This window comes from Dermochelys coriacea, chromosome 4 (genome assembly GCF_009764565.3).
Source record: "Dermochelys coriacea isolate rDerCor1 chromosome 4, rDerCor1.pri.v4, whole genome shotgun sequence".
Lineage (NCBI taxonomy): Eukaryota > Metazoa > Chordata > Testudines > Dermochelyidae > Dermochelys > Dermochelys coriacea.
Window position 1 is genome coordinate 13,186,995 of NC_050071.1, and position 525,575 is coordinate 13,712,569.

The following is a 525,575-nucleotide window of genomic DNA, read 5'->3' on the forward strand; positions in this document are numbered from 1 at the left end:
TAAACAAAGAACAGGGAAAGAGCCCACTTGGATACGTCTTCCCCCAAAAAATATCCCCCCAAGCCCTACACTCCCTTTCCTGGGGAAGGCTTGATAAGAATCTTCACCAATTTATACAAGTGTACATAGTACAGGTCATCGTGAAAATAAATGTGGCAGTGCAAGAGGCACAGAAGCATTATAGTTAGTGAATCAGACTGAGAATGGGGAGCTAGAAACTCCTGAGTTTTAAATCCATCTCTGCCACACCTTGTGAATGCACTCTTTGGAAAATCTCTTATGCTCTCTGCTTCACTTTCCTCATCTGTAAAATGGGGATAATGTTATTTATCTACCTCACCACCGCAAAGGACTTCTCTGCCTGTCTCCTCGTAAGAGGAATAGAAGAAAGAGACACCCTGGGGGGTAACTTGAATTGTCTCATAGCCAATGTTAGGTCTAGAATCCACCAGTGGTGCAATGCAAAGTAGCTGCACCCTACCCCCCTACATCTGGGCTAAATGGATTTCTTTACCGCAGTGCTAGCAGCTTTGCCCCTTTATGTATGGCCTAAGTATTATTATCACCATTGCTATTTACATAGGCCATAGAGACCTTAGCAATCACTAGAACTGAGCAAATATTTCATAGTGATTTATTGGAGACTGTTACTGAAAGGTGCTGTGATATAAGGCCCTTTTATTGTTATAACCATCCTTTGTTCATGAAAGTGCATACTGTAAAACTTCAGAGTTACGAACAACAGTGTTACGAACTGACCAGTCAACCACACACTTCATTTGGAACTGGAAGTACACAATCAGGCAGCAGCAGAGACCAAAAACAAAAAGCAAATACAGTACAGTACAGAGTTAAATATAAACTGCTAAAAAAAAATAAAAGGAAAGCAGCATTTTTCTTCTGCATAGTAAAGTTCATAAGCTGTAGTAAGTCAATGTTCCGCTGTAAACTTTTGAAAGAACAACCATCATGTTTTCTTCAGAGTTACGAACAACCTCCATTCCTGATGAGTTCATAACTCTGAGGTTCTACTGTAGTTCTTTATGCTTCTTGCTTTCTGTCATTAGTTATAGAGCCATTAAAGATATCGCTATCTATGAAATCTGAAGGAAAGTGGACTACATCAAAATCAGGGATTTCCCGTTTGTAGCAAGAATAATGGCTTTGGATTTTATTCTCAAACTAACTTTAAATTCACCCGAATTAAAACAAAACATCTTACTGAAACATTACTGGAAAATCTTAAATAGTTCAGACAACTAGAAAATAATAAAATCTGTAAGAGGTGACATGCCACACCACAGAAGAGATGCGTTCTATGGGTTTATTGACAGATCTGGCATTGTCCTGTACTAGGAGGGCTCCTGGAACTTGCCAAGGCTTCCATCTGCTTATCTGGTTCTTGGTGTCTTGTGTGATGGAACTGCTTGTTTTCACAATGAAGATGGTGATGATGATCAATGGGAATGAAAAAAGGAATTGCAGGAGGTTATCTACTTCTTTTCCAGTAGTAGTACGTGGCACAAACACGTATGTACCCTGTTAAGAAAATACGAGGAGGAAATTTAACTAATTATGATTCATTGGTAAATAGTGTGTGGGAACTTAAAACACAAGAATATGAAACTATTCAGTCTTCCCTCAGAAAGGTAAATTGACCCTTCCGAATCACATATTTGCTGGTGGCTTCTTCTGAAATTATTTGACACACCAAAATAATTCATATTAAGTGGCTAAAAGACAATATTATGGAGGTGCTAGTTTCAACTCTGTATTTAAGGCTGAGTTCTATTTTGCACTTAAAGCAGGGATTCAACATCTCTTTTGCATGAAAAAATATAACTTTTTAGTCTGTACAAGTAAATCTCTCAAGTAGTTTAAGTTTACAATGAATGTATTTAAAAAAATGTGGCATCTGTGTCAGTCTTAATGGAATAATATATATATATATATATATATATATATATATATATATATATAGGTCAAACTTTCCCTATAGTCAAAATTCACTGAAATCTAATGCATAGACTTTATTTGAAGAAATTAGACTGTAATGAAGCTTACTTATTGGGCCTTCTATCCAATTTTCATCATTATAAAAAGCTACTGACAGCCTCAGGTTACTCTTAGGTGGAGCCATTGTGACATCAGATGTAACTCAGTCAATCATCCTTCCTGTACTGCTAACTTGCCATGAGAAGAAAAATATGGGAGAAGCAGAGAATCAAATATGTCTTTAAAAATCAGTTTAATCTAATCTGGGACCCCAAACTCTAAAATGCTCTAATCATAATCACATGTTTATTCACAACGGTATAGAGATATAGTCAGTACTGGGCAGAGTTAAGGTGGTGTAGTGCCTTCACTGTGGATTCCTTATAGCAACTTGCTGAAACTTGTTTTTCAGTGTAACTTTAACTCTAAATTTCCTGGGTTTATAAGGCTTGGTTTAAGGATAATTACACCATCACTCAATTTTTATTTTATTTTTTTTACCCTAAAAACCAAAAGTTAATGGTGAAAGGCCATAGGGTCAATGGATGGTTCATCAGAACTGAGGTTGAGGTCTCCAAAGTGCAGTGGCAATGCCACAGGATGACTCCATATGCAGTGCACCAAATGGAAACTATATCTTTTCATAAAGTTACTTTAGTTCTGTATATTGATGCTCCATATGTAGGGCTTGTTTATATCCAACAAACAATTACTCCAGTGATTTATAGGAGGGAGAGAGATCTTTTATTTGCAACTCTCGACCGCAACTCCATTTTAACATAGTTTTGTTTGAGAATATTAATATGGGTTGGCCTTTACCTTTCTTCTTTCTGAGTGGTTCATTATAGAACTTCCTGTTCTTCCTGTTCCTTCTACTTGGAGGAACTTTCCTCTCTTTTCTGCTACGGGTGCAGCGCTGTCTTCTGTATCTTGCCATCCTCCAGTGAATTTAGTTGTTTAAAGATTCCAGAAGAAGAGAGAGACCATCTCTTGGCTGAGCCAAGCCAACCTGCCTGCTCTGATGGTACTTTTGAGTTAGTGAAGTGAAGCCCGTATGTAATTTTAAAGGGTCTGGTAATATGAACACACAAAAGAGGTCCCTTTTGTTGCTGAAAAATGACCATATATGGTAATGAAACTGACATTTTATTAGTAATCTCTAATAACCCTAATTTGCTAGGTAGTAGGCAGAACCAGGTTGGATGTGATCAGTGTTGCTTTCACCCTTATACCCTTGTTTCTCTAAACTCCTTTTCTTCTGTAGTTCTGCCTTCTCCTCATTATCCTGTTTCTGAACCATAATAATAAAAATAAAAAGCTTTTAAACTGAAGATCCCAGACTGCTGTCACTTCACAACCAATGTGGTGTATCAACACTTTACAACAGTTGAGGACGGGATGTATGAAATCCCCCATTTGCTGGAGAAAATAGTCTAAAATTACATGCAAATGACAGAAGATTCTTTATTATCCAAAATGGACATCTAAGGAATTGCACAGTATGAAAACCTTAACATGTTATGTCTTTCTCAAGTGCTCACATATATAATGAATGAAGGTGCTCAGCATTTCACAACGTCAGCCTTATCACAACACTTACAGAATTAAGAGGTATCCTGTCCCTGATACAATTATTCCACCAATATAATCCAAAATACTTAGATAAGTGCTAAATAAATAAAACAATCAAATATGAAAAATCAAACATCTTAAAAATGTGATGAATCATATACTTATCTGAGTGGACTTTACACCTGATTGAGCTGAAGAGAGCAGAAGGATAGGCTAAGCTACCTTTTCACTTTCTCCTGATCCTGGGCCAACCAGGAGCTGTTTTGGCCCCTGGCAAAATCAATATCACAGGGAACGCTGCAACATCCAAATATGATTACTTTGCCTCATCTCTGCCTCTCACCCCCTCCCTTCACCTGCCCTACAGCTGAACATTCCTTTCTGCGAGAGAGAATCCTCGGCTGCCTACTCTGAGTCGTCGGAGCCAGGACCAAGAATCAGGCCAGGCATGCATTTGTTTTGTTGTACACTGTCATCGCTGATATTTTAGGCTCCCTCTTGCCCTCGGTATCAAGTTCAAAATTCTTGCTGTAGCTTCTGCTCAACCTGTATCTCTGACCTTGTCTCTCACCTCATTCCTACTCTGTGATCCATGCAGGATGACCACCGAACACGTGCAGAACAAAATGCAGGTCTAACAGTTTACCATGGGCCCCTTGGCCAAATTCGGTCACTGCTCTTTTTAAAATTTAGTCACTGTTGATGTTGTTCACTATAGAGCTTATGAGTTGAACCTTCTCTTGAATAAACTAAAGAGATGGAACCTGTTAAGTCTCTTGCTATAAGGGAGGGTTTTCTAACCCCAAATCATTCCTGTTGCTCTTTTGTGAACCCTTTCCAATGTGTGGACTTCCATTTGGAAGTGTAATTAAATTGGATTTGGATTTGCATTTTTGCAACCGGATCATCTGGTAATAATGGGTGATAGGATGCAAGCTTGGGATCAGAGTATGTAGTCATGAAATTGTGTTACTCACAGCACTTTGCTTTGCCATGTCAGTTAATAATTGAATTTCCAGATTAAAAAATGTAAAATATAGGAAGCATTTGTAGTATGTTTTTGAAAACCTGTGTAAAGTTGAAATCTTCATTCCTTGCCCCATCTTAAGATGCTTCTTAAAGTATGATCTAACTCTTAATCATGTATCTCATGACTACCACCTAGTAGATTAACTAAAATTGTCTTTCCTGTATGTGGTCACTTTAAAATGACATAGTATGATACAAGTGTAAGGGGGCCCCTTACTGAAATTTAGTGGCGGGGGTTGGTTGGCCCTCTTCCAATACCAAAAGACAGGGGAAAAGCTGAAGACAAATCACGATCCTGAGACTGACAGTACACAGGGCCAATGGGGAGAGGACAATGCTCTAGATCAGGTTGATTGACAGGGCAGGCAGGTCAATGAGGGAGTCAGGAATGCAGTGCTGAGCTACAGTAGGGAGCTGCGGGGCCGGGGCCAGGGCCAGGGCCAGGATAGTGGACACCGGCTGTGACACAAGTAACACTACAGCCGAGCGCAGTGAATGGCTGGGGAGAATGAGGTGAGGACCCTGGGCAGAGAGGACTCAGTGCAGGGAGATGTCGCCAGACAAGAGGGCCTTGGAGGCTTATTTTTAAGTCATATAGAACTACTGTTTGTGGTCTTCCCAGTGCCCAGGGTGGGGTCCCTTGTTTCCTTCAACCTTTTCCATTTTTTGTTCTTATTTTTCTTACAGTCACTGTTTAATACATTGTATTTGGTTTGAACTTAACATAGTGATTGGGGGTCAGGGAAGTGGCCGGTGTGCAGAGAGTACCCCAGAGTGGGTACGCCCTAGTTCCTACACCACGATGAGACTGGGGGTGAGGTTTCCCAAGACTTGTCAGGGTTACGAGGAGAGTGGAAGGGGAGTCCTCAAGGTGAGGCAGGCATCCAACTAATGGGAGTTGGAGCGAGTCCGCTCATTCGCTATCCAATTCCACCGGGGTAGTGCAGAAGCCAGGAAAGTTCCCAACAGTGGGATCATTCCCGCACTTACACAAGCTCTGTATGTATTCATAGGTGCCAGCCCTTTGAAATGAGAACCAGCTGAAGTTCTTTAGCAGCAGGGGTCCTTCTGCTCCAGGTCTTTGGGGCACTTCACCAAAGACATGGAGTGGAAGGACCCCCGCTGCCGAATTACTGCCGAAGACCTGGAGCAGAAGAAGCGGCGGCGGGTCCTTCACTCCATGTGTATTCGGGGGCATTGAAGGACCACCCACCGCAAAAGTGCCACTGAAAACTCTTGTGGGGGCCCCCTGGGGCAAATTGCCCCACTTGCCCCCCCCCGGGCGGCCCTGCCTAAAATGCATTCTCCATTTTACTACAACAGCTGCCTTGAAATGGTAGGATGCCCCTGTAGGCCTCCTCTTGCCAGTAGGTGGAAGAGGAGGAGATGGCGGCAGTGTGGGAGAAGAAGGAAGAGACCTAGGTTAGCAAGGAAGAGAAAGAAATAAAGAGAATCTAACTGAAAGTATTTAATTTGTAAAAAGAAAAGGAGTACTTGTGGCACCTTAGAGACTAACAAATTTATTAGAGCATAAGCTTTCGTGAGCTACAGCTCACTTCATCGGATGCATTTGGTGGAAAAAACAGAGGAGAGATTTATATACACACACACAGAGAACATGAAACAATGGGTTTATCATACACACTGTAAGGAGAGTGATCACTTAAGATAAACCATCACCAACAGCAGGGGGGGGAAAGGAGGAAAACCTTTCATGGTGACAAGCAGGTAGGCTAATTCCAGCAGTTAACAAGAATATCAGAGGAACAGTGGGGGGTGGGGTGGGAGGGAGAAATACCATGGGGAAATAGTTTCAATAAAATAGTCTCAAGGAAACTGCGGAACCACCTGATCAATATCCTCTACAGCAAACAGGGAAAGATTAAGAATGAGCTCTCAAAACTGGATACTCTCATAAAGAACCAACCTTCCACACAAACTTCCTCGTGGCTGGACTTTACAAAAACTAGACAAGCCATTTACAAAACACACTTTGATTCCCTACAAAAGAAAAAGGACACTAAGCTATCTAAACTACTATATGCCACAAGGGGCCACAACAATGGTTCCCGTAACCCACCCAGCAATATTGTTAATCTATCCAACTATACTCTTAACCCAGCGGAAGAATCTGTCCTATCTCGGGGCCTCTCCTTTTGCCCCTCCACCCCCACGAACATGATACAGTTCTGTGGTGACCTAGAATCCTATTTTCGACGTCTCAGACTCAAGGAATATTTCCAACACACCTCTGACCAACATATTAACCCACAGAGACCTTCCTGCCAACACTACAAAAAGAAGGATTCTGGGTGGACTCCTCCTGAAGGTCGAAACAGCAGCCTGGATTTCTACATAGACTGCTTCCGCCGACGTGCACGAGCTGAAATTGTGGAAAAGCAGCATCGCTTACCCCATAACCTCAGCCATGCAGAACACAGTGCCATCCACAGCCTCAGAAACAACTCTGACATCATAATCAAAAAGGCTGACAAAGGAGGTGCTGTCGTCATCATGAATAGGTCAGAGTATGAACAAGAGGCTACTAGGCAGCTCTCCAACACCACTTTCTACAAGCCATTACCCTCTGATCCCACTGAGAGTTACCAAAAGAAACTACAGCATTTGCTCAAGAAACTCCCTGAAAAAGCACAAGAACAAATCCGCACAGACACACCCCTGGAGCCAGGACCTGGGGTATTCTATCTGCTACCCAAGATCCATAAACCTGGAAATCCTGGACGCCCCATCATCTCAGGCATTGGCACCCTGACAGCAGGATTGTCTGGCTATGTAGACTCCCTCCTCAGGCCCTTCGTTACCAGCACTCCCAGCTATCTTCGAGACACCACCGATTTCCTGAGGAAACTACAGTCCATTGGTGATCTTCCTAAAAACACCATCCTAGCCACTATGGATGTAGAAGCCCTCTACACCAACATTCCACACAAAGATGGGCTACAAGCCGTCAGGAACAGTATCCCCGATACTGTCACGGCTAACCTGGTGGCAGAACTTTGTGACTTTGTCCTGACCCATAACTATTTCACATTTGGGGACAATGTATACCTTCAAATCAGCGGCACTGCGATGGGTACCCGCATGGCCCCACAGTATGCCAACATTTTTATGGCTGACTTAGAACAACGCTTCCTCAGCTCTCGTCCCCTAATGCCCCTACTCTACTTGCGCTACATTGATGACATCTTCATCATCTGGACCCATGGAAAAGAAGCTCTTGAGGAATTCCACCATGATTTCAACAATTTCCATCCCACCATCAACCTCAGCCTGGACCAGTCCACACAAGAGATCCACTTCCTGGACACTACGGTGCTAATAAGCGATGGTCACATAAACACCACCCTATATCGGAAACCTACTGACCGCTATTCCTACCTACATGCCTCTAGCTTTCATCCAGATCATACCACTCGATCCATTGTCTACAGCCAAGCGCTACGATATAACCGCATTTGCTCCAACCCCTCAGACAGAGACAAACACCTACAAGATCTCTATCATGCATTCCTACAACTACAGTACCCACCTGCTGAAGTGAAGAAACAGATTGACAGAGCCAGAAGAGTACCCAGAAGTCACCTACTACAGGACAGGCCCAACAAAGAAAACAACAGAACGCCACTAGCCATCACCTTCAGCCCCCAACTAAAACCCCTCCAACGCATCATCAAGGATCTACAACCTATCCTGAAGGACGAGCCATCGCTCTCTCAGATCTTGGGAGACAGACCAGTCCTTGCTTACAGACAGCCCCCCAATCTGAAGCAAATACTCACCAGCAACCACACACCACACAACAGAACCACTAACCCAGGAACCTATCCTTGCAACAAAGCCCGTTGCCAACTCTGTCCACATATCTATTCAGGGGATACCATCATAGGGCCTAATCACATCAGCCACACTATCAGAGGCTCGTTCACCTGCGCATCTACCAATGTGATATATGCCATCATGTGCCAGCAATGCCCCTCTGCCATGTACATTGGCCAAACTGGACAGTCTCTACGTAAAAGAATGAATGGACACAAATCAGACGTCAAGAATTATAACATTCAAAAACCAGTTGGAGAACACTTCAATCTCTCTGGTCACTCGATCACAGACCTAAGAGTGGCTATACTTCAACAAAAAAGCTTCAAAAACAGACTCCAACGAGAGACTGCTGAATTGGAATTAATTTGCAAACTGGATACAATTAACTTAGGCTTGAATAGAGACTGGGAATGGATGAGTCATTACACAAAGTAAAACTATTTCCCCATGGTATTTCTCCCTCCCACCCCACCCCCCACTGTTCCTCTGATATTCTTGTTAACTGCTGGAATTAGCCTACCTGCTTGTCACCATGAAAGGTTTTCCTCCTTTCCCCCCCCTGCTGTTGGTGATGGTTTATCTTAAGTGATCACTCTCCTTACAGTGTGTATGATAAACCCATTGTTTCATGTTCTCTGTGTGTGTGTATATAAATCTCTCCTCTGTTTTTTCCACCAAATGCATCCGATGAAGTGAGCTGTAGCTCACGAAAGCTTATGCTCTAATAAATTTGTTAGTCTCTAAGGTGCCACAAGTACTCCTTTTCTTTTTGCGAATACAGACTAACACGGCTGCTACTCTGAAACCTATATTTAATTTGTTTGTTCTAGCTATGGACACAACGGGAGAGAGGTATTAGATAATTTTGCAGAAAGATCTCACTAAACCCAGGAAATTAGCTTGGCAATTTCTTGGTTAAAAAAATAGCTTCTATCTAATTTGTTTAATTTCCCACGTGTTCTACTGATTTTTAATTAGAATTTTAAACTTTTGAATTGCAAGCAGGTAAACTTCCCAAACCCTTTTTTACTTATTCATTCTTTCTTCCCTCTGCCTAGCAATCATTACTCACAGTTTTCAGAGTAGCAGCCGTGTTAGTCTGTATTCGCAAAAAAGAAAAGGAGTACTTGTGGCACCTTAGAGACTAACAAATTTATCTGAGCATAACTCACAGTGTATATTCCTCCAGCAAAAACAGATAACCTCCCATTCTCATACCGAGAAACTTCTGAAAAGTCACTGAATCAACACCATCAAGGCAATCTTTCCAAGATTCAGGAACCCTTCTACCAAAGGAGCAATGGTCAAACCCGTCATTAAACCTGAAACTGCATTGCTTTTTTCTGACCGGCCTAGTTATTTTCATCACACTCAGAACCTACTAAAATGTCAAAATGACTAAACCTATTGTTTTTAAAAAAAAAAAAAGATGAGAATAAATAGGAAAGCTTGGGATAAGTTTGGGCTAAAGGCAGGTGGCAACGAGATGACTCGCCGCTCTGGCTACCCCTGGGAAGCATCACAGTGGACTTGTAGAATTCCATTGTTGTTTATTGATGGTTTCCCAGCACATTCAGTAGCATCTATTTATTCTCAAGCCATGTTTTAGTAACAATTTTGTAGCTGCACCAATTATGACAAATGCATAATCATATCGTCCTTAGACTAATCTTAACTGTGGAAAACTAGATCATCTTAATAAGGAAACTGAGGGAGACAGTTTGCAGACAAAAGCAAAAGTCACAGCAAGAATTGCAGTGAGCTGATTTATTGGTCATCAGCTTCTGTTGAAGGGGAAGGGCAGTTTCTCTTGGATTTTGGCAAGTTGTCCAGGTCTTACATCTGTTTTGTTCTGTGATGAGGTGGCAGCTCATTCATAAGCTGCAGGAAATGGAAGAGTGGATGTTACTGACCACTTCAGAACATCACACTAGTGTAATGGTAATGGGGACTGCCTGGGAAGAAAAGTGAGAAAGGGACAAATACTGTGCAACCGGAAGAAATGTGGCAGAATTCCTGCTCAGGTTCATTGGGACACGTTGCTCTTGTTCACAAATGAAACACACACACCTTTCTCTCCCCCCTGCAATTTTAAATAACTTCAGACAATAATTTGAAATACCAAATTACCTTCTCCTAAGTCTCCTTCTCATGGCTCTCCTCCTGCAAGGCCTTGCTCTCCTTCAAGGTCTCGCTCTCCTTCAAGGTCTCCCTCACCTGCGTGTGCTGAGGTAGCATATGTATCTGACCATTGTCTCTCTTCTGGTTCTCAGCCTCAAGTAAAGCCTTTTAGCCTTTTACAGTGGTTGATGTTTTACTGCCTGAGCTAGTGAAAATAAGCACAATTGGTCTTTAAACAGGGCTTAATTATTGCTATGCATTATTCTGTATAGATATAAAGCCAGAAAGGAAAGAAGTGTAAAGTAGATGAAAGTGGCGAGTAGCCGAGAAACTTCTGGGAAAACAGATAGTTGGGGAAATGAGATGTGTAAGGCTAGGTGATGCTTACCTGACTTCAGTCTGATATCACAATCCTGTTGTGTTAGTCTATCTCCTTTGGCTTTCCATGCCAATTATTAACAGGAAATTGCTTGCCTTTAAAAGAGTTTCCATTTATTAAATGCTTCTTGAGGAAGCATCCAGCTGTGCAACAATTGAGACTTCATTCTGTACATTATCTTTGGGTAGAAGGCTTAATTTTGAAAATGCTTGGATGATTTTATTTAAACCATGGGTCTATTCTGGGTATTCAACTTTAACAGAACTTATTCACAAAAAGAAAAGGAGTACCCGTGGCACCTTAGAGACTAACAAATTTATTAGAGCATAAGCTTTCGTGAGCTACAGCTCACTTCATCGGATGCATTGGTACTCCTTTTCTTTTTGCGAATACAGACTAACACGGCTGCTACTCTGAAACAGAACTTATTCAGTGCCTGTAAGTTTTTTGCATATAGAAAGTGACCAAGTGATTCATCATAGTTTGTAAGGATCTGATTATTATTTATGTATTATTTATTTTATTTTTAGCTTTTGAAACTTTATTTTGGACATTCAAAACAGCCTGGGTGTGGGCCAGAAAAATAAGGAAGGGCATCTTCTTTCTTCTATGCTGTCATCTTCCCCCTCCTTTATACCTTCCAGCACTACTTATCTCCTGCACTGCTTCCTGCTCCAGCTGCATCTCCATCTTGACTTTCATCAAGCTGCATCTCCAGCTTGGCTTCCAAGCTCTCACCAGTTGGAGCACTACCACCATTTACCTCTTGGTAGAGATAGGCAACATGTCTTTGGTGGGATTTCCTGGGCTTGTGAGATGAACTAGCAGCTCTGGCATTTATCTAAAAAGGCTGATAAGTGTGACAGGCAATGCAATGTCACACACTAGTGATAAACAGTAATGGGTTTTTAGTGCTATTCATATGGAATTAAAACCTCCGTTTTTTTCCTTGTATGCCCGTCAAATACCACTTTTAATAGGTGTGTACATTGGTTTATTACGTTGTGAAGTGCTTTTGGACATAGAAGTCTAAATGGTGCCATAAAACAGCACTGAAATTATTAATGGAACTTGAAACAATATGATGCCTCTTTGGGGGATTGCAGAGAAAAGAGAATTACCCCACTCTGTAGTTCTCTAAGATTAAATGATCATGCTCTGAGCTTCTTTCATGTAGTGGAGTCACTTGCATTCCCTCTCTACTTTGGTATCAACCCTGTGTTATCTTTTCCCCCGTGCTCCTATTAATCTTGGGAATGCACTTTTCTATAGTGGTGTTGTGAGGTGGCCTGGCAGAGGGATAAGTGCTATCCACAGAATGTCCAGCGCCACTCCTCGCATCATCTAAATGATCCTATATGTCACCCCCCACTGTAGTATATGAGCATCTGAACTTTCTGAACATGGTCCATGGACAACAATTGTCATCTTAAGAAAACAATCAGATTCCAGGCAGAGCCAAAGATTAAATGTATACATTGCATCACAATGTGTTGATTTACTGTGACATCATATAATGAATGTTCCTTGGATGCTCACAGGAATGGTTTGGGTTGTCCATCTCAATATTTGCTATTGGTAAGTCTCAGAAGGCTGATTTCCCTTCATAGAACTAGCCCCAAAGAAGAGCCCCTTTCATTTTCAGCCCATCCTGAGAACTGAACCTGAGCTGTACCGGAAATTTAGGTTAGGGTGTGTTTCAAAATGCCAAATGCAATGAAACCACAGGGGGATTTTATGGCAGAACAGATTGGAACAGCAGGAGTAATATTTCTAACTCTTCTGAAGTGCCCTAGGATTCTCGATGATCAGAAGTGTTCAGGATCTCTGTTCATGTACTACATCACTTACATAAAAGCACTTTGAATATTGTACATTTTCCCCAAATGCCATATAAGGATAATCGTGTCAGCATTTACTCTGTGTCACCAACACATTTCCGACAGCATATTGTTATTTATTGCAGGTAAACAGTCATCTGCAATAGGAACATAAGTATTGTCATGCCTGATAAGTCGAGGATCCTGTCCTTGACAGTGGCCATTATCAGTTGCTTTAGAGAAGGAGGCAAGAAACGCTTTAAAATAGGCAATTGATACTTGAAATCAATGGGAGCTTTCCTGTTTTCAGTGGAAGCAGGACCAGGACCTTGTGGTGTGACCTGCCCAAAGTTAAACTTTTTTCCAACCTTCCCAGTCACAGGTTAGCCTTTGTCTTGAAGCATGAAGGCTTATATCCTTTCTAATTGTGATGATGTTGGAAATCCTCTTCATTAACTTCTGAATTCCAGTTCGATTTTATGAACTCTGAATGTTTTATGACCACATGGTTGTCTTGTACTGCAATATTGCATCCTACCTCTTAGATAGAGGAGAATGGGAACGTCATCTGGATGTCTGTCCTGAATGAGTCTGTTGTTAAGGATCATCAACAATGGAATAGCCTGCCCTATCAGAACAATGGGGTAACTGTAATCTAGGCAATACCAATTTTCTCCAGCTTGTTTGCAGGAAGTGGGAGTTGGAGCAATGGAATTTCCCCAGCTGGACAAGAGAACATACAGAGGTGTTAGAACTGGCCTTTAAAAACTGAGAGGTTCAGGGGACAACAAAATAGGAGCTTTTGGCAGGACTGAGAGGAAACTCCATGGCCCAGAAAAGAAACCTGAGAGGGAGAAGGTGGTCCAGAAGAGGGGCCTTGTGCACAGGAAATATACTGACCAAATCCCAAGAAATGCTCAAGCCTGGAGGAAACTTAGCCTTGGTCTACACTTAAAAGTTAAGCCAACATAGCAACGTCAGTCAGGGACGTGAAGAAACCCACACCTATTCTGACCTAATCCCCAGTGTAGAGGCAGCTATGTTGGCAGAAGAATGCTTCCATTGATATAGCTAACTTTGTTCTAGGCGGTGGTGTTCCTACACCAATGGAAAAACCCCTTCTGTCTGTGTAGGTGGCCTCTACACTGTAACATTATGCTGGCATAGCTGCATAAACATAGCTATGCTGGTCCAGTCTCCATACCATAGAAACAGCCTATGGCAGGACTGAGAGGAAACTCCATGGCCTGGAAAAGAAACCTGAGAGAGAGAAGGGCAGTCCAGAAGAGGGGACCTTGGGCGCATAGGTGCATTTATTTTTTATGGATCTGTATATCTCATGTGCTGTCTAAAAGTAAAGAGTGACTGGTTTAGAGCTCCTTTTGCAAAGTCTGTGTGTTCTTCCTTCAACTATCATGTGTCTCTGGAGCGTTAAACTATAATCCAGAGTACCCAGTTGAAGCTGCACTTAAACTACTGGGGAGTCTTGGGGGGGTTCAGAACTGCTCTCGGGGGGCTAGAGCAGCTGGACTGCAGGACCACATCTCCAAAGATGGGTGCCAATCTGAGAGTATATGTTCAGGGACTGAGCCTAGAGGCCAAAGAAAAACAGTGCCTGGAGACTACCCAGACCAAGAAGAGCTTAGAAGTGCCTGGGTCTAGTGCTTGGCTCTAATACGCCTGCCTGGTGACTGTCTGACAAGGGGATTTTGACCAGGTCTGTGACATCAATCTTTTAGTACAAATGACCAGTCTTTTTCTGAATCTTGGAAAGCTCTTGATGTCAATGATATCTCAGAGCAGTGAGTGCCACAAGCTTATTGTGGGGGGGGGGAGTTCGTATGATAGTTTTAAATGTGGTCCCTTTCACTTTTATTGAATGTCCTCTTGTTCTTGTGTTATGAGAGGGTAAATGAAAGGACCTGATATATTTTCTGAATTCAACCTATTGTTATATATATATTTTATCACAGTCCATTCTTGTCATTTGATTGCTACAGACAGTCCCAAATGTTCAGTCTTTCAGAAGTCTCTCCACACACCTCTATTCATTTTCTTCCCCGTCTCTGAACCCCTTCAATTTCTGATAAATATTTTCTGAGGCATAGTAGGTGACCAGAACTAAACACAGTATTCCAGGTGAGTGAATGCCCTTTACTTAAATAATGACTTAATATTTTTGGCATTTTTTGTCTTTCCCTATGAAGCCTAACATTTTGTTTACTTTTTTGACTGCAGAGGCATGTTGAGCAGAATTTTTCATTGAACTGGTCGCAATGACACAAAGGTCTTTTTCTTGAATGATTGTAGGTCAACCACTTTTCCAGATCATTAATACATATTAAAGAACACCAGCCAAGACACAGAACCTGGTAGTAGCCCACTGTAAACCTTTCCCCATGACAAAAAATGACGACTTATCCCTAAACTATTTTCTGTCTCTTCGCCAGTTTCTGATTCATTGAACCATATATAACATGATGAATCAAAGAGAAGGCTGAAGTTTTAATGCCTTTTTTTTACTTTAGTCTTCACTAAAACGTGCCTGATGGTTAACACACTATTCACAGCAAGGGAGAAGGCTCTTGGGCCTGAAGAGGGACAGAACAGATTAAAGACTACTTGGCCATGTCTACATGTACAGCACTGCAGTGGCGCAGCTGTACCAATACAGCTGCACTGCTACATGCACTGCTACAGCATGTCTGGTGAAGACGCTCTATGCTGATGGGAGAGAGCTCTCCCGTGGGCATAAAAAAAACACCTCCTCAAGTGGCAGAAGCTATGTTGGCCAGAGAAATTCTCCTGCTGACATAGCGCTGTGCACACAAGCACTTTTGTTGATGTAACTTATGTTGTTCAGGGGGATGGAATAGTCACACCCCTGAGTGACATAAGTTTTGCTAACATAGGCTGTAGTGTAGACATAGCCTTAGATAACTTAGATGTATTCAAGTCCGCATGGCCTGATGAAATTCACTCTAGAGTACTTAAGGACCTTGTTGAAGCAATTTCTGAACAATTAGCAATTCTCTTCAAGAACTCCTGGAGGATGGGTGAGATCCCCAAGGACTGGAAAAAGGTATTATGTTTGCCCATCTTCAAAAAGTCGGGGGGGGGGGGCGCTAACTGGTCTGTAATTCCCTGGATCTTCCTACTTTGATCCCAGAAAGATACTTAAGCAAATTATTTAACAATTAATTTGTTCAGACCTGGAGATTAATACTAATATAAGTAAAAACCAACCAAGAACAGATTGATTTGGCATGATTTAATTTCCTTCCTTTGGCCCAGTTGATGGGGGGAGCAACAGATATGCTATCTCTACTTTAGTAAGGCTTTTGATGCTGTCCAACATGGCATTCTGATAAGCAAACTTGGGAAATATGGCTCTAAATTAAATTTACTATAAGGTAGGTGCACAACTAGTTGAAAGACCAGTCTAAAGAAGAGAAAGCTGAGGGGGGTCATCATTAAATATGTTAAAGGCTGTTATAAAGAGGGTGGTGATTAACTGTTCATTGTGTCCACTCAAGGTAGGACAAGAAGTAATCATCTTATCTTGCAGCAAGGGAGATTTAGGTTAGAATATTAGGAAAAACTTTTTCATTATAAGTATAGTTAAACTACTGGAATAAGTTACCTAAGGAGGTTATGAGAAAGGTTTTTAAGAACAGGTTAGACAAACACCCCTCAGGGACGGTGTAGATTTACTCATTCTTGCTTCTATGGTAGTGGTGGGGCCTCTTGAAATCCCTTCCAGCCCTGTATGTCTCGGATTCTATAACGGTATTTTGCCTCTCATACCTCAGGACCACACTTTTCAGCCTCTGTTCCAATACTAGCTTCATCATTCAGTGTTACAATTTCAAAGCGTATTTCAAACTACGCTATCCGATAACTTAAATATTTACATGACACAATATGATAGTTACAGAGATGATATTTCAAAGTTATTGACAGGTGCAATTGCTGCAAGCTCTGGGAAACTTAGAAAAGCCATTACATTGCTTTTGTTGGGGGGAGGCAGTTGTTTGGTTTCTTACTGGCTGTTCAATCTTCATGGAGCACAAATTATAGATTTGAATGCTGACTATAAATTTAAGACCATATGAGAACAGGAAGATATCTCAATTTTAAACTCTTCTTCTCTGAGATCAAGCTTTATTATTTATAGATAAAAGAAAAGCATAACCTTCTATGAATTTGTGTTGAGGAACTGCAGACTCATCTATTTTGTCCAATTCGTGTTAGAAATAAGATGGATTAGCTAAAAGTTCTATGCTGTTCTATTTGAGCTCTTATCCCTTACCCATCATGCCATCTAAGAAACAAATAGAGCGTCAAAGGTGGTAGTGACCTTGCAGATCAGTTCACAGAAGGTGTTCCCACTGGAAGAATAGTGGGGAAGGAAAGCAAAAATTGTTGTGGGAGAAGCAGATACAGTGGTGGTTGAGGCTGGTATTACTGGCAGATCGGAGGGCTTTGGGACTGTGTACTATAAGACAGCCAAGAATAGATAATTAGGGAGGAAGGGCAGAGCTGTGAATGGCCTTGAAGGTGGGGACAAGAAGCTTAAATTTTTAGTAGAAAAAAAGCAGGAGCCAAAAGGAGAGCATTCTCTATATTTGTGTCTCCATGAGTAAGTAGTGTTAAGGGGCTTACTCTGAGCAATTTACATTCATTCCCATTTTAATTAAGGAACTTCACTGTACATAGTCAGCCCGTCATCTCTGTGTGCTGAGATTCTTTCCTGCAATAAACCTGTCATAGTTTCAACTGATAAAGTGTCATTTGATTCCTGTCCTAAACGGTTCAGTGGTGTTGCTGTACAATTATATACTTCACCCTGCAGTGTGAATGCTCCTTACTGATCGTTATTTTATTAGCTGGCTGCAACAGAAGAATAAAGCATGGGCAACTGAGACAAGAAGGCAGTATGGAAGAAGGGGAGCAGAAAGGAATGAGAAGCTACGTGTGAGAGCAACCCTGATTAGGTCCATCCTAGGTGTGGCTGCTACCTAGTGAGTTAGTATACAAATAAATGTATGAGTTATTAGGGATCCCTAATAAAATTTCAGTTTCATGACCACCTACAGTAATTTTTCAGCAACAAAAGGGACCCTTGTAAGCCATTCGGTGTGTACATTGTATTATGTTCCTAGTGCCTGACCCTTTAAATCAATAGACCATCTGCAGCATATTTCACAAGTTCAGCAGTACCATCAGAGAAGACAAGTTGGCTTAGTTCAGCCAAGAGATCACGTCTCCTGTGGATTTTTGAAACTGAAACCCATGGAAACATGACAAGATGCAGAAGCTGCCACGGCTGTGGAGGCAGGCAGAGAACTCATCTTTGTAGTTGGAATAGGAGGATGCACAATGGGGTGATTCTGACTGTCTCATGGTCAACTTTGCATTACACAGTTGGTGGATTCTAGATGTAAATGGGCCAGACAGCTTTATTCACAGCAGCACTAACAGGTGGGTCCCTTATATAAGGGCTAAGTGATTAATTGCTGATATTTTTACAGGAGGAGTATATATTACACACCAAAATAATTCATATTTAATGGGTAAAAAAATACACATGGCTTGATTTTTACCTTTCTTCATTTTCAGTGTTTTCATTGCAGTACTTGCTATTTCTCCTATTACTTCTGGTAGGAGGAACGCTCTGCCTGCCCCTGCCACGACAGCATCTGAATCTTGTGGGATTAGTTGTTTCAAGATACCAGAAGAAGAGAACATTACCTCACGGCTGGTGTATTTTTTATCAGGTTCATACTGATTTGTCTTCTCTGTAAATTAAACTGTCCCAAACTTTTCTGAATGAAAAGAGATAAGATTGGGATGAGGCTGTTTAATTAACAGAGAAGACAAATAAGTGAGAGAAAATTATGAATTGGAAGACAGACTGGGAACTTCAATTTAGTTTTTATCCTAATACAAAGTGAAATTGACGTTCAATGAATTTAACAGGCAATGTACTTAAAATTCTAAAAAGCAAATGCTTTACACATACAAGAACATTTGTAAAATTTTCCAAAGCACCCAAATGACTTAGGAGCCTACATCCCATTTTCAAATGTGACTTAGGTATTTGGGAACCTAAGTTTCACTGAAAGAAATGGGACATAGGAGCCTAAGGGTCAGATTTTTAGAGGGATTTAGGTGCCTAAAGATATGCTAAAGTCAAGACACTTTTGAAGTGGGGACTTCCTAACATTTAGGTGCACTTGAAAATTTTACCCCCTATCTTTTCCAATCCTCACCCCACTCTAATTTTGTTTCCAGTCATTATTCACACAGGTCTCTGTACCCGCCTTCTATTTCTAGTTCATAGTTGTTGAGATAGGTTGACTATAGCTGAACACAGTATTTCAGGTGAGAGAATTTCATTGATTTACAAAGGCATTATGTTTTCCAGCTCATCCCTTAGGCCGCCTTAAAAAAATTTGCACATGCCACTGGAGCTCTTCAATCTCTTCCATTCTTGACTAACCCCAAAAAATGTTATGTGCAAATTTTCCCACTCTACTGTTCACTCATCTTTTCCAGATCAACATATTAAACACTACTCCTGCCATGATGAAAATTGGCCATTAATTTCTAGTCTGTTTTTTGTCTCTTAGCCCATGTCTTCATCAATGATAGTAGGCCGTTTTCCCCATGACTATTCCCTTTGACCCCTATATTTCAAAACCTGTCCATAAAACAATAATCCAATAACTGGTTTCAGAGTAGCTCAAATAAATTTGTTAGTCTCTAAGGTGCCACAAGTACTCCTTTTCTTTTTGCCAATAACTGGATAACACAGAAATGAAGTTTCACAAATTTATTGACAGGTGGCGTTTTTCAAACTGTAGCAGGCTGCTTGCATCTTGGGAGGTCATTGCTAGGGTTTTGAAGGAAGGATTTTTTTGATTTTTTATGCCATTTTGATGAGCAGAAGTTGAAGACAATGGTCGATGACTTTCAAATTTATGAGTACAGAAGTACAAGAAGCCATCTGGAGTTTAATAGCTCATCCTCCTGCTCCTTCTCCTTCTCCTCCACCTACTGCTTCTCCTCCTCGATCGACCTCTGCGACCTAGAGATAAGTATAATTGGCAGTTACTTCATGTGTTGAGTTCTTGTTAAAGAAATGCAATGTCATTTTTTCTGATTTGTCTTAGAAATAAATTATATATTACAAGAATGTAGTGAATTTATGAATATATACATGAAATATATTTATACATGAGACATTTTTTCTTATTACAGCCTTTACCTCTCCTCCTTCTACCATATCTCTTCCTTCTACTCCTTCTATATCCTCCTCCACGACCTCCCCTTCGTCGCCTCCAGCGACAATTCCTGCTTTTGCTCCTGCTGCGTTTGTATCTTGCCATTGCTTGTTAAGGTTTTGGCTTGCAAGCTCTTGGCAGCTGGAGCAGCACTTCTGATCTGAGGCAACCAACCTGTCTTTAGTGGTATGTTTCTGAGCTTGTGAGCTGAACTGGCAGCACTGGGTGCAAATTAAGATACTGCTAATTGTGACATAGGATAATAACATGTGTTTCACCTGTGATGAGCTACACTGGGGTTTGCCTTATATGGCTATTAATTTTACTGTATGTCAAAATGTCTATAAAAGGTAAAAACTAAAAGTTTTGATAACGGTGCCAATACTGAGAGCAGAGAGTAGTCTTGGCCAGTTATAATGGACAGACAGAGACTTAGATTCCCCTTTGAATTTGATGATAAGGGAATATAAACTGCTGTAACTTACACTTTCCTCCATCCCTCTCTATATGCAATTGTATCAATTTAGATTTATAGTCATGTAATGACATGTAAATAAAAGACACCTAAACAAAACCAAGGAGGATACTGGCTCTCTTTCATGATGGTATCTGGAATGCTGCTGATAGAAGTAACCCCCATCCACTCAGTAATTTACAATTAAAGTCACCGGGAGCAGCAAACATCGGCCGTGGTGAGCAGATCCACCTCAAGGAACTGTTTTGAGAACAAGAAGAGGAGGTGTGCTCAGGAAGTTGTGAAATTAGTAGATAGTGGTGATTAAGAGACAAAATAATCCTCTCCTCTGTCATGGGATCAGGCAGCTTCTCCATCTTAGACATCTCTGTCGTGTTCTTCATTAAGTGGCTATATTTGTGTGTAGTGGTGGTGATTTATTTATCATTCCTCCTTCAGGTTTCAGAGTAGCAGCTGTGTTAGTCTGTATTCGCAAAAAGAAAAGGAGTACTTGTGGCACCTTAGAGACTAACAAATTTATTTGAGCATAAGCTTTCGTGAGCTACAGCTCACTTCCTCGGATGCATTTGGTGGAAAATACAGTGGGGAGATTTATATACATAGAGAACATGAAACAATGGGTGTTACCATACACACAGTAACCAGAGATCACTTAAGGTGAGCTATTACCAGTGGGGGTGGGGGGTTTGGGGACTTTTTGTAGTGATAATCAAGGTGAGCCATTTCCAGCAGTTGACAAGAACCTCTGAGGAACAGTGGGGGGTGGGGTGGGGGGAAAATAAACATGGGGAAATAGTTTTACTTTGTGTAATGACCCATCCACTCCCAGTCTCTAGTCAAGCCTAAGTTAATTGTATCCAGTTTGAAATTAATTCCAATTCAGCAGTCTCTCGTTGGAGTCTGTTTTTGAAGGTTTTTTGTTGAAGTATTGCCACTTTTAGGTCCACTTTTACAGTTAGGAACAGAATGGAGACAGGTGCATGCTGGGGCAAGGATTTCGGCAGATTTGGAGAGGAGCAAGGGCACTGGCTGGGGAAATGAAAGAGGAAAAGAGAGGGCATGGCAGAAGGGCACAGGCTGGGGAATGGTGCAGAGGGAAGTCATGGCAGGATGTGGGAAGTCTCCCTTAACCTCAGAAATTCTGCAAAAACTCCAGGGTCTCTCACTCCCAACAACTACACATTCTGCCAACTTTTCACTCCTGCCTGAACAAGTCCCCATGTGCTCCCTCTCTTCCCCTGCAGGCCAACTATTAATAGGAAATTGCTTGCCTTTAAAAGAGATTTCCTTTATTAAATGTGTGCCTTCTTGAGGACACATCCAGCTGTGAAACAATGGACATCTTATTCTGCACACCATCCCTGGACTGTTGGCTTCATTTTGAAAGTGTTTGGTTGATTATATGTAAACCATGGGTCTATTCAGAATATGCAACTGTAACAGAGCTCATTCAATGCTTATTGGAAGGTCTCCTATGAAAAACTCACCTAGCAATATTCATCATAGTTTGTTACAATCTCTTTATTTGACGTCTCAGTATGTTGTGAAACTTCAAACAGCCTAAGGTGTAGGGCAAAAAATCCCCAGGAAGGCCATCTTTTTTCCATGTTGTTTGCTTCTCCACCGCTCCACCCACCCCTTCCTCACAAGGCAATTGCATCCAATGCACTGTCTGCTGTTATTAAATATAGCTTTAATAATATAACTTTGTGCAACTGCACCTGTCAAGTTTGTAATCCTAAATGAAGTAGAATGAATAGCTTGAAATAACGTCTCAGTGCTTTTCTCAACTCTCAATGGTTGCAGAATCAAAAAAGGAGGCCTATAGATTTAAACTATCTTCCATTCCCCCCACTTTGGAAAAAAAAAAAAACCCAGACCATCTTCACACCAAAATAAGACAATCCCATAAGTTTGTTTATAGCAAGTCTGTTTTGTAAGAGAGAAAAAGAAACTGTTAGCCTATTATTGAGGTACAGATAACTCACTAGCAGCAATACGAACATAAGAACATAACATAAGAATATGAAAATTCCCATACTGGGTCAGACCAAAGGTCCATCTAGCCCAGTATCCTGTCTGCTGACAGTGGCCAGTGCCAGGTGCTTCAGAGAGAATGAACAGAACAGGTAATCATCAAGTGCAAAGGTGCTGAGTTTCTAATGTGCTGCGGCATGCTCCACCCCCCCCCCACACACAGTGCCTCCTGCCTGCTCTTCCTCTGCCCTGCCTCTTCCCACCCTGTTTCCCAAATGTGCCCTGCCCTCGCTCCTCTTCCTCCCCCACAGCGCCTCCTGCATGCTGCAGAACAGCTGATCACAGCAGGTGGGAGGCGCTGGGAGGGAAGGGGAGGTGCTGATTGGCGGGGCTGCTGGGGGAAGGAGGAGACACTGATGGGGGGGGTGCTGGTGGGTATTCAACACCCACCATTTTTTTTTCCGGGAGTGCTCAGGCCCTGTAGCACCCAGGGATTCGGTGCCTATGATCAAGTGATCCATCCCTTGTTGCCCATTCCAGGTTCTGGCAAAACTGAGGCTAGGGACACCATCCCTGCCCATCCTGGCCAATAGCCATTGATGGACCTATCCTCCATGAATTTATTTTGTTCTTTTTTGAACCCTGTTATAATCTTGGCCTTCACAACATCCTCTGGCAAGGAGTTCCACAGGTTGACTGTGCACTGTGTGAAGAAATACTTCATTTTGTTTGTTTTAAACCTACTGCCTATTAATTTCATATGGTGACCCATAGTTCTTGTGTTATGAGAAGGAGTAAATAACACTTCTTTATTTACTTTCTCCACACCAGTCATGATTTTACAGACCTCTATCATATCCCCCTTAGTCGTCTCTTTTCCAAGCTGAAAAGGCCCAGTCTTTTAAATCTGTCCTCATATGGAAGCTGTTCCATACCCCTAATCATTTTTGTTGTCCTTTTCTGAACCTTTTCCAATTCCAAGATATATATATATTTTTTTTTTTTTGAGATGGAGTGACTACATCTGCACTCAGTATTCAAGATGTGGGCGTACCATGGATTTATGTAGAGGCAATATGATATTCTCTGTCTTATTATCTATCCGTTTCTTTATGATTCCCAACATTCTCTTAGCTTTTTTGACTTCCACTGCACATTGAGTGGCTGTTTTCAGAGAACTATTCACAATGACTCCAAGATCTTTTTCTGGAGTGGTAACAGCTAATTTAGACCCCATCATTTTATCTGTATAGTTGGGATTATGTTTTTCAATAAGCATATCAACATTGAATTTCATCTGCCATTTTGTTGCCCAGTCACCAGTTTTGTGAGATCCCTTTGTAACTCTTCACAGTCTGCTTTGGACTTAACTATCCTGAGTAGTTTTGTATCATCTGCAAATTTCGCCTCCTCACTGTTTACCCCGTTTTCCAGATCGTTTATGAACATGTTGAATAGTACTGGTCCCAGTACAGATCCTTGGGGGACACAACTATTTACCTCTCTCCATTCTGAAAACTGACCATTTATTCCTACCCTTTGTTTCCTATCTTTTAATTGATCCACAGTGTATGTAAGAGTTCAGTGGATATGTATTCTCTCTAGCTGCTCTTGGTTTCATTTCTCTAGCAAGCTGATCTCTCCCTGCAAAATCAAGCCAAAGAAAACACATATCAGATTTCTATTCCCACAGAGTAGATGCAGGCTACTGAACACATTTAACCTGGTGAAGGGGTGAAGAATACTGATTCTGTGATAAACAATTTAAGTCATAGGGGGAAATGGCTACTTAGACTATGCATCCTCAAAAGGGAGTAAGAAATAGAAACCCTGAACAGGCTATGCAGGAATACTGCATATCCCCTCACTTAGCCCCAGAACATACCCAAGAGGTTTAATTAATTCAGATACTCATTCAAACTGATTGTCTCATCTCTTCACCCCCTGCACTCTCCTCCCTTCCCTCATCCTAGCTACCAGAGAGGATCTCCCCTCTGAGTTCTCACTATCATTGGGCTGCGGAGGGTCCAAGTGATCCGCAGACATCCAGGTTGGCGGCACGTGGTGTGGTGATGCACTACAGTCATTTATTTAATGGCTCTTAACCCCCTCCACACTGATCATTTAGCAGGACCGTCCTGTTAGTGGCCAGACAGGAGTGGGTGAAGGAAATGCGCTGTGCATTCAGCGCATTGGCAGTTTGCTACATACTGACCAGAATGGCTGGGGCTAAACTGAAGGGGAAGGAAATGCTGGCTGAGCCTAGATGTGTTCTGCCTTACCAGAGAACCTGCACAGATTGGGGGCAGACAGATGGGGAGGCATTGAACGTTTTAAGCAGTACTCTCCTGCTTGTTTGTTCCCGTGGCAAAAATTCTAACATTCATGCATGAGTTTGGAAAGCACTTTGTGCTGGCTACCTTAAGAGCAAAGTATTAGATGATTGTAATGTATTTGACAGGCTGTGATGGGGTGTCCACCCCACACAGGACAGGAAGGGGTTAAGGTGGCCAGGTAGGCCTATTAACTCCACAGCCTGCACCGGGAGGAAGCAGGGTTTAAGTGCAAGCTGCTCAGCTGGGAATGAAGAGGCGGGGCCTATAAAGCCAGAAAGCTGGCAACAGACACTGAAGCAGCAGTTGCTCCCTGGGAAGAGGGGAGGGTTTGGAGCTGGTACACTGCGGGGGGAGACCAGAAAAGCAGGGAATAGTGAGGGCTGGGAGAGTAAAGCCCAGAACTGTTGGGTTGAGGGTCTGAGCACAGGAACCTGGAGTAGGGGACAGGCCTGGGTTCACCTACCTGCTATTGAAGGAGAGGCACGTGTGGCAGTCAATGGGAAGACTGCCCAGGACTGGTGACAGAAAGACTTTGCTATACCCTGGAAGCGAGCGGGGCGAGGCTGAGTGACCTGACTGGAGGGCTGAGTCATGAAAAGGGCGCTGCAGTTTCTGGAGTGAGGGGCACTGCAGAGCAGAGAGAGCAACAGAGGCTCAGCGAGCAACTGTGGGAAGGGCCGTCCACCTGATGAGTTAATCTCCGGAGCGGCCAGGAGGAGGTGCCAGACTAGTGGTGAGTAGATCACCCCGTCACACAGGCCTACATACACAGATTAAATTAATGCAGGTCTTACTTCCGTATGTGCACTGTTTTATTACCTCGCTCTTCATAAGTCAGGGCAAATATTTATTCTGAAAAATGAAGATGAGCAGTAGCAATGAAGGTGCCTCGTGCAAATACAATTATGACAAGACTGATTGTGATGTCATAGGCAGGTTTAACCAGAAATCCTCCAGTGACTGAAGCATTACACCAGTTTTATCTACTGTGTTAAAACTATTGTGAGATCATGATCAGGCTCCACGTATTCCCAGGAAAGAGAGGTGGTATTGTCAAGAGACTATAGCAGGAAATGGGAGCAATAGCAACAGTTATTCTTCATATTGTGAATTAACAAACTTCTTTCCGTCCAAGAGATGAGCTGTGACTCAGCACAATTTGAGATCCATCACGGTAGCTAAAAGCTGAGACTGAGCAAAGACTTGGAGCATGACAACTCCAGTGCGAAATAATAAGGACCTTTAGTTTTGGCCTTGCAAATGGTGTGAAATACGTAGTGAACTTACTGCTTTTGCTTGTGTTTCAAGGAAGTTTATTTTCAAGATTAAATTAGTAAAGCTAAACAAGTCTGAGCAAAGCTAGAAGGAGTGTGCTTTGGTGTAATTTATACCACCTTCCATTACCATTTCCTCCACATGGATAATACACAATCATGATCCCCTCTAATCTCCTTTAGATTTACTTAAACACTTCTAGACTTTGACTCATACACACTTCTCAATGTATATCTTGGAGTCCCTCTCACATGTCAACCCTGACTTTATCTCTGTGAGTGTTTATAAAGCTTAAGAGAGTGTAAACTGGTGTAAACTCATGCACTGAGGCGCCAGATGAGAGGAGCATATAAAAAAAGAAATGAACGGGAGAATGTATAAGTTAACGTAGGCCACCCTTTAAGAACTGCAGTCAGGAAGCTGATTCTAGTGTACTTTATTGAACCTGTAGACTTATAAAGAGTACTGCAGACCTTATTCTTATATGCCAGTAAATGGTGGTCTTTCTATGTATTATCTGTCTCTCTATACATGCACATATAAATACTGGTCTATGGAGAGAACTCTCGTAATACCACCTTCTAACAGCAACTCGGGCATCGTATCAGTGCATTTCTTCATGTCATGTTTCCAAACCATTCCTGGCAGAGCCACTAGTCTACATTAACCAGAGAAGCAAAAAGAGGGCCCATTCTCTCACCAGTAACTCCCTCTGAACTCAATAAATGATCCTCATTTTGGTCCACCTCCTGGCCTTGAGAGAGATCCAGTGGGATTACCTGTATCCAGAGGAGAACTGGGCCCAAAGTATTGGAATCACAACCTCAGCACTTCAGGGGTCCCCTTATTTCAAATTCAAATAAGCCAGCTAATGTTACACTAGTGTGTAACTCTCTGTCCCATATAAATGTTTCAGGCGGCAACAGAAGGGAGAGCTTTGAACAGACTTGGAGAGGAGGTGTCCAAAAAGTTGCTGTTCTTGTTATGTGTAGTTACAAATGTTGTTCAAGGCCTTTTGAAATCCAGCTTCCCCTGTCAATCAAGACAATTAATTTTATATTAGTCTTAGCAATTGCATTGCATGTTGATTGTCTTTTTTTTTTTAAAATCCTGCTCTAGCTTTGGAAATAGCAAAAATCAGTGCAAATTAATTTTTAAATAAAAATTAATCATGGTTATCATGATGCATATTTTTCCAGGCCAATATCCCTAGCACAGGCTGTCTTACAAACTCCTGAGTTGCTAATAGAAATGTTGACAGATTTCTAATTACAACTTGGCCATTAGGCACTCTGAAAATACTATTATTAATAGATGAGTGAATCAGCACCTATTTGGACACTTAAGGGAGTACAAACCTGTTTACTCCTTCTACCCTTCAGCTTAGTCACCAGCATGAGATGTATCCTGTTGCTTCGAAACATACTTCTAAGAGCTGAAATTATTGGAAACACTAGCTTCCACCTATTTTACAGCCTTTCAGCATAGAAAATGGACAAGCTTGGACTAGAATGTATAGGGAGTGAGGAAAATAATCATTGTGAGCCATCTTTAACCCCACTTTGTTTTTGTTTTGCTTTTTTTTAAACTAGTGAGAACCTTAGCATCAGCACAGAGCCCAGTTAAATGATTCTTCGTTGCTTATTTCCAAAAGAACAAAAGCCACGGAGAGCCTGTAAGGAGAGGGCAAAAAGCGAGCAGTGCGCTGGAAATGTTTCCTTTTTCCTTTCAGTTTCAGGTAGAGGAAACTTCTGTTTTCTCTTGTTGGGAAAACCCAACAGGCGTTCAGCAGGTGGTGTCACAAAGCAGTGCTCAAGCAACATGATTCGAGGTCGGAGGGGCCATGCTGCCACAACCGTGCTACTAGCAGGCGTTATAAAGAGAAGACCTCCTGGATGACACATGAGCAAGGATAACAATTTCATATCGTGCCAATGATGATAGTTGTTAGTGAATAGCGGCTACCCTGAGCCGGGTAGAGACTGCCAAACCTGCTGAGACAACTCAATGGACTTTGTCGAATGTATCAACAAAGGTGGTGGGGAGAGGAGTAGGGGAGGGACAGACTAGATACTAAATTGGGTTGGGAGCAGTGAAAATGACGAGGGAGGAGGCAGAGTAGCGCTGGAGACCGAATACAACATGAGACTGACTGGTTGGGAGGAAGAGAAGTGAGAAGACAAAAACAGTGGCTATGTTTGGATGAGCATGTCAACATTCTGGGGCTTATGCCAACCAAACTTTTCCACCCGCAGAGAGAACAATAGAAAAAATACATGCACACAATGTACATGGAGGGAAATCATTTAAAGCATGGCTAGACCAGCCTAAATCTGAGCTAATCTCATGAGGGGAAGCATCAAATATCTTTGAGGACAGGATGGGAAACTATTCAAAGCAGCTAGAGACTCTTGCAATGAAAAAAGAAATAGGACCATGATATTAAAATGCAATTTTGAAAGGTAGAAGTGAGAATGTAAATGGTTCTGTTTGTGTAAGATGGTCTATCAGTTTTGAGTTGCTTTCAGCAGTCAGAAATTATTTGTATTATGGATATCATTTTAATATCTTTGGAGTAACTGCATGCAACAGTGAGGTTAAAAAAAAAAAAACTAAACCAAATGACCACTAAAATTTCTCATTGGTTTGTCATTGCAAGAGGACATTTTTATTGTATCATTTTTTACTTGACTGCAAAGCAATACTAATCTCCCAGATCTGTCTCCCTTGATAGCATGCTGGGAAAGAGAGGACAAAACATGATTTAATTCAGTCGCTTCTACCAGAGGACACCAAGCAATAGGCTACATTCAGAGTTGGTTTAGTTGGGAAGGAGTAGGTTTGGGAGGAGGCAAGCTGCTATGGCTGGATATGGTGATATCAATGATCCTGAGGTGTAAAATGTACTTGTATAGGATTCAGAGATTAATAAGAAGGGGGAGGGGTATAAAGTCTAGGAGAAAAGTACAGATGGGGTCTCGCTTAAGCAAAGAGGGCATAGTAACAGTGGGACCGAGATACAGCAATTCTGTGCTGGTCCAAGTTGTATTTAATGGCTGATGTAAAATAAAGATTCCTCAGTTTCAAATAATTGAGGGAGAGATCACCCTCAGGCAATCATCCATGTTCCATATGGGCTAGACTGTATCATGATCTAATGCGGCCACCCAGGAGACTAGAGAGAGGAATAAGATACCCCCACCCATCCCCCACGTGACTGTGTTGGACTTGCCTGGATTATGGACAGGTGAGCAGGGTTTGCATGAGCAACAATCTCCCACTGAGCAAGCAAACAGATGGCTAGATGTGAGGGGAAAGTATGTATAGATTATAAAGCCTGAAGGACCATTGTCAGGCAAGAAAATTTCCATGAATTAATTCCTGTTTGAACTGCAGCATATCTTGGAGAAAAACATCCCATCTTGAGCCCACTTAAGATGAACAATTGTGGGGGATCAGCATTTAGGTCTTGAGAACCCTATGTTGTCAGTCTGGGAACCCATGGTTGTGTTTTCCTATTCCTTCCTCTCTAGCTTTCTTAATATTGCATTAACCTTTCAGTTCACATTCTTCCAGTATCTCCTGGGGATTCTCACCAAGTCCCCTTGCCCAGCCAGTCCCAGATCACCACCGACACAGAGGTCCCCCTGCCCCAGCTAGAGGGAGGCCTTTGATAATGAACTTTTCCATTAGAGTTGGTCAAAAAACATAAGAATTTTGAGCAAAAAAATTTCTCATCTACTTTTTTAACCAGCTACAGATCTGTAGAGCTAGACTCAATTTCTCAAATGCTTCTTGACAATTTTGAAAAGCATTAAAATAACGGGGGTGGGGAGTGAGAAGGATGTAGGCATATACCTAACCTTTGAGATAGAGTGTGAAGGATTTATGCTGGGTGGCTTATTTGTTTTGTTTGTTTTTCCAACTAGCTCTACATACAGTGTATTGAGTTGTGGCTCTGTTTTACAGCTCTTGTGTGTTAAGGTTCTGAATTCTAAGACACAATGTAGTATTACGTTGCAACCTTCCAGCAAGAGTATTTTATGTTTTATCTAACTTCTGTGTTTATGGTGTGAACATAATACTAATTCAGTTGGATCAGCTTTGCTTCAGAATTGATTTGCACATCCCTCCAGCAGTAAATTCATCAATATATAATGCACTGTGATGTTCAAGATATTCTTTGTAATTGTTCTAATTTAAAGATTATACATGGCTTTCTCCACTTGCCTTCTACATTCTGTTAGTTTTTGTTTAGCTGATTTTAATTCATTATACCATAAAAACTGTTGCTAGCATTTTCAATTAATCTAAGGGAGTTAGGAACCTGATTTCCATTGAATTTCAATAGGATTTAGGCATCCAATTCCCTTCAAGGTCCTTTGACTATCCCTATAATAACTAATAAGCTATCCTTACTTTTTATAGGAACTACATACAAAATATCTTGGGGTACTAAACAGGCATAGACTAAGACACATCCTTGCCCAAAAGAGTTTAGAACTAGATATTTGAAAGTATTCTGATCCCAAACTTGGGTCTAAATTTTCAAAGTAGTCCACTCTCATTTAGGTCTAAAATGACAAATGTTTGTTAATAAAATGTGATTATTACATGTCAGGCAGATTATTGCCTTTAAATCTGAGCTCTACATTTTATAAAGACAGGCAAATTACCTAGTATTGAAAGCCAAGCAACAAAACTAACGAGTCTAGAAAATAAGACAAATCAGGAAAGATTACAGTGAAAATTACATATTAAAAATCCTAAACTTTGAAAAATAAGAACCAGATTGCAATAGCCTCACTTATTTTCATTACAAACTTACTTCTCAAGCACTTCCATTGACTTCATTGGAACTTTTCATGTTGTAAGGTACCATTAACATAAATAAGTAGGTCACAGCCTAGCCCTGTCCAAGTTATTCTTTCTAATCAAAGAAGAGAGAACAAGATTGAGCTGCAAGAGGGGAAAGGTTGGTTTAAAAATTAGGAAACTACTGCCACAGAAAATAAAACCCTTAGGTTTTTACACAGAATATCTCCCTGCCACAATTAAATGACCCCATACACCATATGCATTGTCATATCTGTAAAACCACACCAGGCACCTATTTCCACCTAATATGAGAATGTCCTTGGATCCTGGTAATCTCTAACACTTCATTGTATTCTATAGATTTATTTAGAATCAATTGAAGGGCTTTGTATTTTATTCCAATTGTTTTCCTGTTGGCAAATGAAATCACAATGAACAAAACAAGAAATACTGCAAGTGGGGGGCGGGGCTGTGGTGTGAGGGTTGAGGTATTGTGTTGCTGAAAGGGGGAAGTATTTAATACTGTTTTGGAGAAATCTTTTGAGTTAAATGTGCTCAGTACGCATAGGAAATAAGCAGAATGTGTACAGTAGGTTTACAGTCTCTCATTAATTAGAATAAACCAAAACAATGAGAATAATTCTAAAAGATATACAAGACAGATTAAGCTAAGTGGATTCCTGATCCATCAAAATCTCGCCTCCTTGACCTAATGCACCATAGCCCTTAAATATATCTTCCTTGCTAGCCCTCTAGCCCAAATACATATCTGCTGCCTGAACCCCACACCCTTCCTCCTTTAGTTCACAGCAGGCTGAATAATCTCCATCTGTGGCATAGTGAGTGTTCTCCAGGGTTCTAGAGGAGATGAAAGTGCCAAATACACTCATCCATCTGACTCCCTCACACATTCACTCCTGACCCACCAACTCCATTTTCACCCTGTGCCCGGGAATGTTTTCTTCTTCCACTCAGGACAGGAGAGGTGGCCAGTGGAAAAACGTTCTTTCCTTCACAGAACAGGGCAGGGGACAACAAAGGGATCGCTCACCTCCTCACACACTGGTTTTTATATTCACTTATAGATTTTAAGGCCAGAATTAACCATCTGGTCATCTAGTCAGACCTCCTGTCTAACACAGGCCACTGCATTTCACTAGGTTCCCCTTTTATCAAGCCCAATCACTTGTGTTTGACTAATCCAAATCTCCCAGAAAGGCAGGCAGGCAGGCTTGATCAGAAGACGGCAAGGAACTGGGAATTCACCACTTCCCTTGGTGGATTGTTCCAATGGTGAATCACAATTGTTAAAAATGCATGCCTTGTTTCTAATTTGAATTTGTCTGGCTTTAATTTCAAGCCATTAATTTTTTTTGTTATGCCTTTGTCTGCTAGACTAAAGAGTCTATTTGCCTAGTTCTAGCTGTAACATTGCAAGTAATAATAATACCCACCTCTTGTATAGCACTTTACCTCCATAGATCTCAAAGCACTTTAAAAGGAAAGTCAGTATCCTTGTCTCCATTTTATAGATGGGATCTGAGGCACAGGGAAATGAAGTGACTTGCCCAAGGCCACCAGCAAGCCAGTGGCAGAGCCAGCAATAAAACTGAGCTTTCCTGTATGTCAGGCCATGAATATCTAACTCTCCATCTTAGCATTTTACACAGCTGCCCATGGCCATAGTATCTGAGTGCTTCCCACATAAAGTGGATAGCAATGGTGAAATCTCTGATGCTATTTATGAAGTCTCTGCTCTTTTGGGGGTAAAAGCTCTCCTTAGGGTGGGGTATTTTTGTTAGATTTGGGGGTGGCAAGTAAAAGACGGGTAGGAGGGGGCATCTATATACACAACCAATTTCTAATAGTGAATAATGTTCACAATGCAACTCATTCAAAACTGGCTAGGAAGAGCCTATGGAGCAGCTGCTGATGTCTTCTACAATAGATGTCGGGTCAGATCCCCTGGCAGATGTAAGATTGAGACATTATCATTAAGATTTTACAACATGGCACCAAAGAGAGGATCCTGCATAAGGCTCGGGAACTGAAAAATCTGACATAGGGAAACAACAAGGAAATGGTGTTCCCTGGGTATGCTTAGGAAGTGACAGGGAGAAGGGCCTGGTTTAACAAGGCCAGGAAAATGGCCAGATATAAGGGGCATAGTGTACTACATTTCACTTCCGGCCACATTTAAGGTTAAAAATGAAGGCCAATTCCCCAGTTTTGTCATGGCAATAGAAGCTGAGAAATGTACTGAGTCTCTCTGAGGGAGCTTCACTGTACAGTCTCAAGGTTGGCACCCTCTCTATTGTGGAGATTGATCTTTTATTTAACCTTTAGAGCTACTGACTAGTCCTTACGCTCCCTTCCCTTCTCACTGATGTCCATATTCAAGATAGCAAAGTTCCCTCTTCCTTGTCTAGATTGTTGGGGAAACAATTTCTGAGGTTGTCTTTTTTCTTTAAAACCCCTTTCTCCTGCACTGAACATGTAAAATGCCTACAGGCTCAGGGAATGCATGTGAAATTAGCAGAAGTGTGATTGCTATCCAGAGCCACAATGATACCCACATGCACATCTGCTAGGAGCAACTATGAAGGTGCAACACTTACTACATTTTTTGTATTGTTTTTAACTATTTTTACCAAAAAGTTCCCAGGTTTTACAAAAGTTATTTGGTTTTTACCGATTTTTTTTTTCACCCAAATTTTAGACTCCTCAATTACATGGAAAACACTGATTGCATTAAGAAAATCCAATCCATCAAATTAGGTAGATGAGTTATGTTGATGATTAAGTTTAAGTGTAAATGCAAGGCTGTCAAATTATCCAAGATACACGTGAGTGTGTATTTGTATTGTTCATGAAATAAACTACTGCATGAAACTGCTTTTACTTTCAGTACTCTTACTTTTCTCTCTGTTGCTTTTTGCCTGTCTTCCAATATTTACCCAGAAAACTATAAAGTTAATTTTTTGCACTGAGATTTTTCATCCATTTTTTTAAAATTAATAAATGCTAATTAATCCCTGGAAAATTTTAAACAAAATAAAAGCTGAAAAAGAAGGACTTTGATAAATTTATATTTCCCTCTGACTGAAACTGCATCTTATGAAAGTGAGCACCTGTGTACAACTGATTTAGACAATCTATGCTTGTTCACGCAGCATGCTTTTGCTAAGAACAAACTACCATGTGAGATGTGAGCTGGGAACTGCATCTCTCCACACCACGACTTCTTCAGTCCTTCTTTCTCAGTGAATGCCCCAATCTGGACCTGTATAAATCACCTCCCCACCCTGTGGAATTCTTTATTTCCTCTCCCCATCTCTCCTCCCCCCCCTTTTTTTTTTTTTAATTTATTACTATATGACAGCCTCCCCCTTGACTTTTTTCCCTCTCCCTTTTCAGATAGAGTCCAAATTTGGGATATGGTTGTTAATTGTTAATGATTCCAGTTACTTGTATTGTGTTTTTTTTTTTACTCTGACTGAGGAGAATCATGAGATAACCACGGTCTTACTACATATTAACATCAGTTGTAGGATGGTTCCTTCCCCTTCTCTCCGCTACGATGTGCAGATAATTAGAGGACTGCCAATCTTTGTTATGTATATAAGGTGCAACACCTCACCGAATAGGGTATTCCTGTTAAAGTGAAATAATATATGTATTATCTGTTTTTGAATTTATTGGATATGATGTTTATGTTAACGAGCACCTAAATAGATTATATTGGATGTGGGCACTAGGGGAAACTGGGGAGGGGGGCTTTCTTTCATCCTACAATGATCCCCCTGGTAGGGTACAATAGTGTAGACCAAGAATTTCAGCTGTATTTGATGTATATTGGTTATATTTAGGGCTTCACGTTTGTCACAGTGGTAAAAATGTCAGATACTGTGACTTTTCTGTTTTTGTGCTTGGCTTTTCAAATTTGAGTGAGGGAGTACTGGCCCCACACAGCAGCACTTCCCCCTGGCACCACTGCCCTAGCTCAATCCCAGTGACGTGGGAATACCCAGGAGGGAGGGGAGGGCAAGCAAGCCCGCTCCACCCTTGCCCTGCAGCTGTGCTTCTTGTCACTCAGGGCTGGGCCCTGCTCTGATCATTGCGACCTAGTGCATGGGGTCACAGTGCTGTTCTGGTTTGGCCCAACTGCGCCTCTGTCATGACCCATTACTTTAGACACCATTTCCCCCATAACCCATGATTTTACTAAATTTACCATGGCTGCTCCATGATCTTTTTGATTGGAGAAGAAAAAAGTTGTGACAAATCTGTAGTCCTAGTTATCATTTGAAACCTACTTGTGATTAATTGGGTGTGGGACTTTTATAGACCCATAGCCTTTTGAGTATATATTATAGGTGAATCCCTCTTTGGGAAGGGCTTACATGTTAGGTCGTGGGGTGTGTTGGGATTGCCCCCTCTGACCTCCTGGGTATTGTCTTCTTTGTGAAAAGAACATTTGTATTGCCCCTTTCGATAAGGGATTTTCCCCATTAGTTTTCTTTTCTTGTTTATTACCATTTGTAGTTTTCTTCTCCTTCCCCCGCCCTTCTCCTACTTCCTACTATCCTATATCTTGATAACCCTCCATGGGCTCTGTGTGTGTGTGTGTGTGATCTGACTCATCAGTACAATTTTCTAATTACGTATTTGATGTCTCATTCAAATGAGTTCTTACAAGGGTCAAATGCTTTATGGCACTTCAGGAATTCATGTCCCAACACAACCATTTGTGGCATGCTTTGTTGTTGCGTACCGGCAGAAATGAGTGAGTTTATTAACAGTGTCATGGACTATCAAGGGCTTAAGTTACTCATCAAAAGGAAATATTATGAATCATTTTTTTTAAACTGAAAGCTGTTGTAGTATTTTTGCAGGACACTCATTTCATTCTCCACTCCCATTCTTCATATTCCAGAGTTGAGTATTTTTAGTATCCAAGAATTTAACTCTGTTATCAATAACATTATCAATATAATCATGACCTCAGATTGGGCACCCATTTCTTTTCAACTTGCCTAACATGGAGGTGACAAAACCTGTAAACAATGGAAACTAAACCCTTTGCTGTTAAGTATTTTCAGAGGTATATTATAAAGGAAATTAACTTCTTTCATGGCATAAACAATATACCTGAAACCTCTCCTGCTACTCTCTGAGGTTCAATGAAGGCATACTTAAGTGGTAGGAGTATAGCATTTGCCTCTAATTACAATTTTTTTAAAAAGTGAGTCAAGCTTGTCTGATCAAGCTGATGAATACTGAATATGCAGAATCCCCATCCCCAGAAAAATTGTTGAAGCTAATTATCATGTGCTGTGAGGTTAATAAAATTAGCTCAGCCCAGGTTGATTTGCACTATTCAGGTTGAAACAACAATTTTGGGGAGTTGGGAGATAATGTGGGTAAACTGTTAGCTTACCACCTAAAAATGAGAGCAAAAACATGCAAAATATGTACAATTCAAGATGGTCAGGGCCCCTGATCACATCCCAAAAAGACAATAGTGATCAGTGACCTCAAGTTCCATGAGGCTCTATACCAGGATGAATCGACCTCCACACAATAAGATATAGACAGGTTCTGAAATTGTCTTCAATTTCAGTAGACCAGCTGTCCTGACTGGGCTCCCCTGTTCAGCTAAATTAAATACAAAATGCTTTAAAAGATATGAAGAAGGGAAAAGCACCAGGAATGGTTGGGCTACTGCTAGCATTTTATCGACAGTTTCAGGAAAGTGACCCCTAAACTCCTTGTAGTAATGTATACAGCTGCCTACAGTGTAAAGCCCTTACCTTAGTCCATGAGAGAGGCTCTCGTTTCTATTATGCTCAAGCCATGGAAAGAGTCGCAATAATCAGACAATTTTGATGAATGTCAATATAAAAATCCTATCAAAGGAGTTGGTTACCATACTAAACAAAAGAGGGTGGATGCTGTCAGCTATTATCAGATGGGATTCATAAAGAAAAATCAAGGCACTGATGATACAAGATTACTGATAGATTTAATGCTTTTCATCAATATTCAAATAACTCATTGGCAGGGGCATCTTTAGATGCTAAAAAGCATTTGACAGGATTGGCTGGCAGTACCTGTTTCGAGTTCTAGGAAGACTGGGCTTTCCTAAGAGTTTCCTCTCCTGGATTCACTTGCTTTACAATGATTGCCAATCATGTATACTCACAAACAGGCTAGTTTTTCAGGTGAACAGAGGAACAAGATAGGGTGGTCCTCTTTCACCACTGTTGTTTAACATTGCCCTTGAAATGTTGGCAACACAAAATAAGGGTTATGATAAAATATAAAGTATTAAAAACAGGAACACATGAGACTAAAAAATTACTTTCTATTGACCATATAAATAAAATTATATCAGACCCACAAACATCTACCCCTAATATATTGAACACGGTAGGTACTTTTGGGAAATACTCAAGCTCTAAATCAATTGGACTAAATCTGAGACAATGGAAGTCTCCCAAGGAGTGTGAGAGATCAGTTTGGTCAATAGCCCTTTTTAGTGGTAACAGACTAGTTTGAAAGATTTGGGTATTCAGTCGCTTAAGAAAATTAACTAAATTGTTAGAACAAATCTTAACCATTTAATTAGAAAGTGTCTAATGACTTAAACAGATGGCAGACCTTACCTCTCTCCTTATGAAGAAAGATTAACACTATTACAATGAATGTCACCCAGACTACTTTTTGAACTGAGTGTATTGCTGCTGTGTATATCCACTTTTTTTTAAACTAATAACATGCTTAAAACTTTTCTTTGGGGAGTAGAAAAGCCAGAATTTCATTTGAGCTGTTATAGCTGTTGTGAAATCAAATGATCCAATATTAAGTTATCATAGGAATGGCCGCTTGATGGTTTAAATCATTATCTCAAGGGCCCTCCCGTGGCAGTGGATAGACGAGAAACTGATATCTCCCCTGGCTTTGTAGGGAGTTTTGAATTCAGATTACTCTCATTTTCCTAAGGAATGTTCACCAGAGTTAGAGGCAGCCCAAAAAGCAGGACACTTTTTCACTAAATTTAAGACACATCCTCTTCTGCATATGGAATCTTCAGTTTGGGGAAACGCCAATATTTGTGTTGCTCGACATGTCGTACTGTGGAAGGACTGGATTACTAGGATGTATTGACCCTAACAATCCTAATAGAAAATGATGATGTTATGCCTTTTGTGACTCTGGAGGAAGAGTACAGTTTAAAATAGACTTGGCAAGTCAGCCAATAGACAGGTCAATTCATGTTAATTGACTAGTCAATTAACCACCTATTTGATCACGGTCAAATATTCCAGCAAGAATGTCTTGACACAGCTGACCTCTTTGATTGCCCCATTGTGCCATCTGTTAGCAAGCCTATTTAAATGTCTCTTGATCACTCACTTTACTACAAGCTAATGCCACCTGTTGCGGGTGTGGGGGAAGGTGAACTAACCAAAATTTGAGCATCTTGATTGGCTTGAACCTTTTAGAACAAACATTGCATGTAAGTATCTATCTCTTTATTTGTACACCAGACCATCAATGTACATGGCAGTTTTTACAAAGCCCATTAAACAAGTTAAAGCACATGGTCCCTGCCTGAAGAGCTTGCAGTCCAAACTGACCACACAAACTGTGACTATGCTGTGATGGCTTTCAGAGTGTCCAGGACTGAGTTACCTTGTTACCTCCCTCACCCACCCATCTCCAGCAAGCTCAAGATGTGCTGGTGCTTAACTGGGTGCCAGCTCCCTGATATCACCAGCCTGTTGGCTATCCAAAAACTCTCCTCTGGGCAATGCCAGCCCTTATTTTGCCTTGCTGGTTAACAATAGGTTCACTGCAGCCCATAAGCCCTGCCCTCACAGTAATATCATATATGCTGTCCCCAAAGGGAACAGTACCCACACCAGCTTCAATTATTCAATTCAGGATCAGCTCCGTGTACAATACCACAGCACTAAGGTATGTTTAGAGTGAAAAACAATTGTAAGTTTATTATTGGAGATTTAAGAGAGAGTGGTAAAAATAATGGATACAGAAGGGTTATATATGGAACACAATCAATACACATTTTCTAGAGACTAAATTCAACTCTGGTTAAACTCGCATCTAAAGCAGTCTTATCCCATCCAAAGCCGTTTTCAGTATTTTCAACCAAGGCTGGTTGAGATCCCTTTTCTATGAATGTAAGTGTTCTGTTTACTTCCTTGGGGCAGGATAAGAAGATGTATTTTTTCCTTTCCCGTGTATTCCCCAAAGTGCATTGTCTGCCTCCAGACATGGGATAATCCCATGTGGTTGAGTCTCTCTGTTGTCTTGTCTCCCTGTTGACTTCCTATCTCCCTGTAGATTTTGTATGTAAATAGGCTTCTGTAATGTAGGGGAGGAAGGTTCAGTCATTCATAGAATCATAGAATATCAGGGTTGGAAGGGACCCCAGAAGGTCATCTAGTCCAACCCCCTGCTCAAAGCAGGACCAAGTCCCAGTTAAATCATCCTAGCCAGGGCTTTGTCAAGCCTGACCTTAAAAACCTCTAAGGAAGGAGATTCTACCACCTCCCTAGGTAACGCATTCCAGTGTTTCACCACCCTCTTAGTGAAAAAGTTTTTCCTAATATCCAATCTAAACCTCCCCCATTGCAACTTGAGACCATTACTCCTCGTTCTGTCATCTGCTACCATTGAGAACAGTCTAGAGCCATCCTCTTTGAAACCCCCTTTCAGGTAGTTGAAAGCAGCTATCAAATCCCCCCTCATTCTTCTCTTCTGCAGACTAAACAATCCCAGCTCCCTCAGCCTCTCCTCGTAAGTCATGTGCTCTAGACCCCTAATCATTTTTGTTGCCCTTCGCTGTACTCTTTCCAATTTATCCACATCCTTCTTGTAGTGTGGGGCCCAAAACTGGACACAGTACTCCAGATGAGGCCTCACCAGTGTCGAATAGAGGGGAACGATCACGTCCCTCGATCTGCTCGCTATGCCCCTACTTATACATCCCAAAATGCCATTGGCCTTCTTGGCAACAAGGGCACACTGCTGACTCATATCCAGCTTCTCGTCCACTGTCACCCCTAGGTCCTTTTCCGCAGAACTGCTGCCGAGCCATTCGGTCCCTAGTCTGTAGCGGTGCATTGGATTCTTCCATCCTAAGTGCAGGACCCTGCACTTATCCTTATTGAACCTCATTGAAGCTGCTTACCAAACACAGAGAAAATGAAGTGAGCTGTAGCTCACAAAAGCTTATGCTCTAATAAATTTGTTAGTCTCTAAGGTGCCACAAGTACTCCTTTTCTTTTTGCGAATAAGACTAACACGGCTGCTGCTCTGAAACCAGAGAAAAGATGAGCAGCCATTAATCTGCTTGAAGAGTTGGCATGCTGCCTACCTTCCATAAGTGCATTTCAAATTACTTTTCTTTTATGGGTAGTAAATGTGTTTTTATTTCTTTTTTCACTGTTCAGTCTTGAATAATATTCACATTTAAATGCTAGCTTAACATTGCTAGAAAGGTAATTCTTCGTTCATGTTTTAGAACTTCATTTTCATATTTTTCTGAGTTAAAATAACTCTGTTAACTAACTTGTGTTTAGTAGTTAGGCATAAGTATCTAAGGCTAAGCCTATTGGAGACCAGCAAATCTTACTTTTTTGTTGTTGTTCTAATAACTTTGTGCTTGAAATTATTTGACCATTTTTGGTGGTGTTTAACGAATATTTGACTGGTTAATTGACCAATTATTTTTGAACCAGCCCAACAAAAGAAGACTGGTAATATATACAACTTAAACATGCTATTATGAATCCAGCACTATTGCTGCTTCAAATCCAGCAGCAGCAGGTGCCCAAGAGCAGCCCCCAGCCTGTGTCCCCCTCTGCCGGGATACACTGTCCAGGGCAGGTAAAGGGTCCAGGACTCCCCACAACAGCCTGGACTGACCTGCTATGGCCTGGGCTCCTGGTCCCTGCTACCCCACTCCCCGAGGGCAGTGCCACACACTGCCTGGTTCCGTCTTCCAGACTCCAGTCAGGCCAGGGTGGGACCTCAGGGGGAGAAGAGAAGCAGGGGGTGGGGCCTTGTGGCAAGGGGTGGGGGAGCTAAGGCCCCCCCACACCCTGGGAAGAGGCTGGCATCGCCCCTGCTGATATGGTTATGCCAGTAGCAATGGAAAGAATCTTTCTGTAATACAAATTATAGAGATAAGTTCACTGATATATAGGCAGATTTTATAGGAATGATGGAATGAATTGGTGGGTTGGCTTCTGATTTCTTCCAGTGCCCTCTCCCCTCCTTTTCTTTTCTCTGTCTCTTTATTTTTGTTGCCTTTTCAAAGAACCATAGGGTTAGAAGGGACCACAAGGGCCATCTAGTCTAATCCTCTACTAAGATGCAGGATTTGTTGTGTTTAAACCATCCAAGAGACAGATGGCTATCCAGCCTTCTTTTGAAAACCTCCAGTGAAGGATCTTCCACAACCTCCCTAGGCAGTCTGTTCCATTTTCCTACTGTCCTTACAGTTAGAAAGTTTTTACTGAGATTTACTCTAAATCTCCTACACTGTAGTTTGAGCCCATTGCCTCTTGTACTGGCCTCCTTGGCAAGAGAGAACTTTTCTCCATCTTTTTTATGGCAGCCTTTCAAGTAGTTGAAGACAGCTATCACGTTCTCCCATAACCTCCTCTTTTCCAAACTAAATATATCCAGTTCCTTCAGACTTTGCTTATATGGCTTGCATTCCATCCCTTTGATCATCTTTGTCATTTGCCCCTGGGTCCTTTCCAGTTTCTCTACATCCTTTCTATACAGTAGTCACAAAATTGGACACAGTACTCCAACTGAGGCCTAACCAGCGCTGAGTACAGCAGTACTATCACCTCCCGTGACTTGCATACCATGCCTCTGTTAATGCAGTCTAAAATAGCATTTGCACTTTTTTTTGCAACAGTATCGCATTGCTGATTGAGTTTGAGGTTGTCCACAACTCCTAGATCCTTCTCAATAGTGCTACTGCTAATCCAGTTATTCCCCACTTTGTATTGGTGAATTTGTTTTTTCTTCCTTAAGTGTAGCACCTGACATTTTTGTCTGCTGAATTTCATTGTGTTGTTGATAGCCCAGTTCTCCGATTTTTTTTTTTATCAAGATCCCTCTGAATTTTAGCTCTGTCCTCCAAAGTGCTGACAACTTTCCTCTCCCATCCCACCTCCAGCTTTGTGTCATCTGCAAATTTGATGAGTGTGCTCTCTATTCCTACACTCAGGTCAGGGCCGGCTCTAGGCACCAGCAAAACAAGCAGCTGCTTGGGGTGGCACATTTCTAGGGGCAGTATTCCAGTGCCGACTATGCCACTCCTAGAAATGTGCTCCCCACCCCAACTCACCTCCGCTCCGCCTCCACCTGCTCCCCCGAGCACACCGCCGCTCTGCTTCTCTCCCTTCCTCCCAGGCTTGCCATGTGCAAAACAGCTGTTTCGCACGGGAAGCCTGGGAGGGAGGGAGACGAAGCCGAGCAGCGGTGCGCTTTGGGGAGGCGGCAGTGGTGGAGCGCAGGTGAGCTGGGGCGGGGAGCGGTTCCTCTAGCCCCCTCTATTGCTCACCTCTGCTCCGCCTGCTCCCCTGAATGCGCTGCCTCTCCCTCACCTGAGGGGGGGGCGGAAAAGCAGAGCGAGCAGGCAGAGCGGAGGTGAGCTAGGGCAGCGGGTTGCCGGGGGGGGAGCCGCAGGAAGCAATGGAGGGGGGAAATGCAGCACACCCAGGGGAGGAGGTGGGGCCGCGGATTTGGGGAAGAGGTTGGGAAGGGGCGGAGTTGGGGCAAAGCCAGGGACAGGGGGGCACAAAAAGAAGCGGGGGCTTTTTTGCGGCCAAAAAATTTTTTGCTTGGGGCGGCAAAAATCCTAGAGTCGGCCCTGACTCAGGTCATTAATAAAGATATTAAACAACACCAGATCCAGAACAGATACCATCTGGAACCCCACTTGAGACCTCCTTCCAATCTGTCATTAATAGTTTCTCTTTGTGGTTTAACCAATTATTTATCCACTTAATGGTAGTTCCACCAAGTCCACATTTCTCCAGCTTACTTATCACAATGTTCTTTTCTGTCATTCATTAACTTTTACCCAAAAAATGAAATACAATTTATTCTCTGTATGATAACTTCTGCTGTAGTTTGGTTTTTATTAATTTAAAATTATAAAACATTTAAAAATGACTATTATAATAAATATTCAATCAAGTATATTAATTTAACCATATGTTTGGGGACTACTTTTTAATACAACTAATATGTAATTTGATATATTTGCATGACTCTATGGTAACTTTTGGTATTAATGGACCTAGTGTTAGTCGATCAATTTGGAACAGCTTTAAAGCACAGAGACACAATGGACTCTAACAGATTCTGTAGTCTTTATGGTTTGGTTTATCAGCCTGGGGCAGTACTGCTTCCTCAAATGTATAACGGATCACTGGCTTTTATAGATCAGTTTGGATCACAGATTTTAGCATTGTCCACCTGATCTCTGGATTCCAGTTATAGAGCTGGGTTAATAAATTATAGTCACAAACTTATCGGACATTTATTCTTTTTCTGTTTGAATTGCCCACAAGTAACTTAAGGTTTTTCTTGAATTTACTTACTCAGATTTGTACACTGAATACTCGTTGGCATATTGACCTCAAAATTTGGGCTACCAGTTGGTTTTGATTGAACACATAGGTCACATGGAATAGTTTTTATTTCCCCAGATTTCAAATGTGAATACTTATTTTTAAATTCACTTTTAATGAATATTCTTTATGCACTTCAGTTTCACTGTTTCATCAATATTCCTGCTAAAGAACTTGTTAGCTAATATTTGCAGAAAGCAAACACACACATTGTGCAAACACAGTCAATGTGTATTTGGTTTTTGAGCAAGGGAATAGTAAGGTATTTGACTAGCTCTAATACTTTATCTTATTGCGACACCCCACAAAACCAAGAGGACAACCTGGATCTACAGTGTAACCTAGCTCTGGGCTTCAAATCTTATCAGCTTCCCCCAGCCCAATGTTTAATGTTTGAACTATTCCCAGGCTGTTTCCCACCTTTGCCCTTTCCCTTACATTTAACTGACTGTGAGTGGCAGGTGGAGCCCCCCTTTTGGGGAGGCTAGCTGCTGGCTCTGCCCCCTTATGCCCACAGCCTACCCCCCCGCCCTCCCCTGCAGCTGGAGCAACAAGTTCCCCCACCCACCCAGAGGAGGCCCAAGTGTGCCCCCCTTCAACCAGGGGAGCCCTTGCCAGCCGAAGCCCTGAGACCCCCCACACAGACACCTGTGTGGAGGAGCCCCAAGATCCCATCACCTACTTGGAGGAACCCTGAGTCCCCCTGCTTCCCCAGAGGAGCCCCGGGCCAGCTGCCGCTGTGCTGCATCCTCTCCTCTCCCCTCCCCAGACCCCAAGCCTGCCAGAAAAAGATACAGCATCTCTTCCCAAAGAAGAACCTAAGCTTTTGCTATGCCCCGCAGTTCCAAGATGGCTGAGGAGGCAGTATGCATTACTCACCTTCCCGGGTTCATCAGTCATCTCTCTCTGGAGTCCAGGGAGATGACTGATGAACCCGGGAAGCTGAATAGCACATACCGCCTCTTCAAATGCCCCGGAACCTGCGTGGGGCATAATAAAGCAAAAACTTCCTTCCACCAAACCTGACCTCCAGTAGCAACAGTAAGTGCCAGGGGAGGCAGAGCCTCCCGTGGCCTATTATACTCACCCCCACCATGTCTTTGACTATAAATTGACCTTTTGGAGGAACCCAGCCCCTACCTTTCACTTTTAAGTTAACTCTATGGGAACAATGTTAACATCTCCCTTGTTTTTTGTTAGGATATAGATATTCAGGCCTGTCTGCAAAGGCCTATACTTTAAGAATTTAGGTATATGTTTATCATTTAGCTAGTTATAGAGGTATAAAAGAATCAAAACCACTGTCTGACTGTATAAGGCCTTTTCTCACTGTGACAGTCTGAGGCCCTGTTCTTAGCCTAAGGCCTCTGGCTAAACAGCCATAAGCTGGGAAGCGACCGGTCACCTCCTCACATTCCAAACTAGTCCCATTGAAATAAAGTGCTATTGGGCTGTTAGGATACAATCCTGTCCTGATAATGCCTATCGCCTCCAGAGAAAGGGAAGTGCCTAGAAGATGTAAAAAGAAACTTAGTTTGATAGCATCCTGTCTGGCAAAAATTCATTTATCAATAGCTGGGATGTGAAATCCTCATTTCTTTGTTCTATCACTGTAGTCACCATTTCCCTATTGTTTGTCTGTATAATCTGTCTGGTTCTGTGATTGTTTCTGTCTGCTGTATAATTAATTTTTGCTGGGTGTAAACTAATTAAGGTGGTGGGATATAATTGGTTAAATAATCATGTTACAATATGTTAGGATTGGTTAGTTAAATGTCAGTAAAATGATTGGTTAAGGTATAGCAAAGCAGAACTCAAATTTTTCTATATAGTCTGCAGTCCATCAGGAAGTAAGGGGGGGAATGGGAATAGGGGTGGGGAAATTGGAATCATATTTTGCTAAGGTGAGGAATGGGAACACGGACACAGGCAAGGCTCTGTCGTGTCAGAGCTGGGAAGGAGGACACTGAGGAAGGAAACTGGAATCATGCTTGCTGGAAGTTCACCCCAATAAACATCGAATTGTTTGCACCTTCGGGTATTGTTGCTCTCTGTTCATGAGAGAAGGACCAAGGAAGTAAGCGGGTGAAGGAATAAGCCCCTAACTTATATAGCCGCAAATCAACTTAAAAAGACTCTTGGAGATATGGTCTCCATTTGTTGCAGTGAAAGATGGGTGATTAATCAGTTACCAGCAATGTGAAACTCATTAGACAATGTCAATATCCTTCATTTGTTGTTATACTAGTTCAGTTGTTTATGGTCAATTTGCTTCTCTATTTCTTTTTTTTCCCCCTAATTCACCGGGCTCTTCCTTTGGTTGCTTTGCTTTTGTTTTTGTAAGCTCTGCAACGCAGGGACTGTCTGGTTCTGTACAGCACCTACAACCGTGGGCCCTGTCCCTGACTGGGCCCTCAACTCACTCTGCAATAAAAATAATAAATGTCTCTGGTGAATCTGTATTGCCAAGGAACCAGAATGGGTGTGGAGCTGCTTGGCCCTGGCTTCCTGGGGATCTGCCAGGTTTGTGAGCATGCCCCGTGGCTCTTACCTTGGTGGGACAAGCCCCACCTCTTGAGGGGTCTGTGTGGGCGAGCACAAGGGGAAACCTCTTTGAGGGGAGTCTTGCAGAAGTTTCCGGTACTTGATCGCTGTGGCAGTCATGAGATGGAAACTCTGTGCAGCATCTTGGCTCTCATTTTTTTCCTAAATTATGAGAAATACAACTAGACAGGAACTATAAATCTGCCTAAGCTGCTCCTGCCACATTCTGTATGTCATGCAGTGCCCTGGGACTTATCATGCTTCACTATCCTTTTTCATTTGTACTCCCTAAGGAAAGGCCTCAGATTAAAAATTCTGACTTTAAACTGCAAAGCACAGTAAAAGTATCAATGTCCTTAATACTCTTAACTAAAGGGTATTACCCTTAACTAATAAACTACACAAAGATATAACTTTGTAGATTGTAAAAATGTGAGAGCATTATGGTATCCAGAGACTGCAATACTTAATATGCACAGCCTAGCATTTTTCTAAAATATTACATTATAATTGTATTCTTATTGGAACTGCAATATTTCTTTCTAGTGCCTCATGAGCGCCATCTCACAGATCCAACTGTCCAAAGTTTGACCTTGGAAATCCTATTTTGAGGGGTTGCTGCTATTAAGGGTGGTGTTTAAAAATATCTCCCCAGGGGTCTCCCTAGCCCATAGAGTTATCCTCAGATTGCAAGATGCTGAGCACCCTCAACTCCCATGGACTTCCTTGTAGGATCTGGCCCTTTGTTCTCACAAAGGTGATCATAAGAGTAAGTAGAATGGGGGTGGGTGGGAGGAATAAGCAACAGACTTATACCATCCATCGTAGCATTGTATATGAGGAAGTTTATTGTGCTACTCAGAAGAGAAACTAGTTTCTGGGGAATAATTTCTGAGGAATCGAGGATTGCAACAGTAAAAGGGCATGGGATTTTTTTATTTTATTTTTAATAAAGGATCAGCAGGGATCAAGGCTACAGGATATGGTCTGAGTTAAGAGACTCAGAAAAGGGTTACCATAGGCTAATAGGAAAGCTTTTGGAAAATACTTCATAAAAACAGAAGAAAACAAAAAGTTCAGCAATACCCGACCCCTCACTCAGCAATGGGATGGATTGCACCCTCAGCAATTTCACTGATGACACTAAGCTGGGGGGAGAGGTAGATATTCTGGAGGGTAGGCATAGGGTCCAGAGTGACCTAAACAAATTTGGAGGATTGGGCCAAAAGAAATCTGATGAGCTTCAACAAGGACAAGTGCAGAGACCTGCAGTTAGGAAGGAAGAATCTCATGTACCGCTACAGGCTGGGGACCAACTGGCTAGGCAGCAGTTCTGCAGAAAAGGACCTGGGGATTACAGTGGATGAGAAGCTGGATATGAGTCAGCAGTGTGCCCTTGTTGCCAAGAAGGCTAATGGCATATTAGGCTGCATTAGTAGGAGCATTGAGGGAAGTGATTGTTCCCCTCTCTTCGGCACTGGTGAGGCCACATCTGGAGTATTGTGTCCAGTTTTGGGCCCCACTACAGAAAGGATGTGGACAAATTGGAGAGAGTCCAGTGGAGGGCGACAAAAATGATTAGGGGGCTAGGGCACATGACTTATGAGGAAAGGCTGAGGGAATGGGCTTCTTTAGTCTGCAGAAGAGAAGGGGGTGGGGGGCGATTTGATAGCCACCTTCAATTACCTGAAGGGAGGTTCCAAAGAGGATGGAGCTCAGCTGTTCTCAGTGGTGGCAGATGACTGAACAAGGAGCAATGGTCTCAAGTTGCAGTTGGGGAGGTCTAGGTTGGATATTAGGAAACACTATTTCACTAAAAGGGTGGTGAAGCACTGGAATGGGTTACCTTGGGAGGTGATGGAATCTCCATCCTTAAAGGTTTTTAAGGCCCGGCTTGACAAAGCCTTGGCTGGGATAATTTAGTTGGTGTTGGTCCTGCTTTGAGCAGAGGGTTGGACTACACGCCCTCTTCCAACCCTAATCTTCTGATTCTAACTGCTAGAAGTTGATTGCAAGGGATAAGGTTGAAACATACAATCCCTGCTCAAGGAGAACTCCCAAGATCTCTTAAGATGCCATTGCAGGAAAATTCTTTCCCTACAGCATGGGGTTGGCAAAACTGAAACAGAATTTTCTAAACTACGTTCTTATCCTGAAATTGTAGCTGCTGCGATCCTTCAACCTCAGAGCCAAATAGACCCTCCTTAGATACAGGGTGGAAAACCTGGCTTTAGTAAAGTTCTCTTTAGAAGCAGGCTGGTACAGGGAGCATTTCACAGTGAATGAAATAGAAAGAACAAGCAAGGATTTTTTTTAATTGTCAACGGCATCTGTTTCCACTGCTTAATTCTACTAAATATTATGTTCACAGCTTGCTCCTTGGCTTCCCCTCATATCCTATGAGGAATTTCACAGAGATGTCCATCTCAAGAGCCTAGAGATAAGGCACAAATGATTCATATAATGTTCAGTGCACTCAATGCCCAAAGAGCACTGACCACTCGTGAAAAGAATGGTCAAGTTAATTTATTCCATCACTCTCTCCTCCACTTCAGTAACTTATGGATGTGATTTTTCCCCCCTCCTGTGCTTAAGAGGCTTATCGAACCATTTAAACTCTGACAAAGATTATATTAAAAAATAGTAGTCTTTTTATTTTAAAAAAGATGGTGTATTTTTTTTCCATGAAAATAGTTCCTCTCAGCAGTCTCAGACCTGGACAATGCTACAGCAGTAATTACCTTAAAGGCAGACTGAACTCACTGGGGAAATATCTGGACTTACAGATACAATGTGGGGGTGGGGGCGCATTACAGCTCCTCAGGACAAACACAGGAAAATCAATTGTGCCTTCCAGTTGCTTCAGGGAATACTACTCTGTTGGCTTTCATAGCAGCCTGAGCAGCACTGGCAGGCATTCCATGGAGGTTCATAATTAGCGTGACCAGATGTCCCATTTTTAAAGGGACAGTCCTGTATTAAGGCCCTCCTGTAAGTGTCCCAACTTTTTCTTAAAAATGGGCAAATTGTCCCATATTCTCTGTCTCCCCCCATCAGTACTGGCAGGTCCTGCTGCTGGTCGGATCCCCAATCGTCAGCCGCCTGCCCATCAGCAGTGAGTGGGGTGGGGGTGCAGTGACTGACGATGATGGGGGTGCAAGGCTGGGGGTGGGGGTGCAAGGCTGCAGCGTACAAGGCCAGCCACTCCACCTGCTGGTCTGTCAACACAGTCCCTTCTGTGTGCCAGCTCTTGACCAGCAGCTCCTCCTCCCCTCCCCGGTCCCTTTTCTGGCCAGCACTCTGAGCTGTGGTGGCTGGTGAGTGTGGGCAGGCGCCAGTGGCGACCAGTTACATGTCGCCTCTACTGTCCACCCATCAGCCCTTTACATGCTCCTCCTCTTGATGTCCTCTCCCTGCTTTGCCCCTTTACCCTCCACAACCCTGCTGCTCCTCCATATTCTCTTCCCCTCCCTTACCCCCCACAGGTGTGTCCTGCTCCCAGCACTGTGCGGGGAACCAACCCTTGGTCAGAGCGCTCAGCTCACCAATAGCCTGGCTGGCAGGCTCCTTCCTTCCCCCACTGGCTCTGGCTGGTCCTGGAAACCCCCAGACCTTCTGGCCCAGGGTGCTGGCCAGGAGGAGCCAAGCCCTGCGTGTGCCAATGCCCTTCACACAGCGCTGGCATGGGGAAGCCTCTCTGTCCCTCAGCTAAGCTCTGGAGTGGTGGGGGGGGGAAGCGATTTCCAGCCTGTTTGTACCCCAGCCCTGCAGGCTCCACAGCACCCTCTTCACCCACCCCACCTACCACATTCTGGTGTGAACCCTGGCAGAAATCTGGAGGGGAGGCCTGTGACCCTATGTGCCCCCGACCCACATATTGCCTCAGAAAGATGTGGTACCAGGAGAGGCGGGTCCGTCCCAGGGGCCCAGCCAGGCATGGAGGGCAGAGAGCCCTGGGCAGGGAGGGTCGAGTCGGTTGATCACCCACCCTCTGTGAGAGAAGTGTATGGGAGTGTGTGTGTCATCTCTCCATATGAACCCTAAAGCCTTAAAGATAAGAAGGTAAATAAAAAGAATCCAACTATGCAGTATTTCTTAACAGGGACTCGGTCAACTTGATGTTAATTTGAATGTTTGTACTGCATAGTTCTAATGGATTGCCATTGAACTCGCTTGAATATGAGTAATTTTACCAGTGTCCCATATGGAGCATAGGGAAATATGGTCTCTCTATTCATAATGCCAGTCAAGAATTGACTTCTGATTGTAACAGATGAGAAGTGCTGATTAGTGGAGCTGGACGGCGCCTGAGGAAGTCGAACAGAAGCATGATACATGACTGATATTAGGGAAGATTACATTAGCTAGCCATTTCCCCTTGGGAAAGTTACCCAACTAAATTTCACATTTGACCAATGTGAGCTAATACAATTTTCTGCTGACATGGGTAACACAGTCTCATGGCATGAGAAAGGGAAATGTACGAGACAAGTGTAACCGATGTGAGACCTTGGAAGCATGGAAACTTCACAAGGCAATTAACTGAGATGTGCCAGATGCTGTGGGCCCAGAGATTATTCACAAATTTGGGTATCTATAAATGTCACACGTATCTTGGTGAGCTAGTGATTATATTCTAGCTCCATGAGGAAGGATTACCAAACTTCTTCCCAAGACTAAAATCAGTGGTGGGTGATTACTGCAAATCCCAGGACAGGTAAACGACTCTGGAAAAGTACCATGCCCTGGAGGGAATTGGTTCAGACCAAGTACAAGAGGCCCAGGAGACAAAAGGGCTTTTGGTATAAACAGTCAGTGTGAACTGACTCAGAGTCCATCTTTTGGATCCAAGAACTGACATGAAACTATAATTAAGATGGCAGAACCCTACTGGAGGGTTTGGAAGGATTGAAATCTGCCATGGTCTCCATGTGGAAGATGGGTGGCTCCTGGTAAGCTTAGCATGCATGTGGACCATTTTTTTTGTAATGCTTTTGTCCTAAAATGCATATACTGTGCTCTGTGAAACCTGGCTGGTCACTAGTAACTCTAACTCTGTCATTCACCCTTGAGAGAGAGCAAACTGCATGTGCTGGACTAAGGTCAGACCTGCTAGGATAGTCACAGTGAATTGCAGGGGGACTTCAAGCCTCAATCCCTGGCCTATAGGGAGAGGGATGCAGAGAGGTGATGCCTGGAGGCCTTAGACTCAAGGGGTGCCCTTGAGCAGACCATGGAGAGGGCAGATTTGCAATTAATCCTGTAATTGTGACACTAATTAACCTACATCACCTCTGCCATGCTACATTTTATCAGCACTGCATCAAAAATGGCCTCTTGCACCCCACCCCCCAATGTGTCGTCTCCTTAAGGAGTACATTTCGTGTACCTCAGGAGCTGTGCAATATTGTGCTTGCAAGATGTGCCCTGTTCTGAGGCAAGAGTTTGCAGCAGAGGCCTGCTCATTCACTGCTCATTTTTCACTAGGCATCTAAATTACACTCACCCATATGATGCTACTTACTGAAGCTCCACACTCAAAGTGCCCTGTGCATGTTCAGTGTGACTTTTTTTTTTTCAATGGGTCTTTATGCCACCAAGTGTTGCCTGATCTATGGATTGTATATTGATTATTTAAGAATCCCCAATAGACAAACTAATACTCTGAGGTTTGACTGGTTCCTGTTTCAAGACCAGGCCAAGAGTTATTAGAATTGCAGTTAACTTGGAAACCCCGATGCGCATGGCAGCAGTCATACTTGGGGGGGAACGTTTTGAGCTTTTCCTAGTTGTGTTAACAAAGTGAGTAAACACGTGAGTGTTCCAATGCAAACAAGAGTGTAACAGTAATGCAGTATTAACGTTCTGTCCAGTGTCATGTCATACGCAAGAGTTGTGGAGCCCTAGGAGATGGTGGTGGTCCACGAGGGTTCTGGCCTATCTCTGGCATGTCAAGTGATCCCAATGGTCAAGGTCTCAAAGGGCTAACCATGGCCTAGACCAATTATAGGGTCTGATAGCTGCCATAAATATTCATAGGTGTTCAGCCCCCATTACCCATAACTCACTTCCTCCCACACTAAAAATGTTAGTGTGTCCTTATTCTATAGGTTAGTATGTTAATTATCTCAAATTTATTAGCATATATGTCAGTTGGTAACTAGCAATTCTGCCGTTAAGCATCTGATGATGTTCCTATCCTAAAATACCCAAACTGGCATCAACTGACTTTTTTGTGTTTACATGTCAGTATTTTATGCAGATCATCAGCAGAATTTCTTTTTCAGTGCTTTTCAATATGCAGATGTGGAATCGGAGCCTTTGGAAGGGAGAATGCCTTAATACCCTTTTCCCTCTGCCCCACACCTCCATTCTCACCCCTACAAGCTCTCTCATAGTCCCTCATCACCATCTAGACAAACCAGACTTCTGTGATAAATGATTATTAAAACCAGAAATCACATATATTAGGCTCTTCCAGCTCCTGAGAGCCAACCACGTACCCCAGGTCAAAATATACTTCAGGATCTCACCCAAAAACCATGCTGGTAGTCAATATTTTAGTAAACTAAAACTAAAGGTTTATTGCTATAAAAAAGAGAAGAGTTATTAAAAGGTTACAGTGAATCATATACATTACAGTTGATTTCAGAGCTTGTAGATCAGGATAATAGCAGTGATGTTGAATCTGCTAGCTTGAAATAAGTCTCTGATTCACCCAAAAGATTGGGGTCCTCAGTCCATTGTTCAAAGCTCCCTTTGTCAGAAATCACAGTCCAGAGATATGGAGCAGGAAAGAGGCAAGGAGGTGATGTCACCATCTCCAATTAATACCCCTAGTCCATCTGCATGGAAAAGTACTGGCTCAGACATGGAGTCATGGATCACTTGTTCTACCTGTCCTGCTGAGTCATGGGCATCCATTGTCCATGCGCTCTCTGAGGTGTCCTCTAGATGGGCCTCATGGAAGAGTTGATTCTCCTTTAATGGCCCATCAACACATGGCTGGCTAATCTTGATGTAAATCTGTCTTGTGGATGTTACCCAGGAACACGTTTAGTAAAGCGCACACTAAAATTTCATAATTTCCTACACAATGGTAATACCCACATTTCAACAGGATAATAATACTTAGCAATTTATAACCTTTCCAATGATCCCTTACAAGGCATGCTTTGTACAAGATTTATCACAATTGTGTAACATTGGTGACATTCGTGCAGTCACCTCCCTTCTTCTACTGAAAACAACCAAGAGTCCTTGTAGCACCTTAGAGACTAACAAATTTATTTGGGCATAAGCTTTCATGGGCTAGAACCCACTTCATCAGATGCATGGAGTGAAAATACAGGAGCAGGTATTCACTCCATGCATCCGATGAAGTGGGTTCTAGCCCATGAAAGCTTATGCCCAAATAAATTTTTTAGTCTCTAAGGTGCCACAAGGACTCCTCATTGTTTGTTTTTGCTGATACAGACTAACATGGCTACCACTCTGAAACCTTTTTCTGCTGTGTCACACTCGCATTCTTGGGTCCCAATCCAGTTCCCATTAAAATCAGTGCACGTCATTACATCAGGGCTTGTCAGCTACACAGGGCCATTCCACAACCAACCACATACACACTTTGCATTCGGGTCTCACCAACTCTCTACTACCTCCTCACATCCTGCATGTTCATGTTTGTCCAACAATTTCTTTCCACCTTTTAAATATTTGTAAAGACTGGTTCTGTCTGGGCAATTGGCTCTGGAGTGTGACTGTCATACCTAGCTGATTAATGCCAGAAGAGTTCAACGGCTTGAATCAGCCCAAGCACTTAACATATTTAAAAGTGGAGTTTATCTCATTATTAGATATGAGGAGCATGCTGCTGACTAAACAGTCCAAAAGGACAAGAGAGCAAACAGTGGAAGCACGTTGACCTGCCTGGTGTTTGCAGAGAGCTAGGCTTACTGAAGTCAAACTAGACATCTGGAAAGAGGCAAAATATTTAACCAGCTCAGCAAAACCTAAGTGAAAGTAAATGGTAACTGAGAAATGGGATTCCCGAAAGCAACCAATATTCTGTTGAAGTGGAACAAGAGAAAAAGCTGGAACTGGCTGAATACTTTGGAAAAACTTGCCAATAGTGTGTGGATATTAAGCCTTTGGCTTGACTCGGTTTTATTCAAGTCCCGTATGTCTAGATTCACAAAGGGATTCAGGTGCCTAACAGTTATGCACCTAACTCCAAATTTAGACTTGTAAAAATTCTGCAGAGCTGCTGCCTAACCTCATAGGTGCCTAAGTTTCCACTGGCAAAATTCCCAAGGCATCTAAATTTCTGCTATTGGGCATGTGCAAGGCTTCCAAGATCTTGATGCCCAGAGACTAGCTGATGCCTAAGCCCCAGCACGATCCTCAAACTAGACATCCCTCTGCCTAGCTGACCTGGGGGGCCTATTGGGAAAGTGTGTTCTGAAGCTGCCTTACAGCACACCTACCAGATCAGGCTCTGAGGAAGAAGTGTTGCCCTCTCCTCCCCACTCCATACCTAATTGCCCAGTGGCTAGAGCACTCACACAGATATTGGAAGACCCAGGTTCAAATCTTCTCTCTGCCTAATAAGGAGCAGGGACTTAAACCCAGGTTTCCCACCTCCCCAGGGAGTGCCTTAGCCACTAGATCATAGGGCATGCTGGAGTGGGTCTCTCAATCTCTCTTGTTGAAGCTGTTCCACTTTTTGTATTGAATACTTACATATTCATTGAGCCAGGGAGAGAATGAGAGACTCTGCAGTAACCACTAGGTTATACTTCTCGTATCCAACTTGATTTGCAAGTACCGGGACTGTTTCAGAAATGGCTCAGGAAGAGGAAAAAGTTACAATTACTCCCCTGGCAAGGGACTGGCTCTAGTTTCAATTTCTCCCTGCTACACTACGATTTAGCCAGGCCCCCAGAAGGCAGTGTATTTTCCTTGTGCCCTCATCTGCTCCCAATGTGCATCTATGTAAGGGAGAATCTGATCTATGGTAAAAATCATCACTATTTTAAGAGAGGAGAAAAGAATTATGTCTACTTAAACAATACATTTCTGCTCCTTTGTAGAATGTGCCTTCCCATTCTCATAGCAGACAGGACCTTAAGCACATGAAGTCTATAGATCTCATTTGATGAATCCTTACCCCTATCGTCAACACTTACCCATGTCAATAGCCCTATTGATTCTGCAGTTACAGCCATTTAATGTAAATCAGAGACACAGCTCTGGGCACAGTTCTCATCTCATGGTCTCATTTACAACTGTGCCTACAGTAGAACCTCAGAGTTACAAACCCCTCAGGAATGGAGGTTGTTCCTAACTCTGAACAAAACATTATGGTTGTTCTGTCAAAAGTTTACAACTGAACACTGACTTAATACAGCTTTCAAACTTTATTATGCAGAAGAAAAAATGCTACTTTTAACCATCTTAATTTAATTGAAACCAGCACAGTAACGGTTTCCTTACCTTGTTACATCTTTTTTTAAAACTTTCCCTTTATTTTTTATTAATTTACTTTTAACACTGTACTGTACTATATTTGGGTTTGTTTTTTGTCTCTGCTGCTGTCTTATTGCGTACTTCTGGTTTTAAATTAGGTGTGTGGTTGACCAGTCAGTTCATAACTCTGAGGTTCTACTGGAACTCCATTGTGATGAAACTGATGTAAGAAAGAGGAGAGTCAGGCCAGTTATGCAACACCTATGTTTGTGAAGATTTACTCCAGCAAGTAAGTCAATAAGGCTACTAGTGTGAGGAAGTGCTCCCCAACTTTTATAAGGGTTTTATAACTTGGACCTTACTATCTGTAAAATTCTGGCGCCACGGTACATAAACAATGGCAGAAGAGGGATACACTTTTCAGTAAATGTGGAAATGTGATGATTTAAAGAAAAACACCAGCCAATTAAAGGGTCTGTAAAAATGTCAGTTATGTTTTTAAAAACAGGATCCCTATTGTCTCTAGCACAATGAATCCACTTAAAGAATGCCTTCTGATGTGCCAGAAATTAGATTAAGGCCATCCAAATGTGTAATACATAATTATTCAATTAGCAGGAATCCATAAGAGCAAAAATGGGTTGGACTTGGCCTGCAGGGCAGACGGGCTTAAAATGAAGTAGATCTGGTTAACACAATAAATCCTAAAAGGGTTAGTTTCTGAAAAAAACAGCCTTTTCAAAAAGAAAGCAATGGTTGCAAGGGGCTAGGAATGGTTTATTAACTTCATTTTCTGCATAAGAAATTACTTACACTATTATAAACAGCCACCAATGTAGTTAATCAAATTACACTGCAAAAACAAATTAGAAATATATTTATCAGATTACTTATGGATAAGAAAGGACATATTCTCTCAGTGCCGCACCGTATGTTAATTTCCTGGTTGTGATTTATGATCATTTAAAGGGATCATAAATAGAATATTTATTTAGGTCTTTGAGTGCCTTGTCATCTGAAAAGATTAACCAGAGACACTAGAGCAGGCTGAAATGCTGACAGCGACATGACTGCAACTACTGTACCCTAACCACATGGGTCTGCTTTTCAAAGATGGGTGCAAGCAAATTCCATTTAATCATGTATTTGCATACACTCATGGCATGTTGATGCACAAGTAGGCTGTTTTCCAAGTTCCAATGCGCCCATCTTTGAAAATCATGCTGTACATATTTAATATGCCATGCTTTGTGAATGAGGGATGATTCCTTGTGAAGGTAGCACTGCTAAATGAAACCCCTCATTAGGTTGAGCCAAAGTGAATATGATAGGACTGTGAGCTGTCTGGAAGTGGGTGAAGATTGGGAGCCAAGATGAGGAAGAACAGGAGTACTTGTGGCACCTTAGAGACTAACCAATTTATTTGAGCATAAGTTTTTGTGGACTACAGCCCACTTCATTGGATGCATAGAATGGAACATATAGTAAGAAGACACAGAGAGAGAGAGAGAGAGAGAGAGAGAGAGAGAGAGAGAGAGAGAGAGATAAGTTGGAAGCTACCATGCAAACTGTGAGAGGCTAATTAGTTAAGATGAGCTATTATCAGCGGGAGAAAAAAAAGTTGCCAACACAAAAGCTTCAAAAATAGACTCCAACAAGAAACTGCTGAGCTTGAATTAATATGCAAACTAGATACCATTAATTTGGGTTTGAATACAGACTGAGAGCAGCTGGGTCATTACACATATTGAATCTATCTCCCCATGTTAAGTATCCTCGCACCTTCTTGTCAACTGTCTAAATGGGCCATCTTGGTTATCGCTACAAAAGTTTTTTTTTCTCCTGCTGATAATAGCTCATCTTAACTAATTAGCCTCTCACAATTGGTATGGTAACTTCCAACTTTATATATATATCATCTTCTTACTATATGTTCCATTCTATGCATCCGATGAAGTGGGCTGTAGCCCACGAAAGCTTATGCTCAAATAAATTGGTTAGTCTCTAAGGTGCCACAAGTACTCCTTTTCTTTTTGCAGATACAGACTAACATGGCTACTACTCTGAAAGATGAGGGAGGTTAATTAATGCCATGCGAGAGGGGCGCTAGATTCATCCTGGGCAATATAGGGGATAGCACCCAGCAGCTAAAGGAAATCAGACTACTGCCTTTCAGCCTCTCAACACCTATGAGAAAGAGATCTCAGAACAAAACTTGGAGGTTGGGGGAAGCTCTGGATCCAGATGCAAATTAAGGATAATTTGGTGAGCAGTTACATATGTGGACAGTGAAATCAGTAGGACTATTCATGTCCATTAGTACTCAGCGATATGATATGAGTGCTGCAAAGATTGCACATCACTGGATAATCCCTTCATTGCATCCATGGGGTGCATAAAATTTAAGCCACGTTCATCCAAAATGTTCACAAATAGCAGCAGCCCTAGGCAGAATTTCAGGTTTGTAACGAAACCTGAAACTTTTCTATCTAGCTGGATCTGCCCACCTTCCTACAGCAGTAATACCTACTCCCAGTGTGGAGTGCCTGAAAAACCATGAGATTTTAAAAACACTAAACATGGGGGGGCTTGTTTTTATATTTACCTCCTGTACACAGTAGGTCACAGTATTTCTTCTGCGTTAGAGCCTTTGGGGTGAAAGCTGAAATGCCTATCTAATTATAGGCATCCAGGAGCTGGCGCTTTAAGAAAAGCACCAGCTACTGTGAAAGGCCTGATAAAATCAAGAGAGCTGGCAACATGCTATGGTATTGACAAGTTATCTATTGCCTTAGCATGTAGGCGCTTTGTGTGCAGAACCGGGCTCTTTGATACCAAATCTGCACCTGAGAACTCTTACTGCTGCTTGGAATCCTGTTGATTTCAGAGACTCCTCTGAAGACTGAAGGATCATGGATATGGATCAGTCACTCCTACAGGTGTTCTGCTATTCTAGCCATGAGCACAGTATAAAAATGCAGGAAATTTTCAAAGATGGGTGCCACAAGGGAGCTTCTAAAGCTATATTTAGGCACCAAAATAGAAACTTCAACATGGACTCTAGCTGCACTTGAACCAGAAGCCTGAACATGAATTTGGGAGTCCAACTCTAGTTACCAAAGTCAGAATATTTTGGACACCAGTAGAATCTGGTTTCAGAATTGGGCCCTGGAGATATCAGTGTGATTGCATTTTAAATTTGCTTTGAATTGCTCCCCTTTGCTTTGCAGCCTTTTGATTTGCTCAAAATGCTCAGTTAGCAACATTCTTATAGCAGTGAGTGAGTTTATGGTGCGACATTAACAGCTTGTAATGATATATGAGATGTTTTTGGTTGCACATAACTACTGGCTAAAGCTCAAACAATTAGTGGTCTTCTGAGCCCAGTAAAGAGTAGCAGTGGCAGCTTTTAAAGTATAATCAGTGCTCGCTGGAAGGATGACCAGCTACCAAAGGCTTTATTCCCTTATTGCTACTTTAAGTACCTTTTTATGTTGTTTGGTTTTCGTTTGACCTTTGAGACTGTGTGTGTGATAGCTGCACTACGTCCCCACTTGATGGTACAAATCTTCTGGAACCACAGGAAGAAAATTGGGGACAGAGAGCTCCTGAGGGTGCGGGACTTGGTTTATCTATTTTATTGCAACAAAAACACCAATGTCCAGGAAACCGTAGATCTACTAGAGGGCTAGGGTTATAAACCCCTTGGTTCCACCGGCCATAAGAAGTAACCAGCAGCATCTTGTTGTCACTTGTTCTGTTAGAAACCTGGCAAATATACTTGTCACGTAGAAAGATGGAATCTAGCTGGGCAAGGTCCTCCACTGGTGTACATCAACATAGCTCCATTGAGGTCAACACAAGCTGAGAATCTAGCTGCTAACTGGCAAGGCTTTATTCACAAAAAATAGGCCCTTTATGGGTCTGGAGCACATGATTCAAATCTGAACCTCTTCTACACCTTTTACTGTCCTAAAATCAAGGTGGGGGGAGGCATAGTTCCGCTTCTGCCTCTCTTTATTGCTAGATATTGGAAGCACTACTCTCTTCTTGCTCCTGTTAAATATTGCATGTGTGTCTACTTTTATGTTGATTGAAATAAACACCATGATCTTCCTTTTAATATCCCTCTTACAATTCTCCTCACCCTTTTATACATATAATACTAATATTAAAGTTATGGAGAAGCTGTGAGGCAGACTCATTAAGGTTTCCTCCTGAGAAATCTCTACATCACTCTGTAAAAATGGAGTTTGGTTTGGGTTAGGTGTTTGACCTGTTTGTTTGGTTTTTTTGTGGAGAGCTTTTTGTGTTATGGGAATGGGAGGGAGGTTGTTGATGGGTGTCTGGGTGTTTTTAACGAAACAGAATTGGTTGCTGTTGGCTCTCAGTGGACATGTATTTTTTTCCCCTAGTTGCCATTATTAAACTCCTCAGGTCTTCTTTAGTCCTTCAGAAACTGATTATTTGCAACAGTCCTATCTGGGAAGGGGAAAAGCATGTAAACCATGTCTGATAACTGGTGTGAATGTAATGCAGTGTTACAGTCACTAGCAATAGCAATGTGATTGCACGTGGCTGAGCATAGAGAAGAAATCTTCTTGGCATGGTCTTCTGTAATGCTTTAGCAATCAGCACTGGGAATGCAGCAATTATTCCTCATGGAATCCATCACTAAGCCGAATTCTGCTCTGACGGCGGTCATGTCAAAATGTGGCTTCCTTGCTCTCCCCTCTCCACATGTTTACAGGGAGAAGTCTGGATCCCTGCTGGGGGGGTGTCCAAGAAGGAACTGCCATTTCCCTGGCATGCTTCCCTCTTCTCCCAACCCTGAAGAACTTACAATTAGGGAAGGGCTGGGGAGGAGGCAGAGTGGGAGTGGGCCATAAGGTCTGACAGATTCTCTCTGCACCTATGCTGTGGAGTCCCTATGCTGAGCTAGTAGTGGTTCAGGGCTGGCTGGGCAGCAACGTGGAGACAATCAGTTTGTCTATACTGGAATAAAAGACCTGCGGCTGGCCCAACTCAGCTGACTCGGGCTCATGGGGCCGCAGAGCTGTAAAATTGCTGTGTGGACATTCTAGCTTGGACTGGAGCCCATGTTCTGGGGCCACCTTCTCCCCTTGCAGGGTCCCAGAACTCCAGCTCCCACCTGCACCCAAATGTCCACACAGCAATTGTACAGCCATGCAACCTGAGCCCCATGTCAGCTGACCCAGACCAGACATACTCAAAGGGACCTTCAATGTGGAGCTCCCTGTATATCCCGCAGCAGCCCAAAAGTTGGGAATTAGTGCATGTGACACATGGAATAGGATACCAGAGTGTTTCACTGCATTGCCTGAGAGCAGCACTGCACTGGAAAAGTGCCGTCCATTCTTGCCAATAATAGCAAGTGAAAGAGAGCAGGTCTACTTATTTTCAGAATTTTGGGCCATAATCTTGAATATAACTCAAGTCTCATTTCACAGCCTAATGAGTTGCTAAGCATTCTCCTCGGCTCACAGTAATTTTGTGAGCCATCATTTTAATTTTCTTTAACACACCTTCAGTACTAACTTTTCTCTGCTGAATTAGTTAAATATGTAGGGATCTGCTGCAAGGAGACACAACTTCCACATTTTATACGAAAATAATAACCCATTACCTACCAGAAATGCACGGTAAACAAGTCCATAGCAGTAGCTCTCCGCAGCAACTGCTGGCTCCAATGAGCATCAGAGCTTGTCTAGCATTTTGTAATACAGCTATTCTTTAAGGGTCAGAGGCTGCCGTGATTACTCATATTGAGTAGCACTTTACATTGTGAGCAATCTCACTTATTTCAATGGGATTACTTGCAGAATGTGGTACCCTTCCGTGGCAGAATTTGGCCACATTTATATCTGCATATATGGCGTCCTGTTTATCACTATTGGAATTAGAACCCACCCTTTTAATCTGACCCTCTTTCCAACCCAATTTCTAGACCAAAGACCTTCTGAGGTCTGCCCAGAAATAATGTGTTGTAATGGCAGCTCTCTGAAAAGTGCTAAAAAATCTCTATTCACAGTGCAAAGGAAATGAATGTGCAAGGATTTCCTGCTAGGACATATGGCTCCAGTCTCATCGGATCTCTTATTAAATAGCCAAACTGGAGTTACAGGAAGGATGAATGCAACCTTGAGCGTTGAGTAGCCAAACTTCTGTAATCTATGGCAGCTGCTTTCTAGTGCTGGATGCCTCTGCACCTCCCTCAACCCCTCCACTTTTCTCTCACTACTCCCCATGAGGGAGTGGAGGAGCCTACAGAAGTCTGCCTTCTTTCCCCCAGGGAAAAATCCAGGTGCTACAGCGAGTAATGCTCATGGTGCAGCAGCTAGCAGTGTTTCCTCTGGATTAGGGCTAAACACATGTCCCAGTATATTGTTAAGGAGATATGTGCTGCTGGATATGTGAGTCCATTCCTGTGCACAAGGACAGAAAGGCAGCAACTGACCTTTGCATTTGAGATACAAAAAGGAAAAGGGGGTTTTGGCTCAGATCTTCAAAGGTCTTGAGACCTCTATCTTCCATTGAATCCATGGGAGCTAGGTGCCTAAATACCTTTAAGAATCTAGGCCTTTGTGCCTTCCATATGCACCAGTGCCAGGTACAATCTGTCTTTTGAAAAACGTATAGTTTAAGGGCCCACTCTGGACCTATTTGTGATGGTCTAGTGGAAGGTGGCTCCTCTTATAGCCTAAGAGGTGTCAGGTTCAAATCCTACATGATTTAGGGGAAGAAATTTATGGTTAGGGTGCTGGCCTAGGCCTTGTGAGATCTGGGGTCAGTTCCCTCCTTGTGTGACTCTGGACAAATCAGTTAATTTCTTTGTGCCACAGTTCTGCATCTGTAAAATAGGGATAGTAGGACTTCCCTACCTAATGGGGGGACATGGGGATCAATATACTGAAGATTGTGAGATGCTATGTTAAGGAGGACCATATAAATACAAAAAATGTACAGATGGATGGAAGTTGTTCCACAGACTCGAGTTTTAGTTGAGGTCTTAAATTCCTCCTATAACTTAAACTGAATATACTCCTGACGTCCAGTCCTAACTCATCCTGGGAGCAGTTCAGTTGGAATGGGGTTACTGGAGGGATGAATGCAACCTTGGGCATTGGCACCCAAACTTCTGTTACCTGCAGCAGGATGCCATTGCACCTCTCCCACCCTTCACTTCTCTCTCACTACTCCCCATGGGCGAGAGGAGGAGCCTACAGAAGTCTGCCGCCTTTCCCAATCCTGGAGACCAAGGGAGGAGCCTTGTGTCTTTCCCCTTCCCCATCCCATAGGCCCTGGAAATGACAGCAGCCATGTTCTTTTACTCTCCTCCCCACAGAGACCAGAGAGAGAGAGAATGCTGGGAAGGAAGGCTCTTTCTTCTCTTCTTGAAAGAGATGGTAACTAGGATCCTCAGCTCAACAGGGTGAATAGGGTCTTCATGGGCAGATTGAGGAATGTACTGATGAACACATCCCTAGTTCTCCATTAGCTGAGCACAAATCAGCAACCTCAACATGGACTCTGCTTCTTGTAGCACGCTCCAAAAATGTTTTGTGAATACCCAAATATTGCTGATCTTTAGGTAATTTAGCAAAACCACTTAATTTGACTCCCATCACTTGCTATTTTGGTAAAATTGATGTATTATTCCTTATTTACTATATTTGCAAGTCACCTTTAATTCTCCAGCTGATAAAAATGGTGAGTAAAGACCTTGTTTGTAATGGTCTGCGCAGGACTGCTAGATATCAGAAAGTGCTGACCAAATCCCAGTTTGGAGGGCAATGGGCAACCATCTTAATTTCTTCCTCACAAGGTGATGTCAGGATCAATGTCCATAAAGCACTTTGAAGGTTAAAACTGCTATGCAATAAGATGACACATAAAATGTATGTTTTCCACCTCTCTCTCTCTCACACGCGCGCACACACACACTTTTTTAAAATTCCTGTTGCGTTGTTTGTGCGTTAAAACATTGGTAGGATAAAAAGTTTGATTGGAATTGTATAGCTTGCACCCCAGTTTTGCAGAGTTAATAATAAAACCACAGAGATTTTTGGACACACTGACATCGGTAAATGTCTATTTGTCTTTACTAGTCATTCCATTTTATCTCCACTAGACCAAGGATGCATGCCCTCTGCTCCTCGACCTAGATTAATCATTTATTGGGTAATTTGCAATCATGTGATTGATATAAATGGCAGAACAACCTCTAGAGTGCTACCTTTGGGGAAACAATCTGCAGAAGACAAAGTGATTAAACCATCCCTTTAAATCCAGTGTAATTACAAAATGAAGGTAGTAATAGTCCTGCTGCTTGCTGCAGTATCGTTGGGTCATGCTGAACATAGAGGTAAGATGGCTTGCACTCTGCATTTCTCCTGTGAAACTTTCCATTTGAAAGGCTCCATCCAACTTCCATTGAAATCAAAGGAAAGATTTCTGTCAGTTTCAATGAAAGCTAGATCAAGTCCTCAAGCAGAAGAACTGTTTAGATAAAGACAATGGAATCGTTCAGCATGGAAGAAAAGTTCTAGGGGTGGCAAAGTTGTGTTAGCATATGGAACACGGTGTGCTTATATGATATCTTGCAAAGACTGGGTGGGAGGCAAAAGGTATGGTCCACTATGTCTTTTATAGACTTTGAGGCAGGGGGCAAACCAAGGTTAGGGGGGCACCTTTTGCATATGTGGCCAAAGCTGGTAGTGAAGTAAACTGACTGGGGCAGCTCCTCACTGGTGTAAATTGCCACAGCCCCATTGAAGTCAGTGGAACTACAATCATTATACCAGCTGGGGATCAGGCTCATTATGACCTGATAGCTGTTATATGGCCTGTCCAAAATGGATTGCTGCGCTCTCTCCAATTCTGGGGGTTTGTCTGCACACCCCATGGCAGTGAGCCTCCCAGCCTGGGTCAACTGACTCAGGGTTGCAGGGCTTGCACTAGCACTCTCAAAACAGCTTTGTAAACAGTGCTTTGAAGTTGTGGCTTGGGCTAGAGCTTGGGGTTTGAAAACTGGGGGTGGGGGAAGTGGGCTTCAGAGTGTCATCAAAAAAATGACACAACACAATTGCCACCTTTGCAGGGAGTCTCAAGCTGGGAAGCAAAGTTCCGATCAGACACGAATATTGAAGTATCCTCTTTGTCAGAAGTGGAGCACAGTGTTCAAAATGTGAAGGGAGAGATTGATTGCATGGCTTTTGTTGGCCAAGCTCAGCCTGTTTGCGGAGAGTGGTGGGGAAGGAACTTTAGTTCAAGGCCTTGATTCTGCCAGGATTCATGTGGAGAACATAGAATCATAGAATATCAGGGTTGGAAGGGACCTCAGGAGGTCATCTAGTCCAACCTTCTGCTCAAAGCAGGACCAATCCCCAATTTTTGCCCCAGATCCCTAAATGGCCCCCTCAAGGATTGAATTTACAACCCTGGATTTAGCAGGCCAATGCTCAAACCACTGAGCTATCCCTCCCCCCTTGAGACTTTCTCTAGGGCTTTCAGTCTGGTACCTTTCGCAAACACTTTTATTTGCTTTACAAAATGAAAGACACTGAGTAGAAAGAGCAGGGCAAAACCACAAATTCTCACTTTGGTTACTTGATCTGTATTTGCAGACTCACAAATGAAGCTCTGCCAAAAATAATGTAAATTATAAATAAATAAACAAACAAACCTATATGTATTTTATAATTATTATACACCAATTTATGAAAGTGAATGAATTCCAGCAACCTTGCCCTTCAAAGCTACCGAGTGGTAATATTAAAACTAATACTTGATCGTGTTAGGAATATCTCCCGGGGCTAATTTCCATACAAAACAACAAAAGAAAACTGGACATTAATAGATTCTACTTACTGCCATTTGCTTGTATTGATTCACAGGGACTTCTTGCTTAAATTTTTAACGCTGCAAGGTAAAAAGGAATATGTGCTTATTTCACATTGCTGAATCAGAGTTCTTTTGCTTCTATGATTGAAAACCTTTCCTTTGATGCCAATGTACAACTTGAGGGCTGATTTAATTAAACAATATCCCAGAAGCTGAAGTGTTACAAAACCTCTATTGGAATGAAAAATGCAGGAAACTAGAGATTTTTCCCTCTCTTTGACAGGACAATCAGTCCTATAATAACAACTCTGTACAGCCTTGGCCATTGTAATCACATGAGGCCTGATCCTCAGCTGATTGTAAATTGGTGTAACTCTACTGATTTCAACAGAACTGCAATTAATTTACATTATCTGAGGTTCTGGCCCATGATGGATTTTTTTTTCCCTTTCAAAAATCTAAAGTATTATCATGAGATCTGAATGCTACAGGATATCCAGCAACTAATATTGTAATTACTTTGGTTAACTGGGAAATAGCAGAGGCAATATTCTCTAGTATAAGGCACTCATTGGATTCTTGATGTGAGAAATACTGAGGATAATCTGACCCTGGAAATATCAAGAGCCTCCAAGATTTTAAAGTGTTAGCATGCTACATAAGGGGCTTGAAGAAAGAAGCACCAGGGAAGGAGTAAAAGGGGAAAACAGGAATTGTCCAGAGGGTTTATAATTCTGTGAAAGATGGAGACAGGAAAATAGGATTGCGGATTGGGTCCAGGGGAGAGGGAAAAGGAAGACTGGCTTGGAAAAAGGATGGGAAGGGAAAATACCTCAGTAGGTTCAAATGAGAAAATTTTCAGAAGCTATGAACTCTTAGAGTCAGATCTTCAGCCAGTGTACATCAACATCACTGAAGCGATGATTTACATCAGCTGACGATCTGACCTTGAAGTGTTTTGCCAAAATCTGACTCGTATCTTTCTCTTCATACAACTTTAAACTTGTAGGTAGGGACTGGATGGATCCAGGAGCCTGAAAGGCTCATTAGTTCTCTGTCCTCTCTCAGATACCAGCTTTACTATGTCTCCAGGTCAGTAATGAGAAGAGCTGTATGAAATGCTCACAATGAAACTTCCGGAGGTGTCTTATACACTCAACCATTAGTCAATGGTTTGCGTGAACTTTGGCAGAGTTTTGGCTTTGTGTCGAAAATCATCCTTTCATAGTGTTTTGACATGATCCTGAGGGCTTTGACGGAGTTTCATTTGTGCTCCAGGGTTTGTTTGACCTTAGAATTCAAAAGGTAAAAACTACAAAAATCAAAAACGAAGAAAGTTTTTATGACCCTAGCAGAGTAAAACTGGTGTGTTTCATGCAGCTTGAGTCATGACTAAAAGTTTATCATCTCATCCTTGTTTGGGGACCTGCATAAAATGAGTTGGTGGTCTCAGCCCAGTCACAGTGGACAAGTGCCTGTTTGACAAAATTACCACTACCGCTAGCATTCATTGCGGCTTTGAGTGGCAGTCTCAGCAGAAAATCCAAGATCTGAATGGGCCCAAAAGACTGAATTATCTCACTCTCCATTTTTCCATATCTCCCTCTTTCAAACAGCCACAGCTGGACAGCTTGCGTCACTCATGTAAGCTATCAGGCTCACAATCGATGCATTCACTTGAAAGCATTTCACATCCTTCTTACAAAGAAATAAAAAGGTAATCTCCAGGCCCACCCTGTGACTTGTGCCATAAGAGACCTGAGCCCAATTCCCATGGTTGGGGAGGGTGAAAGCAGGCCTATTCCCAGTTAAGCAAATGCCTAACAATGCTCTGCAGTGATCCTGCAAGGTAATCCAAAGCAGCAATAATAGGGTTTGAAGGAAGGGCGTTCAATGCTGCTTCAGTATTGCAAGAGTTGGAAGGCAGTGTCAGGCCATTCTCCTGTACATAAACGCTTTCTACAAGCAAGGCTTAATTCCCCCCCCCCGCAACCCACCCATCCACTTTTTCCCATCTCATACCCTTGTTAACCCAGTCAGATTTTTAAAATTGATGAAAAGATGCCATAAATAAAGCTGAGTGCTTCACCCCCTTGTGGGCAGTAAAGATACTGTAGCATTTTTCACAAGAACTAAGGCTGTAACCATGTGTCCTGATGTCAGATCATTCCCATTCCACTATCTGGAGGTCCTCACAGTCGTTAAGCTGGAAAAGAGATGTGTCACTTCTGTCATCATCTTCCTGGTGGTGTTTCTGTGCCCTTTTAAACAGCTGATGTATTTCAGGTTGCAGGGAGCCAGCTATCTTTCAATGAGAGCTGAAGTGATGTGTTAGCATGTCTGTTTAAATAAGTAACACGCTCTGAGATCCTATGGGATGAAAACTACTTTCCCCTAAAACACAGCCTGCTCTGTAGTCCTGCGACAATTGAGCCCTGATCACTGGCATCACGTCACCGTTACCCTCTCAAAGCACCAACTACACCAGCAAAAAGGTGTGTATTTAAAACATGAGAGCTAACATGTGACAGCTAACATGTTTAATAACCCCAGTGGAGACAGGACAAGTTATAGTGTGGACCTATTAGCTAGTCAAGGTGACCTCTAGGGGAGAGTCTAAGTTGCAGACACACCCTGAGTGGAGTACGTACCGTCAGTGCTGTTCTGGGAAGCATTAATTTCCATAGTGTTTTCTGACAGCAACTATATGGATTTCTGAGGGGATCATGCTGCCTATAGCAGCTGCTCCCCTGCTCTGTTCTAACTAGTGGACCATACCCCTGAAATCATGCATACCCCTAGTCAGGCATAGCTCCCTCCAAGAGGTTGGCACTGGCTCAGGGCTGGAGGAAGTCATCTAGACTCAGACTTTAAGGTCAGAAGGGACCATTGTGATCATCTAGTCTGACCTCCTGCACAATGCAGGCCAGAGAATCGCACCCACCCACTCCTGCAACAAAGCCCTAACCTATGTCGTTGCCAATCTCTTCCACCCATGCTTCCCGACCCCAATTGGCAGGTAAACATGCTCATTCCCTCCCATTATGTCACAGAAGAGAGGAGGAGGCCCAGGGTGCTGGTCAGAGGTAGCTCTCTATCTGCAAGGAGGAGCTGACTCTTGAGGGCAGGAGAAGAGGCTGTGGTGTTGACATCTTCCTAGTCTTCCAGGGCCTAATCTAAAGACCTGATCGCAAGTCAATAACAAGATTTCCCCCCCTGATTTCAATGGGCTTTGGATCAGGTTCTTAATTAGCAGGGGTTATTTGACTGAGTTGAGCAGCCATTTCATATATAGAAATAACCTAACATGGCTGTATGTTTTGTTCGAGTCCAAGTCTTCACTCTAAGTATAACTTTCTGTGTCCTTTTCACAGCTGGTGGACTATCATTAACACCTTATTTATAAGCACATACCAAATTGTTTTGTATATGTTGAGCAGGTGAATCCCGTAATTATTTTGTGTCTGTTTAGCTGATTTTAGCAACAATATCACAGGGTATCAGTGAGCAGCTATTCCAGATCAACAAGACATGTATTTTGTTTACTTTGGTTGTGAGGAGAAAGTGTTCTAACAAAGAGCTGTTCACCCTCAGAAAATTGTTCTAACTGGGGAATGGGGTCAAACTTCTTTGACTCTAATAGGTTAACAGGACACTGCCTGAATAATATCTTATAACTGGACACCTCACCACACCAGCAGAATCATCACTTGTCTGTTGGGGAAGATTCACATGAGCATAATCAGATAGCATCAGACTTTTTAATACAATCAAAAATGTCAAACACAAAGCAAACGATAGCACTTCGAAGCATTTCAGGAAACAGGGGAGTTTTCCCATCCATCTCTCTAATTTTGTGTCCTGCAAAGTCTATGCAGCTGACGCATTAAAATGCACTTTTGCTCTAAAAATGCCACCTTCTTACTAAGCAGCTATGCTACTTATGTGCATTCAGATGAAAATAAGTTTTTACTGCTTTTTATTCTGCTTTCAGGGGCAGCGAGTTACATAGGCCTGTGGTGCCCATGCTCCAGGAATCTTCAGGGCCCGGAGGCCCGGCTCCACCAATGTCTCTCTCCCCCAGCCCCACTTGTCACCCCTACGCACCTCCCCCGGAGCATCCCCCCGGCCCCGCCTGCTGCTCCTGGAGCGTCTCCCGGCCACCGCCACCACCACTGGCAGCGCAGTGGGGCTAAGGCAGCTTTGTTAGTGGCCTCGCTGCGCGCTACTCCCAGAAACAGCTGGAACGGTTCTACGGCCCCAGGGGGGAGGGTGTCTCCGCACTCTGCCCCCGCCCCGAGCACCAACTCCACAGCTCCCATTGGCCAGGAACTGTGGCCAATTACAGCTGTGGGGGTGGTGCCTCTGGGCAGCAGCGCGCGGAGACACCCCCCCCCGGCTCCCCTGGCAAGGAGCCGCTGCCAGAGTGGAGTGCAGGTTGCTTTTGGTAGCTGCCCAAGGTAAGCGCCTCACCCTCTCCTGCACTCCACACCCAAACTCCGTCCCAGATCCTGACTCCCCTCACGCACCCAAACTTCCTCCCAGAGCCTTAGGCAGGTGGGGGGGGGAAGGCGGGACTTGGACCCATTCTATGCACCACCAAAAATTATACAAACCTGCCGCCCCATCTGCTTTGTTCTGCAAAGTCAACACAGTTAAGAGAGAGTGAGCTAAATTCAATTGATCACCATCAGAATTGTTTAAGTTCCAAATCAGTTACTTCTGTGCAACTGCACTGAAGGAAAAGGTGTTGTACATTTCCCCCTGAGGGCATCATTTGAAGACAGTGGGTTAGCAGAAACTTGATCATGGTAATGGTCCTTCTGGCCTTCAAATGTATGAATTTTAGCCTACCACTCAACTCTAGTTCATTTAAAAGGATATCACTCATTTTAATCCCAACGATCCTTACACTCCATGCACATTTGATGTCCTCTCACTTTTATTGTTGAAACTGTTTACATCAGAAATAAAGTATCATGACAGGGAGGTTTGAGAGAGCATTAATTTCACTACATGAATGGTTCTTACAACATGGTAAATGTCCAGCATTACTAATTTTAGTGTGTTCCCATTTGGGGTCTGTGTATATCTTGGACTTTTATATCTTCAACCAGACCTTGACTTCCTTAGGTCTAGATGTTGTGGGCCAGATCCCCAGATAGTGTAAATCAGATTAGTTCTGTTGACGTTCCAATGGAACTGCAGTGGTTTCCACCAAGTGGTGATCTGGATTATACACTTCTCACTGCCCACTGGTGCCCTGTGTTTTTGCATGATTCAGATTTTCTAAAGGGTCTCCTAGAGCAAGTATTTCCAGAAATGGCAGTTTAAGGGTAAAAGAGAACATGGGAATTTTTTTTTCAATAGTGCCTAAATCCTATTTTCAAAAGTGACTTAAAAGTCCTTGTCTCATTGAAAGTCAATCAGACTTAGGCTCATAAAGGCCAAGTCCATTTTTAAAAATGGGATGTAGGGCCCAACAGTAAAGAGAGTCCGGTTCCTAGAGATGCAAATAGATGCCTTGTGGGATTTTCTAAAGTACATAGGTTGGGAGTTAGGCACTTGGACCCAGATCCTCAAAAGTATTTAGGTGCCTAAGTAAATTCAATGGGAGTTAATCAAAGGTAGTTAGGTACCTATCTGGGCCTTTGGCATACACACCGACATTCCATTTTCCTCGGGGGGTGTGAGACCCCCCCACTCCGCCCCAGGCCCTGCCCCCACTCCACCCCTTCCCCCAAGGCTCCACCCCGCCCTGCATCTTCCAGCCCCCATTCTACCCCCTCCCCGAGTGCACCCCACCCTCACTCCCCCCGCTCCCCCCAGCACCTCCTGCACACAGCTAAACAGCTGCTCCACAGCGAGCGGGCGGGCTGGGGGGAGCATGAGGAGCTGAGCAATGGGGCTGCTGGTGGGTGCTGAGTGCCTACTATCTTTTTTTTTCCCTGTGGGTGCTCCAGCCCCACAGCACCCACGGACTTGGCGCTTATGGCCGTAGGTGCTTTTGAAATCCTCCTAGACACCTATTTACATCTGTAGATACCTAAAAATCTTTGCAAATCTGGCCCTAACTACCTAAATCACTTTTGAAAATGGAACTTGGGGCTCCTAAGTCACTTTGGTGCTTTTTGAAATGTTACCCCTTCAGCTTTTTGCAGTAATAGGATTCATCCTGTCTTCACTACAAACACCTTTCCGGGTGTGAAAGTCACTGTGAAAATAATGTAAATGTTACAGCAGAGTGTCTAAAATTATACTAGAGACTAACACATTTATTTGAGCATAAGCTTTTGTGAGCTACAGCTCACTTCATCGGATGCATCCGATGAAGTGAGCTGTAGCTCACGAAAGCTTATGCTCAAATAAATTGGTTAGTCTCTAAGGTGCCACAAGTCCTCCTTTTCTTTTTGCGGATACAGACTAACACAGCTGCTACTCTGAAATCTAAAATTATACTGATATTTAACCTGCTGGTACCAAATCCCAACCCAGACAGTTTGTAGCAAAACCAATAGCACTTTACAGGGATTAGTGGCTTATTAACCATTCCTTTGGCACTTGCTGTAATTACATGAATCATAGTGCTCTCTGCTGAGGGTTAGTAATATGAGCACACTGTATCATTTTATAGCAATTCCATTGCAATTTAGCATTAATGTTCACCTATTGCAAAAATTTATGGTAATTCCTTTTCATTCTGTCCTGATTCCTGATATTTCTTTTGATAAATCCATTCAATACTGTGCATTTTCCAGATTGAGCATAAAATTGAGTGTTCTCTGTTCCAAACATATATGGTTCATAGCACCCTCTATTGGTTCTTATTACAACAGGAATTGATTTCCATGTATCTGGTACAATCTACAACTTTGTGAAGCTAGTGTTCAGCTGAAAAAATGAAAGAAGACGATACAGAAAAAGACGAACATCAATAAAATAAGGGTAAATTTCTTCTAAAAGTGCCTAAATAACTTAAAAGACTGAGTCCTATTTTCAGAGGTGTCTTAGGCACTTAGCAGCCTCGGTCTCATTAAAAGACAATGGGACCTAGGTCCTAAGTTAGTTAGGCACTTTTGAAAATTGTGTCTCTAGACAATTAGAGAGAGATATTCAGAAGCACCTTTTAATTTTTTTTTTTCAATGTGAGTTGGAGCCTTAATTCCTTTTGAAAATCCTACTCTTCAGTGATGGCCACTATACAAAACACAAAGACAGATGGATAGATAGAGTTGATGAAGTAAAAATGAACGTCTACCTAATTTCTTTAACTAAAACTCTAATTGGGCCTGCTTCTTCTTTCACATTGGCTTTACACTGGTGTAACTTCATTGATTTGAACAGAACTACTAATGGGGTATCAGCTGTCAGATAACTCCTGAAGAAGAGTTCTGTGGAGCTCAAAAACTTCTCTCTCACCAACAGAAGTTGGTCCAATAAAAAATATTACCTTGCCCACCTTTTCTCTCAGATAACCCTTTACAATTTTTATTAGATTGTCCTGAAAACCCTGTTGCTTATAAAAGCCAGAAAGAAAATAGTCATCACCTACCACCCAACCTGATCATTTAAGAACTTTTTTAATACTAATGAAAGGAGAAACCCCTTCAACAATAGTCACTATTAAACTCAAAATTAAAATAGATAAGAGGAAAAAGGAGAAGAGCTTGATATCACAGAGTTTTGATAGAACCACGAATGAACAGGTTACCTACCTTAATGTAAAGAAAAACAGAAGTTTGGACCTAAACATGAAACAATGAAAGACTTTAATTGACACTATCAAATGACAGGATAGAAGAAGAAGAAGACTAAGAGTAGAAAAGCATCAACCACAATATGTGATTCATATTATAAAGCTGCAGAAACTGACTGGTAGCAGGTCTCATTGATACAGTTGTAGGGACTTCCATAGGCCAATTTATAATTGTGTATTTTGTGAATATATTTTGTGTTTTCACGTGTGCTGGCTGCGTCTCATCTGTAACATCAAGTGATTAGACAGGATACAAAACATCAAAGTCCTGGACAGGAGCTGTACAACTAGCATTGAATCCCTAATTATACAGGGGCAACTTTACTGGGCTTGTACATATGGGTGATATGTGCCTCCCAAAGCCATATTTTATGGCCAGTTGAAAATGGGAGCATGTATGTTGGAAGGCCAATTAAAATGATATAAGGACACGCTGAAAGCGCATTTAAAAGCTGGCCAAGTTGACCCCCGCACATGGAAAGCTGCTGCTGATAGATCAAGATGGTGGCAGACGTATTGATCTGCAGTTAAAGCCATTGAGAACAGCAGAACAGAAAAAGCCAAAGAGAAGTGCAAGCCAAGAAAGCGGGCTGTGGCAAAAACAAGTGATCATGTCTGCCCGATGTGCAGATACATCTGCAGATCCTTCATTGACTTACTTTTGCAATGAAAGACGCACTGAAAAATACCTGACTCTTGTACATTGACTACAGTGGGAGTCTCCAATATATACTAATTTCTCTCTGACTGAGTTGTAAAGCAAGTTTTATAAGGTTTTTGTGATAAAAGAACGGATCTGTTAGGCTTTGTTTTTCTTTCAAATTACTGCTCTTTATTTGTACCACAGTAAGTAAGAGAAGAGGGCTATTATATCCATTTTCTTATCTGACATAACACCACATTTTTCAGGATTAGCCAGACTAGGATAAAAGAATGTCACACATTAAATTGTAATGTGCACATATTTTGTATGCAGTTTTCTTTAGGGGTGAATGGGAGCTGCTGGTTCTCAGCTCTTTGAAACTAGGGCTGTAATTTTATCGAGATGTGTAAATGCAGACTTTAGAGCTACAAGTGCATACCATATAAAAAACATGAATGGGTCTTCCAGAAACCTGATCAAATATAGCCAATGAGTTCTGTAACAAACTGAAAATGCAGCAGTGCTTTCTTCTCTCTTTATTTCTTTTTGCTCTTCTTCCCTAAAGAAATATTCTAACACTCTAGTATATGTTCTGTTTTGACTTTTAATGGGCCCAAAAAACCAACCACCTTCCACTCTTTCTCAGTCTGGCCACCTCCTACTACTTCTCCGGCCCCAAAGCGAACAGGGATTCCCTGACAGTGAAGAATCCCTGAGCTCCTGTCCTTTGTGTGGGCTCAGGGAGGAGGATGGAATTGGAGAGAAGGGAGAGGTCATGTGATCCTCTTTTCCTTCCCCCCTCCCCCAACTCCTATAAGCCTTGGGGCTCAGTGATTTGATCACTTGGTGACTCACCATACCTTGAAATGGTTTTCTGACTCTAACATTCATGGAACGTTCTATACACTCAGATCACTGATACGTGCCTGCAGCTTTAACCGCACACTGACAAAGTCTTTTTGTGGGTGGTCAGGCTAATGGGACTGTCCCTCAGATTGCTAATAACCTGTGTCCTGCACTGGGCATTGTATATTGATGACTAAATGAAAAGGAAGAGAGGGAGACATCATTTATTTGTAGGAAATATTGAGCATGTATTTTAAAATTCAGCCAGGGATGAAGAAAAATTCACTAAAAAAAATTAAATCTATCATATTGGAAACGGAGTTCTAAATTATACTCTTGAATGGGTCTCCCACTGATTTTAAAAGAAGTCTTTCACCAAAATAATACATTTATTTCCAGACTGGTTTCCCCACCCACACTAGGATCCTTGCCCTTCCCTAGTACACCAAGTGCCCAACTCTGCCACCATTACTTGCACTGTGTAGTACATAACTGCACGAGTAGCCATTGGAAACACCAAGAGGGTAGGTGGGGATGGGAGGGAAATGGACGAAGCCAATGCACAAGCCAGCACCTCTGAATCGATGCAGCGGGAGGTTATAATTTGCTATTGATTAGAGGCCAGCAACAAATGACTCTCTGCCTTAAGCAAGTGGGGGCAGTCAAAAGGAACTAGGCTTTTCTTACTTCCCTGGGTGCTTTTACACCCCATCCCACAGGCTTGTGGTAAAGCAGATAAATGTGAGTGTAACGCAGCAAAGAGGCAGATGAGATGACTGGATCATTCCAGCCCTACTAGTAGCTTGAATTATTCAAATGAAGACGGCTCAGGCACTGAGCAAACTGGAATCTCATCAGACAAACAAGGTGAGGGTTAAAAATGCTGTCAATTTTTCTCTGATTTTTTTCAAGCTTCATTTAAATTCTGAAAATGCCCAATAGTACCTGCTAAGTGACTTACAAAGAAGAATTTAGTCACCTCATGTGCACTCACCCTGAGGTGAAGTGTTTACTAAGAGAGTGTCACAGAACATCAGTGAGGCATTAGGTTGTACTACATGAAGCTTTTCTCAGTTGTGCAGTCTTATGGGAACCTCCAGACAGTCTTTAATGGAGCTCTATCCATTAATAGAGCTCATTATAGTTCATGCTTCCTACGTATGGGGGCAGGGAAGGAATTCTCCACTGCACAACAGCATCTTTACACTGTCCTATCTAGTGCCAAGGAACAACAAAGGAGTCTAAGCCACAAACTTTCCCATGCCGTCAATCAGTGGAGAGACATTGGTTTTTGCACAGGTTAAGTGAGAGCCAAGAAGAAAGCAATACTGATTCAGCTATGCTAGGTACTGCAGAATAAATAGCAGCAGCAGCAATACTATTCTTAATCCAGGAATTCTAGAAAAAAGCATTTTCAGAGGTTCATAATCCATGTTCTTTTGTTTTAGTGTAGCTCTGCACTTGGTCACCTTGCCTTCGTCTTCACCCTTTTTGAGCAGTACAGCTGGCTTTCCTAAGTGTGCTTGCATCACTTCTCAGGGTTCCTGCTCTCTGAAGCAGCAAGCTTTTCATACATTTTTTGGTCCGCCTTTTGCTTCCTAGGGAAATACAGTATGGCCACAGAACCCACTCCTGCTGTTCAAATGGGCCTGCTTTTCCATTACAAACATTCATATGGGAAAATCTGCTTATTAAAAAGGATGTCAGCAAGCATACCAGGAAAACAATTTTACAGGATCCATTGCTATTGTGTTTATGGCAGGCAGATGGTAGTGATTCCACCTGATTTCTGTGTTAAGCAGAAGATGATTCAAAAGCTCATTTGAAACTGGTAACAAAACTTTTTTTTTAAAGAAATAGCAGGAAGTCAGATGCTTGAAGGAGATGGAAACCACCTTCTGAATAGTACTTTATAATAATATATTTTTTGTACCTGACCTATTATGGAGCTGTTCAAATCATCCTGATTTTCAAAGTTCAGTGTGTACCTTTTTTATATGGACAAATACACTTTACAGAACTGTCCTACTGAATTAACTAGGGGTGGAACCAATAGGGTTTTATGAAAATTAATTGGAATGCTGTGAAAATTACTCTGAGCCTACAGTGTCAAATTTAACAGAGAAATATGTTCTTTGTAGAGTTGTGGGGTTTTTCAGGGAATGATTTGAGGAGTTGGTTTGTTTTACACAATTCTATGGAATTCTGCAGCGGGGATATAATTCTGTATTGAACTCTATAGGCTGTTTTGAACCATCCTATGTTATTTTGTATTAATTGCTATAGAGATGAAATTCATCCCCATGCAGCGGGCCAGCACAAGCTTTCTGCACCACTAGAATCCTATTTTGAGGGCTTAAGAGGGAATTAATTGATACTTAGAAAATTGATGCTGGCCCTCGGCACAGGGGTGAATTTCACCCCACTGCTTTTCTACAAAGATACCCAAACAACATGTGCACATAAACAGTTATTTTCTAATTATAATAGTGGCAAAATGTGTTTTTGTTTTTCCAGAAGAGATGGCTGGAATATGGGAATAGACATGTCATCCCCTTTCCATTTAAAAAATAAACCAACATTAATTCTCTCATCTTCTCATTTTGGAAAGAAGGGCCTGATCTAAAGCCCACTGACGTAACAAAGATTCCTATGCACTTCAGTGACCTTTGGACCAGACCCTCAAGAACATACAGATTCCATTTTAAATAGGTTTTTATACTATGCTCATCACCATGTATCTGAGCACCTTCCAGAACCTCAGTAAGGGACGTGACTAACATTTGTCATGTTTGGTCTCTCATCCTTTCCCAAAAGGAGAGAGGTGTGCAGTAGAACATGTTGTTTGGGTAGGGTTTTTATGGTGTGTTTTTTGTTTTGGTGTCACTCAAGTCCATCTTTGTCTTCAAGAGGACAGGGTGAGATATGCTTTGTTTTCTTCTGTGTGTGTTTTATCAAAACGAGTAACTGATCATAAATCCTCCTGTGACCGATTTTGCAGGTCGAGACTATGTACGGGACAAAATCTGTCAAGAATTCAACAGCATGGGAAAAGACAACTTCCGAACTCTGTATGTACCCCCCAGAACGCTGAAGCTTTGACTTTGAACCCATACTGCTAAGACACAGCACACAAATCAAGTTAAAGAAAAATATTATAAAAAGAAAAAATAATGTTATAAGTTTTAACTATAATTAAATTCTATAAATGGAGAGTCCTATTGATTTCAGTGGGACCACTCACATAAATAAAGTTAAATACCTGCATGTTTGCAGGATCAAGGCCTTAAACTGTAAGTTGTTTGTCTGCCTTGAATTTTCAAAAGAAGTTAATTACCTAAATCCTATTGCATTTTAATAGCATTCGGTGCCTAGCTCCCTTAGGATTTGAAAATCCCAGCCTTCTACTTGAATGGCAGATCTGTCTCTCTGACCCCAGCTACACATCCGATGAAGTGAGCTGTAGCTCACGAAAGCTTATGCTCTAATAAATTTGTTAGTCTCTAAGGTGCCACAAGTACTCCTTTTCTTTTTGCGAATACAGACTAACACGGCTGCTACTCTGAAAACTGCTATTTCTAGCAAGCTAGCTGGCGCAGAATTAGCACATGTCTATCTGAGCTGGGAAGCACGCTCCCAGCTGCAGTTTGGATGTACCCTTAGAAATTTAACTGCCTGATCTGCAGCTACTATCAGTACTTAGGCATGTATGTGACACCAGATGTATCCATAGATAACTGTAGAAGGAAATCTGTGTCCACAATTACTTCTGACTGCAAAGCTGTGGGAACAAACTGGAAGCCTGGATACAGGCATGCTGAAAATAAGGCTCTACAGCTATAGCACAGATTCCGATGACATTTAAAGAAGTCAAAATGTTGCTTTAAAAGAAAACGCTTGTTCGTATTTCAGACCCAGAGCTGCTATTATTCATGTAAAACTTGTAACTGCAATTGGACAGATTTCTTTCAATAGGGTTTCAGTGAAAAATAAATACTTCCCCAAACCGGCCATGAGAGCTTTGCCTCCTGTTTGTTGTCAGAGCAATCATCCTGAACAGCAAGAAATTCTCCAATGCCACCTTTGAAGAGATCAGTCACCTTGTGAAAGAGGTGGTCTCCCTGGCAGAAACGTGTTGTGCCAAAGGGGCTGACCCCAACTGCTATGAAACTGGGGTAAGTCATGCTCTGTAGAATCATAGTATCTTAAACATGATGCGTTTATTAAAGAAAACAGCTTCTAACTATAGACAAACAAACAGGCTTCCATACAGCTTTGGCCTCAGCTTTTTCTCCCTTGTTTACCAGGCTCCATCCTATATGATGGCAAAGGAGATCCATTCCAATTTAGGCTTAAATAGTTTCTTGTATCATTTATTTTGCACATTTTAAGACATCACTATTACCAGCTATAAATTACTTCTTCTGGAGAGAGGGAGACTTTTTCCAAGTCTGTGGTCTCTGCTGTGTTCTTCCCCTTTTTTTCTCCACTCTCTTGTTGTCAGTCACTATCTTTTATACCCTATTCTGTAGCTTTGCACAGACTAAGTTACCTCATCTGTGAACCTATCCATTCTAAACCCCTGACTAAACATTTTTATGCACAAATCACAATAACTAACCCAAACTAATACATTTTTGCTTACTTACTAAAACTTCTTTTTACTTGTCTTTCTTGTATCGTCTGTTCTCTGCTATTAATCCCACTGGCTCCTTCCAGTTTTTTAATCTTACTAGTCTGTTTTTGTGGCCTTGGGTTTTTGCTTGTTTTGGGAGCACCTAAAATTAACAATTCCCTCATGAGGCTCTGTTTCACTTTGCTATTACACAGACCAAGATTTTACAAAGCAAGGTGTACAAACCAGATTTCAGAGTTTATACAACCCTGAAGCTTTTCCAGCTACATTCAGGAATGCTGCATCAGCAGAGTGACACACAAATGCCTTTCTATTGTCTTATAATACTATATATAATATTCATTATCTCTCACATTATTTAGTGTATATATATTTGACTGACACAATTCATTATGCAGTTTTCCAACAGCACTATCTGGAATTCTGAATGGTATACAGAGGCATCTACTGGCTGAATAATATATTGCACATAACCATATCATTACATGCTTAACAGAGAAACAATGTGATGGTTCCAATTTATGTATAGTTATGTACCTGCAATGTTGTTTACATTCCAATGAAAGTTTCAAGTGAAAATGGTGGAGAAGTCTGGGGGGAGGTGACTACGTATGGAAGCATCTTGAAATTAATTTAAAAGGTAACGCTGACTATGGCTGAAAGGTGGTGGGGTTTATGGTCTGTTCAGTGCATACATTAATTCCCTCATTAATAACTCTCATTAATATTAATTAATTTAATAGAGCTGGGATCCAGCTGCAAAAATCAGGTCTGGATCCAGACTTCAAGCAGCTTGTCATGTGATGGTGGTTAAGAGTCACAGAAAGGGTTAAATTTTCCTTGAATAAAGGAAATGGTATTATCCCTAAAGTTACTGTGACCCCTCTTTTCTCCAACCCTACGCTTCGCTTCAGAGCTTCTGCCTAGAACCTGCTGCTGTGTCTTGCTACGTATTTAAAGGAACAATACACTACCCTCATGTTGCCAAAAGATTGGGGTATGCTGATCCAAGCTTTTGGGTTGAGGCCATCCCTATTTTTTTATTTTGGGCAAGTCACTATCCCACCTTGTGCCTCAGTTTCCCCATCGGTACTATGAGGATAATCATTGTGACCTCCTCTATAAAGTGCTTTGAGATCTAAAACTGAAAAGTGCTATATAAGAACTAAATGTTGTTATGTAGTGCCAATGGCTAAACGGTTTTGCAAATCATATTCAGAGTATGGATGAGGAGCCCCAAAAAGTATTGGGCCACATTTCCTGAGCACAGATCACTGCTCTGGTTTAATCACGTCTGGAGAAATACAAACGTTGGGATGACTTATATCTAACAGACCGACTCCTCGTCGAAAATGGGATGGCCCATTTCTGCCAACTTAAATATCCATTTCTGGAGTTACACCTGCCTCTTTCCTCTTCAGACCAACTCCATCATGCCAGCACCAAGCCTGAGTGTGTGGATTGGGCATGGGCCGGTCCATAGATGTGGGTGAGGAATCTTCAGACTCTCACCCCAGCCACAGAAGAGCTGCAGACCCATTATGCGGAGGCTGCTTCCGCTATGTGGCTAAGTAGCTCTCCATGCCAGTTACATGCTCCTAACATGGGACAGAGAATTGGAGGACCATGAATGGCCGATCATCTGCTTCCACCTCTCCCAGAGGCCTGCTCTCACCTGTCTGTGCCCTGCAGCCTCCTTGGCTCCATGCACTACAGCCTCCCAAATCCTATCTTTCCCTTCTACAGCAGAAATGCATCAGATTCACTGCCAGAAGACCCTGTGCAACAATAGAGCAGAATTTTGACACTAAGCAACACAACCACATCCACTTTGAGCTACATCCTGCAGTCTTCTCACTTAAAACAAGTCAATGGGAGTTTTGCCTTCATTAGGGCTCCAGAATCCACCCCTTTCTACAGTGATTACCATTAAAAATTGAATGTTTTCCCACAATTACCACACCGTAGTGTCTGAAATACTGCAGGTATCTCCTATGCTAAGATAGCCTTCACTGACCATATTGCTAATGCTGACTTTGTAATGCAGCCACTGTAGTTCTCCTTCTCCTCTTTTCTTGCTTTGCATTGGAGCCCCCACTATTTTTGGTGCTTGCTTTATGCATTAAGCCATTGGATTTTTTTATTGCTGATAGTGTAAGATGTTTGGGTCAGATACCTTTTTTAATGCATGTTTTGTGTTATCTCCTTCTTAGAAGCACCCTGAACATAAATTGGCTTAACAAAAGTCAGAATTTGGCCAGAGCTACAGTGCTTAACAAGTGGTTAAGCAAGATGGTTAACAAAATTCTCACACAACTCATTCATCTCTCCTCCCCCACAAAAAAAGTTATCTTGTCCCTCTTTTGTCACCAGAGAATGAATAGCAGAAGGGGAAATCTCATGTTACTAAAACTGTATTACATTGACAAAGTATTCTGTGGTATATTCATGGGTATACAATTAATTACTAACTAACATGGCCCCAATAAACTCCATAAGTGACTGGGAGGGGTTGCAGCCAGCACAGAGGAATAAGGTAGTGACACTATGGTTCTGTACAACATACCGGTGCTTATGTCCCCAAGATGAGGTATCACCAGCCCAACCCACTGCAGGGCTGCTCCACAGAGCCCGCTTCTTTGAGCTGTGTGCAGAAGTGGATTTCACCTATAGAAGGAGGCAATGTTTTACTTAAAGAATGTGAAAACTGTAATTACTGCTAGACTGAGAACTTGGACATTAATGTTCTCTCATTTCTTTTTCTTCCATTCCACCCTACCCCAGTCTTCAGCTCTGTCTGCCAAGTCCTGCGATGAAAATGCTCCTTATCCTGATCACCCAGGGATTGCGGCTTGTTGTACCCAGCAAGGGTTAGAGCGAAAGCTCTGTCTGGCCGCCCTGCACCAACCACCCAAAGAGTTCCCTACATACGTGGAGCCATCGAATGAAGAACTCTGTGAGGCCTTCAAGAAGGACCCCCAGGATTTTGCAGATAGGTAAGTGTAATCCACACACCTCCTGGATGTGGTGTTCTGGCCCATCTAGTGTCACCAAGGCTACTTAAAGAGAGAGAGAGAGATTAATGAGTTTACTCTACAGCCTGCTGGCTTTTTTTCATAGATTCATAGCTATTAAGGTCAGAAGGGACCATTATGATCATCTAGTCTGACCTCCTGCACAACACAGGCCACAGAATCTCACCCACTCACTCCTGCAAAAAACCTCTTACCTAGGACTGAGCTATTGAAGCCCTCAAATCATGGTTTAAAGACTTCAAGGAGCAGAGAATCCTCCAGCAAGTGACCCATGCCCCATGCTACAGAGGAAGGTGAAAAACCTCCAGGGTCTCTTCCAATCTGCCCTGGAGGAAAATTCGTTCCCAACCCCAAATATGACGATCAGCTAAACCCTGAGCATATGGGCAAGATTCACCAGCCAGATACCCAGGAAAGAATTCTCTGTAGTAAATCAGATCCCACCCCATCTAACATCCCATCACAGGCCATTAGGTCTATTTACCATGAATATTTAAAGATTAATTAATTGCCAAAATCATGTTATCCCATCATACCATCTCCTCCATAAACTTATTGAGTTTAATCTTAAAGCCAAATAGGTCTTTTGCCTCCACTTTTAGGTCAGGCTTTTAGAAACTCATGCTTTAAGCTGCAGAGACCCCAGGTCTGATCCCGCCCGCCGATTACCGGGATCTGTCAGCATTACATAAGCACTAAGAGTTTAGCTTATGAACTTTACACATCTTGAATGTATCCTGAGAACAACATTAAATCTCTTAATTAATTTCAAACAAACTCATTCACTAGTCAACAGGTTGTCTCCATCAGATTCTGTTTTTTCTCTCTGACGAATGGTTGGGATGCAGACAAGTGTAAATACTATTAAATGGGGGTTAAGCACTTGATAGAAGTTTATCTTGTGTGCTTTATTGTCTCTGGCTCCTGCATGGATGCACAAAGCTGCCAGGGTACAAAGAACCTTTCTCCCTCTACCCACTATGTGTGCCAAAGCACAAGGGTTAGAACCACAGTCCCTGGAGATGTGCTCCACTCATAATGGGGCAAAGAGGACCACGGCTTAGCTTAATAAAATATTATATGGTGTAGCAGTAATGTTCTTAAAGACAATGGGGTTGGAGTGTCTTTCTGGGTGCTGTGTGATCTGAAGAAGGGTCTCTGTAGTGCCTCTCAGCAATGCAGTTTTTAAGAGTATCTTCTGCTTGGATTGTAGTAGTTGGGGGTCAGAAGGCACCATGAAAGGCTGCATTTCTCTTGGTTCAAGAAGTTAGGACTGTTGTTTGTTCTGACTCATATGGTGGAGACGATGGAAAAGGTAAGGAGGGGAAAAGCAGACAGCCCTTTGTAGATCCTGAATCTCTGACTTATTGTCTCATTCCTGGGTTCTCCTGAGGGACTAACATAGGAACTGAGGTTCAGATTTTCAAAGGCGTTTAGGTACTTAAACCTGCAGATAGGCACCTAATACAAATGAATTATAATGCCTAGCTTACTCTAGTACCTATCTCCCATTGAAATGAATGTGAGATAGGCCCCTAAACCACGTATGACATTTTTGTAAATTCTGCTAGACGCCTGTCTGCATCTTTAAACCCTAAAATCTGGCCTTGAATCTCTCTGTAGAGATTGATAGTAAAATTTCTTTTTAGATGCTTTAGAGAGAGATTTTCAAAGGTACAACATGATTTAGTCGCACAACTCCCACTGACTATCAAAAGTATTTGATTGTCTTTGCAAATCTCTCTGCAAATCTCTTCCTATACACATCAATGTGTGAAAGAGTTGTCTGATGTTAAGTACCCAAGTTTGCTAACTTTGGACTTACGCCACTGTTTATTGTTAGATTTATGAACACATTTATTTATATTATTTCTTTCCTTTTCCTGGCGCTAGCTGTTTAATAATCTTAGAAAATGTAACCAAACTACAAGATAAAGTGTCCAATGTGATTGCCTGTAAAGCAACTGTCTCATGTGCCAGGGATAAAAGAGAGATCCATTAACTCTGACATTTCACCCAAGCAAAACCAGGGAGAATTTGGAGCTCATGTACTATGTTTAGGGCCACCTCTGTGTGGGTGCACAGCTAGGCTGGGGAGAGGATGCATCCCTGTAACACAATAATATGGCAGTCAGTTGTGTGGGAGATGCAGTTAGAACTACTGCCCGCACTCACAGGCCTATGGTGGCTAGGAAGGGGCGTGATCATAGCTCCCTGTCGGCATTATGCTTTATACAAGCATATCATCTCCCTCCCTATGACTTAGGCACTACAGAGTCTCTCCTCTTTCCCCCACTCTGCACTCCATGGATGCACAGGGCATACCCTAGCTCTATGTATTTATCTTTTATTGCTAACCTACCTAATTCACTCATCAGGGTTGGCAGGATGCCAGTCATGACAAAAATGCAATTTTTAAACCATTTATTAATTTATCTGAAACTCATCAGGATGCTACTAAATAGCCAACTTAATATTTTTTATACCATGAGAGTTATGAAGACTCCATAAGGTCAGGCTGACCTTATGAACTGTAATGATCGTCAAAAAATGTATACGAATAAACAAACTTGCTGGAGAATTTCTGTTCTGATCTCAGTTGGTGGAGCAATGACTCATTCACATGGGTTTAAGCCCATTTTTGTGAACTGGTTTATGTTGGCAGTCTGCTATATGTTCCTGGTATTTTAAAAAAAAATTGAAAATAGCATACATTACATTTGCAAAAACACTGGGATGGGATTTTCAGAAGCCCATAAGGGAGTCAGGTGCCCAACCCTCTTTGAAAGTCATTGACTTTCTTCAGGTGCCAAATTCCTTTTGATGTCTTTGAAAATCCCTCTGAGTAAACAAATCCTCCAGCCAAGTACTGTCTCTTTTCTAGGTTTACTCATGAGTATTCCAGTAACTATGGACAAGCCCCACTGCCAGTATTAGTGGGTTCTATAAAGAGTTACTTACCCATGGTTGGGACTTGCTGCATTTCACCAAGCCCTACTGTGTGCTTCTTGAAAGAGGTAAGTGTGTCCCTCCTTCACTTGCTTCTGTCCAACTTCTACAGCAGTACAACTCTAAAACCTTTTAAAAAATGTTGTCTCTTCTATTTGTTCTTTAATCTTGAAACAGTCCCTATCACAGTGGCATGGCGGTGTGTGTGCAAAATGCAGCATCACACATCATAAATTATATGTACTGTATAGAACAGTGATGGAGTATTACCTTGTTACCTTAGAACATTCAGGGTGTCATTTGGAAGGCTACCAAAGGATGTAGCGATTCAGTCCTGGCATCCACTGACTTTTAATCATGATTAAGCTGTGTGACTCTTGCCAGTTTTGCTCCATGAGGAAGCAAGGGAATATTTGCTCTGCATTTGATCCCCCTGGGTTTGCACTCCTTTAATATGTAATTGTTGAAGTCAAACCCCAACATTCCAAATGAAACTCAGCTAACACTATTAAGTTTCACATCAGGACCTTGCTAAATCATGAATTTTGATAGAAAATCTAAATTTGTCCAAAGTCTACTCCATATGTTTTACACAACTCTCGTCATCTTACCAACTGTCTATAAGATGCTACCACACACTATGAAAATCAGCGCAATAAGAGGTTTGGTTGCACCATAATCAAACAATATCCCTCCTATGTAAATGTCAGTTTTGTTACCCTCAAAGTTGTCTAAGAGGAGATGGTTACTGCCATTCAGTCATTCGTTTTCATTTGTTTAAAAAAAGGCCACCCATCAAACAAGATATAGCCAAATAGTATAGAGTCTTTCTGTGAGAGATCTATTGCTATGGAGATTCAGTGTAATAGGCTGCACAATCCCTTAAGGGAAACTATGAGAGAATGCAAAATAATTTCCTTGGTGGAGAAAGGGAGCTAGGATATTAGTGAGGAGGGAAAGAAGTTTACTATACCACTGGTACCAAAAAGGGGGTTTGCTCTGAATCAGCCTCCATACACTGTCTTACTGTGCACTTCAGGAAGATCGCATTTAGGGTCTTTTGTTTTTATTTGGTTTCCTAGCATCACCATGCACCCAGACTGGAATAGGATTTGCTGCTAATGCAGTGGAGGCAGGTGCACCAATTCCCTTTGCTTTCAGTCTGTAGGGAAATTAAGTAAACATCACAAACATGATGTTCATTTCCTACTAAGTGACAGCTGCTAAACATCACTCCAGTCATTTCCAGCAACCTGGAAAACTATTTCATATGTTGAGAGCCAATTAGTTCCATTTAGCTGTTTGAAAAGAGGAAAGGAAGCAAAGACAGAGACACCCAAACTGTTGAATTAAAGGGATTCATAAGAAGGGATTTAGTGGCAATCCTGAAGTTCACGATTTGGCTTGCTCAGTATTAGACATTTGGAGACAAACATTCCGCTGGTGTAAATTAGCATTGTCATATGGACCTCAGTGGCACTGAGGATCTAGCCTGTGATGGTTAGCAAGCCAGAAAGAGATTATTAACAATTACAGCTGAAACAGGAATATTTCCAAAGCTGAAGTACCAAACAGAAAAGTATCTATTGTTCATGAGAACAGATAATATCTCGTTCTGACATGCCATGCAATGTATTTATTGCATCCATGTGCAGGCAGATCTGCCAAAGAACAAGGAGTTCTAGACTTTAGCTAGCAGATGGAGCTGTGGCACATGAAGGCATAAGATCCAAGAACATGGAGAGCAGGTTTGAAGTGTTTACTGCATAGTTCCCAAACTTTAGCAAATGGAGAACAATTTCCCTATTCAAAGGAGTTGCACAAATCTATGTCTTCATGGTGTTCTGATGGTGCTTCATGATGTGTGTGATGCAACACTGCTTCAGTCTGTCCCACTTCTGGCTGTTGGGAAGGAAAAGTTGTATCTTTACTCTCTCTCTCTCTCTCTCTCTCTGCCTGTTGGGTGTTGTTTCCATTCTTACCTGAGAGAGAAGAAAGGTTGGAAAACAGATTTGAGTGAGATCTGACGCTACCAGATTCTCTTGTTTAGAGTTCCCTGCTCTGGGTGAAACATGCATGTAAGTAATATCAGGCAGCATTCCTATAACTAGCACATTGCAAGCTCCAGTCCAGAGCCACAGATGGAGGATCACTGCTGTGAACTTCTCAACATGGAGATCAGGATTTCCCAGGGGCGGGGAATCACAAATTGGTGAGAGGGGATCATATATTGCTAAATAGTAAAGCAGGCCTGGCTAGATGAGAGAAGGTCCTGGTAGGGAAGCAGAGGTCCCAGTCTGTAAAAGATAGAGAATCACCCCCTCTGGATGATACTGATCTTAAGAGAAAGGAAGTAAGTTTGCAACTCTAAATAAAAATAAAGAGATTCAGAAGTTAAAAGCCACTTTTGAAAAGGAGTGAATTACTAGGAAGGGAAATGCAAATGACTGAGAACTGCCAAGTTAACATATTCAGACCTGAATTTCTGACTCTCCTCAGGACAGAGAAGAGGGCAGCAGTTCGTCAGCATTGCAACCAGTAAAAAGGGTATTTATGACAGGAAAAAAGGGGCTGCAGTTGGAGTACCCCAGGTGACAAGACATCTTACATGAGCCTAAGGACTATATAAATATCTCCTTGAACCATCGCAAAACTGAAGGACCACAAGTGATAGTGGACATCTAGGAAAGCTGTGTGTAATTTCAGCATTGCACTGAGGGTTAATGAGGATATTTAGATTCATTTAGGATAATAAACTGAATGACACACTGACTGATAGGAATGCTCCAGTAGACTACAAATAAAGGAGTCAATCTGTGCCTAATGCAGTTCTTCTCCTTTCTGTTCCAGAGGTTAGAAAGAAAGACTCTGTCCATACTCACCACCATGTCAAACAGAATTTGTTCCCGCTATGCAGTATATGGGAAGGAAAAATCAAAGTTCAGGTACAAAGGCAATACTATATATTCAGAAATGAAGGTGTTTCATATTTGAATTTCCTGTTTCCTGTAAATTTGTAATAAGATTCAGCAGGATTTGAAAAATAAGTGCACTATTGTATTCTGTGGAAAAGTACTGTATTTGGTATGGGTGCAAAGCAACCAGTCTAACCTATTACCATTCTTTTGTAGCATGTCAGAGCTGTGAAATCCTTGTTTAGATGGGCTCTCATTCAATCCAAGATTATTTCAACTGACATGGCTAGAGATCTCTCTTGTATATGGTTGGTGGAGTCTCACATCCAATTAGAAGGGTGATCGAGAGGCATATACTTACTGTTTCTAGTCTGCAGAGATGAGAGAGTAGATTGGGCTTTTGGCTTTGTAGTGGCATTGTGAACAGCGGGAGTGTTGTTTGTGTACTGAACACAGAGAGCAAGATATTAATGTTCCGGGCTCCTGATTAGTGCCGGAAGGTGGGATAACATAAGAGTGTATCAAGGATAAAGGTGGCAAGTGCTCATGGATACTCTTGGTTTCAGAGTTAAATTTGGGTATGGAGCCATGCCTCTGGATTTCCCAACTCCAGCTATTTAGGCCAACATATTCAAATAAGATGTCTCAGGTTTGGCACTTTGATTAATGTGCTGCTTTTCAGAGCTGCTCAGCACCCATATGGAATCACAAGTGCTCAGCGCCTCTGAAAATCAAGACCACTTATTTAAGTACTTACACAGGGAAGGATGTACCTAAATTTAGCCACCCATGCTTGAAAAAGTTGGTCTTTTTCTTTCCCAACTACACTGTTTTAATGAGATTCTTTTTGTTTAAGGTATGCATTGTTCAAACCATTAATCCATCTTTAGAGAGGGCTAAAGTATGACATCTCTACTCACTTGTAACTCAGTCATTGCTCAGGCATCATTCCCAGTAACTTCACAGGGAGCTTGCCAGAGTAGAACAATATACCACGTGAGGAGGAACTGGCCCAATGATCCTGGTTTATTCAAGCATGTTAAAGCATTTCAGTCTTCCAGTTCATTATGGTGCACTCACCATTAGAACACCCACTTGCAACAAGGCATAATATTGCAGGTACCCCCAGTTCCAACCCCTTCTGCTGGCCATCTCCATCTGCATGGGTCTTCCATGACCTTCAGGCAAGTCACCTAAGAGTTCAAAGTTCAATCCCCTTTCAGGGCACTCAAAGTCTCAACACACACACAAGCTCCTGAGCTCAACTCACCGTTCTTACTGGATTTCTCTTCAGTTCCCTGCCCCTTATAGCTTCCCTGATACAGAAGCTTGCTCTGCGGGTCTCTTCTATTCTTTAGTCCCCTTCCAGAAGATCTCCCTGGACACCTGGCCCCTTGTTCCAAGGGTCCGCCACAGTACTTAGCTCTATTCCTGGTGGCTCAGTTCTTCAGCCATAGACAACACCAAATTCGTAGGCCTTCCCACACAGACAAATACTACTGCCACTACAATCTCTTCCACACCAAGCTCTCTCAGCCTGTGTAAGGCCCAGCAGGTCTATACACAGGCCTGCAGGGTTGCCAGGCAGTGAACACCAGCTCCACACTGACTCCTGTTACCAGCTTGTGCACCCCAACCCAAGACCCACTGCAGACACTAACCCCAGGAACCTCTAGGGGTTTGACAGACAACAGCCTCATGGCACCTGATTGTCTCCCCACACTAAACCCAAGGGGCATTCCAGGAAGTGTCTAGGCAATAATGCAGAGTACTAGGTGGCTGCCATGACCACCCTACATTCTCTGTTCCTGAATTCCCAGTATTGATCTTGAATCTTGACCCCCGTTCGAACCAGGAATACCCACATGGCCCCCGATACCTGGTATTGGCCCTCGGCCTGATCTCCAACTTGTCTCTAGCTCTGTCTTTTGGCTTGACTCACTGCCTGACCATTGACCCTGGTACTTATTCTGAAGCCCAGCAGTTGTTCCTGCCTACTGAGTTCCTGACACTAGCCCAGCCTATCTTCACCCAGGATCCTGACAGCCTGCTTTTAAGGCCCAAGTGCCTGCTGGATCACCACCTAACTCAGGCCAGGAGGCAATCAGTTATTCACCCCACTGGTGTTGGTTGTGTCTCTAATTGAGGTTCTTCCCTTTCTCTGGCAGGTGATAGGAAAACACCATCACATTGCTTTTCTATATTTAGTCCATATTTTAAAAAGCCATAAGGTATATGCGGGTCGTCATAGTAGGTTGAGAGCTAAAGTATTGGCAGTAAAAGACTTTGTTGCCCTTCCCTGCTCCTGGTTCAACAGTCGATTAAAAAATGTACCATATTTGTTTTTTCAGACCTTCTGCAACGATAATGTGAAAAAAGCAAATCCCTTTTTAGTTACTCGTGTTCTAAATTCGTGGCACTTATCCTACAAATGTCAATAGACAGGACTTAAGAATGGTAGGCAGACTTTGGAATGGCTAAAATACCTAATTCCATTTTGCATTTTGTGACTGTCTAGCACCTTAACAATGTTTGCTCAGAAGATACCCTCTGCCTCGTTTGAGGACATTTCCCCACTAGCTGAAGACTCTGCTGAGGTGTTTTCCAAGTGCTGTAATTCCATGGCTGAAGACTGCATGCAGAAGGAGGTAGGAATCCCAGAATTCTAGACAGAGCAGACCTCTTAGGTCATCTAGCACAGTGGCTCTTCACTTTGTTGAGCCCACAAGCCAAAAAATGGCCCCAAAAGTCATGCCACAAAAGCTTGTGGGATTTGGATCAAAGGGAGAAACAATGGGAGGCATTGGAATGCTTTGAGCAATAGGTTGGGCATACTGTCAGGTCCTGAGGACTTGGGTGTAGGGGTGGTGGGGATGCTCAGTGGGGCTGGCAGGGGTCTGATACTGGGTGGGGGTTTGGGAGCCTAGGGGATGGTGGGCTGTTTCCCTTCTCTTCTCCCACCTCTGCCTGCTTAGTATTCACTTTAGTGAGTACTGCTTTGGGACACTGGCTCTGAAGCCTCTAGAAACAGCACATCTGCTACCCCAGAATTAGATTCTCTAGGCAAGTGGGAGGAGGGGAAGGCAGAGAGCTGTGTGATGACTGGGTTGGGAGGTGTAAAAGGGGTAAAGTGGCAGGAGCAGCAGAAGAGAGAAGGGAGAGAGCAAGATGTGCTCCCTGGATCCTACAAACTGCAGGATTTGGCTTTTTTCCCCTCAGTCCATAAAATAAGGGTCACACACTGTAGACTGAGAAACACTGACTTAGTCCAGCCTTCTTGCTGGTGCAGTAGTATACCACATTGTACACTTGATTGTGCTTTGGTGCAGTTTTGTTTAACATGTCTCAAGTAATTGAAATTCCACAATCACTTCCCTTAGAAAATTCTTAGGAGAAGGCCAGAGTTTGAAAGTATTTGGCTGCCAATGGGAGTTAGGAACCTAAACACCTTTAACAATCTCGCCTGAAGTGCATAAGCTTCGTAAGTGCTATCATTTCATTCTTCAAAGGGGCTTGTTTTGTTTCTGCTGCTTATTCCCTCTGGGTTTCTTTTCCTTTAGGGCATGTCTACACTTACTGGTAGATTGGCACTGCTACAATCGATGCAGCGAGTATCGATTTAGCGGATCTGGTGAAGACACGCTAAATCGATGGGAGAGCCCTCTCCCATCGATTTGTGTACTCCACCTCCCCGAGAAGCATAAGGAAAGTCAACAGGAGATGCTCTACTGTCTACCCAGCACAGTGTAGCCAATGCAGTAAGTGGATCTAACTACATCGACTTCAGTTACGTTATTCACGTAACTGAAGTTGTGTAAGTTAGATGGATTTACTGTGGTAGTGTAATCCAGCCCTAGTTTCAGATGACTGTATTAATTAAAAAAACCTCTTTGAAATGGGATCTCTAGACAGTAGCATGAGAGATTCCATTCATTTCCCATTTCATGTATTTATTTCTGTATTTGTAACTGAGTTTTCAAATCACCAGCTAACTTATTAGTATAATAATCGCTTGTGCTGCTAATTGTTTCCCCTATTGCTTTATTTACTCTTCCTCTGGAAGAAGTTGTTAACAGATGGATTTCTCTATTTGATAGTTGCCCATCACACTGCTGTGGGGTTTGAGTAAATACATCCATTGAAAATTCTTTTATTCAGTTTCTATATTGACTCACCCATTAGTTTCCCTCCGAGACAATAATGTATTTGTGGGGGAAATGTCTTCCTAACCTCAGTCTTTAGGCTTTATGTCCTAAAGTTTGGGGATTAATATCAGTTCTACAGTTTTATCTTAGATAGTTAAATAGTGGATGATATTCTAATTCAGATTGGGCCAAGATTTTCAACAGTGACTAGTGATCTGGGGTATCTCAATTTTGGGGTGCCCAGCATCAGACACTTACAGATTTCAGAGATTGAATGCTCAAAGCTTTCTAAAAAAATCACCTTGATGGTATCCCATGTTGGGCACCTAAACATGGAGGTACCAGAACTCACTAGTTACTTTTGAGTGTCTTAACTTCAATGTCTAATCCTCTTCTAAAATCGACTCAGCTTTTACAATGATGCCTTGTGACAGTAAGATCCACGTGTGCAAACAAAGTTGGCTTTGACTGATTACTGTTAAGATGATATTGACTCTAAGTATTTGAAAACTGTCACGTAACCCTGAGCATTGCACCCAACCCTGCATCTGAAGTCCAATACCAAAGTTCACTAGTTGGACTTTGTGATGTTTGTGGCCGGTAGGAAAAGTTAAGCCAGTTTTCAGAGGCTGCAAAAGCCAGACTCATGCCTTTTGGGTATCTCAACCATCAGGAATTGGTTCTGATATTGTAATCCTTCTACCATGTGTGTTTATTGTTTGACACATTGTCAGTTTGAGACTGTTTAGGATCTGGAGTTGTTTGACAGCACAGAGGTAAATTTCTTTCCAGCTTGTGCAGTTCACTTAAGGTTTTATGAACTCACTTGTTTTTCTCACTCTGAACTCCAGGAACCGGATCCAAAGCCCAGGCAGTAACTGGAAACGCTGCTCGTCCAAACACAACAGACTTATTATTAATAATAGATAAGGCACTGGAGGAATGACCGCAGGGCTGGGAGTCAGGAGGTCCTGAGTAGTAATCATAGCTCTGCCCTGACTCACCATTTGACCTTGAGCAAATCATTTTACCTTCCTGCTTGTTTCCCCATCTATAAATGGGGTTGATAATATTTAACCACATGCCTCCTAAGGGCACAGTGGGAATTTAGTAGTCAGTGTCTGCACACTGCTTAAGACAGGTAAACCATTGTAAAAATGTCAGGTATCACTATACTTCAGCCCTTAAACTCATTGTTGTCTTCTTTATAGTTATCAGAACTCACCACAAAAATCTGCACTAAACTATCATCCAAGGATGAAAAATTTTCTGATTGTTGCAAAGGAAAAAATCTCCTGGAAAACTATTTGTGCATGTATTCACTGCAACCTGTTAAATCCCCTCAACTGCCAGAACTCCAAAGGCCCACAGACGAACAGCTGTGCACTGGTGATGGGAGCCATCAGATGGATCAGTACGTAGTCTCATTGCCCTACTTCTCCTAACCCAGACAGAACAATGGCTACCGCTGTCCAAGCAGAGCCTTAGTTTCATTCTAATCCTTCTCAAAGGAACTAGGTTAACTGCCTTTGATTTATGACTATTCATATCACTTGTACATCAGCAGCATCAAGAGGTCCTTTTTGAGACAGGGGCCCACCATGCTTTGGTGCTGCATAACCCTAATAAGAGAGAGTTCCTGCCCCCAAAGTGCTAACCATCTAAATAGATAAGACAGACAGAGTGGGGGGAGAAGGGGAGGAAATATTATGGTGTGAAAAGAGGCACAGAGAGATTAAGTGACTAACCCAAGGTCACACAGGGAGTCAGTGTCAGAGCCAGGAATATAACCCAGATCTCCTGAGTCCCAATCCTGAGCCTTAACTGCAAGACCATCCTTCCGCTCTTCAGGAATATCACCCAGCAGCTCCCAACAGGATCAAGGTCCCATTGTGCATGTTGCTGTACTGACACACAAAGACATAGGCCCAGAGCTTCAAAAGTATTCAGGCACCTAACTCAATGAGAGTTAGGCACCTGGGTATCTTTGAGGATTTGGACCACAGTCCCTTCCCCCAAAGAGCTTACAATCATAAGCAGAAAAGTAATGATGATGGGAAGTGTCAGGAAATGTTAAGAATAGGTGGCACTACCAGTCCTGCCTGTAATCCACACTGGAGAAATTGCTGGTTTTGTCGTTGTAAGAGAACATCATCTAAAGCTTGTCAGCAATGCTGGAAGGAGGGATCTGGTTTCATCCCATGATGAACACGCAAACTAGAGGGTACCATGTTTTTCTTGTCCTATTGCAGATTCATATTTGAGAAAGCACGAAGGCAAACCAACATCCCAGAGGTGTTCCTAAGTAAGGTGTATGATGCTACCCATAATCTTGTCAATGGATGCTGTACCGCTGCGGATTCCATTGCTTGTGTCTCTAGCAAGGTAACCAGTGTAATCGTTTTCTCTCACACATTCGGATGCCCTCTGCTTTGCTCTTAAATTTCTCCTTCCCCTAAAATCTTTCCCAAACTCACACAGAGCTTGTATGCGCCAGCCACAGCTAGTGGATCAGGACAATGCATTGTGACAGACAAGGGGATTTCTTGATTATAGATATATTCCTTTCTTTCTGCACTGCAGAGGCCACAGCTGAGGGGGGAGATATTCAAATTCCTAGCAAAGGCCAATGAGCTATGTGGAGAATACAATGACCTGACGTTCCTTGAATTCAAACGGAGGTAAGAATTAAATTCTACACATTCCTGATCCTGTAAGCTCTTCTACTTTCGCCATTTGCTCCTAAAGCTTCTCCTCCATTCTTGACTAATAGGGCACTGCCTGCAATATGTCCTGAATATTCCTACGCCTTTTTAAACAACTTCATTTCAGCTGTGTCTTTGCCTCTTTTAAGTTCACTTTCTACACATGTTCTAGTGACCAAGTTCACAGGCATGAGTGTTTTGGGAAACAGAGAAATTTGAAGTGAATCATGGAAAATATTCACAGAAAGCAGATCTATTTGGACCAGAAATCTCTCAGAGAATTATGCTCCTCCAATCGCAGCATAGAAATAGCCCATGTGACCTGTGTCCATTCAAAAGTGCTCAGAATTAAAGGATGTGCAAATTATCTGTGGCCCAGAGGTGATTTCTCTTGAAAGGGGACTAGGCAATGACTTCTTCTGCCCGCTTTAGTTTTGAGGCAGGGCCACGGGTGGAAGATCTGTATAATTTTTGGTGGTGTCCATAATGGATCCAAGTCCCGCCTGACCCCCACCCCCACACACACACCTACATCTGCCTAAGTCTCTGGGAGGGAGTTTGGATGCGGGAGGGGTGCGGGCTCTGGGAAGGAGTTTGGATGCTGAGAGCAGGCTCTGGGCTGGGGCAGGGGGTTGGGGTGCAGAAGGGGGTGACAGGTGTGGGCTCTGGGAGGGACTTTAGGTGCAGGAGGAGGTTTGGGTTCTGGGAGAGAGTTTGGATGCTGGGTGTGGGCTCTGGGATGGGGCAGGGGGTTGGGGTGCAGGAGAGGGTGAAGGGTGCGGTGCTTATCTTGGGTGGCTCCTGAAAGTAACCTGCACACCCCTCTGGCAGTGGTTCCTAGGCGAGGGGTCCGGGGGGGTCTCCGCGTGTTGCTGCTTGCAGGCTCCGCCCCTGCAGCTCCCATTGGCCACAGTTCCCAGCCAATGGGAGCTGCAGAGACAGTGCTCAGGGCAGGGGCAGTGCGAGAAGACCACCCCCATGGGGCCACAGGGACGTGCTGGCCGCTTCCGGGAGTGGCGTGGAGCGAGGGTGAGCAGGAAGCCGGCTTAGCCTCACTGTGCTGCCGGTGGCGGCGGTCGGGGGCCCCCGGGCCCTTTTAAATCACTCAGGAGTGGCAGGCGGGGCCGGGAGACGGTCCAGGGGAGGCATGCGGGGGCTATATGAGGGGCCAGGAGAGAGACCGGGCCCCGAACATAGGTGGAGCCAGGCCCGGGGCCCAGAAAATTCCTGGAGCGTGGACACCACAGGCCCATATAACTCACCACCCCTGGGCAGGGCTGCTAGTAGCTGAGGTTGCTGGTGGGTGCAGTGAATCAGGCCCACTGAGTGCTGTCCTGTGCTCTTTAGAATCGGTGAGCATTTTACCACTGATGTATTTGTACACGAATTAAACAGACCAGTGTAATTTTCAGTGCTTATTCTGTCACTAAAGTGTCCTTTAAAATCTGACATTGCAGACTAAAAGAAAGCTTCAGCAAGACAATGCCTGATGCAACCCCAGCCTCCCTTGCCGAGCTGGTGGAGCAGAGAGCCAATTTCGCCTCCACGTGCTGTATTATGAATGCACCTCCAGTGTACTGTGGCTTGAAGGTAAAGTGCCCTCTCTTTCTTTGCTCTCTTCAGTGATGTTCAGTGGTTATTTATTTGGTTTTCCTCTGTCATGTGACTCCTCCTATAGGTGCTGTGACTCTGCATTTAGGGCCAAATCCTGCAAATCGCCACACAGCCCAAAAAGCCAGCTTTTGTATTTGCTAGGGATCCCTGACGAGGCCACAGAGGAGGGAATCTTTCCTGCCCCTAAGGTCATGGAGTCCCTAAGCTTCCCGTGGCTTCCTTACTGATTCCATATCTGCTGTGGAAGGGCAATGACCATTGGATACAGGTACCAGGGGGTTCTCTGGCCCTGCATCCTCTCCTTCCCAGACCTCCTTCCCCAGACCTCCTACCCCCTTCCCAGACGTACCCCATCTCTCTCCTTCCCCGACCTCCTTCCCCAGGAGGTCCTTCCCAGACCTACCCCATCTCTTCCTGAGAGTGCAACAAGAGCTCCTGCAGAACTAGCACCCCTGAATGGCACCTCCAAAGTCCTTCCCAGGGTACTACCTCCACCCTTAGGGCAAAAGCCACACTCCTCCTGGAGCACCCGGGAGGAGAAGCTCCCTTATCCTTTGATTGGGTGCACCACATACTCCCACTGTGCTGCCCACACTCCCCCTCACCCCATGGCCCACTGGAGAGCAGTACTACAGCATTAGCATGGCCCAGTGGACATGATGGGGGCTGTGCTTAGCCTCTGTACAGGGGCCCAAGCAAAAGAACACTCCTAGTGTCCTCTCCCCGCACTGTGGACTTACTTAGCCTGGGCACAATCTAGCCTGCTTTTCAGGATACCCACTGAATGTCTTATTTCAGGACAAGAGCAAGGCTTGGGCAGGTTTGGGTGGAGGAACTGCTCCAGCAATATCTGAGAATTACAAGGGGTGATGTTATCCTCTAAGTGGCAGCTATGTCTGGTGTCCGGACAGGACCCAGCAGTGATCACCTGGTGATTAAGACCTCTTGACTCAACAGCTACACTTAATGCTTCTTACTTTCCTGGCAAATAGCGGTAGCTCTACAAATAAGCCATCTTTATCAATGACCTGGAAGAAAACATAAAATCATCACTGATAAAGTTTGCACATGACCAGAAAATTTGGGGGAGTGGTAAATAATGAAAAGGACAGATCACTGATTCCGAGCTATCTGGATCACTTGATAAATTGGTCACAAGCAAACAATATGCATTTTAATATAGCTAAATGTAAATGTATATATCTGGGTTTAGGTCATGCTTACAGGATGGATGTGTCTATCCTGGGAAGCAGTGACTCTGAGAAAGATGTGAGGGTCATCGTGGACAATCAGCTGAACATGAGCTCTCAGTGTGATGCTGTGGCCAAAAGAGCTAACGTGATACTGGGATGTGTAAACAGGGGAATCTCAAGGTAGGAGCAGAGAGGTTATTTTAGCTCTGTATTTGGCACTGGTGTGATCACTGCTGGAATACTGAGTTATTCAAAAAGATGTTAATAAATTGAAGAGGGTTCAAAGAAAAGTCACAAGAATGATTAAATGATTAGAAAACATCCCTTATAGTGATAGACTCAATGAACTCAATCTATTTAACTTAACAAATCAAAGGTTAAGGTTTCAGAGTAGCAGCCGTGTTAGTCTGTATCTGCAAAAAGAACAATAGTACTTGTGGCACCTTAAAGACTACAAATTTATTTGAGCATAAGCTTTCGTGGGCTACAGCTCACTTCATCGGGTGCATAGAATGGAACATATAGTAAGAAGATAGATAGATAGAACATGAAAAAGTGGAGTAAGAGGCTAATTAATTAAGATGAGCTATTATCAGCAGGAGAAAAAAAAAATTTGTAGTGATGATCAAGATGGCCCATTTAGACAGTTGACAAAAAGGTGTGAGGATACTTACCATGGGGAAATAGATTCAATATGGGTAATGACCCAGCCACTCCCAGTCTCTATTCAAATCCAAGTTAATGGTATCTAGTTTGTATATTAATTCAAGCTCAGCAGTTTCTCATTGGAGTCTGTTTTTGAAGCTTTTCTGTTGCAAAATTGCCACCTTTAAATCTGTTACTGAGTGGCTAGAGAGGTTGAAGTGTTCTCCTATCGGTTTTTGAATGTTATGATTCCTGATGTCAGATTTGTGTCCATTTATTCTTTTGTGTAGAGATTGTCTGGTTTGGCCAATATACATGGTAGAGGGGCATTACTGGCACATGATGGCATATATCACATTGGTAGATGTGCAGGTGAATGAGCCCCTGATGGCGTAGCTAATGTGATTAGGTCCTATGATGGTGTCACTTGAATAAATATGTGGACAGAGTTGGCATTGGGCTTTGTTGCAAGGATAGGTTCCTGGGTTAGTATTTTTGTTGTGTGGTGTGTGGTTGCTGGAGAGTATTTGCTTCAGGTTGGGGGGGCTGTTTGTAAGTGAGGACTGGTCTGTCTCCCAAGATCTGTGAGAGTGAGGGATCATTTTTCAGGATAGGTTGTAGATGTTTGATGATGCACTGGAGAGGTTTAGTTGGGGGCTGAAGGTGACAGCTAGTGGCGTTCTGTTATTTTCTTGGTTGGGCCTGTCCTGTAGTAGGTGACTTCTGGGTACTCTTCTGGTTCTGTCAGTCTGTTTTTTCACTTTAGCAGGTGGATGTTGTAGTTTTAAGAATGCTTGATAGAGATCTTGTAGGTGTTTGCCTCTGTCAGAGGGATTGGAGCAAATGCAGTTGTATCTTAGAGCTTGGCTATAGACAATGGATCGTGTGGTGTGTCCTGGATGGAAGCTGGAGGTATGTAGGTAAGAATATACCTTCAAGTCAGCAGCACTACTATGGGTATCCGCATGGCCCCACAGTATGCCAACATTTTTATGGCTGACTTAGAACAACGCTTCCTTAGCTCTCATCTCCTAAAGCTCCTACTCTACTTGCACTACATTGATGAGATCTTCATCGTCTGGACCCATGGAAAAGAAGCCCTTGAGGAATTCCACCATGATTTCAACAATTTCCATCACACCATCAATCTCAGCCTAGACCAATCCACACAGGCGGACCATTTCCTGGACACTACTGTGCTAATAAGCGATGGTCACATAACACCACCCTATACCGGAAACTTACTGACCATTATACTTACCCACATGCCTCACAAATATGGGGGGAAATCTCAAGCCCAACATTCTGGTTTTGTTGCCTTTTAATGAGAGATTGCCTGAGTAAAAACACATGGATTTGGCCCATATCAATTCAAACATAAGCAGACAGAAATTATTTAAGATTTTGTTCATCATGCATACTCTGTAAGGCCCTGATTCTGAAACTGGCTCCATGCAGGGAGATCCCTGAGCCCAAATTGCACCTCACTGAAGTCACTGGGGCTCCACACAGATGAAGGGGGTATATTCACCCATAACAAGTTGCAGGATCAGGGCCAGAGGTTGGGCGCGGTGAGTGGTCAGAGTCTTGCCTTTGCATGGTTGGGAGACAGGTCCTCAGAGAATGTCTTTCATCTGCCCAAATACACTCCCAGCAAAACTTGGTTAATTTCTTGACCTCTTGCATCCAGAAGCACCAGAGCAGCCAGCTAATTTGGGAATCCCATCGATCGATTGCCACCTGATAGAATTCTAACTGGTGGTAATCTGTCCACCTGCATCACAACTTTAAGCGACAGCATAATAGCCAAATATTATATATTCCTTCAGTTCAGCCCATTCTTCCTGTTGAGCTCATTCTGAGGGCTTGGAGGATAAACCATGACAGCCCAGTCAGTTGAGCTGATTATAAAGTCCTTTTGGTTGGTCATTTTTCCGTATGTGTATCCTCATGTCCCTTTCCTGAAGTTATCCTTCCTGGGATCACTTTCTCATGTCTTTGATTAGTAGGAAGTTGCCAACCAATTTGCCTTCTATTCCCTAATTCATACTGCTAAAAATTTACTTTTTCCACCTCTTTTTGTTTTATGTCTTTTTTTGTCTTCTTGGCAACCATTTAAAATTGGCTGGGTATTGATGAGTATCCAGTCCGACAGGGGGACTTGCACAGTCCTTTCCCATAGGATCTGAAATCTAGGACTGGATTGCCACCTCTTCCCCATACACATGAAACATAGGTTTAAGTTACTCTCCATTGGTTGGGGGAGTGTTTTTTTAATAGGATGCCTTTCCCTGGTACGTCTAACTTTTAAAATCATATAGACCCAAAGGCTATAGCTAGCTAAGAGGGCAATTTTCAGGAGCTTTAAAATACACAATTGTTTTATGAGCATGAGAATGGGCTTTATTTTAGGGTCTAGTGTGCGGTTGGGTCTGTTTCTGTTATATAGTAGTGTTCCTAAATCTCCCTGCATTCTCAGAGAGTACTTTGCTTTTCCTGCCAGCTTTTTCCCTTACTACTTTTCTGGCCAAACTATGGCCTCGTAAGTAATGACTATGTTTCTGCCCTGAGCACAGGGCACCCAATAGGTGTGCCGTCCTGTGAGTACACCAGGCAGTGAATTGTGATGGAGAGTCACGATTCATTTTCTGGTTCCCTCCCCTGGCTTGGGTGGAAAGGGGCAGGGGGGGACAGAGAGGTAATCTGTGAGTGATCAATACCAATAGTAAATTTATTTCCCTTCTGCATCTGCTGAGCTGCTCAGGTTGGGCAGATTCAAGGTTCTGCCTACTTCTGCTCACCTGCTTTGGAAGGGAGGTAGCAAAGCTGTTCTCCCCACAGTACTGTGACCCAGACAGCCTGTGCAATGATGTAAGGGGCTGCCTTACCACCCAGCGCTGGCAGGTGAGACAAGCAATGGTGCTACTCTAAATTCCTCATGGGGCCAAGGCCAGCAACAAAACTCCCACTGATTGTGCCTTTCCTCTGTATTTTTCCATTACCCTTATCTGCCATCTCTCATTGAGTCTGCAGAGAGATTTCCAATCAGACTTCATTTCTGGTGGCACCTCTGGCTGATGGTTCCCCTCCTGAGATAATCCCATCACTGGTGAGGTCTCCAGGCCCCCTTGTGTTTGAACACAGTGTTCTCCAGAGCATAGTTAGCTGAGTTAGATTGTAAACACTTGGGTGCTTGGATCTCCTCTCTTCTGTGTTTTGTGTAGCTCTGTTGCACTTTTCTGATGCTCTGTAACAACAATAGAAGCATGCTCAGAATAAACCATTCTCCTCATTGTCAGTCAGTCTGTTTTGTGTAGGATTTCCTATTAAGAATATGCAGTATTAAAATCACTTTTATTAAATATAAGCATGTTCTTCTAATAGCTGTAAGCATCTGTCCTCTTTATTTCATGCTTTATAGGTGGATAATTGCCTCAGATGCATTTATGCTTCCGCAGTGAGCATGGGATGCAAACTAACACTGTGGTTCATTTTCTGCCTCACAGTGAGGGACAGAGATGGGTTATATGTTTCTCTTTTTCAAAACAGTCTGTCAAAAACCACAAGTGGAGCTGATCGATATTTGCTCCTTTTGCACATCTATTGCAGTCACACCAGGATGCTGAGACTTTGGGTTATTAAAGGCTTGCAAATTTTAGTTTGTATGTAACATCTTATTTATTATTTGTATTACTGTAATAATGCCTAGAAACTCCAAGATCTTGTTGTACTGGGAGAACACTCATAGTAAGAGACAATGCCTGTGCCACACAGTTTACAATCCAAATAGAGAGACAAGGTGGAGGAGGTAATATCTTTTATTGGACCAACTTCTGTTGGGGAAAGAGACAAGCTTTTGAGCATACATAGAGCTCTTCTTCAGGAGACCTGAAATTACCTCACTCACCTTGTCTCTCTAATATCCTGGGACCAACGCAGCTACAACTACACTGCATACTATAATCTAACTAGACAAGACACGGCGGGGGTTGAGGGGAGAAGAAAAGTATTATTATTTCCCCTTTACAGATGGGGAACTGCAATACAGAAAGATTAAACTAACTTACCCAAGGGCACCCAAGAAGTTGACCCTAGATTTCTTGAGCACCAAGCCCGTTCCTTAACCACAAGGTCAACCTTCTTCCAATACTAGAATAGAAGGTTAGAAGTCAGGCAGATCATCCATTCTCTTCATAGAGCATGAAATTGCCCAATCAAGAGGGCCAGTACCTCACATAGGCACTGCTTACTTCCCTCAAAATAGAGTTTAAATGGGAGTTAAGTGACACATAGGCCTGGCGCTGGGCTCTACACAGTAGTGAATTTCATCCAGAGTCTAATATGAAATTCCATCACAGCCAGGACTTCTCCTTCCAACACTCCTTTATTGCTTTTTAAATAGGCTACAGAATAATAATGGAATCTTTTGCCTTATTTGCAGATTAACACTGAAGTTGGACACACATGTGACCACGATTCCTGCATGTTGATCTAGCTGTGGAAATGCAAACAAAAAAAACCTCCCTAGGTAAGTGTCAAATCCGACATGGACTTTGTATGCAGACAGTTTATAGTGTGTGATTTAATTGGTAAATGATCTGTGGGACAAGGACAGGACTACTGAAGACAGATACTGCGTGCTGCTATTTGTCAGCTCTTTACACAGACTGGGAGAGTTAGAGAGCTCAGTAAATGAATTGCTTGCCTTAGAATGGTGTTTAGTGCAATTAGTGTGATTTTTTTTAAAACAGTTTTTAGGCTTAGTCTTTACAGTTTAAGAGATTTAAAAACTGTATGAACTCTGAATACACGTTATGTGATCACTAAGGAATAAGCCCTGTCCCATCCCCCACCAACACCGAAGGCTCCTGGCAGCTAAACTCAAGCACTTGGGTTGAGCAAGGGGAGTGTGATTTGGGGTGGGAGCTTGATCCTGCCTCTCCTTCAGTGCTGGTGAGCTTCAGCGCTGGTGAACAGCAATACATTGGCCCAGTGCACCTGGGAATCAGGGAAGGACAGTCACAAGAGAGCACTACAAAAGTTAACTAGAATTATAACTTGTGTATTGCACATAACTCAAGTCCTGTCCATCCACAAAGTTCTTCCACAATTCATTGGGAGAGAATTCATAGAGTGGCTCAGCTTACTGCAGTGCTAAGAACCATGGGATGTGCCCCCAGAAGTCTTCATATCTCACGTCAGTGAATACGGTGCCACCCAGGATGCAGCAACTGAAGTATTATTTCACAGTGTGGCCATTCTCACTCAAGGTAGGCTAACTCAAGACCAGTAACTCAAGTGTACGTAACTTAAGTGAAGTCTGCCATGAAGACATACCGAGAGTAATGCTAAAGAGTAAACTGACATATGGGACCAGATCCTCAGCTCATGTAAATCACTGTAGCTTCATATAATTCAATAGGGCTCTACCAATTTACATCAGCTTACAAATAACCATTGTTGTTGTTTTGTCACAATCCTAACTTGAATCAAGATCTTTCCTGTCTTCACCAAATGTATTTCTTCACAGGTCTGTATTATTTTTAAGACTTAACATTTATGTTCTGAAAGGGACATAACATAAACAATGTGCTTGGGTCATATTGTTCCTTGTACAAATGCAAAAAACCAATTCTGATTTCTTTTTCTTTTGATCATTTTGCTGACAGAATGCAGAGTTTGCAAGGAAGCATTTTGAGTCAAGAGTCATCTGATGAATTGACTGGTTGAGTTACTTTGTTAGAACATAATAATCATTCTTTATGTGAATGCATGTTGGAGAAAAACAACCATTATTCTTTGTTCCTGTCACTATTTTACTTGAGATGGGCCCAAACTTAACCCCGGATCCTAACACACCCAAACTTTGGGAAAGTTTGTATCCTAATCCAAACATCATGGCTCAACACAATGTTCGCCTTATAATTATTTTGACCATTTGTTTAGTTTGATTGATAAGATAACACTGAAAAAAACCAACAGCAGAAAGAATTTCTAGCCTGCTTTGATCCTGGTTTAGAAGCTAGACTTAAACCAGATTTCAAAGCAATGGTTCCATTTTTAGCACCTTTATCGATCTTTACTAGTGTTTCTTCAATCTTTCATCCAAAGCTTTCAAAGCCTTTGTAGCCAAAGAGGAGGAGAAGGAGGTGTATAATTATTACCAATGGGGATAGAGAGGGTAAGTGACTGGCCCAAGGTTGCAGAGCAAAACATCCTGGAATAGAACCTAACTTTCTCTATGAGAGTGACAGTTTTTGAAATGAGAGGTAAATGTGCCACACTCTCCATTGTTAATCAATCAACTCTCAAAATTGGCAGCTGACATTTCAGGCTGGGATTCTCAAAGCTGCCAATGGGAGTTAGGCACCCAAATCCCAGTAAATTTCAGGAGGGGTTGGGTCACTAACTTCCACTGATCCCTTTGACTATTTCCCCCCTTCATGTAATGTTTCATGGGCCTTTTACAGAACTAAGCAATGTATATTTGATGCATGGAAATCCTTTTTATGCTTTACCCAGCAAACTGTACCAGCAAGTTCCCTTCAGCCCTACAACTCTGCAGTCCTGGTTACACGCTAAAGAGAAACAGAACGCTGAATCAATTCCTTTGGATTACTCATTTCTGTAAGAAACATAACCTTTGGTAATTGTTTCATCTTTGTAGGCACAAAGCGAAAACAGCAATTAAAAGGAAACATGATCCTTCATTTATGGTGATGCATGAGGACCTCTGCTTTTCCTGAGTCACAAGAACTAAGAGCTTGAATCAGTCTCATGGCTTCTTATCTATAACTACAGCAATGTGACTAGTGTTTATTGCAACCTCAATAAAAGCTTCAATAGTACCTTCTTGCAGGTGATCATGTTAACACAATGGCATGTTTAAATGGAAAATACATACTTGCAAACACTGAGGTGAAGTCTCTTTTCAGTTAGATTGGACCAGATCCCCACTGCTATAAATCAGATCCCTGACTTCAGTGGAGCTACCCCCATTTACATCAGCTGATGATCTGTCCCAACTGAGGACAGAAGTTCTCTTTCCAGTTTCCATTCCAGCTTCTACCAGAACTTTTGTCATGGAAAACCCATTCTCTATTTTAACAACTCAAGAGAAAACGGAGCATATCATGGGGCAGCTGCCACTCACTGGCTGGCAAAGAGTTAATAGCAGCCCTTGGAGCAGTGGCACAGAAGCCAGACAATCAGAGGAAGGCTTAGAAGCTGCCAATCAGGGCCAGGCTGGGCCCTGTAAGAAGGGCTGCAGGGCAGAGAGGAGCCCAGTCTCTTTCTGGAGCTTGAGGGAGAAGGACTGGCTGCCTGTAGAGAGAAGGACCTGGGACAGAGCAGTGCTGGGCAGGGTCAGGGGAGCAAGCAGAACTCCAGCCTGGCTGGCTCCCAGACGGAGGCCTTGATACAGGGGCCGAGTAGGTGCTGGGGCTACGGGGAAGTGGCCCAGGGAAAGCAGGTTGCGGCAGAGGGAAAAAAGAGGCAGTGAGCGGCTGCCAGCTATAAGGTCCCTGGGTCGGGGTCCAGAGTCGCGGGTGGACCTGGGCCCCGCCCCCTTTTCCCCACTGGCTGCCGAAGGAAGTGGCCAGCCAAAGGACTGCAGTTTGCCCATGAGCGAGGGGCTGGACTAGGGGCTGCAGTTCGCCACTGCGGTGAAAGGCTGGGCGAAGGACTGCCGCTTCCCCTGGAAGTGGGGAAACAACGGAGTTGGGCACAGCTGGAGGTCCGTGCCCTGAAGAGGACGCCGTGATCCAGGAGCAATGTGGGTCCCCACAGACAGCGGAGACGGTGGAGAAGCAGTGACGGAGACTGAGACACCACAAGTAGAGGGCGCCCTGCTGATGAACAGAGCTAATTCCCAGAGCAACCAGCAGGAGGCGCCACGGTGGTGAGCACAACCCATAACAGAGCACAATTACAGTTCATTTCTCCACATCAGGGTGTTTGACTGGAAGATTATCAGCAGGGTGGCAGGTTGACAGTAAAGCTTGAAAGACATTTTTTCATTTGCCTCAAACAAGGGCAATCAGCTCAGTGCAAAGGTGCTGAAATACGTGTTGACTCGTACCATACAAATCAATATCAGGAAAGAAGCTCAGCCTGTCTTATGGAACATGTACTTATTAATTGATACAGCAAACATTGCCAGTCAAGGAGCCGTACAGTACTGAGCTCCCATTAGACTTTCTGAAACTGATCCCTAGCTGGATGTGACCTGTCTTGTGCTGTCCCACCATTGCAAAGCAATCATAAAGCAATGGATGGACCATGGCAGATGTGAATGTAACAGGGCAGCCTGCCCTTTTCAAGGCCCCGGAGGCCTGTGGCTGGCCAGCCCCACCCCACCACAGCTGAATAGGGTGTCAGACTGCAGAGAAAGAAAGCCCAGCAGTAAGGGGGTGAGTGAAGTAGTGTGGGTTGACAACTCCTTCCTGAGAGCCAGAGCCCTTTGTACTGGGCTGCCTGAGGAAATGACCCAGGGGATAGCAGAGACTCTTCTGCTGGAAGAACTAAGGGAAAGCATATGTAGTTGTCAGGTCTCTTTTGGCAAGGGTGTGGGGAAGGACTCTAGCCCAGGTCCAGTGGCCAATTGAGAAGGTCAGGATTTGCGTGGGACTATTGTGGACTTCTGTAGCTAAGGTGGGAACAAAGAGGACTATGCACAGACCCTAATGAGAGGCTATAGAGGACCCCTCGAGCCAAGGGGAAGAAGGAATGTTGTGTGTCCTGATTGGGGTGGGGGAGAAGTATTGATAGGGAGGAAGAAATACTGACAGGCCTGACATAAGGCCTGTGGACACTGGTACCCTGGAAGGCATGGGACTAAGTCATTGAAGCAGTCTGGAAGGCATTTGTTGCTGAACTTCTTTTGCACAAGCTATTTGTCAGATAATGGCAAATAAACAAAAAACCCTTTAAAACAAATCACAAACTGTTCATGCACAACGGACTAATTCATTGGATATTTTACTCACCACACATCATGCAACCACATTTAGCAACAAGACTGTCACTGGGGATGTTCTGAAATTACCTCTGAGCCCATTTTCCCTGCCAGCTTGGGACTTCCAGAACCCTGACTGCAGACCCAGAGTCTGTTCCATACCCCCAAAGCTACAGACTTAACTGAAAACAGCTCAGCAGGTTACCTATTTCCAGCACCCAGACACCCAGTTCCCAATGGGATCCAAACCCCAAATAAATCTGTTTTACTCTGTATAAAGCTTATACAGAGTAAATTCATAAATTGTCTGCCCTCTATAACACTGATAGAGAGATATGCACAGCTGTTTGCTCGCCCAGGTATTAATCACTTACTCTCGGTATATTAATAAACAAAAGTGATTTTATTAAGTATAAAAAGTAGGATTTAAGTGGTTTCAATTTATAACAGACAGAAGAAAGTAAGACACCAAGCAAAATAAAACAAAAACATGCAAGTCTAAGCCTGATACATTAAGAAACTGATTGCAGATAATATCTCCCCCTCAGAGATGTTCCAATAAGCTTCTTTCACAGACTAGAGTCCTTCCTAGTCTGGGCCCAATCCTTTCCCCTGGTACAGTCCTTGTTAGTTCCAGCAAACATCTCCGGGGGTAAGTCAAGGTTTTCTCATGACTGGCACCCCATTTTATAGGTTTGGCACAAGGCAGGAATCTTTTGTCTCTCTGGATCCCCATCCCCCTTCTAAATAGAAAAGTACCAGATTAAGATGGATTCCAGTGTCATGTGACATGGTCACATGTCACTGTAAGACCCCTAGTCTCCATTCTTCCTGGGTTGGCCTACATGTACACAAGAAGGCTTGCAGGTAAACAAACTATTTACAACCAATTGTCCTAGTCAATGGGAGCCATCAAGATTCTAAACCACCATTAATGGCCCACACTTTGCATAATTACAATAGAACTTCAGAGTTATACGTCATATTTCTAGCTTCAGATATAAGAATGATACATGCATACAAATAGGAGGAATATATTCAGTAGGTTATAACCTTTCTTATGATACCTTACAAGAGATCTTTTGCATAAAGCATATTCCAGTTACATCGTATTCACACTCATAAGTATATTTCTATAAAAAATATGGAGTGCAACATCACACCTATCTGCAGAGAATGGACATAAATGTAGGTGTGGGGCTGCCAAATTTTATGGACTACGGCAGAGCTCCAGCCCAGACTTCTCGAGTTTGCCTACCTGTGTCCACGGGTAATCGCTTAAGCATTTCCTCACCCATTAAAGCAAACTTAGGGCCAAAGTCTCAAAAGCCCAATCAAAATGTTCAAGGTGAAGGAGTGTGTGTTTACAATTTCCAGGAAAAAAATTACAAATGAAATCTGGCCCTTAAAACTATCCAGAATAATTCACCAGATCTCCAACAGATGGCGCTTACGCTTTAAGAAAGAGGAAAATCCACACTGGAAAAGTAAGGAGCTATTAATGCAAACTTATGCTTCTCATACAGTTATCAAACTGGGTGGGTTGCAATTATTTTATCTACTTTGCAGTTAAGTCAGTTAGTAGATACGGTCTGCTCAGAGCATGTACATTACATGGACATCCCAGAAGTACTATGTTATCCTTAGCAGTCCTCTCTTGGGATCTTCTATATGAAAGCAGGTACACGGACACTTTATATTGAATATGAGCCATGTAATGGTACCCACCCAATTTAAGAAGATGCCACAGACTGAAGAATTGACCATGGCATTCTCCAAACCAAGGCTCAAGTCCCCAAGAAATGTTGAGTGTCACCGGATGACAAACAGAAGACACTGGCAGTGTTTTGAAACATAAAACGTTATCAACAGTCAGTAGTTTAAAATTGAGCTTCTTCCAAAATCTGCCGAAACACTATTCACATATTAAGAGATGGGGTCTATTTAAAGTCCCCACACAGAATTGGTTAACTATCAAATGACCCCTTGAAAGGAAAGGTCAGCCCTCAAGTTAGCCCAGGACAGAATTAGTGGTGAGTGTAGCAAGGAGGCGTGGCCTTCCTCAGAAATTGACAGGTAGAGATGGCCATGCACACCCTGGTGGGCGGAACCAGCAAGTCCCCGCCCACCCCACCAGAGGCAGAGGGGCGGGACAGGAACAGAAAGTATAAAAGGCGGGCCCCCCAGCTTAGTTGGGCTGGAGCTGTTAAAAGAGATAGACACTTCTCCCCTGCTGCTGGAGTGGGACGCTGAGGAAGACCTTGGCTGCCCCAAGGATTTGCCTGAGCCCCCAGAACATCCCACCACTCCAGATGCCGAGGAGCAGCTGGGACAGCCATTGGAGGTTTATCCTGGGGAGACAGAGGAGGACTCCTGGATCCAGATATACCTCGAGGGGAGGGTCGGTAGTAGCCCAGAAACAGCTGACTGTAGCCTGGCTGCATTGCTGCCTGAATTCAGGTCAAGGTGCCATGGTTGGATCCCCACTGACCTAGTAGCATAGCACTTTGCCGCTGTTACGGCCCTGGGCTCAGACCTGGTGGAGTAGGGTGGGCCTGGGTTCCTTTGCCACCTCTTCCCCTGGGGTGGCAGCCTTATCACCTTAAGCCAGGAGGCCTGTGTTAGTCTACCATCCACTAAAGATAGGACACTAGGCCCTGTACTGCTCTGCCCTGCCTGCAGGCTGGAGTCTTAGACTGTGTGGTGCCCCACCCTGCCTAAAGGTCTGGGCCCCCATACACTATTTAGTGCTTAGCCTTGCCTGAGGCCTGAGCCCCCGCAGACTGTTTGGTGCCCCACCCTGACTCAGAGCTTGGCTCCCACTCTATTGAATGCTCTGTCCTGCCTGAGGGCCAGAGCCCTAGAGCCTGACTGGAGCTCCCCCTGGCCTGAGAACTTGAGCCCCAGAGCCTGATTGGAGCCCAGCCCCGCTCAGAGGGCCTGGGCACTAGAGAGAGCTAATTTCCCATTTTTCCAGACTGCCTTCTTAGGAATGAGACAGCAATGAGTTGTGGCCTCCCTCCACAGGGAGAGCCGGCCACGTACTCCTACAGTGAGCCATAAGGGTCTGCGCTGGATTTTAACCTTTGACTTGTTCCTCTCCAACTGCTTGGCTGATGCTGTGCATTTCTCTCTGCTGGCATGAAGAATCACAGTTCTTCAATGGTTCTGAGCAGGACTCCCTGGGAGAGGCTTTTGCTAGCACTAAAATGGCTAACACTGGGAGGTGCGGCTGACTACATAGTTATCAGATTGCTCCCATCATATAGCCCTGAGAAGGGCTTTTATTAATGGAAAGGGAGATGATGTGCTCATGGTGCCCCTTCCCAGGACACTATCACAAGATAATAAGATAAGGTGGCATAAATAAAAAGGCTGGATCATCAGCGGGTGTAAATCAGGGAAGCTCCGCTGACCGCTCTGGCCATAGCGGGTGGGCAGCACCCCTGAAAATTAAGCCACGTATTTAGGTGCCCACCAAAGCTTGGAACAGTTGGCCATAATATGTTATCACTTTATCCAAGAGCACTGAAGTTACAGAAAGAAAAGGAGTACTTGTGGCACCTTAGAGACTAACAAATTTATTAGAGCATAAGCTTTCGTGAGCTACAGCTCACTTCAAGTGAGCTGTAGCTCACGAAAGCTTATGCTCTAATAAATTTGTTAGTCTCTAAGGTGCCACAAGTACTCCTTTTCTTTTTGTGAACACAGACTAACACGGCTTCTACTCTGAAACCTGAAGTTACAGAGGTGCCCCACAGTCTCTGCATGGCCCTATGCAGTGTCTCTATCACTGGGAATAGTACAGCAAAAGCCAAGAAATTGTCAGGTAAAGATAATGAAAAGTCCCATGATGCAGCCGTGTCCTGCTTACATTTAAAATTTAAAAAAAAAAAAATTTTTAAGTTTGAGACTGCAGGGCTATTGTGGGAGCCACTGCACATTAGCCCAGCAGAAGAAAGCAGTGGTCCAGGAGACTGTGAAGGCAGCAATCTGGTAAATGATCTGATCAGCAGCCTCTCCCATTATATAATCAGTTTTTAGGACTAACAGAAGCCTTTCCAATGGGTTCCTGTTCAGCTTCTGCCCACCCCTTGAAGGCTTTGTAAAATGAGCTGTCCCTTTCCAAACCTGCCAGTTAATTTGAAAAGCACCGGCATTACCAACCAGTGTCTGTTCTGCTAGCTCATTTCCATTTGGGGGGAATGAAAAGGCACTTTGCATTCCACAGTGGATTCCATGCCCACAATTGAGCTTTGTACAAAGGACAGGCAGGTTACTAGCGGCTAAGGGAGAGATCTAGCTATCTTTCTAAAAACGATTTATTTCACATGCAAGGAATCTAGTTGGCCTTTATGACAACCTGAAGAGCTCAGGTTTGCCTTTCCCATGCTCTCCCCTGCTAGACAACTACTCCACTATCAGTTTGATTACTAGGTAAGGAAACTCCATCTGAGATAACTAGGGCTGTCAAGCAATTAAAAAAATGAATCGTGTGATTAAAAAAATCAATCTCGATTAATCGTGTGATTAATCACACTGCTAAACAATAATAGAATACCATTTATTTAAATATTTTTGGATGTTTTCTACATTTTCAAATAGATTGATTTCAATTACAACACAGAATACAAAGTGTACAGTGCTCACTTTATATTTATTTTTGATTACAAATATTTGCACTGTAAAAAACAAAAGAAATAGTATTTTTCAATTCACCTCATACAAGTACTGTAGTGCAATCTCTTTTATCATGAAATAAATAAAATAAATACAAAAATAAAACAATGTAAAACTTTAGAGCCTGCATATCCACTCAGTCCTACTTCTTGTTCAGCCAATCCTCAGACAAACAAGTTTGTTTACATTTGCAGGAGCTAATGCTACCCGCTTCTTGTTTACAATGTCACCTGAAAGTGACAATAGGCATTTGCATGACACTGTTGTAGCTGGTGATGCAAGATATTTATGTGCTAGATGCGCTAAAGATTCATATGCCCCTTCATGCTTCAACCACCATTCCAGAGGACATGCGTCCATGCTTCTGACAGGTTCTGCTCAATAACAATCCAAAACAGCGTGGACTAATGCATGTTCATGTTCATCATTTGAGTCAGATGCCACCAGCAGAAGGTTAATTTTTCTTTTTTTGGTGGTTCAGATTTTGTAGTTTCTGCATCAGAGTGTTGCTCTTTTAAGACTTCTGAAAGTGTGTTCCACACCTCGTCTCTCTCAGATTTTGGACAGCACTTCAGATTTTTACACCTTGGGTTGAGTGTTGTGGCTATTTTTAGAAATCTCACATTGGTACCTTCTTTGCATTTTGTCAAATCTGCTGTGAAAGTGTTCTTAAAATGAGGATGTGCTGGGTCATCATCCAAGATTGCTATAACACGAAATATATGGCAGAATGTGAGTAAAACAGAACAGGAGACCTGCAATTCTCCCCCAAGCAGTTCAGTTACAAATTTAATTAACACATGTCATCAGCATGGAAGCATGTCCTCTGGAATGGTGGCCGAAGCATGAAGGGGTATACGAAAGTTTAGCGTATCTGGCATGTAAATACCTTGCAACACTGGCTACAAAAGTGCCATGTGAACCCCTGTTCTCACTTTCAGGTGACATTGTAAATAAGAGGCAGGCAGCAGTATCTCCCATAAATGAAAACAAACTTGTTTGTCTTAGCAATTGGCTGAACAAGAAGCAGGACTGAGTGGACTTCAGGCTCTAAAGTTTTACATTGTTTTGTTTTTAAGTGCTGTTATGTAACACACAAGTCTACATTTGTAAGTTACACCTTCACGATAAAGAGATTGCACTACAGTACTTGTATGAGGTAATTGAATACATAAGAACGGCCATACTGGGTCAGACCAAAGGTCCATCAAGCCCAGTATCCTGTCCTCTGACAGTGGCCAATGGCAGGTTCCCCAAAGGGAATGAACCGACAGGTTATCATCAAGTGATCCATGCCCTGTCACCCAATCCCAGCTTCTGGCAAACAGAGGCTAGGGCCACCATTCCTGCTAATAGCCATTGACGGACCTATCTTCCATGAATCTATCTAGCTCCCTTTTAAACCCCATTATAGTATTGGCCTTTATAACACCCTCTGGCAAGGAGTTCTAGAGGTTGATAGTGCGTTGCATGAAAAAATACTTTCTTGTGTTTTGTTTTAAACTTGCTACCTATTAATTTCATTTGGTGGCCCTTTGTTCTTGTATTATGAGAAGGATTAAATAACACTTCCTTATTTACTTTCACTGTACCACTCATGATTTTATAGACCTCTATCATATCCCCCTTTAGTCGCCTCTTTTCCAAGCTGAAAAGTCCCAGTCTTATTAATCTCTCCTCATATAGAAGCCATTCTATACCCCTTATCATTTTAGTTGCCCTTTTCTGAACCTTTTCCAATTCCAATATATCTTTTTGAGATGGGGTGACCACATCTGCACACAGTATTCAAGGTGTGGGCATACCATGGATTTATATAAAGGCAACATGATATTTTCTGTCTTATTATCTATCCCTTTCTTGATGATTCCCAACATTCTGTTTGCTTTTTTGACTGCTGCTGCACATTGAGTGGATGATTTCAGAGAACTATCCACAATGACTCCAAGATTTCTCTCTCGAGTGGTAACAGCTAACTTAGACCCCATCATTGTATGTGTATAGTTTGGGATTATGCTTTCCAACGTGCATTACTTTGCATTTATCAACATTAAATTTCATCTGCCATTTTGTTGCCCAGTCACCCAGTTTTGTGAGATCTTTTTGTAGCTCTTCACAGTCTGCCTGGGACTTAACTATCTTGAGTAGTTTTGTATCATCTGCAAATTTTGCCACCTCACTGTTTACCCCTTTTTCTAGATCGTTATGAATATGTTAAATAGGACTGGCCCAGTACAGATCTCTGGAGGACACCACTATTTACCTCTCTCCATTCTGAAAACTGACCATTTATTTCTACCCTTTGTTTCCTATCTTTTAACCAGCAGAATACTACTTCTTTTGTTTATTTTTTTTACAGTGCAAATATTTGTAATAAAAATAATAATGTAAAGTGAGCACTGTACACTTTGTATTCTGTGTTGTAATAGAAATCAATATATTTGAAAATGTAGAAAAACATCCATAAATATTTAATAAATTTCAGTTGGTATTCTACTGTTTAATGGTGCGATTGAGAGAAATTTTTTTAATTGCAGTTCCTTTTTTTGAATTAATCGAGTGAGTTAACTGCCATTAATCGACAGCCCTAGATAAGAGCCGTCACTTAAGGAAACTCATTAGTTCCGACAACAATGCCCCTACTATCCGAGAGGCATCCTGTTAGCTTTGTTTCAGAGTAGCAGCCGTGTTAGTCTGTATTCACAAAAAGAAAAGGAGTACTTGTGGCACCTTAGAGACTAACAAATTTATTTGAGCATAAGCTTTCGTGAGCTACAGCATCTGATGAAGTGAGCTGCAGCTCACGAAAGCTTATGCTCAAATAAATGTTAGTCTCTAAGGTGCCACAAGTCCTCCTTTTCTTGTTAGCTTTGTAATATCATTGATTTGTCCACTAGCTGGCAGTAGATTTCCTCTGTTAGAGCTGTCTCTTTACTGCTGATCCATGTGCATGTTCTTTTCACTTGGCAATGGGATAAGCACTTTACTTTGAGAAAGTTAAATACTAATCCAACCTCATTTGTCACTCAACAGCATTTGGACAAATGTATTACGTAAGGGCATATTTTCCCAAGCAGGGCCCAAAACACAAGCAGATTCTGAACAACCCAGATTTTGGGGCAATCAAAGTCCAGACCCAGGAGAGAGAGCTTGAGTCTCTCTCTAACATTTTCTCAAAGAAAAAGTCTTTGTGTACAAGACAAACACAGTCAAATGTCCCTTAGCTTCATGGGCCAGTGTGGTGCATAGGTTGAAATGCGTGATGGGAGATTAGCTATGATGGACTTACCACCCTCATTAAATGCTAGACACAATCCAAAATACTTTCCTTTATCAAAACCTGTAACACAACAATATGTCTGCACCTTGCATTTGTAAAATGCAGTAAAGAAGTAAAGAAACAAACAGGCCACATGTAGCCCCCTGCGCTCAGAAACACCCTTATACGTCACAATAGACATGTAGCCCATAGCAGTAGCCCAAACATTAATAAGCATTAGTCCTTGAGCCCTTGCTGTAGAGAAGCTTTTAGAAGGGGCATTGGCTTCTTGCCTGTAGTGACTGCAGTAGGATGGGTGGCACCAGAGCTCCTCAAGGGTTTGTGGTGTCTTGCTTGCTACAGTATGACTTGCTGGAGGATGTACACTAGAGATAGATGAACCCAGAGAAGGTTGGAGTCAGGTATATTAACAATCAAGTTCAGGTAAGCCAGACCTCAAAATGTTTCCCCTCTTCATGCTCTGGAGGTAAGCTCCCAACATAGAGGCCAGCAGCAAAATGTGATAACATGCACTGTAGCCTGCGGCACTGCCAGTAGTCCCCTTCCTGGCGTTTTCCTGTACTGTGCACATCTGGCAGCTTGGGTGTTTTATCAATTCCTGCCCCATCCATCATCTATACATATGCTTGAGTTATTACAATGTCCAACAGCCATACGGGTACTTCATGACCAATGAGAATGTTTTATAGATCTTCTTCTTTCGTTTGCATCACGTGTCAATATCTAGATTGTTCAGCCATCTAACTGCTGCATCATCAAGGGTAGCAAGGTATTGCCATCCACCTGCCAATCTTCCAATTGTGCACTCTTCCATCATGTTTGACTGGCTGCATGGCTTCCCTGCAATCACACTGTGAAGACTGGGCTAAGCCAAATTTCTAGATGGTGGTAGCTACTCTGGCAGTTCCAGTCAATAGCCCGTTAAGCCATGTCTGGCATCTGCATCCCAGGTTGCAAACAAGTGGGTGTAAATTAGGGCTTCTAAAGTTCATCAGCAAGTTTGCCTCTCTGTCCCTGGGTTTCTGACACTCTGCTAAGAGGTAGCTATTAGCCCTGATATGCCATTGTTCATCTGAGAATGGCAGCACTGGAAATGAATGGCCACTGCAAAAGGATATGGGGAAGTCAGCATGGCAGGTCAATAGGCACTGCAGGTGTAGGTGTTTTCTTCTGGCATTGGGCTCATCTTCTTGTAGGAAGTGTGCATTGCTTATTTGACCCTGTTGGAACCATTGTCAGCTTTGTGGACAACAGGTTGGTTGAATCCATTGTAGCCCTCCAGACAGTTTTTAGGATAATGGAAGTTCATCAAACTTTTAGAGAAGCTATATGAGCCAACACACACAAACAGATGTTAATGTGTGGCTAAGGCAACCACTAATGATATGGGTGGCTGTGTTCAGTTCTAAATCAACACGATAAATATGCTGACATCTGCCCCAAGCTGCTGCACAATATTCCACTGGAGCGAATACCAGCGCCAGGATTGAGATTCATAGAACATTTGCCTCTGCTCCCCAGGAGGTTCCTGCTAGCTTCTGGATCCAAGGTAGTGCAGGAGATGATCTTTTATTTACATGCACTAGATGGAAGCAGTATATTAGATTACTATCCAGTTTGACTCCAAAATAAGTGGTCACTGGCTGGAAAGGGAGTGGACAGCACAGACCGTAAGGGGATTGAGTGGCCAGGAGATGGTAGCCAGAACCTTCCACCTGAACTATCTAAGACTCACTTAATGTGTCTCCACTGAAAAGGTAATTGGCCAGAACATTCATGTCCTAGCTGAGTGACCCTTCAATATATGTAGATAATTACCCACATCAGCAAGACAGATGTCATCCGCATATATGTACTTATTGGCCTTGGTTGTTGAAAGGGAAAAGGAGCTAGAATGGGCCTTGTGGGAGTCCATTACAGAGATGCCGAAGGTGGCTGGTTTTGTTTCCAGCTTGCAAGATGAAGCTCTGATTCAGACCACACCATGGACTGACAACAAATACTTGCAACAACTTAGCAGTCAGCCCCAAACTGCATCATATGCAGCTGATAGGTCCACCAGGACAGCACCAACTTTCTTGGAGGCCATGTCTGCTGCCTTCTCATCCCCTGTGGGTAGGGTAAAACAAAATGTGGAATACAGGCTTACTTTCTAAGAGACAGTCAGCCCAAAGCTGTTCTCCAGGGGGGCCCCTTTTGGGGCCAGCACCGCAAACTCTAGTGCTGGGGTGTTCTGAAGATTCTTACGGGTATGTGCTTAGAACAGAGTTTGAGCTCTCTCATAGGTATCCACAGGCATGAGGCTGGTTCCTTTGCCATGCTGCTCTCCATTTTCTATAGAAACCTGGTCTGCGATTGATTTGCCGCATTTACACAGCTCTTAGACCCTATCAAGTGATCAACATACAAAGCATGACTGTAGGCGTTCATCGTGTAGGGATGATTAAAGGCTTCTCATGCTGGAGAGCTTTTAGACTAGAGATCAAACCCATCCCCTCTCCTCTTCACCAGTGTTCTCACTCAGATCACAAGGGCTATCTGCCTCACTGGTGCCACCTGAATGAAGGAGTGTGAGGCTTGAGCCAGAATTGCATTGGTTCTTTAAGCAGGAGCAGCAGCAGAAGTTCTATTCCCCACATGACTGCCTGTCCCTGAGACAAGGAAGCAGGGGATGAAAGGGAGCCCATGGATCAGACTGCTGGGAAGATCCAGGCCCTCTCATTCCCTGCTGTTAAGTGAATGCGGTCTGTGACCCTGATTCTCCTCCCAGTTGCCTCTTGTGGTATCATTTACACCAGAGCAAAAATGAATGTACAACACTATCCAAATGCTAATAACACACACCCAGTGCAGAGCTGTAAATGACTTCACAAGGGGGAATCAGATGCTATATTTTAGAGGTGCTGGATGCATAAAGAATTCTTTGTGTTGTCTTAAGAGCTGGGTATATATATATATTTTTTCCTATCTGGCTTACCTGGCTTCTTCTGCAGGAGAGACTTTAGCCCCTTCTAAAGTTAGTCAAGTGGCACTCAATGGCCACAAATGGCATGCAAACTGGATTTTTACTTCAACACATTACAATTGGAGGGTCCTGTCTCTGCTAGTCCCATTGAGGGGTTAGGGGAGGTCAGGGCATCATTGGGTTATGCACAAGACTGTAGTCTTGACATTTGCAGTTTCCCATCTAATCTTCTACTTTCTGTTCTTTCTAATCCCCATACTTTACAGCGACTGAGCAATTAAACTACTTACGGGAGATTTGCTGATGACACAAGTATGTGTGGATTTCAACAAGTTCTGTGCAATCAGCTTTCACTGTGACCAGGGGGATCCTTCCTGGGACTTACTGCTGACAAATGTAATGGATTTTTCACCATTCTGGGGGGACTGGGGAGAATTAGAATATTCCTGGCTAAAAGGCCATATGAAGAGCTCTACATTCACTTGAATTCACCACACCTGATAAGTCTCAAGTAAATGAAGTTCCATATACTGTATCCAATCATCATCTGCCTTATGAGAGGAGACTTGAGGAACTTGGCTTGTTTAGCCTAACAAAACAAAAGCTGAGGGGAGATATGATTGCTCTCTATTAATACATCAGAGGGATAAATACCAGCAAAAAGAGGAGTGATTTAAGTTAAGCACCAATGTGGACACAAGAACAAATGGATATAAACTGGCCATCAACAAGTTTAGGCTTGAAATTACACAAAGGTTTCTGACCAGCAGAGGACTGAAGTTCTGGAACAGCCTTCCAAGGAAGCAAAAAACCTAAGTTGTTTCAAGACTGAGCTTGATAAATTTATGGAGGGGATGATATGAGGAGGTTGCCTACAATGGCATACGGTCCATCCATGTCTGTTAACAGCAAATATCTGCAACAGCTGGAGATGGGACACTAGATAGGAAGAAATCTGAGTTACTACACGGAATTATATACAGTTGTCTGGCTGGTGGGTTTTACCCACCTGCTCAGGGTCTAACTGATCGCCATATTTGGGGTCAGGAAGTAATTTTGCCCCAGGTCAGATCAGCAGCTACCCTGGCGGGGAGGGGGCATTACCTTCCTCTGCAGCATGAGGCACGGGTCACTTGCGGGTTTGAATGAGAGTAAATGGTGGATTCTCTGTAACTTTAAGTCTTTAAATCAAGATTTGAGCACTTCAGTAATTCAGACAGAGTTTATGGGCCTATTACAGGGGTGGGTGGATGAGGTTCTGTAGCCTGCACTGTGCAGGAGGTCAGACTATGTGATCATGATGGTCCCTTCTGACCTTAAAGTCTATGAATCTGAGTCAATTACATAGATTAATTTACTCGTGGAAATGCATGGTTTCCTTGACAAGAGTGGACACTTAAAGGCTACCAGATGACTGGGAAAACAGAATGAATAAATAACCTACAGAAATTGATACCTAGATCTTGTATAGCAGTTTTCATCCATGGATCTCAAAGCACTTCCCAACGGATGATCAGTAGCATTATTCTGATTTGATAGGTGGGGACATGGAGGCACATGACTTGCTCAGTCACACAGCAGGCCCTTGGCAGATCCAGGCATAGAACTCCAGTGACCTGAGTCCCAGACCTGTGCCCTGTTTGCCTCCCATAGCAGAGGTGTGCGAGCAAGGCATCGTGTGAAAAACAACTGTCCTGGAGCCAGCTCCTCAACTGATGCAAATTGGGGCTGCTTTACTGAAGTCAACTGAGCTAAGCTGACTGTCACTCTCTAAGGATCTGGGCCAGTGTTTTCTGTGTAAATGCCAAGGAGTACTTGTGGCACCTTAAAGACTAACAAATTTATTTGAGCATAAGCTTTCGTGAGCTACAGCAAATGCGCTGTAGCTCACAAAAGCTTATGCTCAAATAAATTTGTTAGTCTGTATTCGCAAAAAGAAAAGGAGTACTTGTGGCACCTTAGAGACTAACATGGCTGCTACTCTGAAACCTGTGTAAATGCCGTAACTTGAAAAGTGACAGGGGAAAAAACACTAGCCTCCAACCTCAGAAGGGTGGTTTATTATTACAGCCCAGGAATCTGACCAAATAAAAACGCTAGCATCACCATCGGCAGGAGGAAGAGAGGACCAGAGAAACTAATCCTCTTGATTATAAGGAGGTTAGAAAGGGTTGATACTGCTGTTGTGGCAGATCATATTGTGCATATGATCCAGTGTAAGGAGCAAGCCTTTGATAAAGTTCCAAGTGACTGTCCTCTTCTCAAATTCTAAGCTAGAGGGATCAGATAAGTGTTGGAACTAGGACTGAACACAGAATTTGTGATCAGCCAGGGAAAAGAAAGCTTGTGAATATCCCAAGGGGGATATTAAGTTCCACAGTTGCAGAGAGGTGACTTGTTGGCTTAAATTATTAAAAGCGACTAGCGTTTTTGGATGCGTCTGTTTTTGATGCCAGACTGAGCCCTTAAAGGGGTTTGATTTTCTGACGATTGAGGTTGATGACTTTCTGAAAACCAGGCCCCTTTGAGGTGTGTCAACTCTGAACACCCCAAATCACTAGTTGCTTTTGAAAACGGAGGCTACTTCTCTTTGCCATTTGACTCCCATTAAATTGCACCACTGTGAAAATGCAGTGTATACACAGGTAGTGCCAGTTGGTCCTCTACAGGTCTGCAGGGTTCAGGACACCACAGGCCAATAGTTTCATAAAATATACCCAAACCTTTTAAAGTCGTCTCCTATCCAATCTCTTTCCTCCTCCCAACCATGCTCACCCATTCCACAACTACTGAGTCCTAATTCTTTCCCTGTTCCTTCCTTCCTCTTCAGCTCTCTGGATAGATTTCCCCCGTCCCTCCCTGGACCCAATAACTTCTGCCTCCTACCATTCCCAGCAATAACAGTGCTTCTCCTTCCTTTCTAGCCCTCTGCCCCTTCTTTCACTGCTCCCAAACTCCACTTCTGTGGCTGACATTCACATCCAGTCAGTCCATCATGTGATCTCAGCAGGTCTGGCTGTTCCTGGCAAGCCTCACACATGTTATGTTTTCCCCAGGTGTTCCCGAATGCATAGCTGTCTGCTGAGCCTCGGAACCCCTGACAGGAGCACACCAGTTTTGAAGATGCCAGCTGGACCCTCAGAGGGTGTTTCATTATGGGTCAAATCTGTACCCATTGCAATCAATAGGAAAAGTTATTTTTACTTCAACAGGACCAGGATTTGGTCTTTATTGAGACTCCATGATGAGTTTTATGGGATATCAGAAAGATCCAGGGACTCTTGGAGGGTTGGGAGGAGCACTTACCTAAACCAATCATGTCCTTATTCACATTCATTTCTGTGCTTGGGCTGAGGTTCAGATTAGCTCCTAGGCTTAATTTACCCAGCCTTAGTTCAAAGGGTATCTCCCCAGGGCTTGCCCTGGACCAGCACTGTTTCAGCCTATAATTATACAGCTATAATTGTAAATTTATACTCTGTGCCCTAATGATTAAACCCAGATCAGTCAGCCTGACAGATGGGAAAATTGCATTAAACAAAATGTAACTGAATTTGGATCTGCTTTATAATGTGACAAATAAAATAAACAGACACACAGGTGGTAATATGCATTGCCTGTTCACAAGGGGAACAAAGAACGAAGAGGACAGAATTTGATCCAAAGAGACAAACTCTGAAAGGAGCATAGGAATAATGGCTAGAATTAGAGAATTGATTTAAAACTAATGAAAAAGCCATGTAAATACTTTGTAGAAGATAGCATCAGCTGGAACAGAAGTCCTGCTCAGCAGATCTAAACCTCAGTGAGCATCTTGGAATGGTTCAGGGAACAATACCAACATCCATGCCAGGAGCAAAACAAATAGCAAGGGGGTATTAAGGGTGCAGTCACATGTCATTAATCATAGACACGGAAGGTAGCATAGCTATGCTGGGAAACTTTTAGTGTAAATCAGATCTCAGGCAATGGCTGTGCCTGCACAAATCTGCTATAGAATGAAGAGGGCACAGGGAGCTACTTCCACCCCAGCGTGCAAGTGCATGAAACCGTCCTAATTTCTCTGCCAGATGCTGGGGAATGCACTGGGGAGAGGGGTGACGATTGAAGTTGACACCGCTTATAGGCCTCAGAGGGAGTAACTGTGTGGAATGGAACCCCCCTACTAGTGACCTTGCTCCAGTGTCTGTAAAACAGATTGTAATTCCCTTGTTCATGTTGCTGAGCAGCATGTACATCCACAGACAACTCTAATCTGGTGGGTGAGGATTGAGTCCTGCCCCCAGGACAAACCTCACTTGCCTGGACAATCCAGGGAGGTGGGAAGCCCCAGCCTTCCTCAAGAGGAGCTGTGGTTGGCTCCCCTCTTGCTCAGCAGACAGCATGTGTGGGTGATCCCTGCAAACACTACCCCTTGTGGAGGTGTTCTAGGGCTCTGGAGCGCTATAAACTGGCCCTATTCCCAAGTGGATATTTGTTTTCTAGAATGATATTTCTCCCAAAAATGTTTATGGAAAGAAAAGTTTGACGTTCAAGTCATTTTGGGCCTAATCTTTCCAAGTGGCTTGTGTTTTGGCCCGTGCAATTAATTGTACCTGAAATTAATGCTGGTTGCAAGTGCTAGCAGTTAGACATACAGGGAGAGAACTTAAACAGCCCATTGGGGAGTTATGTGTTGATTCTCAGTGACTTTCAGTGGGACTTGTACTCTTAAAGCCCTTAGGCTCCTTCCTAATTACCTGGTAGTTAGATAGTTAGATTTCAAACGGCTAAGACTACAGGAGATTGTACTTGCAAAATGAAGTCTGTTTGTAGAGCAAGTCCTTTGTGTGAAGGCCACTGGTTATAAATTTCACAACTCCACTGTTCAGGCATCAATACGTTTCCTGACAATAATGCATCACCTGAGATGCAAGATGAAGTAAGTTCTCATTGAGTCATGTTTGTTTACAGTCTCAACCGTGCTCCCAAAGAAAATTCCATTTGTCATTTGTAAGTAGTCACCATCGTTTATTAAAATAATGATATTCCCGCAATCTCATTTCACATAAAAGTAGTTCAAAGTCTGAGACGAATGACGCTGCTTATCCGGGCAGTAAACGATAACTTTTCAGAGTTGTAAATACCACAATCTTTGAACTCTGACATGGTATAATGATTTGCAGAGCTTGAATGGAGCATGAAATTAAGATGCACGTGCCATTCTTGTATGTTACCCAGCGTTAGGCAAAGTGTTGCAGCGTCACTCTGCCATAGCAAAGATCCCTGTTCTAACCTAAGTGTTTACATGCCTTTTCTTCCCCATGACATCAAAGCCTTTCTGCAAAAAGATGTAATCTCTATATATGCCCAATCATTCTATTGATTAGATGCGTGTTCTTACTGACAGCCATGGAGATCCTCAGCTGGTGTAAACTGGCAAGATTCACTGAGTGAGGAACTGACCCACAGGTGCACATTATTTTGGACAAAGTGTAAAACTGGTTGCTTATAGTGGTTAAGTATCCTTAGTGGCTTTTTGTGAGGGTAAGGATGTGAGGCCCAGGGTTCTGTCCAGATTCCCATTGGGTCACTGCTATAAATGTACTATAAAGCCTGAAGTGTTGCACTCTAGCTAAAAGCTGCCATCTTCTGCCTCAGAAATCTCAGGCATGGGTGAAATAATCATACTTGATCAGATCAATGGTCCTTCTCGTCCAACGTTGTGTCCAACACTGGCCAGTCCCACATGCATTAGAGGAAGGTACAGGAAGAACCCATACAGCTTGATGCTGTCATAACTCTGCTCACAGCTTTCATAGAATATCAGAGTTGGAATGGAACCTCAGGAGATCATCTAGTCCAACCCCCTGCTCAAAGCAGGACCAATCCCTAATTTTTGCCCCAGATCCCTAAATGGCCCCCTCAATGATTGAACTCACAACCCTGGGTTTAGCAGGCCAATGCTCAAATCACTGAGCTATCCCTCCCCTTTCCCTTCCAATCTGTCAGAACTCCCTTCTCACAAAGTGGAGTTCTGGGGACAGCTGCATCAGGAAACTGCTGGGAGCAGGACCTTTGCAGGCCAGGGGCAGGCAGGCGCTTGTAGGGCTGGGCAGCAGAACAGAGGCAAGAGGTGTCTACATCAATAGTGCTTACTTCTTATGGATCCTCTCCAGCCTGTGCAACTCTCTAATGCTCTGTGGCCATGAGGATGAAACCCCGAGCTTCTTCCAATGGGGGAAGGACAAACTCCACTCCCTTGGAAGGATTTGAAGGAAATACTGTGGAAACTCATGACAATTCCTCTTTCCACACAGGGGAGAATGGTGCTCTGAGTAAGGATCTCAGGATTTGACTCTATAGAAGTGTTTCGTAAGTAAGACTGGAGTAAAAACTGAGTGAATGCCTCAGGATTGGGCCCTTTGTCTATAGCTTGTAGGCATGGCTATGCATCTCAATGTGAATAAAAAGTGCTGTATAAAAATGCTATTAGAAAGCATTGGGGCATAACGTTGACAGCCCGACACTCACCCACCCACATGTTATTGCATACTTAATATACTTGTCTTGATATTTTGTGTAATTTTTTCCCCAAGTTTTCCCATGTCCCCACTCAGTGCTTTTACCACCTACGTCCTTCTGATTCAATTTTGAAGCATACTTAGTATCAAAGTGTTCTTTTTCTGCATGCACAAGATGGGATTAATTTTTTTAAAAACCCAGTAAGAAACATTGCTATATTATCTGTTGAAATTCATTAAAAAACTTAAATTCTTATAAGCCTGCTCATATGGCAGATTCTACTAAGTGAGCAGCTATTAGCTAATTCCTTGCTTTCCTGATAGCTAGCTTGTAGTTCTAAGCCACTCCTTAGAGATATTTGGCTGAATTCACTGGCTCTATTCTACAAACTGATTAGAGACTTGACAAACTCAAAGAACTGTGTGTCCTGCGAGAAAGCACAAATTCCAGAATCTGGCCAATGAAAGAGCAGAGACACTCCCCCCGAAGGGTCAAATTGTTCTGAAGCATCTATCAAGACTCCTTGTTATTCAAGGTCACAGAAATCTGATGGATCCAAGTCCAAGAAAAAGGAAACCAAAATGAAAACTTCTGGCAGAGACCACAAGGTGTTAGGATTTCTAGCTATCAGCCTACTCCTCAAAGTGTAGGAGAGTGACTCATCAACTTTTCTGAGCTGCTGTATATGGAGCATAACCATGCTGACCAGTTTACATTCTGTCCACTCAATCCAAAAGCTAAAACTAAAGGTCCAATCCTGCAATTATTCCATGCCCTGAAATCCCAGTGAGGCCAGCGGGAGCTCTGAACATGGAGCGGCTACAAGGCTGACTCCTAGGATCCCGATCCAGCAACACACTTTAGCACATGCTTAACTTCAGATACTTCTGTTGAATTGTATTGATTTCAGTGGGGCTTCTCACATGCTCAAATTTCAGCACCTGCTTAAGCATGTTGCTGATCTGGGGCCTTCATGTAGGTTGAGTGGTATGTACATCCTTGCCTCTATAACCAAATAAATAAAACCAATTGCCACTGTGGAGCTAACCCTTCTTACCACATACCTACCAACACACACTGGATAAAGCATGTGCACAGCTGTAGCTCACGAAAGCTTATGCTCTAATAAATTTGTTAGTCTCTCAGGTGCCACAAGTACTCCTTTTCTTTTAGTTCAACCCATTGTTTCTGTTCTACATACAATAGGCCCAGCTCTGTCCACACCAATATTTCAAATCTTATTGTTTTATGTGCAAAAGTCCTTTTTATAACAATACAAGAAACTACTTCTTCAAGGTGCCTATTACCCCCTACCATGTCCCAATTTTTCACACTTTCTATCTTATCACCTTACTTGGCCTCCACGCTGGGTAGGAAGCTGGGAAAATGTACCCCAGCACAGATGCCTTGAAGGTGGGACTGTTGTTATGAAGGTTCTGGTCTTGAGTTCTGTTTCTTGTGGCCAGCTCAGGTGAAACCAATGAAGGGCAATTTAAAGGGACCAGGGAGAAGCACACATAAGCCTTGGAAAGAGAACTGTGGAATTCCTTAGCCAAGAGGGAAACATTTGAGCACGGGGTGGTGTCACCCCCATGGCATGAAGGGACGCTCTGGAAGAGGTGTCCCTGATACACAGAGGTGAAGTGTGTAGCCCATGGCTCTGGAGGGAGCCAGTCTCAAAACCATAATAAGACTGTGCTGAAACATTAGAACCTTGCTCTTCTCAATTATTTTATATAATATCTCACGCATGTTTAATTTTATATCCCTGTTTCCTTAGCCTTGCTGTGATTCACAGCAATTTGTTTGAGCTTGATCTAAAATAAAGAAAAAAATTCATTTCAAGGAGTTATTTACTTATTTAAAAAAATGGATCACATCTGTAAGGTCTGGGTCTATGAATGCTCTGTTACCTCAATAGCAGCACTCAGTCAGCTTTCCATAGCATTAAACGCCTACCAAAGAACTATGCTGTGTTGCAATGAGCATGGGTCTCTAGCAATAACTCCCATTGCACATATTTCCATCTTCTCAGGAATATATTCATTTGCCTAAAGGCAGTCTTCTCGTCTCATAATTCATAGTTGACATACCTAACATTTTATTCCAGCCTCCATTAGTAGAAGCAATAAAAGTGTTAAAGGCCACTGATTACAAATCTGAAAAAAGGGTTTTCAGCTGCACCCTTATATTGGGCAAAAGAATTTAAATTATTTGGCAAACTCTGCTCCTGGTTAAGATGGGAGCTCTTGGACAGGAACAGAGGGGGAGTTGCTTGAAAAGCAGCGTTGCAAGCGATAGGCATTCAGCAAGAACTTATTTCACTTGCCATCAAAGGTGAAAACATCCCGTGAAGGTCAAATCTGTGGGAGCGTGATGCCGCAGCCCGGACCTGATACATCTTGTATTCAGAGGGTTCTCTCAGTGAGAACGCTCAGGATGCTTTCTGAGGAGATATGCAGGAGGACAGCGCGTGCCTGCTTCACCCTGGCATCATCATTGATGGCACAATACTGACAATTAGCCAAAGCAGACCGAACTCTAACAAGAGAGGACTGTTAAGGGTGGCACAATGGGATGTGATCAGAAGTAATGTGATGTAAGTGTAACCAACTCACCCTGGTGCTCTGTCCTCCTCTCCTGGTGGCTGGGCTGCAGAAGGAGGTTGAGGCACCTGCTACAGCAATAGCTAGCACAGCTGGATCATTTAGCTCAAATAGTAGAACCCTAGGATGGTAGGGTCCCAGGGTTGATCCTTGCTGCTGCTGACTTTCCCAGGGTTGTTGTATAAGGCCATGACCCTATCCAATTTACTTCAGGGGAGCTTACTTTGTACCCCTTCTCCATCTGTTTAGCTGGGAGTGCTAGGCTATTCAGCTGGGGAGGCAGGGCCTCAGACTTTGACCTGTGCTAGAAGGGTGCAGGCTCTCTCTTGGGATGAATGCTGGGAAGGCCTGTTATGCACCATCCTCCTTAGTGCATCCACTCTGTGCAGACTCTGTCTTGCCCTCAGTATTTAGAAAAACAGCAAAGAGAATATGAGAGGAGCAGTGGCCGGGTCTATCATGTTCAGTTCACAGCAGCCAAGAGCTCAGCGGTCAAACGAGACATCGAGCAGGTGGGTCAGCTTGCCATTGTCACAATCTCATCCTTGCAACAAAGGCTGTACACGTTGGAATACTGCTTGGTTTATTGTTCTAGGGAAGAATTGAAACCATGCTCCTACCTGGGGACAGTCTGGATTACTGAAGGAATGTTCTAATAAACAAAGTGCCCTGGGCTACTGTATGTAGGTTTCTCTCCTCCTCCACTACATGCAAGCCAAGGAAACCTTCTGAAACAACAAAAATAAGCATTTCTTATGTTGTGTCTGTTACTTCTCAGAATGAGGTGTGAAAGTTTTCCAAAGGCTGTTAAGGAAACTAAACACACAAGGAATGAGAGGCAAAGTGCTGATTTAGAAACTGAGGTTAGAAACTGGCTAAGAAATGAAGTGGGTTTTAGCTCATGAAAGTTTATGCCCAAATAATATTATTAGTCTCTAAGGTGCCACAAGGACTCCTCATTGCTTTTTTAAAGAAAACAAAGAGTAAGACCATTTACATCACAGCAGCGGGTTAACAAGACGGTGCCATAAAGTTCTGTTGCAGGACTGGCAGTAATCTGGAAAAGAGGGAGAACAGTAAAGTGGGTAAATCTGCAGAAGACACAATGTTATTCAGGTTGGTCAAGACCAGTAAAAACTAGGAGCAGTTTCAAAGGGACCTAACCAAGCTAGGTGAATGGACAATCCTAGGGCACTGTACTGGGGTCAGGAAAATTAAATCACTTAAGATAGTTTTCTAGGTACTTATATGGCCCCCCATTACCACAGTCCTAACAATCATTAATGGATTTTATCCTCACAATGCTCCTGTGAGATAGAGAAGTATTATCCCCATTTTATAGATTGGGAATCAACCCACAGGGTGGATGAAGTGAAAGTCTCACAGGAAGTCTATGGTGAAGTTAGGTCTCCCAAGTCCTGGTCTGGTGCTCTAACCACTAGACCATCTTTGCTGCTAAAGTCAAACCTCTACTCTATGTGCAACAGCCAAGAAAGCAAATAAAATGGTAGGCTGTCTACAGAATGGGGCAGAAAATAATAGTCTTTCTATTAGAGTACCATAATGAAAATCAATGGTGGGCCGTCATTTAGAACCCTGCATTCATTGAGGGGCATCCTTTCTCCAGAAATATACAGCAGGAAGAGAACAGATTCAGAGATGGGAGACCAGAATGATTAGAGCCATGTGAAGATTTCTGTTGGAGGAGCGACTGGGGCTGCTTCGTTTAGAGAAGTGAGAAATAAGAAAGGACATGATAGAGGCAGAGAAAATAATGAGTGGTGCACTGAAGGTAAGTGGACTGCTTCTGTTTACTCTCTCATAACACAAGAGGCTGCAGGTTTAAAACAAACATAAGGAAGTATTTCTTCACACAATGCACAGTCAACCAGTAGAACTCATTGCCGGGGATGTTGTGAAGGCCAGAAGTATAACTGGGTTCAAAAAAGCATTAGATAAATTCCTGGAGGATAGGTCTATCAATAGCTATAAGACTATAGGGTCATGGATGCAACCCCACTGTCAAACAACAAGATACTGGCTAGCTGGACCACTGGTCTGACCCAGCATGGCCATTCCTATGCCCTTAAGAAGCAGGGGACCCAAATAAAATTAAAAGGGGGCAAATTTTAAACGGATAAAACATAGTGTTTTTAATTCAATGAATTAAGGTAATTGCCACAAGATATCTTTGGCACCTGTCTCTTAGCAGGATTCAGAACAAGGATTTGACATAATGGGAACACGCACAGTTACACTAGCTGGGTGTTGGCCCTTTATGGGGCTCTAGGTCAAACATGGCCCAGATCCTGGCTCAGCCAGGAACAATGGAATTCTGGGAGGTGTAGTTTCCTGGGCGTTGTAGGAGGGACAGCAATGTATGCTGAAAAGTGGGGGCAGGGAACTAAAAGAGTCACCTGTTTCTCGTTCGGAGAGAGGAGATTCTCCTTTTATGTGAGTATTGGAAAAGGGCCTAGGTTGTGCTGAAGAGCCTTGGAAACAACAGGTTTTGGCTTCCTAAAGGGCAGGAATTGCAAGAACTCCCTCCACCTAAATAAGAGCCTCATGACTGGGAGCGCACATGATAATGGTGAGACCCGCAGAAATCAGCCAGGAGCAGCTGTTTTAAGAAGCCTGAGACAGTGCGGGGAAGAGGCCTAAAGACAAGCTGCACAAGCCAGTAAAGGAAGTGAACCTGGGCCTTGATACAAAGCATGCAGACTGCCTGGGGTGTGGTTTTGCAGAGAGAGCCCCCTTTCAGCCAGTCCCCTCTGCAGCTGGGTGGGAGCTGATTATATCCCTAGCAAAGCAGTTGGGACTAGACTCTGTAGCTGCTCAGCTGTGTGTGGCCTGATTTGGACCCTGCAGCAGAGGGAATAAGAACCTTGAGGAGCCCTGCTACAATGAGGTGAAGGCCTTACAGATCATAGGAGAAGAATTGTGACCCCATAAGGGGTGAGTAACAGCTGGTTGGTACCATATTCCTTCTGGCCTTTTTGTTGGACTTCTGTTTATCCTGAAGGGGTGGAGTTTTCCTAATGTAGTAGGAGGTATGAATTAAATCACCCATGCACCCTACCAGCAGAAGGAGACTGTAGACTAGATAGGAAACAGGTAGCAACCTCAAGTGACACTGCAGAGATAGGCACTCTATGGCAGTAAGATTTTAAAAAAAGGGGGGGGAGGGATAAAACTCTTCATATTTTGGGGTATGAAGCAACTACTAACAGACCGAGCTAGGATGAGACTTCTCCTTTGACTTGACTGTTGTGGGGTTTTTTTGTTGTATCTCTTACTGAGGCAGCTAGTACTGGCCCATTACAGTAAGGCAGTTCCTGCATTCCTGGAACACACCAGAGTTCAGGGGACACTGAGGAACTGATAAATGCAGCGGCCACACATAGCATGCTTGGGAGGTTTCGGTGAATCTTCACATGTGGGTCTCTGACTCTCTCTGAGTGAAATTCATCCCTGGTGCAAGCCTTGTGAGTTCACTGGAAGCCGGTCTCTTGTCTCTGGTGCAGAATTGAAGAGTACTCTCCAGGCTTGCAAGAGAGTCAGGTTGACAGTATTGGAAGTTGAACTCTTCTATAAATCCACAGAATGGGTCCAGAACATGCAGCAACAGTACAGGCAGCTTGCCCACAGTAACCTACCAGTGTTTGGCCTGGAAAATAGTCTATTAGTGTGGGGGGGGGTATCATGGTCTTCAAGTACAGTCAATTCTTGGCCTCAGTGCTGAGAGGGTCAAAGATGAACACCTGCCTGCTAGGGACTGAAGAGCTTCTAGAAGCTGTTAACTGAACAGGTGGCAGTGAACTAATTTGGCTGCCACTAACTTTTGAATTTGAGCCAGTGTCCTTGAGATAAAATGATCCGTACTCTAGGCCGTTGGCATTCTCCTGAGCTATTCAGTAAAGGAAGAGCCTTAAATATAATGGAAACTATGAAGATGTCTGTGGGTAAAATGGCTTTTCTCCTCCTGAATTTCCAAACTCCCTGTATCTAATGGGTGATCAAGGTGTATTTTTCTTCCTGTGGTTTAATAACATGGATTTAAAAAACTTACTCAATGACTACAGACTGCACAGTTGTGATTACAGATGGTGTTGGGAGGGGGACAACCTTTCTTTTTGTGTCACGTGTGTTATATGGCCTCAGAACTGGCTGCCTGGTTTTGTTTTGTGGGTTGTGGTTTTTTTTTGTTTTTTTTGTTTTTTAAACCTCAGAGGAGCATTCAGAGAATTGGCTTAGTCCAGCTCCTGTTGCAGTCAAGATAGTGCATGAAAATTGAGACATGGGTCTAATAATCTCAAATGGTGCCCCTACGTCTGAAAGTAAGAATGCACCATGCATTCTATAACCATTAGTAGTAGAAATATTGCAATAATAAGGGGATTCATTTGAGATCAAGGCCCTATAGAGTTAGGCACAGGTATAGGCTTAGTAAGAGAGAGTCTCTGTCTGGATAATTGTATACTCTAAATAGACAAGGATGAGAGAAAAGGAGGATTATTTTACAGTTGGAGGGGAATTCCATGATTTTTCCCTTGGGTCGTTGTTTCTCGGGGCCTGATCCAAAACCCATTGAAATCCTAACTTCCCTAGGCTTTAGTTCAGACAGTAAAATAACGGACTATCCTAGCCAATATTACATCTAATAGGTCTGTGCTGCAGTGTTCACTGCCTATAAATATCAAATAAAAAGAATCCTTACAATTAAAAATGCTAAATTTGATCAAGGCTCTGTATCTTATTTAAAATCCCCATTCAAACCTTGATTTCTCGTCTTGTGACAGGTTTAGCTTAGTTCTTAACTGAACCAGGCCAAGAGAGTAGTGCAAAGTGATGGAATGGTAGTAATCCCAGCAGATGCTGGTTGGCTAGGTGTAAATTACCTAACCACAGCCTTTCCCACCACATGTGGTTTCCCTCCTGGGAATGAATATTAGCAAAATATGTTATTGTGGTAGAAGATACCTTATGCACTCAAAATGTTACAAGAACACAAATAAATTAAGGGGGAAAATTTGTGCATTCCTTTCCTCCTCCATATTGCCTGTGATGCTGGCAAAAACACCCTCCAGAACTGCATAAGATGTTCATTTCCTGCTCCAACAGTCTGTGTTTCTTCTTGGTATCTGTTGCAGAAGGAAGATAGACCAAATTCTCTGTTTGAAGTTACTGTTAGCATTGTGACATCCAAAAGCAGTACTGACTGGGATCACAACTGCGGGAGTAACTTCAAGAAGAGAATTTGGTCCATATTTCGTCTCCAACTGATACCAAAAAGCAATATGTACCCCAGTTCCATTGGACTCTCGCTCTAAAGCGAAAGCTTAACAGTGAGTTCAGCAATGTGAAGTTAGGGTAACCACTGCAATGCACAGATTGTAGATGGGCTGGTCTGTTGATATAAAAGCAGATGAGGTCACTGTTTTGAAGTTGTGCGCTGGCGTATGGGTTTGAAGCTGGGGCATATATTGCTTTTTGAGATTGGCCAAAGTCTCTGCTTGAAATTACTCTCTGCATTGACACCCCCGTCTGTCCTTTGAATCCCATTTATTGGTGAGAGAAGGATGCCTGTATTGATACACAGTTAGTTGAGTGAGGAGGGAACCTCAGGCCTCTTTCTGAGTGTTTGATATGATCTAGTTACAGTACTGAATTTGCTTGCTGTCAGTGCTGTAAATGTATTTCCAATAACCCCATTTCTCCTGGGCCTTGAAGGATTGGTTCAGCTGTCTTCAGAACTGATTGTAGAAGTCGTACTTGTGTAGAGTTTATTGTTATATAGGGCCTTCAGTGTGCATGCATAACCCTCCGTGACAGTGGTGGGAATTGCATACGCAGTATATAGCTTGCATTGTTTCCTTGAAGAGCATTTTCTTTCTTTTTAAAGTGTGTGTGAGAAATGTCTGAGGAATCTATTCCTCGTGACTTTTATTCCAGTTTTTGTAACACCCTTTTATACAAGGGCCTTGGAATGTATTATCTGGTGGCCTTCATCTTGAAGAAATCCAAATTATAAGACATTACATTTTATAGTATCTTCCCAACGTGATTTTATTTGACTTAAGTTCCTCAATAATAAAATCAGTCAGTTATGCAAGGTGATGTTACTGTACAGGAAATCTGAACAGTTTCACTACTCAGAGGCAGATAAGTCAACGTTCTCTTTCCATAAACAATGCAAAATAAAAGTGCACTTATCTTCCAATGTTTGTTTGCATTGCCCTCCAGTAGATAGTGTGTTCTTCTGGCCTCTGTTCAACACAGCCTATGGTGTGGTTCCTGCTGTCCATTTACACTGGACACCATAAAAATGGATATGTATCACACCACACCATGGTAACTATCTCTACTCTGGTATTTGCATTATTTCCCTAGCCAAAGAATAGCAAACTCTAAATTTAAATAGCGTTAATAAATGTCCAGTTTCTAATAGCACTGATTGTACCTGACAGAGATCCATTTTTGCTAAAAATGGAAAAAATAATATACTTCTACAAGTTTATAAAACTATTTTTCTAATGTTGCTTACCAGGATTGAGATCTCAGAGTTGAATGGCAAGAGAACTATAAATTTCTCATTGAATGAGTGAATACCTTCTAAGTGCCTGAAACTATTCCTGAGTCAAAATGGGGATCAAATATTTTTCTAACCACTTAGGAGCCTGGTGCTTATCTGGGACTTAGGTTCTACCTTAAAGGCTTTGTAGCCAGATGAGAGGTCTCTTTGATGTCCCACTCAAAGAGGGTAAGGGTTGCACCACTGGCGCTTGCACAGAATTATAGCTATTTGCATGGGGAAATTAAACTGCAGAATGTCACTGTCTGCTTTTCTCTGCTTGCACCCAGCTTCGTGCATTAGTGACCTGCAGAGTGTCTGAAACATTTAATTAGCTTAGTCACACTTCTTTTGTTGATGCAATTATGTTGAGAAAGGCGAGAGAGGGGATGCATATTTAAAAAACACAAATGAGTCCCTAACAATCCTTTAAAACTGCAGGCGTATGCTGGCTGCCCTTTCAGAGAAAACAAACTTTTTTCTAATAAAAGCCAGCTAACATTTTTCAAGGTACCTCTGGCCTCTTGATGTGACCCCCGCCTCCAAATACCATGAATACAGCTAATTGCCAGAAATACAGATACATGGAACGTTCATGGCACCTCATTAATCCCTAATAGAAAATTCTCATAAAGACAGAGCTGCCATCACGCTACCCATTCCCCTGCAATGACCTTGAAGTGATTTCATGATCTCCATCATGTTTTCTCATGAAGGAGGGATTTGCTAATTTGCCTTTAAATATTCCGCTTAAAAGACAGATTCCAAATAGCAGGTGACACACTTCAGCCACATTGAGCCAGGATCTCTGCTTTCTCTGAATTCAGGGCAGGACCTGGCGGGAGGGGAGACGGAGCTGATTTTAACTACCTTTACATTCTCCAGGGCTGCCAGTGTGGTCTACAATGTAGCAGAGCCTCCTAAAATCTAACCCTCATCCTATATATATATCACATTCTAACTTCCTGCTGGCACAAAAGTTGTTCTGGTTCTTCAGTGCCTTAGACATTGAGAAAACACATTATTAATTTGGATTATGGTAGTTCTTAGAGGCCCCAGTTGAGATAAGGAGTCCCATTGTGCAAGAGCTGTATGTACACCTAATGAGAGACAGTCCCTGCCCTGAAGAGATCACAGCATAAGCAGACAGGGCAAACAGAGTAATTCTTTTATTGTCTCGGACCTGAGGCACAGAGATTGAATGACTTGCCCTACGTCCCACAGGGAGTCTGTGGCAGAACCAGCAACAGACCCCAAATCAAAGTCCCTGTCCAAGTGTCTTCACCATAAGACCAACCTGCTTTGTGAGTTGTTTTGGACACTTCTTACTCTTGCTGTGGAAAGCTGTGCAAAATTCACAACTTGCATCTAACTTCCCAAATTTAGCTTTAGTCACAGTTTTGACCATATCACTGTTTTGACAAAAATCGCTAAATTCTCAAAACATGAATGTTGGCATATTTTTAGTGGGAAAGTGATCTTTGCTCAGTTAATGGACCCTCTTTGCCCATTTTCCCTTGGGTAGAAGCCTGTCTTGTGCTCAGAATTGACTCCAAGGATTTGACATCATATTTTTCCTCCCTCCCCACAAAAATAAGAAATATGCAATGATTGATTTATAGTATAAATCAGTATAGCAGTATAGCCTCACTCTAGCTAGTGTGCCAACACAAAAGGTGGATGCATGAGAAAAGATGTACTCTGCCTGCCTGTAACATGCCTGAAGGAGCATATGGATATATTTGAGAACCAGCTGATGATAAAAATCACATTGAACAATTTGAGTCCCTTATTTGGGAAAGTGTCTGGTGGGATTTTCAAAAAGATTTCCATGGCACTTCTCAAAATCCCATAAGGTGTTTCTCTGTACCTTAGGTTACCTAAATACCTTTGAAAATGAAGCCCTAAATGATACTTTTTTTTTTTTTTGAACCCACAGGAAAAAGCACCATCCTTTCACCATCTCATTTTAGCTGTCAAAACAAAAGTAAGATGAGGAGAAAACCCTTTGGAACAACTGGTCTGTTTCAGTGGGCATATCCAGCAATAAAGGTGCTTTATTCTGAAAGGCTCATTTGATCACATACCTATTCGTTGTAGCCATACATCTGACTCTGTCTTCATGGCAAAAGAGAGAGGCCAAAAAGATTGGTTGCCTCTGTGAACAACTCATTTCTAACAAAGATATTTTTCAATCATGATTATGTCCACAAGAGCTTGAAAATGGCTCAGGGCAGTACCAAGTAAAAGCTGTTACCATCTGTTAGCTATTCAGTAAACTACTTTAACTGCCTCTGGGGTTCTCTGTATACAGGAGTCGCTATCACAGAAAGTATAGAGCCGTTGGTACAAATATGTTGTTGGCAGAACAGAGAGCAAAGTGAAGTGGTTTGACACATTGATATGAGTACATAATTCCTGCTGAGCCTGGTTGAAGTCAGAGATGTGTATTGAGGGAAGAATTATGGCTATTTCAGACTCTGCCGTTTTTCAGGGATGGTCAGCTGATCCAATTCTAGTTAGTGTTCATGAAAAATAAACAAATCGATGGACCATGAGAGAGCTCTTTAAAAGAAAAAAAGGCAGCCGATTGTTGGTTACGTTTTTTGCAAACATCATTAACGAACTTTCTACTGAAAATGCCAATGGAGTACAGCGTGGGAATGCAGTGGGTGCAATGCTAGATCAAAGTGTGTGCTAATGTGTCATAATTACAAAGTACTGAAACAAGCAGAGACTTATCTCCTATGTCCAAGGTCAGTGTGACATTATCAATGGGTAAAGGTATGTAAGAACATTACCAATGGGAAAAGAAAAGCCAAGTAACTTACTGTGGTGAAAGTGACGCTCTCACACAGGACGCTGCTAAGCTGCTGTCATTTGCCCAGACTCAATGCAGGACAGGTTATGTCTATCCATGGAAAGCAATAGAAGAAACTTATTTGGAGGGGACCTTCTCAGGCCTTCAGATGTACAGCATTTTAAATTAAATCTTGGAGGAATTAACAATTCTACTGTCTAAGATGTCACCGTCGATGGTTGCTGCATCTGATGCTGAAGGAGTGTTGTGACTGAGGGGCTATGCAATGTCCTTTTAATATCTGAGATATGCTCTCAAACTTTATCCTGCCTGTGCAGGAGAGAAGACATGATCTATAACAGGTTTCTCTATTTATAGCCTCTATTTTCTATGAATGCTATAGGTTAATAAAGTTCTCTCTGAGATATGTCACCGGTTTTATCCCATACTGTTTAGTGGGACTATGGGTTTATAGGTATCTGGCCACATGACTAGAAAACTGTACTTGCTCCTCAATAGAATCTCAAGTCACTTGGTCAATATCACTAGAAACGTATGAAATTTCTAAACTTTTTAGGTGGCAGAAACACAAATTTTATAGTATGATGAAATCAGTGTCAAGATGTCTTCCAAAAGTGACAAACATCATCATTAGTGTTTGAATCTTCATACAAAGTAGTCCACAAGAATATAGTACAGGGGTAGTCAATGGGTAGACCACAGGCCAAATCCCAACCACTAGGTGCTTTTGAACAGACATCGAAATCTTGTTTTTTTTTTTTTTTTGTTTTCTCTGGAGTCTGGACCTTGACTGTGCTTTGACTGAGAAATTTAGACCTTGACTAAAAGTAATTGACTACTGCTGATATAGTATATGAAAGAATACAAACAGGGTTGACTGAATTAATAATTTCATCAGTGTGCCTCTTTTGGTCCACAGAAATTGTCAAATTCATTAATTAATTAATTAGGAATTATTTCTCAAGATAATTAGCCTATAGGTTGTTTGCAAACAGCTTGTAACAAGTATTTGATATTCAAAGCTGGAGCAGTTTGATTAGACATGTCGGGCCTGATTCATAACTATTACTCTGGTCTTACATTAATGTGACTCCTTTGAAATACAAACTCTGAATTCTGTTCCTATAGGCTGTATAAGAACACAAGTGTAAGGAAGCAAAACAATGCATACTACAAGATACAGTTCAAAACACAATACACAAGTACATAGGTGCTGGAACTAGAAGTGCGGGGTGTGCTCCCGCATTCCCTGGCTTGAAGTGGTTTTGATTATGTACAGGGTTTTCAGTTTGATTCAATGGGTCTCAGCACCCCCACAATGCAGATTGTTCCAGTCCCCTGCACAAGTAACAAGAACAAAGTGAGTCAAATGTACATTTCACCAATATCTAATGGCAGCGTTGGTTCTGCGTATTAAATGTACATTTTATTTTAGCTAAGGTTAGAAAATCTATACAGTTGCCACTGAACCTTACTATTCTTTGGATTTTATCATGTACTGTGTGTCTAGCAAAGAAATGAGATCCGTCACCAGAGGCGGATTAGAGTTTTGTGGGGCTCTGGGCCAGAGCGAATGGAGGGCCCATCCTGACCATTTTTGTCTTCAGTCCCCCGCACTCCCCTCCGGCACTCCAGCTGGGGAAATAGGGTCAGGGCAAGGGGACTTGCCCCTCTCCACCTGCCCAGCACTCCTGCTGGGGAGTGGAGTGGGGGGTACCCATTTTTCTGGAGGGGCCCTGAGCATAGGCCCTGTTGGCCCAGTGGCTAATCTGCCACTGCCAACGACTCATCTGTCAGCATGAAGAAACTCACTTCCTTTGATCCCACATATATTATCCATTACAAATGCTGACTCTGTTAAAAAGCCAGCTGGGGACAAGCTGTTTAAACACATGCAGATAGCTTGTGTAGTGTAATAGAAAACCATGTGATTCTAGATTTTTATCCAGACCCCCTTTTTCCTGCTGTAAGTTTGGCAAATGTTGTATATGCTGTTCATGTCAGTGACACGCTGATTTGTTACAGCCCTATGTACACTATCTGTGCTGTGGTTAACTTTGTGGCCTTTTACACCCTGTAGATACAATCAGATGTGTCATTCCTTTCCCTTAATAGATAAGCATACAACAGGCTAATAAATGTTGCAGTCCCTGCTACTTTCCTTTATGCTGTCACTGTTCGTTAACTGATCCAGCAGAAGAGTTGCATGATGTACAGGCTATATGTGATTATAATTTGGCATGGCAGAAGTTGAATTTTATTTTTGTATAATGTTGATGGATAATTTATTTTTAAGGATTTTTTTTAACTTTTGTCAATTTACACTTTCACAGCTGTGGGAAATTAAGGGGAGTGTCAGGCAATAATTAGCTAATGACAATAGAGGTTGAGATTCAAAAGGTTATAGCTTTATAACCATTAAAACACAGACTGTCGATGTGTCAAGATTTAGTCTTAAATCAAAATCTAAGAAGTTCCCAAGCAGCATCTTTCTTTCTTTGCCTGTCTGTACATTTGGATTATTAATGATGGAGATTTTTTTTCATTCGTTTGTGAGAGTAGGGTGAAATCCAATGTTGAGCAACATTACCAATAAAAATCTAACTCTTCCAAGCCTAACTGTATTATATTGTCTAGGAATCTGAATTAAAGTAAGAATCCATGTATACTCGGAAGAGGGAGAACTGAGGAACAAGATTTATATTCGCTCTTCAGCGTGAAGAGGGGATTTACTATTGGCTGAACATTGACCATGTACAGGGAGAGAGCAAATCGGGAAACCCCTCTTTCATCCAGGAATGTCTAAATCCATGTGATGGCTGGAGGGTGGCTAGTACATGGAGACTCGTGTGCATGTACATAAAAGGTGTGCCCCCCCCCATGAAGCTTTCAGGATTGAATAACTCAGCCCCTCACCACTTGGAGTACTTACTCGTAGTGCTTCCTGAATCTGTCTAATGTAGAACAACTAGAAAATAACCCGGTTTCAACCACTCTGTTTTTCCATATCGCTGACAAAGCAATAGGCAACGCAGATGTGAATTCCAGCAAGCATCCTAATTACTGTGATCCACACCACTCTCTTATTATAGTTGGGGGCACAACGGTTTGAAAGACTGTTCTCCGAGAGTAGCTATCAATGATTCACCGTCAGACTGGGAGGGTGCATCTAGCAGGGTCTCACAAGGGTCCGTCCTGGGTGCCTTACTATCCAATATTTTTATGAATGACTTGGAGAGTGTGCTTATAAAATTTGCAAATGACCCCACGCTGGGAAGGGTTACAAGCACTTTGGAGGGCAGGATTAGAGTTCAAAATGACCTTGACAAATTGGAGAATTGGTCTGAAATCAGCTAAATGAAATTCAATAAAGACAAGTGCAAAGTACTTCACCTAGGAAGGGAAAATCAAATGCACAACTACAGAATGGGGAATCAGGTTTCAGAGTAGCAGCCGTGTTAGTCTGTATTCGCAAAAAGAAAAGGAGTACTTGTGGCACCTTAGAGACTAACAAATTTATTAGAGCATAAGCTTTCGTGAGCTACAGCTCACTTCATCGGAAGAATGGGGAATAACTGCCTAGGCAGTGGTAATCCTGGAAAGGATCTGGGGGTTACAGTGACTCACAAATTTGAATACGAGTCAGCAATGGGATGCAGTTGCAAAAGAGGCTAATGTCATTGGAGTCGGACAGTAGAACCCCTGAGTTACAGACACCTCGGGGAATGGAGGTTGTTCATAACTCTGAACGGGGGTGAGGGGCAGTGTGTCGGGGCTTCTGCCCCATGGGGGCACCAGGGCTCAGGGCTTTAGACCTGGGAGGAGTGCTGGAGCACGGGGCTTCAACCCTGTGCCTCTGCTCCTGGTTTCAGCCTTGTGAGGGGGGCTGTTCCTAGCTTCTGCCCCTCAGGGGTGCTGGGGCTTGAGCCTCCCCATATCTCTGTTCCTGGTTTCAGTGGGGGGGCATGCTGGGGCTTTAGCTACGGGGGGACTGCTGGGGCTGAAACTGACTCTTTTCCTTGTAGCTAAACCCCACGCCCCAGCACCCCCCGTGTGGGGCTGAAGTCAGGAACAGAGCTGCAGGGCTGGAGCCCCAGCACCCCTTGTGAGTCTAGAGCCCTGGTACTCCTGAGGGTCCGACACCCTGACTCCAGCCCCGTCCAGAGCCCTGATGCACCCCCCCCTCCCGTCCCACACACACACACACGCTGCAGCCCCAAACCACCCCTCGCAGCTGAGGCCCTCAGGACAATGCAGAACTTGCTGCTTTTTGTTTGGGGGATTTTTGATTGCATTGGGTTCGTCAGGGTGTCCAGCTGACTGGTAACGCTGGTGTTTTGTATCTTTGAGGCTCTCCTGTATGTGACAGAGTGTGCTGAGCCGGGAGCGGGCTCAGAATCCTGTCACTTAAATCCCCACCGGTACTGGCTAATTGAGACCGAACTGGAATGTCAATCAACAGAGCAGAGCTACAGCTGAGGGGCTCATTAGAGGGGGAAGCACCTGGGGGCGCGCACTGAGTGGAAGGAGGGGGAGCAGAGAGTCAGAAGGAAGGTAGGCTGTGAGCTCTATTACCTTTCCCAGAAGCAACTGGGGGAGCTGGCTGGAGCCAGTGGTGTCAGAACAGGGGTGGGAGGTGCACGGCCCTCCCACTTTTTCTAGGAAGGGGGTGGAGAGGAGTGAGCGGGGGGGGGTCAGGACTTCAGGGGAAGAGATGGTGTGAAATGGGGGCTTGAGGGGGAAGGGTGGGGCCATGGTTTGGATGCCTGTGCTGGCCCCCTACTCCCTCTTCTCCCCCCCCCCCACTCACTCCTAGGGCACTTCCGCTGCTCCTGGCTGGGGCTTGTAAATATATGTACGTAGCACTACAGGTGGTGGGCTGGTGGAACAACAAAACAAACGTGGTCATGGTGAAGGAGACCACTCTCTGTATTTAGGGCCATAAAAGACGCTCGGGGGACCTGCCCATGACCATGTATTAACAGGAGTGTCCTGTGTCCAACACGGGGTGGGGATGGGAATTGGTAACTGTCCTGCTCCACCTGGCACTGGTGAAGTAGCTGGAATGTGGCATCCAGTTCTGGGTGCCACACTTTAGGAAAGATGTGGACAAGTTGGAGAGAATCTAGAGGAGAGCAACAAAAGTGATAAAAGGTTTAGAAAACCTGACCTAGGAGAAAAGGTTAAAAAAACTGAGCACAATTTAGTCTTGAGAAAAGAAGACTGAGGAGGGATCTGATAACCGTCTTCCAATATGTTAAAGGCTGTTATAAAGGGGACTGTTATCAATTGTTCTCTGAAGCTACGACAAGAAATAATGCAATTAATCTGTAGCAAGGGAGATTTAGGTTAGATGTTAGAAAAACTTTCTAACTCTAAAGAGTAGTTTAAGCTCTGGAATAGGCTTCCACGGGAGGTTGTGGAATCGCCATCATGGGAGGTTTTTATTAATGGGTTGGACAAACACCCATCAGAGTCTAGGACCAGTTTACTTGGTCCTGCCTCAGTGCAGGAAGCTGGACTAGATGACATCTTGAGGTCCCTTCCAGCCCTGTATGTCTGTAATTCCAATTTAGTAGCCCTTGGACTCAATGGTCCTACTTGCTGAGTAGGTTGTTTCTCAGCATGAGCAAGGATGGGAGAATCTGGCCTGGAATAATTATTTATCTTGTGCTAGTAACCTCAATTGTGGATCGGGGTGACCCCATTGTGCCAGAGGTACACAAACAGAGCAAACAGACTGTCACTGTTTACAATCCAAGTGTCAGACGTGTCAGCAAGTTAAGGCTGGTAGGGGAGACAAGGAAACCAGTAGTCTGCTGAGTTTGCATTTTACAATATATATTTAATTGGCTGTTAGGGTTTTTTTGCAACATATCATTTGAATATTTAGGGAACTAATATCAATGCTGACTGCAAATTGTGTTCAGTTCAAATCTGGCCGAGAGCTGACGGCTTTTACAATAGACTGTGTGATGAATCCTTTTACATATTGTATCTATTAAAATACTACTTCATCAGCTAACATCAAGTAGCAGGATTGGTTGAAATCTAGTAATGGTGCAGCTGAAGACTAAGGTTGTCATCTTAATAATAGTTGCTAAGGAAGTGATACATTCCAGCCCAAATACTGCCACATATGTTAAACACTGTAAGGCAAGTGTGTCAGAGTGATGTCCAGTGGCAAAAATTACTGCTGGTGACTTCATAATGGCAGCAGCTGGGACCATCTTCTCAAGTTTACAGCAATATCACAATGAGTTTGTAGCAATCTGGCAACAAATGTTAAACTGAAGTGAGCTGTAGCTCACGAAAGCTTATGCTCAAATAAATTTGTTAGTCTCCAAGGTGCCACAAGTACTCCTTTTCTTTTTGCGAATACAGACTAACACGGCTGCTACTCTGAAACCTTCCCTGTGGGCTGCCACATACAAATCTGTTCAGTCTGCGGGAACAGCATCTGACTTACGCTTGGAAAAAGGTTGTGAGTAGCTACATGCTGCCTACAAGAGGAGGTATAAGGACTTGTAATGGGCACTAGCAACCCAGTCAGGCTGCCATACATCCTCTGGAAAACTAGATCCGGGGCATAGCTCCACCCCTTACACAGTTTTATCAGTTTAAAAAAAAAAAGTAAGATTTGTCTAATGTGCCATACATTTTCCAGCTAAAATCCTGCTGTATGCGTCAACTAATGTATATCTCAAACACAAATTCCTCTTTAATGTGAATTAGTGCATTTTCTCAAATGCTCTTTTGTTGTTGTTGGGACCTAAATTAACACTAAATAGGCCAGATTTCCAGCCTCGTTATGGCAGTGCAAAGGGGCCATAAAACTTGCTTAACTGGCCTAATGCGGAGAGGATGATGTAGATGCCTGGGCTTTCAGTGGGGCTAATTGCAGAGTAAGACACTAATCGCCCTGAACAGTAGTGATGAAATGGGCCCTTAATGCACAACAGACACTTCCTATAGACCAGGCAGTAGTATAGGCAGTCACTGGTGACAGATTTAAGCAACTGAAAGAGTAGTAGCTTTTCATAAAATTTATGAGTGGGAGAGTTCCCTCTGTTCTCCACAGCATAGTGTCACTTTTTTATGCAGAAATGTATTTACATAATTTCACTAACGGGTTAGCTGCTTGTAGTGAGAGACTCCTCATAAAGTACCTCAGGTTTGAAAACTCAAGATGTCTCCAAGTGAATTTACCATTTATATAAGCTACGACTGCCTGATCCTGTCTAAGTTCTTGTATGTAGTGCAGGTTGGAACATTTTTGACAAAATGAAGGTGGTTTGCGCATTTTGAGGAGACTTCTGTTTCAGCAAAAACTTTGGAGGGTGGGGTGGAAAGAGGGATAGAAACCTTTACACTGACTCTCTAGCCTTGTCGCTGGGTCATTGGCCTGGGCTGTGGGAGACAAAGATTCATATCCCTGATTCGGCGTGATCTGGGTTGAAAAACACTGCTCTGAATCAGCCAGAGCAGAGGCTCGAATCTGAGTTTTCTGCCCCCATGTGTAACTTCCTGAACTGAAAAGCTCAGGTTTTGATCCAAAACCTGTATATTTTGACATTTCCATTTTTTTGCAAAAACGTTTGAAAAGTTTTGTTTTCATTTCATGACAGCGTGAAATGAATTGGCATCCTCTGGCCATCTCTTCTTAATGGTCCTTATCACCAAAGTATCTGCATGCCTGGGGAGTAAGGGCCTCTATTTAGAGACTGAACACATACAGCACAGGCCAAAGGTAGGGCAAGCTTCTGGCATCTGCTTGTGTTCTAACCTTGACAGACCATCTCCAGGTGTGCAAGAGAACAGTGTAGTTTCTATGTTATCATCTATGGTCCATCAGCGAAGACAACAAGAATGCTAACTGCACTACCCATTTTAAAACCAGGATGCCTCCACTAAGAATTGGATTTGGGGCACCAGTTCATTTAACACAGGCCATGGAACAGCAGTTAGTTGGCAACAAACTTCCAGTCACCACCAGCCTTTGGACTCATTTTAACCAGTGACCCAGAATTTATTTTTATCTTATTTAAATATTAAAAGATGTCTATTCGCAGTACTCTAATGTACCATAAACAGTACCGTTAGCAGCATCTAAATGACTCATTCTGTCCACCCCCTGGGTCTGTGTTGAGCATGCCTAGAAATTCACCAAATATGGGTTATTTTGGACCAAGATGGTGAGTAAATTCAGAGTCTGGGGAGCCTTCACAGAGAGTGCCCTGCCAGAGGCGCCCTCTCTTATCATGTGAGGGGGAAGCCAGTTGAAATGAAAAGGTCACTGTTCCACTACTTATCCTGTAAGCCATCCAGTATCCAGCTTGACATTTTTTTGCAAAAAAATATTGCAAATCATTAGCTATCCTGTAGTTGATAGCTATATTACTCACCAGCCTACTGCTGACTTGATCACCCACAAGGATCCCTGTAGCAGAAAGTCTAAGGCTTTGCCTTACAAAGTCTCAAGTTTTCTGTTCTTCCTCTTTCTTTCCTTAATTCTCTCCATATCTCTTTTGGTTTTTCCATTTTCCCTGTGCTTAATTTAGGGTGACCAGATGTCCCAATTTTATAGGGACAATCCCGATATTTGGGGCTTTCTTAGCGAAGTGCTTATTTCCTCCCCCTCTTCCCCCCCCCACACCTGCCCCAGTTTCACAGTTGTTGTCTGGTTACCCTAGCTTAATTTATTCCACATCTTCCCCCCGCACACTCTATAGATAAGTGGACGCTTCTTTTCCCAGTGTGTAGAGCTGCTGTTACTCCACCTGCTGGCAGGAAGATTGGGGGCCCAAGCAATGTGATAGCTGCTCCTTATGCTCCCACTTCAGATCCCCCCCCCCCCAACTGGTAAGTCCTATCTTCACCAGTCAGACATGTGAGGATGTGGAAGGAAGGGGACACAGTAGGCCAGGTCAATGTTGCTGAAACTGAACATCCCTGGAAACCTCTCCTCCAAGATCCCAGTCTTCACAAGCTCCTTGCTCAAGCAAAATTCCCACTGAGTTGGGTCTAGGTCACGGGGGCATGTAGAACTCTAGGTCAACAGTTGAGATGTATAGTAGGCATACTTCAGGGCATCTAATCCAGGAGACCAAGTCAACAAATGGTCAAGTCAACTTGTATGCAGAGTACATCATATTTAGGACCCTCAGCTGTAAGCTGGTAAATTGTTGTATCGGGTCTTGTCGTTCTAACTCCTGAAAATCTACATCTTCTGTAAGGTCTACAAATAGCAGGCCATTCTGCTGTCTTGGGGATTTATTTCTGTGGGTTTGCCCCAGAGTTGTAAATGCTAAAGTGTACGTCAGCACAATAAAAATGGTTGTGATGATGTGTACCATGCTGTGAATACCCCTTGCAAGCCAGTTGTGAACAAATGTTGCAATGAGCCTTTAATCCTTTTTATTTAAAGCTGCAACTCCACTCCTGCTTTTGGAGAGTGCCGGGCTGATGCACAAGACTCAATTAGAAAAGCACAAAGATCTGTATTTACTCATTTCTTTTAGGGTCATGTTTCTTAATGTCAGGATCAGGGATCTGTCTAATAGAATTCTTACTTTATTGGCTTGTGCAGAGATCCTGAAATCACATGAGGACAATTTTGTGTTCTGTAATCCATCTTGCACCTCTGTTTGACATTTAAAACGCTAATAAAGTTAGTGTGTATCGTGTGGCTAATGCTACTGTCTCATTCTCACTGGGAGCCTAGGTACACTTTATTTGCACAAACAGTTCTGTGTCCACCATCATAACAATTCCTAGGTGCTACTGCAGTACAAATAATAAAAGTGGGTCTACGGAACTGGTTTAAATGGAGATCTGAAACTCTTTTTGCTCTCCTGAAATAAAGGGAAGAAGACTGCATTAATGATGTGAGAAGATGACCAGCTCCAAAGTTTGTGATGAACTAATCATTGTGGGTATTTCTACATTGAAAACCTTAGGAAAGTTAAGCCAAATTAATTAAAGGTATGGATTTAAAGGGCATTGGTTTAAAGTGGATTAAGCCCTTGTGTGGACGCTCTAGGTAAAGTGACCTTAGCTCTTTGAGAACTAAGTTCACTTTATTTCAGAATGAGAGCATTCACATGGGGTTTAAAGCTCTTTAACTAAAGCACGTTAGCTTCACCCCTTTAGTTAATTTAGCTTAATTTTTCTGAGTTGTATTTTCCCCCCCCCCCCCCCATGTAGACAAATCCTGTGCTCTCTCAAAACATTCTGTAAGTGGTATGGTAACTGCAGTTTCATGAGCAAAGTCAGTGTGGGGGCAGTACAAAAACAATGTCTAATGCACGTAACTATATAAGTCAAATTTGCTAGCAGTCTCCAATAATGTGTTTAGTAAAGGTTGCTGACACATCTGTTTGTATGATCACAACTTCATGAGGAGAGAAGTGTGCACAAGCAATTGTGCATGCAGTAGTAAGCGTGCAACTAACTATTTAATTTGTGTGGACAATTTTTTTTACACTACAGTACCACTTAAAGGCCCCAACAGTATCCATAGTGCAAGATACTGTACAGAGCTGTAACAAAGGTGATGTCTTCTCCAAATATCTTACAATCTAAGTAATAGTTTTCCACCTCTGTCACACCTTTCCTTCAAGTATCAAAAAGCACTTTATAGATACTGGGCCAGATCCACAGTTGATGTAAACTGGCATAGTCTCACTGGCTTCAGCAGAGCTATTCTGGGTTACGCTATCTGAGCAGCATATCTATTCTTTATGCTCCTTTGTGAAGGAGGTGACTAGGATTGTCACACACAGGCTAAGCATTTTGCCCTGTGTTACATAGCAAGTTACTAGAAAGCTGGGCATAGTAATGTTCTCTAACTACTTTACATTGCCACCTCCCAAATATGGCTAATAGCAAATGCTTGTTAAATCAATGTACCTGCAAATTTTACAGCCTCCGTACAGATGCCAGTTGAAAATGTGGCCCTGTACATTTTAACCTGAGACAACAAATGTCTGCCAGGTAGCGAAAGGGAATCTGTACAATGGACCAGAATCTCAGCTGCTGTAAATCTGTTATAGCTCCACTGATTCAATCACGTTTTATGCTAGTTTATACCAGCTATGAATCTGGCCCAATATTCCACATGACATTGCAACCAGTTTTTGGAGACCCCCCTGCTTCCTCCCATTCACACTCAACTTCTAGCATTTTATTTAACAAGGGCAACAAAAATGATTAAGGGGGTGAAACAGCTTCCATATGAGGAGAGCTTAAAAAGATGGATTGTTCAGCCTGGGAAAAGAGATGACTGAGGGGGATATGATAGCAATCTATAAAATGATGAATGGTGGAGAAAGTGAATAAGGAAGTGTCCTTTACCCCTTCACATAACACAAGAGCCAGGAGATCACCCAATGAAATTAAGAGGCAGCATGTTCAAAACAAACAAAAGGAAGTATTTCTTCACACAACACACAGTCAATCTGTGGAACTCCTTGCCAGGGAATGTTGTGGAGGCCAAAAGTATAACTGGGTTCAAAAAAACTAGATAAGTTTCTGGAGGATAGATCCATCAGTGACTATTAGCCAAGATGGTCAGGGATGCAACCCCATGCTCTGGGTGTTCCAGAGCCTCCAGCTGTCAGATCCTGGGACTGGACAATGGGGGACAGATCACTTGATTGCTCTATTCTGTTCATTTCCTTTGAAGCATCTGACACACTGGCAACTGTTGGAAGACAGGATACTGGGCTAGATGGACCATTGATCTGAGCCATATGGCTGTTAAATGTTTTTTCTTTTTCTTTTTTGAATATCCATGTAGCAAATGAACTACCTGTAGTAGCAGTGCACATGTCCCTTTGATAATTGTGTCATTTAAGTGACCCTGGAGAGCATTCTCAATATGGATATTGCAATCCTAAAGGGGGTAGAAGGTACCAGGCTTGGTAAATAGGATGCTGGTATCTTGCTGGCTGTTTAGTCCTCCATGTCTGTGTTTGTACAGGAAACAAGTATTTAAAAATGCTCAAATTTATTACTCTAAGATGCCACAAATACTCCTTTTCTTTTTGTGAATACAGACTAACACAGCTGCTACTCTGAAACCTATCTAAAAAATGTAACCTTCCCCAACCTCCTCTGGTGCTAGTACCATTTTTATCATCTGTCAATAACAAGCAAATTTTTGATGTAAGGCAGGGACTGAATTTCAATTTTTTTTTCCTGACTCTTTTTTTGCGTGGATTTCCACTCCCTCTATGTGGAGGAGTAGCTACCTTGTCTTCTGAAGGTCTTTTGAACCCTGACTTCCATTGGTGGACATCAGAAGGGGCTTTCAAGAGCTTGAAAGGTTGGTTTGTTTGGGGTTTTTTTTTTCAGCCTGGTTATTTAAGCAGAATGAACAACTGTGTCCTCTCCATTGTATTTGATTCTGAGAATACTGAGTTATGTGGTAGGTACAATTCCATCTGGTTTGTGTTCCCTGAATGAACTCTTTCACGGCAAGATTTATTATTTCATTTTGCTAGACTCGGGCAGGAGTCTCACAAGCTGTCAGCAGGTGATTAAAATGTGTGCAAGTCTTGTGTACTCTACCATGCCTCACAGGGTTACCAAATGCCTTTCATTGGTGAGAAAATCCTGCATGATCAATTTAAGACAATGGGGGAAGCAGCAGGTGTGAATTAGCCCCAAATCCCTGAGAGGTCATGTTATGTATTGTATTGCAAGTGCTACATTGTTTGTTTGCCTTGAAGGAAGATGTGAGAGTCTGTGGGGTGAACCAAGCATTGGTCGGGCATTCCAGATGCTTTTGAATGTTCTCATCCGTGTGTTTTCTTAAGGATGTGTGCAATTTTGCAAAGACAATGGCAACCTTACATTGTATAGTACTGGTTTCAGAGTAGCAGCTGTGTCAGTCTGTATTCGCAAAAAGAAAAGGAAATACTTGTGGCACCTTAGAGACTAACAAATTTATTTGAGCATAAACTTTCGTGAGCTACAGCTCACTTCATCAGATGCATGCCCTCCCTCACAGGTTCAAAGCTAATACATGTGAAGTGCTCTATCCCGTGAAGTGTCAAGTACCCTCATCTCCTATTGGCATCTCTCAGAAGGTGTCCGACACCTAGCAGGATTGGGCCCCGAATCTGTAGTAAGGAAAAGAAGTTGTTGGGGTGTTTTTTGGTTTTTTTTTTAAAATCTTATCTGCATATTGGTGGCAAAATCTCATTTCACCCAGCCTGTCTCAGAACATACCTCTCAAATGATGAGGAAACACCATGGGAAGATACAAGCCATGCTGCCTGAAATAGTTTAAAATCATTCTGAACACTTCACCAGTTTTAGACCATTCAATAAAAATCTCCAATGTTATGAATAAATAAAGTAAAAGCAAAAAGAAAAGGAGTACTTTAGAGACTAACAAATTTATTTGAGCAAAAGCATTCGATGAAGTGAGCTGTAGCTCACAAAAGCTTATGCTCAAATTTGTTTAAAGCACTATGTGTGCTTTAAAGGAGAGACAAATCACAAATGTTTTTTTTACCCATCAAATTTTCTAAAATTTAATTTATATTACAACATGACCTTTGCTATACTAGTGCATACGTAACGTGTACAATAGTTTGCACGCACCCTTTCTAGTTTTTCACACTGAAATGGATATTTTTGATTGCGAAACGGATGTTAAAGACCCAGCTAATTGACTTGTGTGCACAAATGTAGCAGTTGCATGAGCAAAAATGGTTGTCCATGCAAAATGGATGGGCTAGATTTCCAGCTGGCCTTAATCATAACTCTGCTGAAGTGAATGGAGCCATGCTCAGTTTATGCCAGCGTAAAATCTGACCCTGTGTGTCCAAAATCAGAGGCTGTTTTCTGGCTCGCTAGGAATGTTCAGCCCAAACTGTGTGCGCACAAAGTAATAAAAAAAAAAAAATTGTTCATGAAATTCAAGTGTTAGTGGTAATGAATCCTCACTTGATGTAAACTGGTTTAGCTTCATTGAAGTCAATGGGGTTATGTAGCTTTACACCCACTTTGGGTGGGTGGGGTCTTTGGTTTAGAAATTAGAGACTGAATAGCCCTTGCTCTTGATCATTCCATACTGCTCTAGCAATGCAGGGCTGTATTGCAGGGCCTTACTGTATATTACCCAGGACTTTGTCAGTCTAGTATGAAATTTGTCTAAAATCATCAAATATTTTTTCTAATATAAACAGGCATGTAGCTTGAGACTTGCCCTACTGTAGGGTTCAAATTACTCCATCAGATCTGGCTGGGTATGGATAATACTGTAGTTTCTTCATCACCTATAGTGCAGGATAGAGACTAAAGCAGAGAACTTTGAAGACAAATTATAAAACTCAGCTGGGAGTGGGGGGGAGATCAATCTTCCAACTGGGGAGAAATTCTACTTTAACAATTCAGCAATGTTAAGCCAGAGTCTGTGTGTGTGTGTGTGTGTGTGTGATCTCCCAATGTAGCTTGTCTGAGGCTTAAAAGCCAGAATCCAGCCCTTTCTGTGCACATGGATAGTCCTGTCACTCCTATTCTTCTGTTGCAGTTGGGTTGGGGGGCGGCAGGGTTGATTGTTGTGGGGTGGGGTGGAAACTGACTCATCTGAAGTCAACAGACGGACAAGATACTTGCTCCCAGCTTTGGCAGAGAACACTAAGTAAGACTCTCTCAAAACGTGCCTTTTCCCTCTGTCTTTGTGAAGAACCTCTCACTGGTGTCCATGGGAGTCCTACACCCAGAATTATTGTTGCTAATTTGTTTAGCACGAGTGCACACAGATCCCAGGCGGGATCGGGTTCCCCACTCTGCTAGGTACTGTCCAAATAGGTAGAAAGACACGATTCCTCCCCTTCCAGTCTAATTTGACAAAACGGGGCGATAATAGACAACCAGTGTAGCACAAAAATGTCAAAGGTGTTCATTTTAAATTTCTCCCTCTCACTCACACGCCCACCAGCACCACTGCTTCCCTTGACCAGGTGCCATTGCTGACCTCATGGGTCTCTCTTTTTTCTTTTTTTTTTTTCTTTTTTTTTTTTCCTATCCTACTTATCCCATTGAAATAGATTCAAGCACAGCGTGGAGAGTTACGATAAGCTGTGCTGTGCATGACGTACAAACTGCAAGTTTAAATCTGGGGCATTGCATCGTTTTCCTGGTGTTTCCATCTTTGTCATCTGTATAAATTATTACCCTTCAGTTGATCCTGTGACTTTCAGCTGAGGAAACACAGCTGTACATCTCAGTGCAATATACTAGATTACTGAATGGCTGGCATCCGTCACCCACATCGCATTAATAGTAACAATATTCATTGCCTTCCCCCAGGCTGCTTTTGTTCTGCTGGAGTTTGTTTGTGCTGTTCAGCTCAGGCAGACATCAGTGTGATAGATTGCTCCATATCTTCTGATCCGTCACCTCTGCAACGTGTTGTATTTTGGAAAGTCGATTCCAAGAGATGTTTCTGCTATTGCATTTCATACTTCTGCAACCTGAATGTGCTTGGCTGGCTGATACACAGGAGAGCATCAGTTGTGATGCGCCGGACTGCAGCTGGCACGCTAGCTTCCTGTGGGTAACAGCTGGCTAGCACCACCCTCTCCCCTTCAGAGCCCTTCACAGGTCCCCTGGCCTAATCATGCAAGTTCTACCTCCAGGTCAACTGTTCTCTTTTGTGCCTCATGACCCTGAAGATTCCAGCAACCTACCTAGGGTCTCTGGCTCTACCCGCATCCTTGCTCTCCTACCATGGTATTGGGAAGGAGGGTATGTGTTGCTGAATCTCACAGTAGTGTCTGTTCTTTTAAGGAATCAAAGCAAACCTGAGTCATCCGGCTTGGGTCACATCTGAGCTGGTCTAGTCAGGTGCTCCCAGTGGAGATTTGACACCCCTTTAAGTGAAGCTTTGTCTTTAAAGTTTAAATTGCTGTAATTAGTTACAGCAGCTTAGACCTGGTTCTCAGACATGTTCACAGGAAAGCTAGCAAGTCACGTGGGGGGGGGTTGCTGACTTCTCCTTTTTCCAGCTATTGCTACAGATGTCATGGCAGAGAAGATGCCTTGTGAGGCAGCTGGAAAGGAGGAGGAGCCTGCCTTGTTACCTCCATTACAAGCTGCTGCTTCATAAGGGCCCTCAGTGAGATTGTCACTGACAGTCGCCACCTGGAGCCACCAGCAGGGAAGAGACTGGGTGCCACCATTTGATACATTCGTTCCCAAAAGGACTCCATGAGCTCTGGGGAGCTTTGAGAAAGCCAAAGCACAGTGATGGGCTGCCAAAACTTAAGCCAAATGTTCAGCTCAGTCTGCAATGTGTGGGGTGTTAACACCCCTCCTGGACAGACCCAATACAATCCACACATTGCTTCCTCTTCCCCACAAAAATTTCATCCAGCAATCTGTCCCCGCCACTCGCAATCCATCGTGATTTTCCTCCTCCAGCTACTCATGGAAAGGCATCTGCCTAAACAGCTGTTCCTCAGAGCAGTGGTGCTAGTCTGATATCCTGCAATTTACGTTTCTGGTAGGGGCAGGTCATGCTGGGGATTCTGGCCTGGGGATTCAGTCCCTCGGGGTGGGCAGGTTAGATTGGACACTTTCTTGATTTTTTTTTTTTCACAATGGGGGGGGGGGTTTCTATCCTGATTGCTAAGGGTCTCCCATAGCCAGTATGGGACTGGATGTTTGAAATCCAGAGCTGAATCTGGCCTTTGAACTGAGTGGCTAGGGCCCATCACTGTCATCATTCACTGGGTTGCCTATCTCCATGCTATGGGAAATCTTTTTTGAGAAGCGTGCAAAACCCTCAAGTCCCAGCATGTGAAATAATTCCACCTTCTGCTCCCCAACTCGGAACGCTAAAGCCCCAATTCTGTAACGAGCTCTGTGTGGACGCAGGAAGTCTGCCTGCACGGAGCTCTGCACAGGATTGGGTCTGAGATCTGGGTATTCAGATGTCATGCTGCAGAGTTTAAGTGCCTCATCGCAGATGTCAAGAAGGAAGTTTCCCTCCATATGTACAGCTTTGATAACTAGTTAGGAGGGGTTCCTTCATTACTCTGAAGCGCTAAACATTGGCCACTGCCCAAGGCAGAGTATTGGATTGGAGAGACCAGTATGGCACATTGACAAGCTACTGGACTTGATATAGGAATGACTGGGTGAATGACTTGTATTATACAGGAGGTCAGACTAAGTGTTCACAATGGTTCTACTAATCTGACTGTCACTGCATTCCTCTAAGTATATAAACCTCCCAGTTTGCTACTTTGTACATTTCTATTGTACTCAGCAGTTTTTACATTGATTTGTCTGTTTTATATACATTTTAATTACCCATCATTTTCTTCTGCAGGATTAAAGTATTACTAAGAGCTCCTTCATTACAGCAAACCAACTTCCTTTTAATCGGTGTCACTTGTTTTAGAATGTCCTGTTCCTATGCCCTCCTTAGAGCATATCGAGGACATTAAAGAACGCCAGAGCTAATATTACTCACTCTGTAGATGACTTCCAAGCAAAAAATAATCTCAGACCCACCTTTGACCATGATTATATTTACTGGCAGATTTATCTAAGGACTTTGTAATGTAAGCATTCCAGCTTTCTGGGTGCTGAATGCCATGCACTCCCATTGACTTCTTGTGATGTGCCGAGTGCCCTTGGCTTTCACTGATCAGGCCGAGTGTTTAGAGACAGTGCTGCTCTGATCTTACTCTTGTTGAAGTCAATGGGCATTGTTAGCATACTAATTTAGGATGCTTGGGTCCAAAATCTATCCTTGGGTGCAAGCATGTTCAGGTATTTTACTTAGTTTTTATTCATCCCTCAAACAAAACTCCACTGATGCCAATGAGAGTTTAGCTCAGATAAAGGCTAAGTAGAATCTGTTTCCCTTCCCTCCCTTTTGGCTGTCTATTTGGCTTGTAAACTCTTCAGAGCAGGGATTGCCTCTTATGAGTTTGTACAGCACCTAGCACAATGGGGCCCCTGATCTTGATTAGGGCCTTCAGGTGCTACCACAATACACATAATGACATCAGGATTTGACCTATTAATTTTCAGACAAGTCACACATTCATGCAACTGAGTGCAGAATTTGGTCCCCACTGGAATTATAAATCCTAATTCCTCTAATAGCCAACTTTACTTGGTGGTTTGCAAACACTTATTCAGATTTCAACTCTGGGTACACATAATTCAAAAGGTTGATCAGGCTCTTTAAAACAGAGCAAGAAAATGCGACTGAAGCAGCGGAAACATTTGACATACGCTTAGTAAGTAAGGCTATGATTTAGTCACAGGTATTTTTAGTATAAGTCATGGGCAATAAACAAAAATTCACGGCCAGTGACCTGTCCATGACTTGTACTAAAAATACCTGTGACTAAATCTTGGGGGAGGGAGACCTTGCGGAGGGGTGGTGTCTATTGGGCGGGGGACCAGGGAGCTGCTGCTGGGGGACCACACCCGGGGCCAGCCACACCGGATCGCGGTGGCTGTCCCCTGGGCTGCTCCAGCAGCAGCTGGTGTGGCTGTCCCGGGGGCCACCTGAGCAGCTGCAGAAATCACAGAGGTCGCGGAAAGTAATAGTATCCATGACTTCTGTAACGGACACGGAGCCCTATTAATAAGGGTTTATCTCCTTACTCGGACATGAAACAAGCTCACTCCTTGATAACACACTGGTGGTGACCACATTGTGTAATGTAGGATTTTCCTCATTGCATCGTAATCAGAGATGAACTAGTGTCTTGTATCCCTCATTTCTAGCTCGTCCCCCCCCCCCCCCCCCCCCCCCCCCTGCCGCCAATACAGGATTGTTGCCGGCAGCATACTCTCTAGTGCTTTGTTCGGTAAAATGTTAGGGTACTGAAAATAGGGTGTCACGCCTGCAGGGGGAGGAGCTAGCCACCCCTAATACATGCCTAGTTTCTGTCCCTCCCCCTGCAGTCGTGACGACACCCTATTTTCAGTACACTCACTCAATCAGATCTAGAACAGGCACGTCTCCTTGATCTGCAGTTTACACCTTCAGCTCAAAGCATTGATGTACCCTAACATTTTACCAAACAAAACACTTGGACAGATTTGTACTCCAGTGGCTAGTCCCTTGTACCATCATCGCTACTACATGCTATTTTTAGCATGGTAGGTCAATCCGCGCTATCGCATGTGTCGCTTCACATAGGTGCCGACTTCCTCTCTGCCTAGGGGGTGCGCGACACCCCCATTCCACCCCTTCCCCCTGCTACACCTCTTTCTGCCCCGTCCCTGCTCCTCCCAGCACCTCCTGGAACAGCTGATCTGCGGCCAGCAGGAGGCACTGGGAAGAGGGGGAGGAGCTTGGCTGCCAGTGGGTGCTAAGTACCCGCTAACTTTTTTCCATGGGTACCAGCCCTGGAGCACCCTCAGAGTCAGTGCCTACATCTCCTCTGGTTGCTATTTACAGCTCCACCTGGAAGATGTACCCTTAAAGGAATCAAACTACATTGCTTCCGCTCCTTCACTTGGGAGAGCAAATCCACAGTGTAATGGCTCTAACTGCTAGCAGATTTTCCTTCCCTTTCCGTATGCATTTTTCTTTCATTTATTTCAACCTAGTATCCTAGTAATCTCTGTGACACAGTGCTTCGTCATCCTTGGAGGTTTGACATAAAGTAGGATAACTACCACTCATACCTTGTTCCTGAGTAGACAAGGCCTCTGAAGAGGCCTTCATAAGATCCAGAAGGAGTGTAATTTACCCATGTTTACGTAAGCATTTTACCCTTAACTGGGGCTCCCATACAGCAGACTGTGGTGTAAATTGACTCCTCTGCCACCAATTTGGCCCTATGTTTGAGCACAGAGCGCCACCAGTAACAGAGAGAATAAAAGTAGGCCTTGTACTGTGACCAAGATGTCCTCTTTTTGCAGCCTTTAATATTTTCACACCCGCTGTTCCCAAAGCAGATACTATTATATATCAGAGCGGGCGTTTGGGTTTCCAAAGAATTGAAAGGAATCTGTTTTAAAATAGGCAGAGAGACATCTCCTCCATAAACTGTTGTATCCTGGGAAATTTTATCCTCTGGCAATTGATTAAAAAAAAAAAAAAAAGTAACTTGTCTACAGTGGATTTGCCACATTTTAAATCTCCTGATCACCTGCCAGGGCAAGAACAATACAAGAAAGTGTCTCCAAGAACACATTTCTGATTCAGAGAAAGAAACTGTCATTTGAAATAACCCAACTAAGCCTCTTTAAATCTGTGGAGAAAATAAAATAAGGCCTTCTCCCTTCACGATCCAGATCAAAAGTCAAATCATTAATCCACTTGGTGCCAATGTCACACAAGCTGGACACACTGAAGCGGATTTGCTACATACCTTTGGGGACAGAATGCATTTCTCGTAATATTGTGCTTCTGCCCTTAGGGAAGCATGTGCTGTAGGGTTGAAGGGAATTTAGACCCTATAGAAGACTGTCATTCTTGCCAGTAAGAAAAGTATTTAAAGTAAGTGGTCAGAACTAAATTTAGATAACTTCTACCTATCTGAAATTTTAGCCTGTCTATATTTCTTGTTCAGAAACAGTAGATTTTTTTTTTAATTATTATTTTTTTTTTCCCCAGAGGCAGCATTTGTGTGGAGCAGTACCTTGAAGGGCTGGATTGGTATAGATCATGGTGACGTCCTAAAAGCTCATAGAACGACAAGAATAGAGATTAAATCTGAGTATGTGGCCATGTTACGGAGGATATCTGAAGCCTTTTATAGAACTGGTAAATACGAATAATTTTGGTTTCTATACGCATTTCAGCTGTGGTACCAGATGGAACTTTTGGATAATACATGGGACTTGACGTTCAGAAAATGGGCTCAACTGTAACTACGTGGCACAGACATAAGGAGAAGCCCATCAATAAGAACATTTGATGTGTTGCTATCAGAAATGGGCCTAAAATTAAACCCCAGTCGCCACAACCCAAAATCTAGGAAAATCCAGACCCAGGTTTGTAACTTTGTCTTGGGCTTATGATTCTACTGTTATTTAGAGTTGGTTTGATAAGACTTTGCACTATATTTAGTGCTTGAAATAGAGGGTGTGATTGGGGTATCAAAATATCCTATTTGCCATTCCAAAATGCCAAGTCTTAGGAAGGCAACTGGGATTGTCAAGATGCCAACAGGCAGTACTAGAGGACATGATATCATTGCCTATGCAGCTCTGAAAAGTGCTGACTGAGACATGACAAAAAGAAAAGGAGGACTTGTGGCACCTTAGAGACTAACACGGCTGCTACTCTGAAATCTGAGATATGACAGTACATTCAAGATTAGGATGTTGGAACCTTACTCATGAACTGATGTCATGCAAAACACACCGACCATCTCCTCTCTGACATCACGGGGAGAAGTCAACCATGGAAATTAATCCACGTGCTGCATTTACATGCTAGCAATTCACAACAAAATGAATATCCGGATGCAGGGAATTGCTGGATGATGATCTGTGTCCTATGTTATGCAGGAGGTCAGACTAGATGATCACAATGAGCCCTTCTGGTCTTAAAATGGTTGGAAATGTTAGAGTTTTAAGCATCTGCTGGACAAGATTTAGGCATATAGGTCACCACAAACCACGTTTTCTGAGGCTGCTGACAGATTCAAATACTTTGCTCAGCAGCCCCAGAAATTATGATGCTCCCATTGACTTTTGTTAGCACTGTGGTTGCTCAGCACCTTCTGAAAACCAGGTTTGAATAGTCTGAAGTTGGGCATCTGGGACTTGAGGCCACTCTGAAAATTTAGGACCTGGCAGCTCTGTGGCTCAGTTTATCCACCAATAATATTTACTTATACAGTGGTGTTGTGAGGTTTAATTAACATTTGCAAAGCTCTTTGAGACGCTCAGAAGTAAGCTTCTAGGCAAGTGCCCAGTGGGAAGGGGCACACTTTTTTATCAGCAGGAGCAGAGCACTCTGAGAAGTAAAGCACAGGGATGGGCTTGAGCCCTAAAGATTGGATCAGGATTCAGAGCCAAACCTGAATTTCTGCACCTTTCTCCTATATAGAAACATAAATGGACTCTCATGGTGACTCCCCACTAATTCTGAGCCCACAAGATTTTTAGGTGACTCGATGGAAAACTGATTTGGGGGCCTTACTCTTTCTTCCCACAACTGTTTCCGAGCTGCTTATGCAGAGAGAATGACGTGGCTTGGTGCTGTGTGGGTATGTCTGCTGTTCAGTCATTCACGGGTGGTGGTCGTTGCTGAAGATCCCGTGTAATGCAACTCTTCATGTAGCACAATGGAGAACATCCCTAACATCCTAATCTTGTCAGGCAGCTGGTGCCAACAGAGATTGACAGAAGAGAGTTTTCATCAGCGTGTAATAGCCTACCAGCAATTGGGGGTCCTGATACCCAGAGGAAGGAAACCAGTTTTCTTCTCTGTAATAAATTCCTCCTGGCTGAGATTTCAGTAGCTCACAACAGTCTAAAATGCTAGGGTTTAAAGTAAACGGAGAACTTAATGCTAGGCCTGAAACCTTATAACAAGATGGTTTTTCTGGTTGCCACTGCAATTTCCTAAATATTCCACCAGAGGGAGCCCTGCCAGCACACATTGTAGAGTTCATGTTGTGGCTAAAGCCTGATGAGAAAGATTGTCTTAGGAGGTCAGGTACAATACAAGACTTGGGAACTCTTCAAAGCCCCTGATGCCTCCGTTGAGAAGGAGCCAACAGATGCAGCGACGGTTGCTATTGCACTCACTCAAGTCTTGGTCAGCAGCAGTTCCTTCTCTAGCCCCTCCCTAGGGCTGAAGGCTCCTGGGGGCACCCGGTAAGGGGTGCAGTTATTAGCAGAAAGCAGGAGGCTAGACAGGGCTACAAGTGGTGATCCATCCATGCTCGTGGTACAGCACCACCCAGGTGGCCCTTGGGGTGATCCGGGTCTAATCCCAGTGTGTCCATTTGTGTGATTCCCCCTCAGGAGCGGACACAAACAGCTCCTTGCAGCTGGGGGTACAAGGAAACCTCAGAGGCTATTATAACATTACTGTTTTAAGGTAAAATAATTCAGAAAATGAAAAGGCAAATATTGGACTAATCTGAACCTGACTGGCAAACCTACTGCACGGTGAGCCTGCTGGGCAGGGCCACACATTCTAGGCCAGGTGAGGTGGGTGTTTACTAAAAGTAATGGTAGGTGTCAACTTTATAAGACCCACCTCTGCGACTGGCACTAGTTGGCCACCTTGGTACCAGTCTGAGCATAGGACTACGTGTCTGAGCCAAAGGCCAATGACATCAATGGGAGTCTTTCCAGTCATTTGACCTTAGATCAGCCATGGGGATCCAACAAGCCCCTTGTCCCCTAAGGCCTGCTCGCTACAGGTGACTCAGACTTTAAGGTCAGAAGGGACCATTATGATCCTCTAGTCTGACCTCCTGCACAACACAGGTCACAGAATCTCACCTACCCAGTCCTGTAACAAACCTCTAACCTATGTCTGAGCTATTGGAGTCCTCAAATCGTGGTTTAAATACTTCAAGGTGGGGAAGCTTGCACTTGAATTCATGTCCTATACCTGCTCCAGAGCAGAGTACTTCACCCAGCAGGCTATCGATGCATCATCTTTCACAGGTATTAATGCCTCGGAAAAACAAATGGAAATAATGCTGCAGAATTACAGTCTAGCATCCCACTGCTCGCCCTTTGCAGCTATGCATAACAATGGCAGACGTACTCCTACCTTATTTATTTATTTATTTATCTGAGGTATGAGGGCTTCCATTAGCTTTCATTATCAGACACCAAAAGGAATGATTTGATAAGTGATCATGTAAATCTGTTAGAGATTGCATCCATTATTGAGAATTTCATTTAGAAATGGACCCATTATCCAAAATACCCTTTTCTTTAGTACCTTCCTTGAGAGTTCGTCAGCACCAAGCTATGCAATCTTTAGCCAGCACTGTTAACAAGGGAAAAGAGAAGGGTTCATTAAAGTATACAAAATAGTAGACAAGCAGAGGAAAGCCTATTACTTTGCATTAGTATCTGAGATGAATACACAGGAGCCTTGCTCCACATTCAAGACTATGATCCAAAAACCATAGTGGGGAAGTGATGTAAGGCTATTCAGGGCCTTAGTATTAAAAAGATAGACTTGAGGCTCAGTGTTTCCATGCCTGTGTGTAGCTCCTGTGACTTACATGGTCACTGTATGTGCACATGGAGTCACATGGTGCTTTTTTAATATCAGTCATGCCTTTTACACTAACCTGGGGAATACACTGAAATAGACTGTAAGTAACAGGTCTGTGCTGGGAGGAGGATGGGTCTCTTAGGCCTGCACGGATACTTTCTGTAATAATACCTAGCACTCATCACGTGCTTGACAAGGTCAAAGCACTTGACAAACATAATGGGCCAGATTCTGAGACCCTCACTGAGGCTGACTAACCTCTTACTCCACTTTAGTCAATGGGGTCACTCAGGGAGTGAAGGTGGTGGGATCTTGGCTTATGTCCCATTAACTTCAATGCTAAACACATTTAAGTGACTTGCTGAATTGGCGCCTAAAGGGGGGGGGTGGATGGGTGTGTGTAATATATAAAACAAGTGCGAGAGACCGACACATGGACTCTTTTTGCAACTCAAAATTCTGTGGCCATTGCAGAGTTTCACCATTGCACTTTTTTCCCCATGGGGTCAAATCCTCCTCCTCTTCAGTGCTTTAGAAATTTTATCCTAAGTGACTTAGGCTCTTTTCAAAATGGAACTTGGGCTCCTATGTCTCACTGACAGCCAGTGGGATTTAGGCTCGTAAGGCTGCACTCCTATTTTGAAAATGGGACTGAGGGTCCTATGTCATGTAGGCACTTTTGAAAATGTTTCCTTTTCGTCTTTATTCGGGTAAAATTCCACTTGCCTGAGTGAGGACGTCAGGGTTTGGCCTGACCCTGGTGGAAATTCTAGTAGCCTGTTTCCTCTGGTACTTAGGAAACAAAGTGCTAGGTGAGCCTTAGAAATTCCCTCAGTTAGCTTGGTTTGGTAACTGGACACCTCTTTTAAAATGAAGAGGCATAGTGTAGTCCACTCACCTTAAGCAAAGAAGCTGACCATGGCATGTGTGTGAGGCTAGATGGGACAGGAAGGATACCTAGAGATTCTGTACACGTGACTCAGGTGAGCAAGGAGAATGCTGTTCATGCTTCCTGCTATTCATCCCCCATGTATAGAATTCACTTAGGTACAAAGTAAGGAACAACCAGGCTGTGAACACTTTTTCTGAGATTCAGAACAAAGAGTTCCCTGCTGCTCTGCCCAGGGGTTTTCCCCCATCCTGCCTCCACCACTCACCGCCTGTGCTGGTTGCTGTTTATCCACAATAACCCCCTGAGCTCCCTCCTGAGCAGGTGCAAGGTGAAAAGAGCAAGGAGTATTCCCCTCTGATTCCTGTGCAAGGGGTTAGTCACAGTCCCATTGGGGTGCACAGGCCCTTTATGAGCACAGCCAGGGAGCAAGGGCCATCGCCTTAGCATGCTGCACAGTGGCACGGTTTGGAGCACACTCTGCATGCCTTGCAAGGGGAGCAGAACTGCCACCTTGGCATTGCTTCACGGGAGCCCTCCGCAAAACCAGCGGAGTCAGATGGGAAGCACTTGCCCCCAGCACGCAGCCACTCCCTACATGCTGCGGCATGGTCCATGGCCTCGGAATTAGTCTGGCCCTGAACCTTTCCCAGCATGGTTCCCTGCTGATTCACACGTTGGACTGCCGAGACGTTCAGGGGCTTCTAGTCACTACTTTAAGCTTTGGTTGCCCCCAGGGGAGAAGCCTGGTCACTAGAAGACTTGCGAGTCTGTCAGCATCTTGACCGTTTAGTCTGTCAGTGAAAACAGCCAAAGCCCCAGCTAGCAGCCTTTGTGGACTATCTGATTGTCCGTATTAGGGTAGCTTTGTAGTGACTGCTTTGGAAAACACACATTTACTTGCTGTTTGTTTGTGTAACGCGGACAGGTGTCTCTTGAGAATGGACTGAATTTGCCAGCTCCTTTGACAAAGGCCACGAAACAGCTGGCCAGTCAGGGTGATTTTCTTTCAATGCTAACCTGTGTCAAACGCTAACCAGTGACCTCCGATCCAGACCCCGTTCCTTGTGCTGTTCAGATTCAGGGTGAAATTCATCCCTGTGTGGGAGACCCTCACAAGACTATGCACCAATTAAGGCAAGCCTTATTGGAGAGCTTGAGTAGGATGCAAGTGATGCATAGACCTTGTGTGGGGTGAATTTCCCTATTGTCTTTATGCAATGGTAATCAACAACCTTACAGGTGGAAATACTGGGTCATCAAATCAATTTCTTCCCTTCCAGTACAGGATTGTTCCCAGTGGTAATTACTCAAGTGTTTTGATCAGGTTAGTTGCAAATGACTCAAGGGACTAGGGCTCACATCATTTAATTTTTTCAGTTTTATTTATTTATTTTATTTATTTATTTTTAATTAAGCCCTGTTGGCTTCTGAGCTCCTTTGGAATGGACAGACCATCTAGTTGCTGAACAGAGACTGCTAGCGGTGACCTTCTCCCCAAAATATTCTTTAACCTTTGTGCAAACCAGCAATATTTTTTTTTTCCTGACATGCGAAATACCCCAGCAATGATATTTCTCTCTTTGCCAAAGAGGGCAGAAAACACTTTCATTTTCTCATCTGAAACATGTTTTCTTTTATGGCTGCTACAAATGTTAGGACACTTTATTGTACCATCTTTACAATGTCATCTTTTGTGAACCAGACATGCAGGTGATGTCAATAGCTGGACCATCTGCCAAAGTACCTCTGTCCTGACCACCTATTCTGAGGGGATGGGGTGGACATTCCCCGCTATCCCAATATATTGGGGGTAGAGATGATTTTGTAATGTGGTCAAATATCTTGCTAGTTACTTTGCTTGCTAGAACGGGCTGAACCAGTATTGCAGATTAGTGGCCCTTTGGTGATCAGAGCACACCCGCTGGGATTACAGACATTCCAATTTCTTCCAACGTTAGTACATGCCACAAGAGTAGGCTGAACCCATCAAACTCGTTTTATAGTTGACTTCATCCATATCTGGCCTCAAGTCTCTAGAGTTGAAGGACATTAACTCCCTGATCCAGCAAAGCACTTAAGCATATGCCTAACTTTAAGCATATGGGAGTAATTCAGTTGGAGTCAATATTAAAGTTAAGCATGTACTTAAGTGCTTTGCTGGATCAGGGCCTAACACTCTATTCCTCTGGTCCTGCTCCATAGTCTGTATTGTTCATAATGAAAACAAAAATAGGATTTAATGTAGTTAACAGAATGCATCCGATGAAGTGATCTGTAGCTCACAAAAGTTTATGCTCAAATAAATTTTAGTCTCTAAGGTGCCACAAGTCCTCTTTTTCTTTTTTGTGAATACAGACTAACACAGCTGCTACTCTGAAACCAGTTGTGGTACAGGAGACCTTTTCCAACATACATGGCCCTGCCCTTTGCTGGCAGGATAATATCTTCCTGCTCTTCTGCTGACAAGGCTACCAGCCCTCATTGGGGTAGTTTTATTTTATCGGCAGGAGAGTGGTTGTACTGTGTACCTTCCAGTGGCACTACTGTAGCAGACCTAAAATGCTTCAGGCAGCAGAGATAGGAAGGTGCATAAAGACTATGCTTCCAGTTGTGGTTTCTGGGGCTGTCAAAGCTGGGCAAGTTTTCTAGTAGATTTCTGTAAAAATACAAAAAATAGAGGGAAGGGCGTGGAACCAGTTATTACACTGCACATTAATTAATAAATGGAAGCCCACAGAGACCCACAAGAAAAATGCCTTTGCAATGTAAACATTTCTCACAAACACTGCAGTTAATATTAACATCCTACTTAGAAAAAAAAATCCATCTTATCATTGGTGCATATGGCAGGCAAGGGTGGTACTTTCAAACAAAGGCCGTAAAAGCACAAATAGATACCACTGCAAAACCCAGATAAGCTGATTGTTGTAATGAATGATAAATAAGAATTCTAGAGCAAGGGTTCTTTCGCTCACCACTAACCATCAGGCCTAGAAGTATTTATATTGTCATGATTATAATTATGGCACTTTCATGACAAAAGTAACAATAGACATAATTCACTGTAAGGTTTAGAAACCTCTTGTACAGTGTTTCAATTTTTTCCTTACCTGAAAGGCAAAATAATCTAATGTAATAAAACCATAATTTACCGCCATAGAAATAATCATCTTGTAACAGGAAAAATGAACCAGAAATAGAAGAATGCTACCACTGTGGGATTCTAGTGACGCATTGTTACCCGAGAGATTTATATGCAGTAGGTGGGATTTTCACGCTGTTCAGCCTTAGCCTAAATCTGCCCTCCTTGATGTCGGTGGTAAACAAGCATTAGGCCAATGCAGAGTGCTATGAAATTCCATCTCCTCATTCAATTTTCAGTACAGGCTCATGTAGCAGTAAGTCCACTTGGGGAGCGCGTTGCGGTTGAGTGAATTGTGAGGGGAGTTCTATGCAATGTGACATTCTGCTCCGAAAATTTAATTCCTCATTAAAAGAGAACAGAATATGGTAGGAAAAGCTTTTCTACTGTGTTGAGTCCTTACATTGTTAATGTTTTGGGACCCTTTCACCCACCTCCAGTTCCCCCGGTACCCTGTGGCATGTCAGTAGCCGTCTGCATGAAATGATTACTTTCTATTTATGAAAACAAAATTGACATGTATGGAAGTGCTCCCGCCCGAAACAACTCCCATTAAAGTCAAAGGCCAGTCTACGGAATGAACTGGAGTTGTGTAGTGAATATGCTATCCTACAGACAGTAGCCTGCCTTCTTTGTTGCAGAAGTTGGATGGTGTGGCATGAATGAGGTTGGGGGCGGGGGGAGTTGCAGCAAAAGAAAAGAGGGTCTCCTGGGTAAGGCGGTCAGTATTGCCCTGGAGAACTGGAATCTATCCCTGCCTGTGCCACCAAGATCCCATGTGATGCTGGGCAAGTCACTTAAAGCAGACACTTCAAAGATGGCTACTAATTGGTGGTCTCATTTTTTGGGGTGTCCAGTTTCAGATGCCTGAGGCCAGATTTGCAGAAGTGCTGGGCACTCACAGTTGCAGGTGAAGTTGATGGAAACTGTGCTTCGAACTTCTATTGTAAAAAGTTGCGTATTCTGACAAATGAGGCCCTAGGTGTCTTAAATTAGACACCTGAATTCAGTGGATATTTTTGACCATTTTGCCCTTAGTCTATCTGGGCATCTGTTCCCCACATTATAAAATGGAGGAAAATAATATCTGCTAATCTCACAGCGGTATTGTGAAGATAAATGCATCAATGTCTGTGATACCCTGGTAAGATCACCATAGAAATGCCCAGGAGGAAATGAATAATTTTGTATTCAGTACAGTGTTTGAGTGGTGTATGTTAAATAATGCCTGAGGCCACATACTGAATGATGAGGATGAAAGGTGATAATGAATTATCATTACTGACCCATTCATTGAACACTGTCCATCCTGTGCACAAATTGAGGCAGAAGTGGTGTGGAAAAAGTAGTAATTTTAATTAGACTATTTACTTTAAGTAATTTAAAAACAGTATCACAATGCCAAATTTCAAGTCAATGCTCCAAGGCATGGAGACTGTAAAGCTTCTCAGTGAAACCGTAAGGATTTTTTTTAACATACACAAAATATTTTCCTTTAATGACAACTGTTTTAATTGCCTTAAGCTGAAATTTTTTGAAAGTTTCAGACTCCTTGGCATGACAGATTGGCAAAATTTTATAAGGAACTGAAATAGGGTCTTATAAATAGAAGTGTCGGGCAATCTTCACTAGGTATCACTACAAGCTCCGACTATAGTGAAAAGTTGGATGAATTAAATATAATTTGTGTAATTGATTCAACAATACAACTTCATATATATAAAAAATACACACACGATTTGTTTAAAGACCCATTGTGTGGTTGGACCTATTGGTTAGACCCATTAGTGTTCTGGCAAAGGAAGTTTTAGCTACTTCCTGGAGGTCTTCGTGCCTTTAACATTGTGGATAAGAACACTGGATTGCATACACCAAATAAATTAGGCCTATTCCATTGGGCATAAAGTGCTTCCGGTGCATTGACCAGGTGTTATACTCAAATGAAATTTCTTGTCCCTGTGGAAAAACACACATTGTGCTTTGGGCAAACAATACTCATTTGTTTCTATCTCTAGAATGAAAAACAGAACCTGCAATGTTTGTATATTTTGCTAATGCATATTAGTCATCAGCACCATTCCCACTAGGATCATGTCCATTTTCATTACGTATGATTTTGTTTTAGTGGATTAAAACTAGTCCTCAACATGTGCTTTTTGGCGAGGAGTTTAGTAGGTCAGGGCTAAAATGATGAATACTTTTTTTTTTAAATCAGTTGCAAAGATTGGTTTGAGGAATTTTTTTTTAACGTTTATGGGTGTTTAAAAAGAAAAACATTTGTTGTTCTTAGCCAATTCTCGTGCCACAGGTGCTATAAAAGTTCTCTCTTGTGTGTGTGTGTGTGTGTGTGTGTGTGATTTTTTTTTTTCCTAATGACTAATTTCCCCAGTGATTAGAGCCAGAGTTTGCTGTTTAGCAACAAATGCATCCCTGGTGTAATGCCACTGACTTCAATTTAATTTATACCAGGAATTAATTTGGCTCATGGGGGTTATTTGTACACTAAATATGATGCCATTAAGATAGAAGTAAGTAATTCTTTGTTCTGCATTGCACCTTTGCTTTGTTTATCAAGTCAACCAATTAATACATAGCCCTGCTGTAATGTCCCTGAATTGTTGGCACCTAAGAAAGGGAATACAGAGTGGTGCAGATCAGAGGCCAGGTAATACATCCTATATCCCTGTTTTTGGTGGCTGTGATAAAGGCACTCTTTCACCATGTGATCTCCGCTGTCCTATAGTGTTACTGCCTGCTGTTAACCAGCTGCCATATTCTACTCCAGAGGGGGCTGCACTTAAGTGAGGCCAATTTTTAAGGCCATTTTCATGCTGTATGGAAGCACTTTAGGTAATCAGTTTTGTTTGTTACCATTTTACTTTATATAAAGTAGAGAACTCTGTGACACTTAACCCCAAATTCCTAGATAGTTTCAACCATTGTCATAGAGTCTAAGTAAGTGTAAGGAGACTTGAAGTGCTGCAGTTTGTCCAGGCTTTCCACTAACAGATGTGCCCTCTTTTGGCCTCATGCGTAAAATGGGGTCGAATCCCAGAGGCAACACCTTGGCACTGAGCACTCTGACTTGTGAGTTTCTCTTTTGGGATAGAGAGCAGTGCACTGACTGTGGCCAGATATTTCAGAGATAACAGGGGTCTAACTCTGAGGTTGTGTTCTGCCATGTTTTGTCATGCTATTACCTTGCTTGTGAGTGGATTTCAGTTTGGTGCTTTTGAAAATCCCATTGGGTGCCTATCTACATCTTTTGGTGCCTAAATACCTTTGAAAATCTGGTCCACAGGTGCTGATTTTGCAGCAAGGTGTCTCTTGACAACTAAAGCTATAGCACACATTGTGTGTGCTACTGGAGATGCAGTGTCTTGCTGCTTAATGTGATAGGAAAACTTCTTAGCATAGCTCAGTTCTTCAGTAAATATGAGAATGTCTGTAATCCCAGTGGGTGTGCTCTGGTCACCAAAGGGCCATTAATCTGCAATACTGGTTCAGCCCGTTCTCGCAAGCAAAGTAACTTTTTTTGTTGTATTCAGGTGCATATGCAGCTCAAAGCAGGAAGTGAGTTGGCTTTTGCTTAGATAGTAATTCAGGTGTATCATTAAGCCCATTCTCAGCAGCACTTTATTGGCCTGGCCAATTACACTGTGGACCAGGGAGTACTTGCTAGTCATATGACACTGGCTCTCTTTCTTCCCAGCAGTTAAGTTGCATTGAAAGGCAGCACGCAACACACTAAATACTTCCCTAATATTCTATTCCCTGTGTCACAGGGATATTGTATGAAAGCAGGCCAGAGGAGAGATGCCATTCGCAGTTATGAATGTGAGGAGAGGGATTCTTGAGACAATTGCTCTTCCAAGTCTCTACCACAAGGGCATTTGAGAACTATTGCTGCATAAACAATGCAATGCAGCGCTGCTTCTAAAGCTCATATGAAGACAGAATGATTCCGAGCATCAAATTCACCCAAGTTTTTGCAGTTAGTAAGTGCCAAACACCATGCACAATGGTCATTGTAGTTTTGCAGTTTCTACTTTGCTGGCTAAGCCAGGTACTTAACAGAGGTGGTATTGTACTTCTGAGGCCCACAGTGAAAACCAGAAATGAATAAACTATTGACAGTAAAGAATTTATTAGCTGAATTTGGCCCTTTTCCCTGGAGAATGAATGATCTACAGTGGATTGTGATTTTTACAATGTTGTTCACTAGGTGGAGTTGGTCAAAGGATATTTTGTCGGAGTGAAACTTCTGGGTGTAATTGCAAAATAGTAGTCGTGTAGCTCTACTTGCTCCTTGAAATTAGCCACTCAAGCCAGTCAAATTCTTAATTGGATGTCCTTTATCACAAGGTCATTCTTCTGCTCCCAATTTATCAGTGAACGCGCACTGTTGTTCAACAAATGTATTGTATTGTGTGAACAATAGCAAGTGTTTCTCAAAATGGCAGCTGCTACCCTCCTGATGTCCATATGCTTACAAGTGTACTGATTGTATTCGCCCTGCATTTGCTTCCCATTAATGTTTTTTGTGAATGAAGCCTCACTTGTTCAATAAATGGGAATGCAATACTCATGAAGTGAATCAACATGGGATGGGTCTGGGTCCATTCAGCATTACCATATTGCATTCGGATACATCCAGCTGCCACCGAGGGAGTCTGTGGCAGCTCAGCAGTCTTTAGCTTGGATTTTGAGCTCATGCCCCTATGCAAGGGAATTGCCTACCAAATAATGGAAAAATCTACTTTAAAAGATTAAGGGATTCAGACAGTGTAATACTTCTGCAAATTATAATCTGGGGACCAGAAGCCATCCATTTTGTAACCCCCCCCCCCCCCCACACACACACACACACTCTTAAAGGACTCTCTGATGGGACTCTTAATTTTTTTTTAAAGGAGTTCCTATCTTCCCTATTTAGCGAGAGTCCTTGAAACCAAAATCTGGTGCCTTAGGGAAATCGTTTCATTATCTCAGCTGCACACAGGTTTGTTGTTGTAGGGTCTCCTGAGCATGCTGAGCCTTTCCCCAGTAAAGGGCTTTCCATAAATTGGCAGGGGATCCTTTGCATGTTTGTTTCGGTGGTTAGAGTGTGGGCGGATCTTGAAAACTCACCAAAAATGTGTTATGTAACTTATGGATAGCCCCTAATGAGGTACAGGAGCAGGCTGACTGGCGCTTCCTGGTCTGATTCCCCTCTCCCCCAGCCCAGCAAAGAAGGTTGCTGATCTCAGAATTTGCAATTCCACTCAACAAGTGAGTGCATAAAGTGACACCTTCTTACCAAGGGGTGGGGGGGGGGGTTGTAGGTAAGGGAGTTTGAGTTGAATTCTGTTCCTCCCAGTGCACCATTAGGAAATGGTATAAAAATACCATACAAGGGTGTTTTGGCAATGTCTTTGCACCTCTCCCGGCCTTTCACCTGTCCATTGGCCCCACTCTCTGCAATAGCCATACACCACACAGGAGATTTGTCTGATTTTTCTGGCTCACTTCCATTGTTCATCCCCTAACCCTCTCCTCGTTTGATTGCCTCTTTAACTCCTAGAGAAGAGTATAAAAGGAGCCTGCAGTTTGGAAACCAGACAAAACTCCTCTGTGCTGCAGCCTAATCTACATCGCAACCCGCCATTCACACACGGTGACTGAGGAAGTAACCAACAGCCTGCACACCTGATCCAGTGTCCTTTGAAAGAAAACGAAGGACAAGTCCCTACCGTGATCTGGGTTTCCACTGAAGGGATTCTTGGCAAGGCTGAAACTATTTCTAGTAAGTAGACTGGTTATAGTTTGATGGCCTTGATATGAAAACAAGGGTTGTAGCAGAAATCTTTTATGCCTTTAACAGCCGGAATAATTTAACGCCATAGTAAATGAAAATTCTTCTTGGGATTCTGCTAGTGATTTTCATTGGCCTTTGTCCCCAACTGCTCTTTAAATTGGAGCTGGGTGTTTCAGCTAACATAACCAGAGCTTCTCTTGTTATCTTTGACCCTCCCTTCCTGTTGTTGTCATTGGAGAATTCCTCTCAGAAATTGAATAGTGTCTGGGAACACTGAAGGAGAGAGGCTACCTTGTCCCTCCTTTTATTAGAGCTGGCATGAATTTCAAAGTGAAAGTTTATAAACAGGAGAAAGATTTGAGTGTGCTGTACAGCAGTTCCATCAGAATGGGCTAATCCTACCAGTAATGAGGACAAACACATCCCTGGGGCAAAGGCCAATGGAGGGCAGCTTTCATTTAAGAAATGGAGGTCTAGTTGCTGTTGTCTGATGCCAAGGATCAGAACTTGGATTTCACTTGGAAGATTTCACACAGTGCCGGATTTGAAATAGTTTCACTGGAATATTTGAGGACTGGGAATGTGGATTGAGTTTTGCGTGAACCTGCAACAAGTTTCAGGTACCACTGGGACTTAAAGTTGCAGCTTAAAACAGTCAAACTTAGTGGTTTTGACCCAAACTAGGTGGCAAGAATCATATTAAGAATTTGAGTTAATTCACCTGAAACTTGCAATGCAACCTGAGGTGTGAACCCACAAAAACAGACCAAAAGAAAGCACTCATGCAACCTTCACCATATCCCCTTGAACTGAAATTGTCAAAGTTTGCACTTCCGTAATCAACAGGTCATTGTCAGTATTGTGCTTAAAGTGCATTTTTTTCCTTAAAGACACTAGACCCAGGGTTGTTGCCAAGTAAATGATTGCTTTCAATCTCAACTTGGGCAGAAGGGGATAGAACTTGATTTTTATATAGCACTTCTCATGCTTTAAGGTATTGTAATAGGACTTCCAAAGGCAAAAATTATTTTGAAACATTGGGATGTTATCATAATGTGCAGAATAATTTAATGCAGTCAGTAATGCCTAGCTACTGAGTCAAAGCAAGGGGATAACAGAGTCTTCTGCTCTGAAAAAAGCAGGTCAGATGTCTCTGGGCAGGGAGCTCCAGAAAGAAGGGCTATACTGGGACTCGGGGGGAGTGGTGCTTGACAATGGAGGGGGTAGGAGTGACCAAATCAGAGCAAGATTCTGCAGAGCTTTGTAGGTCAAGGGGAGTGAGTGTCCAGGAGCTTATTTAGAGTCTGACTGGTGTGGCTATTGTAATTGCCAGAAGTGGATTTGTGCATCGGCTCAGTCTGGTGCCAGTTAGGAAAAACCTAGCAATAAAATGCTTCTTTAACAAGGGGTTCCTGTGAGCCCTCCTGACTTTCCCCAGCAGCTATTAGACTCTTGAATGTACCACTGTTAATCACAAGCTCTCCTGGCAGACAAGGCACAACTCAGCAGACCTAACTGTGTGCCAGCTCTCCAGGATAAGCAGCTTGCAGGCTTTAGGCTCCTGTTGTGGTGCTGTTATGTAAAATAGAAAGCAGCAAATGGCAACAGGAGGAGGCAGCGAGGTGCCTGACATTCTGCCTATTCCCTTCGGCAGCAGTCCATATTTGCCTGCTGACCGTCTTTACAAGCAGGTGCTCTGACCACTGATGGCTAAGAATATTAGAGGAGTCCAGCCTGTCTTTGAGGATAGGTGGAGACTTTAAAGTCCAGCGGGCTGCTAGGAATCCAGCTCCCCTTGACTTACAAACTATTCTCTGTGACTGAAAACTTGCCCCTTAAACCGTGTACAGACTGCTCTATTGCATACTTATTGCCACAGGTCTTACTGCTACTGGCTCATTGCATCAAGGCCCTTCTGCTCATCAAATTAAAGAAATTGCATTGCTAGGATGTACTTGTGGGCCCAGTTCTACAATCCAGTTGGTAACGCTGAGCATGACTTAAATCATGCACATTACTCCTTAGCCATCCGTGGGGACACCTGGGTAAGCAAGTAGCGCTTAGCATGAAGAGCTGTAGAATTTGACCCTATACAACTTTTGTTTGCTGAGTTATACACTGTAGGTACAGTGGGCAAGAACTCTAGGTGGTGTAAATGAGCACAACACTTGATTTTTGATAGCACCGCACTGATTTACACCAGCAGAGTATCTGGCTCAATATATTTACACTATCTATAGCAAGAATTCTATTATTCCTAAGGAGCTTTATATCCCACATGGTGACTTAGTAAATAAAAAAAAAATCCACATTAAGCTGTATTTAAAACAAACCAACAAACCACAACCTAATACTAAAAATATTTTAAGATGATAGTATCCATTCTAGGGAAAAATTAAAACTACCTTTAACATCTGATAAGCTTCCAGCAACTTCCTAAGATGGTGGTTTTCAACCAGTGGTCTGCAGACCATGTCTAAGATTTCCAAAGGGGTCCACAACTCCATTTGAAATTTTTTAGGGGTCTGCAAATAAATTGAAAACCACTGTCCTAAGAAATTGATTACAGCATTCTTTGTGCATGTGCTAAACAATTCAGCCTTAGGCAGTGGCAAAGCACAACTACAGACACCGTAATGCAGTACTTCAGAGGTGCGGCTTGGGGGAAAACTGCAGAAAAACTGAAATAAAGTGAAGGTTTTTCTTAACTATTGACAGCGCAATCAAATGGAGATTGCATTTAAAGTCACCCCTTCTATTCTGAGCCTGTCAGGACAGGCTTTCTCTGTCCTTTATTTCTACTGGTCATGCATTGGCTTTTCCCACTTGTCCTGTGAGACCTTTCAAACAGTTTTGAACATTTATGTACTTAGAGTGCAAGTACTCTGGGGCAGGAACCATCCCTGACTCTGTCTTTGCAGGAGCCTAACCAAACTAAATGGTCCTGTCTCATTTTTATAGTCATTTAAATAATCCTGGAACTAACTGAAATGTAAGTGTGAGCAAACAGTTTTTTTTTCCCTGTTCCCCACAAACACAGGGTTGTATTTCCTTAGGGAGTGGGGATCCCTCTGTCTCAAACACTGAAGACAATGGGTTTGATGCTCTACTTTGTTATGCTTGAGGGCACTTACACTAGTGTTATAGTAGTGTAATGGAATAAAGAAATGGGACCACAGGGCCTGATTTGTGATTATACTTACATTGGTGTAAGATCAAAGCCTCAAGTTCCCTGCAGTTGCTACTGATTTGCATCACCTGAGAGGAGAGAAATGGACCCAAATAACACCCCTCCCCCAATTAAAATTGTTAATACTTTGACTTTTTTACATTTCCCAGAATGAATTTTGTTAAATGAATATGGGGTCATGATGGAACTCTGATATCTGGTTTATGGCAAAAGGAACACACGTTTTACTTGTATAACTTGGGGATAGGTTTGAGCAAACCAGACTAACTTATGCAATGGCAGGTGGGGAGTGCTATCATAAAAATGATTCTCATTAATCTATCATCAAACAGTTTTCCCATACCATGAATATTTCCTTATTCTGAAGGGGGCAAGGGAAGAGTCAATCTCAAAGTCATTTTGATAATTTCAAAACATTCCAGTTAATTGTGACTTTACAGTTATTTTTTCAGTGGAATTAGCTTTTCAAGTTGAAATTTTGTTGAACCCTAATGCTGTTTTCACAAAGAATTTTGACTAAGCAGGGACTTGGGTGTGGGGTTTTTTTTTTTTTTTCGATGAAACACAAATCATTGAAAAATTCCTGACCAACACTACTGCTGGGAGACTTTAAAAACTCATTGCTATGTCAACAGTAACATCTTGAGGCTATTTGGTGGCCTGTAGGAGAGCAGCTGGTGTTCAGTCTGATTCTTGGGGGTTTTTGTGTCTTTCACATGGCTATCTTGCTCCTGGACACAGCCTCTCCAGCCATAGGGGCAGAGTGCTATGCAGAAGCTCACACTGTGCTGAACCTGTTCTGCAGATACCCTGTGGTTTGTTGCAGTGTAGAATATTTTATATCTAGTCTATACTGAAATATTTTTGTTTTAATGTGTCCTAAAGGTGGGGGGAGGAATGATTCCATCATATTAAAGCACATTATTAAAAGTCTAAGGGCCATATCTTCCTCTATCAATGCTGATTTACAGCAGCTGAAGATCTTGGCCTAAGTTTCACAGTAACTGTTTCTCCATGAGCCTAAAAATGGGGTAATTGCTAAGGGATCTGTCAAACATTTTGCCCAGAAAGGATAAACACATTTCCCTGTGCATACTAATGATCTTTCTTTAATGAAGTAACTGAGAGAATCACAACAGAAACCAACTCACCAATAAATGCATAAAGTTACTTTATTTTCAGTACACTTAATTTTGAAAAATATAAATGCTAAAATTTCTCATCTTGTTCATGTTTTGATTCCATAAAAGTCACAATAGAAAGCTTCATAAAACTGTAAAATACTACTGTTATAAGGAATTTCATGTTTATATTACTGGAAAAAATCATTAATATATTGAAATGTTTTCTGCTTTTTTCCTTTTTATTCCACCATCTTGATCTACTTCATTTTAAAATAAGCTTTTATTCTCTCCTCCAAAGCAAATACAGACATAAGAGGATTAAAAATAATAGAAGTATCTGAAAGTGCACATTGATTCCAAAAACGTAATGAATCAGCCATAGGAATGGCTACAACTGTGAGACAATCACCAGTTTCACATTGTAGGTCTGGGACAAAGTTATCTGTAAAGTTTCACTGGGTAATATTAGCCCTGAGTAGCAGGTTTGTAAATGTTGTTAATCTAATTAAAGGTGTTCATTGATTTCAGAGGCCTTTGATTCAGCCCCTAAAAGCACTCTCAAACCTTCCTGCCCAACCCAGTTTTTTTTTTTGACATATTTATTGTCACAAAGCTGAAAAGTGCAATGAAATGCTATTTCACCTTTTGGAGAAAGCAGGTCTTGTTTGTTTCAAACAAACAAAAACCCTTGAAAAGTCCCAGGTTTCTGCTACAAAAGAATTAAGTGTATAGATGAGAAAAATACCTTTTTTTTTTTGTCCCATCCCCAAACAATGTCACCCTCTTTACAAGAGCTCAATCAGAAATCAGCAGTCAATACATTTCAAGTACATTTAACGTGGTTCAAAACTGGAAGACCTCATTTGCTGGCGATTGATCGCCAGGTAATAACAAACGTAAAGATTTGCTCTGTTGGGGGTGTGGGGCAGGAGGGTGCATTGTAAGCCATTCTTCGCTCTTCCTTCGGTGCTTTTTTAAAAAAAATCTGCTGTTGTCCAACACTAATTTCAATCCTTCCTCAGCAAGCACATTTGGGTTTCTCTACACCAAAATCCTACACATGCATACTTGGCTCTGTTGTTTCACATTATAGTGGGTTGTGATTTTTATAGAGGAATGAAAAGTGTTTTATGTTTTAAATTAACACAGCACAACCCTGATTATCCAAATCTGTTAGCTGAAGGCAATATACACTCCCTCTTAAGTGACATCTAAACCAGGAAGGATCAGGGTTGGACTGATTACGGTATGCTGATCTGCCAAGGAAGAAAGCTGCATTTCCTTCCCTTTGTCAAACTTTCCAAGTGACAGCAAATTAGTCCCTCTAAAGCTGGACTGACCATGGGCTGAAATGCCCTCTCCTGATATTGGATGGAGAGGGTGTACATTTCTTTTTTAAATGCTGGTGTAAGGTGGACTGCTGTATTTGGCATCCCTCCCCCAACGTCTATGTGTAATATTGTTGCTAAACATGATGCACTGCTGGGTTATAGGTGTAGCACTCAAATAATACCAGTGACAGTGGGAGAATAAGGGGCTGGTTTGTGGATGGGTGCAAACTGCTGTAGCTTCAATAGGGCAATGCCAGTTATACGTGCCCAACAGCCTGAATAAGGTCAGGCTGCAATTATTAGGGTCCCTATTTCTGATGTCTTTCAATACAGCATTTTATTTAAAAATAGCATTTCTAGAGACTTCTGTAGCATATCTGGACAAGAGAAAAACCCCTCTGCCCTATTCTACATCTGCAGTGTGGCTTGGGAGGCTAAAATTTGGCATTTCAGGTCTCAGTACTATCAGGACATTTATGTTTATGATGGGCTGTGTTCTTTTCATTACAGCTTTGCAGGCCAGTAGTCCTCTTGCAGCAGTTTCAGTTCCCCTGAGGTACAAAGTAGCTTGTGGGGGGTATACAATTTTTTTAAAAAATGCATATGGTATCAAAGATTGGACCAGCCCCTTAAAGCCAATCAGAAAACTCAGCCCATGGCAAGACTCCCATAGATTTCAACAGGAGCAGGAGCAAGCAGCTGCATAGTACCATCAAGGGCTAAGGGCCAGATTGTTCTCTTCATTTTTATTTGCCCCTCTGGCAGATCTACTGTGTCTGTGAATAAAAGTGGAGTGCCAATCCCCAGATTTCTTAACCTTATAAAAGTCTCTGGCTGCAAGAGTGCTATCTGATGCCAAGTTTCCCTAACAAGATGCTGTCAACTGGGTCAGCATTTCCTTACTGTTCCCCTGCACTGAGTGAAATTCCCCAAGAGAAGAGAGGTTTGGAGGTGAAAGATATGCATAGGAACATGGGCTCCAAGCATCTGACAGTGGAGCCCTGACCCTTGAAGGAACAATGGAGTGGAAATTCAGGGCCTGATCAACTGCCCAATTAAGTCAAAGGAAAGTGGAGCAGACCCCTAGATGAGTAGCAACTAAGAGTCCTATCCCTGCCAGGCGAAGATAAATGATGCCTTGACTGTGCTACATTTAATGCACATCCAAAGCAATGGAACCTTGTCAGACAGTCACCTGGATAAATTTCAGTGTAATGTCCACTTTCCAAAATTGTTTGAGATTTTTTTTAATCCTCTATTTTTTTTTAGACAAAAGTGACATTTGCCTACTTTGCTTGTGAACAATACAGGCAAATGTGTGGATATTTTATCCATTTAAAAAGATGCATTCTAAGCTGTAAGGAAGTAGGGTAAGTTCTATATACAATGGTGAATGGATCTGGGGGAGTACAGTTATCTGCATTCAGAGTGTAGACCGATTGGTGGCTTTTCTAAGTAGGAAATGTTATGGATATATATCCTGATAAGTAAGAGTTTTTAATCTTCCCCTTAACCATACAATTATGGTGTCCATGGTGTGTGTACAGCCACACACACATCTGTACATGAAATAATTCTAACCATACTGCATTGAGAAGGAACAAAATTAATACAATCAGCACATCAGTTATTGCCATTAAATGCAAGTCTCTTCCTAAGACTTAACTTGCATCCTGTCACCTTCATGTACAGCTAGAGTCTTTAAAAACAGAGGCTTCAGATGCAAGGTATTATTAAAACTGATCCAGCCCTATGCCATGACTGGGAGATTGTGTAATTTTTGTAAAAATCACATTGTACAATACATTTTTACAGAAAGCCTGGCATCTAGAAATAAGAGGTAGAACTACTCCAAACTATGTTTCCTGCTGCAGGAAAAATTCATTTTTCTTTACAGTAATTAAAAAAAAGTTTAAAAAATTGATAAAAGTTGCAGGTTAGGCCCCATAATTTAAACAAAATAATCTAGGAAAATAACACTCTTCAGTGTACCTGACAGATAAGTCCATTAAAGTGTTTTAAAACAAAAAGTTGCATAGGAAAGGGACATTTCAGAACACAAGCTACAACGCTGGCAATATTTTGTCTGTGCTGGGAGTGAAGTACCTTTAAGAGCAAGTTAGTGTAGCAGCACTTTCCAGTAGTGTAGTAAAGACATTGTTTTTAGCCTGGAGGTCAGTTTTGTTCTGCCAGACAGAAAAAACAAACACTGATTCACAACTAAAATAATGTCAGTTCCTCTGACATTTCACAAAGGTATTTATAATATATCCTTAATACTTCTGCCCTCTGCTTAAAAAAATGAGAGATGCATATGTCTGAGTGATAGAAGGCAAAAACGAATGTTGGTGAGTGGAAAAACTGGATGAGAAAGGTAGAGGGAAGGTATAGTGTGTTTCAGATTTACCTATGCAGCAGGGAAGCAGAGAGCATTTTCATATTTAGCTGGTGACAAAAAAAAAATTCAACAAAAAAAAAAAGTTACAATGTAGTTTCTGTTCCCCTGCTCCTCCAGAAATAACCATTGTCTTCAGGCTCAAGTTCTATTCTAATTTGAGGCACAACTTTCACTGGAGTTCGTGGAGGGCTGAATGCAAAAAGAAAACAAGGTAAAAACATATGGACTGAATTTGTTTCTAGTGCATTCTGAAAGGGTCAAGTGATTTCTCCCCAACTCCATCATACAGAATACCACTTCCAAATTATTAGTGCATGCAACTATTGACAAGTCACATGAGAAAAACTTAACTTTCATTAGGGAAGCTTAAACATGATTTGGCCAGTAGGAAGTAAAATGTTGTTAGTCTATGGGATGAATATTCAAGTCTCACTGAATTCATACATAAATAATACAATATTCAGGAATTTAGTCCTATGTCTATTCAACAGCTCAAATATTCAGTGGTGGCTGCAGTCTGTATTCCTAGCACAATCCTACTTTATAAATCCAATTTCGGGGCTTGATCCTGCAAGAAGCTAACAGTTCTGCACTGAATAATTAGAGATAGGTGTAATGAAATAAAATATACATGAGATCCATCATGTCATGCATTAAAATAAAAGGCTGCTGCTTTTTGTTTGAACAACATAAAGAGATCACTTGCTAATCTCTGGGTGATGGTTAAGAGTTTTTAATCACAGTTCCCACTCCAGTGTGGACAGGATTTTTTTTCATATTGGAAACCTGTTTGAGGCCCTAGTTTGGTCAGGTACATATGCACTTACTCAAACTGCAGCATGCGTATAAGTACCTGGCTGAATTGGGGCATATGAAACTCATGTTACAGACTATTTCCTAATGGGCTATCCCACAATCTGCTGCTGCTACTTGAGGGGCCAAAGTCTGGGTGCTGCGTGCTTGTGACCACCTCACCCCCCCTGAAACCCAATCCTGGAGCAACCTCACTACAGGAGGTGGCTCCATTGCTAGTGCTGGTGTGTGGGAGGGAGGAATGTTAGGCAGTACTGCTTGGCCACCCTCCTCCTGTTCTGGAGGATGCTCTCAAACATATGAAGGAGGGGCATCACCATGTCCCGGATGTCTGCGTCTACTAGGCATGAGCACCCATGGAGATACTTGCTGTTGTTTAACTGCATCTATCTCAACTTTCTTACAGTGGCCTGGCATAATTCCTTACTGGGGTACGCACAGTCTGTCTTGAGACACAATTCTAAAATTTAAAGAAAATCCTATCTGTCACTGAGACTACTTTTGCAGCAGCAATTGTTTCAGGATAATGACAAGGTCCCTCTGCTAAGCTATAGCAACTCAGCTGTTTGTGTCCTGATACAATTAAGTCAATGGGAACTGGACTGAACCCCATACAGATTTTTTTTTTTTTTTTTTTTGCCCTACTACGAAGTGAGCCTCCCTTTCAGCCTGGATCTATCATATACCGCAAGAGAGCCACACCACAATTGTATTTACTGAGCATACAGTACATCTCATGAGACCAAGCTGTAGAAGCACCTACCTTGGCAGTGTATGTGACTGAAGGAAAGGAATTTTATCAGCACGATGTATGGCGTTCAAGGAATGTTGGTGATTTTTCTCCTGTTTAAGAAAAAACGAAGTCTTTTGTCACAGCATTCAGCAATTATAAATATGAAGTTCCCCTCTAGCAAGTCCCCAGATATTTAACCATGAAAGATATCAGCAGAATCAAGCTAACACATAGTCAATTCGAGGGGAAAAACCTCTGCCATCAGTGGGACACAAAATGCTAATTTTCACTTAAACTGCAACCAAAAAACTTGCCTCTGTGCATGTAAAGAGGTAGATATCCATGCACCCAGCACTATTTGAAACTTCACCTCTAACGTTCTGACCAACCAAATAGAGCATGAAAACTCACTCCATACTTAACCAGAGGGTAGTGTAGTTAGGGCTGTAGAATTACATTTTTCATAATAATGCGGATTTTAAAGTTTTCCCCCCAACTTTTATTGATTTAAATTTGTGGAAAATTATGGGAGGGTTAGAATAATTTAATGACAGCAAACATGAAGATGGAAAAAAATTAAAGTTTTATAAACTGTTAAGACACAAGTTGTCAACACCCCGTCAAAGTACACAGAATAAATATCCTTAAATCAAACTAAGTTCTCAAGCATCATTTTCCTTACATCGCCTAGCTGCAAATTTCAGTTATCAATGGAAATAATTTTTTGTTGGTTTGTGTGTGTGGTGAAAACTGATGAACCTCTCATCCTTCTGGATGACTTAAATATTTGTAAACTGCTGTGAACATGCTGCAGAAGTTCTAAGTATTATTTGTATTATACTTTGGAACAAAGCCTTTCAGAGGATGATAACACAGTGTAGACAGATTCCAGCAACTCCCTCAAGAGCAAGAAAACCCTCCATTATTATTTTTGCCTTGCCTCTAAATAAAAAAAGATTCAATCAATATTTTTCAAAATGTAAAAATACATCTAAAGATTTATTCAAGCCACTTTAAGTTTTAGCAATTCACCACTGAATGGGAAGTGCTCTGATAAATTGATTTGTTATGAAGATATCAACAGACCCTGAACTATAGTAATACAGCATTATGCTAGTGAGAGATTACATTAATTTTACATGCACAGACATTGCAAAGGGGGTCAAAGTGGGATCATTAAGCTGAGAGCCATGATAAGCCACCCTCCTGTAATTCTGTGCAGTTCACCATATTAGGTGATTTATTTTTCTCATGTATCTGATCAGCAGGGAGGCTGAATCAGATTTTACATCTACAGTACTGGGGCAATATCAAAATAAAAATCATATTTGAAAAATGCTTTTGCCTGTCACATTAACAATACTTTAAATTATTCAAATGGAGTAAGTTGTGAAACTCTTAAATTTAGCATTTCAGGCCATTTGGTCAGGGAAACAAGAACTGTCTGCATCACTTTTTGGTTCTCATGATCACAATAATGCTGTTGTATTTGGATTTCTATACATATCAGGTTTCTCTGTCTCTAACACACACACACACACACACACACACAAAATTATAGGTATAATTTTCAAAATTGAATGTAAGATTATAGTTTAGCCTAAGTCACTTGTGCACTTTTTAAAATGATACCCTCCGGGCCTAAACATTGACAGGATTCCTTTTAAACAAAAAGGAAATTGGATAGCTATGAAATTTCAAATTGCAGTACAATGCAGCCATAAGCTTTCATCAACAGAGAACATAAATAAAGCCAAAGATAATTCACTATTTGACCCTTAAATGGTCATTGCCAGCATCTCAATAAAATTGTTTTAATACAATAATTTGTGTTTCCCCTCCAATTCCATTATTCCCAAACAGCGTTTTCATCTGCTGCTTGTCATTTTAAAAAGCTGATAGACACCCCCTAAAATAACTCATGGCAATTAATCTGAAATTTCAGGCTTATCAAACACATTATAACACTAGAAAATGCGACTGGCTATAAACAAAGGTAAAAAATGGGGAAAAAATACAATCAATCGTGGATATTAGAATAAAAAAACAAAAGAAGGAACAGATGTAACACAAACGCAAGTCACCTAAGAAGGCAAATATGTTAATGCTGCATGGTTTAAATGATCACCGCCTTGTCTATTAAATGATTTAAGAAGATCAATGACAGGCCTAATTTGTTAAGTGCTGATTTTTGTGATTGTTTGGGACCTAAGGAAACAAAACAGTAATGGACAGTGGTGCTGTTTCTACCCACTGCAATCCAGAACATTAACAGCAAGGGAGAGAAACCAAGTAGATACCACACCAAGACACACACAACAACAGGCAGAAATGGACTGGATGATTTAGAGGGTGAGAGAGAGAGAGAGAGAGAGCTAGCAAGAGACCTGTTAGTAGCTGAGTAGAGGCAGTTAAGGTGGAGGCACCAAGAAGGATAACACAAAACTTGTAAAAAGAAAGAAAAAAAACAAACCTCCCCCAAAAAACTAGAGGCTTGGAAATTGTTTTTAAAAAGGAGAAGAGAAAACTTCTAAGGGATAGGACAGATTTTTTTTTTAATTCAATCTCTGTGTGCATATTTATGTGTGTGTGTATCTTTTTGGCAGTGCAAGTCACACTCAAGCAGGCATGCAAGAGGTTAGTTCTACTCACTGTCGGAAGGTTTGCTATCACTTAGGAAAGGTTCCTGTTCCATGATGTCCATTGGAATTTTAATACTTGGGACATTTTCTGAGTAGGGGCAGTCAGACTGTGAAAGAAACGTGCAAAAGGTCTTAGAATATTGCCACTACTCTCTCTCTCTTAGTGTCCCCCACATATTAAATCCATCCTTCACACAGCCACTGGCGGAGAGGAGTGAGAAAGGGAAAAAGGATCGTCCACCTCAGTTGTTTCCAGGCGCTCAGTGGCCCCGTCACATCATACTTCCCCTTTCCTTACTACAAAAGCAAGACAGATTAAAGACACAGAGTGGAACTTTTCACCTTCTGCCACTCCCCTTGTCCCCAATTTAAACTCTGTCCTGTGTCCAGCTCAAAGATGCCAGAGGGGCAACTGCCCCAAGCTGAATGGAACATACAGATGCATGCTGCATTCTCAGTGAGAAATCGCACAGGATTGAGATGTGTGAAAACCCATCTGAAGTATCCCTTGGCTGCCATTTCTTTCTGAAATGGTTCAGGGATGTTTCTTTTCCTCTGAAGTTTCTAATACTGAGATGGGCAGAGTCCCATTGCATCCTGTCAGGTGGGCTTTTTTATCCCCCCATTCAAAAAAATGACCAGTCCCAATTAAAATTCAAGTTACATTTAACTTAGTTCTCTACTTCCACTCTACATTTAAGACAGGTTTCAGAGTAGCAGCTGTGTTAGTCTGTATCTGCAAAAAGAAAAGGAGGACTTGTGGCACCTTAGAGACTAACAAATTTATTTGAGCATAAGCTTTCGTGAGCTACAGCTCATATCTGATGAAGTGAGCTGTAGCTCACGAAAGCTTATGCTCAGATAAATTTGTTAGTCTCTAAGGTGCCACAAGTCCTCCTTTTCTCCATTTAAAGGCTTTTATAATGCAACAGAACCATGACTAAGCAACTAGCACCATCAGGCAGCATTTTGAGATATTTTCAGTTCAGAGAGGGGTTGCCAGTACTTTAGCAAGTAAATCCCACGTTTTCTCCCTGAGGGCCCTTAATGGGCTTTGGCCCAGACCCTTAGCAACTGATAAACACCATGTTCCAGGAATTGTGTACCGACAGGAAGGGCTAGACTCTATTAATTTGGATTGCCTTTCAGGCAAATGCTTAAGCACATGCTTAAGTCCCATTGACTTCAGTGGAACTTAAAGAACATGCTTATAAGTTAAAAGCTTTGGATACCCATTTAAATAAACACTTTCTCATAACCGAGGAAAGGCATACCAGCACCTGGGAAAGCAATTAATATTAAATTGCACTTTGCTAGAAATGTTTAGACATTGTTCCTAAAAAGATATAGGTCCTGCACTGACGGACCCGGCACGGTATGTCATTTGAAAGGTTGGGCTGGAATACCTTGTACAGAGGTCTTGTGGTATCTGCACTGATTGTATTTTACAAATGTTTCCAGTGGGAATCTGATGCATTTCAAAGGCAAAACATTTGCTCTTCAGAAATATTTTTGTAAGCTTCAGGGATGACAGTTCTAACAGGGATGGTTTAACAGCAAACATCCAGAGAGGTAATGAAGCCATCCCAAATTACCCAATAGCCCCCTCCAACAAAACATAGCTTCCAGGCAAACGAATATAATAAATGTGATGAAAATGCTGACACTAGAGGTTCTTCTTTATACATTACCATCTGCAAGAAAAGAGATCTCAAATCTCAATATGCAAAAAAAGAAAAGCATTAAAGGTTTTGCATCTTCAGCATTTGGCAGCTCTGACAAGGTTACTAAATGTGAATCCTGATCTAAACATAGTGGCCCAAAATTTTTTAAGAGTTACTAGTAATTTTTGGGAGCCCAACTTGAAACACTTTCATGAGGTCTGATGTTCAGAACATGCTCCGCTTCTGGCACTCCTTGAAGATGGGCACCGAAAAATCACTAGACACTTCTGAAGGTGTAGGCTAGGGAACCAGGGATGGGATACCTGCATGTGCTTTGAGCTGTTCCCGCTTCTGCACCTAATTGCTAACAAATCCTGACTTAGAACTCAACAGGTCTTGCCTCGTTCATTCTCTCTAAGGCCATATATATTATATATGCCCTAAAATGTCACCTCTGGACACCAGTTCACTGATACATTATACATAACCTGCTTTGTGCCATCTCCCAAGGGCAAGTGTATAGAATAAAAGAAAAAATACGCCACCACATACTATCTGCAGGAATCCGGTTCCAATGAGTGCTGAAAAAATGTCCTAAGAAATGTTAACTAAAAGGAATGTTATGTAAGCCAGCCTCCCATACAACCAAGTACTGTAAAGGTCAATAACTGGATAGCCTGAGTAGATACACAACAGTCACAACCACCCTGCACGCAGGTGTATTGCTATAATCATTGAAAGTGTTAGAAATCAATCCAGTAATTTCCTTTTAATCAGGCACAATGTGTCCAGCTCCCGTGCTGTACAGGGAAGGTTGTTGGGCCTGGGGGCAATGTAGGACGTTCTGGGAATATTATAAGCAGCTGTATGACATGAGCTGGTCCAATGGATCAACTGATTATGGAACCGAGAAGAAGCTTTGAAACTTGTGTACTACGGGCTGACTGGTAGGATAATGGGGTGTACCGTACAAGTACCTGCATGGAATTTCTAGATTAAACGTGCAACTTGTGCCATTTTTTCACCTCTTTCTTCTCCTAGGAGGAATGGCAGCATTCCTCTTCAAGGGAACATCCTTCTGCTCCCAGCCACAGAAGTCAGGCTCTTCACAGAGCAGAGGAAGAAGTAACCCCACTAACACCAGCTGAAACTCTTTGCATCATTGTGCTGAAGTAGTTAAAGCCCCATTGTCATTCAGCTGGGGGTAAAGAGAGCCAACTCCCCCAGAGAGAGAGAGAGTGATTTAATAGACATGTGCCCTCAAATTAAGCCTTGGTAGAGAAATGCTTTAAAGGCACAAGGGTAATGTTTTTGTTTAAGTGCATATGGAACAAAAAAAACAATTGAAGTATTCTAAGGCACATGGATCATGTCACAGCACTTAAGAGCAACATTAGCAGCTATGCTTCATTATTTTAATGCACACGACAATCAGAGATTAGAGCTCCGAGTAAATCACACTCTAGACAGCCACTTATCCTCTCTCAATTTTCAAGCCAGGATTACCAACCACAAACAAAAGACCTTGCAGAATGTGACTAAGCAAGTCACATCTTTGTGCGCTTTTAAAAATTGAATTAATTAATTAAAGAGCTACGGAATACTCCAAACAAGTGTATTATTTTCACTGGTGGTGGAGCTGGTTGCCCAAAGCACGTACATCCTAAAGAGCAAAACAAAAGTGAAAGAGTCAGGGCGTAAACAGACTGGGGGAAGAGAGAGCACTCAGAACACATAACATTTCAATAGACATGGAGTAGAATATGCATGTGGAAATGTGACTCTTCGTTCTCGGAAATGAAAGCGCCACCAGCGAAGGTTAGGGACATCTGAAAGATGACATGCTCAGGGCCAGGTGCCTGCAGCAGGTAAAGATCATGCTGAGTCTGAGTCAAACTAGGCAGGGAGGAGTCGCCATTGCACCCAGCCATGAGGAGGGAGTGCACCTAGGGACACCCAGTATTAGCTAGCTAGAGTTTATTACTTTACAATTGCAGGAAGCTCCTTACATCGTCATTGTCACTATCCAGACTGCCCTTCTTCTTTTTCTTCTTCTTCTCATCCTCTTTCTTCTTTTTGTCCTTTTCTGGAATGACGTCATCAAGGAAACTGAGGTCATGCTGGGAGAAAAGGTAGTCCATGGCTTTTCTGACCGCCACAAGAGCCAGGATCTGGTGGGACAGAAATTCAGCATTCCTGTATTTAAATACCATTCCCCTTACTCATGCAGCACATTACCTTTAGTCAGGGATATTGGCTTTACCCTGTGTATTCAATCTGACACTGTTCTTCTCCCCAGATGCCTCAGCCCTGTCTGCAAATTAACACGTCGGAAATCTGATAGGCTACTGGAATAGCTCACATCAGGTTGGACATCTAAACACTGTAGCTGATTTAGATTCCAGGTTTCAATGTCTTAGGTGACCACAAGTTGGTGGAAACAGGAACAATATACAGGTTTACACTATAACCTGTCACAGGTAAGTTATAATTCTACCCTGAAAAATGACTTTGGAAAACATGGCATTGAGGTGGTTCTGTGGTTATTGTGTCACAGTTATTTCTGTATTAAAAGGTGCTTGGGTTACAAGTAAACAGGATGGATTACTCTAACTGCCAGTTCTTCAAACTCAACTTGGGAACTAAAAGTCTAGCTGGGTTCTTGCCTTCTTGTGAATCATCACCAGCAACTGAAGTTCTGCAGGCCAAGCCAGGCTCTCAGTTACCCCTCTGCAGCCACACTGCCTTTCGGGGGTTTGCACAGGTGTAACAAACTGGGGATCTGTAACTGGAGTCCATTCAGATCTCTGCTTATTGTGCACTCGAGGAAGAGAATCCAGCTCAGTCTCTCACAGATGCCTTTGCTAAATGTTTTTACTGTTTTGTAAAGATATGGCTCTTAATATGCCAGCAGACCAGATATATTGATTTTAAAGGTATCTTTCTACATAGGAATGTTTCCACAGTGGAACCACAGTGAATGTTCTTAGAAGGATCAACACTGATGCAGTTAACAGCATCAACACAAGAGTAAACACGTCCCTTTATTTTTTTTCTCTGTTTCTCCCTTTTTTAGATAAACCATACATTGTACAAATACAGTTGGCTTTGACTCACCTATTAATTAAGCCTGAAATAAGGTAAGTTTAGCCCCGGTTTCATGACGAGCCATCCAGCATGAGCCTAGCTGAAATCTGAACTGTCTTTAAGCTGGAGGCTAGACTCTACGGAGTATAGATTAATGGAGGTATTGTTTTGGTCACAGTCCAAGGGTTCTAGTTATACCAAAGAGAAAAGGCATAATAGAGAAGGGCCTGAGCTGTGCTGTTTGGTTTTGCAGCTAAGCTCTTCCAAGGATCATGTGTTTGTGTAGGTGTGTCCTGTCTTCAGGTTTGGGGATTTGCTCTGACCCATTATAAAAAGAAGGAAACTGCTGCAAAGCGTGCATTTGAATTCCCCCAAAGTGTGGGAGTGTTGGGGTTTCTGGTCTGTGGTGTTACCAGGTGCACTAGGTTCTTTTCTATGAGTAAATACCATATAATAGCCGTATACGTTTACGCAATGATATACTGGGTGAATAATTTGTCCTTCAACATTTACTCAACATTTTAGAGTGAATCTGATGTAATACTGAAAAACAAAAAACACTTCCCCAAAGATGAACCACTGTTAATTTTTATGACACACAGTTCCAAGAAAAGCCAACTTCTCATTCCTGATTTAGCTTATTAACTTTCTCAATTTCCCCATCTGAGTTACAGCAGCACACAAGCAAAGGACATGGAGGACAGCTCTGCCCTTAAATTCCTTTGCTTTTGTCAGTTTGTGTTATTGAGAAGCACGGAAGAAGGCTTCTGTGCAGTATTTAATGTGAACTATCAAGGGGAAAACAATACATGTCTTACATGTGGACATAGCTCAAAGGGAGGGTGTGGGAAATCTGACTGTGGCAGCAAAAATGGGTCAAAATTAATTGTGGTTTCCTGGAAAAAAAAAACAAAACTAACTTTATGGACTCATTTTCCCCAAAAGAATTTGCAAAAAAGCAGCCACGAACACAAAGAGTAGAGGGCGTGGAGAGCGTTCTCCTTGTAATCTTGTATCAGTGTGATGGATGGAATGACAAAAGTTCTTTGCTAAGTGTCTACCAGCTTACCGCTGTAATGCGTTTTGTGGGTGGTTTAAGTAAAGGGAACGGTACTACTAGTAAAGGAGCCTGAAATGAAGAAGAAACTGGACAGCACCACCTACCATGACTGGGAATATTATAGCAGCCACAGTTGACTTGAGGATCCAGAGGAGGGCCAGACACACCACCTGCAGGAAAGTGAACAGGTGGACCCGGCGCAGCGGGACGTGACGCAGATAAATGAAGTCAGGCTGATGTTTCAGAGGCATCAGAAGCAGCTTCAGACGATCCATGAACTGAGCAGGAGAGGGAAGAAAAAATTAAATGATACAATATTCAGAGTAGCTGATACACAAAAAGGAGTGATAAAGCATTGTTGGCCCTTAATTTGTGAACCAATGATGACCTACTCTTCTTGCAAAAACAACACACAACCAAACACCCTTGCCCCCTGTGGCTGAGTTCATTCCCTCTTAAGTAACCTTTATGTTCTACACAATGGGCAAAAATTTTAAACCTAGGTGCCTAAAGTTAGGCTTTTAACTTCCATTTAGCTGTCTAAATATAGATTTACTTGATTTTCAAAGGTGCTAAAAACCGGTAACTCCCATGGATTTCAATGGGATTTGTGGTTGCCCAGCACTTCTCAAAGTCAAGCCAGTTACATTAAGATGCCGAAATATGGATTTAGGTGCCTAACATTAGGTTTGGAAATGTTGGACAGTGTATAAAATGAGAGCCCAAGTGCAAGATCCTTAGCTGGTGCAATGGGTATAGTTCTATAGGAATGGCATTGATTGCCAGCAGCTAAGGACCTGACTCTGTCAAAAACAAACCAGACTGAGGAGTTGGTAAGAGAGGAAGTGCCTCTAGCCCTACTGGAAGAGACAGGTTGGAGCGAATCCCCAGCCAGGATTTCCTATCACTCAGAAGTTATCCTTGGACAGCTGAAAAACAAACATTTTGTAACACATTGGTCACCCGGGCCAGAGCACTGAGAAATTCTGCTTGGAAGAACCAGGGTTAGTGAATATTACAATCGACTGCTTGTCCCTTGCCAGAGCACTGGCCTCTTGCCCGTTTCTGGCTGATTCTGAAACCAGATTCATCTTAATCTAGGGGGTGAAAGACAGAGCCATTTTTAAAAGGACTAAATAAATTCTGATGGCATCCACAGAACATGTAGTCTTTTCCCATTAAAATACTGCTAAGTGGAAAAGAAGTTTCCAATTAGCAGGTGATAGAAAGTAACAAAACCACTTCCAGCTTCCTAATGCCAATTAAAGTGGCTGCCCTGGGAGAAAGGCTCCCTTACGTAACATTTCCTCAATGACAAAGGAAGAGGGTTCAGCTTTGCTCAGTTATTCCCACCAGTTCATGCTGGAGAATAATACCACCTCAATAAATCCTGTTAACTTGATTCTCTAATGCAAAGCAACAGGCCCAGTTACAGGCCCGAGCCATCTAAGAAGCAGGACTACGGCAAGTGAACAAGCTCTGTTCTCAGTATTTGTCAGCAAGTGGCCAGAGAGATGGTTTTAAATCACGCTCTGAGAACACACTGAAGAGGTTACGATTGCTTCTGGCGGCATTGCCACTGCTCAGAAGGCCGGAACTTGGTGCTCTCCTGTGGAAAGGTTGCTTTTATTTGGTATCATCAACAACATAATATTTGTGACGCCTTGGTAAGAGCCTTTGGAATGAAAATGAGGTGGAGGAGGAGGAGGAGCGAAAAGGCGAGTAGTTAAAACAAGAGCAATGGTTAATGATTGCCATCCTCTTGACAAGGTCCTTTAAAAAGAATCTACCCCTTAAATATCAAAGTGGTTTGGTTGCTATGGGAACTTACCTGCACTCCATTAAGGGAAGCGACACCCATGTATAGGAACACTCCATAGAGCACAGGCATTGGAATAAACTAGGGAAAAGAAAAGAGTGGTGAAAAAACTAGTGAATAACCTCAAACAATCATCTAGTTGGTACAGAGAGAGTAACAGAATTCATATCCTGTGCTAACTCTGAATTTCATACGCATATGAGTAATGCCAAGTGATAGAAATTAGCAAGTTTTATACTGTATTTTAGGGAACGGAAGAGCACTGGTTGTGTTAGTAATAAATAGCTAAAGGGTAGATGTAATTACACTGGGAGAGAACAGGGCTCATACAACACAAAAATCTGCCCAACAGAGAAGGGAAGTGAAGCCAGCCCAACCAGGAGGCTGACTCAGGGGGTGGGAAACATGTTCCAATAAGGTTAAAAGTTTTTAAAAAGTTGTAAAATGAGCCTGTGTCCCTGCACTTGTTGGTTTTGAATAAGACGGAATGCAGAAATGCTGCCTCCCAAAAGGAAAGACTATATTCCTATCATATTGCCAGTCTCTGGAAAGAAATTGCCAGTCTCTTGTTCTCATAAGAGTTCCAAACCAGAGATTAGATAATGATGTGAACCAACCCTCTTATTCTTTGTCCAATCCTTGACCCACATTAATTCATAACTAGTCACAGGCTAACAATTGTGAGTCATCATCTCATTTGCCAAACCTGCCTTCCAAACACCACCACCACTTCGCACTCACATAAGTGGCAAGCCCAGCCCACCCTACACAACAGGCCCCTTAGCAGTGGAATGGGTAATGTTTAGGCTGCATGCTGGGGAGCCAGACAGGGAGTGGGTCCCCCTGCATGGCTTGGAGGGATCAATGCTAGAGGAGCCACCTTTGTAGCTATCCCGTTCCCTTTAATATAGGCTATTTCAACCCACCCTGCATCTGCCAAGTTCCCAGCCCAGCTGCTTGTCTACCTGGCCCATGCTCTACCTTTAATCGAAAGATCTCAAAGTGCTTTATAAATATTCATTGATTAGTACAAACTCAATACCCTTCCCAGGTAGGTGATATATAGGGATCACTTCACCCCCCATTGAACACAATCCCCCTAGCATGGGACGGAAGCTGTTTCAAAGCACTGAACCACACTGCGCAAGAGATGGCAGTGCATGGGATTTTTTTTTTTTTTTTTTAAACCTGGCACTCCAACTGCAGACAAAAAGCCTTTATCAGCAGCAAAATAACCGTGCAGCTTGCCAAAAATGAGTCCCTCAGCTGAGCAGCAAAGTTATTTGTGATAAACATGACATGTTTTTAATCAAAATATCGGATGATGGTCCAAATACAAGATGTGCTTGAAATCCTTAATATATTTCTTTGACACCAAGCAAGAGAGCAGTTCCTGCATCAGCCCCCCTGCGGTGAGAAAAGCAATTAGTGTAATGACTCGCAACCACCACTGCAGGGCAGGCACTGCACATCCAATGCCTCTCTGAACTAAAAAAAGGAGGACTTGTAGCCTAACAAATTTATTTGAGCATAAGCTTTCATGAGCTACAGCTCACTTCAACTCTGAACTAAGAGTATATTCCATTTTTTTTTTGAGTGACCATTTCTTTAACGCACAGTTTTTAAGCAGGACAACAGAACGTTTTATTGTATTCCCACTACATCATTATTCACCCTTTCCTAGGTTATAAACACAGTGGCATACAAATACTTCTTTAGGCCTTGATCCTGCAAACACTTATGCACACACTTAACTTTAAAAACAGAAGTAGTTGTGCTGACATCAATGGGCCTAAAGTTAAGCATGCATAAGTTTGTGCAGGATCAAGGCCTTAATGAGGATGTGCTGCCCATTTCTCAACTGTGCCTCATTTCCCCACCAGCTTCTGCAAGTCTCTCTGCTGTACATTAATTCTTGTTGTGGCTTTGTTTGCAGCACTTGCTTCACTGAGTGGGATTCATTTATCTTCCATTTTAAAAGCTAAATGATTTTCCTGCAGCCTGCTTGCCACAACCTTCTGACAGTGCGCTGTAGGAAAGAAAAAAAAGTGTCACTTTGTGTTGTTTGCATTACTGCAGTGTCCAAGGGATGAGACAAGATAATGTCTCCAGAAGCAAGATGGGTCGAAAGTTTGTGGAGAACTTAGTTCAGCTCTTAAGTTTTTCTGTGCTGTTTCTCTCTCTCTCTTTTTTTTTTAAAAAAAATAAAAAGTATTTGAGTATCATCGCACTATTGCAGGATAAACAAACGTAACTCACTCCTCAGTGAAGTGAAGGTACAGTATCATGCTTAACGTAATCCAGTTGTGTAGGAAAAGTACAGTGCTTTAGTTCTGGAAGATTTCATGCTGGCAATGTATTCTCTGGGAAGGGAAGGGAAGGGAAGGGAAGGGAAGGGAAGGGAAGGGAAGGGATTGCTAGCTGACAGACTCAAAGCAAACCTGTTGCTGGCCAACTAAAGAAAAAAATGTATTTATAGGAAACTGCTTATCATTCTCTTAGCAAGAACTAAGATCTGCAGTTACTGAGTGGAAGAATCAGGGACATAAAAAAACCCCAAACCCGCAGTAATGCAGTTATTCATTTCACTGTTTTATTGAATTTGGGCTTGTTAGTATTCAGTTTACTGCTGGCATCATAAGGTGTGTAGGTTTGACAAGACATTCCACGAGGCAGTTCTTACAAGAGCAAAATCCACTGCTGAGTTTTGTTAAAGGTTCTGGAATTTTGCCAAGTAACTCCCACTGACCTTAATGGGAATCTTACAGCTCTATCCCACAGACTTTACCCCATACACATCCTTCAGGCAAGTGTGTAAAATAAACCAGTGAACAGAGCAATCCTTGCTTAGAAATAAAAAAGAAGCACAGCAAGGGAAAGGAACAGATTTCTGCAGGGAAAGGCCACAAAGTAATAACCAAATGCATAAAACTAAGCATGAAATTAAAGACAAGGGGAAGTGGGGGGAGGGGGTTTGGGTAGGGGGAGAAGAGTTAAGAAGAACCATGATGAGGAATTTACTATTTGTAAAACCAGCCACTGAAATCTAGAATAGGAAAGGTTTTTTGTTTTGTTTTGTTTTTTAAATAATCAAAAGATTCTTCTTTTCCCCTTCAAGGCACTTGGTACCACCCGCCCCTCCCCACACTCCTGCCCTCATCTCCACCCCAGGGTCACATCTTCCCGTTTGCTCACTCATGCCTTTCCATGACACTGCTCTCTGATTAATATACGTAAAGCTCTCATTTGCCTTCTCCCTTACAATACCTACCTGTTGCATCATTCAATTACTATGGCCCCTGCCACTGTTTCTATAGCATAATGTATGTTACTGTTCTGCATTGCTCCCGATTGTGCCTTTAAACTCTAAATCCGCAGGGCTGGGACGTATTTGGAACAACTCTTCTGTTCCCCATCACTGCCTGTACCTTGGATGCTATAAATAAATAATCATCACCACAAAAGTCTAATATGCAAATAGAAGAGTTCCTGCACCAGAGATGTGCAACTCGCTTCCCTAGTGTTGTTCTATGATCTAATGATGTATTAATGGTAACATATATGTATGTAGCTGTATGCAAATAAATCTCAGATCTCGAAAAATAGGCAAACATCTATATTGTAGCAAACAGACAAAAACCCAAGGGGAATGAGTTTTAAAGAAAGAAGTCAGAGGCAGAGCTGATCAGCACCTGGGCGGAACGCTACTGGCTGGCTATCGAGAAAAACAAGGAGATTAAGAAATTGCATTTCTATGATATCATCATCCTCCTCATATGCACACACTTTGCATACTGCTCAGGTAGGTAGTACTTCTGAGGGATGGAAATATTGCTGATTTAAGAGGAGAAAGCCTAGAAGTTCAGTTCTCTTGGTTGTTCTGTTCAAAGGCAAAGCAAGTTTTATGAACCTAGCACTGATCAGATGCATGCTCCGACAGCTGGACCTAATGGGCTTAAATCCAGGACCTACTGGAATCAGTGAGAAAACTCCCATTGACTTTAGTGGGGTCAGAATTTTATCCATGGAGTAGCTCTGTTAGCTCAGACCAGCTGAACTTTATGGATTGCCAGGAATTCTTTATACTCTTCATCATCTATGTCATGTCTACACTCTGAGTCGTAAACACACACCATGAGCTGGGTGCCAAATGTAAAATTCTCTACACTCATATGTGAGATCAATGAAAGGTTATTCATGGCAACTAACATCTACTACAAGAATTGGATTCCAAGGTACTAACAGGATGAACTAAAGGATTGTCTTATTTCGGATATACTCATTGATTTCCTGGTACATACAATATGTGGATGCCCTGGATGCGTGCATAAAGCACATCTCGCACCATATCCATCCCTCTGATACATGCTGAAGAAAATCCTAATTCTTCACCTGGCAGCCTCCTCTAAGACTATAAAGTGAAGTCACTCTGGGAAGTTTGGAAAGGGAATCAATCTAAAACCTTGTCACCCCCAAGCTGAGATAATCAATATCACAATCCTGTCGTTCCTTCACCTCCCATTGACTCAAGGTGCAAGGACCAGATTCAGTGGTATACTCTGACTTTTGTGCCACGCCAGTAATGCAAAGCAGTATGTAAATGGCTATACAAATACACTTACATAATTTCATATTTCTTTTTCTTGACTATACTTTTAGTGTAAACTGGTGTCTTCCATGGATCAAATACATTGTGCTATCAACCATGCTTCCAGCATGGCTTCAACAAGCTCTCTTAGTTTGTCTGCAGTATATTTTGCATGAGCAAATGTATGTGGCAGATGCATGAAACATATGTAGTACAATATAACAGTGCTGCACACAAACATTTAAAGCAACTCTTATATTAAAAGAGAACCAAAAAACCCAACCTTGAAATTTCTTGGCAACACTGTATCAACCTACAGATAAACTTTTTAGGAGGAAAAATCATGTATTTTAAGCTCTCACTAAATTATAAAACTACATCAATAATTCTCCCTAATCTCCTTTTTCATACTGCTATGATGACAGTCTTATCATAAAAACAGTCTGTTATTGCAGTGTGGGCAGCTTCCTTATCTTTTAGTATCCCAAGAAGAAGGAAAAGGGGGAAATTTAACATATTTACCTTCAAGATGGGAGCCATAAAGACTGACACACCAGTGAGAATGAATACAATGACTCCAGTGACTCTCTGCTCCCTGAAACCAAATCAGACAGTTACCAGTCTAGCTCCTGCTTTCACCTAGGTTTCATTCTCTGTTCAACTCTCCAAAAAAACCATAGACTCTAAAGATTAGGTTTTGAGGCCAGATTTTCAAAGATGGGTGGCAATGGTACGGCCAGATACATCATGCACACAGGTTGAACATGCTCTGTTTGCTAATGCAAAAAACACATATTTGCATGTTTCTCCAAGTGCTTGATTTGTGGGTGCAGCAGTTTGCACCCATCTTTGAAAATCTGGCTCCTTTGAAAATTGAGACTATTCCCAGAGTGTCATTTTTACTCAGATAGCTAAACACCACACACGACTGGCAAATAGTAGGATGTTACAAATCAATTTTAGGGGAACATGTTTGAAAATGTAATGTCACAAGCCATCAATGGGCAGGCTAAATTCTTTGTACGTGATTGGCAATTTGTGTTAAACGCATATCAATGATAAATCATTTGCTATTGACTCATTAGTTGGTGGCATATTTTGAATCCTTGTCTAAGAAGGAAACCACAGTTCTGTATGCTGGTCAGCACAAGTACAGAAGAAAGTCATGCACTAGTGGTCTGACTTTCTGTGGAAGTCTGAGCATCCGCACTTCTCATTGCCCTCAGAGGGAGCCAGGGTTGCTCAGCAAGTCTGAAAATACACTGGCAAACATTTTTGAGTATGTAAAGTTAGGTACCTGAATTCACATTTAAGCACCTAAGTAAGTGGCCTGAATTTCAGATGCACAGCTCTCCTGCTGAAGTCACTTAAGGTCACTCAGTTTGGGTACCTAAATATTACATTAAATTGCCCGATTAGGTAGAGCTGGTTGCTTTGAATTTTTTGACCACTGTATTTGTCACGTATGTCTGTCTAATTTCCAATTACAAAATTATCTGTAATGATATTGTCCACTTTCCCATCCTCAGAAAGCCTGCTCTTATTACAGATCAGCTGTCAAAGCTAACTAGGAAAATTAGCCACACTCCTCTGGGAGTTTTGTGGCCAAGTCTCCTAGTCAGCTTTGAAAAAATTCAGCCTACATATTTCACTCCCAAAGCAGTGAAAAACAATATATAACTTATTAAAAGTTTAAGTCTTTCTCTCTCACTCTCTCTCACACACACACACACACACACACACACAAGTTTTAAGACAACTTTTTTCCCTTTTAGGAAACAACACTGGAGAGTCTACTCAATACAAACTTCTAAGTGAATAAAACCAATGAGGACTAAAAGAGTTCTAAGGAAATCTCAGCTGAGTTGAAAACGTGCTGTAAATCTGACATCTATTCCCCCGGAGTGTCTCTGCCTTTGTCCTGTTTGGTGCTAGATCACTTACAGCATACACTGATGTTTGCATGCAAACAAGGCCACTTTTGGTTTGCCGTACCTCACTCCCAGAAACTTGGGCTGTTCTCCAGGTGCTGAGGTCTCGGTCTCCATCTTCAAGCTATCGATGTGAGCAATGGAGATCACAGTAGCAGCAACATACCAGGGCAGGGCCATGAAGGAACATATAATCATCAGAATAGCCACCCAAAACAAATCCAGATGATAGCCAGCACCTTTCTGTGGAGGGACACAGGCAACAAACGTTATAGCATTCAGCTAATCATCAAATGTTTTAGAGCACCAGGACCTTCTCCTAGTTCTAGATTGATGGTAATGGCACACAAATCATCTTGGTCAGACGTTAGCAGAGTATGACCTGATGACCTTTAGAGGCTGAATTATCAATGTAGCTACTGCACACAGGTATATATTACAGTGGTGGGTGACTTAACAAATAAAGGGGGTAGGCAGCCTTGTGAGCAATTTCGGAAGAGATCGAAATTGCAGAAAGTTCGCCAGTAATTAATTGATCACCATATATACAAAACATGCATATATACTATATACGGGGAGGGGTGAAATTGATGGAGTTCAAACCCACCAACCAGCAAAATAACTCCATACAAAGGGTATTAGTCAAATCAAACTATGGGCTGAGAACAGCTGCAGAAAGTAATAGAAACCGGCAAAAATTAGACTGGATGTACACTGAATCTTGGCAGGAATTTAAACGATCCAAACAATATTATGTTCAAGTACTAAAAATATATGTATTTCCTGGGTATAATCTTGCAGGGTATTTCAAAGCAGCTCTAGACTGCCCGTTCTTTCACTTGGTAATGCGCCCTTTTAAAAAACAACCCCCCGAACACACCATTGTACAGTGCTATTTTTATAGTTAACTGTGACCCTTACTTTATTAGCTATTGTGTTGACAAGGAAATCACATGCCCAAGACCCCTGCAAAATTATCTGTAATGACATTGTCCACTTTCCCATCCTCAGAAATCCTGCTCTTATCAATCACATGTCCAAGACCCCTACAAAATTTCAGCAGTGCTTGGAAAACAGAACAGTCCATTTGTACCCCATGAGATTGTTATGGCAACAAGAGAACTCAGAAAGTGCGGGGGCATGGAGCAGCTACCTAAAAAGCAAGACAGTGGTTTACAAGGGAGAGTTAGCGGTTATCCTCAGACCCAGTTACAACAGGGGCATTTCTGTAGACACAGCAGAAGGCCAAGACATATATCCTGCTTGTGTATACGAGTCTAGTCCAGGGGTGGACAAACTTTTTGGCCTGAGGGCCACATCAGGGTTCCGAAACTGTATGGAGGGCCAGGTAGGGAAGGCTGTGCCTCACCAAACAGCCTAGCCCCTGCCCTCTATCTGTCCCCTCCCACTTCCCGCCCCCTGACTGCCCCCCTCGGAACTCCCAAACCATCCAACCGCCCCTGCTCCTTGTCCCCTGACTGCCCCCTCCTGGGACCCCCCACCCCTAACTGTCCCCCAGGGATTCCACCCCCATCCAACCCCCTCCCCCGCTCCCTGTCTGCCCCGACCTCTATCCACACCCCCACCCCCTGACAAGGCCCCCGGGACTCCCATGCCTATCCCCATCCCCTGATCACCACCCCCCAGAATCTCTGCCCCTAACTGCTCCCTGTCCCCTGACTGCCCCCCCCAGGACTCCCACGCCTATCCAACCCCCCCGTTCCCCATCCTCTGACCATCCCCCCCAGAACCTCCACCGCAACCCTGTCCCCCGACAGCCCCCCAGGACCTCCTGCCCCTTATCCAACCCCCCTGCTCCCTCCCCTTACCACGCTGTTCAGAGCAGCAGGACTGGCAGCTGCGCCACCCAGCCAGAGCCAGCCCTGCCACCGCACTGCCTGGTAGGAGCTCACAGCCCCGCCTCCCAGAGCGCTGGTGGCACGGTGAGCTGAGGCTACGTGGGAGGGGGTACACCAGGGGAGGGGCCGGGGTCTAGCCTCCCTGGCTGGCAACTCAAGGACCGGGCAGGATGGTCCTGCGGGCTGTAGTTTGCCCACCTCTGGTCTAGTCATGATCACAGAGAACACATTTACAGGAAAGCCTCAGTACAACATCAATTAGCGTGATGACGACTGCAATGCTGAACAAATATCTGCAGAAATGAAATGACTCGTTACTTGGAAATCCGTCATAGAAACTAAGGCCCCAAATCATCCTCTGGCTGAATACATGACATACATTTTCTTCTTCTTGGGCTCTTGTGGTCTGATTTACAAAGCATCGACAACTCCCATTTGTGGAGGCTCAGCACTTTTGAAAGTCAGGCCGTAGTTCTTTAGGAAGGAGATAGTCATTCATAATACTAATTCCATACACCCATCCACATAATGCAAGCTCTTACTCCATGCAAAGATCCTTTCATCTGATATTAACAACCATGACAGTGTCTTTTTCTGAAGAGTCACCCCCAGCTAGCTTAAGTGACAACCTGGACATCACAAAGCTTGAGAAACCCAGGGTAATAAATAAAACCTTAATAAAACCAGTCCCCAGCTTAACATTAGTTTTAAGAACCTATTGTGAAATAAGTATGAGCGTAATGACTTACTAAAGTCTATCTAACAGCACATTTAAACTAGAAGGGTTATCAAAGCCAAACAGTGCCAAAAGTCAATGTTTACCAACAGTTATCACGCTGTGGTATCGTAGATACTGTACTTAGAACAGAAAGCAAGTGCAGGATTTTAGTGACTGCAATGGGAAAATGCTGACTTCATAAATGGCCACCACGGTACTTTATTTTTATGAACCACCTCCAGATTTCTGTACTGTTGTTGAGATTTTCAAAGCAATCTAGGGGATCAATTAATTTTAAAGGGAGGATAGTGTCCAAATTCTCCAGGTTGCTTTAAAATCTCAATATGCGTTTTTCTGATAACTTGATGAAATTACTTTGGAAATTGCTTGCTCTTTATGTATGCTAATAATTTGCTCAAGTTCAGACTAAAAAGGCTCCTTTTGAACCCTATACGCTCTATACCCTTCCCCCCCCCCAATTAATAGAGGGCAACAGAAAAAACTCCAAATCACTGAACCACAAAGGGTGAGACAAGAAAGGAGGGAGCATTACTAAGAACAGGATCTGTAAAATTTCATATTTTGAAGATTAGAGGTTTTAAGATCTGTTAAATTTGAGTTTATTAGCAGTAACAGGTGAGTCAGACCTGCTGACTGATATTCTACCTGGCAAGACCTGAATACTGTCCATTGTTTTCCTACTACGTGTACCACTTTACCTTGGTTAACGAGCCAGCACAATTCAGTCTGCTAGCCAGTGATGCGCTGCCAATATTGTAACAAGGCACTCCCACAAAAACTGTCCCTACTTTAGACTGCCAGTAGATTTTATGTACCAGGGCCACGTTTGCTGCCGAGGAGCACAGAGGGACTACAAATCCATTCATTTTTTTCCCCATTTAAACAAAAACATGTGCTCATAACCACAACAAAGGAAGCAGGAAACACATTTTTACATTGAACAGCACTTTGGTCAAATGTTTATACTTTGTTACTGAAAAAAATAGACAGTGTGTTGCTAGTAAAGTAGCATTCAGTTGTATAAACTGAAATAAAGTTGGCGTGGAGGTGTCGACTTTGCAGAGAGGGATGGTAGGAATTCTTTCCCGACAGTTGCTTTTTGTTGTTGTTGTTTTTTTAAATACCTGCCTATTAGGTTCAGTCTAGTCAAAAGCAAGAGAGAAAATTTAGCTCTTCAGAGATACTTGAATGAGACCTAGGGATGTCTCTCTAGCAGTAGCCAGAATGAGTGTCTCTGTCAGAGGCAGGGAGATTACCCCAACTTTCCCTTCGATTTGGTGGGAGGATTTTAACGAGCTCCGAGAAGAGACAGCCCCCACTCACCCACAGCACATCACTAATAGTCATCATTTAAGTGGTAAACAACAATTTCACAGGGAAATGTACAGGAAGCCAAGGAGCCTGAATGGAGCCAATACTGCTGAGACATTAGTCCTGAGGAGGAGATGAACACCACCAATAAAAGGATGCTGTTTTCAGTCATTCACTGCCTCCCCGAGGGTTACTCCTAATGGAAATAAAATGGCTAAATTTGTGAAGCAGCATAAATGCCGGGTTGGCGAGAAGAGACACTGTCTGAAATGGAGACTATGGAAAGGAAGTTCACAATCCACCCAGCTGCACGGGGTGAGGGAATAAGCCCCTAGCAAAATGCATATGGACACTGATTCTACCATTTGGTGGATCTTCCAGAAAACTGTACAATTCATGGCTGCACCTAGCCTCTATATTCACTTTCTTTTTATTATGTTCTTCTAATTAAGATTAAAGAAAGGCTTTAACCTTTAGGAAGCTGTGTGCAGAATAATAATACATGGATGGCCTGGAATAAGATGAACTAAGACTGATGTTTACCTTGCTAAAGAAATAAGGAGTCCAGAGGTATATTTTATGCCAATCTCAGCAGTCAGCCAGCATTTCTTGATCCAGATCCCAAACAAAGGCCATCTTTTAATAAACAACAAAGCAAAAAAACCTTTCCCTTATTATCCTAACCCACTCTTTGAGGTCAATTTCAAGTTGATCTTAAATCTTCATGTGTTGTGAAATAATGCCAATCGTTACTATATCACGGTAATTATACCATTTATTAGGTTCACACCTAAATAATGACTCCAATATAACCCTCATTATGAATCGGTCTTTATTCCTACATTCCAGTCCTTTTAAAATGCCTCCTGTCCTGTGGAAGGGAGAGACCTTTTTACAGGAGCCCAATATTATTCAATGGAATTCATCCTGCAGAGCAGGCAAAACTCTATATGGCACAACAAACTGTAAAGGGCCAGTTCAAAGAGTTTATTTTAAAAATATCATTACATACCATATTGTGACTATATTAGTGACTACAAAGTTCTTCTTTAAAGAACATTCATAAATGTGCATTTGAGGCCACCTTTCCTTATGGATTCTATTTATATAGTCTCTTCACTTTCTTTCCTTATAGTCTCCTGTGCAGTAAAAATCAGCTGTCACACTGGGGTCTGCCTGTTGGCATTTCCAGTCAAAAGTGGATATACCCCACTATCTCATCACCGCCAAAGTCTCCGAGGCCTAGGTTCTTAGTATCAGTCAGACCAATATGCCGAGTTCATTCAGGAGTAATGGTTATACAAACAAACCTTGTTTTTCATATTGCTTAAAACTATCAGTGATTTCCTTATATGATAACCATGCTATTAAATAGATATTAATAGGGGCTTGTCAAATCTACAGAAACTTTGCCCATTTTGATAAGGCAAGAGAAACCCTGACCCTTATGTTGTAATAAAAATAAAACTGTCAAAGTAAAATCAGCTCCAGTCTAAGGTTCCAGCTTTAAGGATCCTTTTGCTTGAGAGAAAGGCAGGCTTTCGAAGGAACAAACCCCCCTACACGTGAACCTATCAGCAAGCATAAGGTCAGGTAGGCACGGTGGTATCCTCAACTCTATCCACTGGATTCTAGTTAATTCACATCATCTTCCCATCTGAAATGGTCAGATAGGGGATGTCAGTGACAATAATTAGAGCTGTACAAGGGTATTCATACTGAATCTAGGACCTACCCATACTAAGCCGGTGTTCATGGTTCAAGATGCTCCTCCAGCATGGTGGCAAGAGCATGCACGGCAGGAAAATCTGCACACCCAGCTCTGTCTCACTATCATACATGTTTCCTCCCTCAGCTGGCTTCCCTCTCAACAAGCCCCAGAACATTCTGACTCCCTATTGCCATCGCCTGGTGGGCCCAGTGCCTCTCTCTGATGGGTCACCATTCCCTGATCTTGTAAGTACAGGGGGTGACAGAGACTCACAGGGCAGAGCCAGGGTCCTTTCATCCCTTCCAACTCTAGGATTTACTGAGTTTTGTAGCGTAATTGTCAGGATTTGGCTTGACAACTAACCCCTGCCCTCCACCCATCTCTCACACACACACAGGGCCATGGGAAGAGGAAAAGAGTCCCTTCTTCCAGTGGCTGCTTCCCAAGAAATGCAGCAGCAACCCAGAAAACTTAGTGTGGTACCTTGAGGACCCCAAGTCATTGCTTAATTGCCACACACTAGGCAGGGAAGTCCCAGTGGCTAAGTAAGTCTTAGGGGGCAATGTAGCTCTCTGGGCTTAGTGTAGCAGCCACTCTGGGGGGGCAGGACTCTTTTCCTTTCCCACTGCCCTGTGGGACAACAGGGTCAGGATGTTTCTTGACCCCTTCATCACACGACTCTGGGAATTGGGGAGTGGGGGCAGAAGAGAGAGGGGGAAATTATGGCCCAGTCTGGCAGGTCCTTAAGATACAAGATGGGGATGCAGCCCCTCGACATCCCTTGAAGACACACGAAGAAAGCCAGCCACCATCACAAAGCAGCTTCTTCCTCTTAAAGACACAGCAACAGTAAAGAGGGGATGTCCCTGAGCTTCTCTGGGGAGGGAAAGTTGTTAATCAGTGGGGGCCAGAGAAGGCAGAGCTAGTCACGACTTTGATTAGCTTCCAACCTATGAGGGTCTGACCACCAGGGTCCGACCCCTGTGACGCAAGCAGCAGTTTAGAAACACCCTGGCGGACCATACCCTACAGGTTTCACAAATCTCTCATGCAGGGATCAGCATGGTGCTGGCATCGATTCACTATCTGTATTTCTTGCTGAGAAAAAATAAAAGGAAAGTGAATTGGAAACCCAGGAAGGCAGCACTGCAGCCACGCTGGCAGAAATCCTATCCTCCAAGGTTCCTCTTGATGTCGCAGTCGGGAATGCTTCAGAAGGATGAATGGTAGGTATTGGCAACACTGGTTCAACCATGTTGTAGTCAGCCAACCCTCTGCCCGGGCTCAAGCCATAGTATCTTTGAGTCTCTTGCCCCCACTCCTGAACAATCTTGTTCCTGGCAGGAGCCCAGCTCACTCCCAGCACCTTTTCAGAGCCCAAATTACAATCCCCTTGTTCCTAGCCCTTTGGTTGTGCTTCCCAGTACCCACCACAGGGCACTGGCTGGATGCAGCCCTCCAGAGCCTTCACTCATACCGAGCTTGTAATATCTGTCTGCCTCAAAGAGGGGGCTTGAAGGAAAAGATTAGCAACTGCCTCAGGCTGAGCATCCTTGTTACAGGAGCTCGCTAGCAGACCCTGGCAGCTACACTGTTCCAGGGAAAACAAACCCCCAACTCTGCAGCCACTCAAACCATTTTAAGCCCTATTTCTCCAGATGGAGCAAGTTCTGCAAGTGTGCCTAACTGGCACCGCATGACTGCAGGAATGCTCATTAGCCTTTCCACCAGAGGGATGGTTTGGATCCCATCACATAGGTCTCAAAGGCTAAGTGGACACCATACTTCTATCCTGCATATTCAGATCAAATGAGATAATTAGATACGGTCATGGAGGATAGATCCATCAATGGCTATTAGTCAAGACAGTGCATGATAGAAAACCGTACTCCAGGTGTTCCTAGACCTCCAGTTGGCAGAAGCTGGGACTGGACAACAGTGGGTGGATCACTCAAAAGTATCCTGATCTGTCCATTCTATCTGAAGCATCTGGCACTGGCCACTAACAGAGACAGGATACTGAGCTAGACAGACCACTGGTCTGACCCAGCATGGCCATTCTTATGTTCTTAAGCATTTTCTTTTTCTTCTCCAGCATACGGGTTCTGGAAAAATCTCACAATTTTAACTGGCTTAATGGAAAATCAAGGAGTGGCAAGTGAAAAAGGAGCAGCAGTAGCACCCCTGCCCCAGCACCTGCTGGTGTGATGCACATATCTGAGTACCCTTCCTCCCCCTTTTCTTCAAATCACGGAGTCCTGCACAGAGTCCTCAGACTGAAAACTCTTGTCGTGATAAAAGACCTTTTTTGACCCTTCACTGGACAAGGAATTGAAAACTCAGCTGAGACCAGCTCCGTTAGAAATTACTACTATTCCCCCAAGCTCTTGGCTGAGCTCCAAGCCAGTACAGGCTGGGGATTTGAGGACATTCAGTTCCCGGTGGGAGGAAATGCTTTTTACTACCTCTGGCCAACGCAGGGACCAGTGCGGATAGATTCTGGAATGAGCTTTGTTTACCCTCCCTTTGCCACAGGAACTGTCTACCATAGACATCTAGTACTGCTGAGAGCACTACTGCAGATAGAGAGGCCAGTTCCAAGCAGTCAGTGCCGCCTTTTGTTAGTTAAAGATGAATTTGGAAAAGTTCTCACCTTATGTATCTGCCCTGTTTACCTGCACCTCACTTGCTGACCAAGGGGACAGCAAAGAGCAGGTGGAAACAATGAAGACATCTCCCCCAAAACTCTGACCACTAAATCCAATGAGAAACACCTTTGCAACAGGGATGGCCAGCTTCCCTGTGCTCTGCTGTTGTGCTCTATCTGCAGGACAGACCAGTGTCCCCAGCCTAAGTTAAGAAGGGCATCCATGCAGGGAAAACCATTTTTCTTCTCACTATTTTTCTCTTAAGTCCCCCTCTGGGTTGCTTTGTTAACTTTTCCTTTTGTGCCATGGCAGTGGTGCTGAAAACCAATGAGATAGCACTAAGAGCAGAAGCCACAGGTGAGAATTATTGGAATAACTGATTCACATATGAAATCTAGGAACCTTTTTTTTCCATTATTTGGGAGTTTGTTCGGTTAACAGTCCACTTCCTGCAGGGAGAGGTCAGGGTATTTCAAGCCTCACTCAGGGCTGTTTGAAGATGTACCGTGTTCATGCTTGGGGAATCAAAGGTGGGTGTAAGCAAAAGTATCTGCTCACAGCATAAGGCTGCTCTAATTTGCAGCGATTAGAGCAGCTCTCTAGGGACCTCTTTGCAAGCCAAGCAGTAGGAGGACTGCTGTGTGGATAAGCCGTGCCCGGACAAGGCCCCTACTCCAATGGCGGGAAGAGTATGTGGCTAGCAATGATTTAAGCCCTACAAGGATTCCCTGCACTGGGGCCTTTGGTGATGGCCAAGGATCTGGCCGTCGGGGTTTATTCCATCCTCACTCAGAAAGAACGCCTACTGAAGTCAAAAGCAGTTGTCACAGAGTAAAAACATCAGGATCTGGCCCAACGTCTGTGTCCTTTGTTTTAACAACGAACATTGTTCAAGAAATACTGTCGCTTTCAAGCTGAAGTGATGACTTTGCTTTCAAATCTGCAATAATAGTCTGTGATAGAACAAAATACATGCTATTACTAAACACCAATCATAGCATTTCGAAGGGAGCAGGTGCCCATTACCACCACAGGCTCTCTCTCCGTCTCTGTCATGGAGAGGACAGGCTCCACTTTGCTGCACTCATGCAAGGTACAAGGCACCCACCTTGAGCTTGTGCTCTTTCCTGTTGACGATGACAGCTGTGATTTGCTGGTCCATGAAGATGAGAATGGTCACCAGTAGTGCAGGGATGGCAGCTGCAAGGTACACCCACCAGGGGTTTCCTCCAAAGGGTGGGATGAACCAGCCTCTTTGAGGGCTGGTTGGCTTCAAGAGCAAAGAGAGGAAAACAGGCATCAGAGTGGAGACATATTATTGAACCCTCCCCTCCCCACAACCAAAGCATGTTTATCCAGGTGACAAAAGGACCCAAACACTGATATATCAAGCTGACTAAAGGAAGATTACTGAGGACACTGACAATTTGGGATTAATTATTCCCATATACAAACATCAGCTAAAGTTCAAAGCCTGGAAGTGGTTATTAGGGGTCAGATTCTGCCATCCTTTTTCATGCCGAGTAGCAGCACACTCTTCAAGTAGTCCTGCTGGTCCAGATTGTGGAGCTTCCATTTCACTCGTGAGCACATTCAAGCATTGAAACTACATGGGTGAGTGAAGGCTCACCCGTGTGAGTAAGCACAATACAATTTGGCCCACTGAAATCGTGGAGTAAGGTGCTACTGAGCATGAGCAAGGTTGGCAGGATCCCGCTCTACTTTCAGGATTTGTCATTGCATTTTAGAAGATGTCTCAGCCAACTGACGTGGCGTTAATGGGGATGACGTAAATTTGCACTTCTAAACAAACTGCTTTCTAACTGGCTCAGCAATACAATCCTTTCTGGACAGCTTATTTTATTATTATTGCTGGTCTGATGGTTGTAATTTCACAGAAGGAAGACAGAAACGGCAAAGTGCGACAGAAGCCACAGAGTAAAATAACGGTTGTATGTTGAGATATCACTTTTACCTACCTTGAATTCACTTGGCACAATTAGTTTTGGTGTATCCACACCTACTAGGGCATCTATTCCACAGAAAATCAGAATGGACAAGATAATGGCAAAGTCACTGATGAGCTTCCTGGCCTGAAACAGAAGGTGACACCATAACAGTGGCTGGTACCAAGAGCAATTGTTTAAATTCAACGTGATCCTCTTATTCTTGTGGTGGCAATTCAGGGCAAACATTTCCCTTTCTGCAGGGACAAAAGGGGCACATTGCAGTGGCTGAAGTGATTTTAAAAAATGTGCTTTGATACTTTATTACACAGTCTGAAAGCCAAACAATTAGGCCTAAACGGAACTACAAAAACAACCCTAAGGAAAAACAACTTCTGTTGCAGAATACTCCCACAAGAATTCTCCCATGCAGTTTTACTGATAATCTAACTCTACATCGGCCAACAATCCTCATTATCCAGACCCAGTTTCCCATAGGAATGGTTTCTGAAAAGCTGTGATACAACTCCTTCAAGAAAAACGGGCCTCTAAAACAAGAGGCATCTTAAATAAGAAGAGAAATGTCTGGAAGAAGAGGTGGTGGGAGGAGATTTTGATCACAGATCTCTGAATAGCTCTCCAAATGAGATGCAAGATAGTTACTGAGATGAATACGGGTGTCTGCGGCCACAATAAGATTTTTAGTGGTACACTGTTGGGATTGTTTGTCGGCTGTCAGGGTTATTTGTCTGCTGTCAATATTAGATGCAAGACAGTGGCTGGGATGAATAAGGATGTTTGAGGATCTTTGGTATGTTTCTAGCGCTGTTTGTCAGTTTGTAAACAATTGTAAACTGCAGAAAGCCAATCATTTAAAGAAGGAAAAGTGCAATAATGTGTTCATTCTGCATGCCTTAATGAAATAAAGGAGCTGTGTCATCTTTAATGCAACATCTTAACTCCTGGTTCATGCTATCTGCCTTGTGTTGTATGGATCAATGCACAGCCCAACCCTCAGAGTTAAAATTTAAGAACACAACCCTGCTAGAGGGACCTAACCGTTATGACTCATGTTCATGGATTGCAGGGTAAAGAATAACCTCCAGCAGAGGAAAAAATGGATTTTCAAAGACAGACTCAGTTTACACCTGCAGCCACCCCAATCAGGGCTTCAATTAACCAACCGCAGATTTTGTCTAGACATCTGTCAGTCAGCATCTTCAGTTTCAGTTGCTTAGCAAGTTCTGTTACTTCAATGACCCCACAGTCCTATGGGCATTTTGTAAAGGTGCCAGTAAGCAAATTGACAAGCCCATGTGTGCTGCAGGATAGACCACAATAATTTAAAGTGCAGCTGTAGGCCCCAATTCAGGGAAACACCTAAGCACTTGCTTAACTTTAAGCAGAGAAAAATTGATTAGGGATGCTTTCCTGAATTGGGGTCCTAAGGATTAAAAAAAATCATCACAGGGTTTCACTTCTACTGTGTCTCAATAATTTTCTGTATCAAGCATGCTCTGTCTACAAGTGAAGGAAAGCGTCAGGGAAGAAAGGAGAGAGAGGAAATTCTCTCATTCTTGAGTGCAACAGTGTTACAAATACCATTACCAGAGCATGTTAAAACCACCTTCAGGAAAAGACAGTTACCTTTTCCGTAACTGGCTTTCTTCGAGATGTGTTGCTCATGTCTATTCCACAATAGGTGTGCGTGCTCACCATGTGCACCGGTGCCTGAAGTTTTTCCCCTAACAGTACCCATAGGGGGGAGTGCCTCCCGCGACCCCTGGAGTGGCGCCTGCCTGGCACAGTATAAGGGAGCTGCACGCTCCCCGCACCCTCAGTTCCTTCTTCCAGACAACTCCGACAGAGGGGAAGGAGGGCGGGATGTGGAATAGACACGAGCAACACATCTCGAAGAAGACCAGTTATGGAAAAGGTAACTGTCTTTTCTTCTTCGAGTGATTGCTCATGTGTATTCCACAATAGGTGATTCCAAGCTATATCTATTGCAGGTTGGAGGATTTCACAAGTTCCCAGGATGGAGAACGGCCCTGCTGAACCCGGCATCATGCCTGGTTTGGGAGACGATTACATAGTGCGAGGTGAACGTGTGAACCGAAGACCACGTGGCGGCCCTACAAATGTCCTGGATGGGGACGTGGGCCAGGAAGGCAGCTGATGAGGCCTGCACCCAAGTCGAGTGTGCCCTCACAATCGGTGGCGGGGGAACCCCCGCCAGCTCATAACCGGTGCAGATGCACAAAGTGATCCAGTTGGAGAGACGCTGAGTGGAGATCGACTGATCCCTCATGCATTCAGCCAAGGTGACAAACAGTTGCAAGGTTTTCCTGAACAGCTTAGTCTGTTCAAGGTAGAAAGCCAGAGCCCTCTGCACGTCGAGCGTGTGGGGACGGCGTTCCTCACTGGGCACTTGGGGCAGAGGACCGGCAGGAAAATGTCCTGACCCATGTAATAAGTGGAGATCACCTTCGGGAGGAATGCAGGGTGTGGGCAGAGCTGAACCTTGTCCTTATGAAAAACCATGTACGGAGGCTCGGAGGTCAGAGCCCTGAGCTCCGAGACCCCCCTGGCCGATGTGATAGTGACCACGAAGGCCACCTTCCACGAGAGGTGGGACCAGGAGCATGTGGCTAGCGGCTCAAATGGGGGCCCTGTGAGATGGGACACCACCAGGTTCAGGTCCCACCGTGGGACCGGAGGCCTAGCATACAGGAAAAGACTCCCCTTGAAGAACCGGCCAGTCATAGCATGGGAGAATACTGTGTTCCCCTGCACCGGCGGATGGAAGGCCGATATGGCCGCCAGGTGCACCTTGACAGACGAGGGCGCCAGGCCCTGGGCTCCAAGGTGGAGAAGGTAGTCCAGGATAAGCTGGATAGGGGTGGCCACCGGGGAGACACCCCATTCAGCTGCCCATCTGGAGAACCAGGACCATTTTGCCAAGTAGGCACGGCATGTGGAGGGCCATCTGCTTTCCAGGAAGACATGCTGGACCCTTTCTGAGCATGTCCTTTCCTCTCTACCTAACCATTGAGCAGCCACGCTGTGAGGTGGAGAGCTGCTAGGTTGGGGTGGAGAAGGCGGTCCCCGGTCCTGGGAGAACAGGTCTATGCGGAGTGGCAAAGGCCACAGCGGAGCAACCGCCAGGCCCGTGAGGGTCCCGTACCAATGTTGCCTGTGCCATTCTGGGGCAATGAGGAGGACCTGCACCTTGTCCATCTTTATTTTCTCCAGGACCCTGCTGATCAGTGGAAACGGGGGGGAAGGCATAGAGAAACTGGCCTGACCAGGACAGGAGGAAGGCATTGGAGATAGTGCCGTGTCCCAGTCCCCCCTGGAGCAGAACCAAGGACAGCACCGGTTCTGCCGAGTTGCGAACTGGTCCACCTGGAGAGTTCTCCACCTGCGGAACAGCTGGTGAGCCACTTCCGGGTGGAGACACCACTCATGTTGGGAGGAGAAGTCCCTGCTCAAGCGATCCGCCCACACGTTCCAGGCGCCCGGCAGATGGAAGGCCCTCAGGCAGATGTTGTGGGCTATACAGAAATCCCACAGCCTGAGGTCTTCACAGCAGAGGACCGAGTCCCGCCTTGCCTGTTGATATAGAACATCGAGGCTGTGTGTCTTTGAGGACCCTGACCATCTTGCTCTGCAGGTATGAGCGGAAGGCCACGCATGCCAGGCATACCGCCCTGAGTTCCTTGACGTTTATGTGTAGGGACAGATCCTGCGTCGACCACAGACCTTGAGTCTGAACATTCCCCACATGGGCCCCCCAACCCAAGTCCGACGCTTCAGACACCAGCTCCAGCGATCGGGTCCTGTCCCAGAACGGGACCCATCGGAGCATGTTGCTTGGGGTGGACCACCACCGCAGTGACACGATCACCGAGTCAGGCACGGTGAGGACCTTGTCCATCCTGTCCCTGGCCTGGGAGAATTTCAAGACCAGCCAGAGCTGGAGGGGCCTCATTTGGAGTCTGCGTGGCAGACCACATATGTGCATGCCGACATGTGACCCAAGAGCCGGAGGCACGCTCTGGCCATAGTCACCGGGAACCTTGTAATTGTGTCGATGACCTTTCAGGGTCTTGAACCTGTCCAGTGGGAGGGAGGCTGTGGCAGACGAGGCATCCAGGAGCACCCCGATAAACTCTATGTCTTGGACCAGGACTAACGTGGGCTTGGCGTTGTTTACCAACAGGTCCAGGGCAGCGCACGTGGACAGTAGAAGCATCACGTGATCCCTCACCTGCGACCAGAAGCTGCCCTTCACCAGCCAATCGTACAGACAAGGAAAGATCTGGACCCCCCGGTGCCTGAGGTAGGCCGCTACCACCAACATACATTTTGTAAATACCCAGTGGGGCAGTGGATAGGCCAAACGGGAGGACCGTAAACTGGTAGTGATTCTGCCCCACCAGGAAACGGAGGAAGCATCTGTGCCCCTCGAATATGTGAATGTGGAAGTATGCGTCCTGCAGATCGAAGTCAGCATACCAGTCCCCGGGGTCCAGGGAGGGGATGATGGAAGCCAGTGAGACCATGTGGAACTTGAGCTTCACCATGAACTGGTTTAGATCCCGCAAGTCCAGGATGGGCCTGAGTCCCCCTTTGGCCTTCGGGATAAGGAAATAGCAGGAGTAGAACCCTTTGCCTTTGAACTCCCCAGGCACCATTTCCACTGCTCCTAGACTCAGGAGCCGCCCCACTTCCTGCTCAAGCGAGGGGTCCCCCAAGATGGACGGGGCGGGGGCAAAGTAAACTGGAGGGTGTAGCCCCGGGAGATGGTGTTGAGGACCCATCAGTCTGAAGTCAGCCGCGACCACTCCAGGAGGAAAGCACACAACTGACTGTAGAAGGGAAGTCCTATTGAGAGGGGATCCCTGGGGAGAACTGGCACACAACTGATTGTAGAAGGGAAGCCCTATTGAGAGGGGATCCCTGGGGAAAACTGGCAGGGAACGCCCGAGTTTCACGTCAAAACTGCCTTTTCCCTGCCCGTTTGCCCTTGGAGGACCCAGGCTGTGGGGCTGGCCGCGACTGCCTCTGAGGGCGCCTTTTATAATCCCTCGACTTTTTATAGGTGGCCTCCTACTTCGGCTCGGTGGCCTGAGCAGGAGCCTTCTGCGGCTTAAACTTAGATTTGGCCAGAGCCGGGACAGAGAGACCCAGAGTCTGGAGGGTCGTGCGGGAGTCCCTCATGCTATGCATCTTTGTATCCATTTGTTCCGCAAACAGAACTTTGCCATCAAACGGGAGATCCTGCATGGCAGCCTGCACTTCACTGGACAGCCCGGACAGCAGGAGCCACGACGCCCTTCTCCTGGACACCGCCAAGGCCATGGACTGTGCTGCCGTGTCCACTGTATCCGAAGCCGATTGCAGGGATGCCCTGGTAGCCGCTGTACCCTCCTCCACCAGCGCCTTGAACTCTTTCTTATTACGCTCCTCGAGGGAGTCCTCAAACTTGGGCAGGGAACCCCACAAATTGAATTTGTACCTGCCCAGGAGCGCCTGGTGGTTTGCCACCCGCAACTGAAAACTCTAGGAAGAATAAAGCTTTCTCCCAAAAGAGTCCATTCTTCGCGAATCTTTATTTTTCAGGGTAGGGGCTGGTTGGCCCTGCCGCTCCCTATGGTTGACTGACTCGACCACTAGGGAGTTGGGTGCCGGGTGGGTGTAGAGGTACTCGTGCCCTGTGGTGGTTACAAAGTACTTGCGTTCCGCCCTCTTAGAGATGGGAGCCAGCAAAGCTGGTGTTTGCCACAGGGCATTTGAAATCCTTGCCACCCCATCATGGAGGGGCAAAGCCACCCTGCCCAGTGCCAAAGAGAACAGCACAGTAAACAGGGAATCTGAGGGCTCCTCTGCCTGGAGGTGAAGGCTTGATGCCACCCGTTTTAAAAGTTCTTGATGGGCCCTAAAGACCTCCTGCGGGACGGAGGAGGGTGGGGCCATTATCACCTCATCTGGGGAGGGCAAGGAGGCCGGCACAGTGCTCTGGGTGTCCACCAGCACCGGAAGGTCCACCACTTCGTCGGACTCTGGGCATAGTGCTGAGGACGTATGTCCCACCGACCCTCTCCTTGGGGGCCTGGAGAGAGAAGCCGACTGCGCCTCTGAGGCTCCAGATATCGAGCGGGCCCCCACCGGGGGCTGTGTCGTGGGCCACAGTGCCCACTGGTATCATTGGGCCGGTCACGGGGCCAAGGGCGACTCTACTGGCTGTGGCACTGACAGGCCCGGTTGTTCGGCCTGGATGGCCTGGCCCATGGAAAGGTGACTACGAGCGGAGGTTAGGCTGACGAACGATCTGTTGCTGCCACAGGACCTGGAGGAACAGCGGTGCCAGGAGCGGCGTTGCCCACAGGACCGCAACCTCGATGCGGAGGACCGATACCGCCTGTAGCTGCTGCTCCACGATCGGCTCCGCGACAGCGAAGTGCCGGCAATTGATGCCCTGGGCTGTGGAGGCAATGCCTTGGCGGAGTCTTGGAGCAGGATTCCGAGCAGGAACAGCGTTGACATCCATGCCATGACAGACTGTGGTAATCCCTATGAGACAAGGACTTCTGGTGACGTCTGCCTCAGTCTCGTCGGTACTCACTCCGTGATGTGGAGTGGGGCACAGAGTCTTGGTTGGACGATACCCAACCAGACAGTCTGGTGGGAGTTGAGGGCGTTCCACATGGACTACGCCCTGAACGGTCACTGGGCGGCGAACGGCGTCGGGAATGTTCCCTGGACCGAGACTGGTGCCGAACTGGGGGCGACTGCAGAGAACCCAGCGGTGGCTTGCCCCTGAAGCGTGGGGTTGACATCGGCAGCACTCCTGGTACCAGAGTAGCAGCCGTGTTAGTCTGTATTCGCAAAAAGAAAAGGAGTACTTGTGGCACCTTAGAGACTAACAAATTTATTAGAGCATAAGCTTTCGTGACATCCGATGAAGTGAGCTGTAGCTCACGAAAGCTTATGCTCTAATAAATTTGTTAGTCTCTAAGGTGCCACAAGTACTCCTTTTCTTTTTACTCCTGGTACCGGCATGGACATGACATCCCAGGCCGCCGCAGGGCCTCCGTTGTGGAGGGCATCCGGACATCTGGGAAGGCCTGGTTCGAAGCGACCGCGTTACTCCACTCTCTGTGAGTCAGAGGCCTAGAGGCCAGAGGGGATCGAGGACTGCCCAACATGGGTCTAGTCTCTGCCCCGGCTTACCTCGGTGCCGCTGCGAAGATGATGTTTTCTTTGCCTTCTTGTGCCCCGTGGACAGGGAGCGGTGCTGACTGGTTGAAGGCGCCAGAAGGTCGCCACTCACCGACGCTGCGGTGCCCGGTGCTGACTTGAAGCAGCGCACCAGAGTTGGGTTCAGCGCCGACTCCATCAGAATAGCCCGGAGCCTAATGTCTCTTTCTCTTTCAGTCCGAGGTTTAAACGACTTGCAAATCTTGCAACGATCACTGATGTTGTAGAACTGATGAATGAAATTGTTTTTAGTTGTTCACTTTATTAATATAACTTCATAAGCCAAGTTTTATGAATGAAACAACATTCATTCATAAAACCGGTTATCCCAATAACTGGCTAATTGAGTTTCACTTTCAATGCAATTGCTGCTTAAATCGCTGAAACTTACACTGTTTCAACATTGTAACTTCTATTCAGTGTTTGCCATTCCTTACACTTGTCCCAAACTCACTTCATTTTTAAATGCTCACTTCATTTTGTAAAAGCTTCCTGCAACCCTCATTTTTGCAAAACCCTGCTGTAATCTTATTAGTTTAGTTTAGATGTGTGAATGAGGTATGTATGGATGATGGAATCAACCTCCAGCCCCAGCCCGTCCTGATGAAATAAAGTGTAAACACCCAATGGCTGAAGATGCAGACAACAGCCCTGACAAACTAAGAGGAGTCCACCCTCAAAAGAAAAGAACAAAAGTACAATTGAAGAAACATCAAAGCCAGGTCCTAGGCTGAAAGTCACGTCTGCAATTGACGGGTGATCAATCACACCGAACCCAGAGGCAGCGTGACACAGCAAAACCTATAGACTCTGGATTCAAACTAAAGCCTACAAAAAGGAGGGTGAGATGGAAGACTTTGAAGGGTAACATTCTGCTGCCAACATGGAAGGGCATCGGTGCATGCCCAACAGAGAACCAGCTCTTCCTTGTACCCGGCTTTCCTGGCCAGTTAACCGCCACAAGCTACGAACCCAAGCCACGAACTCAAACTACATTCAGGACTGGTAACTATACAGAAGCTTCAGAACCTGTGTGTGTATGAACGAACGTGTGAATGAATGTGAAACTGAATGAAATGTTATAGCTATAACTGACTGCCTACTATGATTCTTTCTGTATTCACAATAAATGTGACATTTTGTCTTGTCCCCTTTAATAAGATCCTGCTGGTTTTTATTTTATTGGTATAACAATATGGGTTTCTCCCAAACAGCGTAAACAGTATGCGGGCAGGTCACTCCTTGGCATAAAGCACCTACAAGTGCCGCACGACTTAAAACCCGGGGTGCGGGGCATGCCCCGGCCCAGGCACTCTAACTGAACTAGCTGAACAGCTAACCAGCTACAGGTACTAACACTGAACGAACAAGAAGCTCTGGGACGGGCTAGAGCAAAGCTGAAGCCGAGTAGTTCCGATGCACCTTCACTCGCGGCAAGAAGGAACTGAGGGTGGAGGGAGTGCGCAGCTCCTCTTATACTGCGCCATGGAGCACCACTCCAGGGGTTGCTGGGGCGCTCCCCCTACAGGTACTGCTAGGAGAAAAACTTCTGACACTGGTGCATGTGGCGAGCACGCACACCTATTGTGGAATACACAAAAGCAATCACTCAAAGAACTACCGATCTTGGAAACAGGATGAACTAAAATGTTTCGGCTGACTTGCTACCAACCAGCATGGATGGGCCATATCTTTGTTTGCGTGCATGTGCAAGAGAGGTAGGTGTGTGTGTGTGCGTGTGCGAGAGAGAGAGAGAGTAAAAGATGCATCCTGTTCACACTGTCTTGTACAACCATATTACATTAAATGGGTTTCAAGCTCACTCCCACTATTGCCAATGAGGATTCAAAAATTATGAATCAGGTCTCGCCAAAATAATGAAATTTTAAACAAATAAATATTGGGCTCTTTTTATTTGCCTCCTGACGTTTGATGGTTTTTTTAGCGTTCATGTTTTCAAGCTTTTAATTGCTACCATCAGGGCTAGAAACTTACCTTCCTCCCCCTCCCCCGCCAAATGAAAGTTGAGTTTCTTCTGTGATCATGTGACTCAAGATAAAAATAAAGATATTTAGCAACGCTGATTCCCAAAACAATTTTTTAACATAGCCTATTTGGCAAGGCAGATTGGGCCTTTAATATGAAACTATAAAAGCAAGGAAAAAAAAAAATCAAGATTTCCCATCAGCAATGGAAACAGTCACGAAGGGACTCGTATGGGGAGGTCAGAGAGAAGAACTCAAAAGAAAGAAGCAGAAAACTATTTCAATGTGGGTGTGGTGCCATGTACTGAAAAGAAGAGTTTTTAAAATCATATCCTGATGTTTCTTTTTTATGGTGTTAAAGTAATAAATGAACCACAAAACTGAAGTGAAAAGTAATTGGTGGCAGATCCTCAACCTGTGTCAACAGTTGTAATTCCACTGAAGTCAACGTAGCTGTGACAGTTTTCAGTAGCTGAGGGTCTGACCCTTGAAATTTAACTAGCCAGATCACATTGGGCTTTTATATGCTATTGTCAACTTTTCAGAGTTCTTCCTCCCAGGCTTCCCAGCTTCACATGGTTACAGATAAACTGAACTACATTCCAGCCATGGTGGAATTTGTTTTCTTTTCATTAAAAATAATAAAAGTTCCATTTCAGTGCTGCAGGAGCATAAACATCACTGAACTATAAATCCTATTGCAGTCAGAATACCACAGGGGGGTTCTCAGAGAGAGAAAAAGTTTTGTTATGTACAGAAACCTGAATCTAATGCCCTTGTTTTTAAAATTTTCACTCAGATGAAATTAGGGTTGGATCTTGGAGACGGGGAACGCTGTTGTCCAAAATATTGCAAACTGGGTTCTCTAAGAGGGAAGGAGTAGAACTTTTTTCACCACCTCTCTCACCTTTGACAGCTGTCGTTGTGACACTAGCTGGGCAAACAGAACAAGCAGCTTTTGCTGACTCACCAGGGCTATGTATCAGTTGGCTAAGAGTCTGTTGTCGGGAGAGAGGTGCTAAAAGTTGTGTTACTGAAACACCTCTATTCAGAGATCAAATATCTCCCTGTTTGCATGAAGAGCAAGAGTCCCAGTCTGCACTAAAAATTATTATATCTATTTGTGCATGGCTCGAGAAATCCACCTCATGTAGGAGGAGAAGGAATCTTTAGCTCAAAGACTGCAGAGTTCTGGACATGTGCAGTCAACTTCTGCAGAACCAATGCTTCCTTTACAAAATCTAAATTCGGTCCCTAGCCCTTTATCGTCACTAAGGAAACCTCCCAAATACAAATTGACAATAATTGAAGTAATGCTGTTTTCCTAGGACAGATGAGACAGCCCCAGTGCTGCTGATGCTACTGTTAGAGGCCACCACTGAAAGAAGTAGGATGTCTTCTGGGAGCTGTCACATCTCCCTTGAAACGGCAAAGTGGCTGAAGACCAGCTGGGAATGGAGATTGAACTAGTGTCTCATCCCAAGTGAGTACTTAGATACACAGAAAAACCTAAATTGACTGTTCTAGGTAGAGAGAGATACAGCTGTTAATCACTAACTTCTGTTGATTAGACAGAAGCACATTTGCACAGTGAGGAAGCTTGATGTCTCTCCTGTATCTGTCCATGCTGTGCCTGATCTACAGAGAGAGGACTTCAGTATCTAGGCTGTTAAGATGTAAAATATGGCCAAGAGCAAACATTGCTATGAGAACATTCGCTTTTTCATTCACGTTCACTCATCTCTCTGCATATCTGTTGTTGTATTGTTTCTTCCTGTCTTATTCTCTAAGGGGCAGATTCTGCCATCTTTCCACTGAGTATTATCTTACTCCTCAAGTCATAGCACTGATTTCACTATAATTATTCAGGAAGTAAAGGTAGCAGAATCTGGTAAAAGCAGCCTAATCCAAAGCCTGTTTAAATCAATAAAAAGATTCCCACTAACCAAGGTTGTTCTTAGATGAGACCCTAAAAGAGTCAATAGAATTTATGCTGTTAAATGCATACCATAAAATATACAGGAAATGCATCATGGCTGAAGTAACATTACTACTAAGACCATAACTTTTTAGTATTCTGACTTCTGAGCATTTAAAATTTGCAACCTTAATATTATGAGGTGTCAGTTTTCATATTCTAGACAGATTTATTTCTAGGGCATTAGGAAACACTGGATTACTTTTACTCTGTAAAGATAACTTCTTTTTGTACAGACAGGAAGTTGCTTACTTATGTTTTTGCTGCACCTGTGTGTCACTCAATAAAGTGATTTCTGTTTATACGTTCAGGCATACCACACAGGAGACTGTTTATCACCAGGTATCCAGTCATGCAATGGGAGCAGGACTCAGCTTTACTATCAGGACACTGAAAATGACCTTTGGCTACTACTGGCAGCTCAGTTTTCTGTATAAACTAAGGGCTCTGCAGCGGTGAATTCTTAACCCTGGAAGCAAAAGCTCTGATGAGATTTGTACTAATCAGTTGCATCACTGCACCCCTCAGCTTGGAATTCTTGTCTGTGTAAGCATTATCATCACTACAGGCTCCAGCCAGTTTTCAATTCTTCCGCTGTCGCACTTGTGCCCTCCAGAAACGTTCGGAAGTTTAGAGCTGAAAAATAAGCAATTCCATGACTTGCCTAAATTCAATACTATTGGTTTTACTTCAACAAATAGGATCTGGTGTCAGTGTGTGCATCCCCACGTAGTGGTGTTTGTCCTTCGGCACTGTATCTATTGCAAAAGAAGGGGTTGCAAACAAGAGTACATTGTATGTGCTCTTGTTTGAATAAGGCAATTCCCCCAGGTGATAAACAGAGATACTTACAGTGGTTGGGAAATAACGGCTGGTTTTGAATTTCTTCAGAGCCATGGAGCAGGTGTAGGTGCCAAAGAAGAGGATAAAAGACATGAGGGTGATGTCAGGGACGTAGTTGCAGTTGTTGCCCACAAGGTAGCCTCCATATTTCCAGCACTCCTTCTTTGTCAGAGATGGCCAGGCAATCGTGTTATTGTACTAAAGAGCAAAGAAAATATCTCATAAAGCTGTGCTCTGCTATAAAGAACAGGAGGACTTGTGGCACCTTAGAGACTAACAAATTTATTTGAGCATAAGCTTTCATGAGCTAGAACTCATAACTCTGCTCATCACTAAAATAGCAGCTGGAGCAGAGCGCCCAGAGCTACAATGCTATGGTCTGCGGATGAAAGTTTCTGCAGTGGTGTGGCTGTTTGCTGAGTGAATGTGAGCTGGACGGCAGAGCGGGTGCATGCACAGAAACAAAAGGCAAAGCTTGATTCCCCCTCAGATTCTGGAATTTAAAATGTAGGTCAGTGATACCTACCAACAATACAAACCTCTTCAGTGAGAATATCGTTTCATCCCTGTCCCCTCCAGTAGATACGGAGAACTGCCTCTGTCTCCACTGGCAGGACTTCCCCAACCTGCCAATCATTGTCTAGCTTCCCTGTGGCTTGCCTGATCAAGTTGGAAACCAGAGGCAGAGTTCTGATGTGCAAGTGGAGCAGCTGGCCCGAGACCCAAACTTTACACTCAGATTTCATTTTTTCTAGTTCACTCCCTGCCCACACCACCTAATCAAAACCCATTCCTATCCGAGAAGGCACAACACGGTGGCCTTCTAGCAGAAAAGACCCCGTGCACCTCCTCAAAGTGGGCCCCAAGACTGCCTGATGTCATTTGACAGCAGGAGGCTTCCACTCCAGAGCCAGCTCTGGGCAATAGCAGCTCAGACCCCTCTGTAACTGAGTTATGAGCATCACCTCCACAAAGTTCTATCCAGACCACTAAAATATGAGAAGCATGTTGAGCTACTGATGCAAAGTCTGATTAATTCTGGGTAACGAATAGTCCTCCTGGTGAACCAACACACTGGCCTTCACACATTCCTGGTTTTGTGTGGAGAACAAAGCTCTAATTCAGTTCTGGGGTCCCTCTATATAGTTCATAGAAGCCCTCAGTTTAGCAGTGCGTGCGGAGCACAAAATGACCAGAGAACGCCAGACTCCACCACAAAATGCACATCTCGGTAATCACATTAAATTGCAAAGGACGGAACTGAAAAACAATTCCCTTATCAGACTTCATATTGGGCATCATCAGGCAATCTGAGCCTTGTATTTCTTATGATTCCTTTTAACACTGCTGCATCTAGAACTGTTCAGAAAACCATAGCTGCCAACGATAAAACTGCAACCTCCTTTGAGAAAAGGGGATGTATGATTTCACCAATTTTGATTTAATTACCATTGAAAAATTGAACATAAAATAAGTTTGCCTAAACCTGCCCTCCCCCCCCCCAAAAAAAATATCTATGGAATTCTTCCCAAGTGGAGTTACTCAACACCTGACAGAAAAGTGTTCCTCCTATATCTATCTATCATACACACCCTGACATTCAGCTCTACTGTCTATTGTACCATACATAAAGACCCTGCATGGATTTAGTGGCAATATACAAGATACAGTTTGACTTTCCTTTTGGGGGCCATTAAAAAGGCACAGGAGTGGAATGTTTCTGGATTGAGTCTTAAGGCATTCCCTGCAGTAATGTTGTAAAGCACCAGCTCACCTAAGACTCGGTACAACCCCTACTAAAAACAAATATTTCCACTGACTTCTAATGGACTTGAATTGGGCCCTTATTTATAGTAGCACTGGGAAAGATTCTGCATGTGAGCAAACCTAAATTGCGTACACATGGATTCAAATATTTTAAACCAGATGGTAACCCTGTAATTCCCAACGAGGAACACAATTTGTACTTAAAATTACATGATAGACCCCCCTCATTTCCTTGAGGGGTTATGTCAGAAAATGATTTATTGCTTACTACTCAGCAGAGTTTATGGAGTTCTCGTCTCCTCTCCCTATGTGTACATAATTCCCAGCAATGCCAGTGCAGTGAGAAGGAGAGAACAAATCTGAATGCATAAGGAATGAAGAATATAAAGTGTGTAGGTGCATCATCAAAATAAATTTGTGAGAAACAGGTGTGGGCAGTTTAAAGGGACACTGTCCACTCAAAACACAGTGTTAAACAAAACTGAAGTCGTTTCAGGTAGCTACACCTATCCCCGAACCTCCTGCCAAATCTGGGGGGAGTTTACAGTCACATTTTCCTATTTCAACAACATGTTTTCTGCCTTATGCTGCAGAAAAACCCAAATGGAGGAAACGGACTATAACAGCAGAAGCAGCGAAATGAGCTATATACGAAGTGCAGTCAAATGCACATAGCCCACAAACAAGCAAAAAGAGAAGACTAATCAATCTTTTTCGTTACAGGAATCTTAGATGTTGCTTATTACTACGGTAGTCACAACCTTTTCAGATCGAAATCAGAGATACAATACGATGGCATTCCCTTAAGCAACCACACAAGGAGTCAGGAAAAAAAAAATCAGTTGCTTAGAAGTTGAATGCTGAACTAATGAACAGATAAAATTGTACTAGAAACCTTGGAGATACTTTAAAAGTACTAATTTAAGACCTGGAGATGCCTATTGTTGGTGGATACACACACGTAACCACAGTATGCGTTTGTTAGTATCTCATACACTTATATACACATATCAATAGACATCAGGCATGCAACTAAACAATGACCATGTATCAAATTGTGTTGGAAGGCTGCTTGTATTATATTGCAGCTTCCTCAGCAAATTTCACCAATCCAGACAGTTGTAGTTGAACGGAGGTGTGATTTTGCTGACAATGATGGAGGGTGTAGGGAAGAGGGGAGACTATCAGTTGTCCACCTGACAAGGTGCCGCCATATTTTCTCTCTCAGCATTTTCTCTCTCTGAAGCACAAAGAAGCAAAACCAGGTTCCCTGTCAACAGGATTTCTACCTATCTGCCTGGACTGCTAACTTCAAGCCTGGAACAAAAGGCTAAGTGGGCAGATGTTTTCAGAGCAGGGAGATAAAGACAGAACTAAGATTTTGTGCCTGCCTCCCACATGCTGACTTTGAATATGTATTCTTGGAGGGTTAAACCACTAGCTCTTGGACGCCAATGGCTTCATAAATGAGCAACTATAGAGTGTTAATTGAATGCTTCAAAGAAAATGAGTGTTTGGGTCACCAGAAGCACAAGAGATAAAAGGATTTCCTCATGAGCCTTTTCCCCATTACCATGTCATTAAAATAAAACGAACACCCATCATCAGAAGCATTCGCCATGAACTAAATCATTCAAGAGGCAGCACATTTGAAACTGACAGGTACACTGAAGGGCTCTGTTCTCTGAAGTATCAGAGCCTATTCATAGATTTAACATAGATGGAAAGTTTTTGGACTACTTGATTGCACAGTCTTTACCCAAAGAATCACAATGTTTTATTACAGAGGTTTCCTTTTCCAGCTTTGAGATTAGACCGCAAGCACGAAGAGGGCAACACATGGACCAACAAGATGACCTTCCACAGTGGCTGGCTGTCAGTGGAAGTACACTGGTAAGGGTTCTGCACCAGCGGATAAATGAGATATGCCATTTTCCGATACAAGTGGGATGTCAACTCCAAGAAGTACCCTGAAGCTCTCTCACTTTGTCACAGTACATTCAAAGATTCAGCACATTTGCTTCCCTGGGTAACTGTCTACAAGGATTTAGAATAGGACTGTTCTTCCCATTCTTAACATCGTCATGTGCCCCTAACAATTTGTTTTGTTCTAAAACTATAAGGAACCTTAGTGCTTGAGGGAAAACACCGCGTTGGTCCGGGAGTTATTTCTCTACACTGGCACATGCAAGGGAACAGGTATTAATCCCTGGGTCCAGTGTCCGACACCCCCTGACTGGGAATGCCACTTGTTCAGCTCCCATGGGGAGAGTGCGCCTGATGTCTCTCTCTCTGACTGATTCAGGAGAGATGCTGATCAGCTCTGAAGGGAGCACCGTCCAGTCCTACTCAGTTGCAGGAAGGATGTTAGCATATGGGGCTTTAAGGGAGGGGGATATCTGGTGCTGTGGACCTTGTCCCACAGAAGAGAATCTGGAAATATGATCTGCTGGGTTAATTGCACTAGCTTCCTCTTCTGAACTGGGCTTCTTTTTATATCTTCACCCCCCCTAAATTAGTCAATCACTTTCCCCTTATGCACTTTTCCAGCCTTTCCCCAAGCCTGAAAATCGAATGCAAACTCCACAAATAGCGAGAAGAGCTGTTCTTGTTAATGAAACTGAAGTAGCAACTGGCATTCTTTCCCTGACAGGTGGCCTCCAGAGCCTTGACAGGTAGTATTGTACTAGCGCTTGGGGCTGCTCATCACTTTTAAAAGCATCATTTACTATGAAGGGAAGCTGAACCATTAGGACCTAATTTTCAGTCCCAGCGGAAGAGCAGAACGCAGCTGCTGAAGTACCGCAGTGACTGCACACAGCCACAGTAACAACATCATAGAAGACGAAAAGGAGGCACCAGGAAGGCAGTGTAGTCCAGTGCACAGGGCAACTAGCTGGGAATCAGGAGACCTAGCTTCTATTCCTGGCTCTGCTATCAACTGGCTGGGTATCCTTGGGCAAGTCACTTGGACTCTGTCTCCTCCCCTCCACACAGCCTTTGTCTTGTCTATTTAGATTGTAAACACCTTAGGGCAGGGATTGTCTCTCACTATGCGTCTGTACAGTGCCTACCACAACAGAGCCTCAATTTCAGTTGAGGTCTTGGTGTTACTGTAATACAAACAAAATAATAATAATAAAGAAAACCCAGCCAGCAGCTTTGCATTCTTAGGTAAAATTTCCTGTTTTAAACCCCAAGTTAGTCTTCATTCCGGAAAACCAAACCAAAGTTTGAAACCACCAAGTTCCATTTCTTTTCTCCTTCTCGTCCAAAAGTTTGCCTCCCGTGTGAGCTCTCTTGTACCCAAACTACAGCAAATTAAACTTTGTAATGAGAGAACTAGTACAGTGGTCCATGTTAACATCTTAAGAACTATAGCTCTGATCAGATCTGTATGGGAAGATCCCTCCAGAGGGATCCCACAAGGAGTCCATTGACCTCATGGGCACAAGTGCTGACCTACACAGTCATAGAATCCTAGCAGATCAGGGTTGGAAGGGACCTCAGGAGGTCATCTAGTCCAACCCCCTGCTCAATGCAGGACCAACCCCAATCACAAGGATGGGGCCTACTGTTTGCAAGTAATTAACAATACTGCAGCATTAACATAGGGAACAGCATCATACTACCAATTACGCAAAAGTAACTACACTGTGAGGATATTAATGGTGTCCAAACTATTTCTGTAGCACCATAGGAGAGCATGGCATGAAGAGACATCAAAGACAACCTCCCTGTCCTAAAGTCTTTAAGATCTAAGATGGACAATAAACATACAACGGGCAGGAAAGAGGGAAATGACATGAAATCATGCAGTTCAAATTGTTTAAGTCTGCACACACCTTGTGAGTTCCACTAGCATTTCAAATTTTTGGGGTATCCAGAATTATAATATATTTTGTAAAATTATGCACCTATACTCCTATGTCTGCACTGCTAGTGGCTGAAAAGGCTGCTGAAAGAAGTAAGAGTATCTCTGTGGGCAACCACCTACCATAGGTGTACAAATGGCACTACACAAGAGGAATACTTAAAATAAAATTCAGTTGTAAAGTACAGGATCCATGGCATCACAGTTATGGAAGAGAAAGTGAGATGGTAAGCTCACTTACACCTTTTTCCATGCAAGGCCACGGTCACAAACAGCAGGTTATACATCACATGTTCCCAAAGCAAGACTGGAAAAACAACGGAGGAGTAACTATCCAGTATGGGACTGTGGTTTGATTATTTTTAATAAAAGGAGCAATAACTCCCTCTCTGGCTCTTTGCAATGGGACTAGAACGTTGCTTAGAAACCACCCCTCTATTTTTAATCCATTTTTTGGAGAAAAAGCACCAGTAGTGCAGAGGTGTCAATCTATTCCAAATACATAATTGAACAGCACACTGAGGTTTTCAATGCCTACTTTCCTGTAAGCCTCACTTACCTTCTCAACAGAGGAACTCGTCAGCCAATCAACTGACGCTGCCGTTGTCTCATTAGATACTGAACTATTATCTGAAAGAAAAGACAGAAAATGAAGCATTGTGAACGTGGTTTTTAAACAGTTAAGAATGGGAACAAATGTAAGATGTTAAAAAACTATGATAATTTATTAAAGTAGTAGCAAATAATATTTGCTGTCTTCTTAGCTCAAGTGAAAACAGCTCAAGTGAATGTTTACAAATGACCCACAAGTCCTAAGGGCTTGCCTGCCTTCAACAGTTACCTTGAGTTAGTTCACTCAGATTACTCCACTGGAGCTGCCGAGCTCAAATGAGAGCAACCAGATGGCAAAATGACACTGGAGGACACAGAATGATTTCATTACCATCTAAGAGTGACTGGATTTAGCAGCTGATGAGTTGTTGTAACTCGAGCTCTGGCATCCCCACAGCATGAGAAGTTTGAGCATCAGTAGTACTCCAACTTCCACACCTTCCCCAATCTCCCCCCATTGCCAAGACAGCTGAGCTTAAAGCACTCCTGAAGCTGAGATACAAATTTGTGAGTGGGGATTGGACAGGCATCAAGTTAGGGGGAAAATTCGAGTCATAGCTTGTGCTAACATTGCAGTGAAGACATGGCCTAAAAAATATAGCATCATAAGAAACCTCGGTAACACTTCATAATTAAACCTGTACAACTGCTTTTGGCATTTACAGTAAAATTAAAAAAGTAATCACAGTGGATTACTTTGCTATTCAGATGACAAGACTATGGAGTTCACTGGTATTTCATTGTAAAATCAGAATTCATAAATTCCCACTTGTTCCAAATTTAAACCTCGTGGCTACATGATATGATAAAACTGTTAAAGTCTAAAAAAATAAATAAAGGAGCAGTCATAATACCAGCCAGGAGCTTGGTAAAGAAACATACTCACACCTCTCACTGTATGCCACAGACCTACCCTACCCTACGAACTGTACTACTGTAGCATCATAAGTCAGTTGGGTTTTTAAGGTTCATTTAGACAGGGGATTGTGCCTTCCAAGCACGTTTCTGTGTTTTGCAAAACTCGAATAAATACTTTTATCATCAATAAGAATATTTCAGTTACATTAAAATAGGGCTTTGTATAAATTGTACTGCATTATAGAAACTAAACAGGTATGATTTTGTTTTATAGCACTATGAGAGCAAGGTGGACTATATAACTAATGGGATATATTTAAATTTAGAGAAGATTTCCAGTCCCACAACAATCCTCCTCCTACTTGCGAAATGTCATGTATTCCTGCCCTAAAATTTTACTCCAGATTTTGCAACCGGATTTCCATCAGGATCTTATTTCATCCCTATTGATACAGGTCTGGCATGGAAACATGTTTGTATCTCAAATTCAAACCTATTTCGTAATGGGGATGAAATGCAATCATGAAAAATATACCAATCAAGAAAGGTGTAGTGAGGATTTGGGCATGAATACATGAAATATTCCCCTCCTTCAACAACAGCACTACAGAATATGCAGTAAATGCCTCTTCTGGCATTATTTCGGGCACCACAGTTCCTTTTTCAGCATCTCCAATCATGTCAAAATCCTATGTGCAGACCAGACATACCAGGTAAAAGGTCTATTGCACAGAATAGTTTGTTCCCCCTGAGCAGAAACACACAAGAAGGTAGAGTTCAACAATTACCACTGCACTGTCACATCCTAAGATGAAGGCCAGCACTGATGAACTGCACTGAACTGAAACCAACAAGTTATAATCTTGTAAACCTGAAGTCCGCTCCACCACTCAGAAACCTCTCCCCTTTTCACAGCACACACTCTTCATATATACTCAGGCTTCATTCCTGAAGGACTTCACTACCTATCTGTTTGTTGTGCTCATCACTGTGGTACTGGGAAGCCTTACAAAAAATTTACAAAGCCAGCAACATCTAAAAGCAACATGTTGCATTTATTTCTTCTACTCCCTCCTATCCCTGAATACATAGCAATGGATTGTCTTTGCTCTGTTTCCTCCAGTGAGTCTCACCCAGCCCCACACTTTTCTTCCCCATTTCTTTCCCTGAGGTGGTAGTTATGGGGAAAAGCTATAGTCAAGAGATGGGTCTTACAATGAGTCTGGAACATGGTAAAATTCAAGCCTATTCTAATCTCTAGTAACAGCTATGGGCCAACCACAGAGAAACCCCTATTTCCTGCTTTTGCCATTCTCACTTTCCATGTTTATAGTTCTCTTGTTCCTGATGACTGCAGTTGTTGTCGTATCAGTAAGACCTCACTGTTATTGGAAAGATGTTGCTGGAGATAACTTGGACCCAAGGCTATTGGGCAATTGGAAGACCCAAACCAGGAGACTGAATTAAATCCAAATTTCTGTGGCAGTCAGTCCAGTCTGGAGCATGAGTGGGGGCATTCATGTCTCCATGTAAGGCTAAGCAAGCAGGCAGACGCACGCTGAACTAGCTGGAGCCTCCTCAGAGCAGCCCTACTCATTCCCAGATTCAGGGCATTGCAGTAATCAAGCAAGGAGGTCATGAGTAGCATAGGTGAGTTGTGTTCAGGGCTGCATCTATCAAGATGGAGTGCAGCTTCAGAGCTAGTCATAGAGGGAAGGAGCCTTTTTTGCCCAGCAGCAGAGTCCAGAAGAGCAGTAAGGTTGAACACTGCCTTGGCAATCAGGGGGAAGCACAGGAGCATCAAGGCCAGCCTGGCTTCCTTTCCTCCAGGAACTGAACTGGTTTTTTTAAACACCACCTCCCGCTCTCCCCACAACCTGCCCAACCCACAAATTACATACTGGGGCACATTTTCTGTACAATATCCAGACTGGTCAAGTGAGAGGATCAAGCTCTTGAAGGGCAGTTCTCATGTACGGGGACATGCAGCGACTCCAAGGTACCAAAAATCGTGCTGACGATTTCAACAGCTTTGTTTTGATTTAATGTGCGCCTTCTTCCTCCGTCCCCTAGAGCAAGGCCAATCATGCTTGCAGTGAGACACATCTCTCTATCCTCCATTGTGAAGGTAGGCACAGTATGCCAATGTTTCGGTGCCACCATATGGAGGAAATTTCCACAGAAGAGATGTCACTTGCAGTGTAATGCAGCCTGCTAACCTAAAACAAGTCCTTGTTTGGGACGTAGAGCACACCCGAGAGCTACAGCCTGCACTACGTGCGAGCAAGCTCTGTGCCAACTGAACAGAGCACAGACAGCCATGAGGCATCAGCTATGTGTGCTGAAGGCAGAACTCTAGGCTAAACATCAGTCACCCCGTCAACTAACTAACAGGGGCATCTTAGTGAATGGGATGTACAATTACTAGCTCCAAATTTCATTAGTTTAAAAGGTGGGGGGAGGGGGGGAAATCTTGTTCCGTAGCCTTCTAAAGCTGCCATGTGCAAAGCAGGATGTAATAACTTACAGTGCAAACATAGCACTGGTTCAACAGCTCTGAAGCCAAATCTTAATTGCAACAAGAACAAAAACAACTGAAAGTATAAATCTCAGCATGAGCAAAGACCTCTCTCTCACCATCAGCTGAACTGACTACTTACAAAGTCAATAAAACCTTACCTGACCCTACTTTACGAAAACAAACCTCACCACAACAGTCACTAGCAATTTATCACCCTTTTGTATTTTCACTCCCTGTAGGATTTGATATGTTCTATATGTATAGGAAAGTACACTGGGAAGAGATCACTTACTACTGAGTTACACAAAATCCCCTAGAATTAGGAATCTCTTTTAGCTAATCTGCCATTTGTCTTTTTATTCCATCTTCTGATGCTTAAGGTAAAGTTAGTTTTTGCTGACAAAACAAAGTATTTTAATAGGTGTCCTAGTCCTGCTTATGATACTTTCTGCCATGAGGCTTTATAGCCCTGAGATGTGTTATGAAGATACTGATAGTATCACCAGGATTCCAAGTTACTTTGGGCCAAAGTCTGATCCCCTTGCTCATGCTGAGTTGCACCTTCCTCCTTATACTGAATTTGGAGGAACTTTCTGCAGAGTACGGGCTGGTCTATATTGAAAACTTACACTGGCAAAGCTACATCGCTCATGGGTGTGAAAAATCCACTTACCTAACTCTCTGGATGAGTAAGAGGCATAATCTGCTGCTTTGGGGCATGATTCACCATTGCCCTGCACCTTGTACAGTCATTGATACAGTGCAGAGTGGGTGTAAAATGCTCCAAAATCATAATGGTAGCATTTCACACCTATTTTGCACTGGTATAGGTGACCATGCAAGGTGCAGGACAATAGAGAGTCAGACGTTTTACATTTAATTAGCCTAGTGGTACAGAGCGAATCCTATCACCATATAAAAACACGTTTTCAAAGTAAAGAAACAAACTAGATAAGCAAATGTCTAGATCTTCAAAAACCTGCATTCTGGCCCTTCCTGTTCTGCATGTCTCTCTCAACAACAGCCCCACTGTGGGTTTTTAGCTGCACTTCACCCATGACTGCACTGCTTTTCACTTTCACTTAGTAATAAAGATACTAAGCAGGAAGGGGTTCATTTTTGCAATAGACAAAGGAACAGCGAAAGGGGTGCAAAGCTTAGGGAAACCACAAACGAAAGCCGAGACTGCATCAAGCGTTCCTCAAAACAAACTATTCATCTGTGACCACGCCACCTTTTGCCTTTTTAACCTACCCTTTCTGTGTTACATAAAGACTAAATAAGAGGATTAAACACCTTTCAGTGGAGTCATTTATGACTAAGTTTAAAAGAAAGCAGACACTGATTAAAGACAGGATGATTATGATATTGTTTTAGCTGGTATTAGTAAGGCTGTCTAGAGGAAAATGAAAAGGAGAACTTGGGGCACCTTAGAAACTAACAAATTTAAATCATGAAGTTGACAGATTTCCACTCTATACGGCTAAATTCAGTGCCTTGCATAAGGAGGAAAATGCTGTCAGTAGCGGTTACAGAAAGGAACCATGAGTCAGGAGATGGGCTTGCTCACTCCTCTATTAATGACTAGCCAAGTAATCTTGGTCAAAGCCCTTAGGGGCAGATCCTGCCACTTTAATTCTTATTAAATAGCACCTTATGGGTAGTCACACTGAAATCAATGGGATCATTCACAAAGTAAGATACCATAAGGCTGGCAGAAACTGACCTTGAATCCCTCTGTAGTCAACTTCTTCACTGGTAAAATGCATATCAATACTACCAATTGAAGCCTAGGAAGGGAAGCAATAAAATGCATATCGAGTGCTTTATAGAAGCAACCAAGTATTGGAATTCTGTTTTCACAAAATTAAAGTTTTAAATCTCACACCTATTTTTTCCATTTATAAAAGGCTCCTCTTTTCAAATTACTGTGGGTCCATTTTCAATACTCTTCACTCTCATTGAACAGCACCTTACTCCACATGTCACCCTGCTGCCTTCAGCGCAACTACCTGCAGTGTAAAGTGTTACTCATCATAGGTATCATGATCTGCTCCCGTGAGACTACAGGCACAACTGTCATATGTATTAAGAGACCTGGAAAGATTAGGTTTTATTGGTAAATGTCGATAATGTCAATTTCACCGTACACCTCTACACTACACACAACAGCCTTTCCCCACTGCTGGAGTCTCTCTCTGCGGTGGAGAAGGGCTCTAGCTGAAAAAAGGCAGCGGGACACTGCTAAAAATAATGGCATAGATGGAGAGACATGGCTCTGGCAAGTAGAGAGCTATGTAGGGCATGTATTCAAGCACATCCTTCAGGCATGTCATTACTCTCCTGTGCAGTGCCTCATGATCTACACTGCTGTATTAACCTGTGCTAGGGGCACTACACCCGTATGTATGCTACACACTGCTGAAAGAAGCACGTAGTGCAGACATACCCACAACCAGCAAAAGAAAAAAGTATTTCCATCGATAATCATCAAAATTTGCAGATAGGCAAAGTGAGAAAAATGCAGCTTGAGAACTTATTAGAATTTGATGTAAGGATATTTACTTTGCATATGTTAACTTGATGTTGATGATTTAACGTTTTAATGCTTATCAAGCTTTAACTTTCTGAATCTAGACATTTAGTGTCATGAAATAATTAATTGTCTGAGCCCCCAATTGTCTGACCCCTCCATAATTTCCTACCTCTGTGAAAATGTAAAATCAATAAAAATAGAAAAAATAAATATCAATATTAGTCAAAATGATAAAAGAAATTAAGGATGAATTCTTCCTAGCCTACATATTAACTTTTCTCAAGCAGAAAAGCCAGTTGATTGCAATGTCCAGGACAGCCCCTGAGGAAGCATCAAGAGAAAACTAAACAATCTATTGTTTGTCATTGGTTACTTATTACAAGGTGCCCTATTGACAAGAATTCTGTCCTGGGGATTTCAGGGGAAGCAAGGGTGTCGTACCATATCCTGCCTTTGCACAGCATGTCTCCCTCTTGATTCCAAGGCGCACATCTCCAGCGACACTTTATGGTTGTGTGTCTTTCACAGGTGATCCCGAACAGCAATATAAACCAGTTTGAACTGCTCAAGCTAGTGCGTTCAAACGACTGACAGAGTCAAGTAAAAATGAAATTCAGCAGGATAGTGTATCACACTGCATGGAGCATGCAGATCTACAGATATTGTGGTTAAAAAGAAGCAGTTTCTTTTGTAGAAAACTATTTATGCTTTAAATAGTACAAGGGGTCTGGATACATACAACCTCTTCAAGTCGCATGCAGCTCTCTGAATATGGCACACTGGGGACGAGTTAGCACTTTTACTATGAACAAACCCTGAGAAACTGCAGTGACGCATTCTGTGGCTTCTCCTTTAATCATCCTCCGTTTTTAAGCACGCCCACCCCAGAAAAGTCAAGAGTCACAGCATGTAAGCAAACTGCAGGAGGCTGCACACCTTGAAAATGTGCTGTTTCCTGCGTAGTGCTTCCCTGCCCACACCCCCATGACTTTGTTGCAGCAGACGTTTGAGCTGCAGGGGAAAGGTCTCTCCTAGTAACCACAATGAACCGCTGAGTTGGAAAACTATTCATTTAAATGCAAATGTATCCCCTCCCCCCTTTTTTTTTATATATAAACAGACTCAGAAGAAAAGAGAACGCTCCCTTTGGGGCGCACACGTGTGAGAGAGAAAAACACATCAATTTAAGGCTTCTGAAAGGTGCCAATTGGCCAGCATCAAGACTGAAGTACTAAACAAGCTATTTATTAAATGAGATATGGCCAGTGGAAACCTCCCTGCTAATGTACCTCAGACCCAACCCAAAGGCCTAGCTACAGAGATAAGAGTAGCGCAGCTAGCATGCCCACTTAGCCCATGGCCCTTTGGCTGAGACTACCTAGAAGGGTGCCAGTTAATGCCAGTTGCGATGGGCATTTTGTCACGTGACACTGTTTTCCATGAACAAGAGTTGCAAATTACTTTCCCAGCTTGCTTTGAACCTAGTGTAAAACCTGGAGCAGATTATTTTCTTCTTCCATCTAAATGATGTTTCTCCTTTCCATTGTTCACCACAGCTATATATGGGAAATTTCTCCAGTCCTTCCCCCACACGCCGTTAGCCTTTGAATCACAGGATTTGTTCCATTCCCAACATTCCAGCAAAAACCCTGTGACACAGCGGTCCCTCGGGTACTCTAGATTTACCAGCAGGTATATGCAGGAGTGGCTTCCGTCCTTCCAGGCTGAGAGATCCCAGAAGATTATACTGAGAGATTGCTCATCAGCCCTGAGAGCACTCTGATGGGGGTTATCACAAGTGCCGTCTTGTCACCCTTTTCGTTCAAGGTTTAGATGGGGCTATTAGGGGAGGGGAGCAAGGAACATCAGGAGCGGGGCTTTGGTGACACCCAATTTTGTGGCTCCAATCTCAACCGATCCAGCAGGTGTGTTAAAGTCACTGACCCCATGTGTAGAGGAATATGGATGAGAACTAGCAGATGGAGGCTCAATCCAGAGAAGACTTGAGACAACACTGGCAGGTTTGGAGAATCAACCAGAAGCTATGGCCGAGATTACATCTTAGTGAAGGGGCAGGGCCTGATGCTTGTACCAGAGTTCATAATTTTTGCAGGTCTGACTGAACTATTGACAGCATGGAGATAACCCACATTACAGCCGTGGTCAGGACTGGCTGTCTCCATTTATGCCTGGGTAGAAGGGTAAGGCCGTATCTTTCCGATGCAGATCTTGGTAATGTCCTCCAGGCATTTACATGGACTGATGTGCAAATCTGGAGGAGCATGAGAGAGTATCCTCCATGAAATTCCAAGATTGTTTCATGAATAAGGAATATGCTAATGCTAGGTATGGGGGGGGGGGGGAGGAAAGGGGATTGTTCATGAGATTTTCTAATTCTTTTCCTATAACTTTGCTTCCTGGTTCAAAATGTCACAATCTCCCTGTGTGCAGTTGCTAAATCATTACATACCATCCTGGTGCTGAAAAACAAGTAATCTGCCAGTTAAAATATTATTTACTCAAGGACCACATTCTTTTGCTAGGAAAGCACATTGGGATGAAAGACCTGGTTTTTATTGTTATAAGAATATGCTGGCCATAAAAACAAATGGATTCCTTCAAAATTATGTCTCCGTTTTCTCCCAAGGAGCATTAAGGTTATATGATGGGATTTTCAGAGGTGCCTAAGGGAGTTAGATGCCCAACTTTCGCTGAAAGTCAATGGAGGTTAGATTCCTAACTCCTTTAGAAGCTTTTGAAAATCCCACCTATAGATCATTCTGACTGGTGTAATGTGGAGAATACTCTTCTAGCTGTGGGCTAGTTCTGGCTAGCTTCTGTGTGCTCATGGAGAAATAGGATTGCATCCAAGACTATCAAAAAGGGAAGCATGGTGCCTGGCGGCAGGGTAGATAGAGCCAGGGCTCTGTTCCCCCTACACAGCAGGTGGCACAAGGGGTGGGGAATATGCAACATCTCTTAAATACATGTAGCAGATTGTGGGTTCCCCTGCACACTGAGCTGTGGGAGGCAGAATGCCTCCAGTGCTCTTCCTGGGGCAGTGCTCTGCCCTAAAGGTGCAATGGAGCCCAAAGGGAATAACACACTTGGGCAAGTTAACAGACCAAGAAAACATGGAGAGATATTTGACAGAATTTTTTATAGATACTGTTTAGTGCACCAGGATTTCATACCTAATTACCTGTGTGAATTCAGTGCTCCTAACAACACGGAACATGGACGCATGGGATCAAGTCAGACAGAGGGCCTGATGCACCGTTGTGAAGCGAATCAGAGCAATAGCATCGACTCCTACACACCAGCCCTTCCCCAAGACGTGAGATTGCTGAACTACGCAGTGAGTTTAGGGTGTGTACCAAAGTGTAAGGGCTAGGATGAGACCACATGCACACAGCCACTCTTAAATTAAAGAAAGCCTGAATTTCACCAGAGTCTGGTGTGGAAATCTCTCTTGGGGGTGATTTGAGCAACCGCATACTACAGTTGTCCTCAAAGACCAGTAATTGATTTATTCTGCCTTTTCCTCTACAATAAATATAATGGTTACAACATAAACAAGGTGAAATGGAAATTCTAAAAATCAGGATTTAATGACTGTGATTGAATTAAACACTACCACCCCTCCTCTCCCCCCACAAAGGCTAGGATTAGCGTCACATTTCCTGGCTCAAATCTCTGTTTTTACACAAGCATGAGGGTTCCCCCCCAAACATACAGACTCGTATACAGATTCCAGTTGCACAGTTTCCCTTCCCCACTCTGCCTGGATCTGTTTAATTTAAAATCTAAGTCATTTAAATGGACATCTTAAAATGCTGTCTGTCTAGAGTGGGATTTTCAAAAGCACTCAGTGTTGGCCTAACTCAGCTTCCTCACTTCTCCCAGTGAGGAATAAATAATAAAGTTCCTACTGACTTTAATGGGAGCAGAGCTGGGCCAATGCTGAGAACTTTTGAGAATCCCACCCTTAACAGATCTACATTTAATGGATAACAAATACATAATTTCAAAGGATCCAGTTACAGTCAACCCGTGGCAAACACATGGATAGCACTGACCTGATTATTTTCCTGTCTGGCAGGTACAATGCTGTAACACTCAGTTTACTTTGTCTGTATGCCAAATTTCTTACTCAGTCGTCATTGTTTAAAATGTCTCAGGAATAACCAACTCACCCGTAATGAAGAAAGCTGGCACACAGCTTAAAGCATCCTATTCGTATTTGCGGTTTTTTAGCTGGTTGCTTCCATCTGTATTTCCAAGCTTTAATCTGTGCCTATTAAAACTTCATCTGCACTACACACATTCTACAGTAACAGGCAAAACTGTTTGGCCGGATCCCCTACAATTATTACGTAAAAATATTGTATTACATACACACACCCCTCTTATTCATATACCAGCCTTGCATAGCCAATCCCCTGCACTTTGGAAGAAAGGTGCCATGTATACAGAGACTGCGTCCCCAGCCTGTTGACGTAATGATCGCTTTCTATCCTTTCCCAGGCTTTTAGAGAAATGTCATTCAAAACTAAGGATGTGTGAATGAATGAGAACACAGGAGAGCATCTCCCCTTTTTGGTAATGATGTACATGATGGCCCTCAGATGCCAGGCCTAGAGAGAATTTTAGATCAGCACTTAGGGTGCAATTCACAAGACCTATGTGCCACTTAAAGCCTCAATAGAGGGCTTTACTGGAACTTGCATGGTGCTCAGCCCCATGTTGGTTTCATCTGCATAGGGTGAATTTAACAGTTAAATTAGATGTCACAGTGATAGCGTGACAGAAAGAGAGTGTGCAAGTGAGAGCATATATTTGAAAATCAATGAGCTAATATGGTATTCTCTTACCTGGCTCTGGTGGCATGCAGACACAGGAGTAAAACGTGATATAGTCCACTTTAAAATTGGAATTGATTGGATAATAGTCTGCTAACTTGATCATCTTCTTGAAAGCATCATAAATGAAGATGAAGCTGATCAGGGAGGAAAATCCCTCTTCTGTGAAGCGGGTGAAGTATTTGACCAGGAAACTGGCATCAGTAGCAACCAGAATGAGACACTGGAAGGCTGACCACAAGCCAATCCAGAGACGGAACTCCAAGTAATCAAAGTCATGGTCTCTGCAAAACAAGTGTTTTAAAATAGATGACAATGAGGAAAAAAATACTAGAGGCTGGATAATTCCATAAAGGGTTAGAGAACTTCCTAAAGTGAAACTGGGAAATGTATGGATTTTAAGAGCTGAGTTTATTAAGATATATAAAAAGCAATAATTCCTGTAACATTTAAAACATTAGGCTTGGTCTTTTTTTAGCCAATGATAATGATGGGGTTTAGTTTAACAGCTGAGTTAGCAATTGAACACCTAGGGTTGTTCAATTTTGCTTCAACCTCCATTGCTGTATATTACAGGTGACCTTAAGTGCTTTTTAGAATAAATAACATGGTTTAGCACTGCAGAAGATCAATGAGAAAATATAAACGGAGGCGTAAAAGGTCAAACCTACAACTAGTGCAAATCAGTGTCACTCCACTGACATCAGTTTATACCAGCTGACCATCAGGCCCAAAGTTTACAACATATCTTAGAAAACCAATTGAAAATTAACTTCCCTGATAAATATCAAGATCAGGATTCAGAGTTTCCCATGCAGCAGCGAAGGGAATGCAGGTCCTGCCCTCCTTTAAAAATCAATCATATTATCAAAAGAATACACAAGTCTGAACTCAGGGCTTGCAAATTGTGAGGAACAAAGGAGTTAGGTATAGTATTTGTTATGACTATCATATTCACCTCAGTTTACCTGTTTAATATTATCCTGCCTAACTGCATGGAATTAATCAAAAGAGGCTATTAGGAGGAAGCAAACAGGAAACAAAACAACAACAAAGATAAGTTTCTGCCAAAATCTTAAAGGAAACAACGGGGGAGCTATTAATTGAGAAACGTCCACCCACTGGGCTCCAGCGAGGCTGGAGGTTAATTTTTCCCAGAGCCTAGGATCAAAGAGGCCCTAAACCATTAAAAACCCTAGCTGAGAAAGGGAGGAGGTGAGCATGCAGCAGCTGGAGATGAGTCTCTGACAAAGAGAGAGAGAGAGAGAGAGAATGTTACAGAGGCTGTTTGACTCTCCCAGGCCAGGAGCACAAGGGTATGGACTGAGTGGAACTCATGCAAAACTTGCAAGAAAAGAATAAAGTTTAGGTAAGATCCAGGCAAAGGCCTTCTGTTGTTTTATCCCTCTCTTTGGTACGTGCCTTTGGGTGAATAAAATAACACTGTTTTGTTAGTCTCTAAGGTGCCACAAGTACTCCTTTTCTTTTTGCGAATACAGACTAACACGGCTACTACTCCGAAAACTGTTTTGAAGAAGCTGTTTCTGAGTGACTTGGACCAGCTGCTGGACTCACAAGTACCAAATACAGCAACCCAGTGTAAGGGGTGAAGGTAGTGGAACTTGCACCGGAGAAGTGCAACTGAGAGGATCTCAAAAAGGGGATTTAAAAACTCAGCTTGCCTGTAACACAGGTAAAAATCTTTTAGTGTCGTTTGAAGAAAGACCTCTACTCAGGGACTCCTTAGGAAAGCAGGACTCAATTCACATATAGCCCAGAACCCTAACAGAACAGTCTGGGGCAGCATTACAAGAAGACACTTTCAAAGTGAAGGGAATGGGGAAATTACTAGATCACCATCAAGCTAATCTCTAGGACCTGTCTAGGCTAAGAAAATGACCGATTGCTGACACCAACTGTCAGCAACAGGGCCCCCCGGACTCTGCAGTACTCATGGTGAAAACAGGTTAGCTGCTAATGTTAAACAGTTTTGTCTCCTCCACTCCATTATTTTAAGACTGCAAGAGTCCTCGAAGAATGGGGTCTCTATGGACCTAGCTGCATTGGGGTTCTACCCTTTAGAAGATTTCCCCTATGTAAATAGACCATCATTATACTTTGCGTAACCATGTTGAAAATGCCTTTTCCTCATATCTACACTAGTAGCTGAATGGTTTTCAACACTAGATGACGGACACAAGGGAATAGTTAAAGGGTAGGCCTGACTGGCATGCCCCCTTGCAGCAGGCCATAGCATGACAGGCAGTTTCCCTGCCTCAGAGTCCCCAGAAATAGCCCCCAGAGCCTTTCTAAGGGTAAACAGCCCTTGTGGGGTGAATGCACGTAAATCATAACAAAAGTCCCACAATCATAGCGCAGAATTCCCCAGCATAATCTGAACAGAACATGGCATATACAGCCCTGGCCCTCCACATCACACTCCGGCCCTCCAGCACCACCCGGGCATCCCTCACCAGCTTCTGCAGCCAAGTTCACTGCCTACACTGGGGTTCCTTGTGTCCCTCCAATGTCCACCCCCACAAGCTCTCTGTGTGCCAGTCCCCCATCCCTCTCTATTTCAGGGATTCCCTGTACCCACACGCCTATACCATAAACCTGGGCTCAGTGTCCCCTGCAAATTCCCCTCCCTCCATACCATTCTCCCACTCCATGCCTGGGGCTCACAACCAGAGAAGTACCATCAAGTACCTCACAAGCTCCGCCAACAATAAGCATAGTGAACTTTACCAGGATTAATTAATTATCCCTCACAGCACCCTTGTGAGGTAAACTTTACCCTCATCACCATTTTATAGATGGGGGGACCAAGACAGAGAGAGGTTAGGAGCCAGATATTCAGAGCCGCCTGCAGCCTCTCACTGACTTCAGCTTGAGCTATCGGTGTTCAGCAATCCTGAAAATTAGGCCCTGTGACACAGCAAAGATCAGAACCCAGGATTTCCTGGCTCCTGTTCCTCTGCTCAGAGCACTAGTCCATGTCTCTCCCTACAGGCAAAAAGGGGCAACTGAAGGGCTAGCAAAGAGCAGCCAACTCAGAGAATGTGCTATAGTGGTATCTTTGGAGACTACGTATAGAGAATACGGCTGGCCCAGTGGTCAGAGCACTAGGCTGGGACTCAGGAGACCTGAGTTCAATTCGCTGCTCTGCCACAGACTTCCTATGGGACTTGGGCAAGTCACTAAGGGTATGTCTGCATAGCAGCTGGGAGATACAATTCCCAGCTAGCACCTAAAAAATAACAGTGTGGCCACCACAGTTGTGGCTAGCTTCCCAAGTGCAATTCTGCTCAACCCCCTGGGTCCATTACACCAGCAGCCCAAGCTGCTGCAGCCACACAGCTATTCTTAGGCGCTAGCATATGCACTTCTACCTGAGCTGGGAATTACACCTTCATGCTGATGTACCCTTAGGGACAGATAATACATTAAAGATTATGAGGGGCTCAGATACTGAGGTACTTATCTGGCCCCATTATTGAAGAGGGACATATTGCTGATGTTTTTTCCTCCTTTAAATCTGTATTACTTCATGCCACTAATTGACTTATTCACACCAGTTTTCTAATGTTTACTTGATTAATCACAGTGGGTTTTGGGGGAGGAGGAGAGAGAAACTTACTTCATAAAATGAAATATCATCTAATCCAGATATCTCCATAGAAAGCAACCATGCAAACATTTTCTGTAGATTAAGATCACACTGCCTTCTATAAATCTTTTGGGAGGGCCTGCTGATATTTATGCCTGTTTGGAGTAGACCCGTGGTTTCCACAAAGGACTTTTTAAACTTTCTATGCATCAGTCCATGGAATTCTTTCTAATTTTTTTTACCATTATACAGGACGTTCTTGTGAGCAGGAAAAACTGAAATGAATTATTGAAAAGTCACAGTGTATGACTGCAATTGTCATGTGGCAGTGGCTGTCCATAAATCCCACTGCTACACACCAAAAGATTTTAGTCACAGTAAGTTTGAAAACCATCTCCTCTTTAGGGGAAAAAGAGCATATGCATCGGAAATGCATCTGATGAAGTGAGCTGTAGCTCACGAAAGCTTATGCTCAAATAAATTTGTTAGTCTCTAAGGTGCCACAAGTACTCCTAATATTTTCTAGGTTGTGTAGAAGAGAGACAGGAATGGTCATATTAGATCATCTTAATTCAAATAGCCTCTAGAAAATAGCTAGAATTATCAAGCGAGATTACTAAACATCCACAAAGGTTAATTTCCCTAGAAACCTCGATATAATGAAGGAAGTAATGAAATTACACAATAGCTACCTAGACACCTCACTTTATGCCTCTTTTCTTATTGCAATCTACAGCCATGTTCAGTTTAAAAATCTATTAGGCCTTTTCCATGTAAAACTACAATCAGTTAAACAGCTGTCCTGTATTACAAACGGTTTTGGGAGGGAACCCACTATTTCCTTAACACTGAATGTCTTTGTACTTTGAAATTCAGATCTTTAACAATACATAATATTGTGGGTTCTTTCTTTATGGGGAGATGAAAGATGTGGTTTGGCTGGTTCTGTTTAACTTAACACACTCCTATTTTGTATGGCATCAAAAATGTCAACAGTGCAGCAGGTAATATTAACAGTAAGGAAGCGTACTCCTGATTACTTTAGAACAGCAATCTGCCAATACGTCATGCTACTGGTATTATTTATTGGAATAGCAAATGAAAATTCTGTTTTGGTCCAGCACCTAACACAAAGGGGCGCAAATCTGGTTGTGGATTTTATTATTTATATTAGGGTAGCATCTAAGCATTTCACAGAAAAAGCCCTTTTTGAATTCAGAGTTGATAAACAAAGCTATTTAATACAACAAAATCCCATCTAGGAGATTTGGTGACAATATCTGTGCATGCCATGGATACTTTTATTTTTATATATAAATAGCACTTTCAATGGACCACCAGTTTAATGGCAAATTCTGCTGTCAGTGAAGTCAATGGGACTTTTGCCACCAAATTCATGGAATGGGATTCTGACTTTATCCTATGGAGAAATCTGCTCATCTTCCTGAGCAACAGAGTAATTAAGGACGCCCACTGTACCAACCACTCTAGTTCCGCTGTAGTCAATAATACCATGCACTGCCATCTTGTCCAGTTCATTATAGCTTGGCAAAATGTCTCTTGTAATCTGATGCTGGCTGAGATTAACAAAGGAACAAAAGGGAGCTAGGCACCCAAATCCAAGTGGAACTCTATGGGCACCTTGGAAAATTCTAGCCACCATTTTACAGCTCTCTCACCCTCACACGAGTAAATGTTCAATTTCAATGCACTTAATTCCCCCCTTTAAATATCTCATTCCCAGCTAACATTGTATTAGCATTGGCAACACTCCTCCCCCTTTACTTACTTGCTGAAATTAAACAGGAGTCTTTCAAAGACAAGGACAGGTCCTGTGCTGCTCAGAATTGTGAGTGGCTGACCAGCAAAAAGGCAAAAGACCGCTCCAGTGACTGCTGTGCCTAGAAAGCTCTCCAGCACGCCCTAGGGCAGACATACAGTACAGATGTTAATTTCAACAGACAGGCCACTTCATTCTCCCTTCTGTAAGCATGAACGCAAGTGCATGTGGGGTTATATCAGATACCTACAGACTGTATGTAGGTGGGCATGAGATTAGGGGCTCACCTGAGGCCTGGCATCTAGCATAAATTCATGCCTTTGGTTACTGATTTCATAAAATCTTTAGTTACTTGTGACAATCAATGACCCAACACACCCCACTGTGATTATTCCAGATACCTAGGGTTTTAGCATTTTTTTTTTTGCTATCCGCGGAGACGTTCGAAAAGGGCATGAAGGATGTAGAAACACAAGTCCCATTGGCAATCTCCCACATATGATGACAGAGCCCAAATGCATTATTTTGCAAGGTGCCTCACAATACACATAATTCTAAACATGGTACAACATGGCTGGGGAACAACAAAACTGTGTCAGGATTACAGCAATGATGTTACTCTACAAAGCTTAGCCCATACTGTGGTGGAGCAAAATATTTTACAAATAAAGAAATGGGTTTAAGAAAAGCAGATTCCTCTTTTCATAAGAACATGTTTTAACAAGTGAGACTCAAACCAAACAAGATTAACTCATACAGCATTGAAGTGTTAAGACCTAAGTTCATCAAATGTCATCAGAAAGTAATACATTCCACATTTTATGGTCTCCATCATTTCCTTTGGTATATGTAATGAAACAGCCTAACTGAGGAGTGATAAACGAATATGCTGTAGAAATTTCCTTGGATTTTCATGCAAGTTACTACTAAACAATATCTATTTTTTATAATGCAAAGCATAAGTACAACTTTAGTGACAGGTTTTGTTTACAAATAAAATGTAAACAGTATTATTGACAATACAACCTATTGTTTTACTGAAATGGCAGTAAACAAGGGATGGAATTTGCAAAAAGCACTCAGCCATACCAGGAGCAGATTTAGGTCAACCCCACCCATATATACACGTGCACATATGAGCTTTTAAAAAACAACTATAGGGAAAAAAGTTGTCTTTAACTGAAAGTACATTTTCTTTCTACTGTCCCAAGGACTAAAAACCCGGTATTTAAGTCTACTTTTAAAAAATATTAATATTCCTTTCAGAAACAAAGCAGGAATATTCATAATTTTTTCCCAGACAAAAATATTTGTAAGTCACATGAAAATTGCTACTTAAGTACCATGCTGAACTATGCAAGAAGAAAGATTTTCTTAAATAGAAGGATATTGTTTATGCTACTATGTGACTACAACTAATTTTAAAAAGTCAATGCATTTTGTCACATCCGTGATCAATGATTGTTCATCTGCAATATGTACAGATATTACTTAAAATGTCACACTCCCTACAGGTGTGGAGTTGGCTTAGTGTAACTGGTGATTTCCCAAACTGTATTTCAATGGAGTGATTTATTGCTATCAACACATTTAAATGTGTTGCCAAGTTTTATCCATGACATTTACACCCAATAGTAATGGTGTGTCTGGAAGGGGTTTTACACACAACCATTTGATCTGGGGTAGAAGTTTATAATGGTGGCCCTGTGTACACTGAAAATATCACACTCTTCAATGGTGGGAACTTTAATGTAGTCCAGCTGGAAGCTTTCTTTAGCCACTCTGTCATTTCACCCCACTCTGAGAAGGACAAGGTGACACAGCAGCAAGAGCATCAGCAGCCAGTTCTTGCTCCCATCACCGCGAGCATTAGTGGAGCTGCTCATACCACAGCCACTTTGGGAAGGTTTTCAGAAAAAGCTCAGTTTAGGCCCCTGCCTGCTGTAGTCCTATTCTCCTTATCAATGGCTCTTTTCATTTATTCTTAAAAAACGTGTCCACACTGGAAGCATGAAAGCAGAGCCAAGTTATGCAGGACTGAACTGAAGCTTAGACAGATTCCTAGAAGGTTCTAGCGAGGTTTCTCTTCAGTAAGAGACGGTCCCAGCCCTGAAGAGCGTACAGTCTAAACAGACAAGGCAGATAAAGGGTAGAGGAAAGAAAGTATTATCTGCATTTCACAGCTGGAGAACTGAGGCACAAAATGATTAACTAACTTGCCCAAGGTCAGGCAGGATGTCTGTGGCATAACCAGGACTTGAATTCAGATCTTCCGAGTCCCAGTTTAGTGCCTTAAATACAAGACCATCACTCCTCTCCTCTCCTCTCCACATCACAGAGCATGGTTCTATACTCACTGGAGGATGACTTGATTTACTTCCTACTTTCCCTTTCCATCCTCCTCAACACCTCCTTTTCATAGTTTAGAGGGTAGTTAGTGCACATGTCAAAGGCTATCACTTGTGCCATACGCTAATTGGCTCAGATCCTCACCACCATGGAGAGGGACTCAATGGCAGGAGGAACCACAGTTCACTGATGAAACAGCACTAACACAACTGAACAAAAACTTCCCACCACGACCGAGTTACAGACGAGATCTTCCATTTGGAATCAGCTCACTCTGACATAGGTTTTTTCCTTCTTGGATAAACACAGAGACCTTTGACTTATTATAGAGATCAAACTGCAGCTTTTACAGACAAATTTTTATTTTATTTCTGCACTCTGTTAAAAGGAGCTACAGTTTCCAGTTTTGTGGATTACAGTTTTAAAATGGAGATGTTTGATTTATTACAAACACTGCACTGGAAACAAAAACAAAAAACAAAAAAGACCCCAAACTTAGAAACACTTCCAGGGCCTCTCACAAAAGAGCTATTTTAATATATGGTTTCAGAGTAGCAGCCGTGTTGGTCTGTATTCGCAAAAAGAAAAGCAGTACTTGTGGCACCTTAGAGACTAACAAATTTATTAGAGCATAAGCTTTCGTGAGCTACAGCATCCGATGAAGTGAGCTGTAGCTCACGAAAGCTTATGCTCTAATAAATTTGCTAGTCTCTAAGGTGCCACAAGTACTGATTTTCTTTTTATTTTAATATATTGCTCTTTAAACTGGAAAATAGAAATTCTGAAATATTTTCATGCCTGGAAGATTATTAAAATAATGTCTACTTGAGTTGTAAAGCAGTTCTGTTCTTTAGCTTTTATATTCAACTCTGTAGCGAGCATCATGACATCTCTGCCCCTGCCCACCTAAATAGCAGCCATGGTCTAGCTCCTGCAATTGGACTGTTCACCTTAGTGGATCCTATTGCAGGATTATGACCTAGTTTGTATGTCTCATTCATAGTTCCACTTTACAGTGTGGTTATACTCTGAGCACTAATTGTAACCATTGCATCATGGGACTCCACTTTTATTCCCTCACAATGACTCCACAGATAAAATGTGTCCAGCTTCTAGAATGATGCTAATGGCAGGCATTAGTGGCTGCACTCTCTGACTTCATTATTGCCCAGTCCTGCAAGTTATTGTGGCTCTGAGCAATTCCACTGAAAAATGTATAGCAAAGACTCCTTGAAAAGCAGACGGGCATTACAAGGGGTCCCGGGAATTTATGAGTCTTTGTCCATTTCCTTTGAGCGGCTCATGAGAATGATACAATTCCTCTCAACAGAAGGAATGGCATTTGTACAACTAACTCCTCTTCTCTCATTCAGCACTAATTACAACAAGAGCATCACAGCCCACGGCATGGATTCCAACACATCTGGAATTTCTTTTCCTCAACATTCCTTAACATGGCTGTAGTTAAGAATAGTGTGTTTTCTTAGAAACAAAAACCTTGATGCAAGGTTCCAAAGAAAGATTGCATATCTGCTATTCTTTTCTGGCCAGCTCCCTGGTCAAATACTACAAACTGTGATGATAAACATTGATTCGGAGTATCAGGCCCTGTGATATTATTTAACTATCCACAAGAAATAAAAGCCATAAATTGTAACAATATGCATGAATCTCACTTCCTGAAACATAGTTGTATAAAGAAAAGGATTACTTGTGCCACCTTAGAGACTAACAAATTTATTTGAGCATAGGTGTATAGGTGACAAACTACTGGAAAATTCTCAGGGCCAGATCCTCAGCTGGTGTACAACAGCATAGCTCCACTGGAATCAACGAAGTTGATGCCCCAGCTGAAGGTCTGACCAAATCTCCTCTTTTTGGGTAGCCCAGACAGATGGAACCTCTCTCGTCTGAAGAATCAATTTCCACAGCAGTTTCTGACCCATAACACATCTGGTTTTGATAATAAAAGGTACTGCTCATGCTCAAAGATTTCTTCCTGAAAATAAAGCTTCCAAATATTTACTCAAAGTGGCCCAGGACCTTGTTGACATATGCTCAATTAGATCTGCACTTTCTGAGAAGTAAATGAACCTGGAGCCACTTCAGAAACTTTAAAAGTTTTAAGTGAGGAATTCAAAAGCACTCATATGTTGGCCTGGATTCTTCACCCACAGACATCAATTACCATCAACTTCAGGAGGAACAACGTTGGCCAGGGCTCCGTGCTTTTGAAAAATCACTCCCTTGGTAACTGAAGAAACTTTGAGCACAGAGAATGCTCCAGTATGCCTCTGCATTACAAAGCAGCCAAGGGAACTGGAAGGCGGCATTTTGCTTCATGTGGAATCCTACTATGTGACCAGTGGATGCAGCACTCTTTTCAAATAACGACAGCCTGCAGGTTATCTAAAGTGTGAGCAGGTGGGACAGACTACTTTGGGATGTCTGCCGAGATTCTCTAGTCGCTTGATCCACCAATGCATGACGCCCAGGCAGATTTGGGCAGCTTCTGTTTATTAGAGTTGTGTTTTTTGCGGCACAATCTCAGTAATGAGTTTCCTGTGCTTTGTGCCAAATTTGTGAAATAAAATTAAAAGTCTAAATCTACTAAAGGCATTATCAACCAAGGGTGGCGTGCACAGTACATACAACATCCCTTGCAGTGTCAGTGCTTCATTTCTGCAGTACAAAAGGCATTTGTCTGGGAAAGCCCCGAGTGCATTGAAATGCGTGCATAGGGAGTGGCTGAAAGACTGACTGGAGAATTATCAAATCAGATGTTGAACAGCTCAGAGAGTCAGAGTGCTGTGAAAGAGGGTTACTCACTGAGCAGTAAGAGAGATTTGGAAAAAGCAATCTTAGGCCCTTTTCCCATACTTTACACTTCTATAACTCAGGAAGATTGTGGTCAGGGTGAGGCTGCTTTAATTCAAAGCAGAAACCATCAGCTCCCTTCTTGCTTCCCTGAGCCAAAACCAGCTGTGGCTTCTGTTGTCCTTTTTTGTTTTGGTGAGCTTCCCAGCCGCTCATTTAGACAGAAGTAATCTCCAAGTATAAAAAGAGACAGGCAAGCATGGATCTCAGACAACTCCTTGGCCTGTGTGGTGCTGCTCAAGGGAATCTGAAAAGCAGGGGCAGCCCAGAGAATGAACTTAGTTTTTGAAGAGATAAGAGGTTGCATTGTGAGGTAATGTCTATGTTGACTTTGCCCCATGCAGGTATTGGTGTCAATCTGCTCTGCCAGGCACTAGCAGAGTTCTCACTGAATGGAGAGGAAGATGGAAGGTTTTTGTTTTTTTTTTTTTTTTAAGAAGAGGGAGAAAGTGAACTATCAGACTTTGGGGACATACTCTCCAACTGAATGACCCAAAGAAACTTATAAGAACAAGTGTTCAGATTGCTTCTCACTCTCTCTTCTCCAACTCCAGGCAGACAGCAAGACAGAATTCTGGTGGAATTAAGTAGGATTGCAGACTTTTTTCCATTCAGTTTGCATGCTGGAAATCAAGCCAGTGATGACACTGTCTAGAGATGAAAAGGAGTACTTGTGGCACCTTAGAGACTAACAAATTTATTTGAGCATAAACTTTCGTGAGCTAGAGCTCACTTCATCGGATGCATCCGATGAAGTGAACTGTAGCTCACGAAAGCTTATGCTCAAATAAATTTGTTAGTCTCTAAGGTGCCACAAGTACTCCTTTTCTTTTTTGCGAATACAGACTAACACAGCTGCTACTCTGAAACCGTCTAGAGATGTTAAACTTAGCATTGTGTAGAGTAGCTAAGAATTTCATACAAATCCCTAGAAGGGATCCTGGTCTTTTGAGTTTTGCCAGTATTCACTCATGATAACTTGCGAAATCTATTAAAGGCAGAGAACACTTGGAGAAGTGATTTACACTTCGGATACTGGAGGTTGTGTCCACATTAGCAATTTTCTAAAAATACTCCAACAGTATATGAACCCTGGTGTGATTTCACTGGTGGCAGCATTAGTATAGAGAGGTAGCTGGTGTTAATACCACCATGTTGTCCACTCCTGTTCCAATCAAGTCTAATGATGGCTAAAACACACTAGTCTTCCACCATTGCTACCACCTGTAGAAGTGCAGTGGTGAGAGAGGTTTTTTTAAAAGTGCCAGTGTAAACAAGGCCACGCCACACATTGATGGCGCTCTCCCAGCTCTGGAAGATGCAAAGGGTGAAAGAGGTATTTGAAAGACAAGCAAACAAACAAGAGAAAGCATTCACAGGACTCAGTCATGGGTTCTCTCTGCTTCTCCTGGAGTTTTGTCCCAAGACACTCCATTTCACTTATGTTTGCCACAGAACTGCTGTGTGACTAAACCAATATTTTTAAATGCAGGATACTAGCACGTTCCTTTTTCAAAACTAGAAGTAAATCATTTTGCTGAAAAGTGCAATCTGGTAGCTATTGCCTTTCTATGGGCATCTTCTTTGTCACAGCTGAATTAGGTATAACACAGAGCAAGCAATAAACCAGTGCACCAAAAATCTCTCTTTTCTTCCCTCTCTGTTCTCCTTCACCCCGCCCCTCGTGCCCGATCATGGCTTCAGATTCTCAGAGACAAAAGACTGTCACGTTCATCAAACAAATTCCAGATTAAATCAGAGGAAGGTAGCATGCTCAGATATAAAGAAGGGTCACAAGGTTCCTGAAAGAATAACTTTAGCCCAGCCGGCAAGATGTTAAACAAAATGTGTTTATTCATCACTCTCTGCACCTGGCAGCCTCAATATCATGAAAGATAACAAAGGGTCCCTACTGGAGAATAAAGACGATCAACTTTTCTCTTGGAAACTTCCCACATTCTATCATTGCTTTATTTCAATGTCTCACAGCCTGGGCCCCAGGCAGCAGAAAGTCTCCCAGGGAAAAGGCAGAGGCAGCAAAAAATGGCGACACACTCTGCCTGGGGACAGAATAGGCCCAAAGGTGGACAGCAAAGTGTGGGATGGGATTATGGCCAGGGTAGCCAATTCAATGCATCTCCTTAGCAGCTCCCACATATGGGTCTTCTGTGGAGGCTCTGGAGGTGCCCTTCTGTTGATGGAAAGCTCAGAGCAGAGTGGCAATGGACATACCTCTCTGCCGCAGACCCAATCAAACCCAACACTGAGAAGTTATTACCCAGTTATCAAAATTCATTGTGAAAGCACAATAAACTTACCCAAAGTATCACAATCTTACATCAGTAGCAGTCCTCAAAGGATGGATAACACACAGTTATTGCTGCTGTTGTTTTGCTTACCCAAAATGTTACTTTTTATTTGCTAAAGGAATGGTAAATCTAGGAGTTCTCCAGAAATCTATCTGTAATGAACATGTGACATGGTTTAATAGGTAAGAGGGGGTTTTTATATGTAATGGTCCTTACGGTCTTGATTTTCCATCAAGAACCTTCATTGTGGATTTCTGAATTTTGTAGCATTTAAGTTGCTAATGCAGTTTTTATTCCCTAGGTAAAAAGTTAAACATTAACCTCAAAGGTTTTTTGCCTGAGTTAAATAAATGGCTGTGCTGATATTCTTCTCCGGTACATTAAACTCTCTGGGGTATCAGCATCCCTTTTTTCAGGAAATTTCACCTTTTTCTGGAGCAGAGCAGGGCTATTCTGTTCTAATCCAGTGGGCATATGCCACAGGATCATTGCTCAGCAATTGTAGAGAAAGATGATCATTGGTGGCCGTGGGTCCTTCTCTTCTATATCTATTTTCTCTTATCAATTTACCCTATGGGCCTGCTGTGGAGATGGGCTTTTGAGATTAGTCAGATTTGTATGAAGAAAGGAAGTTTGATGTTCTAGGCTGCTGTATTTTATTTGGTTCTGTAATTCATGGCAGGGGAGTCTAGAACCTTGGCTAGGCACCCCTTGGTATTTGTTTGTTTTTAAATAAATCTAAGTAAATAAATAAATTCATTACTGCTATTGTAAATTTAATTATTATTAGGGCACTCAGAGCTGCTCGATGGGAATTATTTAACTGCAATTGAATCTAAAGAAATATTTGTGGGTTTTCAATTTTAAGAAGGCCAAAAGAGAATTAAAGTGCAATTGAAATGTAAAGCACAGTTAGGTCTCAGATAAGCAATAGACAGTAATGTTAACATACAATTATTTTTGTTTAGACTTCTTATATTATCGAGCTACATCCTAACACTCTCACTTTAATCCTTGCTCATGCAAAACTCCCACTGACTTCAATGGAGAACTGCCTGAATATGCAGTAAAAGCGTCATATTTGACCCTTTTTTATTAGAGTTAATCATTCTAAACGGCTTACATTTTGTCTGTAGTGTCTGTCTCAAAACACATTTTAAACAATTCCTCAGTCTACCTCCTTATCCCTTCTGTTTCCCGTGGACAACCACACAGAAGTATTTTTTTGAGACAGGCAGAAGACCCAACAAAGTTAAGCGTCAGGCAGAACATGCCCTGTTAAGCTCTGATGACATGGAAAATGTCAATCAGAATTAATACACCTAGTTCAAATTAAATAATGCACAAAAGCAGTTAGCACACTTGAAGAGCACTAGTAATTTTAATACAGAAATGGCCCCCCCTCTTTCTCTTGCATATTGCTCGAACACAATTTAATATAACTGCATCTGCAATTACAAAAGAACCAAAGTACAACAACAGGCATAGAAGTGAGGTCAGTTTTAGTTAGAGCAGCAGGATAAATCTTGTGCTAAGTAACCAATCTTTATACATGGCCCATCTGCTTCCCTGTTACTCTCGAAATGAGGAAATTTGGGCCTGCATTGTTTGTATGAGTTTGAAATGATTTCTAACCTGCATGTTCTCTGTAGCATCACCAAGCAGACCTCCAAAAGTGATAGCATTGGTCACTGTGGCCAGGTAGATGAAGAGAATGGCTGAAAGAGCTTGGATATTTAAAGCATCATAGAAGTCACTGGCGAAGAAAGGTATTTTCCTCTTTATGTCTTTGACTAAACCACCGCAAAATCTGAGGATTAGGCAAGAGAAGAAGAAGGTGAAAAAAAAAAAAAAAGTCTTACAATAACATTTACCATGATGAGCAACTAATCAGGGACATCATCAGAAATGAGGGGCTATGCAATCCAAAAGGATAGGGGTCATAGTAGTTATTTCTACCTAAGGCATAAATCAATGGGTGTTTGAGCCACATAACTGCTAAAAAGAAAATGCTTCAAAACATTCACCAGAAGTAGAACTGGGTGTAAAACAGTACAGATTAATCAAAGAGGGGGTCATAATTCCAATGGCTCCTCCTTGATTTGGAGGGCAAGGAACACTCAAGCGATAGGAAACACATTCTTTTGAAGTAATCAAGACCTGAATAGAATTTGGTTTGTATAAGTTTCCGGTGGGCATTCTACAGAGGATAGGGTAACGTCACGTCACAGTACAAGAGTGACCTTGGTACCAATGCCCATTGGCTTCAATCACCCACGGCCAGCATGAGAAGCATAAATCTCACTTCTTATCCTCTCACATATAGACCACCACCAACGCAACCTCATTGGTATAATTGCATTTGACCCATCTACCTTCCAAACTATTTACTAATTGGAAGATAAATCTGTAATGTTCTCAGGCGATTCAGACACAGCACATTCAAGAGATGTGATGACAGACAGGCACACAGGACTACTGTTATGGTTCTTTGTGACAACATGGATTTCTTGACTTTCTAAGAAGGAACATTAACTCTAACTTGTAATTGCAGGCTTTCAGCATTATTATTATTATTACCTACAAACATTCTAATAATATTTTAACTGATATCTAACTTATAACCTTAATTTTATCTCAGCCAAGTTTTATATTTGGGAATAGTCTTGGGACTATTTAGTCCCAAAGCACTTTATAAAGCACCATGTTACTAAGAAATAGTAATAGCCTGGAACCATCATCTCAAAAACTGGGGAATGTTACTTCAGCTTCCCATCCAGTCTGGCAGTCTTCTGAGTGGGAAAAGAGAACAGTTTGAGATATTTCCCTGAGCTACACATCTCAATTACAGTAAAACACTACACTGACAGAGTTGCCAAACTGAACCAGGCCTAATTCTATGTTCTGTTGCATTAGATTGATACCAATGTAACTCCATTGAAACCAATGGAGTTCACTGGCACAAAACTGAAGTAACAGAACAGGGAATCAGGCCTCATGCAATGTTATCGTCTCTGTTTCTATTAACTCTCTCTTTTGGGCTCTTCTATATTGTAACGGGAATGTCAGGAAACAGGATCTCTCTTTTATTGACAATTGATGGCTTTGAACATTTAATGTATAAACTTGTGATAGCCTGCAAACAGCTAAAACATTTCCACAAATATGAATGGAAAAGAATTGGTATTTAGGATGAACGTACTTCATAACAATCAGCGTAATTTCACACATCCATAGGCCAAGCATTTTACAGGTGACTAGCAATTTGGGAGTTCTCATTGTTTGTCCCAGTCTAAGACACCTTGAAGGGGTCTGCTGGTGCTCGGGATCCTTTAAAAGGTATCAAGCTGGGCACCCAAAAAATCACAGGTCACTTCTGAAAATGGTGGCCATGTGTATAGCAGGTGAGAGCAATATTATAAGATGCAAAGTTAAAGGGGATAAAAGGGCAAAGCATCATGCTGAACAGGTCAGAGAATTCATCACTGACCTGCCAGTTCGTTGTAGTTCTTCAGTATCACCGTGGCCCCCACCTCCATGGCCCCCATCATGAGGCGTGTCTCCATTCATCTGTACGTTCTCCCCACCCGAATACATGTTTTTCCTATGCAGAAAGACAAGTCACACTGAGGATTCACTGTGTTACACACTATAGGACAAAAATCTATACCCAGCTCCATCACACAAGCCTTAGGAACACAGAATGCTCCTGCTATACAAGCAGCCAGACTGACACGCTGCAAATAAGGGATTAACTCATTGCATACTTGAAATTGTAAAATAAAATTCAATATTGAGCTTAACTACAGTTACAAATGGCTTGCTGTATTGGGACACACCATTCTCCCACTGAAGTGCTTGTACAAGCACAGTGCTGCAGGGACATTCCCCCCAGGATTATTAGCAAAGACCTGAAATTATAGCGTAACTCAACCTTCTCAGACACTGCTTTCAGGCACTTCTCCTCTATCGTCTCATGTGGAAAATTCAATGCTATGGGGAAAAAACGATTCCTCTGCTCCCTTCCCATCCCTCTACTGCTCTCCTCTCCCACTGCAATGTTCACATACTGTACTTGCAACCCTCATTTACCTGCTTTCGTTCCTCAAGCTTGGCGAGTAAAATGCTGTGGATCCAACCCATGTGGCCAAGAATGTCGTCCTCAGGATACTCAACCCCAGTTGCCCTGCACTCTCTCATAACTGAGAATGGGAGTCGGCCCTGCCTACGTAAATATCACTTGCTTTAACATAACACATGTTCTTGGGTTCCATCTATCACACTCCCTTCATCTTCTCTAGTTAACATGCTGGCCCAGAATAACCTACTCTGTTGTCACTGACATGAGCCCTGCTACTCCCTGCTGTTACCTTTTATCAGAAGATGGGAGAGATTTGGGGGGCTCTATCCTGATGGCTGGGTCCCACTCCCCAGGTGGAAGCACAATGACTTCATCCAGGAACTCATCGATTCCAGCGATCAGGTCCTGCCTGTCTTTGGCTTTATAGGCAATGTCATGGAACACCTGCAGGAGAAGCAAAAGTCTCAATGCAGCAAGAGTTTTACAATTTTCTACAGCCAAGATTTGCAACAGATCTTTCAGAAAAGCTTTAATAGACTCACACTCAACACACTACAAAAAATAGTATCAGTGGTGCTTGGGCCACTCAGATATGATCTTCCGAGCAAAGCTGGCCAAAAAGTTTTTTTGAACAAAAAGATTTTAAAACAAAAATGGTCTTTTAAAAAAAAAAAAAAACACAAAAAAGCTGCCCCCCAAAAATGTGACTCTTGATGTGCTTTGTTTTTCACAACGTTTTTATGAAAGATGTTAGCAAAATTTTTCATTTGCCACAAAGACAGTTTTCAGTCGCCGAAAAATTTCAACAGACATTTCAGTAACACTTTGTGTTGGGTCGGGGAAAAGTCATCAAATTTTTAAAAGTCACTAAAAATGTCAAGAAACCAAAAAAAACCAAACCAAAACAAAAACAAACAAACAAAAAATGGGGGGAAGAAAGGGGGAGTCAGTTCTGAACCCTATGTAACAGAAACAACTTCAACATTTTATTTAGTATTTTTAATTAAATGTCTTCTAGCCACCCCTACTGATATAGTCAGAGAGTTTAAGACCCGAGAGACCTCCAGATCTCCTAGGCTGACCTCCTGTATATCACAGGCCACCAATACCACCCAGCATCCACACACTAAACCCAACAACCGAAACTAGACCAGAGTATTACAGCCCACAGGATACTAAACCATTGTTGGCCATAGGCAGAGAACAGAAGGGACTGAGGCGCACCGATGTCAAAGGCCCCTGCAACACAGGGAAATAATTTAGTGAGACATACCAAGTTGGGCCAATTGGAAGGAAACGAGTGAGGCTGTAGCCAGTGGTTAGAAAGAGACAAAAGAATACTAAGATTTATTTTCATAAACATATTTTGAACCTTCCAGAATGATAATTCAGGTTGGGGGTCAGGGGGAGATCAGCATACAGAAGTACTTGAAAACTGATGGACTGTAAAGAGGCATTGGAGGAATGAGAGAGAGGGCACTTTGTTCTGAGCACGGGTGGAATATAATAAGGCAGAGTCTGAAGTGGGTGAATGAAACCAAGGGAGTTGTCAGAGAACAAAGGAGCACAAGAAGAAAGAGAAAATGCTAAGATTTGGTGAAATACAGTTGTGCAGAGCCCAAGAGACACTGAGAAGAAGAATGTTTACCTTAATGCAGATAGCATCATGTCACATTATTGGTGTGTATTATTAGAAAGTAATTACTAGGTACAAAGGAGTAGTGTACAATTATTAGTTAGTTAAAGCAGTGCTCTGGGACACAGGGCAACACATGCTGGGTGTAACTATTTCGACAATAAGATGCACTGTCAGAGTTGCTGTGGGGTACCTGTGATCTTGGAATGTGAATAAAGAAGCACAGTTTATACGTTAACTCAAATGTATTTGAAAGAATTACAGATTACAGGGAAAGATGCAGGAAAGAAACACGTTCTAGTTCTACACATTTACAGAAACGTGGAGGCAGATTAAATAATTAATAAAAGGAATTTAAAGATAATCAGAATTTGATATCTCAGCTGTACATAAATTCAGCACTCATGGATCCATCACCCAATTTGTCATCGGAAGCAGCCTCGTGTACGATACTGATATGTGGAACCCAAAAAGTTACTATACAGTAAAAGAAGAGGATGGCTACCATCTAGGTCGATGAAACAACAACAGAAAACAACTGGACATGGTATATGCAAAGATGCGTACCTCATCAGACATCAAAGTGGCAATGGATCGACCAATCTCATGGTAGGACTTAGCTTTTCCCTTCGGACCCAGCAAAATGAATAGAAATCTGATCAAAAACAAACGGATCGTTACCATTCAGGATAGCAAACTGCATCATTTACTCATTGTACCACAAATCCATCTATAATAAATAAAAGGAGTGAACATGGAGATTCATCTTTACAAGGATCATACTGTAGTATTTAGAGACGCAATCCATTCCACTTCCCTGTAAAACACCCAGTATATAATCAGATATTAAGAGTGAGATTTTCAAAAGCACTCCACCTTGACCTAACTGCTCCCATTGAAGTCAGTGGTAAAACTCTCACAGACTTCAATAGGACCAGACGTAAGCTAGCACTGGGCACATTTGAAGACCTCACTCTAAACCCACAACGCAGTTGTATTTAATCAAAAAACCAAGGTGAATCTTGTTTCAGTGTACAATAAATTCAGGTAAAAGTTGCAGGAAATATGAGGAATCTAGGAAAATTTGCAAAATGCATTATTTTAAGCGTACGGCTTGGGTTTTCAGAATTGCAGAGTCACCACAGCTCCCACTGATTTCAATGGGAGCTCAGCCCCCTTCATAGTCAGGCCATTGGCCCATAGGAGGAATGAGAAAAGGCCTTTGTGTCAACAGCATAACTAATGTATTTCTTCCTCTGAGATTCAGATACTTCAGATAATCAAAACTTGCTACACTAGCAAATTAGGGGATCAAATTCTTCCTTCCGTTATGTGGTCCTCAGAGTCTTTCCTCTAAAGACCTAGGTCACTACACACACACACTCCCTGGCTCAGATATCAATCAGGTTTCTTTGTATTTTCTTCATCAAACAGGTGCTGTGATGGCACTACACAGAGGGGTCTAGCACCAAAGAGCAACCCATGCCACCTAATTCATGAGCCAGATGCAGGTAGCCGCTAAAATGTGATACTCCTCAAATGCCCAGAGACCAGGAAAAGGTACTGTTCACATGCAGATGCTGTCCAAGTGTGATATAGCCCAGAGGCTCCCAAACTGGACTCTGCAGACCCCTGGAAGTCTGGAAAGCGCTTGTTGATGGTCATATAGTGTTGGCCCCTTTTTGTTTCCCGCTGCTAAATTCCCTTAGAAGGACAGCTACATTAAATACTTCCCCAACATTATTCCTGTTCCTAGATAATCCTGTATATGATGGGTGTTGTCGCTGCAATGGCTGGAGAAGGGATGGAAAGAGAGTCCCTCAATTTGTGGAACCCAAGCAAGGCAAGAGTTCTAGCCCCTGTGCTCAGGGAGGGGTGCAGGGACTGCTCTCTTCCTTATCCCTCAGAGCTCGCCCACGCTCCCAAAAAGGGTGGGACCACGACTCTCCTCATCCATCAGTCAGCAAAGCAGACTCGCCTCCAGAGGTCACCTTAGAAGGAGAGCAGCAGGCATCCAGGCCAGGTAAGGTAGGTGAGCTAGAAGGGCAGCGTGGGGTGCATTTGTGATGGGAAGAAAGTGTTTTCCATTTCTTAAATTATTTATTAAAAACAATATCCTTGAAAACATCTAATATTTCCTTTCTAGAGCCATCAATCCCACAGAGCTCAGAAACACACTGCACTGCATTTGCTCATCAGTGCTTCTCTGGGGATGAAATATCTGGAGGATTCAGCATCCAGGACAGCTACTCATGTGTGAAGGAAAACTATTCTTTTAAATCAGCCTTTAGCTCTTAATAATTTAGCTAAACTGATTGAGCCTGGCATGCCTTGTATTCCTGGTGGGGATACACAACACAGCCTTGCTAATAGTAAATACTTCATAGCCACGGTTCATGGCAGATATTCATGTAAATGGATTATATTTTTTAACTTACACATATTGCAGGGATCACTATCTACAATATATTAAGTGTTAATCCTTTATTTGATACCTGTTGGACAACAATTGCTTATTACTATGTACACACTTACTTGAGAATATCTTAAATATGAAATCATTGCTCTTTACCTTCTCTGCCTTTGCTTCTAATCACTGCTCGTGTATTTTGAATGAGAGAAAGTAGCATCCAGAAAGCTCAGGCTGCCAGAGTGAGGTGCTAACAAACATAACCTACTGACCCGTTATCCAGGTCTTGCGGCCACCTGTTCCATGGGAACTGATTTGAGACCACATAGGCCAGACAACACCAGTCTGGCATCCAATGCGTCCTCAATATGAAAGATGCTGTTATCCAGTTACCAACCCACGCCCTTAGCTCATAGCAACAGAAGATAAGACAGAAGACCTGTTTTTAGGATTTCAATTTACTTAGCAGAGCATGGTAATTATTGCAAAAGACAATAATTTTCAGCAAATCCTGTGTCTCACCCTGGGTTTCAGGAAGAAACACTACACAGCAGCGCAAGTCAAGCATGCTACGTGCACTGTAAATCCATTCCGCCTGGAAAAGGGGGTCAAACAGGCACAACAGCCATATTACTGCACTGCTCTCTAGCAAGAGATTAAGGACCAAACGCAGCTTGGTGTAAATGGACACAACCCTCGTGCATCTCAATGGGAGTCAACACCAGAGATTTTGGTGCCGAAATTAAACCCAGCTTGCTAGAGGGATACACGAGGGGTCAGGTGCCATGCCTGCTTATGCTAAAGAATGTGGACCAAAATCTCCACTAAATGGCATAAACAAGCATCAGGGCTCAATTTGGGGGGAAAATGTACTTGTGATGAGGTGTAGAGACCCCACACTGGGTTGAGGCAAGAGCGAGCCACACTGACCTAGGGCCAAGCCTGCCTGCAATCCCTGTGTGGTAGCTGCTAATCCAGGAGGCAGGGCACTCCATATATAAAAAACCATGGCAGAGCAGGAAGTATCACAGGGTGAAAGCCAGGACTGCCCACAAATGGGGAGAACCCTTCTCCCGCCAAAGCAGGAAAAAGCCAATGCAGGAATTTCCTTAAGGGTTAAAGGCAGTTACTTCAGAAAAGGGTGTTTTTTTCTAGTTTGTTTTGCTGTTGCTATTTATTTTGTTCCCTTGATCAACAAGGTGATTGCACATGCCTCCTTAGCAGAAGAGAAAGGCCAGCTGGGTTAGTTTTCCATCAGAAACTGATGGACGCTGGACTGGACACTGCTTGATGGCTGGGGTGCTATTTGTTGTTGATCTCTGGGAGAAGGAAATGAGAACTCCAGACAGGTGAAGTCGTTTTTTCCCCCCCTCCTTCACCACACATGAAGATTCATTGTTTGGGCACCCTGTCAACATGCCACCCAGCCGGTTGCTTGCGTAGTGTTATAGAGCAGCAGAGACTGAGAAATGTAAACCCTTGTTGCCACAAGTCAGGAGTCCCCAGAGAATGCCCCAAAACTGGAAAAGTTCCAGTGAGCTGAAGTCATTGAGACGAGGCTGATATTCTGAACAATGAGCAAGACACACAAATTGTGTCTACGCTTAAAAAAAAATCAGACCAAAGAAAAGGACAATCTCGTTATTAACCAATGAACTGGGAATCTAGAGATCAGGGTTCAACTGCCACAAGCTTCTTGTGTGATCTTGAACAAGTCACTAGATTTCAGTTGAGGCTTCAAGGCATAATAATGGTGCTGCAGAATCACAAATTTGACTATGCAGTTCTGTACTGATAACCCCCGCCCAGATACCCTTCAAGCTCCTCTCTTGGTGTTTCTTTACCATCTCCCCCATCTTAATGCAGCAGATGGGGGAGATCTGAAGGTAATCTGCAGAATTTTAGTCTAGAAGCTTCATTAAGACCCACCCAAGTCATTAGTGTAAATGTGATAAGTGCTTGTGAAAGTGAGAAATTCATAGCACTGTAGACTTAAAATTATTGAGTAGAGACAACAATAAGCAGAACAGACATGATTTTAAAAGCCTGGAAAATCCAATCTGTAACGGGCAGACACACCACAGGGTGAAGGGCTGATGATGCCTCATGGAAAACTCTGAAAAACATTCTATTGCAAAACAGCTGTACTTACAGTTCCTCACCTGGATTTTAATTCCCCTGTTTTTTATTGCCAAGGATGGTAAGATGGCATAAGAACAGGGTCTTTGTTCAGCCAGAGCTCATGGGCTCTTGCTACTTTCTTTTAAACGAAAGTTCTGTTTTAATGTAAATATTCTTAGTAACAAAGCCTAGGTGCATCCGATGAAGTGAGCTGTAGCTCACGAAAGCTTACGCTCAAATAAATTTGTTAGTCTCTAAGGTGCCACAAGTACTCCTTTTCTTGAAGCCTAAGCAGAATGATTTTGAAATAGAAAATCTTTCAAAGATTTCCATTAAGCATCAGCTGCTCTGCAACTAAACATTATTCTGAAATCAAAACCAAACAACAATTAGAAGCAATAAAAAAGGGAATACAGAGCCAATACATAACAGGCAATCAGTCTGTCCTATACAGTCTAAATAACCCATATGGTAAAATGTGTTTGTTCTACATTTCCAAAGCAACATGAAGAAAAGGAATGAGGATGAGGGGTGCAAAGAAGATAAGCTTTTCACCCTGTGGAGAGCTCAGTGCAAAGCCTACCTCTTAGCCATAAGACTTTGGTGCTTGTATCCTCCTCCTCAACGAATGCCCCCCGCCTCCTTGAAAAAGTCACAGCTGATATGTTGCCCATGGGAATCAAGATTAATTTGCTTTGTTGTTGCTTTGTAAGTGGAAGCACCAAGATGTCTAACATACTTTTCTGAGTAGCCATATTACGTCATCTTATTATTAGGAATTTCTTCTCTTCCCCTTGCTTTCCCCCAGGTTGTTGTTTATGACCTTCACTAGTTTATGCCCTGATCCCATCGAGTTCAGTGGAGCAGGATGAAGCAGCATCCTTGACTATATTCAGGGTAGATAGGCCAAATCCCCCGAGATGGGATATTAGATGGATGGGATCTGAGTTACTATAGAAAATTCTTTCCTGGGTATCTGGCTAGTGAATCTTGCCCATATGCTCAGGGTTTAGCTGATTGCCATATTTGGGGTCGGGAAGGAATTTTCCTCCAGGGCAGATTGGAGAGGCCCTGGAGGATTTTCACCTTCCTCTGTAGCATGGGGCATGGTTGATTTGAGGGAGGCTTCTCTGCTCCTTGAAGTCTTTGAACCATGATTTAAGGACTTCAATAGCTCAGACATGGGTGAGGTTTTTCATAGGAGTGGGTGGGTGAGATTCTGTGGCCTGCGCTGTGCAGGAGGTCAGACTAGATGATCGGAATGGTCCCTTCTGACCTTAGTATCTATGAATCTATGACTGTAAACTCCTTGGGGCAATCACTTGGGTCTAAGAAGCACTCAGCATATTTATGGATGCTCAAGAAAAATAGGCTAATTCATTAAGAGCATAAGAAGCAATGAGGGGGTCACCTGGTAAATAAATTTCCAATTACAAAATTATACAGACACCCCAAATAAATCATCCCTCACAGTTCTAGACCAACATTTTCAAACCTGGGAGCTTAATATTAGGCTTCTGACTCCATGTTTAGCTTCCTAAATAGAAATGGGCTGATTTTTAGAGGCACTGAGCAGCTGCAGCTCCCACTGCAATCAGCAACTGGTCTTAGGCTGCAGTAATCCATACCACATTTGAAGTCCATGAGAGGGTATGTTTGCAAAGCAATGCGAGTCCAGAGAGGGTTACTTTGACTCGGGTCTGTGCACTGCAGTATGGATACCAGCACCTTAGGTTTGAGATGGGTCAGAAAATCCTTAACTTAAGGTTCAAATGCAATGTAGACGCTCAACCCCGCGGTTCCCCGATACAGGTCAGCTGACTCGAGTCTCACTAACCCTAGGCTTACATTGCTGTGTAGGTACAACTGCAGCCCAACTCCTCAGAAAAATTAGGCCACTCTATGTAGGAATCTAAATATGGCTTGGGGAGGTCTAAGTTTGAGCACATACATTTGAAAGTTTTGGCTGTGGTCTTTATCAGATAACATAAAAAGGGAAACCTTAAAAAAAAAATAGAAAAAGGTCCAACCTATTGCACCTTTTAGGATCTGAGAGTTCTGAAGTGCACTTTACGGCAGACATGCTCACTGCACAGGGAAGTTAAAACAAATGACTGAATGATGAAGTAGTCCATCACAGCCAGTGTGGGCCCTTCTGGGATTTCCTTTATTAGATTTCACAGGATGCAACCATTGCAAATGGCTCTTCATTCCTCACAGAAGCAAGTTAATGAGCCTCCCTACTCTGATTACAACTACCATTTGGTTTGGAGGACAGCAAATGGATAATAATATTTCCTGGAAAAAAAATGTTAACATGGAAGCACGTATTGTTTTCAATAATGCTCTGGAATAATTTCATGAGGTTATTAAGCTTTTCTACCTCCAACTTCTTGGCTCTCACTATCAGAACAAAGGATGTCTAATTTTACCTCTACTGAGAAACAATCAGACGTGTATTTAAAAAAAAAATAAAAGCAGGATCAGACTGGTGACTGAAGTACTGAAATGTACAGCACCCAGTAATGCTGAGACAGCAAAAACAGTTATTGCTAAAAATAATCCACCCTATTTTTTCCAATATATTCTTTAAAAAAATCCCATAATATAAACAAATTAAACATACTTAAACATTTCTTAGCATTTCCATTCTAATGCTCCAGTGAAATAGATTTCAGACATGCACACTGCACCATTGCTAATAAGTAATGTTACCTGAACATCAGACACAGGTAAATCTCTTTGAGCCCAGTTCATGACAATTACTGACAAGTTGCCATATACCCATGATTATTTAACTTGAATATGGGCCATTTTGATCCTGTGTATTTCTAATGTTAGTAATACAAGTTTATAAACTTTAGATCTGTGGAATTTTGACAGATTTATCTTCCCATATCAGTTTTATCTTGTGCCTTAATAGTTTGTTGTTCTTTGCTCATGTGAGTACTTTATGTCTCCTCTTATGACATTTCATATGATATAAATATCCTCAAACTTTCTCAGCAATGTGTAAATATTACTTGCATCATACAATGCATGCACATTAAAAAAATTTATATGTCCACATAAAAATAGGTATTTGCACACTAATGTTTTAAAAGTTACCAGGACATTTCAAACTCAGTATTTACAGTCAATGTAAACTAAATCTGAAAATTGATATTAAAACACTTGTATGTTGTCAGGTGCTAATATGTAATGGTATTAAGTGGTAATTGTGTATTCTCAATAATGTATATTAATGAAGCCCCTCCGCTAGTGAGGCAGAATTGAAAAAGAACATTGTGATTTAACTGCAATTCCATCTGTATGCAGCCTGTAACTCTTTTCATTATAACTTTATTATGCTTCATTGGTAATTTAAGTACATTTTACTATATACTTTTAATACTAATTACTTTCTGGTTTCTGTCTGGAATACACAAAAAATGCAGCACATGTATCTAAGGTTCTACACTTTAAGTGACATTGCCGTATATTGAATAGAGAAATAGTATGTGACTGCATAATTAAAGACTGTATTGTTATGCATATGAATAGACCCTTAACTGTCATATATTCAATTCTGAGAGTTAATGGCCCTGATCCTGCCCATGTTTATGCATATGCTTTATTTTAAACATATGAGCAACCTCATCCACATACTTGAAGTAAGTATCTTCACATTTACAGGATCAGGGCTTACATTTTCTAACACAAAAAGGGACATGGTTACTTTAAAAAAAAAAAAAAAATCACTTCTGCCTGACAAATCTGCACTCCTTGTAATAACAAGGAACACCTACAATGACTATTATTGAAAGATTTTGTCCAATTTATTCACTTTTCATATAGGACAGCACTTTTGTTGTTGTTTTTTTTTTTTAATAATGCCAGGATTTCACCCTTTGCATCTTATCAGTTTCACTGTCCTCCTTTTATTTGTAGGGTTCTTTGAGATAACAACAAGAGAGAGAAAAGTATTTTTAAGAGGAAGAAAATGTACTTATAAAACCAGAAAAAAGTACCAGGGTATTCAAGGATGAGTGTAGTACTTTCTTTCTTCCTCCCGCCCCGCCCAGATTTCAAGTTAATAGTGTCCTTTTAGTGTTACATTAGTATGTGTTTATGAATATTCATAGATTAAAGATTATTCTTATAGATTAGATACTACAACAAATCCAAGATCCCAATTTGATTAAGCATAAGGGGTGATCCGTTAGCTCAGTTCTGACAGTCTTGGTAAAAAATATATAAATCCACTGCAAGTTACATTATGGAAAGCAACGGAGAAGGTTCCCTTTTGGGATGGTGTCATTATTTTAAAGGTGAAAACACTTTTCTGATTTATGTTGCATGCTGGGGGAGGCTCTCTTACCGGGTAGGAACGGGGACTTCAGTCAAAGCACCCAGCATAACTGCCTGCTGCAGCCGGACGAAGGCAATGAACGGGTTTTCCAAGAAGTCTACCTCACCAACCAACACATTGGAGGCCTCAGCATCACGGGGCAATTTCTTCATAAATTTATTCTTCAGCTGCGGCAGAGAGAGGGAAAGGGAAAATAATGGGTTCTCTCATTAGGCAGATTAATATGAATACATAATCAAACTAATCCAATTTTAGCCCCTCTCCTGTAACACTTACACGATCTTAGAACATCCACCTGAACATATCACCAACACTTCTTTGCAGCCAATATCTAGTATAGCCATGTTATTTTATCTACTGAGTATAGACAAGCACAGTGTTCTTTGTATGACCCACCCCGACCCACTCACAACTGTCAAGCAGAGGTAAGACAGGGAAAAAATACCCACAGTGGTAGTATGTTTCCCCCACAAGCTAAAAGAAGTCAGATAGTTCTCCCCACTAAAACAGTTAGCAATGCTACTATTAGGGTGGAGAGCCAAGATTCTTCTGGATGAATGGGGACAGGTCATGCCTCTTTGAGCTATAATTTCTCTGTACTTCTAGTTTCAGGAAGACAGCACTGCATCAGGTCACCTTCATTTTTCATTGCAACCGTAAAGGTTAGAAACTTTTAACAAATGAAACCCTACATTCTGCAGGATCTGATGGCACCAACAGGGAATATGGCCCATTTCTGCCTCTTTGTAGAACCAGTCAGTATTTGCATAGTATATATTCTTCTGTCCTTGGCACAGTGGGAAAGCGTTAATGGAAGGATGGAGCACTCTATTAGCCTACCTAGGACTTTTAGGAGCAGAGCTGTGATGCTAATAACCCAGATTTCCCCAATCCCATCTTTCCAGAGCCATCCCATTCACTGACCCACTGGGAGCTGTGGCAGCTACTGCAGGAGTTTTTTGTAACTGTTCTGCTGGCCCCAGCCCCTAGGGTGGAATGCGGAAGCAACCAGGAGGCTAGCTGGCAATTGCCCTCCACTCTCCGCAATGCCCTCTGTGGTCTCAGTGCAGGGCAAAGAATAGCAAAGAGGCAGCCAGGATGGGAGCAGTTGTTAGAAGCAGCCAGTGCAACACAGCTGCAGCATCCACCCATAGGCTTATCCTATGGAGGGGTGGGAAAGAGATGTGGCCTATTTCCCCCATGACTTTAAGGGACCAAGGAGAACAAAGGCACATTCAACTCTGGGGAGGGAAGGGGTGAAGGGACCAGACACATCATTAACTCTGGGGAGGGAGCAGAGGTAAAAACTGGGGGGGAGAAAGCAATGAGTGAGAATTTGAGAGAGGAGAGAAGCAGGAGGACTGGGGTGGAGGAAGGCAGAGCAGGAGAAAGAAGGGGAAGGATTCATGTGTTCCCATGGAATACAGAGGAGGAAAAGTCCCTTTCTATTGTTGAAGGAACGAGAGAAGGGGAGATGTCTCATGCAGCTGTTCAAACACCTGCCAGTCTCCCCCAGACACAATAGAAAGGGGGAGCAAGCCCCTTGCCCTTCCTCTAATGAAGACCCAGTTTACCGGTTCTCGAGTACGGGTTGGCTAGTGATGCTGGAGGATCAAAGGTCAACTGCGCGTGTTGCCTCCTTATTTTTGGATAAGCATCCAAACTTCTAGATCTTAATCCATATCCCAAACCTTTGGAGGATCTGCAACCAGTCCTATTAAATCACATTCTAGTAGTGACTCCTCGCTCTTCTACAGCAAGTCTCAGCAGTAGATCTTAAAAGGGCTTTACAAAGGAAGTCAGTATCAGTATCCCCATTTTGCACCCTAGAATCCACACAAAGCCCTCTGAGAAGCCGAGATGAAAGGATTGGCAGAGACATTCACAATACTCCCATCTCCCCCACAACTGTTGTACTATCCTGTTGTGGACCCTGTAATGCAAAACTCTTGCAGCTCTGCTACTGGGAACGTACGAACAAACCAACCACACACACACACACACACACACACACACACACACACACACATTTATTTACCCACCCACCCACTCTCCAGTGGAGCTGCAGGAGTTTTATAATTTTATAAATATATAATTTGGAAAACAGTCTAGAAATTATCATATGCTGAGTAGTTTTCCTGAGGGTTCTGTTTTTTCAAGTGATTATTCCACTGGTGTGCTGCAGGAGTTATTTCCTTTCTTCTGTGTAATTACAATTTTTTTTTTTTTAAAGGCGCACAGTGATGCTTACAGTTAGGGCTGCCTAATCATCTCCCCGATGGAATCTTCTTCAGTTGTTTTTAAAACTTTCTCAACCATTTGCCTTTTGGTCTGAGATTTGCGACGATTGGTCTCAGCCCAAGCGAGATCATTTTTCCCCCAGAGAGGCGCAGGTTGAGCAAAAGCTACTCTTCATAATTGGCAGGGATGTATCTGCCCAAGATTGCTGGCATGCCCTTGGAAGCCCAATGAAAATCTGTTTGCATTTGAGTGAATAAAAAGTTCTGGAAACGTACACTTTTTCCCCACCCCGCTTTCACATGTTAAGGGATTCACTCACTAACAATCTCCCAGCATTCTGTTGGCATAACACATGCCAGAGTGAGTCCAACAAGCAGAATTTCTCATTTAATGTGCAGGTGAGTATGAAATATCTGTGAGGGTCTGCGCAGAATTACAGATGATATGCAAAGGTGTGTATGTCAACGCAAGGATGGAAATTTAGGGGACAAGACCAGCTAATCCATTAAATTTAGGGGACAAGAAGAGCCATGCATACCCTCAATGAATTCATGTACGTTACAAAACAAAAACTCAGCTTGTATTTAAGTGTATGTGATAAAGTGATCCCAGATATTTAAAAAAAAAAAAAAAAATCAAACTGTACATAACTATTATATCTAAAAGGCAGCAGATGTTAGGCAAGGATTGTTGTTCTTCCCCCATCCTTACCCTAAGAATAGACACATTTCCCTTATTCCTGCCACATTATTTAAACATGAAAATAAACGCAGCCCAACCCGAACAGATGTCATTGCAGGTAGTAGTTTAGCTATGCAACTAAAGTATCCTCTGGCGCTTCCATAACCAAGCAGACATCCATTATTTCTTAATCAAGCCATCACATTAAAGTTTTATCCCACCAGAACAACCGCCAACTTGATGGACTCCATTCCCCCCTTCCTCTGGCTCAGAATACCTTCCTCTCGGAACCAAACTTCGCATGGGAGTTTCAAGCTAAATAAATACACTGTTAATGTGGAATATGTACTTAGAGAAACCATAAACACCACTCTGCCATATCCTCAACTCTTGTGAGTCAGTGGCGCTCCACTGACTTCAGTGGAGAAATTCATTTTAATGGAGCTATGACAATTTACACCAGTTGAGGATCTGGCCTCATTGCCTCCCAAAAGCCCCCGAGTACCTGTGAACAACATGTTTTAATATTTATAAACAGGAAAACATTAAATGCACGGGAAAAACATGAGGCTTATGCTAATTCCCCTAACCAAATCTCTGCTCATTTTAAATTTAGGCTGCTAAATAATTCCCTGCTTGCTAAAACAATGCTGGAAGAATCAACACATACACAGGAGTCAGGACACGCTCTGCTGAGGTCATCAAGGAATTCTCTCACTGAGTTCTAGCCAGGGTTGGATTTCCAATTAGGTGCAGTAGGCACGTGCCTAGGGGCGCCTAAAAGTCAAAAGTGGGTTAAAAGTTTCATTTTTTACGGAAAACATGAAGGTCATCTGTAGGCAGGGGGGCCCTGAAGATGCTGTGCCGAGGGGCGCGTAAGGTGCAATTCTGGCCCTGGTTCTGGCTAGTCTGTAAATTCCAGAAGGTTTTACACTTCCAGGAAGGGCTGGGGAGAGGTAGTGAGCAGGGTCCACTGGTGCACGGAAGCACAGCATTTCCTGTAGGCTGGCCCTGAGGAGAATCCAACAGGGACAGACCTGCTGCTGGGGGGAGGAGCAGGCTCGGAAACTTAATGCCTCTGATCAAGCAGCATGAAGGAATACCTGCTTCCCAGATCTTTCTCCAGGCAACATGCTTCCTTCTCCTTAGCACACAGGACATCAAACCTGTAAGAGACATCAAACCCCATCTCTCTCACAGTGATTCCATTCTCCCCACGGAGGAGTTGTGAGGAAATCATAGCGGCTCAGGAATCAGGACCTGCGACTTGCTCCCTGTGGGGCTGTGCAACAGGGATTTAGCAAAGCCACCTTTCACAGCGCAGATTTGAAACTAGTTTGTGCACTAATTTCTGGGGAGTATCAAGTTGGAGGTTATAGGTACAGCAAACGTTGAAAGGCTTGTTAGTATTTGTAGCCAATGTTTTCTCAACTTCTGGGGTAAGGTGCATTGCCGTGCCACACTTTACAGTGATGTAGCACATCAGCAATGAAGGAATCTGAAATGGTCTAGTTATTACTTAGTCCTGCCTTGAGTGCAGGGACTGGACTCGATGACCTACTGAGGTCCCTTCCAGTCCTACACTTTTACGATTCTGACTCTAATGTTGCCAACCGTACCTGGTGTGTGGATGAAAGTATTAAGATGTATATCTTTCCATCAATATCAAGTGTGCAGAAAGACCATCTATGGTGAGACACAACATGCTCACAGATATTCCCCCAGCAGATGTTTGCTCCCTAGGGATGGGGGTGCCTTTTTAAATGATACTGAAGGCATGAACAGCAAACTGGATCAAAATAAATGGACCACTACTCTCTGAAACACAACTATGCAATTGGCACATGCAACTCCCTAAGTCACTGTGTGATCATACTGCTGTAATCTTCATCCTTCCTTGTTCCATGTCTCCCTTTTCTTTATCACCCTCACTTGTGGTGTCAGGGCTAAAATTTAGGCTATTCAAAAAACAGCAAAATAAAACTTTTCTAATAAAGTCAGTTAAACTGAAAGCAATGTAGCTACCTACTCTACTACGTCATTTATAAAACCCAGGCATTTTAATAGCAAGAGAATGAATTGTTAAGGACACCATCCATCTTGTACTATCCACATAACAAACAGAGGTGTTATTCCCATCACCGAGGAAAATGCATAAGCACAATACAAGGAGCCGGATTCTCCACTGCCCAGCCCCTTGTGTAGTCATGTACCACAGTGTAAAGTGGGTATAAAATGCTATCAAGTAAGACTTTACACCCATTTTGCACTCACTTTACCCAGGGGTACATGACTTTGCCAAGTGCTGGGCAATGCAGAATCAATCCCAAGAACCTGAACTCTGACCCATGTAGGGGCCAGGTGGTGATTATGCTGTGCATCATTAAGACAATGTCCTTTATACTGAAGGGATCTCACACCCGAATACAAGATGCCAAGGGACAACAAACAGTGACTCTCAAATTATACCAGGAACATGGAAGCGCTGAGAGAGGAAGAACCTGAAGCAATCACATATGGCACATGCCTCCTGGCTATATTCTGACTCAATGTAGTTTTCTAGTGAAGACAAGCCCTAAAATTTAGCCTATAGAACTAACCCTGCCCCAGGGTCAGATTGTGCTCATGCGCACGTGTCTACGCGCACGTGTGTACACGTATTAGAGAGAGAAAGAATACTTATACATTCTTCATATTTTCTCCTATTTCCAATGCCAAATAAAATTGGTTTCATTTACAATAATGGTCACTGCTGAGTGTTACATAAGGGAATAATCACTTTGGGGCAGCCCCAGAGGTGGAAACCCTGTTTTCTGATCTGATCAGATCAGAAAGAGGGAGAAAAATTCTGGTCTTTGCATTCAATCTAAGGTTAGGTAACCAAAAGGCCTGTCCTCAAAGGTCCTTTTAAGAATACTGGCTGCAGTCAACATAAGCACAGATAAAGCCTAAAAGACAGGAGCAGTGCTAGATGAGGTGACATAGGGTTAAGATACCAATAAGGAAAGAAGCGTTGAGATTTCAGTCACAATCTTAGCAGTGCCTCTAGAAACTCAACAAAGGATCTGTTGTGCTATTGCTCACAAATGCCAAAAACACACAAGAGCCTAATGGGGGTTTAGATGTTTTATTTATATGTTTCCAGTAATTGTTCTTTAAACAAGACAGGACTGTATCTAGGGTCTTATACTGTGCTCATCACCGTTGTATTTGAGTGCCAGAGGGACTTTCCTAACCAGCTTCTCCCTGATCAGCCAACTGCCAGAGTTATTCTCATTTATGTGTCTTCCCTGAAAGTACAGCTATAGCTTCAGACTAAAAATAGTTCCTTAGAGCCTGAAGGTTATTCTTCTAATCTCTCCACCTACATCCCATAATTGCACCACTCAGGGTATGAGCATACCCACTGCACAATAAAACATGCATTGCCTAGGCAACAAAATGTAAGTTTGTAGGCTAAATAATGTAGTCAATGTAATCAATTACTTTTGACTTCTCAGGTGGGAAAACACTGCAGTAGAAGTCTAATTAAAGAAAAGCATCTCTTGGCTGCTTTCCTGTATCTTCCTGGCGGTAGAAATCTACGAGAACAGGCTTTGGTTTAGCACTGGACTGCACTTCTGCTGCATTTATTAAATTAGCCCAAGAGGGACTCCTGCATGGCAGGCCTGTACCTGAGCCATTAGTCCTGCGCATCACAATTCCCCAGTGACAGCAGCAGGAAATCTCCTGGAGCAGCACATCCAATTTCCCGTGACTGCTGCCATCATGGTTCCACTAGGGGCTGTGCTGGTTTTTGGCAGGGGCGAGGCAAATAAAAGAACAATGGGGGTGTGGGAAAGCAGTGGGAAGTGCAGAGATCAGCACACGCTGGTAGCGTGGCCTACTATGCAGCCTCCCAAATCAGCTGGACAACAAGCCGTTCTGACACGCTTTTCCAAAATGCTCAGTCTTAGTCTAATTTTGATTTTTACCATCGACTTCAATGACAGTCAAGATAGACCAATGCAGAGTCCTTTTGACAATCTAGCCCTTTATATTTACTGCTACCCCTGGGAGTTTTGAGGTTACTATGAAATAATAACAGGACTTTTTCTTTTTTTAAAATTATTAAAGAAAGAGGGAGATTTTAGGCACCGCATGGTAGCTCACTGAATTTGTAGGCAAAAGAAACTCAGAAATATACCTGTCCCAGTAAGTCTGGGGAGGTTCTGGCAGATTGGTTAGGGAATGGAGGCAAGGGAGGAGATCCTGCTTGAAAAACAAGCAATCAACACCATGAAACCATGATATGAATCCCTAATTAGCACTATGTCGTCCTTTTCGAGAGCTGTTCCAGAAAATAGAAAGATTGAAAAAAAAGCTGATTTAAGCATTTTGCTCAGCAGTAAGAACCTGAGGGTGAAATCCTAGTCCCGCTGACTTCAAGATTTCACTCTCAGGGTATGTCTACACTGCAGTTAAACTCCCGCTACTGCCCTGTGTCAGACGATTTGGGCTAACAGGGCTCAGGCTGTAAAACTGCAAGGTAAATATTCAGGCTCAGGCTGGAGCCCAGGCTCTGGGATCCTCACCCTTCACAATGTCCCAGAGCTCAGGCTCCAGACAGTCTGAATGTGCACACTGCAATTTTACAGCCCCGCAGCCCAACCCCCTTGAGTCCTGGTCAGCTGATCTGGGCCAGCCCCAGGTGTTTAACGGCAGTGTAGACATTCCCTCGGCTAGACTCTGAGGGTAAGAATCAATGATTCCATCGGGGATGGCTGGAAAATGGAATTATTGTTTGTCGAGAGCACTGGGACTGAAAATAAGAGATTGGCTGGGACTGTGCTTCAGCAAAACAGCACACATTAAGCTTTGCTAAACAGGTTACGCCAGTGGTTCTCAACCAGGGTTACACAGAGGTCTTCCAGGAGGTACATAAACTCATCTCGGTATTTGCCTAGTTTGACAAAAAGCCGCAACAAACTAAAATTTCATACAAACAAAAAGGAGAAAGTCAGCAATGTTTCAGTAATAGTGTGCTGAGATACTTTTGTATTTTTATGTCTGATATTGGAAGCAAGTAGTTTTTAAATGAGGTGAAACTTGGGGGTACAAAAGACAAATCAGACTCCTAAAGGGGGTACAGTAGTTTGGAAAGATTGAGAGCCACTAGGTTAAACATGTGATGATTTAGTTGTTGGTCCTGCTTTGAGCAGGGGGTTGGACTAGATGACCTCCTGAGGCCTCTTCCAAACCTAACCTTCTATAAGTCTATGTGACTAAGTGTTTTGCTGAATAGAGAAACTGAAACGCATGTGTACATGCTTTGACAAGTCAGAGCCTTGGTGAGGAAGCTCAAGGCCTGATGTTTGGGAGGATTTGTCATTTTGGTGGATCAGGCCCATTTATCCTTAACCTACTCTTTAAAATGAAAGCACCGTGAGTGAAGAGATATCATTAACATATTTTCTGTTCCAGCTAAGCATTGCAGCAGCGTGCAAAGCTTTTCTTAATTCATTTGTAGCAAGTTCAATGATGGACGACTGCAAATCGGTGCTTACGATCCATTTTGAACCACTCCCCCCAAGCAGCTTCTAAAAAGATCCAAGTCCTCAGCAGAAACCACATAAAAAAATAAAATCATCACAAATGTAACCACTCCTGCTACTTTTTCTACGCGCTGCTAAATCGAATACGTTCTTCTAATCTGACCATTGATGTCATTAGACATCAAACATTTAACACTGAACTTCTAAAGGGGCACTGTCAACTAAAAAAAAAAAAAAAATCACACTTCCACTGGACATATTTTTAACCAACTGTAGTTACAAGCTTCCCCTCCAATTACAGGAAGTGAAAGAGATTAATGAACAAACATTATTTCTATTAGGTCAGTTTGTTTACTATGTGCATCTGATAGCACGATGTATCTCGTCGGCTTGACTGTTTTGGTGATGACCAGCTATATTTCCTACCTCTTGTACTAGCACAAAGCTATCGCGGTCGTGCACTACTGAGCGAAACTCACATGCACACTCCTCCTCAGAGTCTGAATGTGGTTGTCAGCAACACAACAGCAGAGACGCTGCCTTCCAGTGAAGCAGGATAACCTTCTTGTGGTTAAATCACTGGTCTAGAAATTAGAAGACCTGGATTCAATTCCCTGTTCCATTACACATTTCCTGTGTGACCTTGGGCATGTAACTTAATTTTTATGTGCTTCAGATCCCCCTCAGTAAAATACAAATAGCACCACTGCCTCTCTCCTACCTTTTGGCTGTCTTTTCTATTTAGACTTTAAGTCCTAGGGAGGAAATGTACAGTGCCTAGCACATGGGGTCCCAAACTCAATTCCCATATCTCCCACTCTGGCACTAATACAGACAATAAATAACCACCACCACAGTGAGGTTTCCAAGTTTCGGGTCAGCACAGTAAGTTTATTTCCCAGAGCCCTGCATGGAGCCATGAAGCAAGTGGAGTCAGTCACCAGTTTCCTTCACTCTCAGTGAGGGGACCCAATTCCTCCCCATTCCAGCCACATGCACCAGACTGGAGAGTGGGCCAGATGAGCACTTAGCTTCCCAGCTCCTGCGTGGTGCTATGGAGCACTGGGCTCCTGGGGGGAAGGGGCAGCAAGATGGTAGGTCTTCATTCCCTGGCATTTGTCTGCAGGTCCTGGGAGAGTATTGGGAAACTGAGGCCTTACCTCAGTGCTGCTGCTACTGACAGCGCCAGCTGGCAGGAGCGTGTGCAGGGGGAAGCTATGGCAGTTGGACGCAGGGCGGCCCCAAGCACATTTGGAGATTCTGGTCTCACATCTGCCTTCTCATCCTGTACTGACAACTTAACTGGTTTGAAATCTAGCATTGTCTGTCTGTCTAAAGTACTTATATGGACCCACTGCTGTAGTGGCACAGGTGGTGGCTTGAGCCAGCCACCCGAGAACAGACCCGGTAGTCAGGCAGACGAAGTCAGGAGGCTAGTCTGTGCCACCACCTGTACTGCAGCATCCACACTGCTATTTTTAGCACACTAGCTTGAGCAGAGCTAACGAGCATCTGTCTACCCAGGCTAGGAGGCATGCTTCCAGGTGCAGTGTAGACCTACCCTAAGTCAGTGTTTCTCAACAACCTGCCCGTGGACCGGCGTCAGTCCCCGGTTTCGAAGAGGTTGTGAAACACGGCCGTAAGTGACTTAGAAGCACAAGTCCCCTGGATTCCCCTGCTCCCCAAAAATCACTCATCACTTTTCAAAATCTTGGCCTACATTCTTTGGGTAGGAACAGTCTCTTCCTAGGTGTTTGTGTAGCACCCTACGCAAAGGGGTCCTGACTCTGACTGAGGCCTTTGGTGCTACTGCAAAAAACAAAGCAAAAACACTGAATGCAGAAGAGGGGAAGGGACTGCCCAAGATACACTGCTCTTCTTCTGTGGTGCCCAGCACATATAGGCAGTATTTCACAGGCTAATCCAGAAAACGACTCTGGGAAAGCAGGAATTTCAATAAGTCAGTCACTAACTACGGCGTTTAAAAAAACCTATACAGCTGAACTAAAACTTTTAGTGGAGAACCCCTCAAGCTGAACGGAGAAGCCCTTTAACTAATCACATGATGTTTCAGCTGTTGAGAAGCAGCCTGTAAATAATACTTAGAATTAATCTTAAGAAGAGCCTGTTTTTGCGTATGCGTGTGTGTGTGTGTATTAATATTTGATCACTTCTGGCCTAATGAGAAGCTGCCAAATAAAAGCCTCTGTGACATGAGCTGAAGTCAAGGTAAACCACACCACCAGTTGCAGAACAACTGCCAGCAGCTCTCTCAGAACTTGAAGGCTACAGACCTGCAAAAGCTTAAACTGCTTGTTCCTTTGATACTGTGTGCTGCATAGATGCCAGATGGCGTCAACAGAATACCTACAATGCATGCATTTGCATAGGATAACTTTATAGGAACTGTGACTGATGCTTCTTGTTATTTCTACTTGACTTTGGCTACCAGGCAAATAGCGAGAGCAACACTTACTGATGATCTGAGAATAACTGAGGGTATTAATGCTATATCAGCAGGGCACAAGTAGCATTCTCACAAAAATATGCACACACACATTGTACCTGTACTGCACACATTCGGACACATATCACTCCCTGTATTTCTGTGCCAATGGGTTTTTTTGCAGTTACACCCTGCTTTGAAAATCTGGCCCCAAACAGAAGCATGAAAGAAAAAAAATTTCTGTAAACCTAAGTTCTTGTCACTTGTTTGATCTGACCTAAAAGGAAAAGATTGCACATGCTGTCCTATCCTTAACTGTATACACAGGTCAGCTCTCTGCATGAAAAACAATTACCCCAAGACCCAGCTGCTTTACTGAGGAGAGACAAAGAACAATTATTCAAGACTGATACCATTACACAGGTACATGGAAACATTAATATCTTGGGCCAGATTTATAACAAAAGCATCAATAAAACAAGATCAGAGCTACATGCTATTTGTAACTCATCTGCTGCAGTAAACTTCATGACATGCCTTCTTCCTGTCACCTTTGAAATGCAGGTTATAGCTCCCCATCCCATTGAGCTAAAATCTTTCAGTTACCATCACCATTGGAAAGACATGATCAAAGTAAACACCACTGGGTTTAACCATCAAGAATGTTACTTATGGGGGGGGGGGGGTGGGAGGAGGATTGTATAGTTAGAGTGAAGGAACAAAAGCCCAAGAATGTAACCTTGTGGAAGGCATGCTCCGGAAAAGCAAAACTACCAAGGCCAGCTCATTATGCAGAGAGCAAAATTCTACCTTATAGAACACTTTACACTGACTATTTCTCAGAAACGTGTACTTTCTCCATCAAGGTCCTGCTGCTTCACTTTGGAGGAAGGACAGTTAAGGAAAGGGCAGCTCATGCAAGCTTTACTTTGGGTCAGATCAGAACTCAGCTCACTGATATAACTACTTGCCCAAAGTAATGTTTTTTGTAAAAACCCAAGCACTGAAAGCTATTTATAGTGATCATAGATGGACAGAAGCTCCACTTAAAGGACAGCAAACAAATTGTACTCCAGCTTAAAGAAAGTGTTCTGGAAAAAAAGTTACTTCCCTATGGGCCTGACCCAAGGCCCACTGAAGTCAGCAGTCTTTCCATTGACTTCAATCGACTTTGGTTTAGGGCCTCTAAGAGGACTCTGCTGTCCAGTGTCAGTGCTTAGTTCCTCACCAACACCATCATGCCAGTTCCTTGAACTCCATTCTGCTTTCACGCTGGTTTTACCATGCTGTAACTCCATTTACTTACACGGAGTTATTGGCAATTCACACTCTGCATGAGCAAAATCAGGCCCTTTATCTTTCTTGGCCTGACCCAACTCCCATTAAAGTCAACTGAAAGACTCCTATTGACTTTAATGGGCTATGGCTTGGGATCTGCGAGAGGAAGATATTACTGGAGTCTCCACCCTCACAGCTGATGAGATGTGGCCAACAGTTGTCTTGTCCAAGCCTCCCTGGAGGAAAGGGCATCAATTAGACACCCTAATATTGACTCAAATTCGCACTGACCCCCTGTAAATGTCACAGCAGTTAAATCTCTGGCTCTCCTGGCAGACCAGCAGGGAATCTTTCTTCCTGTGCAAGTACTTGTAAGTGCTGTTTTACCAAGGAGAGCAACATCAGTATGGTATGATCGCCCAACTCTAGATGAAACAGCTCCCCCAGCTAGAGGGAATTCTTTTGGAGCTGGTCTCTGAATTAAGCACCATTTACTGCTGGCACTTAGAAACACATCAGCAATGTAAACAATTCAATACGATGGGATATTCTAACAGGGTGGCTTGCTCTTTGGGGGGGGGGGGAGAGCCTAGGGCTAGCTAACCCTGATTATGGAGGTGCCATAGCTGGGTTGAATCAGGCAGTTCCACTATAAAAACAGCATGAAGCTGCAGTGAAAGGGGGCTGCTTTGGGACTGCAGAGACAGCTAAGAGTGAGCAGTCCACCACCATGAGCAACTTAGTTATACAGACATAAGTTGGTGGTATAGACCAAACTTTAGTAAGGGGCCCTGAAGAGGGGGAGGAATTGTTAGCAGGGTGCCACAGAGTGACCTCTAGCCACAAGATGTCTGACCCTGTTACAGATGTGGATAGCGCTTTGAAATCACCCCAGCACATGAAGCACCATCAGTTCAGTTAGTCATACAAGACTTTTAACACAAAGTGTGAAATGATACAGTTACAATTTGATTAGAAGGAGGCCAAAACAAACATCCTGAAGATGCATTTCCCCATGAATCTCAATAATAGTAACATTCTAATCAGTTCTCTGTATGGCTAATGGAAGGTTAAATGTTTTGTGGGTGCAAGAAGAAAGGACCTGGCTTCCTTCCACTTCCAAAGTGAACAAATTATGCTATATTGAAACTCTCATTTCTGACAATGGTAGGAGGACAGTGTATCTAAGTATCTAAATATCTCAGGCTACTTAAAGGGATGCTGTCAAGTTAAAAAGAATCATTGCTGAAAGAAACATCCTTGCCTATGTTACCAATAACACCTTTCTGCACATTTTAAAAATCTGATCAACTTTATGCCCTTTACTTTTTGTATTTCAGCTCAGGCAATCACAGCACAGTATATTTCACCTTTGCTTCTAGTCAATTTCACTTTCAGATTCTTGCGCACTAGCACAAGCAACCACTATTTTGCAACACAAGTGTACTTGTTTAAAGAAAGTTCTCACTGGAATTTTAAAAAAATCATTCTGGAATTCCTTTAATGCTACATGTTTTGCCTACCATATTCAAAACCCATTACACAGAAATTTTGGGGGTTTTATTTTTATTTTTTACTGCTGAGAAGTAGGAAAAAACTGAGCAAGTAAAAACTAGTCTGTTGGGCAATCTGTGTATTTATGCGTATAAACAAAATAAATGAAGTCTTGGCATTAACTAGCCTTCCTGGAAATGTCTGTTTCCCTTTTTTAAAAAGGCATCAGCTAAATGTACAGGAAGAGAAAGTCATTTTAATTTGAGACCCATGGAGTAAAACTAGGTCATCCATGCTGACAGATCTAGAAATTAGAAATCCCTGCTGGTGATTGGTAAGATTAGTCCATTCCATTTAAACAGTAAAAATCAGCCAAGAACCCTCACATAAATCAATCAATGGACTGAGTTCCAAACAGCAGGAAGTCCTCAGCCCATCCCTCCCAGGAAGAGAATGAGTGCTTCTCTGATCCGGCCAATTTCTTTTTAACTTTAGAATTAGCTTTGGCAGAGGCTTCTGTTGATATGGAAACATTGATTTGAGTAAGCTCTGCACATATCACACCAAATAAGAAGGGTTTTGTGCATCTCTTTGACTAAGCACTCCAGCTGACTACACTCATTCAAAGACTTTTTTCATCCTGAACACAAGTCTTGCCAGCTGGAGAACACACTAGTTCACTTTATTATCTATATATCAATACATATTCCATTATGTATACGTTTCTGCACATACTCAACGATGAAAGACTAACACACCCAACAGACCTCCAATAAGATATTTGTCCATCTTTTCTTCTATTTCAAATATAAACCACCAGAAAAAAGCCTTTAGGGGTTTCCAAGGTCATTTTAACAAAGCGTGAAGGATCAACAGATTTTGCACAGTACTGAGAATGCCAGCATTATTATGTGATAAAGAGCATCAAATTCCCAAGTTCCTGTGGAGTATTCACTATTTCTTCAAATAGAGGTAGCATTATGAGATTCAAGAGACTGAAAGAGGATAGATTCAAATTCACATGAAACATACAAGACATTGAGTTCGACTTCTGTTTGCAGACAAAGATCTGTCCTGTGAGCCAAACTGCCACTGAAAAAAAAATCCCCAGGATACACAAAACTATTAAATATAGGCAGTTGACGTACGAGCCAACTCCGTATCATGTCACTAACAATGTGAGTACGGTAGTGTTTGGTGAATCAAACAGCATAACCAGCTTGTGCCCCTCAAATTCTGTGAGAGTCGGCTGCACAAAGGGGAGGAAGGATCTGTTTATGAATGAGGCCTGAGACAGGGATTTAAGGGATCAGAGCTCTATACCGTAACCACTTGTATGACCTTAGGCAAGCCTCAACCTCTGTGCATCAGTTTCCTAACAGGGGGGTTGGGAGACCATTAATTATAGGTATATTACACTTTCTCCCTTCCAGCTAAGGATTGCCAAAGTTAGATTTTAAGGACATTGTCAGATGGAAACAGAGCCTAGATTTGGATCTTGTAAAAATAAGCTTTCATGTAAGTCCTATACTATTTCCTTGAATTAATCATACGTTAGCTCATTTGTAAACATTCTCCTGCATGTTGGCAACTCAAATATTGCAAGAACATGCCAGTGCATGAGAGCCTATAACAAAACAGAACAAAGTTGAGTAACTACAATGATAAAAACGACTAGTCTCTTTTCACTGAAAATCAGAGCTAGAGGGGAAGAGAATCTCAGTGAAATTCAGAGACATCAAGCTGGGAAGAGTAAAACACCAGTGATGACAGAAAGATGGCACAAATTATCTACTGCAATTAAAACCATAAGCAGAAAACAACAAGATGAGACTCAATGTGTGGCAGAGGTGCTTTTCACTTGGCATAGGCATCCATTTTTATTACTGTATAAATCCAAACATACAAGAATACCTCTGAAGACATATCGTCTGTAACTGGTATACACTTAATGGGAAGGATAAACCTGGACAGCAATAATACTGAGAAAAACCTCATGTGGTGGTGTTAAACAGAAAATCTGAATGAAGTTTGCTATGCCCATAGAGCAGTAAAACTAGGTCGCTCCAGTTTTGGGCTGCATACACAGAGGCATTAAAACATCCCAGAGAAGGGATCTAATAGCCCTCTCTTTACAACTCTGTTGCAACAGCACCTGGAATACTGTATTTATTTCTGGGCATCTTGTTACCAGAAGGATGTTGACAAGCTGGTGTCATTCAGAGAAGAGCAATAAAAAATGATCAAGTCGTTAAGGGGGATAAACGTACAAGGAAAGTTTAAAAAAGTGCTAAATATACAGTATGTATAACTTGATTCACAGATGACTAGCAGCCCAATCTTCTCCCATTTAAATAAATGGGGAAACACCTATTGCTTTCAATGGAAGCAGGACTACGCCATAAGAAAGCATAAGACAATTTAAAGGGTTTGAACACCAAGGAGGAAGAGGAATTATTTAGGGTGATGTGTGGGGGATAAAACTAGCAAAAATGAGGTAAAGTTCGGGTAGTTGGAAGGTTTTTCCTAACATTCACTGAAATCTCTTAGCATGCGGAGTACCCTCTCATCTAAAGTGGCAGAAGCTCCATCCCTTGGGACATTGCAAACTAGGCTGGGCAAAACACTAGAATATTTGCTGTGAAGAACAATCATGCATTGTTGGGCAGGAAGATGCACTGAATGGACTAAAGTTTTTTCCTTCTATGGTTGGCTAAATGCTGAGAAGTTTTTTCAAGTTATATCAGGTTTAGCAAACCAGGCATTATTTGTAATATATTTTTAAAATTATCCTTACATATATTATTAGCAGGCGTTCCCCCTTAACTACACCATGAACATGAAAGTATTTCCATGTCGTCCTTCTACTTGACTAGGTTATGGTCTGTTCACTGTGAGAAGGATTCCAGGGTACCCAAGAGTTCTCTTCTATGTAAGCAGTTAATGGTAACTATACCCTCCAAGGCTTGTCAGATTCTTCATCATGAGCATTTCCCAAAAGGGTGGAGTACAGGAAGGAAACAAAAACAATCTGATGCAGCAATAATAATCTCATTAATGGTTTTCCTTTCCAAAAGGATTCACCTGCATTTTCTAGAACAAACCCTGCAAGGATCTATCCAAGTTAATCTGCGAGGCTGGTATTTTTTGACAGCGCTAAAAATGTTAATTATGTCCCTTACACTGGTGTAATTGCAATATGGTGTTGACAAAGACAAGAAATATTCTCTCTCTCTTCATATCGTCTGAAGAATCCCCCATCACTATGCTCTGCTCTTGGGACACACAGAACATCAGTTCAGACTTTTATTTATAAATTGGAAAACAGAAAACAAAAACATTTGTCCAAAAGCACCAGGGCCTTTCCTTGTTGGGCTAACTGTAGATAATTGCTATGTTGCCCACAGCTGGTGTCTTCTAAAGTAAGATAAATGAAGGCAAATGATTTGTGTAAGTTCCTACATCAGGAGAGAAGCAATGGGTGTTCTGTCAACACCACCACGTGCTAAAAATGGAACACGCCTCCCCTTTAATTATTTTTTTTTATAGATTTGCCAGGGAAAAAAGTAAAACCGATAAATCATGCTTAAAAATAGCATTTTGTGTGATTCATTTAAAGTTCAGGTTAATAATCAGCACTAACAGGTTCTAGTGGAGAGGTGTGACTGACTCAGGACCATGCTCGCTTCTGAAAGAAGCTCATAATGCAGAATCAATTTGCAGTTACTTGTGCAATCTAAATTTAACAAGGTACAATAAGTCAGTTTGTAACTGCCAGGGGGACACTCTAACCCACTGGCAATGAACTCAGGCTTCCAGTGCCCTAATAAGTGCTAGTTTAAGACTAAATCAAGACTGGATGTCTTTCTAAAAGAAATATGCTCTAGTTCAGCCAGAAGTTATGGGCTGGATGCAGAAAACAATGGATGACGTTCTATGGCCTGTGTTACGCAGGAGGTCAGACTAGATCATCACAATGGTGCATTCTGGCCTTAAAAACTGTGAAAGCGAAGAGCACCCTGCCCCTGACGGGGGGAGATGTGAAGTAGTTATTTCCTTCTAGAAGGTTACAGATATTCCCACTCCTGTGGCTCAGCTATAATAGGAAGAAAAGAAAAATGAGAGAGGGAGGCAATAAGGCCCTTTCTACACTGCAAACACAACTATATGAGGCCCAACATGTCGCAAATTAGACTGTTTCACAATTTTAGCCTGGTTACGATCATGGTGACTTTGACACTCCCCTTGTAAAAAGCGAGAAATGCCAAATAATGGGACACCTTTTACCCGTGGCCGGATGCCAACATAACACCTTTCCACTGACAGGGACAGACTCTGCATGGTCACAAGGGACTTGCTTTGGCTGATAAGCCGCAACACAGTGTAGCCTAAAACCATAATCACAGCCTCAGCACCATCTGCAAATATACAGGTGTGAGATATGTACACAGTCTGTCTATAGGAGGTCGTGTGTGTCTGTGGGGGAAATGCAAGATCTAAATTCAAGTTGTTCTTTGTGTGCATTTAAGATCCGCAGTTCAGATTTTCTGTGAACTCACCATTTTGGCAACAGACCTTACTTATTATTCTTGTTACTGAGGCTTCAAAATAATCCATTTTCCATGAGTTACGTGCAGGAAAATGAGTGAAATGTATGATTTTAAACTTAAACTAGACACTCCTCTTTTCTCTATCTTAGAAACCCAGCACAGAGCTTTATCACTTGAGGCTTTCCACATCATTTTATTATCAGCTATATGTGCTTCTGATGACAATGTCATCCTATTCCAAGTATAAGAAAGAGACCTTGGATAAAGTATTATGCAAAGGAAATTTCTTAACCCCACCACTATTTATGGAGCAACCTGTTCTTTGATACAGGTCTAATCTGACTGCTTATCACATGGAGTCAATAACCTGCAGTCAATAAAGCATATTTTTGTATTGGAAGAGAGAGAGGGGGCAGATTTACACTAAACTAGTGACAAGATTGATTTTTTTTTTTAAAGTAAGTGGTGATAAATGCAGGCAATTTGTTTTCCAAAGATAAGATCACAGCATAAAGTGCAAAGATAGTCTATAATTATCTAAGGGGAAATTAACCATTTAGATCACAAACAACCATAAAAATAAAACAGGTATTTTGCAACTATCGAATACTTTTGAGGTTTACACATTTTGGCCTCAATTCAAAAAAGCACGTGAACATGTCCTTAACTTTAAGCATATGCGTAAGTTCTATTGACTTCAATAAGTGTCATTCCTGAACAGAGCCTTTGAAAGGTCTTTACATCTTCAGAGGCGGGCATATATGCCTTTTTTATGTCAGTGATGATTTACACCACGGATACTGGTATCAGAAGATGGAATCAAAAGTAACACTCAAACAAACCAAGCACACTTCATTACACAGTTACATAGCTAGTCTGTAAGATTACTAAATCACACTATGACATGACAAAAATACAGCAATGAGATAGGATCGACAGTCGTACTTATCACTGGTAAAACTTCATCCCCACTAAAGTTAAAGGGAATTGTACCATTGCCTTCCGTGGGAACAGAGTTAGGCCAATGCGGAGCACTTTAGAAAATCCCACCCTAAGAGTTAAATTACCTGGAAAAATGTGTCAAGAAACCATTGTATAGTTGAGCACTCAAAAATCAATAACACCAAATTAAGGCTAAACATGTTTATTTTAACTGTGATTCCCATGGGGGCAGAGCACAGTTCTTAATTACATGATCATAAACAATTTCTTAAACACAATATATTGGCACAAACTTCTCTCTACACTTTCTTCAATACATTGAAGCCAACTGGACTTACTCGTCTACTTAAGTGCTTTGCGGAACAGGGATAGAATAACTCATGCTTAAAGTTAAGCATGTAATGAAGTGCTCTGCAGAATCAGGGCCTTAGGCAATAACACACACACACGCACATAGCAGCACGAAGGAGGACACTTAACTGGCCTAGCAAAAAAAACTGTACTGTTCAGGCTCAGTACATTATTTTCAAGTTCTCTTAACCAGTTAAATCAAAACCAATTTAATCAAGAACAAAGGCCACATACTGCCCCTTCGGAAGAACTATTTCCATTTCAAATTATAAACCTCAACCATTTCAGATTACAAGTGCTCTCTCTCTCAAAAAATTTTCCAAGCTCCTTTCACTCTCAAGTCACAAGTTCAAAAACGTCCCAAAAAAGAGTCATCTTTAAGCTCACACTGAGCACGGAAAAACTTCAGCCTGAAAGGTGCAAGTTTCACCAAGTTACGATCATTTGAAAGCAGAGTTTTATGGGTGGGATGATTTTCTAAAGGGTTCTGCATTGGTCTAGTTCTGCTTTGGCTGCTGACGACTTCTATGGAAGCAATGAAGCCAATGCTGAACCCTTTTGAAAATCCCACCGTGTAACTGTAATCTGCAGTATCCAACTCCTTTCATTCCTCTCAGACAACAAACTTTTCCCCATGCCCACTAACTGACTATTAACTACGCTGGCAGTCAGGGAAGGGTCAGCATGCACTCCACACTTCTGAATGAGTTCTTCAGGCTGAGTACCTTCTGCCCTTCCCTGAGACCACTCGCCACTCCCCACACGTTCCACTTTAGCCTTCCACTGGAGGTCAGAAGTTCATTTTCTCTCTCTCTGGAAATAGTTTAAAGTTTATGCCATCAGCAGCTAGACTAAATTCTGAAATGTGGATTAAAGAAGGCAATAATGAAAACAATCAGAAGAAAAAACAAAGCAAATCCAAGGTAAGCAGCATGGAACGTTACCGACCCTCCTGTCTGTATAACCAGTGTTGCTAGCACGCTATGGGAAAATCTCAGTTACAGACCTTTTAGCAAAAAGAACAAGGCCTGGTCTATGCTTTAAACTTAGCTCGACCTGGTGACATCACTCAGGGCTGTGAAAAATTTCACACCCCGTGCAACGTAGTCAGGTCAGCCTAACTCCTGCTGTAGACTCCACTAGGTCCATGGTCAACCTGGCTACCACAAGGAGCTGCAGTTACTACAGCGATGGAAAAACCCTTTCTTCAACATAGGAAGTGTCTACACTGCAGAGGCATAGCTGCAGCTGTGCTGCCACAGTATGGACATATCCTCCATCTAACATTACTGGAGCCTGTGTCTGCACAGATCTGTGTGTCCCAGGCCCCTGCTGATAGGTTCTTTCCCTATCTTTGTCCCCAGTCCTGCAAAGGCATATGCACATTTAACTTTAAGAACTCTGAGCAGACCCACTGAGCTGAATGGAACTACTCACAGTGTAAAGTTAAGCACATATGAATCAGAGTGAAGTCTGCATCAGAGTTACACTTGTTTCAGTCAATGAAAACAGGGAGCAACATTCTTCTCTTCCTTCCCTTCACTAGCCCTCTGGGATGGGGAGGGGCAGTCCAATTGCCTTTAACTCACTCTCTTTGGGCAGTGGTTAGCTTCCCTGATTTATCATTAGAATTCTTGACGGGCAGGAGCAAATAAGCACCCAGCAATCGCCAGGAGGGCAGCCTTAGGGAGCAGCCCTGAATGTTGCTGCAGCAGAACCTCAAAAACATATCTGGATCCCACTAATATGCTGCCCTACAGAGCCCTGGCCTAGCTACTATTTAGCTTTCTATTGTGGCAAATACATTAACTCTGGCTTTGTTTGGATATTCTCGACAGTAGGAGCTCACCATACCACAAATGCCGCCATTACAAACAGTACTAACTGCCTCTTACAGCACCTGTGTCGTTGTAATGAGGTCCTTGCTCCTTAGTGCTCTTCATCAAATTGCAGCAAACAGCCTCTCCTCAGCTGTTTCTCCCAAGTCTCTGAGAACACCTAGGTCACCTGAAAGCCCAGGCCCAGACGACTGTTCTTCACCACTGCAGCCAGAGGCAGGATGACTCCAAGGAGTGAAAAGCAGCCAAGCAGCACTTAAATAAAAGCACCAGCATATTTAACATGTTGCAGATTGCATTTGTCCCCACTGTAGTGTTCTCTTTTGACACTTTCTAAGTTTAGTCTGTTCATTCCTACTGTGAAGTGTATATAACCTCTCAGTCTGTCAGAAATACAAAACGCAGAAGTATTTGTGACAGTTACATGCCTGGAGTTCCAAAAGGAGGATTGTGTGGTGGAATTCACCTCCCCACTGCCCAGGCCTCCGTGCTTTCCCGAAGTTTGAGAGGAGTTTCCACTTTTCTCCAACTTGAAAAGTCAAACTGGACTAGGAAGACCCACTGGAAGTGTGGTATGTACATCAATATGTGAGGGGTCCTCTCCATTTTTGGGTGCCCAGAAGAAACCAGTCTCCAAATGAGAACTTCAGAGAAATAGGGAGATTGTATGGTTTAAGGCAGAGGTTCTCAACCTGAGGGGTCCAAACCCCTGGGGCAGGGACAGAAATCTGTGTCGGAGGGGCATGACCCCCTCTTCTTCTATATTACTAAAATGGGAGGGCATCCCAGATATGGAAGGGAACTGCTGCAGGGTCCCAGTATAGAAAAAGATGAGACCTGATGGTTCCAGAGATTGGTAGTAGGATAAGGAGCCTTTCACATGAAGCCTAGCTGTTACTGACAGATATTAGTGTGTGTAGCGACTGTTTGGGGATACAGTGCAATCACTCAAACACTTTCCACCAACACTAAATTCCCTTTAGAAAAAACACAAACAAAAAACACCCTTCAGAGGAACAAACAGCTTCACTGTGAACAGAGAGCAAACAGTACATGTTTTTCTAGATCCACGAATGCTCCCCAGGTGTTTTTCTGCTCACTAAGTCTACTGGAACACAGATTAACCCAAGTTCTGGTTATAATCTTATGATGTTATTAATTCTATCATTGTACTTTGCAGAAAAAGATAAATAGGCAGGAGAAGAGAACACAAGCTAGTCCAAAACTTTTTAGTCACTTAAAACATGTACCGGTAAACACAATTTTCCCCTTTTTATTTGCAAGTTATTTCCTGTCTTGAGCTAACTAACTCGCCATAAACAAACTCCAGTATGAAGATTGTGTGTACCGGAGCCCACCCTAACAAATGAACAACCACCGGGGGAGCCTCTTTTTTAAGTAGACTCATGTTCCAATACACAGCCTTGGGAACTGACCTCCAGACAGAAAACCGAAAAAATGAGAGCCAGCTACTCAGCTGTCACAGCAAGAAAATCAGTTCTTTTTACATGCCCTGTTGTCACTAAATCATGACTTATTTCCTAGATTCCTGGGCTGCTTGGTAAGTGCTTAGCTCAAGAAAGTTACAAGGCATCATCACAATTTCACCGATTATATCAAAGTTGGCATATGAGCCAATCAGTAACTAAAGTTCAGGTCCACGGTGATTTCTTGGGCTAACTTTGACAACCTTATGTGGCAAGAGTTTTCTTGTGAAAAGCTCATTAGCAGGATGTCTGCTAAATAACTAACAGACATTTTAGACCAAGTTAGTTGAAACCCAGCAGTGTTTCACTATAAGCACACAGTCATTATCCATACGGAATTCTACTGCACATTTCAAATCTCACTTTGGGAATAAACACAGTATTAATATAACTGATTGTGTTATTCATTTTTATATTAAATGCAATTAAAAAAAACTAATTTTCTGGATTTGCTTGATGCTTCCACCGAAATTTCAGTGACGTACAATTCAGCACGTTTTTGCTGCAGAAAACTGAAGAAATTGTTGCAATATTTAGGTCCGGCTTGCTACTGAGAATATGGGATCCTTATTACAAAACATTTTATACTCTATTACATTGCTGCTTTTCCTGTTAAATACAGAATTTTGCCTCATGTTCCTTTCTATCAATAAAAATATTCATCAAGGCTTCCTTACAATCAGAGAGAGTATGTGTAAATACACACACACACACACACACACACACACACACTTTGAAAGACACTACCAACCAGAGCACAGAGGATGGCAATTCCATCCTGTGGTAACTTCTGAGGTTTTGCAATTGGTTTTTGTTCCACGTTGGAATAAAAGCGTTTTTCTGAAAACACACTTTTTTTGTTTTTGTTCCACAGCCTGGTGGTTAGGGGGCTGGCCTGGGATGTGAGAGACTCAGGTTCAAGTTTTTGCTTTGCCTGAATTACAGAGGAGCTCTTCATCCCCAATTCCTCTGATTCAGGCAAAACAAGGACTTGAACCTGGGACTAAAAGATTCCAAGGCAGAACCCCAACCCCTCTACAGCGAGGGTGTCTCGCTCTCTCTCTCAAAACCAACTATCTGCACAAAATGATTTGGCTTTGACAAAACTGGATATTTTGGGGGAAGAAAAAAAATAACTTTCTTGGAAGTAATTTTTAACAGATTATTAAAACTAAGATTAGAGGGCAAAATGTCTCTCTCTATTCTTTCTACTTCGTTTACTCCATGCATTTGACTGCAGTTTTTGTATAGTCCATTTCGGTGTTTCTCCAGTCAGTCGTTTCCCCATTTTGTGTGGATCTTCCACCCAGCAAACGGGGAGAGAATTTGTTTTAAATCAGTGAAATATGTGATAGCAAACCACAAAAATTGGCTGGGGGGCACTGAAAGGCAGTTGTAGAACCAGAAGTTATTTTGAACTCTTTCTTATAGCGACTGTGTTCATGTGCCTCTTTAACACAAAAACCCAAATAAGCAGCACCAACATTGCCAGCAACCATCATTGTGAAGGACTTGAGTCATTCTCACCTGGCTGATCATAAAATTCTCAGGGAAATACATTAACTATGTAATTCTCCTTTGCATCAAGAAATAACCAAAGGACTAAATGTAGAAAAAAAAAGAAGGGATGCCACCAGAGAAACAGTCACACCTTGAGAATCTGTAACAAAAGGATGATTGAAATTTGCACAGAGCATTTATTCAGACACTAGCTTTCAAAGCGTTCAAATAAATTTACTCTTTAATATCTTAAACGCTCTGAAAAGATGAGAAAACACACCAAGGAAATGAGTATGATTCCCTCAGCATGTACAAAGGCACCAAAAACAGCCCCATTTAGAGAACCTCAAACAGGCAAATTATTGGAGGCTAGTAACAAAGATTTTACGTTCATTGACATCACAGGTCTATCCAATCCAACTTTATTTTATTTTATTTTTATATATAATCTTGGGTTTATTTTAAGACTTTTTGGTCAAATGTGCATTTTTGAAGTGATCACCTATAAGGACTTCATCACCCACTAGATGGGAGTGCACACCCTGGGGTACAATAAGCTCTAAGTCATATCATCTACTATGAAGTGTGCTGTGGAACCTAGGCTGAAAGTATGCATCTCTCTTTCAACATGAAGAGGAAAGCTGGAGATAATCAGAAGTTAGATGGTACCCATTCACTTCTCAAGGAAAAGGACAACATATTTTGCTTAACCAGTATATCAGCAATATGGCTGCCAGATCTCTTAGTCACACCACAAACTACCACAAGCCGTGGTTGCTTCATCCCTGACACTACCACAGCTGCTGCTTTATAAATGGCTGATACTTACAATTGAGGCGTTTTGTAAGTGGGCTGTGCACAACACCTGACCCATCTACTTACCTGTTTCTTGCCCATCTCTTGCACTCCAGTTTTATGTTCAAATTCTCCCTCCAAACTCACCCACTCACCCTCCTCCCCCGGCACAACTTCAAATGAAGTCAGAATTTGAAGCTTACCTGCTCCTTGTCAGGTTTGTCAGAGATGTCGTTCAGACTGGTGGAAGTCAGGTTTCTATGGGTCATGGCTGGACTGCCTGCAAGGACAAGGTCAATACTAGTTAAGGCATCTGTTACAACCCAGCAAAAAGGGCACAGAGGGCCTGGCTATAGCACAACCTTCCAAAGGGCTGCATAAGGAGGGCAGGGTAGTGGGCCAAATTGGAAAAATTTTAGAGCCTGATACAGGGTGCCTTATGGAATTCAAAGTGGCAAAAGGGGTAGAAGGAAACTAAAGATTCATAGGATCTGGTCCACAACATTACCACGTTAAGTATGAAACAAATAAAATAAAGGTTAAGGCACTTCCAAAAAACAGAGTTTGAGCACTGCTCCTGGACATGTTTGACAAGTAACACTTCCTACAGTTGTCCTCCCAGTTAATAGAATAGGAAGCTTTCTAAGTAAGCTGACCAAACAGTTGGTTTAATCAACAATGCTTACTGGGAGCCTGTCTATAGTATCAGCGGATGCTGTTTAGAAGAAATTCCTTTTCTTCCAATTACCTTGTTAGGCATCCTCCCTGTCAACCATAGGCTAATTCTGAGATTGCTGAACAAAAGAGAAAGCTATCTGCACATCAACTTGGTGTAAACTACTGTAATCAATAGGATAGCGGATTACCCAGAAGACAGAGGCCAATACTTTAAACAGGTGGACTTAACCTCTCTTTCAAAGAAGCGATTGACAAGATACACACTGCTCAGCCTTAAAATGTCAGCGAAGTAACCTAGCAGACCTCAAGGCAGCAAAGCCAGAGAATAATTGTGTGCAAGCTTATGGACAATTATTCCAGTTGAACCTTATGTTTTTAGACACTGCAGCAGAGAGGAGGAAATAACTTGGAAAAATAAGCAGTCACCAAACCTTCACCCATTTCTAAAATTCTATTAGAACCCTTTAATATTTTATTAAACAAACAAACAAACAAACCCACACACAGGAACAGTCATAATCACAAGAGAGAGGGGGAAGAAAAAAAAAAAACCAAACAGCAGCCAAAGAGAGACACTGATGACAAATATAATACCTTCAGTCTGAAAGGCATGTCAGTTTCCAAGTATGCTCTTTTTATGGTTCTGAAATGTTAGGATACTTTCTCTGCGACTTCTGCTGGAACCAGAAGTTCTGACATACAGCAAGAGAGGCTGCCTGTTATCATAGATTTTTCTAGTCAGGACCAGAAGAGGAGATGCAGAAAAATCTCAAAGTGCTGCTGTGAGATTTTCCAACCAAGTTTTCAGACTCTAGGTTGGGATATGTCTCAAAATAAGCCTCTTAATTTAGGGAGGTTTGTTCAAACTAAAATCCAAAGGCCAGGCTTCCAAAAGAGATCCGTACTGAGCAGCTCCCACTGTTCTCATTGGAAGCTGCTGGGAGCTGAGCACTCTGTGAAAACCTGGTTAATCCATTCAAGTGCACAACTAGGAACTGAGCTCTTTTGAAAATCTACTCCTAATGTTACGACATTCAGCCACCTTTGCACGGGCTGGAGAAATAACTTCGGTGCCAAGATTGGTAAGCAACTGACACCCTTTGTTAAGGCAACAACACTGCTCTCAAGCCCCCTTTTCTGATAAAGAATTTAATTAAAAACTTCTGGGGCACAAGTGATATTATGGCACCAATTTGTGTCATCTTCCAATAAGTAAGGGGGAGGGATAGCTCAGTGGTTTGAGCATTGGCCTGCTAAACCCAGGGTTGAGAGTTCAATCCTTGAGGGGGCCATTTAGGGATCTGGGGCAAAAATTGGGGATTGGTCCTGCTTTGAGCAGGGGATTGGACTAGATTACCTCCTGAGATCCCTTCCAGCCCTGAAATTCTATGAGTCTATATATCTTCTGTGACACTGAAGTGGTGCAAGTTAAACAAAATCCAGGGTCCTAGAACATGTCTACCTAACTTATTTATCCAGGATGGGACCAGCAGATTGCTATTCTGATCTTCCCAAATTTCATAAATTTAAATGACTTGCAGTAGGAATTTCCTGGATCTTCTATAGGAGGGTCACCAGTGCTTAGGGAAGTTCCAATTTACTTTCCTTTTTAACCTTACTTGTGTATATAGCGCGCGCGCGCACACACACACACACACACCCTCTCTCTCTCTCTCTCTCTCTCTCTCTCTCTCTCTCTCTCTCTCTCTCTCTCTCTCTCTCTCTATATATATATATATATATTATATACACACACACCCTTTTAAGATGAGGCTATTTATACATATTGAGACAACTTTCAAGTAATCAAAAGGGTTTGGACTCACTGGGAGGAAAGTAAATGGACAGACTCAAGATATTCTTTTCCTGATCCAGTTTTAATGACAATATTCACATAGTTCATTATTACTTTGGACAAGAATGGCTAAAAAAAACAGCAGTAAGCAGCTGAGCTTGGATAGATGCTATGAAAGGAGACCCGCAAACTTCCTCCCATCATCCAAGCCAACCCCATGCAAAATTTTCCCAGAGTACCTACACGTAAGGGGGAAATTACATGCCTGAGACCAGTTATGTGCAGCCTCAAATGTTCCCTAGTTTAACTTTCAGTATGCCAGCCTTAGTGGTGCCCCTAAAGTTTCAGTAAAGTATCTGATTTGTGCTTTGTGTATGTGTGATACATGATAAACAAATTCACGAGGGGAAAAATCCATCAAATTTGCCTGATGGAATATTTGCATCTATTCTACAATATACACCTTTGCTTTGGGTTGCTGAAAACAACCTTCCTCATTTTGAAAAGACTGTAAAGAAATATTTGCCACAGAGCATAGAAAGAATGGAGAAGCAAAATAAGGCTGGATTCTTTGAATCCTATAGTGCATTATTAAAACCCAGTGATTTTTCTTCTTGCATTTAGTTGATTCATTAATTTTTAAAAGTTACAGACAGGCTGCCAATTCTGGGAATTACTTTTTACACAAGTAAAGTACATAATGTACATATGGGTTCAAAAGAAAAATTGGAACTGTGTGGAGAAGCATGGAGGGGAGTTTTGATCATCTGAAATCAAAGACACGGAGGCATTTTTTGTAAATATAGAACTTGTTCAAACCAATAATTGGTATCACACAGCTGGGTGAATTGAAGCAAAAGGTTTCTATCGATTGGCCTTTCCTATTATTAAACGAGAGATGAAACAGACAATATTGACTACAGCTGAGCTAAACAGCTTTGAAGAAGTTCACACACCTTCAAAGATGTGAATGCTCATGGGTAGGGCACATAATAGCTGTATCTCACATTCACCACCTACCCATTGCTATTGGGCTGGGTAGTCTGGGCTACTTGTTGGCTGCATACCACTCATATTGCTAATGAGGGGCCTTCAGATCAAAAGTGGGGAGACAACAGCTACATCACAGTAACAGCACCATGTTTCCTCCAAATGAAACTTTTCAAAAAGTGTTCTGTGATTCTGGTCTTATTTCAATCAGGGGCAAAAGTCCCACTGAATTCAGTGGGGAAGGAAGTTACCCTAAAAAATAGCCATATTCTGTACCACCTTCTGTTTCTGAGGTGCAGAGCTATAGCCATCTCAGCTGTAACTATGGCATCGCTACTTGTGATGCTATGATGACTTGCTTTTGCCACAAACTAAGTCCAGACATTCTACTAACCGCTGTGAAAAATAAATAGGTTTAACCTTGGCATTTTTGTTTCAGGCAGAAAGGCTTTCGTCTTCCAACAAAATAAAATGCAGGTAATTCAATCTTCAGTTGGCTAACCTCAGTGTTAAAGAGCAGCCAACAGTCACAGCTAGAAAACAAAGGACCAGTAAAAATAACCATTTACTTTAAATCTCAAGTGTGAACACTTGTTCTTAATGTTTTTGGCTGTACATTTATCTGCATTTTTATGTTTATGAATCCTTTCTTATGGAGACTTAATGCTTGATCCTGCTAGCACATCACTCTGCATTTTATAACACAGCAGCTAGCGCACTTTGCATGCACAGTTGCTGATTTTATAGGATGCACAGCTCTCAACACCTTCACACTCATTCCCATCCCAACCCACTGGATATCGAGGAAAGATTTAACCCTAATTCCCTACATTTTTAAAACACTGCAGGGGAGTAAGCTACACAAGTCCTTTCTCTTTACTTTCAGTAACAGCCGTGTGGCTAAATCACCAGCTACTTTTGGAAATTTAGGAGTAACAGGTGTTGGAAATACTAAGTGCACAAGAAACCAGACTCCTGAATTCAGACTCTCACTGAGAACTAAACCTAAAGGAGCATGAAAATAGTTTGAACAGATAGCCACAAGTAGGTTCTTGGATTTTGAATCTTCTTTTAAAGGAACCCTGTATGGAGGGCTAATGTCATCTTCAGGTTAACTCCTCATGTTTCTCTTTTTTCAAGAGAGTCACAATTCCTTGACTTTCCTCATAGATAAGACGACTTGAGTGCAGGAGGTAAAGAGCAACATTCAGACCTGGTATAACAGCTATAACTCCTAATTATCCTGAGTCTTTAATGATGACACATACCACCTGTTAAATTCAGGCCTATTTTTTATATCTTCACTTGGCACAACAAGCTACAAAGTCTTCACTCACTGTTCTGTTCACCCTTAGATGTGCATATCAGAGCCTAAGAAAGTGCCTATAGCCGATGGGAAGAAGTGAGCTTCTCACAATCCTGACTGAATATAGCGGTCAGGTACAGATGACGCATATCTTCAGCTCCTTTTGGCGACCTGGCTGAGGTAGAGTATAGGCTCCAACACCTTGAGCTTGCAACACTTTGCAAGTTTCACGTCCACACACCACATTCTTCCAAGACATTTTATAAGTATTGGTGTCAAACTCTGAGACAAGGTCTTCAGTTCAGGCCAGGCACAATTGAGCACTCGCTGCATTGGCCTCTTCAGAGCATGGATGGGAAGCTGCAAGCATTGTATCTGTACCAGTAGACCTGACCCTATGAACTCCATCCCAGCATGCACTGCCCTGCTTTTCGAAGTTACCCAAAAACTTCTCAATACAAGACGACGGCTGAGCAACATGTCATGGGTGCTTCAGGACTCTCAGAAGAGCATAACAACAGCTGCAGCATGTATGGTTCTGACCAAATTTCTCTGTCAAAAAGCAGTATTGCTGCATGGACTGTCGCAAAGACAAGCAAGACATTTAATGCAATCAGCACCAATGCAAGTGCTTCTTGTCTGAATGTAACAATATCCCAACCATGGCAGGCTCACTGCATTAGCGACTGCCAGGGAGAGGTTATGGGATGTCACAATGCTACCAAAACCTCCCTTCCACCCAGGGAACCAGCATAGGACCAGGCTGACCCAAAAAGTGAGCAGGGTCATGGTGACACGACCATGGTAACCAGGCCAATGTGCGGATTCAGCGTCTCCCCTCCTCCACATCTTCCCCTGGCCCGGCTCCTGTAAAATCCCCAGCAGAAGATGAAGTTGCCTTTCCTCAGAGGAACCCCTAAGAGAAAGCACCAATAGGGACTCCAATCTCCCACCCATCCACACTCAAGAAATAAAGCAAGACTTGCTGGTTCAGGGAGCTGCAGTTTCTAGTCTGTACCTCCCAACTCCAACTGAGTAACCCTGACCTCAAGTCACTAAAGATCTTTAAGCCAAACTTTATTTATCCTTGAAATGATCCCATTTCCTTGCACCTAGGAATTTTTCCATAGGCTCACAGAAAAAAAGAGCGTTTCCTTGTGGGAAAAACACAACTGTAAGATATGAATGGTGTCACTTGCCACAAGAAAGAAAAAATGCACACTGAAGAGAGGAAAGGATGAGTGGTGAACCGTGGAGAGGGAAGAAGAAGAAGAAATATGATTTATAAGACAAGCAAGCAAAAAACTAGCAGCACTTAAACGGCCTTGTGTTAAAAAAGCGATCCCACCTAGCATGTAGACATCAACAGCTGGAGAAATACAAACTTGAGTAGACTCTGTTAGTAGCATATGGCATCCTTGCTAAACAACGTTGCCACAAAAGCAGGAATGGCCAGAGGCAGTTTTTACCATCCCATGAAAAAAAAAAAAAATGGTTTTTACCACCCCATGAAAAACTAGTTAGTCCCAGTTGAAGGCATTTTTTTAGAAACTGTTTTATTACGCACACACTATTACATTTAGTTTTAGTTACATATTCAAATTGTGGTTACATAAGGCAGTAGATTCATCGATTTTATTTGTACAACCCTAAATTGAAGTACAACTGCAGTGGGTGTACTGCTAATATATGTAATTATTATACCAAACATCAGAAGGACTACATGTATTTGGTTCAGTATTTTCCTCAAAGAAGATATACATGTCATGACTCATTTCCGTTTTCAATATTATATAAAGTCAAACATCTGGTTATATGAACATGACAGTAATGCAGAGGGGTAGGCTTGAAGCACTAACCAATCAGAAGCATGCGGAGTTGCAGACTGCTGGTCCAGGTCCACTTGGCCACGCAGTATTCTGTAGCAGACCGACTTTGACATCGTGGATAGACCAAGCCTATTACTCAGGTTTGAATGGATGTATCCAAAATTTGAAAAGATCCATTCCGTGCATGTTGAACAGGGATGCTTCCCCTTCTCTCCCTCCCCATTTTCCAGTTTAATCCAGATGCAAGACAGTTTTTACCAGCACCTTGTCCTAAACTAGTTTTTCCTGGGGAACTGCCAACACTGCACAAAAGTTCCATGGTTTTGTGCCAACCAAAAAGAAATGGAGTCCTAGAAATTTCTTTAAATGACCTGAATTAACACAATGTTATTCACACTCAGTGGTGTCCTGCTATTGAAATAAATACAATATAGAGACAATGTGCTAGAAATTCTAGCAACGCTGTCTCAGAAGAAGAGAAAAAGAACAGAAAATAGAGTGGTGGAAAAAAAATTTAACCTCCAAGAGCCCAGCTAATACACTACTCAGTTGCATATAAAGAAGAGTCTGGGAGCAGAGGAACAAGAAACCATGCTATGTCAATCCTCAGAAGCTCATTCTTCTATGCAATTAGACGGGGGGGAAAGAATTTCTGCATTAAAGTCCTAATTCAGCAAAGCCCCGAAGAACATAATAATCTAACGTATGTGCCACATATGCTTAAGTGCTCTGCTAAATAGGAATAATTTCCTGAATATGGGCCAAATCAACTAACCATTTCTGTGATATCAGTAGTGTTACCCCTTGGATTTATACAATCAAGTGCTAGCACAAAAAAATAAACCAATCAAAAGCTCTTCAACTTGACATTTGATTCTACTAATAGGATGTATAATTACCTTTTATTGTTCTGACAACTTAATGTTTACAATTCAAACATTTGAAGATTACTAAAAACTACTATGGTTTTGTAAAGGGCCCAATTCTATCATCATTGTATTGATGGTACCTTGCTCTAAAAGCAGTTCCGCTGAAATCAGCAAGACAACATGAGAAGCAGTGGTAGAAACAGGCCCTGAACAAAGCTCAGCTCAACACCAAACAATACGTTTGTTGAGTTTTGCCAGCTCTCTGATATATGGAAACCTACATAGATGCATATTTCATTTGTAAGGAACTGAAATTAAACTTTGCATTTGTAATACATTGTACAACTGGCAAACCTCATTAAAAACTTTCTTAATATCAGATATTTAAATACATAAATAATAGATAACTTACTAAATCAAAATTATTTAATAATAGCTGCTTTGAGGGATTGTTAATGAGATTATGGGGCCTTTTACCTGTAGTTTGACAATCTGACTTTGTTCCAGACTGGAAGCTGTTACCATGTGTTGGCTGTTCAGTGACCTAGTGAATGAGTTCATGGTCTTGGTCTGGTCCCTAGTAGGAAGGTGTCTCCATCAAAAAAAACCACCATATTCATTGCCTCTCATTGATAATTTCAGTGGCTGACTTAGGAGAGAGACAAGAGTCTGAATGGGAATGGAACCTGAACTACCACTAGAGGATGGAACTTTGAGAAAAGAGCAGGAAACACTGTTGGGGCATCTCAGGGACACATGAACAGCTATCGCTGTATCTAGTCTATGCAGAGAGGATTTCCAATCTCTCTGGCTATTAATACGGTAGTGCATGTATTTAAGAATTTTAAGTGCTAAGTGTTCCCCCTTTCTGTGTTTCTCCAAATTAACCCATTCACCTGCAGTGGCTCTGCCCTCCTCCCCATATTCCCAATCATTGACTTACTTAGCCATCCCACGCTGGGGCTGCGCTGCACTCGGATTTCATCATCCAACGTGCGGGTTGCTAGGCAGGGCACAGAACTCTCAAGTGGGCTGCGTGCTTTAGCGTTGAAAGCAGAAGACAGAGCAGGAGACAAGAGCAGCAGCGAGGAGGAGGAAGAGAGCAAAGTTAAGTAGTAAAAAAAAAAAAGAAAGAAAGAAAAAAGCTAAAGCAATTGCACAAGCAAGTTAGGAAAGAGAGTGTTCGAACATTCATATTGTTAAACAAACAAACCCACCTCTCCACATAGCAACATTGTTCTGGGAATAGCTCTTAGGACAACATGAAAAACCCCATTCCAATTTCACCCTTCAGCACTTGGTCACAGTGTAGGTTAATATATACTGGTCAAAAATTTTAAGCCTGGGTGCCTAATGTTAGACATCTAAATCCAAATTCATTGACCTAAATAGAAGTAGCCTGAATTACAGAGCAGCCCCAGTTCCCAGTGGAATCAATAGGAGCTGCAAGTGGCCGGCATCTTTGAAAAATTAATCAGTTCTCTTTAGGAACCCAGCTTTGAATATCTTGGCCACTGCACATAGCCAGATATACACTAATTAGTGTTCTGTAAATGTACTCCATTTTGTGGCACTTTAAATAATGCTAATGACTAATTCTCCTGCTGTTTTCAAATATCACTTGAAAACATCTCTTTTCCTCCTTAATCTCTGTCTCCCTGTGCTGTTATTTAACTCTGTTCCTGTATTATTCAACTCTACAGAGACTTGGGACACAGTGTGTATGAAAGACACTGTATAAAATAAAGCTGTATTGTACTGTACAGCAAAACATTTAAAAAGAAAAAAGTGTTCCACTGTCAATATTCATCATTCTTTGTTGTACTCTTGAATACATTCTAGCCTATAAGAAGCATTATAATAAACGTGGTTATTTTAAACACTTCTACTTGCAAATTACTGGTGTCAGCTCACAGAAAAAACCAACCAACTCAGGATCCTCCTCTTGGCAACCCTCTATATAATGTGCATTAGGTATTTAAAAAAATACACAATACACACCGTGCTTTGTAACGTGACTATGTATTAAGGGGACACACACACACAATTTTCTATTGCCTTTTTTCTGCTCATTTTGACTGATTTACTCATTTATCTGGCAAGCTGTTGGCTTGCATGGTGTCAGTGTTCAAGATTCTAGCAAGAAGGAAAACTAGCCCTCTAACAATGGCTAAAATTTATAGCGCATTGCATTTTTCAGCTTCAAAAAATGCCGATGAGCACTTTCTAACTAATCCTCATATACCTGTGTAATGCAAGGTCAGTATTATACTCATTTTACAAGTTGGCAAACTAAGATTTGAGCCAGGGCACACAGTGAGTCAGTGTCAGAGTGGGGATTAAAAACTCAGGAATTCTTGTCTTCTAGTACTGTGTGCAGCCCAAAACACTAACTAGATTTTCAAAAGCTTCTAAAATTTCAGGACTGGAATACCTTGCCAGATAACCAAAGACTGTTGTGAAATCCAGTACCTAAAACTATTGTTCAGTCTTTCTTAAAAGGCCATATTCAGTGACCAGAAAGGAAACCTCAGAATTAACATGATGAACACTCAGAGTCAACTTACTAAATGAGATGCAATAGTGCAGTCCTCTTCCTCATGCTGGAAACCAACATTTCAATTAAACATTTTTGAAGCTATTGTTGAAATTACTGCAGATTTTATGAAGAGACATGAAGGATAGTGCCTTTGAAAGAGCAACTTTTGGTAGCTACAGCCAACAAGATCCAAGAGGAGATCTTTGTCTTGTCTACTTTTGCTTACCATCTGCCTCTTGCTCAAGCAACAGAGTACTTGAAATGAATAGCCCATATTTACTCTCCTCCATCAAATTATGACAATTATTAGGAAGTTATTATGATTTGCACAGCCTCTTTCATATCAGTGGATCCAATCAAAGCAAAATGATTTCTGGGGAAAGTTCCTCTTGTAAGCAATGTTGGCTGGGCAAGACCATGTCTCAACCCTAATTACACGTTTGTAAATAAAAACATTTATTGCATACCTTTGCCATCGAAGGATTTTAAACTTCAAAAGTGTTTTGGCCAATTTAATCATCACTGTCTTTTTAAGAGAAGTAATTAAACATGAAAAATGAATTGGGAACAGAATGATTGTGCCTGCCCCTGTAATGAAGAGATGGTCATCCTGGGTGAGATTTTCAAAAGGCACAATACCAGCTGCCATTGGAAGTCTATGGAAGTTGGGAACCTAGCTCCTATTTGTGCTTTTGAAAATCTCCCCCTCTTACAATACTGAATTTTACACACATTTCACAAATCTCGAAGTAATTTTAATGAAAGCAAATATGAAAATGGATTTTAAAAACACCGCCGTGCTCTTTCCCAAACTATTTGTGCATCACATCAAATTGTAACAAACCCGTATTCTGCAATTTAAAGACATCATGGTCACTAGTTGAGCTAGAACCCAAGTTGTTTGGCTCCAAACATATAGGCCTCTACCATCTGAGCTGCAGATTATCCATGAGACATCAGCAATAGAAGCAAGAGCTCCTCTGTGGGCTAGCCAATACAGGGCAACAGTCAAACACATTGAGTGAGATGCTTCTTAAGAGTCATCCCATAGGGACTTGCACATTATAAAGTGTGAGTACAAAAACAACTAATATAAGAGTTAAGAAATTATTAAACTTCTGTTCATTCAAGTTTCCCTACTGTGTAATGTATATAGAACTCCCCAGATTCCTTCCCCATAAACGACATGAACAAAAGCAAATACGCCGAAGATATATATAATAATCAACCTCACAGAAGCCTAAATGTGTCAATGCTGGTAATGTCATCAACTCCTTTGTTATAATATGCAGGGTTTGCAGGATTGAGTCCCTCTTAGTTTTATTACATAACTGATTTTGCTATCTCAATCGTAATATAAACAAATAGTCTGTTTCTCTGTTTAGTTTCTAATAATTATTTCTATATTCCTTGTTTTTCTTGCTACCTTTGATAGCATACAGGTTAAAGTGCATCAGTCCTAAACTTGCTCATGCCCTTGGTCTAAAAGAATAAAAAGTAAGTTTTTTAAAAAGTTAACCCTTTTCCAGATGAAGTGAGTTATCGGATATTAATCTTCATACCATTTAATGATTCAAAACAAAATTATTTGTAATTCCAGACATGTGACAATTAAAGGAGAATTACATTGCAGTGTTTAAATGACAAAATGCTCTTTAAACAACAAAAATTGGCAATAATCCTAAAAGAGGCTTTACCTTCAAGTTGTTGGTTGTTTGTTTGTTTTTTACTGTTCTTCGTCCTTTTAGAATAGTAAGCGACCTAGTGCTAAGGAGAAGGATATACAGAAGAAAGTGAAACTTTCTAAGCCTAGTTTTATTTTCCAAATCAAAGGGCAAAAAACAAAATGGGTAACAGATAAATTTTATTTTCAAAAATTATTTCCATTTAACAATTTTAATATATATATAAAACTTTCATCCTGACAGTCTCCCATTAAATATAGAACAGAGTTCAATTCTAGAGCTAGCAGCGATTAACAAGAATAGCCCAGGATCCTGAAAACACTCACATGTGTAATTTCAGAGTAGCAGCCGTGTTAGTCTGTATTCGCAAAAAGAAAAGGAGGACTTGTGGCACCTTAGAGACTAACAAATTTATTTGAGCATAAGCTTTCGTGAGCTACAGCTCACTTCCACCAAATGCATCCGATGAAGTGAGCTGTAGCTCATGAAAGCTTATGCTCAAATAAATTTGTTAGTCTCTAAGGTGCCACAAGTCCTCCTTTTCTTTTCGTGTGAGTAATTTTATGTATGGCCCATGAAGGACAATGGTGATTCACACGTGTTTGCAAGAGCAGGGCCACAGTATCGTGATGTGTGAAGATAACACAGAAGGGGAGCTGTAGCACAGTAGGATGCACCACAACTGCTAGTGTAGCCCTCACACTCAAGAACATAAACACTGTAAAAACCGCTGCTCTGTTCTAAGTTTTTACTTTAAAGTATGTAGGTGTTGTGAGGAGAGATAACTATTTTAAAATGTAACTTACATGAATGAGCTTTTAAATAGCTTCCTAAATTAAAGTGTTTAAAGTGGGGGAGAGATGTCAGGAACCTTGGTCAACTGTAAAGTATTACTACTTCACACAGATGAAGTGAGCTGTAGCTCACGAAAGCTTATGCTCAAATAAATTTGTTAGTCTCTAAGGTGCCACAAGTCCTCCTTTTCTTTTTGCGAATACAGACTAACACGGCTGCTACTCTGAATACTTCACACAGAGTGGAAAACAGGGCCAGCTCTTAATAGAACCTCAGATAAATTCCTGTTGACTGTCAAATGAAATATATACAATAAAATCGCTCATCTGTTTTACTGAAGGGGAGAGCCCTTGTGGACTGATGTTTTCTGTTTTTAGTTTATAAAGGTAACGTTTCCAAAGAAAGCTATTTGAAATCCAGTGGCAGATGGGAAATCTACATTTTTTAAAAAGAGCTTAGTCATACAGTTAAAATATTGTTTAGTAAAGAAAATTATTTTCAGGAACAATTTAATAAGATTGGATAACGTTAAATTATGGGTTCCAAACACACATTTAAAAATCTTTATTGCACATTAAGTGCCAATAAGTTATATAAAATGTTGAGGTTTAACGGACATGTAGTAGGTTATATAATCTAGTTTTACTCATTAAATGTCACTTCATCAATACTTTTTTAATGAACACACACATCATTGTATAAGCACAGTCAAATTAATGGTAACGTTAAATTCAGTTTGGTAACTTAGTTTAAATTGTTTTAAGGTGGACTGGAGGTTTGAAGTTATCTGTTCTAATATTGGCAGAACACAGAGAAGCTATTTAAATATCTTATCAGCCTATAAACCTATTACCCAGAGCCGTGAGAAGTAGGCAAGGCACAAATCTCTTCTATGGAGGAACTATCACTGCCATTCTCATTAACCTCCTATACACAGTAGTAATAATTGTATCGTTAAATTTATTAATCTTATTTGGGTTATTGCTGATTATGTACTATACCTATTTTATTACTTTAAAACCAACCTTTGTATTTTTGAATAATTTAAGCCCTATAACCAGATGTAGAGAAACTTTTCTTAACTTATGTATTATATAATTTTAACAGTTTTAATAAAAATGTTAAGTGTCTGAAAGCTTCAAACCAATGCAAACAAAATGGAACTGTTAAAAGGAACCATCTATCTGGCAGAAATCACTATGGGCTGGTGGCACTTTTATTGTTGTCAGGCATGACGAAACACAGCAGTTTTGTTCTCATTACATTTCTATAGATTTAAAGGCCAAATTCTGCCTTAAGATATAAATGTGGGTCACCCACTCAAATCCAAGCAGTGACATACATGCATCCAAATGCACTTTTGGTTTTACTTTTTTTTTAAATAAAAGCATTAATAAATAATAATAATGCTTATTATACTTAGTTTTTATACAACCCTTTTCATCCTTAGAGCTCAAAGCACTTTACTTAAAGATTAAGTTATTTAACTTAAAATTTATAATACTTCATTATTTATTACCCCCCTTGTATAGGTGGGGAAACAGAGGCACTGAACAATTAACCGACTTGTCCAAGGTCACCCAGCAGATCAGTGACAGTGCCAGGAACAGGACTAGGTCTCAAGTCTAGTTCAGTGGGGCCACTGGACCACAATGCTTCTTGCAACACTAAAAATAAATGAATAAAAAAACTAACTATTATATTGGTGACCCAACTTGCAACTTGAGTAAGGGTTGTTTTTTGAGGCTAAAAATTAATTTACACAAAGATGAGGGTTATATGCTTATCCCTCACTCACACAATTTCCAAATTATATCAGCAATGTTTTTTAACCAGTTCTGACAAGAAACTCAGCTCTCTACAATACACAGAGGAAGACACCATGACTGCCCTAGGGGCTTACAAGCTACGAGAGACAGAGAATACTGTTAAGATGCATAATACACAACTGATCTGCTGATGATTCAATCTCATAATGTCGCAGGGTTTTTGGGTTGGTTTTTGTTTGACTGGGTTTTCTGTTAAATGGTTGGAGATTTTGGTTTCACCACCGAAGGGCTTAGCTGCAAAAGTTAAGGACTGAATGAAGAGCTGGCACAAAAGAGGAGGGAGACCTTCATGCATATGGGGGAGTGTAAAAATTAAAAAAAAAGACAGAAAACAAAGTATGGGAGAAGAATGCACATTCTCTACAATGTACTTTTCACCTTTAGTGTCAATGAATCCCTTACCAGTTGTGAAGAGTCTCCAATCCTAACCATGTCATACACAGTAATATCAGATTATCACAAGGGTTTCTAGCACTCCTGACATCACAGACTTAAACCTGTGAAATTCACTGACACTGGAGGCCAGAGTTAAATACTATGACTGGATTATTTTTATTTGTAACTAATAAAAATATCTGTTTGATTACTATGTGAATTACAGTAGCACTTAGAGGTCCCAAGCACATAGTAAGAGGTTACACTCTGAACAGTTATGTACTTTAAAATAAAGGCAATCAAATCTCAATGGTTGTCTATGGGATCATGAAAGAATTAAGTACCCTTAACCAAACGTACATTACACAGTAGGTTAGGCGCATGACAGCAATTTATACATCTTTCTCTGAAGCATCAGGTATAGCATGACATTTCTACTTGCAGTATGGGCCTGATACAAAGCCCACGGAAGTCAGTGCAAGTCCTTCCATTGACTTCAACAGCTTTTCGTCAGGCCCCATATTCTTTGGGATGAACCAACAATCTGATCTAACATGGCAAATCCTATAATTCTTTCTTCTATATTTAAGTTTAGCACGAGTATAACTTTCTGTACAGTGCTGCTGGAACCAAAGCCTCCCTTTTCACTCTACCAAATTCTCATGCAGACATTCTGAAAAAGTTCACATCAAAGACACTCCCTTGATTGATTCTACTCCACCTTAATTTTCTCTGTCTGAATGCAGCTTTATTCAAGGCATTGGTATGCAATAAGTATTTTTCATTATTGAAAGCAAGTATTTCTCTCTCGCTCTCTCACAAATAAGCCTCAAAAATAAAGGACAGCATGAAAGAGGAATAGTTATTTAAATAATAAAATATGACGAGGGAGATGCTGGCATGCAAGTGGAAGCAGAATGCAGAGAGCGGAGTGACTTCACTGCCATTAGTACAGTATTATTACCATCACCTCACTTTGACTTCCTGCTATTTTAAAACAGTAACTTGTAACTGTTCTTCATACAACACTTAGATAGTTTGCAAAATTCCAAACCATGCCGAAGCCCTCTCACTGGCTTAACGTGTTATTCTTGCTTTTCTGGATACTATTTTCTAACAGGTCTTCTTTACTAAGTGCAAATCTCAATGCAATTTTAGCTATGGAGTTGCTATTTATGCATAAAGTATAAGTATAAACTACACACACACACACGTGCCTACAAATACACACATACAAATGCATATTTAAGGGACACACATGCCCCTATATCTGTTTATATACATACAGACATTTTTACAGGATGATTTTGTTTAGGATGAACAAAGCTTCACGGAAATCAGCTTTCACCACACCAAACAATGGTCATAGTGTACTAAAAACTGAGTTCACTTTTACTATCTTATATTAATATTTAGGGGCCTTGCTTTAAAAGTCTATGTACACCTTCTATAACAAACTTTAATATACATAAAAACATGGTCTATATTTATATAAGATTACACAACTCGCCTTTAGGGTCTCGGGCACTTTTTTCTCCCTATATGTTCTCACACTGAACACACTCACTGATCTGTATCACCTCCCCAACATCGTCTGAAAGTGTCACTGCAAGTATTACTCTGAGAGCCCCAGGGATTATTGTATTTTGCTATCAGATGCCTTACACTGTACCCTCTCGTGTTCACCCTGTTAGTCCAGTGAAGATATGGACACAGCAACATGCCACAGGAGCAGAGCCCATAACTGATGCATCATCAGTAGGGCACACTACACTACTTGTGTGTTAGAAAAAGCATGGTCATGAGATGGCAATGGAGTTAGTTTTTTGTGGGTTTCTTTTCTTTCAAAGGGAAGGCTATAGCCAACTGGCCTCTGCATTACCATTATCAGGGTTGGTAAACATCCTACTTGCACTGGAGACGGTCTTCCCGATGTCAGCCAGAGAGCGTAGGTTCGATTTCTTGGTCTGGTGCCGGTGCTTCCTGAGCAGCGTGTAGGTGACCTTGTCCTTCATGTCTAGTTTCAACAGGCCCGTCTCGATTTGATTGTCAACAACCATCTCTGTTACAATAAGAAATAAGGGAATGGAGGGGGGAGAAAAATCACAAAGAGCAAAGTTACTTTAACAGTTATGAGACTGCTACCTTCAGCTAAGTGTCTGGTTTCTTGAGTTCACCCTACTTGTTCCAGGGCTTTCCCTCTTCTAACACTTATTTTATTTAATAACGTGATTTTTTTATTTTTAAAAGTAGGTTTCCCTTTTAAGAATTTCTTTTGAAACAAAACTTAAGCACGTTTGTCTTCCAAAAGTCACCAGCCCTGTTCCAGAAGGTCCCTAGAAGAAACACTGCTATCATACCAATATAAGGCTAGATCCCGCAACACTCACACGAGTAACTGCATTGACTTCAGAGGTAAGGAATGCTCTCTGTCATCCAGAAAGGGAAAGAATCTGCATTACAGAATGAAAAATGCTCATGGATACGTACAGTCATCAAGATGCTACAGCAAGACCACAGGTGAAATTCTGGCCCCACTGAAGTCAATGGCAAAACGCCTATTGACTTCAATAGGGCCGGTATTTCACTCCATAGGTTTCCAGCTAAATGCAATTTAGCAAGAACTATGGAGTTAAATTCCTGGGAATGACTGAACAATTAAACCATAGTTCACCCCTACATCCACAGTAAATTAACATCAACTACATGAGGTAGAACTCACTCTCAATTTTATGATCCCTAAAGAGATTCTGTTACAAATATGAACTGGGGAAAGTTATCCAAAGGCAAATATTCCAGGATTTATGGGGTCTCAACTCCAAGCGCATTTTCTTTTTCTTGCTCTTTACTAAGACTCTTCCTGCAACCCGCAACTGCTGCCTCACTCATAAATTATCTGCAGAAGGGAGAGACCCTTCCAGCATTGGAATCATCACCTCTGCTGACCATCATCACTATTGTCAGTTCAGGCAAAAATGTATTGTTTTAACACTTGCATGTTTCTGCCTTAATTGAGTCTCCATAAAACTGCTTCCAGCCCCATTCCAACCCTTCCCCCTTCTCATCAACCCTCTCATTCTGTCCCAATATCAGGGAAATCCTTAAAAAAAAAAAAAACAAAAAAAACAAAAAACAGAAGAGATAGACACATTTACTGAAAATCTTTATTCCCCATCCAAGTCGTATATTAAGTTACCCATTTTATTAATTCAGTCAATGTTTCGGTTCTTGGAGGGAAGGTATCAGCTCTTACTTTTACTTGTGATAATTAAAAAAAAAAAAAAAGGTGGGAAGTTAGAAGCACAATGGGCAAAAAATTGCCAACTCAATTAGTTCAGGGCATCAGATCTCATATGCCAACCTAGAATTAATACTTTTTCAAATCACTAAGAAAAAGGCCTAAAGTTTCTACTCCAATTCACCTGAGCATGTGTGTGTACATATGTGTGCGGACAAAAGACATTTTGCAAAGAGGCAGCTTTGTGCAATTTTTCCATTTAATTTTTACTGTTTGTATTTTATTATTTTTAAACACCTGTTGAGAAGCTCAACTTTTCTTTCCTTGTCAATTTTATCTTTTTTTTTTTCCCCACTTGGCAAACTACTCTTCCCCACCTTCCATGTTTCTGATACAGTACAAAGCAACAAATCCGAGTTTTACTTTCTTGTTTGTCATCACCACGAATGAAGTCATCAGTGACTGAAAAACTCCAGGAATAGAGTTCGCAGTTAACTAGTTGTCCCTATCTCGCTTCTACAGCAGCAGAGCAAGAAATACAGTTATATCAACCATAGCTATTCATTTTTTATTTAATTCATCAGTGATAAGAGCACAGATTTAAGGGGAAGAAAAGGATATTTAGGGCCACATTTTCAAAGTAGCCTCAACCAGCCCTCTAATTTTGGGTGATTAAAGTTTCGGGTCTCCAATTTTAGTGGCTTTCTTTGGGTATTTTATCTCCAGTTTTTGCATACAAATTTCAGAGTTATTATTTATGAATCAAAGAGACTGTGCTTGGTGCCGTACGAGATACAGACGTAAAAGCAGCTGTTTAACCCAATTAGCACACAAAACTTGAGGCGCTTCAAAATTGTAGGCCTGATGTTAAAGGTAGCTTTGGTAAATCTGGCTCTTAAAATATAAAGGAACATGCCTTACCTGATGATGACTTTATACTAGGATGCATTTTGAGCCTAGCCCACAAAACAATATTTCACTGTTTTTATGTGGAGAACTTTCAAAAAATAATCAATTATGCTATTTTTACTGATTCTAAAACCAAGTTATTATTTACTTTAACTGTGCTTCCACCAGAGATTACTCTAACTAGCTTGTTTTCTGTTTCTCTTTTAATGAAAATTCTCATATACCAGTGAGAATATTGTATTTACAGCAGTCAGCAGTGACAGCATAGCTCATGCAATGCTATAACTCTTTCCATATAAAAACATCTTGCCATAGTGCTCAAAAGACATCAGCAGCTCTGTAGAGCAAATCCTCACTTCCCTTCACTCCCCGCCTTTGTAGGCACAGAGCACTCACACTGTGGGCCAAGTCCTATGCTCTTTACCACCCTATTTTGAAAACTGGCCTGCCAATTTTTTTTGAAAACTGGCCTGCCAAAACCTGACCTGGTTTTGGTCTCACCAGCTGTGTCAAAAATATGAGAAACATTCTCTATGAAGGAGCGATTGTGATGTAGTTTTTTCCTAATAGATGTGAACTTGAAAGTTTTGTTTCCTATGCTACACACAGCCTGTAGTATTCCCTTCACACATACACAGAGAAGGCTGCTAATTCAAAGCTGACTAAGTACCTAGTGCATGTGAACATAGTCCTGTTCAAAACGGAACTATATCAACGTGGACTAGAAACCTTTTAGTGCACGGCAGCGGGGTCTATATGGGGCAGAGGGCAACATGTTAAAGCACACGACATTTCACAACCCTGTAGTCCAGATTGCAGCACCATGTAGACAAGCCCTTAGATATTTTTAGCATTCCAATCACCGGAGTATCTAAATGTGAAATATAATACAAAGATAAGCATAACAATCAGTGTGGAGGAGTCTGCTCATCTCTACCTATGCGCTGGTGCTATAACTGTATTTTCCTTCCTTCTCTTCTTCCCCTTCTTTTCCAGTCCTCTTTCTACCTCCTGCTTTCCTGTTGTGGCTAATAGGGTTAATAAGGTTGATTTTGCACTGGGGTGTCCTCTGAAAAAGGATGGGCTATCTCATTTTAACCTCTTCCAGTAAGGTGCTCCACCACCTAAGACCCAGCATCACAAAAGCTCTGCCTCTAGCTCTCAAAATGCCACTGCAGAATTTCTAATAGAGCTGGTTGACATTTTTCAAATAATGGCATCAATAAAAAGGAGGTGAGGGAAGGCTCATTTCCCCTTCTCCCCTCCACCCCCACAATTTTTCAACCAATTATAGAGCTGGGCACTTTTCTGACCTTTGAAATAAAATAAAAATAAAGCACAAGAAAACAGTCATGACACTTCTTCCTCTTATTTTCAACCAGCACTTCTTTCTAGTTTCCATGTCCTTCATGAACAAAGCTGTCTTGGAGGATCACGGATGATGAGGTGGTTGCCAGTGTAGCCTTAGCCTGGTCCACAACTATTGAGGGCCATGAAGATTAAGATCAAGACCTTAAATTGGACCCAAAAGGTAAAACAGGACCCATGGAGAGCACAAAGCATTGGTCAAGTGCACTCCTGGTTACTATTCTTGTTTCAGAATCAGATTGCCACAGACTGTATCCATTTTTTTCTAACATCAAAGATGACAGCTGTGTGTATAAACAAGTGCAATTTATTTTATTTTTTAATGGTTTATTATTTGCAAGCTGTGGCTGGACAAATAATTGTATATCATCAATGGCTCTTGTACACTGTTCTGTAGGTGTATGCAAGTTACTTATAAATATAAATTCTTATTTGAGGAGCACAGATAGTTTGCTCAGTGTTATCCACAACACAGAAGACGACCGGTCCTGCCCTAAGACCGGTCCTGCACAATCTATGATCATGATCCTGCAGAAATGTACACATGCTTGACCTTATGCAGTGAGTAATCCCACTGAAGTCAATGGAGAAAATAAGCTTTGAGCTGTTCTAATGATAACAGGGCAAATACACTGACTTCAATGAGTCTTTGCATGATTGGAGTCTACGATAACACTTGACATTTGAAATTCCTTCCACCCAGCACCTAGTGTCAATCAAAATACAGTTGACACCTTCTTGCATGAATTAATTAAAATTAAATTAAATTGCTCAGAGGGTCTATATGGCTTATGGAAGTAGTATTGCCATACAGAGCCTGAATCCAATCAGGACCGTAGCAAGTAAAAGCTGACACCAATGGATGATTATTTGGTGGCCTACAGTCTGGTGATCACAGTCTAGTTGCAAGGTTAACTTAAAATAAGGCGTGCTTCTTAGTTTAAAGGTTTCAGAGTAGCAGCCGTGTTAGTCTGTATGCGCAAAAAGAAAAGGAGTACTTGTGGCACCTTAGAGACTAACAAATTTATTAGAGCATAAGCTTTCGTGAGCTACAGCTCACTTCATCGGATGCATTAGTTTAAAGGGTATTCCTTATTTGATGTCTAATGTCCCAAGTCAAGTCGATATAGTACTTGCTTTGGCTCTGTTTTCAGCAATAATCATACAAAACTACCTATACCCATTATTCCTGCCATTTTTCAGATGAGCCTTATCTACACAGAGGAAAAGCCTGGAATAGCTAACGCAGAAGTGGATTAACCTTAAACCACAAAAGGGCACCCCTAGTGCCGAATAAGAGCGTCCACAGAAGGAGTTAGTGCAGAATATCTATTGCTCTTTAAGTTCATACCCTAGTTATTTTGGACCAACTTCCACTTGTAGACAAGCCCAGTTTCTTGGGGGTGGAGGAGTGCATGCTCAAAGTTTTGGGGAGAAATCTTCTTTAAAGTTGTTTCAAGTTACAGGAGGCACTTTGGGTTTGAAGACGACTTAGGGAAACGGTTTGTGCTTTTAACTGGGATTCCTGTAAGAACAAAGGTGTGGAAACAAAAATGGATTTCTGGGTGATAAGGGATTGGGCTAAGGAATTTCCCTCAGTCAAGAAGAGGTAATAAATGCATGCTTTTAACTAAGAGTAAATCCAGAGTCCAGGGAAGTTAAAAATTCATATTAAAGCAGCCTGGCAAAGAATTTAGCCCTGGCTTAGAGCTCAGGCAGAAGAGGACGCTGGGGAAATTTACTGATGTTGCCAGTTACATCTTTTTAGATAAAATCATGCTGCCATTTATTTTTTGTTTATAGGAAAAAGCTGGGGAACGTGCTTTTTAGACAGACTTAGATCACTGGTTTGAGTCACAAACATATCACTCAAGGGTATTTCTTCCTCCCCAACAATGAGAAAAAGGAATCTTAAAGAATCCACAGAGCAGAGGAGAGCTCAGAAGCCCTCAAGCAAGTATCACCACTATCAGAAAATAGGTAAAACGGAAGCACTAAAACCATGTTCAGTTCTGCTGTTTATAAAGTGAGATCTAATCTATGAATTCTTTAATGCCACGTAAAGCAAAGAGTTCCTGGTGAGGGTTTAACTAACAGGGACTGTCACTGCTATGCTCCTGTAGTAGGTATTATGCTTGACGTGCTTGTATATCACCTTAGATGTGGAAAGCAAGTGACGTGCTTGAATATCCCCTTAGATGTGGAAACTGTATTTCTCTGTTATTCTGTTACACCATGAATTAACAACAAACAGAAAGAGGAATACCAATTCACAGGGTAATTTATTATAAAAGGAATTCAGTTTCTCTCATTAAATGTCTCTATAATTTTTCCCATAAACAATTAGATGGTAAATATTCTCAAAGATTAAATTGCAGCGTTGCCCGATAATGATATTTGCTGTTTTAATTCGGGCCTCAGCTCTTAGAGCCATGTCATTAAGTGAGAGATTTAAAAAAAAAAAAAAAATCTACTTCTCATGGTTACAGAGAAAGTCTTGGAAATGTGAACCCTACAGGCTCAAAAAAAGTGAAAGAAAATAAAAATAACCTAGGATTTATTATTTTTTAAAATCTCTTTTTTAAAATCAATTCCATGATATTTTGAGGACAAACTCATGTTAATTTGAATGCTTAGCCCTGGAACAACTCTACCCTGAATTCGCTATAGTCATTTTAGAAGCAAGTACCCTAAGTCCCTCAAAGAAGAACTGCGGAATGTAGTGCTCAGCATTAGCCTAATTCCATAGTCAATGGTCCTATTACCAGTGAGTTCATTTGAAGCAGAGGTAAGCCAACACTAAGTGCTCTTGCAAAGCCCAAAATGTAAGGTCTGACAGCAGTGGAATGTGCATCCCCCTTCATGCACAGAACAGTGACAACACAGGTAGCAGTGATGCAAGCTACCCCACATTGCTCTAATGTGCCTGAACCCTGACTGGGAGCAATTACCTCTAGGAGCAAGAGAAGTCACTCTCCAATCTCATCCACTGCTTCACTTTTCAGGTGAGATGGCCAACAGAAGTGCTAGTTCATAGCAAATGTAACGGTGGTTCCTATGACATGGATGTCTATTCACTCGGAGCGGGACTGAAAGCACCAATAGTTTTGCATAGGCAACTGAAGAGCCATCAAATGGCAATAGCTTTCAATCACAACCAAACCAAGCTGGGCGGTATGCTACAGGTGAAAGACTTTGCATCTTCCAGGCCACCCAGCCGCAGCTACTCCTGTCATTCCAGAAAGCCTGGGACATGATTGGCTTTTGGATGTTGACAAAACCACCACAAGCTCATTCCTTCACTTTCACTGACAGCCATTATTCAGGCTCTGAGGAAGAGAGCATGGGGGGGTGGGGGGGGGACGAGGGAGGATTATTGAAAGAGCCTCCATGGAAGCTTACTTACCCACTACCTGAGGGAGAGAAGTGGCCTCCAAATCCAGCAGGATGGATCCTTTCTCTATACACGTCCTCAGTTCAAACAAGCTGTGCAGGGACAACGTAGCGACGTGAGGCTTGCTCCATCTCTCTCCGCCCTGTTCCACTTTCTCTTCAAACTTTATCCACCTATGGAAGGACAGAGCCGCAAGAATACGTTAAAAAGGCTGCCTCTGGCGTTTCTGAAAGAGGCACAACTGCCAGGATGTCATCAAGGGTTGCCGGGTTTAAACGTACATGAGGTCATGAGCACGTCACTTTAAATTAAGACAAAGGAAATAAAACGCAACATCTATACCAATGCCACCCAGTATTTGAACAGGCCAAACGTTTTCAAGTTAGCCACCTAATCCATAGTGGGCCACCTAGATTAAAGTGGCTTGATTTTCAGAGGTGCTGAGTCTCCCGAGTCCCCAAGGGACAATGGATCATCAACACCTCTGGAAATAAGGTCACTTTCATTTAGGAGCCTAAAACACCTAAATTTGAACATTTTGGCCATGGTTTTTAAAGGTATCAGGTAAGCTGAGACAAGCAGAAAAGTAAAATGACTGAAATATATCATGAGAGAGAAATAATAATGGATCTTAGTTCATGGATTTTTATTATTCCTACCGCTGGTCATACTTTGAACATAAGAAGGGAAGAGCCAATAAATAAATAATAATAATAAATACCACCCAGCTCTTATATCATGCTTTTCATCCATAGGCATTAAAACACTTGACAAAAAGAGGAAACTGAGGCACAAAGAGATGAAGTGATTTGTCCAAGGTTACTCAGCAGACCTGTTGGCAGAACTGGGATTAACATGCAGGTCTCAATTTCTGTTTTGGAGTCTGTCCATTGGGTCAAGAAACACAGAACCTCCACTTTACATTCTCTCTGGCACATTATTGCTCACTATACTATATGAAAGACAACCATGTACAGTCAATTTTAAACTTATAAATAAAGACTACAGTCCTTTGTCAGAAAACTCACTAGCTCACCTGAAACATCCAAAATCAAAATTGGGCAGTGTGGGGTGGGGAGGAATCAGTTTGCATGAAGCCCTTCTTAATTGAAAAAAAAAAAAAAGTTATTAATTTTCTGCATTCTGTATCTAGTTGTTTAATGATTCAATGGCATTTTCCTGGGAAAAAAACCTGCAAGCTCATCTCTCTAGTAGAAGATTAGAGCAAAGGTTAAATACCATTGCATGTAAAACATTATTTACACACCTAAAACCATGTCATCAGGTTAAAGCATTAAAGCATCAGGCCTAAACCTTCAAAAGCAAAGGAATTGAAATATCTTCAATTCTCACTATTGTGCCTAAGTATAGCACATCATACAGAAGGAGTGTGACCTGCAGGCCAATACTTAGTGCAACCAACAGCCAGGTGGGTTCTTTCCTTCTCATACAACACAGGTAAAGTTTTGCAAGTCAAATTCTGCCCTCAACAACCCCTGCCTAATCCCTCAATTGGTTTGCACAGGTGTGACTGATTGGAACTTGGTAAACAATTCCATGGAGGTATAAGGAAGAAAAAAATCAGCTTTCTTCCTTAGACATGTTAACATTACAGTGCTAGCAAAAGAAAGTGAAACCCATAAAAAACTAATTTCTCTTTCTCTACAGAAAGCAGATGTGACTGGTGTACACAGGGAACCAGGAGTAAGGACGACATATTTTTATGTAATCAATTTTCAGAGTAGAAACGTGCTTAATTTAAGCCATTACTGGGTATTATTTTAACAGATTTTGAAAATAAACATTTTGAGACTTTTAAAAAACTTCTTTTTACCCAAACAAAATGTTGTGACTTTGGTCTGAAAATACTGAAGGAGGACTGTTCAGTCTACAGACGCTGGGATTTCCTAATTTTCTGAATTTTACCCTGCATGAACATAAATCCTGCAAATTAAAAAGACCCTGACATTTTTGTTGAAGGTATATAATTCACAATAAAGCACTTTCCCATGTTTGATTTGGATTTGGTTTTTATTTGTTTTTCTCCATATAATCTGCAATATTTAGCTTTGATAAAGTAAGCTTTAACTTATTTTTATAAGTGTTTGAACTGTTAACTGCTATATTTAGTGCACTCCTAAAGCTCTACTGAATAGATTTTCCTGCAAATTCTGTTTCACAAACCAAACATTCTCCTAGGTGGAGACTTCCTGCAGTTCAAGCCAAGTCACATAGAAATCAATGGGAGCTTGTGCCTAGGTGCTTTTGAAAATCCCACTAAAAGCCTATCTGCATCTTTAGGCATCTAAATACCTATAAAAACCTGGTTCCCAGTCACTTCATTCTTAAACTCCCTTTGAATTCTTTAATGTCTACCACCTAATCTGGAAATTTATTTAGTTTAGCAATCTGTTCCAATTCCTCCTTTTGACACTTCAATCTCTGACAATGCCTTTTCTTTGATACCTGAAAACAGAGTAGGTTCAAGATAGGTATCACACACAACATCCTGAGTGGTGAAGACTGATGCAAAGAAATCATTTAGCTTCTCTGCATATCTTTATTATTCCCTTTAGTGCCTGGTAGTCCAGCAGACCTACCAAATCTCTCAGGTTTCTGATACATTTAACGAATTTCTTGTTAGTTATATTTTTGGTTATTTACCCTTCACATTCCCTCATACTGTAGAGCTCTTAATTTCCACCTATTCACCTGGCTTGGTTTGCTGATGGTATTAAAGGATGAATAGAGATTAGCAGAAAAATAAAAATCTCAGCTAATTCAAGTTTTAGTCATATTTAGCTCTGATTCAGGGATGACTAAAAATAACCCCTAAATTGGAGGTTAGTGTTCAATAGCCCAGAGGGACAGGTAAGTTGCCTGGGTCAATTCAGTGCTTAGTCAGTGCTCATTACTTGTAGTTACTACTAGTATGGCTAAAAATCACCAAGTTAAAGCCCCATCAGAGTAAAAACAAAAAAATAGTACAATTGAATGAGATTCAGTCCTAGTATAATTTTTGTAATTTAATAATTTAAATAATTCAGCCATCTCAGAATTGCTAATAATATTATAATCATTCAGTTGCAGTCCCATAAGTAATGTCCTAGGTAGGATCCACTCTTCTTGGAATATCCCTGAAGAGTTTATTAGGGGTTATAAAGTGAGCCCTTTGCATGCTGGAGCAGAATGCTGGTAGTTCAGTTAGTACTGAGCAGATACCCAGATAGCACAAATATGTTCAGTGCAGCGGATGTTTATGTACCCTGATATCAAGTCTCAAAAGATGAGATTAAAAGAAGCTCTCACGTTTGGGACACAAAACCCTCTTATTAAAAATAACCAAGGACCCCAATCCTCCAAGCCCTAAGCTAGAATTGATTTTAGGTGTCAATCATTTTTGATATAACGTTGGAGGTCAAATGCAGAAACTTGCATTTGCAATTGGTTGAGCAGTTCTCGGACAAGGGAAGAACTTTCAAGGGGATCAAAGGGGAGGAGATGTGCCTAAGTGCTACAGTACACCCTTGCTATAATGAACCGCAGGGGATACAAACCATGTGTTCAGTATAGCCAGGGGTTTGTTATAGCGCGGGGCGGGGGAAGAGAGAGAAACAGATCCTCCAGTCCCAGGGCCAGGGGAGCACTCTGCCCAGCAGTGGCCCTGGGGCTAGAGGATCTGTCACCTCTCCACCTCACAGCCTTGGGACTGGAGGAGATCTCAGCCCCCCACATGGTGGGCGGGGCTAGAGGTGGGATCAAGGGACCCCATTTGCTATAGTCCAAGGTTCTCTTGCGAAGGGTGTTCCAGTAAGGGTCTACCATACATGTACCCGTTAATATTTACTGTGGTGTGAATTCAGCATTGTGGAGTTTCCTGGTTTCAAAGAGAGAACGTGTATAAAAGTAGCATAACAACAAATCAATTCAGGGCAAGAGGTTGCTGGCTTGATTTGAAATTTTTTTCATCACCTCAGTTCAGTTCTACTCCTGACCTCTACACACCTGGCTTCACTGCATTGGCTTCACTGCACTGCACTCCCATCCAACACACAGTTTGGATCACTTTGACTAATTCAGAGCAAAAAAAAACCAGTAAGTCTTTTTTAAAACCTCAGTTATGCTTCCCGGGCCTCAACAATGTCCCAGATTTAGAAAATGCATCATCTGAAGTCTCCCCGAAGTGCGCAGTGACACTGCATGCTTCAGATTTCAGAATTGAACTGCCAGTCCCATTTCAAAAAGCCAGCTGCTCGTACATTAGAAAAATCTGATGTGGATGCATTTAAATGCTCCCAAAACCATTTCTTTACACACTAATCCTGGTTTGAGAACCTACTAGGGGGCAGTTCAATACCCACGATGGTTTAACGTTGCTAACAACTGCACTGGTCAGTAGGCCAAGAAAGGGATTAAATTATTTTTAGTGTCTCCACAAAAAGTGGTTGAAGAGGTCTCTTTTTCTTCAAGGATCCTTGTTGTATACAATTCTTAGACAGTCTATCACCAGGCTATGAATAGGGCAGCCAACTTCCTCATCTCACAAAACCTAACACCGTTGCCTCACCCCTTCTCCGAGGCCCCGCCCATGTCCCGCCCCTTCTCAAAGGCCCTGGACCCCCACTCACTCACTCTTCCCCACTCTCACTCACTTTCACCTGGTTGGAGTGCAGGGGAGAGGGTGAGGGCTCCACCTGGGGGTGGGGCTGGGGGGTTTGGGGTTCTGGAGGGGGCTCCGGCTGGGTGCAGGATGAGGAGTTTGGGGTACAGAAGAGGGCTCAGGGCTGGGCCAGGAGATTGGGATGCGTGGGGGAGGGGGTGGTTCCGGCGGCACTTACCGTAGCTCGGAGAAAGCAACCGCTAGGTCCCCGTGGCCTCTAGGGCGCATGGGCGGCCAGGGGGCTCTGCGCAGTGAGCGCTGCCTTTGCGCCTGCAGGCACCATCCCCCGCAGCTCCCATTGGTCATGGTTCCCAGCCAATCGGAGCCGCAGAGCCAGTACTCAGGGGTGAGGGCAGCACACCGAGCTTCCCTGACCCTAGGCCCCCTCCTGGACTTTTAATAGTCCCGTCGGTGGTTCCGACTGGAGCCACCATTCTCCCTTTTCGACCAGGCGTTCTAAATCAAAAACCAGATGCCTGGCAACCCTAGCTTGGAACATACCGAATGGAGGTAACACACTGTTTGACATTGCTCACCAGAAGAACAAGGAACAAAACGAATTCCAAAGACCACAAAACTGTTTCATGTCTTTCTGGTGCGATCAGAGGACCAGACTTTTGGTATGACAGCTTCATTACTGGCACATTGGACTAGCTCCTAAGCATACTGCAGTGGATCCAAAAATTTAAGTATTAGCCACAGGCCACTGCTCAGGTTTCAGGCCTTTTCATTTTGCTGCCAATTTACAATATGTCCTTTAACTACTGCTGAACTGCAAAGAAGTTTGCCTGGAAGCACAATGGCTTTGACATCCACACCAACTGAGTTAATTACAATTTGTATCAACACAATGAACAAAAACTGCTAATGACCCAGCCTTCAACTGTTACCTTTCAACAGCCATGAGTTTTGCTGTTACTGCACCGCTCTGATAAATTCACATGGTCCCATGTGAACCTTGGCTACACTAGGAACATTCCTCAAAAAGCTTCTACTGTTACCAACGGCTGAACTCCACTAGTTTGAACAATGTTGTCAGCCCATAGGTACACGGGCTCCCTCTACCCGTATCATTTTAAGTCCTGGATTGGCTAGCCATACCTTGAGCAGGGTTAGACAACACTCAGAATGGTGCTGCCCATTTATTTTAGTGCTCCTAATATAGGTAACATCAATGAATCTGAAGGCAACATCTGCTAAAGCAGCCAGGGACACCATATACCTTTTATTCATATCTTTTCACTCGCGGCTAGAAATTTTTGATGACCTCTTCCAATTATTTTAGGTAAAGCCTTGGGGAGAAGGCAGCTCGATTTGCTATAACTCTTGAATGCAAATGTTATGTTCTGATGGGGACAGTTTCAATTCAATCCTCAAACAACCTTTGGGGATTAATATCATACAGTAACTCCTCACTTAACGTTGTAGTTATGTTCCTGAAAAATGCAACTTTAAGCAAAATGATGTTAAGCGAATCCAATTTCCCCATAAGAATTAATGTAAATAGGGGGGTTAGGTTCCAGGGAAAATTTTTCACCAGACAAAAGACATTATAATATAGATATAGATATAGATATAAAATACACCGAGTATTTTTTACTTTTAAAAAACAATTCAATACTGTACACAACCATGATGATCGTGAAGCTTGGTTGAGGTGGTGGAGTCAGAAGGTGGGATATTTCCCAGGGGATGCCTTGCTGCTAAATGATGAACACTTGGCTGAGCCCTCAGGGGTTAACAAGTTATTAATGGAGCCTCACACTCTACAAGTAATCCGATAACATGAGCTGTAGCTCACGAAAGCTTATGATCAAATAAATTTGTTAGTCTCTAAGGTGCCACAAGTCCTCCTTTTCTTTTTGCGAATACAGACTAACGGCTGCTACTCTGAAACACTCTACAAGGCAGCACAAATGAAGGGAGGGGAGACAGCAAGGCAGACAGACACACAAACCCCCTGTGTGTGGTGGTGGGGGGGGGGGGAAGAGAGAGAGATGCGCATTGCCCCTTTAAGTACGCTGACCCCATTCTAAGTACATTGCCTTTAAAAAGATCAGGAAGTTGAGACAGCAGTTGCGGCCAGCAAGCTCTCTCTGTCCTGAGCCCTGTCCTGTCTCCACCCTGCTCTATATGGAGAAGGGGTAAGCGAGGGGCAGGAGTAGGGGGGAGGGGGACACCCTGACATTAGCTCCCCTCTTCCCCACTCCCCTGCACAGCGAGCAGGCGGCTCCTGGGAGCAGCTCCAAGGCAGAGGGCAGGAGCAGCACATGGCAGCGGGGGGAGGGACAGCTAAACTGTGGGCAATTGATAGCCTGCTGGGTGGCTGCCCCACAGGGAACATAGGGGAGCTGATGGGTGGGCTGCCGGTCCACCCTGGTTCCAAGCCCCCACCCGCTTGCTGCAACGGGCTGCTCTTCCCGCAAGCCATAGACAAAGCAGGTGGCTGCCAAAAGAGGTTAGAAGGGAGCATTGCGCAACTTTAAATGAGCACGTTTCCTAATCGATCAGCAACGTCACAACGAAACAACGTTAACTGGGACGACTTTAAGTGAGGAGTTCCTGTACAGTGAACAGTGGTGAGATGTGGATTGGGCAGCTCCTTTACGGGACAGAGTTGGGTCGTCCTATCTAGTATGTCTTGCAGAAGCAGTCACTTTTCAGCTTAGGGTAGATTTTGCTTTGCAAGTTGTCAGAGAAACATTTAAAAACTTCACATATCATAGATGTCAGCAGCAAAATAAAAACCCTTTCCGAATAATACTGTCGAGCTTGGAATTTTTGCAGTGGCTCTAACATCACGCATGTAAGCTACATACAGTGTCACCATTAAAGGGGCTCATATACACAGTGCTATCTAGCAGTTCCAGCAAAATAGCATGGCACTGCATAAAGCATACAGCATTTAAAGGAAAACTATTCCTCTTCATTATACTGTGACTGGATAAAGCAAACTGAAGAGCCCATCCTCCAAAATTATACCTACCTGAAGGCTGCTTTTAAATTACGTGACAGCTGTGAGCAAGTGTCCCTCAAGTTACTTTAGTGATCCCTCATGAAAAACTTAGCTAAGACTCATTTTCCTTTGGCTCTGAAAGGGGGTCCTTACAATTAAATACTGTCTTTTACCCACTAAGCCAAATCAAATTCACATCAACAGCTCCTCATCAGGTATACGCTGCCTACCTCTTTTTAAAAGAGCAACCTAAAAGATGTGCAATATTTGTGGAGTTAAGAGATACCTCCTGGCCTATTTTCACACTGAAGGAAGAAGGCACATTCTGTTCCACGTAAGGAAATATAAGTTTAGATACAAGACATGAAAATGGATAAACTGTTAATTTTTATCATTAGATCTTCTAAAAGGGAAAAGTGGTATAGTCAGTGGAAGGAATAATCAGCTTTAGAAAGCAGAGAGGTGATGCACACAACAAAATGCAAATACTGAACTAATAATAAGGAAAAGAGTAATACAGGGAGAAAAGAAAGACCAATAAGCAAGAATTTAAAGAGTAAAGGTGAAGAGATTTTAAATAGGCTCTACAAGAGACTGAAAAGTAGAAATGACGAAGATAAGAGGACAAGGTAGAGTGGCTCATTAAAAATCACAAGTAAAGGACGATTAAGGTAACCAAATAAGAGGGACTAACCAGAACATGGTCAGAGACCTTTAAGATTGGAAGTGGAGAGAGAGCTTAGCAGAGCTACAATAAAGGAAAACAAAAAGCTAACATTCGAAAGGTGCAGGAGGAGAGGAAAAAGCCCTGGAAAATATTTACTCTGAATTCCTCTCTCTCTAGTGGAATACCCAAATCTAATACTTCATGCAGCTTCCCATAGAGCACAAAAGAGATGAAATTTCAAGACCAAAGTTATTGTCACTGTACAGAAAAATGTCAACCTAGCAAGCCTGAGATGCTAAATAGAAGCAATTATAAACAGCTAATACTGCTCTCTAAATTAGTTGCAGATATCATGATTAATGATTTTCTATCATTCCAATCTAATTTATCTGAATGCATTGTTCACAAAATGGTCTAAAATCAATTTGCCTGGACTTTCAGACAAAGCATGCAGTTCTGAATTAACTCCAGAGTACAAAACAGAGAATAAAATCAGAAAAATCAAAATGGTCCATCTATTCTAGCAAATACCCTGAGGGAATAACTGGCTTTTAAAAAAAAAATAAAAAAAAATACTTGAGTGTTTTTTACTCATTTAAAATTAAGGTCATTATTAGCTATTGAGGACAAAGACCAAGACTGAAGTTTTTGAACTTGTATCGGAAATTGGGCTCCTAGATTCATGTTTAGGCACCAAAACAAAAGTAGCTTTAATGAGGCTTTAAAAGCTTAACTTCCGCCACCCAATTTTGCCCAGCATGAGTTACCTGTTTGCAAAGGACTAAGTACATTTTTGGCACTGGATAAAGTATAAATTCAAAAAAATCCGGTACTCTAGATCTTCGGTTTTTAGGGAAGATTTAGATAAAGGCTGAAATCAATCGCTAGGGTCTCCCTTATAGAAGAGCCTCGTTGAATTTGAGAGGAGGACAACTTCTGAACCATCCCCTAAACAGGGATGTTATTCTCTACAACTCTCCCATAAAGGTTCCCAAGCAGTTGCACCTCCCTCTTGGAGTAAAGGAAAAATGCCTCACCTTGCCGTCTCCTTCCATTCCATCTCTTGTCCATCAACAGCCAGAAGCTCGTCCAGTTCGGTGAAGAGCTGAGGGGGTGCAGGGCTGTCATCTTCTTCACCCAAAATGAAGCGGATTCGCTCAGCAGCAGGGGAGACTGCAGAGGTGAAAATACTGCGGTTAACAGCCTGAATGATGATCAGGGATGTTCGGCTCCTCTCCTTCCCCTTCTCCCCAAAGCCATTTAGCTTTTTCTCCGTGTTGCCTTTTTCACTTGACATTTTAATTCTCTCTCTGTGTTATCTCTCTCTCTGTCTATAGTTCCCTCTCTTCCCTCTCCTCCCACTTACTTCTTAAAACTTCAAGCTGGGAGTAAAGTTCAGGAAGACTTGCCTCTTCCTACAGTCCCTAACTGTGTTACAACAATCCACAGCCCCTTGTAAAAAGAGAACTACCAAGCTCAAAACCAATACGTTCTATGGTGCGTGCCCAGGACCTTTAGTACTCTGATCAGCTGAGGTCCTCCAGCCCTTTTTTTTTTTTTTTTTTTTTTTAACATGGCATAAAACCAGTTTAAGCCAAACTGTTTTGGGGGTATACAGCAAAGGAAAAGCAGCAGCATCCCACTGCCAGCTTTTCCCTCCCTTTGGATGAAGCTGGCTTTTTAATTGGTTTGCAAGCCAATCTGTAACCCACCAAGACTGATTACTAGTGCAAGGAATATTTAACAAAAAAGTTTGCCTCGTCTTTCCATGAAGACCGTGCCTGAACATATTTAGTCAGGCATCAATGCACTGGAAAAAAACAACCCTCAGGTAAAATATTGTCCAATCAAGGAAAAGAAAACTCATTTCGCCATATGGCCCCGTGCTGAAGCAGATAATTGAAAGTTCTGTGTGGCTCCTTTTGACCTGTTAGCTAAGGAAAAATTAACTTAAATTCTCACCAGTTCAAGGAGGAAAAGAGAGTGGCTATCTTATCCTCATAATAAAGGACTTAAAGTTTCACTTTAGTTATTTTACAGGTCTAACTATATCCTCAACAACAAAACCTCATGCTTCAACGGTCTTTAAATGTAATATGCAGTAGACTTTTAAAAGAGTGGTTTGTGCTCATTTGCTTCTTTCTTGTGTATAAAGAAGGGCTAAAGGACAGTTGTTGGGTTTGGTTCTGATTTTTAACGGGGAGAAAGGGCTTTTTCCCCCCACTTTTTTTTTTTTTTTAAACCTCAATCACCAGAAATGTCAAGTCTGGTCCTTCCCTACGCTTTTACTAGGGGATTGCTTGAGCTGAAGAAGTTTTTGTAACTTCTCACACTTTAAAATGACAAAGTGGACTGTTGAAACTTAAAGAAAGATATCCTTTCAACTGAGTGTTTATTGGGCCTTGGAGTTAAATAGAAGTTTATGAAGTAGGAGCTCTAATCAGTCTCACTAAAAATCCCTCCCCTCTCCCATATAAGAACGATTAAAAAAATATCGGAGGCCATGATTATGGAAAAATTAACACCCAGTTGCATACATAATAAACAGAGGACAGATAGATAACCAAGTATCTAAGGATTTTTTATTCTATACTCTAAGTACATTCACCTGGAAAAATACTAACACATGTGTCCAATTAACATTTGATAGACACCCCCTGGTCTGTTAACTATATGTATATTTGGATTTCACTCAACTTAATAACATCACTAGAAACAACCTATTACAGGTTTTCTAATGATGCTCTCTCTGTAATATGGTAACATCCTGTTAAAAAGAAAGACCTGATGACTATTTTCCTGTATAAAGTCTCTTTAAATAAAAGCTACTGTTGTAATGATAGTTTTATTTCTGATATTTACAAGGCAAGGATTTGTAAACTTGTTAAAATGTCCTAAATAAACAAACACAAAATCCTTCCCTGTCAATAGCTCAGCTTTCCTTCTCTTGCAATAGAAATATTTAACCAGTTCTCCAGTCACCAGAATTGTTTCCCAAGGTAGAGAAGATCTGTACTTCTAATGTAAAGAAACAACCAAGAACAACTCACCCTGCCCTAAAAAGAGACCTGTCATGGTTTCTATACGTTTTGAAGCAAAAGTGGGCCTAAATGCACTTATTTGTCATTTGCAGCTACACCTTTAACTATTGTGGCCATGTTTTTATAATAACCCCCCCCCCCCAGATATTTCCCTTGTGCCATTATTTACACTACACAAAAAATAAAACGCTATCAGTGGCGCAGCTTCAGTGAAGATGCTATCTACACCAATGGGAGGGCTTCTCCCGTTGACAGAGATACTCCACCGTCCCGAGAGGTGGTAGCTAGGCTGACATGAGAATTCTCCTGTCAACCTAGCGCTGTCTGCACTGGGGGTTAGATTAGTTTAACTGCATTTCTCAGGGGTGTTGATTTTTCACACAGCAGCACAACCCAATGTGGACCAGGCCTATATGACTTAGAAGCCTAATTCCCATTTTCAAAAGTTAGTCATCACTTAGGAGCCAAGTCCATGGGATTTAGACCTCTCAATCACTTTTGAAAGTGGGGCTTGGCCACTTTTGAAAAAGGTTACCTACTGAGCAAAATACCACCAATCATGGGATCTATACTCATTTGACTTCTCTTTTCATACCAAACACTGATCATCACAATAAGCACTTGTTCCACTCTATTCTTCCTGGTAAACACAGTGCAAATTCTATTTGCTATAGCAACGTTGAGGAGTTATTTTTAAAAAATGTTTCAAATGTCTAAATGATACCCCAGAAGAAGTTTTGGGGAAAAAAAACAGGAATGCCCCAGTAAAACTGGGACATATAGTCTCTTTACCTTTACCATCATCTAACTCCTACCCTGTTGGCCAGGGCTTGACAGCACATCAGTCCTGATCTTGAGAAACAGCTTACAATAATTTTGCTCACATTTAACTGCATTTATCTTTCATAGCAACTGGACAGCTAACTGTACAGTTACTCATTATGCCTGCAGCTCTGGTAGTTGGAAGTCTAAGAGCTATAAAACGTGGAAGGAATCATTTGCTGACTATCAAGACCCAGACTACAGTTCTTTTAAAAATCAAATCAGACCATGGTATACAAACCTCCATGTTTCAAAATCTCTGCAAAACTAAGGTAAAACAGAGTGAGGCGGGGATGGTGTTTTGAACTTTGACTCTGAAATTTCATTGTATTTGTTGAATCTTTGCTTAATTTCCTCTGGCTTTTTGGGGAAAGCAGGAGGGAGGGTGGAAGCAAGGGTGTGGGGATGAACATGTATTGTTTTAGGGGAAGATTTTCAGACACAGGTACACTTCTCCCTGACTTTCAATGGGAATTTCTTTGTGCCTTTGAATAACTTCTCTGTTTTAAAAAAGACACTAAAACCAAGTTTGATATAAGTTACAAGAAGGGGGATTCAAAGAAAAATCCCAGACATCTGCTATAGGTACATCATCATTCCAGATCCAATATCAAGCAAATGGCCTTAGCATTCATCTGAAGTTTATATATTCTTCTCTTGATACCCTCATTTCATACACTATACCAACTCTAGAGAAGCCATTCTCTGAATATGCCTTAACAACCCTACATAGTCCATTAGGTGGACTGCAGTTTGGTTTAGGGCTTGTTTGTTTTTTAGGACTCCTCTATTTTTCCTTTTAAGCAGGAAGGCAACAGGCTCTAGAGCAAATCAAGGGTAGCCCTGGATAACACTAGAGAACAATACAAGGCACTGCCTTCCTCCCTCTCTGGCTGAATGTGACAGCTATAAATGCTTATTGACAATAATACATTTTTACATTATGGATCAAATTTTGGGCAACTGTCAATGGGTAAAAAGAGAAGGAGTACTTGTACTTCTAAGGTACCACAAGTACTCCTTTTCTTTTTGCAAATACAGACTAACACAGCTGCTACTCTGAAACCTGTTAATGGTTGTAGCTCCAAATTTGGCCCTGTAAATACATCATTTATCTAGATAAAACAGAGAGAAGATAAATGATGCATTTACAGGGCCAAATTTGGACCTACACCCATTGACAGGTTTCATAGTAGCAGCCGTGTTAGTCTGTATTCGCAAAAAGAAAAGGAGTACTTGTGGCACCTTAGAAGTACAAGTACAAGTACTCCTTTTCTTTTTGCGAATACAGACTAACACGGCTGCTACTATGAAACCTGTCAATGGGTGTAGGTCCAAATTTGGCCCTGTAAATGCATCATTTATCTTCTCTCTGTTTTATCTAGATAAATGATGTATTTACAGGGCCAAATTTGGAGCTACAACCATTAACAGGTTTCAGAGTAGCAGCTGTGTTAGTCTGTATTCGCAAAAAGAAAAGGAGTACTTGTGGTACCTTAGAAGTACAAGTACAAGTACTCCTTTTCTTTTTGCGAATACAGACTAACACGGCTGCTACTCTGAAACCTGTCAATGGGTGTAGCTCCAAATTTGGCCCTGTAAATACATCATTCATCTTCTCTCTGTTTTATCTCCCTTCCCGGTTTTGAGATGTTGCTTCTCTTTCAATTGATCTCTGCAGGAACATGAGGTGCAGCCCCCCGCCTCCCCTCAATATCGAGCACTGGACTTCTAGCACACACCTCATGGATGAAGCCCAAACCCTCTAACCATAGTCCTGCTGCTCAGCAACAGTTCTAGTGATTCTATTTTCTGACCCATTTCCATGTTAACCGTCCTCCACGTGAGCTGTAGCTCACGAAAGCTTATGCTCAAATAAATTTGTTAGTCTCTAAGGTGCCACAAGTACTCCTTTTCTTTTTGTAGATCACCTAGAAGCCCATTCTATAACCAATCTGTGTAACTGTTCACTCCATTGTTACTATATTTGAATGAGTTCTCACCTTCCCTCAAATATGATGCGAGGTAGATCCGTTTGTTCATCACCTGTATCAATATATGTGACAACATACTGATGTATCCTTTCATTTTTGAACTGCAGGTCACTTCATTGTGTTTACCCGTAAAGGAGAGAATACCAAAGGATGAATCGCTTTACTCCCCAACTACTTCAATTTTTTATTTGGGTTTATTGGAAATACACCATTCAAAGCACAAGAAGCATATACAAAATGTAAAACAAACCACCCTAGCAACTTAAAACAAACCACCCTAGCAAAAATCAATACTAGCCTAAATCCTTCCAATCTCAACCAAACCAGGATTCTCCTAACATACTAAATTATGAGTAATGTGGCTTGTAACGTAATATTCCAAAGTGGCTACACAAATGCTTTCATATTTTATAGCAATTCTTTTTGAGAGAGAGTCCATAATTTCTACAAAGGGAACAATTGTTCCTTACATTCTCCTGGCCAAACTGAGAAAAACAATTATTATTATCCAGAGTTGATGAAATGCTTCCTGCTTTACATTGGATTGTACATGTTTTATCCTTTGAAAATATAGATTAAACCCTTTTGTAACTAGCATGACTGCTTTAATCTTTATATCTGATCTATTTTTTCTATTTATACACTGTAAAAAATAAAGTCACTTAGGAAGCTACCCTTATACTTTTTTAAAGGTTGACTCATCTCAAATTGTACCTGATGAGATATACATGCAACTCACTAGATATCAAGAGGAGGTTTGTATGCACTCTGAGGCAGATCTCCTCAGCTAGTGTAAATGGTCATAGGTCTGATGACATCAATAGGCCTATGACAATTTAAACCTACAGAAGATCTGCTCCCACAATATTTATAGGCCTTTTAGGCCACATTTTCATAGGGGCTTCTTCCTGCCCTCTACAATTGCAAATGCATTTCCCATCATAGTTTTCAATGTGCAAAATGACCTCTTAATTCGTGACTTGTGCGCAACAATGCTATTTGCACAGGTGTGTGTTTGAAATGGGCCACCTTGATTACATTGGCCACATTAGCACTACAAAAGTGATTTCCACCCCTTCTTGTCAACTGTTGAGAATAGTCCACTTCCTCCTTAATTGAATTGGCTTGTTAGCACTGACCCCCCACTTGGTAAGATAACTCATCTTTTCATGTACTGCATATATATACACCTCCCTACTGTATTTTCCACTCCATGCATCTGATGAAGTGGGTTTTAGCCCATGAAAGCTTAAGTCCAAATAAATTTTTTAGGGCTTGTCTATACTACAGAGCTTTTAGCGACAAGGCTGTGTTGACAACCCCTTGTCACTAAAAGTCAGCGAGTGTGAACGCTCTTTTGCCAACAAAATACTTCAGCCCCGCGAGCAGCAGAAGCTTTTTCAGCAGGAGCGCGCTCCTGCCGTTAAAGCCACGTTCACACTGCTGCTTGCGTTGGCAAACCTTTTGTCTTTCGTGGGGGGGCTTTTTTAAGTACCTGCTAAAGACAAAAGTTTTGGCGACAACTGCACAGTGTAGATATATCCTTAATCTCTAAGGTGCCACAAGAACTCCCCGTTGTTTTTGCTATTTGCATAGTAATTCCAAGATTGTTACAAGCATGTTCTTACGCATGGAAATTGGCATTGCAATTATAAAGGCACCTTTTGAAATGTGGGGCTGTATTAAACCGCTCAAAACAATCTTCAATGTAAATAATAAAAAATTACTTTACATCCCTATGCCCCAACTGCTTAAGTTCCACTGAAATCAAATGGGACTTAATCACATACTTAAGTGTTTTGCTGAATCAGGACCCTAAGGAGGAAGAAAATGCTGACCTTGAAGAAAGAAAAAAAAAAAATGTTCTAAAGAGCCACAACCTCCCTCCTCAGGTACTGGCAAACTATAAAAGCCAAAATACCATTACCATCACTGCTTTTAAATGGTGATAGAACAGAACTCTTCCTAAATATTTAGCTTTCCATTGCACTGTAGATGAAAAACGACCTTGTAGCCAAAAGGTTAATAATTGCAAAATGGAAGTGTTTATTTATGAGCTTGCAGGGGGAGGAATGTGATTTTGTAGCTAAGGCAGTGGACTGGGTCTTTGAGGGTCTGGGTTCAATTTCTCATTCTGCCACAGAATTCCCGTCACCTTGGGCAAGTTATTTAGTCTGTCTGTCAATTCCCCCATCTGTCAGACACAGATAATAGTATGTCTGTCTATATAGATTGCAAGCTATTCAGGGCAGAGATGCTACTATGTGTGCGCACAATGCCTAGCACAATGAAATAGTATTGTATTATTTATTTTGTGTTGCCGTAATACCAGCCTAGAAGCCCTAATCATGGACTGTGTTAGATGCTGCACAAAAAAACAAACAAAAATGATGGTCCCTTTCTCTTTCTCACACCCACGCCCAAAATCCAGCTGCAATGGGCTGGGATGTAGGTTTCAGTGACCTAGCTTTTCTCCTTTAGGTAACTTGTTCCAATTCAACTGAGGAAGCTGCAACTAAAAATTGTTGCCATTTCACTGCCTGTCAGAGGCTTTATGGCTCTGTCGTGGTTAAGGTGAAGTAAACTGGACAGTCACCACCATTGATGCCAGTCTCTGGAACAAGTATACAGACTGAGCTACCCATTCCCACTCCAGATCAAGACTGAGATGCACTGGCAAGGTAGTGTGAGGAAGTTTGTGCTTCTAAATGTACCTGTAACGTACCTGTTCTGGGGACTTCAATCTTTGGTACTGACAATCTGCACTGATTTCACTTCTTACATTTTTTAAAAGTCTTTAAAAAATTAAAATGTCAAAAGCTTTAAAACAGACAAAGTTAAAATAATTTGCCAGTTCTTCAAAAAATAATATTGTAACAAAGCTATTTATTAGAGTTTAGGCATGCTAAAAGATTTTTAAAAAGTGAACCAGCAGTTCCCTTAAAGTTCTGAGCTATTCTCTGTACAGCTGATTGAGATTTTTCTCTTTTAAATCATTTAGAGGAGAGGAAACTTGGAAACTTTATTGCCTTTATGTCTTATTCAACTGCTTAATAACTCCACATTCGGATGCGCAATTTTCACTACCAAAGCATTCACCAGGATTGTTTTATAGCAGGGATTACAAAGTACTCATTGCTAAATTCAGCCTCAAAATACTGTAGCTAAACTTTAGACTAAACCTTCTAAATCTCTTGCTCTTTTTTCCTTTGTTTCTTTTGTCTTTGCTCATTTCAAATTAGCCGCATTTAGCATGGATGATAAGGTCCACAATCCAATTAAGGAATTTGCTGGGTCACAGGTCTCCTATGGCTTGCTTTACCACTTGCTCTTTAGTGCAGTTTTGTAGGTTAATGGGCCATTTATGGGTTGTTTATGTGCTCTCTTAAGCAAGGAGAACATATTTTCATCTTAATCCCCTGAGCAAACAGCACATGCTAAGCATACCCTGGACAGCCCAATATCAATCAGGCCGAGTACCAGAGTGCAATTAACCTCCATATTGAACTCTGAAGGCCTCCTACTGTCTGACCTTTGAATGCCACCCTCACCCATGCTTTTCAATCCTTTCCCTTTGTCCACCCAATTTAGAAGCTGCTGAAACCAACACCATTAACCAGAGGGACAGCTGCTGGTTTTCAGAAGTCCTGGGCACAGAGGAGGGAGAAGGTGCAGGGGGTTATTGCTGCCTCATCCTTGAAACAACTCGATGATCAACAGACGCAAGCATTGGAAAAAGCATTAATCCATAATCTGATGGATAATTTTTTCCCTCAACATGCAAGGAATTAAAATATTAATTGCAGATGGCAACATTTTTTTAAATATACATGTGTCACTCACGTCATGTTTTTTTTTTTTAATCTCCCTTCTCCCTGCCCCCATCAGCTGGAGGTGGCCCATGTAATGGCTTATAAAATAAATCAATCACTTGCTAAAGAAAGCGAACACATCAGCAGTTTCTCCTAGTTCAGCTCAGGCCAATTCGGAGTACAATTTATACCCTCGGGTTCCCAAAGGCAAAATCAATTTCCATCAACACACAGAAATCTCAGGGAAAACTCAGATATACAGAGACACACATTCTAGCATCACTACTTCATATTAACAGCAGCTAAATTTACAACTTCAACATCAAGGTAACCACTGCTGCAATTGTCTACTGTCATTAGGAGCCTCCATCACTATTCCTGGCTGGTAAAGAAGAAAGGCCCATTTGTACACAGCTCTCCTCACTACCTGCACAAATACATAGAGGCACCAAGAGAGCTCAAGTTATCCTGAAATTACCTGTTACTTTAGGGCCAGATTATGGATGACTTCCTCATACTGAGGAGCTGTTACTGCTGAATTTATGGGGACTACTGTGAGTAATTCAGGCATTCACAATCTGGCATTTAGGGGTTTAAAGCCTCTTCTCTGTATAGCTGGGGAGATCATTTCTATTAAAGTGCGACTCTGCTCTGACAAGTGAGTCCATATGTAAGAGGAGCAGCCTCAGGTTTTTCTCCCAGATGGTGGGAGAACCTGACCACACCCACTGGGTGGCTCCAACATAGGCTCCAGTTCCTTACTTCTTACCAGCGACTCCACCCCTAGCAGGCCTTCTTAAGTCTCTCCCTGGGAGTTCACTGTACTCCCAATAGGGTTGGGGGTGAAGATCTACTGGATGGGAGTTCCCCCTATGGCTCCAGGAGATGCTCTAAGAGTCTCCTGCTTAGGGCAATTGCATCACTTTGCTTTGCTCCCCTCCCCAGATGACCACAGTTCCCTCCCTTTTTTAAGGCCTGCTCCCTATCATACATGATTGACAAGGCCAGAAGGGCAGGGCTAGCCCCGTCCCATGGACCTCTTTGGCACCTGCCTTGCCAGCGCGGGACTTATACTCTATCACAAAGTAAAAATGGCAACTTCTTAAATCAACCAATCTTAATTTCCCTGTGTGTGTATTCAGTCTCATATCTGCTGACTTCAGCAATAAAAGTATCTTACTACTTTGTACACCCTACAGAGTCCACACTGCTGTGGCTCATACAGTATCAACAGAAACGTTAACTACATTCTGATTACAGAGTCAAGTTCTGTCCTCATTTTCACCACTGCAACCCCACTCTATAGAAAGAGTGACGTCATTTCACCTACAGAATCTGTATTATCGACAAGGATGTGCAAGACAGAAAGAATCCGGCTGGGCTCTGAGAGTTCAGGGTGGTGTTTGCAGAATGGAGCAGGTCACAGGTTTTCAAGTTTTTCTGGTTTCTACTATAACTGTATAATCACTGGAGAATGGGGGGGGGGGGGGAAATCACTGACATGTTTTTAAAGGGTTTTGTTCCAGGAGCAATGAATTTAATAAATCACTGACAACTTTTGCTTAGAAACTAGCATAGCATTATGTTCACAATCTTTTCTGACATGTTCAGTTCAGCTCCTTGCCAAAGGAAAAGAAAGAACAAAAGACATTGACTCTAAATTACTGACCTCATTCCTAAGTCACAATAGTTTTACTGACTACTAGAAACAATTTAACAACTTCCCCCACAAAAGATTTTTGCTCTATGGTTATTTAGGCCTATGATATTTTCACTGTCTCTCTCATTAGATCCTGCAGTATAATACTTCCACTAGACCCAATCACTGAGAGCCCAGGGGAATTGCATTCCTGCAGAAAAGTCCACCCGATATAAAGTACTTATCAGTGGTTCCAAAAATGACAAAGTTCTCCAGTGAACCCCTCCCTACCACATTAATATACATGCACCAAGCATGGCTGTACTTGTAAAATGTGCGTATCCAGGGCATTTGTGTTAAAATAGCACAGATCCGTACTCTGGTTATTCCATATAGAATATGGTCATGATTCAAGCAATTATTTGGTTCTGAGTTTCCACTGAGGATAACTGTTAAGGTGATAGATGGAGAGCTGATGCCACAGCTACAGATACTATTAATGAGCACAGTAAACAGGGCAGTTTTCATGAAAGTTACGGATTTTTTTCATTCAAACATTAACATTTTTTCACACTGCCAACACATACAATTAGCGCACACCCTTTCTCATCAGTTTCCTCGAGTGACTTGTCATTTCCAGCTAGCTGGTGTGGTCTATCCAGTATCTTTACAATGTACCATCTTGTACTTTCCTGTTCTAATCATGGAGGGATACCATCGCTTCTCACACAGCCTGAGTTTATGGCTAGAAAGGATGCGGGAAGGAGGAGGATACTGGAGTTAAGACTCTGGACTTCTACAGAGCCTTTTCAGTCTCTCCTTAGCTGGCTAAGATACTGGGATCAGCACAGTCTATGCCTCCTCCTCACCAGCACTCCCACCACACAAATAGTTCTATGCTACAACAGCATCCAGCTGTGAAAACTATGCCCCTTCCTTGGTGCTGCTACGAGCATGACGGCAAGGGGGGGAGGGGACACAATCACCATGCTCTTAGGGATTCAGAGGCACAGCAAGATAACTTCTCCTGGAGACCAATTCTTCACCCACTCCATGGCCACCTCAGGTGTGGTCAGGACTGGGAGAGGAAGACATAGTAAGAGGAGAAGGGCTCCCATGTAGAATGCAGACCACAAACATCTATTCCCTCTCTCATTGATCCGAGCAGATTCCTTTCACAATTGGATATGGCTCTGGGAAATAATAACCCTAAACATCTTCACCACAGATCTACTTAATAGAGATCCTAGTCAATGAAGTTAGAAATTGTCTATCATGTTCAGGGAACAGATAATAAAAATACCAGCAGAACATGTCATGTGCATAGGCAGCTACATACAACTTCAAAAGGGATGCATTATTAATAGCCTCCCGCATGCACATGATTATCAAGCTGCACCAGAGTGAATATTTAATGCTTATGGGCTTGATCTTGTGCCCATTGAAGTCAGTGGCAAAACTCCCACTGATTTCAATGGTAAGAGTTGAGGCGTTTCATCACTTCACATGGATATGAGTTTGTGTATGTTGTACTTGGATGCTAATCTGCAATTACCAGTCTCCAAATTGCTATTAGGAACTGGGAAATTTCCCTTCCCCATCACTTTTTTTTCCAGACTCATCAAGTTTCAACTTAATTACTGTGAAAGACAGATTTCTGAGTAGCAGCCGTGTTCATCTGTATCCGCAAAAAGAAAAGGAGTGCTTGTGGCACCTTAGAGACTAACGAATTTATTTGATGCATCCGATGAAGTGAGCTGTAGCTCATGAAAGCTTATGCTCAAATAAATTCGTTAGTCTCTAAGGTGCCACAAGTACTCCTTCTCTTTTTACTGTAGTACCTATGCACTGTAGCACATCAGATCTTTCCCCTTACAGGCTACAACTTCAGTTGCTAAACCTATAAGTCAGGAATTGTTCACCTGCTGCTTGTTTCTCATCCTTTTGAGACAAGAATGAGAGCACAGTGACACACTCAAAGATGGAACTGAAATCATTTCAGGCTTTTTTTCTGAAAAAAAGAAATGGTTCTTTCCCCTCCTCCCATACACACCCCCAATTCCAGCTCCAACCCTCTGGCTGCAATAGGCAATTTTATGCCTATTAAATTCCTCAGAGAATCTCACTATAAACTCAGTCTCATCAGTGTCTATTTGTCCCGTTCAATCAGTCTCCACATAGGCCCTGACCACTTCAGCACTTAGGAAATCTTCGTTAGCTACTGTTTAACCAATTGCAGGCACATGGAAAATTTTCAGTTTTGTTTTTACATCTTTAATATGTGCCGAGTCTGAGCTCCATGGTGTTTTAAGCAACATCTCCTGCTGAAACTGAGCCACTCTGCATCACCACATGCATTTCCAGAAGTGCTAAATGTCTATCACACCCAATGTGTTAGCTTTTGCTCACCTCTCCTCCCCCTCATTTTAATTGTTTAAATGTTGCCAAAACCTCATCAGCATCAGACATGTTGGGGGAGGGGAGTGTTTATTATTATTTATAATGGTTCCAAGAGCCTTACTTGTGTGTGACAACATCACAATGTGTGATCTGTGATGATGCCTGGAGGTTTTGAAATTCTGAGCTGATGGAATTTAAAGCACAGCAAAGAGATGCTGTCTTCATATAGTACTGACCAGCAAATGGGACGCCAGTAACCACTTCCTCACCGGGGGCGGCTTCACCCGTTCCGCTGACTGGCGGTTCATCCACCGCACCCAGCTCAACTGCGTCCTGCTCAACGGAGCCGTCCACCACTGGAACCAAGACAAGCGTTGCAGGAAGTGCAGCTACTCCAACGAGACCCTGCCCCACGTCCTGTGCAGCTGCAAGCCCCGCTCCAGAGCCAGGCAGCTGCGCCACAACGCCATCCAGAATCGCCTGGTGAAAGCCATCGCACCGCGCCTGGGGGAGGTCGCCATGAACTGCACCATCCCCGGTACTGACAGCCAGCTGTGACCTGACGTGGTAGCCACTGACGAGGCCCAAAAAAAGATCATCCTTGTTGACGTCACAGACAGGACCCTGGCCTTCCACGAAGCCCAAGCTCGTAAGCTGGAAAAATACACCCCCCTGGCAGACATCCTGAGAGCGAAGGGCTACAAGGTGCAGTTGGATGCCCTGATTGTCAGAGCCCTGGGCGCTTGGGACTCCTGCAACGAGCATGTGCTGCGGACCTGTGGGATCGGTCAACGCTACGCACGACTCATGTGGTGCCTCATGGTCTCGGACACCATCCGATGGTCCAGGGACATCTACATCGAACACATCACCGGCCACCGACAGTACCAGGAGGTGTGAGCCGGTACGACATCGTGCATCAACTATGGGAAAGGGACAGAGAGACTTTTTCCATTGGACCTGGACCTTATGAAGTGGAACCATAAGCTCACTGAACATTAAACCCCACCAAATGAGAGTAGATCCATCCTCATCATCGTATCCGCTCATACTCCACAGCTGAACATAGCCATTATATGGACAATATACCCCATAGCTCAATGTCTGTACTTTGACCCGTTAAACTTTTACCCCCAATCGGGGAGATTGCAGATTATGTATTCCTTACGCCACCCGCTCCTAAACCGAATTTCACACCACTTGATAATCTGTACCTTATTCCCTGATAACCAGAAACTTCTATGCCTAAACTCTGTACCGTTTTCTTTTTACTTCAACATTATCTTAATAAAATTATTAAATCTCACTAGCTGGAACTCTGAAGAAGCTCAACAATTCAAATTCATTACCAAGAGAGTGCAAAGTAAGCATCAAAGGCTATCACACAGTGTGAGTGGAGAATTTTAATTTGATTTCATTTTGCATTTACTTTGCACAGGTGCAAATGATGCACAAGGTGCCCAATCTGAGAGGCTCAGGCTAGATTCCAGTAGATAGAAACATGAAAGAACAACAGAAGAGCCACCCAAGAAAAACTATACAGAGGTGAATCACATTTCAAGTCTAAGCATACGGCCAACAAATCATTCTTCAACATACTTATTGTGGTTTCAGAGTAGCAGCCGTGTTAGTCTGTATTCGCAAAAAGAAAAGGAGTACTTGTGGCACCTTAGAGACTAACAAATTTATTAGAGCATAAGCTTTCGTGAGCTACAGCTCACTTCATTGGATGCAACCAATGAAGTGAGCTGTAGCTCACGAAAGCTTATGCTCTAATAAATTTGTTAGTCTCTAAGGTGCCACAAGTACTCCTTTTCTTTTTGCGAATACTTATTGTGATGTCCTCTTTGCATTCATTATGGAAATTACCTAGAGCCGTAACAGTCAACACTAGCCATGTCTCTGAATAGTTTTGCGTGTGGCTCTTTTGCATGGCTGGAATAAAATACAGCACTGACACACTTTAGGAGTTAACATGGGAGAAAAAAACCCCAGAGACATACAGAAATATGTAACAGTTACATCAACAGCATCTTCCTTCGTAACAATTTGTATGTGCATTTTGTAGTTTAAAATAGATTTAGTCCAGGATTTTCAAAGGAGCCTGAGGGGGTTAGGCACCCAAAATTCACTGAATGCAATAGGAGTCAGGCACCTAACTTTCTTTAGTGCCCTTAGAAAAATCTTAGCCTCCGTACTTTTGTAGCTCTCTGCAGTCTCAGGCAGTGACAAACTGCCCCTTTGGCTGCTGAAGGTTAAGTACCACTTCTGAAAGAGTTACACAGCCAAATCCTCAGACTCCGACTCTCACAAATCTCCCAATCCAAAAATCAAGGAGAATTTTGCTATAGTAAGGGCTGCAGGATCTGCCAAGTTGATTTAATGTGTTGGCGTATTTGTCCACATAATTCCTTGCCTTAACTATGTGATGAAGATGCTTATTTAGATCTGCAACTGGTAGCATGGCATTGAATTTCTTCATTCCTTATTTAAAATCTCTATAGATGCACATGCTGGCTACTTCCAGTCCTAAGCCGTTTGCCAGAGACTGTCTGGCCACTGTAACGGCAATGTCACTTTGTTGCTATCAGTACGACAACCCTGAAGTTGCTGGTGGCTAAATCTTATTGAGGGATTTTTTCCTTCTCTCTCTCTCTCTCTCTCTCTCTGTCAAAACAATTTAAAAAAAAATTAAAAAAAAAAAAACATTCTTGCCTCAGTGGTTCACTAAACAGCAGTGCCTATTGAGACACTGACACTATTAAGTGCTTTGCTTCCTGCTTTGGTGGTTTCAAAAATTAATAACCGTAACTTTTGTTTTTAAGCAGCTCAGCACCGCCAGCAGCACCCCATCTCCAATTGGCTTTAAATAAAGAAACTCAGGATTTAACTTGTTCTCAAAAGCGTGGTGACATTTCTGCATCTTCAGCTCTTCACTGGTTTCCCCATGCAACAGCAAGTGAAGTTCAAGATTCTGCCCCCATGCTTTGTTCTCCGCTCCACAGTCTCTCTCCTCTCTCATCTATTATATCACCCACTAAACCTCCAAAGAACTTGATTAAACTGGAAAAAGCAAGTGTGCTGGTTTGTTGAAGAGTACAGCTCAGGGGATTGTGCGGCTACTCTGTACAGCTATGTACTCTGTACTCTATGTACGGCTACTCTGAAGCAGAATCTAAACTGCATGAACAAGACATTACGTCTCCTGAGTTACCATATACCTCTGTCATTGTGAACTCAGCAATCTGCCCAACAGATGCTGGCATACACAGAGCAAAGGCTTAATATATTTTGATTTTGACCCTGTTAGGTAAGTCCCTGATTGATGGCTGATCTTGCAGAACTCATTAGTGAGAGTCAGGGAGATAAACCAGCAGGGTATTACACAGCAGGTATCGATGCAAATGTCAGCACCAAAAAAAGCACCTTTGAGAAAGGAAGGAGAGCTGAGATAATAGGAAGATGTGTGAAATGGAGGAAAAAAACAACCTTGGGCAATGAAATGTGAACATATAACAACTAAACATTCAGGGTGTTCACTTTGCCTTGGGTGAATCTAAACACACCAGACTTTTAACCTCTGGTTCTACAGCATGGAGGAGGAGAAGTTACTTTGGGCTAAGCAGAGAAACACACAGGAACTGGTTCAGAAAGTAATTATAGGTGATTCACTGAGGGCTCCTACACATTCAAAAGATTCGCTGATTTAATGCATCCGATGAAGTGAGCTGTAGCTCACGAAAGCTTATGCTCTAATAAATTTGTTAGTCTCTAAGGTGCCACAAGTACACCTTTTCTTTTTGCTGATTTAACTATACTGCTATAGCTAAAGCAGCAAGGAATCCTAGTGTGGATTGATAGCGTATTCCAGTTGGGGAAACAGAAACAAGTTAGACGAGTGTAAGGCATCTTTATATTTATATAACTGTGTCCACATGAGGACTTTACCTGTAACTATGTCAGTTAAAACAAAACAAACCAACATTATACCTCTATCCAACAAAGTTATACCAGTAAAACTAAGTATAGACCAGGCCAGCCCTTAGTAAGTGACTATATTATAATTAAGCCCAATACCCTCAGGGGAAGGATATTGCCAAAAATTAGTAATTTCTCAGCTTCAGAAAGGGGGATATCAAGAAAGTGAGAAAGTTTAGTCAGAAGGCCCTAAAATAAAAAAAAAAAAATAAAGAAAGAAAATCTAAATCCGTAGACTCAGCACAAAGGTCTACTTCAACAACTATAAATGCATCAGAGAAAGTATGCATTCCACTAAAAAGTGGAGAAAGCTAGAAAGGGTGAAAGGTATTGTTAAATGGCAAAATTCAAGAGGTAATTTGAACCACACAGATATCCTTCAGCAAATGGAAATCCAACCCAAGTTTAAGTCAATAGAAAGAAGCACAAGTTTTAGTAAGTGAAAGGTAAGATGGAAATTAAGACAGTTAAGAGGGAATTTGAAAAGCAAACAGACAAAGACATTAACACAAATGACAAGAAATTGTTTAAGTATATTAGCAGAAAGAAGCCTGCAGGAGAACTGGTGCGTCTGCTGGACCACCAGGAATTAACAAGAGCAAATTAAGGAGGAGAAGGATTTTGCAAAGAGACTAAATGACTTCAATCTTCATCACAGAGCTTGATGCCAGACTCACTTTTTTCAAGTACTGTAATAAAAGTGAGGCACAATCAGAGATTGGGATGCCTAAAGAGGAGGAGCTGGAACAAATTTATAAACCAAGTAGCAAGTCACCAAGACTGTATACTATTCATCCGTAAGAGACCTCGTCCAATATTCAAATTTTATCATCAAGCTCTGAAACATTCTGTATAATGCAAAGGTAAAAAACTCAAATTTAACCGCAAATGGGTATCCAATCAAGTCAGCACATTGCATCCCTGGGTGTCACCCACTTAACTAAAAATAAAGCCCAGACAATATTTTTGTCTTATTTCTTTTTGTTTTTTAATTCCTGATATTGCTTTCTCAAAGTTTTATGCTACTCTGATCAATCACATTAAGGTTTAAAGCGCACAAAGTTGAAGCACCTTTATTTTTCTTCCATTATTAAAAATACAATGGATTTGAGCGGCCTCAGCTCGTTTAAACTCTCACAGGCCAGGACTGCTGTGATTAAAAACAAAAGCATTAGTGGGGTTCTCATAATTAAAGCAGTATTTAAGCAAGCTTTTCTTTTGAGCTCTTTACTGAAACTTTAGCAATTATCTCTATATGTAATTGCCCAACATTTAATGTTTATGGAAACATATTACAAGTAATTTACATGCAGTTTTCTAAATGCTTTAGGGTTAATTGGTCGTCTTGTCGCACATTAAACAGTTTGTTAATTATTAGACACCAGTGGGGGGAAATGACTGGGAGGTCATTTTTGATAGCAGTTTGGACTGCATGGAGCAGCTATGGGTAATTAGTGAAATGCATGCATGTTGCTCTTGGCACAAGCACTGATCTTATGATCAACCCTTTGCTTGGGCCTAATGCAGGTAGGTCGTGAGTGAGTGGGATATGCTTACTACATCATGACCTTTGCTTTATTCTACCTTTCAGAGGAAGGACATCGGAAGACTTACCTATTGACTTTAATCACTTAAAGCATGTGTATGCGCACGTTTGTGTGAACAAGGTAAAGATAGACCAATGTACGTGGGTTTGAGTGTGCAAGGAGGAGACAGAAAATATGGATGGATTACCCTGTGCATTTTGGCAAAGAGAAAGGAAAATTATGTCAGGAAGAAAAGCAGATATTTTTAAGGGTACACCAGACAAAATGTATTAATTAGGAATAGGGACAGTGAGAAGGACCAAGATGGACTTTTTCCAGTAGGTCATTGCTTGGGTAAAGGAACTGTCCAGGAGCCTCTCTTCAAAACTGGTGAATTTAACTTATTCCAGACATTTTTGGTTTTATTTGGGGTTTTATATTTTTTGCTGTTCTTCAGAAATGTAAAAAGCCTGACCCAAAACCAATTAAAGTCCTCGATGGTAGGAGTCCCACTGAATTCAGTTGGCTTTAGATCAGGCCCTACGGAAATTGAAGGCTTTATGAAAGGTTCTGGTTTGATGGCCCTGGAGAAAGAGCTCTTCTAATTATCCACACATCAAAATGTGTAGCGGGCATATGAGCTTCCCCACACTTCCTACCCAGTCTGTTCTCTGCCTCAAAGAGGGAAAGGGGAAGTTAATGCCCCAGCTTTTCTAGTTTCTGCACTGAGACTACCACCCACCATCTCCTAACAACCATCAAGCCTGAACTCTAAGTAGCTCTTATTCCAATCTGCTCTTCCCACTACCAAAAAAAAAAAAAAGTAAAAAAATTAACTATTTCTGTGAGTGTAGAAGAGAAAATTTAATGCTCCTGTTGAAACTGCACCCCCAGTCACCTAGCCCTGGTACAAATATAGAATCATAGGACTGGAAGGGACCTCAAGAGGTCATCTAGTCCAGTCCCCTGCACTCATGGCAGGGGGATTGTCATACCAGACCTCTACTTTGCCTGCTCTAATATCTTTTCTTCAGCAGTGGCCAGTGCACAGTGCTATCACTAACTGATTACACAGATGCAAAAACAGGCTTTTGTACAACCAAGGAATACATACATTGAGCTTTTCGTTGTTGAGCTAAACAGCTGGAACTTCATCTCAACACACAAGGCAGAAAGGAGAGGGAATTAATTTCTACTGAATGAAAAAGGGTAAGTCAATAGGGAGCAAAAAAGTTATTTTCATGGATCTACAACCATTGCAGGTTGCATACAGTTAAAATGTGAGCTTTAAAATATACTTCATCCATCTTCTACTACGTTCACAGCTTCTAGAACTTTGCACATACTTGTTTAAGCATTTAGGGTGACATTCACTCCTCTCATCTGCACAGCCACTGTTCAGGGAGCTCTGTGGGGTCTGCAGGAATGGAATCCATAGACCATATTCTCAGGCTATTCTAGCTTGATGCAGAAGCTGCTGCCCTTCTGCACCCCTATGGCTGAGGAGGTTGTGTCAATCCAATAGTCCCTCTCCTGGCCCTCATATAACACACTGTGCTGACAGAGCAGAGACTGCTGCTGAACCCAGTTAAAATGTGCCTCCAAGTCATAAATCGAACGACTGCAGGCCCTCCAGAGTGCCGGGCCATGAATGTGCCCACCATCCCTACATGAAATCCTCCCCAAGATTATATTACGATTAATTCACACTTAAAGCAAATTTACTACCTCTATGGTCCGACTTCGTAAGCACCGACAGAGAGAGGAGGGGTTTGGGGATAATTTTTTTCCCAGCGGCTCTTGCAGCCTTCGTTTTCAAGCTCATTGTGCAACAAAAGTTCAGAAATTATTAGCAAAGAAAAGTCCAGTTGGTCAGAAAATACAAAGGCTTTGTTTCAGTCCTGTTTTATTTGGGAGGGCTGCACAGTGTTTTCCTTCTGGGCTCTCTCATGTGTTCAGTTTGGGACACCACCACTCAACAAAAACCTCACACAACTCTCTTATCAAAACAGAACGAGTACAGAGTTGGAACGCTGAAGAGATTAGAAGTTGGAGACTTTGGTATGAAGAAATACAGTAAAGTTGGGACTTTCTGGTTTGTTGAGGAGATGAAGAAGAAAGGACTTGACAGAAGTTCACAAAATGATTAACAGTGAATTGGGTATTCTGGTTCTTTCATATGAAAGAGCAAGATAAAATTAAACAACATTTAAAGGCAACAAAAAAGGAAAATTCTTTTTTAAACAGCTAATTAACCTGTGGAACTCTCTGCCACAAGACATCATTGAGGTCAAGAGCTTAACAAGAATCAAAAAAGGATTAAGACACTTATCTGAGTGCTGAGATCATCAACAGTTCTATACAAAGGATGAATTATAAGGGATATAAGCCCTCATGATTCAAGGCATCTGGTAGCTACCAACTAAAGAGTGTTAGGGGAGAAAATGTTCACTATGTGCAGTTTATTCCCTCATTGGCCTCTGACAGGGTTTCTTACACTTCCCTCTGAAGCACCCAGGAAGTTGTCTGTCTTGTCCATAAGAACGGCCACACTGGGTCAGACCAAGGTCCATTTAGCCCAGTATCCTGCCTTCCGACAGTGGCCAATGCCAGGTGCCCCAGAGGGAATGAACAGAACAGGTAATCATCAAGGGATCCATCCCCCGTCGCCCATTCCCAGCTTCTGGGAAACAGAAACTAGGGACACCATCCCTGCCCATCCTGGCAATAGCCATTGATGGATCTATCCTCCATGAATTTATAAGATACCAGATTAGACAGATCACTTATCAGATCCAATAGTCTAGTTCCTACATGCTGGATTAGATAGCTATCTTCCTACTCTCCAAGTAATATTTTATATAAGAAAGAGGGCACTGAAAGAAAAAGGTCCACATTTTATTGGCTTCTCACCTATCCTTTCCCTTGTAAAGATGGTGATACGATCCCTCTATCCTGGCACCCTCCCCCTCCATCTATTGTAAGGAAACTCAAAACAAAATGTACACAATAGAAAAATGCTCACCTTATTACATAGAATTCCAGCCCATGTGGCAAAAGGGGAAAGAGCTAGATTCCAACACAGTTATTCACACTTTATATCACCTTACTTTGCAAAAAAAGTCCATTGAAATCAATGGGGCTTCTTGCACAATGGGTCTAGTTACACAATAAGGAACTATTCAGCATGAATAAGAGTATTGGAATCTGGCTACATGACAGCAGAGACCAAAATTACACTGCAGATGCAAAGCAATGTACCCTACTCTATATTCATCCTTGATTCTCTATTCCATTTCTCTCCTGTCTCATCTTCCATCATTTCCTTGAGGATGGTGCTTTGGACAACATTAGTGAGATCCAATTCCCCTTTGACTATGATGTCTGCTACCCAAAAATTAATGCTCTGGCAGATTAATTTTTTTGTAATGGAGAGAGAGAGAGAGAGAGAGAGAGAGAGAACGAACCTGAATATCTGCTTTCCAAGTCCATCATCTTCACTGTTTTGATGTTCTACTTATTGTCATTTTCATTTAACATAAGCAGATTTTAGTTTTTCTAGCACATGATCTTTACAGTACTTATAGCAAACATATTGCAATGCCATTCTTAGTTTTTATGTTGAAATATTGTATTTAAAGCATCAGTAAAACAATGTCCCCTCTTCACTGTCCCCCTGTATGAAAATAAAAAGCATCCTGTATTTTAGAATGATAATTGCAGGATCAACAGTGTCTGGGTAATCGGAGAAGGCCATGCCATGAATGCATCTAAATAAAGATCTCTATAACACACTGCTAAAAAAGCAAAATGAGGTGAATGGTATCACATTTAGTCCAGAAATCACCATGGTAATTGGCCAGCCACATATGAGAGGAAGATATGAAAGATGGCTGCACACAATGCCGTAATGGGACAACAAGCAGTTTATGGGATGCTGGCAAAATAGATTGGAATTGAAATGTTAAAATCTGATGGATTTGTGGGGTTACGTAAGACCAAAGACAGAGTTGCTTGACAGCATCACAATGAGGCCTTCATCTTTGACTACCGGGAATTCAGATTCTTATTTTCCCTATATGGCCCTAATTCATCCCAAAATGATTTAAATCTTATGTGAATGGCTTATGAAATTCCACTGACATCAAATCTAAACCCCGATTCTTTATCTCAGCCTTTAACTCAGTTTCCCAACACCATCCTAAAACTACCCTGGCCCCTGCTCAGAACACTGCCTTCCTTTGCTGTTCTCCACACCTCTATTCTGTATTGTACCATGTTAAGTCTAAGAGCTGAGATCAGAAAGGGTGTCAATGAAAAAGTCAACTTTGTGTTTTAAAAACATTCACACAAAAACAGTGCATCAAACTTGTTACAACTCTGCTTTTCTTCTCTATATTCCCCCCCCCCAGCGAGAGCTCAGCAACTCACTCCTCCTCCCCCCCCCCCGACCACAAGGACCCTAAATACTGGTCTATAGCTAGAGTTATTGTTAATAATAAAAAAAAGTTTGGCTGGTAGTAGCACCTCACAGTTCCAATATAGGGCCTCATTGTGCTAGGCACGTACACACACATAATGAAGTGCCTTGGAAGTCTTTCCTTGCTCCAATGAGTTCACAGTCTAAATACCATGTTTACTACTGTACACATCAGACTTCTTGCTGACAAATGGGAACCCTTTTCCTGCATTTTGAACTTTTTAAATGCAGGAGGTGCATTGGACAATACCAGGTGCTGTCAGACCATTACAGGGCTGACGTCAAAAGATCTCTCTCAAGACTGATAAAAGGGAACAGGCTCGGGAACACAACAAACCACAACACCACAATTTTAGTTTCAATTTTAACCATCTATAGCAGAAAAATAACTCCTTAATAGTTTGTAAATGTTCACTTTGTACATGTTTTCAACAGGAGAAGACAACGGGTGCTATTGTAACAGCAGACAGATGCCCCTATTCACCACAAGTACTTGACCAATTGTCACACCTGTTTTGCAGATTTCTTTCAGGCTTTTTCTCAAGTATTTCCTCTGAGGAGGTGGGAAGATTGTGGAGAAAATGTCTTTAGCACACCACATCTTTGAACCAGGAATGGATACCAAAGCCAAGATTTTCAAAAACAGGAACATAAAGATATACTTTTAAGCCCATATTTAGGCATATAAATAAGTGGCATGGTTTTCAAAAGTGCTGAACATCCAAAAGCCTATTGGGGACTGCAAAGGGTGCTCTGCCCCTTTGAAAATCAAGCCTTTTATTGAGGTACCTCTACATATGGATTAGGAGCCAACATTTTTGAAAGTGTTTGCTTAGGAATCTAATGACCTTGCTTTAACCAATTTGAGCTGGAAAAAGCAAAGCAAACTTAAGTCACTTTTTTTAAACACAACCCCTGAAGAGAAAAACAAATCTTTTCATTTTCTTAAATGACACAGTCACTTGAGTAGTACTACTCTCCTTAACTTTCATGAATACATTTTTTTAAATTATTTTTTAAAAATTTTATACATGCCCATAACTGTATTTTAAGTTAGTTCCTTTACAGTTCAGGAGCACAGATACTTCCTGTTCTGAAATTTTAGACACTCAGATAAATAAAATAAATTCTGCAAAGATTAAATTCACATCTAAGCTTAGAAAATTATTACGCACACCTACTTGAGTTGTTCAGAGTAGCTTAGAATTTCTTACAGAAATAAACCAAGAGCTCTGTCTATTTTGTTTTTTTAAGAGGACAAGACCATTAAGAGATAATTAATAGGTGATCTCTATTTATAAAAAATTATTCTAAAGCAGGAGCAGGATGCAGTATATTGCTCCAATAAACACACATGGAAGGTCAATGGGTCATGTCAGCTTGCAGACCTTCCAGTAGCACTTACTAGAATTACAGTATGAAGTTAAGCAACCTCATTGTATGCTGCTCGCTAAAAGTTCGAAGCACTGCAACCAAGCAGGACTCAGTTAATGCAGATATTCAAAGGACTCTGTCCCAGTGCCAACCATCTAGCTGGGTCTTACAAGGGTCTCTTTGTTTTGGGCTCCCCCCTCCCAACACATGGGAAACTTTAGTTGTTCTCCATGGTAAGGGAATTTCTAAACTGAGCTACTTGGTATTATTAGCTCTCAAGGTTAGTTTGCTGTTTGAGCCAAGACATATTTCCAGTACTTCTCAGTACTAAAAGCAACCTTCTACTTTGTAATCACTTGCCTTTTATCTTTAATAAGGGATTAAGGGATATTTTTCCAGCTAATACCTTAAAATCCAGATAATCATAAAAGCAATCAGTAATACCCTATATATGTTAATTACTTATTTTCTTCTCTTCTCTCTTTGGCACGCTGTCAATCATGTACATTAATTTGTCTATAATAAGGCTGCAAGTCAAAATCAATACAGAAGTGCTCCTGGCCTCTGGAAGGTCACAGGTTTAGAGTTTTGGCGATCACGAAAGGCGTACTTTTATGATGACAGTGAATAAAACTTTGCCCTGGGTGTTAAGATGTGCTGAACTATTAAATTTGAAGATCCACTCCTGCAATCCATCCACATGCATAACTTCCCCCGCTTAGGTCAATGAAGAGCAGAGCTAATGGGATAGGAGACAAACTCTCCAGCTAGCAATGCGGATATTCGATTCTCATCTTGCAAAATATCATGGCCAGCAAAATGTGAATCTATACTAATTTTAAAGTCTTGTATAATAGTTTAGATTGGATTTTTCAAAGGAAAATAAGGGAGTTAGGTTCCATTGAAAGTTTCATCCTTAATATCTTCAAGGTCTTGACTTTGCCTATTTTTAATAAACACCAAAGTTATGAATTTGAACACAGCAGATTTTACTCTTAATATCTGTCCAGTAGTGGAACACTTCCATTAAACGGAAGAATTAAGCACCAGGGGGAGGAACTTTTATTCTGTATATTGATGTCATGACATACGTGTTCTATTGGGCTGGATCACTTACACTATAGGTTACATCAAGTGGGAAAAAATATAAAGTATCTGTCTTGCTACTGTTATAAGTAGCTAACTAATTCTTAGTGTGTGAAAGGAGGAATGACGGAGACACACAAAGATATCTGTACCTGTAGCTTTTCATTGCTTACCAAGCCTTCAATATTTATCATCATTTGATGGTCTGGGGTGCTGGATAGTGGGGATATTTGTTACTGGGAATGTAAATATACTACAGCTGGATACACAGTTTGACCATAAAGCTAAGACCACTAACACCGGGCCTGTTGGGTGTTTTTTTTGTGTTTTGTTTTCCCACCATGTTTTCATGAGTTCATGTGCAGCCCTTTGGCCACAAATTCGCTGAATGGAAATGCTTGAACTCAAACCAGAACTAGAACAAGGTTAATTCAACCTTTTGGAAACAATGATAATGATTTAGTGACCAATGTTAATGCTATGGCATTATCTACTACATATAGTACTGCCCTCTCTGAATGTAACCCATCTCCATTCCTGCGTAAAGGCCCAGCTATTTTACGTACTAGCTGTGTTTGTTTAACCCGCTTTATAATCCTAAATTTACATGCAGTGTAATTTATTACCAGAACCCCCGTCAATCAGTGCAATCTGTTCACCATGCCGATCCCACTCTTACATTCTGAAGTACATTTTATATTGGCCCAAAATTTACCTCATACAGGATCCAATACATTCCAAAAATTGAAGCCAATGGACTCATGCAAGGTACTTTGAAAGGGACTCAACAAGTAAAATAAAATAGATCAGCCACACTGATCTTTTGTGATTTACACAGACACACAATGGACTTTAAAATAAGTACAACTGTAGCACAGATATTGAGCAGCATCTTGTTTGCATTTGAGCATAACAGCCATTTGGCCTTTTTCTGCATTACTACATCCCTAAAAATGTGAACCAGATGACACAATCATCTGATAAGACATACCACAAAAATTACAGTATGTTATTCACTTACTAAACATAGTAACCCTGATGGCATGCCATGCCAACCTCTATGGGTAGCCAGCTCTGTTGGGCTAGTATGTTTTATGTTTATGACTAATGCCAGCTAATTCCTCCTCCCAGTACCAGGGGCTTAATAAAACACAGAGGAGCATCAGCCATGTTATTCTGTTCTATCCAGTAAAAAGTTTAAATAAGCTACTAAATGATGCCCAGAGCCCTCTCATCTGAAGACTCATAATTAAAATGTTCACTAATATCAGCAGCTTTCACTGGGAACTTTTAGTGTCAAGGAATTTCAGTTTGTGTTTGTATTCTAAGTGCCAACTTCAGCAATGTAGAACTACTCACAGGCAAAGATTCACTTACTATAGGACATGATTTCCTGAGCAGAATCACTCTTCGCCATAATATCTACTAATATCAATACTTGTGTTATATCTCTGGACTTCACCTGGTCACACTCCTAATTCAACTAAGAATTCTTGCTTGTTCATAATGACTGGATTAGAAAAGCATCCAGGGGTTCTTTCCCCTACTGCTCCATGAATGTTGAGCATTCCATAGGGCACGTGACATGGAATCCAGCAAAAAGCAACTGGGACTTACCAGCAACAACTACAACACTAGTAAGCTGATCTCCTATTTTCAAATGTTGCACGTGCACCACCACCACTACACTACCAATTTAACACAACCCCTGCAGTCACATCTGTTCATTTGTTCTTGCCTTACGGTATGTACAAAGGGCAACAATATGCACTAATTGTAGCTTTACTGAACAGAAGTCAAACGTATTTTTTTAAATGTTTAATTTCCATATTAGCTATTTGGTTATGCTCCAAATGATCCTAGTATTTCCAGTTAATGTATTCTGCATTTTAAATTTATCTTCTTCCTCCACCTCTGCCTGCCACCTCCAGCCTTATAAATGGACAGACAGTTATTAACTATGTCCTTCAATACGCTACTTGCTGCACCTAATAAAATTTTTAACATTTCTTTCTAATCCTGTGCTCCTGTACTTTGACAAATATACTAAACTGACACAGCACTTGAAAAGTACATGAGTGCAAATTTCATGGTGCAAGTTAAACCGTATTTGCTTTAAAAGCCATGCATAAATAAAAAAAATTACTAACTTTTTAAAAAGTGTCTATTTTATGGGTGCTTAAGCACATTTAACAAGACAGATCAGAAGTTTCCTGACTGGACTCTCCTAGAAGATTCCTCATCAGGAGAAAGAAAAGTGAGGGCCTCTTTAGTGGGTCCTGCTGCCAAGAGTCACGGATCAGGAGACAAAAATCTGTGAAGAAAAACCTCAATAAGCCTGAGGGGGCAGTGCTGCCATATGGAGGAAGGGGGATAGGAGACTCTTCAGAATGCAAAATATTCAAAATCTGTTGGCTTCTTTGCTTGTTTGCCAAGTTACACATGGGAAAATCCCACCTGTTTCTGACTAGCGGATTCTGAGGGTTTGGTGTTTTTTTTTAAAAATGCAAAAGAGATCAGTTGAGGATCATGGCTTACATCCTCTTGAGCTTTTTCCAACGAGATGTCAAAATTATGTTAGGAAACGGAAGTTTTCAGAGGCACTGAAATGCTATACCCCCAGTTCAGAGTATTTTCTTAAATTATGTTTGATACCAGCCCCCCGGAAGAGATGGTGGCACCTAATTCCACTGGTCTCCCTTTAACAAAAAGTGACCCACAAAACATTTCCATGGATACAATTCTGAGTAACAGCAATCCTACTACACATTCTCACAATTGCCTGGCAGGACATATTGCCATATCATTCTGTCACGTCTTACACTCAGGGAGTTTAAGGGAGGGAATGTTAGCTTATTTTGGGGGAGGGGGAGTTTCCTTGTGCATTTTGGAGCGAGCACATGGCATGAGAAGCAGATCAGCCACTTGCTGTCAGAGATAATTAAACGGATGGATTTTTGCTCTTTCAGTTACTTACATGAGAAACATAGGCTAAACACTTGTATTTTATCTCCCGTGAAGGGATCCATTCAAAAGTACAGAGCAAATTACTAACCACATCCGAGAATCTTGCACTAGCTTTCTACAAAGCATAAAAGAGCCAAGAAAGGTTTTTAAAGCTTGATTGATGTAGAGGCATATGTGAAGTCAATTTCAGGGCAGCACATGTGCTTGTATGTCAACCACTTTTCCACCCATTCTCTACTTTTCAGTTGTAAATAACAGCTTTTGCACTGCAGCAAGTTTGAAAAAGGTTATGTTAAAAAAAAATTAACCACTTGTTTTGTGTGCATCAGCTTTGTTGCAGACTGGCCCAAACATTTTTCATAGCAGAGACACATCTGCTAAAAAAACTGAAAGACTGATGAACAACCCCTACTTCCCAGGCCTGATCATGTAACATGGCTGCAACAACTATATGACACAGTGACATGGAAAAGTAATAGTATGAAAACGTGTTTGTATCAAAGGTAGCTAAAAACACAATCAGTGGATGGCTAAAGGAGCAGCTAGACAGAATTAAAGCCGTGTCCCTCGGTTCTCTGTTGATAGCCAGCAAGTGCTCAGCAGACCAGTTTGGGAATGGCTGTTTTAGATATTTGTTGCCTCAATCACAGCCCAGATTCTCCTACTTGATCCCATAGTGAAGTCACAATCCTGAGTTTAGGACTTCAGTCTTTCCATAGAAATTAACATCCCATTACAAATTTTGTATTATAAAGTTCACTGCAGGTTCGCCGCAAGATGAGAAGATGATCTAGGAAGGAGAAAGACCTTTTTCTAAAACAAACATCTTCAGTTATTAGCAATCATGCAACAAGCCCCAAGGATTTCTGTTCTGAGCCTGCTGCACTTGAAAGTGGTCCTTGACAGGAGAGTCCCGTTGTAAGTAAATGCTCTGCATAACTGAAAGAGAATACATGACCTTGGCGGTAAGCAAAATATTTCAGTTCTTCCAAAACACTTACTCTTCCTATTGCAATTGTAAATCTGGCTGTTCTTGGTAAATGAAGGACACAATCCATGTAAACTCTGAGAAATGTTGTGTTGGATTTCATCAGGGAGTGATGTAAGTAAGTGCAGTAAAGCTGTGACCTCAAAACTTCTAAAGTCTTCATTTCAAAACATAAAATCAGACTTGCCATTGATTTCTGTTAAAATATCAACATAATGTCTCCTCCTCCACAAGTCTTAACAGTTTAACAGATAAAGCAGCCTGCTGCAGACACAAATGCTTTTAACACGGATTGGTTTCTATAGCACAAGGACAAAAAGACAATATTACTGTTTTACTTGAACAAACGCCACTGAGCTCTCAACTTTTTCTAAAAGGGAAGCTGCATGCTGACACCAGCAGAGCTAAAACCCACAGCCGTTATGCAGAACTGATTCCAAAACACAATTGTGCTTGCTGTCCTGCACATCAGACAAGATAGGTTAATGGGATTTTCAAAAATATTCTCAGGGTATGTCTACACTGCAACCAGATGGTGTCACCGCAGCACAAAGACATACCGATAGTAGCTCTGGTCAAGCCAGATCAGCTAGCTCAGGTACGTCCACACATGCTGCAATCACACCTCTAGATTACAGAGTCAACATACAAGTCTTGGCTTAATTCTATTTCCATTGAAATCAAGGGTAAAAACTTACAGGGACTTCAGTAGGAGCAGAGCTAAGCCAACACTGAGTAGTTTTCAAAATTCCATGCTAATCTAGCTCTCCCATGAGCATATAAAGTGCAAGACATACCAACCCCCCCCCCGTGCAGTAGTTCTCATACCAGCTGAGTCACTAATCACTCATACATATCAGTCTCAAAGGCAGATGCTACAATGTCATCTGCTAGGAAGACACTTTCTCCTTTTGTTTTGTGGATGCGTTCAAGGCTTTTTCTTTTTCAGTGAAAACAGCAGTCATGTAAAACAACACTCCCTTTGAGGGCAGGAGAGGAAAATAAAAGCCATACTAGACACTGAAGCCTGCCATTACCAGCCAAATTGCCGGGTATTAGTTAATTAAAGGACACGCGCCTATATAGGATGATCAATGAGAGGAAAATTGACAACTGACAAAAAGACAGCCGCGTAAGCGTTCAAGTAAAGCCTACAACTATTTATCAACACAAAATTAAGACAGCACGTGCACTTTTGCAATCTCATGACTAATTCTGTGATCAGTCAAAGATGGAGGAGATACAAACATTAGCCAGGTGAGAGAGTGGTGCTCCCCGCAGCAGCCACAGCACCTCTTAATCTGGTCCAATAGTGAGAAAAAGTAGGAATAGAGCCTTCAGCTCTTGGTTTGTCTGCTTTTTATGGACAAACACAGGAAGAATCACGCATTTCCCAGTGTGAAGCCTGGAGCATCAAGATAACCCTTTAAAATATTTAGCTGTCCTAATCACAGACTAAGAAATAAGCTGCATTTCCTTACAGTCACATAGGGACGCAGGGAAAATAATGTTGCAACAGATTACAATCACAGCAGAGTTATCATGGCCATGGATAAACTTATTGATCTTTGAGCCAAGTGGTACCCATTTTTTTAAATGCAGAGATCAGCTCACAATTTATCTTTACCTGAATAAAGACTGGCTCGCCTTGAAAATCAGCAAGAATTTTAAAAGCCTAACTTAAAAAAAAAAGCTGTATTTGCTAATAAATGTTTAAATAGCTTATTTCATAAGCAGTAAAGGTTTGGTTATTAGGGTACACCATTTGTTAACTCCATTGGAAAGGAAAAATATGTTGATTATTATACTAGTGCTTCTACCTGAAGAGAGAATTGTAATGTAATAATAAAATTGTTAAATTTTTAAAGTTCTCAGCATTGGTTTAACTACTGAAGTCAATGGGAGTTTTACCACTGATTAAATGGGAACCGATTCAGGCTCAACTCTGAGTGCTTTTGAAAATCTCACCCACAGAAATTTTCACAGGGCCCAGTTTCCAGAACAGACTTCAAAGCAAATCAAACACAATTACCATCTCCCAAGATGTAGTCAAGACTATCGTGTTTCAACTAAAGTAATACAAACAAACATTTTAAACTGTGAAAATTCACAAGTAACCTGAGTGCCAACATGGTCTTTCATGCATGGGATTTTCCACTGAAAGAAAACAGATGGAGAAATACAAAGGCATATTTGCTGATGTATCTCAGTTTCCCAAGCCAAAGGATGCTTTAAGACAGTTACCAAGGATTCAAGGTTAATGGGGCAAATGTAGGTATTTATCAATGGAATGTTTACACATTTATCAAAGGAGGTACTACACAACATGGAATTCCTGCTCCCCTTCCCAAAAGATAATCAGTAAGATAATCATAATTTTAGAAACCATGAATATTAATATTATTTAGCACTAAGATAGCTCTTTACATCTTCAAGACACTTTAATGCAATTAGGCCCATATTCTACTGAGACAACAGGAATGCAATACTCTGGAGGGGGAGGAGGGGGAGAAACCTGTTCAGCTTCTATTTCTCTGCTCCGCTCTTTTCAGTGCCAAATTTCTTCACATTTCTGCTATCAATATGAGAGTTTTGTACAGTGGTTTCATAGTCAAGGAAGACAGATAGTAACCTTGCCACAGAACAGTGAAGCAAGTATCTTCGTATTCTTTGTTTTTAAAAGATTAACCAGCTAAGATAATATTTAAAGGTCTATCGGTCTCTTCAGGTTTCTGGTCACAATACCAGTTGCCTTCAGAAGGAAAAACTCTTACTATCCTCCTCCTACTCCTCACCAAATAGCATCATATTGCTCTCATGGTCTGTGTGTCCTTTTCTCTAAAGCATTTGGTATTAACCATGGTCAGAGAGAATACACAGGGTGAGATGAAGCATTGATCTATTTCTGGTGCAGCAATTCAGTTTGTGAAAACAGTAATAGACATGGGATCCAGAACACCAACTTTACCATATTTCGTTTAGAAAAGACCCAAAATCTAAAACTTTGTGCCAACCAGCCTAAGAAAAGTTCCTTAGCACGTCAGCAGATGATGTATCAAATGAAAAAGACCTCTGGAATGGTGGCCAAAGCACAAAGGAGCATCCGAATGTTTTGCACATCTGGCACATAAATACCTTGCAATGCCAGCTACAACAGTATCATCGGAACAGCTGTTCTCATTTTCAGGTGACAATGTAAATAAGAAGCAGGCAGCAGTATCCCCCATAAAGGTAAACAAGCTTGTTTGTCTGAGTGATTTGCTGAACAAGAAGTAGGACTGAGGGGACTTGTAGGCACTAAAATTTTACATTGTTTTGTTTTTGAGTGCAGTTATGTAAAAAAAAAATCTACATTGGTAAGTTGCACTTTTACTATAAAAAGATTGCACTGCGGTATTGTATGAGGTGAATTGAAAAATACTATTTATTTTGTTTTTTACAGTGCAAATATTTGTAATAAAAATAATTCAGTGAATAGAGTACACTTTGTATTCTGTGTTGAAACTGAAATAAATATATTTGAAAATGTAGGAAAATATCCAAAAATATTTAAATAAATGGTAATCTATTGTTTAACAGTGCGATTAATACGGCGATTAATCCCAATTAATTTTTAATCAAATTAACTCAAGCGATTAACTCAAAGCAAATTAACTGCGATTAATTGACAGTCCTAAAAAGGATTTCACAGAAGTTTAGTAAGCCAATTTTCTTCACTAGTAAATCTTACAAGTATCATCTCCCAGCAGAGCATTAATAAATAACCTTCATTTATATAGCACATCATCCTGAAAGGACACAAGGTGCTTTATAATCTGAATATATAGGGTTCACTTAGAACTAAGACTGGGCTATATTAACTCTTCTACACTAGCACACTACATAACAGGGGCATTTCATTGGTTTGATTTTGTTAGGGGTAGAAATGAAGGCTAATTTTTCCCAATTACATGGGAAATCTTAGCTACAGTAGGAGGCATGTAATTGACCAAATTAGGGGAGTAGAAATGAAGGCTAATTTTTCCCAATTACATGGGAAATCTTAGCTACAGTAGGAGGCATGTAATTGACCAAATTAGTTCTTGGTAAAAGCACTGCAAGATAGTGACCAAAGTGATGAACAACTCTCGGTGAACATTTTATCTGTAAGATGGCACAACCTGCAGGACAGAATCCCCTTACAATGGATGGGGATGCTGGTTCAGTGCTGACCCAGATGGAAGATCTTCATCAACTGAATCACCACGGAAAACCCAGAGAGTGTTCCAAAAGAGTCAGATGTTATCCAAGGGCTGACCAGCCTAACCCAGCCCAGATGCAGAGTTCTGGAAACATCACAGCTGGTTGTGGTATGGCCATTCCTGTTATTCATTTTCTAGAACCAAACACATACCAGTAGGTAATAAATTTTCATTAATTACTCTTTTATATTGGTTCACGGATGTTTCTGGGGCACTAGGACAAGCAACATAACAGGGGAAGCATGGAAGTTTGTCTGTTTCTAAAACAGAATGCTGGGAAAACACCGGAAAGATTTTCATATTACTCGATGTAGAGTGAGAAGCTGCCACAAGCTATAAAAAGCTCACTGGCAACTTTTCTGTTAAAAGATAGCTCTGCTCATCTTTCTAGGATCAGTTTACACTGAACTTGGCAGGGAAACTCTCAGGAGACTGACATCATGCATGACTGAAGACATAATGGAAAAACTGCAACAAAAGAAGTGAAGTGATCAGCCTTCAAAATGTAATCTAATTTATCCTTCTGTTCTCCTGCTGGTGATGCAATAAATTCTTAATCAGCTCTGAAATGTAGTGGTCACCAGTAAGAGAGCTAAAGAAAAGGCAAGTGGGCAGTAAGAATCTATACCAGCAACAGTTGTATGGCAAAGTCGTATCATTTACAGTGACTGGAGGCATTCACTGAATACTGGTACAACTCATCTCTTTCTCCATGTAAACACAGAGGCCTCAATTCAGGAAAAGCATCTCTATGACAAACAGGGATGAAATGCTTTTGAGAAGGTGGCCTGAGTCTTGCCCCATGGAAAAAGGCAGTTGGTGTTTGGGACCACATTGACTTTTTTTTTTTTAATTCTACACCTAAAACTTGCAGTGGCATGAAGAATGAAAAAAGAATGTTACTGATATAATGTAATAAAAGGAATCCAATCAATTCTGTTTAGAAGTATGACTATCACTGTTGTGTATAACTACAAGCAGAGATTCGTGAGATTGCTTTTAACAAATGGAACAGTGTGTAACTTGAAGTCTTTAAATCATGATGAGAGGACTGCAGCAATTCAGCCAGAGGTTAGGGGTCTATTACAGGAATAGGTGGGTGAGGTTCTGTGGCCTGCAATGTGCAGGAGGTCAGACTAGATGATCATGATGATCCCTTCTGGCCTTAAAGTCTATGAGTCTATTCAGGAGGAAATCAACAGGACTTAAGTATACACTTTAAGCGAAGAATGTTCCTAAGTGCTATCCTGAATCAGGGCCAAAGACGGCGTTCCATTTCTGCTCACAGACACTATGGTTGTGCTGGTTTTTCCACCCATAAATTGATGGACTTTGCACAGAAGACCTGATCCTGCACCACTTTAATGGGAGTTTTGCCAGTGCCATCAATACATGCAGGATCAAGCCCTACATGGAACTAGCTCTGTCCCACACTTACGGAAACTCCAGAAGTCATAACTGCTCACCATTTCACAGCAACTATGGTTGAGTACGCAGCCGAACAGCCTTCTCCTTTTTATAGGAGATGCCACCACATTAGAATAAAACAAAACAGAATGCAACTTAATTTTAAGAGCAAGTATACATCAGTAGTTAGGGGGGCAGTATTTTTCAGACTATTTGTTTTTTAAACCTGGTACAAACTGAGGTAAAAATACAAAATGCCCTCCGCCCCCCAAGTTAAAGACAAACCCACATATTTAGCATGTTAACCATTTCCCAGCTTAATAGGTGTAAACATCACCCTTTATTTTTGAAGGTACTAAGATGTGTAGCCGTTTACTCTCCATCAGTTACATTTTTGGAGCAGGTCCTGTCCTGTCCCTTCATTCGGCATTTGGAGTATAAAGCTTTCCACATCCACAGTGACTGTTGGAGTAGCAAGCATTTCTACAGACCCTTAGCCAAGTAAGGGTAATGCTTTTTCCAGTGTGAAGTAGTTAGGGACTGGATCCCAAGGCTGCTATTAGACGCAACTCTAAAAACTAGTCCCATCAAGAATTAAAATGAGTGCTGTATACATTTTTGCAGACTCTTTTCTTTCATCTCCAGTTGGTGCACACTATACTCTGCAAGTTGGGCCTCTCTAACCATATTTTCATTTTTTTAAATGGTACATTTCAACATAATCCACGCTTCTTCAAGCAGGTCCAGCACAGTTACATCGGACAGTACACATTTTCTTCCTCTAGGAATGCAAAGCATGTTTCAATGCAACTTACATGAAAAGCCTAAACTAATCCCCTTACAGAGCTTTAGCTAAACTTTACACAAGGAATAATTGCGGTCTTTAAGTAGGTTCACACTGCTTGGTGGTTAGCATTTTCTTTTGTGCAAAGAGAGCTCCAATTCCCATAGATGGAAATGGATGCTGGAGTGCAATCAGTTTCTGCATTTATTTTTATATAAAATATCCACCTGAAGTGTCCCATTTCAAGCCCTTTACATAGAGACAAGCTGGAACAAGAAATCATGCAGTACAGGGTTGCATACAGCAGATCTCAGACAATCAGAAAGGGAAAACCAAGCAAGTATGCAAGTAAGAATGATACAATCCTAATAAATGGGATTCCATCACATACTCTAGGAATGAGCTACCCGAAGCACAGCAAAGAGCCACTGGCCAGCTGAAAAAGTCACATCAGTTGTCTGTTCCAAAGCTAGGAAGAGAGGAAAGGCTCCATCTGCAACACCTGATACAGAGGAAACTGTATGCCGTCCAGATTTGCAGACTAGCTGGTTTTAAAGAAGCCAGGTTGTCAGCATGGGCCCTTTAAAACTGTATGGTCTGCAAAGCCAGCAACGTTCTCCGAAATCCTCCCTGATTAACTCAACTCCTTTCTAGCCAAAAGGTTGCAGGTGTCTCCATGGACCTCCAGACAAGGATTTGTGCTATATTCTTAAAGACAGTCTTAGTGCATTCCCTTATACTGAGGAATGGGCTGTGTAATTTTCTTTCAAACATCTGTCCAACTTTTTCAGATCATTATTTGCCACCTTCAGAGTCTAGTTAGTTACACCATTATCCACAGATTGCAGCAGCTGTAAAACATTTCACTGTGTATTAATGCTGCTTCCAGATGAGAATTATGACGTAGTTACTATCTTGTTTCTGCAACAATTATTTTGCATCAGATATTCAATTCATTCCTGTCACCACTATGTAAAGAATGCTCTAGAAAGAATTCTGCTTTAATTCCTTTAGCACCTGTCTGACCCACCACAACTTACACCATGCCTCGCTCAGACAACTGCTTGTCATATATCACCTCTCAAATTTGGTACAAATCAAAGCCTTCATCTTTTAGTCTCCCATTTTCCATAAAGATGTTCTAGCCTTTTTGCAAATAAAAACTTCAGGCTCTATAATGAAGCATTCTGGTTGCCCTCTTGTGTATTCTCTCCATTATATTATTTATTTGTTTATTTATTTTAACGTGTGCCTGTTTTTTCTCAATCATGGTGATTTAACTCTTAAGAGCTCTTTACCCACATATAAAAAATAATAGTATTCTTCAGCAATGGATTAAAATATTGTAGAACCACTGTAGTTTTTGAAATTACTATATTTTGTACATAACAGTAGGTCTATTAACGAGTGCCACCCACCTTTGTCAAACCATATTTGTCCAATACTGTAACAGTGCTAAGACACTGTAAGATGTACTTCCTTTGTGATGTGTGGTTCTTTGAGGTTTAATGTATTGCTGGATCACAGTGGTGCCTAATTTCCAGACGATGGTTTTCTTTTGTGTGCAAACAGGTTTTACAATTATGAGCTTTCCATTTGTACTGCCTGTGTGCACCAGTGTTAACGCTTGAAAAGAAAATACATCACTGTTTCCATGTGCACAAATGGGGTCCCCTTGTAAATCAGACCTTAGACCTTGCAAGCGCTGAACTGTAACATTAAGTGCTAGGGGCCTGATACAAAGCCCATGGAAGTCAATGGGTGTATGTGCTTTGATAAATCTTAATTTTACGAAAAGGTAGAAGCCCAGGTCTGAGAGAGAAAAAAAAACAAAACAAAACAAAAAAGAAACATGCACAGAAGAGCATGGGTAGTTATGCTTGCAATCACAATAATTTTGCAAGAACTTGTCGGTGTACTTCTGCCTCTGCCATGTTTGCATGTGGACCTCAGGATTCCTATTTGAAAGCTTAGCTAGTAAGAAATAACAAAGACAGAATGGATAACTTGCATAGTCTGGTTAGACTGCATTCCTCACTGGCTCATAAAAAGGCTTGTTTCCTAATCTAAAATAAGAATACCTAGCTCTTCATATAGTGCTTTTCAACAGTTGATCCCAAAGTGCTTTTATAATACTGTACTATTCATCACATCAATCCCACTTCTACGGTCTTTCAAATTATGGAGATGGCGAATATTACAACTGCCCCTTTGACTGGAACCAAGCTAGAAGCGTTTGGAGTCCTCTGCCACCAATCCCAGCCCCCACTGGTAGAACTGCAAGCATAAATTAAAGACACGTGCTTTACATAGTGGAGAAACACCCATGCAGCTTGGCATGTAACAGTTAAGTTAACAGGATTTAGGTGGGAAGGCGATGACAGATACAGAGGCAGCTGTGGGAGTGACTCCTGTAGTGGAAGACACATTGAGGATGACTGGATGTGGAAGCTGTGGTATGTACATGATCCTGGAGGGGGGAACCGGTAAGAGTTTTTTCTGCATGAAATGCCGTCTGATAGAGCTGATGGAGGAAAAGATCCGAGGTTTGGAGATGCAGGTGGAAAGTCTGGTTGAGTTTAGGAAGGGGTTTGAGCAGATGATGGAGCAAAGATATGAGGTATCTGAAGGGAAAAGCTCAGACTCACGGATGGAAGCAGGGTTGGGGAATTTTGAGGGGAGACTGGGTGAGGAAAGTGGTCAGTGGAAACACGTGACTCAAAGAACCAGGCAGAGGAAAAGACAGGCTAGTGAAGGAGAAATAGAGCTTAGGAACAGGTTTGCAGAGTTGGAAAATGAAGAAGGGGCTCAGCAGGTACTTGTTGAAGGTGGAAGGGTAAGGAAGAAGAGAAGAGAGGCTAGTCCTATAGGAAAAGCGGAAGAGTCAAGGGAAACTACACCAAATATGATCCCCAGGAGGATACAGGATGGGTTGAAGAGGATTATACGGGAAAATAGGAATGGAAAGAACTTGCAGCCAGAGGGAACAGGGGAGAGACTGGAGAATAGCACCGTCACCAGGAAAAGGCAGGTCTATGTGATCGGGGACTCTTTATTGAGAAGAATAGACAGGCCTGTAACTAGAGCTGATCCAGAGAATAGAAGGGTGTGCTGTCTTCCGGGTGCTAAGATACGGGATGTAGACCTGAGGTTGAAAAGGATCCTAAAGGGAGCGGGAAAGAATCCCTTAATTATCCTTCATGTGGGAACAAATGATACGGCTAGATCCTCGCTGGAAAGTATTAAGGGAGACTATGCTAGGCTGGGGAAGACGCTTAAGGAAATTGAGGCTCAGGTGATCTTTAGTGGGATCCTTCCTGTTCCTAGAGAAGGGCAACAAAGGTGTGACAAGATTATGACTGTCAACAGATGGCTTAGGCAGTGGTGCTATAAGGAGGGCTTTGGGATGTATGGCCACTGGGAGGCATTCACAGACAGAGGACAGTTCTCTTGGGATGGACTTCATCTGAGTAGGGAAGGAAATAGACTTCTAGGATCGATGCTGGCACAACTGATAAAGAGAGCTTTAAACTAGAAATTAGGGGGAGATGGTTGGGAGATGTCCAGGTAATCTCCATGCCAGATTTTAGCATTGAGAGGGAAGAAGATGAAGTAAGAAAGGATACAGCCGTGGGTAGGAGAATGTATATAAAGGAGCGAGGGCGGTGTGGATACTAGTCTAATAGGTTATACTGGCTGTAGAATGACTGTGCCTAATAGGGTACAAAATGTGAGTGAGGCCAAACAGCAAAAATTAAGATGTTTGTACACCAATGCGAGGAGCCTAGGTACCAAAATGGAGGAACTAGAGCTATTGGTGCAGGAAGTGAAACCAGATATTATAGGGATAACAGAAACATGGTGGAATAGTAGTCATGACTGGACTACAGGTATTGAAGGGTATGTGCTCTTTAGGAAAGACAGAAACAAAGGTAAAGTTGGTGGAGTAGCATTGTATATCAATGATGAGGTAGAATGTAAAGAAATAAGAAGCGATGCAATGGATAAGACAGAGTCCCTCTGGGCAAAAATTACATTGGGGAAGATAACTAGTAAAGCCTCTCCTACGATAGTGCTCGGGGTGTGCTATAGACCTCCGGGATCTAATTTGGATATGGATAGAGCCCTTTTTAATGTTTTTAATAAAGCAAATACTAATGGAAACTGCGTGATCATGGGAGACTTTAACTTCCCAGATATAGACTGGAGGACCAGTGCTAGTAATAATAATAGGGCTCAGATTTTCCTAGATGCGATAGCTGATGGATTCCTTCATCAAGCAGTTGCTGAACCGACTAGAGGGGATGCCATTTTAGATTTAATTTTGGTGAGTAGCGAGGACCTCATAGAAGAAATGGTTGTAGGGGACAATCTTGGCTCAAGTGATCATGAGCTAATTCAGTTCAAACTAAATGGAAGGACTGACAAAAATAAATCTGCAACTAGAGTTTTTGATTTCAAAAGGGCTGACTTTCAAAAATTAAGGAAATTAGTTAGGGAAGTGGATTGGACTGAAGAACTTGTGGATCTAAAGGTAGAGGAGGCCTGGGATTACTTTAAATCAAAGCTTCAGAAGCTATCGGAAGCCTGTATCCCAAGAAAGGGGAAAAAATTCATAGGAAGGAGTTGTAGACCAAGCTGGATGAGTAAGCATCTTAGAGAGGTGATTAAGAAGAAGCAGAAAGCATATAGGGAATGGAAGATGGGAGAGATCAGCAAGGAGAGCTACCTAACTGAGGTCAGAACATGTAGGGATAAAGTGAGACAGGCTAAAAGTCAAGTCAAGTTGGACCTTGCAAAGGGAATTAAAACCAATAGTAAAAGGTTCTATAGCCATATAAATAAGAAGAAAACTAAGAAAGAAGAAGTGGGGCCGCTAAACACTGAGGATGGAGTGGAGGTTAAAGATAATCTAGGCATGGCCCAATATCTAAACAAATACTTTGCCTCAGTCTTTAATGAGACTAAAGAGGATCTTAGGGATAATGGTAGCATGACAAATGGGAATGAGGATATGGAGGTAGATATTACCATATCTGAGGTAGAAGAGAAACTGAAACAGCTTAATGGGACTAAATCGGGGGGCCCAGATAAGCTTCATCCAAGAATATTAAAGGAATTGGCACCTGAAATTGCAAGCCCATTAGCAAGAATTTTTAATGAATCTGTGAACTCAGGAGTAGTACTGAATGATTGGAGAATTGCTAATATAGTTCCTATTTTTAAGAAAGGAAAAAAAAGTGATCCGGGTAACTACAGGCCAGTTAGTTTGACATCTGTAGTATGCAAGGTCCTGGAAAAAATTTTGAAGGAGAAATTAGTTAAGGACATTGAAGTCAATGGTAAATGGGACAAAATACAACATGGTTTTACAAAAGGTAGATCGTGCCAAACCAACCTAATCTCCTTTTTTGAAAAAGTAACAGATTTTTTAGATAAAGGAAATGCAGTGGATCTAATTTACCTAGATTTCAGGAAGGCATTTGATACCGTGCCACATGGGGAATTATTAGTTAAATTGGAGAAGATGGGGATCAATATGAACATCAAAAGGTGGATAAGGAATTGGTTAAAGGGGAGACTGCAACGGGTCCTACTGAAAGGAGAACTGTAAGGTTGGAGGGAGGTTACCAGTAGAGTTCCTCAGGGATCGGTTTTGGGACCAATCTTATTTAATCTTTTTATTACTGACCTTGGCACAAAAAGAGGGAGTGTGCTAAAATAAAGTTTGCAGATGATACAAAGCTGGGAGGTATTGTCAATTCAGAGAAGGATCGGGATATTATACAAGAGGATCTGGATGACCTTGTAAACTGGAGTAATAGGATGAAATTTAATAGTGAGAAGTGTAAGGTTATGCATTTAGGGATTAATAACAAGAATTTTAGTTATAAATTGGGGACGCATCAATTAGAAGTAACGGAAGAGGAGAAGGACCTTGGAGTATTGGTTGATCATAGGATGACTATGAGCTGCCAATGTGATATGGCTGTGAAAAAAGCTAATGCGGTTTTGGGATGCATCAGGAGAGGCATTTCCAGTAGGGATAAGGAGGTTTTAGTACCATTATACAAGGCACTGGTGAGACCTCACCTAGAATACTGTGTGCAGTTCTGGTCTCCCATGTTTAAAAAGGATGAACTCAAACTGGAACAAGTACAGAGAAGGGCTACTAGGATGATCCGAGGAATGGAAAACTTGCCTTACGAAAGGAGACTTAAGGAGCTTGGCTTGTTTAGCCTAACTAAAAGAAGGTTGAGGGGAGATATGATTGCTCTCTATAAATATATCAGAGGAATAAATACAGGAGAGGGAGAGGAATTATTTCAGCTCAGCACCAATGTGGACACAAGAACAAATGGGTATAAACTGGCCATCAGGAAGTTTAGACTTGAAATTAGACGAAGGTTTCTAACCATCAGAGGAGTGAAGTTTTGGAATAGCCTTCCAAGGGAAGCAGTGGGGGCAAAAGATCTATCTGGCTTTAAGATTCTACTCGAAAAGTTTATGGAGGAGATGGTATGATGGGATAATGGGATTTTGGTAAGTAATTAATCTTTAAATATTTAGGGTAAATAGGCCTAATCCCCTGAGATGGGATATTAGATGGATGGGATCTGAGTTACTACAGAAAATTCTTTCCTGGGTATCTGGCTGGTGAATCTTGCCTATATGCTCAGGGTTTAGCTGATCGCCATATTTGGGGTCGGGAAGGAATTTTCCTCCAGGGCAGATTGGAGAGGCCCTGCAGGTTTTTCGCCTTCCTCTGTGGCATGGGTGACTGGAGCGAGGCTTCTCTGCTCCTTTAAGTCTTTAAACCACGATTTAAGGACTTCAATAGCTCAGACATAGGTGAGGTTTTTGTAGGAATGGGTGGGTGAGATTCTGTGGCCTGCGCTGTGCAGGAGGTCGGACTAGATGATCAGAATGGTCCCTTCTGAACTTAGTATCTATGAATAAGTTACTAACCAGAGTCGCAACCTATGCCTAATAAGTCAGACCATTATGGAGCTGTTGAGCATGAGCCCAACACATGACAACTGCTGCAGCTCTCCAGCCAGATGAAGCTGCTCAAAATACCTTTCCTTTCATGCACCATCTCTGTAACTCTCAGGCTATTACATACCAACAGCTTAGAGCTACATCCAACACCACTCTGCGTTGGATGAACTCAGCTCGCATGACTATATTTAAATACCAAGTTCTCTAGGTGGAAGCAAGCATTGAACACAAGAACAATCTGAGGCTAGTCTATTCACACATTTCTTTACAAAGAGAAAGGCAGGCTGCGCTGGTTACTCTCCACTTTTATTTCCATCTCTCTGTTCACATCTATAGTACTACTTTTTCAGTAAATATAAAACCCAGAAAGGGAAATATATCACAAGGACTGGAACCATTTTTTTATAGTGATAAATCTGGTGATATTTGTCAAGTGTCAGAATACGAACACCTCAGTCAAGCAATTACTTCACTTTCCTTGTGCAGGATTCCCTTTTCCCAGTCATCATTTCATTTTTTCCCCTTGACTTACTGGATGAGAATTCAGTAGCAAGGGCCTGGATCCAGTGCCACCAATGGCTTTCAACCTTTTTTCATTTGCACACCCCTAAAAAATGTCAAATGGAGGTGCAGACACTTTGGAAACCTTGAACAGTCTGCGGACCTCAGGTTGAAAACCACCGTATAATAGAAAGCCTAATAGAAAGAGTCCCCAGTGGACTTCAATAGGCATTGGATCAGGCCCCAAAAGGACATCCCTAGCTGACCTGCATCTTTCAGTGTGTTATTGTTGTTAGAATACAGGTTGTTATTATTATTATTATTTAATAATTGATAGAGGGGAAAAGTAATTTTCCGCAACTGTGTTTGTAGAAGTCATTTTTCACCCCAATCAATTTTCTGCTTCTTCAAGGTTTACCATTTGATTCATGGTAAATTTAGGTTTATTTTAATCTCCATTCCTTTAGGCTCTTTTTCCCCCATGCTCCAAATCCTCCAGACCTTCTGCTCAAACAATCAGCAATGAAATAGACTGAGTTACAACCCCATTCGGACAAATGGGCAAATTCACACTTCTCATCAGGAGATCTGTTGTCTCAGGAAGACTGGGTTTTTTGTTTCTTTTTTTAATTAAAGTTTTATTTCTGGAGTACAGTTCTTCAGAAGAAGTAGGCCAGAGTGGATCCCACAGCAAAGCCCATAGCCGGGGGGGAGGGGGAGAGGGGAGACACAGTTTGAGCAGAAAACTCTGCTGAATACAATGTTGGAGAATACAATGGAATCTGCTTACAGTGAATTATCATAGAAGACATTTTATTCTAAGGCCTTTTACTGTGCAGACTGCAAGTGAACCTGAACTTGAAGTTCCGTAGGTAAACAAGAAAATGACTCTTTTGTATGAGAGTTCTACTGTATAAATTTATTTTCCCTTCAGTAATATTTCTACCCTGTCATAACAACCTATTGACCTCTGGGTAAACCAGCTTTTTGGCATATACATTTATGGCTCTCTCTGAACATTTCTTTTCCATTATATTATTTCCCTACCACTTGATTGTGCAATCAAAATTATCTGCAGCATCTCTTCTATCATTTTATTGCATGCAAACAGATACCTTAAAAAAAGGGGGGGGGGGGGGAGAGAGACAGATATTTTGCAGAAATTCTCTTAGATATCTCCTCCTTGCAACACTGCTAAAACATCTACTGATCCTACTCATTAGAACTGCTGCTGTCCAGTGACCTGCCATCTGTGCATCCGTATTCAGAAACTGCAAACCAGACTAGAGGAGGTTAGTAGGTCATGGAGATAATTCTCATCATCTCCTATGATAGAGGAGACACCCGTCCGCACAGTGCCATGTCCCCACAGCATCCATCTCACTTGCTTCTGCCCCCTTCCTGCTGCATTGCCGGTGGATCTAAGAAGCTACCATCAGTTCATCCCTGCAGAAGGCAGCTCACCTGCCCCTCCCATAAGAGTAGAGAGGTGTAGAGAAAACAGCTGAAAAAACAGAACTCAGCGGATGAACAAGTAGACTTTGGTGTGCTAAACAGAAAGATACAACCTTGTAAAAGCCCTCTAGCAGAGCCAGACCTGCCTGTCTGAAGAGGTGTTTGTCTAAACTTGGATTCCTTCCGGATCAATCAAGTCTTCCTACATAGTGTGAAGAATGTCACTCTTGAAGCTACAAAGACTATCTATAGCAGCATTTCAATCACTAGATAATAACGTAACCTGTGTCTATATTAGAGAAATTTGCACAAGTATAAATTGCAGCAGTAAACCACACGGGGGTAAGCCCCACTCTACAACAATATACTGCGCTTACATTAGGGCTCTGCAAGAGTATAAACCCAGTGCCAATTTTCTCTACTGCAGACAGGGCCACACTCACTACAGCGCCGACCCTAATGTATGCGGGCAACCCCCTGCACATGCCTGGAATCCTATTGGGGGTCTGCCCACACACTTCACTGCAAGATCAGGGTCTTAATACTATTCCATAGAAAAGCAACTCAGACTACCAGTTAATTCAACACCCACCAGCTGAGAGTTCTGCATCCGAGTACGCCTGCAAACCTGGATCTCTCAGCTGCTGCTCAGTGTTACAGAGTCCTCGGCAGGATCACCTGGAATTTTAATCACACTATAAATTACTGCAAGTGTCTCCGACACGTATTCGTTTTACATTTATCATCATCTCTCCTTGCATCAGATCACAATGATCAGGCCTCTCTTCTTGAGGCACGTTATGTCCAGCAAGTAACTTCTGCAGAGGTGATACGATTTGAATGAGACAGGGGTCTTTAGAATCACAGGTTTTTATTGTAACATCTCTTTTTGCCACCACAATCGCCTCCAGCATCAGAGCATGAAGGTAAGGCCTAGCAAATCTGTGGGGGGTGGGGGGGCGCAGTTTTGCCTCAGGCACCCTCTCCAACATTCTTCATTCAAGCTCTAGTAATGCTTCTCCAGTGACCACAGAGAACAGGGTTCTTGTATCACTGGTCAATCCCTTCCTCTGAACAACCTCTTGGAGAGCACTCTTTTCACCGGGGTATTCCATAAATATGACACCTAAAGTCCCTAGTTTGCCAGGAAAGCATTAACTGAGTTCATTCTGGGCTACCATATAGCTTGTAGACCGGAGTGGGCAAATCTTTTGGCCTGAGGGCCATATCTGGGTATGGAAATAGTATGACAGGCCACGAATGCTCACAAAATTGGGGGTAGGGGTGCAGGTGGGGGTGAGGGCTTCGGGGTCCAAGAGGGTGGTCCGGGCTGGGACTGAAGGGTTCAGAGGACGGGAAGGGGATCAGGGTTGGGGCAAGAGGGGGGCAGGGGTGCAGGCTCTGGGCGGCACTTACCACATGCAGCTCCCAGAAGCAGTGGCATAACCTCGCTCCAGCTCCTATGCGGAGGCACGACCAGACATCTCTGCGCACTGCCCCGTTCACAGGCACTGCCCCTGCAGCTCCCTTTGGCCTTGGTTGCTGGCCAATGGGAGCTGCGGGAGCAGGGTGCAGAGCCCCCTGGCTGCCCCTATACGTAGGAGGCGGAGAGGGGACGTGACACTGCTTCCGGGAGCTGTGCAGCACCCTGGCATATGCGGAATGGGGAAAGCCCCCGACGCCGCTCCGCAGCTAGAGCTCAAGGGCCGGATTAAAACGTCTGAAGGGACAGATGCGGCCCGTGAGCCACAGTTTGCCCACCTCTGTCGTAGACTGTAGACCAGGTATGGCCAAACTGTGGCTCGTGAGCCACATGTGGCTCTTTTGCAGGTAAAGTATGGTTTGCAGACACACACCCCCAAGCCTCTCCCCATTATCCACCTACCAGACTGGTGGGGGAATGGGGGGAGGATGGGAACTCAGGGTTTCTACCTTGCGGCGGGATGGTGGGACTAGTGGCTTCTGCCCTGCAGGGAGGGTGGGGGGTCTAAGGGCTTTAACCTCATGGGGGGCATTAGGGCAGAAGCCCTGCGCTCCAGCAGGCACCGCCCTGCGGGGAAGGTTGTGCGCATCTTGCGGCTCTTGAACTTCTGAAGATTATTGTATGCTGCTCATAGGGGCAGTAAATTTGGTCATTCCTGCTACAGACAGTTTTGTTTTTAATTAAGGTCACAGGCAACTTCCCATTATTAGTTCAAGTCTGGTACCATTCATCTTATCTGCCTAAAATCTCAATGCAGGATTTCAGACCAGGGTACAATATTTCTCATACTCAAAGTACATGGGATAAGGCCTTTGGGTGTTCAAAAACTGCAGAGAGTTTTCCTCTGTGAGTTTTGGTTTTGGGGTTGTTGGGTTTGTTTGGGTTTTTGGAGTTTTTTTTTGGGGGGGAGGGGAAGGGGGCTTAGTTCTCTAAAACAGTTTTTAACTCCAAAATGTGTTTAATCTATTGGTTTTAGAATGAAGTGGTGCCTTTGACTACTTTTGCCAAACTATTTTAGCAAACTATTTATTTATTAGCAGCATTCTTCCTATACTTAATAAAGTCTGCATGGACCCAAAATATGCTTTATCATAGACCTGCAAAGATCAAAGACAGATGGACAACAATGGGGGAGCATCGTGAAGGGAACCATATTGTACAGACAAAGATACTCTGGGGAAGAAAGGCATCTACCTTTGTACCGCTTGCAAGCTTCACGAAGATTCCAGTGTCTGAGCAATTCCTTAATCATCAAACGCACAAAACCAAGGAAATTCCCAGGCAAATAATATTGTTAAGATGACCATAAAATGAAGCAAACATAAAAAAAACCGCCCAGTGCTTTAGAGTGCATTTTTTTTTTCTTTTTTAAAGCTGGAATATTTCTGAATTTTTTAATATTAGTTAATTTGCTAATTATTAACTAATGTCTGCTCAACATTAACTACATCTAGTGACCTTTTTGTCTGGGATAACAACAACAGTTAGCTCAAAGAGCTATTTCTTATACACTAAACTCCCTAGAAACCATTAAGGGGGTCTCTGATGGCTATTTCTATTGGCATGGTGATTACAACTCATCAACAGCCCTCTATCCCACTAAAATCCATTTCTCTCACACACACACACGACCTGTGTGATTCCATATTAAAGCAGCCTAAACCACACTTCCATTTCCTGGTTTATCAATAAAATAAAGGCTGGCTGACTGGCGCTCACTTGGAACAAAGCTACTCAGTCTGGAAAAACAGAGTCCAAAAACTCACTACGAAAAATAGGTTTTATACAAAATGTTAGTGGAATGCTGTAAGAGCTACAAAGATTCTACATATAACACAAAATTAGTTTCTACAGCACACGGGTAGGTTTAGCTTACATGCTTCCAAAATCTTGCTTGCATACACACACAGACGAGCACAAAAACATTTGATGGCTTTTTCCCCCACACTTTTCAACAGATTTGGACAGAGTTTAATCCAAAAAGGAGTAGCTCTTTAGTACCAGCTATCACCTACCTAATCCACCCCTTCTCAACTCTGAAAAGTATCTTTGGCTTAGAACTGAAACATTTCTAAATGAGATTTTTTTTTTTTTTAAACAGCACATTCCTTAGACTTTTCTGTCCCTCAGCAGTTTCACGTGAATGCACAGAACAGAATTAGGCAAAGAATTAAGGTGGTTTAGGTCATTATAGCTGCACATGCTATCAGTCCGAGACAGAGGATTAACAGAGTGAATTTTCAGTTAAAAGGAGATCTTCCCATGTGCTGTGAAAAGAACTAGCCTCATTTTTTCCAGAGCATAACCTTTGTTTTAAAGGTACATTACTCAGTGGAAGTATGCACACTATAAAATTTCACTGAGAAGCCATTTCTATTCAATTCTATCTTGTACTTAGAAAAGAAGGAGATAGGCACCTTAAAAATGCACAGGATAGATGGCTACATCACCCTCCAGCTTTGAATCAAGGGTGGAGTCTATAAGATTTAATTACTTTCCCCTGCGTATGGCATGATACATCATGCTGCTTCTAATCGTGGGAAGTTTCTATTAAAAATGGCATGGTAAAGAAAAGTGCAGCTATAATGACCATTAATAAACAAGGTCGACGTCGACGGAAAACTATACAGCACAGATTCAGCTAACGAAAGGGGACAATTAAATGAAGATTACGTTACTGTTTGCACCTAAAAGAAACAGAGCTCTCTAAGGGTACGTCTACACTGCAATTAAAAACCACGGCTGGCCTGTCCCAGCCGACTCAGGTAAAGGGGCTGTTTAACTGCAGTATAGTTCAAGCTCAAGCTGCAGTCTGAGCTCAGGAGCCTCCCAACTCGCAGGGTCCGAGAGCCCATGCTCCAGCCCGAGCCCGCATGTCTACACTGCAGTTAAATCACCCCTTAGCCCAAGCCCCGTGAGCCCAAGTCAGCTGGCACGGGCCAGCCATGGGTTTTTAGCTACAGTGTAGACAGTCCCTTGGAGAGTTGATTCATCCCTTCCAATTTCCCCCATTTTGTAGGCCACATGCACCAGGTGCAATGTTGTCAACTCTCCTTGCAACATTTGGTGTTTTTCTTAAAGCCCCATCTCCTGGAAATCAGTGATTAGGAGAGTACCTCAGTCTTGACTTAAAAATAAAGAATTCCTCATTGTTGTACAGGAAACCTTAAACACATGACTCATGTACAAGGATACGATTTTGTCATGGAGATCACAGAAGCCACAGATTCCCTGACTTTCAGAGACCTCCATGACATTTTCTGCTTCAGCTTCAGCCCCGCGCCCTAGGGCAGCACAGCCAAAGCTGTCAGCTGACCGGGGGGCTGGGGAGGGGAGGAGGCGGAGCTTCCAGCCACCATCAGGGGCCCCGTAGCTGTTAGTCCCCCTTCACCCCCTTATTTTTAGTAAGGGGTCAAACAGGTCACGGACATCTGTGAATTTTTGTTTATTGCCCGCGACCAGTCTGTGACTTTTACTAAAAATAACTGAAAAAAATCTTAAACTTATTCATGTGTGACCTAAAGGCTCTCAACCTTTCTAAACTACTATACCCCTTTCAGACATAAAAATACAAAAGTGTCACCGCACACTGTTACCCAAAAATGGCTGACTTTCTCATTTTTACCAACATAAATCATTTGGTATAGAAATATTGTACTTACATTTCAGGGTATAGTATACAGAGGAGTATAAACAAGTCATTGTCTGTATGAAATTTTAGTTTGTACTGACTTTGCTAGTGCTTTTTATTTAGCCTGTTGTAAAATTAGGCAAATATCTAGATGAGTTGATGTACCCCCTGGAAGACCTCCATGTACTCCTGGTTGAGAACCACTGACTTAAAGGCTTCAAAACCAGAAGAAAGGCAAAAAAAATAAACCAACCTTTTTTAAATCTCATGATTTTTTTTTATGTAATAACTCATTTTTGAGCAATCAGAGCTGGCAATACTGCAGGTAATCAATTGCACTTTCTCCAATGACCTTACTGCACTGGAGATTGCGAATTCTTTTTGAAAGGGAAAAAAATAATCAGAGGAAAGCTAAAAAATGGATTTAAGCAGTTGACACTGCGCCTTTAAAGGTTTTGAGCTCATAGCGTCCTTTATAAATGATCCTTATCAAAAGTGATTGTCTTTTCTACTGAGAATAAAGTGACCACATTCCTTCCTTCGTCTACTTTGGCTTCTGTGCAGTTCCACACAGAAAGCTTTACAAATGGAACCCAGACCAGCACAACTTGTTCTTGCTAGCGTACAGGTGACGAAGATCCCTTGCAAAGTATTCATAGCATTCCAGCTCTATTCATCTAACATTACATCATGACAGCAAAGCCACAGTGTTCTCTATCTTTTTAGCACTACATACACTACATTGACTACATAATTCATCTGGGAATACTGAAGCCCTATAAATAGCAAAGATATTATAAAATTCTTACATGAGAGAGACACTCACATTATTAATTCCTCGTAAGCATGAAACCTCACTGAGGAACCAGCTAGCACCGACACAGTTAAGCAGGCGAACACAAACACAGGGGGGTAACGCATAAAGCTGAAACGCAATACTCTGGTATAATGAAATGAAGTTTGAGGATAGGATTTCAGCTTGAACTGTGAATTTCTTGGCTCTTTTGAGGAAACAGGCCAAAGCCATAATGTTAAGGCAGTTTGGTTTTGTGACTTAATATTCATCAAGTTTTGAAGGAAATTTCTGTTCTGGTGGGGTGAGTATGGTAGAAAATATAACACGGGGCTTTGGTTGGAGAGAAACAATGGTTCTGATACCGTACAGACAAAATTAGCTTTGGAGGCAAGGTGGGAATTTTCAGCTGACGAAAGAACTCAACACACACAAATTAGCAACCATAGCTGTTGCCACTTGCCCTCGTCGCCACAAAAATTTGCAATGCTCAGGCCAAAGGGAAGTACAATAGATGTTTCAAGGAACTGAACATTGAAGGGACAAAAATATTTGGCTCCTGTGTGCCATGAGGCATTCAGCTGGCAGCACGAAGTCTGTACCGCTTCTGTTTTCTTTCCCAAAGCAGAGGCCTGCCCAGTGTCGGAAGTGAGGCGCTATCTATAAAGAATGACAAGCAGCGAGGATAATGTGGGAAATGATACTCGATTAGAATGTGATTTGTCACTCACACAAGATCCTTCACATAACTGTCCCTCTGAAGACTTTCAACAATCATAACTTGCCAAAGGGTCACCTGGTGATAGCGTAACCCATAGCTGCTTGGTGTAGTGTTCTGTGACCCTCCTCTAGTGGGACCTAGACCACCTAGAGCAGTGGTTCCCAAACTGGGGTTCACAAATCCCTGGGGGTTTGCAGAACGTTACATGGGATTTGCCAGAAAAATTTCACTAATGGTGGCCAGAGGACCCCGGGCATTGGAGGCAGCAGATGGGACCTGGTTGCAGGGCAGACAGCCCGAGCCCCAGGGAGAGTGGGACAGGGCAGTTGGGGCTGGCAGCCCGAGCCCTGCCCCCTTCAGCAGGGAAGCCAGCTGCCCAAATCCCAGCGCTCCATGCAGGGCTGGCAACCCGAGCCCCAGGGAGAGCGGGGCCGGGCAGTTGGGGCTGGCAGCCTGAGCCCTGCCCCAATCAGTGGTGGAGCCGGTCACCTGAACCCCAGCACTCTGCGCAGGGCTGGCAGCCCGAGCCCCAGGGAAAGCGGGGCCGGGCAGTTGGGGCTGACAGCCTGAGCCCCGGAGGTCAGCGGGACCTGCAGCCCAAGCTCAGTGAAGCTCAGTTGACCGGAGCGGTCAACGGGGTCCAGCAGCAGGAATCCCACAGAGTGTGGAGTACATTTAAACTTAAATCCCTGGAAATATTCATTTTTAGGAGGGGGTTTATGAGATTTCACAATTTAGTGAAAGGGGTTTGCGGGCTATTAAAGTTTGGGAACCACTGATCCAGAGATTGAGGAGTCTGCTACAGCCTTCGCTAAGAGGGATACAGCTTTTAGCTCATGCAGTAGAGGCTCATAAACCAAGCTTCGGAGATCCCAGGTTCAATCCCACCGGCCATTACAATAGGACAACAGAGAGACAGAAGGAGCCTCTTTTGTGATTGTAACACAGTGAGTACTAATATATGTTGGCATCATCCCCTCTTCAAAGACAATTTAAGATTGACTGACCTAGGGACTTCATTTCAGGGTTAGGTGAGAGATTCATAACGAGTTCATTCTGGACAGGAAAATGGCTAATCCTCCAAAACTGAAATCCAGAAATATTAGCTATTTTTCTGAGAGACCACCACCACAGCCAAGAAAGATCACTTCAGGTAGGGGTGTGGTGTGTGGGGGTACACACACGTACCCACAGTCCAACAAGGCGGCACAATCTTCTAGACAGATCATGTAACATATACACACACACCCCCAAAACCTGGAATTTGGGGAATAGAGGGGTAGAAATCATGCCTCCCTTCCACCAACATAGACCGTATTAGTTCACTTTCCTGCTGCTCAGATCACGCAGTGAATGGCTGGAGGCCATGAACCCTCACTTTATAAACCCAATTATTAAAATGCACTGAAATAATTACTTTAGAAAATCCATTAGTGTGAGAAGAGGAAAGCATAATGGGAGAAAAGAGTGACTGGGCAGTGAACAGTCTTGGCACTGATGAAAAGCTGCACTATTCGCTTACCCGGAAATGCTGAACAAAAAGCAGCTCTAGTTCAGTTTCCTGAACGTAACCGGATCGCCGACTGGCATCCATTGTTCTAGTCTCAAGGAACAGTGCTCATTAGCATATACCCTTCAACATGCATAGGGTTCCCATTACAAAAAAAAAAAATAAAAACAAAAACAAACATCACCCTTTTGGTTTGCAATAATCTGTGCTTAAAATACTGGCATGTATAAAAAAACTAAGAATCAGTGAGGACCTTATTTAGCAAGATGTAAGCCTGAACAAGGTATAATGTGAGTGCAGATGCTTAAATGAATACAGAATGCAGTAAGAAGCCATCCGCTGACCTGGATGATGTCTATAAATACAGGTTTACTTCAAAAACTTTTTTTTTTTTTTCAGACAGGTTTTCATTACACAGCTCCCAGTGAGAGAAATCACGCTCTTGCCAGGAGGAAGAAAAAAAAAAAAGGACTCCCAGGAAGACACTTCATAGCCAGGTCCACCCAGGACAGGGCCTCATCCGTCACAGGGCTCCAAGGGAGCTGAGAGTTTTGCACTTGGCAGGACAGGGCCAAAGAAAGGTATGGAATACTTACTTGCCCGAGACTTTCTCTCAGATGAGAGAGATTTGGGGTAGCAAGTTAAAAGACTTTTTCCTTTTGTTTTATTGAAACTTGGTTCCCCCCCCTCCCGAATACCCACCTTTTTACTACCTTCAAATTCCTTTCAGTCTGCTTATCCTACTCCCTCACTTTTTCCTCTGGTTCTCTCCTTTAAGCCATCTCTTTACACATATGTATGGGTTAGGCTCTTGAAACAACAATGCCAAAGAAAGACTCAGTGGTGTAGCTGTGTGTCCCCCAGGTTATTAGAGAGACAAGGTGAGTGAGATAATCTCTTTTATTGGACCAACTTCTGCTGGTGAGAGAGCCAAGCTTCAACTCAGACCTGGAGAAAAGCTCTCTGTAAGCTCAAGAACTTGTCTCTCTCACCAACAGAAGAGATGGTCCAATAAAAGAGATTGCCTCACCCACCTTGCATCTCTCAAACGGAGACTCAAGCTTCCCAGCCCTTCAGTTTCCAGCAGGCAAGAGAATATCCTGACCTTCCTGTTTTCCACAGCTCTTAATTGATTCTTTGCCATGGAATTACAATATCTACCACAAAAAGAAAAGGAGTACTTGTGGCACCTTAGAGACTAACAAATTTTTTAGTCTCTAAGGTGCCACAAGTACTCCTTTTCTTTTTGCGAATACAGACTAACACGGCTGCTACTCTGAAATATCTACCACAGAGAAGGTAGTGGGTGAGGTCTGGCCTTAGACAAATCAATCAAATCCTGAAGGAAACATCTCTACTGTGTAGGGTAACAACATATCCAGAGCCAAAAAGCAGTACATCTGATTCTGCCTAGTGAGATTTGCAGTAAATAAAATTAAAGAATTCTCATTCCATTACATATCTACTTCATATTATTGTATCATATGATATAATAATATGATACACTATGGCTTTATCCACATGACATGGTGATATCCATGTGATATATCTGTATTTACCATGCACCTCTGACCACCTCACCAGCACTTTACCCCTTAATCTGCCTCTCTCACTAAGCAGCTTTAGACAACCTCTTTATTTTAGAGAAAGATGCACCTATGCAGTTGCAGAGGTTCTCCTTTTACTTTAGAGTAACTCTTTGCAATGAAATTTAGTACTTATTTCAGTGTAGACTTCCATGTATGCTCAAGGAGATTCTCTGAGCTTTTTTTCCCTCGCTGTTTTTTAGAGAGAAACAATCTACACAAGTTCAGGTAGGTGAGCAGGTATTTCTATACGTGGGTATAGGATCTACCACCAGCTTCCTCACGACAGTGATATTCAATAAGTGGCCTGCAGGTGAAATTTGGCCTGCCAACGCTTCCTGTGTGGGCTGCCAGCTCATCTTAAAAAAAAAAATGTTTATAATTAATTTCACAAACAGTGATTCACGGCCTATCACTTGCCTAGGACTTCCTTAGTAAGCAACTTATGGGCTCTTAAGTTCCCATGATTTTATTGGCTCCAACAGAGCTAGGACGCTGCCCATTTTTGATTAGTGATGGAAATAGCTCCAGAGACAATCCCAGCAATTACAGGCCGGTAAGCCTAACTTCAGTACCCCGAAAATTGGTTGAAACTAGAGTAAATAACAGAATTATCAGACACAGATGAACACAATTTGTTGGGGAAGAATCAACATGGTTTCTGTAAAAGGAAATCATGCCTCACCAGTCTATTACAATTCTTTGAGGGGGTCAACAGGCATGTGGACAAGGGGGATCTGGTGGACATAGTGTACTTAGATTTTCAGAAAGCCTTTGACAAGGTCCCTCACCAAAGGCCCTTAAGCAAAGTAAGCTATCATGGGATAAGGAGGAAGGTCCTCTCCTGGATTAGTATCTGGTTGAAAGAGAGGACACAAAGGGTAGGAATAAATGGTCAGTTTTCAGAATGGAGAGAGGTAAATAGTGGTGTCTCCTCGGGATCTGCACTGGGACCAGTGCTGTTCAACATATTTATAAATGATCTGGAAAAAGGGGTAAACAGTGAGGTGGCAAAGGATACAAAGCTACTCAAGATAGTTAAATCCAAAGCAGACTGTAAAGAGTTACAAAGGGATCCCATAAAACTAGGCAACAAAATGGCAGATGAAATTCTATATTGATAAATGCAAAGTAATGCACACTGGAAAACAAACATATAAAATAACGGAGTCTAAATTAGCTATTACCACTCAAGGAAGATCTTGAAGTCATTCTGGATAGTTCTCTGAAACCAAGAGCTCAATATACAGCAGCAGTCAAAAAGCTAACAGACTATTAGGAACCATTAGGAAATGGACAGCTAACACCACAGTAAATAAAATGCCACTATAAAAATCCATGATTCGCCTGTACCTTGAATACTACATACAGTTCCGGTTGCCTCATCTCAAAAAGGATATTAGAAATGGAAAAGGTGCAGAGAAGGGCAACAAAAATGATCAAGTGTATGGAACAGCTTCCGTATGAGGAGAGATTAAAAGGCTAAGATTGTTCATCTTGGAAAAGAGACAACTAAGGGGGGAAGAAAGTGGTGTGGAGAAAGTGAATAGAAGTGTTTTTTACTCCTTCACATACCACAAGAACAGAGGTCACCCAATGAAATTAATAGGCAGCAGGTTTGAGACAAACAAAAGGAAGTACTTATTCACACAGTCAACCCTATAGAACCTATAGAACTCGTTGCTAGTGGATGTTGTGCAGGCCAAAACTATAGCTGGATTGAAAAAAAGAATTAGATACATTCATGTAGGGTAGATCCATCAATGGCTATTAGCCAAGGTGCTCAAGGTTGCAACCCCATGCTCTGGATGTTCCTAAGCCTCTGATTTCAAGATGCTGGGATTGGACGACACAACAGAGGATGGATCACTTGAGGATTGGCCTGTTGTTCATTCCTTTTGAAGCATCTGGCATTAGCCAGTGTCGCAAGGCAGGATACTGGGCTAGATGGACCATTGGTTTGACCCAACATGGCCATTCCTATGTTCTTGGGCCTTAATACGTTTCTCTATTTTTTTTGTGCTTTACATCTATTTTGATCCAGACTTGCATATTTCAGTCCTTCGTTAAAGTTACATATTTACTAAGTGCTTTGTATAGCCATTTATAACAGCATGGAGTGGCTATAAAATCTTACCAGATCAAAATGGCAGGGAGTCAATGTACAACCTCACAAAGTGCAGAGCAATGCAGAATCAGGCTCAAACTGTTTATACAAAAAACTAAGCCATGCTCCCCTCATTAGCTTCTTGGTGCTGGGGGATATAGGACATTTATTGCCAGCAATATGCATCAAAGTGGGAGAATTTAATTCCTGCCACACACACCAAATATATGTATCAGAGGGTTTTTTAATCTTGATTTCTCATTCTTTAGGCATTGTAAGACCACAGAAATAAAGATCTTGCTTTAAAATCATCCTGAAGAACAGTTTTCAGTTTTACTCTACGTATTTATTGGCATAACATTCTACACTTATTTTCTGTATTACAGTAATGCCTATCTGAGATCAGAGTTTTATTATCCCACGCGCTATATAAAAAGAGACCACTTCTGTCCTGAATAGCTTGCAAGAATACTAACCTCCATCCTTCTATACTATGAAATTGCAAAACATCGTAGAAAGTTTTGCTAAGTGCTGCATATTTCAGGATGATCTCTGCCCTCTGCACATGGTAGTCCCAAGTGACCTCTGCATAAGAAAATATCTTTAAATTTTGTATATGAAATTCATATCTATCAATCCAGATGGATAGTTTTACTGTTTTCAAATACTGTCAACCAGAGACAAACCAAAACAATAGAGGTAAAAATTTTCATCACTGAGAAATCTTTTAAACTTTCTACTCTACTTTCTGCCAAAGCTGTCAGTCGGTAAAGTCAATCTCTTCATCTATAGTTTACATATCACATTCAGAACATTTCTGTTCGGAAAGCCTATGATGTCAGACCCTCAAAATAAAGAGAGATATATGGTCATCACAATTTGGCTTGTGGCTTTTACATGTAGCTCATTCATACTCCCTACTCCCAGGGCACTCAGCCAGAAAGAGAATTTCAGTGGCCTTTCCCATCTCAAACAAATATCAAGGTGACAACTGAAACTACAGAACAATCAGACTAGCGCTCCACTAAGAAGAAAAGAGGAAAGCATAAGCAGAGATACACCTCCTCCCAGGAAAGTCTTCAAACACTTCTAGTGGAGAAGTGTGGGGTGGTCTGGATCAGTATTCCACCCCAAGCAATTCCTCCCTTATCTTGTTCTTTGCAACATTCTACCCTCAGCTGCACGCAGAGACAATTAGCCTCAATTACTTCAGAGGGCAGAATTTGGCTTGAGATTTTTATGCATCCAGAAAGACGGACTACCATTGTCAAGCTTGCTCCAGGCAACAAAGCCATCAGCTTCTCTACCACCACCCATTCAGGATTCCTTACTTCTCTTCATTAAATGGGTCAGCCTGGATTGATGGATCTGATGCAGCCTAAAATTTCTGCCCAACATTGCTTCTGCAATTAGTGTTACAGCATTACTTACCTTCCCACCCTACAGCTTTGCATTTCCCATTGTGGTGTCAATGTTGTACCCTTCTCCCTTTGGTGGGTAAGTGCTTCAGTAGCACTTAAATCTTAGAAATCTAAATTCAGAGTTTCACAGTTGTTTTAGTATAAAGCTGTTTCTTCATTCTAATTATCATGTGCGTGTTTGAGGGAAGCGGGAAGAAGAAGCTGAAAGCCGGTTTAACACAACTGTACTCAGTGTTACATTTTCCCCCCAAAATGTTAAAATATGTATCTATCAGGGACTGGATAGCTCAAAAAGACTTAAACTTATGTTCTTATGTTAATATGTAACATCTCTCTCTTTGAGGTCATATATATATATAAACAAGATTCAGGCCAGTAGCTAGCGAAAGTCATAATTTTTGGAAATAAGGTGTTCATGGGCTAGTTTTGGGTAGATAGGAAACCACGCCACAATTGGTACCCTCACTGACATTCTGCGCAGACAGGCTAAGGATGCAATAATCAGCATGGAGACTGATTTGCCTTCTCATCTCTAAAAGTAGTTCCTGCAGAGTTGGGGCACATTGATGAGATTGCACTGGGGAAAATTTACACTAATCAGGCCCATTCTGTACCAGTTCTGTGGAAAGGGAGCCTCACTCTCCAAAGCTATCACACTGGCACCTTTCATGAGCACTATAGCACTTATAATATAAACAAAAATCTTTTCTATGGCTGGAAGAGCTGAAGATTGTACATTTCTGTATCACTCAAATTTTGAGTTGTTTGCAGTACTGGACATAGATAAAAAAAGATTACTAGATACAGTTCCCAAATCCAGCTGTGCCATGCTACCAGTTCTAAATTAACAAGGTGCCCTTGGAAGAGGTCTGCATTTATGGACCTGTTCAATCTCTTGCCTGTCTCCACTGACATATTTTGTCTGGGCTCATCAGCATGGTACAGCAACCCGACCTGGTGATTCAACGCAGATTTGCACACAAACGCCAACTGACAAGATTTCTGGACATCTGCCAACGGAGGTTACGGAATCACCTTTAATGGGGATATTTAAGGCTGCGTTGGATACCTGCCCACTAGGGACAGTTCAGGAAATTATTAAGTCTGCAGGAGACTGGACTCGATGACCTCTCAAGGTTGCTTCCAGACATATGATTCTAAGAAATATTTCCATTAATTCTTGGAAACTATTTTAACAAATAGTGACTCAAACTCAAGCAGTAACTGTGCTTCTGCCTGGAAACCTGAACATGAAACAGTCTACGAACTAACTACCTACATACGTTACACTGCCGTTCCCATTTTATTGGCTAAACTAGAGAAATGCAAGCAGTAAAAGAACAGATTTTTTTTTCTTTTTAAATAACCTCATCTACTTTAATAGAACAAAGAATTTTTTGGAGTTGCTTTAATTTTAAAATGTGATTTTTAAATGTTTCCATTGAACATAAATCTTCTCACAACACAAAAGATTCACTTATCCTTCAGGTTTCAGAGTAGCAGCCACGTTAGTCTGTATCCGCAAAAAGAAACGGAGTCCTTGTGGCACCTTAGAAACTAACAAATTTATTTGAGCATAAGCTTTCATGAGCTACAGCTCACTTCTTCAGATGCATCTGATGAAGTGAGTTATAGCTCACGAAAGCTTATGCTCAAATAAATTTGTTAGTCTCCAAGGTGCCACGAGTACTCCTTTACTTATCTTCAGTTCAGTCTCCAGTGCACCACATCTCAACCATTACCCAATCAAATTATACATGAGCATTGATCACAATGCTTCCAAAAAAAAAAAGTTTTAATTTTATTCTCTCATTACATGTACACACAGACCATATTCTCTATGAAGCATCTGTGGAGTGGTATCTTAAATACAGTATTTGCTACACTACATTCACCAGGTCTGAGTCACTCAACCTCTTTCAAACTGCGTGAATACAATTCATTTTTAGTATTATTACAGTGAAGGATAACAATTGGTTAGAGTCAGCCTCAATCCAAATCAGTGTTATACAAGTGTCATCCGTATGGCTGTCCCAATGCCCCTTAATCCCATGAACTGCATCACCCCCTGCTATTCTATTCTTGGGCCTCTTTGAGAGAGAGAGAGAGACAATTATGCTCAACTGTGTCAAATTGCACCGTGGATTTGTAACTTTATTTTCACTTTGGTGCACAAGGCATTTCTTTCCTCTTCTGAAGACATTTTGCTTCATACAAGCATCAAGCAAGCCAGTATACAGTCTGATTCTCTTCTATACTATGGCACCCCTTTGTATATATCTGGCAGTGTAAAGGTGTGTTATTGTAAATGAAAATCAGACCTGGTATACTAATTCCCACTCTCTGCACTCTAACAATTTTTAGAGATACCTCCTGTTCCACTGTCTTATTTCCAACATTCCTCCCATTCAGAGGAAACATTCATGCTCCGTATTCCCCAGTTTCTTTCTTCTCTGACCCCAGCATACCCACCTGTACACCCCTTTGTTCCAGTGCGCCATATCAAAACTCTCTACTCTTACTGTGTGATTGAGATCCAATATCTACTTCAGCCTCTTACATCACCACCACGTGCAGGAGGGGGATCAGTCAGAACGAGTAATTAGATCTCAAATTGCTTGCTGTCTCCTCACACACCACATTGGCTTGGTTTTGACAACTTGCACTGACAATGTCTAACCCAACGACACCCGACGGTGAACAAAGATGAAGCGCTCACCTGGGGTGCATGGGTGGTGTCTCTTCCAAACAACAATTCCCTGGCAACTGATAAAACACATGCTGACCCCGCAACACATGGTGGTGATGTTGTTTCAGGGATCCAGTTTCCCTCTAAATGCTCAGGACAAGAGCACTGCACATCAATAGAATATCACAAGGAATACCAGAAAGCGACAGTACTCACTGAGTGGTTTAAGGATGCCGCTGCTCGTCTCATCCGCATTTTCTACATCAGATTTGTCAGAGTAGTACTCAGAGATTTTTTCTCTTTCCTTCTTCTCCTTTAGCCCAGATTTTCTTCTGTGCCGTCTCCTTCTCCTATAGCTCTTAGGCACATGGACCCCGATGTAGACAGTGTGATGGCCTAGGGAACAATAGGAGCATTAATTTGCATCACATGCAATTTGCAGCAATACCAAGAAGTCTGGTTGGTATCACATTTCATTGTAGGAGAATCCATAAACAGGGGGTCAACTTGTTTTACCCAAACATTAATTAGCAGCTTTTGAATCCCCCTTTGGTTTGGTTTGTTTGTTATTTCTTTTATGGTCAAGTAGTTTAAAAAAAGAAATCACAACTGACAGTACATGCAAGTGTAGACTCACTGCTGGCTATTCAATATTTGTGGCTATTTCTCTTTTTTTTAAAAAAGGACCTCAAAGTCATAAGAATCAGTTTCAAAAGTACAGAAATACAAAGAAGCAGATTAAAAAAAAAAATCTCAGTATTTCTGCTGTCTCACTCTTCAAGAACTCTCCCCTTGAACCTACTTGGCTTTTTTTAAAAAATTCACTTGTTAGGCCAGACACTCATTTGGTGCATACCAACATAGCTTGAAATCCATCAACCTACGATGATTTATACCAGCTGAACATCTGGATCTGTGTCCAATATGCCAAGTAATAGCCCAAATCTGGAGGGGGGAAAAAACGCTAAGATACATGTGTTTTACTACATCACAGCAGCAGTTTTATGGTTGAGGAAGAGGCTTCTCTTTTAAGCTCCTGTCAGTTAAGTATCTGACACTTTCCAGAACTTTAAAAAACAAATTACAATTTGGCCTAAAATTGCTTACGTTTGTTCTCAAATATAAAGATCTTCACTCCCCATGTCTTCCCTCCCCCCTTTTTTAAAGCAATGGAATAAAATTCTAATTGTCCATTTTTTGAGTTAGATAAAAAGTTCTTGATTCTTTATTTTCCAAGTTCCTTGCCCCTCCAACACCAGCCCAGAATAAAGAGATTATTTACACTGTAGGAGTAGCAGCTGTGTTAGTCTGCATTCGCAAAAAGAAAAAGGAGTACTTGTGGCACCTTAGAGACTAACAAATTTATTTGAGCATAAGCTTTTGTGAGCTACAGCTCACTTCATCGAATGCATTCAGTGGAAAATACAGATGCATCCGATGAAGTGAGCTGTAGCTCACGAAAGCTTATACGCAAATAAATTTGTTAGTTTCTAAGGTGTCACAAGTATTCCTTTTCTTTTTACACTTTAGGAAATTATTCAGACATTTCTTGTGTACTCTGATAACTGAACCATCTTATTTTTAAAAACTTCAGACACACCTGCCATGGATTCAATTCCTGATAAAGACAAGTGCCTTTGATATGTTTGAACAACTTTGGTTTATCCACTCATTTTACAATGCACCATTGCAGAGCTTCAGATAAACACACTTGTTCGACCATTGACTGAAGTATGTTTATCTGAAGAGGTGATCCTATTCACATGTGAGAACAAGTGTATTTATCTGTAAGTTCGATCAGTTCTTTTCCCTTAAACCCAGAAATTCAGTTATTGTTTCCAAAAGCCATTATCTATCTCAGTTGACTTGCATATATTTAGTCTTTTAAATCTTTGCAGTTAACCCACTGATACAGCATGAAAAAAAATACTGATTATGCAGAAGTGGGCAGAGGTGCAATTGTTGTGGGAACCCAAACTTTGAAATTCCAACTTGTGTGCATTTTGGCCAGAATTCTCACCCCAGCAGCCTAAATAATTCAGCTGGGACCTCTGTTGGGGAAAGAGAAATTCTTCAAGGAAAATTAAACTATAGCAAACTAAGGCCACTTTACTTCGGAATTGAGAACATCCACACAATGGTTTAATGCACTTTAACTAATGCATGTTAACTTCACACCTCTAGTTAATTTGCCCTTTACTTTCCTGAGTGTCCCTGTGTACACATGGCCTAATGCAGCTTCAGCATTAGCGTGGACAAGGATTTCTAAATTTTAGGCCTCTCTGCACTACTAGCTTTTATCAAATTTGCAACTAAGCCAGGGTTGTGAGTTCAATCCTTAAGGAGGCCATTTCGGGATCTGGGGCAAAAATTGGGGATTGGTCCTGTTTTGAGCAGGGGGTTGGACTAGATGACTTCCTGAGGTCCCTTCCAACCCTGATGTTCTATGATTCTATGTAACATGAATAAATCCATCTGCACTTCACAACCACACACACACACAACATGGGTCACATGCAATCTCTCCGGCTGTGGATGAGGTTTTAATCTCATTCATGAGCAGGACTGACATGACTGTTAAGCTGTGAATGTATTAAAAAAAAGTAGCAATTCTGCTATAGAAATGGGAATACCTAGCCCCATCTGCATAATTAACTTAGCCACTTCAGATGACTCCCAGGCCCCTGTGGGCTGGAAAATCCCAGAGCACATGGCACCATGTGAAATTCTTGATGACCAACCCTTGGAACTCAGCCAGTGTCTGATAGCTACCCAGATCTTCCTGGATTGTATAGATGGGGACAGTGCAGTCAGCAAACACCTGTACTGGGGAACCTGCCACTTTGTGGACGTTAGTTGTAACAGTATCGGATGAACATGTACAGCCTGATTACATGAACGAGATTCTCTGTGTTCTTTACATGGAGTCTTTTGGAACTAAAAACAAAACAAAAGGCCAAGTGAAACGTATGTGTTAATTTGGCCCATTTTTGCTGCTTTATAGAAAACATCTTAAAATACTCAACATTTTTCTTCATAGACACATGCCAGAGTTCCTTTCCTAACTCCTGCTACTGTAAGTCTCGGCATAACTGATCATGCAGAAAAGACTGAACCCCAAAATATTTTGCATCAGGAAGAATTTATCCTTTGATGCTTTAACTTCTAATTCACAACTCTCAAACAGAGCAAAAAGTTATTTCACTGGTAATGTTTTTTTAAAAGCTATTGTTTAATAAACGAAAAAGCCAAAGCAAAATTGCACCAGTAAAAAAAGGATGAGATTTTTGTTGAATGTTGTTTCTGTTGAGGAAAGGGTGTTTCATTCTTGCACAGAAATCGGGGGGGGGGGGGGGGGGGAATCTATATTTACATGCCAAAAAACTGTATGCAGAGTACAGTTATATAAACCAAAACAATAGGTAACCTAATGTAATTTTCAGATTTTCTCAGATAAAGTCTATGGTTTCAATTCACACTTCATGAAATGTAATTCCACAAGAGTACAACGCATTCAGATTAGCAGCATAGGAATTAATTTCATATTAACTTGTGCGCTTAGACACACACATCCCAAAAAACAATACTTGTTAAAAGAATAAGGTTTCAACATGAAGCTTACAAGTAATGCTAAATGTAAGGTTGCCCATGCAATCTGAACTCTGCCCTTGTGTGCACATATATTACACACATTTCTGTAGGAACCTTGCCTCATTCACTGAGATTCACTCTTGTGCACAGAGATAGCACAAGGCTTGGGCATTATTTAAGTTTCACTAGAGTCCTGAAGTGGTGCACAGGCCTTGTGCTGGCGCACTGCACAGAGCCACCTTTCCCCTTGTGTGCCTGGGTTGGATAATGTACAGTGAATGGGGCAACTGTTCAATATTTATTTTTATCCTCACTGTTCAGCACATGGCCCCCTGCCTCATTCACTGCACATCTTCCATCTTGTCTGCTAAGAGCCTACGTGCACTCTCAGTTACAGAAATACACAGCCAGATCTATCCTAGACATTTGCTCTAAATTTCAAATAAAGCTGAGGCCAAAGTACAGGTACTGACACACAGGATGCCATCTCATTCACTGCACCATCCAACCTGCATACTCCAGGTCTGATCAGATAACTCCCATTGACTTCTTCAGTGAGATTTTCACTGACTTCGAAAGGCATCGGATGACAATGTGAATGAAACAGAAGTCCTACAAGAAAAGAAGAAGGCAACTATGCCTTTAGCCTTTAAAGGCTGTATTGTAATGCATATACGCACAAGAAAAAAATTTACTGGTTTATCTGAACATTGGCATCCAAGATCTCCACCTGGCAGCCTTAATGTTCTTTCCATGTTTTTCGGTAAGTCTTTTTCTATTTGTTGTTATTAGTAAAGAAAACAAAAAGAACAAACAAAAAATTCCATGGTGTGGGACTACTTGGAAGGCAACAGAAAAATGCTGTGTTGGATCAAATGAAAAAAGGGGGTAGTCCTGCCTCATTCAAGCATGGATACCTGTAGAGCAAAGGTGGGCAAACTTTTTGGCCCGAGGGTCACATCGGGGTGTGAAACTCTATGGAAGGCTGGGTAGGGAAGGCTGTGCCCCCCAAACAGCCTGCCCCCCCATCTGCCCTCTCCCATTCCCTGACTGCCCGCCTCAGAACCCCTGACCCATCCAACCCCCCTGCTCCTTGTCCCCGACCACCCTCTCCCAGGACCCCACCTCCTATCCAATGACCCCGGTCACCATCCCAACCGCCCCCTCCCCCCAACCTCTGCTCCATCCAACCGCCCAGTTCCTTGTCCCCTAATTGCCTCCTCCCAGGACCCCCCACCCCTAACTGCCCCCCCAAGTCCCCACATCCTATCCAACCCCTCTGACCCCTATCCACACCCCCACCTCCTTACAGGCCCCCCGGGACTCCCACGCCCTATCCAAGCCCCCTACTCCCTGCCTCCTGACCACACACCCCCAGAACCTCCGCCCCATCCAACCGCCCCCTGCACCCTGTCTGCCCCCCGGGACTCCTGCCCCCCAACCCCCTTACCATGCTGCTCAGAGCAGCAGGAGCTTGCAGCCGCGCTGCATAGCTATGGGTGAGGGGGGATGGCAGGGGAGGGGCCAGGGGCTAGCCTCCCCAGCCGGGAGCTCAAGGGCCGGGCAGGATGGTTCTGAGGACTGGATGTGGCCCGCAGGCTGTAGTTTGCCCACCTCTGCTGTAGAGTCTGGTCACCTTGCTTACACAACTCCAAAACTTTGTATCGATCACAATAAGCACCCTCATTCCGTGCGTGCACACCTTCAGACATTGAGGAACCCACTCAAACTGTTTATCTGCACAAAGGTGCAAATGCAATGCCAGGAGATCAACAGTTATCGTCAGAGGCAGGGAGAGAACTCAATCTGCACGGACAATGTCTGTTTTTAAACAATCCATTACAACACAGTAAAATAGAATGGTTTTTCACCACTGAAAAGCACACAAATCTCAAATTTCTACCCCAAATTGCAAAGGTAATAGAGCTGTTTGAAAAAAAAAAAAGTCACAAAAAGTTCCTAGAAGAAAATTTAAAAAAAAAAAGAGCAACATCTGTCCCTCACCATCCGCACCCACCTTCTACTCTCTTTACACTCAAAACCAGCTGACCCATTTTTGCTCAAAATCACACACGTGCGCGATCACCACTGGACAGAAAATCCATCTTCAAAAATTTCAGCCCCAACAGGAAAAAAGTTTGAGAAAGTGGTAAGCAACTGAAAAAGTCTCTTCAGAATGGAAACATGTAGGCAAACTTCAATGATAGGCATCCACACACACGCCACCTATAATACTTTAAATCAATACACAACTCTGATCTATTAGAAGTTTCTAAACCTAATCAGATCCTTAGGACAGGCAGACAGTTTTATTGGGGGAAATGAGGGCAGGGGAACAGTTGCATGGAAGAACAAACTATATTATCCTCTCCAAGAAAAAGATTTTGACGGAGGGTAGGGTGCTCCCACAGTGGCGTTAGAAAAAATTTTATGGTAGGGGTGCTGAAAGCCATTGAAGAAAATTCTAAACCCTGTATATGAGGGAAACCACTTTGAGCCAGGGGATGCTGCCACACCCGCAGCACCCCTACTTCCAGCACCCTGTGTTCCTGAAGAAACCTTTATCTGGACTGATGCAGGTGTCGAAGAAAAACCCTACTAACTGCTGGGTAATACCTAGGCCATCAGGAGAACTAAAGCAGCCATTTTCATTCTTCCTAGCCTCCTTTAAGTTGCAGCATGCTAACATGCCGCACATGTATCTTGTGAAATTTATCAGGCATAACTATTTGCATTGAATGGTTCTCATGGGAAAGCTAAATTATCCCAGCAAGCAGGAAATGTCTCAAACATAGTGCATTGACAATGTGTGTCAATTGCTTCCTGCCAGGGACTCTGGGAGGAGAGTCTAGAAGTTTATCTCAGAACTCACAACAATGTAAACAAATGCCAAGCACTTCCTTCAAGTACATTGAATAGGAAAATCTCTTACTTAGCCACCTCCCTTGGGGGGAGAGGGGGGCATTAAACATTTCTCTCCCTTGCAGAATGGGGAACTGCAGCTAAGTAATGCAGATGCTTGCCTGAGCATACACAACTTAGTTTCACTTACCAAAAATCTGCACTGTGCACATGTGATCAAAAGGATTAAAGAGATTGTTTAGTTCTGTTGGCAGCATATTAAAGTATTAAGTCTACAAGCTTACTATGATGTGTTTCTATTATCAAGCTGACCACAGAATTAAAGTGTCTCAAAGAAGGAGGTTGCTTTAAGGCAGCCATGGGAAGCACCTCGCCCTCTTATATCTGGCTTTCGCATCTGGTCAGGGCAATAAGATTTCCTTCTCAAGAGTCACTAACTGCCCTTTCTGTTGTGGATACTGTCCCCACTCTACACCTGCTGTTTCTTTTGGTATTAGATTTCCACACATCAATCGAGGTTATTCACTGTGCCCTGGCTGATGTTTCCAAATGCTCAGTTAGCTTTTATGTGGTGCCTCGACACATCAGGGTTAAGTAGTATCTTCAGGTACATGGGTGCGACCCCTACAGAAGCCACGAAACTGTGTGTTCACCTTGGAGACAGATCTTGGTCCTTACTGTAGCTCTGTAGTTCTCTGGACTCTTTACCCATTGGCGCTGCTGATGAGCCATGATATTCATCAGGGAGCCACCCCTCAGTCATTTGCTCCTATGTATGGAAGGCAGCGTGTCCAGTGCATAGGGAAATGGACTGGGAGTCCAGAGACCTGGATTCAATTGTGCTCTGTCACTGCCTTGCTGTTTGACCTTAGCTAAGTCACTTAACTTCTATGTGCCTTTGTTTCCCCTCCATTCCTCGGCCTTGTCTACTGAGATTGCACACAGTCCAACAGGCCCCGTAGACGCCACACCAGGACAAGTTAATTTATTAATGTGTTCCTGGTTAGGTTAATTATTGGGCAGCACTACTATATTCCATGGCTCGATCTGGACACTCTAACTTCTTTACTTCAGTCTAATGAATTTTCGCTAACACTTTTGCAAAGATAGAGCAGTAAGAGAGGAATTCTATTCTTTCTGCATGGTCTTTCATGAAGTTATACTCACTCCATCAACTACAATGGGTTAGCACACGCTAGCAGCTAGAATGACGATGTGATAAACTTGAAGGCCACTGCAAGCATTGCAGCAGGAGCTTCATTGTAAGCCCCACTTCCAGTGGTTTATGATAAGTTTCCACCAACAAATTACTTGGGAGTCGAACTCTATCATATTGAACAGCAGTCTGAGGGTGATTTTTTTAAGTTACCAGAGGAAGAAAAACAGGCTTTTTTCTTTTTTAATGTTTTAAGAAGCTTGTTCAGATGCTTTTTTGCACTCTAATACCCCAGTTTGGATTTAAACATTCTAATGTGGTGCATACCTAGCCCTCAGTGAGTAAAAAGCACTTTGCTAATCTTAAAAAAAGCTGGTTAAGACTGTTTGCAGATACCCAAGTATGCATGCATTTATTTAAATCAGTATGGGAAACAGCATAATACCTATGGGGAGCGTGTCATTTTCACCTGATTGTAAGATTATTCTTCTCTGGACCTGCCTTCACACCCGGTGCATCAATCTGCCCCAGCAAAGCCTCCTGAAATTCCATTAACCACTTTCAAGATGGTATCAGAAAGGGCTATGCAGGCCTAGAAGCTTTTTGCAAGTCTCATGTGCTTTCCGTTTGAAATTCCAAATGTAAAAAAGAGGTGAAGGATCCCAGGCTCTATAGCAAACTAGAGAGAGTATGAAGTTTGAAGCGGTAGTTGTAGAGGCTCAGCAGAAAAGCTGACAAATTTGTCAGGTTTACAGATAATACAAGAGGGCACCAGTGATCAGCGACATCACTATCTATACCTATATAAAACAACCACCACCACCACACACAACAACAAATAACCACTGATGGTAAAAGAATGTTCAGGTTACAAAGTCAAGGACTCAAAAGTTAGGGAATGCCAGAATTAAGATAATTTTCCATGGGAAATTTCAACATTTCAGAAAAAAATAAAATCAAAGCAAAAACAAATTTTTGGCTGATAAACATGTAATTAAACTACAACTCAAATGAGGCACCTTGAGTGCCCTGTGCCCCCATTCTCCTCTACGGGCTCAGACACATCTAAAGATTTTAAGGGGTGGGGGGAGATGTACTTTTCAACACTTCTAATTTGCTATTCTAAAGCCCCATTTTGTCAAACAACTAAGACATTTCTTGAAGCATAATACCTTCCCCCAGTCAGTTACACAATAGCTGAACTCCACCTAAGGTTCTACGTGCTTTTTTTTTTATTATTAAGACTAACAATGGGACGTTTAATATAATGACGACAGCATGAATGGAGGGCACAGATGAGGAAAACAACATGTAAATAAGTGAAATAATTTTTGATAATGTTTCATCAGGTCACTGGAACTTGTGGATCTTCCAAAGGTCAATTTAATCTTTATATAAAAAAAATCTCTACAGTCCTTAAAGGTTCACGTGTAATAACACTATAGTCAGCTTGTGCCGAAAGGCACTTGAATAGGATGAGTGCAGAATAAAGGAGATGTCTGAATCTCAAGCTTTCTCAATTCCAAAAGCATCATTTTTCCCTCCCTCACTCAATACCTATTGATCACCATTGAGTTAAACTGAAAAATTCCTAAGAAGATTTAACAGCTTTTCTGAAGCTTATTGTAGAGGTGGTTTAGTGCTGTACCTTGACGCCTACAATTCCTTTCAAGTAGGGAGGCAGCACATTGAAAGTAAAATCAAGATTTAAGAAGTGAGAAGAACAAACTAAAAAAATAAAAGATGCATTCTTCATCAGGCATCTTAAAAGAACATATACAAACCTGAACATTTAAATGAAAGAGTGGATATAAGCAACCAAAAGATGCAGGATTGATCTACGAAAGAAAGGGAATGTGTGCAGTGGAATCTGGGACAGACACTCACATAACCGAGTGTAGTTTCTGTGTAACAGATAAATGCCTATAGCTGGCAAATGATAAATTGATCAACACCGTTAAGACAGAAGACAAAGAGCATGTTTTGAGTATTCAACCTGAGGTTTTTATAATCTATTGTTAGATGCTTACCCACAAACCTATAAGCAGCTTTTCTGACTCTTCAAGTGTGAGAGGTTACACAACCTACAGAACCTGCCATGCCATGAGCTGATCTAATCAGGTCAACGCCGCTTGGATCCTAATCAAAGAAGAGGATGACTTCTGAAAGAGCAGCTTACATACATTATAAAATGTTATACAAAGTGTTAGTCCAAGGTTTCCAGAAATGAAAACTGATTTTGGGTGCCTCTGGTTTGTTTGTTTTTTTTGAGACACCGGATTTTCACACACATCCTTTAAAAATCAGACTCCCTTAAGGTGTCTCAAAATTGAGACATCCAAAATAATGTATTGCTTTTGAAAACCTTGGCCTGAATTGTCTCTTTCAGAGTATGGAAATCATCAAAGCAGATGGACCCAATATTAAACTGTGTTTGGCATTATAGATGCATGTATGCAGATAGGAGCTATTTAGGTATAAATAAGTGGCTTGATTTTCCACAGCTGCCGAGCCCTATGGATCCCATTGACTTTAGTGGGAGCTTTCAGTGTTCATCCCTTCGGAATATATTAAGCCCCTTCCTTCGGCATGAAAGTTTGAACATTTTGACTCTAGTTCTTCTAATTGTCTGAGTAGGAAGGACATTGAATTTTGCAAGTATGTTGCACTCAGCTGTGTTGGAGGACAGGAGACTTATGCTGTTGATGAACAGCATGCCATTAAGTCTAGAGGAGATAGTCTTTCCTCCCCATTATGTGCACTAATAATTCCTGTGATTATGGAGAAAACTAGGGTATTGGTTATTATTGTAGAGTGATAATACATACATAATTTGTTTAACTTAAACTTGCCTCCATCTCACCGCCTCAAAAAAAAAAAAAAAAAGTGTTTGTAGTGCACTAAAAGCGTCCCCATGACACTTAGAGTAAATTGCCGGCATTATAACACCTGCTCAGGTGTTTGGCATATCAACTGGGGCATCACAAGAACTCTGCTACCCACAACTTAAGCCCAGGTGGTCAGGACTGGGATATCTGAAGCTGCCTCCTGCATGTCATAGCATATCTGCAGCACGCATGCATGCACTAGCAACAGAAGTGTTGGTCAGTGAAACTAACCACCTAAATTCCAAGGCATGCACCCCCGTGCTTTAGAGACTGAAATGTGAGTCACTATCACTGAAAGCACTGCTAGCGCACATAGGGGCATGAGTGTTGGGAAAAGTACACAGGATGAACAAGAAAAAAGGTACAGAAAATGCCTATAGGGATATAACAGAACGATGGACACATGAAATGACGGACCAGAACAGACCAAAGATCCACCTAGTCCAGTACCCTGCCTCTGATTTTGGCAAATGCTGGGTGCCTCAGAGAAGGTATAAAAGCCCTTATCATGCACCTAATTCTGCAGTACTACTGTACATCACTAGTACATGCTAATGGCACACTGCTTCTGGGTATGCAATTATGGTTAACTATATTGAGGATGCAGTTTTCTTTTAAAAGGGAGATTTCACCTACATTCTGGAGCACTCCAAGGTCAGACTCCTTGATACAGGGCCTGCATTTATCCCCTTGTCCACTCTCCATGCTGATGGGCCTTTATTAAATTACAGTGGTTTTTAAGGACATGTCTACACTGCACAAAAAACATCCCACTCATGGCAGTGAGTCCAAGTCTGGATCAACTAAGTAGGGCTTCTGGGACTGGTGCTACAGGGCTAAAAGTAGTAGTGTAACTCAGCCTAGGCCCTGAGGTCCCCCCGCCCCTTGCCAGGTTTCAGTGCCCAGGCTCCAGCCCAAGCAGGAACGTATACAGTGCTATTCTAGCCCTGCAGTGTGAGCCCAAGTCAGTTGAACTGGACTCCAAGACTCACTGCTACAGGGTTGTTGGGCCTTTTTTTTTTTTTTTTTTTTTTACGTGTAGATGTACCCTCTGATTCTCATTTTATACCAAGACCACTTTACGCTGATCTGTCACTGTAAAGGGGCCTTCAAGTGAGCATAAATGTGAGGTGTGCTCATTTTAAAGTCCCTTTACACTGCCTCTTATACCCACAATAATGTCCAAAAAGTCTTGGAATAGCACTGGACCCATGTGAAGGGAAGAGACACACCCTAGCAATCGTTAAGAGAATTCTAGAACACAAAGAGCCACATATTACAGGGGTGGCCAACCTGGGGCTCCCGAGCCACATGCCGCTCTTCAGACGTTAATATGCGACTCCTTGTACAGGTACCGACTCCGGGGCTGGAGCTACAGGCATCAACTTTCCAATGTGCCGGGGGGTGCTCACTGCTCAACCCCTGGCTCTGCCACAGGCCCTGCCCCTACTCCACCCCTTCCCACCCCCTCCCTTAAGCCTGCCGTACCCTCGCCTCCTGCATGCCACGAAACAGCTGATCAGAAGGTGCGGGGAGGGAGAGGGAGGCGCTGCTCGGCAGGGCTGCTGGTGGGTGGGAGGCACTGGGAGTGGGAGGTTGGAGGAGAAGAGCTGCTGGGGGATGTATTACTGTGGCTCTTTGGCAATGTACATTGGTAAATTTTGGCTCCTTCTCAGGCTAAGGTTGGCCACCCCTGCCATATTAGTGCCACTGAGTTACAAGGCAGCCCTGGCAGTACTCACCAGAGTAAGCCCAGCTTTGCTGCTTACAGGCCCATAGATCATTACATAGATCAAAGCAATGAATATTTCTCTTTTCCTTAGACCAATGAAGAGTAAGATTCTTTCCCAATGGCCAGTGAACACACAAACAGGGAAAGTCAAGCAAGAAACCAGGATTGGTCCTAAAGTCTGACTTTATCCACTAGGCCAATTCTACTTCTGTTCCTCTCACTCTTCTCCACCTCCAACCATGACCTCTCAGGCTCAGCCTCTCCTTTCCATCTGTCTTTGCTCTACTTGCCCCCTCATTCTTGTGTCACGAGGAATGGTTAAACAGAAGCACCCACTGGGTCTTCTCTCTATACCCTTCTTTATCTTATGCACGAACCTCTCTTTCTTCCTACTATTCTCTCCTCTCATGGAAACTCCCCAGCATTCCACCTGACCAGTTCCGTAGCATCCACTCCTCATAGGCTTCCAATTTTCTGACTACGAAACTCTTCTTGGGATCTTTTCTACTTTTTGAGATTAAAAACTCCATTCATTTACTCAGCTCTATTCATTCAGTCAGTCAATTGTCTGTTAATTTTTACCTTTTGCTTCCCAGGAGGCTTTTTTGTTTTGTTTATTTGATAAGTTTTGTCACTTGTCAAGTATAATTAAGAATAGCTTCACTTCGTGTCTATAGGTTTTGATTTATTGCACAGATTATCAGTTTTAATTGGTCTTTCTTTGCTTTTAGCAGTTATTGGTTTAGTAGCTTCTCAGTATTTATTTCTATATCATTAATGAGAAGGAAATAAAAAGTGAGCCCAGGATGGCAGTGAACCAAATGAAAAGTCACTAAAATACAACTCAGTCTTCCATTAGAAATTCCACAGCCATGACTGGACCTCCCTGCCATATTTTAAGTTTTCCTAGATTCAGAGTCCAAGACCAGAAGGGACCATTGTGATCATTTAGTCTGACCTTCTTTATATGCATTTTAGGTTTTTTGTTTAAGAATAACCTGAAGGAATTCAGAAAGGGATGGGGTATCAAGCACAGCAGAGACAGGCAAATTTTATATACTCATCATTTTCTATCCTAAGCAGTCATGTAGCGTTGTAGGGCACTAATGAAGAGCTGCTGTGTCTCACCCCAGAGGCAGACATGCCAGCAAGCAGGGAAGGGATTCCAACAGAAAGAGTTTGTAAAATCCCCATAGAGCAATTTGAGATCCCACTGAGCAAATGTTACTCGTGGTTCCTGGGTACGTGTATGTCCCAGTGTCCTGTTTCCAGGTTCTGGCCTGCAGCTGAGTCAAATGACCGGGGTCCCATGAGAACAACTGGGGTGCAACACTTATTATAAGAGAGCGTCTGTTCACACAGAAAGAGGAGAGCCCAGGACCAGTGGAATCCATACTAGCCAAGTGGGAGCAGAACAAGTCTCAGCTAGGAAATGGTTTGGGGAAGAAACCCCAGAGCCTGGGGAGAGGGCTGGCAGATTTGTACTGTCGGTTATGTTTGAACTGTTACGTTTTTTTTAGCAAATCAGAGTCAAAGAAGGGGATGTGACATCAACCACAAGTCTACATGTACTTCTCAGGGAGAAACTGAGGCAGCGGACACATAACCTGATGGGGTAAGCTGACCATAGCACAGTCCCGTACACCAGCGGTTCTCAACCAGGGGTCCAGCACCCCCTGGGAGGCCACAAGCAGGTTTCAGGGGTTCCACCAAACAGGGCTGGTGTTAGATTCACTAAGGCCCAAGGCAGAAAGTCAAAGCCCCCCTGTGCAGGGCTGAACCCCGGGGCCCTGAGCAATGCCACCTGGGGCTAAACCCGAAACCTGAGCAAGGTAGCTTTGCAAGGCCCCAGGGAATTGCCAGGCTTGCTAAACCCTAACGCCGGCCCTGGCTTTTATATGCAGAAAACCAGTTGTGTCAGCACAGGTGGGCCGGGAAGTTTTTATAGCACGTTGCGGGGGAGGGAATGCAAAGAAAAAGGTTGAGAACCCCTGCTCGACACACAGTAAGTGTATATTATTATGCATACAGTTAAACAGTATGGGCCCTGATCCTGAAAAGGGATCAGCCTGCACAGCAAATTTGCCTCTCAAGCTGGAGTGTGCAGGCAGCTCCCTTGGCAGGCCTGGCACTCTGGTTTGCCTCCATTAGTACATCCAAAGCCCTCCACTTGGAACACTTATTCACACCAGCAGACAAGGGGCACAATGCCTCAGTCTGACTGTCACCATTTCAACTAGCATGGCCTTCAGCCAAGTTTGGTTAGTTGCCAAGTTGGAGAGCAGGTGCAGATCTCATTCATGTCACTTTTGCACAGAGATGGATTGTTTTTAAATTGATCATTTAATACCATATTAAGTGTTTTTAATGCTGGCTGAGTGTTTGCTCCTTGCCTTTAATTAAGGAAATCAGCAATTCCTATCTTCTCCCTTTAAAAACAGGGGTTAAAAGAGCCATGTTATTGCCATTATGATATTACAAAACACTTTCCTCAGATTTGATGTAAAATAATTTGTACTACTAGGCTCTGTCACTGGAGAATTTAATATTCCTTTAAAAGAAAGGCCACTCAGCACTTATACAATGCCTTTTCATCCTCAAAGGACTTTCAGTGTTTAATGTGTGGATGGCCTGTGCTATTCAGGAGGTCAGATTAGATGATCTGGTGGTCCATTCTGGCCCTAAACTCTATGACGCTTCCCAAAGGTGTACTTTTTTTTTTTTTTTTTTTTGGGCAGAAGGGAAAACCCTGACAGTTCTTTTTAAAACGCACATTCGGACAAGTACCATTTTAAATAAAATCACTTTACAATCATCCAAATTTTGTCCCAAGTTTTTAAATCAGAGCCCTTCAAATAAAACATTAAAAACGTCACAGCTGTGGAAGTGAGAAAGCACTGATGTCATACACGAAACCAGCACATTTTAAAATAACACTAAAGTCTGCCAACTACCCTGCCGACAGAGAAAAGACATTTGCAGCAGACTAGAATGACATCTTGCCTACAGATAAAGAAGGTAGCCATAAGCTGAAAAAAACAAACAGATGGTAAACATGCTGGTAGATTTACTAGTGTCAAGCTATCAAATGTTAAAAAGGTGGTATCATGGCAAGAAAACTCCTAGTAGACCACTTTAAGACAAGTTCTACTGCATTTGTATTGAATCAAGACTTGAGAGCTTATCCAAGCTGTACTACAGCATATTTAATAGTATACAAAGCATAACAGAGAATTAAAACTAGAGAGGAGCCTAAATGGAAATCTTTTATCTGAACCCTCTCAACATTTAAAGGTTCACATAAAAACCGGAATCGAAATCCAAACCACTATTATTATTTACTATTTGTATTGTGGTAGCACTGAGGGCCTTGTCCATATCTGGGGCTCCGCCACAGTGCTAGGTGCTCTAGAGATACAAAACAAAACAGACAGTTCCTGCCCCAAAGAGTTTATAATTTAAGTAATCACTCCTAATTCTGCAACAGCAAAATTAAAGTCTGTGGAGGTTTTGAAGAGACAAAAATGCAGCTCGCTCTGCTATTGTCCAATTTAAACGAAACTAAGTTATCAAAACAAATCAACAAAGTATATTCTGTGGTGGGTTATTCCTTGCTTATATTTTTAATTTCACTTGTTCATTTATACTATATTAAAAAAATAAATACATCAGTAATTCACAAAGTCTTTGTTACTGCAAAATGAGTGACGTTTTGAGTGAAGCAAAATTAAGGGTAGCATTTTATGACATTACACATCTTTTCCCCCACAATGTGTTATAACACAAATCTACAGACGTCACAACAGGGGCAAGCAAAAGAAAAAAGGGTTTAGCAAAAATGGCAAATGGTTTTAGGGGTTGGGAGGGTTTTTTTTAATTAAAGTTTCTCTTGGTGCAAAGTCCCTAATTAAGTTCCACATGTTTCTCTGATTCATATGAACAGATGTTTATGTAGGTAACTCCCCTTAACATTGATGAGATCTACAGACATAAATTTCCAGTGTAACAGAGAATTCTGTTCTAGTCGGGTTCCAATACTGCATCTATCTCCATGGTACCACTAACTTATTAAAGTAGATGGATACAGGGTGGGGGAAAACTTGTGGAAATGCAGGCCACATTCCCCTACATACCTGAACCCTGTCAGAGTGCCCCTCCTCCTTTACAGGTTTAACCGAGTTGCCAAACTTGAAATCAAGTACCCTCCGCCCCACTATGAAGTCAGAGCTACTACTGGCTTGATGGGAGTTAGAAAGGCAAGATCTTATCACAAGGGATAAGGTGGAGCTTTACTTTTTCCCTGGTTCCAAACCAGGTTATTAAGTATTCTGTGTGTCACACCTATCTAGGTTCCTAATTTAGTGGAATTTTAGGAATACATCACTACCTTTTAAGAAAGGAATGTACAGTGCTGTAGATAAATGGGGCTGCTTTCCTTTTTCAAAAAACTTGACCCTGGAGCTCTGTTTGTTCCTCATTCTCACAATAATGCTTAAATTTTCCCATTCTCTGAAATGGAATTGGGAAGTAACCTCAGTAAACTATGCTGAGCCATATTTCCGAACATCTCTATTCAATGTCAGCCAGCCGCCAACAAAGCAGCTTTTTATAATAAAAATGTATTGTAGTTATTACTTATGCCCTTTTGATATTCATGCAAGGTAGGCAGGTAGCATTTACCCATTAACATCAGAAGTGAAATGATAACTTCACCATGACAATAAGCAGGAAATGGCCAGCTACACACAGATGTCTTAAATTATCTTCCAAGTCTGGGGACTTGCCATAGGGGCATATGCTTTCATATATTTCCCACTAGTGTTACAGTTATAGGTAGATTATGTGTGGTGTGTTCTTGGTTAGGCAAATGCAATGTATACAAAAGGCCAAACACATATGAATAATTATTTGGGCAAAGTGCTCAAAATGTGCCTGGTGCTGTAAAAGCACGTACAAAGATGACAACCCATGCCCCAAAGAACAGCAGAAAGGCAAAGTGGCAACTTGAAGTCTTTTCACATTAGCACACCTGTTCCTCTTCCGATACAATGGCAGTTGCTACACTGCAAGTATTCAAAAATGTACATGTGCTAGCTTCCTTAACTAGTTATCTGGGGGTGTTTACGAAGTTTTGTTCTAGTACCTAGGCACTGCCATTAACAAAAACAAGGGAGTTAGACTCAGGCTTTGGGTTGTATAACTATCAAAAAGCTCAGACACGGAATTACAGTTCCCAGCCTCCTGTGCTGAGGAATAATATAGACACTTCATCTCTTTTCACCTCCTCTTACTCCCTGCCCCCAACAAGGTGATAACAATTGAACTGTGATTCCTTAATGATAGATCAAATTTGGATATTCGCCTGGAAAGACTATTAAGGGTCAGATGGAAAATCATAGTCTTAACAACCACCCAAAACCCTTCCATTTTTAATGCAGCTTTAGGTGGGGGTTGGCATGATCTTTTGCTGCTCTGCTCCTTACAGCTATAACTGTGGTTTATCAGGGGGCCACACGGCAGGTTTTATTTACCTTGTTTCCACCTGCAGTTACAGGGACTGTCCCCATTTTAGGCTTTAAAATATGGAGAAAAGTTTAAAGAAAAAGTTACGTTTACTTTCTGTGCCAAAGCTTTCAAACCCCTGGGGTCAGTCTCCTCTAACAGGAGACCCTCTCACCCCAACCCCTATGGACAGTAAATGGCCTAGTTAAAACCAACAGGGTGATTTTTATAACTATGGAGCACAGCTGACATTAGCTGAGGAAACAAAACACTGTGCTTCTCATACCTGGCAGTTTCCAAGCTATTTTTCATTGAAATGATTGTTTTGAATTGCTGGAAGCTTGATGGTTGTATTCAGAGACCCAATCACCGTATTTGGCAGATATTTTCTAAAACTATTTTCATACTTTGGGGGGAGTTACACAAATATGTTTAGTTTATGCAAACAAAAAAAATTCAGACACTCTTGTTCATTTCTTTAAATATGGGGCAACTCTTGGCCTAGTTAAACAAGTCCTTTTTCTCACAGAAAGTCATGGCCTGTATTTCTTCTAAGCTGAAAGAATCCCACAGAAAATGATCCTCTTAGTGTCCTGAGTCTGGTGCCCAGGAGCCAGCATTCAATACGGACTCAGCTGGGATCATTTTGTGCAAGGGTCTCCTCCATTGATGATGCCTGCCAATGTATGTCATACAAGGTGCAATATTGATTCACAAGCGCTGCGAAGTGCATTCATATTAAAAAAACAAACAAACCCCACACAGCATCTCAGGGTTATTCTGTGGAGGCATGTGAATGTTATTTTGGAAATAAACAGAGAATGCCAGCAGCATATTAACTCTCACTTTGAAAACAGGACTCTTCAGGTGTAAAAAGTCAGGTCCATGCTAATTCTGGCTGCCACCATTTCAATAGTTTTTAGGGTTAATTGTTCAGAAAAAGAACTATCCCTTTTCACTGAATCTGCCTGTGGCAATTTGTTTTGCTCTAATATATACATTTTAAAGAGACACATTAACCTAAGAAATATATATCTCTTACCTTCCACTTCTTCGTCGTCGCATACATGCTTAAGGAAGGAAGCCCCTCTGTCCAGCACCGCCTCATCCTCCATTCTGTAGTAATAGAAAAGAAAAAAAGAGTGCTCAGACTTCTGCTGGAGTGAGCTATTTGAACCAGCCCAACTCTTGGGCAGGTTAACCTGCAAACTATTGTTCATGTTACTGGGTGGGTGCAGTTGCTCTTCTTTCCGTGTATGCTGTTTCTTCATGCAGCTCCTTTTGAATGGCGTTTGGTATTAAGCTGGTCCCATGTAACTCAAATTCTAACCTTGAGAGAGTATCAGTGGTGGCAGGTATGAGAAAGGTAATCCCAGCTAGGAGTCTTTTCTTTAAAAAAAGACACACGTAGTAGTTTGGTGTCTCTATACACTAGCCAATAGCTTGTGGAAATCCGGTTTCACTTAAAAGCTCTTCTAAAACACTCTGCTTGTAGAACCACCTACACACACAGACACACATAGTGCATACAGACAGACACACACATTCTCATCCACGATGAGAGATGAGGCGTCAGCTAGCCTCTTAATACCAGCAAAGCACCCTTCTCTGTGGAGAGGCAAGCTTTGTGTCACATGTTAGCCTTAAGGAAATCTGACATCTGAGGATTATCCAGAGACCAAGCTACAGCAAGTCAGGCCATCACAGCAGTCATGTGTGTGTGCCCGCCATTCATTCATGTACAAATTTTCTAAATTTCTCTTTCATTTCTCTCCCCCTTTCCCTCTCCCCTCACCTCTCAATTTGTTCCTAATTTTATAACAATGCCAGGAAGCCCTCCTGTTGCATTAAATGTGATTTTCACTATGCAATTTCACCACTAAATAAGATCACTGAAACTTCCCAAGCGAGTGTTTGTAAATCTACTTCTGACTAGCAAATATCAAGAGTTACAGTCAAATTTAAAGGAAGCCTGTAACATACTATACTAATACTTTAGTCATATTTAATGTAGATAAGTAAACATTTGTCAACCTTTACCATTCTTAGGATAGTGAAACCATTCAGTGATAATTGTCAAATACACGTTCTTAATTTACACGCTGCAAGCAGCACTGAAGTCAATGAGGCTTTTCAGAGGGTGTAATGCTGCAGAACTATGGCCTAAAGTTTTCTACCAAGTGTGAAAGACAGGTGCATTTAGGAAATAAAACATTGCACCCTTTCCTGCAAAGGCTGAGAGGGCCAGCCCAATGTGGGAGAATCACTGGAAAACATACTAACACATTATCAGGTCTTCTAATCATGCTCCGCAAAAGGATGCTCTAAAAGCAATAGCAGCTACCAATAAATTGATTTAGCTCTTCAAGAGCTCAGAGTAATCTTGATGTCAAGCTTTCTCGGAGCAAAAATCATTCCAAGAATTTTATAAGCCAATAAGCTTCATAATTCCCCCTTGTCTCTCCATTTTCCAGCTAACAATTTACCAGCAATTCTCCCATCAACAGTTGGGTTTTCTCCATCTTGGACTGTTAGTAACATCCACAATATTGTAGCCTTTAGCTATTAGTTTCCAATTAAGAAAAGCTCACTTCGCACAGCAGATTCCTGAATATTTCATATAGGGGGAGGGGCAGAGGAGAGGGGGGCCAGATTCAAAACCAATAAGTGAACACCCACTGTGCATTTGTTTCTTCTGGATTACTGTAGAACAATAATTACTAGAGCACCATCTGACATGTTTAATTCTAGAGATGAGCCCAATCCAACACCCCAGACCCCGGCACCCACAAAGTTCGGATCCAATTCTAAACTTTGCAACACAGGGCCCATCTCTAGTTAGTATAGTCTGATGGTTTCCTCACATACTGTTTGTAGCAGGTAACCAGAAGTCTATTCCGGAGGATAAATTCCTATGATTTTACAATGTATGAACATTGTACCATTTTACAAGCTGCTGTTCCGCTGCACGATAAGATTTAACATTCTCTACAAGCTAGCATTAGCAACTAAAAATACAAAGCCAGCACACACGCACAAAAGCCTTGCCCCAGAGTTCACATTTATTAAATTATTCAACACTATTTGCGCAACTTTTGTTATGCACACAAACGAACTAATTCCATGGCTGGTCGTCTATATGCAATGGGTGTGAGAGAAAGAGTGCAAAATAAACTGTTTTTCTTTTTAAACAGCACAGCAGTTGCTTGCTATAAATGCAGCTGAAAACATCTGGAACAGATGGCACTGAATTTTCAGACCAAATAGAAACCTAATACACACGTGTTTCTCCCTTGATTACTTCACAAAAACTCTATTCTTACAGAGGCTTCCTCACAAACTGCTCTGCCAATATGTCAGAGGATAAAATCCTCTTTTAAAGAAGCAATATCAATTAATTTAGGACCCAGAGTTTGTATGTTTATGAATGTGTTTTATAAGCATAACATCAATAAGAATATTTTCAAAAATTCTTTCCCATCCAATTTTAAACATTGCCCCACTTTCCAAACATTGCAGTATTGTGGTAACGTAGCATAACCAAAGAGTGACAGCGACTAGGGGAAAAAGAACAGAAATGCCCACAAGGAGTGAAATGCAGACAAGGCAAATGAATGGTAAAGGGAAGATTTAGTTTTTAAAATTCTGTTCAAATAATCTAAAACAGCATATGTAACACTGGCAAGTTTGGGGCTTTTTAAATATGGTTTTAATCCAACAGTCCCTTTAAACTACTTTGAGTGACACTGCCCCATTATATACAGATCACATGAGAAACATCATGAAAATCTTCAGCTGTAAGAATTTTTATGATGAGAAGGAGAGAAACATCTCCCTCCACTTCCCCTCAGGTGTCCCCCTCCAGCTGCTGATTGACTAGAGAGCTTTTCCAAGAGCAGCATTACCAGCTGCTAATCAGCAAGTGACAAGCCACCAGCAGACAAACTGCAGTGAACAGCTGTCTTTGGACATTACCATTAAAGGCACCTGCATTTCACAGTTCAGGACAAACTCAAACGCTCATATCTAGCATTTTATATGGTTTTACAGTAACAGCATCTAGTTTCTGAGGATCCTTAACAGTTTACAGCATATTTCAATCTTTATGCTTTCACCAAAACCTGCAGAGGGAGATAAGGTTGAATGGCCAGAACTAGTACTTCAGTTGGTTTGGCTATCATCATGATGGCAAATCCCAAAGGCACATGGCCTCCTTGCAAACTGACCAGCACCTGGATCCATCTCTGGAAAGAGGTTAAGGTGGTCAGGTGGTAAGCTCAGTTTATGTCCATCACTGGCAATCCTGTCACGTCCCCAAAGCTTTCAACGCCCACCTGATCACCAGCCATGTAGCAGCATTCCTTGGTACACACACGTCAGAATCTGCTGGTCTTCCAGTCTAATATGTCCACACCAAGAAAGCCGTCCAAACCAAACCAGTGCTGATGGAGGCAGTTGCTGAGTTTGGCTCCAAATATCCTCATTTCTGATCGTGTCCTGCCACTTGATATGCAGCAGCTAACAAAGTCGACAAGAATCAAAAACGTAAATCCAGTGTTCTTCAGCCCTCCTCGGAGCCCATGTTCATGGCCTTATGATAGCGTTTGTATAATGGTGGTGCTACAGATCCTCAACTTCATGGCAAGTTTGATGTCACAAAGCCCCCAACAAAGGCTGCTGACAGCAGCTGCTTCTATACAAGCATCCACATCTCCTCCTCCAGCACTATGACCCTGCCCAAATATCGGACAATTTCCACCTGCTCAATGCCTCATCTGGACAGGCTGATACTGAGCTGGTTGTAATGCAGAGCTGGAGGCCACTTGATGACAATGACTAGGGGTTCAAACCAATGCATACGGCTTATCGCTCAACCAGATCAGCTATCAGCTGCAACAATTCGCCAGACTGAACCCACATGACAATGTCACTGGGAGACTAACAATTACACCAAAGGCACCACCTCCTGACTCTGACTTTCCTGCCCTTCTCAGGTTGTCAAAATACTCCCTTTGGCCAAAATTTGGCAAAGATGCATTGCAAATTTTCATTAAAAAAAAAAAAGTTCAGACTCCTAAACTTTGGGGTGGGGGGGAGAAGGGGAAGAAGTTAAATTTGGGACAGCGGTTGCACAAAGAAACAAAACTGGTGAAAAATCTTCACGAGTTTTATTGGCGATGGGGAAAAGGGGGAGAATTGCTTATCATCCTACCAGCATACTGTGGCTGCTAAGTAGAGCAAGCTATGCTGTCCCATAGTGGTGAAAGCTGGAGCTATTGGATGGAACAGAGCGTCTTAGTCCTGAGAGAAGAATGGGTCTCAACTCTAAGAGAGAAGAGGAAGAATGGAGTAGGCTTGCTATCCACAGTGAGAACATGCCATATAGGTGGGATTTTCAAAAAGCACTTGGCCTAACTCTGATATCAACAGAATTGCTAGAGCTGGGATGAAAATTTTCATTTTGACTTGCAATGTTTTGTGTCAGTTGTTGAAGACCAAAAGACTATCCATTTTCTGTTTCTAGATTTGGGGAAACCACATTTTCTAATGGGAAAAAAAAATTTTGTAGAAAAAAGTCAATCTGTTGACTTCAGTGGGAGCTGAGCTGTGCTGAGCTGGGCCAATCCAACCCCGCCGGCTGTCCCCCAAGCCGCTGCTCCATCAGCCCTGTGCTGGGAACCATAAACCCCGCTGGGTCTTTAGAGGAAGGGGGGGGGAAGCTGAGCACTTCTGAAAAATCCCACCCTACATAAGTGAGATTTTGACAAAAGTCCAACATCATGTATTAGATATAGCATCCAACTCAGGCAGTAAAGTACATACCCTGCTGAGTGCTAGAATCCGCTGGAACCCTGTAGTAGTCGATTTAGAAGCAGGATTGACTAGTCTAAAGGGAGTCTCAGCCACACCTAAATCCATAAGAACGGTGGCTACAACATAGGGTCAAGAGGGCACAGTGGCTTAATGGTGGGCAAAAGGAAAAGTTGGAGGAAGGGAAGTAGTGTGAAGTGGAGGGAAAACCGGAGAAGGTTTTGCTATTCCAAAAAAGCAGAGGACCTCCCAAGGGATAATCAGGTAAATCAGGCTCCCTACTCTGCATAGTTCTCAGTGAGGCTGAAGGCATGCCAGGGGAAGCACCTCAGAAAGTTCAGTTCCAGTATGATCAAACCCGACTTATTTCCTAAAGGACATGCAGTGCCTCAGTATTAATTTGTTTAATGGATTTTGTTTTATAACTACCACAGAACTCTTGCTCCTCATCTCTGACCACTCTTCTTTTTAAGTTTCTTTAGTGGTCTCCACTTTGCACATTACATTCTAAAGTTCCTGCCAGGGATGATCTTGTTGTTAAAGTACCTAACTGGGAGGAGATGCGGATTTTGGGTGGAATTCAAAAGCTTCTGAGAGAGTTAGGAGCACAAGTCCCAACTGACAACTTCTTGTTGAGTGACCCTGAGCAAAGCAAACTTAACCCCAGGGCTTGTCTACACTTAATCAGGGATCAACACATGATCAATGCATCAGCGGTCAATTTAGCAGGTCTAGTGAAGACCCGCTAAATTGACCGCAGATTGCTCTCCCATCGACTCCTGTACTCCACTGGTCGAGAAGAGTAAGGGTGTGAGGGTTGATGGGAGAGCGTCTCCCGTCAATGTTGCGTAGTGTGGACCGCGCAGTAAGTAGATCTAAGCTACGTCAATTTGAGTTACACTATTCACATAAATCAAATTGCATAGCTTGGATCAACTTTTCCCTTTAGTGTAGGCAAGGCCTCAGACACAGTTTCCCCAGTATTAAACTAGGGAAAATTCATGCCCCACTCACAGTAATGTAGTGAGGCTTAGAGTATATAAAGTGTTCTGAGATCACCATTTGAAAAGTTACTATAGCACTGAAAAGTATTATTTTTTCTAGATTGTATTTCTCATACTACTCACAGTTTAGGTCTACAATGCAAGAAAGGAATCTTTTAAAATTAGGACGATCTGTTTGAATGTTTGTTTCTATAAAAAGACATTTAGAACCTCTGACTTGGAAAGCCTGCCTAACATGCTAATGGAAATCACTTTCAGGGTTGGAAAGTTTGCAAGATGCAGAACAGCTCTGTTTAATACAAACGTCGGAAGTTATAGTGGGAAGGTGAAGACTGAAGGAAGGTTTCTAAAACATGTTTTAAAGAAAAATGTTGTTTCTCTACAAAATAGAGTACTAAACAGATGGAGTGCTGCCACCTTTTGGCTATTTAGCCTAATCACAGAGGCGGTGAAGAATGTGTGTATGCAAATAAGCCATGCTAGAGCAAAAGTACTGCCTTGTTGCACGTTTAATTGAAATAGTTTATTGCAAAGAACTTCATTCAGTCCTTCACGCTGAGAGTAAACACTACCAGTAGTTTGTATACCTTTATAATTTATGACAGGAGAGAAGATGATTGCGATAAGAAGAGCAGAGAAGCTGATGTGACAGCACTGGTTATCAGACTGAGATACAACCAACGCAAGTTAAGAAAATGTACAACATTGCTAGAGAACAGATAATAAATCAGAAGTTTCCGATATGACTTTATTATTCTTCCCATTTTAAACATGTTTTGAAATCGGGAAGAAACCCAAATAAGCTTTAGACTTAATGTAGAGACATTCAGCCAGCTCAAGCAACCTATGTGGGTAGCATACAGCTCTTCCAATGAGAGAACCAAGTTTGAAATAGCAATCCCTTTGCAGTCAATGAAGTCAGTAGGGGCTGAAAGCATGAAAAGGCTCCAAGGAGGAAAGGGGATTGTGAACATCAAGTCACTTAACAGCAATGCCTATTGGCCAAAACATAAGCGACATTAGCAGTACTCTGAAGGGAGGTCACTTCAGCACTGACTGTGAAACATGGACTCCCCCTCCTAAGAAATAAGACCTCTACTCACTGCAAAAGGAGACCTGTATACAGAAAAGTGGGAATTGGGTAACAAAGCCTGTACTGAAGTCTGCACCTTCATAAAGGTCAGCTGCTTTGCAGGGCCTGGATTTCATTAAATCTACTAGATCTTCTTTTCCTACAATTTCCATCATCATTAATGGGGAGGCGGGGGGACTAACACTTGAGAAAGCAGCAAGTCCCCTGCAGAAGCTAACCGTGCCCTCTACTCTTCATACACAGCTTTCAACTGAAGAGTCTGCCTCCTTTAGAACATGTCTCAGTTGTGAGGGCAGCTGCCTTCAGACTATATCAGTCTGCAGACTTGGAGTCCCTTTGTACTCAGGGCTACTGGCTATCCGAACACCAACAGCAGCAAAAGACACCCTTCTTCCATTTGTGACTGCCCAGCAGATAGCATCCAATCTTATTGGGCACAAACCTGGCCATCCTGATCCAAGCACTCGTGACCTCTAAGCTTCTGCTTCTCATATCTATAGCAGACACCACATATCCTGAACAGACTACAGCTGGTGCAACACAGATTGCCACGAGCACATCACCAATACACCACTCCCTGCACTGGCTCCTCCATGGGACCAGATCTGGCTATCTGACCACTACTCCTTCCATGACAGCTACGTTTCACTGGAACAATGAAACTGTTGACCAGAACAGGAGGTTCATCAAAGTGAGACACACAATTGTCACTGGAGTGGGACCCAGATTCTGGCACTCCCTTCCCCTACAGAGGCGAGTCACTCTGGCCCTCGCCACTTCCAGAGCTGAATGCAAAACCATAGTGATTTGACTGAGCTTTTTCCTCATTCTGTTACCTGCACAAACACAAAAACCCTGCAAACTAATCAAGCTGTTTCTTCCAAAGGCTAATAAGGAAGAAAGAGAAGTTATTTCTACTTTTAAATATTTTGGAGGGGTTCAGATACTAAATGAAAGGGGAAATTAACTAGATTAAATCCTAATGAGGAATTGACTACCGTGCAGCCCATATCTGAATTTTTGTTGAGGAAAAAAAAAATGATACATAATATGACCAATTCCTCATTGGGTTCATTTTGTCTACTTTTCTCAACAGAAATTCACATATGGGCTGCAAGACATGCAGTATGAGCGGCTCAATCTCTCTTCACTCTGAATGGCCTGGTTTGTGTGTTTATAAATCAGATAGTTATCTTAAATGTATTTTTTCCTTGGTTATAAAACAATTTACTTGTGAACACAAGAGGCTATGATCAGCAAGGACAGAAAACTCTTCCCTTCTCCTTCAGAGAGGTCCCCCAACTATTGTATTCTTCTTTACGAATACAAAGCTAGCTCCCTTTCAAAAGGGGAATCTTTATAATCTACTGGATTTAAATCCTAAAAAAAAAAAAAAACACCTTTCTGCTATGGGAATGAGGGATGGTATAACAGCATAGGGTGCTGGACTTGGACTTAGGAGAACTAGGTTCAACTCCCAGCTCAGTTTCAGATTTCTTGCGTCACCTTGGCCAAGTCACTTCAGCTTCTTGTGCCTCAGTTTCCCAATCTGTAAAATGGGGGAGTCCACTTCACAGATCTTATCCTTGTGACACCACTGTGAGATAGGGAGGTGCTCAGATACTACAGTGAGCCATGTAAATATCTAGTCAGATACTCCAGCTTGTCTAGAAAATGTAACTAAAAACATTTAAAAAAAAAAAAAAAAAACACAGAAATCGAAAAGGTTTCAGGTATCCTGTCCAGGAAAAGGCTGAAATGGCAGAACCTAAGCAACTCCAAAGTAGCATGCATTATTTTTATTTCATAGTATTAAATATGGACCCCATCTCATTGATTCCACAACAGTTGTTGGTGTATGTCACCAGGCTGCAGTGAACACACTTGCTCATGTCTTGTGTATGCTGCAGTGTAAACACACTGGGGAAGCCAACAGCTGGAGGCACTGCCAAAAAACAGCAAGACAAGGCCAGCTGATCTGTGTGACAGAACTCCCTCTGTGGATCACATCTTCGCCCAAAGGACATGTGAAACCTTGGAGACTCACCTTCCTTTTTGATATACAACACATAAACGTGTTGGTCTATCACAACGAACAGTGCAGGACAGCTGGTAAAGGGGGTTCTCTGTTACCATAAGAACAGCCATACTCGATCAGACCAATGGTACATTTAGCCCAGTATCCTGTTTCTGACAGTGGCTAATGACAGATGCTACAGTGTGAGTGAACAGAGCAGGGCAATTTATCGAGTGATCTATCCTGTCATCCAGTCCCAGCTTCTGGAAGTCACAAGTTCAGGGACACCCAGAGCATGGGATTGCATCCCTGACCATCTTAGCTAATAGCTATTGATGGACCTATTCTCCATGAATTTATCCAATTCATTTTTGAATCCAGTTATATTTGTGGACTTGACAACATCCCTGGCAAGGAGTTCTACAGGTTGACTGTGCACTGTGTGAAGTAGTACTTCCTTATGATTGTTTTAGACCTGCTGCCTATTCATCTCACTGGGTGACCATGGTTTGTGTGTTATGTGAAGGGTAACACACACTTCCTTATTCATATTCTCCACACCCTTCATGATTTTATAGATCTCTATCATATTGCCCCCTCAGCTTGGGAAAGAGACAGCTGAACCGTCGCACTCTTTTTAATCTCCCCTCACAGTAAAGCGGCTCCATACACTTATTCATTTTTGTTGCCCATCTCCATAAAACTTTTCCAATTCTAATATATCCTTTTTGAGATGGGGCAACCAGAACAGCTTGCAGTATTCAAGATGTACGCGTACTGTGGATTTACAGAGTAGCATGATGATACTTTGTCTTATTTTGGACTATAAAGTAGATAGAAAGCTGGCTAGATCATCGGGCTCAGTGGGTAGCAATCGATGGCTCCATGTCTAGTTGGCAGCCGGTATCAAGCAGAGTTCCCCAAGGGTCGATCCTGGGGCCGGTTTTGTTCAATATCTTCATTAATGATCTGGAGGACGGCCCTCAGCAAGTTTGCGGATTACACTAAACTGGGAGGAGTGGTAGATACGCTGGAGGGTAGGGATAGGATACAGAGTGACCTACACAAATTAGAGGATTGGGCCAAAAGAAATCTGATGAGGCTCAACAAGGACAAGTGCAGAGTCCTGAACATAGGATGGAAGAATCCCATGCACCGCTACAGACTAGGGACCAAATGGCTAGGCAGCAGTTCTGCAGAAGAGAATCTAGGGCTTTCAGTGGACGAGAAACTGGATACGAGTCAACAGTGTGCCCTTGTTGCCAAGAAGGCTAACGGCATTTTGGGCTGTGTAAGTAGGAGCATTGCCAGCAGATTGAGGGACGTGATCGTTCCCCTTTATTCGGCATTGGTGAATCCTCATCTGGAGTACGGTGTTCAATTTTGGGCCCCACACTAGAAGAAGGATGTGGAAAAATTGGAAAGAGTGCAGCGGGGGGCAACAAAAATGATTAGGGGACTGGAATACATGATTTATAAGGAGAGGCTGAGGGAACTGGGATTATTTAGTCTGCAGAAGAGAAGAATGGTGGGGGGGGGGATTTGATAGCTGCTTTAAACTACCTGAAAGGGGGTTCCAAAGAGGATGGATTTAGACTGTTCTCAGTGGTATCAGATAACAGAACAAGGAGTAATGGTCTCAAGTTGCAGCGAGGGAGGTTTAGGTTGGATATTAGAAAACACTATTTCACTAGGAGGGTGGTGAAGCACTGGAATGGGTTACCTAGGGAGATGATGGAATCTCCTTCCTTATTGGTTTTTAAGGTCAGGCTTGACAAAGCCCTGGCTGGGATGATTTAGTTGGGGACTGGTGTAGATGACTTCCTGAGGTCCCTTCCAACCCTGATATTCTATGATTTGCTATCCCTTTCCAAATTGTTCCTAACATTGTTAGCTTTTTTCACTGCTGCTGAACATTGAGCTGATGTTTTCATGACACTATCCACAATGACTTGGAGATCTTTCTTGAGAGAACTCAGCTAATTTAGACCTCATTGTTTTTACACACGCACACAAATTTGGGATTATATTTTCCAATATGCATTACTTTGCATTTATCAACAGTGAATTTCATCTGCCATTTTCTTACTCAGTCACCCATTTTTGTGAGATCCCTTTGTAACTGTTCGCTGTCTGCTTTGGACTTAACGATCTTGTCTAATTTTTGTATTGTCTGCAAAGTTTACCACCTCACTGTTGACCCCTTTTTTCAGATCACTTACGAGTGCAGAAGGAGCAAAGCATTGGGGTACATGGTTTTTTCAAAAGACCCGCATGAATCAGATATGGCCAATATTTTCACACACTCAATTGTCACTTTCATTATAGCTTAGCCATGTCAACTTTACTTCAGTAAAGAATACCACAAAGGGGCAATCAATCAAATAGGCCAGGCCAAGATGGATTTGTCCAGGACTCCAGATTACTAGATCATGTTCAGTGTCATTGCTTTAATCTTCATAAAATGACGACAACAGCACAGTATTAGTCATACACCCTTCGGTATCTAAATATATTTGCATAAGATTTGGATCTTACTATTTTCTTCAGTTTTTTATCCTATCTTGTAATTGTGGATAAATCAAGTTCAATTTGAAAAGAAAAAAAAAAAGTTCATTTAACAAGGCTGCATTTCTTAGAAATGGTCTTCTCCAACAACTTGTCAGATGGCACTTACACCAGTGCCTATTTATTCTCTTCGAACCTTCATCTTGTCAATTTACACTGTGGTCTCATAAGCCAGTTATTAGGATTTAGAGCAAATGGTCTGAACAACACTGAACAGGACACAAAGGACAGTGAAAGGTTGGTTGTTTGGTTGTTTTCCCTTTGATGATAATCACAAAACTGCCATTATTTTGAGGGGATGGAGTAAGATTATATGCTCGGTATCACCATGCTACACTGTTATTTAGCTCAATTGAAGTGGTTTTAGAATCACTGATGACATCTTAAATTAACTTCATTTTAAATCGACAGTCAAGGCACACTACTACTTCATGACATGTTTGACCCCATCGAGCTGTCAGGGGGAAAATCTTGAACATGTTAGTTACTGTTTTTCTTTCATAAAAAATTAATTTGAATATATATATATTTACATAATACAAAAAGGAAGTGAAAGCAGAAAAGTTGAGCTAAAAATAAAAATACGAGTTACAGTTTGTTTGTTTGTTTTTTAAAAAAGTCATTTCATTCTATTTAGCCAGCCTTCGCTCAAATACTTGAGAAATTCATCTAATACGGACAGTAAATCATTCTACTTCTCTTAAATTCCTTTAAATTCTGGTCAGCCATACTTCTATAGCTGGTGTCTTTTTGCCGTCATAGGGAGAGATTCTACTACTCTTACTCACATGGAATAAGAAAAGGAGTACTTGTGGCACCTTAGAGACTAACAAATTTATTAGAGCATAAGCTTTCGTGAGCTACAGCTCACTTCAGCTCACGAAAGCTTATGCTCTAATAAATTTGTTAGTCTCTAAGGTGCCACAAGTACTCCTTTTCTTTTTGCGAATACAGACTAACACGGCAGCTACTCTGAAACCTGTCACATGGAATAATACCTTAATCTACACTTGTTGCAATCTATCAGTGTGAGAGATCAGAATCAGGACCCCAACTCTGCAGAACACTCAAGTATGTTAACTTCAAGCACATGCTTACACCCCATTATAGGATTTAAGCACTACCTCAGCGCATTGCTGAATCAGGGACCTGACTAACAGTGATTAAATACATTCAGTGGCTGCAGTCACACGAACTCTAAGGAGGTATTGTCTTTATAATTTCAGTATAGCAGGGCGTTTTCCAGACACCATAGTAACCGGAATTATTAAAAGTATACTTTGGCAAAATAATGGTACTGATCATTTAAAGTTCCCAATGGGTCAGATAAGGTGAAATTTTACACATTTAAGAACATAATATTTATTAACTATACATTTTATGAATGGCTCCATTCTGGTCTACCACAGTAAGGGTTTTTTGTAGCTTAAAGTACGTATGGGGAATAAAATGTTTCTCAACATTCAATATGGCCAGTTTATAAAACCATAATTTCTTTGTCAATTTTAATTTTAAAAAAATTAAACACAAGCAGCACCTGGTTTATCGGTGGAATTATATGGCAAGTTTAAAAAACAAATCAATTATTTTGCCACAGGTAAAGAGAAAACCTCCATGAAATATAAAAAGCAACTGAAACAGTAGTAGAGATTTTAAAATTATTAAATTTAATATTTCAAGAAGCTTTGTGTTTTTATGCAACTTAACTGTTGACCAGTGAGTAGTTGTGTAGAAAGGAGCTGATTCTCCACTATTCCATTTATTCTTAATTTACACAGGGGTAAATAACTATATAGAGTGTTTACACCACTCTTGTTTTAAACCCCATCACTGTGACCAATCTTCAGTTGGTGTAAATCAGCATAACTGCAGTGTCGTCAAAGAAGCTACATGATTTATACTATCTGACCCACTCTGTGATTACACCTAATGTAAAGCAGTGGAGAATCATATTAAATATTTCAGTGTAATCTGCAGGATTTCATATTTGGTTATCTAACCAATTGTGTGTGCGGTGATTTTTTAATTTTCCCCCTCTAGCTTTCTGCCTTTAAGGAGATACCTCATATGGCCATGCTTGAAATGTAAGGTTGATGGGGTGAGAATGGCACTTCAATTTCAGCTGTGGGAAGCTCTCAAGACTATTACAGCTCAGATTAACTTGGCTGGAAAGACGACTTGGGTAAAATCTTAGCATTAGATCAAAAATAGTTGTGATGAGTTGGGTAAAAAAGACAAGTAGTGAACTAGAGAAAGTCTGACATAGGAAAGATGACCTTGGGTCATGATAGTGTGATTGCTGCCCTAATGAAAGAAAATAAGGCATTTAAAAAAAATTAGAGAGAATTTCCCCACCTCCAGCAACTCTCACACTCCAGGTCAGACCAGCACAGAAAAAAATACCACAAGCCGAATCATCCAGAAGAATCATTTTCTCTCAACAACTCTGGAGTATTTAACAAAATACTGACTACATTTTTGTCAACCTCAGATCCCAAGGGATACAAAATGAACTTAATATGAATTATATCTATTAGGACACATTCTGATCTTAAGTAATTGCAGGTCATCCAATGAAATTAATAGGCAGCAGGTTTAAAAACAAAACTGGAAGGACTTCTTCATACAATGCACAGTCAACCTGTGAAACTCGTTGCCAAGGGATGTTGTGAAGGCCAAAACTATAACTGGATTCAAAAAAGAATTAGATAAGTACCTGAAGGATAGGTCCATCATGGAGGATAGGTCAGGGATGCAATCCCATGCTCTGGGTGTCTCTAGCCACTGCCTGCCAGAAGTTGGAGTGGACCACAGAGGACAGCTCACTCAATAACTGCCCTGTTCTGTTCATTCCCTCTGAAGCACCTGGATTGGCCACCATTGTAAAACAGGATACTAAGCTAGATGGACCATTAATCTGACTCAGTACGGCCGTTCTTATATTCCCAGGCAACAAATCTGTCTGCTGCACCACCCCACAGATTTATGATAAATTTCAAGAGTAGCAGCATTTGCCCATTTCAAACCCTGCATCACCTGGGAATTCAGTTCAGCACAGAAGTGCTTCTGCCCCTAGAGTTTTGGTAAGCTTTCCCCAAATCAAAGAGACTAGAAATCATCCCATTCAAAGCCCGCTACAGCTAACTGGCACAATGACCTCATGCATGAAATGTGTCCCTGCGCGAAGTGTCACCTGAGAATTCCACAGTGGTTCTCACTAAACCACTGAGGACTGCCACCAGGAGAAGAAAATACCCATTTCAGCCGCAGTACCCTCCTCTGTAGGCTGCTGGCACTGATGACCCAGGAGATTATACACTAAACCTGAAACTGTTATAATGAACACTAACCTCGGCAGCAGGGACACCCAACTAGAGATACACTCCGTTCGGGGGCTGAGAGCAGACACCAAAAGAGCAACAGCAGAAAAGATGACTGAAACAACAGGATGACGAATAGCGTCTGAAATCATTGAACAGGACTGCTAATGTTGGATAAATTCACTGCCATCTTGAACGTAAACGAAGAAGTGGACACAAGACGACTGTTTTGGTGTAGGAAGCAGTAAGACTCTTCATGTAAGCAGAGAAGCAATTCTTGTGCTTAGGTACTTCCAGGATATGGTGATAGGAGCAATATACTGTCAGGATCTAGTTAGATAGTCATGGTGCACATAACAGGCACACAGAAGCAGAGAGCTAATGTGCTGAGCAGGACCTATACAGTGATGGGCAAATGAACCCTCACAACAAGACCTTCCTCTAAATCAGTGTTTCTCAATCTTTTTGATACCAGGGACCAGCTTCCTGCCTTCCTAAACTGTGTCTAAAAGCGTGCACAGCCAACTGGTACATGTTGTTTCTGCTGATTGTTACTGCCAAGGAGTGTGAGAGAAATGAAAGGCAGCCAAGTGATACTTCTTACCACACTAGCCCAGGAGGCCCGAGTTCTCCCCAAAGTAGCCAGGCATCAGTGCAAGGACTAATGGGCTTGCGGACCAGGGCAAATATATTACAGCAGTCAGAACTGCCAGATATAGATATATGAGAAATCACAGCTCTGAGAATGAAGTGTATGTATTTGAAATTGAGAGCATTTGTATCCTACATTTTCAGAGGACATACATTTAGGTTCTTGTATTCAAGCACGCTGGTCTAAAGAACAGGTCCCTATTAATGCTGATGTTAAGCTAGTTCCAACTGTTTCCAAACCCACAGAAGGACTAGTCCATATGCACAGATTTCCCCAACATGCCTGTAAACTTTTCTCCAAAGGGGAGATTCCCAGCTTCGCAATGGGACACCTAGCCCTCACTTCTAGCCATGGAAGGGCCATGAAATTTCAAATCAGGACATTTTAAGTCTAGAAAGATTATTTTGTCATTTTACAATGCTTTTAATAGTTCTCTGAGTCCTATATGGTAGGACTCACAATTCTACTTTAGAAATGGAGGGAACATTTAAAAAAAAATCACAATACATCAAAAAATGCACTAAAACAGCATTTCTGAAACTATGGTACAGGTATCACTGGTGGTACATGGTCAATAGTGAAATGGCATGCAGGTTGATTTAAAGTACAATGTTAGACTAAAAACCCATTATAACTACACTGATTAAAATGGTAGAGTTGGCCAGGCCAAGTACTTTTGAGTTTTACGATGTGACAAAATAGGTCTTGAAGTCTGAGAGAAACAGCTCTAAAAAAAAAAAAAAAAAAATTATGAAATATTCTTTTCTATAATCCATGTGGCATATGCAGAACACATGATGGTGCAAAATAACGCTTCCATTTCTATCCTTGGAGGGCCAAGGAAATATTTCCCTGGCATGTTGATGACAAAGAAAGTGGCAACTCTCTGAAGCTGTTGTGTTTGGAATGTTACAGTAACTACCAAGGAAATGGGTTAGTGGGTTGGGGACAGGTCATACAGTCAGAAGCGTGCAATCAGCACTTATTTGGCATGAACGGCTATAACTTGCTCTTGGTATTGCCACATGAATAATTAATAGGATCATCCCAATCTCATAACAATAAAATCTTTTATACTACTAGCCATAGATATCTAAATATTGGGCACCCAGAAATTAATTCCCACAAACTTCAGCTGACCATCTTTATCTTGGAACCTACTTTAAAGAATAGAGGGGGTAGATTTTGAAAGGTACAAATGAGAACTCTGTGCCCCACTCCAACTGAACGTCAATGGCATTTGGATTCCTAATTTTGTGCTTTTGAAAATATCAAGAGAGTAAAAGTTACCAACAAGTGACCTTGGTGAAGACGTATGCATCTGAAAATGCCAGTTGCAGGTAGCACCCTGAAATTTGTTGCCAGATTATAGCCAGCTATACTCCAGCTGAGCTTTGTAATACTATATGCCGGTTTCTGGGAGACACCTATTAACAATGAACTGCTTTATAAAGGAACATCTAATCAGAATACAGCTCTTTAGAGGTAAAAGGAAAATACTCTAATACAATATTAAATCCTGATTATCTGTACCCATTATCTTGCATTTGTACTGCTCTACTAAGTGGAACGATTATCCTTGGACTAGAGCCAGAAAAGCTGGATTGATACCACAGTTCAAGACTTCAAATCTATCACTGGAATTTTCAAAACCAGGTTCTGATCCTGAAAGGTGCCAAGTATCTCCTGGAAGATGTTAAGCAGTCTCTGCTAAATTGAGGGTGCTTGTCACCTCACATGATCAGGCCCTAAGAAAATACTAAATCCCTTGTCCTGGTTAACAGAAGATATTTGCAACCCAAGCCATCACTACACCAGGAAGACTTAAGACAAGCGTGTCCTAATGGATGATTAGGAGTAAAAAAGCAAAAACAGTGCAAGACAGCTGGTTTTACTTGTACAGAAATCTACCAACCCCAGAGACCCACATATCTCACCATCACCCGAGGACCACACAGTAGTCAGGATGCTCACCAGTGTATACATTTTGAGCGTGATGTGCAAGAGTTGATATTGCACTGCTTTTTAATAAAAAGTACGATGTACAGCTAATCTTCAGTGAATTGCATGGACTTTGAGCGCCTCTCACTTACTTGTAAAAGCTACAAACAAGACCTCTCTTTATTCAGTCTCTGGAGAAGGTATTACAAGATCTAGACTAGGATTTCCACAAAGTGGTTTTTCTGATTCTGCATCTTGAACCAAAATTAAACACTGAACTTTTGATGGAGAGGTGGTGGTGTCCCAAACAAAATTTAAGGAACAAAAAGGTTTTGTTTTGCAATGATTCCTAAGGGCCTATGATTTTGTTCAAGAGTCTAGTACACCATTCCCATTTTAAAACATTAAATGATATTCAAAGTAATGTGCCTATTAATTTATGTGTATTGCACATATAACTCTGTATTTTCAAGGTCTTGCTTTACTAGAGCTGTATGTAAATCCAACTGGACTGTCTGTGAAGCAGGATCAGAGAGCATCAAGGGCCCAATTCAAAGCCTGGTGGAGTCAATGGAAAAATTTCCATTGACATCTATGTGTTATGGATCATTCTCTGAAGTAGCCATTTTGAAAGTCAGTCACTTTCATAAAAATAGAATTCTAAGTGGTGCTTTCCCCCTTCTTCCACTTAACATTTTAGGATTTTTTTAAGACACATTTCTGAGTCACACAAATAATTAACCTGATCTTACTAGGTTCTTCTCTTCCTTCACTTTGGATTCAAAGCCCTAAGTTTCTCTAAAAAAGGGTATTTTTAAAAAAGCAATCTATCCTTCCTAATGGATCAGTTTTCAGATTAAAATGTTTTTCCATCACTTTTTATGTTAATCCTTTCCAGTTATGCTAGCTATCCATGTTAACTTGAAAAAGGAGAGAATCAGACTAATGCATTAACTAAAAGGAGACATTTCCACATCAAAAATCACAACACAAGACTTTTCTCCTACCACACTAAGTGAAATCACTCTTTTCTGAAATGAGAGCGAGCACCAGAACTCAGCGTCTCCTCAAAAAGGTGTCAAAATCCATTTCTGTGGGCAAGTTGCAGAGGGGGAGGTCTAGGTTGGATATCACGAAAAACTATTTCGCAAGGAGGGTGGTGAAGCACTGGGTTACCTAGTGAGGTGATGGAATTTCCATCCTTAGAGGTTTTTAAGGCCCAGCTTGACAAAGCCCTGACGGGGGTGATTTAGTTGGGGCTGGTCCTGGTCCTGCTTTGAGCAGGGGGTTGGACTAGATGATCTCCTGAGGTCTATTCCAACCCTAATCTTCTATGAGTCTAAGACTAAATATAAAATACACTGTCCAACAAATGCCACAGAAGCTCTGAAAATGTTTTCCATGACATGGAAAACAGATGTGTTGTTTGAATCCGATTGTCCTTGCTTCCATAAATCAGACGAGTCCAACAATCATAACTTATATTTCGTATCGATCACTGTTAATATTCAGACAAAAGTAGGGAAGGGTGGTGGCCGATACTAATTTTTAACCTCTCTAAACAAAAAAAACACGTGTGCAGCTATAGGGAAATCTTTATGCATAGCAAAGTCATAGATCCCAGTGGGCCCTTTCCTGGACATGCATGAGGACTGCTGTGAGGAGAATCAAAGCCCCTGTGCCCTGGGTGTTTCAAGCTCCTGGCACCTGAACAGAGGCTAGCCACTGCCACAGTCTCAACTCCCTAGACTCTCAGTGAGCAATCCTTCTATTTGGCACATCCCCATCCCAAGTGTTGGAACCCGTTGGCCAGCTGCCTAGCACCTCTGGATGCAGCACTGACCCTTCAGACTCTTCAGTACATAAACATACCCATCTCCCAGAAGTACACCCCAAAGGTGCAAAGCTTCTGGATACAGGTTAACTGCTCACAGCAGTTGCGAGACAGTCCATCCACCCACCCCAGTCTAACACCTTTATGCTCATTTATACTTAATCTTGCAAAGCACAAAATAAAGTAGCCTAAAACACAATGTCCCTCACTAGCTCACCCATCACTAGGGAATCCATGGGGGAAATCATGAGTGTGCCATCTGGAATGTCACCAGGATCTTCTGCCCTCTCCCCTATCCCACCCCTGCAGCCATATCTTATCTTAATCGGTCTCTCTTTCCCCAGTTTCCCCTGTGAATCACTTTATAGACTTCTGCTGGGGTCACCTGCTTCTTTTCTTCGGGCTTTTAGTAATTTTCCACTGCTCTCAGAACCCCTTCCTTTCAGACAAGACGAGAAAATTTCTTCTCCCAGCTTAAGCAAACCGGTTGCCCCGAGGTCTTCTACTTTGAATAGATGACTATTTAGTGCTGACCACTCACCATTGTCTCTGGCCTGACAGAGGCATGACAACTCTGACTGATGGGGAGTCCACATACATGTAGGTTTTCCACAACACAGTTTCATAAAATTATCCACAATTCCAAAGTGGTATACAGACAGACTCCCCAATTCATCCCAATGGCGTATTTCTGCAGTTAGCCTACTTGTCTTGAAACAAGATTAATTTTCCCCTTTCATACTTGCTTTGATGATGTGTCACTAATATATTAGAGAAATAAAGTGAAAGCACTTTAACTTAAAATCTTGCTACTAAATATTTTCCTATTACTACGGATGCCATCTGATCAGTCTTCAAAGTGAAATTCACTGCATAAGGCCCCATACACCTTTCACACCACAATTTACCCCCGATTAAGGGTTTATGTGACACACAGGACCATGTGCAGGCCATCAGCATTAAGAGGAATTTCAACCTCAGAAAACAGGCAATTTATAGCAGGGTCTAAATGTTGGTCAAGAGAACTGTTTTTATGCCTACTAAGGGCCCAATTCTACCACCCTTATTCAATTCCCTTGCCATGCATTTCATACATTCATTTCAATGGGGCTGCTCAGAGAGGCTTGAATCCAGAAAACATAGGCTTACCTTTGAGCAAGAACAGTCCCACTGAAATCAGCAGCAGACTCAGACTCAAACATTAAGGCCAGAAGGGCTCATCGTCATCATCCAGTCTGACCTTCTGCACTCCACAGAACCTCACCCACCCACTCCTGTAATAGACCCATTGCCACTGGCTGAGTTACTGAAGTCTCAAATCATGATTTAAAGATCTCAAGTTACAGAGAATCCACCATTTACTCTAGTACAGACCAGCAAGGGACCTTTGCAGCTTGGATCACGGAAAGGGAGGGGGAAAGGGAGGAGAACCCAGGATATCTGCAAATCTGACCTAGGGGAAAATTCCTTCCCAACTCCAATAGGGTTATATGCTTAAATTTAAGAGGATGCTTTTCTGGATTGGGGCCTATGTGAGTAGTGCCAATAAGGATAAGTAAGGGTGGCAAAATTGAACCCGTTGTATTTCAGCATTATGAATAAAGCACTCTAGCACATTCAGCCAATTTGACTACTGTACTATACTTCCTTGACTTTCCCAACATAATTTTGTTTATATAAGTGCTTACTGTATGAAAATTCCATTTCCCTGATTTGTTTGGAGCCCTTATTTCAAGAACATTATACAGCTCATTTGATGGTATCGGGGAGGTATTGCTACTGTAGATCACATCATTTACAATTCATCCAGGATAGTCACACACCATCACTCATATAGATCATGAGATGTTGCATAATACATATAATGCTGTTCTCAGGACACTATACACTCTATGTTTGTGCCATCAAGACTTTCAAATGAATGCCTTCATTAAGTATTGGAGAGCATGACTACATATCTTTGTTTCCTGCTATTATTGTTTCTGGCTAGAAACAGACAATCCCCGAGGATAGTCAGTATGACAGAGCTACTGTTCTAGAGTGGTGATAGTGGTCACAGCTGAGGACATCAATTGTCCGAAATGGAACCTGTGTCAGTTTAATTTTATAAAAAGCAAAAGTCACAGAATTGTGTTTACAAAAACATCTGTGTACCATGGGGCTTAAGTTAAATTTGTGTGTGTAAAATTTCTATTTCAAACACATTCATGTGAATTCACATTTAGCTTACATGGGTTTTACCCAATCCTAGTGCACTGAGAGGTGATTCAATATACTGAAACATTACTTGTCATTTGGCTGTTAAGCAAGCATTACACAAATCCAACCTACACACAGAGACCAATTATATTTAGCAACCTCAATGACTGACCCAGAATGCTTGGCTATCAAGTATAAGGGTTTAAATAATGTAGCTGAAGTGTTAGTTTTATAGCTCCAGGTATAAAAAAAAAGCAGTTAACTAAAACCTTCTGATCAAGGTTAAATTCTAAGATTAGAAACACTGAGATCAGGAAACTCCAGAGATGATAAAAACTAAAAAACTAAATGGAGAAAATTACTTTATTTAGGGTATTTAAATTCTATTTCTGTATCTACAATGAGAAACAATCAAAAGCTAAACATGTTATTGAAAATATACTAGTTAGGGCTCAGATCCATTTCTTTTGCCTAAAGGTTACACAGAAACATAACGTTATCAGTATCATCCAAAATAATCTATTTGCCATTTTCTTCAAGAAGCAGTAGTGACACAAACCAGAGGCGCAGAATACAAGGGTCAAAAACCATGGAAAAAAGCCATCCAAATCAGTTGCACATACAAACGACTAGGATTTATGACTTAATACTGGCTCACTGCGCTAACATGCAGAAAAATGTAAAACCTAAACTCTGGTACAGGCGGTGGAGATTGAACTTCAGTGGAGTCATGTCAAATTTTAGTTAATTCATCAGAGTAGCAGCAATAACCTGTAACCGATAAAAAAAGTTACACTCTGCACTGTACTCTCAGAGCCAGATTTCACATAGTGGACTCCATATTTATAAAGCACAGTTTTCAACTTAAGTCGCTCACCATTTAGGTAAGGTGAATATCAAAGTCCTAGATTTGTAGGCAGGAGCTTTGATGTAAAAGTGACAAAGTGCAGGTTCAAAACAGTCCCCAGCTATGGAGCCCAATTTAGGCTAAACGGGAAAAGTGGTTCTTAATTAAATAAAGTAAAAAAATAGATAACAGAGGAAACTAGATGAGCTGCACTGATGTATAATGCAATGTAATTTGTTTCATAACTTATGGTTGGATCATAAACCACTCAATTTTCTTTACCAGAACCCCAAAAGGAAATTAAATTCCACAGACTGACCCGCTAAACTGGGTTTAACTCCACCACCACCCAGACTTGGGTTCTTGAGGGTTGCAATGATCAACAAGTATATGATTTTACAAAAATGGAAGAGCAGGTTTATGCCCAGAATAGAGCACGACATGCAGACCTTTCTTAGCAGCCAAAGAATAAATAGCTCATTGCAGTAGATAGCAATTATATGAATCTGAAGAAATTTGGACCCTGTTTCTAGGTACATTTGGATAGAAAAGTTGAGCTGGCTTAAAGAATGCCAGGCCTCCATTCCTCTGAATGCCTCCCCTCCCATCCAGTAGCCTCTTACAATGGGAGAAGACCTATATGAATAGGGTATTACTGTTACCCCCAGCCTAACATGTTGTGTTTATGTAGTATTGTCTGGTTTGTATTGTCTGCTCTTGCAATTTTATAACTTGTCAAAGCTGCATGATTCCATAATTCTACTGGAGATCTCATGAAGCACGCGGTATTTGAAAACTTATACAAGCTGTAAATCATTTACCTTTCTGTATCTTTCATTGTCTGCTTCTTTATGAAACTCAAAGAATTAATCACACACAAAAAAGTCACAGACTGTACTTCAAGATAATCAGTTTATTTTGGGGAAGAAGGGCATTTTATAAAGCTTCAAGACAACATTTTAAGATCTCAGAATATTTTAAATTAGAACATTTATTAAGGCAACAACTATATTAGAATTGAATGAAAGTTATTATAATTATGATAAATGGCAGAAGTAAAGGAATTTTAGTAATCTGCAGTCTTAAATCTGTATTTACAGGAGTCACAATCCATCATCCAGATGCGATATTCATGGATTAGGATTTTTTGATGTTAGGACAATTAAGAATTACTTAAAGTATGAGGTGCTCTAGAGTTTATTGACAAACATTTTAAATTGTAACAAAGCAGAAATCCGAACCTGCTCACACTTCCAAAATATTAAAAAAAAAAAAAAAAGTTTAGGAGTGAAATAACAAGTAGCTTATCTCACAGTTGCATATGCCTGTAGTGAATCATAAGTGAAATAAGCATAGCAATCTTTGATTTGTTCCTAACTCTAAGTCATAAGAGTGGCCATACTGAGTCAGACCAATGGTCCATCCAGCCCAGTATCCTGTTTTCTGACAGTGGCCAATGTCAGGTGCTTCAGAAGGAATGAACAGAAGAGGCAATCATCAAGTGATCCATCCCCTGTCATCCACTGAATTACAAAATAAAATTACAAAAGAAAGAAAGGGCTACTTTAAGGCCTGATCCAAAACTCACTGAAGTTGATGGGGAGTCTCTTATTGGCTTCAGTGGCATTTGGGTCAGGCCTATAGTGAGTGTTAGAATCACAATTCAAAGGACAGTGGTCTATGTAGGTCCCAGGAATGAAGGAATCTGTGCAACAGTTTGAAGCGTAAATTTTACATTTGTCTTCAGCATAGCTAGCCAGGTGCACCAAATGCACCTGAATGAAAGGCTCTGGTTTCCAGCAAACCAATACACCCTGAAAGCATAGAAGGATGTTTTCTGGTTTTATAGAGAAGTTAATCAAAATACATAACATGGTTTGATTGTTAAGACAGGTATTGAAAATGTTTTAAAACAGTGTCCTCTTTCAAGCATAGTCTCACACATTACATATTAATTGCCATAGGTGTACATGGTGCTTTGCAGACATTTGAAATAGATGCTTTTGAGGACAGGTTATCCAACTCAAAATAGTAACAAATATATACATCTTGCCATCAGAGACTGTTTTAACCTGAAATTTACATGGTAAGCATTTACAAACACTGAACGTAACAAAAATCCTGCAAAAATTAGGTTACATTTTCAGAACAAAGTAATCAAGTTCAATGCTCAAGGGCCAGATATTCAGAAAGTGCGGAGGGTCTTATTTGTGAACTGAAAACTCAATATGGTGATTGGTGCCCCACTGAGAAATTAGAAAAAGAAACTGAATATTCTTCAAACAGCTTTATTATCTGAGAAGGAACATGACAAGATGAGAGAAGACAAAAAAAAGATTAGATGGATAGATGGGGAATAAAGGTTACAAATAGTTAACTTACTTAGTGGCACTGCACACATCTTATTTTAAATTTATTTAACACACCCCTAATCCTCACTTGTCAGCCAGTACTGGAATTGCTGAGGTGTTTCAAGTCAATATTTAGATGAATGGTCCAGATAAATAGGATACAATAAGAACATAAGAATGGCCATACTGGGTCAGACCAAAGGTCCATCCAGCCCAGTATCCTGTCTTCCCACAGTGGCCAGCCAATGCCAGGTTCACACCCCCTGGGGCACCTAACTGGTAACGTTCAAGTGATCTCTCTCCTGCCATCTATCTCCACCCTCTGACAAACAGAGGCTAGGGACACCATTCCTTGCCCATCCTGGCTAATAGCCATTAATGGATTTAACCTCCATGAATTTATCCAGTTCTCTTTTAAAGCCTGTTGTAGTCCTAGCCTTCCCACCAGATATAGTGCACACAAGGTACTGAGCACTTCTTAGCCCCTTACTTTTGCAAATAATAAAATTCACCTGTTGTTGAAAGGAAAAAACACCCAGTTAGGTACGATGCACATGTATAATTAAAAATAAAATAATCCCTAAAACCTTTCAAAACAACAATAATTGTATTATTTTACAATAGAGTAACCAAGGTATTTGCTTTCTAAAATGATAACTTAGTTTTCACGTACAGCAATTTACCAATATGAATGTACAATGCATTCTCAGCACCTACATTGACCCAGAGATGCATCTTTGAACTAAAAAGTCTGTATACTAAGCCTTGACCTGACAGACTATGATTCTTCCTTTGAAGCCATCATACAATACTGAGTAAATGAGTTCTAAAGAATCCAAGACACATATTTATATGCTAGCAAATACTTAAGAGGCAAGAGCACAGTACAGATTCATCTGAATAGTTACAAAGCTCTAACTTCTTATTTACAGTTTTATTATTATTAAACCAAATGCTATCAGCAGACTCATCCCTGTGCTAACAGAAGAAGGAATGCCCCTGTCCCAAGGAAATTGAAATCTAAAGCAAATACAGATAAGACAAAGGATAGATCAGAGGAAGGTTCAGGGTGAAAACCTGGCCTCACTGAGCCCAATGACAAAACTCCCATTGACTTCAATAGGGTCAGGATTTCACTCAATCTTTATACCAATGGTGCAGATTTCCATTTTATCATCAAGCCACTCAGGAATAGGACAAGTTTAAGAGGGATTTCTCTCTCCCCACCCTAGTTTTCCTTTATTACAGAAGAGTGTGTATTTTATTTTATTTTTTAAAATAGCAGAGACAGATGTGGTTCCCCATCACCCTTTTGTATCCAAAACCACCAAGATTAGTATAGTGACATGAGGTAATCCAGACATTCTACTTCTACCAATCTTAAATCTAAAGTTCCATGGCTGTGTGGATTTCACACTTTTCAAGTTTTCTGCACAAATTTTAAGCCACACAGCAGCTGATGATTGCTCTTGACACAGAATAATAAGATGGACCTGACCCTGACAATTACAGGAACACTGAATCAGGCTACAAGAGTCCAGATCCTGAAGCTAATATACAAAGAAAAATACCTCAAAGCCAGGCCACCAGAGTAGGGCAAGGATCTAGCCATCTGTTATAATTAAGCCACCGTAATCTGTTGTGCATAGTAACAGACTTGAAGGAATAGGGCCATAGAAAAGGCATCGGGGCTACTGATTTTCAATAAAGTATCTTCAGAGAAACACACAACCCAAACTCCAAAATGGAGGGGCATTTGCATCATTTCTCCCCTCCTATCCCTGGTCACACTCAAAACTGTAACAGATGGGCAAAGTGCATGCTGTAGTTTGATACAACTGACTTAGCTTGCTTGATAGTTACAAATCCTTTTACCCATGCAATTGTGACAAAGGCTTAAGATTCAGTCAAAGGAGCATCAATCTGCACTAACTGAATGGCACATAAACTGCAGAGATAATTAATGAAAGTGAGTACAGATGCAAATATTCTTATTAATGCCAGCTTCCTGAGAAAACAGCTAGTCCAGCAAGTCATTGTCTACAAAAGAAATATTTTGCATTTATTAACAGGCAGGTAATAAATCTTAGTCTAAATGACTTATTTTAATCTATTAAGAATAGCTGCCTGATAGTCATTCTACTATTTCAGAAAAAAGTTATGTCTTTTTATTCTTAAGAAAACCAGTTTTCCATTCATAAAATTAACAAAAAACCCCATATCCTGTCATATTAATGCATCTTCAAATTCTTATTGCAACCAGGGACCCCTTGAGATGCAAACTTAACCTGCTTTCACTGAAAGAAACTTCTCATACTTGAGTATGGCGCCCTCATTGACAGGCAGGCAAATCAGAGAACAACAACATGATTTACAAATGAACACATTTTCAATTCTTGAGAGACATTTTTCTTTAAATGTGTAAATCTCCTCTTTAGTTATCAGTGCAAGGTATCAGTAGTTTTAGTATTTGCCATACATGGACAGATAGTAAGATTATCAGAATGTATTTTGAAGGTTCCCCTACTGTATTTCTTTTAAAACCCAATTACTTAAAATGCCCTCCAGATGATACAAAACTAACAAGTGGGGATGTTTACTGCATCACCCCTTGAAAACACAAATAAAAGCAACACACGCCTATGCTCTCCTTGCACCACATTTTCAACTTATGATACTAACAACGTATCAGGCAGTCAGCTCTGCCAACTCTTTTAGAGAGAGTGGAAATTCACACATAATGAAAGTGGCGGAGATCGGGTGGGAAAATTGTTTTCCTTTGAAGTGAAATAAAACCTGTAACCGTTTCATGTTTTCAGTCTGAAAAAAATAGAAGGAACAAGAAACAAGGCACCACTTGAATCTCAGGATCGTACTGCCATCCACAAACAGCTCAGAGCCATATCCTTTAATGTCAGCAAAAACCTGGAAATGACATGGAGCCTTTTCATTTCTGTGATTCCACAACAAAACCATAGAACTCACTTTGAAAGACACTGAACTTACTTCTGCATTGAAATACATGCAAGACATTGAAAGAGACAGACCACAGCATATGAACAAGTCCCTTAACCCGCAGTGCAAAATATATAAAAACACACAATTCCATTTAAGATTCTGCATCTAAATGGAAACTAAAACTAATTACAACTAAGCTATTTCTAGTATTTCTAGAGACTCTTACCTCTTTTATATGCAGATAACTTCTGGTTTTCAAACAAAATAAGAACTGGATATATTTGCACAAGATAGCACGTTAGCAAGTAGCAAATTCTTTCCCACACAAAATGCTTGGCTCTCTAACATTTCGCTAAATTCATCAAGCCAATTTTAACTACGGGAAAAATAGGCATAACTGGAACAATTAAGTCACTAAGGGTATGTCTACACTACCCGCTGGATCGGCGGGCAGCGATCGATCCAGCAGGAATCAATTTATCGCGTCAAGTCTAGATGCGATAAATCGACCCCCGAGCGCTCTCCTGTCGACTCCTGTACTCCAGCTCCGCAAGAGGCGCAGGCAGAGTTGACGGGGGAGCAGCAGCCGTCAACTCACCGCAGTGAAGACACCACGATAAGTCAATCCAAGTACGTCAACTTCAGCTATGTTATTCACGTAACTGAAGTTGCGTAACTTAGATCGACCCCCCCCCCCCCAGTGTAGACCAGGGCTACGTAGTAAGCATGTTGTAAGCATGAAGTAGTTTTTAGATACAAAGCAAACTGTACATCTCAGTCTCTTATTTCTAAGAGTCTGTACTCTGTGGAATATGTCTTAACACAAATCCAGTGAAGCTACTACCAGTGTGCCTTAGGATCACCGCAAATACCTAGACACATGAGTAACTCTACTCACAGGAGAGGTCCCCTCCAAGTTAATGGAACTAGGTCTATGAATAAAGTTACTCAGTTCATAAGTGTCTGCAATATCAGGCCTTCGGTGCTTAAGGGCACAATCCTCTAGAGGTGCTGAGCACCCTGAACTGCCACTGACTTCAGTGAAAGCTGACCGTGCTTGTCACTTTTCAGGGGTGGTAAGTACCTTTCTTAAAGCATCAAGCCTAATATGTTCCATATTTTTTAAACAAAGTCGCCATGAAGCTCTAAGGACATTTATTATGAAATACTATAAAAAATTTTAAATACTGGTGCTAAAAGAATGCCCTCCTAACCAAGGAAACATAGAATAATCCTTAATGTTGCAGCAGAAAACAAGATTGAGAAAAAAAAAAAAAGGATGATTGAACATTCATTTCCATGTCTGTTCTTTACTGAGAGTGGAATACCTGAGGACAAGAATTCTTAACAGGAAGTTCAAGAAAGAAAGGAGAGAGAAAACTGGATAAGGAACATTGCTCAGCTAGTTTATGGGAGTGGAATATTCCCATTTAGCAAAATGCCAGATGAGATACTAAGACCATTTAAAGAAATAAGATTTCCTTGAAATGGTTCTCGCTGACAGTTAAATTAGTAAGCTTTACTGATTTATCAAAGAAGTTGCCAAATAATAGCTCTTTAAATACCTCTGTCAGGTATCAACTGGTAAACACCAGAGAGGTGTGTCTGAAGGGGGAAAAAAAATTCAATGTCATTTTTTACACAGATGTTAAAACAAATTTCCTCAGTTTTCTATCCACTGTAAAAAGTCAGCGTTAGCAGTATGCATTTCCCATTTTAGGTCCAATCCAGCACTCTTTGCCATTGCAAGACAGCCACTTTCAGTTAAACTTACCACAGAAAAAGAAAAGGAGTACTTGTGGCACCTTAGAGACTAACAAATTTATTAGAGCATAAGCTTTCGTGAGCTACAGCTCACGTAGCTCATGAAAGCTTATGCTCTAATAAATTTGTTAGTCTCTAAGGTGCCACAAGTCCTCCTTTTCTTTTTGCGAATACAGACTAACAGGGCTGCTACTCTGAAACCTGTCACAGAAAAAGAGACTGCATCTGCAGTTCTCAGAGTGGCAAACCTGTGGTTTCCTTCATGCAAGTAACATTCTGCATTCATCATACATATGCCAAATTGAACGCTATGGAAGAATGTCTTTAACCGCTGTGAAAAGAAAAGGAGTACTTGTGGCACCTTAGAGACTAACAAATTTATTAGAGCATAAGCTTTCGTGAGCTACAGCTCACTTCATCGGATGCATCCGATGAAGTGAGCTGTAGCTCACGAAAGCTTATGCTCTAATAAATTTGTTAGTCTCTAAGGTGCCACAAGTCCTCCTTTTCTTTTTGCGAATACAGACTAACACGGCTGCTACTCTGAAACCTGTCATTTAACCGCTGTGGAAAGCGGTATAAAATAACTGCACACACGCAACAGACAGGAGCCCCAGTTCCTACAAGCCGATCTGTGCCAATGGAGCCTTTCGCTCTTTGAGAGCCCCACTGACTTCAGCAGCTGAATCTGCGTGGCCATTAGGGTCCGGGGGCGCACATCAGGGTGCAGGATCTGGGCCCCAACTTGTACACCCAAGTAATATGCACGCCAGGTGCGGGTGTCTGCGCATGCACGCGCACATATCCAGTTGCACTCTGAGAAGTCTTGCGCGCACACTCTTGTGCAATAGATGCATTTTGCTCTCGGACACGTTAGCGCCTGCACTTATTTTCGAGCGTGCCAGCGCCGCAAAGCTCACGAAACACGCTGGCCTTCAGTTCTTTCCTCCTTCCGTCCGAGCTTCGCCCCAGCCAGGACCCGGAGGCGGCCCGTGCCGGTCACCGCACTGCTCTGGGGCGCACGCCGCAGGGAGGGGAATCCGGGAAAGCAACCCCCCCCCCCCCCACCCCGCGTGTGGGACGCGCGGGCAGGGTCATTGCGGCTCTCCCGCACGCACGCACGCGCCCAGCCAGCCAGCCCCTGCTCGGGGATCCCCGGCGCGGGCTGGCGGGGGCCCCTGGAGGCAGAGAAGGGACCGCGGCGGTTTCCCCAGGCGGCACAGACCCGCTCACCGCAGGCGCCTTCCCCCGCAGCCGGAGCCCCTCGCGCCGGGACCCCGCCCGCTGCAGGGGCAGGAGACCCGCGGGGGAAGCGCCGCCCGGAGCCCCCCGCTCACCTCCGGGGCTCCGTCCTCCGCCGCTCCTCCAGCGTGGCGGCGGGCCGGGCCGGGCCGGGGGCCGGCTGCCCACGCGGGAGCCGCAGCTGCGAGCCGGGGCGACGAGCGGGGCGCTCCGCTGGGCAGCCGGCGGGCCGGGAGAGCGGCGGGCCGAGCCGGCGTGCGAGCGGCGCGGTGCACGGCCCCGCCGGCCCGCTCCCGTTTTAAAGGCGCGAGCGGCCTCGGGCCGTCCCCTTCCCCGCGTGCCATCGCGGCCGCGCGGCGTCAGCGGGCCCGGGGCAGGCGAGGGGCTGGGGGCGGAGTCTGGGTGCCGCGGGCTCCTGGCGTTCCAGGCTCACTCACTTTCCCGTCGCTCGCCCGGGCGCGGCTCCGGCTCCGGCTCCGGCTCCCACCCCGAGCCGGCAGGAGATCAAGGGCTCCGGGCGCCGCCCGCTCCCTTCCCGAGGGCAGGAATGGGTCCGCTTGGCAGGAGCGGCAGCGCCTCGGACTTTTTCTCCCCACGGAGCCACATTTACCTCCCCCGGGGAGGGGCCCCTGCCGCTGGAGTCGGAGCATGTTAAGTTCATCCAATTGCATGTAAGCCTGGTGACGACGAGAGTCACACACTTCGCTGGCTGGAGTGAAGTGACCAAACCACAGCCTTGCAACACAGAGGGGAGAGACCATGCCTCTCGTCCTGGCATGCGGGAAGGTGGGATCTAAGACACTGCACAACCGCGGGGGCTTTATTTCCCTCCCCCCCCCCATGGGAAATTACCCAGAATGGAAAAAAAGTTTCCTGCTAAATCAAGCGCGTACAGAAAAGAAACCACCACCAGAACGTGGAAGCTGCTGCCCCCCTGTTCTAAAGCTACTAAACCCTACAAGCCACTAAACCCTACAAGCCAGGCCGTTCCCAAGGGACTAAGTGCTATCTCTGCTGAGACCATTCAACAGCGGTCACAATAAAGCGTGCGAGGGGGGCGGGGTTGACACTTTTCATATTTTATTAAGTTGGAGAAAAGTCTGACATCCCCTAACACAGGCAGATTCCTCCCCCTACACACACGTATGAATATGAAACCCTGCAAGCTAGTCTTGCACAAGAACACGGGGGAAAAAATGCAAATCTGGCTCCTGCTCCTCCCCCTCGCAAATCTGGGGAGGTATCAAGCCTATGGAGAAGGTGAGGTGGTAGTGAGGGTGCCTCCTGCTTGGAAAGTTCTGAAGAGTTCTCCAGGAGGGACTGTACAGGGTGAACGTGGAAAGGATAGGAGGCTAACACTCCCCCTCGGGCAGCATTTTCTTGAGAGTACAGATACTGGTGCAGAATTAATTTTTTTTTTTAACATCATTTTTAAATTGTGGAAATTAAACATCTAGATTAGTGACAGATTTTTTTAAAACTTGGTTTTCAGGAACCCACGCAATGGTTTAGTGAAAGATGACAAGATACAGGGAAGGCAAGCGAAAGGTAGGTTATTAAGATAAGCAAGAATCAAAAAAGAGGTTCAAGGTCTAGCCTCAACGGCTGCTGACCCCAGCATGCCCTGCATAATTATATCAGGAGCGTTTCCTTTGTAATACGGTGATGCAGTATTTGAGTGTAAAGAATTACAAACTGCAATGTTTAGCTTTGTTCCATAGCCTCAAGCAGGGCAGGTGTGGAAGGATCTGTATTTTTTTCCAAAAGCTCATTTTTTATTCTTAAAGGCTACCTTTCAGCAGCTGTGAATGCTGGCATTATGCTGGGGAAAATAGGTGTATATGACACAATCCAGTTCCCAGATTACTTCACCTGACTAAGGCATTTGGATCAACAAACCCCCCATTCAGATGGCTAACAAGTGTGACCTTTAAAAAAAAAAAATCCTATTCTAATCTGAGCATTCTAATCAGAAAATTTTACATTTCCAATTCCACCCACTCCCTCTCTCTTTAAACACAATGGGCTGCTGGCTGCCACATTACACTCCCAGAAAGACATAAGACAACAGCACTCTCTACATAAATTCTTCCTTGCTGGTTGGCTTTTTATACCTATTCTTTTTACCATCACATGCAAAAATCATTTTCACAGATACCCTATTTATTAGTTTTCCACCAAAAGGGAAGAACTTTTGCAGGGACATTAATGACTGTATAGGGTGACCAAGCAGGAGACCCCTGCCCACCACTGCAACATTTCACAACTCTAACGGTGAAGGTTTTCAGCTGTGATTATAAGAAAGTGATTGTTGCCTGTAGCAGCATGATCAGCGATCTGCCAGTATCAAGAACAAACTAGACTCAAGGGTTCTCATTTTACAGGCTGTAATGCACTAGAGGATATACAATAGTCCTAACATAGCCACTGTACCACTGAAAATACAAAGCCTACCTGCCATCTCAACCGAACGGGGGGGGGGGGGGGGAAGGGGGAAGGAACACAATCATTTAGTTTAAAGCAAGAAAGACCGATTGGTTAGTCCACAATAATATTAGTCAGAAAAAAGAAATAATTTCTTAAGTGCTGGTAAAGCAGTCTCTAATTTCCAGCATGGCAATGATAATATAACATAACAAGACATTCAGCTGTACTAGGAGCCTTGTGCAGTTTGACTACATTGTGAGGAAAGCCTCATGTAGAATAGGTAGGGCTTCTGATTTTAGGTAAACACCCAATACAACATCCCCAATAAAAAAAAAAAAAAAAAAATCAAATTGGTGTTTATCCAGTAAATGCTGGAAAAATGCCAGAAATGGTTACTCAATTAGTGTTGACTTCACCCCTTTCCCTGTGCAATTTGTTTATACAGAAGAGGTCCCTATTCCTGGACTTATACACACAGAGCAGTAACATGGACTACTACAGGGGTGTGATTTCTAAAGCGCACTAATATGTTGCACGTTAATTGGTCCACGCAGACCCTGCTGGTGCGCACTAAAGGTTCCGTAGTCCACTTTAATGGAGTGCTAGAGAACTCTTCCAAGACTGAAACAGGAACAAGGATAAAAAATGATCACCAACCTTCCCAAATTCATTCTCTCTCTCTCTCTCTCTCTCTCTCTCTCTCTCTCTCAGAAGGGGGTCTTCTGCTGAGATTTACTGTCCAGGCAGAGGTGAAGTGAGGCATACAACAGCTTTTAAGCTCCAGGACTCTACAGTAGTAAAGACTGTGGCTCATCAGAAGAGTGAGGAAACAGGAAACCAGCAACAGAAAACATCAAAATTGTGATGACCCCGAGGCTGAAGCTGCCACGTGGCGCAAAATCCCACCCCATCAGCAAAGCTTGGGATCGTCACATGGCATCTGCCTTCTTCAGACGTGTATCTCCTAAAGTGCTCAGGAGCAGTGCTCTCCTCCTGTAGCCCTTATGAACTCTGCATAAGGAGAGACTGAGTGGCCAGCTGTAAAACCAGAAAAGCAGCTGCAGTCACTAACAGGAGGGCACACAGGATTTGTGGAGGTTAAGGAGAGGCTGCAGCAGCCTTCATGCAGAATTCCCAGCCCTTCTTGGCGCTGCCTGTCCTCTTTATCATTCCTTCAGTGTCAAATGAGAGAAAACCATCTAAAAAGAGAGAGAGGTTAGTCAAGTATCAGGGAGTAGCTGTGTTAGTCTGTATCCACAAAAACAACAAGGAGTCCGGTGGCACCTTAAAGACTAACATTTATTTGAGCATAAGCTTTCATGGGTAAAAACCTCACTTCTTCAGATGCATAGAGTGAAAGTTATAGATGCAAACAAATATACTGACACATGAAGAGAAGGGAGTTACCTCACAAGCGGAGAACCAGTGTTGACAGGACCAGTTCGATCAGGGTGGATGTAGTCCACTCCCAACAATAGATGAGGAGGTGTCAATTCCAGGAGAGGCAAAGCTGCTTCTGTAGTGAGCCAGCCACTCCCAGTTTAGTCAAGTCACTTAACGCGCTGCGGGAAGGTGCTCAGATCCTACAGTGATGAGGGTGGTATAAAAAAAAAAAAATCTAGATCAAATCGAACTTTAACTTTGTATCCCTCCTTAATAAACTAACTTCTGAAGTTAGCCCTCCCTAGCTCAGTCCTTAGTCAGTCCATCCAACAGGGCCCCTCATGATACATTCAGTTGGAGTCTGGCTACCTGGCAAAGGTTCCTGCTCTGGGATGGAGCAGCGCCCCCTTTTCCTTGGAGACTCTTTACCTTCACTTTATTCCTCAGTGACCCCAGTTCTCCCGCTGAACCACTCCTCTTGAACTCAGTTCACTGACCCCAGCTCTTCATCTGAGACAGTCTCAGTTCAGGCCCCTTCTGGGGTGTAATAGTTCCAGATACAACCCAGCCCTAGGCCTTCCCCAATGGCTATGGGGGGGGAGGCGGAACCTGGGTGGCCAACTCACTACTCAGGGTCCAGACCCAGGGACATCTAAGTAGCAGCCGTGTGCCACATCCCTTTAACTAACTGCCTTTCCCTGGGCCACTTCCCTGTGGTCCCCATCTTACTCAAGTCCAGGCAGCCAGCCAGCCGCACCTTCCTTGCTCCCCCAGTCCCTGCCAGCAACTACTCTGTCCAGCCCTACAGCCAGCCAGGAGTACAAATTGAACTCATGCTGGCCCTGCAGCTCCTTTTATACAAGTCTGCTGGACTCTAATTGGCTGCTTCCCTGCAGCTTCTTTATGATTGGCTGCTACCCACACAGCTGCTCTAGGCAGCTTGGAGGACCCACCTCCACTGCTCTTTTCTGGGGGCCTTAGGACTGTGAGGCCTCCAGCAGGGGGCCTCCGGGCCTAATGCACCCACTCACAAGAAGTCACTTCCTTGACTTGTTCTAAGTAGCTCTGTAGCTTCTTGCCATTTAAACAAGCAGCATAGATGTTAAATGCTCTTTCTCAGTCACATTCAGATCCATGAGTAAAGCACCTCATGGAGCATCCATAGAAAATGCCCATTACTTAGATTTGTTCCTGGAAGAAATTAACTGCCAAAAACAATTCCATTTTTCCCCACAAGTGATTATAACTTGAAATACTGTAATTTTAAACCTAGATATTCATTTAGCTTAAAAACTGATTTTGCTTTATTATGCACCATATTAACTCAATTTGTAAAATACTGTCCCTACTCATAATGATCTAAAGCCCAAAAAAATCATTTCCAAAAGTCCTTATGTCCAGAGCAGAGTCATTGTTACCTATATAGTAGGGAATTCGATAAAGAATCTGGATTTGCCGTGACATCTGTCACTGGGGCTTTCTTTGATCATTTTGAATTATTGTTCATAATTTTTCATATTTTCATAGCGCTTAGAGGTTCCAACCAAGATTGAAGCTCCATTGTACTAGGCATACACATTGTGAGACAGGCCCTTCCCCAAAGAGCTTTCGTCTCAACAGACAAAAGATGGGAGAGAAAACAGAGAGGTGAAATTACTTGCTCAACGTCACACAGCAGATGAATGGCAGAGTAAGGAACACAACGCTGGTTTCCTAAGTGCCAGTTTAGTGCCCCATCCTGTAGGCCACACTCTTTTCTATAGGTAGCTCTCCTATCAAAGTAATCAGCCAACTGACTGACCTGACAGACATACTAAGTCACTTTACCATCACATACAGAAAATTTGAATTGGTGACCTATTTATGGAGAAATGTATAGCTAAAATGTAAAAATAATCCAGTTCATCATTAGCTCTCACTTTATGATTGAAAAAACAAAATGGAATCAATTCAATCTGATTTGCACGATGTGTTGTGTGCATGCAGATTTTGGTACGAATGACAGAGTTCAGCACTTATATTCTAACCTAAAATTAATTTTCCTTGTTGATCTCAATATTTTTCTGTTGCATTCAGTGTATCTGGGCACCCTCTTCTTTGAAGGTCCAATCCCACCAACACTCTGCTCATAGAGCTGCCATTGAGAGTATTCCTTGCAAATGCTTTACCACATTAAGGTCTTGATTCAGCAAAGCATTTGAGCACATGCTTAAGTTCCACTGACTTCAAGATATGCTTAAGTGTTTTGCTGAATAGGGATGTAAGTTAAGGATGTGACTTGTTTGAACCAAGGCGTAAGATTGCACTTCTCACTAAGGCAAAATTCCGACTTAAATCAGTGGGAATTTAGCCTGAGTAGAGACTATAGGATCTGTTGCATGGTGCACGGATCACTTGCTGGAGGATTCTCTGCACCTTGAAGTCTTTAAACCATTATTTGAGGACTTCAATAGCTCAGACGTAGGTGAGAGGTTTATTGCAGGAGTGAGTGGGTAAGATTCGGTAGCCTGCATTGTGCAGGAGGTCAGACTAGATGATCATAATGGTCCCTTCTGACCTTAATATCTATTAATCAGTTAATTTCCCTAGGTTGGTACAGGATAAAAGGATTTTATTTCTTGGTATCCAGTACACAAATCCCCAGATGAATTTTTCCCATTGCACCTAGACATTGCGGTCAATATAGTCCTCTGAGAAGGACCTATGTGATGTGTTTCAGCATCTCAGGAATATTTGTACTGTCTGCTTTTGTTTGAGCCTCCAAGAATCAGAAATTTAGCTATCCCTTTAACCTCCTGCCTCCATTACTGAAAGAAAATCTAAACAGAGCAGTATTTCTTAGTAACCTGCTACCAAGATAACAGTCTTTTATGGGCCTAATGTGATTAAATCTATTTGCTTTCAAAACTAGATTAGGTCCTGTGTATTCTCCTAGTCCAACGTATTTTGGCTAGCTGTGAACACCATTCAATGTAAAGTGCAGCTAAAGCCCTTCTTAAGCACCCTGTTTCAAGGGCCTAATTCTGAGCATCTGCATACTCACTAAGAAACCTGATCCCATGCCCAGTGAAGTGAATGGCAAAGTTCCCATTGACTTCAGTGGTGCAAGATCAGGCCCTCATAGTGGCTAAAATCCCATGCTGCTCTGCTAAAGTGGAATCACATGCAGGAACTATGCAGATTTAGCTATAAACTGATGTGCTTTGTAACCAAGAATACAGTGTGCCATTTTGAGAAGAAACTGCTCCCGGAGCACTTTGACAGCCATATATCCTAAAGTGGTCTCTTCATTCATGTCAACTGAGGGGATTACTATGGAGAATACAGGATTTCGATCAGCCACTTTGGCAGCTGGTCTTGTCCCATATTCCAGAAAACCTACTTTAAATTGAACATTAAGGTTGCAAGGTTAAGTACTCAGAAGACAGGAAATGCCAAAGTGAAGTAGGGTGGTCTTCATATTAAATCAACAAGAGCCTATATTTAACAATTACATTATCCTATAATAACCAGAGCCTGTTGTAAACTGCAGCGTGGCACTGTTTGAACTGCTGTCTACAGTCCAGGATCCCACCTTCTAAAAAGGAGGACCACCAGTGGTGATTGCAGCAATGCCCCACAGCCTTAAAAAACAACAGCAGCTAGTCCATATACAAGAGTTACATTATATACAGCAGAGCATCTCAATATGGGAGACATAATCAAGTTTCATGGAGTAGTGTGACTGAGTAGGGAGTATTAACCTGGGAATGTTGCGTGGGAGTTTTACTGGTACTGTCTGCATGGGTGCTGGATGGTGGTGGGATATCAGGGTGTGACTTCACTTGAGGGATGATACTTGTTGAGCACATAACCTGAGCCCAGGAGGGGATTGGGGCCAGGCGACACTTTCTGCCTGGGAAACTGGACAAAGGCTGGAGGAGGAGCCAGGGGTGTGTGGCTGGGGGAGACTGCTGGAGGGGGTTTCAGTTTCAAGCTGGCTGGGGAAATGGAGGGAGGCCCAGCACCAGGGTCTGGGCTCCCTACCCCCAAAGATGAATCTGACTGAGGGGTCCTGTTTTCTGTACCTACAAGCTCTGTTTTGGACTGTGTTCCTGTTGTCTAATAAATCTTCTCTTTTACTGGCTGGCTCAGAGTCACAGTGAATCGCAGGAAGTGGGGGGGGTGCAGGGCCCTGACTCCCCCACACTCCGTGACAAGTAGTGACTACCCTGTCTTATTTGTATGGTTGGGTGGGAGGGAAGGCCTGAAACTTATGGGAGATGTGTCCCAAAAAAAAAAAAAAAAAAAAAAAAACTTTTCTGCTGTAACACAGGGTCACAGTACCTAAAAGGTTGAGAATCACTGCTATACCGCTTAATTAAATGATCATATGCTATTTTTCAAATAGAAGATAACCTTTAAAATGTCTGAAACTTTAGGTACACATGTGTATCGTCTGTTGCTCCCTAGGACTATTATCCTGGGCACCTTTCATACCCTCTCTAAACTGACTTTTAAAAATGGCTTGCAGCCAAGTTAATACACTACGGTTTGTGTAACCCACATCCATTCAGAATACAGGCAGCCCCAGTGAAGGACTATTTCTTCAGTAATTGACCCTCAGTGAATGCCTCAGTTCTGCAAGGCTCCCAACACTGAACCTTTTAAAAAGTTTCAGCCAGAGCATATTCATCTACTACATGTGCTGCAATAACTAGGGATAACAGATGATTTAAGGAAGGCACCCTACCCATAATTTGAGTTTGACTTTGTTTGTAGGGGATTTAAACCAGACCTATTTATTTTTATGGATATATGTTCTAGGTCAAGAAATATGCTATACAACAGCTTGCAAGTAATCACTTCAAACATTTTACAACACTTAAGGAAGTGAAACCGATAGGGTGAACTTACCTCATGTGTGGTAATAAATATTAATTATTAAACAACAAATCAGAGGAGGGGGTGTTAATAAAAGATACGGTGTCATCATGGATATGAAAGGAGTGGACTGAGACTTAAGCCTTTGCCTGTGTAAATGTTGCCCTGCTATACCCCAGCTGATCACTGGAGTGTGGCATTCTGACCTTATGCTGAAATAAACCTTTCTTGGATTTGAACTCAAAGTTAGCAGTGGTTTTGTCTCTACAAAACACAGTGGTTGTCTGCTTTGCTAGGTTTATGATGTATCCTGTGGGCCTGGTTGGTGGTCTGAAAAATCCTTGCAAACACCTTCATATTTGTTAATTCTAAGGTCTCATTGCCATATTCTATATGTTGGGAAGAATAAAGCCTCTCCTCCTGTTGCTTCTGTAGGGGGATTAAAATCACCTTTTGGAAACATTACACCAGAGAGAGTGGAATGATGCAAAAATAGCTTTGACCTCCCTGCAGAATTTAATCGTGTGAAAAAAAGGCAAAGGGATTGTCAACTCTTCAGGGCAGGGACGGTGGCAGGACTAGTTGTAAAATTTAGGTGGAGTGTAACAATGTGCCTCATCTGTAATTCATTAGTTACTGGTACTTGGGAAGATGCCTCCTACTCTTCTGCTGTGGTTAGAAGACTGTTCTATGGAGAGAAGGCCTATATGATTATTATTAGCTGAGTTGTAGGCAGGTTGGTCCCAGGATATTAGAGACAAGGTGGTGAGCGAATATCTTTTACTGGAGCTTAGAAGAGCTCTATGGGAGCTTGAAATCTTATGTCTTTCACCAACCAAAGCTAGTCCAATAAAAGATACTAACCTCGCCACCTTGTCTGTAATATTATTACTACTATTTCTGAAGCCCTGCTTCTGCAGCTGTGGAGCCCGCTCCTGGAATGTGCCCTACAATACGCAACCTGGGGCACCAGAGAATTTACCCTGTATTAATAATTCCATCATCTACCATCCTGTTAAATGATCAACTGTAGTGAAAGGCACATGGACATGTAATTAGAATGAAAGCCCGTTTGTCTCTAATTTTGTATTGTGAGTGGGATGAGCCCCAGGTGAAATACAGAAATACACCAAATGAGGAGACACTCGTAGACTTGCTAAAGCACCATGTCCACTTACAGCAATGTATAAAGTAACCAGTTTTATATACTGTAAGGTTTATCCATCTGCCTCAGCGCCAGAGGAAGAGAGGCCAAACCAGGCTTTGGTCATCGAGCCAAAACATAGGACTTTGTTAAAAGAAAGGGTGTTTATTTATATGCCCAAAGAGCATCAGAGGACAGAACACAAACACACACTTCCTCCACCCAAAACTATCAGGATACCGAAACAACAAATACCCATGGTGCTAATAAATAAAACATGAGTGGGGTGAAAAGAACAGAACAGGCCAACTCTCTTAGGTACCTTTAGGGTTTTTTTTTTTTTTTTTTAAAACTGTGCTGCCTCCTTTTTTTGCCCTCTCATAACAAATGAACGTAGCAAGCAGTTCAGCACAGACGTTCTTAGTACTTTCTTACTCTCACTTTTCCCCTTCCTGAGACAATGAACAGGACTTTAACCTGAGCCTGCTCTCAAAATCAACCCCCGCCCCTCCCCACACACACACACATTACCAGTATGATCAAGGTGGAGACTGCAGCATCTCACTTCTATATTAAATATATGTATATTAGGAAGATTTATTCCTTTGCCCAGTTTCCCTTCAAATTATGGTCAAGATGATTACGTTCCCTCTCAGCCTCTCTCTCATGTTGGAACACTTCTTAGCATCCCTGACAGAATGTGGCTCTTTGGGGCCGGGACCAGGCCTTCATAGGATTTTATACAGCACCTAGTACAATGATTCCTTGATGCTGACTTGGTCCTCTGGTCACCATTTAATTACAATATGAATAATAAATAATTTTAGTGAAGTAGCTACTACAGTGTAGCAAGTAAGGACAGCTTTTGCCTCCCCCAAGAAGTTTCCAAAAGCTCTTCCCTGGCTAAAACTCTGAAATCTGTTCCACTCTACGTGTGATCCCAGTGGTGTTGAGCATCTCCTGCGTTCTGATGAGACATTGGTGTTGAGAGCCAATCCACCAACTTCACCGGTATCTTATATAAAAAGCCTCCAATGGGCTACTCTAAATAAACAGCATTTGGGAAATCACCCTTTTACCCCTCTGGCCAATGAATTCTTCCATGAAGTAGATGGAGACAGGTGATGTTGGGGAAAGAATACGTTAACAAAAAGAAGTTCTGCTTCCCAGCCTGGAACTGGAACCCACACCTACTCTATTTGAGCCTTTATTGCCCTCTGGGGAAAAGTAGCTTGAATGTCATACCACTGATATTCTCTTAGCCTGAGACCACTTCCTTCCCTGACAGAAAAAGGGATACAAATCTATGATGTGGTGCCCAGTCCCCATATCCCCAAAAGGTGATACAATATTGCTTTCTGCTTTTATCAGCACTCACTTCCTAACGTGATTATTTACAAGTTGTACAAGGGAGCCCTGGTTTGAGGTATAAGACTCAAACTTGACAGCGAAATCCCAGATCAGAAATTACCACTCCGGTAATTATCTTTTCCCCCCCACCCTCACATTCATGTTCATTAAAAACTGACATTGTAAACAAGACCTGTACAAAAAATATCAGACTGCTTAGAAGTTTGTAACGTGTATCTGTGGTGTGAGAGAAGTTATCGCCTAGGTCCCCCTCTTCCTCTGCCTGACCTCTTCCTGAAACTGCTTCCCTTTTCTTGGATTTGACTTTTGGTTCAAACAGTCACTAGGTAAGGTATCCAGAGGTAAACTGTCTGGCAGAAAAGGAGTACTTGTGGCACCTTAGAGACTAACAAATTTATTAGAGCATAAGCTTTCGTGAGCTACAGCTCACTTCATCGGATGAAGTGAGCTGTAGCTCACGAAAGCTTATGCTCTAATAAATTTGTTAGTCTCTAAGGTACCACAAGTACTCCTTTTCTTTTTGCGAATACAGACTAACACGGCTGCTACTCTGAAACCTGTCTGGCAGAAAGTATCGAATGTTACTTCTTCGAATACTTTTGCAGAGATGTAGATATTTCCAGCACATAGGGCTGACTAGGCAGTTGTATACGGCCCTTAGTAAACAAAATAAAACCCTGCTGTAATAGCTACTGCATACTATGTAATAAACCACTTCTAGAGGAATTGGCTAGGATGATTAGCATATGCTCCTGATAAACATGATTTGAGTCTTAGGGCCTCAACATAAAGATGTGGTTCTCTCTGTTTATGAAGGCAGGGTTAAGAAGAAACATCTTGGAACCCTAGCTATCGGGTAAATTACATACGAACAGCTATGTCTGATCAGACCAATGATCCTCCTAATCTCTTGTCTCAGACAGGCCTATACCAGATATTGAAAAGAAAGGTGCAAAATTCCCATAACAGACTGTTACACAACAACATACCCCTGGGGAAGTTTCTTCTTTAACCATTAATTCCCTCGGGTTAACTAAAGGCCTAAAAGAAAAGGAGTACTTGTGGCACCTTAGAGATTAACAAATTTATTTGAGCATAAGCTTTCGTGAGCTACAGCTCACTTCATCAGATGCATTTGGTGCAAAATACAGAGGGGAGATTTATATACTCACACAGAGAACATGAAACAATGGGTTTTATCATATACACTGTAAGGAGAGTGATCACTTAAGATGAGCCATCACCAGCAGCGGGGGGGGAAGGAGGAAAACCTTTCATGGTGACAAGCAAGGTAGGCTATTTCCAGCAGTTAACAAGAACATCTGAGGAACAGTGGCCTAAAGTTCATGAGCTGTCATCCCCTATACATAGTATCTTAGCTGATTTAACTACAGATATTAATGTAAATGTTATGCCTTTTTTCCCATCCAATGCAGCTTTGCCTCTTGTAGTAGTAACACAGGCTCTATTCATTGTGTACAAAAGTATTTCTTTTGTTTGGCATTAAATGTATAATGCCTCTTAATATCACTGGGTGCCCTCTTCTGGTCTTATGAGAAAAGGTAAGTGGGTGCACCTAAGGTTTTCTATACATTTGGTATTGTATTTACCTCTACCATGTTGCACTTTTAGTCTGCTTTCTTAACTCATTATCTTTTTATGTTGTATATAATTTACAGTGATTTATAGAACTTCACTGTGCAGTTCGTTGGGAAGAGTTTAAATTTATTCTTCACTCATATGTTCATCATTGATGGTGTTTTCCTGATGTACAAGATCTCTTCTTAAAGACTGAAAGTAGCAGCCTTATCACTCATCTTTCTTTTTCCATCTTGCACTCCATCTTGGCTCTTTTATACAAACATGTTCTAAATAAAACATTGAAAGGGGACACTGTCAGACAAAATTGACGTAAAATGTAGGTTTTGTATAAATAAGCTTTTGAAGATCTAAAGCTTAAAAAAAAAAGTTTGGTTTTGTTTAATTCCAATGGAAACAGTATTTTTTAAAACAAACAGCATTCCCCTGATGTATCTACAACCCAAAGAACATTGCCAAATTCTCCCAGCACAGGGAAACCTCAGGAGTGAAGCTGGGTAGAAAAGATATGCAAATCAAAAGTGAAGAACTGACTAATCTAGTGTCATTGTCCAAGTTCAGGTAAACGGAAAAAGTAAGCATGGCACAAATGGCAAAGAGATGGGAAGGAGTTCATTGAATTATTTCATTTAGAACAATGTAAGTTGCTATTAATGAAGAGCCATACTCTCTCCTCCTGCAGAAAGGGGGCAAGGGAGCCAGGAAACTGGGAGGTTCACTTTGTCCTGGCAATGCAGCCTCCAAACCTCAGGAACTCTGTGGATCTGCAATCTAAGATGGTAGGGTGCCACTGAACGGTGCCTTTAGCAGTGACTATCCCTGTCTCATCCTATCCAAGGTAGCAGGTTCCCAATGGAGCCCTACTGATGTTGACTCCCTACTCTCACACTATCCAAAGGCATAAAACAGAAATCAACACTGCTTGCTGCATAGCTGCTCAGATATGTGCTAGGCTGGGAGGGAAGCGTGTCATTGAGAGTCTGCTGCTCTTCCCACACGCTGCTCCCAGCCCAGCAGAGTTGTGGCAGAGCAGCTCCCACAAGTGTGGGAGGAGAGAGAAAAGGACGATGCAATTCAAGTTGGTTCACGGGCTCAGGAATTCATCCCAAGTTTGAAGAGATGAGAGGGCCAACTCAGATCAGCAGAGAGGCCCATTCCTGTGTGCAGAGGGGGAGGGGGGCTGACTCCAGGAGAAGACCAGGATCCCATGCTAGGGAGCTAATCATGTAAAGGCAGCAGCTGGAGATACCACACTGGGGGCCCAACATAGTGGCAGCTTGATCCAAATTGAGAAAGGGAGGTTGGCAGCTGGGAAGCGAGATAGGAAGAAACTAAATGCCTGTGTGGTGAGGCTGGAAAGCCAACCAGTGGGTGTTATGGGGAAAGGTGGCTTGGCTGGACAGTGTGTCAAGCAGGAGTCCCCTCACCACATGCCGACAGCCAGATACTCAGATGCTAAAACCTTCCCTGGTCCTGCCCTGAAACACACTAGCCTTTCTTCCCAGAACTGAGGGGCTCTGCAACCTCTGGGCACCATTGGCAAACAAGTTCAAAGAGATTGCACAGGTATAACCAAGAAGAGAATTTGGCCCAATCTATCCATTGTCTCAACCGCCTATAGATGTTTCTTTGGCTATTGCCCATAGCAATCACACATACTGCAGAAGGCCCCCCCCCCCCCCCCCCCCCCCCCCCACACACACACACACACACACACACACCACACAAAGTGAGCAACCGGACTCAATTACACCAACTTCCAGAAAGCAAAATAGCGAACGCCACATCAGTCAGCCAGCAAAACAGAAATAAAAGCATTGTCGGAAATAAAAATTCATAGAACTGGTATCTTCTGCCTTAAAAAATAATAAACTTGAGACTTCACTTCAACATTTACGTAGCAATAGGACATCATTGCCCTGAGACAACATTCTGTTCTGCTTGCTTTGCATGACTCGAATAGGACACCATCGAATATTGATATACGTGGAGGGACAGCATGTTCTGGTATATCACATTCATGAAAATAGTGATGCTGTCAAAGGGCACGCCTTTGTTATTTTGCTTACAAAGTGCCAGAATAAAATATTTCCTTTGGAGAATCTCGCACATCGTTTCATTAAGATAAACACACGCTGATCATCTACATCTGTCTGAGCCATGAGATCCCTGCATTTCCTCCCACCCTCATAGCCCCACATCCCAACTCCCATGCTTCCACCAAGGGAGAGGACTTCCTTCAGGGCACATGGCCAGCTCTTCACTGTGGAGCAACATGAGGCTCACCCTCCTTTGGGTAAACAAAAAAAAAAGACATGATTCTTCTATTTTCAATTAATGCATTGCTAGGGGAAAGCAGTCTGGGATAGGAAAGACCTCTATTTCCTCCTCCTCCCCCACATAAAGGAAACCGTACAGGCAGCAGCAATAGAGATTTCAGCACTAGGGATGGCCTCAGGCTTATTTGGCAGCAACTCCAGCCAACCCTTTCCCCAGTCTAGCTAACCCCATTCCTACCTGCCATTTATTAGTAGTATTTAACACGTGCAATACGGTAACATCCAGAAGGCCCATCAGGATTGGGTCCCATTGTGCTAGGTGCTAAACAAACAGCAAAGTGCAGTGGCTGTGCCTGGAGTGGATACTTCTGGGTCACCCTGCCCAATACAATCACTATATATATTAGTCAAATCATATCATCCAGGCCAATTTGCAGCTGCCAAAAAACACTCACTAAAGAAAGCCAAGCCAGATCCTAAGCCATCACAACAACACAGGAATCCACTGGAGGAGGGGGCAAGGAACTTATCAAGTTTAAAATTAGTCAAGGGGTTTGACAAGGTCGGGGGAGGTATGGAGCTTGAGAAACATTACGAGAGATTCCCACACTGAAGAAATCTGAGAATTTCTGACCTAGTCCTTCTCTTGGTCAGTGCACAGTCATTCCCTGTCATCCTTCAGCCAGTGTTTTAAATGTAACCAGGAGAATCCTCCTGGGCCAGAAGACTGGACGCTGTCATGGGGGGACATCCAAGGCAGAGGTGTAGATAGAATCAAATGTGGTAGGGATATGGAGGATGGACAGTAAGGAAAATGGACGGGGGCGGGGGAAGGTGGCATTTTCCTTACTCCATTGTGAATGAAATCAAGAAACTTTGTTCTACCTTCCTACTCTATCCTGTTTCCTAACCTTAAAATTCTGCCTGCTCCATCTCCTCAAGCATTCGCGCACAACTTATGGGACGATTCCAAGAAACGTTAATTTTTGTTTGAAATCACTTCAAAGGACACTTTTCTTCATTATATTAATTGCAGGGATGGGCAAACTGGTTTGAGTTTTATTTTTAAAAGTCAGCTCCCCAAATCTCTAAGTCCACCTAAACACATACCAAACCTTTCTGAAGTGTTCCCATACCAAGCCTTCCCCACACCCCCAAACACCCCCCATGACCTTTTTGACAAGGTGAGACACAAATCAGAATAAATCGTTCTTTCCACCCTTTCCCAACCTGTAATTTAATAGCTATTAAAAGCTATCGTTGAGAAGCACAAGCAGAGCCAGGGAGCAGGAGCCGCCACTCTGGCACTGCTGCTACCCAGGCCAGTGCAGGAGGTGGAGTATGAAGCTGGCCCAGGGGCTCGGCAGTAGCTCCTCATGCACACGCTCAGGCCCACCCCATGAGGGAGGGGGCCCAGGATGCAGCCACTCCCTGTAACCTCTCTGCAGTCCAGATTTAACTGCTATAATCCTGCCGTGGCCTCACCAAATGGAGGTTACCACAGCAGTGCCCTTAGAAAGTGATTTTATGGGCACGATCAACTGCCATGGTAACAAAGCAAGTTCTTGAGGCACTATTGGCAATACCAAGATTTGAGCCTCATGCAGCACTACCTTCCTCAACCTTTCTGGCGTTGCATTTTGCTACTGGAGAGAGTGAGTTGTGATGTAAATCACAATTTGCCCTTAAATGAAATACAGGGAAAATGTATTTTGTAGCTTTTGGAAATTTTGGGTTAGGCTGGGCCTCCATTGCCTGTGTGCACACTCCCATTCCTTTCCCATCTGCATTCCCGTGTTCCAAATTGAACCAGGAGGTGACAGAAACAACAACAGGAAAGGCTGCTATGAGATTTCCAGCCAAATCTTGCAAATCCAGAAAGCATCTGAGTGTGGGTGATTATCTGAAGTCAACCCAAACTCTGAGGCTTTTAAGACTCACTTATCATATATCAAATTTAAAAACAAAACAAAAAATCTTGCAGCAGAGGTTTTCATGAACATCAGATGGCAAGAGGCCCACAAGCCCATTATTGCTCACCTCTGTCAATATCACTTGGGAAAGAAACAGTGCCTGGACACTAGCTAATGGCTGAGGGGGCACTTTTTCTTTCTGAGCCTCTATTTTCATGGATGAGTTGCAATTAACTTTAGGAACTCGGGACCTGATTTTCTGTTATTCCATTCCTGTGCCTGGGGCAAGAGGAAACAAAATGTGTCTCTAGCCACCTTTATGCTTCCTATATTCCAAGACCACTCAGGAGCCAACCTGGTCTCTGGTAAAGTTGGAGGGTCAGGGCTCCTCTAATTTATTATCTGCTTATCAGGGCCCTAGGAAGGAGAGACTATTGCCTTAGTGCAGTGCATGCCGCCAGCCACTCTCCTTGGTCATACCCTGATCCACCACCTATGGTGGAGGCAGGGAGTAGAGAGGTATGGAGCCCCTATGCCTGCTCTGCACCATCCAAGGAGGCCCCCTGTGCAAGAGACTCTCTCAGGGGGCCGTTTCTACTAAGTGCAACTGAGAGTCAGGCCCTAAATTTCCTGGTATATGCACTTGATTCATCACTGCCTTAGGAAGTCATTTTCACTCATGGGGCTTGTGTACAAAATGGATATAAAAATGCTACCAGATGAGAATTCTTCACACTTTTATACCAGTGGTAGCATTTTACACCCACTTTGCACAGCTATGTAGGAAAGGACTCTGCCTTTAAACTCTCAGGCATAACTTGCATTAACCAGGTTTTTATTTTTTGCATTTAATATGTCTCACTCTGTGCAGAGTTGTACATTTCTTTGATTGACAAATCTGAAATTGGCTTATATGCATAAAGATTTTGTTCACTTGCTAGCATTTCTACAGGAGTAGGAAAATGTTGTGTGTGTTTAGACATGCCCTAAGTGTGTCACAATTATAATACAATAAAGCACATCTTATCAAATTTAAGATCTACAGCATGTTTTGTGGCTACATGTTTCTTAGCCTCTCTAAGAGGGAGCATCAAATGACTCAAAGGTACATTTGTCCCCTATTTTTTCAAGCTAGATCTCCTCTCAAAAATAGAGCCTATTTTATAGATCTATTATTACCTTCCACTTTTCATTGTTTCTGGTACATGTAGCTATTGCAGACAGATTGCACCAACATACTACCCAGCTTTATTTTATAAAATTCTCAGAATATCAGTTCCAATTTTGCATCTCATGCTGCCAAAGGTTCCATTCCATAATTGCAGGTTAGAATCATACAATTATGGCTACAGATTAAGGACTAAATCATTTTTAAAATTCTGATTACTAAAACCCTAATTATACTATTCTGAGAAACACTAGGTGCAAATAGAGGTGTAATTTTGTTCTCACACATCAAGCATTCAGTTTATCTTGTCATCATGAAGTTCAGTGCAGATGAACATGGCAAGCCACTCAGCTTACTGGTTAAAACAGATCGAAAAGTTGGCTCAGTAACAGCATTGCCAGTGACAACAAACCACTACTTTGATGCTGTCCAAGCAGTCACTGCAATATGCTAGCATTGGCCAGATAATATACAGGATGTATATTAAATCAAACTGAATCAATTTTTAATAATCTACATAGTATCGGATATGCCTGAAATAGTACAAGATAAGATAGGTATTTCCATTTGAATACCTGCACTCTTTCAATGGTGAGACACAAGGGTTTTCAGTCAGCTGAAAAGACCCAAGTATCTGCTGTGACATGATCTTTAAACTTTTATATGGGGACACCGGACCCTCATGAATTAAAGTAATAGAAGATGGTACAGAAGAGCTTTTAGCCAGAGCAGAAGGTTATATTAACTGAGCAAGCCCTTTGGAATTTTAAAAATCTGCAGGGGGGCTGTGGTGGGAAGAGCTTAGTGCTTCAGGTTTTGACTCTTAGCTGCTGCTTTCATTCCCAGTTAAATTTGAATTGCAGCTTCCAATCCTAAACAAAGTTTAGTAACCCATCTCCAATCCAGCCTCAAATCCAGCTGGTCACTTTCACTTCTCAGTGCAATAGGTAAAGTAAGCACAAATGCTCACACTACATGTACACGCAGCTCATAAAAGACAGTCAGAGGCCAGCGTGCATGAACCAGGCTGGAGAAACTCTTTTGAAAATGAGGCCTATTACACCATTTGTTTTGGCCCCCTTCTCCTTCTCAATGGTGTAAGGGATCAAAAATATTCTCATTGTGACATTTTGCTTTATTTGGCCAATCAACCTTGGGAGAACACGTGAAGCATACAGTCACCTAGCCAGTAAAAAAACAGTTCTAGTGGGAAAAGCCCACAAGTAGGTGTGTGTGTGGCGGGGGGAGGTTAAAAAACTTTGAACAGTGTTTCGGTAGCCATGAATAGAGGGCGTGATGGTCAGGATGAGTGCAAATTTCCCTCCACTACTATTTGCTTCATGCTCTTCACATGCAAGTCACCTAGTGGTATTGAAACTAAGGCTATGTTTACACTACAGCCGGGATCAACACTCTGAGATCAATCTACCAGCGGTCGATTTAGCGGCTCTAGTGAAGACCCACCAAATCGACAGCAGATCGCTCTCCAGTCCAGTACCCCTGTACTCCACCGCCGATGAGAAGAGTAAGGTAAATCTATGGGAGAGTTTCTAGGTGCTGCTAGAATACTGTATTCCTAAACTCCCTGCTTCTGCAAGTCTCTGAGCTCCACTAACCAGACGTATTTTTCTCTTAGAAGACTGTTAAGATTTTAAATGCCAGAGTTTTAATGTGTACAGTTTTATCTCTCAGTGTTTCACAAATAATGTTTTATCCATTGGCTTCCATGGCAGGCTTATAAACTGGAATGACAAATAATGCAAATAATTTTGTTTGTAATAAAGTTACTTTTAAAAAATGCTCACCAAAGCATGAGACTTTGTTTAGATCTACAGCCGCCTAAAATTTCCAGTGTCCAAACAAAGCTGGGGGGGGGGGGGATTGAGACATCTGCCCTAAAATGTAAAAAAGGAGTAAAGTTTAATGCTTTGAGCTCATAAACTAGTGAAAAACTCAAATGCCAACCTTCCAGAATATTTAATCTGCACCGCAAGAGTAAACACAGTCTTAACCCTGGAATCACTGATACCACTTCTATAATAGTATAGTGTACTCCTCAACTCAGGATTGCTGGGTGCTTTACAAATGCTAGTCCCACACTACAAGGCAGGTATTAACCCTACCTATAGATAGAGAAACCAAGGAATAGAAAAGTTAAGTGATTTGCCCACAGTTATTCAGTGGCAGTGTCTGAAGTAGAACTCTGGAGCACTGGGGTAAAACCCTGGCCCTACTGAAGTCAATGTCAAAACTACGCCTGACTTGAAGGCGGCCACGATTTCACTCCTAATCCCACCATCACCACCACATAGCTCTTACATAGCACTTTTCATTAGTAATTCACAAAGCACTTTACAAAGGAGGTTGGGCTCATTATCCCCATTTTACAGATGGGGACACTGAAGCACAAAACAGTGATGTGACTTGCCGAAGGTCACCCAGCAGGCCAGTGGTTGAGCAGGGTCTAGAACCCACCTCTCCTGAATCCTAGTCCTTGTTTATACCAACTATACTACACGGCCTCTCCACTAGACAACCCTTTCTTAAATAACTGAGGGCAATAGACTTGCCATTCCTTTCACTTCATTTACCCATCTCTGAACTGCTTACACAGGTGGCATCTGTGAGGAATGTTTGCCCAGTGAATTTTCCTCTCTAGTGGGGATTTGTAAAGAAATACATGGCAACAAGCAGGAGTGCCACTTTTCTGATGCATCGGATCGTGCTGCCTGAATGTAATCTGAGATAATGGAGTCAATGTGAAGCAATGCGTGAAATATTATACAAGAGTTAATGCTGTGAGGACAACCCCCTTCGATAAACATGAACTGTAGATGCCTGATCCCAGAAGTGAAGGATTCCTATACCTGCTGTTTCTGTAGCATTGTGGCAGATAATTTTCCTTTTGCAGAGTTACCCCTGTAGTTTCGACTTTCCTCTTTTGTGGTTTATTTTAATTAAGGATTCCCCCCTCCCCTTCTCTACCAACATGGATTCTTTCAGACAGGAGGGTTCTTTCCTGCACAGGATTCTCTTATTCCATAAGCCACCCGATCTTTGTGCTACAACCCAGCTTTTCTTAACCCCAACGCTGTCCAAAGCCTTTGTGGTTAGACTTTCACAAGCACTTGGTGTGAGCCTAACTCTGTTGCCATTGAAGTAGTTGGTAAATAGCGATTCTAGTGAGAATAGCAATAGGCCAGTTCCATCCTTAATGCTGATTGGAAACCATATAAATAAAATGGGTTTTGAAGAAACATACAATCAAAGGACTGGAAGGGACCTCAAGAGGTCATCTAGTCCAGTCCCCTGCACTCATGGCAGGACTAAGTATTATCTAGATCATCCCTGACAGGTGTTTGTCTCACCTGCTCTTAAAAACTTCCAATGATGGAGATTCCACAACCTCCCTGGACAATTTATTCCAGTGCTTAACCACCCTGACAGCTGAGAAGTTTTTCCTAATGTCCAACCTAAACCACCCTTGCTGCAATTTAAGCCCATTGCTTCTTGTCCTATCCTCAGAGGTTAAGGAAAACCATTTTTTTTCGTCCTTGTAACAACCCCTCTCCACTCAGCAGGCTCAAACCTCAGGACCAAGGGTCGGTCTCTCACACTCTCTGCAACCGGCTCCTCCTTTGGGCAAAAGGCAGGTCTCAGGGGGCTTGTATTTGCAGGGCCTCTGAAGTGACCTTACTGATCTCAGATGCCCTACTCAGGTCCTTTCTCCCATCCCCCAAGGGCGTTATTTGCACTACCACTTAACAACAAAGCCCTGGGCCACCCCTTCTCATGGAACGCAGCTCTTCCTATTGACAGGATGTGTTTTAAGATGTGACTATCCCCTCAGGCACCTGGCTGTTTTTCTGTTGGCATCTGTCAGACATTTCAGAACAACGTCCCAGGAAGTAGCAATGGGTGCTGGAAAAAAAATCTCAAACATAACATTTGTTTTAAAATGTTTGCATTATTATATCTATCCTGATCTTTGGCTTAGTGGCAAGAATCCCCCTTTAACAGGTGGTCAGTAACTCTATATAGCTATGTAGTTGTATAGCTCCCTGTGATGAGGTATTTTACAATATACAAGTACATAAGTGCTTGCAAAGAGTCCTACTAGGGAACCAGGGGAGAGGCTGAGCAGCGTTTTTCCCCTGCACTTGGCATGACTTATGGGCTTCTTTTCTCCTAGCTGCTAAAGGAGAAGCCTGGGCAAGTGTCTGGTTACGCTGTCCCAGAGGCGCTCCTGGCACTCTCAGGGTTGTTCAGAAGGCAGTTGTAACCAGCTCCCTCTTTACAAGCAGATGCCTCTCCTTGCCTCTAGTCCCCACCTCTGCCTGCCTTGTACATACCCCCTGCACCAGGTGGAGACTCAGCACCTGCCCTGGCAGCGATAGAATTTATGCTCCTGCCTACCCTACTAAAATGGATCCCTAGAAATGGGGGCATGGGTCCACTTCACTTTCCTTTTTAAAGCTAGATGAACCATAAAGGAAAAATAGACCCCTATCACCAGTATTTCATGCCTAATGTGCTTGAGTAAGCATTGCACACTCCTTGACAATTAAGTTCTAGCTGTTCCAGCCAGAGCTAGTTGCATTCCATTAGAAGTAGCTTTAGATTATTTCAAAGCACTCTCCCCCGTCGGACGCTAATTTCCATGGAATTGGAATGGCAACCTGCAGCTTAGGCATTAGAACTCTTGTCAGTATCAGCGATGGCTACAGGCTGAATTTAGAATGTACCATTTTCTAAATAGCAGTTAATGACTTAAAAAAATGCTTGAACATTGGAGAAAGACAAGAGCAGGGATTTACTAGCTTCCACCCCACCCATATCCTTAACAGGCATTATGATTTAAAGAAGGAGGATAGATTGATTAATGAATCCTGACTCTGGGTCTGTGTACTTTTACCGGGTATTTTCACAGTTGGCACCTTCCCTAGCCTACGGTGACCAGACAGTAAATGTGAAAAATCGGGACGGGGGTGGGGGTAATAGGAGCCTATATAAGAAAAAGACCCAGAAATCGCGACTGTCCCTATAAAATTGGGACATCGGGTCACCCTACCCAAGCCTTATTCCACAATACCTATTTTATCAAGCCCTTTATCTTATTAGATCAATAACTGTATAATCTCAGCTTTATGCCTGAATAAAAGCTTGTTAATCTAGCAGTATACCACCATGGCTTTCCAAAGGAAAACATAATAACCCAAAAAATTAAGAAGGGACAAGTTAATTGCTTGCTATAATGTTGATGAGCTAGCGAAAGTAGTCACAGAACTCCAAACTGAATTAAATGTATCATGCCACATTAACACAGACAATTCTTGAGTTACATAGTTAACCAATTCTCTCCGCCACGATACATTAATTGCTGGAGCATTCAGTTAAAAGAACACCACACTGCACAGGCAAGCAAAAGATAAAATGTTGGGAAGAACTAATTATTATTGCCAGGTTTAAAAGAAAATCCCTTAAAACTACCTGTGATGGGGTACCTGAGGTGCAACCTTGACTGTGAGGCTGCTGAGCCCTCTGAACCCACCAACCTGGGCTGCCTCTCACACTGTGACGCTGATGTCAAGCTACAAGCCTCTGACAGGGACTGTACTTCCACAGAATTCACAGGCAGGGACCCACCCAACTGTGTTATAGGAACGATCTCCCAGCCACTCATGTACCATTAATAGGGAGGCTCCAGCTAATTCCCCCCAGCCTTGCACCCTAGAACTGTTCTGTCTTGCACTGATCAGAAGCCTGGCCAGTGTAAACTCATTACCGAGTTCATCACTCAGGCAAAAGGGTGGCGGATGAGCTAAGATTTCCCAAGCACTTCAACCAAAACAGACTTTTAGGTAAAATATAAAACAGATTTATTAACTACAGAAAGATAGATTGTAAGTGATTATAAATGCTAGGCAGAAAAGGTCAGAGATAGTTACCTTAACAAAATAAAAAGTAAGCATGCTTTCTAAAACCTAAACTTTTAGTCTAAGCAAGAGTTGAACTGAACAGCTTCTCTCACCCTGATGGATGGTACAATGTTACAGTTCCTTAATACACAGGCTGGGACTCCCTTCCAGTCTGGGACCACCCTTCCCCAGTTCAAAGTCTTTGTCCTCCAGACAAAGGTCTGAGAGGGGAGAGACCAATTTATGATGTCACTTCCCCTCTTTTATATTTTCTTCCAGCTTCCTATGATGTAAGGGTCAGGCAGTCACCACTGCATACATGCTCTCTCTGAGAAGTCTCTGGGATGGTCATTGGGAGAGTAGATTCCCTTTAATGGGCCATCAGCACATGTCTGGCTGGTCCTTGGTTGCAACTGAAAGGTTGGCTTTGGGCATTTCCCAACCTCACAATATATTTCAGCAACAAATCTAGTAACGCTTCATAACTTCACATATAACAATAGCACTTACAATCCAGCAGGATATTAATGTTCAACAGATCAAGATTTTTAAAATGACACCTTGCAGGGCATGCATTGTACAAAACATATAATAATATCACAGTGGTGAATATGGGGGTTCCAGGATACTACTTTGAGGTTCAGAGAGTCACACTGCCTATTAAGGGGGGGTAGGAATGAGTCTTTGTTACCTTAAGGGAGGAGAAATGTGAGTAAGATGATGCTGAGGATTTGTCTAGCTTATAGCACTATTGGCACAGCTGCACCACTGTAGTGCTTAGTGAAGAGCTTCTCTTGTTGTCATAGGTACTTCACCTCCCTGGACTCACCAGTAGCTATTAGTTTCAAACACCTGCATTCAATAAATGTCCTCCCACTCCACAAGCAAAACCCCACTTTCTCTAACAAATATGCTTTCACTACTTCCTTTTCCCTGCCAAAGGGCTGTGGGGAGGAAGGCATTTGTGATGAGGAGTTGAACTCTTCACAAGCAATGGGGTGGAGGGAAGCAGAGGAACAGAATTGGAGAGAGAACTGAACAGTGTGGGGGCAAAATGTATAGTTGATACAAAATTTCTCAAGATAGTTAAGTCCAAAGCTCACTGCGAAGAGTTACAAAGGGATCTCACAAAACTGGGTGACTGGGCAAGAAAATGGCAAATAAAATTCAATGTTGATAAATATAAAGTAATGAACCGTGGAAAACATAATCCCAACTAAAGTGATGGGATCCAAATTAGCTGTTACCACTCAAGAAAGATCTTGGAGTCATTGTGGATAGTTCCCTGAAAACATCTGCTCAATGTGCAGCGGCAGTCAAAAAAGCGAACAGAATGTTAGGAACCATTAGGAAAGGGATAGACAGAAAATATAATGCCTCTGTATAAATCCATGGTATGCCCACACCTTGAATACTGCATGCAGTTCTGGTCACACCATCTCAAAAGAGATACTAGAATTGGAAAATGTACAGGTAAGAGTAACAAACGATTAGGGGCATGGAACAGTTTCCACATGAGGAGGGATTAAAAAGACTTGGACTGTTCATCTTAGAAAAGAGAAAATTACGCAAGGATATGATAGAAGTCTACAAAAATTATGATTGCTGTGGAGAAAGTGAATAAGGAACTGTTATTTACCCTTTTGCCTAATACTAGGGGTCATCTGAACAAAACAAAGGTGCTCCTTCACAAAACACACAGTCAACACGTGAAATTAGTTGCCAGTGGATGTTGTGAAGGCCAAAAGTATAGCTGGGTTAAAAAAATTAGGTAAGTTCATGGAGGATCAGTGCATCAATGGCCATTAGTCAAGATACCCAGGGACACAATCCCATGCTCTGGGTGTCCCTAACTTCAAACTGCCAGAAACTGGGACTGGACAACAGAGGATGGACTACTCAAAGTTGCCCTGTCCTGTTGATTCCCTCTGAATCATCTGGCACTGGCCACTGACTGAAAACAGGATGATGGGTCTTGCCCACATGCTCAGGATTTTAACTGATCGCCATATTTGGAGTCGGGAAGGATTTTTTTCCCTGGGTCAGACTGGCAGAGACCCTGGGGATTTTTTTTGCATTCCTCAGCAGCATGGGACACGGGTCACTTGCAGGTTTAACCTAGTGGAAATGGTGGATTCTTTGTCACTTAAAGTCTTTAACCCATGATTTGGGGACTGCAGAAACGCAGCCAGAGGGGTGTATTACAGGAGTGAATGGCTGGCTGAGGTTCTGTGGCCTGCAATGCACAGTATGCTCAGACTAGATGATCAAGATGCTTCCTTCGGGCCTTAAAGTCTGAGGATACTAAGCTAGATGGACCCTGGTCTGACCCAGTATGGCTGTTATGTTCTTAATTAAATGGGGGATGAGGGGAAGGCGAGTTGATTTCGGGGAGAGGAAGTATTTTGAAGGGACATTGATATGTGGGAGGGGCCAATTTTGTGCTGGTGGTTGGTTCTTGGGGGGCAATGACTGTGCTGTGGAGGGAGAGAATGGATTGTTGGAGAGAAGCGGTGCTGCGGAGCAGGAGGATTGCCCATGGGTGGAGAGGAATACCTGATGGCTATGAGGGAGTGGAATTGATGGACAGGGAGAGAGCTGCATTGCGGAAGTATTTAACTTGTGAGGGAGACATTCTCTCTCCTAAGAGTTACCAATGGGTTTGCTTCAGTATGAGAAGAAGGTACCGCATGGAAGGAGGAAAGAGCAACAGATTATGATTATGCAAATGTTATGTAAATTATCTATTAGGCATTTGATGGGCCAGCATAAGCAAGTCTCCCCTTCCCTTGCCCCATCTGAAGACAACTTCAGGTAAGTAGTGGGAAGCTGGTTATAAAGGGAAGGTTGTCTACTTAGCTGAATTCCAAATCGCTTAGGCCTTAAGGAGTGTGTGAAACTTTTACCTGCATTTCTGTGGCATTTAGTTCCACCCCTACAATTGTTTAAACAGCATTCTACCGACAATTATAGAAAGGTAAGAAATGAGAGTCATACAAAATTCCCCAGGCAATCTGAATCCAAATGTTACGTCTTTCCCATCTTCAATTTTCAACCCTTCCTGCCAACTAACTTCACTCTGAGATCTGTCATCATGGGTACCAGGTTAATTCTTTATTTCATGAGAAATCATTAAAATGTACAGTGCCAAGATCTTATTAAAATAGATGATAATTAGCCCTGTACTATTTCTTTTCACAACTGGAGTATGAGTAATCCATAAGAGATGCCAAAACTCAGACACAAGGGTTTAAAAACCATCAAAAAAACCAACCCCAAGGCTAGACATTTTAGAATGGTTTTGGATGCTACTTTTCTTAGCTGATGCACAATTCTTACATTTGTGCAATTGTTACAATGCAGATTAAAGAGCAGTAAGGGTGAAACTAAAGCCACAGAAATGCAGAGAAGGCTTTCACATCACCTATAACTTAGTGGTTTTCTGGCAGCAGCTTGATGGTGTAATGTAAATATTACTGAGAATAGACCACTTTTGAAAACTGAGCCCCACTTAAGGAAAATAAACCCAATGAAATCCCTTCAGGCCTGCCATGTGTTGTGAAAGGCCTATCCAAAATGAACAGTCCCTCAGAATAGATTGTGTAGATCTTCATATAGGTATCAGAGTAGCAGCCGTGTTAGTCTGTATTCGCAAAAAGAAAAGGAGTACTTGTGGCACCTTAGAGACTAACAAATTTATTAGAGCATAAGCTTTCGTGAGCTACAGCTCACTTCATCGGATGCACAAATTTGTTAGTCTCTAAGGTGCCACAAGTACTCCTTTTCTTTTTGCTTCATATAGGTACTTTCTCTCCTTTCTTATGGGTGTTAATGAGGTGTGAAATTAGTTAATCTTTGGAATCTGAGTGAGCACCATTGAAATAATGGGAAAGTTCACCCCCTCCAAAGCTATTTGTTTTTGGCTCTCTGAAAACTCAGACAGACACCATTACATCACTTATGTGTTTTGAAGATACTGCCTCAGTCCTTATGCACCAACCCAACAGCTGAATTCAGCTGTTTCCCTTTTACAGAGGGTCCCTATATCTGACCTTCGGGAGACTGGGGTCCCAGGCAATTTTTGTGACAAGTTTGTGATTTGCTGGAAATACACTCTTCTATCAGTCTGTCATATTTGTTGACCTTTAGCACACAGTTCAAAGCTTATCTATTACCCAAACATTTTCTTGAATGTGGGAAAAAGGAAGGTGCATCTAGGAGAAAGATAGGGTTAGGCAGCAAAGCAACTAGTGATTGCTACTTCAGACATTAAACAGTTTGGCTTAAGCTTAATATAAGGGTGCCCAGAGGCTATGAGGATGGGCACAAATAAATCAGTATAAACAAACAAGAGGAAAAAACTGACTGAAGACTAGAATGGATTTAGGGAATGAAGGTGGTCGCTCTGTCACAAGGAAATGCTGCATCACGCAAAGAAAGATGGGAGGTGTCAACATTGTGGTCAGGTTTTTAAGGAGAGAAGTCATCTAAACAAACCAATAAGTTACGAGTAGATGAGAAAAGCAACTCACTACTGAAACAACTTACTGTCTCCAGTATTTCTGCTGGGAGTTCTTTCCGAGAAAAGCCTGCAGAACCTGCGTTTGACAGGGAAAGTCCCTGTTCCTTCTGCTAATGTATCATGGTGTGCAAAAAAAAAAAAATCCTGTATATGTAGATTCTTTACGAGAGATCTGCTAGCATACTCATAACAGGGCTGCCTATCCACTCCTGCCTCAATGGCCCCTAAGGTCACATCACACCCCACTTGGTCCTATTTTGAAATCTTTCCCTGTCTCTGTCTTGCTTTTTGACCTTTGGCATCTAGTCTGAGGCTATTTTTCCACACACACCACTACTAGTTCCATCCCATAGTTATACACGTCCCTTGATCTCTTTGGTGACTTATGAAATGTTTATTTGCTATTTGATCTTGGCTGATTGTGTCATAGTAACAGGGGACTGTTTGTGATGGATATCATGTGAGCCCTCTTCAACAGAGTACATCTGTAAATCATGCTGGCTTCTTAGGTAATGTTATGCCCTCTGGAGCAATAAGCATATTCAATAATATGCTATCTGCATTTTATACTGCGATTAGAGCAATTTAGCTCTGTTCATTGTAAGCTTGATGTTGTACTGATTGCCAGAAAACAAGTATTTCACAACCCCCACAACCACTTCCCCAAAAACATACATTTATCCACAATATTATGGGCTTTTCTACATAAACAATTAACTCACGGTGAGCCGGGGTGTAGATCTGCCCTGCACTAGGGTGCCACACAGTGTGTGCCCATGTGGACCCTGCTGCTGGGCAGTAACAGTTCCCTAGTGTGCACTAACCTACTCCTCTTTCAAAGCAGCGTGCATCAGAGTGCACTAGGGAACTGTTAGTGGGCGGCAGCCGGGTCCACATGGGCACTTAGTGCATGGCAGGCTAGTGTGGGGTACATGTACACCCAGCTGTGAGCCCATTAATTCTTGTGAGTTAAGCAGGATTCACAGGGTCAGTACTTCGATTGTAAGCTCTTTGGGACAGGAACTGTCTTGCTGTTTGGGGTTTGTCCAGAGCCTAGGACAACAGGGTCCTGGTCCAAAAAATGGGGCTTTGTAATAATAATGCATAACAATAGTATTGGGCTGTTGTGACATACCAGTGCACAATCCAGACTAATAAGTAGTGAGCAGTGTCACACCTGCCTTGCGACCTGGGGTGCCCTTTACAACGCCTGGCTGCACTAGCCTTCAACCTGGCCTGGTCACAAACAGGCTCCAGCATGTAAGTCACTCCCAGGTAAGTCACTATGTCTGTGAGCTGCTGCCAGACAGCCGCACCTTGGCTCTTACCAGCCTCAGAGATTACCACAGAGTGACCCAAACACACTTTCAGATTTCCACACAGAAATATATGTCCAGTACTGCCCAGTCCTGGCTGAAGCATCAGCTTGCCCTTTGTCTCTGAGAAACTGGTTTAGCCACTCCCCAGACTTTCCTGGGAAGCATATTTCAGTCATGATTTCAGCTTATGCTCATAACTTTATAACATTGCTATGTGCATTTTGCCATGATATTATAGATCAGCAAGTTATGAGTTTTTAAATGATACTTCACACGGCATACCTTGTACAAACATTATTACAGTAGGGTACGAACACAAGGATATATTCCGTCACAGGATTGGCTACTCATTGCTGTGGTGCCTTCTAGTAGCCATATGCGGGGAATACCTTTAGACAAGTCTGACACGCCCTCGTTCAGTTGCTTGTCCCCCATGTCTCTCTGAGTCTCTGGAGTGAGGTTACTCCCTCTCCATCATGATGCTGGCCTCTGTGGCTTGGCCTTCTGTCCAGGTCACTGTAGTCCTCCCTTTCTAGCGTATCAAAGTCCCACTGGATGATCTGCCTCAGGCAGTTTTCTGTTCCACTGCCCAGACTGTGCCACTTCCTCAGTGGCTGGATCCAGCCCAAGGACCCTGCAATCAGTGGCCAAGGTCTGCACCATCCCAAACCTTGCTGCTGTTTCCCTGGGCTGCTTCTTACTTTGCTTCTATCAGATCCTTCTCGACCCTCCTCTGGGTAAATCCTTCCCTGAGGACCAAGATCCCAGGGCTTCTATTCTCCCTTGGTTTCCTCCTTTCCCTCTCTAAGCCCATAGAGTGACTGCAGGCCTTCACATTGCAGCCCTTTCTTTCCCCCCCCCCCCTTTTGATTTTTTTTAAATGACAAAGCAAACTTGATTGACTAATCCAGAGGTTCTCAAACTGTGGGTTGGGACCCCAAAGCGGGTTGCGAACCCCTTTTAATGGGGTTGCCAGGGCTGGTGTTAGACTTTCTGGGACCAGGGCCAAAACCTGAGCTCAAGTGTGAGCCCTGGGCAGCAGGGCTCAGGCTTCAGTTGCAGCCCTGGGCAGCAGGGTTCAGGTTACAGGCCCCAGGTTACAGGCCACCCCAGCCTGGGTCTGAAGCCTTTGGGCTTCAGCTTTGGCTCCACCACACAGGGCTTCAGTCCCCCCTCCTGGGGTCATGTAGTAATTTTTGTTGTCAGAAGGGGGTCACGGTGCAATGAAGCTTGAGAACCCCTGGAATAGTCTATAGCCACTATCAACTATAATTCCTCAATACTTAGCAGTTTATGTCTTCTCAGTCTGCCCTGTGTCTTTCAGGTAATGTAACAGCATCTTTTTAATAATAGTCCATATCCCTGATGTTTTAACTAAAAACAAAAAGCTTTTCCCTTTCTTCAAAGCCCTGACAGACCCATAACTGGTGATCAATTGTTTCTTCCACCTTTTATCGAGTGCATCTTTGCATCTACTTGAAAAATGTTTTGTGTTTAAGCTACAATAGCCATCTAGTACTCTGTCTACACCAAAGCACTTCGTTAGTCCTGTCCAGACCCTGAAGTATGCTATAATCCTCAACTTTCAAAACATCTTCCTTTTTTCATTAATCCAATTATTTTACCATTCCTCTTAACTTTTTCTGTACTAGGGATTTGAATTCCTGTTTACTCAAGGGTATTTCTATGTCAGCCCTTCATTTCTTACAGCATTTTGAGCTGTTTTGTCTACTGTTTCATTCCCTGTTATCCCAATATGGGCTGGGATTCAAGATAATGCTGCCTGTATCCCTACCTGTACAAACTCTGTTATTAGAAATATAATTTTGTTAATTAAATCACATCTATATACTGAGACACCCTTTTTTATTGCCATAAGGCCAGAGATTGAACCGGGGGGGGGGGGAGATAAATAAATAAATATGCTGCTGGGCATACATCCCAGATCCAATTTAATGCTAGCATTACTGCTCCTGGTTTAGTTTTCATGACAGCCACATAGTCAGATAATTCTTTTAGGTGTAGTAAATCCCAATTTCAATATATAATATGCTGTCCCTACTATTCCTGTTTTTTTTCTTTTTTTTGACCCATCTGTATGTATTTGACCAAAACAACTCCCCTTTTCATCTATGTACTGATACACTTCATTTATTACCTACTGTCTCTTTTTTACCCTTAAGTTTATAAAATAAATCTAAAGCCACATTCCATCCATAACTAAATTTTCCCATGACTAAAAGTTTTGACTTTGTTCAGCTTTTCCTTGTCTTTCAATTCCTGCTTCCACACTAACTCAAACGGTATAGAATCTTCAAGTTTACCCCAACTACATAATAGATCACGATTCTCTACAATGAATTGTCTTTTAATCTGGTGGAAAACTTAATTTTGTTTTTCATCATTACTTACCCCTCAGAAAGTTTCTGCTTTCTCATTGTCAGAACTTCTAACTATGTTGTCAGTCCCAACAAGACCTGGGATATGGTTACTCTTAGTCTGAATTGCAGCTAGACAGACTTATGTGTAGTGCTGGGGGGAAGAGTCAGTGGTTGTGGTACATGTAGGTACTAATGACATGGGGAAAGGAGAGCCCCCAACCCCAGCACTGAGTGGTGGCGCGGCCACAGTACTGGGAGGACGGGCAGTGTGGCATGGCCCCAGGGGCACACTGCAGCCCCCAGCCTGCCTGCCCCAGCCTCTGGCACAAAGGGAACAGCAGGCTGGATGGGACCTGGGGGTGGAGCACAGGTGGGGGGATGTCAGGCTGTTCGGGAAGGCTTTGCCTTCCCATGCCTATGATACCCGCCACCCATGCTCTATCCCTTTGATACAGTTTTCACAGGAATGCTCTCTCCCACATTTACCACATCTTGTTTTCCCTTCACAGAGGCTTACATACCCATACCATTGGCACTTATAACTAAGGCTAAGATTTTGTCATGGATATTTGTAGAAAAGTCATGGACAGGTCATGGGCAATAAAGAAAAATTCACCAAAGCCCGTGACCTGTCCCTGACTTTTACTAAAAAAATATCCATGATAAAATGGAAGGGGCTGGGCAGCTGTACCCATGGGGGCTCAGAGCTCCAGGGTCGTCCTGCCCCCATGGGGGAGGGGAGCTGCCAGGGTTGCCTTGCCCCCCCCCGGAACTGCCAGGGTCCTCCTGCCCCCTCCCTGCAACAGCCGGGGAGCTTGGGGATCTGCTGCCTCAGGTGGTGGGGATACCTCACAGCTCCCTGCCACTGTGGGAGACAGAGGGATCCTGCAGCTCCCAGCCACTGGGGCTGAAGTCACAGAGGTCTTTGGAAGTCATGGATTCCCTGACCTCCATGACAAAAATCACAGCCTTACTTGTAATACCTTAGGGGAGAATATATAGCATGGTTCCTGAATATCTGACACACTACGGTTACATTTAAGGAGAGGCTCCACCGGAGAAAGTAATCAGCACAGCTGTTGATGACTTGCTTTCTCCTCCTACTTTACTAATTAGTTGCTTGCTTGTTCACTAACCCTTTAAATCTTCTCCTATGCTTTTGGTTCTCTCATCACTGGTCAGCGCTTATGACACTCCATATATTACCCTCTTTATTTCAGTGAAATACTTCAGTAGCTGGCAACTTATTTTAACTTGCCCCAGCATTTTAGTTTTTAGCAATTTATCAGCTTGCTCTTTGTTTCTACATTCAACTGAAAGATCTGCATCTTGCAGCCTCCTAGCTCTTCCAATATCCCCTATGCTTTTTTTAATCCAGTCAGCTGCTTTTACAAGGTTATCACCTAATCTTATTTCTTTGGCTAAGGATTTTACATCATCATCATTTTGGTCTATTTTCTTCCTCAGCTTTGCTGAGATCATCATCTGATTCTGCTCTTTTCTCCCCCGCCCTTGTACACATTCTCCCCCTCTAATAGACTCTTCTTCAGTTTCCAGAATGACTTCATTTGGGGTCAGAAAAATCCTTTTTCTTGCCTAGCCTAGATTCTCCTCCAGGTGCAGCCTGTGACAGGGTTAATTGGCCCTCTCTCTCTACTCAGGCAATATGTACAGTAGGGACCCCACCACAGGGTGGAAGCTCTCAGAGGAGCATACAGCTTCCACAAGAAGTGGGATCTGTGATTTGATAGGTGGCACATTTCTCTTGGAGTCAGCCTGAACAAAACTTGTATCAAACAACACTAAGGCCAGGTCTATGCTAAAAAGTTAGGTTGACCCAACTGTGTGTCTCTCTGGGATGTGAAAAATTCACCCCCGAGCAACATAGTTAAGCCAATCTAACCCCCAGCGTAGACAGGGCTAGGTTGATGGAAGAACCCCTCCTGTTACTGTGGTGTCTACACTGAAGAGGTGCATTTGTGCTGCTGTAGCAGTTTAAAGCCAGGTCTACGCTACAGATCTATATCGGTAAATCACTACCACTCAGGGTATACCTTGAGCAAGGTAGTTATACTGACTGTACCTCCTGCGTAGATGGTACTATGTCAACAGGAAAGGGATTATAGACTCAGACTTTAAGGTCAGAAGGAACCATCATGATCATCTAGTCTGGCCCCCTGCACATCGCAGGCCACAGAACGTCACCCACCCACTCCTGAAATAGACCCCTAGCCTCTGGCTGAGTCACTGAAGTCCTGAAATCATGATTTAAAGACTTCAAGTTTCAGAGAATCCACCATTTGCACTAGTTTAAACCGGCAAGTGACCCATGCCCCATGCTGCAGAGGAAGGCAAAACAAAAACAAAAACAAATCCAGGGTCTCTGCCAGTTGGAGATATTTGCTGCTAGCAGTCACAGATCAGCTACATGCCATTGTAGGCAGTCTCATCATACCATCCCCTCCGTACATTTATCAAGCTCCGTCTTGAAGTCAGTTAGGTTTTTTGCCCCCACTGCTCCCCTTGGAAGGCAGTTCCAGAAGCTCTCCTGTCAGGGTAGTAGCATCTTAACTAACGGTCTACAGTGGTGCTGTGCTCCTGTAACAATGTATGTGAAAACAAGCTCTAAGTGTAGACACAGCCTGAGATGGGCACTATGGATCCCTTTGACCATCACTGAAATGCAGCCCCCTCCTGCGCCGCTGGGGGGTGCTATCCAGGGGAGAAGCCATAAGATTTAGTTCCTGGCACTTGTAGGGATTAGATTCCAGAGCTCTTTTACAAGAGTATTGTTGTTAACTCCAGTGCCCTGGCCACAATCTAACTCAGCTGGCTGCATTCCAGCTATCTGAATTCTCCCCATTAAATCCCATATAGAGTTCCTCTTCTAACTCTACTCAGTTATGTAGTTTTGTTAGTTACTGTCAAACAGCTTAAGCATTTCACCCCACACATAGCTGCATTTTAGTGGTGGGCAGAGAGCACTCCTTGTGTTGCCTACAGCACTTTCAGCTTTCTGGAGGAGAATTGCTGCTATAAAGGCAGTTGGTTCAGGCAGCTCCATTCCTCGCAAGCCACACAGGGAACAGATAGTGTTCAGTGTCTGTTTATTTCATGCTCAGACCCTATAGAAGGTTTTAAGACAGTGCCCTCTGATTTCAGGGCTTTATACAGAGGAGTGCTTTTTGCCTCCTGATCACAACAGAGCTCCCCAGGGACCATTTCAGAAGATCTGCCTTGCAAAGTCCCTTTTACACACTTCTCCACACCACCATAACGGTCCCTGTTCTTAAGACTTGCGTATGAGTGTGTGCAGGGAGGTTGAAAATTAGGTCAGACAAGAGGACAGCCAAGTTATAAAGGGTTTTGGAGGGATGCTTCAGAGTTATAGACTGCTTTTCTGCTTTCTGAATCTGTCTCTCTGATTGATTCCTTGTTGGGACATGGGTACAAGAGGGTCAAAGTATTTTTTCTCTTCCCTTTGACCTAACCTCAAACATCCAGCTAAACAGCTTCTCCACATTCCAAGTCAAATTTTCTGCTGGTGTAACTTGGCAGAGCTCTATGCTAGTCAGTAGTGCTACGTCAGTTTACACTGGCAGAGAATTTGCACTTCTGGCTCTAATTAGTGCTCTGAAATTCTACTACATCAAACTAAGGACTGGCACAATTCCAATGTCCTAATCATTCTCTATGGCACTCCTTACAGCCTTCAAGTCCCATTGCATTCAAGCAGCCATTTGACACTGCTGTCTTTCCTCTGATAGAGCTGTTTACTGTTGCTTGATTTACACTGGCCCTCCAAGCACAACAAAGAAATCCATCTACTTAAGTGATTCAATCAGCTATGCTTCATTCTAAGCCTTTAAACAAGGATCCAGAGTCTCTATGTCAAACACAATGCAGTAGGAAGGGAGCGGGTGAACCCAAAATACCCTTGGGAAGGCAAGCAAGTCACCAAATAGGCAGACAGCTGTGCACACCCAGAACACCCCTGATGTGCTGAGTGATCTCCCCTCCCAGCAATTTCTGGTGGGAGGTTAGTGTCCAATCCGGGTGACCATGATTATTGTTTTGAGCTGGCTCAAATATTTTCTCCTGCCATTCAGGACCATGGCCAGAGCAAAAAGAAGAGAAGACAGACACAGGTACAGGATTGCACAGGCCGAGAAGAGAGAAAGCTGTCCATCCGTAACTGTACTGTAGACCCTTGGTTTTCAAATTGGGGACATGGCCAGGTTATCAGGGGGACCTGAGGAGTTAATTTTTTCTTGTTTCTTCAAAATAATGTTAATAAAGTAAGAAGTTCTCTCACTAGCTGAGTCTCCCATGTCAGCTCGTGCTGCTGCTACCAGGCTGGAAGAACAAGAAGGATGAAGAAACACCTGTGCAGCTCATGTCCCAACGAGAGGATGCTTGCAGGCCAGGGAGCAGTATGGGAGGCCACTGGGATGGGCTGTTGGACCCCAGGCATCTGCAGAATTATTGCTTCTTAGAACAGGGCCACCCATGGGAAAAGAATCTCTCAAGGGATGCACAACAAAAAGAAAAAAAAAAACATTTGGGAACCTCTACTGTGGAGTATTTGGATGGATTCCCACCCCTCCTTCCTTGAGCAGAAGCCTTAGCACATAAGGGTCCAGTCCAACATCTATTAAAAAGTCAATGGAATGACATCAATGGAAGTTGGATTGGGCTACATACTACATCAATCCAGGGTCAGAGTTAAGGAGGTTTGGGTGCTGGTCACCGAGAATATTTTTGTTTGATGGTCTGTGTGCAGGGATCAAGTGTTAAGATTAGTGCCCAAATAGTTTCTGTAACCTTAGCTTACACTTTCCATACTTTTATATATTTTGAGTTTTTAAGAAGGTGCTTAATGTCCCCTTTGAATTGCACCTAGCAACCACTGTCATTTAACAAAGTTTGTTTATTTCATTTCCTAGGATTTTTTAAAAGGATATTTTATTTTGAATGCTACTAAAAGTTGTCTTCAAGTGTAAATTGAATGTAATAGGCCCTATAGAATCTATAAGCTCTGTATATACTATAGCCCCAATGCATTTTATAAACATTTGTCATCAAATCCATTTAACAACAAACATTGCAATGTAAATAGACAACTATTTGTCAATTCCAGTAAATTAATTCTGTATTCTTAGTGCTGTAAGTTTGGTGAGAACATGCTACATTATTCATATCTAATGAAGTGATTTAATCACTGTTTTGAAGTGCAAGTCTCACCCCAGCCTTAAAGATGCAGCTCCTGTGATGCCTCCACGATGTAGCAAGGAAAGCTAACTGTGGGGTTAATTAAAAAAATAAATCAGCATTTAGGTTGAAGCAGAAAAGTCATTTTGTGCATGTGCTCATGCATGCCCATCTTAAAATCACTGATTGCTGAAAATCAATCCTTCCCCATATGGTGGTGCTCCCTTTCTAATCCCACCTACTCAAATTTCCTTTTAGAAATCTTTCAACCTTTACATATTAGCTAATCCTGGTGCCAACTACTATAACGATGCAATAATTTACAGCTGCAAGAGGCATAGAAATATATTACTGAATAAAATTTTCATAGGTGATACTACTGTATGAACCTCCCCAACTTTACTCCTGTACACACACACACACATCTGGAAATACGAGGCATTGCTGTTCACACTCATCCCAGGTACCTGCAGTTTAGGACAAGGAATTTTGCAGCTGTAAACAAGGAGGCGATGTACCTCCAGTAAGTTCTCCATGAACCACAGCATGGGAACTGCCACTTTCATATATTGCTGGAATCATGCCATGTTTCTCAACACAACGTAAGTGTGTTACGGACTCTGTGTATCAACTCTTCTAAATCTGATCTCTCAGTGTTAGTCAGCAATGGCTGTTCCCATCTATGACGCAGACTGTTTTGCGTAGGATAGTGATGTTGCTATCCATTTTTCCTTAACAGGCACTCACCTTTGGTATGCAGTTGAAATCAAGCACCAAAATATAGGGCTATTACTAAATATAAGGCATTACTAAACTTGATGCACTGTTATTTGAATTGCATTATTCTACATGAGGACAAGCCCAAAGTATGGAACCCATATCTCATTTAAATTCTTTATACTTCCATTCACTACCATTTATAAATCCACACAGCTCCAGGCTAGCCAGCAACCAGTGTACATGGGGAAGACTTTTTGTAGGGGCCAGGCTTCCTGCTGACACAGGGAGGTATAAATTTAGGCTTGGAAGGATTAGATTTTTATTGCTAAATGTCGATTTCACTATACGTACACAAATCAATGAAAAACTATGTCCATCAACTATAATCAAAATATATAGATGATCAATATTTTCTTTGCCTATGAACTTAGAGTTTGATTTAAGGATATTTGCTTTGTATTTTTTTGACATATTATGTTAACAATTTGTGTTTTAATTGTTATCAAGCTTTACTTGTTGAGTCTCAGTGTCATTAAATAATTATGATGTGACTCTCTTTATGGTCTGACCCCACCCATAATTCCCCACAACTGTGAAAATTTTAAATTGATAAACATAAAAAAATGGTTAAAGCCTATAATTTTGCATAGCGGGGACATTTTAAATGAGAGGAATTTTTAAAATGCTTAAAACAATCAATATTATCCATTAAAATTATAAAAAAAATAAAAACTGAATACTGCCAAGCCTATATAAAAATGTCACAGTACTTCACCTGCGACATCTGATGCACTTTTGGGTGGGGGGAAGAAAGCAGGCAACACTCAATACCGCCTTCTATGCATGGACATCAATTTTAATTTGCTTTAGAAGCTCCATAGAAGCCCTGCCAGTTGAGGATGTGCTAAATCAATCCACGTCCTAGCCAAAAAGTGTTAATTTAGCCTCTTTAGGCAGCTGAGGGGATCTTAACCTGTCACCCCATTGTCCCACTAAACATATATTTAAATTCTTGTCCCATATCAATATTAAGCTATTCACATTGGAAGTTAGACATTCCCACTTCAACTACAACATTATGGAAAACACAGATGTGGGCGGGTATAGCCAAAGCTACTCATTTGGGGAAGAGATGTAGAGGGGAAAATGTAAGTTTTATAAGTTGATGAGGAAATAAGAATTAGTGCCTTATTGTACTAAATCGCATTTGTAAAGAAATGGAACAAGCAATATCCTTTCCCAGTAACACCCTCAGAAATGAGAGGTGGCTGGTAAATAGCTGGCACCTCGCTTTAAAAGGCAACAAGAGCAACAACTTACCCCCATTTGATCATTCAGCTTCAGAAGCACAATTTACTAACCCTCTGGCTATCGGTAGCACATTATGGCTTTTTTAAGGCTTTGCATGGACATGAATGTGTTGCTTCAGCTGCTCAGAGTCAGGAATTTTTAATTAAACTGGAAATTCCACAACTATCATAAGATGAAAGGCCCAGTTAGAACCTCTTCCAAGTGCCAAGGGAAAAACAGGTACAATAATGTTCTGGACAGCTTCTTCAGTGCAACGCACATGAGGCAGTGGATGTGGTATATGGTTGTGCATGTATGCAATGCAGTGAACATGGGATAGGGTAGTATATGTAATGCAATGGCTTATTTCTAAATTAATGTCACAAATAAAGTAGTGACACTTGCCCCCTTCTTGTGCATGCTCATCTTTCAGAAATGGCTTTAAAATCTGTTCAGGAAAAAGACAGGCCACATTTTTTTTTTTTACCAATTAATTTTGCAATTTGATTTCCCATCCCTGAAATTTAAATTTTTCACAATATTGTTGTTATAATGAACATTCTTGGCAGTGACATAAAAGAGCCTCTTGTATGAAAAGTCACACTTGGGGGTAGTTTAAAAAAAATAAAAAAAGGTCACTGTTGCTTCCCCTGTGAAGCTACACGTTCTAGTTGATTCAGCATAAGGGTGGGAGATAGCTCTATTCCCTTCTCTGCCATGACAGACCGTAATACTTTATATTTGTATTGCACTTCACAAACATTTAACTGTTCCTTGTAATATCGCACTGTGCAGGTAACACAGTGACTCCTTCTTTAACTGATGGTGAAATGGAGGGTCAGAGATGTGACATTCACAAGGTCAAAAAAGCCACTGTCACAACCAGGGTTACTGACAAGGGACGAGATTTCCTGAAATTATTAGTGATTTAGGATGTCCAACTTGAGGCACCTGATTTTCAGAAAGTGCTGAGCACCTCCAGCCCCCTGTGAAAAATCAGGCCACTTTCAGGTGTCTCACTTGGGCACCCTAAGGCTGAGGTAACCAAAAAATTATATCATTTAAAAAAATCTTGATCAAGATCACAACTGCTAGATCTCTACTGTTATTTAGAGAACTAGTTTTCTACAAAAAGAAAAGGAGTACTTGTGGCACCTTAGAGACTAACAAATTTATTTGAGCATAAGCTTTCGTGAGCGACCAAATGCATCCGATGAAGTGAGCTGTAGCTCACGAAAGCTTATGCTCTAATAAATTTGTTAGTCTCTAAGGTGCCACAAGTACTCCTTTTCTTTTTAGTAATTCCTCAGTGTCGCTGTTGCAAGCTGTACTGTTTTCAGCCATTACTCTAGAAAAGTGCTACTCAAAGTGGTGGTCCGCAGACCGGTGCTGGTCCACGAGCCATCCGCTACCGGTCTGCGCACACATTGGGAAAAAAAAAGTTGTCAGTCCCCCATATCAGATAGCTTGAGAAGCACCGCTCTAGAATACTGTAGTGCCTTTCATAAGGACTAACTACTGGAACACAGTGCCACCCAGTGGCCCCGTTCTAGGCCAAAATTTTCAAGAGTGGCTACTGATTCTGGGTACCTCAGTTTTGGGTTCCTACCTTGCAACACTTGGGACTGATTGTCAGAGATGAAGAGGTGCTCCAGCTGCCACTGACTTCTATCAGAGCTGCAGGTACTCAGCACCTCTTACAATAAAGCCCCAGGCATATCACAGTTTAACACCCCAAAATGGAGGCACCCAGGATCAGTAGCCACTTTTGAAAGTTTAGGCCATAGTCTCTTTTGGAGAGTGGCAAGAATTCTGTCCCTGGCACAGACACACAAGAGAGAACTACCACGGCTTCCCCATGGGCTAGATCTTTAAGCACTTGTCAAACATAGGATTAATGTCATGTTAAATCCTACCAACCATAAACAGTGAAGTGCGGATGCTCGTACAGAGGGCACCATCAGCAACCTCCACACAACAGCCCTGAAAGACAGAGAACCGTACAAGTCTCTCAATATGACCTACTTGTTTCCCTTCTATACCTTGGAAGAAGGTGGAATTGACCCAGGAATAACGAATCAATACAAGGGATGTTGTAACATGCTTATGGTCAATGGTAGGACTGTACCTGTAGTACCTGCATAGGTGGTTTGGGGATTACTTCCCATACAGTCTGCCACTTCCTGGTGCAGAATCCAAGCTTCCATTAAAAAGAATTAAGTTTCTTGTCTTTACGATTGTGAAGAAACCTAAGTGAACAGAATACAGCACTACACTAGACAGTCTGAAACAATAGCTCTGAAGAGCGTGAACTACCCCTTTTCATCACAAAACAGTGTTACTCTGAACCCTTGGGGTAGCAATTTAGATGTCAGCAAGGTAGTTAACTGCTGAAACATCAGTAACCAGTAACATGTTTGCGTAGGGGGGATATTGTATCAAGGAGGCTGAGGGGTGGATGGTTACAGTCAAGGGTTGTGAGATGGTGTGACTGTGCACTCACCTCTCATGAGTGCCTACTGTTGGCTGCATGCGATCCTGCCCTCTCCTTTTCCTGGTACCCCCTGTTGCTCGTCAGGTGGGTCTTCACTGGGTCAGCCCTCTGGCCGACTCTCTCACAGTCAACATGCGTGAACAAACAAAGCCCCGCCAGGGTAACAAAAGTCCAACAGGGCTTATCACTGTGCCCATGTTGGTATCTTTAGCCCTCTCTTTGGGCTCAGTTCTCAGCACTTGCCAGGCTAGCTTTAAGTCCATGTCTGTCCTGGTATAGAACAGTGCCTCCTTTCTCGCTGGAGGCTCTAAATCCTGAGCGGCTCTCACTGACCCCTTTAAGTCCTGCCCTTCACTTGGGCCTCTCAACAAGCCTTATCCTCTTCTCGGGGCTTTGGCTACACAGACGGGGGACTGGGGCCAGCCCACTACCCCCATGTCTTGACTCAAGGACCCTATAAATAGCAGCCATGTGCTGCTTCCTGCAGGAATTGCTGCTGTTATTCCCTGGGCCACTTCCCATATAGCCCCTTCCTCTTTTTAGGTTCTCTGTCTAGTCCCTGTTTGAGCAGGTTCTCTCCCAGACCTCCTTGCCTAGAGAATTTCTCAGTCTCTGTTCTGAACTCTCAGGGTCTCCGCTCAGGCCCCTGCCTAAATAGCTTGTAACAGTCCTGTCCAAGACTCTCTACCTATAGAGTTTCACAGCCCCTTACTCCTTCTTCGCCCTCCTAGTCTCAGCCAGCAACTAATCTGCTGAGGCCCTGCAGCTCCTTTTAACTGGACCTGTGTGCTCTGATTGGCTGCTTCCCTACAGCCTTTCTAGGCAGGCCTGGAGGACCCACTTTCCTTGTTCCTTTTCCTGGGGTAGGGTGTGCTAGGATCACCAGGCCTCCAGCAGGGGGCCTCATAGGGCCTGGTACACCCATCCCCATCCCTTGCAGAAAAAAACAATGTTGTCACCACGCCCAGGTCACAAGGGGGAAAAGTAAGTAAGGAAAAGATGCATCCTTTTCTCTGAGGCACTGACAGTTTCTACAACTCAGTTATGTTGTCAGCTCAAAATTCTGTAGCAAACTGAACATTTGGGGATAGCATAAGGTAAATTCAATTGAACATCAAAATAAATAAAAGAAGGGATATTTGCAGTAGGAGAATTTGTCCTTTTCATCTTTAATGTAATAGAAATAGCAACTTTTTAAATTCTCTGAATCTGCCACGGAATTTCCAATTTGCTGGAGAATTTAGCTTCCCTCAGAGCATACAGGGCCGTAACCAATGCTGCGAGAGTTAGAAGAGGGAAAAAATAGTAATTTTCAGAGGGTTGTATAACAAGACATTCTAACACATATGAGAAACACACAATACAAAGCATCCCTCCAGCCCCAGTCTATGGTACCTTCTATGCTTGGGAGCCTTGTTGGATACCCGCGCATGGTCTCAGCTTCTAACAAGCCAGGCCTGGAGTCAGCAGAGTGTCTGTGCCAGTGCTGGTTGCTGATCCAGTTGGTTAGCCTGCACTGACTTACACTTACAGTAAATCTGAGCTGTCAGGGTAATAGCCAAAAACATTTCAGATAGCGGTGTGACTTTTAGGTGATCTCTGCCACTGATCTTTGGCAAATCACCTAAGTTTAAGAGGTAATAGCCTGTGGGTTTGGGGCAGATGGCTCCAAGTTTTATCCTTGAGCAGAAGCACTTCTCATTCTTTCTCAGAGAGGAAAGTTTGCTCTGAATTCATCTGCTCCTCTCTCCATTAAGCCCCTGTACAAACGCTGTTCTTTCGTCTGAGAGTAATTTAAGTTTGTTTATGCTGCTCTACTTGCAATATAAATTATTCCAGGCAAAGGGTTAACACTCTGATTCTTCCAGAGCTACTCGTGGGTGAATTCTGTGCCACTGCACAAGCCCAAAATTAATGCCCTCTGCAGATTTTTCCCCCCTTGCAGAATAATTGATTCTGGTGGTGAGGCAAAGGGAAGCCACAAGAGGGGTCATATTGCAATTACATCTTTTGCCCAGCAGGAGCTGATGCGGCACCAGAAGAGAGGGCAGCTGGCTCACAGGCCAGAGCAGCCAGCCACAGAAGAGAGGGGGCAGAGGCTGCCTTTCTCATAGCATCTTGCCTACAGGGCCAGGTGAGGAGGCATGGGCTATGGTGGGGACGGACAGAGTGGGGCACACAAGGCTGCTAACGGGGTCACACACACTGGAGTTCAGAAGTGCTAGTGGAGGGGTAGACAGGCTGGGACAGGGGCATAGGAGCTAGAGGGGTAACAACATTGAGCCAGGGGCTGAATGGGAGTGGTGGTGCAGGGGCACCTGGGGATGGGTGTGTGTATGCAGGGACTCAGGGGACAAGGGCAGATATGCCTGGCTGAATGCGGAGTGAAGTTGCAGGGACACACGGGGATGAGGCAGATGTTCCTGAATGAATGGGAGAGGCTAGGGTCAGCCAAGAGTCTGCATGGGGGAAGGTCCCCAACAATTCCACCCTCCCCCAGCAAAAAAAAAAAAACTCACTGTTCCACACTTCTCCTACCTACACCCAACAACCCTCAGTTTCACTCCTAGGCTCCTTCCCCGCAATTACTTGCATGTCTCTCAGCTCTTTCATTACCCTTGACTCCCCCAAGCCATTGCACTGCTTCTGAGGGGTGTAGGAAATACATTTCTGTATAGTAGTTTAAATGAATGATTACTTAAAGTTCTGTATTAATATGCCTAGTAATGAATCTATTTATCAAAAAACATTTCCTGAATCTTTATTGTTGCCTGTATTGTTACAGACACACTTGCTGACAGGTATTTTAAAATAAATTATCAAAATAATTGAAACTGGCATGATTATATTGTGTTATTTTGATAAATAAAATATGCTGAATTTTTGTTTGGTGCAGAATTCCCTCAGGAGTACAGAATTGATGTAACATGTTATTGAAGGTGGATCACCATCAGGCTAAATTCCTCCAAGGTTTCATATAAGTAAAAAATGTAATAGTCACAGCACTACGGGAATTAAAGAGGAGTTTATTATTAGCTCTAAGACTTAAAACTAAAGAGCGATTTAAAAAGTCACAGTAGGTGCATGAAAACCAGGCGTGAGAACTACATAAATTAATTACAGAAAGGTGCCTAGTGCCTAGCACAATGAGGCCCCAATCCTTGACGGGCCCTTTGAGTGCTACTGCAATACAAATAACAATTATAATAAACATGTTTTAATATACAGAAAAGCTGTTTAAAACCCTATTGTAATTAAGTGCTGACAGGTTCCAGGGTTAAAACCCTTCTATAATATCAGCATGATCTACTTCACCCCATCTCTCAGATCCCAACCAAGTCCTACTCTAGCCTGTCTATATAGATGTTTTATGCTCCCTAGCAATCAGCAGTCCTTTCCTCAAGTGGTATCACTCAGGAGTTGTGCAACCTAAGATGCAATTCTACCTTCCTCAAGGTTCATAGGGCAGCACATGTTCTCCTCATGCAATAGTCCCCAGCACCCAGCCAGCTGGAGCACACCTGCTCTGTTCAAAGCCAAATGACCCACTGCAGTGGAGCACACCTGCTCAACTCCATACCAGCCAGCCAGCTTTGGCTCCTTTGGCTTGTGGAGGGAAGACCAACACTTACTCACATGCAGTTACACTTTATTAAGCACATACAAACACCAGCTAGGTGGAGGCAGAAACAGCTAGAACATCTGGAGGTGGAACCAGACTGTATAAGGATCTATCTTGTGTCCAAAAGACCCAGCCAGGTCTGAGGGTCAAACTGAGGTCCCAAAACATCATCAGCTGTTAAGGGGCATGGGGCATCAGCTGCCAGATGAAGCAGGCTCCATGGGTTTGGAGTTGTTCTTAGCTCTACAGGCATGGAGGACAGAGGGATCTGGCTGCTTTTCAGGAGACAGAGCCCCACCCTGCCCTTGAGCACCAGAAGCTGGTTGATTTCTTCCAGCACCTGATACCGGCAGCAAAGTCAGTTAATGCAGGCAGCTCTGCTACATTACTTGTACTGGGCTCCTCCTCTGACCCTTCTGCTGGTTCTAGCATAGCAAACTCCTTCCCCACTCCAGTCTGTGATGATGGAACAGGCTCTAAATGGGGGGAGCGAATTGTGTGACTTTAAAACAGAACTGCAGGCTGTCAGACTGAAGGAAGGGAAGCTGAGGCTGTAATGGTTTGTATTATTAATTATCATTTGAGTTGAGGCAGCCTGTTTCCTGTCAGCCTGTGTACTGTGTCCATGAGGGGAATAAAACAAACACACAAACCACAGTACTAACACAGCAGTACTCTGCAAACTCCTTCACCCTAGCCAAACACCACAAAAACCTAGCAACGGGAGAACCTCCAAAGGGTTGGAAAGAGAACACCCTTCTGAAGCTACAGAAACCATGACCCTCTGTCCCCATATAGTCTCCCTCCACCCAGCATGCACTGCAACAGCACTTTTCTCAGCAACCCCCACCCACTACTTGGTGCTGTCTTCTTGCAGGGAGAAACGATTATCTGCTACCTCCCTTTAGCATCTTTGGTGGACATGCAGGCTCTGGTTGTAGCGTAGCTGACCCTCCCAGACTCTCCTTTGCGGTGCATGCAGTCCCGTCCCCCCCAGGGGAAAAATACAGAGAAGCCTTCCCACTTGGACCCTCTGATACACCTTCTGCTTTTCCTGTGATCGAAGCAGCCTCCTTCCCACGTTGGCCCACTGCTGCTTCTTCCTGCCTGGTATATACAGTAGCTGGGCCTGGTTAGCTCCAGCTGCCCTAACATCCCAAATCCTGTGCAGTGCCAGGATCCTGACAAGAAGTATGGGAAAGAAAGAGCAAACTCCAGTGCCCACAGTCCTCTTGATAGCCAAATGAATAGCATACCCTATTACAGCTCCCAGTAAACTGAAATAAGCATGGGAGTGCGATAGGACTGCCAAGAAAAATAGTAGAAAATAGTCTTTGCTTTTGAGGAATAATCAAGTTACGGTTGGAGTAGAAAGAGGCCCAGATGCGAACAGCAGATCCAACCTCCCCCTTTGGGAAAGTTCAAACAGAGAGCCAAGACTTCAGATACCTTTAACAAAATTAGAGGCTATCTATTCCTACATTCAGTGTCTTGCATAACCCTCATCCAAACTCTGCTCCGAGGTACATTGACATGACTCTCACCAAAGTCAATGGGAGATGCATCATTACAAGGCCCTCTCTATGGCTCCCTATGTTTTTTCAACCAGGCTGTGGGTATGTCTACACTGGCAAGTTTCTGCACCACATGTTATACCACTTTTATTAAACTGCTGGAATTAAACCACTTTTGTGTGTCCACACCGTGATCCTTGTGACACTGGAGCACATCCACATTAGTAACTCTTGCAACGGCAAAGACAGCAGTGCATTATGGTAGCACTGTGTAACTGGCCACAGGGTGCTTTGGGGAGGGTTTGCAATGCCTCATGGGGCAGGTACAGCATCACATGATGCAGATTCCGTAATCCCATGGGCATCTGACTACGTTGCCAGCTGCTTTTCAACTGAAGATGGTGGGGAAGGAAGAGTGTGTGTGACAGGGAGTGTGTGTGTATGGAGGGGGAGGAGAGAGAGACAGAGACAGTGCGTTTTGGGGGACAGAATATGTGTCAGCATGCTGTCTTGTAAGTTCAGACAGTGGCAGGAAGTAACCAGTCCTGAGGCAGGGGGAAATCCCAACATCAGCCCCCACCTCCCTCCCTCCCTCCCACACACCCCTCAGTGTTCAACAGCACCAGCATTCCACATTAATGGTTTGCGGTGTGTCCCGGAGCAGATCAGCACAGCACGCAACAGCTGTCAGAAATGGTGCTTTGAAAGGGGAGGGGCACATGGCTCCAGGGCAACCGAGTTCAAAACAATGAGCAGAGCCGTCACTTGAGGCAGTAGGGGTCAGCTCCCGGGGCCCAATTACAGCGCTGGAAGCAATCTAGCAACTCCACTGGCACTAGAGTGCTGGAGCCTCTGCGCAAACAGCCTCACGACTCTCGTCCGAGGTGGGTTTTTGGCAGTGCTGCAACTGGGGAGTTTCTGTGCACCAAGTGGCTTGGCAGCGTGTACACGGCTGCAGTTTGAGTGCAAAAAGCTGCTTTCCTGTGCAGAAACTTGCCCGTGTAGACAAGCCCTGTGGCACCATCTTCTGTCCAAGTTAAACAAAGGGGGTTGAGGTGCATCTCCAGAACAGCTTTTTCCACACCCAGCACCACTGAAGTTAAGGTATCCCCAGCTACCTGGTTCCTAACCACATTTTGGCAAAGTTACAGCTATAATATGACCTCAACAGGGGATAGTGCCCTGACAACAAGCATAGAGATGAATGCAGGGTAGTATATGATGGGACTGATTACATAGGCAGAGTTCTATATGCATAGCAGAAGGCAACTATAAGACAGCCTAAGCCAAAGCCATGGTTGGCTGCTGTGGTTACTGAGTAGTAGCTAAATTATACGTGGACACAATCCATGTTGGGAGTCAACCATGTCACAAACTGGTTACAAACTTGGTTGGAAATTGCAGGATCACATTTTGAAAAGAACTCAGGACTCAGCATCTCTTGGTTAGGCATCCACATGAAGCAGACCAACAGGAGCTGCTGGATGCTTGAGCATCTTTAAAAATCCAGCCCCAATGATGGGTGTTGAGCACTTGAAAATCTGGCCCAGCATACAGAAAGGGCCACGTGAGTAGAATTTATCCCATGTCTCTTGGTAGGCAGGGGGAGTAAATCAAAGCACACACTGGCTGGAGAAGCAGGAAGATTTGGATCCGGGCTAGAAGACACCTCTGTATTAGGCAGAGTCAAGGACTAAAGTGTAGTGAAACAGCATATCACCACAGGCTGCATTTTTCTTCTAAGAGAGAAGGAGAGTGTTGGTAGGCTTTTTCAGTAGAAGAAAAGAGTCTGTGTCCAAGGGTTGTGAAACCCAAACCCCATCTATGCCAGCTCCTGTAAATGATGGGAAGTGATGAGTAATTTTTCCTGGATGAGGAAGAGAAAATAACCAGTTTCTCCAGGGTGATTAAAAAAAAAAAAAAAAAACAACCCATATGAAAACATGAACTCCCTAAACTAACCTCAGCTACAAATGACATGAAATTTGATGAGAGGCTTGTGCAACAGGGAGCCACTAGTCATATCCTGCAACTTCTACCCAGGCAATCTTCTAGTGGAGTCAATAGGAAATTGTCCAAGTAAAGAGTACAGGATTTGACCCTAGGGAAGTGAAGGATTGAAATTAACAGTTTGGGAGGCAGGGCTTGGAAAGACTGTCACAACAGAAAGCACCACCAGAAATCATCAAGTGGTTTAAAGTGACCACTTGAGGCTCATGCCAGAAAAGAATCAACAAACGGAAAGAAATTCATAGAAAAGCAACAAAATGTGGAAGGAGTTGCAGGGAGGGAGTTATAACGAAAGATTTAAAAGGGCACAGGCAGAAGCTATGAAAATGCAATCAGCAAGCTGGACAATAGGTAAAACTTCATATGAGGATGGTCTGGCAGTCTGTGGAAGTGGTGGAAGCTTCAGCGCTTGAGTCACTTAAAACAAATTTTACCAGCATATTGCTGTGGGCCAGGGACCATGCCTTTCTCTATGTAAGATTACATACAGCACTGAGCACACTGATGGTGGTCAATAATTATAACAGTTCTTACATTGGGAAGAGTGATCAGGCATTCAAAAAAAGGCAATCATTGCACTAGTCTTCATAAAGAAATAACTTTTACATGAATTATAAAGTAATCCATTAATTATTTTAAAAAAATCAGTCCCCTTTCCTTTATTAACAGCATTGAATTAGATCAAATCTCCCAAAGCCAGAGAAGTAAAGCAGTTTTAGAATGACTGATCCATAGATACTATGGTGATATATGCTTTTAGAAATTAAGATATTGGTTTCCATAATACTTTTAATTTACATAGCAAATTAGGATCTCCTAGATCTCAAAGCACTTGTCTTACATTTCTAAAGGTAGGATTTTTCAAAAACACTTAACGTTGACCTAACTCTGATTCCACTGAATTGAGGAAACAGAGTTAGGCCAATACCAAGCACTTTTGAAAATTCCACCTTGGAAATTTAGGAAAATAAGTGGCAGCTAGATGCATGGCTCTCTTCAAAGTGCTAGAGAATTGGTCAGAAATGGATTGGATTTCCCAGTGTCCCCTGACTCACTGTGCTATATAAGGCCAAGTCACTTGCTCTTGCTCCGACAATCTCAGCTACATTCTCAAACCTAGCAGAATCCAAACATATTAAACTGTATGAATGTCAGAACAAAACAAAGTTACATCGGCCTTCATTAAACATTTACAGAGTTCTACTGTATAGCATGGTCACAAACAAACAAATCCCAGTTTACAGCCAGTCTTGTTTAGTTAGCGTTAGTCAGGGGGAGGAGAGGGAAGTAATTTTGTTCTGAAAGGAAAGTGAAACTGAGGTCAACTCTTTTTTTTTTTTTTTTTTTTTTTTTGGAGGCCCGACTCCATTATCTTGTTTGAGAGTGAAAAAATTATTCTCCAAGCTTCTACTGAGCAGTTGTTTTCCTTCACCTTAAGTACTCAGAAACACAAGTGATAGGTGTTACAGAAATCCCTGGCAATGATGTTTGTGCTAAAAAAGCCTTCATCCTCTTACAACAGGGACAAGTGCTCAGAGTTCAAACAAGAGTCATATCCAGCCCTTCATTCTGTCTCGCATCCATTCTGCAGAGAAATCTTCCGTGAGCTTAAACACAAAAAGGAAGCTTACAAGAAGTGGAAACTTGGACAGATGACTAGAGAGGAGTATAAAAATATTGCTCGAGCATGCAGGGGTGTGATCAGGAAGGCCAAAGCACAACTGGAGTTACAGCTAACAAAGGATGTGAAGGGTAACAAGAAGGGTTTCTACAGGTATGTTAGCAACAAGAAGGTGGTCAGGGAAAGTGTGGGACCCTTACTGAATGGGAGAGGCAACCTAGTGACAGATGATGTGGAAAAAGCTGAAGTACTCAATGCATTTGCCTTGGTCCTCACAGACAAGGTCAGCTCCCAGACTGCTGCACTGGGCAGCACAGTATGTGGGGTGGTAAGCAGCCCTCAGTGGTGAAAGAACAGATTAAGGACTATTTAGAAAAGCTGGACATGCACAAGTCCATGGGGCCGGATGCAATGCATCCGAGGATGCTGATGGAGTTAGCAGATGTGATTGCAGAGCCATTGGCCATTATCTTTGAAAACTCGTGATGACTATGGGAGGTCCTGGATGACTGGAAAAAGGCAAATATAGTGCCCATCTTCAAAAAAAGGGAAGAAGGAGAATCCAAGGAACTACAGACTGGTCAGCCTCACCTCAGTCCCCGGAAAAATCATGGAGCAGGTCCTCAAGGAATCCATTTTGAAGCACTTGGAGGAGAGGAAGGTGATCAGGAACAGTCAACATGGATTCACCAAGGCCAAGTCATGCCTGACCAACCTCATTGCTTTCTATGGATGAGATAACTAGCTCTTGGATATGGGGAAAGCCGTGGACATGATATACCTTGACTTTAGCAAAGCTTTTGATACGATCTCCCACCGTATTCTTGCCAGTAAGTTAAGTAGTATGGACTGGATGAATCGACTACAAGGTGGATAGAAAGCTGGCTAGATCATCGGGCTCAGCAGGTAGTGATCAACAGCTCCATGTCTAGTTTGCATCAGCTATCAAGCGGAGTGCCCCAGAGGTCGGTCTTGTTCAACATTTTCATTAATGATCTTGATGATGGGATGGATTGCACCCTCAGCAAGTTTGCGGATGACACTGAGCTGCGGGGGAGAGGTAGATACACTGGCGGGTAGGGATAGGGTCCAGAGTGACTTTGACAAACTAGAGGATTGGGCCAGAAGAAATCTGATGAGGTTCAACAAGGACAAGTGCAGAGTCCTGCACTTCGGATGGAAGAATCCCATGCACAGGCTGGGGACAGACTGGCTAAGCAGCAGTTCTGCAGAAAAGGACCTGGGGATTACAGTGGATGAAAAGCTGGATATGAGTCAACAATGTGCCCTTGTTGCCAAGAAGGCTAACGGCAAATTGGGCTGCATTAGCAAGAGCATGGCCAGCAGATCGAGGGAAGTGATTATTCCCCTGTATTCAGCACTGGTGAGGCCACATCTGGAGGACTGGTCCAGTTTTGGGCCCCACACTACAGAAGGGATGTGGACAAATTGGAGAGAGTTGCCCAGCGGAGGGCAACAAAAATGATTAGGGGGCTGGGGCACATGATTTCTGAGCAGAGGCTGAGGGAACTGGGATTATTTAGTCTGCAGAAGAGAAGCGTGAGGGGGATTTGATAGCAGCCTTCAACTACCCAAAGGGGGGTTCCAAAGAGGATGGAGCTAAGCTGTTCTCAGTGGTGGCAGATGACTGAACAAGGAGCAATGGTCTCAATTTGCAGTGGGGGAGATTTAGGTTGGATATTAGGAAAAACTATTTCACTAGGAGGATGGTGAAGCACTGGAATGGGTTATCTAAGGAGGTGGTGGAATCTTCATCCTTAGAGGTTTTTAAGGCCCAGCTTGACAAAGCCCTGGCTGGGATGATTTAGTTGGGGTTGGTCCTACTTTGAGCAGGGGGTTGGATTAGATGACCTCCTGAGGTTTCTTCCAACCGTAATTTTCTATGATTCTATGCAGATGGGGAGATACACAGCCTTCCCCCAAGCAGTTACTATCCCCTGTCTAACTCAGGTATGTGTATGCTCTTTCTCCCCTCTCCCCATCCACCCCATTCCTGTAGTATCTGAATGTCTCAATCTTTAATGTATTATTCTCAAAACACCCCCCGTGAGGTAGGGAAATACCATTAGCCCTTTGTACAGATGGAGAACTGAGACTAGGTGACTAGTGTCACACAGGAAGTCTGTGGTGAACCTGGACCTCCCAAGTTCCAGCCTAGTGCCCTCACCAGTGATCCATCCTTCCATTCCTGGGGGGCAAATACATCATACATGTTGTGCCTGACCTCTCCAGGAGGCTGAGCACATGAACGTTTTTGCCATACACAGCCTGAGAGCAAACCTATCAAGAATACTCAGGAACCCAGATCCTCTGTAGTGGTTTCTCTCATTGTTTGCTCAATGAACTGTGACATTCGGGTCCCAAAACAGAAGTCCAAACTGCATCATGAGCCAGACTAGAACTCAAAACCACCTGCTTCCTGAAACACAGGCTGCTACCTCTGAAGCTTAGATGACTTGCCCTAGGGCACATAGTGAGTTAGCACACTGGCTCTACCTCCCATACACAGTCACATAACATTTTGTCACCTTGTCTGTTCCCTCCACCCCATCTCAAGTGATCTCTCAATCTTCCTCTTATTTGGAGTCATAGATACCAAGATCAGAAGTGACCATTCTGATCATCTAGTCTGACCTCCTGCACAACACAGGCCACGGAATCTCACCCACCCACTCCTATGAAAAACCTCACCTATGTCTGAGCTATTGAAGTCCTCAAATCGTGGTTCAAAGACTTCAAGGAGCAGAGAAGCCTCCCTCAAGTCAACCATGCCCCATGCTACAGAGGAAGGAGAAAAACCTGCAGGGCCTCTCCAATCTGCCCTGGAGGAAAATTCCTTCCCGACCCCAAATATGGCGATCAGCTAAACCCTGAGCATATGGGCAAGAGTCACCAGCCAGATACCCAGGAAAGAATTTTCTGTAGTAACTCAGATCCCATTCATCTAATATCCCATTTTAGGGGATTAGGCCTATTTACCCTGAATATTTAAAGATCAATTAAATTACCAAAAATCACATTATTCCATCATACCATCTCCTCCATAAACTTTTCGAGTAGAATCTTAAAGCCAGATAGATCTTTTGCCCCCACTGCTTCCCTTGGAAGGCTATTCCAAAACTTCACTGCTTTGATGGTTAGAAACCTTCGTCTGATTTCAAGTCTAAACTTCCTGGTGGCCAGTTTATACCCATTTGTTCTTGTGTCCACATTGGTGCTGAGCTGAAATAATTCCTCTCCCTCTCCTGTATTTATCCCTCTGATATATTTATAGAGAGCAATCATATCTCTCCTCAACCTTCTTTTAGTTAGACTAAACAAGCCAAGCTCCTTAAGTCTCCTTTCATAAGACAAGTTTTCCATTCCTCGGATCATCCTAGTAGCCCTTCTCTGTACCTGCTCCAGTTTGAATTCATCCTTTTTAAACATGGGAGACCAGAACTGCACACAGTATTCTAGGTGAGCTCTCACCAGTGCCTTGTATAATGGTACTAAAACTTCCTTATCCCTACTGGAAATGCCTCTCCTGATGCATCCCAAGTCACTTTTTAAAGGACATAATATGGTCTAGTGCACAGTGCTGGGAGTCAGGTCAGGGTTCTGTTCCCATTTCCAGTGTGCCCTGGGCCAAGTCACTCAATCTTTCTGTTCCTTAGCCTCTCCATCTGTAAAAAGGGAAATACTAATACTTGAACATCTTTGAACTGTAATGTGCTTTGAAATTTACAAATGTAAATATTAGTTATTAACACCTGAGTGTCCTGGTATCTGAAATCTGCGTGCATTTTCCTTGTTCAATTGGGTGTTATTCTAGTAATCTCTCATGTTTGCAAAGAGAAGTATGATTTAACTCCAGTCCAGTATATTGTACGTTTAGTTGGCTACACATGTAGAAAACTCATAGCCTTTACACTTACCCCCTTTTTGCTACACCATCTTGCAGCCCTTTAGAACGTTAACAGGGAGAATACATATCTTGACATTTAAATAAGTCTCCTCTAAATTAATTATTTTCCACATTTCTGGTTCAAAAGGAAGAGAGTCAGGTAATTTTCCATATCCACAGCAAGCCCATCTTGTCCCATGCAGTCATGACCCCAGTCTCTCTTATACCACTCTACTTTTCCTCTAACATGGTCACAATTGGTTAAAAGGTTTTGAATTTTTAGACATCACTGACAGAACTATCTGTGGACCCTCAAGAACCTATGAGCTTTTCACTTCTACCAGTCATATGCAAGAAAATACAGTTGTATGGGCCTGATTCTCCTCTTGCTCTCCCAATGTAAACTGGGAGCAAATCAATTAAGTTATGCCAATGAGAGAGAGAGCGAACACATTAGACTCTGCATTCTTTCTTAGTTAATGGAAATATAGAGTCAAATCCCTAGTGGATGTAAATCAGCATAACTCCATGGAATTCAGCAGAGTAACACTGATTCAGCTGGATATCTAGCTCAGTTTCTGATCTCTCACTGGTGCAAATCAGGAGTAATTCCTCTGAAACAGATGCAGTTACAATGCTGTAAAACTAGTGCATGTGAGATTAGGTTTAGAATATCTCAATCTCCCTTTTCAATATCTGTTTGTCTCTCTGATCACGTGTTAATTACAACATGCACAACTTCAGCAAGTTCCTCTCCAATTCTCTGGACTAATTCATCAGCCTTCTCTATAACATCTGCAAACCTTTTGTCTCCAGCTAGTCAATCTTCTTTTTTTAAATAGATACCAATGGACAAAACATTAGGCCTAATTCTGATCATGTGTATAATAGTTTAATGTCAATGTAACAATTTATTTCAATGGAGCTACTTCAGATTTGCACAAGTGTAAAAGTGAAAGCCGAGTCAGGCTCACTACTGGAGCTCCTAAAACCAGCATATCTTTTCATATTATTTTGTTTAGCGCCACAGATTGTCTGAGTTGTGCATTCCCATTCTCTGAATTATCCTCAGTGACATCCAATGCCACAGACCTATCCGTGACCTACCCTTGCTTCATTCATCTCTTCATTATACTGCGTTTCAGAGTAGCAGCCGTATTAGTCTGTATTCGCAAAAAAGAAAAGGAGTACTTGTGGCACCTTAGAGACTAACAAATGTATTTGAGCATAAGCTTTCGTGAGCTACAGCTCACTTCATCAGATGCATTGCAATGCATTGATCATTATATTGCCTCCTTCTTACTCTCTTCTCCTTACCCTTACCCAGTCATTTACCTCTTATCTTGTTTCTACCATGCTGGGCCAGCCTACGGGGCAATTGTTCTTCAGCTCAGACAGCCGCCCACCCTCCCCTTTCTGCTGCTGTAGCCAGATGTAAAACCAGACCTTTTTCATTCATGACCATCTCATTTTCACTGGTTATCCTGAGGCCAGAGTTAGAGACTAGTTGCTGTTATCTGATCCTTTATTACTACAGCCAACGGATAGCACTCAAGTGTCCTCTTCGCTCTCACTAGCAATCAGAAATAGATTACCCTTAACACATGCACTGCACACTCAGTACAAGAGTGTGAATATGACTGATAATTATGGGTCATCCAGTGGATTAAGAGAAGTGTTTCTATCCCACTATACAGGAATTGGTTAAATGATTGAATCTTGAAATGGTTTGGCTGCAGTCATTGAATTATCAAATACCACCACCAAATAAATTCTTATTATTGGGTCAAATGCATCCCCGGTGTAAAGCCATTAATTGTAATGCAGTTGCACTCAGGGTGGATTCAGCCCAATATATATGGCCAGGTAAAGACATCATGAACCTGCAGTAATAATTGAAATAAAACATGAACGTGTTCAGTCAGCCCTCAGTCATTTTGTAAGGGAGCTGGCCAACTGATTCTACTCCTTCATGTAATACAGGCATGCCCACTGATGGGAATTTCTGGCAAATAGCTGATACTGCAGGTCCATTGCCATTTGGCAACATTTAAGTTACCTTGCTAGCTAGTAGTTGGTTGAACGCTGCTAATTTTTTTTATTATACGTTTTGGGGACTGAGAGGCTAGCTAAGATTACTTTTGTAATACATTTTGTCGGGTAATAAATATGTACAACTTGGAAAAGCAACAACTATAAATAGGACATTTGAATTTGTCAGAGAATGCAATAAGCTCCAATTTACCCATTTTATAATCACATACTAAGACTATTCCAAAGTCTCCAGTTCTGGGAAGTTGAAACACTAAGATTAATTACTGTATAGTTTGGTAAGAAAAGGTTGCCAGCATCTGGTGTAGCATCGAGGAGGATATTTTAGGGTGCTAATGTGGATTTAATTACATTTATAAAGAATCTGCAACAATTCCTGGGTCTTGCTCAAATTTAATTCAGTTTCTGCAATTCAGATAGCAGAATGGGGCCATTTCTTTTTCCCCCCACTGTATCCATAGGTACATCTGAAAAATACACAATTAGTAATTTCAAAAGAAATTCTTTGACAGTGATTCAAGACTAGTGTAAGAAGGTGCACGAGTGAAGTCAACAGAGCTATGCTGGCTCATGCAAAGAGTGAACTTATCCCCCAGAGTTTGGAGATTTGGGGTGGGATTTTCAAAAGTGGTCAGACTTAACTCTGCTCCCACTGGACTCATTGATAAAATTCCCATTGACTTTAAAAAGGGAACCAAAATAGGCCAACACAAGTACTTTTGAAAATCACATTCTTTACACCTATCATGTTCTAATGTTACAATACTCTGTGCCCCTTTACAGTACCCAACTGTTTTATTGTAGACTATGGAAAAAACAAGATGGCAAACTATGGCCCAGATTCTGCAATTGGATCCATGGGGGCTCATGCAGAGCCCCAGTGGGGTTTTACTATCTGAGTCGGACTGCAGGATCAGCACCTGTATAGCTACAACCCTACGAAGGAGGCTCCAATACCTAGCCCTTACCTCCTCCCACTGTCGAGCTTTCACAGGAAAGACTATATACCACCTAAAAATACAAAGACCCCCTTATCCTCCTCCCCACAAATTAAAAATACAAATTCCAATCCACCACTACCAAATACAAAGAGTCAGCAAAACGAACAGTTATCATTCAGAGATGGCTTCCCAGAATCCAAGGGCTGCGACAGCCCTAGATACTTTATCCCCACTGTCCTAGATGAAAGGGTACAGAAATCCCTACAAATAAGTCAGGGTTCCCCCTTTCCACACCATCTGGCATCCGCAGCAAATGCAAACATTTTACCATTTACAACCTCTTCCAGACACACCCCCATCTTTTTTTTCCCCCTCAAGAGGAGCAAGATGTTGTTTATGGAGAACATATTCTGCCTTCTGTAAGCTTCACACCTTCTTTAAATAAGAAATTATGTTCTATTTGTTGTTTGTTCAGTCATCCTTCTTAATACATGTGCAACATACCTCAGGTGGCATGTGAACAGGATTCATCACCAAATGTAGTCTGCTGGTTGGATCATTAGCTTCCCCAGCCGAGGCCGGGCACTGATGGGGAGTGCGAATGCTGATCCATGCCCCCTCTAATCTTACTTTCAAGTCCATCTAAGTACCAATTATGCAGGTCTTGATTCATCATCAGCATAAATTGAGAGTCATGCCATTTAAGTCAATGAAGTGGCTGGCATAAGTCAGATAAAGACACTAAATCAATTTAACAATATATTATCTCCATTTTTGCCTTCACATGCTTTTCCAAAGCTTGAATTGATCTTAATAGCTCCCCCGAAGACCCAGATTGCTCCACTTCCCAAATCAGAATAAAGATTGATTGAAGTTTCTGGACTGATTGAATTAAACCCAGAACAGAAGCCTGAAACAAGTACATTTCACAATTTTGTTGGGGATTTTTTTTAACCCTGCATTTTTCAGTGGATGCAGGAGGAAGAATTTGGTCAGGGGGTTCTTTTCTTGCACACTGACCTCCCTGTAAGGACGAGGAAAGTATCATTGTTCGGCCTTACTGCAGCTCTGGTCTGGTTAGTGAATAAAACAAGATCTTTTCACTTTCAGTGAGCATTTTCTCTAATAGTTCTCTCCTATCTGTACGCTGGGTATGTAGAAATAGCTCCACTGTTTGTCTTTTAGGTCAGATCCCCTCCTTCAGTGTTGTCCTGAGGGATATCTATGCTCTCAGCTCTACCCACTTTTTAACATTAACATGGCAGCTTCGGCTGATAGGCAATTGCTTCTTTGCTGTGATGACCCTTAACTTCACTCCTCTCAACCCCTTCACTTTCCACTTTTAAGGAACTCCTAAAAACATTGACTCTTCTCTGCAGAACATTCTCTTTCACTCTTCCTGCCCTGTAGTTGTAACCCTTGCACTCTTACAGTACTTTGCATGTTCAAAGTACTGTATAGATATTAAATAGTTAATCAACACACTGTTAGGTAGAAAGAAGAAAAGGAGTACTTGTGACACCTTAGAGACTAACAAATTTATTTGAGCATAAGCTTTCGTGAGCTACAGCTCACTTCATCGGATGCATTCAGTGGTTCAATCTTCACAGCCCCATTTCACAGATATGGAAACAGAACGTGCGACTTGTCCACAGCCACACAGTAAGGGTACGTCTACAGTGCAATCAGAGGTGTGACTGCAGCTTTTACCTAGCTAGCACGTTAAAAAGAGTGGTGAAGAGGCAGCAGTGTGGGCTGTACAAGCCCACTTGGGATCCTGAGTACATACTCACATTACTAGCAGAGTCTTGACAGACACAAAGGCAATATGCGAATAGAAAAGGTGCTACTGGCTGAGATCTTTGGAATGGAACAATTCCATCAGTTTACCTTTGGGCACAAGGGGGAGGTATAGTCCTACCACGAGCCATTAGAAAGCATCCCGGAAACGCCACTACTGAGTATACTCAAGCAACTACAATGCATGTTATTGAGACTCCCGTACTATAATGCAAGGATAAGGTACTGACCAGAAAATTCATTACTGGTGGCAGATGCACTGAGCAGGGCACATCTTCCAGAGTGCAGCTTTTTGATCAGAGACAGTCTAACAATATGCTTCACTACCTTCACTTCTCTGATGGGAAGCCCCAGGCAGTCCTACAAAGCACCAACCAGGATGGGGTGCTACAAGCAGTAAAACAGATCATACTCGTGAAGCACTTGCTCCTTGTGATCTGGCCAGCCCTGGAGACCACCCCCGACCCAGCAGGTGCGGGATGAGTTGTGCGCTCAAGATGGCATTTGGTTCAAAGCATTCTGATCAGTAATCCCAGCAGATTTAAGAGTGGACATCATGAGACAGATACACGGTTTGCACATGAGGATAGAGGCATGCCTGAGATGAGCCAGGGAGTATATCTACTGGCGGAGCACAAATACTCAATTGAGAGAATACATGGAACAGTGTGAGGTGAGCAAAGAGCATAATGATCAACAATAGGAGACAATATAGACTCATAGGGTATAAGTACACTGCAGCTAGGAGGTGTCCTTTCCAGAACGAGTAGACAGGCTCATGCTAGCTCAACTTGAGCTAGTGTGCTAAAAATAGCAGTGTGGACCTTGCGGCAGGAGCAGCAGCTCAGGCTAGCCACTGAAGACCAAGCCTGCTCAACCCCTGGGTGAGAGCTCAAGTGATTATCCTGAGCCGCTGCCTGAGCTGCAACATCCAGACTACTATTTTCAGTGCACTAGCTTGAGTTCGGCCACTGCATGTCTGTCTAGCTGTGCTGGGAATCACACTTCCCAACTGTAATGCAGACAAAACCATAAAATCCCAACCGGACCCTGATAAGGGATCAGAACAGACCTGTTTACTTTTAAAAACAAGAACCATCTAGTCACAGTAAATTACTACTCCATTTTCTGGGAGGTGGACTATGTGGAAGACACTCAGGCAAGAACTGTGATCAGAAAACTAGAGTTTTATTTTGCAAGGTCTGGCGTACCTGACACACTGGACTATAATAAGCACTGCAGCAAAATTCAAATGATTCAGCATCAAATGGGAACTTGAACACAAGACATCACAAAGCAGGGGAAGGCAAAGTCGACAGCAAAGACAGCCAAGAAGGGATCTCTGCCTGGCAACGTTGGACCATCACAATACTTCATCCCAGGGTCTAGAGAGTAGCCTAGCAGAGGGACTGATAGACTGGAGAACCAATACTCTTCTTCCATTGAAGAGCAGTCTGCTTCAGTCCAGGGGAGGAATAGCAGCAATCAATCACAGAAGCGATTGAGAGAACGCAAAACTAGGCAGGCAGCCTGTCACAACAAAGGAGCCAAGCACCTGAGGCCACTATGCACAGGTGAGCAAGTCTAGGTCCAACTATCAAATATCCACACAGAGCAATGCAAAAGACAACAGTCCAAGGCCAAGCTGTAGTGTGATATATGCCATATGAGTAACTAGATGCAGGACAGTGACAGAGATGAAATCAAAGATAACTGTGGAGTAGAAGCCCATCCCAACAGACAGGGACAAGGCCAGGCCCAGAAGGACATAGAATGACCCCCATCCATCAGCTGGCTTGACCTAGAGTCGGAAGAAACAAAAGGTATATGAGCAATACAGAGGGCCAACAGGATATCTGGTATAAAGAAGGTAGCAATAGGGTGGAAGCAAGACTGCCACCATTAGTGATAAACAGGAGACCGGTTAGAAGACAAAAGCACTTGAAAGACAGCGAGGCCTCAAAGATCACAATAGGCTGGCAGTAAAGTCCCTGTCCTACTGTGGGCCACGTACTAGTAACCACTGGCATGAGCAAGTAAGCAAACACTTGCACAAAAAGACAACAAAAATGGTTAAGTGGAAAGATGTAGCAACCTAAACGTAACTTGTAGGGAGGAGCACAGATTGCTGCTGGGAAGAGTACAGAGCAGGCACCAAGAACTCAGTTTGTGTGCACAGGGCAAGAATGCATACAGATGCAACATTTCTGTAAATAGTTCTCTTAGTAGTCAATGCAGTTTTATAAGCATGGAGTCTTTTCCCAGCACATGGTACACTAAATAGTTAAGCAGCATACCTGCACTGATTTGATATTCCATGGTCATACATAAAAGTACAACTTACACTCAGGATGGAACTGCAGAAGCAAGGTTCAGGAAGGTGCATGAACGATGTAGTTGGTGGCCACTTCTACCTTTCACTGTCCTGTCAGTTCCTTTCCTGTGATGCTCCTTACACCCCCACAGTGAAATCCTGGCCCCATTGCTGACAAAGGGGCCAGGATTTCATTCTCAATGAGAGAATTACACTCATTTTATGCACTCTCTGAATGTCAACCTAATGTAAGTTACGATTTTACCACTTCCACCCAATGTGAAACTTACATTTTGTCACTGTTGACTTTGGCCATCCTTCCAGGTGAGCCTTACTTACTTAATGCAGGCCTGTATTTGGCCCACAAAGTGTAGCTTCAGTTAATAGCATTCCTAATTGCTTAATTTTTGCCAGCATTAGTACTGTATGTTGCCCGCATTCAGGCCTGATGGTTCAGCACTAGAAGATGGTTATCAGACGACACACCAGGATTAGTATTATCCATGCATTAACATCCAGTCACACAGCAGAACCAGCTGGGGGCTGCATAAACCTTCTGGTGTCAAAACAGCTCCCACTAGCTCAGCCTTTGATAGCCTCGTATTTAATCCAATAGGGCTTCTTTTCTTTTTTTGTTGGTTCACACAAAAAAACACTTCCCTCATTCAGTGACGTATTTACTAATCAGTTAATGCCTTTTCTCTGGCACAGCAAGAAAGTGACCTTTTCCATTGCTACCTTTTCCAAAGCCAGTCTCTGCTGAAATGCTAATGCTCTTCCAGCCAGCTCAGCAAATAAGAGCTGAGAGTACAATGACCTCCTGTGGCAATTTCTGCACATAACTGAACAATTAGCTTCACCTTATCACTAGCAAGAGACTCCAGGGCAATTTTTCCATAGGTTTTTATTCCAGTATTGGAATTCCTAGAAGCCATTATTTTCTGAAAGGGGGTGTTTAGGGAAATGACTGTTCCAAGGGAACTATTCTTCAGTGAATGAAGCTGGATATAAATGGGGTTTTAATGACTGATTTTAATCCGATTTAAAACAAATAAGTAATCTCTGCTAGTCATGACATTGGGACATTTGCCATTTGTATGCAAGCACCAAAATGCTGCACTGAAGACACTAAAAACATTGCTTTATTTTTGCCCCTTAAAATATTTAGCAAAGCACTTTAGATCTACAAATCAGTGCATAAATATTAACTAACTAATCCTCACAACCTTCCTGTGAGGTAGGGAGATATCAATATTTTAGAGATGGAAAGAATTAGGCTCAAAGTGACTTACACAAGATCACACAGTGAGTCAGGGGCAGAGTTGGGAAAAGAACCCAGGAGTCCTGATTCCCAGTTGTGCTTTAACCACTTGACCATGTTGTTTCTACAAGATTCCTTTTCATAAGATAGGCATTGATTATGAAAAGGTATACAGAGTAAGTCTGCATTTAAGAATTGTAGTGTGCAGTTTTCCTCTGTCGTTTTTATTTAATAAACAGATTTGTTTTTAAAAAGGCCTTAATTCTGTATGCAGGAAAAGAACAAAACCAATTCAATACTAATCACATATTATATATAATTTAATTATTATGAAATCTGCTTAAATAAATGTAGAATAAAGGAAAGTTATTCCATGTGCAATTCAAAAAAAATCAGTAAGCTCTATCACCAAAACTGAATGTGCTGCACACAGGAAGCTGCAATATACAAAAGGTAGGTATTATTAATAGATGTTAGAACTCACATCATTAAAAAAATGTGACCACAGTTAAAGTGAAGTAACATGCATTTCTGAAATGAATATCTAATAAATGATTTCACACAATGATTAAAATGTTACTGGCTATTAATATTCAAAACTGCATCCTAACTGAAAAAATACAATTAATTCTACATGCCAATTTTATTTTCAAGCGCTGTTGTATTCAGTATTAAAATGAATCAACATCTCCACCCTGGGTCACTCTCTCAAGCAAAGGAAGGCAACGGGATAAAACACTCAAGAACTAAAAAGGCACCATTTCAACAGTAGGTTCAGTTTCAGAAACTTTCAACTATTCTAAGCTGGCAAGGAAGACAATGTGGTGACCTATCAAACTACATATTATGTCCATGCCAGGAACAGGTTCAATAATGCAAAAGATTGATTTATTTTAAAATCAAAACCATTGGTCACTCTTGAAAATAACTGACAAGGAGATCTTGATTTAAATCTTAATTAAATGTTTTTAGCTTTGACGGCATCATTCCTAACACCCATTTTTGTCCTCCACTACTATTTCATTGTGCGGTGTGGTATAACTGTTAGTCCCTGGCTGGGGATTGCATTTTGGAAGGGACAGGACGCCATGACAGAGAGGAGCAAGAAGAGAGAGCAACACTCAAAGTCAATCAGGCACCTACCCTCTGCTGTCAGGTTCAAGCTTAAAATTCCTTACAGTTTATGAGGAAAAAATAGAACACTAGTTGGTAAAGCCGAGATTTTTAGAAACAGGAGACTAAAGTTAGGCTCCTATATGTCACCTGATTTTCACAAGTGCTGAGCACCCAATAGCTGCCCATGAGATCAAGGTAAGCTCTGATAGTCAAAACATTTGAATATCAGTTCACTTAGGTGTGTAAATATGTTTTGAAAATCTTGGTGTAAGACTCCAGGGAACAGCCTGATGGAAATCCTTGAAAACGTTAATGGAAAACACACTCTGCAATCTCTGAAAAACCAATATTTAATACAAATTAGTGGATCCATTTTTTCCAAATACCCTTAAAAAGTAAATCCTTTTTTCACCCACTTCCCCAATTCCACTAACACAAAGCTGACTGTGTAAATGTAAGAAAATGTATTGTGACATACCAGATTGCTTTTTCCAGCATGAAAGGGTATATTAATTCCATTGTTTAAAAACTGTACTACAATAGACTCCATAGTGGGTGGGTGAGATTCTGTGGCCTGCGTTGTGCAGGAGGTCGGACTAGATGATCAGAATGGTCCCTTCTGATCTTAGTATCTATGAATCTATAGCCTCAATCAGGATCTACACCCTGTCATACGTGGTGCTATATGCTCACCTGAATACATACCTCTGCCCTGAAGAGCTCTCAGTAAGGTAAGTGAAACAAAAATGGAGAAGTTACATACACACAATTTTTAATCATAAAATCCAGCAGGGCTCTAATTGTCAACCTCAGCTGAGACCTAGGATTGATTGGAGACAGAGACTGAATCATCCATGCATTGTTAGAGATGGCCCCTCTAAGGTCAGTGTTGAGGCACAGACAGTACAGTGTAGGCAAATTTGATCTGCTGCTGTTTGTGCTGCATCTATTCTATGCACTAGTAACTTCACATTCCAGCGCTGTCAGTCTAGCTACTACCAAAGCCCTAAAATAGTCTTACGTTCACAGCAATTAAAAAACTGTCCTTATAAGTTGCAGAGACTTTCTCCTGTGAATTCATACTTGGCTTTCAGTAATTTTGTATTGCGTTCTGGAACTGGTTGCATACAATCTCCCCCAGAAATCTGATGTAATCTGTGATGTGTTTGAAAAATATTAATTATAACCTGGATCTGCTGATAACATGAAGAGCTTAATTATTAAATATTTGAACAATGCTCACATGATCACACCAAAGTATTAAATCCTGGCAGCTGAAACCTAACGGATAATTGCAACTTGCTTAAAAATAGGTTGCTAGTGTCTGCTGTAGATTTGGAAAGAGTATTTTCAAGGTTTCTGTTGCATGTTTAATTAAATCTGAACTGAATCTTCATCAGTCTCAGACACTGACTTTAAATGAACTCAGTTTCTGGAGCTAAGATCTTAGAATGTCTTTCCTTTTGCCTCTGCAGTCCTAGACATGTCTGGAAAAAATATGGAATTAGTAATTCATTTTCCATATTTTCTATGTGTGGGAAATCTGGACTCAGTAACACAATATTTAAAAAAATGTAGTGAATTTATATCCTTCAAGAATTTGACATATATTGACATCAGCTCAGCTCTTGTATGAATATTACATATCGCCAATCTACGCACAACTGTTACACGATACTGAAAGCCAACAATTTTAATAAGTGCAAAAAAGTTTCTATCCATTTTTATTTTTCAAACATGATTCGTCACACAGTATGAGATTCTATCTCAAAATTGACAGCGAACATGAGCACCATTATAATAAAATCCTGTGACAACAGAATATTTGCATTCAAAAGCCAAGTGTATAATTACATATTGAGGAAAAAAAGTATTGAATGCAAAACAATACAGCACAAAATACAGTACATATTTCAAGATGTGTGTACTAAATGGTTGATGGTGTTTTCAGAATTTGAAAGAAAAATCACTATTACAAAGATCAGTGCATTAAAACAGTGGTTGCTCCACAAAGTTCTCCCTTTTTCATTGCAGAAAGACCAACAGTTAACCAGAGAAGAAATTAAAACAGCAGGAGATTGCTAGGTAAGAACAATGTAACTCCCACCATGACAACATTTAAAAGTCTATTGACCTCACATTTAAAAACACAATTTAAAACCTAAAGACAGCTTACATAGTTTTACCTTCTATTTCAGCATTCAACAAGTGGATGCTGGCCTCTGCAGGAAAAAAAAGGATTTACTGGCTACCAAAAACAGACTCTTAAATTTCAGATAGAAATTATCCAATATGAAAAATAATTTATACAGATCTTATAACTTTGTATAGGAAAAGTTATAAAACAAGAAACGAACAAGCGCTAACAGATGGAAACTCTTAAATATCTTACTTTGTGACAAAATGACACAAAAATGGCAGAAACCGAAGTTTGTTGAAGGAGCATTGTACTTTAGGTTTGGTTTTTGATCCAACTCATTCTGGGCAAAGCCTCACCAATCTCCCGGAATTATCAATACACATTTTTGTACTTTGATGTATGAGACTTTATGTAAATTAATTCCCTCACCAGCAGAAATCCCTTCCCCTCAATATCCTCTTCCCGTAATTGGGAAGAAGCTGCTACAGAATGTGCAACTTCCCTTGCAGACTCAAATTCCACTGAAAAATACAGGAGACCAGTTCTGATAAAACCCCTAACTACATGGGAATTAAATACAAATTAGGGACAAAACAGGAAGAGTGCTCTATGGGAATTTATTACTCTCATCAGAAACAGGAGTAGTAATTAAGGGCTCCTGGGATTCTTTGTAGCGTTGGGTAACTTGTAAATTGTTCTCTATAACACCGAACAGGCCCACTGGTTTATGAAAATAATCTATACATAAATTTTGCAAAACAAATATCAAAAAGTGTGTTTGTTCTTCACAATTTCTTAAAGCAACAACACTGAATCCTCTTCAGACACCTTATAAGAAAGCCAAATTTGAACCCAAGCTCTGATCTCACAGATGTTTGGAACAGTTTGATTCTGTTTGCTCTTCAAAAGGATTACAAAATGCTCAAAAATTTCTTGACCTGCAAAAGAAGCAAATATTTTGAATCAAATGAAGTGTATTTATGAAACAGATCTATGAGAACTGTCTTTTCACCTCTCTACTGCCTTATACCGTACAAGGTGTAATTACTGGGTGAAATAAAATCCCATGCCAAAGCATGTGATTTTGTGGCCAGACTTGCAGAAAGCCACAATTCCTGAAGTTCAGTAGGTGCAGAACCCTAGGTAGCCACACATTACATTGATGTGGAACTCTTCAGTGCTTTAAGACATGTGAAAACTGTCCTAAACTGCAACAAGCTTCTTTAAAATTACATCTAAAGTTGTTACAGAAGACGAGCGGTTTCAACATGTATATAAAAGTTCAGAAAATAAACATTCCAAATATATGAACACAAATGAGCTCCCATGCAGCCATTTGAGAATTTGCTCTTCAGGATTAGAGACACAGTAGAACCCAAGATTTATGAATACCAGAGTTACGAAATAACCAGTCAACCACACACCTCATTTGGAACTGGAAGTACATAATCAGGCAGCAGCAGAGACACTCCCCCCGCCCCCAAAAGCATAAATACAATAAAGTGAACTACTAAAAAAAATAAAGGGAAAGCAGCATTTTTCTTCTGTATAGTAAAGTTTCGTACATCACCTGCACTACATCAGTCACCTCTGTACACCTTCTGATCTCCTCATTCAGTATGTGATCACGGAGCAATATCTTACACATTTGCTTCTCCATTGCTCTCTGGGTGACAGCAAATTTTTTCTTCCCTCACCAGTTTTCCGCTCCATATAGCGCTACTGGCAGAACAGTGGAATTGAACAGTTCTCATTTTCTTACGGGCAGCTCATCATCCATTAGAAACAAGCATTAGAGAAGGCATACAGAGATGACCGATGTAGTGCAGGCGATCGGTGGGTCATGTAGTCCGCAGGCAAGACAATAGGTGGACAACCCGCATTAGTGACTGGATCCCCAGAGACCAAAAACGACCGCTGGGCAGATCCCATGACAAAACTGTTTGGCCAGAAATAGAAAGAATGTGCTTGCAACAAAATGGAATGGTGGAGCATCAACTTGAGTTCGTGGAGGGACAGACGAGGACAAGCCAGACAAAGAAAAAATAAAGCTTCAGAGCTGTATTAAATCAATGTTCAGTTATAAACTTTTGACAGAATAACCATAACGTTTTGTTCAAAGTTACGAACAACCTCCATTCCCGAGATGTTCATAAATCTAAGGCTCTACTGTATGCAAAAACAAATAAAAGAATATCCCTAGCAAAAGCTTAGCACACTTTAAGATGTGTGTCCAATGGTTTGACTCTGTAGCAGTGTCTCAGTGCTATGCAGGAAATGGGTTGAATTCCAGTTCCTACTCTCTTTCCCCCTGGGCTGGTGAGGAAGCATATTCAAATCACTACAGTCAGGGTGTTTTAGGTTGCTCGGTCATGTAACAAGCACTAAAGCAGAGGTGGGCAAACTACGGCCTGCAGGCCACATCTGGCCCGTGAGGCCCCTGAGCTCCCAGCCGGGGAGGCTAGCCCCCGGACCCTCCTCTTCAGCCTCAGCTTGCCGCACCGCCAGCGCTCTGGCCCACTGCTCCTGCCAGGCTGGGGGTGTATGTGTGTTTGGGGGCCGGGGGAAGGGTGGGGGCCAGGCTGTTTGGGGAGGCACAGCCTTCCCTACCCAGCCCTCCATACAGTTTTGCAACCCAGATGTGGCCCTCGGGCCAAAGAGTTTGCCCAACCCTGCTCTAAAGTCATCAGAGACCATGCAGGCTATTTTAACAGATAAATGACCTTATTTCCTAATGGATAAACTAAGACCAAGGGGTAAGTCACCTTGTGAGGTAAACAAATTATTTCTCAGAGAAACTGGACAAGCCTTATTGCAGTGTAAAATAAATATTACTAGCAAATTTAAAGACTATATAAAAGTATCTGAGCTACTGAACATTTACTGAAATGGCTATGAACTAACTAGCCAACACCACACAAGAACAATTAATATCCAAGTGAAAGTTCAACTTGTTGGCCTAGAGTAGAAAAATTATCCCTTTAGCATTAGCTAAGAAATAGACCAGATTGATGTAACAAAACCCTTAGTTTAAATTTCTCCCTTAAAACTACTCAGAAATATATTTGATCCAAAAATGCAATAGCTCCATTTTATATTCCGCATCATTTCCCAAATAAATTGAGAGACTAAATCTGAAAAGCAGCCACTGTGTTTGCACACCTACTAACTGCTTTTCGGAGGCATTTTTGTCTGCTTCTTTAACAAACATTTTGTAGTTATGTATGACTGGAGTAGAATGGCAGCAACGTAAGAACAGTTTCTCTCTGTCAAGAACACACAAGATTATTTAACCAGTGTAACCAGCTTAAACATTAAGCTGGAAAATCATTTACACAAGAAGAAAACTTGATTGTTTAATGTTTAAGAAACATGCTTAATGTGTAAACAGTGAAGTATGGTTTTATGATTTAATACATCTCCTCACTGGATTAGTAGTTTTATTTTTTAATTACAGTCTTTCAATGGGCTTGTATACTGCCAGTGTCACAAATAAGATTTATACATTTATTCAAAATTTTCCTTTCTCCAAATAGTGAAATCCACAGAGCCTACAGTGGGTCTTCTCTCTGCTTGCTGCTTTGGGTCAGAACTCTGACATGTTAGTTATTGACTCAAAGTGGTGATAGTAGTGGGTTGAATGGGGGAGTGATTTGTATTGCTCAGAGATCCTAGGTGCATATATTTGTGCATGTACATGCATTCACATACACACAGGCAGTTCCAATGGTGGTCTCAAATGTGCCTTAAAAAAAGCTTTAGGTTAAATATTGCACAGAAAAATTATGGTGAGAGATGGTTTTGAAGTTACAGACTGCTGTTCCAAAGTATATAGTTTTCTTTGAACATAAAATGTGATCTTATATTGAATGTATATCAACATGTTTAAATAGCAAAAAGTTGGTATTTATTGTTAAGTTTTACCTTTTCAATCATATTTTCATATTGGTCTTTGTTGCCTTTGAAATCTTCATTAACATCCAGTGTTAAAATGGGTACTTCTTCCAAGTATTCAAAATCCGTTCTATATAGAAATAGGAGTGTAGGAATAGTAAAAAGAGAGAAATTATATTAATTGCAAAGTAAATATAAATCAAGTCTTCATCACAGCAATCTTAATGAAAATCTCCCAGACTGGGAGAACTACAGAGCTTAATAAATTATATCCATAATTTTTAAATACAGGACCCTAAAGCTCGATTCCTTGGTTAGGCTCCTAAATAAATAACCTCGAATTTACAGTGTGCTGCGTGACCAGCATCTCCAAGTGACTTCAGTAATGGCCAGGCTATGTATCCCAGTGAGTTCAGTTCTGCAAACTGCTAAATGCTCTCAGCTCCAGCTGAGTTGAACATGAATTGAATGGCATCTTGGACCCCCAAATGATGTTCAACACACTGTGAGACTGAGTCCAATAAGACATTTTCAGGTATAGTTATAAGAGACCCAAATACATACGATACTTGATTTTTAAAAGCCATCATGGTTTGACATTTACAAGGACAACTGAAGTCTTATTTGAAACCGTGGGGAAGACACTGGCAAACACCTTCACTATCAAATGTTTCCAGGCATGCATTAGTCGCCAAAAATAAATAAATAAATAAATAAATAAATAAAAATAAGCCTACCGTAATGTTCTATGCTGAAGCCAGCTTTCATGTTTGTAGTGAAGTTTCTCCAGATATTCAATAGGAATTTCTTGTTCTTCATCTCTTCCACGCAAGTAAATCCTATTTAAGCATTTCTAAAAGCAGAAAGAAAAAAAAGTAGACCAATTTACAAGAGAAGAATTAAAGTCCAATTTATTTTCAACTCCCTGAAGCTTTAAAAAACAAACAAACAAACAAACAAAAAAAACCCACACACACCCAATACCCTACACTCTTAGCGAAGATTGCCACCCTTTAATTAGCAAGTGAGTTTTGGGAGTACAGAAAGATGCTTTCATGTTTAGCTGATGGAGGCCAATGACGTGTTGTTGGTTAACTGGCAGAAAAATGGTAAAAAAGCAATAAGAGAAACTTTGCATCAGTTCTTCAACATTGGCACTTAAAGGTTCACTTGATTATTGAAAACAACATAAAAAGCTTTGTTGTGGAGCCACGTTCCCAGTCAATTATATCCTTTTATTGGGAAATGTGAACAACTATTCTTGAGAATTATTGTTGCCTTTGTGGACTCAAAAATTCAAAAGGTAAATCTTTCACTTAAAGACAATATAAAAAACAAAGTTCATCAAGTTCATCCTGAAACTCCAGTACACTAATAAAAAGGTTTATTTTTCTGTATTCCATACAATAAGAATGTGATGTGTAAAGGGACAGGTTCAATTAAAAGTTCCAACAACATTTTTTTGATTTTTCAGACATTGTGCTATGTAGAAAAGTTTTATTGCTGACTTTTATTAAAAAAAGGTATTTACTTATATTACTTTGCACTTATGGCACCTTTTATCAGAAGATAACAAAGAGTATTGAAAGTGTTAAAGTTCACAATGCCCTGAGATTATTTTTTATCATCTTTTATAGGTGATGTGCAAAAGAGATGGGTTTGTGCCCTTTTATTGCTTTATTATGGTGTACGAAGAGGGCCTGAACAGTAAAAATAAAAGGGAGAAGAAAATGGTCTCTATAGCATTAGAAACTCATGTCTTGTCTAGTTTCTGGAGAACGAGGATTCTGACATCAGACAAGCTAAGAGACTGGAAGAAAAGGAATTTTTAAGCAGCCTGTTTAAAACTTGTTTGTTTTGATGACATCTACTTAATTCCAAAGGCTCATGAGCCCTTTGCAGAAATGGTGTTTCAGCAACCCCAAACACTCCAATGAAGGTGAGAGTTCGGAAAATGTCTTTGGAGCCCACTAAGAAGTCCTTTGGCAAAACAGGGGAAGACCAAACTTGAAATTCCTGATTTTTGTAATATATTTTCTTATTTTTCAAGACACACACACACACACACACACACACACACACACACACCTTTTAGCTCTCTTTGTAAATCATAAAACAGAATATTAGGGGCAAAAATTCAATTAAAAAAAAAAATACCCTTTATGAATTGAGAGCCAGGCACAGAGAAGTCAACTTTACAAATCAGCTGTGCGGGAGAGCCAGTAATAGAACCAAGAATTCTTGACTCTTGGTCCAGTGCTTAAGTAGTAGTTTGCCTATCACTCCTACTATGAAGCTCGTCTATAGCTTAACTAAGTATCTACAGGTTTCAAGTAACATGTTCAAATAATTCAGGCCAAAACTTGAGATTTTCTTAAAATGCTAAGATTGCAAAACTCAGAAGAGAAAGTGTCAGTGGCTTGATTTTTGATAGTGGTGATGGGGCAATTCAAACTTTTAATTTAGATTTTACCCTACAGTGATAGAAACTCAAACATCACAGCATTATGCTGGTATGTTCATTACAAGAAGTGCACTTGACTAGTCTAGATACATTGTCCTAGCTGAATGAAATGCAAAAAGTCAACAGCATAAATAATGTAAAGTATATTGGATTTTTCAAGTTCTTTTGTTTTTAATAATCTAATCTAAAGTATTATCTGTAAGGATTTAAACATGTGTCTGTCTTTAGGTTACAGTGTTCCTTTCACATTCTTATATTTTTCACTTGGTTGTGTACTCACTGCAAACTCAGTAATTATGATCAAGAATGATAGTCTGAAGACCTTTTTTGTTATCTTTTCACAAGATGTAAATATGCAAATTAGTCATACTTTAAAGGAACAAATAAAATTCAAGGCCAAATATGAAAACATAACAGGGTGTGTGGGATTCAAAAGAATGAACACAGAGCTCTGCGATGTCGTAACACTAGATGCCAAAAGCTAAGTACCTTTGATACAACATGCACAAAGGGAAGGGCACTTACGTATTTCTTTACAATTACACAGGGTGCAATATTTGCAAGAAAGATGTTTACTATAAACTTATAGTCTGTTTTGTACATACTATAATATTCTTTATTTTTACAGGTATTGTACTATTTATGGGGATATTATAATTTAAACTGAAGTTTAAACACTGGAGTTTTCATGCTCCTCAAGGCTAGTGTAGCCTTATACCTCTCCCCTTGCCCCAATCTAGCATTACCTGAGCTTAGGAAGGGAGTAAATGTAAGGTGTTTGCCTTGTCAAAAAAAATAAGAGTCAGGAAAATTGAAGCATCTCCTGACACATCAGCACCATCCACAGCAATCTTTAAACACACAGATGCAGGAAGACTTGCAAAGATGTGAAGAGCAGTCCCTAAGCTTTCCAGGAACATTAGACACGTTAAATCCTGCCTGTACAGGTGACCAGTTAGTCACACAATAGCTCCAAGTTCTTCTGTGGGCTCTGCTAAGGCCCACTGAAAGCGATCAAGCCAAATCTACACCATACCTTATATTTCTACCAAATACTCTATACAGTGAGAGTACCCCTCCATTCATGCAAATACTTTGACAATGCTCTTATCTACCCTTATCAAGAAATATGTCCGGTCTGGCATAGGATTCCAAAAATTCTTCCCCCTAAGGAATAGTTACAGCAGTAGTGGAAAAGTACAATAAGGAAAGAGCAGCCCAACGGACTTAACTGTGGTTAAGTGTTTATAGCAAAGGATTGGAAATTAGGACACCTGGGTACTATTCCTGGCTTTGTCTCTGACTTTGACCTTAGACAAGTTGCTTATGGCCATACTTTCCCCTTGTCACAGAACAGATGGGCCTATAATCAAAGTCAAAAAAGTAAACAGCTACATGGCATCACGTGGGAGCAAGCAGCCTCGATCATTCTCTCCATGCCAGTGACAATCACTGAATACAATATGCATCCAAGCAAAAAGAAAGGAGTCAGGAACAGGCCACCTTGCACAGCAAATGTCCTTTCTCAAGGCAGCAGTAAAGATATTTGCATTGGAAATTAATACTGACGAGGGCTGGTAATAAAAAGTGTCAAAACTTTAGTGACAGAAAATAGGAAAATTTGAAAACCATCCCTCCCCCAACCCAGGTTTTCCAAACAGCTTTTAACATTGACTATATCAGCAACAGCTCCACCCACATGTCACATGAACCACATCAGAAAGGACAAGAACCTGAATACCAGAGAACCTATGGCAAACAAGGCAAATGAAGCAGCAAGGCTTGCATTGGTATGGGCTTCAGAATGATTGAGAGCCAGAAAGAGGCACTTCTGATACTCATCTGTGACCCAAAATCCATGGAATTTCCACTGTTTTTCCGTTGTAATCTCCATCCAGTGTGTGGATTTTAGTACATTGCTCCCTGCCCACTAGTCCTGTGTTCTTTTGGGCAAAGTGGCTGAGCTCTGAATCCAAGTCATTTTACCTTCTCAGGCAGAACAGCTATATTGTCTCCTTAATCTCTTTATGCTTCAGTTTTCTTTATCTGTAAAGAATATCATCTTACAGGAACATGTGAGGCTTTACTAATGTATGTAAAGCACTTTGAGATCCTTGATATAAATGGGCAAAATATTATTTCTAGGCATTTTCTTGGACAGAAGTCCACTTTCTCTGCCCCAACTTTATTTCCCAGATAGCTGTGTTGCCACTAGGTAACAAGCCTGGCGTTAGTGTTTTAACATGAGCAGTCACAAGTTTAAAGATTCTGATACAGACTGCTTGGGCTGAAGATTTGTTTGAACATAACTGAGATTTCTCAAGAAAACAGTAGTTTTGTGGCTACCTTAAAAATACACCACTTTCTATGGAGTATTAAAGAGTGCAACCTGGCAAAATAGTTCTAAACTCATGAAGGCAAAGATTGGTCAATCTGATAGCACTCTCTTTCTTGCTAAATTCATAAAGTTTTATTTCTCACCTCAGGAGTGGCTCTGAGATAAATGATTCCATCTAGTTGAAGGCTTTGACCAAACTGCTTATTCATCCATTCATGCCAATCTTGGTAAATCGTCCATTCGGTTTCATTCATGCAATCAGATTCATATAAGTTAGATGCAAAAATATACCTAAAACCCAAAAGATTTATCAAACAATGAGGAAATGTAAGTCATGTTATTTAAATATCCAGTTCAATATGCTCTGCCATATCTAGGAAAAAATGGATGAGCTACTTTTGTAGCCTGATCGATGTTTAGATTGCAAAAAACTCAATTGTCCACGAAGAGTGTTGCTAAAACCTAACAGTTTTGTTCCACTGGCTCACCTGAAGGAATCAGGTGATCTTATTATTAGATTGTATTTAACCCTTTGCTCTCTTTCTAGATGGCTGAAGTCTTGCCATCCATCTGGTCCCCTACCCCATGCTATTTCAGTTGCAGTTTCCCACAGAGTCATGCATAGCTGCCATGTTCAGGGTTCAGACATATGTTCTACTACCTCTCTGACAGATTCACCACTTTTTGGAGACTGCAACAAGAGCATTTAGGCCAGTACACATAGTTCCTCCACTGAAGCACCATGGTAGCTGGCTAGGACTATCCTCGGGCACTATTAACCCCAAAACTGCAGACATGGGGCTCAATAGTGAAGTTCAACTCCCTGCAGCCAGAGACTGAAAGGTAAGACACTTAGGAGCAGCTCTCAAAGAACATGGGAACAACAAAAGTTAGGGAGAGATAGAGAATTTGCTCTTCTTTCTCCCTTCAACTCTGCCCCCCCCCTTTTTTTTGAGGACAGAAAATTACACATATTTAATATAATTCCATTAATACAACAAAGTTATTGTTTGAATTGGTAAAATGACCTCATTGTACAATAATATGGAGAGAAAGTGAACAATGAATTCACTGATAATATCGTAAACTCACCAGAGCCAGTCACAAGCCACTGGTCCATAAGTGCTTATGAAAGCTCATCTGCTTTCTAGTCATACAAGGATTCTAGTACTCAGCCAAGGGTCCACATATTAAACATACCTGTCGCTATACACAGATCGCTCAAAGAAGACCACAGGGTTCTCCATCTCTCTGATTTTTCCATTAAGGGATTTGAGCTGAGCCCGGATTCTGCTCAGGCAGGCATACGTCTGGAAGGTGAAAGACCACCTGTCCGGTTTCTCATACATCATCTGAAGCACATTCCCTCCACTTTTCTGTGACGTCGTCAGCTCCTATTTTTAACAAAGTAAGTCACCCAATGATTTTGGGGTCCAACTTATCTAAGTTACCTCTAAAATGCCCAAAATTGCTTACCATGACAAAATGGTGTAGTCTCTTTTTTCAGGCCTAGAATTGTCTCCAACTACTCTTAATCTCCATTTATAAGTGTGAATGTCATTTGCACACATCTTAACTCCCTTTGTTGTGCTAAGAATTGCATCCTGCACTTTTCTGAGACCCCTGCGACATTGGGGCATAGTGTGTGAGAACACAACCCAACTGGTTTTTATTTGGGAAAACACAGTTATGAACTGTGCAGCATTTTACCTTTATTCACCTATGGGGAAGATTTCATGCACGGGTTTGCAAGTCATATTCACCTGAGGCATATTGCAAGGTGTGAGACACCAAAGGTCAAATGCTGCAACACTTGAGTTAAATTCAGCAACCAATTATGTGTTTTGGACAAAAGTGTTCTGTTTTGGCACAGGCCTATATAAAGAAAATTACAAATTTTGTCTGGTCATAATCGTTCTACTGTGTGTAAGGAGCGGGGGTAGAGTGGAAAGGAGTGCCTTTGTTTTGTTTATGAAAAAAGTGGCTTTGATTTAACAAAGGTACAATTGAAAATGGACTATGTAATGCGGACATCAGAAGACTTACTAATGATAATAATTACTATTTTGCACTTCTGTAATGGCTTGCCTCTAAGGACTTTGATGAGTACATGGGCAATTTTTATAAACAGAGAAACTGAGGAGCAGAAACTTCCCAACTCTGCCACTGACCTGTTGTGTTGGGTAACTGACTCCCATGCCTGTATTCTAACCACTAGAACACACAGCTCCCATCTGAGTTAAGGTGAGCATATAAATATATTTAATGTGCATGTATGCTCACTAGTAACCTACTCTATCCCAGAAGGCATACTTAATTCTGCCTTAGCACAGGGGGATGAACTAGTGACTTCTTGAGATTCCTTTCAGGGCTACATTTCTATTATAAACAGAAATATATCTGCTTAAGTTACACAATTAAGCAATATTAACTTTTACTTTTAAACTTTCATTATTAATTAGTTGTAAATCTATCGTTAGATTGTTGACATTTCAGTTGTAAATTTCTCAGTCAAAAATGCTGTATGTCAAAGCTAAACTGCACAGGATAATTTTATTATACGCAGCTGTTTTTTGGCTACAATTTAGTAATGTTACCGCATCGATGGCCACAGATACCAATCCTTGACTTGAAATGGGCAGTTAGAGGATCTCAACCATTATGAGCATTCATCTCATAAGAAGATAAGAATGGCCATACTGGGTCAGACCAAAGGTCCATCCAGCCCAGTATCCAGTCTACAGGCAGTGGCCAATGCCAGGTGCCCCAGAAGGAATGAACCTAACAGGTAATGATCTAGTGATCTCTCTCCTGCCATCCATCTCCACCCTCTGACAAACAGAGGAAAGGGACACCATTCCTTGCCCATCCTGGCTAATAGCCATTAATGGACTTAACTTCCATGAATTTATCCAGTTCTCTTTTAAACCCTGTTATAGTCCTAGCCTTCACAACCACCTCAAGGAGGTGGCAAGGAGTTCCACAGGTTGACTGTGCACTGAGTGAAGAAGAACTTCCTTTTATTTGTTTTAAACCTGTTGCCCATTAATTTCATTTGGTGGCCCCATGTTCTTGTATTATAGGAACAAGTAAATAACTTTTCCTTATTCACTTTCTCCACATCACTCATGATTTTATATACCTCTATCATATTCCCCCCTTAGTCTCCTCTTTTCCAAGCTGAAAAGTCTTAGCCTCTTTAATCTCTCCTCATATGGGACCCGTTCCAAATCCCTAATCATTTTAGTTGCCCTTTTCTGAACTTTTTCTAATGCCAGTATATCTTTTTTGAGATGAGGGGACCACATCTGTATGCAGTATTCAAGATGTGGGCGTACCGTGGATTTATATAAGGGAAATAAGATATTTTTCGTTTTATTCTCTATCCCTTTTTAAATGATTCCTAACATCCCGTTTGCTTTTTTGACTGCTGCTGCACACTGGACGTGGACGTTTTCAGAGAACTATTCACGATGACTTCACGATCTTTCTCCTGATTAGTTGTAGCTAAATTAGCCCCCATCATATCATATGTATAGTTGGGGTTATTTTTTCCAGTGTGCATTACTTTACATTTATCCACATTAAATTTCATTTGCCATTTTGTTGCCCAATCACTTAGTTTTGTCTTTTTGACGTTCTTCACAGTCTACTTTGGTCTTAACTATCTTGAGCAGTTTAGTATCATCTGCAAACTTTGCCATCTCACTGTTTATACCCCTTTCTCCAGATCATTTCTGAATAAACTGAATAGGAGTAGGACTGACCCTTGGGGAACACCACTAGTTACCCCTCTCCATTCTGAAAATTTACCATTTATTCCTACCCTATGTTCCCTGTCTTTTAACCAGTTCTCAGTCCATGAAAGGATCTTCCCTCTTATCCCATGACAACTTAATTTAAGTATGAGCCTTTGGTGAGGGACCTTGTCAAAGGCTTTCTGGAAATCTAAGTACACTATGTCCACTGAATCCCCCTTGTCCACATGTTTGTTGACCCCCTCAAAGAACTCTAATAGATTAGTAAGATATGATCTCCCTTTACTGAAACCATGTTGACTTTTGCGCAACAATTTATGTTCTTCTATGTGTCTGACAATTTTATTTTTTACTATTGTTTCAACTAATTTGCCCGGTACAGATGTTAGACTTACCGATCTGTAATTGCCAGGATCTCCAAAAACTTCTTCATTGCAAAAGGGCTGTGAAAAGTTGCTTGGTTTGGATGACCTAGTACAAGCACATACTTTTCCCCAATAAATGGTAGATGAGGCAAATGCCTTCACTGTTCAAAACTTTTGTTTAGTGCAGGGGCGGGCAAACTTTTTGCCCTGAGGGCTGCATCAGGCTTCTGAAACTGTATGGAGGACCAGTTAGGGGAGGCTGTGCATCCCCAAACAACCAGGCATGGCCCAACCCCCGTCCCCTATCCAACCCCTCCTACTTCTCACCCCCTGCAAGCCCCCCCCTGCCGGGACCCCTGTCCCATCCACCCCCTCTCTCTGTCCCCTGACCTCCCACCCCTAACTGCCCCCCGCCACCCCATCCAACTCTCCCCTCTCCTTTCTGACTGCCCCCCCTGCCCCCATCCAACCCCCCCCCCCCCTTTTCCTTGACCGTCCCCGGAGTCCCTGTCCTACTGCCCCCTCACCCCACCCAAGCCACCCCCCCGACGGCACCCCCGGGACTCCTGCCACATCCAACCACCCCTTCTCCCTGTCCCCTGACTTCCCCCAGAACCCCTGCCCCTGACTGCCCCCCACCACCCCATCCAACCACCCTGTTCCCCACCCTCTGACCGCCCAGACCCCTATCCACACCCCCGAACTCCCCTGCCCTCTATCCAACCCCCCCGCTCCCTGCCTCCTTACCCCGCTGCCTGGAGCACTGGTGGCACGGCTGCACCAGGACAGGCAGCCACGCCGCGCAGCACCGGGTCAGGCCAGGCTCTGCAGCTGCACTGCCCCAGGAGCTCGCTGCTCCGCCGCCCAGAGCATGGCACTGGCGGCGCAATGAGCTGAGGCTGCGGGGATGGGGGAACAGCGGGGGAGGGGCCGGGGGCAAGCCTCCCAGGCCAGGAGCTCAAGGGCCGGGGGCTGTAGTTTGCCCACCTCTGGTTTAGTGTGTCAAAATTGTACTATTTTTTACATTTAAAAAAATTCCTTTATGGCTCAGTGATAGCACTACTGTGCACAGATATCATGACTTGTGCCCTTAGGTGGCAGCCATGAAGCAAGCTGAAATAGTTATAGATCCAGGTTTAGAATGCAAATATCAAAATCAAAACCAGATTATATAAACAATTTAATCAGCAGCTCACATTCTTTTGCCAAAGGTTTCAGAAGATATCTCCTGGGACATCTGAACTATTCTATGTTTTCTTCACAGAGATATATTATCAAATCTGAGCTATGTCTTTCAAATGCTTCCTTGTCATGTTTTAGACTATGGCTACACTACACAACTTTTAGTGACATGGCTGTGCTGCTGTCTGTCGGCAGAATAGAGTTCTCCTGCTGACAAAAACTTCCACCCCCAAGACCGACAGTTCTGCCGACAAAGCGCTATTCACACCAGTGCTTTTTGTCAGTAAAACTTTCGTCGTTCGGGGGTGTGTGTGTTTTTTAACACCCCTGAACGACAAAAGTTTTGATGATGAAGTACCAGTATAGACAAAGCCAGTGGTGCTCAAGTGGGAGAGGCTGTGCAAGCAAGGACTGGCATTTTTCCGTTATTTGTGCTGATTAGGTGTAAATGATGTTTACTCTGCAATACACTTGTAAGTCTAGCCGAAAGGATTACTACACTCCCCATACCTACTTTGTCTTAAACATGCATGAGTGTAAACACACATTCCATTTGAGCATCACAGAGTTGCTTAATAAGGGTCAAAACCTACAAAGGTGAAAGGAATCCAACTTACTATTACAGGTATATATATACACACAGATCATATTACAGGTATATATATACACACAGATCATATTTTTATTACTGTTTTATTAGATTAGAAGAGGCCTTGATCCCAAAGATGCAATTTCTCCTTGCTCAGTAATGGGCAAATAATATGAAATACTAATCTCAATAAAAGTCAAAGGCTATCATCATACCTCATAATCCTCTTGGCAGCTTTGAACATTGCACCATCTTTCTACAGGCTCAGGAACAACTTCCCATTCCTGGGTAACTTGTTTGAGAATGTTCACAAATGTTGATTTTCCTGCAGCTGTTGGAAAAGAGCACAATAAATACATCTGTCAGAAAGTAATGGAAGTGGTTAATTGTTAGCCATTAGACACTCGTTTTCCAGGTTCTATCAAATGCAACCTCCACTTCCCATGCATCACTGGCTTCATGAGAAGACCTCCCTAGTACATTCTCCTCCTGCAGTATTACAGCATCCATACGTAGATTAGGTCTTGGAACAAGGAACACCACCAATGGGATCAAACAAATCTCTTTTTCCCTTGCCCGCAACAACCATCAGTTGTATAATATTTTCTGTAAATAGAATATTTTCTGTATGACCTCGTGTGCAGACTATATTCTATAGCAGAGTAGCAGAAGCATGCTAGAACATATTAAACAGGGAACCCAATGATTATGTGATGTTCATTGTGGAGCTAAAACAAGGGAAAAAAGTTGACAATAATACATCACTATATTAGTCACCTGGAATGAAGTGCTATACTTAATGCCACAGAACAATTTTCACTAATAACTTTTGAATTATTCATAACTTTCTGGAAAAATTAATGATTGCTAAGCAAAGATAATAGTTTCAGAAAATTTTTTTCAGCATTTTTCTATATGGGTGAAAAAACTTCTCGCTATTGTCAAACTTCCCCCCCTCCCAAAGAATGGACAAACATTAAACTTAGTACATGAATTATCCTCACTAAGCAAGTCTGAAAAACTGGACATTAAGTTAATAATGAATGGAAACAGGCAATTGTGCATGCACTGCAGAAAATTTTAAGTCTGAATGCTTGAATCTAGGAATGAACTGCTAAGTGAGTTCTTTTGTAAGTGCCCATGTAATGCAAGTTATTAGCAGCTTAAGTTCATATCCTATACAATACTATATATGGGCAACACAGACAAACTATTGTGGCTGTAGACTTTAAAATATAAATCGGAAAATGCAGAAGTTTAACTGTGTGCATTTTTTGTGCAAAAATGTTTTTTGTGCATTTGTCAGTGTGACAATGTTTTCTATCAATACACCCATGTGCCTCAAGATGCTTTGACCTTGTCTTCACTCGAGAAAAAAATTTAAACCAAGGGCTCCCCCTACAGTTTACTTCCAGCAGCTAATATGGGTTAAAAAAAAAAAAAAAAAAAACTACAACCGTCTTGTTTTCATTATTTTAACATGGGTTCGTTTCACATGGGTTAAAAATACAGCTTTTCCCTAGTAAAGACAATCTTGGTCTATGTTAGTATTCTAGGTGAAGTGACATTTAGGTACTACTGACACATCCTACTTCATCTTTTTGTTTAGTTAACTTTTAAAAGTAAATTTAAGTTCTCAGAATGTACCACCTTATTTTTTCTTCTAACTTATTTCAGGCAAGAAAGAAAGCTTTTAATTAAGAAATTTAAAGGCAACTGGTGGTCTCCCTCGTACAGTTACAAAGGCACCATCGTGTCATTTGTCCCCCCACAAGGAGCATCAGTTACAAAGCCAGTAGATTAGTCTGCCACAAAGCAAAAGAATGGAGTGTTTCAAAACAAACAAACAAACAAAAAAAGTATATTAAAATGAGAATAAATAAGGCTACCAAAAGCCGGCAGAGCAATAGATCAGTGAAGTGGTGGGAACCATGGGAAATTCTGACCTCAATTCCTACATGGCACTCTGAGGCCAAAATGGTTTAGCTCATCCAGTCACTGAACAACCAGAGGCACTCCCTGGCCTTCAGAGCAAGTTAAACTGGTTTCTCTTCACTAGTATAAAATAAAATAGCATAGAAAATCCTGAGAAACAAAAAAAGGTCAGGAGACTAGTTTGGAGAAGGAGATAGTGATAATTATTTATCAGGATTAAAAAGGAACTAAAGGGACTTGAGCTGATCATGTCTGCTTGCACAAATGTGAGCTGTAGCTCACGAAAGCTTATGCTCAAATAAATTTGTTAGTCTCTAAGGTGCCACAAGTCCTCCTTTTCTTTTTTACAAACATTTCTGATGCCCTAACTCATAAAACAAAAATCTGGCAAGAATACTACAGAAATAAATACATTTGTTCAAAGCAGGAACTTGAATATAGCAAAGGATAGCATCTTCAGCATTGCAATCCAGAACTTGTAACACTACTAGCAACTTCCCAAGTTACTTCCTTCTTTGTTTTCCTGATGCATATACTTGTTAGATCAGATGTCCTAACCTAAGGGCTTGCTTCAGCAGGGAAACGGACAGGAATCGCAGACATGAAGCTCTGTGTGAGCTTGAAAGCTTGTTTCTCTCACCAGCTGAAGTTGGTCCAATAAGAATATTCTCTCACCAGCCTTGCCTCTCTAAATATCTTGGGACCAACAGGGCTACACCACCCCAATAGGACCAGCTCCTGTGGGATAAGCTAGTCTGCCAGAGCTCCCCGTGTGGCCACCCTATTGCAGACTGAAAATCGCTTTATTTCAGAACAGCGCGTGGACACGGGGAGCTGGTCCAGGCAATTTCCCAAACGTGGCCACCTCCCCCGGGACGTCGAAAGGGTCAGTCTTTGGAAAGCGCTGTGAAGACCTGCAACGGTAACCACTGCCGTGGCATGGGTGTGTTTTAAACAGGCACGGGAGGAACAGCCAAGGCAAAGCGGGGAACTGCGGCAGAAGTCCCCGTCCAGGCTTCACAGCCCCTGGCAGATTTGCCCTCTTCCCAGAGCTGAGGGCCGCTGGAAGGCAGCGCTCGGGTTTGCGGACAGGGAAAGGGCGCGCTCCGGGCTCGGAGGCCAGGGGCGACCCAGGGCACGACCAGCTACCGGGCGGGCTCGGAAGGAGGCTCCCGGGGCAGGAGGCTGGCCCGGCAGGTCCCGGCGCTTCCCGCCAAGGGCCGAGGGATGGCGGTAGGTCACCTCAGGGGAGGGCGGCGCAGGCCCCTCGCGGGACAGGTGAGGAACGGCGGCTCCTCAGCGCTGGTCCCGGACGGGCCAGGGCCGCGCGGCGGGATCTCACCGATGTTGCCCTCGATGGCGATCTTCTTGATGGCGCTCTGGGCCCGGCCGCGCTTGGGGGGGGTGGCCATGGAGACAACGCCGCTGCCGCCGCGCGAGCCGGGGGGATGCTGCGGGCCCTTTGCCTTCGCTCTCGCGCGCTCGCCGGTCGCCGCGTTCGAATGTGGCGCGCGGGGCCCGGGAGGTAGTCCTAGACTGCGGTGACGTCACTAGCGCCTCTCGCATCGCTCCCTCCGCGGGACAAAAGGCCGGCCAGCTGTTGGCGCGACAGGCCCTACGGGCACCCGCCAGGGCCAACGGCCGTCAGCGAATGGAACGGCCCCGCCTCTGCCTTGGCTCGTGGGCTGTTTGGCGCCGGCCGGGCAGATAAGTGGCTCCCTCCCTCCAGCCCCGGACGGCTCGCGAGCGAAAATCAATCGATTACAGAGCGATGGAGGCAGGGAAGCTGCTGAGCGCCGAGCGTGTCGATCCCTGAATGGGCGCTGCAGGGGCAACGGGCCCCCCGCACCTGTTTTTCAACTCAGTCCAGTTTTCCTGTAGCCCTTAGGGCACAGGCCATTGCCAGTGCTGGGGGGGCTTCACCACGTTGAGTTTGGCTGAGCAAAATTACCGTAAAAGGGTGGATACAATTAACTTAGGCTTGAATAGAGACTGGGAATGGATGAGTCATTACACAAAGTAAAACTATTTCCCCATGGTATTTCTCCCCCCCACCCCACCCCCCACTGTTCCTCAGATGTTCTTGTTAACTGCTGGAATTAGCCTACCTGCTTGTCACCATGAAAGGTTTTCCTCCTTTCCCCCCCCCTGCTGCTGGTGATGGCTTATCTTAAGTGATCACTCTCCTTACAGTAAAAAGAAAAGGAGGACTTGTGGCACCTTAGAGACTAACAAATTTATTAGAGCATAAGCTTTCGTGAGCTACAGCTCACTTCATCGGATGCATTTGGTGGAAAAAACAGAGGAGAGATTTATATACACACACAGAGAACATGAAACAATGGGTTTATCATACACACGGTAAGGAGAGTGATCACTTAAGATAAGCCATCACCAACAGCAGGGGGGGGGGGGAAAGGAGGAAAACCTTTCATGGTGACAAGCAGGTAGGCTAATTCCAGCAGTTAACAAGAACACCATACAAAGCAAAGTTGCAGCGATTAGCAAAAGATCTTCTAAAGCAGTTCCAAGTAAAGAATATCAGAGGAACAGTGGGGGGTGGGGTGGGAGGGAGAAATACCATGGGGAAATAGTTTTACTTTGTGTAATGACTCATCCATTCCCAGTCTCTATTCAAGCCTAAGTTAATTGTATCCAGTTTGCAAATTAATTCCAATTCAGCAGTCTCTCGTTGGAGTCTGTTTTTGAAGCTTTTTTGTTGAAGTATAGCCACTCTTAGGTCTGTGATCGAGTGACCAGAGAGATTGAAGTGTTCTCCAACTGGTTTTTGAATGTTATAATTCTTGACGTCTGATTTGTGTCCATTCATTCTTTTACGTAGAGACTGTCCAGTTTGGCCAATGTACATGGCAGAGGGGCATTGCTGGCACATGATGGCATATATCACATTGGTAGATGCGCAGGTGAACGAGCCTCTGATAGTGTGGCTGATGTGATTAGGCCCTATGATGGTAGCCCCTGAATAGATATGTGGACAGAGTTGGCAACGGGCTTTGTTGCAAGGATAGGTTCCTGGGTTAGTGGTTCTGTTGTGTGGTGTGTGGTTGCTGGTGAGTATTTGCTTCAGATTGGGGGGCTGTCTGTAGGCAAGGACTGGTCTGTCTCCCAAGATCTGAGAGAGCGATGGCTCGTCCTTCAGGATAGGTTGTAGATCCTTGATGATGCGTTGGAGGGGTTTTAGTTGGGGGCTGAAGGTGATGGCTAGTGGCGTTCTGTTGTTTTCTTTGTTGGGCCTGTCCTGTAGTAGGTGACTTCTGGGTACTCTTCTGGCTCGGTCAATCTGTTTCTTCACTTCAGCAGGTGGGTACTGTAGTTGTAGGAATGCATGATAGAGATCTTGTAGGTGTTTGTCTCTGTCTGAGGGGTTGGAGCAAATGCGGTTATATCGTAGCGCTTGGCTGTAGACAATGGATCGAGTGGTATGATCTGGATGAAAGCTAGAGGCATGTAGGTAGGAATAGCGGTCAGTAGGTTTCCGATATAGGGTGGTGTTTATGTGACCATCGCTTATTAGCACCGTAGTGTCCAGGAAGTGGATCTCTTGTGTGGACTGGTCCAGGCTGAGGTTGATGGTGGGATGGAAATTGTTGAAATCCTGGTGGAATTCCTCAAGAGCTTCTTTTCCATGGGTCCAGATGATGAAGATGTCATCAATGTAGCGCAAGTAGAGTAGGGGCATTAGGGGACGAGAGCTGAGGAAGCGTTGTTCTAAGTCAGCCATAAAAATGTTGGCATACTGTGGGGCCATGCGGGTACCCATCGCAGTGCCGCTGATTTGAAGGTATACATTGTCACCAAATGTGAAATAGTTATGGGTCAGGACAAAGTCACAAAGTTCTGCCACCAGGTTAGCCGTGACAGTATCGGGGATACTGTTCCTGACGGCTTGTAGTCCATCTTTGTGTGGAATGTTGGTGTAGAGGGCTTCTACATCCATAGTGGCTAGGATGGTGTTTTTAGGAAGATCACCAATGGACTGTAGTTTCCTCAGGAAATCGGTGGTGTCTCGAAGATAGCTGGGAGTGCTGGTAACGAAGGGCCTGAGGAGGGAGTCTACATAGCCAGACAATCCTGCTGTCAGGGTGCCAATGCCTGAGATGATGGGGCGTCCAGGATTTCCAGGTTTATGGATCTTGGGTAGCAGATAGAATACCCCAGGTCGTGGCTCCAGGGGTGTGTCTGTGCGGATTTGTTCTTGTGCTTTTTCAGGGAGTTTCTTGAGCAAATGCTGTAGTTTCTTTTGGTAACTCTCAGTGGGATCAGAGGGTAACGGCTTGTAGAAAGTGGCGTTGGAGAGCTGCCTAGTAGCCTCTTGTTCATACTCCGACCTATTCATGATGACGACAGCACCTCCTTTGTCAGCCCGACAGGCCCAACAAAGAAAACAACAGAACGCCACTAGCCATCACCTTCAGCCCCCAACTAAAATCCCTCCAACGCATCATCAAGGATCTACAACCTATCCTGAAGGACGAGCCATCGCTCTCTCAGATCTTGGGAGACAGACCAGTCCTTGCCTACAGACAGCCCCCCAATCTGAAGCAAATACTCACCAGCAACCACACACCACACAACAGAACCACTAACCCAGGAACCTATCCTTGCAACAAAGCCCGTTGCCAACTCTGTCCACATATCTATTCAGGGGATACCATCATAGGGCCTAATCACATCAGCCACGCTATCAGAGGCTCGTTCACCTGCGCATCTACCAATGTGATATATGCCATCATGTGCCAGCAATGCCCCTCTGCCATGTACATTGGCCAAACTGGACAGTCTCTACGTAAAAGAATGGACACAAATCAGACGTCAAGAATTATAACATTCAAAAACCAGTTGGAGAACACTTCAATCTCTCTGGTCACTCGATCACAGACCTAAGAGTGGCTATCCTTCAACAAAAAAGCTTCAAAAACAGACTCCAACGAGAGACTGCTGAATTGGAATTAATTTGCAAACTGGATACAATTAACTTAGGCTTGAATAGAGACTGGGAATGGATGAGTCATTACACAAAGTAAAACTATTTCCCCATGGTATTTCTCCCTCCCACCCCACCCCCCACTGTTCCTCTGATATTCTTTACTTGGAACTGCTTTAGAAGATCTTTTGCTAATCGCTGCAACTTTGCTTTGTATGGTGTTCTTGTTAACTGCTGGAATTAGCCTACCTGCTTGTCACCATGAAAGGTTTTCCTCCTTCCTCCCCCCCCTGCTGTTGGTGATGGCTTATCTTAAGTGATCACTCTCCTTACAGTGTGTATGATAAACCCATTGTTTCATGTTCTCTGTGTGTGTGTATATAAATCTCTCCTCTGTTTTTTCCACCAAATGCATCCGATGAAGTGAGCTGTAGCTCACGAAAGCTTATGCTCTAATAAATTTGTTAGTCTCTAAGGTGCCACAAGTCCTCCTTTTCTTTTTGCGAATACAGACTAACACGGCTGCTACTCTGAAACCCGTAAAAGGGTGTTTGTTTTCACACTCCAATGACTCAGAAACCATTGATCAGACTTCCTCCCCTCTTTCCAGAATAATTCCCCCTTGGGCTGAGATCCACGATGGGAAAGTTTAGTCCTGAAAGGGAATTTTTCAGACTGAAAACAGAGGGTTACAATGGAAGTTTAATTTCAGTCTTTCCATGAAGCACTTACACATTTCTATTTCCGAACACTGGGCCTTTCACTCGGTTAATTGCAGCAACCCGAGAAAGAAGATAAGTATCCTTTATTTCCCTACAGCAAATAGAAAAGACAGAAAGAAAAGATAGTGAAGAAAAAGTTAGCTGGGGGCACCAGCTGAAGACCACCTTTAACTTCTTAATCTCCGATGGTGAAAAATCGTGAATTGCCAGAAACAGTGAGAATTGGCTAAAGCGTCTTTTGAAACTATAGCCATGTTTTGATCTTTACTTGTGACAGAGTTACATAATACTTCTTAAAAAGAAAAGGAGGACTTGGGGCACCTTAGAGACTAACAAATTTATTAGAGCATAAGCTTTCGTGAGCTACAGCTCACTTCACGAAAGCTTATGCTCTAATAAATTTGTTAGTCTCTAAGGTGCCACAAGTACTCCTTTTCTTTTTGGGAATACAGACTAACACGGCTGCTACTCTGAAACTTGATACTTCTTGGGTTCTAATACCGTGCCTAGGAAGAGCCAGCACTAGGTATTTGGATGGGTTATAGTTTGGATCCAGTCCTATCTAGAGTATCCCTGACAGGTGTTTGTCCAACCTGTTCTTAAAAATCTCCAATGAGAGATTCCACAGTCTCCCTCCATACTTTGTTCCAGTGCTTCTGCTATACAGTTTCTACTTTATAAATGTTAGATATTCAAACAAGTGTAATGGCCTCAAATATAAATGGAAGTCAAATTTAAATGTACTTTCTTACGTGCAGTCAGTCCTTTCTTAGTGAGCTTCTTCCTGTTGTGCTCATGCATATTTCTCTGTGGAGCATATCTTTCTCAGACTGGTTGATTGCACATCAAGTAGCCATGAAAGTCTGTACCAGATGTATGCCTACAGTTGTGCGCTGTACAAGCAGGATCCCTTTCAGCGATTAAACAATCAATATGTCATCCTTACTGCTGCTGGCAGCGGTACTACCGTAAGAGGCGGGCAGCCAGCCAGCAGTTGCCGCTCTCCGTCTGCCCAGCTCTGAAAGCAGTGCCACCACCAGCAGCAGCAGCACAGAAGTCAGGGTAGCAAACCAGTAAAAGTGCATGCTGCTGTTAGGACATGCCAGAAATTGCAGTTCTACCAGAGTCGATGTTGGAGCAAGGAAAAATCATGGACATTTTTGTTCATATTTCAAAAATCTTCCCAGACAGAGATTGGAAGACCCAAAAAGAGGTCATGTCCAGGAAAATCTGGACATATGGTAACCCTACTCCAACCCCAAACCTTCCAAATAAAACTGCTGCAATAACTGAATAGGTCACAACAAAATTAAATGCCTGACATCAGGACAGACATGAAGTAAGGCATGAAAGAAGAGCAACAGTTATGTACTACCAGCGAAATTTAAGGCCTATGCAAAGACTCATTCTGTAGTATGTACTGGGATACCATAATCTCTTCTGAAGAGCTTTAGCTAAACCACCAAGTAGGGTAATTAAATTCCATATAGAGACCATTGTGAAAAGCTAAAATTCTCTCTAAATCTGACAAAAATTTACTGTTTCTTACTACTTTAAATTCATAGAGATTTAGAAACTTCCAAATATTCAGAACACTAATTATCTATACTAATCACTAAATACTAATTAATAGGTAGCAGGTTTAAAACAAACACAAAGTATTTTTTCACGCAACACACTGTCAACCTCGAACTCCTTGCCAGAGGATGTTGTGAAGGGCAATACTATAACAGGGTTCAAAAGGGAGCTAGATAGATTCATGGAAGATAGCTATTGATGGACCTATCAGCCAGGATGGGCAGGAATGGTGTCCCTAGCCTCTGTTTGCCAGAAGCTGGGATTGGGTGACAGGGTATGGATCACTTGATGATAACCTGTCTGTTCATTCCCTTTGGGGGGACCTATCATTGGCCACTGTCAGAGGACAGATACTGGGCTTGATGGACCTTTGGTCTGACCTAGTATGGCAGTTCTTATGTTCTTATATTAAATCACAAAATGCAGCAGTTCTGATTCTGTGATTCCTTCCTATTACTGCCCACAAACCTCAGTTCTGAAGTTTCAAATTTTAGGAATTCCTTAAGTCCTTTGAAAAAAGAAAAGGAGTACTTGTGCCACCTTAGAGACTAACAAATTTATTAGAGCACAAGCTTTCGTGAGCTACAGCTCACTTCATCGGATGCATTTGGTGGAATCTCTAAGGTGCCACAAGTACTCCTTTTCTTTTTGCGAATACAGACTAACACGGCTGCTACTCTGAAACCTTAAGTCCTTTGAATATCTCCTAAGTATACATATACTGATATAATTAAATAGAGACAACTTGTGTGTAGGCATGGCTTAAGAGAGCTATTCACTGTCCAGACTGGCATCCAGGCAACCAGTCACTATGAGAACTGAAAACAACAGCTGGCAGTCAGCAAGAGTCATAAACCTTGCAAGAGAGTCACCCTTGGAAACAGACTATCAGAGGTAATGGGAAAATAATCAAGATGTATTTGAAATACTGTAGACATAACAAATACTAGTTGATGAAACAAAAAAAAAAGTAAAAATTCTTCAAATTCTTAAATTCTTCAAAGGATGCTGAGGGACTGAAAGAATTTGTATTAGTGATTACAGAACCTTCATGTGTACCAAAGCCATCAAAACTGTTCCTGGCTGAAGTCAGTAACAATATAAGCAGCCTAGAATGATTCTGGTTAACAACTGTGTCTTCAAAAACACATCAATGTATACATACATTCTTATTAAGGGCAAAATTTTCAAAAACACTTAGTGATTTAGGAGCCTAGATCACATTTTCCAAAGTGAAACAAGTACTTTTGAAAGTCAATGGCACTTCCACTTTTTTAAAATGGTATTTGTCACTTTTGAAAATTTTACCCTAAGTGACAACTATTTAATATTATTTCAAAGTTAAAGTGTTGCCTTAAACAACAGAATTTAGAGTAGCTCCAATAAGAGGGAAACATAACTTAAGGGCTGCAATATTGAACCTAGAACAATAGACTCCTGATCCATGATTTGGACTCTGCGGCGCTATGGTAATAGAAATAACAAACAGCAGCAACTACACTAGGCCAGAAGTGACTTTGCTTATATTAAACCTCCAAACTTGCCCACTGTGAACTAAATGTTTCCAGAAGCCTGATCAAACTGTGATTTGGCCAAGTGCTCAGGGGATTAAATAGAAGTGACTCCTGCTTGCTTATGAAACCATTACAGACACTGGTCACGTTTTCTTTTTCAAAATTTGTTCAAAGTGTGAAAGTTCTCTGTATACAAATCTAGCAGCTGGAGTTAAAGTTCTTGATACAGACAACATGATCTATCTCCAGTATTCAGGGGGTGGTTTGTGTATCAGACAATTTTTTTTTTTAATGATAATGTAAATCTGGCTTTATGTTTGAGGTATCATCCTTGAGCATTTGGAATACAGTAAATCTTGAGTGCTTAGATTCATTCAGGACACAGATTACTTTACCTCATTTGATCTTCTTAGTGTCCCAAAATGCTCCTAGATAGGCCACTTAAAATACCTATGTGACCAGTTTTGAAATCAATGTCAAAAGTAGAGATGTTATCAGTGAGTCATTTAATTCTTAGGAAATAAAGGTTGCAGATTTTATTTAAAAATTTTGTAACATTCTATTAACTTGGATACATCTTGCATGATGATACAGCATCTAAAAATAGAATAAAATACTTGGCCTCCAGTACATGCAGTTTTTCAGGAAGGTATTTATTTTTGCAGTTTTTTTTGCTGACCCCAATAGTTGGATTTGTTGAGAGATGCATCCAGATGCTGAAGTCTGTAAATTAAATGCTAAAATCTTATGTGCAATTGGTTCCTACAGAAGGAAGTTTTACAGAAGGGATTACAAAAGGACAGATGGATTAAAATAGCATTATGGTTTTAAGTAGCTCTCTTAAATATACTTAAGTATACTTCCTATGAAAGCTGTTCAAATGGTTGCATATTGGCTCCTTTTGGAAAGCTCCATGTAGCCTTTAGTTTAAAGCTTACAGGTTAGGGTTCTTAAGCGTATACAACAATTTAAATTGAGCATCTAACACAATTTGGATTCAAACAAAATTAAGTACGTTTGTTTAGAATATCATTGCAGAAAACATTAAAATCCCTAACACTCTGCAGACTTTGTCCTAAAAAATTTATGTTTCCTAATGAATGACTGTTATGCTGACATCAACTCTGATCAAAACTGTTGGCTCAGTTGAAAACTGACAAACAGCTGGAAGTCAGGCCAATCCACTTGTGTGTTAGCAGAAGATCAAAAGAGGCTGTTAAATGTATGTGAATGTTTGGTGTTTAAACTTCATAAAATTAATGAGATTTTTCACGCATTATTTTCACTTATCTGTATCTTGTTAATATTTTGGATGGTATATGACCCTCAATATCTAAAATAACCCTCCAAACGTGAAAGAAACCTTGTATAATGCAAATGAAGTACTTTTATCAGAAAGGTCACTTCAAAGTGAGTGGTCAGTGTGGAGCATTCAGAGTTTAAAGACTCTAAAAGCAACTGTTTCTCACCACCATCAAAGGAAAAAAACATATGATAGCTATAAATATAGATATAAAGGAAAATCCTTCATCTCTGGACTGTTTGGATTCTAACAGGGCAGAATAACTGAACTGAGGTAGGCATTCATTATTGTGAGCCATTCTAGACAGCATGAAAATGGCATCAAAGCATGGGATGATAAAGGATGTCTCCAAGGGGCAGTCATGTAGTTACCACTGAAGATTCATCAAGACAAATCCTAAAATCCATGAGTCGCATGTAGGTAGGTAGTTGTAAAAATAATCAACTCTTTCTGAAGGCACAAAATTTGAGAAAGTTATATAAACCCAGGTGTACAAAAGGAACTACATAAGACAATATATTTGGCTAGCCACTTAAGGTGACCAACTTTCTTGTACAATACCAATACTAGTTAATATATGGGCTATGATTTGTCATTTTCTGTTATTTTTTAGCGTCCGTGATTTGTTATTCTTGTAAAATTAACTAATTTGACAAATATTTATTATCTATAGTATGGTAGTGCTTAGAGGCC

The 525,575-nt window shown here is 42.3% G+C and overlaps 3 protein-coding genes across 13 annotated transcripts; 1 reads left to right on the forward strand and 2 right to left on the reverse strand.

Moving 5' to 3' along the window:
* The first annotated feature begins 63,887 nt into the window (after positions 1 to 63,887).
* On the forward strand, positions 63,888 to 105,408 carry GC (GC vitamin D binding protein). Its single transcript, XM_038398381.2, has 13 exons — positions 63,888 to 64,013; positions 77,738 to 77,807; positions 78,779 to 78,911; positions 82,157 to 82,368; positions 85,292 to 85,424; positions 88,207 to 88,301; positions 90,790 to 90,919; positions 93,628 to 93,830; positions 94,669 to 94,801; positions 95,000 to 95,097; positions 96,579 to 96,711; positions 103,015 to 103,101; positions 105,241 to 105,408. The coding sequence occupies exons 1-12, from the start codon at positions 63,953 to 63,955 to the stop codon at positions 103,066 to 103,068; spliced, it is 1,455 nt and encodes a 484-aa protein (XP_038254309.1). The 5' UTR covers positions 63,888 to 63,952; the 3' UTR covers positions 103,069 to 103,101; positions 105,241 to 105,408.
* A 73,012-nt stretch (positions 105,409 to 178,420) lies between these two features.
* SLC4A4 (solute carrier family 4 member 4) lies at positions 178,421 to 433,037 on the reverse strand. Of its 11 annotated transcripts, none has more exons than XM_043513068.1 (27): positions 432,091 to 432,262; positions 401,437 to 401,510; positions 382,880 to 383,059; positions 322,263 to 322,398; positions 312,955 to 313,115; positions 305,916 to 306,095; positions 297,754 to 297,849; positions 289,547 to 289,623; positions 264,216 to 264,373; positions 255,892 to 255,979; positions 253,978 to 254,132; positions 253,098 to 253,211; positions 251,243 to 251,417; positions 242,082 to 242,215; positions 236,695 to 236,966; positions 225,853 to 225,923; positions 219,662 to 219,850; positions 207,614 to 207,727; positions 206,743 to 206,904; positions 197,431 to 197,609; positions 195,958 to 196,030; positions 190,860 to 190,928; positions 189,133 to 189,306; positions 186,891 to 187,052; positions 180,606 to 180,685; positions 179,016 to 179,218; positions 178,421 to 178,967 (listed from the first exon to the last, which is right to left on the reverse strand). In XM_043513068.1, the coding sequence occupies exons 2-26, from the start codon at positions 401,507 to 401,509 to the stop codon at positions 179,113 to 179,115; spliced, it is 3,378 nt and encodes a 1,125-aa protein (XP_043369003.1). In that variant the 5' UTR covers position 401,510; positions 432,091 to 432,262; the 3' UTR covers positions 178,421 to 178,967; positions 179,016 to 179,112. The 11 variants fall into 11 exon arrangements, with proteins under 11 accessions (XP_043369003.1, XP_043369004.1, XP_038254304.2 ...); XM_043513069.1 differs by lacking the exon at positions 432,091 to 432,262 and adding an exon at positions 429,216 to 429,237; XM_038398372.2 differs by lacking the exons at positions 178,421 to 178,967; positions 432,091 to 432,262 and adding an exon at positions 432,433 to 432,602 and having other exon boundaries at positions 178,987 to 179,218.
* Positions 433,038 to 497,852: 64,815 nt separating this feature from the next.
* Positions 497,853 to 516,645, reverse strand: DCK (deoxycytidine kinase). Its single transcript, XM_038400959.2, has 7 exons — positions 516,163 to 516,645; positions 513,101 to 513,216; positions 508,192 to 508,385; positions 507,135 to 507,282; positions 502,927 to 503,042; positions 502,220 to 502,319; positions 497,853 to 499,233 (listed from the first exon to the last, which is right to left on the reverse strand). The coding sequence occupies exons 1-7, from the start codon at positions 516,230 to 516,232 to the stop codon at positions 499,207 to 499,209; spliced, it is 771 nt and encodes a 256-aa protein (XP_038256887.1). The 5' UTR covers positions 516,233 to 516,645; the 3' UTR covers positions 497,853 to 499,206.
* Positions 516,646 to 525,575: the final 8,930 nt, after the last annotated feature.

Bases quoted from the DNA above. Each gene is read 5' to 3' on its own strand.
- GC (XM_038398381.2), top strand. From the start codon at position 63,953: ATGAAGGTAGTAATAGTCCTGCTGCTTGCTGCAGTATCGTTGGGTCAT. The intron at 78,912-82,156 runs GTAAGTCATGCT...ACCCTACCCCAG, and splicing joins CCAACTGCTATGAAACTGGG to TCTTCAGCTCTGTCTGCCAA. The intron at 82,369-85,291 runs GTAAGTGTAATC...TCTCTTTTCTAG, and splicing joins CCCCAGGATTTTGCAGATAG to GTTTACTCATGAGTATTCCA.
- SLC4A4 (XM_038398376.2), bottom strand. From the start codon at position 432,773: ATGCCAGGACGAGAGGCATGGTCTCTCCCCTCTGTGTTGCAAGGCTGT. The intron at 189,307-190,859 runs GTAAGTTCCCAT...TCTCCTGCTCAG, and splicing joins CTTCCCTTAATGGAGTGCAG to TTCATGGATCGTCTGAAGCT. The intron at 180,686-186,890 runs GTAAGGAGCTTC...TTTCTTAAACAG, and splicing joins TGGATAGTGACAATGACGAT to GAGAAAAATCACCAACATTC.
- DCK (XM_038400959.2), bottom strand. From the start codon at position 516,232: ATGGCCACCCCCCCCAAGCGCGGCCGGGCCCAGAGCGCCATCAAGAAG. The intron at 503,043-507,134 runs GTGAGAAATAAA...TTCTGCTTTTAG, and splicing joins ATCTCAGAGCCACTCCTGAG to AAATGCTTAAATAGGATTTA. The intron at 499,234-502,219 runs GTAAAACTTAAC...CTTCTTTTGCAG, and splicing joins ATGAAAATATGATTGAAAAG to GTCAAGAAATTTTTGAGCAT.